Source organism: Orcinus orca, chromosome 8 (assembly GCF_937001465.1).
Source record: "Orcinus orca chromosome 8, mOrcOrc1.1, whole genome shotgun sequence".
Lineage (NCBI taxonomy): Eukaryota > Metazoa > Chordata > Mammalia > Artiodactyla > Delphinidae > Orcinus > Orcinus orca.
Window position 1 is genome coordinate 29534217 of NC_064566.1, and position 534915 is coordinate 30069131.

Consider the following 534915-nt stretch of genomic DNA (forward strand, 5'->3'; position numbering starts at 1 on the left):
TCTATCATTTTTATCAATAAATGGATTTTTCCAAAGATGTTACAAAAGGTTTGGTCTCCTGTGGTCACTCATTTCAATCTAATTCTAATATGTTTTCCTGAGTAATGGAAGCTGTAAAGACCATACTACATTTGCAGCTAAGTTTCCACACCGATTTAGGTTCCACTAAGCAGATATGCCTGCACAAAACTTGAAATGCAGAAATCAGCAATGTGAGATAGAAGCCTTATATGAAGAGACTGGACCTTCGGGCAAACACTACAGCAGAAGTGTTTGGTTTTCCTGAGGCAGCAGTGAGGAAGGTTTTACAGGTCAGGACCTGGCATCAAAGGCACAGAACAGCAGGTGTCTACGGCAGACAGGTTTCTCTTAACAAGTCCCTGGTGTGGTTGGGCAATTCATCAGGCCATTGTTCCTGAACGAGCAGGACCTACGCTTGGTTCCACCCTTAGTTCCAGGCAAGATGGGCTCCTGTTCTGGGACCAATACTTTAGAGGCTCTTTCTCTGGCTCTCCTCTGGCTACCTCCCCTCCCCCACAAAAAACAAAACAAACAAATAAAAATCGCTGAGAAGTATGTGGGGTCAACAGGACATACTTAACTGGATTTCTAGCCCCAGATTGTGCCCTGGGAACATGGACCCAGATTCCTTACTCAAATAGCCCTGAGCTTTCTGCCAGAGCCTTTGTGGGCCTCTACCCTGGGGCCGTTCTCCTAGGAGTGAACCATACTGCCAGTGTGGACACCTTTAGGTCTGAGGGCAGCTTGTTGCCAGGAGTATACATAGAGCTTGGACATGTGTGCTGTAGCATCGACAGATAATGCCGATGAGGATCCCCTGCAGCTTAGAATGGAGCCAGAAATGGGAAGAGAAAGATTGGGAACCTGGATTGGGGGCTGGGGTCATGCTTTTCCCATGCCACTATGCTTTGTTGAGCAACCCAAAGGAGTCTGAGAATTCTAGTCAATCTTGACCTTCCAATGTCATTTTGAAGGTAAATTTCTCAAGGTGGGAACATAGCACCTATTTCATTTAACAGTTTGAAGCTTATGTTTAAGTGTTAATATTTAGAGATGTTATGTGAGTATCTACTTGTACTCTTGCCCCAGATCCCACAAATTCTAAGGACTACTTAGTTCTCTAGCCTCTGATGCATTCTGTAAGCTACTTCATGCTCTGTAATAAACCCCTTTCTGCCTAAACTCTTCAGAGTTTATTTTGTTCTCTAAAACCAAGAACCCTGGTTGTTACACTTCTCTAGATGTTTAGAAAGGGCCTGTATTTTCCTATTCTTGTAGATAAGTCTACATGAAGTCCAAGAATATGTTTTTTTTCAGTATCAACCATAGATTCTATTCGTTGTGACTCTTCCTGATCTCAAGGCTCTGTTACTATAGTAGAGAAGAGTATTCAAGGTTGAATGAGAGCCTGGGTTGGAGACAGCTCTAACACTTACCAAGTGTGCACTTTGAACAAGCCATTTTTAACCTCTCTGAACCCTAACTTCTCATCTGAGAATTGAATAGGATAGTGTGTGTACATATACTTCATTGAATAGCCCTCTGCTGATGGAACATTGCCATTACTGGAACTAAAGAAAAGAGTTAATAATAGCTGACTCCAGGGATATATTCCCTATGGTGTATTCTCAGATGTCCTTTCTTTTGTTTACTTCAAAAACCTCTGCTCCAATCACTTCCCTCTGGGAAACCAATTTCACTGTCCTAACTTATGACTCCATTAGGAAATGTTTCTAGAAAGTCATTCAAATGTTTCCATCTGCCAATCCCATTTTGGTACTTCAAGTTCTGACTCCTTATGCTTCAAGAAACCATTTTCTTCCTTGCTTGCTAGTTAAACTCTTCAACACTTGTCAAGCATTATTATATCATACTCACCCTACTCTGGGATTTAATCACACACTCCATCCACTTCAAGACATATTCATTTTCTGGAGTATCCAATGACATGATCCACAATATCAGAGATAAGGATTCAAGCATATAAGTTCTGCTTGGGTTTTCTTGCTTTTCTGAATCTTAAAGAATCTTTAGAGTTAGTCCTAGAGCAATGCAAGTTTAAAAGCTTTCACAACATGATGTATTCCCTTCTCATTACATTTTTTCAGATTAAGAAACTACTACAGCTGTAGCCTATGCTAGAGGAAGATAAGATTTTTGTGGCTCATAAACTTGGAAAATGGAACATATCAAAAGTCATTTTGTTGGCATATTTCAATTAAATACCTAAAAATCCATGATGATATAAGTAAGAACTGCATGAGGTCATTTCTATTTTTAAAGAATTTTCTAGTTTCTAATGGTCAGTCCTGTAAAGATTCCCCCACCAAAAAGTAACTGATTGGAATTGTGGAACCGTTGAGACATGGCATCGAATAGTTGAAGCTACATACAACCTTTGAGAAAGTGCTTTCCATTTTGGAAACAATCGCTATACCTATAGGTTCTGTGGCTGGGCACTTACGCATGTTGGCTCCATTCCTTGTCCTTCTTCAGCTCAGCTCTCTACTAGAGGGGGAGCATGAGCAATGCAGTCTGTTTCCCAGGATCCTATGTGAGCTGTCTTCTGGCTGAGTTTTGACAAAGGAAGACAGTGGAAGGAGATTGAATGGGGTGGAAGAGAAAAGCCAGGACATTTCTCCTCCCGTGTCTCTGCTGGAGGCAGCTTCTCAGAAGTTACTTCTCCTCTGCGGCTCCAACTCCTCAGTTACATTGCTTGATAGGTTCATTTAGATCCACCTTCCATCTGATGACCCTCTAGGCAATAATACTGCTAAATGTTTCATCTTTCTATACTACAGATGGTAGTGTTTTTCTGTTGTTTAACTTTTGGTTTACCTTATCACTCCCTCTATGGTTCTTAGAAATTCCATCACCTGTGTAATAATTTCCCTAAATTAACTTCACTCTGTGGAAAAATCTTAAAGTGATTTCTGCTTTCCTGGTTAGACTCTGATTGATAATATAATGCACTTAATTTTGAAACAATGCACATAACTATTAGCGCACCAATAGGAATGTTAAGGAACTTGGATACAATAAGTCACCTTATAGACTTCTCAGGACTACGGGAAGTAAAATATAAATTGTGGAAAAAACTGCCCCAGAAGGAAGAGACCAACGGAATTAGAGGTATCAATGGGATCTAGAGACTTGATGGTCATTTTATTTCCCTCCAGGTGAAATAATATCTAGGTGAGTAGTGAATATAATAACAGTTACTGACCTATTTAAAATTCTGACCTTGGGCCAGTGCGTTTATTATCTAGTATGGACTGCTTTAAGATGTTTAAAAAAAAGATGATCATTACAACAGTTCAGGGTAACACTTGAAAATATTATGTCTGGTTTGTTAACAAAACAAATGCCAAATATGATATAAACCAACATCATGGAAATATTTGCTTTCATTTTTATCTCATTCTTTCATTTATTCATTGATTACCTACCATATGTCAGTCACTCCTCTAGGCCCTATAAATATATCCCTGAGTAAGGAAGAAAAAATATCCCCTACTTGTGTGGAGCTTATGGCCTGGAGGGCGTGAAGGCAGTGTTTGGACCAGTATCAACCAAGAGTTGAAAAACTCCATAGAAAAAACAGCCAATCCACACTTAGATTCTTTTTCTAAGTAATTTGTCATCTTAAATTCTAAAAAGGAAAAGAAAATGGTCTTTTTACTTTCTAAAATATAGTAGACATAAGGGTACTGGATTTGAAGTTTGTCAAGTTTTGATTTGAGTTCAGGCTTTTTACTTTCCTGATTGGTTAAATTATCATGTTTATCAAGGATCCCTCATATAGGATCCTCAAAATAATTTTAAAAATAGGGAATTGTGTTGAGAATAGAGATATTTAAGTTTGGAGAACTGAATTAAGTGAATAGTTCTGCCTCATTTTCATTTTATTTTTGATGTTCAGCAGTTGACCATGATGTGCTTGTAGATTCATTGTTTTTGTTGTTGTTGTTTTTGTTTACCAAATTTGGGAAACTTTAGGTCATTAATTTTTTAGATATATTTTACTGCCTTGTTCAATCCCTCCACTTCTGTGACTCCAATTACACTTTCATTAGACCAGTTTATATGGTCCCATGAGTCACTAAGAAAATACCATTAAAAAAAATTTTTTTTGTCTCTGTTCTTCAGATTGGATAATTTCTACTTTTTCATCTTCAAGTTCACTGACTTTTTTTTTTCATTATCCAATCTGCTGTTAATACAATACAATCATTTTTTAAATTTTATAAGTATACTTGTTAGTTCTAGAATTCCACTTGGTTTTCATAGTTTCCATTTTTCTGATGAGATTTATCACTGTACATTGCCTATATACATTCTTTCTTTTAGATTCTTAAGTATATTTATAATAGATAATTTAAAATCAGCATCTGCTAATTCCAACATCTGAGTCATCTGGGATCTGTTTCTTGTGGTTGCTTTATTTTCATGATGACTAGTCACATTTTTCTATTTCTTCATATATCTAATATTTTTTATTTTAGGCAAAACATTTAAGATAATACATTATAGTGAGTTTGATTATATCATCTACCTAAATAAGCTATTAAGTTTTGTTCTGGCAGGCAGTAAGACTTCTCCTTTATTTATAAAAAAGAATCTGCTTTTATGATCTCACAAACTTCCTCTTATTCCTTTAAATACATCTGATCAACTTTTTCTACCATAAAAACTATCATGACTATAGTTAAGGGAAAAAAGGCTGTACAAATGCTCAGCAACTTAGAAGTCATGGGTATTAGAGTTTGAAATCCATTTCATCCTTTTATTTCAAGGGTGCTTCTATGTGGAGAACCCACTGTACAAAATTGCATATATATTATTTTGTATTACCTATAAAGATCATATTCTGTAAGAAAGTAATATAAATCTTTTTTAAAGTATAAATAGTCTTCCAAAATCAATTTGTAAATACATCTTAGTTTTCAAAGCTTAGTGTGTAAAAAAATGATCTTAAGCAATTCCAGGGAAGGAGTCTTATCAGCCTCATGGAAGGCTGAATTAGAGGAAATAAGGACAGTAATTTGGAGGTAAAGGAAACAAAACTACTTGTTAATCTCTGTTTGGATGAAATATGTATGAGGACTGAGCCCATATTTGAACACATGTCCTTTTCCTATTTGAGCCAAAGACGGAAAACCAATTATTTAATAGTATTTTTGTTATCGTTTTAAAAAGAACGTATTTGTTGTACATTTTTTTAAATACTTAAAAGTATTAAAAAAATGTGTTTAGTCTTCTCAGAGATAAATACCTGAACATATTAAGGTATTTCCTTCAAATTTTGATATGTAGGTATACATGTATATGTGTATGGGTGGGTGAGTATGTGTCTGGGTATATGTTGGGTAAAAAACCACATATATAAAACAAAATTGGATTGATGCTCCCAATATAATGTTTTATCTTATATGTGTTACTAAAAACATTAAATGGGCTTTTCCATAGCATTAAGTGGTCTTTGAAAAATGTGATCTTTAGATGGCCAACAGGCACATTGAAAAAATGCTCAACATCGTCAATTATTAGAGGAATGCAAATCAAAATGACAATGAGATATCACCTCACACTGGTCAGAATGACCATCAACAAAAAGTCTGCAAATAGTAAATGCTGGAGAGGGTGTGGAGAAAAGGAAACCCTCATACACTGTTTGTGGGAATGTAAATTGGTGTAGCCACTATGGAAAACAATGTGGAAGTTCCTTAAAAAACTAAAAATAGAACTACCATATGATCCATCAATCCCACTCCTGGGTATATATCCAGAGAAAGCAAAAACTCTAATTCAAAAAGATACATGCACCCCAATGTTCAGAGCAGCACTAATTACAATAGCCAACCCATGTAAACAACCCAAGTTCCCATCAACAGATGATTGGCCTAAGAAGATGTGGTATATATATATATATATATATATATATACACACACAATGGAATATTAGCCATAAAAAGAATGAAATATTGCCATTTGCAGCAACATGGATGGACCTAGAGATTATTATACTTAGTGAAATCAGACAGAGAAAGACACATATAATATGATATCACTTATATGTGGAATCTAAAAAATAATACAAGTAAATCTATATGTAAAACAGAAGCACAGTCACAGACATAGAAAAAGTTACCAAAGGGGAAATGGGGTGGGGGAGGGACAAATTAGGAGTATAGGATTAACAGATACAAACTCCTGTACATAAAATAGATAAGCAAAAATGATTTACTGTATAGCACAGGGAATTATATTGTGTATCTTGTAATAACCTATAATGGAACATTATCAGAAAAAATAACTGAGTTGCTATTCCATACACCTGAAACTAACACAATACTGTTAATCAACTATACTTCAATTAAAAAAAGAAAACTGTGGGGACTTCCCTGGCGGCACAGTGGTTAGAAATCCTCCTGCCAATGCAGGGGACATGGGTTCAAGCCCTGGTCTGGGAAGATCCCACATGCTGTGAAGCAACTAAGCCCATGCACCACAACTACTGACCCTGCGCTCTAGAAGCCGTGAGCCACAACTACTGAGCTCACACGCCACAACTACTGAAGCCCGCGCACCCTGGAGCCCATGCTCTGCAACAAGAGAAGCTACCGCAATGAGAAGGCTGTGCACTGCAACGAAAAGTAGCCCCCGCTCACCACAACTAGAGAAAGCCCACACGCAGCAATGAAGACCCAATGCAGCTGCACACACACAAAAATTTTTTTGTTAATTTTTTTAAAATTTTTAAAAATTAAATTTTAAATATTAAATTTTTAAAAAAATTAAAGAAAAATAAAACTATGATCTTTGATAGCTGTCCAACATGTTATTACAAGGATAATTTACTTATCCATCCCCCTCTTATAAGAGATTGTTGTTTCCAATTTTTCATTATCAAATAAATTAAATAATCTTTCACATATATGATTATTTCCATACAATATATTTCTGACATGGAAATGGTGGGGTGATGGATGAGTTAAGATAGCAGGACATCAAGCCAGGGTAATGGAGAGAGTAAAGCTTGAAACAGAAATAGCGGTGGTTTTAGTTAGCATTGTTTATATAACTGAATTGGAGAGGAGAGTATGCCAAGGCAGCAGGCTTTCATAAAATAGTTGCTCTGCATTTCCAACAATCATTGGAAAATGGGAGCTTAGACTGAAGATTTGTAAAGGAATTCTTCATAGCATGTGCTGCAGAGCATCCACTGTGAGGGATTTTAACAGGCGTTGCATTAAAGAAGTGTTCTGATGTGTAATGACTTTGGGAAATACAGACTTAAAGCCAAACAAGATTTTCGCTCTTATGTTTTACTGCAGGACTTCCTAAAACATTTAATGTTCTTATATGCTTTTTTAAAAACATCTTTATTGGAGTATAATTGCTTTACAATGCTGTGTTAGTTTCTGCTTTATAACAACGTGAATCAAGTATACATATACATACACATATATCCCCATATCCCCTCCCTCTTGAGTCTCCCTCCCACCCCTCTAGGTGGACACAAAGCACCGAGCTGATCTCCCTGTGCTATGCGGCTGCTTCCCACTTTTTAACACACACCAAACACAGTCTACAACATGGGACATTTCCCAAACTTATTTGACCACAAAATCTTTTGTTCACTAAGTATATTGAGAGAAAAGTGTTCTGTGGAACACCAGACTGAGCAAAAGTACTCTAACATAATTGAGGAAAAGTACATTACAGTCAAGGCCAGTGGAAAAGAACATACCAGATTAAGTTTGGTTAGGTTAAACGGTTTTACGGCAAGCAATGCACATCTTGAAATCTTGCTTTCAATTTAAATTCCTTATTTATCTCTTTTAAAATGCCAAATGACCTATACTCTTCTTTTGTCAGTGCATAACTCTACACAGAAGTAATATTTGGTGGGCTGTGAACTTTATCTCACTATGACATGTTTTTGCAGAGGTCATATAATATAGTGACAAAATTCCAGCCTAGGATTTGGGACAGAGTGTTTGGCTCGGCCACTAACTAGCTTTGTGATCTTACAAAATTAACTTTTTTTTGGCACAGGTATAAAATGAATTGTCTGTTCTATGAATGATTTGAACTAGATGGTCAGAAACTTTCAATTGTTCTCACCTGTTGTCATTCACCGGCTTCAGGATGATCTAACCAGCCTCTCTCTCTGTGATTGGTCTCACAAATTCTAGGTTGTGATGGTAATCTTATTCTCCATTTAAGATCCACAGCATTTTTAATAACGATGCTATATTCTAAAGATATAAACCTAGAGAAAATCAGATAGTTATTCAACTTCCTATCAATAATTTAAAAATAAAAGCATTTCTGTTCCACCTTTTGCTTTCACAGACATTTGTGCCCCAGAGATCAGGGAACTTGTTCACTTACACTTTCTGCATTTTCCTTGTAGTCCCAGGTTGGCCAATAGCTTATTTGTCCTTACAATAGAGATGTTTAATCTGGGGTTTGTAGACTTCAAGGGGTCCACGAACCCCATGAAACTGTGCATAACATTTTCTCTTTAAATGTGGGAACATTTATCTTTCTGGGGATATACTTTACAGCTTTCAATAGATTTTCAAATGGCATTTTCAATCCCTCAAAAAAGTTAAAAATTATTGCTTATAGATTTAAGTTTTTTGAAGAGGTATATGAAGGAAAAAACAAGGCACAGATTAATGCTCAAGTTCAAAACACTGATCTAAGTTATTGCTAATTTACCCATCATCAGAATGTGTGGGAGTAGAAACTTCAGGGTATAGAAATCAGCATGATTGCAAAAAGGAAAAACAAAAAGTCTATTTAGAGGCATTTTCTCCTTTTTTCTTTGCCTCCTCAGGCCCTAACCGCTGCATGGGGAAAAAGTAAAAAAAAAAACTGCAGGAAAAATGTCTTAATGCTATGTTATAAAAACAATGATTAACCAGGTAGAAGTGACATCATTGGCAAAAACGGAGATAACAATATTTACCCATTTATTAACCATGTTCTTAGAAGCCTTTAAAAGAAACAGTGCTATAGGATTGTCCAGTGTCAGTGGAGTGACTATGACATAGTCCACTGTGATTGGTCCTTTATGGAAAGGATTCTTAGGAAAGCCTGCCTGTAGGATAATTTGGCAATTTTTAACCTAATCCTGATTAATTCAGTCATACACTGTCTTCTGCATGCTCTCAGACTCCAGGCCTCAATTTATTAATGCCTATTCTAGATTAAAATCACACATACATCTCCATTCACCTCTGAATGTCATCATTCTGTGACAGTGATGATGATAAAAATGTGGACAATGAAAAAAAAAGTGGATAATGATGAATATAGCTAATATTAATCTAGTATTGATATTTAGTATGTGCCTCAAAGAAAGCCTTTAAAGTAGTGACTATTATTAACACATTTACAGACAAAGAAACTAAACTATAGAAGGTTAAGTAATTTATCCTAGATCATAGAGCTAGAAGATGCCTAAAGCAGGATTCAAGGCCAAATAGTCCTATTCCAGAGCTTATTATGCTGTTTGGCTTCTAAGATGTAATTCAGGAATTTGGTCATATACTCCTCATTTTTCATCACCCCAATTTTTTCCATGTTTGCTCTCCCTCAGTTCTCCTACCCAGAATGACCCCAAATTACTTCTAGATTCAACTACCACACACTGCAAGCATTTTCCCCTGGCCCAAAATATGTGTCATCTCAGTTCATGACATAGGATGACTTTGACAGACCTTGACGGTCATACCCCTTGCTGGCCAACTGTGGCTGAATCCAGTCTTTTGTGGTCAGAAATGGAAGCATTTATGTTGCAATGGCCCTATCGAAGTTAGAGTTAAACTCTGAACAGTCACGTTTTACAGATTATACGTAGAGGTTTTACAGATCATATGTAGATTATTTCCTAAACTTTGGCCATTCACATAATACCTTCATGATTTCTTTCAGTCCTGTGCTATCTCTACCAGTATTTACGTAATATTTTGACTTAAGTATACTTATTGTTTTTTAGTTAAATAAATGAAAGTTTATTTCATCACAAAAATTGAAAACTAGTATCACCTAACCTAAATAGAGGGCAATTCGATATGGGGAGGGGGAAGGGTAAGCTGGGACAAAGTGAGAGAGTGGCATGGACATATATACACTAGTGGGAAATAGATAGCTAGTAGGAAGCAGCTGCATATCACAGGGAGATCAGCTCGGTGCTTTGTGACCACCTAGAGGGGTGTGATAGGGAGTGTGGGAGGGAGACGCAAGAGGGAGGAGATATGGGGATATATGTATATGTATAGCTGATTCACTTGGTTATAAAGCAGAAACTAACACACCACTGTAAAGCAATTATACTCCAATAAAGATGTTAAAAAAAAATTTAGTGGTTACCCTTGAGTTCACAATGTACATCTTTAATCAGAGCCTACCTTCAAATAGTATTATATTACTTCATATATAGTACAAAACCTTACAATTCTTAATTCCCCCTACCATTCTTTGTGCTCTTGTTTTGTGCATTTTATTTTTCATGTGCTGTAAAAATGCATTTCTATATTTGCTTTAGACAGTTATTTTTTTTAGAGCAATTAAAGATTTCTCAGTTAAAAATTTAAAAAAAAAAAGCAAATATGTTGCCATGTTGTTAAATTCTACCTGGATTTCACTGCTTTCTTAGGCTCTAATTATTGGGGTGTTAAAAAGGGAAATTATGTAGTATTAGAGAAAATCTAGTACTAAACTAGGATTTATCTTTGATCTAATCAGAAGTGTTAAAGGGGAATGAACAAGAATAATTTTTTATACTATATGATTTACTCTTATTTAATGCCCTGTTTGCATATTACCTAAAATTCATCTTGAGCAAAACTATCCAGCAGAAATAATGCATATCATATATAATTTAAAATTTTCTACTAACTATATTAAAAAAATAAAAATAAAGAGGAGAAATTAATTTTAATATTTTATTTAAACTCATATCTGAAATATTTCAACACTTATAGTCAATATAAAACTATTATTATTTATGAGACATTATTATTATTTATGAGACATTTTACACTGTCTTTTATATCTGGTATGTATTTTACACTTATAGCACATCTCAATTTATACGTATCAAGTACTCAACAGGTACATGAGGCTAGTGACTACAGTAGTACACAACACAGAAGCCTTACACTGCACACTTCAGGAAATACAGGCTAGAATCAGGATGCCTAAGGTCCAAGATCCTTTGTGGTTGACATGGTTATGACCCCGACAGCCAGTTAACCTTTCCAGACCTCAGTTTCCGTGCCTTAAAAATAAGAGGATTTCACTGGCTGTCCCTGTGGTTTCAAGCTGTCCTGCTCTACTGTGATTGCCATTTGTTTCTTCCCTGTTGAAGCTGTCTTTAAAGCCTTATTCCCACTATCTCGGAAACCTTCAAACAGCAAGATGCGCCATTGGCCTCCAACATTTTTGGTGAAAGTTGCTACAAGAGAGCAGATACAGAGATGGTTTATATCTGAAGGTCACGTGCCTGAAAGCAGCCTCCAAAGGAGAAGCAAAGCACATCAAGAGTCAGTGTTCATCTGTTCATTAATTAATTAATTAATTAATCAATCCATTCAACAGACATTCATCGAGGCTGCTCTGTATCAGGCCCTGTGCCAGGTGTTGGACACAGAAAGCTGAATAAGATATGATCTATCAGTGGGAGAATGTGTTGGAAGGAGTTTGGTGAGACAGGGTGATGAGTACTGTTAACTGAAGCCCAGAGCTTCAGGAGCACAGAAGCAGAACTCCTAACCCAATCTAGGTCTTCCTAGAGAAGGTAACATTTAAATGGCCTCTTGACATTTAAATGGCCTCTTGAAGAATGAATAGAAGGTAGCCAGGCAATGAGCAAGAGAAATGTTTTAGGCAGAGGAAGCAGCAGGTGCAAAGGCAAGAGGCATATTTGCGGAACTCGAAGCAATTGTCACCAGATTTCAAGGTGAGAAATGACAGTGGAGAGATAGTAATTAGGGTGTAGATCTGGAAAGGTCTTGGGTGATATTTAAGGATTTAGACTTTATCCTGAGATCAGAGGAGCACTGGAGATTATAAATAGGGGGCAGGTAGAAGTGCATAATAATATTTATATTAGATTCATATCTCTCTGGCTGCAGATCAGAGAAGGAAGGAGAGAGCCAAGGCTGAATGATAGCAAGGGGATCAGTTAGGAGGCTGCTTCAGCAGTCAAGGCTGAAAGAAGGAAATGTATTGGAGAGAAACTTAGGATGCAGAATCCATAAATTGAATGGACTCACTGCTGCTGGTGAGGGACAGAGAAGTGGTAGAATGAATGATATTCCAGGCTCTGGCTTAGATAATGGTGACATTTCCTAAAATGGGAACCAAAGGAGGGGGAATAAGTCTGTTCACTACTTTCTTAACCTGGAATCTGACATCATTTGTAGAACTTATGGAAACTACCAAAGCAGTCTTGGGTAGGCTTTGGAAGGCTTCACATAAATAACTGGATACTTTCCTTAGATGAGAGTTATACATGTTTAATTCATGTTCATTGATGAGGAAACAAATGGATCATAGTACAATAATATGAAGCTTTATAGTTTAAAGTTATAATTTTTTTTCAGAGAGATTTTGAAGCATATTGAAAACAAGATAAAGTTGTTATAGCAGTAACTTCTCTGAGCTATCCTTGAAGCATCCTCCTCTACCGTAATTTGGCCTCTAGAGTTTATGGAATATAAGGGAGCGGGTTTTTTTTTTTTTTTTAGTCTCTCTTAGCCAGCCAAGATGAGGATTGAGATCTTCATCAAAGCCAGAAGAACGTCAGGAAGGGCCAAGTTCCGGTCTGCAGAGCACTATGAAAGCATTCAGCTATTTGTCCCCAAAGTGTGGCACTGGCTGCTTTGTATGGGTTTCAACAGGTGTTGCTGTTTACAATCCTCCTTGCAAAGACAAATTAGAAAAAGATGTTAAATAAATGACACAGCAATCATAAATGATTACACAATAAAAGAGCAGAGATAAAAAAACAGTATGGTCAAAAAAAAAAGGAAAAAAATGTATAAATCAGACAAAACATGAGAGAGGATCAGGAATTTCTCTAAATTTGAAAAAAATGAAAATGATTTAAAAAAATCCTGAGTGATAATTAACTAAAAATGTAGGTTAAGGTATTACTTCTTAAGGGAAATCTACAAGTAAAGGTCTCCAAAAGGATCATCCCAGGCAGATATTCTTAGAGTCCTAGTCAGCTGATTCTTCTTTCAGGCAAGTAATAATAATACCTGTGAAAATAACTGATTCCCTAACTTGGGCGTTTCATTAGATCAAAACCACAAATATGGCAGTCTCACATCCACTTGAAATCAGTAGATTTTTATCAAAATTAAAATGACAAGACATATCACTGAGCATGTCATTAATTGGGGGGCAATTTTGCCAAATAAAAATCTATTGTTTGCTGTAATGAAAAGTTGTTGGGTATTTTTAAAACAGAGATTGGAAATGACTTCCTCTTGACAGTTGTTCACACACCCTAATTTTTGGTCATCCTGATCCAATGGAAATCTTGCAGTTAAAAAGACTTCACGTAATTCACTGCTCTCAAGTGTTTTCAATTCTGTTCAATTCAATGGTGAGTGAAGCTGTTTAGGGCGGAAATTCTTGTCTTTCCAAATTTAGTGTTCTGAAAACACATTGTTGTGTGTAGTGAGCATTATATGAGCCATCTAAATTTAGCAAACATTTTCATTCCCTTGCCCAAGCCCACCCACAGCAGTGGATGAAACGTTGATTTCCTCCACACTCATCTGGGTAATGTAAACCCCTCAGGTTCTACAAAGCTTGCTGAGCAAGAAAGCTGAATGCAGAAATGTCAGGAAAATATGTAACCTCTGGACCTAAAGAGGGGTGGGGCTGGGAGCAACTCAGACTCCATTGACAAATTCAGGTTGGTTTTTAAACTATTTCTCACCTTATCCACATCAGGTCTCATTTATTTGCCCTGAGAGCACCTGGAGAGATGCTTAATTAGGGGAAGCCAGCTCACTGTTTATCTGAGGAGCTGGACCTCAGCACTCGCTGTGGCTCACCTCTGAGCTGAAGGCCAGTCCAGGATGTCACAGCGTCCCTCCATTTTGATTACTTTGAGTGCAGTCATGCTTTCTTAAAGGTTTAAAAATGTGTAGGCTTAAAGCAGAGGTTGGATTACTGAGGTTGAATGGAAGCTGCCTTATATGGCATAGGACTGAAGCAGAGAAAAGAGGAGACAGCTTTCTTTACACAATGCCACACACAGTAGGTTAGCAATAAATGATGCTTGCATAAATAAATTGTGGCCGTCTCTAAGCAAAAAGCCAAATTTATGATCCACCATCAAATCTACATAGCAATTTTTTATCAAACTTTACTGCTTAAGTGCAGCAAACAATGTGAGAGGCAGAGAGAAAAGAATGATATGATTAGGTAAAACCAGCTCATTGTAGAAAATTCTTTGAAGTCTTATGTCCTCTCTTAAAAGTTCATGCAAATTTCAAAGTCTATACTGTTCTATATAAATATTTAGCTTATGGCTTCAGGTACCACCTTGACAAATAGTTTGAGAAACACAGGAATCTGTCATTCTCTCTATCATGTTAACCAAAGAAAGGTTTAGAAAAAGACTTCTGGGAATTTATATACCCCAATGTTTGTAAAAATTATATGTAAAATTTATTTTATTTTATTTTTGGAATTTTATTATCAATCAGCGATGCATTTTGACATTTTCAAAGATTAGGAAGATTTTATACATTAATATATCGAGTTCTGTATTACGGGAGAAACTATGTAACAAATAAAGTAAGTAACTTTGTATTAACCACTTGGTGTACATATGTCACTACTACAGTATTGAATTAGATATCATAAAAAATAGCTAACTAATATTCCACTATATGTACTATGAAGACAAATGATTTTTAAAAACCTTGAACTTTGCATACATTGCTTTATAATAACACCTTCTGCAAATACAATATGACTGTATTATCTAGAAATTTTCTTCAGAGGGATGAAAATAGAGTTTCATTTTCCCTTTCTTAAAGCAGCTGCTATAGGTAAAAGAGAATAAAGTTCTTTTAGTCTTAATGCATTGAAACTAATCCACACTTACACTATAAGTACTGAGTTCTAATACTGATTACACCTTCAATTCTGAGTCCTAGTTCTGAGTTTTAGGCAAGTGTGATAAACACTAAAACAAGTAAATTAAATTTCTATTGTTCAGTTAGGTTATGTTTTATTAGTGTTACCTAGAATTCTTGGCTGAAGCTAGTTTCCTCCTGTGAAAGGTTTATAGATGTATAAACCTAGAAGTGAAGCATAATATTGATACAGACTTTCATAGGGTTATCCCATAACAATGCCCTAAGTATCGTGACTTTCATAGGGCACATTCACCAGGAAGCAGACGAGATTTATTGGGCTGTACTCTCAATGTCAACACACATGAGGGAGTAAAGGAAGCAGAATGAGGTAGGGGAGAAGTCAAACTGCAAAGCAGTCACAATGAAGGCCCAATTGATCCTACTGGGAGCTTTGCAGCAAGTATGATCCTGCAGAGTTGTCCCAAATCAGGGCCAGGGGCAGACTTTTATATCTCCATACTGACCTTGGGACAGAACCTTGGGTGTGGCAGCTCCCTTCAAGATGAGGCCATTCTCCCAGGAGGACTCAACCATAACCTATCGGTCACCAACACAGAGCAGATGAGTTAGTGCTTCAGTCCTGAAATAGGTGGGATGGGGAATCAGGCCAAAGCACTACAATGACCACTACAGTAACCTCTGTTCAGTCTCTAGGGGTTATAGAGGAAGTCAGCTACTTTCTCCTAGAAGGCAGACACAGTACTCATTACAGTAAGTCCCCTGCATAAGAGCCTTCTAGTTACAAACTTTCAAACGTGCCAACGTGCGTTCGCATGTCCAATCACATAACTTAGTTCACGCATCTGGCATACATCGTCACATGCGTGCACTCTCTACAAGTGGTTGTGCTTTTGTGTACTTTATTGTACAGTACTGTATAGCATACAGTAGTACAGTATCTGTATTTCAAGCCCAGGATGTCCGGAAACAAGCATAAAAGCAGCGGTGATGTAGCTGGTACTGCTAAGAAGCACCAGCTGTTGTACTGTACTACTGTACTTTTCAAGGTACTGTACTGTAAGATTAAAAATGCCTTCCTTATTTTTTATGTTTGTTATGTATTATTTGTGTGAAAAGTATTATAAACCTATTACAGTACAGTACTTATATAGCCGATTGTGTTAGTTGGGTACAAAGGCTAACTTTGTTGGACTTACAAACAAATTGGACCTATGAATGCACTCTTGGAACAGAACTCGTTCCTATGTAGGGGACTTACTGTATCTTGCTGTCCTGGTGCCTTAACACAGTGTTTGACACCTAGAAAATGCTCAGTGAAATTTTGATTACTGGCATTCCCCTGAAGACCAGAGTCAGGCTTGTGTTTCACCTGACACTAAACTCCAAAGACAAGAAATCATGGGTCCCCAAATTCTGAAGGCAGAATCAGGTCTCTTCCGAAGCAGACAGGAATTGTGGGCAAATGACACAAAGCACCAAGCTGATCTCCCTGTGCTATGCAGCTGCTTCCCACTAGCTATCTGTTTTACATTTGGTAGTTTATATAGGTCAATGCCATTCGCTCACTTAGTCCCAGTTTACCCTTCCCGCTCCCTGTGTCCTCAAGCCCATTCTCAACATTGGTGTCTTTATTCCTGTCTTGCCCCTAGGTCCTTCAGAACCATTTTTTTTTCTTTTAGATTCCATATATATGTGTTAGCATTGGGTATTTGTTTTTCTCTTCCTGACTTACTTCACTCTGTATGACAGACTCTAGGTCCATCCACCTCACTACAAATAACTCAATTTGTTTTTTTTATGGCTGAGTAATATTCCATTGTATATATGTGCCACATCTTCTTTATCCATTCGTCTGTTGATAGACACTTAGGTTGCTTCCATGTCCTGGCTATTGTAAATAGTGCTGCAACGAATATTGTGGTACATGACTCTTTTTGAATTATGGATTTCTCAGGATATATGCGCAGTAGTGGGACTGCTGGGTCATATGGTAGTTCTATTTTTAGTTTTTTAAGGAACCTCCATACTGTTCTCCATAGTGGCTGTATCAATTTACATTCCCACCAACAGGGCAAGAGGGTTCCCTTTTCTCCACACCCTCTCCAGCATTTATTGGTTGTAGACTTTTTGATGATGGCCATTCTGACTTGTGTGAGGTGATACCTCATTGTAGTTTTGATTTGCATTTATCTAACGATTAGTGATGTTGAGAATCCTTTCATGTGTTTGTTGGCAACCTGTATATCTTCTTTGGAGAAATGTTGATTTAGGTCTTCTGCCCATTCATGGATTGGGTTTTTGTTTTTTGGTTATTGAGCTGCATGAGCTGCTTGTAAATTTTGGAGATTAATCCTTTGTCAGTTGTTTCATTTGGAAATATTTTCTCCCATTCTGAGGGTTGTCTTTTCGTCTTGTTTATGGTTTCCTTTGCTGGGCAAAAGCTTTTAAGTTTCAATAGGTCCCATTTGTTTATTTTTGTTTTTATTTCCATTTCTCTAAGAGGTGGGTCAAAAAGGATCTTGCTGTGATTTATGTCACAGAGTGTTCTGCCTGTTTTCCTCTAAGAGTTTTATAGTGTCTGGCCTTATATCTGGGTCTTTAATCCATTTTGAGATTATTTTTGTGTATGGTGTTAGGGAGTGTTCTAATTTCATTCTTTTACATGTAGCTGTCCAGTTTTCCCAGCACCACTTATTGAAGAGCTGTCTTTTCTCCATTGTATATTTCTACCTCCTTTTTCAAAGATAAGGTGACCATATGTGCATGGGTTTACCTCTGGGCTTTCTATCGTGTTCCACTGATCTATATTTCTGTTTTTGTGCCAGTACCATACTGTCTTAATTACTGTAGCTTTGCAGTATAGTCTGAAGTCAGGGAGCCTGATTCCTCCAGCTCCGTTTTTCTTTCTCAAGATTGCTTTGGCTATTCAGTGTCTTTTGTGTTTCGATACAAATTGTAAAATTATTTGTTCTAGTTCTGTGAAAAATGCCATTGGTAGTTTGATAGGGATTGCATTGAACCTGTAGATTGTTTTGTGTAGTATAGTCATTTTCACAGTGTTGATTCTTCCAATCCAAGAACATGGTATATCTCTCCATCTGTTTGCATCATCTTTAATTTTTTTCATCAGTGTCATAGTTTTCTGTATACAGGTCTTTTGTCTCCTTAGGTGGGTTTATTCCTCGGTATTTTATTCTTTTTTTTTTGCAATGGTAAATGGGAGTGTTCTCTTAATTTCTCTTTCAGATTTTTCATCATTAGTGTATAGGAATGCAAGAGATTCCTGTGCATTAATTTTGTATCCTGCTACTTTACCAAATTCATTGACTAGCTCTAGTAGTTTTCTGGTAGCTTCTTTAGGATTCTCTATGTATAGTATCATGTCATCTGCAAACAGTGACAGTTTTACTTCTTTTCTGATTTGGATTCCTTTTAATTCTTCTTCTTCTCTGATTTCCATGGCTAAAACTTCCAAAACTATGTTGAATACAGTGGCAAGAGTGGGCAACCTTGTCTTGTTCCTGATCTTAGAGGAAATGGTTTCAGTTTTTCACCATTGAGAATGATGTTGGCTGTGGGTTTGTCATATATGGCCTTTATTATGTTGAGGTAAGTTCCCTCTATGCCTATTTTCTGGAGAGTGTTTATCATAAATGGGTGTTGAAGTTTGTTGAAATCTTTTTCTGCTTCTACTGAGATTATCATATGGTTTTTATCCTTCAGTTTGTTAAAATGGTGTATCACATTGATTGATTTTTGTACATTGAAGAATCCTTGCATTCTTGGGCTAAATCCCACTTGATCATGGTGTATGATCCTTCTAATGTGCTGTTGGGTTCTGTTTGCTAGTATTCTGTTGAGGATTTTTGCATCTGTGTTCATCAGTGATATTGGCCTGTAGTTTTATTTTTTTGTAACACCTTTGTCTGGTGTTGGTAACAAGGAGGTAGTGGCCTCATAGATTGAGTTTGGGAGTGTTCCTCCCTCTGCTGTATTTTGGAAGAGTTTGATAAGGATAGGTGTTAGCTCTTCCTAAATGTTTGATAGAATTCACCTGTGAATCCATCTGGTCCTGAGCTTTTGTTTGTTGGAAGATGTCTAATCACAGTTTCAATATCAGTGCTTGTGATTGGTCTGTTCATATTTTCTATTTCTTCCTTGTTCTGTCTCAGAAGGTTGTGCTTTTCTAAGAATTCGTCCGTTTCTTCCAGGTTGTCCATTTTATTGGAATAGAGTTGCTTGTAGTAATCTCTCATGATCCTTTGTATTTCTGCAGTGTCACTTGTTACTTCTCCTTTTTCATTTCTAATTCTATTGATTTGAGTCTTTTCCCTTCTTTTCTTGATGAGTCTGGCTAATGGTTTATCAATTTTGTTTATCTTCTCAAGGAACCAGCTTTTAGTTTTATTGATCTTTGCTATCATTTCCTTCATTTCTTTTTCATTTATTTCTGATCTGATCTTTATGATTTCTTTCCTCCTGCTAACTTTGGGGTTTTTATTTTTGTTCTTCTTTTTCTAATTGCTTTAGGTGTAAGGTTAGGTTGTTTATTTGAGATTTTTCTTGTTTCTTGAGGTAGAATTGTATTGGTAAAAAATTCTCTCTTAGAATTGCTTTTGCTGCATCCCATAGGTTTTGGGCCATTGTGTTTTCATTGTCATTTTTTTCTAGGTATTTTTGATTTCCTCTTTGATTTCTTCAATGATCTCTTGGTTATTTAGTAGTGTATTGCTTAGCATCCATGTGTTTGTATTTTTTAGATTTTTTTGTTTTTCCTGTAATTCATATCTAGCCTCATAGCATTGTGGTTTGAAAAAGGTACTTGATACGATTTCAATTTTCTTAAATTTACCAAGGATTGATTTGTGACCTGAGATATGATGTATCCTGCAGTATGTGCCATGAGCACATGAGAAGAAAGTGTATTCAGTTGTTTTTGGATGGAATGTCCTATAAATATGAATTAAGACCATCTTGTTTAATGTGTCATTTAAAGCTTGTGTTTCCTTATTTATTTTCATTTTGGATGATCTGTCTATTGGTAAAAATGGGGTGTTAAAGTCCCCTACTATGATTGTGTTACTGTCGATTTCCCCTTTTATGGCTGTTAGCATTTTCATTATATTGAGGTGCTCCTATGTTGGGTGCATAAATATTTACAATTGTTATATATTCTTGGATTGACCCCTTGATCATTATGTAGTGTCCTTCTTTGTCTCTTATAATAGCCTTTATTTTGAAGTCTATTTTATGTGATATGAGTATTGCTACTCCAGCTTTCTTTTGATTTCCATTTGCATGGAATATCTTTTTCCATACCCTCACTTTCAGTCTGTATGTGTCCCTAGGTCTGATGTGGGTGTTTTGTAGACAGCATATATACAGGTCTTGTTTTTGTTTCCATTCAGCCAGTCTATGTCTATCGGTTGGAGCATTTAATCCATTTACATTTAAGGTAGTTATGCATATGTATGTTCCTATTCCCGTTTTCTTAATTGTTTTCTGTTTGTTATTGTAGGTCTTTTCCTTCTCTTGTGTTTCTTTCCTTGAGAAGTTCCTTTAGCATTTGTTGTAAAGCTCGTTTGGTGGTGTTGAATTCTCTTAGCTTTTGCTTGTCTGTAAAGGTTTTAATTTCTCTGTCGAATCTGAATTAGCTCCTTGCTGGGTAGAGGAATATTGGTTGTAAGTTTTTCCCTTTCGTCACTTTAAATGTGTCCTGCCACTCCCTTCTGGCATTCAGTGTTTCTGCTGAAAGATCAGATATTAACCTTATGGAGATTCCCTTGTATGTTATTTATTGATTTTTCTTTGCTGCTTTTAATATTTTTTCTTTGAATTTAACATTTGTTAGTTTGATTAATATGTGTCTCGGCATGTTTCTCCTTAGATTTATCCTCTTTGGGATTCTCTGTGCTTCCTAGACTTTAATTTTATTTCCCATATTATGGAAGTTTTCAACTATAATCTCTTCAAATATTTTCTCAGTCCCTTTTTCTTTCTCTTCTTCTTCTGGTACCCCTATAATTCAAATGTTGGTGCATTTAATGTTGTCCCAGTGGTCTCTGAAACTGTCCTCCATTCTTTTCATTCTTTTTTGTTTACTCTGCTCTGTGGTAGTTATTTTCTGTGGTAGTTATTTTGTTCTTCTGCCTCAGTTATTCTGCTATTGATTCCTTAAAGAGAATTTTAAATTTCATTTATTGTGTTGTTCATTGTTGTTTATTTGCTCTTTAGTTCTTCTAGGTCCTTGTTAAACATTTCTTGTAATTTCTCCATTCTATTTCCAAGATTTTGGATCATCTTGACTATCATTACTCTGAATTCTTTTTCAGGTAGACTGCCTATTTCCTCTTGATTTGTTTGGTCTGGTGAATTTTTACCTTGCTCCTTCATCTGCTGCATATTTCTCTGTCTTCTCATTTTGCTTAACTTGCTGTTTTTGGTGTCTCCTTTTCTCAGGCTGCAGGTTCATAGTTCCCGTTGTTTTTGGTGTCTGCCCCCAGTGTGGAAGATTGGTTCTGTGGGTTGTGTAGGCTTCCTGGTCGAGGGGACTAGTGTCCGTGTTCTGGTGGTTGAGACTGGATTTTGTCCTCCTGGTCGGCCGGACAGAGCCTGGTGGTGTGTTTGGGGTGTTTGTGAACTTATGATTTTAGGCAGCCTCTCTGCTAATGGGTGGGGTTGTGTTCCTGTCTTGCTAGTTGTTTGGCCTGGTGTGTCCAGCACTGTAGCTTGCTGCTCGTTGAGTGGAGCTGCGTCTTAGTGTTGAGATGGAGATCTCTGGCAGAGACTTTGCCATTTGATATTACATAGGGCTGGGTGGTCTCTCAGGGAGCAATGTTCAGAACTAGGCCCTCCCACCTCAGAGGCTCAGGCTTGAAATCTGGCCAGAGCACCAAGACCCTGTCAGGCACACGGCTCAGAAGAAAAGGGAGAATGAAAAAGAAAGAAAGAAAGAAAAAATAAATAAATAAAGTTATTTTTAAAAAATAAAAATTATTAAAAAATTAAAAAGTAATAAAAAACAGAAAGAAAGAAGAGAGCAACCAAACCAAAACCCAAATCCCCCAGTGATAACAAGTGCTAAAAACTGTACTAAAAAAACTAAACCAAAAAGAAATGGACAGAGAGAACCCTAGGACAAATTGTAAAAGCAAATGTATACAGACAAAATCACAAAAAGAAACATACACATTCACCAAAAGAGAAAGAGGAAAAAAATATATATATATTTTTTTTAAAAATGGACGAGAACAACCAAATCAATAAACAAATCTACCAATGAAAATAAGCTCTAAATACTAAACTAAGATAAACATAAAACCAGAAACAAATTTGACGCAGAAAGCAAACCTCAAGTCTACGGTTGCTCCCAGAGTCCACCACCTCAATATTGGGATGATTTGTTGTCTTTCAGGTGGTCCACTGATGCAGGTACATCAAGTTGATTGTGGAGATTTAATCTGCTCCTCCTGAGGCTGCTGGGAGAGATTTCCCTTTCTCTTCTTTGTTCGCACAGCTCCTGGGGTTCAGCTTTTGATTTGGTCACCTGAGGGCATCTCTTCCCCACCCAGACAGAATGGGGATAAATTAGCAGCTGATTAGGGGGGTCTGGCTCACTCAGGCTGGGAGGAGGGAGTGGTACAGAATGTGGGGTGAGCTTGCTGCAGCAGAGGCCAGCATGACGTTGCAACAGCCTGAGGCACGCCGTGTGTTCTCCCAGGGAAGTTGTCCCTGGATCACAGGATCCTGGCAGTGGCGGGCTGCACAGACTCCCAGGAGGGGAGGTGTGGATAGTGACCTGTGCTCGCACACAGGCTTCTTGTTGGCTGCAGTAGCAGCCTTAGTGTTTCATGTCCATCTCTGGTGTCCGCACTGATAGCCATGACTCGCACCCATCTCTGGATCTGGCTTAGGCAGTGCTTTGAATCCCCTCTCCTCACGCACCCTGAAACAATTGTCTCTTGCTTCTTAGGCAGCTCCAGACGTTTTCCCGGACTCCCTCCCGGCTAGCTGTGGCGCACTAGCCTCCTTCAGAATGTGTTCACACAGCCAACCCGTCCTCTCCCTGGGTTCTGACCTCTGAAGCCCGAGTCCTAGCTTCCAGTCCTCACCCGTCCTGGAGGGTGAACAGAAAAGCTTCTCAGGCTGGTGAGTGCTGGTCGGCACTGATTCTCTGTGCGGGAATCTCTCTGCTTTGCCCTCCGCACCCCTGTTGCTGTGCTCTTCTCTGTGGCTCCAAAGCTTCCCCCACTTCCACCTCCCATCTCTGCCAATGAAGGGGCTTCCTAGTGTGTGGAAACCTTTCCTCCTTCATGTCTCCCTCCCACTGGTGCAGGTCCCGTCCCTATTCTTTTGTCTCTGTTTTTTCTTTTTTCTTTTGCCCTACCCAGGTACGTGGGGAGTTTCTTGCCTTTTGGGAAGTCTGAGGTCTTCTGCCCGTGTTCAGTATGTGTTCTATAGGAGTTGTTCCACTTGTAGAGTTATGTTTAATGTATTTGTGGGGAGGAAGGTGATATCCACATCTTACTCCTCCACCATCTTGAAGCTCCCCTCCTGATTAATTTTTATTGTTATCATGCTTTGGAGAAAGTTCCAAGCCTGGTGTATTTTTTAAAAACTGATTCTGTAAGAAATTACCACAAATATAATGGCCTAAAACAACACTTTTTATTATCTCACAGTTTTGGTAGGTCAGAAGTACAGCATGATATGACTGTATTTTGTGTTTAGGGTTTCACAAGGGTAAAATCAAGGTGTCAGCCAGGGTTGTAGTTCTCTGCCTGTTGAGGCCCAAGATCCTCTTCCATGCTCAATGGTTATTGGCAGAATCCAGTTCCATGTGGCTGTAGGACTGAGATTCCCATTTCCTTGACATATGATACCGTGTCTTCAACCCAACAATAGCACAGAATCATTCTCATGTTTTGCATATCTCAGATTTCCCTCCTGCTTTAAAGAGATAATGTAATCTCCCTATCTTAAGGTCCACTGATTAGTAACCTTCATTACATCTGTGAAGTCCCTTCTGCCATGTAACATATACATGGGTGTAACACCAGAGAGAGAAAAAGTCATGGGGTCAAAATTCTGTCTACTACACCTGACATATGTATACTATTCCTCTCTCTTTGCTGGTTGATTTCTTTGGAAACAGTACAAGAAGATGTACTAAACTCTAAGGCAATGCCTAATGAAATAAAGATTTCGGACTTCCCTGGTGGCACAGTGGTTAAGAATCTGCCTGCCAATGCAGGGGACACAGGTTTGATCCCTGGTCTGGTAAGATCCCATGTGCCATGGAGCAATTAAGCCCGTGTCCCACAACTACTGAGCCTGTGCTCTACAGCCCGTGAGCCACAGCTACTGAGTCCACGCGCCACAACTACTGAAGCCCGTGTGCCTAGAGCCTGTGCTCTGCAACAAGAGAAGCCATCACAGTGAGAAGCCTGCATACCACGACGAAGAGTAGCCCCCACTTGCCACAACTAGAGAAGGCCCGCATGCAGCAACAAAGCCCTAATGCAGCCCAAAATAAATAAATTAAACTAAATAAATTTAAAAGAAAGAAATAAAGATTTCTCTGCACTAGGTAAGATGATCAAAGTCACTTAGTCCTAATTTGTGGCTTACTTTCATTTGAACCTCCCACTATATCTTAGTGTAGTCAGTTAACGTAGAGGTGGACAGGGAATCCTGGGATGTAAAATCAAGACTACATGGCTTGAGAACCAGTTTCTGACCATTAGTGCTGGTTCTGCCAGTATCCAGAGACATTATACATCAACTACATGGGAAAGAAAAAAGAGAGGGAGAAGAAAAGGAAATATTTATGTGTCAAACACATTCATACATACTATTTTATGGAATCCTCAGAAATACTCTATTTAGTGATATCTTCTGCATTTATAGAGGAGAAAATCTCAGTCAGGTTAAGTGATTTTGCAAAGATCGTAGAATTTGCAAGTGGTAAAGCCAGAGAACCACGTGTAAATCCAAAGTCTACTGTCCTTCAGTCTATTCTACCTGCCTATAAGTGATATACTCCTTCCAAAGTTGTAAGCAAAAGTTCTGCCTACCAGAAGCAGGAAATGAAAAAGAGAAAAAATGTTCTGTGTGGAGTGAGCCAGGATGGTATTAGCAACTGTGAGGTTCTGGACATGTCCATGGAACCAGGCCCAAGTGTGGAGCTGAATGTGCCCAGTCTCCTCAAGAAATGAGTCCTGAGGCCAGCATACCAGGGCCTGTGTCAGCCACAACCATGCCAGGTAATGCCTCTTCTTCCCAGGAGCACATCCTGGTTCAGCCAGGATGCCATCTGGGTCTCCGATTAATTTGAAGATGACAAATTATGGCTTAAAGGTAGTTAGCTCTAAATACCAAGAGATGCTAGTATTAACCTGTGAAATCATTCGAGATAGCTCTACAAAATGACATCATGAAAATGATGCTTTTGCTCCCAGCCCTTTGGTTTGGCATGGTTCATCTGGTCTGAAATGCTCCGCCAAGTGAAAATTCATGCCACTGCTTTGAAGGAGCCACCTTTGGGGTCAGAGAATGCCAGGCCATTGTCCACCTCAGTCAGAGCTTCTGGCTTGGCTTTCTAAACAAACCCTGGCCTTTAGAACCTTTCCTATAGGGAGACCTTTCTCCTATCTCCTTTTTATGCCTTCATATAAATATGCCTGTGCAATTTCTCAGAAAGAGCATAAACTACTTTTCTTTACATTTTTATTATTTCAAAATGTTCAATCTAACATTTGTCATTCATTCCACAAACATGTAGTGAGTGTCTAATGTGTGCCAGGCACTGTATTAGCTATCTTGGGCACTGCAGTAAACAAGACAGATAAGGTTTTTTATCTCAAAGATCTTGAAATCCAAATCATCAGGGAAATACAAATCAAAACCACAATGAGATGTCATCTCACACCTGTAAGAGTGGCTGTTATCAAAAGATAAGAAATAACAAACGTTGGTTAGGATGTAGGGAAAAGGGAACCCTTGTGCACTGTTGGTGGGAATGTAAACTGCTGCAGCCACTATGGAAAACAACATGGAAGTTCCTCAAAAGTTAAAAATTGAACTACTGTATGATCCAGCAATTTCACTTCTGAGTGTTTATCTAAAAAAAACAGAAAAAACTAACTTGAAAAGATATATACACCTCCATGTTCACTGCAGCACTGCAGCATTATTTACCATAGTCAAGATATAGAAACAAGCTAAGTGTCTATCAATGGATAAATAGATAAAATGTGATATACACACATACATGTATATACATACATACACAGTGGAATATTATTCAGCCATAAAAAGGATGAAATCTCCCCATTTGCTACAATAGGGATGAGACTTGAGGGCATTATGCTAAGTGGAATAAGTGAGAGAAAGACAAATACGGTATGATCTCATTTACATGTGGAATCTAAAAAGAAAAACAAAATGAGCTCATAGATACAGAGAACAGATCAGTGGTTGCCAGAGGGAGGGGCTGGGGGGAATCAGAGAAACGGGTGAAGGGGGTCAAAAGATACAAACTTCCAGTTATTAAATAAATAAGTCATGGAGATGTAATGTACAGCATGATGACTATAGTTAATAATACTGTGTTGTATATTTGAAATTTGTTAAGACACTAGATCTTAAAAGTTCTCATCATGAGAAAAAATAATTTTGAACAATGTATGGTGACAGATGTTAACTAGATTTATTATGATCATTTTGCAATATATACAAATATCAGATTATTATGTTGTACACCTGAAACTAATATAATGTTACATGTCCATTATGCTTCAATGAAAAATATCATGAAATTCAGCGGGAGAAGACAGGTAAAAACAAAGTAAATACATAAATGGGCAACATAATTACAGAGTGTAAAAAATGATATGAGAGATACAAGCAAGCTTATGAGATACTAAATATCCAGCAGAGGCAACTTAGATAGAAGGCAAGAAAAGACCTCACTGAGAAGATCATATTGAGAGGAGGCCTGAAAGATATGGAGCAAAGAGCTAGAGGGATAAAAAATTACATGTAGAGAGAAGAACACTTGCAAAGGCCCTGGGGTGGGAAATAGCCTCATGTGTTTGAGGAAGAGAAAGGCAGCTAGTGTGCCAGAAAGGTAGTGAGTGAAGGAAAAAGATGGTGTGAGATAAAGTTGGACAGGTAGGGAGAATCCAAAACATGGGGGGCCCTGTATCCCATGGTATATATTCTTTTGTCTTGATCTTCCCACAAACCTGTTAAGTATTAGTGGGTTTTCTAGCAATGAAGAAACCAATGCTCAGGAATTTTAACCAACTGAATGATGGATTTCCTCCAAAGACCAAGAAGGCCTGGTCTTGCAGAACTAACTTTAACCTACAAAATAGTTCCAAATTGTCACATAAATGAAATTCTTCAAATGGAATTCTTCAGTGAAATTTCCAGGCCCTTAGACTGACACGGCCCAGAAAAATTCCAGAATCTATTGACAAGTATGAATTTTTGCAAAATGTTTCAAGAGAGCCACCTTTAAAACAGTGAGCTAGGCATGAAATTATACGACTATATCTATCTAAAGCCGAAACTGAAAACAGGTCCAGGGATAGGCAAACAAGGTCATCTCAACCACCTCTGTGCTGATGATTTTTTAAATCTGTGCTCAGTCTCAATATTCCACTGAATTCCATGTCTCCTATTCCCTTCCACTGTGGTTCTCAGCACCTTTTTCTTGGCAGCATAATTTGGCAAACTCAAAACATACATGAAGGGATTAAAAGTTCAAAACTGATTTTAAAATAAGTTTTGTAAAATTGAAAAGAAATGTACCCAGTTATAGCACCACTCACTGTTTTCCCTTAAGTTCTATGTCACTGAATGGGTAGCAATGTTTACTGCTCTGACCCTTCTTGCTTCTGTTTGTTGAATGAGCTGTAGTAAGAAGGAAACCATAAAGGCAGTTTTATTTTTTATTTCTACTGCTGTCCTCAAACCATTCTACTAGGTCCTTCTTCTCTGTCCTCTCAAGCCAATTCTATAGATTTTCTGGCCATTTCTGGATAATAATAAAACAGCATCATTTTCAAATATTAAAAATCAATCTAAAACAACATCCAACCTCTCATCCAATTTTAGGCTCCTCTCTTCTCTTGTATGGAATGACCCAAGAAGTCTATAACTTAGCAGTGGGAAAAGGGACATGGCCAACTTCTTTACTACTCCAATATCCCATTCTCCCTCTGTTCTCTCCTCCCGCCTTGTGTTCCTGTAGGAGCACCAAAGTAAGAGAGCCATGTGGACTGATTCATGAGTTAACCATTTTGCCTAAACAGTCCCTCCTCCCAAAAGAAAGATCAGGCAGCATTTTCTCACCTGTGCTGTGAAGAGGTGGAGGTTAGGTCCTGGGGCATCGCTAAAAGAATTCAGATTCCCAAGCTCAACTTGCAAAGAAATGAAGTTCACTTAATGTAAATTGAATAATAAATTACTTCACAAAGAACTACACTATCTATACCTTACCCTCTGTCTCATAACGTTCATCTACAGAGCCAGTTTCACCTTTGTAACCATGACATCCATGTGAGGGAAATCAAGGCAAAGAGAACAAGTAACTTGCTTCGTGGCTCCAGGCCAAGTGAGCCTTCCAACAGAGCTTATAACACTTAGTCTCTCTCAAGCTTTGGCTTTAGAGCCTTCCTAACCATGAGTTGTCTATATTTAAGACCTCTCAAGGCTATCTATGATAATTTTGCTGTTATAAATTTCCTGTCATGCCTCATTCACCATTATACATGAGTGTTGAATACTGTTCTGTCACATTAAACTGCCTTAAGTTTACACTTAAACGATACTCAAATGCAAGGACACGTGTTATACTATGTTTTTGTATAGCAAAGTGTACAGACTTATGAAGATTTTACACTTGGATAGTTGTGCCATGCTTTACAAACCACATACACTCTCTCTCTATCGTTCTCTCTCTCTCACACACACCCACATACACACACTATCTCATTGATCCCAGTGAGGCAGATACTGAGATACTGTTATAGAGAAGTAGGGCAAAGAGCTAGAAAAAAGATTCCAGATGTTCACGTTGCTTATTTATTTGCATTGATAAATGATTGTTTCTGAATTTATAGCTTTAAGTAGTCTGTCTCAAATTTCATTAGGTTTTACAAGTAAAGTCGATCCTTCTGACATTTCCCTATTCTCTGTAAAAAGAATTTAGTAGAATTTATTCCACTTTCCAGAACGGCTAAGCTTCTCAAATTCATGTAGGATATGGGAATTTAGTGATATTTGTTAATAAAAGTTGCTTGGTAACCAATGACCTACTGTGAATATATTTTAATAGTTAATGTAGGAAATGTTTATGTGGGAGTTTATAATCCCTATCTCTCAAAAGTATTGTAAAATTAAAAATTGTAAGCATAATTGATTCCCCTAAGGAGAGCATTTTCTCTGTGGGAACATGGCCCAGACAGTCAGGGAATACCTGTTGATTGGTTGACAGCATCACTTTGTGTTCATCTTTGTGCCTTTCACAATGTGCTAACTGCAGTACAAAACTGAGTCAGTTGCTGGACAATAAACGTATACGAAGGCAAAAACAAGTAGAGTAAAAGAAGGAATGTATCGCCATTTAGCTCTTATCCAAACAATTTCAATCCAAATTAATTTTCTTTCTAGCTGGATTTTACCATGGGAGGAATAACTGTGTCAGCACATTTGTATTGATATGGTGTTTAATATGCTTAAGTTGTAGAGTATGGTTGTCCCTTTTATTTTAATGCCAGATGTAATTTTATAATAAAACAATTTGTATTTATTAAAAACCATATGCAAATTACAAAATAGGAATTCTACCCTCTTTGCTTTTCCTTTTTTTCTCATTTCTTTCAACTGCCTCCAAAATTGTCCTCCTGCATATCCGTGGATTTGTGAATTTTGACCATCATCCATAAGGTGGCCACAAGAATTTGTGGCCATATTTGTAAACAATTCCATGGATCAGGTTATGCTGATCATCTCTATTTTGGGTACAGGCATTGTTTCTTATTTATCTACAGCCCCTGGATCACACAGCACATAGTAGGTATATAATAGATGTTTAAAGGATGAGTACATATAGAAAGAGTGGAGTGGGAAGGCCATAGCTTGAATACCATTGGTGGCCATCTCCGTAACAGCAACAGCAACATTTCTAAGGCTAAGATGTCCATGAAACAAACCATTGTGGCCAAACTCCCATCATTTATGCAATGTCTTCTGTGCTATTCTATACTCCTCACATCATCTTTACCGTTTATAATCTTATTTAATTTATTATCACTTTTATTTTTCCTTAAAAATATTTACAAAGGAAGCAAAACCAATTCTGATATATATCAGAAGAGTGGATGCCTATAGAGGGTGGAGATTGACTGACAACTTCTAGGGAGATGAAAATGTTCTACATCTCAATCTGGTATATATACAGAACTACTGATTAAAATATGTAACTTTTGGGCTTCCCTGGTGGCACAGTGGTTAAGAATCTGCCTGCCAATGCAAGAGACACGGATTCGAGCCCTGGCCTGGGAAGATTCCACATGCCACGGAGCAACTAAGCCTGTGTGCCACAACTACTGAGCCTGAGCTCTAGAGCCTGCAAGCCACAACTACTGAGCTCACCTGCCACAACTACTGAAGCCTGCATTCCTAGAGCCCATGCTCCACAAGAGAAGCCATGACAATGAGAAGCCCATGCACCGCAACAAAGAGTAGCCCCTGCTCACTGCAACTAAAGAAAACCCGCGCACAGCAATGAAGACCCAACACAGCCATAAATAAATAAATAAATAAATAATTTATTAATAAAATAAAATATGTAACTTTTTCCTCATTTAAAAATATATTTAAAGGAAAGAAATAGATCAGGTAACTTTAAACACATTCACAATTAAACAGTGTTAACAGTGTTATTAGATTCTAAAGAGAGATGATTCCTTACAGAAGACTCTAAGCCTGAAGACTGCTCTCTCCTTTTTAAAACAGATATTATTCAAAAAATAGTTATTACAGATAGATACAGAAATAAATATAAATGTATGTGTAGTTCCTAGCCATCTGCTAATTGGGCTTGGAAACAGTGGCATCCCAGTAGTAATGAGCACCTAGTGATCATATCTTAGTTTCAAATAGTAAAATGAACAGGACTCCTTGAAGAAATGACTGAATCCAGGGCTGGAACTGGGAAAGATGATTAGCGTGGAACATCTTTGGTAACAGAAATTAAGGAAATGCTCAAAGCAGGATGAGGGCGTATCAAAAGAACACAGAAGTAAAATTGAAGGGACTCTAACTGGCCAAATAAAAAATAAAAATATAACTGTTAATAAATTAAATAAGATATTCTAAAAAACAACTGGCTCATCTTTAAAAATGCCAAGATGATGAAAGCTAAAGTAAGTAAAATATGGGTGCAAGAGGAGGACACTCTAAATTCTGCTCTGAGATGTCAGGGAAGGTTTACCAAAGGAGATGATATGCATGTAGTCTGGTAAAATGAAGTTGTTATATAACTACAGAGGAAGTAATTTTAGGCATAGGAGACATTTTCAAATGTGTAGAGTGTTGAGCACTGTAGTGAGTTGGGTGTACCTAGAACACACAGAGATGGTAAAGGCAGATGGGGAGATGATGTGGGACCAAATTATGATGGGCCACTTCCTCTTCTTTTGTACAGTGTTATGAGCACATGCAGTTTGAGAAATTGAAAGAGCCATTTGAGCTGATGTATTCGTCCAGGCCCTCTGAGAAGTAGACTCCAAGCCAGAATTAAATGTGCACAGAGTTTATTAAGAGAACTACCTGCATGAAAGGAAATAAGGAGGAAGCTGAAGAAGTCTGGGAGAGCCATCAGACTGTGATGCAAGTCTGACCCTGTGTAAGGAGAGGTAAGGAAGTTTGGATGGAAGTTTCAGCAGAGCCATTTGTGAGTCCTTCAGTCAAAGCTGACTGTCAAGTACTCCCCATCTCTCAGAAATGGGTCTGTATTTGCATTCCTACCTCACTCAATTATTGGTGGGAAGCAGCCCACAGTAGGCACAGCCTCAGTGCAAATGCAGGGATGAACTTCAGAGAGCAGCAGCTTGGACCCTTAGTCAATTTTGCTCCCTGTAGTAGGAGGCAGCCTTCTCATGGCCAGAACATTTGAGTTTTGGATGATGAAAAGGATTTAACTGTTAGAAGAGGTGAAGGTTATTACAAGGAGAGGTGTGAAGGAGCTTAAATTCAAGCATTTAGTACTTCACCTCGTTCTTTTTGAAGTATCAATATTCTTTTAGTTACTAAGGAATCTGGCATTTTTGAGCTGAGCTGTGAGCACACTTATCAGTCTGCAGTAAATAAACATGGACAACTAATCCTGGAGAATGCACCAACTTGCTTTGGCTTCTTAATGTAGTTAAGTCTTCTGTGTTTTGTCTGGTCCATCTGTGGAGGCTAACTTAAATATCACATAACTGTGTTCATTTTCTCTGGAATTATTTTGATCCATCATTGTAACACACATTGTTTTACACTCAGCAGAAGCTGCTTTGTAATTGTATATGCTTTACACTAATAGGGAAATAAACTTTATTTATATTTGGTAGAAAAACACATTTTTTTCCTTAAACATTAGGTTCATGTTGTGGGAAAAGCTGGTAATGAGGAATAGCAAAAGGGTCTGATTTTTTTTTTTTTAATAAATTTTTGGCTGTGTTGGGTCTTCGTTGCTGTGCACAGGCTTTCTCTAGTTGCAGCGAGAGGGGACTACTCTTTGTTGTGGTGCGTGGGCTTCTCATTGCAGTGGCTTCTCCTGCTGTGGAGCACAGGCTCTAGGAGCGTGGGCTTCAGTTGTTGTGCCTCGCGGGCCCTAGAGCGCAGGCTCAGTAGTTGTGGCACACGGGCTTAGTCGCTCTGTGGCATGTGGGATCTTCCCTGACCAGGGCTCGAACCCGTGTCCCACGCATTGGCAGGTGGATTCTTTACCACTGCACCACCAGGGAAGTCCCAAGTGTCTTTGATTTTGAAAAGGTTGGGAACAATTGAAATCAACTGATCCTGCTGAGGTCCTGTTGAGTTTGAAAAGACTATGAATCCATGCTGCATTTTCAGGTTGCTTTAGCCTTCTTAATTGCAAATTTCCTAAACCTTATTAAAGAAAGGAAATTATTTTTCTAGACTCATTTTACCCGGTTTGGAGTCCTCTCATTCTTTATCAAGTGCCTAAAAAGTTCTCCAAATTGCATAAGTAACAACTATAAAATATGACTCATTGCATTTCTTTCAGTGAGTAATGCAATTAACACTACAATATTGTAGCCATTATTTTAAAAAATTCTTATTAATGATTATTAACTGCTAGCATGAGGGTTTTTTTTACCTCTGAGAAAAAGATTCAAGATGCCCATTATAGCTTTTAACAAACTTAACAGTGTGTCCTTTCCTCAAAGGATGATGTGTCTGTTCCAAACGATGCCATTTAAAAACACAACAGAGCACTTCACTGGATTAAAAAAAAAATGGTGCCTGGAAAAATTGGGGGGAAGTTTTTCCATTTGATGGCAAGAAAATTATTATTCTAAAAATGAAATGCATATAAGAAGTAGTTTAACTGAGGAATCATGCTAAAGATGTCTCTGTAAAATAGCTGCTGCATATGAACTGCAGTTTTGGCATTTAGTCTTCAAAACTATTCAGGTAAATGCTCTATAATACCTGAATAAGATAGCAATATTTTTTTGTGTGGTGAAGGGGATGGGGAGAGAATACCCATCCCCCTTTAAAAGAATAATCATTAACTTTAAATATCTTTCATTATAAGCACCATTCCTGGTTTCATATATGCTGTGGTTACTTGCTCCTCATCAGGAATGCACCGATTTACCCAGAATTCACACTCAACTTTTAATGCTGATTTGAACGGCAACCCTGGTATAGTCAGGCTGAAACAATTTTTAGAGAGGATGTTAGAATGAATTTGCTTGATTTTGGATGTGGGTACAAAGATCTGTTTGGGTTATTTTATTTTTAAGGCTGTTTTGTAGCTGCACCAAATCCACTGGCCCATTACAGAAGAGGAATGAAAAGATGTAGCTTCTTCATTATCAGGATCACTGCACTGCATGACTTCAGGGGGTATGGCTTATATCCTCCTCCATGTGTGATACAGTACAATAGAAGAAACTGTTCATTCATTTATTACCAGATAGTTATTATGGGGGAGAGGGTTTCTTGAAAGGTGAAAAGCTGATCACTGATATAACAAAGCCAGATATACAGAAAAATTGACATTTATTCCAGATTTAAAACTGTGCTGTCCAATATGGTAGCTACTAGACACCTATAGCTTTCAAGAACCTATAATTCTTGAAATGTAGCAAGTCCAAATTGAGATGTGCTGTAAGTGTAAAACACATACCGGATTTTAAGGACTTAGTATAAAAAAAAGGAATGTAAACTATCTTATTTTTATGTTGATTATATGTTAAAATATATTGGATATATTAATTTAACTAGATTATACTATTAAAATTAATTTCAATTATTCTCTTTTACTTTTCTCAATGTGGCTTCTCAAAATTTAAAATTACAATGTGGCTCAAATTGGTGGCTTGCATTATATTTCTAACAGACAGCACTAGTCTGGAGTATTTGATCTACTCAGACCCTCAGAAATCATTTCATCCCTTCTATTCTTTGTGTCTAGCACAAAACTCCTACAGGAGCCCAGATTAGCCTTACTGGGACACTGCCCAGGTTGGTTGATGCCAAGATTGGAATCCTCTAAAACAAAGTAGGAAACTTGAAGCATCAGGAATGAATGAGCCAAATGAGTTTAATAGGTAGAAATTGTCAACATTTATCCTTTGACTGTCACAGGGTCAGATTTGGGAAATATGGCTTGAATCGAGATGTTTCTCTAGTGCAAAAGTCATTGAACTGGAGCCCATCATAGACATGAGGGTGTTTTATAAACCCCTTGATATTATACAAAATTAATGTGTATGTGCTTTTTCATATAGAGAGACTCTAATTTTAATTAGATTCTCAAAAAAGACAATGGCTTCAAAAATATTAAGAATTCTAATTCTAGGATGAAATGGCTCATTCAGATAGGTTATACCACAATTACTGTTAGGTGGCCATCCATGTCTAAGAATATTAGTCTTCTCAATAATGTGCATTCACGGGTCATGGAAATCAAAGTTCATAAAGTTCAAAGAACAAGTATAACTAACAATAAGTGTAAGGCAGGAAGACTATTAATGACATTACAAGGAAAGGCCACCTGATATTACGTCCCAGGAAACAAAGCTACTGATGATTCAGCACACAATTCCTATTGCTCTCACACTAAAAGGACCAGTTATACATCCCTTGGTATCCATGGGCGATTGGTTCCAGGACCCCCACGGATACCAAAATCTATGGATGCTCAAATTCCTTATACAAAATGGCATAGTATTTGTACATCCTCTTGTATACTTTAAATAATCTCTAGATTACTTATAATACCTAATACAGTGTGAATACTATGTAGTTTCCTGAATGAGGCAAATACAAATTTTGCGTTTTACAACTTTCTGGTTATTTTTTTACCAAATATTTTCGACCCAAGGTTGGTTGGATACAGATACAGAACCCACAGATATGAAGGGCTGACCATAAATCCAGTTCTGCCTGGAAGAAGAAAACTTCATTCATTTATTCATTCCTTTGTGTTCTTATAGAATTTTAACCTCTATTATAGTATTTAGCCTGTTATATTCTAACTTTTCAGAACTTACATAACTGTCTCAGTTTATACTATAATGTGGTTCTTCAAGAACAAGGGGCACACCATTTCTTTTCACTTTTACCCCCAGCACCTAGCAAACAGACACTCAATAGATGTTGCTGAGTCAAATAATAAATTAATGGTTGTCTGATTTCTACATATCTCAGAATAAAAGATAGTAAGTGAAACAAATACAGCTTTAAAGATTAAAATTTAATGGAGAGCTAAATAAAAGGCCAGAGCCATGTAGTTTTAGTCAAATGACCAGATTTTACATTTGACCCTGTTCAATGTTCACAAATTGAACTAACCTGCAGAACGATTGCACACAGATTGCAGCTGTGATACACTTCTCCCAGGTCTAAACAGCGCTGATTCATTCACCACAGTTCGTTTGCAAGTGAAGGAAACAAACTTTTAAGTTAGAGAAATATAAGCAGTCTTAGATCTGGGAGTCATCAGGAAATGTTTGGTGCTTTAAAGAACTGACTGAAAGTTAAACAGGTTAACGTGACATTTCAAAGGGATTTTGAAATTCAATAGCTTTCTCTAGCAGCTGATGTTTATTCTCTGGTTGTAAGGCAAATGTTGAATTTCTTCAAAGGAACAATGATAGATTCTAGAATAACTAGACAGGTTCAACATTCATGATAGTTGTTTTTTTCCCCTTCTCCCTAACCCCTCCCTACCCCATGAAAATCATATATGTATGTACAAAACAGAAAATGCGTAAGTCATCTGGCTGGCTCTTAAACATGGTTTTCATCACCATCAGAGAGATTTCTGTGTGAAAACTATAATTTATAGATTCAGAAGAAGTAGGTATGGTGCCATTAAAAAGAGAAAAGCAAAATCATAAACAATATATGTAAATCCAAGAAGAGGACATATTCTTTTTTTCTTACCATATCAGCACTGTGCAGAAATGTAAGATGTTTACTATCATTTGAGTGAAAGTTCCATGAGTTGAATTGTCCCCTCCAGTAGTACATTTTCTTTCATTTTTAATATTTACTTATTTGAAGTATAGTTGATTTACAATATTATATTAGTTTCAGGTGTACAACATAGTGATTCAATATTTTTATAGATACTTCATTTAAAGTTATTAAAAATAGTGGCTATATTTCCCTGTGCCGTACAATATACCCTTGTTGCTCATCTATTTTATACATAGTAGTTTGTATCTCTTAATCCCATACCCCTATCCTGCTCCTCCCTCATTTCCTCTCCCTACTGATAATCACTAGTGTGTTCTCCATATTTGTGCATCTGTTTTTATATATACATATTTATTTTTAAGATTCCACATATAAGTGATAACATATAGTATTTGTCTTTATCTGATATTTCACTAAGCATAGTACTCTCTAGGTCCAACCACACTTTCGCAAATGACACAATTTAATTCTTTTTCATGGTTGAGTAATATTCCATGTGTGATATATAGATATATATAGTAATATTCCATGTTATATATATATATATATATATATATATATACACACACACACACACACATATCTATATATCTACCTCACATCTTCTTTATCCATTCTTCTGTTGGTGGACACTTAGGTTGTGTCCATATCTTGGCTATTGTAAATAATGCTGCCATGAACATTGGGGTGCATATATTTTTTCGAATTATTGTTTTCATTTTCTTCAGATATATACCAGCAGTGACATTGTTGGATCATATGGCAGCTTTACTTTTAGTTTTTTGAGAAAACTCCATACTGTTTTTCACAGTGGCTGCACTAATTTACATTTCCACTAACAGTGTATAAACCTTCCCTTTTTTTCACATCCTTGCCAACATTTGTTATTTGTGGTCTTTTTTATGATAGCCACTCTGACAGGTGTGAGGTGATATCTCATTCTGGTTTTGATATGCATTTTTCTGATGATTAGTGATGTTGAGATAAAGCAATTTGAAAGCAATAGAAAGAAATGGATTGGAAGAATTAATATTGTTAAAGTGTCCAGAGTGCCCAAAGCAATCTACAGATTTAATGCAATCTCTATCAAAATACCCATGATATTTTTCATAGAACTAGAACAAATAATCATAACATTTATATGGAATCACAAAAGACCCTGAATGACCAAGGCAATCTTGAGAAAAAAGAACAAAGCTGGAGGTATCACACTTCCTAACTTCAGACTATACTACAAAGCTACAGTAATAAAAACAGCATGGTACTGGCACAAAAACTGAAACACACATCAATGTAACAGACCTCTTAAACTCATACCTTTGGTGAGTTCTGTTAATTTTACATTCTCAAGACTTATGTTTGCATTCTGATCCGTAGCAATAATTCCCACGGTTGTTTACTCTTAGTTCTGTATTTACATGCATTCAAAGCTTATCCTAGTACATTTTATCAAACTTCTCCCTTAACTGATATTTTGTTTTGTATTTTGGTTTGCTGGATTCCATCAGTACCCCCTCCCCTCAAAAGATTATGTGAGCCATATTCCCTGAGAATGTGCATTGCCTATGATTTTGGCTTCCAGTGGGTTTTAAGATGCTGTTCCTAGGAAGTTTTGGGGGTCCTTGAAACTGTAACTTGATGTCTTTCATCAGTTTGGGGACATTCTCAGCCATTCTCTATCCAAATGTGGCTTCTGTTCTATTTTATTTCTCCTTTTGGGATTCTAATTACACATGAATTAGACTTCTCATTGTAACTCCAATGCCTCTTGTACTCTTTTTTTTTTCTTTTTGTCTCCATGCTTTATTCTGGATATTTCCTTCTGAAATAACTTCTAGTTCACTATTTATCTTTAGCTGTGTATAATCTGCTCATAAACCAGTCCACTGAGTTCATAAGCTTGGGTACTATATTTTTCAGTTCTATAATTTTTGTTTTATTCTTTATACTTTCCAGTTTATTTTCCTTGAACATATTTACAGCATTTGTCTGAATACTCCCCTGCCCTAGTGCGTTTTATTACCTGGATTTTTCTCTCTTTTAAAAATCATGCTTTGTCTCTTCATGACTGACTAATTTCTGATTTAGTGATGGACACTAAATATGAAATATTACTGAAATGATTTGTGTGTAAGAATTTGTTTTTCCCAAAAGAGTATCTAAAATTGCTTTTATGAGGCATTTAGGGACTCTAGCATCCAGGATCAATTTAATCCAATTCAAGGACTAAGATAATTTGAAACTGAGCTTCAGTTCCTTCAAGGTCCAGTTGGCTTTGAGTTCACCTGTACTCCCTAAAGACTGTCATCAGAAGTTCTGTTTAGTTTCTCAGCTGCCACTTCTGGAATTGGCAACTGGCAGCTACAAATGCTGGGCTAACCTCTTTGGGTTTCCTTCTTCTCCTGGATATTTTTCACTGCCTTATTAACCCTCTGGTGCTTTCAAAGTGAATTCTTATTAAAAAAATCTTTTCTAGGTTTTCTAGTTGTTCTGAGTGGGATGGTTGGTCCAAATTATTGTTTGCCATTACCAAAGCTGAAGTCCTGGTTATTGGTACACACATTACTTTAAAAAAAAATTATTTTATTTATTTATTTTTGGCTGTGTGGGGTCTTCGTTGCTGCACACAGACCTTCTCTAGTTGCGGCGAGCAGGGGTTACTTTTCATTGTGGTGCATGGGCTTCTCATTGCGGTGGCTTCTCTTGCTGCGGAGCACGGGCTCTAGGTGCATGGGCTTCAGTAGTTGTGGCACATGCAGGCTCGGTAGTTGTGGCTCACAGGCTCTAGGGCGCAGGCTCAGTAGTTGTGGTGCATGGGCTTAGTTGCTCAGCGGTATGTGGGACCTTCCCAGGTCAGGGCTTGAACCCATGTCCCCTGCATTGCCAGGCAGATTCTTAACCACTGCATCACCAGGGAAGTCCAGGACACACCTTACTTAATTTGATGTCAATTTTAACTTCCAGGAAGACTCCAATCTCTGTTATTTCCACTGTCTGTTATCTTGGCAGGATACTCATCTCTCATCTACTCCATGGATGATCATGGAGTAATTTTCACAGTACTGCCTTCACTAAATGCACATCCCTAGAACTACCTATACCTTGTGAACAACTCACAGGAAACATGGTCTGGCTTTATGGGACATAGAAAGAGGATTTAGTCAAGGAATCAGAGTTAGAGAGAAAAAGCTACAGGAGTGATTTTGGAGAATACAATGGAGAACAGATTTTTATGGAAGGATAGATGAACATTATCAAATGCTGAAGAGATCAGGAAAGTGAAGAGGGAGATTAGGATACAGGGCCTAGTAATTAAGAAGTCACCATTAATACTTAAGAGAATAGTTTCTATAGAGAGTATACTGGAATTGGATAAGTGAAATATAGATGAAGAGTTGGAGACTTTCTTTAGGAGGTCAAGATATGAAAGAAAACAGAATGATGGGGGTTATTTTGGTAAGGAAAACAGAGTCAAGGAGAGATTTTAGTTACTATGATTTGCTTTTAGCATGGTTCACTTTTGAATATGTTTGTAGACTGAAGGAAAGATACCAGTGGATAATGGATTCAAGACTGAAGAGGGCAAGAAAATTGACTGAACTAAGTCCTAGAGAAGACAGAAAGAAAAGGAGTCAGGATAAGCTATCTGATGAGAAACAGGAGTACAAAATGGAGATAAAGTAAGAGATTTATAAATTCTGAGACAAAGGTAAGTGGGTGGGAATTACATAGATCCAGTTCTAATAATATATGTTTCAGTGGTGCTGCAAGAGAAGATCATCAGCTCATTCTAAGTGTGAACTGTCTATTTACGTTTCATGTTATTTTCTCCTGAACACCTGCAACATACACACTTTATTGGTCCTTTAGTATCTCTGCATTGACTTTAGAGTGCAGAAATAGGAAACTTCTTAAATACTCCTTTAGAAATCTTCCATCTCATATATCATAAAATACTCATTTTCCCTCCTCAAAATGTATTTTGGAGAATCTTACTAAAAGGACCACTTAGGTTGGACACTTACTGATATGGAATTGTAGGACAAATAACATTCTCTGACCTAAATGAATGTCAAATACCTTGAGCAACTGGTTCGTTTCTTCCCAGTTTGTTTTCTTATAAATGGAAACTCCACAAGGGCAATGACTGTGTGTTTTATAGGCCTTGTCAAGGTATAGCAAACACTGCGGGTGTTAAATAAATATCAAATAGGAATAAAATTCCCAAATAGTAAACCGACCATAAACCCAATCAACTACTGCTAGTGATGCAGAGGCTGCACTTAAAACTACCAGGATAAAAGTACATACCTCCTTAACCATGGTGTCCAGAAATGTGAGTTACATTGTGGTAATTATGACTTAAAGTTAACTCATAAATATTTACTGAGTATTTCCTATTTGATTCATAGTAACCTGATGAGAAAGTACCAATACTGTACTCATTTTGAAGTGAAATAAATGAGGATTCAGGATACTACAGAGCTATTCAGCTAATATATTCAAACCTGGAATTCAAGCTCGTTTTTCTGACTCCAAAGCCAATGGTTTTATTTACAACCTTGCCCTCAATTTAGCACTTATAAGAGTTGGATGATAATGCTTTTCCACGTGAAAGAATGAGGAATCATACCATTTGATTGTTTAACAATACAGATCCTCACCTTCTGCACGGCAGACAAGTATTACTGGCCAAACATAAAGATAGAGTTTAATGAACAGAAGCTATTACTCAAGAATCAGAAATGGAGCATGTCCTCTTGTTTGATTTCAGCTTTGTATTCTAACATCTGGGCAGTGATATATTTAATAGGGCATATGCTAATGGCAGAAAATCTGTCCTTAAATATCCTGTATTTAAGGTAAAGAATTGCCTAAGGAAATGTTACATTACCAAAAAGGCAAACTTCTACTTTGCATAACAGAGCATTACATTTTATTTCTTTACTTTGATGTCTAACAATCTTGGTAAATTATGTGAGAAGAGAGTAAGGTGGCCAAAACCTCTGTGAAGAATTATAAGGTCCACCTAAATGATAAGTATTATGAAATATCATCACTGTTCTTGCATTAATTAATTCTATTGAAGTTTTAATGCTTTTGAAAATTTAGGTTGTAACAAGACAAAAAAGAATTTACATTTAAACTATCTCTTAGTATTCCTGCAGATCACGCTGTGTGTTACCAAATATTAGTTGGGAATAGTAGCTACAAACAGATGAAATTTGAGAAAATAATATAAAAATAGTTATGCTTGTTATACAATATAGCTTATTTAGAATATCATGCTGAGTTTTACAAACCATACTTCATTCAACATTGAACATAGGGCATTGTGGTTCTGAGAAAAATTTATCTGTAATCAGGATTTCTGTCATTAAATTTATATTTGTCAAGAACCTCACAAAGTTCCCTTTACATTTTAATACTTATCTCTTTCTATTATGGAATGTTGTTCAGACACAAAAAATCTATCAGAATACTGCAGCACTCAAAAAAGAAATGAAAAAAGAATGAAAAGAACTGAGGACAGTCTCAGAGACTTCTGGGACAATATTAAACGCACCAACATTCGAATTACAGGGGTCCCAGAAGAAGAAGAGAAAAGGAAAGGGACTGAGAAAATATTTGAAGAGATTATAGTTGAAAACTTCACTAATATGGGAAAGGAAATAGTTAATCAAGTCCAGGAAGCACAGAGAGTCCCATACAGGATAAATCCAAGGAGAAACACACCAAGAAACATATTAATCAAACTATCAAAAATTAAATACAAAGAAAACATATTAAAAGCAGCAAGGGAAAAACAACAAATAACACAAATGGGAATCCCCATAAGGTTAACAGCTGATCTTTCAGCAGAAACACTGCAAGCCAGAAAGGAGTGCCAGGAAATGTTTAAAGTGATGAAGGAGAAAAACCTACAACCAAGATTACTCCACCCAGCAAGGATCTCATTCAGATTTGATGGAGAAATTAAAACCTTACCAGACAAGCAAAAGCTGAGAGAGTTCAGCACCACCAAACCAGCTTTACAACAAATGCTAAAGGAACTTCTCTAGCCAAGAAACACAAGAGAAGGAAAAGACCTACAATAACAAACCCAAAACAATTAAGAAAATGGTAATAGGAACACACATATTGATAATTACCTTAAATTTAAATGGATTAAATGCTCCCACCAAAAGACACAGACTGGCTGAACGGATACAAAAAACAAGACCTGTAGATATGCTGTCTACAAGAGACCCACTTCAGACCTAGGGACACATACAGACTGAGTGTGAGGGGATGGAAAAAGATATTCCCTGCAAATGGAAATCAAAAGAAAGCTGGAGTAGCAATTCTCATATCAGACAAAACAGACTTTAACATAAACGCTATTACAAGACACAAAGAGGACATTACATAATGATCAAGGGATCGATCCAAGAAGAAGATATAACAATTGTAAATATTTATGCACCCAACATAGGAGCACCTCAATATATAAGGCAAATACTAACAGCCATAAAAGGGGAAATTGTCAGTAACACAATCATAGTAGGGGACTTTAACACCCCACTTTCACCAATGGACAGATCATCCAAAATGAAAATAAATAAGGAAACATAAGCTTTAAATGATACATTAAACAAGATATTAATAGATATTTATAGGACATTCTATCCAAAAACAACAGAATACACATTTTTCTCAACTGCTCATGGAACATTCTCCAGGATAGATCATATCTTGGGTAACAAATCAAGCCTTGGTAAATTTAAGAAAACTGAAATGTCATCAAGTATTTTTTCCGACCATTACACTATGAGACTAGATATCAATTACAGGAAAAGATCTGTAAAAAATACAAACACATGGAGGCTAAACAATACACTACTCATTAACCAAGTGATCACTGAAGAAATCAAAGTGGAAATCAAAAAATACCTAGAAACAAATGACAATGGAGACACGACGACACAAAGCCTATGGGATGCAGCAAAAGCAGTTCTAAGAGGGAAGTTTATAGCAATACAATCCTACCTTAAGAAACAGGGAACATCTCGAATAAACAACCTAACCTTGCACCTAAAGCAATTAGAGAAATAATAAAAAACCCCAAAGTTAGCAGAAGGAAAGATATCATAAAAATCAGATCAGAAATAAATGAAAAAGAAATGAAGGAAATAATAGATCAATAAAACTAAAAGATGGTTCTTTGAGAAGATAAACAAAATTGATAAACCATTAGCCAGACTCATCAAGAAAACAAGGGAGAAGATTCAAATCAACAGAACCAGAAGTGAAAAAGGAGAAATAACAACTGACACTGCATAAATACAAAGGATCATGAGAGATTACCACAATCAACTATATGCCAAAAAAATGCACAACCTGGAAGAAATGGACAAATTCTTAGAAATGCACAACCTGCCAAGACTGAACCAGGAAGAAAAAGAAAATATGAACAGACCAATCACAAGCACTGAAATTGAAAGTGTGATTAAAAATCTTCCAACAAACAAAAGTCCAGGACCAGATGGCTTCACAGGCGAATTCTATCAAACATTTAGAGAAGAGCTAACACCTATCCTTCTCAAAATCTTCCAAAATATAGCAGACGGAGGAACACTCCAAAACTCATTCTACAAGGCCACCATCACCCTGATACCAAAACCAGACAAAGCTGTCACAAATAAGGAAAACTACAGGCCAATATCACTGATGAACATAGATGCAAAAATCCTCAACAAAATACTAGTAAACAGAATCCAACAGCACATTAAAAGGATCATACACCATGATCAAGTGGGGTTTATTCCAGGAATGCAAGGACTCTTCAATATATGAAAATCAACCAACGTGATACACCATATTAACAAATTGAAGAAGAAAAAAATATGATCATCTCAACAGATGCAGAGAAAGCTTTCGACAAAATTCAACATGCATTTCTGAAAAAAAACCTGCAGAAAGTAGGCATAGAGGGAACTTTCCTCAACATAATAAAGGCCATATATGACAAACCCACAGCCAACACCATCCTCAATGGTGAAAAACTGAAACCATTTCCACTGAGATCAGGAAGAACACAAGGTTGCCCACTCTCACCACTATTTTTTTTAATTTTTATTTTTTAATTTTAATTTTTTTTTTTTTGCGGTACGCGGGCCTCTCACTGCTGTGGCCTCTCCCATTGTGGAGCACAGGCGCTGGACGCACAGGCTCAGCGGCCATGGCTCACGGGCCCAGCTGATCCGCGGCATGTGGGATCCTCCCAGACCGCAGCACGAATACGTGTCCCCTGCATCAGCAGGCGGACTCCCAACCACTGCACCACCTGGGAAGCCCTCTCACCACTATTACTCAACATAGTTTTGGAAGTTTTAGCCACAGCAATTAGAAAAGAAATAAAAGGAATCCAAATTGCAAAAGAATAAGTAAAGCTGTCACTGTTCGCAGATGACATGATACTCTACATAGAGAATGCTAAAGATGCTACCAGAAAACTACGAACTAATCAATGAATTTAGTAAAGTAGCAAGATACAAAATTAATGCACAGAATTTTCTGGCATTTCTATACACTAATGATGAATAATCTGAAAGCGAAATTAAGAAAACACTCCCATTTACCATTGCAACAAAAAAGAATAAAATATCTAGGGATGAACCTACCTAAGGAGACAAAAGACCTGCATGCAGAAAATTATAAGACACTGCTGAAAGAAATTAAAGATGATACAAATAGATGGAGAGATATACCATGTTCTTGGATTCAAAGAATCAACATTGTGAAAATGACTCTACTACCAAAGCAATCTACAGATTCAATGCAATCCCTATCAAACTACCACTGGCATTTTTCACAGAGCTAGAACAAAAAATTTCACAAAGACCCCGAATAGCCAAAGCAATCCTGAGAACAAAAAATGGAGCTGGAGGAATCAGGCTCCCTGACTTCAGACTATACTACAAAGCTACAATAATCAAGACAGTACTGGCACAAAAACAGAAAGATAGATCAATGGACCAGGATAGAAAGCCCAGAGATAAACCCACACACATATGATCACTTTATCTTTAATAAAGGATGCAAGAATATACAGTGGAGAAAAGACAGCCTCTTAAATAACTGGTGCTGGGAAAATTGGACAAGTACATATAAAAGTATGAAATTAGAACACTCCCTAACACCATACACAAAAATAAACTCAAAATAGATTAAAGGCCTAAATGTAAGGCCAGACACTATCAAACTCTTAGATCTTAGAGGAAAACATAGGCAGAACACTCTATGATATACATCAAAGCAAGATCCTTTTCGACCCATCTCCTAGAGAAATGGAAATAAAAACAAAAATAAACAAATGGGACCTAATGAAACTTAAAAGCTTTTGCACAGCAAAGGAAACAAGACCAAAAGACAACCCTCAGAGTGGGGGAAAATATTTGCAAATGAAGCAACTGATAAAGGATTAATCTCCAAGATTTACAAGCAGCTCATGCAGCTCAATATCAAAAAAAAAAAAAAAAAAAAAAACCCAATCCAAAAATGGGCAGAAGACCTAAATAGACATTTCTGCAAAGAAGATATACAGATTGCCAACAAACACATGAAAGAATGCTCAACATCATTAATCATTAGAGAAATGCTAATAAAAACTACAATGAGATATCATCTCTCACCGGTCAGAATGGCCATCATCAAAAAATCTAGAAACAATAAATGCTGGAGAGGTTGCGGAGAAAAGGGAACACTCTTTCACTGTTGGTGGGAATGTAAATTGATACCGCCACTATGGAGAACAGTATGGAGGTTCCTTAAAATACTAAAAATAGAACTACCATACAACCCAGCAATCCCAGTACTGTACGTATACCCTGAGAAAACCATAATTTAAAAAGAGTCATGTACCAAAATGTTCATTGCAGCTCTATTTACAATAGCCAGGACATGGAAGCAACCTAAGTGTCTATCATCGGATGAATGGATAAAGAAGATGTGGCACATATATACGATGGAATATTACTCAGCCATAAAAAGAAACGAAATTGAGCTATTTGTAATGAGGTGGATGGACCTAGAGTCTGTCATACAGAGTGAAGTAAGTCAGAAAGAGAAAAACAAATACTGTATGCTGACACATGGAATCTAAGAAAAAGAAAAAAAAGGTCTTGAAGAACCTACGGGTAAGATAGGAGTAAAGACACAGACCTACTAGAGAATGGACCTGAGGATATGGGGAAGGGGAAGGGTAAGCTGTGACAAAGTGAAAGAGTGGACATATATACACTACCAAACATAAAATAGATAGCTAGTGGGAAGCAGCCGTATAGTACAGGGAGATCAGCTCGGTGGTTTGTGACCACCTAGAGGGGTGGGATAGGGAGGGTGGGAGGGAGGGAGACACAAGAGGGAAGAGATATGGGAAGTGTGTATGTGTATAGCTGATTCACTTTGTTACAGAGCACAAACTAACACACCATTGTAAAGCAATTATACTCCAATAAAGATGTTAAAAAAATAAATTAAAAAAATTAGATTTAAACTATCTCTTAGTATTCCTGCATATGACACTGTGTGTTACCAAATATTACTTGTGAATTGTAGCTATAAACAGATGAAATTTGAGAAAATAATATAAAAATAGTTATGCTTGTTATATAATCTAGCTTCTTTAGAATATCACGCTGAGTTTTACAAACCATACTTCATTCAACATTGAATATATGGCATTGTGTTTCTGAGAAAAATTTATCTCCAATCAGGATTTCTGTTATTAAATTTATATTTGTCAAGAACCTCACAAAATTCTCTTCACATTTTAATACTTATCTCTATTATGGAATGTTGTTTAGACGCAAAAAAACTATCAGAATACTGCAGCACTCAAGAAAACGCAATAGAAAAATACATTAAAATAAAAATTACAGATTTTAACCAGAAGCAATTTTTAGTTAATCCTTACCCATTACTAAGAATCTAACATGTAGTTCTTAGTTTGTGAGAGTACATGCTAATATTGCATAATATTTCTTTTTCTAGAGTAAATGTGAAATATAAATGAATGTCATCTCCAATGGCATAAGAAATTCACATGTAAAAAGAGAGAGGGAAAGGGAAGGAGTATAAAAAGAAGAAAAGAATTGAGAGAGGTGTTTTTGATTTCTTCCTAAATGGTCAGGCTTTAATCCATACTTATTGAATGAACATATCCAAGTATTTATCTTCTTTAACCAAATGAAAGTGCTGCTATAAATTCTGTATCTGTTGTACATTTTGAATTTTCCATTAAGAACTGTCTCACACTTTTTGAATAAGATTTCAAATGAAATTAAAAAAAATTCTACAGTATAAATACATTACTATCTCTGCTTCTCATTTAAAAACAGAAATTAGAATAAGGAATTTTATAGACCTCTGAAGATATGTAATACTCTGCAAACATTAAAGAAAATACGATTTTCAACAATTTGCAAGAGAATTTTAAGAGATTTTAGTTAATCTCAAAAACCTAGTTACAGAGATTGGTTCAAGATGGCGGAGTAGAAGGACGTGCTCTCACTCCCTCTTGCAGGAGCTCCGGAATCACAACTAACTGCTGAACAATCATCGACAAGAAGACACTAGAACTTACCAAAAAAGATACCCCACATCCAAAGACAAAGGACAAGCCACAATGAGATGGTAGGAGGGGTGCAATCACAATAAAATCAAATCCCATAACTGCTGGGTTGGTAACTCACAAACTGAAGAACACTTATACCACAGAAGTCCACCCACTGGATTTAAGGATCTGAGCCCCACGTCAGATTTCCTAACCTGGGGGTCTGGCAACGGGAGGAGGAATTCCTAGAGAATCAGACTTTGAAGGCTAGTGGGATTTGATTGCAGGACTTCGACAGGACCGGGGGACACAGACTCAACTTTGGAGAGCACACACAGTAGTGTGCTCATCAGGACCCAGGAGAAGGAGCAGTGACCCCATAGGAGACTGAACCAAACCTATCAGCTAGTGTTGGAGGGTCTCCTGCAGAGGCTGGGGGTGGCTGTGTCTCACCGTGAGAACAAGGACACTGGCAGCAGAAGTTCGGGGAAGTACTCCTTGGTGTGAGCCCTCCCAGAGTCTGTCAATAGCCCCACCAAAGAGCCCGGGTAGGCTCCAGTGTTGGATCGCCTCAGGCCAAACAACCAACAGGGAGGGAACACAGCCCCATCCATTAGCAGACAAGTGGATTAAAGTTTTACTGAGTTCTGCCCACAAGAGCAACAGTCAGCTCTACCCACCACCAGTCCCTCCCACCAGGAAACTTGCACAAGCCTCTTAGATAGCCTCATCCACCAGAGGGCAGACAGCAGAAGCAAGAAGAACTATAATCCTGCAGCCTGTGAAACAAAAACCACATTCACAGAAAGACAGACAAGATGAAAAGGCAGAGGGATATGTACCAGATGAAGGAAAGAGATAAAACCCTAGAAAAACAATTAAGTGAAGTGGAGATAGGCAACCTTCCAGAAAAGGAATTCAGAATAATGATAGTGAAGATGATCCAGGACCTCGGAAAAAAGAATGGAAGCAAAGATTGAGAAGATGCAAGAAATGTTTAACAAAGACCTAGAAGAACTAAAGAACAAACAAACAGAGATGAACACTACAATAACTGAAATGAAAAATACACTAGAAGGAATCAATAGCAGACTAACTGAGGCAGAAGAATGGATAAGTGACCTGGAAGACAGAATGGTGGAATTCATTGCTGCAGAACAGAATAAAGAAAAAAGAATGAAAAGAAAGGAAGACAGCCAAAGAGACCTCTGGGACAACATTAAACATAACAACATTCACATTATAGCGGTCCCAGAAGGAGAAGAGAGAGGGAAATGACCAGAGAAAATATTTGAAGAGGTTATAGTCGAAAACTTCCCTAAAATGGGAAAGGAAATAGCCACCCAAGTCCAGGAAGCACAGTGAGTCCCATACAGGATAAACCCAAGGAGAAACACACCAAGACACATAGTAATCAAACTGGCAAAAATTAAAGAAATAGAAAAATTACTGAAAGCAGCAACGGAAAAACGACAAATAACATACAAGGGAACTCCCATAAGGTTAACAGCTGATTTCGCAGCAGAAACTCTACAAGCCAGAAGGGAGTGGCATGACATAATTAAAGTGATGAAAGGGAAGAACCTGCAACCAAGATTACTCAACCCAGCAAGGATCTCAATCAGATTGGATGGAGAAATCAAAAGCTTTACAGACAAGCAAAAGCTAAGAGAATTCAGCACCACCAAACCAGCTCTACAAAAAATGCTAAAGGAACTTCTCTAAGTGGGAAACACAAGAGGAGAAAAGGACCTACAAAACAAACCCAAAACTTTTAAGAAATGGTAAGAGGAACATACATGTCGATAATTACCTTAAACATGAATGGATTAAATGCTCCAACCAAAAGACACAGGCTTGCTGAATGGATACAAAAACAAGACCCATTCATATGCTGTCTACAAGAGACCAACTTCAGACCTAGGGACACATAGAGACTGAAAGTGAGGGGATGGAAAAAGATATTCCATGCAAATGGAAATCAAAAGAAAGCTGGAGTAGCAATATTCATATCACATAAAATATACTTTAAAATAAAGAATATTACAAGAGACAAGGAGGGACACTACATAATGATCAAGGGATCAATTGCAAAAGAAGATGTAACAATTATAAATACATCTGAACCCAACATAGGAGCACCTCAATATATAAGGCAAATGCTAACAACCATAAAAGGGGAAATCAACAGTAGCACAGTCATAGTAGGGGACTTTAACACCCAACTTTCACCAATGGACAGATCATGCAAAATGAAAATAAATAAGGAAACACAAGATTTAAATGACACAATAGACCAAAGAGACTTAACTAATGTAGTACATTCCATCCAAAAACAGCTGATTACACTTTCTTCTCAAGTGCGCACAGAAAATTCTCCAGGATAGATCACATCTTGGGTCACAAATCAAGCCGCAGTAAATTTAAGAAAACTGAAATCATATTAAGCATCTTTTCTGACCACAACACTATGAGATTATCAATTATAGGGAAAAAATGTAACAAACACAAACACATGGAGGCTAAACAATACATTACTAAATAACCAAGAGATCACTGAAGAAATCAAAATGGAAATCAAAAAAATATCTAGAGACAAATGACAATGAAAACACGATGATCCAAAACCTATGGGACACAGAAAAAGCAGTTCTAAGACAGAATTTTACAGCAATACAAGCCTACCTCAAGAAACAAGAAAAATCTCAAATAAACAATCTAACCTTATACCTAAAGGAAGTAGAGAAAGAAGAACAAAGAAAACCCAAAGTTAGCGCAAGGAAAGAAATCATAAAGATCAGAGCAGAAATAAATGAAATAGAAACAAAGAAAACAAATAGCAAAGATCAATAAAGCTAAAAGTTGGTTCTTTGAGAAGATAAACAAATTGATAAACCATTAGCCAGACTCATCAAGAAAAAGAGGGAGAGGACTCAAATCAATACAATAGAAATGAAGTAGGAGAAGTTACAACAGACACTGCAGAAACACAAAGCATCCTAAGAGACTACTACAAGCAGGTCTATGCCAATAAAATGGACAACCTGGAAGAAATGGACAAATTCTTAAAAGGTATAACCTTCCAAGACTGAACCAGGAAGAAATAGAAAATATGACCAGACCAATCACAAGTAATGAAATTGAAACTGTGATTAAAAATCTTCCAACAAACAAAAATACAGGACCAGATGGATTCACAGGTGAATTCTATCAAACATTTAGAGAACAGCTAACATCCATTCTTCTCAAACTCTTCCAAAAAATTGCAGAGGAAGGAACACTCCCAAACTTATTCTATGAGGCCACCAACACCCTCATACCAAAACCAGACAAAGATACTACAAAAAAAGAAAATTACATAGCAATATCACTGATGAATATAGATGCAAAAATCCTCAACAAAATACTAGCAAACAGAATCCAACAACACATTAAAAGGATCATACACCATGATCAAGTGGGATTTATCCCAGGGATGCAAAGATTCTTCAATATAAGCAAATCAATCAATGTGATACACCATAGTAACAAACTGAAGAATAAAAACCGTATGATCTTCTCAATAGATGCAGAAAAGGCTTTTGACAAAATTCAACACGAATTTATGATAAAAACTCTCCAGAAAGTGGGCATAGAGGGAACCTACCTCAATATAATAAAGGCCATATATGACAAGCCCACAGCAAATGTCACTCTGAATGGTGAAAAACTGAAAGCATTTCGTCTAAGATCAGGAGCAAGACAAGGATGTCCACTCTCACCACTATTATTCTACATAGTTTTGGAAGCCCTAGCCACAGCAATCAGAGAAGAAAAAGAAATAAAAGGAATATAATTTGGAAAAGAAGAAGTAAAACTGTTACTGTTTGCAGATGACATGATACTATACATAGGGACTCCTAAAGATGCCACCAGAAAAGTATTAGAGATAATCAATGAATTTGATAAAGTTGCAGGATACAAAATTAATGCACAGAAATCTCTTGCCTTCCTATACATTAATGATGAAAAATCTGAAACAGAAATTCAGGGAACACTCCCATTTACCACTGCAACAAAAAGAATAAAATACCGAGGAATAAACCCACCTACGGAGACAAAAGACCTGCATGCAGAAAACTATAATACATTGATGAAAGAAATTAAAGATGATATAAACAGATGGAGAGATGTACCATGTTCTCGGATTGGAAGAATCAATACTGTGAAAATGACTATACTACCCAGAGCAATCTACAGACTCAATGCAACCCCTATCAAATTACCAATGGCAGTTTTTACAGAACTAGAACAAAAAAATCTTAAAATTTGTATGGAGACACAAAGACCCCGTATAGCCAAAGCAGTCTTGCGAGAAAAAAATGGAGCTGGAGAAATCAGACTCCCTGACTTCAGATGATACGAGAAAGCTATAGCAATCAAGACAATACGGTACTGGCACAAAAAAAGAAACATAGATCAATGGAACAGGATAGAAAGCCCAGAGATAAACCCACGCACCCATGGCCAACTAATCTGTGACAAAGGAGGCAAGGATATACAATGGAGAAAAGACAGTCTCTTCAATAAGTGGTGCTGGGAAAACTGGACAGCTACATGTAAAAGAATGAAATTAGAACATTCCCTAACACCATACACAAAAATAAACTCAAAATGGATTAAAGACCTAGATGTAAGGCCAGAACCTATCAAACTCTTAGAGGAAAACAGGCAGAACGCTCTGTGACATAAATCACAGCAAGATCCTTTTTGACCCACCTCCTAGAGAAATGGAAATAAAACCAAAAGTAAACAAATGAGACCTAATGAAACTTAATAGATTTTGCAAAGCAAAGGAAAATACAAACAATACGAAAAGAGAACCCTCAGAATGGGAGAAAATATTGCAAATGAATCAATGGACAAAGGATTAATCTCCATAGTATATAAACAGCTCATGCAGCTCAATATTAAAAAAACAAACAAACCAATACAAAAATGGGCAGAACACCTAAATAGACATTTCTCCAAAGAAGACATACAGATGGCCAAGAAGCACATGAAAAGCTGCTCAACATCACTAATTATCAGAGAAATACAAATCAAAACTACAATGAGGTATCACCTCACAGCAGTTAGAATGTACATCATCAGAAAATCTACAAACAATAAATGCTGGAGAGGGTGTGGAGAAAAGGGACCCCCCTTGGACTGTTGGTGGGAATGTAAATTGATACAGTCACTATGGAGAACAGTATGGACGTTCCTTAAAAAAGTAAAAATAGAATTACCATATGACCCAGCAATCCCACTATTGGGCTTATACCCAGAGGAAACCGTAATTCAAAAAGACACATGCACCTCAATGTTCATTGCAGCACTATTTACAGTAGCCAGGGCATGGAAGCAACCTAAATGCCCATCGACAGACAAATGGATAAAGAAGATGTGGTAAATATATACAATGGAATATTACTCAGCCATAAAAAGGAACAAAATTGGGTCATTTGTAGAGATGTGAATGGACCTACAGACTGTCATATAGAGTAAGTCAGAAAGAGAAAAATAAATATCGTATGTTAACACATATATGTGGAACCTAGAAAAACGGTACAGATGAACTGGTTTGCAGGGCAGAAATTGAGACACAGATGTAGAGAACAAACGTATGGACACCAAGCGGGGAAATCGGCAGGGGTGGTGGTGGTGGTGATGGTGGTGTGATGAACTGAGAGATTGGGATTGACATATGTACACTAATATGTATACAATGGATAACTAATAAGACCCTGCTGTATAAAAAAATAACATTCAATAATTCAAAAAAAAGCCTTAGACATACTGTATTCTTTTTTTTTTTTTTTAGCGGTACGCGGGCCTCTCACTGTTGTGGCCTCTCCCGTTGTGGAGCACAGGCTCCGGACGTGCAGGCTCAGTGGCCATGGCTCACGGGCCAAGCCGCTCTGCGGCATGTGGGATCTTCCCGGCCCGGGGCACGAACCCGTGTCCCCTGCATCGGCAGGCGGACTCTCAACCACTGTGCCACCAGGGAAGCCCTGTATTCTCTTATAAACTATTGGTTGTAACATAATAAATAGTTCAATATAAATGAAGTTAAGCACAAACCATATATGACATATTACATGAAATAGAAAAAAAAATAGATATCACATATTACATGAAATAGAAAAAAATATATAGATACGATATAGCCCAAAAATTACCCCCAAAAAGTTACCCTAGAAATTTCAAAAAGATTACATAACTAACATATAATTGTTAAAATGAAATGAATATACAAAATAGGGATATCAATTAAAAATTGTGTGCAGTTATTAAATTTCATTTCTTAATAAGCAATGAACTAAAACCTGTTAACTGATGTCCTACACAATGGGATGGATGTTATATTAAAATGATTGGTAGAGAGCAGTCGATACAAAGATTCTGAAATGTAAAACAACTGTTTTATATAGCTTATATTTTATTGGAAAAGTAATGTACTTTTCCAATAAAATGTACTAAAATGTATTCATTTCAATAATCTGTTTTCTATATGTATTATATGAATTTCCCTAAACCATTCTCCAGAGTTAACAATTTGAAACTCATTCATGTATTTTATTATGCATCCTACAACTAAAACTAAGAGTCAGGTAAGAATGATTGTGGCAAATAGCCTAATTACAGAAAAAAAGCTAATATATTTTTGCACTACAACATTTTGAAACCAATTTTGTGTTTATTGAAGCACGATTTTTTCTTTATGAATATTTTTCAAGATTTTTGTTTTTTGGGTCAGAGTATTAGTTCCTTAGGGCTGCCGTAATAAATTACCACAGATTGGCTGGCATAAAATAGCAGAAATTTATTCTGTCACTGTTCTGGAGCTTGGAAGTCTGAAACCAAGGTGTCAGCAGAGTTATTAGTTCCTACTAAAGTCTATGAGGGAGAATCTATTCCATGCTTCTCTCCTAGCTTCTTATGGTTGCCAGCAATTCTTGGTGTCCCTTGGCTTGTAGATGTATCACTTCAATTTCTGCCTCTACCTTCGTGTGGCATTCTTCCCTGTGTCTCTCTCTTCTCCTCTTCTTATAATGACACAGACATATTGGATTAAGGGCCTTCCCTGCTCCAGTATGACCTCCTCTTAACTACTTACATCTGCAATAGCCATATTTCCACATAAGGTCACATTATGAGGTTTTGCAAAGGACATGAAGTTTGTAAGGATGCCATCCAACCCAGGGCAGTCAATTTCCATTTAACATTAATGAAAAGATTCCTGTATTATATAGCATCCAAAAATGATTGATGAAATAGGTGAATCATTGTTGAATATTAGATGCGATCTTTTATATTCTGATCAGATACTCAGATGGGCACTTACCTTTGGGAATCATTCTCATTCACAAATATGACGTACATACAAAGAGGAACTTAAATTCTTCAGGAAGGACTGAGGAGATTAAGCTAGGCACTTTCATTTGTTTCTAATTTGAGCATACTGTTCCCTAGAATATTTTCTAATTCTGATTTCACTGCAGAATTGTTCAGATCTGAATAAAGTCTGTAAATTACAAGTGGTAAACAAACTTGGGAACTAAAGCTAAATATTACAGAGGTAGATAAAGTAAGTCTGAGGTAAATTCAAGTATTTAATTCTTATCTTTTGCCCATATAGTTATGTTGATATTTTATTCATTGGATTCACCAACTTAGAGTTTGTAATCATAATTGAGAAGATGAATTTTTCCTGTATTTGAATAAATAGTTTACTGAGCAAATTAATAGTATAAATATGACTTCAAGGGAAACTACTTAAGAAAACAATCATTTACATGCACCTTTAATGAACATGCCCATGTATCCTTTTACTAATTATCACTTATTCATCATTCACAAATCAAGCACCATGTTGTCAGACCTGGTTTCCTTCAGTAGATGAAATCCCTACTAGATGTACTTATGGTACCTTGTACTACTTCTTTATAGCCCTTACCACTTTGTCAATTTTATACTAATATTTATGATTATTTAACTACCATTGCTCTTCTTGGCTAGACTATAAACTCCACAGGACTAATACTATGGGCTATGTGTATTTTACTCGCCTTTGTTTCTTTGTCTAGTTCAGTACTTGCTGCATAACTGAATAAATTAGAAGTGCATATTAATGTATAAAAAGTTATGGGAATACTGAATCAATTTCATTAATTTGTTAAAGAATCCTCTGCCACGTGAACTTCACCTGAATAAATATTTTACAATTACAATTACTATTTGTAAATAAAATCATTGATTTTAGTATCTGGAAGAGATAACATACTTTTCCATTTCAAATAGACTTTGAATATTTTGAATAGCCCAATTTAAAATTGCAGGATTCAAATGATGACAGATTTTTATTTATCAAAAGCATTCTGGGCTATTATTAAAATAAACACAATTGACTTTAAATATAAGTTTTGTGAAACACTCTCTGTGAGAGCTATTAGAGCAATTCTACATTTTTAGTTTCTAATATATGAAAACATGGCACATATCATACTGGAAAATCCCTTTAAAACAATGAACACTGTAATTTCAGTAATGAAATTTATCAGTATAATGCATTTTTAAAATAATACTTGAATATTTTAAATTTTCATAGTACCTATATTTGAGAAAGCTATAGTACTAATTAATTATTCCCAAGTAGGAAAATTAAAATTCATTTTATGATCATTATTAATTATTTGAGTTATAGACAGTCTGTTGCAAATCTGAATATCTAAATTCAGAATTTGGGCATGCAGATATAATTATAATCTCTCTTTTGACAGCTTGAATTTACATAGTTAAGTAAATACACATATTCTCCTCTTCTTCTTCTTCTCCTTCTTTTTAAAAAAAACTCCCAGTTAGAGAAAGGACTGCATTTCAAAAGTCAAATATAATGCTAAGATAAACAATTTTTCCAGTTTTGAGACACTGCTGTATCTTGAATTGAGCTATCTGTGTCATGCTAATATTTCCTACATTTTCTTTTTGAGAAAAAAAATGCTAAATACCCCCTATTTCCACACATATATAGTACATATCTCTATATATCCCACACTTTCTTATATTAGGCTGTTCAGGAATATTACATGAGAAACTGTGAGGAAGAACTTGAAGAATCAGATGATGATAACTTTCTCATAATTTGATAGCTGCTCTAAGCTTGGCTGAGCGTCCTCTGGGGTTATTTTGTACATCTTGATCTTCCGGAGTAAGTACCTTCTTATGCATCATTTTCCACATTAAAGGGGCCCTTCCTATAGAGACTCCTTCCGTGTTTTCATGATCTGAACCCAACTGTGATTTTTGTATCACCTTCTGTCTAGCACTTAGGTTAAACCTTTGTGTCATGCTTATCCCAAGCAGGAATCGTTTGATGATGCGATCCTCCAGTGAATGGAAGGAGAGGGCAACCAGGCGACCACCAGGTCTCAGAAACTTCTGAGCTGTCTTCAGTCCTGTGTAAAGTTCATTGAGTTCATTGTTCACAAATATGCGAAAAGCTTGGAAAGTCTTGGTAGCAATATGGGTAGATCGTTGTAGCAAGTCTTTTCGTGCATAAGTAGCAGATGGAGGAAATGCACCTACAAACAGATTTTGTAAAAACAGGAAAAGAGGACAAATAGGTAACATTAATATTTTCCACTGTAAATTTACTGGGTTGTGTTGTGTGTATATTTAAGGAACTAAGTTTCCTTAGAAAACTGTGTCATTTCATCCATACTTCTCCATTTTATTTCCGAGCCTTCCATCAAAGTTTAAAACTATTCTGTCAGAAACATATTTCAGAACTCTTAAGGGTAAATGGAGTCAAACAAGAGCAGAGAAAGAGAAAAGGGTGAACAAATATTTGAAGAAATAATAATGAAAACCTTCCTAACTTTGATGAAAAATATTAACTCTCAGCTACAAAAAATTCAATGGACCTCAAATAGAATAAACAAAGAAAACTGCACCTAGATGCATCATGATCAAACTACTACAAGCTGAAGATAATAAGAAAAATCTTGAATATAACACAGAAAAACAATATATTACATAGGAGAACAAAAATATGATTAACAGCTAATCTCTCATTAGGATAATGGAGTCTATAAGATACTGGAATAACATTCAAATTGTTGAGGAAAAAAACCCTGTCTTCCAAGAAAGCTATTTTTAAAACCATTTTTCAGAATTAAAGGTTCAAAGACATTTTCAAATAAATTTAAAAATGAGAAAATTCATTGCTAACAGCTCTAAATTTAAGAAATGCAAAAGGAAATACTTCAGGCTGAAATAAAATAACATCAGGTGATAACTTGGATAGAGAGAGGGTAATGAAAATATGAGTGATATGATATGAAGATAAGAAATAATTCTCTTAATTTCTTAAAAGACAGGACTGTCTTTCTGTCATTCTTAATTTCTTTAAAAGGCAAGACTCTAAAATTATAATATAACATTCTTGGTTTTATAATATAGATATAGATATGTATTGTATATGACAGCAACAGCACAAAGGATGAGAGTGTGTAAATGAAACTACACTAGTACAAGGTTCCTATATTTTACTGGAAGTTAAAGTTGCATATTGTGGTCCCTAGAGCAATAACAAAAAATAATGCAAAGAAATAAAGCTAATAAGTGAATAAAATAATAATAAAATTAATCCACAAAATATTGTTTAACACAAAAGAAGGCAGAAGAACAGGAAAATAAAAATGAGACAAAGAGAAGACAAATAGCAAAATGGCAGACAATAAATCCAAATATAAAAATAATCATATTAAATGTAAGGGTACTAAACACTCCAATAAAAACATAGAGACTGACTGAAAACTAGCAAGACCTAATTATACGTTGTCTACAGAAATGCACATTAAATATAAAAACACAAATAAAAGTAAGCAAGAGGCTGTGAAAAAGTATACCATGTAGAGATTAAGCAAAAAAAAACCCAGAGAGACTATACTACCATTAGACAAAATAAACTTTTAAAAAGAAGAATTGCTAGACCCCAAAATAAACATTTACTATTGAGAAAAATGATCAAGACAGCAGTAAGATACAATTACAAATGCATATGCACCAAATAACATAGTTCCAAAAATTTACATGCTTCAGAAAAATGACCCACATTTATACAGGCAATTATGTTTTGATCAAAATGTCAAGTTAATTCAATGGAGAAAGAACAGATTTTCAATGAAAGTGATTATTTGTACAAAATAAAATGAACTTCAACCCTTACTCCACACCATACACAAAAATTAATTCAAAATGGATCATGGACCTAAGAGTAAACACTAAAACCATAAAATATATATCTCACAAACCTCTCTTATTCAGCACATATAAGGGAATCTCACAATTTAATAACAGTTCACATTTAGTAATCTGTAGCTCTGGTAGTAAAGTACATTAAGACACATCTGATTAATCTTCTTAGGAAACTGGATCAGAGGAGGGGAGAAATAATATTTTACCTGTACCACAGAGCTGAGAACTCGGCAGCCTGACGTTAACCAAATCAGTGTTATGGTTCACTCTTCCTCTACAAAATCTACTTTGCTGAAAGGCTAGAAAACGTTAGACATTAGGGAATTTATCTTCCAACAACCAGGTCTCTCAGAAACAAAATGCCAAAGTCAAAGCTGAGGAGGGAGGTCAACTTCTTTCCCTTTGTTATTCAATTTCTCCATTTTCCGGGAAAGAGTTTTGGTCACTGGGCAATGTATTTCAAAACATTCTAAGGATCTGAACAAACATGCAACTATTCACAATTTAGAGCTTGGATTTAGAGAACGCTTCAAGAAGGTTGCATTCCTGAAGTCCTTATGTGATTCAAACCTTGCCTAATTCAATGCTAATTTTTTCAAAGGAGAAATGTAATATAAAATACATTTTAATGTATATGGATTTTAATGTAAAATAGGGGGTAAACATTCATGGAGCATATGGATCAACAAATACTGTAGGATATTTTTGCTTCAAGGCTTAAAAAATTGTTTTTCTTTTCATCTCTAATATTTTGTAGAAATTAAAACCATGGCTCAACATGGTAACTGCTTAGTTTTCTTTGCATTTTATCACATTTCAAAGATATATATTTGAGGATGTGGTTTTTAACATAGCACCCTGAATTAGCCATGCCTGGATATGTGATAACTAAATTGATGAAATGATAGAAAAGCAGAGAGCTTAATTAACACTTCCTTGATATTATCTTTAAATGTTTTTTAAAGCTAATACAAATAGGAAATGTTAAAATAACAAAGTAATGTCTGAAATCCCCATAGAAATTCTAATATAAACAAGAGCATTGGTTCATTTGACATGACAAAGTATGGTAGGCATTTCTGTTTACCAGCTAAAATGGCACCTTCCTCTGCTATAATTATAGTTTATAATTCATTCAGCCAGCTAGTTATGAAACTATGAGATTCCTGACTGATTTTTTTAATTGAGGAAATCTGTTTTTATTTCAAAGTATTCACATAAAGTGAGACTTTATTAACGTTTTATATTATGCAATGTCAAGTTTATATAAATCATGTTCACATTAAGTACATCCACACTATGAATCTGGAGCTCACAAATTAACACCACTGTGACCAGATAAGCTTGTCTTTATAAGGTCTAATTAGGCCTTGTCAATATCATATCATGGAGAAAGAAAATAAGAGCTTTTGTTTATATTTAGGAATGGATGATCCTGAAGATAATAGGATAACTACATTCCATGAAGCTTTCCTTCTGGGGCTTTCTTACTTTTGTTTAGGGAATTCTAATATGGACTATGTCCACTGGATTTCTTGGGAAGGATTTCTAGGTGTGGTTCTGTCAGCCTCCTCAAGTTCCATTTTTAGAGAGATGACAAGGGACTGCAATGGGCAACGTGCTTCGTGCAGCTTTTTGGTGCTGCTCTGGGGATGAAAGGCACATATCCTCCCTTCCTTTTTACTGGCACTTTTGCGTCTGTAATTTATGGGAAGAGAGGTTGACAATGCAGATTGTGTAAAATGAAATAAAGAAACAAAAGTATATAAAATAGCATATGGCAATGAAAATTAAAGTAGTAAAAACAAAACATCAACTGGCATTGTTACAAACAGACAAGAATATAAGAAAAGACAATACTGCTATCAAGAATTAAGCAAGATTCTTTGTCTGAATTGGAAACTTTAAAGACAATCAGTAAATGTCCTGTGCCTCTGAGGTAGCAAAAAAGGGTTTCCTTGTGAAAGTCACTGGTCAGAGAGCAACTCTGCCACAGAGTTCTTAGGTATGCATAGACTAGGTAGGAACATTTGCCTACAGGTCATCTGGAAAAAAGATTCAAAAACTATACCAGAACCAATGCCTACCTATGAGCTGGAATCTGATTTAGGCCATAGGAAGAAAAATATTAGTGATACATGCTCCCTGACTCTGAGTAGCTGGCTGTTTTGCAATCCTTCACTGCTTTCTCATCTCCCACATCCTGTTATCAGAAATAGAAACTGGTCTCTCTGTTTTTCCATTTCCTGAGCTTAATCACAAAGTCTTGTATGGCTAATTCATTTGATTAAGGCAGAGAGCAGGTAAGACAAAATATGGACTCAATCACAGTTTGGGTCATTTGGTTTGGTACTGAGAGAAAAATCTCCTTTTTCTGGTTTATAGTCCATCAACAGATTTACTTCACACCAGGCCAATGTATATTAGTTCTAAGTGGGAAGAGGTGTGCTTAACTCTTCACATAGCACTTATCACACTACTGTGATTACTAGTTTGGTTTCCTGTCTCACCCTACTCCAAGCCATCATCATCTTTTCCACACAGTCATCAGACAGATCTTTTGTGTACAAAAATTGGATGTCATTCCACGGTTCAAAACCTCTAGTATCTTCCTATCACATGAAATAGGAACTGAAGTTCTTCTTACCTTGGCCAAATGTCCCTATGTTATATACAATTTCTGCTTCTCACCACCCCCATTTCTCTGAACTCATCTCCTGATCTTGAGCTCTGTAATCTTAACTAATTCATGGCGTGTTCATCCTGGGTCCTTTGACCTGTACCAAGAATATCTATCTGCCTATATATACCTGGATGGGTTACTCCTTACCTCACTCAGGTCTCTTCTCAAACACTGTAGAATTAGAAAAGAAAGATAGCACCCTGTCACTGGAGTCCCCTTACATGGTTTTATTATTTTTTTTCATAATACCTTATCAGGGATAATATTTATTTGTTTACCATCTGTCTTCCTCCACTAGAATATACACTCAGTGAAAACAGAGACTTTGTTAACTGCTATAAATCTTTTACAGCAAGAAGAGTTAGTAGATTGAAAGTGATTGTATTTGTACTTTAAAGTTATAAACATAGTCATTGCTAAAACAACAAAAACAAAAGCAAAAAGATATATTATCTGTAGTATATGCAGTAAAATGTTAATGTCACTTCTCCTTAAATTCCACCCTAAGAGGCAATCAAGAGGTATACTTTCTAACTTTTTTCTTAATAGATATATGACACTTGTATATAAATGTATGGACATGCATACATATATATATTTGTAAAAAGGGAATGATCTGTACAATATCTGCAACTTGTTTAATTGCCTTACTTTTAAAAATAATTTCAGTTGTATAGACACATTATAGTCCATTTTGTTTGTTCATTTAACAAATGTTTATACTGTCAAGAACAGTACCAGCTAACTGGGAATGGTAATTAAGGTAGAGGCAGTCTCTACTTTGGTGGAGCTCATATTGCCACCACAGCAGGAATATTTGGGATGTTTTCTATTTTTACTATCACAAAAAAATGCTGCAGTAAACATGTGAACTGCATATTTTTAAAAATTCAACATGGCAGAAAACCTCTACAAAGTAAAAAGTCACAATCTGGGAAAAATACTTTAACTGTATGTGAACTTGTGATACTATGCCTGTAGAATTAGTGTTAGGTCAAAGGCTGTTTATGCCCATTTAAATTTGAATCAATGCTTCTAAATTTACTGTCTAAATAGATTGTACCAGTTTACTTCCACCAATAGTATTTGAGAGAGTCCACCTCCCCACGTACTCAACTAGTACTGGAAACTATTACTTTTTGTAACTTTGACTAGTCTAATAGTAGGCAAATGTTAGCTTATAGTTGTTTTAATTTGCATTTCTTTGGCAATTAGTAGAAGTGGGCATCCTCTCAAATCTAATGACCATTTGATTTTAGCTATGAATTGCTTGAACAAACCCTTAATGTGATGTTGCTTTTTTCTTTATTGATTTGGCAGAACTATTTATAAAATAGATATAAAGCATTTTCCTCTCATGTATAGTTACAAATATTTTTCCTGGATTGTGACTGTCTTTCTACTTTGTAGATTTTTTTCTGCTATATAAAAATTTAGAATTTTCTGCTATAAAGAAATTTTCATGTCTTTTAGATTTTGTCAAGTTTAGGAAGGCTTTCCTCACCCCAAGATTTTAGATATAACCAAGTCTATGTTTTTCTGGTATATTTCTGGTTTTATTTCTTACATTTAAATATTTGATCCACGAGAAGTTTAATTTTTAGTATAGTATGAAGTAGGGATCTAACTTTAGTTTTTAAAAACCACATAGCTAATTGCCCTATTTATGAAATAGCATGTTATTTCCCTACTCATTTGAAGTACTGCTTTGATCATATGCTACATTTTTAGATACAAATCTGGTTCTGGATTCTCAATTGTGTTGCACTGATGTATTTCTCTATTTTTCTGCTAATACCAGATGATTACTGCTTTTAAAAATTTTCCAGTACATTTTGCTATCAGGTGGAGTAAGTCCCCCTTTCCCATGCCATTACCTTTCTTTTCAAAATTTTTTTGTGTATTTTCATTCATTTATGATTCCGAATTAAATTTAGAAATAATAAAGTATATAATGATAAACATTTTGATTGGAATTACAGTAAATTTCTAAACTGATCTGGAAAAATTTACCTTATCATATCAAACAATCCATCCAAGAAACAGTATTTCCATTAATATTTTACATGTCCTTCATTAAAGTTGAGTAGTTGTCTTCACTTAAGTCTTGGTCAGGCTATTTGTAAGTACTGTGTTTATACATACACATTTTAACCATCCCTATGGAAAAGCATAAGAAATGGTAATATTATATTAAGATGACATGATGTAACAGAAATAGGGCTAAACTTTAGAAAGGAGAGACTAGGCTCAGTATAAGATCTTTTACATTTTTATAGCTGTTTGATGTGGGGCAATAGCACAACTTCTGAGTTTGTTTCCCCACTAGAAGATGAGGTGATAACACTTCTCACAGGATTATTCTGAAAATCAAATAAAGAAAATATTCAGGAGCACCTAGTGCACACTTGGCATAAAGTAGTCACTTTATGAATGTCATTCACACATTTATTTATTATTCTCAGTTGTAAAATGGAATAAGTGATGAGGGGATTTGATAGGTTAATTTGAGGTTCTGCCAAACTAATTTTATTTTCATCCTAAACTAATAGCACAGTAGGTAGGATAGAGGGCTGCTGAAAACCCCTGAAGCATCTGAGTAATGCTTATTGGATTTAGACATCAGACTAAAACAACTCAGCATCCAGAATGAAGTTAAAATTTTCCTTATGTACAAATTAACGGCATACTTCTAAGTTTACTAAGCAGTATTTAGGCCTTAAAAGTATGAAGACTTAGCATGGCATAGGAATGAGAAATCATTAAAAATTTTTTTTCCAGTTTGACCTTGACTTATAATAACTGATGCTAAGAATTAAAACCCTAATTTCATTAACCTAACCTTCCAGATTGCACTCACCTGTCCAGGAGATTATTTTCCTTAATTACACTCCTAGATTCCTCTTCCCACCTAACTATACAACTTGTATTATGGCATTCTAAGCACATAATATTCTTTCTCTGTTCTTTTTTTATTTCTTTGCTTTAGTTCTCATGGAACATTTTTCTGTACAGGTTTATCTGCTTTCTTAGGCACAGTTCCACAAGGATAAAATATATTTGGAGTCATTTTAAACCAGGCCCATTGTTTTCACAGCTCCAAAAAAACCCAGTAATTACATCCTGAATGATGTATATCAGTAATTACAGCATCATTCACTTAGCCAATATTTATTATGTACAATGTGGTAAACACTGGGGATTAAAATGTTTATGAAGACATAGTCCTTGTCCTCAAGAAATTCAAACCCAAAGAAGAGAATGATAAATAAATAAATATTGGGAAGAGGGTTATAAAGAAGGATTGTACATACTATTAAGGGAAGGAGGAGGGGGAGGGGGAGGGGGAGTGGAGAGGGAGGGGGAAGGGATCTTTGGCCCTCATATAGACAGCATTTTCCAAACTACTGTTCTGCACAACAGTGATCTTGTAAACTATAGCACTTGCACCCCCAACCAAACACCAACGTGTCTGTTATAAGTCTGAGAAACGCAGCATGCTATACTCCTCTTTTGGAGACTCACAATACCCATTAGCATGGTAAAGCTCTGAAGGCAACCATTTAACTTTGTTTACCTAGCATGTCCAAACTGTTTGAAACAGAACTTTTAATTTTTAATAACAACTATTTATTCCATAGAACTCATTTGCTGGGTAACACACTTTGGAAAATATTGAAAACAGGTTTTGTGTTAATAACTTTCCAAATATCTTAATTACATTGTTAAATCCCTATAATAACCCTGAGAGGTAAGAAGTAAATATCCTTATTTCCATTTAAAGGTCAAAAACTAAGGTGTAAAATGTATCTTCTCAAGTTCACAGGAGTCAAATGGGAACTCAGATCCTTTTAACGTGAAGTGTACCCTAACATCCCCTTTTTTGAAATACTGAATGAGCCTAACTTTCCCAGAAGAAAGGCATAACATTTCTGGTGAGTTCATCTGAGAAACACATTCAGGGAAGCCCAGATCAGCATTAGTTCATCTAAACAGAAAAAAACAAAAACCCCAATATTATTATATAGGTTTGTAATTTTTAAAATTTCCTTAGGATGTTCTTGAGTTTTTAAGTGTGCCCAAAACAAGGTAACAATTTTAAGATTGTATGTTCACTAAACTATCTCACCTCCTTTTTCCTGATTAGAATTTAAGGAAGTTAAGATGAAATCACATGGTTTAGATCGATTTCCAGAAGCTCTGATTCCATGTCTGGTGTTTATATAACAATCTCATTTTCTGGGAGAAAATGAGTGTGGAATCTTTACTCTAAGCCTGAATAGCCTTTTACTGAGAGATGTTGTAATGGAACTCAAATCACTTTGCATCAAGTTGCAAGAGTTTGGCTTTCTTTCCACATTTCCCTTGGGGAGATGTGCATTGTCAAGCCTAAAGACTGCACATGTGGTGAAGGCAGAAACTGCCCTGATCTCTTACCCTGGGAACAGTAATGAATACCTTTGGCTTTTGTCCTTTTCGTTCCATTGAAAATAATATATTGTTAGCTCAGGTTATTAGACTGTGCATTTGTCTCTTTTTCATCAGCTTTCTTGATAGTGGGTTTAAAAAAGAAACAGTTGCTACTGCTGCCATTATAAAAAGACTTTTGGGCAGGTACTGATTACATGTTTTTGATTAGGAATCTAGACTCATCCAATGCAGTACATACTGGGCTTTTCCTGACTCCCTAGGAAGGGAGCCCTTTACAGTTTTTTTTATGTTCTAAAAATGAATACTTAATATTCTCCAGCTAAGCAAAATGAGGGGACAAGCTTGTGTACAATTAGGAATAAAGGGCTCAGACGGCTAAAATCTTGGGAAATTAAACCCGGATCCTTTTATTTTTTTTCTTTAAAGCTTCTTGAAAAATGTTGAAAGAAGACTGATTTTTCCATACATTTGTTATTATGCATTTCTTGTAAATACACAATTTTACCAATGACAGGGCAGTGCTCCTTGCTCTCATTCTCAGTCTAGAATGTCCTTTTCCCTCTTCTTACAGTTTATGTCTACTCATCCTTAATACTCACTAAGGTGCAATTTTCTCCAGGAAGCTTTTGCAATGACCTTTTAATAGATATTTTAATCAAACTATTTACTACTCTATACTATTTATCTACTAGCCCCTACTAGGCTGTAAGTAGTCCAGAAACCTTTTCTTATTTTCCTTATATCCCCAGTCCCAGGTCTAGGGCCTGGTGCACAGTAGGTGGCAAAGGGGAAAATCCACTAAATAAGAGATATTCTTCCAGTCCCAGATAAAGATCAAGATGTACCATAAATGGTATTCTGAATGTGGAAATTCATAAAATCCCTGAAATCTCTGTAAGGTTTTGTATATACATGCAGATTTATGTGGAGACACTGCAGGGTTTCTATCAAAGGCTCAAATATACCAGGGACTCCAAAGTAGGTAAATTCCTGGTGAAAACATATTGAGTTTACTGAGTTTTCGGCTTACAACTTACCATCTTTAATAATACCACCAAACAAGGCTCTGCATTTATCTAGTTTTGGTTTGTTATATTTTTCTTTATCTCCAGGAATATCACCACTTAGCACCATCAGAAACGTTGGTTAAAAACCCCCTTTACGCATGACAGCAGAAGTTGGAAACTATAGCAGTGAATATTCAGTCTTCCTCTGACTCACAAGGAATTTCATATTAAAAAAAAAAAAAAGAGAAAAGCTTGCTTAGTAACAGGCTGCACTATATATAATAATAGAACACAATTTGTATGTGGAAGCGGTAAGATAGATTTCATTCATAAAAAACACCATGCTTCTGGCTAGATAAATGACTTGAGGTCCCAGAGAGAAATTATCATTTTTAGTTCTGGGATACCCTTATGCTACTTACACTTTTTAAAATTTAATACATTCACATGTTCAAATATATTGAGATTTTTAAGCTTGTGAATGAAATTAGCAATGTGCTGTGGCTGTCAACGCGATGCACTGCAATTCCTCCTCAGTGGTAGGGCTTAAAAATTAATTCAGCTCTTGCACCTGTTTGTCAGCATTCGTCTGTCGAATTTCCATCACATTTAATAAGTCTCTGTGACGTAACTCGTGTCCTTTTGCCTGGGCTCCTTTAATGTAGGGTTAAATTCTCACCCATCTGAAATTTGAGTAATAATACAAATTTCAAATTGTTAATTAAAATCTGTGAACTTCAGTGGTTCTGGATAAAACTGGCTTTACTCAGTGAGGTTCTTTTGAAACTTCTTCAGAGACTCATCTAATCCCCAACTCCTACCAGGTTAAGTCTGATGACAACATGATCTCACTCTGGGTGGTTGAGATTTACAAATCCTCCTGCAATAGGGAAAACATCGAGTTGTAGGCTTGAACAAAAAAGGTAACAAGGAACATTACCTACTGAGATGAAATTAAAAAGATGGCTCAGAATTAAATTAAAAGAATATCAAATTAAAGGATTGATATTTTTCTCACATTATTTTTCAATAAAGCTAATTCTACACTACCTGTGTCTTAAAATGCTTAGCATAGATGGGGTAGCTCAAAATGAATCATGATTCCTATTACCTATTTAGGTAGTCAACATTAAATTTACTTATTGCATCTTCAAACCAGGATTGAGGACTATTTGCCAGATACTGTGAACACAAAGCAGTCTAAGCAGGAGGTTCCAGCATATTAAAGACCCATAATAAGATACTTCATTTGAACCTTTAGGAATAGTCTATAGGGCATACAGTACTACTCTCAGTTGGGCCAGTCACACTTTCCAGAGCTGGGAGATGGTAACAGGAAAAGATATTTAACAATGCCCTCTTTTTCTTGTGAGAAAAAGCACATACACATAATTAATCCTCATGCTCCAAGGTAAAGTTGTTTGCCCTCCTGTAGCATACTTAACCTGCAATGGAACACTTCTCAACTGTATTGAAATTATTTAAAAAAATTTAAACTTAAATATTTCTCCCACTGAAATATAAGCTTCCAGAAGTCAGGATCGTGTGTTACTCCCAAAAGGCAGGGATTATGTGTTTTCTCATTTGTCTCGTAACAGGCTTGATGAAAGACTAATAGACTGTCTTACTGAATTAAAGAATAGATGATCAATTTATCCAAAGGCCTATAGCACATGGATTTTAATTAAATCATAGATTATAAGTATCTCCTTTTTCTCCCTACCATGTCCCAATCTAATAGTGAACCCCTCCCCCCACTCATCTTTTATTTTTCTGCCTGCTCTATCCTACTAAATTGTTCTAGGAGCAGTGCTTTGGATAATGTCCAGTGAAGACTATTGGTTTCTAGAAGAATGTATGTTCATTCTGAAAAAAAATGTTTCAAGGACTAAAGGCATATATATATGCCATTAATCTCACCTAGGGGATTTAGCCTATAAAGGAAATACCCCTATCAGCTCCAAAATCCCTTAAATATGCATAAAAGCATTTATTAATTATATAGCTTTCAATAATAGCCTCCACTAGGAGGTAAGCCAAATATCTAATAATGATGATATGATTAAATAAATTATGGTATTTCTTACTGATACTTAGTATACTGACATAAAAAATGAGTAACATGATAAAACACTAAGTGAATGAACTCCAAAATTATATCCTTTCAACCATTTCAACTCAAAAACTGCAATAATAAATAAAAATAAAGAGATAAAGAGAATATGCAAAATTATATGTGTGCTATGGTGGTAGAGTGGTATTACAGGTTTTTAAAGTTTTCACTTGAATTTCTTAATGTTGTATGACATAAATGGGAATGCTTTTATTTATTTTGTTTTTTATTTTTATTTTTTTTGCAGTACGCGGTCCCCTCACTGTTGTGGCCCCTCCCGCTGCAGAGCACAGGCTCTGGACTGGCAGGCCCAGCGGCCACGGCTCACGGGCCCAGCCGCTCCGCAGCACGTGGGATCCTCCCGGACCGGGGCATGAACCTGTGCCTCCTGCAGCGGCAGGCGGACCCCCAACCACTGCGCCACCAGGGAAGCCCCGGGAATGCTTTTATAACAAAGAAAAATTTACATTTTTTCTATGATCATGAATTTTAATTATTTTTACATGTATTTGTGAAGAAGATTCTATCAATAACTAGATAAGGTAAATTCTTCATATTGATTAGCTTTTGTCAAATTCTATCATATGCCTAGCACAAGGGTAGGTAGTTTTAAAATGTAATTTCTAATCATCACAGCAATCTTATAAGTTAGGAAGCATTATCCTTATCTTAAAGAGGATTGGAATGATTATGTAACTTGTCCAATTTCACACATCTAGTAAACAGCAGGGCTAAAATTTGAATCCAAGTTTTTGTATAATTCCAAAATGAATTTCTTTTTCCATTACTCAGTGACACAATAGAATGAAGAGACATGAACCCTGACTAATAAAGCAAACAGGTAAGCAATATAGCAATGCAGCCTACTGGCTTGTTAATTTAAGTCTGTCATCAAAGTCCATTTTCCATCTAAAGAGTGCAGAGATGAAGTCAACAACTTATAAATCCTACCTGCTAGATTATCATTCTCAGCTTCAAATTTTGAGACAGGTCTGAAGCACATAGGACTCTAGATCTTAATCTAGAGATGAGATTTCCAGTGGACTTTACATAAATGTTCACATTCTTTTTTTTTTTTAAATAAGAAATTGTAGTACCTTCAACATCATTGCCATGATTCTGTCTCTAAAACATTTCACTGAATAATAATTAGGCAACAGAAATCTTCATTCAACAATAATAATTTATATTATTTTAAACAATAACCCACATTCTCTTTTCAAAATCCAAGCCTATAGCTTATTGTGTGAGGGCTAACTTGTCACCTGGTTAATGAGATTTGATTCACCTTGAATGAGTTGGTAGCCAGCCCATCTTTAGAGTTCTTTAACTGATGAAAAAAAGGGGGGAGAAGGGTAAAGTAACAGCAGGAAATAATGTTTTCAATAAAAAAGGGATGCCTTCCCCAGTCTTGGCCTTTCCTCACACTGCTTCTCAAGCTTCAGGTTCCTAGTTCATTGACTGCTACATCTCTGCCTGCTGACATCTTAACCACCCCTTCAAAAAGCAAGACAACTGCTGTTTGTATAGGAAATATCTCCTGGTGAATCCATTATAAAATTTTTTACAGCATTTGTTCTATTCACTCAAATGCATTTACTCACTCAGTAACCTGCTCACTCACTTATTTTTATGTGTTCATTCAACAAAACTTAAAAAAAAAAAAAGTCTACTAGAGATGAGCCTCTATTGGGCATTTAAAATACATTGTCTGATTTAGTTATCCAAGAATCCTGTGAGGTAGCTGTTATCATTCATATTTTTCAGATTAAGAAACAGAGATTTAGAGAAGGTAAGTAAATGCCCAAATTTACAAGGCTAGTAAATGACAGAGCCACTTCAAATCTCCCTGATTGAATAGTTCTTGCTTCCTCTAACCTAGTCTTTTGTTCTTTAACTCATTCCCTAGGAAATGGGTGCTGAGGCTACTCTAGTAAAGTTAGATATGGTTACTCTACACTTGAAGAGCTCACACAGTCTATGAGGGAGACAGAGTGTAATGAAGTAAATGTTCCTTAGATAAATGAACAACATGTGGGAAAAGTGAGCAACTTCAGGAAGATGGCAAAAAGGAAAGTTCAGGAAACCTCCAAAGTAATGTCTAGTCTTGAAAGAAGTAGACAAATTTTTTTTTCTTTTTTTGAGGGGAGGGAGGAGAAGTGAGGAATGACATATCTTGCAGAGAGAGATCACATACAAAAGGATGGAAGTAAGAAAGCAGAAAGTGAGTTCTGGGACCATGAATGGTAAGCAGTTTGGTGTAGACATGGAGTGTGGTGTGGGGGAAAGGTGGTGAAGAAATTAGGTTAAAAAGATAGGCAAAAACCAGATCATGAAGCGACTTGGTTTTCATCTTAAGGAGTTTAGGCTTTGTCTTACAGATAATAGGGAACCTACTAAGGATTTTTAGGAGAGGTGTGATAGTAGGAGAGTTGTATTTTATAAATATAACTCTGGTAGAGCTTGAGATGGCGGGGTTGAGAGAGACAAAAGGTATAGAGTCCAGTTAGAAGACTAAGGTAAATATTCTGGCAAAGATAATAAAGGCTTATAATAAAGCAATGATGGTGGAAATCGGGGTGGGGGGGACACAAAGATTTAGGGAGGCAGAATTTAAATGTCTTAGTGATGCATGTTTTCACTTCATATTAAGGTTGATTTGAGGGTTTTGATTTGGGCTTTTGGGTAAATGTGGTTAGGTGCATTAGAAACAGAAAAAGAGGCAGGGTCAGTGGCACTAAGCAAGGTGAGATTTGGAACACTGAGCTTTATATGCTTGTGGGATAAATAGTTGATATGTTCAGAAAGTAGTGGCAAATATTGGTCTAGAATTCAGAAGAAAGATTTGAGTTGCACATGGGCATACAGATGATATCAGATCTGTAGAAATGGATGTAGATGCCCAGCATCATATATACAGTGAACCAAGAACCAGGGATTGAACTCCCAGCAAACAATAACATTTAAGGCAAAAGCAAAGGAAGAAAAATTAGTACTGAAAAAGTACAAGCAGAGAGGCAGGAGGGAGAATATGTCATCATAGGAGTCAAGGGGGGAGCGGGGAATGGTAAAATATGAGATAAAGGAAATGGAAAAATATTCTGCCTCATTTTAGAATTATTTGCTTAGATGTCAATATCCCACTACAATTTAGACTTCTTATGAACATATAATAAGGATATATATAATATATGGCATATATAAATTCTTTAAAGATATATATTATATATACAGATATAGATATGTATCTTTTAAAAAAATTACTCAAAGAAAAAGAAAGTAGAAAAAGGGAAGTCATCAAAAGGAAAGAATAAAAAATATTAGAATTAAAAGAGCAGTGTTTATCCTCACCTATTCATATTTCAATGTTTTAGCAGCAAAGGTTAGTCAACCACTAGAGCAGTATAGCTAACAGATACACTAAATTGATGCTTGCAATTATCAAGATTATGCTATAAAATGTCACAAAAATAGGGCAATAAGAATTAAACTTGCTAACAGAACACAAATCGTGACATGAAACATGAAATGTAAAAACAATGGGACTGAATGAAGCAATAGCTAAGAGGGGAGAAGAGAAAATACTAGTGATAAAGTAAGACGCAGGAGGGCCTCAGTGCCTTTGTTTATGCTTAGTTTCTTTGTCTTGAGAACTCTTCTCCTAGACTTGTCACTTGGCTACTTATTCTTCCAGACTTTGCTTAAAGGCTACTTCTTCAGGGAAGCCTTCCTGAAACTCCTAAACCAGGCTAGGTCCCCATACTGTACTCTGTAAACCTTGTAAATTTATACTAAACCCTGTATGTTAATACTAAACCCTATATGTTTTCTTCATAACACTTATACAATTTATAATTATCTATTTATTTGAATGATTATTTGCTTATTAACTGTTTCTCCCTCTGAGGCCTGGAAAGATTAAATAACTTGGCAAAGTTACACAACCACTAAGCAGCAAAACGAGGACTTGAATGCAGCTCAGCCTGACTCTAAAGCCTATATACTCTTGTCATGCCACATTGCCATAATGAAGATGAAAGATGAACAAACTGCTATAGTAGTTTAAATCAAAGGCCATACCCAACTTGGGAGATCAAGGATGGAATAATTAAAAATATAAAGTGTCATTTAAGTTGGGCTTTAATGGTGGAGAGGTTTTCAACCAGTGGCGATGGAAGGAGAGTTTCTTTTTTCCAGGTAGAAGATATAGCACAATAAAAAACATAAGAAAAACATATAAGGCATGCTTGGAGGGAAAAGAATAGAACAGTAAGGCAAGAATACAGATGATGATGAGAGAAGTGTGAAAAGAATGTCTTGGACCAGAGAATGGACCCACATATATTATATCAAGCTTAGGAGTATGGGATTAAATGTATCAGCAAAGGACAGCCATTGAAAGTTTTTGAACAAGTAAATGACATGATTAGTAAAGCCATGATGTCCTAGGAGGTTGACTGGAGGTTAAAGAATGGAACAAAGTCTACTCAAATAACTTAAGGTAAAAAACAATCATTAAAAGGAAATGTATGAATCACAGGAAGTCAATTACAGGAAATAGCACTAGGCCTTAAAGGAACTAGAGAGCTATCAGACAAGCACTCCTTCCACAGATGTGTTTGTGCATGCATTTGTGTCTGTGTGTGTATCTGAACACCTCCATTTTCTAGATGTCTGTTCTTTCTGCAACTAATCTCCTTCACTCTATTCTTGGTTCCCAGTTCTCCTAACTATGGCTTTCAACTTGCTCTTCATTGAAAGAGAGGCAAATCTGGTCCTAATTCTACATCCGATACCATATAATTATAGATTCTGGTTTTCTTGGCTCAAAACTTTTTAAAAACATCTTTATTGGAGTGTAATTGCTTTAAAATGCTGTGTTAATTTCTGCTGTATAACAAAGTGAATCATCTATATGTATACATATATCCCCATATCCCCTCCCTCTTGCATCTCTCTCCCACACTCCCTATCTCACCGCTCTAGGTGGTCACAAAGCACCGAGCTGATCTCCCTGTGCTATGCAGCTGCTTCCTACTAGCTACCTATTTTACATTTGGTAGTATATATATGTCAATGCTACTCTCTCACTTTGTCCCAGCTTACCCTTCCCACTCCCCGTGTCCTCAAGTCCATTCAGTATGCCTGCGTCTTTATTCCTGTCTTGCCTCTAGGTTCTTCAGAACGAATTTTTCTTTTAGATTCCATATATATGTATTAGCATACAGTACTTGTTTTTCTCTTTCTGACTTATTTCACTCCGTATGACAGACTCTAGGTCCATCCACCTCACTACAAATAACTCAGTTTTGCTTCTTTCTATGGCTGAGTAATATTCCATTGTATATATGTGCCACATCTTCTTTATCCATTCACATATCATGGACACTTAGGTTGCTTCCATGTCCTGGCTATTGTAAATAGAGCTGCAATGAATATTGTAGTACATGACTCTTTCTAAATTATGGTTTTCTCAAGGTATATGCCAAGTAGTGGGATTGCTGGGTCATATGGTAGTTCTATTTGTAGTTTTTTAGGGAACCTCCATGCTGTTCTCCATAGTGGCTGTATCAGTTTACATTCCCACCAACTGTGCAAGAGGGTTCCCGTTTCTCCACACCTTCTCCAGCATTTATTGTTTGTAGATATTTGATGATGGCTATTCTGACCAGTGTGAGGTGATACCTCACTGTGGTTTTGATTTGCATTTCTCTAATGATTAGTGATGTTGAGCATCCTTTCATGTGTTTGTTGGCAATCTGTATATCTTCTTTGGAGAAATGTCTGTTTAGGTTTTCCGCCCATTTTGGGTTGGGTTGTTTGTTTCTTTGATATTGAGCTGCCTGACCTGCCTGTATATTTTGGAGATTAATCCTTTGTCAGTTGCTTCATTTGCAAATATTTCCTCCCATTCTGAGGGTTCTCTTTTCGTCTTGTTTATGGTTTCCTTTGCTGTGCAAAAGCTTTTAAGTTTCATTAGGTGCCATTTGTTTATTTTTGTTTTTATTTCCATTTCTCTAAGAGGTGGGTCAAAAAGGATCTTGCTGTGATTTATGTCACAGAGTGTTCTGCCTGCTTTCCTCTAAGAGTTTGATAGTTTCTGGCCTTACATCTAGGCCTTTAATCCATTTTGAGTTTATTTCTGTGTATGGTGTTAGGGAGGGTTCTAATTTCATTCTTTTACATGTAGCTGTCCAGTTTTCCCAGCATCACATACTGAAGAAGCTGTCTTGTCTCCATTTTATATTCTTGCCTCCTTTATCAAAGATAAGGTGACCATATGTGCATGGGTTTATCTCTGGGCTTTCTATCGTGTTCCACTGATCTATCTTTTTGTTTTTGTGCCCGTACCATACTGTCTTGATTACTGTAGCTTTGTATTATAGTCTGAAGTCAGGGAGCCTGATTCCTCCAGATACATTTTCCTTTCTCAAGATTGCTTTGGCTATACGGCATCTTTTGTGTTTCCATACAGATTGTGAAATTTTTTGTTCTATTTCTGTGAAAAATGCCATTGGTAGTTTGAAAGGGGTTGCATTGAATCTGCAGATTGCTTTGGGTAGTATAGTCATTTTCACAATGCTGATTCTTCCAATCCAAGAACATGGTATGTCTCTCCATCTGTTTGTATCATCTATAATTTCTTTCATCATTGTCTTACAGTTCTTTGCATACAGGTATTTTGTCTCCTTAGGTAGCTTTATTCCTAGGTATTTTATTCTTTTTGTTGCAATGGTAAATGGGAGTGTTTCCTTAATTTCACCTTCAGATTTTCATCATTAGTGTATAGTAATGCAAGAGATTTCTGTGCATTAATTTTGTATCCTGCTGCTTTACCAAACTAATTGATTGGCTCTAGTAGTGTTCTGGTAGCATCTTCAGGATTCTCTATGTATAGTATCATGTCATCTGCAAACAGTGACTGTTTTACTTGTTTACAATTTGGATTCCTTTAATTTCTTTTTTTTCTCTGACTGCCGTGGTTAAAACTTCCAAAACTATGTTGAATAATAGTGGTGAGAGTGGGCAACCTTATCTTGTCCTGATCTTAGAGGAAATGGTTTCAGTTTTTCACCACTGAGAACGATGTTGGCTGTGGGTTTGTTATATATAGCTTTTATTATGTTGAGGTAGGTTCCCCCTATGCCTATTCTGAACAGTGTTTATCAGAAATGGATATTGAATATTGTCGAAAGGTTTTTCTGCATCTATTGAAAAGATCATATGGTTTTTATCCTCCAGTTTGTTCATATGGTGTACCACATTGATTGATTTGCATATCTTGAAGAATCCTTGAATTCCTGGGATGAACCCCATTTGATCTTGGTGTATGATCCTTTTACTGTGCTGTTGGATTCTGTTCGCTAATATATTGTTGAGGATATTCGCGTCTATGTTCATCAGTGATAATGGCCTGTTGTGGTTTTTTTTTTGACATTTTTGTCTGGTTTTAGTATCAGGGTGATGGTGGCCTCGTAGAATGAGTTTGGGAGTGTTCCTCCCTCAGCTACATTTTGGAAAAGTTTGAGAAGGAAAGGTGTTAGCTCTTCTCTGTTTGATAGAATTCACCTGTGAAGCCATCTGGTCCTGGGCTTTTGTTTGTTGGAAGATTTTTAATCACAGTTTCAATTTCAGTGCTTGTGATTGGTCTATTCGTATTTTCTATTTCTTCCTGATTCAGTCTTGGAAGTTTGACCTTTTCTAAGAATTTGTCCATTTCTTCCAGGTTGTCCATTTTATTGGCATACAGTTGCTTGTAGTAATCTCTCATGATCCTTTGTATTTCTGTAGTGTCAGTTGTTACTTCTTTTTCATTCTTAATTCTCTTGATTTGAGTCTTCCCCTTTTTTTCTTGATGAGTCTGGCTAATGGTTTGTTACTTTTATTTATCTTCTCAAAGAATGAGCTTTTAGTATTATGGACCTTTGCTATTGTTTTCTTTGTTTCTATTTCATTTGTTTCTTATTTGATCTTTATGATTTCGTTCCTTCTGCTAACTTTGGGTTTTTTTTAATTCTTCTTCCTCTAATTGTGTTAGGTGTAAGTTTAGGTTGTTTATTTGAGATTTTTCTTGTTTCTTGAGGTAGGATTGTATTGCTATAAACTTCCCTCTTAGGACTGGTTTTGCTGCATCCCACAGGTTTTGGGTTGTAGTGTTTTCATTGTCATTTGTTTCTAGGTAGTTTTTGATTTCCTCTTAGATTTCTTCAGTTATCTCTTGGTTATTTAGTAGCATATTGTTTAGCATCCACGTGTTTGTATTTTTTACAGTTTTTCCCTGTAATTGGTATCTAGTCTCAAAGCACTGTGGTCAGAAAAGATACTTGATATGAATTCAATTTTCTTAAATTTACCAAGGCTTGATTTGTGACCCAAGATATGATCTGTCCTGGAGAATATTCCATAAGCACTTGAGAGAAATGTGTATTCTGTTGTTTTTGGATGGAATGTCCTGTAAATATCAATTAAGGCCATCTTGTCTAATGTGTCATTTAAAGCTTATGTTTTCTTATTTGTTTTCATTTTGGATGATCTGTCCATTGGTGAAAGTGGGGTGTTAAAGTCCCCTACTATTATTGTGTTACTGTTGATTTCCCCTTTTATGGCTGTTAGCATTTGCCTTATGTATTGAGGTGTTCCTATGTTGGGTGAATAAATATTTATAATAGTTATATCTTTTTCTTGGATTGAGCCCTTGATCATTATGCAGTGCCCTTCTTTGTCTCTTGTAATAGTCTTTATTTTAAAGTCTATTTTGTCTGATATGAGAATTGCTACTCCAGCTTTCTTTTGATTTCCATTTGCATGGAATATCTTTTTCCATACCCTCACTTTCAGTCTGTATGTGTCCCTAGGTCTGAAGTGGGTCTCTTGTAGACTGCATATATACGGGTCTTTTTGTATCCATTCAGCCAGTCTATGACTTTTGGTTGCAACATTTAATCCATTTACATTTAATGTACTTATCGATACGTATGTTCCTGTTCCCATTTTCTTAATTGATTTGGGTTTGTATTTCTTTTCCTTCTCTTGTGTTTCCTGACTAGAGAAGTTCCTATAGCATTTGTTGTAAAGCTGGCTTGGTGGTGTCTGAATTCTCTTAACTATTGCTTGTTTGTAAAGGTTTTAATTTCTCTGTCGAATCTGAGTGAGATCCTTGCTGGGTAGAGTAATCTTGGTTGTAGGTTTTTTCTTTTCATCACTTTAAATATGTCCTGCCGGTCCCTTCTGGCTTGCAGAGTTTCTGCTGAAAGGTCAGCGGTTAACCTTATGGGGATTCCCTTGTATGTTATTTGTTGTTTTTCCCTTGTTGCTTTTAATATTTTTTCTTTGAATTTAATTTTTGATAGTTTGGTTAATAAATGTCTTCACATGTTTCTCCTTAGATGTATCCTGTATGGGATCCTCTGTGCTCCTGGACTTGAATGACTATTTCCTTTCTCATATTAAGAAAGTTTTCAAATATAATCTCTTCTAATATTTTCTCAAACCGTTTTCTTTTCTCTTTTTCTTTTGGGACCCCTCTAATGGGAATGTTGGTGCATTCAATGTTGTCCCAGAGGTCTCTGAGACTGTCCCCAATTCTCTTCATTCTTTTTCTTTATTCTGCTCTGTGGTAGTTATTTCTACTATTTTATTGTCCAGGTACTTATCCGTTCTTCTGCCTCAGTTATTCTGCTATTGATTCCTTCTAGAGAATTTTTAATTTCATTTATTGTGTTGTTCATCGTTTATTTGCTCTTTAGTTCTTCTAGGTCCTTGTTAAACGTTTCTTGTATTTTCTCCATTCTATTTCCAAGATTTTGGATCATCTTGACTATCATTACTCTGAATTCTGTTTCAGGTAGACTGCCTATTTCCTCTTCATTTGATTGGTCTGGTGGGTTTTTACCTCTTTCCTTCATCTGCTGCATATTTCTCTGTCATCTCATTTTGCTCAGCTTACTGTGTTTGGGGGTCCCCTTTTCACAGGCTGCATGTTAGTAGTTCTCATTGTTTTTGGTGTCTGTCCCAAGGGGCTGAAGTTGGTTCAGTTGGTTGTGTTGGCTTCCTTGTGGAGGGGACTGGTGTCTGTGTTCTTGTGGGTGGGACTGAATCTTGTCTTTCTTGTGGGCAGGGCCACATCCGGTGGTGTGTTTTGGGGTGTCTGTGAACTTTGTATGATTTTAGGCAGGCTCTCTGCTAATGGGTCAGGTTGTGTTCCTGTCTTGTTAGTTATTTGGCATGGGGTGTCCAGCACTGGAGCTTGCTGGCCATTTGGTGGAGCTGGGTCATAGTGCTGAGACAGAGATCTCTGGGAGAGCTCTCGCCAATTGATATTATGTGGGGCTGGGAGGTCTCTGGTGGTCCACTACCCTGGACTCAGCTCTCCTATCTTGGAGGCTCAGGCCTGACACCTGGCCGGAGAACCAAGACCCTGTCAGTCACACAGCTCAGAAGAAAAGGAAGAAAAAAAAGGAAGAAAAAGAATAAATTAAAAGAATAATAATAAAATTTAAAAAAATAATAATTGAAAAAAGAGAGGAACCAAACCAATAAACAAATCTCTACCAATGATAACAAGCACTAAAAACTAAACTAAACTAAACTAAGATAAACATGATAATCAGAAACAAACAGACAGCCAAGCCCAAGTCTACAGTTGCTCCCAAAGTCCACCGCTTCACTTTTGGGAACATTCGTTGTCTATTCAGGTATTCCATGGATGCAGGGTATATCAAGTTGATTGTGGGGATTTAATCTGCTGCTCCTGAGGCTGCATGGAGAAATTTCCCATTCTCTTCTTTGTCTGCAGAGCTCCTGGGGTTTAGTTTTGGTTCTGGCCCTGCCTCAGCATGTAGGCTGCCCTCAGGTGTCTGCACCCACCCAGACAGGAGGGGGTCAAAGCAGCGGATGATTAGGGCTTCCTTGCTCTCTCAGGCTGGGGAGAGGGATGGGTACGGTAGTAATAACTGGAATGCAGGGCAAGTCTGTGGCAACAGAGGCCAGCGTGAGATTGCAACAGCCTGAGGTGTGTCGCATGTTCTCCTGGGGAAGTTGTCCCTGGATCTTGGGACCCTGGCAGTGGCATTCTGCATAGGCTCCTGGGGGGGGGGAGAATGTGGGTAGTGACCTGTGCTTGCACATGGGATTCTTGGTGGCTGCAGCAGCTGTGTTAGCCTTTCATGCCCATCTCTGGGGTATGAGCTGATAGCTGCAGCTCACGCCCGTCCCTGGAGCTCACTCACGTGGTGCTCTGCCTTCTGTGGGCACAAGGGGAAGGAATCCCTTCTCCTCATGCACCCCGAAACAATGGTCTCTTTCCTCTTTGGCAGGTCCAGAGTTCTTCCCAGACTCCCTTCTGGCTAGCTGTGGCACACTAGCCCCCTTCAGGCTGTCTTCATGCAGTCAACCCCAGTCCTCTCCCTGGGATCTGACCTCCAAAGCCCGAGTCTCAGCTCCCAGTCCCCACCCACCCTGGTGGGTTAGCAGACAAGCATCTCAGGCTGGTGAGTGCCTGTTGGCACTGATCCTCTGTGCGGGAGTCTCTCCGCTTTGCCCTCTGCACCCCTCTTGCTGTGCTCTCCTCTGTGGCTTCAGTTTCCCCCCTGCTCATCCTCTGTCTCCGCCAGTGAAGCAGCTTCTTAGTGTGTGGAAACTTTTCCTCTTTCACAGGTCCCTCCCAGAGGTGCAGGTTCCATCCCTATTCTTTTGTTTCTGTTTTTTTTCTTTTGCCTACCCAGGTATGTGGGTATTTTCTTGCCTTTTGGGAAGTCTGAGGTCTTTAGCCAGAATTCAGTAGGTGCTCTTTAGGAGTTGTTCCACATGTAGATATATTTTTGATGTATTTGTGGGGAGGAAGGTGATCTCCACGTCTTACTCCTCTGCCATCTTGAAGGTTCCCCCGGCTCAAATTTTTGAGAGAAGTATCTAATTTCCATGACTTTAATCAGCTGCTTCTGGGGTAACCTGGTATAGTAAATATGGTTATGTAGGTCTTACCCTTTCTTTATCAGGTATTGGGAGTTGGTAGGGATCTATGCAGTTGCAAGGAAAGAGGGTGTAGGCTGGGCAGACACTCCAAAATATGTGTAACCGATGGATTTGAGTGAGGAGAGTGAAAGCAGGTAGATCTTTAAGGAGGCTATTGTAATAGTCTAAACAAGGGATAAACAGTGGTAGTGATAGGGGTGGAAAAGAAAGGAGTGAATCAAGAGCCAGGATCAGGACAGAATTTAAAAACTGATCACATGGAAAATTGTGGGTGGGGGGCTTAGAAAGAAATGATTCAAAGATATCTCTGAAGTTTCCATGCTGTAGGCTAGGAAAATGCCTTTTATAGTTTCATAAAACATTAGAGATCGGGAAGTCTAATTCACTCTCCCTTTACAACTGAGACCAGAGTGAAAAATGACTTGTCTTGAATAACAGTCAATTAGTGGCAGAGTAGGGAATTAAGAGTCAGGGAATTTAGACTTGGACAGGGGGTGGTGATAAAAATCTGGACCTTGGTGGGGTGGAGTGGTACTCCAAGATTCCCAAGGAAATGGACAAGAACAATATAGCATGAGAAGAGTTAAAGACGCAAATGAATGATACCTGTGTTAGTAAAGGAAAGATGAAAGAGTAAGTAAATTGGGCCCTGAATAGTAAAAGATGAAGCAGAATCTGGTCAGGACTAGGGCTAGCGGTAGTTAGGTAGGTATAGAACGTGAAAGAAATCTAGTTAGTTGGGAACCAAGAACAGTCTAAATAGGAGGCTCATTAGTCATCAGTGGTAGTATGAGTCAAAAGCCAGATTTGCATGGTCAGCCAGCTGGTTGGCAGCAAATGAATGGAAGTCAGGTACTACCATTAGCACAACAAACACAGGGAGGAAAAAAGGTTTTGTTGGAGAAAATAATTAATTTGCCCTATTATCCATTTTGACATTGGGGTACTAACAAGAAATTCAGGTAGAAATGTCCTGCAGGCCACTGGAAATGTGGGAGTAGAGCTTAGAAATGTGATCTGAGCCAGAGTCATGTCTGTCTATGTATCTATCTATGTGTCTATCTATCTATGTATCTATCTATGTATCTATCTATCTATCTGTCTATCTATCTTTCTATCTGATGAACCTGCTAAGGCTGACACTATAGAGAGAAGGAAAGAATTTTCAATAGAAGTAGCCTTATATTTGGTGGGAGGTGGGAGGATCTCAAAACAAGGCCATTTGTCTTGGACAGAGAAGCAATTTCACTGCCACTGGAAATTCTGGGAAACTGTAAATTTTATCATGCTTTGGTGACATACTAAAACTGTTATACAACAGTTATACAATGAATCTCTCAATACTTGTTTACAATAGGTAGGCACAAATCGATCTTTTTTTTTCCTTTGGCTGCGCAGAGTGGCATGCGGAATCTTAGTTCCCTGACCAGGAATCGAACCCGTACCCCCTGCAGTGGAAGTGCAGAGCCCTAACCACTGGACATCCAGGGAATTCCCAAATAGACCTTTTTTTTTTAAAGACAAGTAGACACAAATAAACCTTTCTTTTAAAGGCAACCCCCCCACAAAAAAAACCCAAAAAACTTACCAATAATTATGGACTTTTTCAGGAACTACTTTTTCTTTGAAGCATTATTTCAATAATTATGACTCTGAGGGGGCATCTATTACATGAATGTATGTTTACTAAAACATACAGTAAAAGCATTTATACATAGAAGACATGAGGCAGTAAAATTAGGTTAAAAGGTCTGAGTAAGCAGAAACTAGTAACCCTAAAAAAAAGTTAATCATAGAAGTTGGAGATAGAGTAGCCAAACCAAAATAATGACAATTTACGAGAGCACAGAGCCAAAGATGTTTCCTGTTGAGACTACAATGTGATAGTCTAGTAGTGAAGTTGTGTAGTATCCTGAACAGCTCCTGAGTCATCTTCTAGTCTCTCAGAGACCAGGCTATGTAGCTTAGATAACTTTCTTATTAACATGAATAGTCTTATAACAATTCCTTTTAATTATCAGGCAAAGCTTAGAATAACAACCCTTTATTACTTAAGTTTGCTTAAATGTGTCTTTGACTTCAGCAACCTAAAAGAACTTACTAACATGACACTTTTTGTTTGTCTGGTAGGTGATTGGGTAGGAAAGAGGAAGGGAAGAAATGAAGAAGGAGGCATTAAACCACATGCAGGGTTCCCAAAGGGGATATGTGTGTGTGTGTGTGTGTGTGTGTGTGTGTGTGTGTGTGTGTGTGTGTGTGTTTAAAATCAGCAGATGAAACAAAATAGGAAGAACTGGAGAAAACAGAAAAAATGAGCATGAATATGATATAACTATATATATTTATATATTTAAAATAAAGTAAGATTTTAAATAATCAATAAAGGCTATAATGAAAGAATAAGAACAAGAGTACTTAGAAAAAAATTAGAACTTTAAGAAGCAACTACTGAATTCAACAAATGGGTTAAACAGCAGCTTAGATATATCTTAAGAGAGACTTAGTGAACCAGAAAAGAATCTTACATAGATCGTAACATAGAGAGACAAAGGCATGGGAAATGTGAGTGACATGGTGAATAACTGTTGCATAGGAGCTGGGAGAATAAGAGAAAGTAATATGGGAAGAAATAATGTCTGATATTTCCAGGATTGAAGAAATATTAAAGAAGTTCATTTTGTTTCATTAATGACCAATAAAAATTGAGTCACAACCAAACACATCACAATTAAACATCAATGAGAGGACAATCTGAAAGGTAACAAGAAAAAGAAAAGGACCAACTATAAAATAATGACAATTAGACTTTTCCTCAACCATAATAGATGTCAAGAGACAATGGAATAATATCTTCAAAGTATTAAGTGAAAATAACTATAAACCTGTTGATTCTATACACAACTAAATTATCATTTAAAAGTTAGGGCAAAATAAAGACAGATTTAAACAAAGTATGAGAATGTATCTCTCATAGATCTTCACTGAAATATCTCAAAATATGTACTTGGGTAAGAAGGAAACTGCTCAGAAAGGAGTGGGAATTGTAACTAAGGGAAAAAGAAGTAAACATGTTGATATATCCAAATAAGCACTAACTGTGAAGACTACTAACTAGGAAAGATCATTTTTTTTTGTTAATTCTTAGAAGATGAAAGCTTTGTCTTAATCATTCATGTGGCTTCATTAGTGCCTAGCACAAAGTGGACTCACAACAAACACTGATGATTAAATTAATATATAATGTATATATGAAACAGATGTCTCATCTCAATGTTAGTTCAAATTCTCTGCTTTGCTAATGAAGAAATTGAAAATATAGAAGACTGACCCAGTATTGTATGGCATATTGAACCCAATTCACCCTTTAGAGAACAGGAAAGATATTACAAGTGACAAAAAAATTATTGTAGTTTCTCTTTTCATGGTAGGTCTGAGTCTACCTAACAATAGAAAGTGCCTATATACTGAAGAAATTAGTTGGTTATAAGACTACTATTAGTTGTCTCTAATCTCACCTATTTTCTAAACATCATAAAAACTATAAAGAAATGGACATTAATTTATTCATTCAAGAAATATTAAGTGAACATGTAGTATAAGCCAAATACTATATTAGGTCTTGAGGACCAGGCAATAAAGAAGATATATCTAATCTTAGCTCTTATAGAGTTAATAGTCCAGGTGATAAGAAAGTTATTAAATGGATAATTTTACATTAGAATAATGTAGGAAGTCAGTAAATATTTCCTATTGCTTACTGAGTGCTATATGCAGATGGGTACTACATACAAATGTAAAGGGAAATTATCTGTTCTCCAGTTTATAATATGGTAGCAGTGATTCCAAGTAATAAAAAATATGTGAAGCATCATATAGCCACACAAACATTAAAGCGATAAAATAAATTAAAATGTTTGAAAAATGGCAAAACTGTTTATATTCATAACAAAAATAAAGGGATGAGGGAAAGATAAGAACATATGAAAAGTTAGTATAGATTTCTAGTATTTTCAATTCAAGGAATACCTTTTCCAAATATTCTATAATATCTCAATGTTGGCACAAAGCAAAAGATATCACAGAAAATACTTTTGAAGTATTATTCTTAATTTTTAATTATGATTAAAGTTTGGACATCAAAACTATTATTTCATTCACTATTTCTCTTCCCAGCCCTAGAAATATAACCGTTGATCTCTGTCAACCTATTAACATTTCAGGTTCTCTTTCTTTGACATTCTTTTGAGATGATATGAACATTTTAAACTCTGAAAATGAAAACAGATGCTTGTCTTCAAAGAATATTCCCAACATATAATCACTGACATCTGAAACTACTACTTTTAGGAATGGTGCTACACACTGTTGATCCTCTTAGTACTTTGGGGGTGAAGTAAAGACTTGTTATTATACTTACGAGATATCTAGACAACATCTGAATCATGTCAATCTCAGAAACAAAATGGTAATACAATTAATATATAAGACTGCTTGATCTTGATTCTCAAATAGAGAGCTCTCATATTTACCACCAAATTCTTAAAACTGCTCAATAACTAGTTACAGGAACAAATAACATTTCTTCTTCTTCTTCTTCCTCTTCTTTTTTCTTTTTCTTTTTTTAAATTAATAGAGAGAAGGACAAAATGGCCAGGCTATTCATATGCATCCTTACAAAATTAATACCAATGGGAAAACTGCTATAATGCCAGCATATCACTTTGATTTTCACTTGCAGAAGCATACAAAGTATAAAATATGGAGTAATGAGGTAAAAGAATGCATTTCTCTTCTCTTGTCTCATAGAAGCAGTTTGAAATTCAGCTATAATCAGGAAAACCTAGAGGGCCTGGTTATTCTAAAATAAGAATCTGACCCAATTCAAGGTCACATTTAGGATAGAAGATCCCAAGATAATGGAGAATCCCAGGGATTTGAAGTGTGTTGGGTCCTGGGATAGGACCCTCAATTGCCTGTCTTCTATTCCTCACAGCCCTCTGAAATCCTACCTGCTTCTTCATTTATTTGTTCATTGATTTTTTTCATTTCTGTAATTAATAAGTTTCTACTGGGGGCCAGGGTCTTTTCTATAAACAGCCATCACTCTCCCCCTAAAAGGCCCAACTCAAAATGTCTCTTTGTCTATAACTTCTACCTAAATCCTCCCCTCAATAACTCAAACCTTCTCAGCACATCAAAATCAGTTGCTCCCTTCTCTGGATTTCCATACATTTTTGTTCTTGACTCTGTTATACATAGCATTTATTACAGGGTGACAGAGTGAGTTGCTCATATGACTGTTTCCTATATGAGTGTGTGAGATCCTGGAAGACTGAGCTATCAGCATTCTCCAGCAGCAATTCATGCTGTACCTTAATCATAAGAAAGATATTTAGAGTAGTGTCATAAATAAGAGCACATGGTCTAGAGTGAGATTACTAGCTTTCAATTCCAGCTCCACTTGACAACAGACAAGTTACCTAGCCTCTTTGTGCTTCAGTTCCTCATCTGTAAAATGGGGATAAAAACAGTACTTGCCTTATGGGTAGTTGTGAGGAATAAGTTAACACCGGAAAATAATTTAGGATAGTACTAGTATTTGTTCAAAAAGTGTGAGCTGGCATTATTACTATTAAATTATGGTTGGGCCACAGTCACTTGGGATTGGCATTTCCTGCTCCCTACTTGGTACTTCAAACTGAGGATAGCTAGATTTTTTAGGAGAAAGATTTTAAGGTTTTATTCTTTTTTATTTTTTTCACATTTCATTTCATTCTCTTTTGAGTTGGACTTCTTGTACAGAATGTCTCTTGGAAAGATTACTTATTAAAATAAGAAATAAGTTTACTGGGCAGAATAGAAAGACATGCACTCACTCCCTCTTGTGAGAGCACTGGAATCACAACAAGCTGCTGAACAACTATCGACAGGAAGACACTGGAACTCACCAAAAAAGACACCCCACATCCAAAGACAAAGGAGAAGCCGCAATGAGACTGTAGGAGAGGTGCAATCACAGTGAAATCAAATCCCATAACAGCTGGGTGGGTGACTCACAAACTGGAGAACAAGTATACCACAGAAGTCTAACCAATGGAGTGAAGGTTCTGAGCCCCATGTCAGGCTTCCCAACCTGGGGTTCCAGCAACAGGAGGAGGAATTCCCAGAGAATCAGATGTTGAAGGCTAGCTGGATTTGACTGCAGGACTTTGACAGGTCTGGGGGAAACAGAGACTCCACTCTCGGAGGGCACACACAAAGTAGTGTGTGCATCAGGACCCAGGGGAAGGAGCAGTGACCCCATAGGAGACTGAACCAGACCTCCCGCTAGTGTTGGAGGGTCTCCTGCAGAGGCAGGGGGCGTCTGTGGTTCACCCTGGGGACAAGGACACTGGCAGCAAAAGTTCTGGGAAATACTACTTGGTGTGAGCCCTCCTGGAGTCTGCTATTAGCCCCACCAAAGGGCCTGCAGCTACAATGCTGGGTTGCCTCAGGCCAAACAACCAACAGGGAGGGAACTCAGCTCCACCCATCAGCAGACAAATGGATTAAAGTTTCACTGAGCTCTGTCCACCAGAGCCACACCCAGCTCTACCCACCAGCAGTCCCTCACAACAGGAAGCTTGCACAAGCCTCTTAAATAGCCTCATCCACCAGAGGGCAGACAGCAGAAGCAAGAAGAACTATAAACCTGCAGCCTGTGGAATGAAAACCACATTCACAGAAAGACAGACAAAATGAAAAGGCAGAGGACTGTGTACCAGATGAAGGAACAAGATAAAATCCCAGAAAAACAACTAAATGAAGTGGAGATAGGCAACCTTCCAGAAAAAGAATTCAGAATAATGACAGTGAAGATGATCCAGGACCTCAGAAAAAGAATGGTGGCAAAGATTGAGAAGATGCAAGAAATGTTTAATAAAGAACTAGAAGAATTAAAGAACAAACACCTAGAAAAAATTAAAGAACAAACAAACAGATGAACAATACAATAACTGAAATGAAAAATACACTAGAAGGAATCAATAACAGAATAACTGAGGAAGAAGAACAGTAAGTGACCTGCAAGACAGAATGGTAGAATTTACTGCCATGCAACAGAATAAAGAAAAAAGAATGAAAAGGAATGAAGACAGCCTAAGAGACCTCTGGGACAATGTTAAACGCATCAACATTCGTATTATAGGGGTCCCAGAAGGAGAAGAGAGAGAGAAAGGACCCAAGAAAATATTTGAAGAGATTACAGTCAAAAACTTCCCTAACTGAAATGCAAGAAATGTTTAATAAACATTAAACAGTCACTTGGGATTGGCATTTCCAATGCCAATGGAAATGGCATTTCCATTTCCAATTGGGAAAGGAAATAGCGACCCAAGTCCAGGAAGTGCAGAGAGTTCCAGGCAGAATAAACCCAAGGAGAAATATGCTGAGACACATACTAATCAAATTGACAAAAATTAAAGACAAAGAAAAATTGTTAAAAGCAACAAGGGAAAAACAAAAAACAACATACAAGGGAACTCGCATAAAGTTGATAGCTGATTTCTCAGCAGAAACTCTACAAGCCAGAAGGAAGTGGCATGACATATTTAAAGTGATGAAGAGGAAGTCCTACAACCAAGAATACTCGACCCAGCAAGAATGTCACTCAGATTCGACAGAGAAATCAAAGCTTTACAGACAAACAAAAGATAAGAGAAGTTAGTACCACCAAACCAGCTCTACAACAAATGCTAAAGGAACTTTTCTAAGTGGGAAACACAAGAGAAGAAAAGGACCTACAAAAACAAACCCAACACAATTAAGAAAATCGTAATAGGAACATATATATTGATAATTACCTTGAATGTGAATGAATTAATGCTCCAACCAAAACACACAGGCTCATTGAATGGATACAAAAAAAAAGACCCATACATATGCTGTCTGCAAGAGAACCACTTCAGACCTAGGGACACATACAGACTGAAAGTGAGGGGATGGAAAAAGATATTCCATGCAAATGGAAATCAAAAGAAAGCTGGAGTAGCAATACTAATATCAGAAAAAAGAGACTTTAAAATAAAGAATGTTATAAGAGACAAGGAAGGACACTACGTAATGATCAAGGGATCAATCCAAGAAGAAGATATAACAATTATAAATATATACGCACCCAACATAGGAGCACCTCAATATATAGGGCAACGGCTAACAGCTATAAAAAATTGACAGTAACACAATAATAGTGGGGGACTTTAACACCTCACTTACACCAATGGACAGATGATACAGACAGAAAATTAATAAGGAAACATAAACTTAAATGACAATAGACCAGACAGATTTAACAGACATTTATAGGGCATTCCATCTGAAAATAGCACAACATACTTTCTTCTCAAGTGCACATGGAACATTCTCCAGGATAGGTCACATCTTGGGTCACAAATCAAACCTTGGTAAGTTTAAGAAAATTGAAATCATATCAAGCATCCTTTGCGACTACAACACTATGAGATTAGAAATAAATTACAAGGAAAAAAATGCAAAAAACACAAACACATAGAGGCTAGACAATAATTAAATAAGAAAGAGATCATTGAAGAAATCAAAGAGGAAATCGAAAAATACCTAGAGACAAATTAAAATGAAAATACAATAATCCAAAACCTATGGGAGGCAGCAAAAGCAGTTCTAAGAGGGATGTTTATAGCAATTCAAGCTCACCTCAAGAAACAAGAAAAATCTGAAATAAACAATCTAACCTTACACCTAAAGGAACTAGAGAAAGAAGAACAAAAAAACCCAGTTAGTAGAAGGAAAGAAATCATAAAGATCACAGCAGAAATAAATGAAATAGAAACAAAGAAAACAATAGAAAAGATCAATAAAACTAAAAGCTGGTTCTTTGAGAAGATAAACAAAATTGACAAACCGTTAGCCACAATCATCAAGAAAAAGAGAAAGAAGACTCAAATCAAAAGAATTAGAAATGAAAAATAGAAGTTACAATGGACACCGCAGAAATACAAAGCATCATAACAGACTACTACAAGCAACTCTATGCCAATAAAATGGACAACCTGGAAGAAATGGACAAATTCTTAGAAAGGTATAGCCTTCCAAGACTGAAGAAACAGAAAATATGAACAGACCTATCACAAGTAATGAAACTGAAACTATGATTAAAAATCTTCCAGCAAACAGAAGTACAGGACCAGATGGGCTTCACAGGTGAATTCTATCAACCATTTAGAGAAGAGCTAACAACCATCCTTCTCAAACTCTTCCAAAAAATTGCAAAGGAAGTAACACTCCCAAACTCATTCTACGAAGCCACAATCACCCTGATACCAAAACCAGATAAAGATACTACAAAAAAAGAAAATGACAGACCAATATCATTGATGAATATAGATGCAAAATTCCTCAACAAAATAGTAGCAAACAGAATCCAACGAAACATTAAAAGGATCATACAACATGATCAGGTGGGATTTATCCCAGGAATGCAAGGATTCTTCAATACATGCAAATCAATCAATGTGATACACCATAGTAACAAACTGAAGAATAAAAACTATATGATCATCTCAATAGATGCAGAAAAAGCTTTTGACAAAATTCAACACGCATTTATGATAAAAACTCTCCAGAAAGAGGGCACAGAGGGAACCTACCTCAACATAATAAAGGCCATATATGACAGACCCACAGCAAACATCATTCTGAATGGTGAAAAACTGAAAGCATTTCCTCTAAGATCAGGAGCAAGACAAGGATGTCCACTCTCACCACTATTATTCAACATAGTTTTGGAAGTCCTAGCCATGGCAACCAGAGAAGAAAAAGAAATTAAAGGAATACAATTGGAAAAGAAGACGTAAAACTGTCACTGTTTGCAGATGACATGATAATATACACAGAGAATCCTAAAGATGCCATGAGAAAACTACTAGAGCTAATCAATGAATTTGGTAAAATAGCAGGATGCAAAATTAATGCACAGAAATCTCTTGTATTCCTATATACTAATGATAAAAAATTTGTAAGAGAAATTAAGGAAACAATCCCATTCACCTCTGTAACAAAAAGAATAAAATAACTAGGAATAAACCTACCTAAGGAGGTAAAAGATCTGTACTCAGAAAACTATAATACACTGATGAAAGAAATCAAAGATGACAGAAAGCGATGGAGAGATACCATGTTCTTGGTTTGCAAGAATCAATACTGTGAAAATGACTCTACTACCCAAAGCAATCCACAGACTCAATGCAATCCGTATCAAATTACCAATGGCATTTTTTACAGAACTAGAACAAAAAATCTTAAAATTTGTATGGAGACACAAAAGACCCCGAATAGCAAAAGCATTCTCGAGGGAAAAAAAAGGAGTTGGAGAAATCAAACTCCCTGACTTCAGACTATACTACAAAGCTACAGTAATCAAGACAATATGGTACTGGCACAAAAAGAGAAACATAGATCAAAGGAACAAGATAGAAAGCCCAGAGGTAAACCCACACACCTATGGTCAACTGATCTATGACAAAGGAGGCAAGGATATACAATGGAGAAAAGACAGTCTCTTCAGTAAGTGGTGCTGGGAAAACTGGATAGCTACATGTAAAAGAATGAAATTAGAACACTCCCTAACACCATACACAAAAATAAACTCAAAATGGATTAGAGACCTAAATGTAAGACCGGACACTATAAAACTCTTAGAGGAAAACATAGGAAGAACACTCTTTGACATAAATCAGAGCAAGATCTTTTTTGATCCACCTCCAAGAGTAATGGAAATAAAAACAAAAATAAACAAATGGGACCTAATGAAACTTCAAAGCTTTTGGACAGCAAAGGAAACTATAAACAATATGAAAAGACAACCCTAAGAATGGGAGAAAATATTTGCTAATGAATCAATGGACAAAGGATTAATCTCCAAAATATATAAACAGCTCATGCAGCTCAATATTAAAAAAACAAACAACCCAATCCAAAAATGGGGAGACCTAAATAGACATTTCTCCAAAGAAGACATACAGATGGCCAAGAGTCACATGAAAATCTACTCAACATCACTAATTATTAGAGAAATGCAAATCCAAACTACAATGAGGTATGACCTCACACCAGTTAGAATGGGCATCATCAGAAAATCTACAAACAACAAATGCTGGAGAGGGTGTGGAGAAAAGGGAACCCTCTTTGCACTGTTGGTGGGAATGTAACTTGATATGGCCACGATGGAGAACAGTATGGAGGTTCCTTAAAAAACTAAAAATAGAATTACCATATGACCCATAAATCCCACTACTGGGCATATACCCAGAGAAAACCGTAATTCAAAAAGACACATGCACCCCAATGTTCACTGCAGCACTATTTACAATAGTGCCAGCTCATGGAAGCAATCTAAATGCCCACTGACAGTCGAATGGATAAAGAAGATGTGGTACATATATACAATGGAATATTACTCAGCCATACAAAGGAACGAAATTGGGTCATTTGTAGAGACATGGATGGACCTAGAGACTGTCATTCAGAGTGAAATAAATCAGAAAGAGAAAAACAAATATCGTATATTAACACATATATGTGGAATCTAGAAAAGTGGTACAGGTGAACTGGTTTGCAAGGCAGAAATAGAGACATACATGTAGAGAACAAATGTATGGACACCAAGGGGGGAAAGCAGGGGGTGGGGTGGTGTTGGGATGAATTGGGAGATTGGATTGACATATATACACTAATATGTATAAAATAGATAAATAATAAGGACCTGTTGTATAAAAAATAAATAAATTAAGTTAAAAAAGAAAGAAATAAGTTTACTTATGAAATGTCATTGCTAAGTTAGTTGGCATGAAGTTAACATACCAATACACACACTATATAACAGATTGAATTGAAGAAATTTAAAATGACAGAAGAATAAGTGTACTATCATAGGCAGTAGCAATGACAACTATGACTCACTGGCAAGCCATCCAAATTCAGCTGCAGGCTTGACCATACTGTTCTCCACTAGAGTGATAATTGAACTCTGACATATTCATTTATTCCTTAATTATGGCAACGTTAATACAAAGAATGCTCTTTGGGGAAGATGGAGGAAGCAACATGTAGGTTATTAAAACAGAAAAGGGATGGCAAACTAGTCTGATTAGCTTCATTAGGAAAAAGTTTATGTTCCACTAAAATTTGATAGCAATGCCCATTTCTTAATGAATGTTTTATTTTTTTATTTCAAAGGTTTCTCTCTGAATTCATAAAATTTTGCTGGGAAAAGATAGTGATTTCAAACACAAGTTGAGGCATGAGCCATCAATGCTACTGTGAAAAGATACACCTTATATTCACCAATGCAGAAAAAGATGATTATTCTTTCTAAAACTCACATAACCTCTAAGGGAAGAACAGCTTGGAATGAAGCAACCAGCCTATCACAGACCACACTACTTGGCTGTGAACAGGAATTCCAGGGTAGAAGACCACACTCAGGGTTCTAACTAGTGCACTTAATTGATCTCTGGATCACCCTAGTTCTGGATAGAGAAGAGAATAAAATACTTACCAGTGTATTTACACTTTAAAATTCAGAGAACTTTCCAAATATCATCTCATTTATTCGTCATAGCAGTTACTAGTTATCCCTCTTTTCCAGATGAAAAAATAAGGATCAGAGAAGGTAAGTGACTTATTTAAGTTCACAAAGCAAATAAATCGCAGAACCAGAAATAGAACTTCAGGATTTTTGATTCCATGTCTTGGGGAGTCTCACCTATTCCTCACGCTGCTTTAACTGATACTGAGGACTTTGATGCTTAGGTCTCCCACTCTTAACACCTAACAACTTACAATTTGTTTTCCTGAATTTTTATTTTACTCTGGCTGAGAACATATACATCTTTTTATTGATTTATTTGTTCAACAGGCATTCATTAAGCTCTGGCCATGTACCCAGTACATGAGTCAGAATAAAGGTTACATAAAAGTTTTAGTCAGGGAATAATGTCTATACATTTAATCAACAAGAATCAGATATATCTAAGAAGCTTCCTCCTGTTGCCTTTTTCCCATTGAAAAATTGATAGTATATGCCTTCTGTCACTGATAATCAATGGATTAATTATCTATTTTGTGAATTTGAATCTAAATCCCAATGACCTGAAAAGTGATCAGTATACTTCTTTGATTTTTGCATAAGCTTGGAAACTGCAAGTGAATTTCAATATTCATTTAAGTAAAATATAATTAGTAGGGTTATGTTTGCTAAATAACAATGATCATCATCATAAGTATTATTCACTTCCATTTCAAGATGAGAAAGATAAGGTCTAGAACTGTTCAAGTTTACACAGAAAGCAAGCTGTAGAACCAGGACTTGAACTAAGATCTTCACATTAAACTAGATTTAATTTAATAATTAAGATTATTATTTTTTCAAGTTTATCACATACATTTATTTTGATCTAGGATGAATTCTAAATCATTTTGAAAATCATAAACAATTAAATGAAGTCTTTCATTTCACCTACTGAATTTAATATTAAATGACTTTTTTCCTTGATGCATCCAGAGAATTGAAAGAGAAATGGAATACAGAATAGCTCTAATGAAATATAAACAGCTTATTAAGGAAAATAATCAGACTTTGTTATTCAAAGGGATATCCAGAACCAATACCATTTTTAAGCCTCCACAAATCGGATATATATTAATTCTGCAAAATCTAAAACCACGCCATTTTTTCAAAATTAAGTGCATAAATTTCTTTCCTGAGGAGCTTGAGTATTTTTATATGTACCATTTCCCATCTTTAAAGATTCTTATTCGTAAAAATATTTTATCAGAGTATTAGTTTTCTTCAGAGTATCCCAAAATTATAAGGGAGGGCAATGTGTGTTTTCTAATTTACCTGAGTACTTTAGTGTTAATGTTGTTAGACCATTTTGGTATGGGAGATTCACTGTTTCCATTTCAACATATAATGCACATAAAAATTTTTGAGACATATTAAATTCTTTATTCAAACTAAGCTTCAAAATCTGGTGTGTATTTTGCATATATGGCACCTCTCAATTTAGAGCAACCACATTTCAAGAGCTCCACAGACACATGTGCCTAGTGGCAATTGTACTGGACAGTATAGGTATAGAGGAAAAGATAAATAGTAAACAAGCAACAAGAACAGCATAAATGCTGTGGCAGGCTAATACAGTGCTATGGGAGCAAAAAGAAGAGAATCTCAACTAATTTGTGTAGGACTGGAAAAAACTTCTAAAGGAAGTGACATTTCAACTAATCTCAAAAGGAAGAGCTGACATTAGCCACAGGAAAGGGTAGGTGTAGGGAACTTTAGTGAAGGGAACACTATATACAACACTGTATATGTGTTGTTTATATGAAAATTCCTGGCTAGGAGTTCTGAATAGTGCATATAATCAGTAAAGTCCTTCAGGTTGTTTTTGGAATTACCTTACAAATTGCTGGTAATTTACAAAGAAAATCATGGTAGTTGTAGTTGTAAGTGTTCTATTCCATCCTAGAGCCCCAAACCTATCTTCTGGAGCTCCCATGATCTGGAAGAATACTAGAACTGTAGTTATTTGTGCTAGCAAAAGGCACTAGGCTTTAGATTTTATAAATACAGCTTAATCACTTTAATTATTATATAATTCCACTAAGTATATTGTGATTACAAGTGTGGTGGTCTTTCTTGTTCTGATAGATGATTAGCTTTTTGAAAGCAAAGGAAGTGATTTATATTTTTGTCCATATGTGGCTTTTACTATGTGTCAGGAACAGTGGCATATTTCCCAAAGTGCTTGATAATATTGAACATGTTTAGTATGAATTTATTAAGAACCAGAAAAGACATTCAAATATAATCACTGCATATTATAGCCTGCTAAAATACATGTTTGTTAAATAAAGATATTGCTTAGGAACTGTATGGGGTTGAACAGTGTCTCCCATAGTTCATGTCCACCGGAAACCAGTGAGTGCGACTTTATTTAGAAATAGGAAGTTTGCAGATATAATCAAATTAAGATGAGTATATACTGGATTAGGGTGGGCCCTATATCAAACATGACTGGTGTCCTTATAATAAGGGAAATGTGGACACAAAGACAGATGAACAGGGAGAACACCATGTGACAATGGAGGCACAGACTTAGTGATGTATCTACAAGCCAAGGATACCAAGGACTGCTGGCAAACACCAGAAACTAGGAATAGTCAAGGAAGCTCTTCCCCCAGAGCCCTGCTGATACCTTGGTTTGGGACTTCTAGCCTCTAGAACTGTGGAAGAAGAACTTTCTGTTGTTTTAAGCCACCTAGTATGTGGTACTTTGTTACAGCAGTACTATGGAACTAATATAGAAACCTTCTTGGGCCCTCCATTGCTTCCCATATTTCCTTATGAAGCAGCTCTCTTAAGAGACTTCTATTTAATGTACTTGACAGATTAATCCCTTTCTCTACTAAACAAATTGTATTCTACTATCTAAAATTCCATATAGTCGTGCTCCCACCAAAAGAACTGTATGCTTACAGCCCAGAGCACTTATATTGTCAATACATAGTTTAATGAAATATCACATGAACTGGTGAAATATGAATGCAAAAGGAAAGACAGCTGCTGTTTCCATGAATACTAAGTTGGAGACTTTGGAAACTCTTTCCTTATAAAGGTGAGTCACATAAATATGCAATCAAATTAGATGTGGGTGAGGTAATTATTAAGACAAAAATAATGAAAATCTAGAAAATATGCTCATTCAGATTACTTTGTAAGTATCTTTAAATTCTTACTTCATTTTAATAAAAATAAAATTAGAGTTTATAGAATATATGCCATGGCATCATCAAAAAATCTACAAACAATAAATGCTGGAGAGAGTGTGGAGAAAAGGGAACACTCTTGCACTGTCGGTGGAAATGTAAATTGATACAGCCACTATGGAGAACAGTATGGAGGTTCCTTAAAAAACTAAATATAGAACTACCATACGACCCAGCAATCCCACTACTGGGCATACACCCTGCTAAAACCATAATTCAAAAAGAGTCATGTATCACAATGGTCATTGCAGCTCTATTTACAATAGCCAGGACATGTAAGCAACCTAAGTGTCCATCAACAGATAAATGGATAAAGAAAATGTGACACATATATACAATGGAATATTACTCAGCCATAAAAAGGAACGAAATTGAGTTATTTGTAGTGAGGTGGATGGACCTAGAGTCTGTCATACAGAGTGAAGTAAGTCAGAAAGAGAAAGACAAATACCGTATGCTAACACATATATATGGAATCTAAAAAAAAAAAAATGTCATGAAGAACCTAGGGGTAAGACAGGAATAAAGACACAGACCTACTAGAGAATGGACTTGAGGATATGGGGAGGGGGAAGGGTAAGCTGTGACAAAGTGAGAGAGTGGCATGGACATATGTAAAATAGATAGCTAGGGGGAAGCAGCTGCATAGCACAGGGAGATCAGCTCGGTGACCACCTAGAGGGGTGGGATAGGGAGGGTGGGAGGGAGGGAGACGCAAGAGGGAACAGATATGGGATCATATGTATATGTATAACTGATTCACTTTGTTATAAAGCAGAAGCTAACACATCACTGTAAAGAAATTATACTCCAATACAGATGTTAAAAAAAAAAAGAGTGTTTCTACTATAAGTACAAGTTTATTACCCCATGTTTTTATTCCATCACTTATTAGCCTGTAAGTTTCATGAACACAAAGGCTCTATCTGATTTGCTCCCCATTCTACCTTCAGTACTTAGTAAAATGCCTGGTATATAGCAGCCTCTTCCAAGATATTTTTTGAATAAATAAGCACAAAATGGAAAACCATTCTTTTCTGTTTTTCCCTTCTCCAAAGAATTACATTATCATCAATAAAGTTGTATTAAAATGGGCTGCTTTGAGCCTTAAAAATGGATTCATTATAGAGAACTCAATTTTTAATGGCATTTACAAAAATTGGGTTTTATCTACACGTACATGAAAATTCTCATTTTTAGTATATCATTTTTCATAGCCCTAATATGCATTTCACATCATAATCCTTCTGAAAATACTTATGTACCTATTCTACATCTTCAAATAATTTCTATCTAATACCACAGTGTTATTTCCCCAAGTTTATAGATTAGGGTTCTGAGACAGAAAAGTTAGCTTAATTTCTTAAAGGCAGATTCCTAATGATGCCTCAAATTCATGAACTTCCAAATTCTAGATTAGCATTGAAATTGCCACTGTACTCTTGAGGAAATTGCACAGCCTTCCTGAGCCTTAGTTTCTTCAGTTATCAGATGAGGTTTTTGACTTCATGATCTCTAGGATGCCCTCTACCCCAAGTCCTCATTTTCAGCACAGAAAATTCTGGATTTTCTTATCAATTAAAAAAAAAAAAAGTGACTTCTCACTGCTCTTCCTTCCAAAATGGGAGACAGAGAACACAGCTAGTTAAAGAATGACAGAAAGGATAAGGTGGAGACGTGTTAGTGAGTATGGAGTAGGAAGAAAGCAAGGGACAGAAGACAGGGTGAATGTGATGTCAGCCTGCTAGGATAAACGTTTTGGGGAAGAAAATCATGGAATATTTTATGCTCACATAACCTGCAAGATTTTACTCGTACTTTCCTACAGGAATATCAGTGGTAAGTTGGAAGGGCTTTGAGGCCTTGAGGTATGCAGCTTAAAAAATTAAAGACTTGGTCAACTCTTAATAACTAAATAGAATATAGTTTTATTAAATTGTTATAAAATAGTTGCTACATGACCTCTAAATCTCAATCTGAGTGAATTTATAATTAAGTTTTATTCCTTAAACTATGTATGATAATAAGATAGAGGCAACTAATATTATGTTCGTTTTACAAGCTATACAAATATTCCTTTTTTCTACATCTTTAGCTACTTAAAGAACTTAATAGGAACTATTAAAAAAATTCTTATTACATTTGGTAAATAAAAATGATGTAGAGTTTCAGATGGTCCAACAAGATGAAGAATTTACCACTGGAATTCTGTTAAATAACTTCAGGAGTTATATTTTTGCCTTGAAAACTTTCATCATGGAACACAGCTGTGAAACAACTTTGGCTTCAGACAGAAAGGCTATAATAAAGCACCTCCTAGCTATACTTAGGTTCAAGAGGTTTATGGTGGTGAACAGCAGAAAAGATGAAATGTTTCAATAAGCCCCTCAGGCTGATTTAGTTAGCATTCACAAAGTGGAATAACCTATACATCACATACCCTTTGTTAGCTGGTTGTTTAGAATAGATGTATGAGTCACTGGATTTTATTTTAGCAGTTGGGCAATGCAATTCTCCTTTTGCCCAAAATATTAAAATGCAGAAATGTGAAACTAAGAGAGGTAATGTCATATCTTATACAGGATGCTTATCAACCACTGTAATGGATAGAGAAATTCTTCTGCTCTTGTCATTCCATGTTTCACCTTGGTAGGCACAAATGATAAATCACCTCATGCACAAAAATTTTCTATTATTAAACTAATCAGCAAACTACAGTATATTTTTAAAAATTGTGTGGGGGAGAGGTGTTGGAGGGGGGAAGCTTGCAAATCCAAAGAAAGGTGGCATAAGAGAAGGATAGGCAAGATTCTATCCTGCATGCTTTCAAGTACAAATGAATCCCTCTGGGAGTTTGGGGGAATTCATATCTATATATATATATATACACATAGATGTGTGTGTGTGTTTATGTATGTATATATATATATATATATATATTTTTTTTTTTTTCTTCTCTCAGACACTGTTCAGAATTAATGAGGGTACCTGCAACGATGCTGGCAAGCTGCTGGGTTCTGGTGATGGGGTAGATGCTGCGTGCCTGAACGATTGCTGAAGCGATTTTCTTGGCGTGCTTCTCCTCCCCGTATGTTCTCAGGATGGATGCAAGTGCCTGTTGATCTAAAGCGTTCACAACATCAGCTGCGGTGGGCATGTCAGGGTACCTACGAAGAAGAAGAGCCAATTACTTCACTGACGTCAGTTTTCATTGACAAGAGGTGAAACTTCAGAGTACTGAGACATAAAGTCAGGCATACACACATAGTCTAAGAGGTCTTATGAGGTTTTTAAAGTCACAGACTGAAATCTTACACAAATGAAATAGATTTTCCATTTCAAATACCCATGATTATGGCAAGTGGAACTGTGTGTGACATTCATTAAGGTCAAGGGCAGCAGAAAGTTAAAATGCTTTACTAGCCTTTAACTCAAAAAGAAGTAATTATGGCTTATGAAGATTTCTCCTTAGAGGTCAGGAAGATGGCAGAAGAGTAACACACGGAGATCACCTTCCTCCCCACAGATACACCAGAAATACATCTACACGTGGAACAACTCCTACAGAACACCTACTGAACGCTGGCAGAAGACCTCAGACCTGCCAAAAGGCAAGAAATTCCCCACGTACCTGGATAGGGCAAAAGAAAAGAGAATAAACAGAGACAAAAGAATAGGGACGGGACCTACACCAGTGGGAGGGAGCTGTGAAGGAGGAAAGGTTTCCACACACTAGGAAGCCCCTTCGCGGGCGGAGACTGCGGGTGGCGGAGGGGGGAAGCTTCGGAGCCACAGAGGGGAGCACAGAATCAGGGGTGCGGAAGGCAAGTGGAGAGATTCCCGCACAGAGGATCGATGCCGACCAGCACTCACCAGCCTGAGAGGCTTGTCTGCTGACCTGCCAGGGCGGGAGGGGCTGGGAGCTGAGGCTCGGGCTTCGGTTGGAGCGCAGGGAGAGGACTCGGGTTGGCGGCGTGAACACAGCCTGCAGTGGGTTAGTGCACCACAGCTAGCCGGGAGGGAATCCGGGGAAAAATCTGGATCTGCCAAAGAGGCAAGAGACTTTTTCTTCCCTCTTGGTTTCCTGGTGCGCGAGGAGAGGAGATTAAGAGCGCTGCTTAAAGGACCTCCAGAGACGGGCGCGAGCTGCAGCTAACAGTGCGGACCCCAGAGACGGGCATGAGACGCTAAGACCGCTGCTGCAGCCACCAAGAAGACTGTGTGCGAGCACAGGTCACTATCCACACCCCCCCTTCCGGGGAGCCTGTGCAGCCCGCCACTGCCAGGGTCCCGGGATCCTGGGACAACTTCCACGGAAGAACGCACGGCGCGCCTCAGGCTGGTGCAACGTCACGCCGGCCTCTGCCGCCGCAGGCTCGCACCGCACTCCGTGCCCCTCCTTCCCCCCAGCCTGAGTGAGCCAGAGTGCCCGAAGAAGCTGCTCCTTTAACCCCGTCCTGTCTGAGCGAAGAACAGATGCACTCCAGCGACCTACATGCAGAGGCGGGGCCAAATCCGAAGCTGAGCCCCAGGAGCTGTGAGAACAAAGAAGAGAAAGGGAAATCTCTCCCAGCAGCCTCAGAAGCAGCGGATTAAAGCTCCACAATCAACTTGATGTACCCTGCATCTGTGGAATACATGAATAGACAACAAATCATCCCAAATTGAGGAGGTGGACTTTGAGAGCAAGATTTATTATTTTTTCCCCTTTTCCTCTTCTGGTGAGTGTGTATGTGTAAGCTTCTGTGTGAGATTTTGTCTGTATAGCTCTGCTTCCACCATTTGTCCTAGGGTTCTATCCATCCGTTTTTTTTTAAATATCTTTTCTTAATGATTATTTTTTATTTTAATAACTTTATTTTATCTTCTTTCTTTCTTTCCTTCCTTCCCTCCTTCCTCCCTCCCTCCTTTCTTTCTTCCTTTCTTCCTTCCTTCCTTTCTTTCTACTTTTTCTCCCTTTTATTCGGAGCCGTGTGGATGAAACGCTCTTAGTGCTGCAGCCAGGAGTCAGTGCTGTGCCTCTGAGGTGGGAGAGCCAACTTCAGGACACTGGTCCACAAGAGACCTCCCAGCTCCACATAATATCAAACGGCCAAAATCTCCCAGAGATCTCCATCTTAACACCAGCACCCAGCTTCACTCAACAAGCAGCAAGCTACAGTGCTGGACACCCTGTGCCAACAACTAGCAAGAAAGGAACACAACCCCACCCATTAGCAGAGATGCTGCCTAAAATCATAATAAGTCCACAGACACCCCAAAACACACCACAAGACGTGGACCTGCCCACCAGAAAGACAAGATCCAGCCTCATCCACCAGAACACAGGCACTAGTCCCCTCCACCAGGAAGCCTACACAACCCACTGAACCAACTTTAGCCACGGGGGACAGACACCAAAAACAACGTGAACTACGAACCTGCAGCCTGCAAAACGGAGACCCCAAACACAGTAAGATAAGCAAATTGAGAAGACAGAAAAACACACAGCAGATGAAGGAGCAAGATAAAAACCCACCAGACCTAACAAATGAAGGGGAAATAGGGAGTCTACCTGAAAAAGAATTCAGAATAATGATAGTAAAGATGATCCAAAATCTTGGGAATAGAATAGACAAAATGTAAGAAACATTTAACAAGGACCTAGAAGAACTAAAGATGAAACAAGCAACGATGAACAACACAATAAATGAAATTAAAAATACTCCAGATGGGATCAATAGCAGAATAACTGAGGCAGAAGAATGTATAAGTGACCTGGAAGATAAAATAGTGGAAATAACTACTGCAGAGCAGAATAAAGAAAAAAGAATGAAAAGAACTGAGGACAGTCTCAGAGACATCGGGAACAACATTAAATGCACCAACATTCGAATTATAGGGGTTCCAGAAGAAGAAGAGAAAAAAAAAGGGAATGAGAAAATATTTGAAGAGATTATAGTTGAAAACTTCCCTAATATGGGAAAGGAAATAGTTAATCAAGTCCAGGAAGCACAGAGAGTCCCATACAGGATAAATCCAAGGAGAAATACGCCAAGACACATATTAATCAAACTGTCAAAAATTAAAAGAAAACATATTAAAAGCAGCAAGGGAAAAACAACAAATAACACACAAGGGAATCCCCATAAGGTTAACACTGATCTTTCAGCAGAAACTCTGCAAGCCAGAAGGGACTGGCAGGACATATTTAAAGTGATGAAGGAGAAAAACCTGCAACCAAGATTACTCTACCCAGCAAGGATCTCATATAGATTCGATGGAAAAATTAAAATCTTTACAGACAAGCAAAAGCTGAGAGAGTTCAGCACCACCAAACCAGCTTTACAACAAATGCTAAAGGAACTTCTCTAGGCAAGAAACACAAGAGAAGGAAAAGACGTACAATAACGAACAGAAAACAATTAAGAAAACGGGAATAGGAACATACATATCGATAATTACCTTAAATGTAAATGGACTAAATGCTCCCACCAAAAGACACAAATTGGCTGAATGGATACAAAAACAAGACCCATATATATGCTGTCTACAGGAGACCCACTTCAGACCTACAGACACATACAGACTGAAAGTAAGGGGATAGAAAAAGATATTCCATGAAAATGGAAACCAAAAGAAAGCTGGAGTAGCAATTCTCATATCAGACAAAATAGACTTTAAAATAAAGACTACTGGAAGAGACAAAGAAGGACACTGCATAATGATCAAGGGATCAATCCAGGAAGAAGATATAACAATTGTAAATATTTATGCACCCAACATAGGAGCACCTCAATACATAAGGCAGATGCTAATAGCCATAAAAGGGGAAATTGACAGTAACACATTCACAGTAGGGGACTTTAACACCCCACTTTCACCAATGGACAGATCATCCAAAATGAAAATAAATAAGGAAACACAAGCTTTAAATGATACATTAAACAAGATGAACTTAATTGATATTTATAGGACATTCCATCCAAAAACAACAGAATACACATTTTTCTCAAGTGCTCATGGAACATTCTCCAGGATAGATCATATCCTGGGTCACATATCAAGCCTTGGTAAATGTAAGAAAATTGAAATTTTGTCAAGTATCTTTTTCAACCACAACGTTATGAGACTAGATATCAATTACAGGAAAAGATCTGTAAAAAATACAAACACATGGAGGCTAAACAATACACTACTTAATAATGAAGTGATCACTGAAGAAATCAAACAGGAAATAAAAAAATACCTAGAAACAAATGAAAGTGGAGACACGACGACCCAAAACCTATGGGATGCAGCAAAAGCAGTTCTAAGAGGGAAGTTTATAGCAATACAATCCTACCTTAAGAAACAGGAAACATCTCGAATAAACAACCCAACCTTGCACCTAAAGCAATTAGAGAAAGAAGAACAAAAAACCCCCAAAGTTAGCAGAAGGAAAGAAATCATAAAAATCAGATCAGAAATAAATGAAAAAGAAATGAAGGAAATGATAGCAAAGATCAATAAAACTAAAAGCTGGTTCTTTAAGAAGATAAACAAAATTGATAAACCATTAGCCAGACTCATCAAGAAAAAAAGGGAGAAGACTCAAATCAATAGAATTAGAAATGAAAAAGGAGAAGTAACAACTGACACTGCAGAAATACAAAAGATCATGAGAGATTACTACAAGCAACTCTATGCCAATAAAATGGAAAACCGGGAAGAAATGGACAAATTCTTAGAAATGCACAACCTGCCAAGACTGAATCAGGAAGAAATAGAAAATATGAACAGACCAATCACAAGCACTGAAATTGAAACTGTGATTAAAAATCTTCCAACAAACAAAGGCCCAGGACCAGATGGCTTCACAGGCGAATTCTATCAAACATTTAGAGAAGAGCTAACACCTATCCTTCTCAAACTCTTCCAAAATATAGCACAGGGAGGAACACTACTAAACTCATTCTACAAGGCCACCATCACCCTGATATCAAAACCAGACAAGGATGTCACAAAGAAAGAAAACTACAGGCCAATATCACTGATGAACATAGATGCAAAAATCCTCAACAAAATACAAGCAAACAGAATCCAACAGCACATTAAAAGGATCATACACCATGATCAACTGGGGTTTATTCCAGGAATGCAAGGATTCTTCAATATATGCAAATCAATTAACATGATACACCATATTAACAAATTGAAGGAGAAAAACCATATGATTATCTCAATAGATGCAGAGAAAGCTTTCGACAAAATTCAACACCCATTTATGATAAAAACCCTGCAGAAACTAGGCATAGAGGGAACTTTCCTCAACATAATAAAGGCCATATATGACAAACCCACAGCCAACATCATCCTCAATGGTGAAAAACTGAAAGCATTTCCACTAAGATCAGGAACAAGACAAGGTTGCCCACTCTCACCACTATTATTCAACATAGTTTTGGAAGTTTTAGCCACAGCAATCAGAGAAGAAAAGGAAATAAAAGGTATCCAAACCAGAAAAGAAGAAGTAAAGCTGTCACTGTTTGCAGATGACATGATACTATAAATAGAGAATCCTAAAGATGCTACCAGAAAACTACTAGAGCTAATCAATGAATTTGGTAAAGTAGCAGGATACAAAATTAATGCACAGAAATGTCTTGCATTCCTATACACTAATGATGAAAAATCTGAAAGTGAAATCAAGAAAACACTCCCATTTACCACTGCAACAAAAGGAATAAAATATCTAGGAATAAACCTACCTAAGGAGACAAAAGACCTGTATGCAGAAAATTATAACACACTGATGAAAAAAATTAAAGATGATACAAATAGATGGAGAGATATACCATGTTCTTGGATTGGAAGAATCAACATTGTGAAAATGAATCTATTATCCAAAGCAATCTACAGATTCAGTGCAATCCCTATCAAACTACCACTGGCATTTTTCACAGAACTAGAACAAAAAATTTCACAATTTTGGGCTTCCCTGGTGGCGCAGTGGTTGAGAGTCTCCCTGCCCCTGCAGGGGATGCGGGTTCGTGCCCCGGACCGGGAAGATCCCACATGCCGCGAAACAGCTGGGCCCGTGAGCCATGGCCGCTGAGCCTGCGCATCCGGAGCCTGTGCTCCGCAACGGGAGAGGCCGCAGCGGTGAGAGGCCCGCGTATCGCAAAAAAAAAAAAAAAAAAAAAAAAAAAAAAAAAATTTCACAATTTGTATGGAAACACAAAAGATGCCGTATAGCCAAAGCAATCTTGAGAAAGAAAAACGGAGCTGGAGGAATCAGGCTCCCTGACTTAAGACTATACTACAAAGCTACAGTAATCAAGACAGTATGGTACTGGCACAAAAACAGAAAAATAGATCAATGGAACAGGATAGAAAGCCCAGAGATAAACCCATGCACATATGGTCACCTTACCTTTGATAAAGGAGGCAGGAATGTACAGTGGAGAAAGGACAGCCTCTTCAATAAGTGATGCTGGGAAAACTAGATAGCTACATGTAGAAGTATGAGATTAGATCGCTCCCTAACACCATACACAAAAATAAGCTCAAAATGGATTAAAGACCTAAATGTAAGGCCAGAAACTTTCAAACTCTTAGAGGAAAACATAGGCAGAACACTCTATGACATAAATCACAGCAAGATCGTTTTTGACCCACCTCCTAGAGAAATGGAAATAAAAACAAAAATAAACAAATGGGACCTAATAAAACTTAAAAGCTTTTGCACAGCAAAGGAAAACATAAAAGAGACCAAAAGACTACCCTTAGAATGGGAGAAAATATTTGCAAATGAAGCAACTGACAAAGGATTAATCTCCAAAATTTGTAAGCAGCTCATGCAGCTCAATAACAAAAAAACAAACAACCCAATCCAAAAATGGGCAGAAGACCTAAATAGACATTTCTCCAAAGTAGATATACAGACTGCCAACAAACACATGAAAGAATGCTCAACATCATTAATCATTAGAGAAATCAAAACTACAATGAGATATCATCTCACACCAGTCAGAATTGCCATCATCAAAAAATCTTGAAACAATAAATGCTGGAGAGGGTGTGGAGAAAAGGGAACACTCTTGCACTGCTGATGGGAATGTCAATTGGTACAGCCACTATGGAGAACAGTATGGAGGTTCCTTTAAAAACTACAAGTAGAACTACCATATGACCCAGCAATCCCACTACTGGGTATATACCCTGAGAAAACCATAATTCAAAAAGAGTCATATACCAAAATGTTCATTGCAGCTCTATTTACAATAGCCTAGAGATGGAAACAACTTAAGTGTCCATCATCAGATGAATAAATAAAGAAGATGTGGCACATATATACAATGGAATATTACTCAGCCATAAAAAGAAACAAAATTGAGCTATTTGTAATGAGGTGGATGGACCTAGAGTCTGTCATACAGAGTGAAGTAAGTCAGAAAGAGAAAGACAAATACTGTATGCTAACACATATATATGGAATTTAAGAAAAAAAATGTCATGAAGAACCTAGGGGTAGGACAGGAATAAAGACACAGACCTACTACAGAATGGACTTGAGGATATGGGGAGGGGGAACGGTAAGCTGTGACAAAGCAAGAAAGTTGCATAGACATATATACACTACCAAACGTAAAACAGGTAGTGGGAAGCAGCCGCATAGCACAGGGATATCAGCTGGGTGCTTTGTGACCACCTAGAGTGGAGGGATAGGGAAGGTGGGAGGGAGGGAGAGGCAAGAGGAAAGAGATATGGGAACATATGTATATGTATAACTGATTCACTTTGTTATAAAGCAGAAACTAACACACCATTGCAAAGCAATTATACTCCAATAAAGATGTAAAAGAAAAAAAAAAAAGATTTGTCCTAAACTAAAATAATGGAAAATGTTTTGGATTTAGTTTGTTCAAATTTAAATTACTGCTTGATTTGTTTTTTTTTTCAGTATAGAAGATACAAGGCTTACTGACTGATATTTAAATGAGCCTAGATCTCAGGAACTTAACTAAATCTAATACTGTAAAGTAAGCAACTATTTATATGAGGGTACAAATTGAATTTAGAAAGTCTAAAAAGGAAGATACTGCTGGTCAGTTTCCCTCACAAAAACTGAACAACCTTAATAGTAATAACATATATTATTTCAAGTTGTTAACAATATGGGCTTATACACCCATGACAAAAGTCACCATGGGGTAAAATCTGGTAATTAACAAACAATATTAAACAGGCCTAGATGGTAATTTCAGGTGGAGGAGAAAAAGCAATACCAACCTCTGGTTAAATAGAATAAATTATAGTAACAGGAAATAGCATTCACTTTGTCAGTCCATTCCAATTTACCTTAATTTAGGGAAATGCGTCAAGGAATTTTAAGTGATGAGCTAACTGAGATCTTAATTATTAGAAAGATAGCCTTGCTAATAGTACAGTTCTCTCTCCTGTAGTTAATATATTGGATTGATTGTTGGTACCATACTGTAAGGACTTTAAGTAACAAGGATATGGTAGCTTTAAGACCTGACCATCAATCAGAGTGGTGTCGCCAAGGAATACCTGAATCCATCCTTAAAAATACTACATTGCACCTTGTTAACATGTCTAGTACCACCAGGAAAATAATTTTGTTGTTGTCCTTGGCTTGTCCCCTATTTCGCCATGACCTCCATCTCTCTCTCTCTCTCTCTCTCTCTCTCCTTGTGTGTGTGTGCGTGTGTGTGTGTGCGTGTGTGTGTGTGTAACCTTGTTTTCTAGATCCTGTGATTCTTTTTTTTTTCTTTTTGGCTGCCATGGTACTCCCAGATCAATGAACTTCCTATAAGGTAGCCTATTTCCATCTCAACAGGCTTTGCTCCTTCAAAAACAGCTTTAAGGATGAAGATTTGGTCTATAGAGTCAGATCAACCTCGATCAGAATCATAGCCTTGCTACTCATATTGTGTAAGCTTTTGAACCTATTGGAGCCTCAATTTCTAACCTGTAAGTAACAATGCTTACCTCACAGAATTGTTGAGCGAATTAAGGGTCCACACAATTATAAACTAGATAGTATAATGCCTGGAACAGAGAAACTCAATGAATGTCACTGTCCTTTAGATCTCGTCCATTCCTAGATTTGCCAAACATCATTCTTGGTCTAACTGAAAAATCCCTGTTAGATCTTACCTAGCTGTTAATTCAACTGCCCAAACCACAAAGCATCAGAATGAAACTTGTTAGTGATGGTAAGTTCAGACTCATAGAATATATGTACAGTTCTACCAGGACAATTCTAAGATTAGTATGGATGTACTCAGCAGTTTTTTTTTTAATACCTTTCTACTTTTAAGTAAAATTAAAAGAGCATTTTGCTCAAATACAGTTCAGTGGATAATAGGCATAATTTTATTTTACTCATGTTCACATAGAACAGTAGTGTACTGGGTTAGCCAAAAAGTTCCTTCGGTTTTTAAATAAAAATAAAAGACATTTTTCATTTTCACCAAGAATGTTATTGAAGAACGTATTCACCGTTTTGTTCCACTACCTTCTGCCATTTTTCTTCATAACTCCATCTTCCCAAAACTTTTTAAATGAGTTTATTTATTTATTTAAATATTTGCGGTACGCAGGCCTCTCACTGTTGTGGCCTCTCCCGTTGCGGAGCACAGGCTCTGGACGCGCAGGCTCAGCAGCCATGGCTCACGGGCCCAGCCGCTCCGCGGCATGTGGGATCTTCCCGGACCAGGGCACGAACCCGTGTCCCCTGAATCGGCAGGCGGACTCTCAACCACTGCGCCACCAGGGAAGTCCTCTCAAAACTTTATCTTTTTGAGCAAAGAACTGTTCCGGGTGCCTTTTACAGTCTTCCAGGGAGTTGAATTTTTTTGCCTTAATAGAATTTTGTAAAGACAAATAAATGGAAATCTGAAGGATCAATGTCTGGTGAATACGGCAGATGAATCAGAACTTCCCAGCCAAGCTGTAACAGTTTTTGCCTGGTCATCAAAGAAACATGCGTTCTTGTGTTATACTGCTGGAAGATTATGCATTTTCTGTTGACTAATTCCGGACACTTTTTGTCAAGTGCTGCTTTCAGTTGGTCTAATTGGGAGCAGTACTTGTTGGAATTAATCGTTTGGTTTTCTGGAAAGAGCTCATAATAAGGGCTCCCTTCAAATCCCACCATATATCACCTTCTTTGGATGAAAACCAGCGTTTGGCGTGGTTGGTAGTGGTTCATTTCACTTGCCCCATAATCTCTTCCATTCCACATTATTGTACAGTATCCACTTTTCATCATCTGTCACAATTTGTTTTAAGAACGGAAGTTTTCGTTAGTTTCAGTAGAGAATCGCATGCAGAAATACTGTCAAGAAGGTTTTTTTCCGCTAACTTATGTGGAACACAAACATCAAAGCGATTAACATAACCAAGCTGGTGCAAATGATTTTCAACGCTTGATTTGGATATTTTGAGTATGTCGGCTATCTCCTGCGTGGTATAACATTGACTGTTCACAACTAATGTCTCAATTTGATTGCTATCATCTTCAACTGGTCTACCTGACCATGGAGCATTGTCCAGAGAGCAATCTCCAGCACATAACTTCACAAACCACTTTCGACACGTTTGATCAGTCACAGCGCCATACACTGCACTAATCTTTTTTTTGCATTTCAGTTGTGCTTTTACCTTTCTTGAAATAATAAAGCATAATATGCTGAAAATGTTGTTTTTTTCCTTCCATCTTCAATATTAAATGGCTACACAAAAATTCACCAATTTTGATAAGTTTTTTTTTAATGCATGGTAATTTGACAGCTGTCACAATACAATCTAACAAAATTGTTTCGAATGAAGTGAAAGACAACTAAGGGCTACTAGAGCCATCTTACAGAAGAAAATGAACAAACTTTTTTGGCCAACCCAAGTTTCCATAGGGCTACAAGGCAAAAGGGGCAATACTCTGGAAAACTGATAGGCTGTTAGGAGGCTTCAGAATATGCATTCAAATAGTGAAGAAGCCAACATACAAAATCTGCCCCTCCAAATTAAAAGTTAAGAGATCTTGTCAGTCCTCCAGAGATCACCAACTTACAAATGACTAAACTCAGGAGAGAAAGAAAATATTAACATAATTTATTGCATAAATATTACCATAATTTATGACAATTCATTATTATCTTCTAGTGAAGAATACAATTGACAAAAGAGCTAGACCTGCAAGTCCTTGAAGCTGGGAACTTCTTTCTGCTATATGAAAACTTATTATGATCTGAAAGCTATTGTTGAACTTGGGGTAGTACAGAATTAACTATTCTGTAAGATTCCAGTGTTAAATGGCAACAGGTTAAGAAAGCCTCTTGCATCCATCTTCATCACAGGGAAATATCAGCTTCCAGGATCTGACTGGCCAAATTTATTGGCTTGGACTCCCTCTTCCCATAATACCACTTAGATTAGCATTAAACATATTTGCATCTCCAACTTTCCCTTGTCTATGAATTCATGTGAACCAACTCCTCCTTTCTGAATGCCATGAACTTTCTTCAGATATGTTAACATCTCTGATTAGTTTACAGCCTATGCTATCTACCTGGAAGCCATCCAGCTTTTCAAGATACATTTGCTCAATACTATTATTATCCATTACATATTGACTTAGAGTTTAATTCTCAAGGGCTTATTTTCATGTTCTTAGGGGAGAACCTCAGGAACCCTCATTTATAGACTACAGTTTGATGATGTCTCTACATTAACAATATGGGGATTTATTACTATTAACTAGAAGCTTTGTTCACTGTATTTCAGAAGGCATCCTTAGTAAGACATAGGAACAGCAGAAATTTGCTTTACATTTTATTACCTCTGCACAACAACCTCAATCTCCAAACATGAGAAGATATTTGACCTCTACTATTAGTCATTGGTCTTTAAAAGATTTTTGTTTTCTTTTATGACATTCTTCACTCCATGAATGCCAATTTGTGCAAATGAAGGTATAAGACTTAGAACAAAAAGGTTCCAACAAGATGAGTCACACTCTAAGTTAACAGGTCATATCAAAACATGGGGAAAGGCTATATGTGAATAATTACCATGAGACAAAGAAGTTTGTGGGAAAAAAAGTCAAAGTCAACTCAACATTAAATTGTTGACTTAAATTGGACATTAAATTTCTCATATAAAGATCCTTCTGACAAATTGGAAGAAATGTTGGAAAATACATTTGTTTCAGTAGAAATGTTTGTGCAGGTCTATAATTGCAGATTAGTTTAGATAGAAGAAAGACTAATGTTCTTTTAGAAAGTAAGCTTCCCAAATGTAGGGACCATGATAAATAATGTGGTGGAGGGGGTGCATAAAATGAGAAAAACATGCTTAAGCTTTGTTTTGTAGGTACAGGCTATTCAGTTCCTGGGCCAGTGTTGTGCATAGAGACAAGTGCTAATCTAAGCTTTTAAAATTAATTTAGATTCAAAAGAAATTATCCTATACTTTCCTAGAATGTGACCCTCTTTGTGTTATTTAATATATGTTACCTATTTAAATGATGGAGAATGTATTTCCAAGGTGGTGAGGAATGAAGAGGAGGTGTAAAGCTGTCTTACACATAGTACTGTGTCTGATTTAGTACCATAAATTTTAGTTTCTCTGGAGAAGGTTGAATCCAAGTGACTGTACAAGAAACAGGACACAACACACAATTGCTGACCTCTAGGATCTTGCCTTTTATGCAGTATTCAAAAGAATATGCATTAAATATAGTTCCTTTTACTTTTCACAAAAGGCATAGTTGGGCCTGCACCAAAATGAAACCATTGCTTCAGTATCATATTAATATTGTTAGTAGTCTAAAAGATCACACTGTATCTGTAAAAAAGAAAAGCAGTATTAAAGTTATCCTCTTCACTACTCTGTGTAAAGACTGCAATGATTTTTCTTTTAGAATCCCAAATCTAGAGAAAGACTAAAGTCTATAATGAGTAGCAAACAAAACTGATTTATTATGTATGGATAGTGTTAGGTGTGGGCGTGTGATGGGAATTCTACAGTCTTAAAAAGAAATTAAATTCAGAGTATTTTTGAGAAATTGATTTCTTGTTATGAGGAGAAATGCTTTATCAATACTCACCTGCCACCATCCATTCTCATGTCCAAGGGGCCATCCTTCCGAAGGGAAAAACCTCTTTCAGGGGCATCAAGTTGCATGGAGGAACACCCAAGATCCAAAAGAACTCCATCTAAAGTCCCTGGTTGCACTCCAGCTTTCATTAGTAAGGCTTCTGCCTGGCTGAACTGGCCCAGGATGGCTCGGATCTGTTTACTGGGGATAAACCCAGGAGATGGAAAAAACACTTGTCATATTAAAGTCTTTCTTAAGGTCTAGGATCAATGAAAGGGAGCACATTCTATTATTAGCTTATTTAACCAATATATGTTTACTAAGTGCCAACCACATGCTTTGTACTATATAAGGACATACAGCTATGGAAACTCTATATCTTTGGTTTCAACACCAGAGGTGGTTTGACATAATTTTCTTTTTTTTTTTTTTGCGGTACGCGGGCCTCTCACTGTTGTGGCCTCTCCCGTTGCGGAGCACAGGCTCCGGACACGCAGGCTCAGCGGCCATGGCTCACGGGCCCAGCCGCTCTGTGGCATGTGGGATCTTCCCGGACCGGGGCACGAACCCACGTGCCCTGCATCGGCAGGTGGACTCTCAACCACTGCACCACCAGGGAAGCCCGGTTTGACATAATTTTATTCTTGCTAATAAACACAATTTATTTTATACTTTGTGAAGGTATATAAGTTTATGAATTAGAAAAATTTCCTGGTCAGACCCGTCCTTTTATTTATTTTTTTCTGAAAAAAAAATTCATATATCTCTGGGCTGGGAAAAGAAACATATGCCATTCTATCAAAAGAATAAACACCTGTGCACTGTTGATGGGAGTGTAAACTGGTATAGCCACTATGGAAAACAGTATAGCGGTTCTTCAAAAAATTAAAAATAGAACTACCATATCATCTAGCAATTCCACTTCTGGGAATATATCCAAAAGAAATAAAAACACTATGTTGAAGCAATATCAGCACACTCATGTTCATAACAGCATTATTTACAACAGTCAAGACATGAAAACAACCTAAGTGTCTGTCAATGGATGAATGGATAAAGAACTTAAGATGTGTATATATATATTATTCAGCCATAAAAAAGAAGAAAATCTTGCCATTTGTGACAACATGGATGGACCCTGAGAGCATTATGCTAAGTCAGACAGAGAAAGACAAATACTGTATGATCTCATTTATATGTGAAATCTTGAAATTGAAAGAGAGAGAGAGAGAGAGGGGGAGGGAGAGAGAGAGAGAGCAAGAGAGAGAGCAAGAGAGAGAGAGAGAGAGAGAAAACCATGCTTGTAAAAAAAGAGATGAGATTTGTGGTTACCAGAGGTGGGGGATGAGGTAAGGGGAATTGAATGAAGGTGGTCAAAAGGTACAAACTTCCAGACAAATAAGACAAATAAGTACTAGGGGTGTAATGTACAACACGATGACTATAGTTAACACTACTGTGTGGTATTTATGAAAGTTGTTAAGAGAATAAATCCTAAGAGCTCTCATCACAAGGAAAATAATCCCTTTCTCTTTTGTGTTTATATGAGATGATGGCTGTTAACTAAACATTGTTGTAATCATTTCATAATATATGTAAGTCAAATCATTATGCTGGACACAAACTTGTACAGTGTTATATGTCAATTATTATCTCAATAAAACTGGAAAAAAATTTAACTTTTAACTAGTAAACCAATTTAAATATCTTTTTTCTTTCTGTTTTATTACTTATTATATGTCAAAACATCTTCAAGCCAACCATTTTAGCTTTCTCCATATTCTTCACATAATTCAGGATAGGGGTGCTCTGCAGCTGCACACTTGAAGAATGAAACTATGCCTAAAATAAATGCCTTCTTACAGAAGCAATGTTTTAGCTCTCAGCAGGGATTCCGAAGTGAATGGAGCATTCAGAATTAACACAGGCAAGGAGTTGGGATCACCTTACAGCTATATTAATTCTCCTTCCTACACAAAGTGAGATGCTGCCTTCAGGGTTCTTCAGAAGCCCTAGGGCAACTGGCATGCATTTTGGAAGGGGAATGAGAAGAGAAAAATTGGGCAACACTCTAAGACCTCATTCCCTCCATCTACAGGTGTATGGAGTGAGGGTGGATTTCAACAGTGTTGGGGAATTCATATCTATGATATTTACTTATGTGTTATGTTGTTTAAGGAGAATTTCACAGCTCATTGGTAATTTTTTCTCAAATTCCAGTGGTGAAAGTGATTTTCAGATTCACTCACCAAATATTCACTAAATATCTGCTATGTGTCAGGCATTATGCTATTCTAAGGTATAAACAGATTAATAAATCATGGCTTTCTGAGCTTTGAGCTGAGAGAAAGGTATATAAATAAACTGCTTGCAAAACAATCTCATGAGTGCTAATAGTAGAGAGACAGACAAATTGCTATGTCTGTATTTGGAAAATATAAAATGAATATTAATACTAGCATTGAAAACAGAAATAGTAGAATCTTGGGATTGGAAGGCAACTCACAAATCATTTGTTTCAATTATTTAATTGATGTTTGAATCTTTTCCCTTTCCACCATCACTGCTGGGGGGCAGGGTGGGGAGGAGACTCATTGTTTTAATCATATCTCATTCACCCCATTGGTGAGGAAGGGATTCCCATTCTAAAATTATGGAAATGGTCAAGTGAACACACAGCACACGACACTGGTCAGATGAGATTGACAGGAGTTTATTAATCACATCCACTCACAGCCCAGGGGAGGAGGACACCAAATGCCATGCATGGCTACATGGGTGCTGCACTCAGGAACAGAGTGGACCGACAGGCTGTGAGAAGCAGATTTTATGGTATCAGTAGGGTAGGGTGCTGCATGCCCAAGAAAGGATGTGTTGGCTTGTTTGAATAATTCCACGGGCTGGCAGGGAACTGAAACCTGCTACTCAGGGATAAGCAGGTATTATGCCTGATCCTTTTGATAAGGAGTGTTGTTTGGCTAGGAATCTTCTCTGTGGAAGCACAGTGGGGAAGAAAAGTTGTGGTTAGGCCATTTAAGATTCTTCCAGCTTTCCCTAAATGTCAAGAACACATAATACTGGGCTTAAATTTTAGGCCTTACCTCACAGTCATTTAGCCCGTGTTTGAACATTCCCAGTAAATAAAAACTCACTATTGGTTTTTGGTTTTTAAAATTTTTTTTTTAGTCAGTTGTTTTTTAGTGAAGTTGCTGGCTGTTTCCTCACTATTTCTATAACTTTTGTTCCAGGTATCAGTCCATGGAAAACAATTAAAAACCCATGGCAGGGGCTTCCCTGGTGGCGCAGTGGTTGAGAGTCCGCCTGCCGATGCAGGGGACACGGGTTCGTGCCCCGGTCCGGGAAGATCCCACGTGCCATGGAGTGGCTGGGCCCGTGAGCCATGGCCGCTGGGCCCGCGCGTCCGGAGCCTGTGCTCCGCAACGGGAGAGACCGCAGCGGCGAGAGGCCCGCGTACCGCAAAAAAAAAAAAAAAAAAAAAAACCATGGCAGCCTGTTACATATCTATTGTTAGTTATTGTAAGCAATACTTGTTGGCTACCTCTTAGTTGCCAGTCTCTTTTTTCCAACAGGACATCAAAATTTCAGCCTTGTATCTTGGGAGAGAATGATCATATCCATGATTGTTTATGTCAACTTGGCTTGGCAAAAGTACCCAGTTATTTAATCAAACAATGATCTAGGTATTGCTGTGAAGGTTTTTTTAGATGTGGTTACCATTACAGTCAGTTCCCTGTAAGTAAAGGATATTACCTTCCATAATGTGGGTGTGTGTCATCTGATCAGATGAAAGGCCTTAAGAGCAAAAAATGAGGTTCCCCAGAGGAAAAGGAAATTCAATCTCAAGACTATAGTATCATCTCCTATCATAGTTTCCAGTCTGCTGGCCTGCCCTACCATTTCAGACTTGCCAGTCCCCACAATGTGAGCCAATTCCTTGAGATAAATCTCTCTCTCTCTCTCTCTCTCTCTCTCTCTATATATATATATATATATATATATATATATCTCTATATGATGCGTATGTGTGTATATGTATGTATATCTCCTACTGGTTCTGTTTCTCCTGAGAATTCTATCCTAATGGATATAATATCTCTGCTCAAGAGGTAGATTTCTGATTAGCTAAGCTAACTTGCACACATGACCACCACGGCCCCTATAATTTGTTCTAAGATTGGCATGTGTCACACCTCTGGCCAATAAGATACAAGAGGTATTTCCTAGGGACTTGGGGAAAGAAAATTCTTTTCTTCCATTGAGCCATGGGAAGAAAAATGTTTTTCAGACTCTCACTTGATATGAAAAAGCACATAGCTCTGATCATTGCCAGCAGATATCTTGGCCCAAAGAAGGGAGAGGGTAGCAGCCAATTTGGCCAAAACTCTACAAAGCATAGAGAAAGATTAACCATGCCATTAGATTGAACCTCACCTAAAATCCAACTTGTCTCTAAACTTTGGAGTTATATGAGCTCATAAATTACCTTTGTTATTTAAAACCAGTTTGAGTTGTTTTTTTTTTACTTGCAATGGAAAACATAACTATTATAGGTATCATGCTTCTCAGGTGTTCATTTCTCTAAATCATACAACTCTTGTTTCTTCTGCTATTCTCTATGCAAAAAGTCTTTCACCATGCAAGATGCTCTTTTCTGAATGTGTCCCAGTTTGCCTATGTCCCTAGATCTGAACTCCATAATGATCAGCACAGAATAAAGTAAATTCTTTCCTCTTTTGTTCTAGTTATTATATTAATACAGCTCAAGATCAAAAGTTTTAGAATTTGTTTCACACTGTTGACTTATACTATCTAATACCATTGTACACCACTGCTAAAGCCTGTTTCCTCCACACTGTACTTGTGCAGTTTTGTTTTGTTAATTATTGTAGATCTAGTACAATCTCTAACCTACATATTTTCTACAACCCTTTAGGATCCAGGTATTATCTTGAACCATAGAAATCTTCTTTACACTGCAGCAAAAGCCTCAAACAAATCACTATTGCCCAGTCTTAATTCTTTAGCATTAGAGCTATATCCTGCTTAAAGCTAATAATATAATTGTAAAATAAAAATAATATCTTATAGGAGATGTTTGTGTTCTTGGACACCCTCAAACATAACTGTTTAACACTAATATTCAGATAGTTTTAGGCATGACAAAGAGTAAGTAACAAAAATATAATCCTCACCATAATCATTTACAAGTATGAGAATATCATATGGGGAGAAAAAAGTAACCATGAGACAATACCACAAAGTAAATCATGTGTTTAAGGCAGAGTCTTCTGATGCTATATCAGTTATAGAATTAGATTATTATATCAGTTTCTAGAATTAGAATATTCTCATAGTAAAAAAAAAAAACATCTACAAGTACACCAACAAACTGTTGAAAACTTAGCCTTAACTTCAGACCCTGGGGCATTATTTCACATATGCAATTATACTGAGGCTAATTTTCCTGTGTAGGAAGATTCCACGCCCACTTTTTTCTTCTTCTTTTTTTTCTTTCTTCTTCTCTTTTTTCTTTCCTTCCTCTCTCCCTTCCTCAGGTCCTCTCTTCCTTCCCTCCCTCCCTACTTCCTTCCTTTCTTCCTCTTTTATTCAAATTTTAAGTTCTTAGTATTTTCGCATATGTATTTTACAAGTGTTATAAAGCAAGTAACAGAAAAGTGTGAAATCGCCAGAGAGGATCATGATGGTCACAAAAACAGAGCCAAACCAGGACATTTAGCCATAACTAAGAATACAGAATTTATCATTGTCATCATCATTTGTCGTTACCCTAGGATCCCCAGGATGTAAGTAAAATGTTGCTTGTGACTCAAAGCACATGTTACATGAGAAGATTCTACAACCCAACGCCAAGAAAAATAAGGCACTTAGCAATAGAGTGCCAGTAATACCCTAGTTCCTGGAAGCCATTTTTTGAGGCTTTGACCATGATAAGTATTGTTAATCTTTACTCTGGCAAGTCATCTGCACTTGGAGTACAAGTTTTGGGTTTGTTTTATTATAAAGGATCCTAGTACATACTGAGGCTAGTGATGTAAGAGTAGCCACTACGTGATTTAGGATTAAACATGGAACTTCATCATTCCTCTAACTGCATACAGTCTAATGATAGCAGTTAAGGATAGATTACTCAACAAATTATAAAAGTAGATCTAGATTCTTTCTAAAAAGAATAAATCATTTAGCTGTGAAGGAATTGAGGTCTTAGACAGGGAGATGGAAGCAGATTCAGGCATGAAAGAATAAGTTAGAGATATAATTTATTAGAACTGGCTCAGTCACTAAAACTGAGGCATCAAGTCAGTATCAGCCGCAAAGGCAACCTCATGTAAAGTCACCTAAGCTACAGACTAGGCCATCTTCCGTCCATTATCAGGAACCCTGTGGCGAAATCTGAGGGTACACTGAGCTAGCAGATGGATATGCAGAGAACTCTGATCATATGGACCAGAGTGACAAGCAGAACAATGTAAAGGAGAGAAGAAAACTAACATTTCTTAAGAAGATGCCAGGAATGTATTCAGATACTTAAAGTTCGTTTCAGGGTTCACTTTGTCATTTACTTTAATCATTCATTTTGTGTGTGCATTTGAGGGCATACCTAGGTGATAACATTCCCTAAGAAGATATGAAGAGCAAAATCCAAATTGTTTTTGCGGGGGTGAAGGTCTGATTACAGTGGATCCAAGCCTTTCTCACGTTAGTATCAGCATTAATCCATGAAATCCCAGCGTGCTACCTGTTTTCTAGTCATTAAATTTTATTGGTCTGTAGGCACAGAGCAGGGGCCTTGGCTGTTTTTATCACTTCATTAGGCACTCCCCAAGCAAGGAATTCAGAGGGAGCCAAAGCAGTGGATGAAAGCATAGCTCATATTTGAGCAATGGTAACAGCAAACATTTATAGAATGCTTCCTATGTACTAGACCCTGTGCTAAGTGCTTTATACTTATTAAATCATTTCATCCTTATGATAACCCTATGAGCTAGGTGACATTATAACCCACATTTTGCAGATGAAGAAACAAGTACAAAGAATGAAGTCACTTACTCAAGCCATATAGCTAGTAAGTGCTGGAATTAGAATGCAAACTCAGTCCTTTCTGGCTCCAGAGTCATGTTCTTAACCACTACGCTGTAATACCTAGGTTTCTAATTATTTAGTGCCATTTCAGACCTCTAACTCTTCATCATTAAAACCTTGTCATGATCCATAAATCTGCCTAGTTTTTCTGATATTTTTATTAAAATGCTTTAATTGTTTTCAATGTTTGCCATCTCTTCATAGCTATAGGTCTGCAGATTCGGCACTCAACAAATATTTGCTGAATAAGGATTATCTACCAGGTACTGGAATACAGGAATATAAAAATGAACAACAGCACACAATATAGAAAGGTATATACACAACATATATAAATCACTGAGGAGATGGTTTATTTCTTCTTTAAACAGCAGTGGTAGAGCAGAAAGGGGAAACTGCATCATAAGGCTTATGTTTAAAAATTTGTTCTGATACTTATTAACCCTATGGTATTGGACAAGTTATTTAATATCCCTCAGTTTCAGTTCCCTGTGTCTCATGGTATTTAAGTTTTTCCCCTTTGAGGCAGCCTGGTATGGTAGAAGTATCTCAGTAAGTTCTGGAATCAGAGTGAATCAGATTATTAACTTTTTAATTATTTATCCCTTTACAACTCAGATTCTTTATTTGTACCATGTAGGCAACAGAGCAATTCCAAACTCACAAAGCTTTGGTGAAGAGTATGTTAATCAATGTACATGAGGACAGCTACTAAGATGCCTAGGCAAAGGAAGGCCCTCAATAAATGTTACCTCTCCCTCTGTTCCAACCTGCTTTTCTTCCCTTACGAGATTCTTCTTATGATTTGGTCACTGTGCTGCCAACTGAAAGTTGGGAGCAGTAGCAAGGATTTGCTCCAGGCACTCCAAATGCAGGGCCATACTGACTATAAAGAATTCTTCTCCAATCTCTTTTATGTGCTGCTACTGGGCTGTATTTCTCCTTCCATTTCACCATCCTCTTGTTATAGTTTGAGAACTGTTCACTTTTTGATATGTTAATGTTTACCATACTACATGAAGGTCCAAGATGCTGATTTTCATATTAATTGTGATCACTTTTTAAACACTACTAAAACATACACTTGCTCAAAGAATATTTTCATACACTGTAGAGATGGAACAAAAAGACGTTTTTGTTCTGCATAATCTGCTCAAAATCTTTGATAGCATTATCTTTACTGACCATTGTCTTTCCCTTCAGGAAATACTTTCTAAAAATTGATTTAGTCATTTATTCACAACTCATATATTGACTTGAATAAAGCACATTTTAGAAATGATGAAATGTAATTATATTTCTATCTTTCAGTTACCCTTTCAAAATGTATTCAATGGCGTAATATTCCTCTCTTCTGGAATAACAGTTTCGGAGGCTATGTTATAAAGTCTTTGAAATTCCATTGTCCAGTAAGAGGTTAAAGTACTAATTTATATTAGACTTTCATAAGACAATTACGCATGTTGTGTTCTCCAGGGTAATCTTAAAAAGTATAGTAAAATAAAGTATAACATATGAGCAAACAGAGAGAGAAGATAGAATGATAATAACAAAAAAGGTGGCAATAAAGAAGAAAAAAAGGAACAAAGAACAGGTTGATACATAAAAAACTAACAGGAAGATAGTAGATAGATCCAAACCCAAATACACCAGTAATTATATATTTTTTTATTTTTACTTTTTTTGTTTTTGTTTTTTGCGGTACCCAGGCCTCTCACTGTTGTGGCCTCTCCCGTTGCGGAGCACAGGTTCCGGACGCGCAGGCTCAGCGACCATGGCTCACGGGCCCAGCCGCTCCGTGGCATGTGGGATCTTCCCGGACCGGGGCACGAACCCGTGTCCCCTGCATCGGCAGGCGGACTCTCAACAACTGCACCACCAGGGAAGCCCCACCAGTAATTATATTAAATATTCTGACTGAATACTCTAATTTTAAAAAGATTTTCAAAATCCAATGATATGTTGCTTATAAAAGACAAATTAACTATTAGGACACAGAGAACTCAAAAATAAGAAGATGGAAAAAATGTTAATGCAAACACTACACAAAAGAAAGGTGGTGTCAGATACAGCAGATTGAAACAGTACTAGAAATAAAAAGAGGTATTTTTATCATGAAAAATGGGCCAAATCTACCAAATGGCATGCAAATTACAAATTTTTATATCCCTAATAATAAAGCTTCAAAATATGAAGCAAAAATTGACAGAACTAAAAGCAGATGGATAAATATATAACCATAATGGTAGATTTTAAAATATCACTCTTAGTAAATATTGACTAAGCAGAATAACATATAGGAAATTTGAAACACACAATTATCAAGTTTGATTTAACTGACCCAAAAAACTCCATACTCCAAAACTACATGAATGTATATATTTTTAAAGACACACTGAATTTGTAAAACATATACTATCTGCTGGGGTTATCAGACTAGTTTCATCAAATTTCAAAGGGCTGATATCATACAGAGTATATTTTCTAAGCACAGTGGAATTTAAGTAGAAGTCAATAATAGGAAAAGTCCTATTAGAAAGTCCACAAATGTTTGGAAATTAAGTAATAGGCTTCTAAATAATCCAGAAAATAAAGAAAATTAATAAATATTTTAAACTAAACAATACTTAAAGAGTACAACATAACTTACCACCTAATAGAAATGCAACACATCAAAACTTGTGGAATACTTCTAAAATCATTATTGAGAAAAATGTACATAAAAGTATGCTGAAAATCAATGATCTATGCATTCTTGTTTCATAAATTAAACGATAACAGCAACAATCTATGGAATAGGATAAAAAATGATTTGCAAATGATGTGACCAACAAGAGGTTAATACCCAAAATATACAAATAGCTTATAAAACTCAATATCACACAAAGAATCCAATCAAAAAATGGGCAGGAGATCTAAACAGACATATTTCCAAAGAAGACATACAGATGGTTAACAGGCACATGAAATTCAACATGTTCAACATCACTAATTAAGAGAATTGCAAATCAAAACTACAATGAGGTATACCTCACACTGGTCAGAATGGCCATCATCAAAAAATCTACAAAGAATAAATGCTGGAGAAAAGGAAACCCATGTACACTGTTGGTGGGAATGTAAATTGGTGCAGCCTATATATATATATATATATATATATATACACACACACACACACACACACACACACACACACATACAATAGAATGTTAGCCATAAAATAATGGAATATTGCCATTTGCAGCAACATGGATGGACCTAGAGGGTATTATGCTTAGTGAAATAAGTCGGACAGAGAAAGACAAATACTATATAACATCAGTTATATGTGGAATCTAAAAAAATAATAAAATGAATCTATATACAAAACAGAAACAGACTTACAGACATGGAAAACAAACCTATGGTTACTAAAGAGGAGAGGGAGGAGGGGAGGGAGAAATTAGGAGTATGAGATTAACAGATACAAAGTAATAAACATAAACAATAAGGATTTACTCTATAGTACAGCAAAATTATACACAATATCTTGTAATAACCTACAATGGACTATAATCTGCGAAAAACAAAAGCAAAAACAAAAACCCAAATCACTCTACTGTACACCTGAAACTAACAAAATATTGTAAATCAACTCTACTTCAATAATAATAATAATGAAAAAGACGATACCAAATTAAAATCCTAAAAAGAGGCAGAAAATTATAAATACAAGAGCAAAAAAAAAAAAAAAAAAGAAATAGAACAATAGAAATAATTAAAGATAAAAAAAAATTTGTTCTTTGAAAATACTGAGAAAATTGATTAATCCCTTATAAGGGTAATCAAGAATAGAGAATGAACAAATTATTAACATAAGGGGTAAAAAAAGAACATGTCACTACAAATCTTACAGGCATTAAAAACACAATAGGACATTATCAAGAACTTTACGATAATAAATTTGAAATTTAGATCAAATGAAAAAATTCCCAGAAAAATCATAACTTACTAAAACTGTCCTATGAAGAAATGTAAAATATAAAGTCTTAAAAGCATTAAGAAACTAAATCTGCAATTATAAAGCGTTCCACAGAGAAGACAACAAGCCTAAACAGCTTCACCATGAATTCTTCCAAACAGTTAAAAGAGCATCAATTTGATATAAACCCCTCCAGAGAATAGAAAAAGAGCCATTCACAAAGCCAGCGTAACCCTGCTATGAAATTAAACAAGTACATTATAAAAAAGCAAAACTAAAGGCCAATCTTTCTCATGGGCAAAATAACAAAAGTTAACAGAATATGAGCATATCAAATCCAGCCACATATATAAGGGATGATATCACTAGGTTGATATCCACTTGGCAAGGTCTGTGAAGCAGTTGAACATGCAATAATACTGAAGCTAAGGAGAGAGGTCAGGGCTGGAGAGACAACTTTTGTAATTGTCTTAAAAGAGTAGGGATTTAGAAAATGTTTATTAAATGAATATACAACAGGATTTTAAAACGGAAAAATTCTTCTGGTTTCAGTTTCAGGCCAATATCATAGGGAAATAGATAACCACTGCTAAAAGAAATACCAAATAAAAATGCAATTTTCCCAAATACATGGCCTAGAGAAGGTTTCATTACACTTGGGCCCCTCATAGAGATGTTTATTTAATTTTATATTATAAAAGACATTAGAAAATGAACAAGAATTCTAATAAGAAAATTTTCTTGGCAGGAACTGCTTCCTTGCTTAATTTTCTTGGCATCTCACTTTACTCATTTTAATGATATTCAAACACTTAATCCTTGATTCCATGTAATTCTCACATAAAAATATCTATATCCTCTGTGCTTAAATCACCCAGCCCACTCCCATACCCCACTCTCTCTCATTAAAGACTACACTGTTCCAATGATTGGTGATAATTTCTTCTTCTAGACTGCAGTAGAGCTTACTTATGATTCATTTGGCACTCAGTACATGCTACTTTGTAATGTTGTTTATCTTTTTATCACACTGCCTCTGCAACAAGAACTTAAACCTATTACGGGTCATATAGACCATGTTATACAGCTTTTGGTATGTGCAGTACCTAAAAGATTCTAAGTGTTCAATGAAAGTTTTTTTGATGATGAAAGTGGTGATGATTTTAAAGGCATTAACATTTTTTAAAGGCATCAAAGATGAGAACTCAGTAATAAAAAGCTCAATGTTTTTTCCATCATACTTTGCTAAGAAATACATGTAAGATACACAGTAAACTGATACAGCCTTGGAGGGACAAACAGTTATGCAGTGTGTAGCCTGTAAATTTAAGTCAATACACTCATTAGAAGGGCTTAAGTTTCAGGCATTTATTTTTCACATTTGTAAGAGTCATGAGGTGTTTTATGGAACCACCTTATAACCATAGTCAATCAACCTAAAGTAGTGTATTTTAAGTTTTTGTTCATGATATTTTGCCACCTACATTATCACGGAAGAAGTTTGTTCATGGTATCTTGCGACCTGCATTATCATGGAAGAACTTAAATATACTCAAAGGAAAAATGCTGGCATGTTCTATTAACAAAGGAAATAAAATTCACAATTCATACATACTAACCAAAGCCAGGGAATTCAGTTAAGGTTAAATTTAACTCATTCAATAAGGAAGGAAACTTTGAAGTGCTTTAATTTGAAGGGTGGTATTACAATACTATTTAAATAAAATTCCTTTTTGGAGGATCCTTTTTTTCCCTACTGGAGCACTTTAAAAAGTCCCAGAAAAAATGCATTTTATTTCATATGTACAGAGATTTTACATATCTACAGAGATATGTAAGAGTGTTGGTTTTCTCTGCATAATAATTATCAGATAGTATTTGAGAAATGATGTTTAAACGGCTCCTTCTATGATTTCTAATATTTCTGACTCCTTATGCTAGATAACCCCACTCCCTTCATATTATCCTCTTATCCAATTTTCTATAAAGCTTTGTGTGATAATTGGAATAAAAAGTGTCCATCTTTTGGGGGCATCATTTTCCAAAACTTACATGTTCTTACGTAGTTCTGATGAATTCAGCCTCTAAAAAATCACCATGCATATACACTGCCAAAATATCCCATTGATTCTATCAGTTATTCAGGAAGATCTCTCATGACTTAAACATTAATAGTTTCGAATGCCTGGCATTGATGACGCCGGGTGCTTGGATGACTGCCTGAACTCAGGTCTGAAGGGACCAGACGATTTAATCTAATGGTCTCTAATTAAGGGTGAATATCATGATCATCTGGAGAATGCTTACAAATTATGGATGTTTTATTACCATCCTAAAAAATCAACATCAAGACAAACATGCTATATTTGGGGGATTTTTCTGAAGGGTTCTTATTCTCATAGCTCTCTTTAAGGAGCAATGGTTAGATACGGCCAAAAAGAAAATAGGTTTAGGAATGTCTATCAAGACCAAGAGGAATGGCAAATTCTTGAGGCTGATGATAGCTTTTATACACTAAGTACGCACAACAACCATAAAGCAAAAGAGTAAGAAAAATTAAATGCTTACTGTTATGGTAAAGGATAACAATTGCTACATAAGGCAAGGGATGGCAGCTGCTAGGAACACTGAGGCTTGGGAATATTAGTTGTGTGTCGCCCCCTTCCAAAGAGAAGAGAGAAATTCTACTTACTGGTGATGAGCAATGAGGTCACTGACACAAGGATGTCCTGTGAGGGCACTAAGCTGTCCTTATGCATCAGCAGGTCCTAACTCTAGTGTGTAAGTCTGAAATTACCAGTTCCTACCCTAGTATCTTTTGATGGGTGGACTTAAAATGGCACTGTAAATTTAAATTCAGTTTAAATAAAGAAATAAAAGTCACTAAATACAACCAAGTATTTTAAAATGAAGGAAAAATCCATAATAGAAGTCAGTAGTGATTTTCAAATGAAGAGAGCAGTGATTAGCTAAAAATTCAGTCTGATGTTTGAATTTTTAAATTAATGCACATTTTAATCTACTCTATGATATATCTATATTCACTTTAATATAAAATAATGTTTAATTATAAAACAATGTTTAATTTAACAAGTCAAATTGTTGCTCTAGGAAGACATACCATGTTTTTCCTGTAATCTTGAATACTCACTGACAACACTTCTGACAACATATTAAAATGATGCATATTAAAACGAAGCATCCAGAGAAGGAAAAGACAGCCTGCAAACCTTTGTCCTATTGGTGGTTCTCATTAGTTTCAAAACTCAGTGTGGTTATTACATAATATAACAAGATTATGGCAAATAGCTAATGGTTTTTAGTTTAAGGAAAAGAAAATATGGCCTTTCTGACCTCTTGAAAAAAATCATTAAAACTAAAAATTGATCGTGAGATTTTAGTGAATTTTCATTGCTTTTTTAAGTTCAGAGGGAGTAAGAAAAATGCATTCCCTCTGTAAATGCAAATTAATTAGCTGAATATGTGTCAGGAGCAAATTTTTTAGCCATACTATTTTCCAATGACCTCTCTCTGAAAAGGTTTTTCTGTACTTTTCAGTTGCTTAGTTTTATTTCTGTGACTACTGTATATCATTTCTCGTTTTAAAAGAATATTCAAGTGTACATTAGCAGGAGATAATTTCCCAAACAAAGCATGAATTTAGTTTATGTACGTCTTGAGTGGCATTATTTTGCAAAAGGGTGACTGCGTGATTAGGTTCAAACCTAGAATTGATGATTTGTATATGACATATAAGTTAAATTATTCTAAAATCTGGAGGCTGTGGCTCTAGATGCATAAAAATAATAACAGTTGTTGGCCACAATAGATTTAATCAATTTTATAATTTCCCTTAATTCAAACATAACATTACATTGCAGAAAGTAGAGCCTGCTGATAACACTGCAAACATAAAAATTACTTTAAGACCACACTACTTTTTATTTTAGGAAATTCCATAGGGATGTTCGACATAATTCTGAGTATATGTGGAATCCAGTTAGAAAATCAAATCAAAAGAATAAATCATTTATATATTAAGTTTAAATTTTGAAATGTTAATATTCTTTATACACAGATAAGATGCTTTTGAGATTTTTAAGGAAATCAGTCTGCCACAGACACTTTCTGAATAATTCTATGTGTCAAATACTACATTAGATACTAAGGTCCCTATTGTAAGAGTTCATAACAGTGCACAACTTTATGATTCACAGAATATTTTAACTTAATCACATTTTGACCTTCATCACAATTCTATAAATTATATAATGTAAACACTTTTCTCCTTACTTTATGATTAAAACTTCAGATTAGAGAATATTTTTCTTACACATCTTTCTATAAAATAATCTAGCACAGTAATAGGGAACAGAATGGGTACTTGATAAATATTTGATAACCAGTGAATTGCTCAAGGTCACACAGCTAGTAGTGGTAAAGGTAAGTACTAAACTTAGGTCAGTTAGTTCCAAGACCAAGATGTCAAAGTATTACTATAGATAGCTTTGAGAGGTTAATTCAGGGCATCTGTTTGCACATCTCTCTGATGAAACTGATTCAACACCTTCTTAATATAGTAATTCTAGAGCTATGTATACATTTTTTTTGAAAAGGTGGAATGGCATGCCAGGAGAAAAAGTCTATTCATTGCTCTACTTTTAGCATCCACTCTTGAGGGGGAGGAGGCAGTAAAGAAATGGAATTATAGAGATCTAGCATCTATGTCACCCATGTGGATGGCTAGACCACTGGCAAGTATTACCAGACTGAAATTATCTGCCTGATGAAAAACTTATGTGCACTTGAGAATAGGAACTATCCAAATATCAATCTTGAATCAGAATTAACCAGGTTAGCTTCATACCAACACAACAAGGTTTCCTGGAACAACTACATATCTCAACTTTAAAAACTGCAAAAATAAAATCTGAAATAACACATTTTTGCAGTAAGTACTAAAATGAATTCATTCAGATTTTGGGGTCAATAACTTAGGTTATTTCATTTGTGTTTAAATTAGTTTTACAATAAATATTTATTGAAAGGCATTTTCAGGACTGCTGGGTTAGATGATAAAATGTCCAGAAATGCTGTGTGTCTTTGGGTAAATCATTTCTATATCTGGGCCTGCTTAATCATTATAAAATGCCAGATCTGGACTTAAAATACCTCTCAAATACCAGGAAGCCCATAGTCAGTAATTTTTTTATAACAATAGCTAACATTATTGAACCCTTACTATGTGTCAGGCACTGTTCTGAGCATTCTCTTTGTATAAAGCGTATAATCTTCAAACATACCTGAGGTAGGTAGTATTATATTCCCCCACTGTATAGATAAGGAAACTGAGGCAGCAGAGTTAAGAAACATCTTGAAGGGTTACATAGCAATTAAGCAGCAGAGCTGGAATTCTAACCTAGGCAGTCTAGTTCTAAAGCCTGTACTATTAAGCACCATGCTGTACTGCCTCTGAGACAACAAGAGTTACTAAGTCCAATAGCACAAATGATAGTTACCATTTATTGTTATTATTATGTGCCAGACATTGAGTTAAGGGCTTTATGTTTATTATTTCATTTAATCCTTAGAAAAACAATAATCTTTGAGGTAGTCATTATTATACCTATTATACAGGTCAGGAAACTAACTCAGAATTTTGAAATAATCTGCTCACTGTCAGAGGTAGTGACAGGCTGAAATTCTAATCCCGTTTGCTCTGTTTCCAGTGCTTCTACTTTTAACCACTGGGCTATTATGATGCTTTGTAACAAATATACTACTTTTGGGGTTGGAACTCATCCTATACATTTTGCATCTCAAAAGAGTCTTGGTGGGTTTCAGGAGAAAAAGATGTAGTTGGAAAAAATTATAACATGCTGAAAGGGTTACCAGTATGGAGCTCTCCTACTAAATTTATATATAAGCATTTGAATTTTCCCAGGAAAAACAATCAATATGCGATTAACAGACACACACTAATATACATAAAACAGATAGGCAACAAGGACTTACTGTATAGCAAAGGGAACTGTATTCAATATCTTGTAATAATCTATAATGGAAAATAATCTCAAATATATATATATATATATAACTGAATCACTTTGCTATATACCTGAAACTAACATAATATTGTAAATCAACTACACTTCAATTTTAAAATGTGAGAATTAATAAGTAAATACCACATTAAAAATAACAGTACTAATGATTGTTGAATCTGAGTTCTGACACTAAAGTTTGAGAGAATAACTTTCTTTCCTCAGATTAAATGCAGGCATCTCCTTAACTGACACAACTGAGTTATTCCATACACACAATTCTGGCAATGTTTCATACAGGGTTTTAAGAGCAGCTAGGTCACTAAGTAAAAAACTGAAATCTTTTTCCTCTTCTTAATTCCAAATGGTGGTCCCTTCAGATCCAATTTGAAATGCACTGGCAGAGCTCAGCATGTAAGCTGGCACTTGGCTGGCTCAGAAGTCAAGGGACTTTAACTCCATGCATGGATGCACAGAGTATTTTAGTACCTTTGGGAAAAAAGCAGTAAAGCTAAGCAGGAGGAAAACCTGTCTGTAACTGATTATATTACATTTGTACAAAATGGTATCACTCCCATCACTTCTAAAGATTCTACTGTTGAAAGTAAACAAGTGCTAAGGTATCCTCTTGAAATAGAGCAACAGCAATTATGCCAACAAACATGGTAGAACTATGCAGTATCCATATCCATTGTAATAAACAACAAAAATAATATGCAACTAATCCCCTTCCATAAAATAGTAATCAGTCATTAAATTAAGAAAAATAAAACAATAATGCTTGGCTTTTAAAAAGAAACTTTTAAAAGGCTCAATATATATAATGTTAGTATATATATACACATATATAAACATATTTAAATATATATTATATATCTTAATACAAAGCATATGCATATTATATATACACACATGCATATATATTTATGTATTATATGTAATTTTTTAGTTCTAAGAGGGAAAGAAATCTAATTGGTCAAAATCAGTCATAAAATTTTAACCATGTTTCTGCAAAAAACAGCAGTGCCAAAGGGTAATGCATTGCTAATGGTTTCCAGTAGAATAAATAGCAACTCTGACGTCAAAACTTTGTTACACTCCAATAACTGGCTCACTTGGGGTTTCAGGTACAGCAAGTTACATGTCAGTTTTAAATAAAGTTATAAAAATAGAATGCCTGGTGAGCCATATTGTGTCTATGCAACCTGATATGTTATGATTTATATCCAATAAAACGTTAACAAAGGTGATAGATTATACCAAAATAGTATCTGGTGGTTTAGGATGCCCTGCTCCTTAAATTTCAGGTAAAAAAAATGCTATATTTTACTTTGTCTTTTCCTAAAGTGGTATATAACTGAGTTACCCACTGTTAGCACATGTCAAATCAGAAATATTTACATGGCAAAGTGATTCATGAACTGGTAAATCTCCCTTGATAAGATATAATAATAATATTCTAACCAGAGACATGGAGCAATAAGGAACAGTAAGTCTACAGAATGCAAAAAAAAGAAGGGTTATTATGTTAGTCATATAGGAATATCAGTCATTTTTCAGAAAAGATATTGCTCAAATATAGGAATTTACAATCAAAATGGAGCAATTGTACCACCTTACCTTAGAACTAGAATTGAAACTATAAGTTGAAAACCCCAAAAGATGTGTTCCAATTATATATTATATTTAATAATGAAAAGATGCCAATTAACACAGTTTCATTTTAAAATGGGTGCAAATGAGATCTTATAAGGCTTGAAGAATCCATCAAACAGAATATACAATCAGAATGATAATGGTTTTCTATAACAGTGTCTTGCTATGGATGGCATAGAGAATATATTTGTGTAGAAAAGGGGAATACAATTCCTATTTCAGCAACAGTATTTACAGAAATATTATCAAAACCAAGCAATATATATTCAAATTACTGATGAAGACAGCAATTTATGTGCAAGAAAATATTTACATTCTAGTATTACTCAATTATTATTTCTATATTAAGATAGAAAATATTTTATTCTTATATATAGACATTTATATGTGTTTTAACCATGCAATAACACATAAATCCATCCATACATATGTATTTCTTCTATTCCCTTCTTTTCACTTACTTTGTATAAGAGAGGCAAAGAGATGGAGATTTAGGCAGACAAATCCAAGTCTCTAGAACACTGCCCCCCACATGCAATGTTCCAAGCACTGCTATAGGCTACTGAAAATCATCAGCAAACAAAACAAAGAGTTCTGCGTCATGGAGTTGATATTCTAGTAGGGGTGGGGATTAATAATAAACTTTTTAAATAAGTAAATTATATAGTTTAATAGGTGATAAGTGACAACAAGAAATACAAAATAAAGTGGAGAAGAGTAAGATCAGAAGTGCTAGGGTTTTGATTTTAATAAAGTGGTCAGGTAGGTCCTGAGAAGGTGATGTTTGAGCAAAGACTTGAAGGAGGGAAAAGGAGAGGGGAGAACTTTCCAGGCAGAGGAAATAGCTAGTACAACAGTCTTAATTCAGAGGCACGCCTGATAATTTTGAGAAACAGCAAGGAAGCCCGAGTGACCACTGCAAAGTGATAAAGGGACAGAGAAGTAATGAGGAGGCTGAACATTATAGAGCTTTGTAAGCTACTGTAAGTTCTTCATTTTCTATAAAATAGTTACCACTGCAGAGTTTTGAGCAAAGGAATGGCATAACCTGGCTTAAGTTTTACAAGGATCATTAATGGCTGCTGTGTTGAGAATACACTGAGGAGACAAGAAGGTTGGGTAAGAGGTTACTGAGTGATCCAATTAGGACTGAGGTGGTAGCAGTGGAGGTGGTGCCATCTAAACATTCATAATGCATTTTGAAGTTAGAGGCGACAGGATCCAATGGACTGATATAGGGAGAGAAAGAAAGAGATAAATCAAGGATGACAACAAGGATTTTGGCCAAACCAATAAGAAGGTTGAAGAAGGCTATAAGTAAAGCAAGTTTTAGGTAAATGTCAGTTGTTCAACTTCAGTCACATTAAATTTGAGATCTCTTTACATATAAATGGAGATGTCAAAAATATATTTAGATATACAAGTCTTGAGTTCAAGAGAGAAGATCAGTATGAAGATAGTATATGAAGCCATTAAACTCGATGGATTTACCAAGAGTGGGAATCTACACAGAGAAGAGAAGAAAAACAAGGAATTCTAACATTAATACTGAGGAAGGAATACTGATGAAATTATAACTGACATGATATATATATTAATTGCAATAACAATATTCATTAAGATGCTCATCAGATACTGTATTTGGGCCTTTGTGCGTGTGTTTCTAGACTCCAGATAAAAGATAATAAAGAGAAGGCATACAGGATTGACACTTTCATTTACTCAGCAAGTCTTTCATGCTTTTCACAGTTATTTATGTCTAGCCTTTCTACGATGGTGCCAGTGAGCTTCTACCTTAGCAGGCAGGGTACGGACTTCATCATCACAGTCCATAGGCTATTAATTTTGTTGGACAACTCATACCTTGTAAATTTAGGGAATTCAAAGGGAAGGAACAGGGAAAGTAAGAAGGGAATATGGATCATACCTGCCTATGATTCATTAAATAGGGCTTGATCTAAATTTACATTTATAGACCATAAAACACCTATTTTGCTTTGTCTCTGTTTTTTATAGCATCAGCCAACTTTGGTAATTTGTATTTACTCCCATCACACAACAGAATTAATTTCACACAAGTCTCTGATTGGCTTATTCCATATTTTGCAATTGCCTTGATCACCATCAATAACAGAGGCTTGTACTTTAAGTGACCAATATTATAGCTATTATTATACTAGTGAAATAGGGTGAAAGAAACACATTTTTTTCTTCCAGTTTTGTTGAGATATAATTGACATACAGGACCGTATGAGTTTAAGGTGTACAGCACAACGATTTAACTTATGTACATCATGGAAAGATGACCACAATAAGTTTAGGGAATATCCATTATCTCAAATAGATACAAAATTAAAGAAATAGAGAAATTTTTTTTCCTTGTGATGAGAACTCTTAGGATTTAGTCGCTTAACAACTTTTACATATAACATACAGCATGTTAATTATGTTAATCATGTTGTACATTACATGCCTAGCACATATTTGTCTTATAACTGGAAGTTTGTACCTTTTGACTACCTTCGTCCAATTCTCCATCCCCCCACCCCCTGCCTCTGGTAAGCACAAATCGGATCTCTTTTTCTATGAGTTTGTTAGTTTACTTGTTTTTGAAGTATAACTGACTTACAACACTATGTTAGTTCTTGGGGCACGATATAGTGATTCCATGTTTCTTTACATTTCAAAATGTTCACCACATTAAGTCTAGTTACTGTCTGTCATCATAACAAGATGTTACATAATTACTAACTATATTCCCCACACTGTACATTTTATACCTGTGACTCATTTATTTTTTAACTGGAAGTTTGTATCTCTTAATCTCCCTCACCTATTTCTCCCAATCCCACATCCACCTCATCCCCCTCCCTTCTGGCAACCACTTGTTTGTTCTCTGTATCTATGACTTTGCTTCTGTTTTGTTGTGTTTGCTCATTTGTTTTGTTTTTTAGATTCTATATATAAGTGAAATCATACAGCATTTGTCTTTCTCTGTCTGACTTATTTCACTTAGCATAATTCCCTTCTAGGTTCATCCATGTTGCCACAAAGGCAAGATCTCATTCCTTTTTATCGCTGAGCAATATTCCATTGTCCATCTGTTGATGGACACTTAGGTTGTTTCCATATCTTGGCTACTGTAAATAACGCTTCAAAAAAACATAGGGGTGCATATAACTTTTCAAATTAGTGTTTTAATTTTCTTCAGATAAATACCCAGAAGTGAAACTGCTGGATCCTATGGTAGTTCTATTATTAATTTTTTCAAGAACCTTCATACTGTTTCCCATAGTGGCTGCACCAATTTACAGTCCCACCAACAGTGCAGGAGGGTTCTCTTTTCTCCTCATCCTTGCCAACACTTGTTACTTGCTGTCTTTTGGATAACAGCCATTCTGACAAGTGTGAGGTGATATCTTATTGTGGTTTTGATTTGCATGTTCCTGATGATTAGTGATGTTAAGCATCTTTTCATGTGTCTGTTGGCCATGTGTATGTCTTCTTTGGAAAAATGTCTGTTCAGGTTCTCTGCCCACTTTTTAATTGGCTTGTTCATTTTTTTGATGTTGAGTTGTATGAGTTCTTTGTATATTTTGTATATTAACTGCTTATTGGATATAGCCTTTGCAAATATCTTCTCCCATTCAATATGTGGCCTTTTCATTTTGTTGAAAGTTTTCTTTGCTATGCAAAACCTTTTTAGTTTGATGTAGTTCCAGTTGTTTATTTTTCCTTTTGTTACCCTTGCCTGAGGAGACATATGCAAAAAAATACTGCTGAGATCAATGTCAAAAAGTGTGCAGCCTGTTTTTCTCTTGAAGTTTGATGGTTTCAGGTCTAACATTTATGTCTTTAATCCATTTTGAATTTATTTTTGTGCATGGTGTGAGAAAGCAGTCCAGTTTAATTATTTTACATGTAGTTGTCCAGTTTTCCCAACACCACTTATTGAAGAGGCTGACTTTTTCCCATTGTATATTCTTGCCTTCTTTGTCATAGTTTAATTGACCATTAGTGTGTGGATTCATGTCTGGGCTCTCTACTCTGTCCCATTGATCTATGTGTCTGTTTTTGTGCCAGTACCATACTGTTTCGATTATTATAGCTTTGTAGGATAGCTTGAAATCAAGGTGAATGATACCTCCAGCTTTGTTTTTTCTCAAGATTATTTTGGTTATTTGGGGTCTTTTGTGTTTCCACACAAATTTAAAATTCTTTGTTCCAGTTTGGTATTTTGATAGGGATTTCTTTGAATCTGTAGACTGCCTTGCTCAGTATCGACATTTTAACAATATTAATTCTTTTAATCCATGAGCATGGTGTATCTTTCCATTTGTTTGGGTTCTCTTCAATTTCTTCCATCAGTGTCTTATAGTTTTCTGAGTACAACTATTTTACGTCCTTAGTTAGATTTATTCCTAGGTTTCTTTTTCATTTTGATGTGATTGTAAATGAGACTGCCTCCCTAATTTCTCTTTCTTACAGTTCATTGTCAGTGTATAGAAATGTGACAGATTTCTGTATATTAATTTTGTATTCTGCAACTTTATCAAATTCATTGATGCATTCTAACAGTTTTTTGGTGGCATCTTTAGAATTTTCTGTATGTAGTCATTTGCAAACAGCAATAGTTTTATTTCTTCCTTTCAATTTGGATTCCTTTTATTTCTTTTTCTTGTCTGATTGCTGTGGCTGGAACTTCCAGTACTATGTTGAATAAAAGTGATGAGAGTGAACATTCTTGTCTTGCTCCTGATCGCAGAGAAACAATTTCATATTTTTAAAAGTTTCCAAAAAAATAATAAAATAAAAAAATAAAAATAAAAGAGTTTCCTTCTTACAATGTTAAACACAAGATTTGAATGAGGGTTACAATGGTAAGGGTCAACCAGTTATGAAACTTAGGCAAAGTTATACAAATTTTCTAGCCCTAACTTTAAGGTTCTATGTGGTTAAATGTAGCTGAGAATTCAAGCATACAAACCTGTTTGCCATGTGTGTAGCACTGTCCTGAGCCCTAGGGAAGATGCACACAAGGCATATTACATGACTCTTGCCCTCAAATCACTTAACATCTTCCTGGGACAATAATATGTTCTGTTCACATTAAAAGACAATATATTAAAACAAACTACCCAATCCAAAAATGGGTGGAAGACCTAAATAGACATTTCTCCAAAGAAGATATACAGAGTGCCAACAAACACATGAAAGAATGCTCAACATCACTAATCATGAGAGAAATGCAAATCAAAACTACAATGAGATATCATCTCACACCAGTCAGAATGGCCATCATCAAAAAATCTACAAACAATAAATGCTGGAGAGGGTGTGGAGAAAAGGGAACACTCTTGCACTGCTGGTGGGAATGTGAATTGGTACAGCCACTACAGAGAACAGTATGGAGGTTCCTTAAAAAAGTACAAATAGAACTACCATATGACCCAGCAATCCCACTACTGGGCATATACCCTGAGAAAACCATAATTCAAAAAGAGTCATGTACCAAAATGTTCATTGCAGCTCTATTTACAATAGCCCAGAGATGGAAACAACCTAAGTGTCCATCATCGGATGAATGGATAAAGAAGATGTGGCACATATATACAATGGAATATTACTCAGCCATAAAAAGAGACGAAATTGAGCTATTTGTAATGAGGTGGATGGACCTAGAGTCTGTCATACAGAGTGAAGTAAGTCAGAAAGAGAGAGACAAATACCGTATGCTAACACATATATATGGAATTTAAAAAAAAAAAAATGTCATGAAAAACCTAGGGGTGAAACAGGAATAAAGACACAGACTTACTAGAGAATGGACTTGAGGCTATGGGGAGGGGGAAGGGTAAACTGTGACAAAGCGATAAAGAGGCATGGACATATATACACTACCAAACGTAGGGCAGTTAGCTAGTGGGAAGCAGCCGCATAGCACAGGGAGATCAGCTCGGTGCTTTGTGACCGCCTGGAGGGGTGGGATAGGGAGGGTGGGAGGGAGGGAGATGCAAGCGGGAAGAGATATGGGAATATATGTGTATATATAACTGATTCATTTTGTTGTGAAGCTGAAACTAACATACCATTGTAAAGCAATTATACTCCAATAAAGATGTTAAAAAAAAAAGACAATATATTATAGAATATAACCATACATTTATGTGTAAAGAAGATAGGAAGCATAAAGGAAAAAGAAAGTCAAAAATGAGGCCAATCCATCATCAAAAAATCTAGAAACAATAAATGCTGGAGAGGGTGTGGAGAAAAGGGAACACTCTTGCACTGCTGGTGGGAATGTGAATTGGTTCAGCCACTATGGAGAACAGTATGGAGGTTCCTTAAAAAACTACAAATAGAACTACCATATGACCCAGCAATCCCACTACTGGGCATATACCCTGAGAAAACCAAAATTCAAAAAGAGTCATGTACCAAAATGTTCATTGCAGCTCTATTTACAATAGCCCGGAGATGGAAACAACCTAAGTGCCCGTCATCGGATGAATGGATAAAGAAGATGTGGCACATATATACAATGGAATATTACTCAGCCATAAAAAGAAACGAAATTGAGCTATTTGTAATGAGGTGGATAGACCTAGAGTCTGTCATACAGAGTGAAGTAAGTCAGAAAGAAAAAGACAAATACCGTATGCTAACACATATATATGGAATTTAAGAAAAAAATGTCATGAAGAACCTAGGGGTAAAGCAGGAATAAAGACGCAGACCTCTTAGAGAACGGACTTGAGGTTATGGGGAGGGGGAAGGGTGAGCTGTGACAGGGCGAGAGAGAGTCATGGGCATATACACACTAACAAACGCAGTAAGGTAGATAGCTAGTGGGAAGCAGCCGCATGGCACAGGGCTATTGGCTCGGTGCTTTGTGACAGCCTGGAGGGGTGGGATGGGGAGGGTGGGAGGGAGGGAGACGTAACAGGGAAGACATATGGGAACATATGTTTATGTATGACTGATTCACTTTGTTATAAAGCAGAAACTAACACACCATTGTAAAGCAATTATACCCCAATAAAGATGTTAAAAAAAAAAAAAAAAATGAGGCCAATCAACTAACACACATATATATAAAGAGCAGGTTTTTTTTAAAATTATTGTTTTTATAAACTTTAATAGAGTTCTTTTAAAATTAAGCCTTTGAATGATTGATCAATTTAAGAAAAGTCCATGAAACAAAATGGATGTCTACTGAGTTCCATAAACTGGGCAAGATACTATGGATTGAAAGATAAAAAGACATGGATGGTCCTTTCTAATGGGAAGAAATACAATTATAATAACAAGTGATTAATTATATGTTTCAAAATTCAGAGACAAATTCTTGTCCTACCATCTATAAAAATAAATCAAAACATATATTCAGGTGTCAATAAAACTGGAGTTTAACAATATATGTACATTGAACTGTTTTTCTCCAAGCTCTAGTTTTAGTAATTTATCCAGTTCTTTCCTTGACTATAAAACTAACTGTATTTCAAGTTTAATTAGGTCCCATTTGTTTATTTTTGTTTTTATTTCCATAACTCTAGGACATGGATCCAAAAAGGTATTGCTGTGATTTATGTCAAAAAGTGTTCTGCCTATGTTTTCCTCTAGGAGTTTTATAGAATCTGGTTTTACATTTAGGTCTTTAATCCATTTTGAGTTTATTTTTGTGTATGGTGTTAGGGAGTGTTCTAATTTCATTCTTTTACATGTAGCTGTCCAGTTATCCCAACACCACTCATTGAAGAGACTTGTCTTTTCTCCTTTGTATATTCTTGCCTGCTTTGTCCTAGATTAGGTGACCATAGGTGCGTGGATTTATCTCTGGACTTTCTATCCTGTTCCAGTGATCTATATTTCTATTTTTGTGCCAGTACCATACTGTTTTGATTACTGTTGCTTTGTAGTATAGTCTGACATCAGGGAGCCTGATTTCTGTTTTTCTTTCTCAAGATTGCTTCGGCTATTTGGGGTCTTTTGTGTTTCCATACAACTTGCGAAATTTTTTGTTCTAGTTCTGTGAAAAATGCCATTGGTAGTTTGATAGGAATTGCATTGAATCTGTAGATTGCTTTGGGTAGTAGAGTCATTTTCACAATGTTGATTCTTCCAATCCAAGAACATGGTATATCTCTCCATCTGTTTGTATCATCTTTAATTTCTTCCATCAGCATCTTACAGTTTTCTGCATACAGGTCTTTTGTGTTTCTATACAAATTTAAAAAATTTCTGTTCTAGTTCTGTGTAAACTGTCATTGGCAATTTGATAGGGATTTCATTGAATCTGTAGACTGCCTTGGGTAATATTTTGCACATCAAAGGAAACCATAAACAAAACAAAAAGCCTACAGAATGGGAGAAAATATTTGCAAATGATGCTTCTGACAAGGGATTAATCTCCAAAATATACAAACAGCTCATACAGTTCAATACCAAAAACAAAACAAAACAAAACAAAACCCAATCACAAAGTGGGCAGAAGATCTAAATAGACATTTCTCCAAAGAAGACATACAGATGGCCAAAAGACATATGAAAAGATGCTCAACATCACTAATTATTAGAGAAATGCAAATAAAAACTAAAATGAGGTATCACCTCACACTGGTCAGAATGGCCATCATCAAAAAGTCTACAAATAATAAATGCTGGAGACGGTGTGGAGAAAAAGGAACCTTCCTATGCTGTTGGTGGGAATGTCAACTGGTACACTGTTGGTGGGAATGTAAACTGGTACAGTTGCTATGGAGAACAGTATGGAGGTTCCCTAAAAAACTAAAAACAGAGCTACCATATGATCCTGCAGTCCCATTCCTGGGCATGTATCTGGAGAAAACCATAATCCAAAAAGATACATACACCCCATTGCTCATTGCAGGATTATTTACAATAGTCAAGACATGGAAGCAACTTAAATGTCCATCAGCAGATGAATGAATAAAGGAGATGTGGTATATATATATATATATATATATATATACACACACACACACACACACACACACATATATAGAGACACACACACAATGGAATATTATTCAGCCATAAAAGAATGAAATAATGCCATTTGCAGCAATATGGATGGACCTAGAGATTATCATTCTAAGTGAAGTAAGTCAGAGAAAGACAAATATCATATGATATTGCTTATATGCAAAATCTAAAAGCAAATGATACAAATCAACTTATATACTCTACTTCACTTTGTTGTACAGTAGAAACTAACACAACATTGTAAAACAACTATACCCCAATAAAAAAAAATACAAAAAAAGAAAACAGCATTGTAAATCAGCTGTACTCCACTATAAAAATAAAGATAAATTACAAAAAACAAAACAAAGCAAAACAAACAAACAAACAAAAACAGAAGTAGACCCACAGACATAGAAAACAAACTTATGGTTACTAAGGGGGAAAGGAGGGGGATAATTAGGAGCTTAGCATTGGCATATACATACTACTATATATAGAATAGATAGCCAATGGGGGCCTGCTGTATAGCACAGAGAAATGTACTCAATATTTTGTAGTAACCTATAAAGGAAAAGAATCTGAAAAAGAACAGATATATATGTATAACTGAATCACTTTGCTGTACACCTGAAACTAACAAAACACTGGAAATCAACTATGCTTCAATAAAAAGAAAAATTAATTGCATTGCATTTCATCCATTTTATCTATAAGGCCAAGAGATAAAAGGCATGACAATAAAATATGAACTAGAGGGTCTCATTTTAGATTATAACACCTAACTTGGCAGAAGTGGATATAGCCAATAATAAGTTTTACTGTATATAAAATGAATAAACTACATCTCTTTATATCTTGCTAATAAGAGGCTTATTTCCAGAGGATGGGAAGACTATGACACTGTATTCTATTGATGTCTGTGTGTGCAGGGGTGGGGCGGGTGGGTGGTCAGAGCACATACTATGTTCAGTTCAGAGTACCACATTTCAAAAGATATACAGACCAAGAGATCCATGAGGAAAAGCATTTGGAGGTCAGGTCTTAAGAGATTAAAAATGGGAGGAAGTAGAAATAATAACTGCTTCCTTCATAAAGATTGAGGCACTCGAAACATTAAAAATATCTAAATCTCAAGATTCATAAGAATAAACCTTGTGGATGCAGATTTGAAGTTTCATGTATGCAAAACTAGGAAGACTAATATTTTGATGACTCTCTGCCTTTCTTCTCTATGACCTGGAAGAAGCCAGAATAGCAAGAAAAGGGTCCTGAATATGAAGGAAACTGCAGTGCTTAATCTGGATGAGAAAGCGTGGGCCGCTATATAGATGTGGACTGGTATATTGTTATGGCTCAGCAAAGATAACATCTGATAACCCAATATTTGCCTAATAAAAGGTTATTTACCCCAAATAATATGCCAAGTAGGATCCAGAAACTTTAATTGCCAATTTTTAAATTTCTAATCTCTATTACATTTTATTCTGGGAAATGTCATTTCCTTTGTTAACTCAATCACAATATTTTTTCACCCTAGCAGAATTAATTATACCATATTTCACTATCTCAGGTGAAGTGAATATGTATATGTTTGCATATATATACATGTACGTATGTACATATATATAGTTATAATCACTGCATAGTCAGTTGTTTACATGTCGATCATCCCTTGATAGATTGTGAGCTATTCAAATAGGAAGTTTTATACCTACTAGCTCATTCCTATAATATGATGGGCAGTCAAGACATTTATTACATAAATGTATGAATCTGCTGGTTTAGTGATTTTCGCTAAATCCGTGTGCCTCTGCTAAGTGGTCTTCTAACAGATAGGCAGTACAGAATAGTAGTTAAGAGTAAAAACTTTAGATCCAGACTACCTTGGTTTAGATTCTGGCTCTGCCACTGACTAGCTCTCTGGGACTTTGGCAAGTTACTTAACTAAGTGTCTTAGTTTATTTATCTATAAAAGCACAGAAAGTAATAGTAACCTATGTGATAAGTTTGTTATGAAGATTAAATAATACCTGTAAAGTGTTAAGAACATCAACTAACACACAATATAGTCAGTAAGTAGCAAGGAGAAATAAAGTATACTCTTGCCCATTAATGTAGGGGATGGCTACCTGAATGACTAACAAGCAATCTGTGATGGTCTTTAGGAAGGGCCATATTGATACATGTTCCTAATGCATGTGCAGGCACACACACAAACACACAGATATACAATGTAGCTACCTCTATACTTATCTATATTTATATATTTATGTATATATTGTATATATATATAATATTACATACCTCTCTCTCTATCCCCTCACTCATTCACCCACCCATCCATTCGTCCATCTATCCTACTAAGGCCATATTCTCTGCGGTGGAAAATGGCAGAAAAGGAGAGTATCAAATTTCAAAACGATCTAGTAAGAGATAACTTGTTCCTGATTATTTACAAATGTAACAAGTCTTGAAAGTTCAATGGAAAGCTATGAAAGATTTATAATTTTGGGATTTTAGTTTGTGGGTCTGGTATTTAATTTCTGAAAACTCATTTGTTACTATTGTTACTATTCCCAAAGAGAAGTACTACATTCACTGGGGGTTCTAGAAAGTAATGGATAAAATGATAGTGATAGTGTCTAGGCTTTTAGTCAAGGACACAATTCTTGAAACCCAGTAACTAGAACATTTCTGGTGAAAAATGGCAGGATTATTAAATTGGTCTACTGGCCCAGGTTATGAATAAATAGATCTAATTATGGTAGTCAAACATTTTTTACTCCTACCTCTAGAAGACCTACAAGAAATATTAAAATTTTTAGGCAATGCACTCTCTTAAAAATGGAGTTGTTATCTTAGTTAGGAGTGGTAATACGAAATATTTATCCCTTAAATGATTAGGTAAAGATGGGCAGCTCTCATGAAAAAAAATAGCTACATTCTTCAAAGAAGTACTATTTTAAGTATTTTAGATAACTATGACATACAAAATAGGGAGCTCTGATATAATTTTGTTTTGGTTTGGCTGGTGTTCTATTTTCTTTGAGCCAAAGAAAATATAGGTCTAGGACAGTTGGGATTTACTGTATCCTAATTTTCCTGCAAGGAAATAAAAATATCAAAGGTTCAAGGAATCCTCAGATGTCTGTAGGGAGTTTGGGGGTGCTCTTTTGTGTCTTTAGTCTTCTCTAGGAATCAATCAGTTAACAAAAACTTGTTGATCACCTACCATGTCCCAAGGCAACAAAGAAGAAGTAAATAAGGACAACAGGTCCTTAAGGAGTTACGGTAAGGGAGAAAAAGATACAAGCCTTTACATACATAAATAAAAAGGATAATTTCAGGTACTGGTAAGTGTTATAAAGAACATAAAAAAGGGGAAATGGAGAACAGTGATGGTGGAGATGAGGAAAGGGGCTACCTCATCTTTAGATGAAGGAAAAGTCTTCATTAAAGGCTGAAATGTTTAGCTTGACTGATGAGAAAGAGGCGGCCACACAATAGGGAAGAATGTTCTAAGCAAAGGTATAGCAGGAGCTAAGTACCTGTTATGGAAATGAAATTGAGTATGTCTTCAGTGCAGAAAAGACAGTATGACTGGAACATTGTGAACAAGGAAAAGCTTAGAGAAAGGTGAAGTTGCATAGATAGGCAAGGCCCACTTAAGGCAGACAGAAAAGTTAGAAGCCTTCTGTAGCAAGCCAGGCTAGAGGTGATGTAGTTATACTAAACTTACAGCATTTGGGATGGTGAGAAGTGGCAGACTTAGGACTATATTTTGGAGTAGTCAAGAGGTATTAGTGAGGGAGAGGAATCACAGATGACTTCTTGGCTTTTTGGCCCAAGCAACTGGGTGCCATTTACTGAGACAAGAAATAAAAGATGATTTTGGTGGGGAGGAAATCTTATTTAGGGTTTGGCCATGTTAAGTGGCAATTTCAAGCAGCTAATTGGACTAAACCTGAGTTGAGTTTAGGGGAAAGGTAGGGCTGAAGATATAAATTATAGGGCCTCAGTGAAGAGATGGCCTTAGAAACCATGGGACCAAACCCTGAAAGAATGTAGATAGAAAGGAAGGCCAAAGAAAAAGGCTAGAGGCACTCCAAAATTAGAAATCTGTTAGAGGAGAAGGAGCCCAGGAAGTGGAGTTGGTGAGGAAAACCAGTGACTCTGAGGTCAAGAAGCCTAGAAACAACATATCAAGAAAGGAGAAATGGTTATTTCAGTAAAGTGAGGACAAAGGCTCAATTGCAATGGTTTAAGGAGCAAATGGGAAGCAGCAAACTGGAGGAAGGGAAGAATATGGAGAACATTTTCAAGGAGTTTTGCTGTAAAGGGAAGAGAAAAATGAAGCAAAGCCATAAAGGAATTTAGAATCAAGGTTGTTTTTTTTTTAAATTGTGATATTAAAAATGTTTGTTTACTGAGGAGGATGCTTCCATGGAGAGGGAGAGACTGATAATGCAGGAAAGGGAAAATTTCAGGAGCAAAGTCCTTAAGAAAGAAGAAGACACTGGGATTCAGTGCTTAAGTGTAGAGGCTTACTTAAAAGAGGTATTTCTCCATTATAACCAAAGGGAAGGCACAGCGGGTGGGTACAGATACAGGTAAGATGGTGAAACTGATGGTAGAAATATGATACAGTTCATATGTTATTTCATCTCTTTATCTGTAGGTGGCAAGGTCATTGGCTGAAAGAGAGAAAAGGAGCTAGAGATTTAAGAAGAACAGAGTATGAAAGAGTTGTCTAGAGAATGGGAATTTACTGGCAGTAACAAATGTCCATTTGAAATTAGTGATGCCTTCTTTGTTAGCTAAAACAGCAATCCTTCCCCTTCATCAACACTTCCTATTCTTTTTCCCTACTGTATATTCTCCTTAGCGCTTGCTGACAAGATATATTTTACTTCCCACTAGACTGTATGCCCTAAAAAGGAAAGGATTTTTGTATTTTTTCTTCACTAGTACACCCTCAGCACGCCTCACACACAGTTGGTGCCCAATAATATCAACTGATTGAATGAATTTGTGGTAATAAATTTGAAATTAGTCCAGTCACTACAATTATATTCTTTTCTCGAATAATGTTCAGATGCAGGTGTGGAGTAAGCTGGGTTTAAAGAAATTTGGGGGTTATATGAGGAAATATGACAGAGGAAGAAAGGGGAAAGATGAGTAATGACATAAAGGGGGTGATGGATAGTAAAAAAAGAATTATAGTCATTGTACATTGACTAGAGGCTGGAGTTCACCAAGGAGGTAAAAAACAGTGGGAGTATTTGAGTAGGGGATCTAGAAAGACATGAAGTCATGGTTAGAGAGTGTGATATTTGAAATGGAAATTTTAGAGATCTAGGGTACTACCATGTGTGTAAATGGCTGAGGTGGGATAAAAAAATCATTAGAGTTAAGGAAACTATGGAACTGAGAGACAAGGATGTTGAATACAATTCAGACTGGTCAGTGACATATTTCTAATGTTGATTCCTACAGCACTCGGTACCTAGTATCTATGAAGCATCTAGGGCTTTGTGAGTTGTTACAAGGAAAGTCTATTATAGCATTACATTATTTCTGAATGACATGGGGAATCTCAGAGCCCTGGAGTAATGACTCATTTATACAAGAAAACTGATGACCTAGCAAGAATAAAATTGACCTTCAATATTTTCTTGAGGGAGAATGTTATGAGTTTCGAGTTAGTTGAGGGGTTTGGTCTCCTCAAAGCTAGAAGCTTTATTAATTATAAAATATACTGCTGAGAGGGTTATGTGTGAGGAATGAAGCAAAATTCTGGCCAAAACATTAAGTTTGTAATTTAGCAACAGAGAGCTTGGCCAAAAAATGATCATTCTCTTTCACTCTTTGGCTTGAGAAAAGTAGATACGGTGGGGTGAGAGCATGGTATGAAAAGTGATGGTAGTAATTTGGCCATCTTTGAATCTACTTCAAATACTCCTCTAGTTAGTAAAAATACGAGAGATCTGCACTACTGAGAAGCAAATGGGGGGCTAGAAAGTCAGAGAACCTTAAAAAAAAGATATATTTAAGATGTGACTGAGGGAAGGCTTTGTTTAAAAGGATAAAAGAAAAATCCAGATCTGATAGTGATTTTGATTCAAGAATCACCCTTTTCTCAAAATATCTCCAGAAATTCCTAAAACTCCTCTCTCACACTCCAACCACAAATAATGCAAATGGGATAGGAAAGTGAAGAGCCAAAACTGACAAGGTGGTTGACCTGATACATTTTATTAGTGATGCAGAAATAACAATGTTTTGAATGCTACTGACAAGTCAAAGGTCACTGATAACAAGACAGAAGATGCTTTTTCTGGCAGGTGAAAAACAGAATTGAAGGTGAATTTCTAGACAAGAAAACCAACTAAGAGAAGGATACTTTGGCCTTTGAATCAATAACTTATTTTGCTGAATCAGCCATGCATACTGGCCAGAAAGTTACATACTTAGGCTCCTCTGCCCCTCTTTTATGAGCAAGAAGCAAATGAAGCAAATGATGTGGGAGAAACATCATTTTTTTAATGGAAAATAAGTTCCAAAATATCTCTTTAGTGTTGTACCAAATTAGTGCAACATCACATAATAAAATCATTTGTTTAATAGGACAAGGAAGCTAAATTATACAACACAATAGTGTGCATAATGATGAACATTACCTGTTTAATGATGTAAAGAAAGGACTTATCAATGAATGAACATTTACTGAACCTCTTACAAAATGCAAAGCAACAGGGAAATACCAAGATTTAAGCATAAACTCATCCCTTATAGAAAATAAAACCTAATTTAAGAAATGATATATTTACATGTTATAGTATTAGGTGGAGTACCAGAGGGGTATTTTAATTTTTAGCTTAGTACCTAATCGTACTCTAATTTTCATTCACCTAGTAACAGAGCTTCAAAATACATGAAGCAAAAACTAATAGAACACCAAGAAAAAAAAAAAAGAGATAAATCCACAATTATGGTCAGAGATTCCAACATCCAACAAACAAACAAAAAACAAACACACACCAACTGGCAGGAAAGAGTATCACAAAGCTTATTAGGATGACTGAGTGAAATTTTTGTACTTCTTTGATTTCAAAATGTCTTCCATTGGTGTGTATTATGTTTACAATAAAAAATAAACTAAAATTAGAAAAGTTATATAATATCAGTTAGCTTCTCTGGGTAAAAGGTACCCTGCTTTGAATTTAAAACTATGTGCAGTTGATCCATTCCCAAGTGGAATGCCTTATTCTCTAATTTATTCCTTGTCACACATCTATTAGATCCTTTTTACACCACTGTTTTAAACAAAGAGAATTGAAAAAAAATCCTTATGTCCAGATATTCAAATGTAGTAGATGAGACAAATAGGTGAAAGTTCTATAATTATGAGAGAGATAAAAAGTAGATGCTAAGGGAACACAAAAAAGACACCTTATTTGGACTTGGGAAGCCAAGGAAGGCTTGCTACAGTGTAGGAGTTTCTTAGGTGAAGGAGCAGGAAAGGTGTTATAGATATAATAAACAGAAGAACTGCAGGCTAGAATAAAAGAATAGGCTACAAGAATGGAGTGGTAGACAGGGACCATCTCATAAATGGCTTTCAATCTCTGACAAAAAGACTTTGAATTTCATCCTTAAAAGATGAGAAACCACTTAAGAAGGTTTTTAAACTTATGAAATTTGTAGAATAAACCAATGGTGCTCCCTCTCAAATACTCTCATGCTGTCTTCAACTTAATATAAAATACCGAGAATTTGATAGAAGCTCTTGTCAAATTCAAAAATATTATTCTGAACAAGTTAAAAATTTTAAAAATTAATATTATAGTTACCCTATTTTAATTTATTTTAACCAGCTATTGTTGGTTAAAATAAGCTACTTAGCAGTTTTCCTTTCATTATTTTTCTGGTTGATTTCAACCACTTGGGTAACTTGTTAGAAAATGATTTGAAAATAAGAAATGATGTAACAAGCCTTGTAAACGCTTATTAATTGTTAACGCGCTTTACCTTTAAGCCATCTGCTGTACCTCTAAAAGTTGATTATGGGACGAAGACGTCAGCAACTGACTAATGAGAGAATGAGTTTTTAGTTCCAGATTTCCAGCACAGTATTTTCTCTCCCCCTTAGGAAATTCTGTTTGAATTACCAATCAATCTGAAAATGTTCTCAGGTTCTGGCCTTATGTAAGGCTTGATTAGTGGGTCAAATTACAAAAGATGCTAAACTGATATTTATGGAATCAAGGTATGAATCAACTCACTTCATAAACCAATTAAAAGGTGTACTTAGGTAAAAACACTTTTTGGGAAAAGTTTCTTTTCTTAAACAAATTTAATGTCTTAAGAAATTAACAAAACCAGTCACAAAATAAAATTAAAACTCTATTATAAATTGTAACAATTGCGGCAGTATTTACCATAATTCAAAATATGCATACTTTTAAATTCACATATGCCATTTTCAATAATTTTTCCTCTTGAGAAATTATAGGCATGTACAGAGTTATATGAAAGAATATGTCCATCATGGATAACTTAATCAATATAAAAATTATTTATGAATCTTTTACATCCTATTTCGCTATATCAAGTCTTTGAAATCCAGTGTGTATTTTACATTTCCAGCACATCTCAATTGAAGTGCCAAAATTTCATCAGAAATGCTTTATCTGTATTTAGATTTCATAAAATTTACAGTTGAAAGAGTAAATGCACATGCCTAAGTTACTCTTAAGAGTTTCCCAATAATTAAATCAAGTATCAATTTTTTTGAAATTTAAATTTATTAAAATTAAAAACCCATTTCCTCAGTCACAGGAACTTCATGTCAAGGGCTCAATGCGCTGCCACATGTGGCTAGGGGCTACTATATTAGACAGTGCAGTTCTCAAAGATGGTCATCCTCGCTCATAGACATCACCCATTTGCTTCACTAACGTATCTTAGTAGGAGACATGAGCCTGAAGTCCTGAAAGGTGTCCCATAATGATACTATAAAAGCCCCAGGTCAGTTTTCACTGGTTTTAATGGTAATAGTAGTAACAATGGCTAGAGTTGTAATTCTATTGCTCATGTCTTTTGGCCTATAATATGTGACACACAGTACTTATTACTTGCTAGGCATTTTTTAAATCATTTGATATTTATTAGCTCAGTTAATCGTTTTAACAATGCTATGAGGTAGGTAAGAAGTTACCAAACTTGCTTGGCTCACTGCACCCTTAGTGCCTCAGTAATTTTTTCACAACATCTCCGGAACAAAATAAATATCTAAAAGTTCCATATTAAGTAGTTAGGGCCAAGCAACTTAATAAGTATTTATGTCTTAAAATTTAGAGCCACTTGAAATATGCATTAATTAAAAGAAGAAATACTGGGCTTCCCTGGTGGCGCAGTGGTTGAGAGTCCGCCTGCCGATGCAGGGGACACAGGTTCGTGCCCCGGTCCGGGAGGATCCCACATGCCGCGGAGCGGCTGGGCCCGTGAGCCATGGCCGCTGAGCCTGCGCGTCCGGAGCCTGTGCTCTGCAACGGGAGAGGCCACGACAGTGAGAGGCCCGCATACCACAAAAAAAAAAAAAAAAAAAAAAAAGAAGAAGAAATACTATTTTTATTTTATTCTTAATCACAATTACTTACTAAAGGTATATATATGCCTGTTAGACAATGTATAACTTTTCAAATCTTGGCATCAGGTTGAACACTACCACCCTTATTGTTTCATATTGATTTTCATATCTTACTTGTTTTTTTAATCAAAACAACCACTAAAAATCAAGCTTGGTAAAGATATGACCTTGTTGAAAGAAACAATGTATAATGTAATGTTGAAACTGTGAACTACCTTGAACTAATAGCTTGGCTGTATGTAACAGGTGGTGAGTATCACTGTTTCCCTTGAAAATGTAAAATATACTTTTGTACCCACATGAATTCACTTAGCCTTCTTTGTGTACAGTTTCAGAGGTGGAGATGTAGTTAATTATTCTCATCATTTTACAAATGGGGAAATAGGAATGGAGGTCAAGTAATTTTCCCAAAGAGCCAAAATGAGTAAGAGTGGAGCTGGGTTTTGAGCACAATGACGTTGTGTGAGTCCATCATCCGTAAATTTTAACTATTCTGCATTTCTGATTTCCAGCCCAAAGTATAAGAAGCCAAATCAGTTAAGAAGGCATATCATCCCCCATCTAGCTGGACATCAGTTCAGGTCCTAGACCGGCTTTCCTTCAGATCTATCTCCTGCTCTGCTTTGTATTTCAGGGGGGCTAAACTCTGTAGTCTGCACTCTCCAAGATTCTATTAGGGTCAGGCAATAGAAGATATTGACAATAGATCAGAAGGCAGGAGGAAGAGAGAAGCCAGGATATCTACTTCCTCTCAGACTCTTTTCTACAATTTCAGCTCTGGCTAGGTGACCTGGGTTCTTGAGCTCCAGAACTAGCTCCTCACCTTTGTCCCTTCAGCCCAGGATTAGCAGTGGCTATTGGCCTTGCTAATCCCTAGACAGCCTCCCTGTTTGGCTTCTTAGATGTTCAATTACTGTGTTCAATTCACTGAGAAAGTCTCCTTTTGTCCCCGAGTCCTTCTGACACTTGCTTATAAATACTCTTTCCAGTAAGTATAAGATTTGAATGACAGATAGAGTAGTTCTCAAATCTGGACATACCTCAAAGTAACCTGGAAGAGCTTTTAGAAATGCAGATTCTGGGGCCACAGTGAAAACAAAGAAACAAAAAGAGGAGTTAGAACCTAAGAATTTGTGTGGCAGGGTGTTGTGGGGGAGGAGGGAGAAGCAAACAAACAAATTAAAAATCATCCCCAGGGCTTCCCTGGTGGCGCAGTGGTTGAGAGTCCGCCTGCCGATGCAGGGGACACGGGTTCGTGCCCTGGTACGGGAAGATCCCACATGCTGCGGAGCGGCTGCGCCTGTGAGCCATGGCCGCTGAGCCTGCGCGTCCGGAGCCTGTGCTCTACAACGGGAGAGGCCACAACAGTGAGAGGCCCGTGTACCGCCAAAAACAAACAAACAAACAAAAATCATCCCCAATAATCTTATGTAGCTGAAATTAGAACTATTTAAATACCACAGTATATGCAAAATGACTATTAAATTGAATCTTATGTAAATGATATCATGTTAAAATTCAGACAGAATAAAAAATTTAGGACAAGATAATAACAGTGATCATAAGAAACTCTTCTTTTAAGATTAAAGAACAATAATAAAATGGATAGCCTTACATACACTCATCAGGTAAAGAAATGGAAAATTATCTTAACCGCCTGCAATCTGATATCCTTGCCTAACAAGATATAGCCAAGATCCTGAATTCTGCACTAATTATTCCCTTGCTTTTCTTCATAGTTTTTTTAAAATCTATGAACACATCATCAAATATTATTATTTAGTTGCCTGCTTTTGAACTTCTTAAAAAATTTGTTTTGAACTGGCTATCCTAGCCATTTCCAGCCATTTAAGCAATCAGCTGAGGCCTCAGTCATTACAGAGCAGAGATGAAATATCCCCCATTGTGTCCTGCCCAAATTTCTGATCCATAAAATTATGAATATAATAAAATGATTGTTGCTTTGTTTTGTGATGGTTTGTTATGTACCTATAGATAACTAAAACAAGGTTTTAGTAAAAAGTTATTATTTGTTCTTTGGATATAACATTTTCCTAGGGAATACAGATGAGGAAACAACCTTCTCAGAAATATATGTTCTCAACTAGGTTAGGCTGCACATAGTTAGGATGAGTTTCCAATGGTTAGTAAAATTGATGATTTGCCCCTTACTTTATATATTGTTACCATAACCCACCCGGAGACCCCAGAGTGCTATTCTTAATTTGAATTAAACTTTAATACTAATATATTTGCTTAAGCATCTGAATGCTGTAACATTGGCCAAAGGAAGGAAACTAGAATAAAACAGTTTTCCTCTAAAAAAAGTAACTGAGGGCTTCCCTGGTGGCACAGTGGTTGAGAGTCCGCCTGCCGATGCAGGGCACACGGGTTCGTGCTCCGGTCCGGGAAGATCCCACATGCCGCGGAGCGGCTGGGCCCGTGAGCCATGGCTGCTGAGCCTGCGCGTCCGGAGCCTGTGCTCCGCAACGGGAGAGGCCACCCAGTGAGAGGTCCGCGTACCGCAAAAAAAAAAAAAAAGTAACTGAAATGTCAGCAGTATGATATATATCATTTTATTAAATCAGGTAGGAAGATAAAAGGGCCTTCAACCACAGCAATGCAGGGAGCAAACACATCAGTTTATGTTTCTAGATATTCTTTCCCACTTGAACTATTTTAACTGTACCAAATACCACGTTGCATAAACTTCTATTGCTAAGAGAGAAAAAGTGTGACCAAAAGAAGTCATGAGACTAATTCTAACCACAGCAGTATTTCTATAGCTAACTGAATACTCCACTTGGAGCACACCTGCTGGGAGACTGTTTACTTACACCAATGACATCAAGACTCCTACATTTTAGGAACTCCTCTTTGGCATTTATTTTCAAAATCGTCCAAAAATCCCTCTAGAATGCCAGTTTTAAAATATACTATTTTTACTTTCACACTGGTTTTTTTTCTTTCAATGTGGCACAGAATTATATTTTTTTCTCAGTAAGTTCTCCTTTTAGTAAAGAAATTATAAAAATACATATAATCATTCTCAGCTGTAAAGTTTAACCCCATATTGCTCCTTTCAGAAGAACAAGCACTCAATAACAGACACCTATGTTAACAAAATTATTAAAGCAATATGATGTCTAGAAAACAATGTAAGAAATTTGGTGTCTGCCAGTAACCAACTCTTACAGAAGGTTGGGCTAGATCTGTGAGATTTGGTTCTCTGCCAACTTAGCACATCCCTCCCCTTTACAGCAGTCTCAAAGAAACTCCAGGGTTCACAGAGAACATTTTGAAAATCACTAGTCAGATCAACTCTAGAGGTCCTTTTTTCCTAATTCTTCAAGACAGTTGTTAATATTTATTTTATCATTTGGAAATGAAATAGTTATAGAAAGTTCAAGTAAGGTAAAACTGGAGTTTTATCTACCGAAAAAGTAAAGACACCGATGAAAGTGAAAAGCAGTAATATAATGGACAAACACAGAAAGGAAGCTACCATATTACTTTATAACCTGATGAAATCCTTTTTCTTACATTTGAAGAAATGAGCATTTTTATACTCTAGAATGATGCTTACTAAATTATCATTGACTAAAGATTACTATTTGGAAATGACCTTTAGCTCTTTTCCTCTCTAGTATAATTTTTGTGTATTAACAGTATGTTGGAGCTGTTCTAATTTAATTCAAGAAACAAATTTTGAGCACTGAGAACACAGAGGTGAATAAGACATCATTTCTGTCTTTGAGTTGCTCATACTCCAGAGTAGAGATGGTGCAAAGCATGAGAGGAAATCAATAAATCTAAAAATAGTAACAAGAATTTTAATATGAATATTTAAGAACAATGGACAAGCACGTGCATGCTAATAACATGCAAACATATGTATAGCTCTTCTGTCAAATACCTGGTCCTGATATTCTCACAATTCTAGTGAAGACTGGAATATTAAACAGAGTTTTATTGATATTATTTTAATAGCCCCCCTGTTTTAGCTTCCTTGCTTCTGTCCTTTGCCCCTTGAGAGTACTCTCAACACAGCAGCCAGAGTGATGCTTTTAAAACATGTCAGACAATGTCATTCATTCCTGGGCTCAAAATTCTGCAATGACTTCCCATTCCACTCAGAATAAAAGCCAAAGCTCTTTCAACTACCTACAAAGCTCTCCCTGATCTGTGATCTGAGCACCACCACCCTCCCTCTCACCTATTAGCTTTCTGACATCATCTCTCACTCTTAACTAACTCTTATTTGCTCATTATCTACTTCCCACATGGACTTTCTTGCTTTTCCTTGAACACAGTGGGCATGTGTGGCCTAACCCTCATGCCTTTGCCCTTCCCTGGCTGCTCCTCTGCCTCAGTGCTCATTTTCTCAGATCTATCCTGTGCTAATTTCTCACCTCCTCTGAGTCTTTGCTCAAATGTCCCATTCTTAACAAAACCCTCTTTACCCTACAGAAAATCGCACCTAGCTTTGTCTACGTTCCCCCACATTCTCAATCCCCTTTGTTTTGTTCTGGTAGTTTTCCAGGGCACGTATCACATTTCTCAAATAGACAATTTACTTATTATATTTATTATGTGTTCTGCCCTGCTAGGATTAACTTCCATGGGGGCAGGGCTCTTTGTCTGATTTTTTCACTGATTTAGCCCAAGCACAGAGAAAAGTGCCTGGCACATTGTAGGTATTCAACAAATATATGTTGAACAAATGAACAAATGACCATGTTTCTAGAATGATATTTCAAGAAAATATTTCCAGAGTATTTTACTATTTTGAGAAATCTGATAAGCTCTTTAAAAATACATCTTTCATTTTCTGACAATTATCTTGCTAAATAATTCCACTTGGTTTTTATTATTTTTCAAGTTTGGAACACATCAGCAGATTAATAGGGTTGCCCATCATCTACTTTCTCACTCAGGTATCCTTTCACTCATATCTCTCTAACCATACCAAGAACACTTGGAAAATTGAAAGAATAGGAAGGAGGCTGGGAGGCCAGTCAGGCTAGAATGGAGTAAAATGGAGGTAGGCACAGAGCAGAGTGACATGATCTAATTTGTTTTTAAAAAAGGATAACTTGTCCTGGTGCTGAAACTGACTACAAAAATATTATAATGGCAGAAGCAGGGAGACCGGTTAGAAGGGAAAAATCCAAGAGATGATGGTGGCTTGATCTAGGGTGGTATTGCTAAGGTGGTAAATAGGGGCCAGATTTTGTGTATATTTTGAAGGTACAGCTAACGGGATTTCTAGACAAAATTGTATTGCATATGAAAAAGACAGAATACTCTTTTTTTTAATTAAAAAAGTATTTTATTTTATTTTGCCTGAGCAAATAGAAAAATACAATTGCCCTTAACAGATGGTTGGATTCAGGGAAAAGCAGGTTTTAAGGGGAAGATCAAGAGCTTTGTTTGGATGTGTTAGATTTGAGATTTCTATTAGCCAGCCAAGTGGAAACGTTAACTAACTAACTGGATGAATATGTCTAGAGATAAAAATATGAGAGTCATCAATGAGTAGATAGTTTTTAAAGCTCTGAGACTGAATAAGATTACTGAGGGAGTGAGTATAAATAGAGAAGAGGCCTGTAGAATGATTCCCAGAGAAGCACAAATATAACGGGAAGATGAGAAGGAACTTGTAAAGGAGTTTGATAAGAAGTTAACAGCTCAGGGAGAAGAAAAACTAAAGAATCCAAATAAAATAGTTTGAAGGAGGAGGAAGTGGGCAACTACATCACATAATGCTGACAGTTTAAGTAAGATAAGAAATGAGAATTCACCATGGAATTTGGTAATGTGGATATCATTGGTGTTTGTGACAGGAGGAGTTTTGGTAGAGTTGGAAGGTAGAGCAGGTGAAAGCTTTTCTTGGGTAAATCCAAGAAAGAATGGAAGGAGGAGTTCAAAACAGTGAATCTAGACAGATGATGGAATAACTACAACAGAGAAGTGAACACACCAATCACATATTTGTACTTGAATGTTAGCTGGGTGACTGACTCCAAAATAATAAAAACAGAAGATGCAATTGCTATAGTAACAACAATTAGATTTATTTAAATAATTAAACATTATTTTCTGACTTATGATCATGAAGATGACGTGACTGACACATAAAGTAAATTGCCCAAAGTCAGATAGTTAATGGGAGGAAAAAAACTGAAAGTAGTCTTGTCTTCCAAAGAGACATTTACCTTTAGGTTAAAAAAACAAAATCATCCACAATCTATATGAGTATCTGGATGCCATGGTGGGGGAAAAACTTATGGTTCAGATGGATATAGAAATTTAATATCCAGATGTCATTATTTATATGAGCAAAGTTATTTTAAAAATACCTTTTCTTATTCTCTATAATTATTTTGCTTGCCTTTAAAGAATTCTAGTAATATTAATATTCAAAGTTTTAGTCTGGTTTTAATTATTACTATCTACATTATTTAACCGGTAAGGAAAATACTTTGTCTCCTAATCTAAAATAGTCAGAAGCACAGAATAGAATGGTGGTTGCCAGGTGCTGTGGGGAAAGGGAATTAGGGAGGTATTAGGCAAAGGGTACAAAGTGTCAGTTATACAAGGTAAATAAATCCTAGAGATCTACTGTACAGCATAGATTCTACAGTGAACAATACTGCTTTCTATATTTTAAAGTCTGCTAAGAGGGTAGATCTTATGTTAAGTATTCTTATCACACAAATAATAATAATAAAAAGGATGAGAATAAACTTTTAGAGGTAATGAATATGTTTATGGCATAGATTGTGGTGATGGTTTCATGGATGTATACTTATCTCCAAATTCATCAAGTTGTATACATTAAATATGTACAGCTTTTTAAATGTCATTCATACCTCAATAAAGTGGTTTATAAAAAAATACTTTGTGTCATAAAATCGGGTACAAAGAAGTACTCTTCACTTATAATGTGCTCCATTTTGTATATTTACATTCATTGCATTTGATAACATAAGTATAAATTTTAAGCCACTTTAAAAAAAACTATATTCATGATATCAGATGTGGTTCCTTAAGGTGAGAAATTTAGATTGTTATTAGGGGTATAATAAGAAATAAAGACTAATTTTGTTTTCCACTTGAATTTCTTCCATATTGGTAGATAACTTTGAAATTCCAAGCTTAGACTAGCTCTTATTCTATTTTTCCTCATGATGCGTATACTGCTACTTTAATAAGGGGAGAAAAATGGGTCAAGTCCTGTTAGATATTCAGAGTGTGGGTGGAAATCCTTTGACGAGCTTTCTGGGGATGCCTCTAACATGGGAATTGCTGTTGAGATTCCAGGAGAAAAAGATAAAATTCTGTCAGTAGCGATATCTCTTACAAATAAACCCTTTCACACCCACTAAAAAGAAGGTTAGAAAGGTGCCTGAAACCTAGCAATTAACCAATATCGCTGCAAAGTTTTAGTGCAGAAAATCCTACGCTGAGCCTACACACTGCACACAATATGTTCCTTTTAATATACTTGCTGATATGAAAAATAATTCTCCAAGATATAAAATAAGTAAGGGCGTTAATACAAAAAGCATTTTCTGAATTATTCTATGTATCCTGATATCTTTAATCATTACTTGATAATTTAATGTCATATAATTAGCTTTTGTTTCTTTAAAATATATGATTATTTTTATTTATAGGAGTTTGACATTTTAAATCTGAATTTTTCAGTTTCAGTAAAAGGAAAACAGACTAGCATTAGTAGAGAATGGAATAAAGTTTCTTATAATATATAGTATCTAAAGATCTTTTCATAATGGGAATATGTATATTCCCATATAGGTTCCTTTGGTGTGCAGGACCCTCAAGTAGAAATAGATGATAACTGGTTTTTGTACAGTAAAAGCTGGTAATAAGGGTTCTGAGTTCATTGGAAGGTATACTATATCTAATCAGAGTTGATTTCCTAATATTTCTGTGAGAAGTTCTGTATTTAGTGAAGAGTTGAGTCTGCAGTTAGCCCCTTAATTCTCTCTGGAACCTAAATCTAGACTAACAACATTATTTCAAACAGTGGTTTGGAGATTTAAAAGGGTTCTATTTACATTGTGAAAATGGAAAGCAAGATAAACTCAGCAAATTGCATCAAATTTCTTCTTCTATACATTTGATGCAGAAAATGGAAAATTATCATCCATTCATTTATACATTCATCCATATGACCTTAATCCATATCTACTACAGAATTTTGAAGAAACAAAGTCAGGTAAGACACAGTCATGCTTGAAGGAGCGTACAGTATATGGAAGTAAACCAACAGAATAGTGTGTTAAGAGCTTGGATAAAGATTGCACAGGGTGTGATGGGGGAAGAGAAGAAGGATACTAAATCAAACTGGGAGAGTCACTGATGACTTCCTAAAGAACATGGCACTTAGTGGGGTAAATAATGCTCCAGTTAGATGAACAGCATGTAGACATAGAGAGTGGTAGGACAAAACATGATGAGTTTATTATGTAAAAGTAGTTTAATACTTCATGGAGGGTATGAGGAGACTGGGGTGGAGTCATAGGTAATAAATCTAGAGAAAGGACAGAGGCCAAATCCTTAATGGCCTCCTGTGGTAAGCCAAAAAGTTTAACTTTATCTGGAAAGCTATGTTTCATCATTGAAAAACTATAAGAATTTTACCATGGAATAAAGCCTGCGGTATAGAAGTATTGCTTGAACAGCTCACTTAACTTGATCAGTGATATCTTATTATTACAAACATTTTACTTGTCCTATGAAATGTCCATAATATGTCCTATATAATGGGTATCCTTCCTTCTCATAAATATTTATAGTAATGGTATTTTATTTAAATAACATAGTTCTTCTATGTTATAGAAGCTTATTTCTACAATATCTAAGAGTCCTGACACTCACTACTCTGTATTGTAAATACCTGTTTAATATCTATAATTTCTGGTAAAGTAGAAAGAGATTATATTGCTCTTTTTACCCAGCTATATCTCAGAATGCAGTTTAATATCTGCCCCAAAATAGTTTCTTGAAATGTACTAAATGAGTAACAAACAATACTTACAGTGAAAATAAAAACAGATATTCTAAAAATAAATTAAATTTGGGTTTAGAATACATTTGATATTCTCCCTTCCAGGAGATTTCTACCTGATCTCTACCTGATTATCTACCTGATTTCTACCTGATTATCTACCTGATCTCGTTAGTGGTTTACCTATCTATTAGATTGAGCTGTCTCTTGTGGTACAGAGGCACAGAGCCCTTATCCTGGGCTTCTGAGCATTCCCCATCCCCAGCCTATTTCCCTATATACAGCAGGCTCTAAAATGAATGTTGAATTGTGCATTAAATTTAGATTGTATTCTCTTAGGAAACAAGAATAAAATACTAAAGTAGATAATCCAATCCAGCAGCTGTTTGTTTCAGTTTTACTTTAAATATCAGGCAAAAGTGGGGGTGTAAAGAACAGGAGGATTATATGTGTAATTATAGCAAGTATTTTGATTTAATTAGTTTAGTATGTTAGAGAAAATACAACTATTGTTTTCATTCTTTTAATAACCCAGAAGCCCAAGCATAAAGGATTTTACTAAAAATTTCTCATATGTAATAAAATATGTCTCTAAATATGTATTGCTTACACAAGATAAAATAAAATGAAGGCTTTCTAGGTATAGTCATTCTTGTGCTGAACAAGCTGCTATTCTTATCCTGGTACCATATGGTTATGTTCAAATGACGTAGGCAATAAAAATGGATTATCTTAAGTTTGTGAAGAGGTAATTCATTTTCTCATAGTTATGATAATATGAAACACCATTTGCATTTCAATATACATGTTGACTTCCATGAATCAGTTTTATAAACTTTAAATTAAATATTCTAACTGAAGAAATAAATCTATAACACTACTTGGGAATGGGTGTAGAGGTGTTAATTATTATACAGGTCTACATAAGTCTATAGTTTGTATAGTCAGAAAGCAAAAACCAAAGAGTTTATCTGAAATAAACATTTGTAGACTCTGTCTACTTACGTCAGTAATAAGCTAAATAATAAATAAGAAGACCTTAAATCTACAGAAAATGAAGACAACTCAAGAATCAGCCTTCCAGAATTTTCAGGTTTCAGAACAAGAAGTGCTAAAAATTAAATATGGAAAAACTTCAACCTTCTTTAATGAGGAAAAAGTAGCTTCCGGGAAGCCAGCAACATATGAATACAGAAGGAGAAAGCCAAAGAATGGGAGACACATAGGCAACATTTTCTGATTGGTTGATGACATTCAAAAAATATTAGTTATTTTGGCCTGAAGCCAAGAGTTGATGGTGAAATCAAAACTTATAAAAAGTAAGTCTGGGTGGGAGGGGGAGGAAGACAATGATACAGTTCATTGGAGTAGTGCTTGGATGTAGTTTTCAGTATTTACACTGACAGAGGTAGTCTTCAGTATTTACACTGACAATGGGAAAGAGAGCCTGTAATAAAAGGCAAATGTCAGAACACTTTGCAATGTGAAGGAAGTTGGATGCAGTGTTCCACACCTTAAATCTTAAACTGACTCTGATATGTGCATGTTAAGGAATCAAGCAGATAAAGACAGGAAATAAAAGCCAATCATCCTGGTATACACCAATGAAACTTCTCAGACACTTAGAGTTATGATGATAATAATTAGCATAATCATATATTATCTTATATAATCATCATTATAACAAAGCAACTATAGCTAGTATTAATTAATTTTATGCTAAACAATTTAATTAAATAATTTAGTCCTCATAACACAGCATGAGATACGTATGAATAGGAACTCATTTTACAGATGAGAATTAAAAACTCTGACAGGTTAAGTCACACATCTAAAATCCTACAGCTAAAAGAGGCAGAATTAAGACTCCAAACCAAGACTGTTTGATTCCAAAATCTAGACTGCTTCTCCAACAGTGTGGATGGATATTTGTCTTAAGTCAGATCTGGATGAGTCCAAAGGGGAAGGATCCAGCTAGAGACAAAGAAGGTTCTTTGTGAGTCTGCAAAGTTTCTGGCAAGAAAAAAAATAGCACATCCAAGTATGGAAAATGAAAAAACTTTAATAAAGAGACTATTTACAAACACATGACTAGGTTAAGGAGAGGCAAAAAGGGATGTGAGAAGTACCCTGAAGCTAAGAGGTGAAGGGGCAAGGGCAAAGAGTGGTAAATGAAAGCCCAAAGAGTCAGAGCTGCATCTAGTAGGAGAGGCCTATGAACAATGAACTTTGAAGAGGAATGTGGCCACTGCTAAAACACATTCTGACCTTATCTTCTCTGTCCTCTGATTTCCTGCCAGTGTCACCCATTTCCTGAACCCAAGAAGAAGCCAGGAGATAAATGTTGTCGATAAATCCATAAAAGTCATCTTCCTGGGATCAGTGTAGACAAGGGCAGAGAGAGGTTCTAAAGACAAATGGAGACTATACAGCACACCTGGTAGGAATTCAGAAGAGTAAGGGTTGACTTAGAAAACTGAGAAAGGCAGTTCATTTGGTAAACCTGGGATAAGATACATTTTTGAGCCTGTTCATCATTCCTTCTCTAAGGTACTATCATAATCCCAAATCAGGAGAAAAGTTAAATAATTTTCATACACTATAAATGTTTTTTTAATGAGTTGATTAAAATGTTTTAATCACTTATCTAATATAAATCTAAATGTAAAAGATCTGAATCTAAAAGAAATCATAATTTTAAAAATCGAGATGCCATTCATTTACCATAATGTTCACCCTTTTAAAGTGTACAATTCAGTGGTGTACACTGTAAATATTTTGAGTACAGACATCTCTTACTCTGAAACTCGATTCCACTCCCCAACCATGTGTCCTTTCTTCGTAGTCAGTATCTATATTTCATATTCTGTTTCATTCATTGCAAGACAGGCAAAGTACAGTTTAAGAGATGCAGTTTTCAGGGGGTTCTAATTCTCTAGGCATATTGGGGTTTCCAGGCAACAGGATCCTAGAAAGTATAACTGTCATTCACACCACTGGTTTCTGTTTTGTTTGAACCATAAATAAACACTTGTTAACTTCCATATATATTCCAAGCAGAGCTAGGTTCTAGGGATATGAACATACATTAGACAAAGTTTCCGCCTTCAATGAACATTTAGTACACAGTGTGAACAAATATGTGGGATATAGCCATATAGGATAGGTAGTTTTCAAAAATTTTTGATCAAGATACATAGTCAGAAATATGGTTTAACTGCAATCCCATATACAAAAATACAATATATATGTGTATATATGTAAACATATATATTATTTCACTGGAAATGATACTTAATTTAACTTCCATTATGTAACATGATATTTCCTATTCTATTCCATTCCATTCCATTCCATAAAATGCTGATCAAGACCCCCAAAAAATGATTTCATGACTCACTAAAAGAATATGCTAGGGCTTCCCTGGTGGCGCAGTGGTTGAGAGTCTGCCTGCCGATGCAGAGGACACGGGTTCGTGCCCCGGTCCGGGAAGATCCCACATGCCGCGGAGCAGCTGGGCCCGTGAGCCATGGCCACCGAGCCTGCGTGTCCGGAGGCTGTGCTCCGCAACGGGAGAGGCCACAACAGTGAGAGGCCCGCGTACCGCAAAACAAACAAACAAAACAAAAAAGAACAAAAAAAACCCCATAATCGACACTGTAGAAAACCAAATCTGTAACACATGGAATAAGTCTGAAGAGATCTCCTATAATACTGAGGCAAAGTAAAAGTAGCAGAAAACACTAAGAAAGGAAATAAAAGACATGTGGGACAGATAACACTCCAACCAACAAATCATAAGTGCTCACAGGTTAAAAAAACCGAAAAAAAAGAGTAGAGGGTAACTAACACAAAAACTCCTTTGTAGAGAAAAGACCTGATGCATAGGCCAAAATTACTCACAGAGTACATGGAAAATTGATAAAAAGAGATTAATTAGTAATATTTCTTAGTGAAATTTATGAATGTCAAAAATATTCAAAGAAATATATCTAGTAAGCATCCAGCCTAATAGTGGGAGGAAGGAGTGAGAAACAGATTACCTAGGAAAGGAAAAAATAAACTGGGTTGACCTCAGACTTCTCCACAATACTACATGTCAGAAAAAAAAGAGTAATAGCTATTCAATTCCCAAACTGCCATCCTAAATCAACTGTTGCCCATGTAAGAAAGCATTAGAAACACAGTGTTGGGTAGACAAAGGCATAGATATTCCCCTTTTGCATATTTATAGAAAAACTAAGATGTAATCAATTGGTAGAGAAATGAGCCTACATAAAGAACTTGAAAGGGGACTTACAGTGTTATAAAAAGGCTATGGGGTACATTGAAATGAATTAAATCAGTTTAAGTATGATTACTTTAGATATTACTGCCAAACAATGCAAATGTTAACTAATAATTATCATAATAGTAGATATTAATGTCTAAAAGCCAAAATCATATTTTAAAAGCCAAGAAGTGGGAAAAGAGAGGGAAATAAAAATTCAGGAAATAAGTTCTCACTTTACATGGGATGGTTAATCAAAACATATTTCTTTCTGCATACTTAACAGTAAAAAATATTTAAGTACTTTTAATCTTAAAAAATATTAACATCAGCCAGTAGTAAATTAAAAAAAAATTTTTAATTTCATCAAAATTGCTAGAGAAAAGGCAAAAACAAATATGTATATGTGGATAATGGACAAAAGAAAATTTAAACGCCAAAGATAATTTCAATAAAACATAAAAATAGAAAATATAAAACAAGATGACATAGAAAGAGTAAGCATATCCTGATTTAATTACCCTTTACAAAAAACAGATTTGTTTACACAAAGGAAATATATCTGGTATTTGTTTATAGGAAGTACATCTAAAATAACACAGCACAGAAAGACTTAAAACAGCAGTAATATGGATAAGGATAAGACTATATTAGAATTAGAATTCTAATAAATTAAGTTATAATTACATAAAGGAAATATTCTGCAACCAATAAAACTATTATTTAAGGTAATTTAATGAAATAAGAATGTGCTGATAATGTATAAATAGAATCAAATTTTGTAAACTATATATGTGTATATGTATGAATGTATATATATATGTGTATATATATATATACACATATATATATAACCAAAAAGATTAGGAAGAAGTTTACCAAACTATTAATTTTGGTGGTGGTGGACTATGAATAATTTAAATTTTCTTCTCAGCACTTTTCTGTACTTTATCATTTTAATTAAGAAAAAATATTAGTCAGAAACATAAATACTGTAATCAATGGAAAAATATATCATCATCAATGAAAAATATATCAAGACATCAATTCTTTCTAAATTAGCTATGTATTTAATACAATTGATCAAAATGGTTTTTAAACTTGGCCAAGATATTCCAACATTTTAGAAGTATAAAAAAGTAAAAATATCCAAAAAGTTCAAACAAGAAATAGTACACAAAATATAATGAAATATTGGCAATTAAAAAGATGGAATGGGGAACCCTCTTGCACCGTTGGTGGGAATGTAAATTGATACAGCCACTATAGAGAACAGATGGCGGTTCCTTAAAAAACTAAGAATACAACTACCATAGGACCCAGCAATCCCACTACTGGGCATATACCCTGAGAAAACCATAATTCAAAGAGTCATGTACCACAATGGTCATTGCAGCGCTATTTACAATAGCCAGGACATGGAAGCAACCTAAGTGTCCATGAACAGATGAATGGATAAAGAAGATGTGGCACATATATACAATGGAATATTACTCAGCCATAAAAAGAAATGAAATTGAGTTATTTGTAGTGAGGTGGATGGACCTAGAGACTGTCATACAGAGTGAAGTAAGTCAGAAAGAGAAAAACAAATACCGTATGCTAACACATATATATGGAATCTAAAAGAAAAAAAAATGGTTCTGAAGAACCTAGGGGCAGGACAGGAATAAACATGCAGATGTAGAGAATGGACTTGAGGACACAGGGAGGAAGAAGGGTAAGTTGGGACAAAGTGAGAGAGTGGCATGGACATATACATGCTACCAAATGTAAAATAGATAGCTAGTGGGAAGCAGCCACATAGCACAGGGAGATCAGCTCAGTGCTCTGTGACCGCCTAGAGGGGTGGGATAGGGAGGGTGGGAGGGAGACGAAAGAGGGAGGAGGTATGGGGATATATGTATATGTAATGGCTGATTCACGTTGTTATAAAGCAGAAACTAACACACCATTGTAGAGCAATTAGACTCCAATAAAGATGTTAAAAAAAAAAAAGATGGAATGAAATACACAAAATCATTACTACTGATTAAGGTGGTGGAATGGTAAGTGAGTTTCATTTTTTTCTATATACTTTTCTGTGTATTATAAGTTTACCCCAATGAGAATATCTACTTTTATAAACTATTGATAGTAACAGCTTATTATATTTTTATAATCTGCTTTACCTACAGTTAAATGATTGAATCAATTATAATTTTCATATTTTCTTTATACATGTCTATATTCTCTAAACTCAGTGTATGGAGCACGTATTATCCCTAAATTCAGAAAACAAAAAATTGTTAAAAAAAATTGTCTTCCAATATCCATCTTCCACTGTGGTAAAAGTCAGCCAACACCCCACTGCTCCAATTTTAATGTGTTTCCTCTTGTACAGTCTTCAGAGGCAATAGGGAAAAGTTTCAGTTTTCAAACAACAGGTGACCTGACATGTCATCTTTTCTGAAAGAGCTAAAATGGGTTAGCCTAAAATTCAGCTTTCCCATGAACTGCTTAGTTTTCTGTGAAAATGTTAGTTTCTATTTTTGACTTAGTTTTGACAGAGTGAAGAACATGGGATTTTTCAGGAGAAGCACAGGCTACTCTTTGACAACAACAAAATAAATAAATAAATGAAAGAAATTACTATATTTTCTCAAAAGATGTAAACGTTGAAATGACAAAATGCTTCCTTTTTGCACACTTTATTGCAAGTTGTAATTACATATGTATTTTTTATTACTGAATCACGTGTTCAACTTTACTGTGCAATGAAAAAGTTTTAAAATAAAAACCAAAGACAAATAATGAACAATGTTATTGATGATCTTCTTAAGAATACATATGTAATCCTAGATATCAGTTACAGGATTACATATGTATTTTTCTTTTTCTTTTTTTTGCAGTACGCGGGCCTCTCACTGTTGTGGCCTCTCCCGTTTTGGAGCACAGGCTCCGGACGCGCAGGCTCAGCGGCCATGGCTCACGGGCCCAGCTGCTCCGCGGCATGTGGGATCTTCCCGGACCGGGGAACGAACCCATGTCCCCTGCATCGGCAGGCGGACTCTCAACCACTGCGCCACCAGGGAAGCCCTACATATGTATTTTTAAGAAGATAATCAATTTATCTAATTTGTCAATCCTTCCAACAAACCATCCATCCATCCATTTATCCATTATCCCCAGAAATAATCCGTAGCCCAAATTTGTGTTTATCTTTGTCATGTATATTTTTATACTATAACTATACATGTAGATATTTATAATAATATATAGCATTACTTGTCTTTTTCTAATTTACATACATATGCAGAGATGCGTCATATAATCTCTAGGTTTGTTTTTTTTTTTTTTTTTTTTTGCAGTACGCGGGCCTCTCACCGCTGCGGCCTTTCCCACTGTGGAGCACAGGCTCCAGACGCGCAGGCCCAGTGGCCATGGCTCACGGGCCCAGCAGCTCCGCGGCACGTGGGATCCCCCCAGACTGAGGCACGAACCCGCGTCCCCCACATCAGCAGGCGGACTCTCAAGCACTGCGCCACCAGGGAAGCCCTATGTTTGTTTCTTTTAACCATTGGTTTCCCTTTCTCCATACTTCCCCCCACCATTAATTCCTTCTTTCTCAAGTTCTCCATGATTGTATATACAAACAATGCATATACAATTTTTTTAACATTAAAAGATATCCATGAAAAATAAGTATCATTTCCCCCATGTGCTCACTTTCAAAACTGTTACGTCTTCCCAGTTTGATAAGTAAAAAGTATTATACCATTATTATTTTAATTTCATTTCCCCCCTCACTGCTACTTATGTGGAGCGTCTTTTCACACATTGATCTTCTATTATTGACCCTTCTATCCTTTACCCACTTTTCAAATTGGAATTTGTTGTCTTATCAAGTTTGAGAGAACTCTTCCTATATGATAAATATTGATGGGGTTCAGGAAAAGCTACCTCAAAATATGGCAACTTGGCATAGTGAATATTTTTAAACTGAAGGAATTTGAGAAATGGCACATGTAGGTCATAAACTCTTCATGTGAGAGATGCCTGCCTAAACCCAAAAAAGCTTCCTTATCTCTGAAAATGAAGGGACGAGAGGAATCTAAATAAATGGGACTTGCTAAATTTTGCCCACATTACTATCATTAGCTCATACCCTTTGTCCTATCATATTTTTCTGTAACTTTCCACTCTTCATCAAATCTATAAAAATGCTCCAGTTTTACTGTTATCTTTGGGTCTTCATTTCCTCATGAAGTCTCATGAGTCATGTAAAACTTAAATAAATTTATATGCTTTTCTCTTATTAATCTGCCTTTTGTTACAGGGATCCCAGTTGAGAACTTAGAAAAAATGTATTTTTCCTCTTCTATAATATCATTCCTTTTCCTATCCTCCATATTACTAATATATCTTCTCTAAGTTAACTGTTTGGAAATTTTACCATACGATTTTTGCCATATATTTTTTAAATTTTTATATAAATAGATATTTCTGTTATATATTTTTATAGATTTATGATTTCAAGTCTCAACTAAGACAGTTTCTTACCTTTAGATTGTATATATAATCTCCTCAATTTTCTAATAGGACTTTTATTTTCAATTTTTTCATACATTTTTACTCTATCTGGAAATTACTTTTGAATCTGATTTAAAATAGGGGTCCATTTTATTTTCTTCAAGTTTGATATGCATTGTACCAACACCATTTATTTAATAATGCACTATTTTCTCAATGAATTAAAACACCTTTATCTTCTATTAAATTCTTTTATGTAGTAGAATCTATATCTAGATTCTCTGCTCCACTAACCTACTTGCCTATTCTTATGCCAGTATAATATTGATTTCACTACAGTGACTTTATAGTGTGATCTGACATCTGGTAAGGCAAGTTTCCTCTCAATTTTTTCTTTTTCCCAAAAGACCTTGTCACTCTTCCCCCCATATCTACTCAACATTATATTACCTAAGTTAAAAAAAACACACATCAGTTAAGGTGAAATCAATTAATATACTTCCTGGAATTACAATAAATACATATATGAATTTGGGGAGAACTGGCCTTCTTTTATAATAGTAATTTGTTTTACCCCCAAACACATATGCTTTCTCTTTTGTTCAGGTCTTTTACGTCCTTCAATAGAATTATATAGGTTTATTTTTATTTGGAAATGTGTCTTTCTTGCTAAATTTATAACTATTTTATAAAGTTTTAGGTGCTTTTAAGAATGGAATACTTTTTTCCCACTTCCCTTTCTAGGTATTTACTACTTGAGTAGATTTTTAAATTTTTATCTAACCATTTTGTATCATCTTATTAATTTTACAAGTCCTTTTGGGTTTTTAAGTATTCAGTCAAATCATTATTAAAAAAAAGACTATTTTAACCTTTCTTTAGTTTTTTAATTACATCTGCCAGACCTTCCAAAAATACTGATTAAAATATATATAGAAGTTAATCCATATTTACAACCTGATTTTTGACTAGATTGTTATAGTATTTCACCTTTTGAGAAAATAACTGCTATTTGTCCTTGGTTAATAGGATATTTTACGTTTAAGTAGTTGACTTATATTTCCATTTAACTTAGAGATTTTAATAAGAACAGCTAGCTGATCATTGTGATGCTTATCAACCTATCATTGATTGACTATCTGATATGGAGCCATCCTTGTATTCTTGAATTAAACCCTATTAGGCCATAGGTATTATTCTTTTATTATCCTTTTAACTAAATGAAGGGTGAATTAGATATGCTAGTATTGCATTTTGAATTCTGCATTTATATACTTCAGTGAGGTTGGACTTTTTCTCTTTTTCCTTTTATACTATCTCTAGCAGAATTAGGTATTAATGCTGGATTCAATATAAAATGAATTTTAAGAGCTTTCTTTATTTACCATGGTCAGGACTAGCATAAAAGGCAACGCTCTTTCCTATTTTCTTTTAATTTATTTATTTATTTTTGGCTGCGTTGGGTCTTCTTTGCTTCTTTGCTTTGTGCGCAGGCTTTCTCTAGTTGCGGCAGGTGGGGGCTACTCTTCATGGCAGTGTGCAGGCTTTTCAGTGTGGTGGCAGAGCACAGGCTCTAGGCACGTGGGCTTCAGTAGTTGTGGCATGCCAACTCAGTAGTTGTGGCTCGCGGGCTCTACAGCACAGGCTCAGTAGTTGTGGCACATGGGTTTAGTTGCTCCGCAGCATGTGGGATCTTCCCAGACCAGGGATCGAACCCACATCCCCTGCATTAGCAGGCAGATTCTTAAGCATTGCACCACCAGGAAAGTCCCTTTCCTATTCTTTATAAAAGCTAGATAACAATTGCAAATCTGATCACTGTACATTCTTCTATGTACTTTAGTTACCTTTCTAATCTCTTTTATGGTAATAACCTATTAAAGTTTTATAATTATTGAGTCAATTTTAATAATTTATATTTTGCTAGGACATCATTCATTTATCTAGGTTTCACATGTTGCCACAGAATTACAGTAGTATCATCTTATAATTTACCTTGTGTCTCTGGTTGGTCTTCTCTCTCAAACTTAAGCATATATTTTTGCTCTCTTTTTCCTTTAACAATCAGTGTGAAAATTTTGCTATTTTCAAAGAATGCAAAGAATGATCTCTTGGGATTTCTTTCCCCTTTTTTTCTTTTTTTTTGTTTTTTTGTTTTTCAGTTTCTTTGATTCCAGCTTTTATCTGTATTAATTACCTCTTCCTCCTTTATTTTATCTTATTGTTCTTTAATTAAGTTATTAGGTTAGGCAAAGGAATTATTTTGTCGATGAACTAAATATATCTCAGTAAGATTTGAGACAAGATAGTATAATTTAATAAAATGAGATTATTGGGTGATGGGTGAAATTCATCCCATCTCTATTAAGACATGTATACCTTTAATATGTGTAGCTAATAGTTTCCACATATGTAAGCTGAAGAGAATACAGAGCCTCAAGATTCCTGTTAGGTAAAAAATTACGCCTGATAAAATTGATAATTTTAAGCTCCATTTAAGAAACTAGGGTGTTTGAAAGAATAAGAGACCTTGGGAATCACTGCCTTTAGAAACAATAATATCTAAGAAAATTCAGGTTGTCTATGATAGTGAAATATAATGGAGACCTATACTCATTCTATAAATGTTCAGGTCATAATCAAGTGAACTCCTAAGAAGTTTCACAAATATGAATGCCCTAGTACAAGACCTTCTTAAAGAAGGTGCATCTAAGTTACGTTGCTTAAAATGACAGAAAGATTAAAAAAAAAGAAAAAACTACTCTGGAACTAAACCACATCTTCATATTTTCTTAGAAATAAAGAACCTGGGGTCAAATGGGTTTCCAGGGACTCCATAAACACTGTGATCTTGCAGACAAAAATCTAGGTATATTTATTTACACTTTTATTGGGATACTTAATCACATTGATGGATTTGCAGAGTCTGGGACCTGAGAGAGGATGAAAAAGACTACTCTAGATTAGTAATCCAACTTTCTACCTTTAGTCTGTGATTAAACTTTTCTATGGTCATACTTTTGCTACTTCACCAAAGAGATCTTTTCTTTGTTGGATAGTCAAGTCAAACTTTACCTCTAAAATTCTCATCTATTTTGTTGATTTCAGTCTCTGGAGCTTCACATAGTAGAACAATTCCCCATTACAGAAAATAGCCCTTTACATATTTGGAGATAGCCATCTTAATTCCAAGATATTTTTCTTTTTCAGGCTGGTGTGTTCTAAACAACATAGCACATGGACATAACTCATTAATTCAAAATTTTTTCTCTAAAGGAAGATGCTTTTACAACTCATGAAGACAATAACTTTATATTTTTTAAAAGTTCTCTAGTAAATGCTCACTAATTCTGATAAATGGATAGAGTGCTCTATATTTACTTATGAATTTCAGAAAGATTTCAAAGAAAGCAATTGCATTATTGTTTCATGAATTCTACAGAATTCTACAGAATTTTTACATATGTATTTACTCTACTAATTTCTGAGAAACTGTAACTCATAAAGTACTTTAAAAATGTTTTTAAAGTATGGGTTATTTGTCAAAATACTATTCATGGATGGATTTCAACACATTTTCAAATTTTAACCAAAAATAAGTTTTTGTATTTATACTTACTTACAAAGGATAAATGCAGTAACATCATTATTTTGAGTGATTCTAAAAATATCATTTACATCAATTCTTTCTGGATAAAAAGGGAGGAAATACTTAGTGGAGTGACGTATAGTATCATACAAGGGAGAACAAATTCCAAGATGGTAAACTAAGCTCCATAAAACATAGCAACAAAATTAAGTAACTATACAAGTGTATTACTTACGGGTACAATTCTGAAAGCTGTTCAGCTATTGCATAAGCTGTTGGGTCTCTGTCTAAGGCATACAGAGTAATATCTGACTCCTTCTGTAGAATGGCTCTTGTGTGTCCTCCTGAACCAAATGTCATATCTAGAAAAAACTAGCCAACACAGAAAAAGAAAATTACCACTTAGCATGAGCAAAGTTTATTCTTGCCAGCTACCTTATTTCTAGACACACATAATGCTTTTCAGAGCTGATACCAAATAGAAAAACAAATTACTTTTTTTTTTTTTTTTTTTGCCTAGAGTTCAATTTGTTGTACATGAGGTCTGGATCAATTATGAGTGATCAGTCCAAAAGAATTTGTCAGAGTAACAGCAAAATGATAATCTTTGTCACAGGCTGGCCAATTCAAGGCAAATTTGCATTTCCCTCCATAAGTTCAAACTAGCCACAGTGTTGTGCTACTAGCTTTTTACTGCTTTCAAGCACCTGACTAAAAATGATATTTCCAACAATTTCTCATCATTTGGAGACAGCTTACAATTGGTGTGGCTCACTTTATCTCAAGTTCTCTAAATGCTTTATATTAAACATAAAAATATTCAAGAATACAGAGAGAGCGAGCGAGCGAGAGAGAGAGAGAGAAAGAGATTATACCTAACAGTAGTCATAGGACAAATATTTAATTAACAAATCAGACCTGAAAAAGCCCAGGGCTTAAGTCAAAACACCTGGGATAAATTATAGCCTTGCCACCAAGTAGCTACATAGCTTTGGAAAAGTCATTTAAAATTCCAGGGTTTTTAGATTTCTCCAGAGTTTAAAAAGAAAAAGAAGGTCTAGAAGAATATATCCCAATACCTGCCTAATTGGTAAGGTGACATATAATTTCTCATCTAAACCAAAACACTTTTGGTAGTAAAAGATTTGCCAGGATAACAGGATACAAGGTATGGGAATACATATGTTTAAATGCTTGGATCATTGAAGATACACAATGAAGTTAATTGGATCTGAATCTATTTCTTAGCTATTTTATTTGGCCACACTTAAGAAAACAATGCTGGCCCACTTAAAAAAAAAAAAAAGCCAGCTGGCCATTGGGCAAGAAACTAGACCTGGACCATAAGAAACGTAAATGTAAACAAGGTAGTTGATTGTAGTTGGTTTGGAAGTCAAGACACTCAGCACATCCTCTCAAAGTTACGCTCTTAGTTTAATGTGCTCTCTGAATACGCCTCACTGGTATGATGAAAATAAAAACAATTATTCCAATAATACTGAATACTGTGACAAATAACATACACAATAAGTCAGACTGTTAAAAATATTTAAACATATAACTTTTTAAAAGTTCATGTGTACATTGCACAAAGGAAATTCCTGTAATGGATTTGAACATTTCCCTGCCCTGAATGTTACAACTTATTTCAGGGAGAGTGGTCAGAAACAAGGCACAATTATGCTTTGATTTTTTTTTTTTTTTTGACTATAAGCTACCATGCTGAGTCCTGTCCTCTGATCATGTACTCAGAAAAGTTAGCCTACTATTCAAAGAATAATATGGAGGAAATCTTCTGATCAAAATTGAGAAGAAGAGGGATGTAAAATATAAGATGTAAATGTGGTTAAAAAAAATGGTACAAGCACTGCTTCTTAACATAAATTTTTTAGTATAACTTAACCTTGCACTTCTATCACTGTCAGCACAAAAGGTATGGCTACATATATTTTTCATCTTTTTAAACAGTAACTTTAAAACAACACTTAAAGTCTTATTATTGGAATGGCTGTTAGGAGTACATATTTAATCTCAAGATTGAATAATTTCCTCTCCCAGTCTGTATACTTACTTTATGCATCTATGAGGGTAAAAATCTTCTACCATAGCTTGCCTCAGTTTTAAAATTGCTAGAGGTTTAGCATGACTTAAACAAAGAACTTTTCCAGGCAAAAGTATATACCACTTTCTTATTATGCCCCAATATCGTCTTATATAGCCCTGGATTTAAACTAAGAATATATCAAATAAAATAATTTGCATATGATTACCTTATCCCAAGCCAGGAAAGTCCCAATCAATATTTAAAAAGAAAAATCCTTATGATTAAAAATATTCTGGAAAATGTGAGATGATTATAATTTACATGATTATTTTTTTAATATATCATGATTATGCCCTTGGAGATGTACTGACAATCAAGGAAGTTTCCACAGGAAAAAAATAATCTATTATTACCAGTCAAGTGTAAAACAAAGCAAAAAGTGGGAGACAAATGGGATTTATGAAACTAGAACTGAACCCCACAATATGTCCTGGGTTAATAGGTGATTGGAGCCATCGACTTCCATTTTTAAAATTCTAATGGGGCTTCCCTGGTGGCGCAGTGGTTGAGAGTCCGCCTGCCGATGCAGGGTACACGGGTTCGTGCCCCAGTCTGGGAAGATCCCACATGCCGCGGAGCGGCTAGGCCCGTAAGCCATGGCCGCTGAGCCTGCGCGTCCGAAGCCTGTGCTCCGCAACGGGAGAGGCCACAACAGTGAGAGGCCCGCGTACCGCAAAACAAAACAAAACAAAACAAAACAAAAAAATTCTAATGTACACTGTCCATCAAATATAGTAAGTGACATCTAGGCCTTATGAGTCACCCAGCACTACAATTGAAAAGGGAGCCAATTAGTTTTTCCACTCTCCTGGATCACTAACTTGACATAAGACCACATTTTTTAATTTGTAAAACTTGATAATAAAATAAGGCGACTGGATGATTTTTTTGCTTAACAAATGCACAAGAACAACATAACTGAATGTTTCAAAATAATCCTTTTATGAATCTCAACTATGTATATATGCAAATGTTTATCTTATGCTCCAAACATATATGGAATTCTTTCTTTGAAATTACCTGATATAATTTATCTAAAAAGCCTAACCCATATGATACCAAGAGTTTTTTCTGGTAATTTCTCTCATCACCTTTATAACCCTGGCCAAATCATTTTAACTCTCTGAGATTCAACTGCTTTATCTAAGAAATGGGGATAAAATGTACCCTTGTTTACCTCAGATATTTATAAAGGTTATCTTATTTCTTCCTTAAAACAATGAAGTAGGTGTTAGTAAATTTTACATACACAGAAACTAAAATTACACTAAGCTAGTAAATGGCAAATGTAAGAATTGAATACAGGTGTACCTGGTTCTAAAACCCGTGTTCTTTCTCCCACTGACTCTGCATTAAGTCAACAGAGTCTATATCTGCACACTGCTTTATGACTTTCCAAGCATTAATGTTTTCCTACTTGGTCTAACAAATACTCTGTAACAGAGTATGGAAAAGTGGCATTATCCCCATTTTTACAAATAAAAAACTCAGGTTCAGAAAGATAATGTGACTTAAGATCATATTAATAGTAAGTGAGGGAAAGAGAATTCTAAACAAGGTCTCACCAACTCTGAATTCTGTGATTTTTCTGAAAAAAAAATAAAGAAGGGAGGGAGGGAGGGAGTGAAACAATAAATAAGAAAAAATAGGGATGGTATAAGAAAGAATCATGGCAGAGATGGCTTTACAAAAATTATACAACAAAAGTTTAGTGTTTCATAGATGACCCATTCCCACTGGAATTAAGGCTCTTGAAAAGCCATCTTTCTGTATCTTTATCTCTCTCTCTTTCTTCCTCTTCCTCTCTCTGTTCCTCTTCTCCTGTTTCAAGAAGATGCCTAGGTATCTAGAGCTATAGAATGTACGTTCTTTGAGGATTTTTGTATTGACGAAAGAAAAAACTTTCTCTTTCCTATCATTTGAAGACAACCACTTTTGCTTGTTTGTTTGTTTTTTGTTTGTTTTTGCGGTACGCGGGCCCCTGACTGTTGTGGCCTCTCCCGTTGCGGAGCACAGGCTCCGGACGCGCAGGCTCAGCGGCCATGGCTCACGGGCCCAGCCGCTCCGCGGCATGTGGGATCTTCCCGGACCGGGGCACGAATCCGTGTCCCCTGCATCGGCAGGCAGACTCTCAACCACTGCGCCACCAGGGAAGCCCAACAACCACTTTTGTATCTTTTAGTTACAAAGAAAAACACAGTTCAGAAAGAGATAATGCTAGTTACCCTGGGTAGGTGGTTTCTTTAAGGAAAAGAGATGAGAGACTTCTTTGAAATTGAGTAGAGGAGAGACGGAGAAGATGAACAAATTCCAGAAAGGCGCAGGACCAATAAAGTGACTGACAGGTGGTAAGATGTCAGAGCAGCTGGCTAGATGATAGACTGAAGGGGAAGGACCCTCAATCACAGGCTTCCCAATGTTACCAGAGATTTCCATGCCTCTCTATGGCACGGAAGCAGCAGAACCTTTGGTCCCAGAGGGTCTACAAAGGTTAAAACAAAAGGCATCTTAGGAGAAATTAAATGTGACATGAGGTGAGTAAGAAGGTGCAGGGTCTCTGCATAGCTCTGGATGGTGTGCGGAGTCTGGGGGATAAGTGAAATTGATGGCTTCTCAGCACAGGGAGACTGGGGATCAAAATCAAAATGAAGGTGATTTAAAGAAAATAAAAACTAGCATTTGAGGCAGAGGATTCATCACGATAATTCTCCAACACTGCCTCCAATTCAATATGGTAGCATCAGTGCACAGTAGTAGGTGTTTAGTGTATATTTAATGATGTGATATGAAAAAAGAGCTCAGTCTCCCAATGTAACTATGATAAAGATTGCAACACTCATTTGTGCATATGAATTCAAGATGTAAGATCATTATGATAGGATCACATAAAATAGTCACAAGATGCCCAACTTCTAAGTCATTTAACGTCAGTGTATTCCTAATATTAGCAGTTGATTCATTAATGAACAGAACTTTTTCCAAACATTAATAATGATCTGTAATTATATAACTCTATAGCACCATGTTTTTATTTGCTGATCAGTCTCCTTTACATTTGAAATAAGAAAATGAACATTTCTTATCTTATGTTAGCTCTTTTAATCAAATACAACTAAATGACATTTTATCCCATGGTCTTCTAAATATCATAGAAAAGATTAGATTTTACTTTTCACCATGATGAGTCACACTTGAATAGTTGAGCTATAGCTGTGGATCTGATATGGACATGGTACAGACACAGAATTTCAGAGCTCAGAGGGACATAACAGACTATTCCACCTCCTCATTTTACTTATGAGGAGACCAAGGCCCAAGAAGGTAGCTGGTAGCTAGTTGAGGGCAAAGCTAGTATTAAAACTCAGATCCTGTGCTCTTTCCACTTCATCTCATAATACTCCCCCACTGAAATTATATAATCACCCTGAAATAAAAACAATCGTTCTTTGGAAAAGCATTTTCTTAATATGAAGATATATACAAGTGGGAATTCTGCACCTTAAGCCTCCAACACAGTTAAAAACAACCACTGTTGTACCATTTTAATTTTAAGACTTTATGATGATAAATCTGTAGAATTAAATTCCAAAGACAATTATGTTTTATATGTGGCCTGAAAAAAGTGTCTGCCCATTATGTGTAATAGCAACTGGTGAAGACCGACTTCTTGACAGGTTACAGTTTTCAAATTGATCTTGAAATTAAAAACAAAAAATTAAAACACCTAAAATCATAGACTCATGGGTGATTAAAGCTAGAAGGCCTATAGAAGTAATCCAAATTTAATTCTGTCATTATATACCACTCTGTCTTTCTAGATTATATCTATATCCCTTTTATACTTCTCAAATGTGATATCCTTTAAGACAGCTAAGGCTGCTCTCTGAAGTGGGGAGACTGACAGAAATCAAGGGATTTGCCCAAGATCACCCTGCATAGACTAGATGTTTAAATGATTTGTTTTTCCCAATACAAGACCTCTAACCATTGAAATTTTCACACTGGAACAACACTGTTAAAATTGGACAGGAAAACATTTTTGGCCATGAACACTATGAGGGCATATCTTCCAATTACATTTTTCTAATGTTGATTAGTCATTTCCAATCTGTGCAAGATTTTTTTTTTTTTTTTTTTTTTTTTTGTGGTACGCGGGCCTCTCACTGTTGTGGCCTCTCCCACTGCGGAGCACAGGCTCCAGACATGCAGGCCCAGTGGCCACGGCTCACAGGCCCAGCCGCTTCACGGCACGTGGGATCCCCCCCGGACCGGGGCGTGAACCCGCGTCCCCCTGCATCAGCAGGCGGACTCTCAACCACTGCGCCACCAGGAAGCCCATGTGCAAAAGTTCTCATCTGAATTTGGAAACAATATGGCCTTATTTCACTTTAAAATTTCTTCCTATGAATATTTTCTTTTCTGGCAATTATTAATTTTGAATTTTTCGAATGAAAGTTCTTTTGAAAGAATTTTAGTTAAACTTCACCTATTTGTAACTAGCTTCATTTTGAAATACTGAAATGTCTTAGGCATATACTTAACTTTCTAGAGTTTTTTCAGGAGGTAATTAAATTAAAATGCATGGCATTAATTAATAACCTGTATATTTACAGAACATCCAATATAGATAAGTCCATAGAAGGTAATACAAAGATAATAAGTTATGAGCCTTCCAGTTTGGTGAGAGAATTTAGACATTCACACAAATAATTATTAGTAAAAAGAAATCAACAATATAAGAAAGGTGTATATAATATTTTACAAGGAGTAAAAAAATATTAATTTTAATCAGTAGTGAGATGAATGAAATTGAAGTAGGTTACAATTCAGCTGGGCCTTGAAGGCTGGGCAGAACTCAGAGCTCACCCTTTCTTCTCACCCTCCATATTTTCTAAATCAAATTCGTTACCAAGTCCAGTTGATTTTACCATACAAATATATCTTAAATCTTTCCACTCACTTTTTCAATTCAGGCCCCCATATTTCTTTGCTTTATTACTGCAGTAGCATCACAACTCATATCCATACCTCTAATCTCACTTCTAATTCTTCTCGCTACACCGTTAACAGGATATCCTTTCTAAAATAAAATTGTAGCATGTGAAATTCCTACTTAAACCGTCTCACAGGCTTTCCAAAACTACATGATAGAGTCCAAACTTCTAGGCAGAATGGACAATCTTCTTCATATTCTGGCCTCCTCATTTCTTTCCAACATGATCTCTCACTACTCGCAGACATGAATTTTACGACATATTCTCTAACTATACAGAAGTATGTGCAATAATCAACCATGCCAAGCTGCCTCATGCCTTCTCTCCCATTTTTCCTTGTTCCATCTCTCTCAAATTTTATTCCCAAACAATTACGAGAATCCTAATATGTCCACAGCTCTATTCCAAGAGTTAGAAATACAATAGCAGGCCGAACTAGACATGGGTCCTGCTCTCATGTAGTTTTCAGCCTGGAAGCCTGAGTATCTCTAACATACTGTCCTTTCTTTTTAGAATAACCTCTGAAAGATGCCCTAAACATTTGTGTCCCTGGTGCCAAACAATTAATAACGCACAGAATATAACCAATAAATATCTGCTGGATAAATAAAAACAAGGAGAATTAGAACTTAAAAAAGGCATAGACATAGGAAAGGATATGTCAGATATAAGGAGAGCAAGTTTGATTGGAATCCAGGATTTATTAAAAGAAGAGGGTGGAAAGGATAAAAAGGGAGAAGAGAGAAACAGAAAAATGAACAACTTTCATGTATGTTCCAGATACTGTTTTAATTTTTGCAGTATGTACCCTCTCTTAATCCTTGTAGTAGCAATGTAAGATAGACAAACTAGGAGCTCATGCAGGAAAGGTAGTGTAAAATCAAACTGCAGCAGTCCTAAAAGGCTAGAGTAAGTAATTTACACCATATTTGTTAGACGCTGGACAGCTCTGAAGACTTCCTTTTTTAACATACAAAAAATAATTTATTCCCATGGATGTGGGGAAGGGGAAGGGTAAGCTGTGACAAAGTGAGAGAGTGGCATGGACATATATACACTACCAAACATAAACTAGATAGCTAGTGGGAAGCAGCCACATAACATAGGGAGATCAGCTTGGTGGTTTGTGACCACCTAGAGGGGTGGGATAGGGAGGGTGGGAGGGAGGGAGACGCAAGAGGGAAGAGATATGGGAACATATGTATATGTATAACTGATTCACTTTGTTATAAAGCAGAAACTAACACACCATTGTAAAGCAATTATACTCCAATAAAGATGTTAAAAAAATAATAATAATAAATAAATAATAATAATAATTTAACTGCCAACAGTACTAGATGGATGGTACAGTGTGAGAATATAGTGGTGACCTGGTGTAGAGCACCCAGGTAAGAGGACATAAAAGCTTGAACTGGCAATAGGAATGGAGAGTGATAACAAATGTATGCACGTTTATTTCATGCTTATTTTATGCAAAACGTGGTGCTAAACATTTTATCTGTATTATTCATTCATTTTATAAAGAGGCATAAATATACACACATACACATTTAGTTAATTGAACGTGATTCTCAAAACCACACTCTGAGCCAAGTTACTATTATTATTATAATACTATTTTACAGAAGAGAAAGGGGAGGTTTAGAGAGGGCTAGGTAAGTTGTCTGAGGCACAGCTAATGAATGATGAAACCTGATTTCAAAAACAATTCTCTCTCCTGAACCTGTACTACTAATTTGCTTTTTTTATAGAGGTAAAATAGTAACTAGATGTGGTGAGTGGAGAAGTAAGAAAAATTGTTTAAATGATCACAAAGCATGCTATCTAGGTAACTAAGAGGATAACAGACACCATTTATTATGCAATTACGTGCCAGTGCTAACTATGCCACACACTTTAAAAACTTGATCTAGTTTAATTCTTACCACGGCCTGTACGTTAGGTAAAACAACTCCACTTTACAACAGATGAGTGTGTTGGAGCCATTTATTTTGGAAAATATGAATGGGTGGTACAATTAGAGATAGAGGCAGAAATAAGCATTTCTTTTCCCTCCCTTCCACACTGCCTCTCCATGCCCTGCCACCTCCCAGTTAGTGTTAGAAAGGCCAAGGAACAACTTCTTACTCCAGAAGAGAGAAAACTAAAAGTATGTGAAGATACAGGCAGCATGATAGAAAGAACAAAGAGGTTTAAGAATTTCATATAGGAATAGAATAACTCTTTGTAGTAATCTTGAAACAGTGAAGTGAGGGACATGGCTGAACAGAGATTTTGAAGAGAATAAAAAAAAAAAAGCATACAAATGTAATAGGCCCAATTATAATAGAAATAATCCATAGAGGGAGCAAGAAGTCTGGTTCCTGAAAATGCTTAAAGAACATTAAGTTTTAATTGTATTTTTAAAAGCTCATCCTAATCAAAAACATTGATACATGGAAAAAAAGAGTAAGATAAATTATTTTCATTATATATCCAAATTATACTATGCAGCCTTTGGAAATTTGTGCCCCAAATACAGTGCTCCTGGCATACATTTACCAAAGGCAACAGAGGGGAGCTCCTTTGATGTAACCAGTGAGACAAATGTTAAGAGAGAGGAGCTAGTTATTTGGATATGATATAATGGATATTCTGACAAAAAATTACTAGAAAGTAGTCTGCTTTATAATGTCACTGAAATGCTCATAATTGCTAAGGCAAACTATTATTCTACCGTTGTGTGCTTAAATCACTCAAGACTATCAGCAACTTCTCTCAGGCTTTACTTATGTTTTCTGTCTAATCTGTGACAGGTAGACATTTGTCACACTGATGCATCTGGAGACCTGAAATAAATTAGAACATATAACTGTGAACATAGAAGGCCACCAACCTCATAGTCAGCTAACATTCTGAACAAACATTTTTCCTACAAAACCCCTTGATTTATTATTGTCTTGTCAAGGTCTGTTGAGTATCCGTCTGCTACACGCTTATTTTGTTTTATTTGTAACTAATACATGAGCTAATGTAAAAGGAAAAAAATCTCAAAAGAACATAAAAGTTATACCAAACAAACCAATCAATGCATTGCAATAAATTTATCTTCTTTCTCATTTTATCAAGAGTATTGGTGTTACTATGATGACTCATTCTGCCTAAATTCTGCAGACATTTCATCTTGTAGCTTAAATTCTATCTTATTCACAAAAGAAATCTTAATTTGTCATAACAAAACTTATTTTTTCTTTTCTTTGTAAAGTACGTCCTTCGATTATATTAAATAATTAGAGTATTCATCCTTCCTGGTGATGAGTAGCTTTTACTCTTACCTGTAACATGGAATAAATTTCAATCGTAAGTCCCAGTGCTGTACAATGGACTGCCATTTGATCTGTTTTCAGATACAATGGTTGAATTAACACAAACAGCTAAAAATAATATGGCTTAGGTGGTCTCAATAAGCTTAATTTCACAAAGGTCTCAGGCCCAGACAATGTCAATCTGTCTGCATCTTTTTGAATAAGAAAAATAGTTTTTAATCAACACCATCAAGAAATTCAGATAACATATTCTGGACAAACTTTTCTAGGAACACCACACAACTACTGAGAATGATAGTTATTTTCTTCTAAGAATTATTAAGTATATAGATTGTTTAAAGTATTTGGAAAAATAATGCGAAAATAATACAATACTGAACTCTTTCATCGATGTGTTCAGCAAATGCTCTTCCCAAAAATTTTTGGTGGGGGCCACAAGTCATTTTACTGATGATGGTTTCAACATGGTTCTAATATTAAATCCTTATCACCATTAAAATAAAACCAATGATGGTAAGATTTACTATTACTTGGCCTCCAAATAACATTAATTTTATGCAAGTCAAAGCACAGCTATATATATAAGTATTGGTGTCCAATCCACTGTGCGTATATGTGTCTATGTGTATGCACGCCTATAAGGGCAGGTGTGTAGGAACTTCCATATTCCTTAACTTGTTTAAACACGTGATTGAAGATTGGACAAGTTTCAGACTCAGACTCAGGGTACACTATACCACCATTAAATCCTTGTGTGGAGTAGATGTTAGAAAGTAAAATTTAAGGAGTGACAAAGAGTTTCACAAGTTAGGAAGAGAAAAAATAATCAAGAAAATATCTTTAAAATAATTCAAAATAATTAGAAGAGGCAAGTTCAATAAAATATCTACATACTTTTAGAACAAACTGCTTTTGTGACTTTCAAGTATTACATGAATTGAAAAACAAGATCTAAATGAAGCAGCAGGGTGTAAAAGAAAGAGAATGGAGGTCAAAATATCTGATTTCTGATCCAGAATCGATTATTTAATCGCCATAAAAGTTGGCAAGTTAACTTCTCTGAACCTCAATTTCCTTATGTGTAAATGGAGATAAATATACAATTTTAGTTCACATCACTTTATTTAGTCCACCACATCCTTATTAGGATATGCAAATAAGACAATATGCATGAAGGAAATTTGAAAATGGTATAGTACTACATAAATAATATTAGTAAAATGTATTTTAATTAAGAAAATAATTATTCACAAAAGGCCTAAATTCTATAATAATTTATACTAAATACAAAAGTAATTTAGCATACAAAAAACATTTCACAGCTTCTTAGTTTGAAGAAACACTAACAGAACCTTCAGTTGGCAGATCATCTTTAAAAGGATCCTCTCGATAATGTTAACACTTCTAGAGGGAGAAGTTTCAAAGAGTTTTAAATGCAATAAAAATCACCTATGATATATCTAAAATAAGACAATTTCATAATTACTCTGACTTTGCTATGTCTTAAAACTAATTTAAAAACTTCAGCCCAAATTGAAAAAAAATACAGCTTACTAGATGATCTTTTAAATACTTACTCTTTAAAAGCAAATGTTTAAAAATGTAAATACTATTATTACTTTTCTTTTTCAGATAGTAATACCTTTAAAGATTTTTATTATTGCCCTTTTAAATTTTATCGCACGGGGACTTCCCCGTGGTGCAGTGGTTAAGACTCCATGCTCCCAATACAGGGGGCCTGGGTTCCATCCCTGGCCAGGGAACTAGGTCCCACATGCATGCCACAACTAAGCATTCACATGCCACAACTAAGGGGCCCGCGAGCCACAAATAAGGAGCCCACATGCCGCAACTAAGGAGATAGTGAGCCACAACTAAGGAGATGGTGAGCTGCAACTAAGGAGCCCACATGCCGCAACTAAGACCCGGTGCAACCAAATCAATCAATCAATCAATAAATATTAAAAAAATTTTTATCACACTACTAATCATATGCGTAAACATGGTGCATAAACAACGCCAGGTAGGGACAATGAACTGGACAGTGGGGCTAATTTAACTACACTGGTATTCTGACATATTACTGGAAACAAAGCAACCAAAATTTCTCTATTTTTAACTGACCAGGAAAACTTTATAGAACTTTCAATGTGGCCAGTTGACTGACAAGAAGTAACAGTCATATTAAAATCAATTATCTAATTACCTTGATAATAAAGTAAAAATTACACACTTATTGTATAAATTCTGTATGGAGAATACAGAATTTTAGAGTATAAGTTTTACATGTAGATACAAAGAATTATAAAATATACTCCTAGTGTCCTAATGGACATTCAGTCTACTTGGAGAGACCAAACATGTATCCCTGAAATGATTAAATAAATTCCAAACATGCCAATTTTTTACTGTGAACTAAAATTGTATATTTATCTCCATTTACACATGAGGAAATTGAGGTTCAGAGAAGTTAAGTCACTTGTCCAACAAAATTCCAGACATGCCAAATGCCAGTGTATAATTACATGTCAATGTTAACAAAGAGGAAACTATGTTTTACAGAAGCAAATAATACTCTATGCAGTCATGGTCTGAAAAGTCTCCTTCATCAAAGAAGATGGCCTCAAGTCAAACCTCAATTATAACTAGCTAAGTATAACAGAGGAAAGAATGTGTCCCAGGAGGCAGGAAAAATCTGAAACAAAGGCAAAGGAACATTATTCTTGAATCATTAACTGATTTCATTGTATAGCATACAGGATTTGTAAAACGAAATAGACCAGGTTGAATATAATATTGTTTAACCTTTCTGAGTCAGTTCTCTTAGTTATAAAATGAAGTCAGAAACACTGATCTTATAGGATTACAATGAGAATGAAATAAATTTGTGTATATAAATTGCTTAGAATACTTTCTGGCACATAGTGAGTGATTAAAAATAATAATAATGATGATGATGATGATGATGATAATAATAACACCTACTACTTCCACTGACAAGAAGCACAAGAACAGATGAGAGCCCATGAAGTATAGGACTTGCACTAGGATAATGACAGGTAGAAAAGGAAGGGTTCATATGAGGAGAAATGACAGAAGGAATGCTACCATGAAGAAGTACTCATAAGAACCAAAGCTTAGTTTAGATACAAATGATAAAGTCGGAAAAAATGTCAAACTTGTCACAGAAGTTTCAAATCTATTTGCGTTAAAGAATGATGACAGCACTGACCAAAAAAAAAAAAAAAAAAAAAAACCCTGGTATCATCAGAGGAGATAATCTGTTTTTCTGGGAATCAACATGATCCTCTCAAAATCTGACCCTCTCAAAATCTAAAGCACCAAATTATAAGCGGCGGCATATTTCCTTCATACTCGCGACCCCTTCTAATTTATCAATATAGTTTTACATTTAAATCAATGACAATAACAGGTTAAGAATCAATTCAAGATCACTAGCAGGGAATGGGTCATATTACAGATGGACCCTCTTATTATTATTAAAACTAATAGCAAAGACTGATTAGATTCTTTCTACATGTGCCAAGCTACTTTACATACCAACTCTGTGAGGTAGATGCTACTATTATTTCCATTTCATGTGAAGAAGCACTCGCCTAAGGTTGCATGGTTAATAAATTACAGAGTTATTTGAACTCATGCAGTCCGTCCTTTGAGTCTATGCTCTTAAAAAAACTCCTCCTATAGTTTCCTATAATTTATTTTTGAGTAGCACAAATATCAGATCATGTCACTCCTCCTCTGCTCAAAACTTTCTAATGGTCTTCTATTTCACAAAGCCCTTCAAAATTTGCCCAGCAAACCTCACCTAACTTAACTGACTCCATCTTCTACTCCTCTCCTTCTGGATCATCTATTCCCATCAGCAGAGCCTTGTTACTGTTCCTCAAACAATGCCTGTCATAAAGCATTTGTACTTAACGTCCCACCTGCCTTCCCCATCACAGCACAGATATTCAAGGATGGAGCATTTGTTCTGTCTTCTCTTTCACGTCTTTGCTTACATATAATCTTCTTAGTAAGGCTAAAAACTAAAATTTTTCTCACCATCAACACTCATTTCTCCCTATACCCCTTCCTTGCTTTACTTTTTCTCCATAGAACTTATCTAATATAACATAATCAACCTCATATCCTTCTTTTTTATTGTGTTTATTGTCTGTGTCCCATCACTAGAAGGTAAGTTCTAAGAGAACAGATACACTTTTGTATCTCTCATACCTGGAACAGTACCTGTCACATAGAGCTGAATAAATATTTATTGAATGTATACATGAATAAATGAATACAAATATATTGGTAACTAAACAAATTTTGTTTTCAAAAAAGGGATAAAGGAGAAAAGGGAATAGGAATTAATATTTATTGAGCATCTAACGTGCGCCAGAAAGTCTACCAGGTGCTTAGCACCCATTAACTCACTAAACACTTATCTAATTCTCCTGTGAGACAGATGTTTTTTGCCATTTGCCCAGGAAACAGACTGAGTTTAAGTGGCTTTTCCCAAAACAAACTGCAGTAAGTAATGAAGCCAAGGTGAGACAGTGGCCTTTTTGATTCTGAGGGTCCATGAGCTTCTTGCTTTATCACCCTGCCTCCTGTGAAGTATTTTAGGTAGTAGCTAGGATTTACATATCTAATCTAGCAGGAATCTTTAAAAACATTTCCATGAGTAAGCCTCATCATATTCAGATGGATGGATGCAATTCCAGTAACTTTTCAGATAAACAATATTGTGATGATTAGTTTATGTGTCAACTTGTCTAGGCTACAGTACCAAGTTATTTAATCAAACACTAATCTAGATGTTGCTGTGAAGATATTTTGTAGATGTAGTTAACATCCAAAATCAGTTGACCTTAAGTAAGTGAAATTACTCTCCATAATGTGGATGGGATCTCATCCAATCTGTTGAAAAGCCTTTAGAGCAAAAACTAAGGTTTCTTGGAAGGAGAAATACTTAAGACTACAGCAGTGCAGATGAACCGGTCTGCAAGGCAGAAATAGAGACACAGATGTAGAGAACAAACGTATGGACACCAAGGGGGGAAAGCAGCTGGGGGTGGGGGGTGGTGGTGTGATGAATTGGGTGATTGGGATTGACATGTATACACTGATGTGTATAAAATGGATGACTAGTAAGAACCTGCTGTCTAAAAAAGTAAAAATAAAATTCAAAAAAAAAGAAGAAAAAAGAAAGAAAGATTTAAGTCAGAAGTCTTCATGTTTGCATTCTGCTGACAAACTATTGACATTCAGTGAGAAATTTCAATGCAAAAAAAGAAATGGTAACTCTTCCTCTAAAATTCATCTGCTTTTGAAATTGTCAGCAAATAATAAAAGTGGACATTTTGCTAATGGTGGCATGGGGTAAAGACCCTCTTCCATATGAAGTAAATTGTAATTGTACTATTAAAAAAAAAAGACTACAGCAGTGGCAATCATTTTGTGACATATAAAAATATCAAATCATTATGTTATATATCAGAAATGAATATCGTAAGTCAATGGTTAAAAAAGAAAACCCGCACAGCTTTAACCCCTATATGAGACTCCAGCCAGCTTACCTGCCTGACAGACTTCAGACTTGCTAGCCTCCACAAATGTGTGTGCCAACTCTTGAAAATAAATCTCTTAATATATAGGTATATATCTTATTGATTCCATTTTTTTCTGGAGAACCCTGACTATTACAAATACTGTCTTCACGTCTGAAACAATAAATAAGACAAAACAGAAAATCCAGATGTAGACTTCCAGCAATGCTGAGTATAACAGGCAATAAACATTTGTTAAGTTTAGATAAACAAATAGATGGCTTACTTAAAGGAAAAGAGAGAAAGCCTAGAAAATTCTTAAAGAAAATACTGTCTGTCTGTCAAGAAAAACTGTGATTTTTGTTTATGCTTAATAAAAATTTTATTTCCATTTTTTCTTTGTTCAAAGGTATCCAAACACTGGCAAACTTCTTAAATTGAAAGAAGAGTCGTCTAATTTATTCAGCTCATTCAACCATCAATATTGAATACTTGTATTTTTTCTTACACGTATTTCTTGTATTCCAATCGTGACATTCTAGAGCACAGTAAGCACATTTATAACTTCTTACTGCATTACTACCTTGGCTATTCCTTAACCAAAATTTACTTCACACAACTGACAGCCTAACTAACCTACTAAGAAAAACTGTTTTAATAAACTTTGGATAGGTATTAAACAAAGATCTTGTTTAATTTGTATAGGGTTATCAAAATTCACTACAGATAGCTGGAATTAGCATTAATAATTTTATTTGGTTTGAATCTTAGATTTTGACTTCTTTAAGGTGTTCTTTGCTATGGTATTGGCATAAGGTATAATTCTCCACCCAACTATTTCAACAGAGTCCTAATGCAGTGCTAGAAAACCACATGGGTGCCCTTAAGACCACTGAAAATGAAGTTAACAAATGGGGTTCATTTAGAAAAGGGTCTCCACTCTATGACCTTGGAAAAGTCATTTAATAAAGGTAAGTCTTAATACAGTTGTGTGAAATAAAGAGGTAATTTATATGAAAATACTTTGTACACTGTAGATCACTACACAAATATTATTTTTGCTATTAAACATTTGATGGTGACAATAATGGCATGACATCTAATTCTATCTCAAATGTGTTTAGAAATACTGTCTTTCAAAACACCATAGATCCAAAACCAGAAAATTAAGTCAGACAGTCAAAATTATTTATTGCTATGAAAAATAATTAGGGAGCTTGAAAGACTCACTATAACAGATCTACCACCTGTTTAGTTTGACTGCATTGGGAATCTCAAAAGCCTGTATCATGGTCTCTGTTCTTGGACCTGTGTTCATGAAACCTGTGTTGTGTGCCTCCTGTACCTCCCCCAATTATGACCCCCCACACACACTTTCAAAAAGTATGGTTGGAGTACTTGAAGCAATAACCCAGAATAATACAAGTATTTCAGAGTTACAAGGTACTTAAATGCCAAATATGAGCATTACTGCAGAGACCATTTAGGTTTCTAAGCAATAAGTGTAACATGAAAACTACTATAAGGATATTTTTAAGCATCAGGACTATATTATGTTAGAATACAAGGGGAACAACTGCTTCAAACAAAACAAAAAACTATAAATTGCTATAACAAAGGGAAGCTAGTCTTCCCTATATATCTGCTTCCACTTTTCAAGTGCTTCTTCTGAGTTAGTTCTATTTACTAAACAACAACCAAAAAAGTCCAATATTTCCAATCCATTCTAAATTAAAGCATCTTAAATCATGCCTTCTGGATTTGAGGAGGAAACACCATTAAGCTACACGAAAAGTCAATTTTTCCAATTATTCCCACCTAAAATTAAACTTCTACCATCAATTCTCTATCTTCAATTCTAGATTTATGTTGCAATAAACATTACTCCAAAATAAGTTGATAACCACTTAAAGCCTGGAAATCTTTTAGTTATGCCAAGTTGTGTGTTACAGAATGTGTTATCATTTGTTGTGAGACAATATCATTTATGTCTTCATAATGCGAAGTATCAAACCTATTTGACACAATCTTAAGAGAAGATACAAGGTAGAGAAGATACAATCTTTGAATGAATACCGGATCCTAAAAAATATACAAATAAGCAAAGAATGAGGTTTAGTTTCCTATGTTTGAAGTAAAACATAATACCCCAAATAACCTCATTTGAAAAAGGCTTTAAATATATAAACACTGACTATACCAAATGAGATCAGGAACAGGCTAAGGTAAAATAATAAACATTAAAATATTAAACCAGATCAAGAAAATTCTTCTTACTCTCGCTAGAAGGAGAAAATTAGGCAAAAACAACCAGCACTTTCTGTTAATCAGTTAAGATATTTTACTGTCAGAACACAATGCTAAGCTATTTTCTGACTACTAGTTTTCACAACAGGCTTAAAAATAAATCAACTTTGCCTTTCAGGAGTTTTTCTTATTTCAGACATGTAATTGTTGTTACTTCTTAAAATGTTTCTGTGCCAAAAGAACTCTTCTATATCACCACTTGTTTTTTGTACTTGGAGTTCATAATTAAACACTAGAATACTACCCGTGAAATATGAAATATACCACAGATTTATGTCCATGTACTATTTTTATAAAAAATATTTTAAGTTGTAAAAAAAAGTACTATTGACTAACTGTTCTACTGAAAAAAATGTTTTTTACAAAAATGATAGTCCTTGAAAGGTAAATTTCTTTATGGTAATATAAAGTTTAAATAATTTAGATCTTCTTGCCTCTTTAAACTTCTATTCCAGCTTTCTTCTTCCTTCCAATATTAGTTAATTGTTGAATTCTCAAAAATATCCCACAAAGTACTAAAAACTATAACACAAAGGAGAAAGAAAAGCAATGTGAATTACTGTGATATCCAAACCAAAGACATTATAAGAAAAGAAAACAGGCACAAATGTCACCAAATATATAGAGAATAAATATTTGCTTTAAAATTTCAGATGAAATTTAAAATAAAAGCATTGTCGCCAATTTTAAATTCTACAGGCAAGTGTAAAGACATTTGTGCTAGAGTTCAATTCTACAAAACAATTTATAATTTCAGAGGTAACTTTAAAATATAAACCTTAATATGATAATCATATGAAAGAAGCACCACTTGCCTTCTGGTAGATATATAGTAACTCTCTGCTGTCAAGCTAAGTTATTATTAGTAGGCTCAATGTTTTAACTTCATTATACAATATAATGTAAATGCAATCTAGGATAACTCTCATTAGTGCCAGTCTACATCTATTACTTTGGTTGAACAAGTTGTAACTAAAGCAAATGAGCTAAGTATAGCAAATATTGACTTACTCCACCATTAAAATGTTTTTTTAAAAAATCACTTAATTTTGTTAAAATGTTTTAATTTGTACTAATTCACATTATAATTCTACCTAATGTAAACATTAATTCTGCATCTTCTGTCATGATCATTTATCCAGGTTTTGAAACAAATGTAATTCAACAGATAATTATTAAACACTTAATATATAAGCAACACGCTAAGCTCTTTATATAAGAATGTGGCTATATGACTTCAGGCAAGTCACTTTACCTCTCTAGGCCTTAATTTTTTCAATGATAAGTCAAGAAGATTAAAAAAGATGATCTCTTCAAGCTCAAATATTCTGTAATTCTAAAATAAATAGCATCTAAACATATCTGACTATAAATTAAGAGACAATTCCTTTGCATTTTTAACACAGTTAAGTAAACTTGAAATAACTCTATTATAACTTAATATCATGTCACGTGAGCCGGAAATTTAAACCCAAAGAATAAGTATCAAAATATTGATAAATGAAACAATGAATTTTTCTCTATAATTTCTGAAAATATTAGTTGATCTTTATCATCTAAGAAAACATGAATTATCTTTGTTATTGTTAGTCATGGAAAAAAGGTTCATGTGAAGAAGGGATTTTATCTATGTTCTAGGATAAATGAGAAAAGAGGCCATCTATTTTCCTTCTCCAAATAAGTGGTTATAGTCACAGGCAAGAGAACTATTAAGGGAAATTAGAAACAGGAGGTTTCTCTTTATGAGAAGTAATCTTAAAATTATCAGTAATAAACAGTATTAAATCAACTTTTGAATTATTATTGATCATGGAAAAAAATTAAAGCAGTCAATAAAGTATAATCGACACTTAAGAGCAAATCAATTGCATTAACTCAAAATACAGAGCACTACATGAGGCTCTAGCAGGAGCCCTGAAAAGAAAAATTATAAATCAATAGTATTGCAAATATATATAAAATCTGTTCCAAAGAACTTTATAGTAATGGCTTCATAACTAAGTGCTGTTGCAATGAAAACACAGCTGATTGTGATCAATTTGGGAGTCTTTCATTTTACTGAAATTTCCATTACAATGTTATTTGAACAAATCACAAAATACTCTTGTATGGCATCCTAGTGATGTTTTATAAAATGTGAAGTTTACTGTACTGGCTAGCTCATCACCACGGGGAATCATCAAATAGAAATGATTCATTCATATAAGCTGACTCCTATAATCGTTAACCACTTGTGCACTCCAATTGAAGGAGTACTGATAGAGTCAGGAGGTTTTAAAACTGGTCTCTGTTATTTACTACCACTTGCTCCATGGTTAATTGAGACTATAATAAATTGATCCAGACATGTTTACATTTGTCAAAATAAGAACTCAAGGTATAGATGCAAGGAGTTTATAAACAAAACTAAACAATTTTAGAATTGAATTTAGAAGTTGAAGCTTTAGGAAAAAACCTTGGAGTTTATTGATGGTCTCTTTCTGCACAAATAATATTTGATATTGACTTTAGACACAATCCTCTATCTATTATGACATTCTGTAGGCTTTGTTTCTTTCTCTGGGAAATAAAAAATGAAGATACACAGGACTGAATGACATTAAACACACAAAAATCTCATTTGGTAGTTCAAGTTATTAGTGACTTTGCAGCAAGGTTTATATCCCGAAATTTCAAAATAGTATTTTAAAGAAAGGAAACTTGGAATTATGACTCTACACTAAATTATTTAACAATTCTTGTGGGCTTCTGAGGGAAATGAAAATTCAACAATATACTTACTAGCACAGTATTTCAGTTTATAATATCACCCATATGCTATATTTTATTACAAATTCAAATGGATTCTAGGAAATAAAACAACAATAAAATAAGCCATATACCTAAATTACACATTGAGAAGATTATGGTAAATAATATTTCATGAATGTAAACATTAAAAATAAGCTAAGATGAATGGATTACTAAGAAACAAGTTTACGTATTTTTATACTATCATTTATATGAACAACCACAGTTTCCTTTAGGAAATAAACATTATTATTTTACACCAAAAGAAGTTATTGATGACATTTCCCAATACAAAAGAGAAAGTAACAGTAATATATAATTATATCATTTATGTTGACTTTGGGGAAAATATAATAATGCTTCAAATGGCATTCTAAAAGGTATGGCTCAGCCAAGAGTATAAGGGCAGCAGCAAGACTCTGAAACTAAGTAGCTGAATGTAAACTTAGGTGAGTCCTAACATAAGCTTTGCAGTTAATATTATGCGTCACTTTTTAAAAGACATTTCATATTCTTCTGTTTCTTCTGTGCTTCTACTCAACGACTTACTGTAATGAACATGATAAACTAGTAAGTTAACATTTAGGCATGAGTCAATTTTTTAAACATTTGCTTGATATCATTACATCATTAACTTTTAATTCATAGTAAATGAATTCCAGTAAGTGAATAATATCTTAAATGATATTTTCATCTCTAAATAAATCCAAACAAAAGGTCAAAGTTATTTAATCATTTTCATTGTTAAAAATCACAAAGAATTAAATACCATCCATGCCTTGGTTTAAGACTCTGTCAGAATATTAAAATATCTTTCCAATGATATATTTGAATTTATTTTCAAATAACATATGTGATTCATATGTGGTTTGGTGAATCAAACGCCAGAAATAGTCTGAGTCAACTATGATATGTTCCAGAATGTCTGCCCACTTATAAAGTTAGTTTACAACTTTGTTAGTTAGTTACAATTAGTTTACAATTTTGTGATATGGTATTCATTGTATTCTCAAATCCCACGAAAACTAGTATAACAAAAGACAACGAACAGAATATTAACTCAATCTGGCTATGGGCCAAAACTGGGGAAACCTAAGAAGAGAACACGGCTAAAGATGAAAAATATCCAAGACAGCAATGCTTGCATGTCTAAATTATATTATAAATACTCAAAAACTCCCATTTTATAAAATCAAAGGTATATTTTTCTATAAACTTGATCACTTACCTGTGTGGCATAAGTTGAAACCTTGCACTTTCATATACACAAATAATACAGTAAAGCTATTCCCCAAGTATATGTGTGTGTACACACACACACACATATAATATATATATAAATAAAGTATATATGTCCACATGTATGAAGTGATGAAACTATCATCTCTAAAGATCTTTCCATATCAGAAGAGATACTTCTTTCTCTATTATTATTTCTCAAATTAGGAAATACTTGCTATTTGGAACACTTCAAATGATAAATAACAATGAAAAGTAAATTAAATCATAAATTAAATGTATCATAAATAAAAATAAAATTATACTATATATTTAATGCTGCAACTATGAGGTAACCATGTTTTTATTATTTTAATAAGATGGACATCCTTCCATGTTAAAAAGAAAGTTAACATTTATTGTGTGCTTCCTATTTTCCAAGTTCTGTCTGATATGTTCTACCTTTTTAATTCTCATAATGATCCTGAGTTACACTTATTACTATCACCTACCTCCCCTACCAGCCCTACCTCATCCTTTCTAAGAGCTGCATGGTATACCGATGTGCAATCTTACCATCTATTTATGCATTTCCTGAATAGTACATTTTAAAACATTCTAAACATCTCCAGCAACCTAAATGAAAATATATACTCAGAGTTCAGCCAGGATTTATTTAGCTAGTCAAAGAGGACCATGGCCAATATGAAAGTTTACAAACTCACCTACTTTTGTTCAGAACAACCTCTGGGTTTGTGGATAAACCTTAGTTACTTTTATATTTCTTAATTTTTATTTCTAAAGTGCTATCATATCTCACAAACTTCATAAGCTTTATATTATGTACATCTAAGAAGTTTCCAGAAAAAAATTATTCAAGGTTATACTGTTTAAGCTCATCAAGAACAGCACTGTTTTATATTTTTATGAGGTCTCTTTCCAAGTGTATTAACACTATGTTCATTCTATCTGATTACTGGAATGAAAATATGTGATTGGTAAAGTGGTTTATTTCCAAAAATACATACTTAAAGATTAACCGATATGAGTATGTCTTCACAGGTTCCACCATTCTATTCTATCCAAGGAATCTGAATCTCCTTGCTTTTGACAAGTGTACTATATACATGGATTAAACTTACTTAACCACAGTATCGTCTTCCTAAAAAAATTTTTAACTCTATCTTACTGTGGTATTGAGTAAAATCAAGCAGTAAAGGCAATTACTAAAGATAAACAAGTATATTGCATTTCAAAAAAAAATTTACATAGAATTATTACCCAATTAAATATGATCAAGCTTGGAGAATTTAAAAATTTTGTGACACTGTAACCTATGCCATTTTCATCCATAATATAAGTACTATATATTATTGTATAGAATGAAAACCTAGACAATTATGGTTATTTATAATTAAGTCAAATAAATTTTATAAAACAACATGTTTTCTTCAAGGGTGGAACCAGTAAAACAATTTTTATTATAAATATAAAATCCAAACTCGCAAAATTACCCTTCCAAAAAAAAATCCATTAGTAATATAGATTGAAAAGAAAGATTATTAAGATTTTTAGAAAAAGAAATCTTAAGCATATGAACATTAAGAAATCATGTATTTTTTATTGACTGTAAAGTATTTTGTAATTATTGACAGTAATACAGAATTCTGTGAAGTAGGTTTCCTACATTTGCTGTCCCTATAACATTTTCTCTTCAACCCACTCCAGTCAGGTTTTCAATTCCAACCACTTTCCTGAGGCATATCCTTACAAAATCACCAATGACCTCTATCTAGGCAAAACTCAATTCATATTTTACTTGACCACAGCATTTCACATAATGGATGATTCAGTTCTCAAATTATGTCTTCCCTGGCCATGGTATTAAATACCTTCTATGGCCTAACTTTTCAATTGTTCTCTAGACTCAAAAACCCAAATGTCATATTTGTCATTTCTACTTGGATTTCTACTATGCACCTAAAATTTAACATGGGCAAAACAGAATTCTTGATTCTCCTATATTTTAAAAAATATATATGAATACATAAATATTTATGTTAATGTATATATAACATATAAATGTGCATATTTTTATGTATTTATTTGACTGTGTATTAATTATGTCTCCCTCAATAGATCATAAACTGCATGAAAACATGGATGTTTCCTGTTAACTGTTATATCCTCAGGGCTACAAACAGTACCTGAAACATAGCTAGAGCTCTATGAATATTTACTAAGTGAATAAATAACATACAGAATTAGAAAAAATGATTCTTCACTTTGCTTTTACCTTGGGCTTTAAAATACTATGGAAAACAGTTTTAAACCTAAAACCATTAGCAAGTAATAATTAATAGATTATTTTGTTTCTAAATGGTTTCAGAACAGAGTTAAGTTGATCCTGAACTATCAATAATAAAAATACTAATGATGATAGCTACTAATTGTTCAATGGCTATTATGTGCTAGTTCATTTGAAGATGCTTTATATATATTTAATCCTAATAACAATTCTCAAAGATAGGTATTATAATCCTCCCAAATGCAAAGAATAAAGACAGATATAGAAACTAAGGCTCAAGATGAAGCAACCTGCCCAAGCTTTTAACAGATGGGGTTGGGATTTGAGCCCAAATCAGTCTGACTCAAAACTCAATACTTTTACAGGGAATTATATTCAATATTTTGTAATAACCTATAAAGGAAAAAGTCTGAAAAAGAATTTATATATATATATATATATATATATATATATACACACACATTTATATGTATATATATGTGTGTGTATAACTGAATGACTTTGCTGTACACCTGAAACTAACACAACATTGTAAATCAACTATACTTCAATTTTTAAAAAAGGAAAAAAAACCTCAGTCCTTTTAAAAGAAATCTGTATTCTGGCTGCCTTTCTTTTTTAATTCTAGTGTTTACTTATTTTAAATAGAATTCAATTTAATAAAAAAAAACTGTCAGTCAACTGCTACAATGTCTAACACACTGCAGGACAGTAAACAAATATAGAAAAGATATGACCCCTCATCCTATGGACCTTATCATAAATAATTTCAGATGATTATAGATAGATTTCAAATCAGAAAATATTTTAAGACTATATAAAGGGGTTATTTTATGCTTTTTAAAAATGCAATATTCCCTTTTCTTATAATACCTATTCTAAAATTAAAGACATTAAGTAAAATGTGGATTAAGTAGGTCTAATCATTAAAAGCAAACTTCCAATATATCTCCTTTACCCAGGGACTCCCTAACAAAGCAGTCTGTTTTTCTCTGACACATTTGATGGAAGATGGCTTTCACAGGTTACACAAACTTATTGGAGTCTACTCTACAGGGAAGATAAGATAGACTGTGGGTTTGATTCCTAACCAGTACTTATTATTTATCCTGTCTCTCCCCTGTGACAGTGTATATGGGCATATTTGCAAATTATTAAGTCACACATTACAATAACATAAACTTGAATCAGCTATAATTTTTAAAACTTTAAGTAAAATATAGCAAAATTTTGGTAGTAATGATAATAAGAGATAACGCTAGTTGAGAATTATAAGCCAAGCACAGTCTTAAGTACTTAAATGTATTATCTTTAAATATATTATTAGCAACAAATTACTTACAATTGGTTATGACTCACCAGTGTGTCTCTGCACATAAGTTTGAGACCATGTCTTTATATAATAAGTTAGTTATTCATGCCTCTGGGCATGAATATTTTCTTTATTATTTATCTTGCATTTTGGCCATTTTCTAGCACCACAGGGTAAACAGAAAAGAGGGAAAATAAATTTACATCAATCAATGTTATTACCTCCAGTAGCTATTGTCAGAGTTGAGAGGAAGAAAACAAAACCTAGTGAAAATATGAAAGATTTAGTGTGTATGTGTAAATTTCATTTATTCATGCTTTTACTTTCTTTACAAAAATAACTAAGGAAAAACTGGTAACAAATACTCAATAGCAATTTGTCAGAATTCATTTTTCTTACTTAAGTCTTGGAGACCACAAGTGGAAGAAGAAAAGGCCCCAAAATTTAAATAAAGTACAAAGGAACTGGGGAAATTGGTGTTTAAAATATGTTATTCTTTTCATTTGTATCGCTTATAAAAATCATCTTGTTTCTACCTCACTTTTCAACCTCAAACAAGAAAACTTAAGAAACTGAATGCTAATTCTCTAGTAGAGAGGAGACATGCAAAGAGAGGATTGCCATAATTTATATTAATATGTCTCTAATAAACACTAGCATCCTTAAATGGCAGAGGTCCCAGCCCTTCTTAGTCATTAAATAACAATCTTACTGATTGAGCCAAAGTAGCAAAAAAGAAAATAGAAAGCAGAAAACTAATCATAGTTTCAGATTACGTTTTTTTAACAGACTTTATTTTTAGATCAATTTTAGGTTTACAACAAAATTGGCCATATTACTTTTAAGTCAGTTTTGCTGAATCTAGGATCATGGAAAGATCAGGGTAACAGCAGTGATATCAGAGAATAAACAAGGTATTTACAAATGTTTCAGATATACAATTATCAAAACACATCCATTTGAAATGAAAGATGAGAAGAGTCAAGGATTCATTTGTTCATTTATTCACTCAACAATAAAGACTTAATGTGTACTCTTATAGAGCACTATAGTCTACCATAGTACACAGAGAAGACATCACAAGCTCCTCATTTCAATAACCAAGCGGGATTATGCTTCCATTAGCTGAAAAATGTAAGATGTGAGGTAATGGAATAAGGATTTGATTTGGGACTATTTGAGTTTACAAGAGTTTTTAACATCATTATTAATCAAAGAAACACAAATTGAAACCAATGAGATACCACTACACACACACCAAAAAAAGCTAAAATTAAAAACACTCACAATACCAAAAGTATTGAGTTTGTGAAGCAACTGGAACACTCATAAAGAGATTAAACCACTTTGTAATATTGTTTAGCAGTACCTACTAAATGCTAAATATATGCTTATACTACAATCCAGTGATCCTGTTAAATACATACCCCAGAAAAATGAGTGCATATGACTATTCAAAGATATGTACAAGAATGACCACATCAGCTTCATTCATAATAGTCAAAACTGGTAACTACCCAAAAGACCATTAACAGGAGAATGGACAAATAGATTGCTTTATGTTCACGGAACAGAATAGTATACCATAATTTAAAAAAGAATGAACTACTAATCCTATCAAAATGTAGATGACTGTTACTAACATGTTGAATGCAAAAAAACAGCCATAAGTTAGTATATACTTCATGATTTCATTTCAATGAAATTCAAAAACTAGGAAAAGGAGGTAATAAAGTGAGAATAGTGGTGATACTCTGGTGCAGGTATGTTCTATATCTTCACCTAGGTAGTAATTATGAGCATATATTAATTTATAAAAATTCATGGAACTGTACACGTAAAATGTCTGTATTTTCCTGCATGTATGCTACTCTTCACCTAATAAAAAATGTTATTTTTTTTGTTAATCAGAAAATTAACAAATTAACAAAATTAATGTTAATCAGAAAATTAACAAGGGATAAATGTAATAATATATATCTAGGCCATCCAAATAGAAAAAAACGGTAAGATTATAGATTTCAACCCACAATTAACAGTGATTATATTAAATGAAAATGAACTAAATGTTCCAATTAAAATATTTCTAGATTGGTTTTTAAATACACATATACATGTGTGCACATGTGCACACACACAAACTAAATCAGTACAAAAAGGTTTTCTTTTATCATACACTGGGTAAAAATAAATTGCAGATAGTTTAAAAATTAGTATTTGAAAATGAAACATTTAAAGTACAAAAAGAAAATATAAGTGAATATCAATATACTTCTAGAGTGGGGAAGATCTATCCTAGCATGAAAACAATGACCAAAAAACATAGTCAAATGAATGGAAAACAGACTGTGTTTCATAAAAATGAAAATTTCTGAGACACACACACAACAAACCTATAAAGATATTGTAAAATTAAATTTTTAAACCTAGGTGAAATATTTTCAGTGAATATGATTTGAAAGTATTCATGTCAATAATATTCAGTTTTTGTCTGAAACAACAGGATTAACACCTAAATTTTTTTATATGGGCACATTAAAATGAAGACATGCATACAGACTATATTAAAATGTTCAACTTCAGATCTAATAAGGGAATATAAGTTAAAATAGAAATAATGTGCTCTTGATAAAAATGAGTATTAATATTTGCACTGATAATACTGCTGGTAGAATGTCAATTGGTAGATATTTTCTGGAGGTCAATTTGGTAACATGTACTGAACACCATAAAATGTACATAACCTTTGGTCTATGTCAAGTAATTAATACCAATGTAATAATTACATAAAGCAGTTAGTAATTTTCCATGAAACATCGTGAACAATAGCAAAAACTGGAAACAGTGAATTTCTAACAGCAGTGAATTGTTTAAATATGTGTGGTATATTTTTGCAAGAGAATACTGTAAATGCACTGTTTATTCATATTTGTTAACATGAAAAAAATTAATGATACACTGCTACATAAAAAATGTTGTTTTAAGAGCAGTGTATATGTGTCAGAGTTTTCAGAATGCCATAATCCTGAATAAGCAACCACACTGATAGTAAAGATTTCTCTTAGTAGATGTTTGGGCAGGCAACGGAAAATAGAAGCAAATTAGGCAGTCAAGCATCAAATTACTCCTACCTCTAGGGAAAGTGAAAAGCAAGTAACTCAGGTTAAGCATTTCTTGTCTTGAAATCAGAAGCATTGAAGCCTCAAATCTTTCTTTTTATGGCTGAGTAATATTCCATTGCATATATGTGCCACATCTTCTTTATCCATTCATCTGTCAATGGACTAGGCGGCTTCCACGTCTTGGCTATTGTAAATAGAGCTGCAATGAATATTGTGGTACGTCTCTTTTTGAATTACGGTTTTCTCAGGGAATATGCCTAGTAGTGGGTCATACTGTAGTTCTATTTTTAGATTTTTAAGGAACCTCCATACTGTTCTCCATAGTGGCTTTACCAATTTACATTCCCACCAACAGTGCAAGAGGGTTCCCTTTTCTCCACACCTTCTCCAGCATTTACTGTTTGTAGATTTTTTGATGATGGCCATTCTGACTGATGTGAGATGATATCTCATTATAGTTTTGATTTGCATTTCTCTAATGATTAATGATTTGAGCATTCTTTCATGTGTTTGTTGGCAGTCTGTATATCTACTTTGGAGAAATGTCTATTTAGGTCTTCTGCCCATTTTTGGATTGGGTTGTTTGTTTTTTTGATATTGAGCTGCATGAGCTGCTTGTAAATTTTGGAGATTAATCCTTTGTCAGTTGCTTCATTTGCAAATATTTTCTCCCATTCTGAGGGTTGTCTTTTCATCTTGTTTATGGTTTCCTTTGCTGTGCAAAAGCTTTGAAATTTCATTAGGTCCCATTTGTTTATTTTGTGTTTATTTCCATTTCTCTAGGAGGTGGGTCAAAAAGGATCTTGCTGTGATGTATGTCAGAGAGTGCTCTGCCTATGTTTTCCTCTAAGAATTTTATAGTGTCTGGCCTTACATTTAGGTCTTGAATCCATTTTGAGTTTATTTTTGTGTATGGTGTTAGGGAGTGTTCTAATTTCATTCTTTTACATGTAGCTGTCCAGTTTTCCCAGCACCACTTATTGAAGAGGCTGTCTTTTCTCCATTGTATATTCTTGCCTCCTTTATCAAAAATAAGGTGACCGTATGTGCGTGGGTTTATCTCTGGGCTTTCTATCCTGTTCCATTGATCTATATTTGTTTCTGGGCCAGTACCATACTGTCTTGATGACTGTAGCTTTGTATTATAGTCTGAAGTCAGGGAGCCTGATTCCTCCAGCTCCATTTTTCTTTCTCAAGTTTGCTTTGGCTATTCGGGGTCTTTTGTGTTTCCATACAAATTGTAAGATTTTTTTGTTCTAGTTCTGTGAAAAATGCCATTGGTAGTTTGATAGGGATTGTATTGAAGCTGTAGATTGCTTTGGGGAGTACAGTCATTTTAACAATGTTGATTCTTCCAATCCAAGAACATGGTATATCTCTCCATCTATTTGTATCATCTTTAATTTCTTTCATCAGTGTCTTACAGTTTTCTGTATACAGGTCTTTTGTCTCCTTAGGTACGTTTATTCCTAGGTATTTTAGTCTTTTTGTTGCAATGGTAAATGGGAGTGTTTCCTTAATTTCACTTTCAGATTTTTCATCATTAGTGTATGGGGATGGCAGAGATTTCTGTGCATTGATTTTGTATCCTGCTACTTTACCAAATTCATTGATTAGTTCTAGTAGTTTTCTGGTAGCATCTTTAGGATTCTCTATGTATAGTATCATGTCATCTGCAAACAGTGACAGCTTTACTTCTTCTTTTCTGATTTGGATTCCTTTTATTTCTTTTTCGACTGCTGTGGCTATAACTTCCAAAACAATGTTGAATAATAGTGGTGAGAGTGGGCAACCTTGTCTTGTTCCTGATCTTAGTGGAAATGACTTCAGTTTTTCACCACTGAGGACGATGCTGGCTGTTGGTTTGTCATATATGCCCTTTATTATGTTGAGGTAGGTTCCCTCTATGCCCACTTTCTGGAGAGTTTTTATCATAAATGCATGTTGAATTTTGTCAAAAGCTTTTTCTGCATCTATTGAGATGATCATATGGTTTTTATTTTTCAGCTTGTTAACATGGTGTATCACATTGATTGATTTGCATATATTGAAGAATCCTTGCATTCCTGGGATTAACCCCACTTCATCACGGTGTATAATCCTTTTAATGTGCTGTTGGATTCTGTAAAAACTTAGACTTTTGATGCCCTTCATGTAGCTATTTTACTTTGACAAGAGTAACAGGTAAGATTTATTAAGTGTATATTCCATGCCAGGAAGTTTTCTAAGGCGGTATTTTATACGAATGCTTTAGTTTATTTTTTACAAAAACCCTACCCAGTACTATCATAACCCCATTTTACATGTAAGATAACAATCTCACAGAGGTAAGGTCAATGGCTCAAGGTCACATGGTAATAACTAGAAGCACTAGCCAGGTCCACTTGGCTACAAATACCAGACACTATACTACCTCTTAAGATTAGATATCACATGATGTAATACTATACAGTCAAAAACAATACTGTAGAAAATTGTGGATGATAACAGTAATATCAAATACTTATTTAGAACAGGTAGTGTTCTAAATATTTTCCAACATTAATGATTTAAACCCTATTATACTCCTATTATTTTATAGATGAGGAAACTGATGCACAGAGGAGTGGAGTAACTTGCCCAAGGACACAGTAAGTTGTAGGGCCAGGATTCTAATCCAGACACTCTGGCTCCTGAGTCATGCTTTTAATGAAGACACTATAGAAAAAGATATTTAAATTTTTTGCTAAAGCACGAAAAAGTATGAATAGTATGATTCCAATTCTGTAAGAAAAGAGAAATCATATAAACACAGAAAGAGTTTGGAAAGATATATGCCAAGAGGATTAACAGTGGTTATCTCGAATTACAGGGGATAGTTTTGGTCTGCTTTAAACTTCTTTGTATTTTTAGAATTTTCTAAAATTAATATATATTTCTTTTGCAATGTCCAAGTACAACAAACATTTTCAAATCATGATTTCCTTCCACCACTATCACTATTCTGATCTTCATTATCTTCTATCTATTAACTAATCTCCCCATGTCCGGTCTTCTTTCCCACCTGTAAACTCCATACTAGCACTAAATTAACCTTACTATAACAAAATGCTGAACTTCGATTATATTATCATCATCTGAAAAAATATATGCCTACATATATTTGTTTACCCATTTATTTTCTATTTCCTTCACCAATAATGTGTGTTCTTTTCGGGTAAGAAATTTTCTTGTTCATCAAGAACAGATACTGTATGGTGCTACTGCAATGATCTAAGAAAAAGGTAGTGGCGTAGATTAGGGCAAAGCCCAACAGAGCAAGTCAAAACAAATATACTTGAGACATATTCTAGACTTAAATTCAACAGAGCTTAGTGATTATTTATCAGGTGCCGGGAGTAAGAAAGATAGGAATTCAAAGGTGATACCCAGGTTTTTGACTTGGACAATTGGTTGGCCATACCATTCACTGAGACATAAGGAGGTACAGGTTTGAGAAAGTTAATAAAGAGCTGTTTGGAAAAATTTTAATAGGTGCCTGCAAGAAATCTAAAGGAAATCTCCAAAACAGAGACAGATGTATGATTTGAGAGTTAAAAATGGATGCTTTGAAAAGAGAGGTAAGTTAGGAATGGATATCTGAGTGCATATTTCATAATGTATATATTATACTAAATTCTAAATAGTATTGCATATTTCAGTAAATTCCAAATAGATTCAATATTTAAAGGTAAAAACACACCATATTAAATAAAACTTGGTTATAAAAAAATGAAGTGGGAAAGTTCTTGCTTACTATGACTCAAAATCCAGAAACAATAAAACAAAAACAATCCTTTTTAAGCAAAGTCAAATGTCAAATGGGGGTAAATATACTTGCAACTTATATTACTAACAAAGAGCAAATCTTCCTGATATATATGAAAGACAAAGATTTGTAATTGCTTGCATATATATTAAGAGTCTCAAGAGGGTATACAAGATACAAAAATATTAATTATTATCTTTTTATAATTAATGGAGAATTCAAATATTTAAATTTAAAATGGTAAACTTTTAAAAGTATAGTAGCTGGATAGTGAGAAGAGGAAGTATAAAATAGGAAGAGGAAAGGTGCTAGAACCTAGGAAGAAATCCCAAAGGACTTTAATATGTAAGAACAGACAAAAATAAAAAATATAGCAGAGACATCAGTATGAACTCATGTTTAGCTTAATATAGATACACACGGTTACATATAGAAATATTTATAGATATGTGTATATAAACAGGTTAGTATACATACACTTATTTCCCTTCCTTATTCTGTCAGCTGAGTGGGCAAGGACACCCAAGTAGCAATGAATGTACCTAGCACCCAGATATTGGTTTCCAATACCATTCATCAAAAAGAGAATGGATGCTTCTAGTACTCAAGCAGGATATATACAAGATGAACCTGGAGCATTTCTAGTACTAGAAAGTAAGAAATTACTAAATAAAAGGACAAAAATCAAAAACCTTCATTAATGGAGGTATGTCAAAGGGACACAGGAGCCAACTGAAAGAGCTACCAACAGCCAACTAAAACAATTTGAACAAAATAAATACTGGATTATATCCCAAATATAAAATAAATATCCACGAGTCCATATTTATATAAATAAATGTCTGAACAAATAAAAAATAAGGAAAAAGAGAAAAATATTCTATGCAGAATAATTCCAAATAGATTATGCAGACACTCCATTCCCAAGGAAGGGAGCATAACTCCCCCCCTCCCCCCCTCCCCAAGTGTGAGCTGCAATGTAGTGACTTCCTTCTGAAAGGTACAACATGGAGAAAGGAAAAAGAGTAAGTTAATAATGGTGGAATCTAAAAATCCTAACTCAGTCAGGTGAAGTTTAAATCAACAGTGTTAAACCATGTTGATAGTACTTGCTCTTGACATGATGTGATAAAAACACTTTACCTCTGTGGCCTTCCTCCCCAAAACCCATGAGCTCAGTCTAACCATGAGAAAAACACTAGACACATTCCAATAGAGAGGTATTCTACAAAATACCTGATTAGTAGACCTCAAAACTATCTAGATCTTCAAAACCAAGGCAAGTATGAGAAACTGTCACAGTCAAGAGGAACCTAAAGAGACAGAACAACTAAATGTAGTGCGGTATCCTGTATGAGACTCTGGAGCTAGAAAAGGACATTAGGTAAAAGCTAAGAATATCTGAATAAAATATGGACTTCAGCTAATGATACTGTACCAATACTGGCTTATTAATTATAAATAATGTACCATATTAATGTACAATGTTAAATAATATGGGAAACTGGATGCAGGTTACATGGGAACTCCCTGCAGTATCTTCACAAATTTTCTTTAAATTTTCAAATCTCTTTATAAAGCCTAGGTTCAGAAGTCTTCAAGATTCTTCATGTTCAAATCAGCTGTCTCAATCACTCATTAATTTTTTCTACACAGTTTCATAATAAAGATGCAAACTAAAGTAAAATACCAAAGTTTGAAAGGAGGAAAAAAAAAGCAATCAACAAAAGAGATTTTCTTCATAATTTGCTCTTCTTTCCTTGGGCTGAACAATTTTCTCACAGTCCAATACTGCTATTTTCTGTTTATTTCTTTCAGAAGTGCATATAGGTCTGATATTGGAAGACAACCAGACATCAAGAACTGTTCTCAACTCCCTCAGGAGGCTGGTAGTACCTAACACAGTGTCTGAGATCATGGAAAAACCAACTAGACCTCTCTTGGCATCAGTCGCCTCATCTCTAAAACGAGCATTTAATATCTACTGGGCTACTATGAAGATAAAATGTAAAACAGAATGTAAGGCAGTTATCAGAATGCTGAAACATGGTATAATAAATGGAAACTATTAGGAATAATAGGAAAGTAGAAAATAGTGATGGAGTAAATAAAGAAAATTTGTATTCTCTAACACAATAAAAAAGTAAAAAGGTAATAACATATGAGTTTTCATCATCAAATTAGGGACCTGAGATACAGCTGCGATGATGCTTTTGAAAGTATTATATTCAGTAAACTAATCATTCCCAGTATAATACAAGCTACCAGAACAATATGAAAAAAGGAACTGATCTAGTTATGCTCTCTTAAAGTAGATAAGCTCCAGTTCATTTAGATGGGCTTTATGATAAAATTGTGCTGCACACCTTTAATTAAAAGCAGATTACCAAAACCGAATAAAAACATAAACATATTTGGAAATTTAATTGCTTTAATCTATATTTATGATCTGAGGAATTTAGACTTTCTTATGCTACCTAGAATCCCAAATATGCACTAAGGAAGAAAGCAGTTCATTTTATGCTGTAACATGTTGCAAAGGTAACTGTCTTTCCAGATAGTCTGGCAAAAGCGTATATTTCTTAGTAGTAAATACTTCCTCATATGCCTAGAAAATATAATCAAAAAGAAAAGAAAAGGTAAGACAAGGCAGGGCAGGCAGGCAAAACACAGCGCCTTAGAATATTTAAGTTTCTTCATTTCCAAAGCCATATTTGTTTTGTGATGAAAGATAAAATTGCATCTTCCTGAATCAGATATATTAATTTCTATGATTATGGTCAAAGTAAATTTAAAAAGAGCAAAAATTTGAAAGTTTCTTAAAATATGTAAATACTCTGTCATGAAAATACTAAAGAAAGAAACCTTAGAGAGTGAGGTTTTGAGTTAGGAACTCTACTACATCACTATATTTAGCATCACTCCAGTGATGCTAGTCTGCTAATGATAAGAATGCATTAATAAAATATCACATAGTTTAGAATATTATTCATTCTCATTACTAAAAACTGAGATTAAAATAATCTCAGAATTACCTACAGTCAGGATAAAGTTCTTAATCTCGTTTTTCAGCTATGTAAAAAAAAAATCTAAGAACATTTGGCAAAACTTTTCACATATATTTTCTCTTACGAGCCTCACAACAATATAAAGGGGTGGGTAATATTGTCTCTATCATGCAGATGAGGAAACAAAGGCTGAAAGAAGTCAAGACACTTACCTAGTGTCATACTACAAGTCACATAGAGCCAGGACTCAAGTCAGTTGACTTCAAGTTTAGTGTGCTTCGCATACTTCAACTGTCATTCTTTACTTATCTTTCTCTCATTTTAAAATTAATGCACATTCCCCAAACTCGATTTAAGAAGTTTTGTTAATAAATAAAAAAGGTATAAACTCCCCAAAACAAAGATAAGAGATGTCAGTAACGGTTCAAATGACAGTGCAAATAAGTGGAAACTGAATTGTCAGAGCCGAAGAAGCTGAAGTAAATGCCAGCTTCCTTAGAAGGTGGGGAAAGAGACAGGATAGAGAAAGCAGAAGCAGTTGTAATCTGCATAGGGGCAGTCAGAGCCCATCTTTCCTCCCGTTACCCTTTCCAAGAGATAGGAAATTCATTTTCTAGAGAAACAGTCCAAACAGACCTGGGTTCCAGGTCATGAGGCACAGCAGAGGGCAGAGAAATGTGCACACTGAAATCAAGGCAATTGAGCGCAAGTCCTCATCCTGTGCCCAGAGACCCCAGGGGCTCTCCTCTACTCAGCTCTGAGCAGGTGGGAGATGGGAAGATTCTTCTCTAGAAAAACTGACCAGCCCAAGAGAAAAGACTCAGCGCTACTGATACTTGAATTCTCCCAACAAAATAACCAGATCTTAGATTGGTCACGCTCTACAGAAGCCCAGTGAGCCCCATGCCTTACCCTCACAATCAGAGCAGCCCCACTCAACCACCCAAAGACAGCCCAGGGTCACCAGAGTGGGAGAAAATCATTAGTAAACAAACAAGCATGAACTTTGCTCCTGTTCAGATTTTAGGAAATATGCTCAGAAATCACTTTATTTAAAACAATCACTACTCTGCTGCAGCAGTAAGAGAACAAGTAGAATTATTCTCATCTGGTAGGAGTTTGCACTGAATTTTGGAAATCATGCTTTTTCCAAAAAACACTTATATCGACATCAAATAATTAATATTATTAACAGTCATAGATTTATGATTAATGTAATTATCAAAGATTTCACAAACCTAGTTACTAACTTAGACCAAGTTTAATTTTAAAAAACATTATGTTCGCGACTTCCCTGGTGGTGCAGTGGTTAAGAATCCGCCTGCCAATGCAGGGGACACGGGTTTGATCTCTGCTCTGGGAAGATCCCACATGCCGTGGAGTAACTAAGCCTGTGTGCCACGACTACTGAGCCTGCGTTCTAGAGCCCAAGAGCCACAACTACTGAAGCCCGCGCGCTCTAGGGCCCACATGTCACAACTACTGAGACTGCGTGCTGCAACTACTGAAGCCAGAGTGCCTAGAGCCCATGCTCTGCAACAAGAGAAGCCACCACAATGAGAAGGCCGCACACCGCAATGAAGAGTAGCCCCCACTTGCCACAACTAGAGAAAGCCCGTGTGCAGCAACGAAGACCCAACACAGCCAAAAAATAAATTAAATTAAAAAAAAAAAAAAAAGAAATGGATGCTGAGGACAGACCAATCAGCCATACCACAACAGGGAGCTTGTTGGAACTTCCATTTCACAGATAAGGAAACTGAGATTCAAAAAATTTAAGTGACTTGCACAAGACTTCAGTGTTAAATAAATTGAATTACCAGGAATAAAACCTAGGAATTTCTAAAAAAAAAAAAAAACAAAAAAAAACCAAAATAACAAAACAAAAACCCATTACATTCATTATTAAACAAAATGACTAAAAAAAAAAATTTAGTGTAATAGAAATCACCTCCTGTGATTCTACAGCCAGTAATTTTAGTATATCACCTTTCAGATCTACAAATCTACATCAATGTTTTAATGGCTTTATAGTATCCTTCTATATCACATTTGCCTTGAATTTCTAAATTAATTTTTAAATGTACATTATAGAAGAACGTAAGTAGGAAAAACCCTTACATTATAAATATCAGTTTTAAATCTGAAGCTTTCAAAGATGTGAACAGCCAAGAAAAGAAACATCTGGAGAATCTTTCTTCCATGAAGTTTTCAAAACACATAAACTGACAGCCACATCTGACTTTCCTTGAACCCTAATATCCATTTATCCAATCCTTTGAATTCCTCCTCAGAATTCACTTGCCAATCTACTCTCTGCTCTCCATTGTAACAGTAATTGCATTAGTTAAATTCTCAGAATCATTCATCTAGATTACTTCATAATTATTTTCATTAATTCTACCAGTCTCTCCCCATTTTGGTCTAATCTCTGCTTTGCCTTTTGAAATATCTCTTAAGAAAACAAATCTAGGGGCTTCCCTGGTGGCGCAGTGGTTGGGAGTGCGCCTGCCGATGCGAGGGACGCGGGTTCGTGCCCCGGTCCGGGAGGATCCCGCGTGATGCCGAGCGGCTGGGCCCGTGCGCCATGGCCGCTGGGCCTGCGCGTCGGAGCCTGTGCTCCGTGACGGGAGGGGCCCGCGTACCGCCAAAAAAAAAAAAAAAAGAAAACAAATCTAATAAGCATGTTACTCCCTGTTTAAAAAACGCTAGTGATTGCCTTGTTGCCTACAGGTTAAAGTCCAAACTACAGTTGTCCTTGGAAGAAAGGAGTTAAGGATGGAACTGTGAGTGGTTGTTAAAGGGAACTTTTGTTGTATCTATTAATGTTTTATTTCTTTAAAAAATTAACTAAAGAAAATTAAGACAAAATGTTAATTCAGGGAGACAGGAATATAGGTGTTACTTGTACTAATCTTTGTGTTTTCCTATATTTTAGAATTTCTCTTTAAAAGAAGCATTACTTGGATTACTGATTCTAAAAAAAAAAAGAGTGAAAGCAAGAAGATTATGCTTCTGAGTTATCCTACCATATATGACCTACATAACCAAAATTTCTCCTAATTTTTATAGAATTTTTTCATTTCTAACTTGTAACAGTAATCACTTGCATTCAGTTTATATTCACACCCGCGTTTCTCCACTGGTCAGGCTGAGAGTGTCATTGTCTTTTTTTTTTTTTTTTTTTTTTCAAGACATGCATGCCTGAACATAGAAGTGCTCCATAAATATGTGACAAAGAGAAGAAAGGATAGAAACAGGATGAGAGGGGAAAAGGAGGAAAGGAAGGAGAAAGAGTAAAAAAATTGATGTGAGTATAGGAATCTTTCCTCAAATGTAGGCAAAAATTGTATTAAAGGTTTTAGTTTTCATTATGATTGGCACATTACAATCTTCTAGAATATAAAGACTTTTCAGATATAGATGGTAACCAGTTTTTCTCCATGTTTTCAAGACCAAAATGAGGAAATAAAATCATTTAAAAAATTAACGTACATTGGATAAAAGAAAATCTAAGTAGCAGATCACGGTGATAAGATACTGAAATAACATGTAGAGTTTTAACTTGTTGTTACAGTATAAATTTGATTTTTTTTTAATATCCAGCATCAAACAATGTCCTATGGGGGTGAATCTCCCAGTGTGGGCTTTCTTGGAAAGAAGTGTACTCCATCTCCTCATACGTAAGCTGCAGGAACCAGATGATCCCTTCTGCTCTCATTCCCTGGCAGTAAGTGACCTGGATTCAGACAATTACATGTTCCACCTGGGATTTCGAAGGAGTAATGCTAAAATGCAGGGACATTTAAAAAGTTATGCATGTGGGGAATTAGTTATATATACTACTAGACTCAGAAAACACTGAAATGATTATAATCAAGTTTTTCAAAGCAAAAGACAATCATATATGTCTAAATTTGGGGAGACAACTATAAACTATGGCACAATGACTGTGTTACTCTCTTTCAAGCAGAAACATACATATTCTTTCCAGGTAAATACATTCTACAGTACCAATGCTGGAATTAAAATGGTGTTTATAAGGTAATCATAAACTATGGGATTAAAGGCAATGGTGAAGTATTTCTTGTTTTATGATCTCAAGAGAATGATCGCATCATGATAACATCACCCTCTAATGAGTCTTTTGGTTTAAGTAATTGTTTTGTTCATAGATAAGCAGTTTGTAAATGCTTGTCTTGGTTTTAGATCAGTAAAGATACAATAGGGAGACTTTGTGTGTATGTGTGTGTGTGTGTGTGTGTGTGTAATAAATTAAATGTCAAAATAAAGTACCAAGGAAATACAGTGATTTCATTTTGGCAATGATTAATCCCCAAGGGTAATTAATGTTTATGTTTAAAGAGCTATATGTATGATATTTTGATGTATGTGTTTTATTCAGACTTTACAATTACCTCTTCATATTTAATTTTTTAATAAATTTAAGCCCATTAGAAAAAAATTTTTGGCTTTGTTCTTTAAAAAAAAGAGCCTCTCCTAAAGAGAAATAAATTATAATTTGGAAAATTATTAAAATTATAATAAATAATAAATATTCTAATAAAAGATGGGATATATGCTAGTTGTGGCAAGTTTTCAGATTGAGGTCCTTATTTTAATGGACAAGGAAAAGGCATCCAGACGACAAAAAGTAATGAACACTGAAGAATTAACAAAACAGCTCACTCAATTTTAGTTAAAGATAATTAAGTTCCTAGAGAATAAGCCATTTTGGGTCAGGTGATTCTGGGAAAAAATTATATAAACAAAATTATTTTACCTAAGTCACTAAAGGTGAGAAAATGCATTTGATTGTATGTATGCTACATGTATGATGATTGAGTGATATGTATATGCTACATATATACTTTGTATATAGTTTTATACATAGTTACATTAAAAAAGCATCCTATTAAAATTAGATTACCCAGTAACAGCATGTGGAGAGAGTTATGAGAAGAGAAATCTGGAACAGATTTCAAATGACAGCAAAAGCAGTGCTGCCGTGGAAAGAAGTTCTGGCAACAGGTGCGGAAAGATGAGCACATGGGAAGGCAGCCATGAAGCCTGACAGAATTCTGGGAATAAAATAATAATATTTAGAATTTATGCCATACTTTTTTTTCTTCAAGCATTTTACACACATCAACTAATTAATCATCAAAACACCCACATGAATATTTCTTCTTCATTATCACACCCAGGAATGATGTTACTTTTTCTTAACTACATAATACAAATCATACTTAAAGTATTTTTCACTTTTCACACTAAACTTTTCTGCAATATTTGCCTTTACATCTAGAACTAATTTAATCATAGCTTTTGGTATCTTCAACAGATTCTATTGCCCCAAACAAATCCAAAATTAGATTGCTTGTTTCCAATAGATTTCCTTTGAGAGTGACATCAGGATTTATTAAAAGAATGGATACACCATGGTTGCTAAGGTTCACATTGAATCTGATAGAGCATATTAAAGTTCAGAATAAGTACTGGGCAAATAAATGTTTAAAACTTCCAGAAATTCTGGAAAAAAAAAAAACATGCTCAGGTAATTTTCTTGGACTTTATAACATTATCAAATGACTATTTTCCAAGACTTACTAATCACCAAATCCAATAGCCTTTTCTAAAATGCTCTTAAGTCTGTGATATTAACTACCACACTTTTGCCTTGGCCTTCCATGACAATGTACACTCTAATTTACTCTCTTCATTAACTGATATTTCTTTCTTTCAACTGCTGCCTTTTAAATGAATGAGCCCCTCAAGAATCCCCTTTGTTGGAAGTGGGTTCTTGAGCCAGATTGCCTGAGTTTGTATTCAAACTCTTCCATTTACTAGCTATGTGAACTAAGGTAATTTCTCTTGTGTGTTAGTTGTTCCATCTGTAAAAAGATGTTGATAATAATTGTACTATACCTATTTTATAGGGGTTGTGTGAGAAATATGTAAGAAAATATATGTCAAATAGACATACAGTGCATGGCACATAATAAACATGAACAAACGTTAGCAGTAATTATGATGTTAATTTCTATTATTACTATTATCCTCTTTATTTGTAATATCATCTAATCTTATAGCTTCAATTATTCCTACTTTGTAAACGATCTTCAAAAGTAAATCTTGTTGATGTAACCTTTTTCTAGAACTCTAATTCTCATTTTCAACTACCTGCTGAATAGCTCCATTATAGTGCCCTGTCAACAGCGCAAACTCAATAGGCACCAAACTGAACTCATCACCATCCCATCGTTCTGATGCTTTTTATCTAGTTGTAGAAGAATTTCAAAATACAAGTTATATTTCATTACTATGCCACCCTAAGTTACAACCTAGACAATTATTTTAATATTACACTTAAAATAAGGCCCAACTCATTTTCTCCAATTTGGCAGTACATAATTTGTCTTCTCATGTTTTCCTACTTTGACTAAAGTTATTGCCCTTTTACTTAAATCTAAAACTAAGAAATGTGGTCTATTATAACTTATTCTAACACACTTTTTATTCTAGTGTCTTTTTGTACATTAACTCTTTCAACTTACTTTCTTGTATGGAATGATATATAATCTCTGTTATTTCTTAATTCCAAACTTTCACTATATTGTTGTTTTCTAACATTTACATATAATGGTTAATGTTTACTATGATTCATTTCCGTTTTATTTCTTTAAATTATAGTTAGTACATTACATTGATTTTTTTATTATATGTATTTGGTTATATGTTCAGAATAAGAAGGGATGATATAAAACATTCATAATAAAAAGGGGATGTTAGGTCTGATAGAATTGAGAATCAATGTACTAAGTGAAGAGCTACATCAGGGAGTTTTATTGACTTGCTGCGTTTATTAAAGGAAGGAATGGTTTGTTATTGGTTTGTTTATTTTAATATTTTGACCATTTAGTACATTTTATTTACAAGGAGTAGGGCAATGATAATCATTACCATTATCATACTACTTTGCATATGCCTATAGTTTATAATTATTGCAAAATCTCACTCACTATATTAATTTCATATGTACATATTCTATTCCAGAATTAAGTATATCAACTCCAATATTTTTTAAATGCTTTTAGAAAGCAACAAGGGTCACTTTTAAGAAGCCAGGGTCACACTAAGAATAAATTCAGCAGATGGGTATACAACCATTGACTTATTTATAAAAGACATCAAGGAAACCATTCTTAAACAGATTAAATTCTACAAAAATCCTAAGTCTGAAACTTAAGCCAGATCATTAATTGTAGAATCCTACTGTCTTAACACAAGCAATTCTGAAAGTAGTATAGTAACCTGATACTAAGAGAAAGATCATGCCATCATCTCCTCCTTGATTACTTCCCAACAACAGACCTGTAGTTAAGAATCATTACGTCTTTCATGAAATGAGGAAATGGCGGTTTATAATTTCAGGAACAAGGGCTAAATATCATTTTTCTTATATCTATCACCTATTAAACAACCATGTTTTTTCAGAAACGATTTGAAGTGTCTTTTTTTGTAGAATTTTGGTAACAAGGGTATTTTCTATTCTTTTATTTGTGTTTGAAGGCCAGTATCTTCTGGGTGGAGCCAGCAGATTTTCTGGCTAACGCTACCAGAGAATAAAAATAATTGTCTATACTATCATTTGTAAGTTTTCCAGTAGATATACATAATTTTATAATAGAAGAAGGGAAATAAATTTGTCTACAGACAAGTTTGACAACTCATAAAAATTATTTTTTAGAGTTTCTATCATTTAATAAGATGATCTTGTACAAATGTTTTTTGGTTGTTTTATTCCCTCCCCCTTCCCTGGGAATAAAGCACTGATAATTTTTAACATTTCAGAAAGAAATAAGAGTGACTTAACACATCTAGAAAGTGATGACATAAATGTTTATGAGTAAAGATATTTATCTATTTGAAAAGGTCATTTTTAAAGACTTCGAAGATTCTATTGTAACGAATATCCACAGTCACGAAGAATTATGGCACACTGTACTGAAGATACACTTCCTAATACATTGAGATCTGTTAAAAACCATAAACATAAAATACATTTATGACATGAATAAGAGAAGAATGAGTTTCTAACCATTCTAGCTATTCTGAAGATAGAAAATGTTTCCATGTTGTATATGCCTTAATAGAAACCTCAGGTCTTCATCTTTTTTTTTTCTTCTTCAACTAGGTACCGTTCCAAGATCACGCCTCCCATAAAGTACAGGGATGAATGAGATTGTCTATTAGGTCCCTTCCAAATCTAATTTCCTATCCTAGGGTACACTTTAGACCCTAAAGAATAAGAGTAATAACACATTAGACACACATAGGAACATACAAATTTTTCCAAGCAGAATACCATTCCTGAAGAGGACCTGGAGCTTATTTAGTCCCTCATACAAAATAAATGAAATAAACAAAGCCCAAGGATATAAGGTAACCTACCTAAGATGACATAACAAGTTAACAAACAGCAGGGCAGAAACCACAAATTGATAATATTTACTGTGAACTTACCACCCTGTAAGGTAGGTATTATTACAAAGCACATTTTATAAATGAGAAAGGTGAAGCAAAGGGAAGGTAAGTGGCTTGTGTAGATCATAAAGTAACAAGTTAGAGGGGGAACAGAGGTTTGTCCTCAAATAATCTGCTTCCAGAGCCTTGTTCTTAACCACTATGCTGGAATCTTCCTTTTAATTGCAAGTTGGATCTCCTAATTCCCTTTCCAGCTCCCTTTACTGGAGACTTAATAAATAAAAATTCCTGCTTGAAAATAAGATAAACTTTGCTCTTATGAGTTACAAAGAAAAGAATCAATAGCAGAAACATCAGATAAGAATCCTAGTTTGAAACTTCAAATAGCTCCATTATTTCAACTAATATTAGATATTTATATGAAAATGCAAATGACTCAACTTATGGAGATTAACAGAGGATCAAATTTTAAACCAGAACTTTCTCAAGCACTATTAATTTCTGCACCTAGCTCATGCTTCCAGCTCTACCACATGGATGTTTGTTAAACGAGCCTAACGATTAGAGCCTCTGTCCAGAATCATTCTAAATTGGGACCTTAATTGTTTCTGTTTCATAAGTCAGTGGGTGTAATATTTTATCTGTTGGATTTTCTAAATGCCAGTTCCATCATGTTCTGAGCACACTCTTTTGCCCACTCAATAGACTGGGTCATCAAGACAAAACTTTGGGATAACAGGATAATGAAATTTTCTAATTCTTTAATTATTCTCTCTTACAAGCAACCAATAGACTAATATTTTCATGGGCTCATCTACATCCCTCTCTCTCTCTCTCTCTTCTCTCTCTCTCCCAATTTAACCAAGCCCAACTGTATAAATCACACATTAGGATATTTATTTTTAAAAATCATTTTCCAGAATAAAAAAAGTCCCCCAAAGGCTGTAAATTAAAAATAAATAAATAAAGGTTTCATAACATATTTTTTTCCCTTTTGCTCTCTGGGTGAACTGTCAAACTATAAAAAGAATGTGGTATGACCACCATATGGCTAACACCAAAAATATAAACAAAGCTCTTTCATCAAAATTGACTGGAAAGAAACATTTTTTATCCTGAACCCCACTTCCTTCCTGCCATCCATTTGGAAATGAGAAATGAATTCAACAGAGGGGAGGTTACAAGACAATTTTAGAAAGCAGCTTAGGCATAATGCTTGTGAACTGGAAGGGAACCAGCACTGTGGTGCAGCAAAAAGACATGCATAAGCTTTGAGGCCATATAAAACTAATTCTATCACTTCCTTGCTCTGTGAAGTTGGGCAACTCATTTTGCTTCTCTAAACCTAAATTCACTTGTCTAGAAAGTACATAAAGTAGCAAGTGTGGCCAAGGGGACAGAAAGAAACTCTAAATGTCTTGGGAAATAAAAGCAGAAATACAGATACAATAACCAAGGTTATATAACGTGAATAAAGCAGAGACTCATGCCACGGGCTGACCCTATTTCAGAGGCAAATAACTATACTGATAATTGAAATCTGAAGAAAGAGGGTGGGACCAATAATAACAAGGGTAAAAATTAGAAATTAAAGATTCCTTTTCACGGGAGAGTACAGAAAATACAGGTCTTAAAGAACAGCCGTAAACCTACTTGCAATTCTAAACCTTGTTGAGTGGAGACACACAGAAATTTACAAGATGCAAGAGGAGGGGTAGTAATTCAATAAACAGTCATTGAGTGAGGCACTGAGTTAAATGTTGGGAAAATATAGAATAAGCATGACCTCTCCAGTTTAAAGAGGAAACAGGTAAGTTAGCAGACAATTACAAAAGTGTAGTAAATGTCATCCTGGAAGAAAGAACAGTGTAATACATGCCACCATGGAAGAAAGAAGGGACAGAAGCATGTGCAAGGTAACAGAGACCCAAAAGAACCTCATAGGTCTAATGTGGATGGCAAGTAGGGCATGTGGCAGAAGAGGAGGTTGACAATGTAGAATGGGCCAGGTGGTAAACAAACTTGTACATCTGCCAGGAATTTACAGTCCATTAAACTGAAAAGTAATATGATCAGATGTAAAGTTAAATCCATTTAACAGCAAAGTGGAAGATGTACTGAAAGTAAGTGATAAATTAAGAGGTTCTTGCAGTCATCCTGGTAAGAGATAAGAAGGTGGTGAGGTGGTATTTTAAAGTGGGGGACGGGTGAAAAAACTCCAATCAAGCATACCTACTGGGTTTTGATTTCACGTACCAACCAAACAATTATATAGTAGAATATTTAGAGCTATAAGTTTGTTTTTAATTGAGTTCCAAATACTTATTTTGAACATCAGGTCCAAATATTTGTCTTGTGAAAACAAATAATTTCTTCCAATGAAAAACTTTCATCCACAAAAAGCACATCTCAAACAGGGAAATCTTTTCTTATTACCTATTTTTTGATCACTGCTCTTCTGTCTGAACAGATGGGAGATTCTTCCTCTTAATCCAACTGAGGGCAGAAACTTCAAATGGTAAGAACTTTCTGGCATGGTTTTATAAAGAGTGCTTAAATCTATTCCAACAACATAGTGTGGGAGTATTTCAGCACAGGTTGGAACAGTTTCAGGTTCATCATTACCTTCTGAGAATACCTTTGATAAATAAAGCCTTAAAAGAAAGTAAGGCTGAAGTCTCAACTCTCCTGAATAGACAGAATTATTCTCTTCTGCTTTCAACATTCCAACCCTTATGGGTAGAACGCCCAAACTGCTGATATCTAGAAATGATAGCAATGTATGCCCGTCCTTTATAATGAAATTATATAAATATTAGGGAGTTTTTGTTTAGTTTTTTTCTCAGGGGGTGTGTAGGGAGAGAATCTTTCATTTTTTAAAATCATCCCTACTTCAAATTCAGTAGAGGTATTCCTAAAGCACCTTTCCCAACTCAATATCCTCAAGCTTCTCTTTTATTTTTGTCCTGTCTCCAACCTCTCCGTATCCAAAATAATAGATATTGGTTTATTTGTGTGTTTGCTTGTGGAAGAGGTGTTAGCGAGAAGATACTAGTCCAGTTCTTTTGCTCCCATAATATCTCTAACACAAATCCACCTCAGTGCCATGAACCAAACAGAAGTAATAAGAAAGACAAGGGAAAGAGGCAATAACAGGAAAGGGAAGACAAAGAACCAATAATAGTTAAATATGGACCAAGCTGAAGAAAGACCAGTGCTATACTAGTGTAGTATAATTACCAAATTGAAAAATTAAAATTTTTCTAGTCCAAATACTTTGTTGAAATTTTGATGCAAAAGAGCACTGTAGGAGATTGGTGGGTGTGGGAAAAAGAGGGACTGATTAAGCATTTCAAACCTAATCTGGCAAGGAGTTTAGGACTGCCTGCCCCAGAGATGCATCCTAAGCAATAATAGGCCTTTAATCTGTATATTTAAGATTTGAAGAGGCTACATTGCTCCTAGGTGTGTGAAGAGTATGAAAGTATCAGATATTACCCAACTTCTTTTTCTAAATTCCTCAGTTGTCTCAGTGAGTAGTTTCCACTTGTAGGAAAGTGGAAACTACTTTTCTTGCCTCAGAATTTATTCATTGACTCTCAATATGAGAAATGCAAATGTACTTTAAATGTGCTTTAAGCTCTGTTTTGCTATCGTGCTTTTTTGTATAGGTCCTTTCTCTAGTTAAAATAATTTTTCTGTTGGAAACAGATGAATCCTGGACAGTCATTTACTAGTTTGGTTTGGGTAACCCATCAGAAATACTCCAATGAAATAAGAGATGGTCCTACTCTCATATTATCTTTAAGCTATCCTTATCCACTACTTGCCTAACCCCCCAAAATTATATATTTTAAATCTAGAATCACACCTTTTAATAATTACCTAATTCAAAACAATTATTTAATCTATAATAGACACAGCAGCCTGGAAGGGAAGGTGATCTGCAAAGTCACATAGAGTTGGGACCAGAACCCAGGTCTCCTGATTTCCAGTCTAAAACATGAAAGCTACAAGAATGGCCCTGGCTAAGCTTCCTAGATGAGAAAAGATTGTGTGGTTTCACCAACCCACCTCCCCACCCCCTAACACACACACCTTGGCTACATCCATATTCCAGTACATTTTGTCATCATATTATTGTCATCTCCACATGTACCAAGCACTGTTTATGAAATGCTTTACGAACAATGTCTAATCATCAGAAAATCCTGACATAGGTTCATCAGAGTAGAAAAGGCTAAAACAATCAGAAGGCTGAGACTGAAGCCAAGAAGATGTGCCGGTAACAAAGCATCAAGTTACCTGAAATAAATTCAAGTGTTTAGGCTAAATAAACAGCAGGATAGGAAAAGTGAAGCATATTACTCCCTTGCCCAAAAGCTATCTTACCGAGCAGCGTCTTAGCCTGGCGGTAAAATTGCTAAACAACCTGGCACCAGTCCACATTTCTAATCTCATCTTCCATATCCTTTAATGCAGTATTATACTGCTTTGGGTCCCCTTTATATGTTATAAATTCAGTTAAGTTATGAATTAATGGCTTTTTCGTCACTGAGATCATAGGGTGCTTGAAAATAGAGTATGTAAACTCCCTAATGGCCACTACAGTTCTGAAAACATAACACAAACTCAAGAATACTTGCTGACAGGAATGATGACAAGTACCATAAGTAAGAAAGGAATAAATTGAAAAAGACTGCAATAAAATCAGTATACTAAATGCCTTGGTGACTGAAGAAACATAGTCATCTATTGGCCAACAGGAAGACTGGTAAGAAGAAGCTAGTTTAGCTTAGGTATAAAAAGCCAAAGACTTAGGCAGTCTCTTTTGTACAGAAGTGCTAGGAATACGACTCCAGAAACAACATTATTAAAATGAAGAACATACAGTAATTGGGAAAAGTGTGACCAAATATTACATGATTAAATAATCCTGACAGAACACGTAATTGCTAAGTAAACTGACTCCAGATTTAGAGAGAGGGCAAAGGGAAATGGGGAGAGAAGAAGAGGGGAGTCAGGAAGTAAAGAGATAAACAAGAAAAATAGCAGGGAATGGAGATTTACTCCTTCTTAGTGAGTCCTTGAGGATGAAAAATGTCATACCTTTGAAGAGATCAGCATAAGATATGGTAATTAGGCTCCCATAATCTCCTGAACTTTAGATGTCATAAAATGCCAGAAAAAGTTTTTCCTTTGTAATTTATACATTACCAAGAATACTCTAGTTGTTCAGAATCTCTAATAAAACTCCAAACACCCAGTTAATAAGATTCAAATATCACAATTTTGCTAGCAAAAGAGGAAAAACTATATACCAAGACATGACTCAAGGAAAAAAAAAAAAAAGGCAAGGAATTGGTAAAGTGGTGTGGCCAAGCCATGAGCGAAAAAATAAAAATAAAATAAGCATGGGTAAGAAGATTGAAAAAAAAAAAAATCCTTTAGGTGGGGTTGCGGAAGAGTGAAATAGGTGAGAGAAACTAAGGTACAAACTTCCAGTTACAGAATAAATGAGTCACAGGGATGAAATGTACAGCATAGAGAATATGGTCAATAATAATATAATATATTTTATGGTGATAGATGGTAACTAGACTTATCAGGGTGATTATTTTGTAATGTATAGAAATATCAAATCACTATATTGTGTAACGGTAACTAACATAGTGTTGTAGGTCAATTATACATCAGAAAGCAAACAAAAAAACTCATGGGAAAAGAGATTAGATTTGCGGTTACCAGGGCTGGGGGAGGGGGCGGGGCTGGGGGAGGGGGCGGTGCTGGTGGGGGCAGGTAACTGGATGAAGGCAGTCAAAAGGTACAAACTTCCAGTTACAAACTGAACAAGTACTAGCGATGTAATATACAACATGATTAATATAATTAACATCACTATATGTTATATATGAAAGTTGAGAAAGTAAATCCTAGGAGTTCTGATCACAAGGAAAAATATTTTTTCTTTTAGTTTGTAACTATATGAGATGATGGATGTACACTAAACTTATTGTGGTAACCATTTCATGATGTATGCAAGCCAAATCATTATGCTGTACATCTTAAACTTATACAGTGCTGTATTTCAATTATAGCTCAATGAAACCGGAAGAAAAAGAGAAAAATCTGTTGACCCTCAGAAAGGTTAAACTCTGGTGATAGTCTTAGGCAAAAGAGTATGTAATCCAGCACTTCTCAACATTACATATGCAGAGATTAAATTCTTCAAGCATATTCACAATGTTCTTTGAAAAACAGACAGGTAAGAAAGAGGTGGGGTGGTGAGAATTCTTTGGTTAAATAAGTTTGTACAGTGGGTACAGAAAGTTAAAAATATTTTGCTTTTTCCCCCCCCAGGATTCTTACATGCTAGTGTATAATAAGAATCTCCAAGAGAAGTACAGATTATGCTATGTTTCTAAAACTTAATTAACTATAGAATTCTTTAAAGCCCATCTCATTAGAAGAGACTTAAGGGAAAATGAATGAAAACCCTAAAGGTCAAAAGGTTGCCTTTGTTCTTAAACGCTTCTAAGGAGTGAAAAGAACAAGGACCATCTACTATATTCCAACAAATCTAAGATCATACTGACTATAAGATGAAGCATTAATACGTACTATGAAAGAAAGATGCTGCCAATTAAATTATGACATGTCATCCATTGTGTCTCAATTTCAAATAGCTTCAAAAGTAATATTTAAGAGTAATGATGCAAAGATGTGTAATCCATTTACTGTCATATAGATTACCTATTGTATATCTAGATCAAATACTTTTCCTAAATTTCCCTTCCAAATCTGGCATGAGACAGCACACTAATGTGCTGCCATAAATTGCCTAACATGTTTATTATACAGATATTGTTGAAGATATTCAATAAGTTACTCATTAGCTGGGCTTCAAGTTCCACATTTGATTATGGGTAAATAATTCCCACCTCCAAGGGGTGCTGGGAGGAATTAAAGAAATAATATATGGAAAGTGTGAGGAAATTAAGTAGGCACTTAATATGTAAGTTATCTTCTCTTTCTCCTTCTTTTATTTCTCCCCCTCAGTAATTAACCCTAGCACTTTATCATCTTGCCAGAACATATTTGATCGCTTCAGCCAAAATACCTTACTGGTCTTGACTTCTTGTTTAACCTTCTGTAAACATGAAGAACACCTAATAAATCCCCCCTTGCAGAATCCTTTATACAAATAAAAGTACTTTCAAACAAATATGAGCACAATGAAGAAACAGAATCTTTCAAAAACATGTCATTTTTAATAAGTTTATTAAGGTCAAATTTATGCAATGTAAAGGAAACTAAGCATGCCATTTAACTTCCGACATGTTTAGTCGGAGAGCAGGCTCTTATTTGACAAATCAATGTACTATTATTATATGAACTAGTTTCTGTGGAGCATAAAAGAGTTCTCTCATGGACTGATAAATTAGCAAGCTAAAAAGAGAAGGAATTGCATTGAATAATTTTTAAGGGAAAAAAAGCATCAAGCAAGGGAGAAATTAAACACAAATGACACAGGGTTCATAAAAGAGCTTTAAAAAAAATCAACATGGTAAAGGTAGGTCTATTCAACAGACCAAAAAAAAAAAAAATCATAAAGCAAAACAAAAACCTAAACACCAAAGAACAATTAAGCAAGTTGCCAAAAAACAAAATACTTTGGTGGGATGTCAATCAGTAACAGTGAGCTGACAACTGTGCCTTAATTAATTTTGAAACTGTTTCCAATTAGTTAGTATAGAACACTAGAGGCTTCATGCTGCCTATGACTCAGTGCACTGACTCATCAACCAAAACTTTTCTTACAGAAGAAATATCCAAGCACCCGCCAGGATGCAAGATCAAAAGGAAAGAAGGTTCACCAACCTTCTTAGTTAAAGGCCTGTGATAAATTTAGATGACCGGAAGGATATGGAACAACTTTCCAGAAAGGTTTAATAGCCAGAAATAACTGAAAAGTTTGATTTGTTAACAAAACAATGAAAATATATTCCTTAAAATTGCTACTGCAACTATCTCTATAAAGAATGCTAGTTGTTTTTTAAACTATACAGAGGATATAAGTAATAAAACCAATATTAAAGTGTTTAATTAAATTCACCTATTCATCATATATAAATATCCCATATTTCCTAACTTCTTAAAATAGCAGTGGAAACAAAATTTAGATATGAATAAAAGCCTAAAATCATCATATACATTTAGCCCATTGAAAGTTTCTTATATTTTTTTCAGATTTAGTTTATCCTTAGTGTGATCCAAGATTACTGACCTTTCTAGAATTAATATAAATGCCTTAAGTGGTTCTTCAAAATAACTACAAAAATAAAAAAGACAAGTAACTACCTTTCCTTGCTTTTATCATAAAATTTATCTCTACCTAACATTTTATCTCTATCTCAAACATTTTATTAAATCACAGTTGCAATATAGGTAGCTATTTGTAAAACAGTTTAGGAATGTTTTGGGGTTGGGAGAGAGAGAAAAGAGGAATGAAAGACTACTCCCTGCAGGGAAAACAAAGAAGACCCTTTATTCAGAAACTGGAATCTAGGAGAGGGGGTGCTCCACAGGACTCAGCCAGTCTCAATATCGCAGAGAGCCTAGGGGATCCAAGGAGAGATGTCAAATTAATACCAAGTCAGTTCCTAAACAAATTGCCAATAAGAGATCCATTACACTGTAGAAGTCTATATGTAATGATTCAAAAAAAATTAATATGACTTACAAAGACAAGTTAGTACAGGAAGTAAAAAAGTAAAGACATGGAGATAGGAAGGGAATAAAGATGGCAATAAAGATAGAAGAAATAAAAAGGTAAAATTAAAATCACTAGTAAGACTGTTACTCAAAACAGAAGACATAAAATGTTTATGTCCTTTGATAAAGGAAGACCACAAAATTTATGAGTTTCCTAGAAGCCACTGCAAAGAGAGAAACATATGCAGTCACATGATTCGTCATATCCAGAAAAACAAACACACACACACACACACACACACACACACAAAACAACCTAGTCATTCAAAATAAGATTTCTTACTACTATTGTACCTTGAAAACAAAAATTTCCTATCAGTCCACATAAAAAAATCACAGAAAACCACCTTCTCCTCCACCCCTATAGTGAATATAACAATGAGTTTTAAAGTTGTGTTGCTTTTAATATCCCTCAATATAAGAGATGGAATAACAGTGAAGCACAATTCAATTAAACTAATTCTAATGTGAAAACCATATGGTACAAGTACACTGCAGTCCTTCATAAATTTTATTTCCCCCAAACTTTTTATAGGTATTAGGTGGCCAAGAGTTCAAAGTCATAATCTAAGACAAGAACCTGGAGTCTAGCTACTTTATGTTGTTTGCTAAAGAGCAAGTCTATATATTTTGACAGTAAGCAGGAAAAGAAATGTGGCTGATAGACACATACGAAGCCTAATGAGTCTAATGAGAACACCTGCCTGAATTAATTAAACAAGTGCTTAATGAGTCCCATTACATAAAAGATAAAATAGTACTTAGTGGGGATGCAATGTTGAACTTGTCTACCACCCTCCCTAGCAGAGGTTAGAGTGCTGGGAACTACATGCAATTAAATAAATAATTACAGCAGTGATAAGGACAATAATAATTGAGTGGCTGCCGGAGAAGAGCCTAACCTGGAAATGAAATGTTTAAAAAGGCCTTCCAAAGAAACCATTATCTAAGCGAAGACCTGAGACCTGAAGCAGCAGTTAGCTCAGAGGTTCCAGACAGAAGTTAACACAGATCCCAATCAGTCCTCCTCTAGGCTCATCTTCCTTACCCCAACCATTAAATGATGGAGCTACTTAAGGATCAGGACACTTTCATTTACTCAAAGACAAGGAAAAATACTCTAAGCCCATGGCTTCAATTTTTACTTAATGCTGAAAACTAGGTGACATGACAAAAATCAGTAATATGTCACTGTTCTCAGAGGTGTTCCGTGACTTTCTTCTCCCTAAGTCATCAAAAGAATACCTGGCTTTGAGCTCCCAGTTTCTTTCCCTACTCTCCACTGCAAGCAAGGCCCTATGTTGTCAAAACAGGAAAACACAGTTACATCAATTTAAATAATGAAGAGCAAAGAAGATGAAGGGTGAATTAGAATAAAAGTTAGCCTGGATGGGAGTAGAAGGGTAGCTTCTTCAGGAGTTTTGAAGAAAGGGGTGGTACAACAGCTGCATTTGATGAAGACAGAAGATGAGAAAAGGAACAAGAACAATATTACAAAGTACTGCTGGGAATTAAGAGTTCCATTCATAGTTTTGACAAATGCATAAAAAACTTGCACTATTTTGAAATAATGTTTGTTTTAATGAACTGTGTTCTTTTGACCACACACTCCTCAAAGACTGCATCACATGAATTATGACTTCATATGAAATAAAACTGACAAGTTTTTGTCTCATGCTCAGACCTTTCCTCTGAGTTCCCAAACAATTTATCCAACTAGCTCTTGAAACTCCATGTTGACTATGTGAAAAGCATCTAAAAACATGTTCTCCACAAAAAAAAAAAAAAATAGAAAATCTTCCTTAAAAAATCTGAGTCTTCATCCATCCAATGACAAGGCTATATACCTACCTTAACAGCTACATTTCTTTTCACCTCTCAGGTCTAACTCCTCATCACCACATGCTGTTTATTTTTAATACAAAACCTCTCAAATCTGCCTACTTCTCTCCATCTAAACTGTCACCACTCTAGTCCAAACTATCAACATCTCTTTAGATAAATTCTATTACTTTCTAACTGGTCTCCTTTCACCCACCCTTACACAACCTATTCCCAGCCTACTACCTCTAATCTATTCTCCACAAGGCTATCCGAAATGTTCTTTACAAAATACATATCTAGTCTAGTTACCCCACATCCCCCTGCTGAAAACTTTTCAATGGATTCCCACTGCTTTTCAAATAAAGACCAAAATCCTTAATATGGTCTTGAGCCTAGCATTTTCTGATGAAGACTTCATCTCTTTCCATCTCTTCTTTGCTGTCTACACTTAGCCACACTGGTGGTCTTCAGGTTTCTCAAAAGTGCCCTGTTTCTCCCACAACAGCATTTCACATACTGTCCCTGCCAGGAATGTTCTTTCCTATTCTTTAGATCTAAGCTCATAAACCTTTCCCAAACACCCATACTAAATCAGAAGTCTGTTTGCCACTCACAGACGTACACACCTTTCTCTAATGGCAATTATCACAGTTGAAACTCTGTTCTTATTTGTGTATATTATTCCTCTGTGCTGTTACGAATTACCCTAAATTTAGGGTTTTAAAACAATAAACATTTATTATCTCACAGTTTCTATGAATCAGGAATATCTGGCTTGAGGTCTCTCACAGGTTGCAATAACAGTGTCAGCCAGGGCTGCATTCATCTGAAGGCTCGTTGAGGCTGGAAGATCTGCTTCCAAGATAGCCTACTCACCTGGTGCTGGTTGTTAGCAGGAGGCCTCAATTCCACTCTATGTAGGCCTCTCCATGGGCTACTTAAGCATTCTAATGACATGTTAACTGGCCTCCCAGAGCAAGCAATCCAAGATACAGCACAATTTCTTTTCTGACCTAGCCTTTGAAGCAACTAGCATCATCATTTCTGCAATATCTTATTGGTTACACTGGTCAACCCAATTCATTATGGAAAAGAACTATGAAAGAACACGAAAATCAGGAAGTGAAGATCAATGGAAGCCATTTTGTAGACACCGGCTATGACAATATGTTAACTTATCTTTTATTCAATCTTCCCTAATGATTAAACTCCAGGACTTAAACTTAAGTGACTATAGTTAGCCTGAAATTACCCTGAAGTCTTGTGCTTAATCTTAGTCACAACTCCCATCCCGAAAGTACCCTATTTCCTGCCATGATCCAAAAACATCCTCTTCCTACCTTTCAACCACTATTTCTAGCCCTACTACCCCAAGAGACATTTTTTCAATTTTTCTAAATATTCCAAGAAAGGAAAACTTACAAAATTTCATATCCTAAGATTTACCTTTTCTCTTTTTCTTAAATCAGATTACTCTTAAGTAACATTCCAGATAGGAATTTGTCATGACATGATATTTTTGAACAATTTTGTAAGATTTAGAAGCTGCATTTAATTTCCTTATGCATCATTATTCCAATATGTCTGTGAACTTCTAAATCTGAGATGAAAATTGAAAATTAAAAAATACACTTTTCCCTTTAATCATATCAAACTTTTGTTGATTTTTGGAATAAGTACTAATTTAATACTTTATTCAAATAAAACATACTAAAATTACAGTATAATGCAGTGAGGAAATAAGAGGTTTTTTTATTTTGTTTTCTCAATTTGATTTTCACAAAACTTTTCAGGAACTTGTCTAAAACAAACAAGCAAAAACACTACATTGTGTGTCAAAGAAAGAAATAATTCTCCTCTAACATGACACACCAAAGTGAATTTACAAAGGACAGACGATTGAACAACTCACTTTAGGGCAAATAAAAACTCAATTATAGTTTATGAAAATCTCATAGGAACCCCCCCCCACAGGATGAACTTAAAAGCAGGTGAAATTAATCTGTTAATTGATTTAATGGATTCATTTTTGAGATTATTAAGGGTCCATGATAAAATAAGAAAAAGAGATCGAGAACAAATTATTTTCTACCAGTTTAAAACATAGACTAAGTAACGTATTAAGGTTAAGGGACAAGAACAAATTGGATTTTATGAAATATCTAACTTTTCTCACATAAAAATGATATATATTTTAATATAAAAGAATGTAACTTAATAAAGAGATGCTACCCATGCATATAATCATGATATAATTACATAGCGCCATTTAAATCAGCTATGTGACCATTACAGGGCTCCATTTCTAGACCTATGTCTTGTTGCTATGACCTTTACAAGGCAAAAAAAAAAAAAAAAAGGTTCAATTTTTACAGCTCTGGCTTCTCTGCAGGGAGACCCAAGAAGCTTAACAATTAATGTTAATCACAATGATTTCCATGGCATGGGCATATACCCCAGGAAATAGACTGAAAGTAGGAAAATATTTCACAAAGCATGTATACTTCGGGAACTACTCATCTTCACTATCAGGTTTTACTTCACAAATGAAGCTAAAAACCTCATCAAACCTCATTTAATTCCCTGGGCAAACATTATTTTTATCATGCTAAATTTTTATTTACAATGAAAAATATTGTTCAGTATTACAAAAATCACCTAATTTAAAATAAGCACAATATCTAAATAGCACAACTTGGCTAGATTTTCAAGATTAATCTTTTAAAAGCAATACTTCTGATTGATTAGGATCACCAGAAGTAAACTACTGCAAATGATTCTTCCAAAAATAACAAACCCATTAACACTGGACAAGGGTGACACTATTAAAAGTTTATCAGTTTGAACAAAAGATGAAACTGCAATAATTCCACTGCATTTTAGTGCACATTTGGATATGTTCATAAGCAAACACAGAAATTCAAAGATTACATTTTTATGCAACATATTTACTGACGGCAAGAAAAAATAGAGAAATAAACATTTTAATGGGAAAGATCAGGTATGTTCACCTGTTTTCATATGGAAAAGGAATGCTTGGAAGTATAGTAGAAAGGGAAGAAAATGCTAAGGTAGTTAAAAGAGAAGTTATGCTGAAATTACTCTTCACCAAATCCAGTCAAGAATTCTTACTGTACTAGGCCACTAAGTGTTAATTAACCTGGCTACCAGATACATCTAAGCTGGGGTGCCTTGGGGGAAGGAGTTAACAAGGACAGAGGCTGACATGGTAAAGAAACTTTACTACCTTGCAACACTGCAACTTTATATCAGGATTCTACTGAAATTTTGTTGCCAGGTAATTCCCTGCTTCACATCTCTATACTAGGTCACTGTGCAAAACAGGACCCTTTTCCTTGGTTCTAATCCACATGCTACTTTGTGCCATCTTTCCCCTAACCCAGTGGTGTTCAATGAGGGCGTTGAAAAAAATGTGTTCAGGCTATTACAAAGAATTGGAGGATGCCACCAGCATTTAATGGGTGAGGTACAAGAATGCTGGATGTCCTGCAATGCACAGCACAGTGCTTCAAAATAACCCAAATTCTATATGACACACAGTTCACAAAGTGGGGGGAGGGGGAAAGGGAGAACAATGATCTAAGCCTGAAACCAAATTCTGTTTTACATCTCATACAGTACTTTTTACAAGGATTGAATATACATTGGATTTTCTAGGAATGGAACTCTTGTGTAAATTGAGAGAAACTTTACCAAGAATAGCTCTCCATTTCAGAAAATCACGTCACGTTCAGCAATGCCACTTGTCATATTTAAGTGGTCAATACAATGCCCCTTTGTTGGTCTGCATGTGCAGATTTGCGTTCAGTCATTCTGTTTATAAGTACAAACCTCTGATGCACTTCAACAAAATGTCCATCTCAAATCCAATGACCTTCACCTCTCACAGTCAGTTGCTAGAACTTTTCATTGGCTTATCATGTTCTAACCGAAATTTTAAATTCAAATACTCTATTCTTTAACCACAACTACTCCAGTTCTCACATGGGCACATCCACTTGTGTTCTTATTCTCTGTCTCTCCCTTCCCCAACCACACTACTTTCAATTACTTTATCCCCCACATTTCAAGTATATAATAACACTTGAAAAATATCAGTAATAATCAGAATTATAATTTATAGAGTATTTACTATGTACCAGATATACTTTACACACATCTATACTTAAACATTTATTAACCCTCACAATATTCTAATGAGGTAGGAACTATAATTATCCCCTTTCTTAGATGAAAACTGAGGCACAGAAAAATAATGTAATTTGCCTGTGGTCACACAACTCATCAGTAGAAGAGTTCCAGGGCCCAGGCTCTTAACCACCACGCCACACTGCCTCATGTCTCGATGACTATTCTAAATTTTCAACAACCTCCTTGAACCCCCACTTCAATAATCTCTTCAAACAGCTTTCTGATTTACAGACAACATTGTCTTTGATCTCATCCTGAAAATAAAGGCACTCAGGCTAGATTCCTCTCAATTTTTCTGGCCCATTACCTACAAATTTATCTTCAATCACACCCATCCTCACTTCAAGTCTTTCCTCTACTCAAAGCCAATCTTGCACCTGTGCTCTTGAACCAAGACTCTCCTTCAGCTTTCATCAGACCTCCCCTCTCCTGTATCTTCAAACTTTCTCTCTGGCCTACTCTATCCTCACAGAAATAAGGAGTATAACTACCTACCTACCTGCCCTCCTACCTACCCACATACATACATACACACACACACACATACATAAAACTCTTTCTTGACATACTACTATCCATATTCTACCCTCCTTTACTCATCCAAATCTTTTCATATCAATTTATACTTGCTCTCTCTTCCTGTCCCTTCCATACAGGAATCTGATTTCCAATGAACCATTACTCCATTGAAACTGCTCTCCCTAAGGTAATCATTTAACTGTCAGCTCTGAAAAATATTTTCTAGCCTCTACCTTTCTGAAATTCGGGTGCATCTGCCATTGTTGATGGCTTGTGTCTTAAAACTCTATTTCCTTAGCTCACATGCAACCAGAGTCTCCTGGTCCTCTGCATACCTCTTTAACCATTCCTTCTCTCTCCTTCCTTAGGTCATCTTCTTCGACCAAATTTGTAATACATTAGCTTCCTCTGCACTTCCATCTGTAAAAAAAAAAAATGAGGGACCTCATTCTCTTTTTGGCTTCAATACTGCCTTGCTGATGACTCCTTAAATTATTTTTTCTAATCTGGTCTTCTCCTTCTTGCTTCAGACTATTCAGTCAATCAACTACCTTCTGGACAGGAAAACCTAGATGTCCTTTAGGCATCTCAAACACACAAGCCCCAAACTTAATTCATTGACTTCCCCCAAACCTAATCCTCCTCCATTATTCTCCATATCATGGAGCAGCATCACTCTCCATTGGGTTAGTCACACAAAGAAGAGAGTGATGATAAGCTTTCTCCCCTTCATCCAATCCACTGCCACAACTGCTGACTTTTCAACTCCTTGCTTCAACACACTGATTATTGCTCCTTTTGTTCAGATACCTATTATCTTTTATCTAATATAAAACATCAGCCTCCTTGCCTACAAATTCTCCCAATATATAGCCGCTAAGTAGCCTACAAAAAATGGAAATTTAACCAGGTCACTCCATATCTTAAAACTCTTCAAAGATTCCCCATTGCCACAAGAAAAAACTCCACACATCTTGATCTGACTAGCCTAATGGTATTTTCTGCCAGGAAAATGACCTAAATAAAACTGTTGAGCTCTCACTTGATTATAAAGTGAAGAAAAGGGGGAACATACACATGCATATATACACACATCTCTAAAACAAGTAGCATACAACCCAATAGTAACCACTGAAAATTAACATATTAGTCAGAGAGCTTATTATGTAGTCCCTCACAGAATATTTTCATTTTACAGAGACTCTTGATGACACTTAATGGTAATAAGTCCTTAAGATACAGAGATTGGTAGCAAGTCATTCCAAGAGAATAGAAAGCATTCGGTCAGTTCTGGCAGGAGAAAAAAGAAAAAGGTGGCACACCCAAACTTGGTAATTTGAGAATGACAGTTTAATTAACGAACTATTTATAAAGATGTAGACAGAGTTTAGGGGCTAGGGAACAGGGAATAGTGCACAGCTCCAGAGGATCTGACAACAGCCAGAGACGTTACCATCCCAAGCCTGAAGGGCAAAAGGAGTAAGTGATTACCATTATCTAGAGAGGGTTAGTTATATAGAGAGGGCCTCCTGACAGGTGCTATGGCTCTGGGGAAAGAAAAGCAACCAATTCAAGGCAACACAAAGGAGTACGATGGCTTCACTTTCCCCTCACCCTCTGATCTCTAGCTGGTATCTCCCATTGGTATAATCCAACCAGAAGCCAAAGGGCAGGGGAGCTAGATGATATAGTTGGTAAAGGTCATCCTCCCAGGACACATACAGGGTGAAAAGGATAGAAAGTGGTTCTGGAAAGGTAAACAGAAGATATCCAGCCCTTTATAAAGTCAACTTTGACAATTACAAATAATGTTATGTTTGTAAGAGACCTTAAAGAGGACATAGTTCCAAAATCTTCACTTTCCATATTAGGAACTGAGGCTTAGATAAGCAAGTGACATTTCCAAGGTCACATCATTACTTAGGAGTAACACATGAACTGGATGCCAGGTCAGGTGATAATCTCCATTTTGGTAACCTCTTGGTCCCCCAACACAGTGCTAAACATATAAAAAAACATTCAGGGACTTCCCTGGTGGTCCAGTGGTTAAGAATCCATCTTGCAATGCAGGGAACACCAGTTTGATCCCTGGTCAGGGAACTAAGATCCCTCGTGCCACGGAGCTACTGAGGCCGTGAGCCACAACAAGAGAGCCCGCGTGCCTCAACTACAGAGTTCATGTGCTCTGGAGCCCACACACCACAACTGGAGAAAAGCCCGTGCACTGCAACGAAGAGCCCACTGCAACAAAAGATCCCGTGTGCGGCAACTAAGACCCAATGCAGCCACTAAATAAATAAATAAATACTAAAAAAACAAAAACAAAAAAACATTCAATACATACTTATTGGATTGAATTTTGTAAAGTTCTTTTAGAGAATACAAAAGAACCAAAAGTAATTTGATATGAAAATTTCCCCCGTAGTCATTATGTTACAAAGAAAAAAATACAAAAACAAATATCAAACTATATGAGTGTGCCTTTCTTCTGCAATCTAGCAAAATCAATATATAAAATGTTACGAAAATTGGGGGAAAATCTAAACAATTTCAAATGTTCAAAATAACCACATGAACCTATTCATAGACATGTTTACCTAAAGTCTACTGACATGCTGTGTAAACAAAAAGCATCTAAAAGATCTCTCATTTCTGAGCCATGAAAATAAATTAGCATAACAAAAAAGAAAACCATCAAAGGCTAATTGATGTAGTATAGACAATTTAATGTTTTTGTATTCTCCTAAAACATCACTAGAACTACTTCAAGTTACAGTCTACAAAATTCTGTTGACGATCAACACATACTGAAATCATCTAAGTTAATTAAATAATAAAGCTTTACCTATAAAATCTTAATAATCAGAAAACTCATTTCAAAGAATTTAGTTTCCCCACTCACACTTTTAGAGGAAATTACATATACCCAAATTTATCAAAGAGAATAACAGTGAATGAATAGTTTCTGCTCACATTTGAACTTTTATGCAAAACATTAGAAAGTAAAACCACAATGAGAGATTCATATAAAATACCCTTACTAAAAAAAAAAACTTATAACTCTATCACTGACATTTTATTTGAGGGAAAACTATGCAAAGTATGTCCAATTTTTAAGAATCTTGAAAATAAATGTTTATAGCAAGAATACACATTTTATGTTAATTTTTAGCAATTGCAATACATTTACAAAAACCGTACTCACCGAATGCCTCTCTTAAACATCATGCAAACTTTACTTTCAATTTTGAACATTATGTAGATTTAAGCTAAACTATTTATTTAAAATATTCTTATAGACTATGAGTGTGGTATATAGTACCTAATTGCAACATCCATTCATCTAGAATTCATCTGGAGATTATACTGTTATTCCTGGTTAATTATTTTTCTACTCAATTTTTTTTTACCCTATCTATTTAATACCATCAATACATAAATATGAAGAAAAGGTTTCTGCCTTGGTTAAAATAGTTGCCATAAGAAAATACCTGCAGAGCATTCAATGGAAATTCACATGGAAGAAGATCCTTCCCTCTTTTCCTTTAGGTATGAACATATATAATTCATCAAGTAGATCAGGAAAGATAAAATTAAGAAATCACATTCACAACTCAAGTGGGTATTCCCTGTCACTTAATTTTTACACCAAACACAGGTCAGTCTCTGAAAGGTAATAAGCCAACTAACAGGTTGAATATTAGCCCAAGACAGTGAAGCTAAAAAATTCAGCAAAATTCAAATAATTGGCCAGAGATAGGTTTTCTCCAAGCTGGCAAACTTTGAACTTTCAGAGCAATTTCTTTAGTATACTTTTTTGTAAACGAATTTGTCAGGATTAGTACTAATAATAGTATTAGTTTGATTAGTTGGATCTATGTTATAATGTTTATTCTACATAAAACAATAGCAATGAAAAGCTTTCAAATAAACTAAAGTCACTTTACAACATTTAGGTTTCTAGATGAAATACAATAATGCATATGTTGTGGACTACCAAAGGGGTGTTTCCGAGTTTGGATGAAATACTGTTAATTATAGCAAGGGAAGAGTTTATTCTAAATACGAGTAAGAAAACAGTCTAGGTATGGAAGGTATAAAAAACCATTTTTAACTTTTATTTGATCTATTCACAAAGCCAGAAAACAAAATTTTCCTTAAACTCCTAGGCCAATGGGGCCAAAGTAATGAAGCAGATTAGACGTGGCAGTCATTCATATTTCAACTTACTTTATGTATTTACCAACTTCTCTTATCCCTTCTTTTTCCATCTCCCAAATTCCTTTACAGTTTTGATATTCAATGTGTTATCCAAGGTTTCCTTCTTTTTTGCCTTGACAATCATATCTATTCTCAAGGGTTTAAATATGACCTGTGTGGTAAATTCAATCTCCTTATCTAATTTCTAACTCTAGTCTCTCATTTCTGTTACTGGACATTCAAGTGAAAGCCCCCCTCTTCAAACACAATCATCCGTCTTTCCATCTCTATTACCAAATAAGCTTCAACTCCAGAAATTCCTTGTCAAACCTCAGGGCGCTGAGAGAAAGTATCAAGGCTCCCCATGTCCAAAAGGTAAAGTCCCATATCATTAGCAAGCCTTACAAATTCCTTTATGTTCTGAACATTTGCTTACCTGAGCAAATGCTGCTTTCTCATGACTTTCTGCATTTGCACAAATAGTTCTCTCTACCTAGAATTCCCTTCCTCTCCACCTAGAATTCCCTTCCTCTCCTTATCCACTTAGAAAACTCCTTGTTATTTCTGACGATGCATATTAGCCTTCATCTCCTTTGTGAAAACCCAGGTAGAATAGTTTCCCTCACTATTATATCAAAGCAACATATATACATACATATATATATATATATATATATATATATATATATATATATATAATGGAATGTTTTATTTCAAAGAATTCTTCTACTGCAGGCTATTTCTTTTTTGTATCCCTTGTATGTAATAAAGTGTCTAACATGAAAATGGTGTTTAATTCATGTCAGCATCATCCTGTACTTTTTAATTCCTAAATATCTCTCTCAAATCTGTGCATTCCTCTCCAAATCTACAATTATCACCACTCATTATCTTTGGTCAAAAGTCTCATTAGTCTAGACCAATCCATTCTCAATAATGTAGAGAGAATAATAAATAAAAGGAAAACTTAATCATCTCTGACCTCCACCTTCCTCTCCAGCCTCATCTTTCAAACCTCCCCTTCAGCTCATTCAGTGGCTTGTTTACAATCCTTCAGTCTTGCCATACTCTTACCCAGCATAAAACCTTTATATATGTTCTCTCTTCTCTCTGAAGTGAATTCAACATCCATTTATGGTAAAAACTCTCAACAAAGTGGATATAGAGGGAACATACCTCAACATAATACAGGCCATATATGACAAGCCTAAAGCGAACATAATACTCAATGATGAAGAGCTGAAAGCATTTCCTCTAATATCAGGAACAAGACAAGGATGCCCACTCTCACCACTTCTATTCAACATAGTATTAGAAGTCTGAGCAACAGCAATCAGACAAGAAAAAGAAATTAAATGAATCCAAATTAAAAAGGAAGAAGTAGAATGGTCACTGTTTGCAAATGACATGATACTATACATAGAAAATCCTAAAGACACCACCAAACATCTATCAGAACTCATCAATGAATTCAGTAAAATTACAGGATACAAAATTAATATACAGAAATCTGTTGTGTTTCTATACACTAACAATGAACTATCAGAAAGAGAAATTAAGAAAACAATCCAATTTACAATCACATCAAAAAGAATAAAATATCTAGGAATAAATCTAACTAAGGAGGTAAAAGAACTGTACTCAGAAAACTCTAAGACACTGAGGAAATAAACTGAAGACAACACAGAGAGATGTAATGATATATTATGTTCATGAACTGGAAGAATTAACGTTGTTAAAATGATATTGACGAAGGCAATCTACATGATTCAGTGCAATCCATATCAAAATACCAATGGCATTTTTTCACAGAACTACTACAAAGAATTCTAAAATTCATACAGAAATATAGAAGACCCCAAATGGCCAAAACAATCTTAAGAAAGAAGAACAAAGCTGGGGGTATCATACTCCCTGATTTTGTAACAGAGCAGGGCCCTATGGGTTTTCCTGGGACAGAGCCCTCCCCACAGGTCCTCTGGTTTAGCTCCTCTCTGAAGTATCTAATGAATGTAAATTGGTGCAGCCACTATGGAAAACAGTATGGAGACTCCTCAAAAAATTAAAAATTGAACTACCACAGGATTCAGCAATTCCACTCCTGGGTATTTATCCAAAGAAAACGAAAACACTAATTGGAAAAGATATATATACCCATATGTTTATTGCAGCATTATTTACAATAGCCAAGTTATGGAAGCAACCTAAGTGCCCATCAATAGATACATGGATAAAGAAGATGTGGTGTATATATACAATGGAATCATACTCAGCCATAAGAGAATGAAATCTTCCCACTTGCTACAACATGAATGGACCTAGAGGTTATTACTCTAAGTGAAATAAGTCAGAGAAAAACAAATACTGTATGATTTCACTTAAATATGGAATCTAAAAAACATAACAAATGAATAAACATAATCAAAACAGACTCATAGATACAGAGAACAAACAGGTGGTTGCCAGAGAGGAAGGGGCTCAAGGGAGGAGAGAAATAGATGAGGGAGATTAAGAGGTACAAACTTCCAGTTGCAAAATAAATGAGTCATGGGGATGAAATGTACAGCATAGGAATATAGTCAATAATAATGTAATATCTTTGTATGGTGAGAGATAGTAACTAGATTTATTGTGGTGATATTTTGAAATGTATAGAAATATTGAATCACTATGTTGTATAACACGAACTAACATAGTGTTGAAGGTCAATTATACTTCAAAAACAAGCAAACAAACAAACTTATAGAAAAAGAGATCAGACTTGTGGTCACCAGAGGTGGGGTAGGGGAGGGGGAACTGGAAGAAGGCAATCAAAAGGTACAAACTTCCAGTTATAAGATAAATAAGTACTAGGGATGTAATGTACAGCATGATAAATATAATTAACACTGCTGAATGTTATACATAAATGCTGTTAAGAGAGTAAATCCTAAGAACTCTCATCTCAAGGAAAAATTTTTTTTTCTATTTCTTCAATTTTGTATCTATATGAGATGATGGATAGTCACTAAACTTACTGTGGTAACCATTTCATGATGTAGATAAATCAAATCATTACAGTACACACCTTAAATTTATAGTGCTGTATGTCAATTATATCTCAATAAAACTTGAAGGGAAAAAAATAGTGTAGTATTTTCATATAACCTAAGCCATGCTCTCATATACTTTAAATCATCCCTTGATTACTTAGAATACCTAATACAATGTACATACTATGTAAATAGGTGTAAACACAATGTAAATGTTTTGTAAATAGTTGCCTGTGAGCTACAAATTCAAGTTTTGATTTTGGAACTTGCTGGAACTTTTTTCCTGAATATTTCCATCTGCAGTTCGTTGAATCTATGGATGTGTAACTGCAGATATGGAGGGCTGACTGTATTCTCCTTCACAGCTGTGGAAATTTCATATTCACCTTGATAATTATTTGATAAATGCCTGCCTCCTCCACTAAATTATAAGCTTAGAGGCTAAGATCATGTCCAGTTTTGCTCCACATTGTATCCCCAACATCAAGAGCACTGCACCTGTTACACAGAAGCTCAATAAATATTTATTGAAAAAATGAGGAAATGGTCTCATTTTCACACAGAAACTTAGACCTAACAGCTCATTGTCTTTTATGTCAATTTCCCAAGGCTTTCTTCACTTCACCCAATCGCTTGCCATATCTACCTTCTTAATGTTTCTCTTACCAGTACCTTTCTTTTCATTCTTGCTTTTGATAATTATTTCAACAAATATTTATAGGGTACTTTCTGGATGCCAGTCACTGTCTTCAGCATTGAGGATACAGTTGTAAAGAAACAGAAAAAAACCCAAGCTTTGTGGAACTTAAATTCCAGGATGCCATGGAGGGAGGGTGTGAGGGAGGGGCAACAATTAAGAAGCAAGATGGGGCTTCCCTGGTGGCGCAGTCGTTGAGAGTCCGCCTGCCGATACAGGGGACACGGGTTCGTGCCCCGGTTCGGGAAGATCCCACATGCCGCGGAGCGGCTGGGACCGTGAGCCACGGCCACTGAGCCTGCGTGTCCGGAGCCTGTGCTCTGCAACGGGAGAGGCCACAACAGTGAGAGGCCCGCGTATGGCAAAAAAAAAAAAGAAGCAAGATGAAAATGAAAAAATATAGCATGTTACTGATAAATATTAGGGATAAAGAAAAAAAGCAAGGAAAGGGGATATCATTGTGGGATGGTAGTTGAAATTTTAAATAGGGTGGCCAGGGATGATATCTCTAAAAAGGTGTCATTTGAATGAAGACCAGAAGTGAGGGAGCCAGTCATGTGGATATCTGAGGGATGACTATTCCAGGTTTTCTGACTTAACAGATGTGCTATCTACTTTCACCTAGAAACTCCAGTTTGCTTAGATTAGCTCTATTGGAAAATTTAGTAGTGATGAACTTGCTCTAAGTGAGCATACTAAGAAATGAGCACCAGCAGAAAAGATTAAAAATGCACCCAGAAATATATAGCCATGTAGGGATTTAGGGAAGGAAGAAATTAAGGCACTTAGAAAATCACTGTTACATAGAACAGAAAAGAACGGATATTCAAAATTACAACCTTAAGTCAATTTTAAAAAGTTTAATTTAGATGTGTAGACTCTAAGGTAAGTAAGGTTATACTTTGGAAAGATTTATAAGACTTTTTACCCAAAAACCAATATAAAACAAAAGTAATGAACAAAAACATTTATAGAACTTAAAGTAGTAACTGGAATATGCAATCATCCTAATTTACAATCAAACATAAGTGTTAAAAATGGTTTTCTCATTTAACTAGTTAATTCTTGGTCTCCCATAATCAGGAAGTAAAAAGTATCAGAGACCTGCAATACTGTGGTTAACATCCTAAACTGACATAATGAGCTAGAGAGTAATGCTGTAATGAATCTTATTTAAAATGCAAATTAATATCTTGCTTTTCATATCATAATGTAAATGAATATCTGCCTTTTTATATCATAAAATTCTCTACTTTGTAGATATAATTATATATTATAAACTTAGAGTTTGCTCTCTCTCAGCAAAATGAGCATCCATAAAATGGATTACCTTTGACCTATCATTTACTATTAGTTCTGTTAACAATATTAATCGTTTAGTTACTTATCCTGCCATTCAGGCTGCCTTTCCCTTACCTCCTTCAGGAAACTCTAAGCTATTTTTGGTGGGTGCCAGATCGTATTCTTTGTTTCTTCAAAAATGAAAGAAAAATTTGTACCCTGTGGTAGACTGAATGTCCGTATCCACCCAAAGTTCATATGCTGAAATCTTAACCCCCAAAGATGATGGTATTAGGAAGGGGGGCCTTTATGAGGTACCTAAATCATGAGGATGGAGTCCTCACGAATGAGATTAGTGCCTTATAAAAGAGGCTCCACCATATGAAGACACAGCAAGAAGACACTTGCTATGAAACAGGAAGAGGGCTTTCACAAGAACATCTGGCACAATGATCCTGGACTTACAACTATAGACTGTGAAAAATAAATTTCTGTTGTTTATAAACTACCACCTACTTGGTGGTATTTCCTTATAGCAGCCCAAATGGACTAAGACATACCCAGTGGATGGTCAGTAAATACTTATTAAGTTAGCCATGAACAAAGAATATTTTGATTTATATGGTTACATCTTCAGAATGATAAAACTCATTCATTAATCATTTATAAAAAAACAATTACTTTTTGAATTTTTTTCCATGTGTAATTATAAAACCAAATCTGTCAAGTCAGTTACCTTGAATGTAATAAAAAAATTCAGACCAGAACAAACTGAAAACAAAAAAATTACAAAAAATGTCAGTTGTAGTTGGATACTTGTTTACCTTTATCCTCTATCCTTCAGCATAATCGAATCAGAATTATGTCAATCCATAAATAGATTTGACAGGAAATGGAGAATTTGACACAAACACCACTTCTCACCCTGGGCTTTCAGAAGGTATAGTCACATTAAGAAGAACTGACTCAATATCCCTAATATAAGTTTCTCAAAGAATTTCTAACACTTACTTTCAATAAATTCTGAAATAAAATATTTTATTTTGTATGTTATTAACCATGCATTTAAGCTAATGGCTCTTCAGGGGAAAACAATAACTTTAGAAAAATCTCAGCAGTTTCTATAATGAACAAGATGTCACAAAAATATTAAACCAAGAAAACAGTATAAAACATTTCTCTCTCATAGTTGTCTATGTCTCGCTTAGAAATATGTGAAATATCTCACTTTGTATTTAAGCTCTAAAGTAGTCCTTTGCAAGAAAAGTTGGCTTCATGTTCATTCATTAAGGTAGTTTGCTGCTTTGATCATTTTAAATTAGAGCAAAATCAAGCCTTTCTATTCAAAAATGTTGGTTTCACATGTATTACTCAAAGAAGAAATCATCTTGGTGACAATATTCCGTACTAGTGGAAAAGTTAGTCTTCATAAGACCATTTTGAAGATCATTTCTAAAGTGGGAGGAAGGATGAATGACTGAATTTGCTTTAATTATTTCATGATTTCTGCTATAAAGGAAGGTAAAATCAAAACCACAGAGAAGAGACATAAGGTAGCGTGGAGGCTGGAAAAAGAAGGGAAAACATATAGAGAAGATAGAAATTCATGAAGTTTGTCTCCCTTTTTAGTACTAACACTGTTTCCTGAAAACATCCTCTTACAGTTTCCTTCCCTTGACAGCACCCTTTCCCTCTATCTCCATCTCTAAGCCTCAGTCACTTGATGGCTCTAGTCAATTTATGCTATACCTTTCTTTGAGTTAATTTCTTTTGCATTTCGAAAAGAAAAAAATATACAACAAAAGAAAGAATTGGCTTTTTTCTGGAAATGTAATTATAAATACAGAAAAATACTGTATAGCACACAGAGCAAATGAATATGACAAGGATAAAATATATCCTTAAAATTATTACACAATGCAATATAACATCTCATACATTAAAGACTCAAGCAAACCGGGCTTCCCGGGTGGCGCAGTGGTTGAGAGTCCGCCTGCCGATGCAGGGGACACGGGTTCGTGCCCCGGTCCGGGAGAATCCCACATGCCGCAGAGAGGCTGGGTCCGTGAGCCATGGCCGCTGAGCCTGCGCGTCCGGAGCCTGTGCTCCGCAACGGGAAAAGCCACAGCAGTGAGAGGCCCGTGTACCGCAAAAAAAAAAAAAAAAAAAAAAAAAAAAAAAGACTCAAGCAAACCAAGTGAGAAGTTTATAGGGAACAAGAAAAATTAAGTAGCCATAAAAATGCATATAAATACGTTCTGAAACAACATTCATCAAAGTAAATAAAATCTTTAAATGCACATTACCTTCTGATAAATAATATTTGTTTCACCCAAAGGAGACAAAAACTAGCACCCACAAAAAAAGAAAGAGCAAGAGAGTTCACAGATTACAACAAGATGAGTCACCATAAAGCTTTGCAACTTCGTTTATTATAAAATAACATTTTAAGTATTCTACTTACAGCTAAGTAGTTTGTTATATGAAGAGAAGGTAGTGGAAGAAGAGTAACATAAAATGTTCTTAGAGCTCACAAGGTCAAGGTACACTTCCTACCACTTTTAACAAAAATAATATGGGACCTAGAAAAAAAACCACTGGACCTAGCCTCTTGCAGTAACTATGATTAAACTATTGATCAGGGACTAGTGCTGACCTAAATAGACAGTAACCAGTACTCAGAATGACTCATGCAAATGTGCTTTGTGAACAGAAAAACCTCACCTGTTTCTCCTTTTTCTTTCTCTGAGCTTCCCTTACAGAATGGACCTTTGTTTTCTTCCTGCTCAAATAAATTTTAAAGTTCAGTACTTATGTCTGACATTTAGAAATGGAAGATCATTTTCGTAACCATGGAACCACATATATTTGGGGATTATCGCTGAACCAAAAACTGTAATTTCTAATTACCTTTTAAGTTAAATTTAAAAGAAAAAAAGAATCTTAAATTCTCATATTTGAATAGCAAACATATAGGAAAGATTCATCTTCTGGGGTACAAAAAAGACCAAATTATAAGAAGATAATTTAAAGACATTGGATAGGCAAAAGAATCAATTAAGTTATTGGTCTTATTTATCCAATGTCCTTTATAATCTGCTTCTAAATTCTCATGAAGATAATTATATACAGGGATAAAAATGCATTAAGCCACTGATAGAAAAGCAAGAATATTCTCATGGATACTAAACTTACTAGAAAGGGTAGATATACATTCAAGAAGTACACTGCAATTATTAAAGATTTCAATATGAAAACTAATGTAATTATACATATTTATTTAAATAAATTGTGCATAAAAATAAATAAATGTAAAATAACTATTTTAAATAGTACCACATCTTTAAGGGAAAATAAGCATGAACAAGTTATTCTCCTTTTAGTTATAAACAATGTATATACTTCTAAAACTCTAAAGAACTGTTAAAGAAACTAACATTTTGGGCATGATTGAGTAGCTCATTTACCTAAAGACCTTATTTCTTTATATATGCCAAATAAAATTTGAAAAACTAACCCAAAAACTCATTTTTGCATCAATTTTTCACATTTCTTATAACATGAACGAACATTTTATAAATAGCATTAAATATATACATTCCCATTAGAGAAAATATGCTAAATTTATCATTGGGATCCATACTCCCATATGCCCCACCCTAAAACTCTAAGAGGAATTCTTTTCTTTTTTTTTTTTAAGAGGAATTTCTATATTTGATACTTTGAGTAAGATGGGTTTAACTAATACACATTAGAGCTGATAAACTGTAGTTTTTACAACAAAAAATGAGTGATAAAAAATTATAATTAAATGATCAGATATAAGAATTCAATATTTAATTGTCTAATTGTTTTGTGTTTATTACTGTTGACTCCCTGAAAGATTTTAAATACCTTAACAACAGTATGTAAAATGTTCATCACATCACCAGGTAGTGCAGGCTACATATAAATGCTACTAATAGCTGAAATATCAGATAACATATTAAATAAATATGGTACTAATAAAATATTGCATATAATAAACACAAAGCTAATCATGAGATCCAATACTAATGGGATTTTAAAATATATATTAAAGACATATTTTAGAAGTATACATAGAAGAAATCTGCAAGAAATACAGAATCTGCAACAGTAAAATAAAAAAGCAACAATATTTATTTTACTTTAATGTTGACATATAATTATAAAACAATCATCTATTTCTATAAGCCATAATTTAATATAAAAAGAAGTGTTTTCTCAAAACAGTAACTTGCTCTTTTTTAAAACAAATTTTTATTATGCTAAAATACACATAACTTAAACCCACCATCTTAAGCATTTTTAAGTGTATTTTTCAGTGGTAGGTATTAAATACATTCATAATGTTGTGCAACCATGCCTACCATCCATTTACATAACTCATTTTATCTTTTCTATTAAACAGTAACACCCCATTCCCCTCCCTCACAGCCCTTGGCAGCCACCATTCTACTTTCTGCCTATGAGTCTGACTACACTAAATGCCTCATGTAAGTGGAATCATATAGTATGCGTCTTTTTATGACTGGCTTATTCACTTAGCAAAATGTCTTCATAGTTCATCCATGCTGTAGCATACTGCAGGATTCCCTTCCTTTTTAAGGCTGAATAATACCCTATTTTATGTATAGGCCACATTTTTCTTCTTTCTTCACCCATCAATGAACATTTAGGTTAATTCCATGCTCGAGGTATTGTGAATAATGCTGCTATGAACATGGGTGTGCAAATACTGCTTCAAGACCTGTCTTTCAATTCTTTTGAGTATATACCCCGAAGTGGAATTGCTGGATCATATGGTAATATTCTATTTTAAATTTTTTGAGGAACTGCCATACTGCTTTTCACAGCATCTGTATCATTCTGCATTCCCACCAGCAGTGCACAAGAGTTCCAATTTCTCCACATCCTCACCAACACTTGTTTTCTGATTTTTTTGACAGTAGGCATTCTAATGGGTGTGGGGTGGTATCCCATTATAGTTTTGATTTGTATTTCCCTAATGATTAGTGATCTTGAGCATCAATTTCATGTGCTTATTGGCCATTTGTATATCTTCTTTGGAGAAATGTCTGTTCAAGTTCTTTGCCCATTTTTGAATCAGATTGTTTGTTTTGTGTTGTTGAGTTTTAAAAGTTCTATATTCTGGATATTGAATCCTTATCAGATATATGATTTGCAAATATTTTCTCCCATTCTGTGAGTCACCTTTTTAACTCTGTGAATAGTGTCTTTTCATGCACAAATTTTTAAAATTTTCATGAAGTACAATTTATCTATTTTTGTCTTTTGCTATCTGTCCTTTGGTGTTATATGCAAGAAATCACTGCTAAATCCAATGTTGTAAAGTTTTTGTTCTATGTCTTCTTCTAAGTGTGTTACAGTTTTAGGTGTTGTATTTAGGTCTTTGATCCATTTAGAGTAAATTTTTTATGTAGTATTAGATAAGAGCCCAACTTCATTGTTCTCTCTGTAGATATCCAGTTTTCCCAGCACCATTTGTTAAAAGGACTGTCCTTTCCCCGTTGAATGATCTTGTCACCCTTGTCAAAAATCATTTGACCATATATGTGAGGGTTTATTTCTGGGTTTTCTTTTCTATTCCATTGGTTTGTATGTCTGATTTTACGCCAGTACCACACTCTTGATTACTGTACTTCTGTAGTAAGTTTTGAAATTAGGAAGCATGATTCCACCAGGTTTGTTCTTTTTCAAGATTGTTTTGACTATTCAGGGTCCCTTTAGATTCCAAATGAATTTTAGGATGGATTTTGCTATTTCTACAAAAAACATCGTTGGGATTTTGGAACAAATTTCATTGAATCTGTAGACTGCTTTGGGTAATATTGACCTTTTAACAATATTAAGTACTCAAATCCATGAACACAGGATGCGTTGCGTTTATCTTTTTTATGTCTTCTTTAATTTCTTTTAGAAATGTCTTGTGGATTTCATTGTACAAGTCTTTCAACTCCTTGCTTAAGTTTATTCCTAAGCATTTTATTCTTTTCAATGCTATTGTAAATGGAACTATATCATAATTTTCTTTTCAGATTGTTGATTGTTCATGTATAGTGATTTTTGTGTGCTGCCTTTGTATCCTGCTACTTTACTGAATTTATTTATAAGTTCTTCAGGTTTTGTTTTGGTTTGGGTTTGTGTATGGGATCTATAGGGTTTTCTACATATAAGATCATATCATCTGCACAGATAATATTACTTCTTCCTTTCCAATATGGATGCCTTTTTCTTCTTTTTCTTGACTAACTGCTCCAGTTAGAACTTCTAGTAGTATGTTGAACAGAATTGGTGAAAGTGGGCATCACTGCCTTGTTCCTGATCTTAGGGAAAACACTTTCAGTCTTTCACAGAGTATGATATTTACTGTGGGTTTTTCCATGTAAGGCTTTTATTAGGTTGAGGTAGTTTCCTTCTATTCTAGTTTGTTGAGTGTTTTTATCATGAAAAGGTGTTAAATTTTGTAAAACGTTTTTTCTGCACTGATTAAGATGATTACATTTTTTTCCCCTTCATTTTGTTGATGTGGCATATTACACCGATCGATTTTTGTATGTTGAACCATCCTTGCATTCCAGGAATAAATCTTACTTGGTCATGCTGTATAATTCTATCAGTGTGATGCTGAATTCTGTTTGCTAGTATTTATTGAGGATTTTTGTGTCAGTGTTTATAAGGGATATTGGTCTGTAGTTTTCTTTTCTTGTAGTGTCTTTGTCTGGCTTTGGTATCAAGAAAATGCTGGCCGCATAGGATGAGTTAGAAAGTATCTCCTCCTCTTCAGTTTTTTAGAAAAGTCTGAGAAGGGTTAATATTAATTCTTCTTTGAATGTTTAGTAGAATTCACCAGTGAAGCCATCAGGTCTGGGGCTTTCCTTTGTCAAGAGATTTTTTGATTACTGATTCAATCCCCTTACTAGTTATAGGTCTATTCAGATTTTCTATTTCTTCATGATTTAGTCTTGGTAGCTTCTGTGGTTTCTAGGAATTTATCCAATTAATCTAGGTTATTCAATTTGTTGGCATACAACTGTTCATAGTATCTTACATAATCCTTTCTATTTTTGTAGAACTGGTGGTTATGTCCCCATTTTCAGTTTAGTAATTTGAGTCTTCTCTCTTTTTCTCTTAGACCTTCCAGCTAAGATTGTCAACTTTGTTGGTCCCTTCAATTTGGTTCCACTGATTTTCTTCATTGTTTTTCTTTGGGTTTCATTATTCTTCTTTTCCTAGTTGCTTAAGTTGTAAAGCTAGGTTGCTGATTTGAGAACTTTCTTGTTTTTTTTAATCTAAGCATTTATAGTTATAAATTTCTCCCTTAGCACTTCTTTTACTGTGTGCCTTCAGTTCTGGTATATTGTGTTTTTGTTTTCATTCATCTCTAAGTATTTTCTAATTTCCCTTGTGATTTCTTTGATCCATTGGTTGTTTAAGAGTGGGTTGTTTAATTTCCACAAATTCATGAATTTTCCAGATTTTGTTCTGTTATTGATTTCTAACTTCATCCCATTGCTACTGGAGAAGATACTTTAAATGATATCTGTCTTTTAAAATCTATGAGACTGAATTTATAGCTTAACATATGGTTTATCCTGGAAAATATCCCATGTGCACTTGAGACGTGTATGCTGTTGATGTTGGGTAGAGTGTTCTGTAAATGTTAGATCTAGTTGGTTTATTGTGTTAAGTCCTCTATTTCCTTATTTATATTCTGTCTGCTTGTTCTATAGACTATTGTGAGTGGGGCATTGAAGTCTCTAACCATTATTGTAGCACTGTCTCTTTCTCCCTTCAATTCTGTCAGTTTTTGCTTCATTTATTTTGATGGTCTGACATTAGGTGCATAAATATTTATAATTGCTTTATCTTATTGCTGTACTGAACCTTTAATTAATATTTTTTTACTAAAATGGCCTTTTTGATTTAAAATTCTCTTAGAATTTTAATTAATCTCAGTTTTCCTGAGATTCCAGGAAAACTGTTTACAAAACAGTTACATTTTTATTATTTATTTACCTGTGTGAATCCAAATTGTGCAAAAAAAAAAAGACACTGATGTTGATTTCAAAGTTTTTGCACCCAACAAAATGTCTCACTGTTACATAATGCATAATGGACTTGATAACAAGTAAATTACATAAACAAATTCATACTATACAATACCATTTTTAACCTGTTTTATATTTGGGATGGATTGTTTATTAGAGAGAGAAAAAAAGAATACCACTGTTAAAAAGTAGATGAGAACAGTATTCTATGGCTACACCATGGTACCTTCCAGGAGAAACATAAAATATAAGTCTTAACGAGGGAATGTCAAACTAAGGGGAAAATTTACAGACTGTACTAATTTTCAGAATTGTCAGGCAAAAATTTTTGCCATTATATAATCTACAGATATCTAATGGCAACAACCATGAGGGTCCTATCCAGTGTTATTCACACTAGCTAGAGGGAGCCAACTGTACATATTTCTTCCTAATGCTACATTCAGTGACACCAGATTAGTAGCTTGAAATGTGCATGGTAGGAATTTGTATTTAATGGGAATCTGCAAACAAAATAAATCAAGGTTTTTGGTTTTTTTTAAATCCGTACCCCACCCTGATCCACACACCAGGTGTTACATATTTACCAGTACAACACTGGAAATATCACATTCCTGAAGGTATTTTGATACATAGGTCACTTAACTAGCTACACAATGCTTTAAAACAGAAACATTTTTCAAATAAACAATGGTAGAAAGAAGTGTAAAATAAAAATTTGCTTCCAAGAAAGCTATATGTTAAAAAATAAAGGAGAGGACACTGCATCTTGACACAGTCCATTCTATCTGAAATTTAATAGTTCTTTCTTTAGGAAAATAATGCATCTCCCTACATGTACTATAGTACAGGTCCTGTCTCATATAAAAGTTCCTAACTTTTTCAATAATTTGAGGTTAAACAAAATAAACTCCTCCTTTCTGTTATCGATCAGCCTTTAATATTTAAAGACAGTAAACCTATAGTCCCAGGATTTTCTCTTTGATGTTCACTCTCTGTTTAAAGATTATAAAGGATTTAAAGTAAAACAAGTGAAATCCTGCAATTGATGTTAAGAAAAATCCATTATATAGAGCATAGGGCGTTTTTTAGAAAGAAAATTATCATATCTTGTACCACGACAGCTTTGGTAAATCAAGTAATGATGAAATTAATGTTAAATGTTAGACTATCAAAATAGATTAAATACTTATTTTGAATATTTAGAAACCCAACCGTATAACCTTAGCCTGACATTTATCATAATCTATTTTGCATCAGTTAGGTACCAACTCATTTTCTCAGTCCTCATATCTGTTCCTTCCCCAGATTTCTCCAGTTACTTCATCAGACTGGGCCTGCCACACTGAGGCTGGAATCATATAAGTCTTGAGCCTGAGAAGCTACCATAGTACCCGAGGGACATTCCTTTTATCTGTGCCTCACATCTGTCCTCCAGTTTACTCTTTTATTCATTCCCTTAAAAATCATTACAAAGCCACCATGTTACAGTCCTTATGCTAGGCCCTGAAGATATAATGATACAATGGTAGACAAGATAAAGATGTCCATGACTTTCATGGAGGGCAGTCTGCTAGGAGAGATGTCCACTGAATAAATAATCTCATTAAAAAATTATAATTATAAATTATTATAAGTGCTATGAAAGAAAAGTATATAACTCCATGAATGTATTAATCAGGAGACCGCCCTCCTCTGTAGGCTCCAGAAAAGCTTCCCTGAGAAAGTGAAATTTAACTCAAGACGTGAAGAATGGTTCAGGCAAAAGAAACAGTACTTTTTCAGTTCCAAACATGTTGGTTCCACCTTTGCTGGAACTTTTATTTCCACCTTTGCTGCCTCCTGGCATTTTTCTCCTGAATTTTATTGTATCTAGCTACCAATGCTGACTTTCCTAACCCCCATAATAGTATCAGATAATGTTTATTGAGCTCATACTACTCAGAATATATCATTCTAAGCGATTTACATAAATGAACTCATTTAACCCTTACAATGACCATATGAGATAGGTTGTATTTCTTCATTTTACAGATGAGAAATCTGAGGCAGAGGCATGATAAGTTACTTATATGAAATTACACATCTACTGGTACTAGTCCTTGCATGACCATCACGTCCCTCATAACTTATCACTCCTATAGAAACTCTAAGGCACCAAGCTACATTAGCAATACTACTGGGCAAAGAATACCAAGACTCCTATATCCTTCAAACTGCTATCATTTTCAACTAGACAGGATCATGCATATTTTCTCCAGCTTTCAGAAATAAGGAATAAAAAATTGACCAAGGCAGCCTACACTAAAACATCCTCAGGAGCAAGAAAAATGTCTTTAGAACAAGTAATACTTTCTTACAAAAATTATTCACCGAGACTATGAAATAATGAAAATGGGGCAAGGAGAAGAATTATAATTTATTTAATTCCTTCTGTACCTCCCAAGGAAGAGGAAGAGGAATTTTATTCTTTTAATTCAAACTCATAAATATTTTGCATGTATTTGCAAAACTAAGTTAATGTGTAGTGAATTGGCTATGATGCAGAAGAAATTACCACAATCAATTATTTTCTTTAAGTAAGCATCTTTTAAATATTAAAGAAAAGGAAATAATTATCAAATGACCGAGGCCTCACTCAAAACTATATTTAAAGTTCCTGTTATGATCAAAGTTTCATTTGTAAATTTATCATTGAAGGTGATGTGAAAAACAGTAATTAAGTAGGTGATTGATACAGGTGAATGTATGACTCATAGTTTGCAAAGGAAAATGATTTTGGAGAAAAGGCTCAGGAAGAAAAGCAGCAAATAATGGGTTCTGGAAGAAATGAAGACCTTTCCTGTCCAAGGACTGTCAGTAGTTCTTTATTACTTGAAGATTAAGGGAATAGTGAATAAAGCTGTCTGCCAGACAGCATAAATGGTAAGAAATAACATTGTCTCTATAAGTGTACCTCACATTAAATTTCTTATAAATAACATTCATAAAATTAAACTTTCTATAAAAAGTCACTAGAAAACCCAACTCAAATCAGAACAATGGAAATGTCAAAATAAACCAACATTACAATTGTCACGAACTTGAACAGAATGAAACAGCAGGGTAGGTCAAGGTGTAGAATCGGCTAATTTTATCCCACTTGGTTTTTAAAAAAAAAGGCAGATCCAGTACTGAATTAGGAGGAGACTTAGCCAGGTTTGTTTTTGTTTGGTTGTTTTTCTACTTCATGGGTTATTGCAAAATAAACATTTGGTTTTTGCTACTAGGGTTCAGCAAATTTATACAATGAATTTGGTTTCTGGTTCCAGAGATCAAATTCAAGCCATCAAATCCAGTTTCACATTTTTACTAACTGCCCCTCCCCTCTCATATATATCTCAAATATATATATTTATACATACATTTTAAAACTCACATTTTGGTATGAGTTTTAATTACTATCCTTGCCTTATGAATCTTTAAAGGAAATGAAGAGAATTTCATTTTGATGAAGTCATACTTAACAGGAAGTTTTATCCAATTTAATTTTTTAACTTACATTTTCATGTATATTTTGGAGTCTCTACTATGTGACAGCATTTAGCCAGATACTTTAAACACATAATCTCATTTAAGAATACTGGGTTTGGGGCTTCCCTGGTGGCGCAGTGGTTGAGAGTCCGCCTGCCGATGCAGGGGACACGGGTTCGTGCCCCGGTCCAGGAAGATCCCACATGCAGCGGAGTGGCTAGGCCCGTGAGCCATGGCCGCTGAGTCTGTGCGTCCGGAGCCTGTGCTCCGCAACGGGAGAGGCCACAACAGTGAGAGGCCCGCGTACCACAAAAAAAAAAAAAAAAAAGAATACTGGGTTTATTTCATTATATATATACTGCCTGAGGACAAGGTAAACAGAATATTTTTTATGATAAAGCAACCTAAGTCCTATCACTGATGGCTTTTTAAGAGCTGTGTGTATGTGTTCACACACACATGCGTACTAGACAATGGGTTCAAACCTACACAGTCTTGTTATAGAATCTTTGCTCTTAACTACTAAGCCACTATATGTTGGGAAAAGAAACAAAGAATGGCTTTTAAAATGAATATAACTGATTTAGGTAATAATAGTAGCTTCTAGAATAAGAGATCATAGTTTGGCAGTCAGTATGCTAATTACTATCAGCATAAAGTTATAAACAGACATTTAATGAAAATTTACAATGATAAAGATTTCTTTTCCTTTGGTAAATGTGATTAATTTTCAGAAAGACTAGTTTTTTCTTTTTGGATATTGTATCACCTAATATTTTTGTGAACTTTTTATAGATTTTAAAGATTTTCATACCTAAGACCTTATACAATCCTGTTAGCAACACTATAAATAAGGCAAGTATGATGGATAATTTTATATGTCAACTTGGCTGAGCCATAGTGCCCAGATATTTGGTCATACATTACTCTGGATGTTTCTGTGAAGGTATTTTTAGATAAGAATTAACATTTAAATTGCTGGACTGACTAAAGCAGATTACCCTCCATATAATGGGTGGGTCTCATCTAATCACTAGAAAGCCTTAATAGAACAAACACTGACCTCCCTGGCACAAGGAGGAATTCTGCCAGCCAACTGCCTTTGAACTCAACCTGGAAATCTTACCTGGGTCTCCGGCCTACCAGCCTACTGTGCAGATTCTGAATTTACCAACCCTCTATAATCATGTGAGTTAAGTCCTTAAAATCAATCAGACAATCTCTCTTTCTCTCTCTCTTTATACACACATACACCATACACCCCACCACCACACACACACACGCAGACACACACACATATTCTGTTGGTCCTATATCTCTGGAGAGCTCTCAGTAAGACAGAAAGGTAGCTGAACACTAAGCCTTAGAAAACAGGGGACAGGAATTCAGATTTTTATCTTTGTCTCCAGTCATTCCTAAAAAGATACGAAAATTCTCAAGAAGCTATACTAGAATTCAGTTTTCATACCCTAACCACATAGCTGGAATAATGTTCTTTTCCTTTTAAAACTGTTATTTGACAAAACTAATCAACTCTGGAAAACAGCTTAGCAGATTCTCAAAAAGTTAGGCAAAAAGTTACCATATGACCCAGTAATTCCACTCCTAGATACATGCCCAAGAGAACTGAATACATGTCCACACAAAAACTTGTACATGATGTTCATAGCAGCATTACTCAGAGTAGTCCAAATGTGGAAACATAAATCTCATCAATTGATGAATGGATAAAAAAAATAAAAGTCGTATCCATACAACGGAATGATTCAGGAATAAAAAGAAATGAAGTACCGACAAACGCTAAAATGTGGATAAATACTGAAAACATGCTAAGTAAAAGAAGGCAGGTGGAAAAGACCACATATTGTATGAATTCATTGATATGAAATGTCCAGATTAGACAAATCCATATAGACAAAAAATAGATTAGTGGTTGTCAGGGGCAAGAAGGGGGTCAATGGGGAGTGAATGCTAATGGGTATGGGGTTTCCTACTGAGATGATAAAAATGTTCTTGCATTAGACAGTGGTGATAATTGCATAAGCTCGTGAATATACTAAAAAACACTGAATTGTACACCTTAAAATTGTGAATATTAAGTGAATCATATCTCAGTTAAAAAGTGTTAGAAAATATAAAACTAACCAACTTACCTGCCTTTTTTGTGGTGCCAAACAACGAACAACTTCATCCACCATCACTGGAATATGTAATTTAGTCATCACTTCAGAATCTCTGCCTTGTAACTCCTGAGCTCCAGTTTGATCTGTTTGCTCCTGGGCTTCATATTCATTATATCTTTCTGCTGTAGCATGTATTTTTTTTGGCCAGACACCCAAATTAAATATGCGAGATTCCAACCAGCACGAAAGAAATTTTTTATAGATTCTACAAAAATATGGGTATTGAAGCATTCTGTAGATCAACAAATCTAGAAAAAAAATTTAAATATCATGATTGTTGGCTTTTTTCAAAAGAATGTTATAATACTTGGGGGAAAGCAAATTAGTATGAAATATTTAACACAGGAAAAATATGTAAAACTCATCATCTCAGACAAGTGAAGGTAACTACCCTCCTTATACAAAGCGAGGAACCCAAGAGAACCCCAGAAACTATCTGAAAATACAATTTTTAATGTGGGCCTGATAAGCTCTGAGACCATTAATGTTTTAACCATCAGAGATGTGAATATTGATTAATCAGTCATCGTTTTTCTGAAAGGGATTAAAAACATTATTTTATTTTAGGTTCACATGGTCTTTTATTTCAAGGTCTTCTAATTGTTTTTCTCATAATGCTAAATCTTCATTTTCAATTTAACTTTGTTTGAAAAATTGTCCCTGAAAAAAGACTATGCATGTACAACCAAAAAGAAAAGGTTATCAGTCTATGAAAATCTTACAGATTTGTCATGGATATGCTCTGACGAAATCATCTCACCATGGCTTATATCAGTGAAATACATATCATTTTAAACTATAACTTTATAAACACTCCACTGAACACACTTTGGCACTTCATATCATTTTAATTATCTGCTCCCTGCCCCATGCCCCCCAAAAAGCAAGTAAATAACTGATACATTCCTTCGCTTTCTCTTACTTGCTCCATTTTATTCTGTAATCTGTAATTCTTTAAAATGGAGAGGAAAAAAGTAATTTATGAAATGTATTAACAGAATACCTTTTGAAAACATTACGTTCTTTACCCATTTGGATGCAAGCAACATTTTTGATATTATTAAAGTAAATAACAATTTAACACTACTCTTTTCCTTCCTCATGGATTATGAGTTATTTAAAAGTAAGAACCACACCTTTATATCCACGAAATCAGATGCACACTAGGCACTTAATACGTGTTTTCTGGAAAAAATAAAAATATAAAAGAATGGATGGATAAATTCCAGATTCTATAGAATTAACCTTGCTTTAGAAAATTTTACTTGTCTCACTGACCCTACCAAAAACCACATTCTCAAAATATTTAAGAAACATAAATCTTGATTAAATATGCCTTCCCTTCCTTTTGCATTAGAAAATGAAGAATAATGTTGAAAAGTCAATCACATGTAATGACTGGAAAATAAATAAAAATACATATTTGATATTATATCAATATAATATCAGTAAGATGTAACCTTGAGGATACCAAAGACGTAATTCACAGAATTATGTTGTAAATCTGACACAGAAAAAATATGGCAAAAAAAAATTTTTAATGAGTGTTTTAAGTAAGATTTTGGATGCTCAGCAATAACAAACTAGCCAAATTATGAATTATGCCTTATGTTTTCCAGAAAGTTTACAAAAGTAAGCCAAACTATGCTCTAATAACTTAGCATTTCTAACATATTTCAAAATAAAAGCTATGCTCTAACTTAGCATTTCTAACATATTTCAAAATAAAAGCTAACATTTATTGAGCACTTACTAAGTACCACTTACTATTCTAAGCACACTACATGTACAAACTCATTCAATCCTTACCCCAACTCTTAAAGGTAGGTACTATTATTATTTCCATGTTGCAGATGAGGAAAACAGAAAAGTAATTTGCTGAAAAGTCACAAAGCTGGAGAGCCATAAAGCTAGAACTGTAACATCAGCATTCTATCCCCAGAACTTTTTCTCTTAACCTATATGCTATAAACACAGCCCACTGGCTCTATTTGATACACTCATGTAATTGAATGGTACACTTTGATTACACTATGGCTAGGTATTTGTAGTATTCCATGAATTAGATTCATTTTTTCTAAGGAGCCAATATGTTATTGCTTGGTCCTACTCCACTTGGAAATACAGTACACTGTGGGGCACCCAACAGAGGACACAAGAACGACGTACAGCCCTAAATAGTGGAATATGGAGTATTTAAACAATACAACCAATAACTTATTCGATTCTTTTGCCTATCCAATATATGTAAACAATCTATACTGTATGTTCAGATTTTGATTTTTTTAAAAAAGCAAGCAAACAAACAAAAAGCCCATCAACTCCAATATCAGAATCAAAACCACACAGGAAAAAGCAAATAGGGTAGAAAAAAATGCTTCTTTCAACAGCGCTTAATTTTCTTCTGCATTCAATTTTTTTGTATTTACTCAAATATATTCAAGGTACAAAGCCTCTAGATTTTAGTATACACTAATTGGCTACTAATGTGGGTAAACATGGAGAAAAGGACTCAATAATTAATCTTCCTTTTTGGTTGTGTCTTTGAATACCTCCCTAAAAATGGAAGGGGGCAAATTCTAAAGGGAGGTCCTTCCCTCTCTTCTGCAGCCCCGTATCCCACCAGATAACCCAGAGCACTTCCACAGTCCACTAAGAACTAGCCCCCCTAGATGATTTAAGATAGTTTAACTTCTCTCTGTTCACAGAAAAGAAGCAGGATATCAGGAAACCTAAACTCTACAGCCAACTCTGTGGTTTCCTAGGCAAGCCATTTAACTTTTCTCTGCCAGCAAAATTCAATTTAAACTGAGACCACGGAATTAGCCAGGTTACTCTTTTAAATGTGGGAACACAAAGGTGAGCGATACCTTTGAAAACTACTTGCTCAACGGAGCTACCAATTACCGTCATTGCAGTCAGCTCCCCCTGCAGAGAAAACCCATCGGAAATTTAATTCCCAAGGCCAAAAATTCGACCTGTAGGCTGGCACCCGAACACAGAGAAAGTGAAAGAGGTCCTAAAGAAAAAGTTAGAATCCATTCTTCTGCGTAAGGATCACACTCTGACAAGGGAAACTGTTTAGAAACTTCTGAACTCAGGACGAATGAGTGTTGAGAGGAAGCGGGAGAGCAGAGGCGCGAGTTTCCTCTGTGCTGGGTGAATCCGGCAACCCCTAGAAGTTCCCCCAAAGGTGGGGGGGGGGCTCCAAAAGAGCTCCCGGGACTCGGCCACCTTCTCCTCACCTGAGGCACGAAGATTTCTCAGTTGGCCTCTAATTCGGGCCTGCGACGACCACTACGGTGACAGAGAACCTGAATTTGCCTCCCGCACAAGTCCCAGCCCTGGGGGAAACTTGCGAGAACGGACAGATTGGGCCCACGTCCGCCCCAGCAACAGAGGACCGTCTGCCTTTGGTTCCGCTGCTTCCAGGCCCCAGCTGCCAAAGGGCCCCAGGAGCTCGGGGTTCCAAATGGTGCTCCTGGGGGAGGTGCGGGATTTAAGTCCCTAGCATTACCAGGTTGAAATTCACTTTTACTTTTTTTTTTAATGTCTAATAAACTTCAAATCTCACTTTCCATTTTATCCTTCTCTCCACTCTTTTCAGTTTACTCTGAATCTATGTTAAATTTCTATGTTTTAAATAACATGGCAGTTAGTATACTCTAATTTCTAACAAAAGGTGGGAATTTCTGTCTCCTTAGCACTACGTGTTTGGAAAGTTTTGGTTCTTTTCCCTTCGTTTCGTTACAAAATACGCCAATTTCTTGTCCTTTCTGTTGTACGCCTTAATGTCTTGCCAAACTAAAGAGAAGCCAGCTGGCATAGTAAATCTACAATTCCTTAAAAATATGGACTTCAAAATCTGAACACTGTTAAATGGCAAGTGTAAGGCAGAATTTAAAGTTAAATGTAAAATAAGCATTTAGATTAGGTGTGGAAACACCTGTGAGACTAGTCCACCTTATACAATGTGGGTACCAAAAACGACGAAATTTAAACACTTCTACTTATTCACCAATGATCAGTGCACCTTTACAAGAAATTGGCAATATATGCCTATTTTCAGACTACATTAAGATAGCATCTTAATATCACTTAATCTAGAAAGTACTTCAGAAATGACTCCATTCCGAGTTCGCTGGGTTGTACCCTTCAACAGAAATATTTTCCTTTAGAGATTTTCTGAAAACTTCAGTTTTCTCTTCAGTAAAATGAATAGTATCTACATCTCATGGACTGTTTCGAAAATTAAGTGACCAGATAACATATATAAAATTAATAAATGTCCAGGACATCAAAGGTAAAGTACTATAGAGTGAGTGCATATTGAAATAAAATTAAAAGGCTTCTCAATTTTATTACCAAACCCAGCACCATACAAATCACTGTCTCATTAGCTAAGATATATGTAATACAGCCAGCAATTAGTAGCTTTATTGATGCTCTATCCAGTGTTCAGAAAGAATCTTATAATATGTATCATATACAACACATAGTGTTTCTGATTTTCAATAGGAAATAAATGTCTATAATATGAGCGTTTCCCCTACATTGTTTCACTTATAATACTCTGCATTTGGTGTTGTGCCATCCTGTATATATGGTGATGCTGAATCACTAGAGCATAAGCTCTGAGAGCGCAGGGATTTTGACTCAATTGTGTGCTATTATGTCCTTAAAATCTACAATCAATAACTGCTGAATGAATGGATACAACAACAGTAACATAAAGAACAATAAAATTCAGATCATACTATTAAAAATATCCTGATAAATAAAAGATGAATTCTCTTAGCGAACACATTTCCCATTTATTTCCAGGTATTTTTTTCTTTTTAAAGTGTACATTCTAAAATACTACCTACAACCCAGGCTTAAAAGCCCATTGCATCCAATAATGAACTAAGCCAATAAATTTAAATGAATTTATTTTATAATGCCATCATTAGAAAGAAATGTAAAAAACAGCCATACAACAAATAGTTTCAGAGTCAGCACTAAGGGAGTAGGTCTGGGGTTCCTGAGAAATGAAGCCTGAGGCCTCAAACCAAAGTCCTGAACTTTCAATTAACTGAGGCGAATTGACCCCAGTTCGGTCCAACTGAAAGTGGTTGGAGCGAACAGGTCCCTATACCTTCCAGATTATGGGACCTGTGTCTTGGAGGCCTCACTACTCAATAGAGAAAAGGAGAAAACAAATACCCAGAACCCATTAATCCACACCCAACAGGCTCCGCCTCTCCCCCTAGCAGAGAGCACCGCCAACCCCTGCCCGCACCCGTCTCACTCACACCCAGAACCCTGGGACCGGAGCCCGCGCCCACGGTCTGAAGGCTGCCTGAAAATCCCAGGTGGCAGCTCCGGCCTAGCCCCGCCCACCTCGGCCAACGCCTCCGGAAACTGCCGTGCGAGTTGCCACGGTGACACGGAGCAAGGTAGCTTCCACTGCAAGGGGCCGCTGAGACGCCGGGCGCCAAACTGCAGCGCGCCACGGCCACGTCCGGCGTGATGACGTCACGAAGACGGCAGCCAATGAAACGAGGCGCTGAGAAAGCAGGCTTGGGTTTGAATCTCGTGGCTGAATTTGAATCGCCGAGAGGCGGACAATGAAGTGAAGCGTCTCCGTAACCTCTCCTGGGCCTGAGGTGAGTTAAAGGCAAGAGAAGAAAACTCTCGTCTCGGGGACGTTTTTTCGGATGAGCCGTCTAGCAGGAAGCGGAGGGGTCCCGCCGCCTCAGGGATAGAGGACCAAGTGGGCTTGTTGACAAATACGGAAGCGTTAGGTGGGGCGGTGGGGGTGAGGACAGGGGTGGGCCTGGTTAGGGTCCCAGTGGAGAAAGTGAAAGGAAGAAGGAACTCGAGAACCCACTAGAATATGGCTCTGCCTGATCGGGAGACCTCGACTGCTCAGCAGGAAGGTCAGGGATCTCCTGCCTGAAATGCTCAGGAAGTCGGAAGTTTTAAAGGGCATCTTGGCCCCTTTCCCAGACTTTGGCAGAACACTTTTAACTGTCTGGCACCTTACAGTGTAAAGTTCCTTCCGGACTTCAAATTCAGAGTGTTTTGTTTCAGACACAGATGTAAATGTAACTCTGGGTTTAACTATCAAGAGGAGCCTTGTTTCACCAGCTTGTAACCTTTTTGTCCAGCGAGGTTCTGCGTTAACCTGGCAAAGGTCACTTGGGAAGCTTCCCAGACCCCAAATGTAGCATCAGAATAAGACCTGCCAGCACTGACTAACGGGATTGCTGGGGATCAGATGAGCTATGGAAGAGCTCTGCAAATGAAAGGGACTTAAAGCACTGAGAATCAGTTCTACCGTCTGTTCGTAGTTTCTGCGAGATTCGTTCGCCTTGAGGAGTGCTCATTAGGCACTCAGTTTCAGAGAAGTCAAGGCTGACTGCTGTTTACTCTGTGAGATTATTTCACCAGAATTGAATAATTGTGCTGTATAACGTATAGTTTAGGTTACTAACTATTATCGGGTAGAATGTGTTAGGCATTCTACAGGTTTTAGTTGATAGTGTTATTCTACCACAGTCAGCGCCCCCACCCCCCGCCTTGGATTTTGGGAGGTATTTATGAACTTTGTTGTGGGAGAATGTAAGATCCAAAGGCTAGATACTGCTTGTTATTAAGTTTCTACTATTTTGTAAGAATTGTGTATTTCGGTACACAAAGGTTATCTGCCTTTAACGGTAGTAATTGTCTCCTCTTCTGTTACTAAGTAAGTATTTACAAATACACAAAATTTTCATTTCAAAAATGTATCTTGTCCCACTATAAATATACCTTGAATCAATTAAGTACACAATAAAATGACTTTTATGCTATGAACTCTGAAAACTAGGAGGAAAAAATAGCCCAGATGTCAGTGCTGCCCTTCCCCCCACTTGAAATTTTCGTTCTTCCTTGAGGCTTACAGGTGAATAGAAGCAGTGGCTCTAACACTCAAGTTATTTCCAATAAGAGGTTTAAGTTGCATAGAGACTATACATGATAGAGTGGAGGATAGTTCCTGGTCCTAACAAATGTTTATTGAATCTGAATCTAATTCAGATTTGAATTTGTATTTAAGAAATCATTTATAACTGTGTTACTCCACACATTCAAGAAAATTTTTATGACCTTTCTGTTCCATTGTTTGAAAGCCTTCTGTTTTGATTCCAATAGACCAGAGTTGTTAAGAACATGGACTTTGGATTTGGACCTGGATTGGCATTCTGGCTTCTCACTTACTCTCTCTTGTCATCTTGGAAAGATTCCTTAGCCTAAAGCTAAGTCTCTGTTTTTGTAAAATGGAGACAATAATAGAGTCTACTTTATCTTTTTAAGGATTGAATGAGATGTTGAATGTCAAATGTTTACCATAATGCCTGGCATATAGAGTGTGCCCAAATGATCATCGTTGTTCATTATTACTAGTTATCACCATATCTACCTAATCTAAGAGTTCTCAATTAATAGCATATTTTCTGAGAATAGGTAACTGTGTGTGTTATCCAGCAAGCACAGAGAAATCATGAATTTTCAGTTTTATTTCAACATTCATTCAGGAGCCCCAATACTAGGCCCTGAGATTTTCTATCAAAGGTAGGCAAATAGTTTAACTTCTATCAGAAAATTTCTGGGGGTTATATATTTACATCATGGAGAGTGATGATTAAATACTTGAGCTTTAGATTCAGTCAGTCTGAGTTCAAATTCTATGTTTTGTGCTTCCAATAGTGTGACTTAGCCAGTTAACTTAATCTGTCTATACTACAGTTTCTCTCTATATAAAATAGGTATGATAATAATACCTATGTCATAGGATTGTTACAGGGATTAAATGAGAAGTATGTAAATTGCTTAGCACATTTGTATTTGTAGAATAAGAGCTCAGGAGAAAGTATTCCATAATTGTTACTAAATGAAAGTTTGTGTTTAAGGTAAATTTTAATCTTGTTTTGTTTTGCTTTGTTTTTGAAATAAAAATACCTAGACTTGTTTAAAATCCAAATAATACAAAAGGATATAAAGTAGAAAGTAAGCCTGCCTGTCACCCAGACCCTCATATTTTTCCATCATCAAGCAACTGGTATTATCAATTTCCTCTGTTCTCTTCCTGAGAGAGCCCATGCATGTACAAATATGTATATATCTTTTGAAAATACAAATGTTTGAATGCCAGGTCCACTATTCTGCACTTGTTTTTTGTACACATATCTTAAAACTTTGCATTATTTCATTCAGTTATTCAACAAGTATGTAATAAATCCTAAATATTTGACAAACCCTCTTCTAGGTTCTGGAGTGCAGATGAAGTCCACACTCTCATAGTGCTTACACTTTAGAAGGTAAATAAGCAATAACTATGTAACCAAATAATATATATTTTCCAAGTAGTCTAGATGCTAGGAAGAAAAATACAGCAGGCAAGGGCACGGTGATACAGTTTTGAATGGAATCTATAGGGAAAGCCTCTGTGAAGTGACATATGAACAGAGACCTGAATGATGAGCTGAGATATTAAGATTTGCAAATATCTGAAGGCAGAGCTTTCCAGGCAAAGAGAAGAGAAGGTGCAGAGGCCATGAGGCCAGAACAAGACTGAGGTGTTGAAGGAACACTAAGGACAGTGTAACTGAAACAATAATTGAGAGGTGGGATAACATTTGGAGACAGGGATGGAGAGGTAGAACCCACAGAACCCACAGATGTAGAACCCACAGAACATGGTAAGGAATTTCCATTTTATTCTTATGCTGGGAAATCATTGGAGCAGGAGAACAAGATGAGGTCCATAACATGATCTGATTGCTTTTGAAGGAGGTATCAGTACATACAATCAATGAATTAAGTAAAATTTATTATACTTTCATATAATCTTTGACTTAATTGGCTTAAACTTTATCTAGGGAGAACAGTACCTAGATATAAGATAAGGGCCTGCCTGTTCCACTTGGTTCATATTCACTTGCAACTATTGAAGAGAATTAGTTTTAACACCTCTTCATTAAACATAACAGAAGAATGAGCTTTTCTATGTGAGTCAATCTCCCAGAAAATTGAATGTTACCCTTGTTAAGTGATAGTGTTTTAACCATCTTCAATGATTAACATAAAACATGATCTCGCTTTCCTAATTTTGTAAAGAAATTGGGCACATTATTTAACTATTTTTGATGCCTCGGGGTCCTCACTGGAATTTCTTGTTATTGCCAACCATTGTACTCTACTGTGATAATGTTGGTTCTCTTAGAGAAGTATACATGTTTACCTCTACTCTAAATGGATATATTGCTTTCTTGAATTCCATGTCTACTTTTTATAACTTATTAATTAATTTATTCATTAATCAAATGTTTGAGAACTTACTATATACCAGGTACGCTACAAGAGATAAGGAGGGATATAAAGGTAGAAGCATACAGTCCTATTAGTTGTTATGTTTTGTCACTTTCTAGTACACTTTTCTAATCATATGCAATAATCATGAACTTTAGAGCTAGAAAAGGACTTTAGATATCATATAGTCTAACCCTGTCATTTTATAGATTACCACTAAAGCCCTTCATTACTCTCTTTCATACTGTACTCTCTCTAGACTAGACAAATACCTTTCTGTTATAATGAAAATGGCATTAGAAGTGTTTATCCTTAATGTTTTAGTCCCACCAATGAAATCCTACCAGCTTGCTTTTTTGATTCTATCAACAAATATCACTTAAGAGTAGATATGACAAAATTGATCATAGTCTGTGATACTGTCTTCTGAATGGTCATCTGAAAAGAATTTTTGAATCAACACAGTATTGCACAGGTAACAATATTTAGGCTTTTCTTTTGCCACTTCTTAGTAAAAATGGTTAAGGATATCCTTTCTGTGTGCCTTATTCAGAATCAACTGGATGTCCATCTCTTACCTGGCCATGTTAGAAAAGAAAGCAGTCATCATGTTTTAATGTAGGAACAACCTTGTTAATCCCTGAAGACATCAGTATATTTGAACATAATTGAGCAAATTTTTACATTCAGTAATTCCCACTTAACTTAAAATCAAATCTGAGCTCTATAATCTGACATTCAAATCTTCTAGATCAGGCCCCACCTTTATCCAGTTTAATCTTTTTAATATAGCCCTCTCCTTTCCCTTTTCTCTCCAGCTGCAGTCAGGACTGAACAAAGCTAAACTGAGCATCTCTTTAGATGCTCTAGATAGAATTACAATCATCTAAAACTAAACTGTTAAACAAAATGAGATTTAAGCAAATTCACCATGCAGCCAGTTTTGTCCTCTGCACAAGCTGTTTCCTACCACAGGCTTTTGGACTTGCTGCCTGCAATACTCTTACCCCAGAGAGCCTCTTACTTGCTCAGTCCCTCACTTCAGTCTCTGTAAAAAGTTACCCCACTAGGCAAGCTTTTCACAACTACCCCATCTAAAATACAAGCCCACACATACACTTCTGACCCTATCTATCCCAAGACCCAGAAAAATGCCTAGCACATAGAAGGCACTCAATAATATTTATTGAATGCATAACTAGTTTTCTTTCCTGAAATTTTTTTTAACCTGGTTAATAACTATCCATCCTTCAGCTCTCAGTTCCAGTCATTCCTCTAGGAAGCTTTCTAAGAATATCAATCTCCTATTATAGTCTTAGGTAGCAAAGTTAACCTTTACCTGATAGCACTTGTCACAGTTACACTTCGCATATTTGTGTCATTTTATCAATGTTTCCTCACTAAGCTGTATGTAATAATAACAATAATAGCAGTAATAGCAAACACTTGTAATGCATACTCTGTGCCAGGCATTGTTCTAAGTGCTAATCCTCTCAAGAACTCCATGAGGTAGGGATTATTACTAATCCCACTTTACAGATGAGGAAACTAAACCACAAGGGGGTTAAGTAACTTACCCACTGTCACTGTTCTACAGTAGTAGAACTGGGATTTTAACAGTTAACTTTATTAATTAATGATTAATTAATTAACGAGATACCTTCCAAGCTCTGTTTTGTTTTTTGTTTTTTATTTATTTATTTATTTGGCTGAGTCGGGTGTTAGTTGTGGCACGAGGGACCTTCATTGTGGTGCACAGGCTCTTTGTTGCAGCACGTGGACTTCTCTCTAGTTGTGGCACACGGGCTCCAGAGTGAGTCGCCTCTGTAGTTGTGGCACACAGGCCCTCCAGTTGTGGTGCACGGGCTCAGTAGTTGTGGCGCACAGGCTTAGTTGCCCCATGACATGTGGGATCTTAGTTCCCCAGCCAGGGATCAAACCTTCATCCCCTGCATTGGGAGGCAGATTCTACCACTGGATCACCAGGGAGGTCCCCTAAGATCTGTTTTGAAATAATCACCTGATGTTTTATATATGTTTTTTTAACCATTTCATTTGTGTGTATTTTATCTATCATTGAAAAAAAAGTGTATCCATTAAAATCAAGGCATTTGTTGAACATTTCTAAAAGCTTTTAGAAAAGTGTATAGAGGTTAGTTTTTGGTTATACAAAGAATGTGACACTCTACTAGCCTTTAATAGACAGGGATCAGAAATGCTAAACATCCTCTAATACCTGGGACAGTTCCGAATAAGGACGAATTGTCCTACCCAAAGTGCCAGTGATAAGCTCATTGGGAAACACTAAAAAGATGGACCAGTATCTTTGGGAAGAAGGGGCAGGAAGGGGGCAGATAAGGAAGAGAATGAGCATTTATTGAATGCCTTCATACACTTAATAATTGTTATCTCCTTCAGCCTTCATAACAGCTATTAGGTATTATTCCTTTTATACAAATGAGAAACCTGAGACTCAGTGAGGCTGAGTAACTTGTCCAAGGTCACAGAAGTGGGGTATAGGTACTCTGTGGGGGTTGGCTAGACAGAAACTCAAGGGTGAAGAAAGAGCTGAGTAGCAATTCACGTGGGACCTCACTGTTAGAATCCAAATGACCATCCTTTCCTCTTCAGTGTTCCAATTCTGGGGAAGAACAGAGTCCTGAAAAGGGGGTGCTGTGTCCAGTGTCTTTTGCTTTTAGATTGCTTTGGCCTTATTCGAATTCTTTCCAAAAGTATATGATTTTACGACATATTTTAGCTTTATCATTGTTGTTATTTCTTCCACTTTAGGAAACAAACAAAATGTCTTCTTTTAACCCTTTCCCCCTCCACCCACACCATTTCTTTGCTTACTTTTGCAGTAGTACTTCCTGTATTTGCTATCTGAGTCTTCTTCTATTCAGGCCTTTGTCCTACCATTCCATTCCCCCCAAATTGCTCTTGTTTGTCTCCATGTTGCCAAATCCCCTGATTACTTCTTAGTAAGTACTTAACCTATTAGCAGTATTTAGCACAATTGATTTAAAAGTTCCCCCTAAATCTTAATACAACGTTAAGCTTTAAAAACTTTGAAAAGCTTCAAATGGCATTAAGACTCTGAGGACAGCGTTTACTTTCATAAGTTAGCTTTCAGCTGCCTTGACATCTCCACCCGATGTTGATTAAAATTCTCAAATTCGGGCTTCCCTGGTGGTGTAGTGGTTGAGAGTCCGCCTGCCGATGCAGGGGACGTGGGTTCGTGCCCGCGGTCCGGGAGGATCCCACATGCCGCGGAGCGACTAGGCCCGTGAGCCATGGCCGCTGAGCTTGCACGTCCGGAGCCTGTGCTCCTCAACGGGAGAGGCCACGACAGTGAGAGGCCCGTGTACCGCAAAAAAAAAAAAAAATCTCAAATTCAAGATATCCAGAATGAACTCCTGATCTTCCCCCCAAGACCTGCTCTACCCTCAGATATTTCTATCTCAGTTGATGGCTACTCTATTCTTCCAACACTCAGGCCAAGAACTTTGGAGTTATTCTTGAATCATTTCCCTCATTCCCCACATCTATCTATCAGGAAATTCTTTTGTCTTTACCTTTAGCATACATCCAAAATCTGACCACCACCCTGTTCTGAGTTGACAGCATCATCTCTTGTCTACATTACTTCAATGGCCCCACTAGTTTCTATTTCCTAAAGTATGTCAGCAGTGAAAGTAATCAGATTATGTCACAATACAAAATATTAAATGACACTCACATACAAAAACTTGATAAATCTCTGAAATATTAGTCAGTCCCTGGGCTTCCACTTCAACTCAAACTTTGTAGCTAAACCATATAAAATCACAGGTATGGGCTCCCCAAAAAGCTAGGTTTGATTTTTCACAAGGGCTCTGATACTATTTTAGTTTGGATCACAGGAATGGACAAGAAAGGATCTCTCAGAATCATATTAAGGTAATGAAGGGAGAGCTTTGGCTTATGAGCTATTTTTAATAAAAGTGATCTTGGCGGCAAATCTCTTGGCAGTGGAAATTGACACAACCAGGCTTATCTCTGCCTGTATCTCAGAGACCCATAGGGTTAAAAGTAGTTCCAGGGATGTGTCAGTTAGCTAGCCCAGGTATGAAGGTGACAGAGATAGTATATTCCCCCAACTGTGTATTCAGAGATCCTAATCTCTGAATATAGATCCTAGTCTCTGCTCTATAATGATGTAAGTTTAAGGTACATCAGTGACAGCAGGTTCAAAAAGTATGATCTGACTATATGACTACCTCACATAAAAACAAGAAAAGTAAGGATAAACTAATAAAGATCCAACAATTTAGGAATCTCAACTATCCAGAAAATAATCTAAGATCAAAAAGTTAAGACCAAGAAAAAAAAAGAAAGCCTTTTAGTATTCACTAATTTATTTAGTCATCAAGTATTTATAGTATCTACCATGTGCCAGGCACTGTTTTAGGCTTGGAAAGCATTGATAAGCAAAACAGATTTAAAAAAAATGCCCTTAAAGGGCTTATAGTTTAACTAGAAGAGAGAAAGTAGACAACAAACATGCTAAATAAGTAAAAATTACCTATTTTGTTAGGAGGTGGTAAGTGCTTTGGGAAAAATAGAACAGTATAAGGGCGATTAGGAATTGGGTTGGCAATATTAATAAGGGTGGGCAGAAGGGGCAACATTTAAGCCAGGACTTGAAAGAAGTGAAGGAGTTAGTCATGTAGTTATTGAGGAAAGCACTTTATGATAGAGAGAATGGCTAGCAGAAAGATCAGGATTGGGGTGCTTGGTGTGTTAGCTGGAATAGAGTGAGCGAAGAAGAAAGCAATAGGACATGAGGTGAAAAATGTAGGCCATTAACAGAACTTCAACTCTGAATAAGATAACCACTGGAGGGTTTTGAACCAAGGATTTCCAGTAACATTTACCAGATGAGTGGAACAAAATTAACACCTTTCTTTATTTAATAAGTACTATATGCTAGTTATTTTGCATACAAGTAGAATTAATATTAATACTTTTTAATTTCAGAGAAATATTCAGTCATTCACATAAACAAAGGAATCAAGATAATCAACAATGTCTGTCACTGAGGAAGACCTGTGTCATCACATGAAAGTAGTTGTTCGTGTGCGTCCTGAGAACACAAAAGAAAAGACATCTGGATTCCATAAAGTGGTCCATGTTGTAGATAAGCATATTCTAGTTTTTGATCCCAAGCAAGAAGAAATCAGTTTTTTCCATGGAAAGAAAACTATAAATCGAGATATTACAAAGAGACAAAATAAGGACCTTAAATTTGTATTCGATGCTGTTTTTGACGAAACTTCAACTCAATTGGAAGTTTTTGAACACACTACTAAGCCAATTCTTCGTAGTTTTTTGAATGGATATAATTGCACAGGTAATTGTTTCAGTTGGGATTTGATGTTTCCATCTGATTTCAGTTTTATATTAAGACATCTACTTGACCCTTTCTTCTAAATATAATCAATTTTTAGGTGCTTGTTTGCTAAAAATTCTTTAGTAGTTCACTGTAAATGTAGATTTTCTTTGAAATTTAGTCATCATATATAACATATATCATTTGCGAAACTTTTCCCGGGTCTTGCTTTGGTTCCTATAGATGGTCATCCTTTCAATTTCTTATGTTTTAAAACCATGTGCTTCTGGTAATTGATGCCAGATTTCTCACAATTTGTATTCATAAATATTCCCAATGTTCACCTATACAACTGCCTATCCCTGGGGAATAGTGGGACATTTCTGAACATTTGGCAGTTTCTTCATAGCACCATTTTTTCTTTGTAGTACCTTGAAGTAAAAATTTTTAAAGCCCATGTTGAGTATCATGAGTATCATGCTGTTTTAGCATATCTTCAGCCCAAAAAAGCATCTTTGGTGCTCTCGATAGACCTATAATAATTTGCCTTTCAAAATGGCTATGTTGATTTCCTAGAAAGAGAGATCTCCAAAATGCCAGTTAATTGAATGATTACCAGGCAGTGCACACCATTATTACTACCTTATTTTTGCAGTTACCATAATTTATGGCATTTTCTTTAAGACACCCCAAAACTGTTACATGTTTACTTTCACTGACTCATTCACTTTTATTACAGAAGACTTACCCTCTAGGTCAGGCAAGAATGGAATGTGGTTTATTGATTAGACCTGCTTTGATTCTCATTTTTAAGCAGATATTCTTTTCCTCATTCATGAAACTTCATATTGTCTCTAGAGATTTAAAAAATTTCTCTTGACTCCAAATGTAATTACCAAAGTAATACTGAATCTTTGGTTTCTTCTTGGTTTTACTTTATATTATCCAGCTATCTTAAGACTTCTTGATGTACTACTAGCTTATATAAAATAGAACAAAATGAAACATGCATCAGTTTAATCCATTCTACTGAAAAGTTTTTTTTTTACATCTTTATTGGAGTATAATTGCTCCACAATGGTGTGTTAGTTTCTGCTTTATAACAAAGTGAATCAGTTATACATATACATATGTTCCCATATCTCTTCCCTCTTGCATCTCCCTCCCTCCCACCCTCCCTATCCCACCCTTCTAGGTGGTCACAAACCACCTAGCTGATCTCCCTGTGCTATGCGGCTGCTTCCCACTAGCTATCTGTTTTACGTTTGGTAGTGTATATATGTCCATGCCACTCTCTCACTTTGTCACAGCTTACCCTTCCCTCTCCCCATATCCTCAAGTACATGCTCTAGTAGGTCTGTGTGTTTATTCCTGTCTTACCCCTAGATTCTTCATGACCTTTTTTTTTTTTCTTAGATTCCACATATACATGTTAGCATATGGTATTTGTCTTTCTCTTTCTGACTTACTTCACTCTGTATGACAGACTCTAGGTCTATCCACCTCATTACAAATAGCTCAATATCATTTCTTTTTATGGCTGAGTAATATTCCATTGTATATAAAAATTTATAAGCAGCTCATGCAGCTCAATAACAAGAAAACAAACAACCCAATCCAAAAATGGGCAGAAGACCTAAATAGACATTCCTCCGAAGAAGATATACAGACTGCCAACAAACAAATGAAAGAATGCTCAACATCATTAATCATTAGAGAAATGAAAAGTATTTTTGTAGTTTGTTAATGAACTTAGCAGAGAGATTTAACCTATAAAAATAATTCTCAAAGACTTATTGCGTTAACTGAATATTATGTTTGGTATTTGCAATATGTAATTCAGAGTAGTTTTTTCCTTTGTTTTTTGCATTTGAAGAAATGCATCACTGTTCTGTTGTACTGGATAGAGTCTTGAAAACAAAGTAATTTGTCTAAAACAAAAATTTTTAAAGCAATTTTATAAATGGCTTTTATCTGGAATTCAGCAAACTTGTATTGAGTACCTGCTTTGTGCCAAGTCACTTGCTAGGTGGGAAGGATACATAGCCTCCACTTTGGTGGAGCTCACAGTTAGAAATACAGTATGATACATGCTAGAAGTAAAAGGATGTAAGCATACACTGAGGGCTCAAATGAGAGAGTAGCCACTTCGGCCTAAGACAGTTAGGTAAGGCACAGGAAAGTGACTTTTGTGCTGAATATTTAGTGCAGGTAGAAGTTTTCCAGCTGGATTAAGTAGAGGCACTCTCCAGGACAAAGGCAGTGGACTCAAAAAGGAGCAGCACATGCGGAGAACTTCAGATAATCTAGTATGCCAAAGCACAGCAAGGAAGAAATAGTCTGGAGAGATATGCAGGGATCTTCCCTTAGAGTCACTAGTAATATTTCTAGGTGAAGAATTTGAACTTTCTCATATGGGACTGTGGAACAATTCAGGAGGTTTAACATATTCATATTTCGTTTTCTTAAAAACAACTGTACAAATTCTAAGGGATTTGTTAAAGAAGATTGAGACTAATAGGTAGGGAGACTGATAATCGATTAAAATTTGTGATTGTTGTCGAAGAAAGGGAGCTTGTGGGGGGCAGTTAGGTGGGGGAAGTTACCATTCATCAATAGAGAATATAGGAGTAAGAGCAGACTTGTGATGAAATTGCCAGGATTTAAAAATAAGACTATAAATTAATTTGGATCTGTTGGATTTAAAGTTACTGTTCAGGATATCCAGATGGAAGTATTCACTAGACAGTAGATACAGTAATGTTATATGTCATAACAAAGAGCTTTGATCCCTTTTCATAAAAACTCAGTACTTGCATATGGTGCCACTGGAGCTGGGAAGACCCACACAATGCTAGGATCAGCTGCTGAACCTGGAGTGATGTATCAAACAATGTTAGACCTTTACAAATCCATGGATGAGATTAAAGAAGAGAAAGTATGTAGTACCGCAGTGTCTTATCTGGAGGTAAGTTGACAATATCATTCTTCAGATTAATCAGTAGTATTGAGAAATCTTTTTTTAAGAAGTTCCATGGTCCATTCAAATTATTCTATCATGCAGAAATTTTCTTATGAATATATAAAATCTTACAATTCCTAGTCTTAGGTATTTGTTATGGATCTTACTCTTTTTCTGTTAAGCGTTTTATTTTGCCATAACTTCTGACTTATACAGAAGTAGCAAGATTAGTACAAAGAGCTTCCAGATACCCTTCATCCAGATTCCCAATATGTTAACATTTTACTACCTTTGCTTTCTCTGTGTGTGTGTGTGTATGCATTTTTTTTAACTGTTTAAGTTACAGACTTGTAAAAACAGGAAATTTCTTAAATAACCACTGAATAGTAATCAATATCAGGAAATTAACAATGATACACCTTTATCTAATCTATAGACCTTAATGAGATTTTGCTAATTGTTCTAATAATGCCCTTTATTGAAAAGAAAATCTAAGATGGCAGATTGCATTCATTTGCAATTCATCTGTTTAGTCCCCTTAATCTGGATTTTTTTTTTTCCTTTGTATTTTATGTTGCTGTTGTAAAACTTTTAGTTTGGATTTGTCATGATTACATTCAGGTTATGCCCTGGCAGGAACACCACAGAAGTGATGATGAGTTCTTATATAACATATCAAGAGGCTTATGTAATTAGTTAGTCCCATTACTGGCTATGTTAACTGATCAGTTTCATTATGCTGGTGTCTGCAAAGTTTTTCCACCGTAAAGGTACTACTTTACACTTTATAATTAATAAGTAGCTTGTAGGGAAACAATGTAAATATCCTCTGACCCCTCAAATTTTAATTTGTTCGTTTTAGCATCCACTGATGATTCATGCCTGAATCAATTACTATCATGATGACAGATGATACTGATTTTTAAATTCCATCATTTCTTCTACATTTATTCATTGGCTTTCTACTATAAGGAAGAGCTTTCCCTTTCCTCTACTGTATCAATGTAGACTTGTGGATTCTTAGCATTATTCAGTAGATTATAATCCCTTTCTCTAAGCATTTTTTGTATGTTCAAATTGTGCCAGATTTGGCTAGGTGAGGCTCCTTCATGCTGTCTGTTGTGTTTTTTTGACATACCCCATCATTCTTTGAGACCTCCTAACCTCTTAATAGCTGACATTCAACAGATCATAACTAAGTGACTGGCACTCTAACTTTGTGTTCAGGTAGTGTTTTAGAAACCAATACAGAAACAAATCTCTGATTTTACTGCCTATTTATTTGTGATGTCAGAGAGTGAATTTCTAGTTTCTACTGCTCTTGTTGACATGTTATTGTTTGGTTTCTACTGAGAGAGTTTCTTCTTCACATTTCAAAAATTGATCAAGATTATGTTGCTAAAAATTTTCTTGTCAGTCTATAGAACTTGGTGATAAAAGAGAAGTAAAACTCATTTTCTGTAGTTACGTATTGAAAAGAATTGTTCTGAACTTAATCAGGAAGAGAGCATGGCAGGATTCATTACTTCTTCCTTAGATCCTTTTATAACTGGGAGAATTTTGAAGTTTGATTATTTTTATAATGTTTTTAATTGTTTTTCCTTTTTTTTAATCTGCTTTCATTTTATTAATGGTAAGGCAATATCTAATCTAACGGTTTTCCACTCAGGCTGTACACCAAAATTGGCTATAGGGCTTTTTAAAAATAGACATGCTTAAAAAAAAAAAAACTAATAGACATGCTTAGGCCTCACCCCCTGGACATTTTAATTTAATAAGTCTGGATTGTGGCTGAGGCATGTATGGTTTTTTTTGTTTGTTTGTTTTTTTGCGGTACGCGGGCCTCTCACTGTTGTGGCCTCTCCCGTTGAGGAGCACAGGCTCCGGACGCACAGGCTCAGCGGCCATGGCTCACGGGCCCAGCCGCTCCGCAGCATGTGGGATCTTCCCGGACCTGGGCACGAACCCGTGTCCCCTGCATCGGCAGGCGGACTCTCAACCACTGTGCCACCAGGGAACCCCCCGGCATCTATGTATTTTAAAAGCTCCTGAGTGATTTTGATGCAAAGACCAGCTTGAGAGTAGTTGTCTAATTATATATTTTGTATGATTGAAGTGGATAAGGGGAATCATTTAAAAAGTGACTGTTGCTTATCAGAAGAATAAGAACCAAAAAATTATCTCTTCATATTATCATTTTACTACTTCTAAGAATTTATTACATTTAAAAATGGTTATCATTCATTGTAGAAAATTATACCAGCAGTGAATTATCACTGTGAGCTATTTATTAGAACAGGATATAACTTACACAAAATAATTCTTAAAGACAATTTTATATGTGTTTTTTAATCTTATCATATATGTGTAATTGTCATTTTGTTGGCACGTAGAAAACTTAGTATCTTTAGTAAATTCATAAAATCAAGTCAACTGTATTATTACTGTACGTTATTTACAGAAATTACTAAAAAAAAAATTGCCAGAGATTTAAAACACAGATGTGTATTCAGTGCCATGCAGTAGAGTAAGGATATCAGGCTCTGATCCCTGCTCTGATATGAATGCTACATCTTCTTGTTCTCATGCTATCCTATTACCTTTGTGACTGTGAACTTGGACAAATCTCTTAAACTCTTAGGGCCTCAGTTTCCTCATCATTCAAATTGGGGGCGTCGGGGTCCCATTATGGAATTATCATTATGCATTAAACTTAATGTAATTGAAGGATAAATGAAATAAATATCATTTATCTTTGAGTATGGGTTTTCTTTAACTTTTAAACTCTAAAAAGTTTGGATTACTTGGACATCATGAAACAATAAATATCTTCTCCAGTAAGAACCATGGTACTTCCATATAACTTACATTTCAGATTCACTAGAGTTTCCTAAGACCGTGTGTCCGTATATTTCCAGGAAACAGGAAAAGACAATTACAGCTATCCTATTTCTTTCTCACTGTAGTCATCAAATTGGGAATTATGGAAGGAGGGTATAATGACTCCACCTTTAAATTTTAAGTTCAAGTGCTGGTAATCAAACTCTTCCATTTTCTCAGATGTTAGGAAAGTAATACCAATGTGTGATAGAAGGGGTGAGATGAATGGAAGTGAGCTGCTGCTTCTCTAATATAACCTTAAATCAGCAATGTGTGCATATTTGTGTGATGCTGTCGCTATTGTTTCATCATCAATGCTAAAGGAGTTCTTTTTTATTTTAAGGTATATAATGAACAGATTCGTGACCTCTTAGTAAATTCAGGTCCACTTGCTGTCCGGGAAGATGCCCAAAAAGGGGTGGTTGTTCAGGGATTAACTTTACATCAGGTATGTTTATAAACTTCTTTTTGGCTTGTTCAAATAGCAAGTATGGTTATTTAGCCATTTACTTATTTTAAAATAATCAGGGTATATCTGTAGTCTTGTTTTGTTTCCCTTTGAAATAATCAAATGGGTTTTCCTTTTAAAAATCTACTTGAACATTTAATATAGTGTATTATTCTGCTTAATATATTTATATTTTATCTCCTCAGATAGATTAGATTTTATCTTTTGTTTTTCATATGTCACCAAAGTACTAAGCAAATGATACACAGTCAATATTTAATGGGATTTAATTTATGGAAAATATTTTCTTACTTATTGTACCTTTAAAAGCCTTCTTGCTTGTTGATGGTTTATTAAAAATTTTAAAGATCAATGGTTAATTTGTGTATTTTTCTTCTATTTCAACTCCTTTAGCCCAAATCCTCAGAGGAAATTTTACAATTATTGGATAATGGAAACAAAAACAGGACACAGCATCCCACTGATATGAATGCTACATCTTCTCGTTCTCATGCTGTTTTCCAGGTAACAGGTCACTAGACTACAGCTCTTAAAATTGAATTTAAAATAAATGAAGCCAAATTTATGAATGGTAATTTTCACACATACGAAAATATCTCTTCATCTGTGGACTTCTCTACTTCTCAGCACTTCCTTTACTTTGAAGCTTTGAGAAGATTCTATCAAGAATATTTAGAATTGAGATGATGTAAGTTAGATGTAAATTTTTACCTGTGTGAAAATATGATAGTAAAGTGGTAGTATTAGAGGTTTTCTTTCCTTTAATTGGCGAAAATATTTAATCTTTACAAAAGATAGTCTTATATTCAGAGCAGACTTTCTCTTTATAGATCTAGATTTACAGAACCAATAAATTGGGGAGATACTGATTCACTTGTTAGAAGATTTCACCATAGTGACCATGTAAGTAGTTGCATTCCTTAAGGAAGTGTGTGATTCAGTTGATGCAGTGCTTTTTAGGAATACCATTCTCGAAAAACCTAAAGCATAGGTTAGTAGTTATTATTTGTAGTTTCTAGTTCTGTTAAAAATCAAATGATTATACGTCTTTATTCTGGATTATGCTTTGTGGAACTCATCTAATAAAAAGAAATTGTTATAGTTGAAAGAATTCAAATCAGGGGAAACCAAGTCATTCGGAAAGTCTCTAGTCCACAAAATTTTATTAATCTTTTCTCTTCTTACCACTGACTTCATTTATCAGTAATCTTGAGAGATATCTTTATCGGGGACACTGAGATTTCCCCAAAATGTCTTAGACCCTGCTTTTCAGGGTTACCAGAATACAAGTGGCAGTTGTTTTGACCTTCTATTAAGCCAGGAGTTATTTGCCCTCTAGTGCACATATAGGAAGTCTTTTCGTTTTCAAATTTTCTCAACTTTGGTAATTACTTCTGGTACTCTTGGATATCAGCCAGTCAAGTTATACCTTGTTCATTATGTCTTTAAAATAAAAATAATTGATTTCATGCTCTTTTAAAAATCAAGTGTATTTCTCTTTTAATTTTTTTAAATCTAATCCTCATTTTCCCTATTCTCCTGTGATTTCAAAAAGATTTATTTGAGACAACAAGATAAAACAGCAAGTATCAATCAAAATGTCCGAATTGCCAAGATGTCACTCATTGACCTGGCAGGGTCTGAAAGAGCCAGTTCTACCAGTGCTAAAGGGACCCGGTTTATAGAAGGCACAAATATTAATCGGTCACTTTTAGCTCTTGGGAATGTTATCAATGCCTTAGCAGATACAAAGGTAGGTACTATATGTTTATTTAAGTATTTTGAAATACTGAAATACGTATATTTCCCAGAAAGATATTATTTAATATAATTGTCTTAAAGATCTATTATAAATCAAATTTCAAGAATGTAACAATAAGGTTTACATAAAGAGCAAAGACCTCAGAGAACCTAGTATATCAAATAAAGCTATGGAGTTTTTTTGTTTGTTTGTTTTTTATAAATTTATTTTTTATTTATTTATTTTTGGCTGTGTTGGGTCTTTGCTGTGCACGGGCTTTCTCTAGTTGCGGCGAGCGGGGGCTACTCTTCGTTGTGGTGCGCAGGCTTCTCACTGCAGTGGCTTCTCTTGTTGCGGAGCACGTGCTCTAGGCGTGTGGGCTTCAGTAGTTGTGGCACACAGGCTCAGTAGTTGTGGCTTGCGGGCTCAGTAGTTGTGGCACACGGGCTTAGTTCCTCTGCGGCATGTGGGATCTTCCCAGACCAGGGATAGAACCCGTGTCCCCTGCGTTGGCAGGCAGATTCTTAACCACTGAGCCACTAGGGAAGTCCCTGTTTGTTTCGTTTTTTAACTTCTAGCTTTATAATCAGAATTTGTTGAATGTAAAGTATTGAATATCAGATTGATAGTTAATATTTTATTATACCTTCTCATCATTTATTTTGAATTTGATTTTTTTTAAATGACCATTTAATGATCACTGCACAATAAGCATGATAATTGAATTGGCATGAAAACAAAAAACACATTTTAGAAAAAGTAAACTCTGGTCTGGTTAGTGTTTTATATATATACTATAAAATTGGTTTAAATATTAAAGAGAGTTGATTTTTCTTAAAGAGGAAAAGGAGTTAAAATGTAATTAAATTACCTAATAGGATAATGTTTGCTAGATGCTTCTGGGGCATTAAAAAATAGTTTACATCTACTATGTGCCAGAAGTGCTTACAGGAACACAGCATATTTGATAGCTTCCGTATTTGTAAAAATGACTTCCTTTTTTCAAAGTTAAAATATAATAATTTAAGTTCAAACCAGGCTCAGAAGCTTTAGGAAAATTACTGGTAAACTGTTCAAAATGTTGCAATTTGATAAAGTATAAAGTACATTAAAATGATTTGGGAAGTCTTTTTTAAAAGGGCAAGTTTCTGAAATCACATGAATATTACAGAAGCAAAATATATGTTGTATTCTAAGTTAAAATCTCAAAACATGTAAGCAGATAGCATGGTATAGAGACTAATTTCCTAAACTTCAGCCATTCATAGTATTTTTTCCATATACTGACTAAATTTTTAGTAATTGACTCCTGTTGAGTCATTTATTAGTCAGTGTTTAATGCATGTCTTGTACATGCAAAATCAATTCAAGTAGCACCAGCTGTGCACATTCCACACTGTTTGGGAAAGACTGCTATGGTGGAAAGCATAGTACTACTGGGAGTTGGGGGACTAGGGTCTGTTTCTAACTCTGGATTACCAGCCATGTGACCTGAGGCAAGTCATGTCACTTTTTGCTTAGCTTCATTTTTGTCTTCTGTAATATGAAAGATTTACATTGGATAGCATAAGGTTGTTTTTAGCTTAACATTATACTGCTCTGTTTCTATATGGAAGTGGTAGTGTTGGAAAATTTTTTACTTTAAAATCAGAACTGTATCTTTTAAGTAAAAGAAAACCTAGAAAAATTAAGTTCTCTTTGAATGTGGTTGTGCTTTCAGATAAATATCTGTAAGATTATAATTATAATTTATTTTGTATTCATGTTAGATGGTAATTTAAAGAGAGAAGTAGCTCTATGCTATACAGAATTCTTAATATGCCTCTAGTATATTTCTCTAGGGCATATATTACTTTTGTATTTTAACTTCTTTTTAAAAAATGGAGATTTTTTTTTTAATAACCATTTTGTTTTTTAATAGTTTTAGATACAGGAAAGTTGGTAAGATAATACAGGAAGATTGTATTAAATATACTCCACACTCAGTTTCCTCTGTTGTTAACATCTCACATTAATACGGTACACTTATCACAACTTAATGCAACAATACTGACATTTTATGATTAAAGTTCGTACTTAATCAGATAGAGATATAATCTTTTAATGGGAAATTTGTTTTATATATTCACTGAATAGTTCCATAAGATTCATCATCATTTTGGTCACCAATTATATCATAAGTCTGGGCAAAGTTGAGCAGTTCTTAAATTCTTATAGTGAAATGGTAGCGGGTTTACATTTGAATGTGGAAAATGACATAAGAATTCTTTTTTTTGTTCTTTCAGAGAAAGAATCAGCATATTCCTTACAGAAATAGTAAGCTCACTCGCTTGTTAAAGGATTCTCTTGGAGGAAACTGTCAAACTATAATGATAGCTGCTGTTAGTCCTTCCTCTGTGTTCTACGATGACACCTATAACACTCTTAAGTATGCTAACCGTGCAAAGGACATTAAATCTTCTGTAAGTGTGTTTACTCTGCCTTTGTTGTAAGAGTACTGGGTGCATTTTTTTCTTTTTTATACTTACAGCAAAAGATGAATTAGAGATGTACTTCTACTAATGAATTAGGAATCAGGGCTAGAAATGTCTTTACTAATCTGATTAATTGAGCATTCACTGGGACAATTAAACCATTAAGCATCTTGATTACATATATAATAAATACTATTATTTAGTCTTTTGGGGAGCTAGGATGTTTTAGTGACTTTCTTTCTAACCTTTTTCACATCATGGTACGTGATATTTTGACAGCACCCTGGTGTGATTTGTCAAGGCTTTAACACATTTGTTACAGCCAAGGCTGATGCTCTTCTGTAACCCAGCACCAACACTTTCTACCTGAAAACCTTGGACATGTTTGCTAATCTCTCCAAGCCTTAGTTACTTCATCTGTAAAGTAGATATAATATCTGCCTCAGTTTATAAAGTAAATAGCTCTTTTAAAACAATTTATTGTCACATTCATGATATTGATGTAACCAATCTGTGTAGCTAGAGCAATATAATAATGATTGGTATGGTTGGTATTTTTGCCAATAATTTGGGGTAATGTTTTAAAACATAAGTCAAACATGATGTATGTGTAAAATCACAGGATCTCAGGGTTGGAATAGACATAGAGTTCAGCTGGTATGATGGCTTTTTTAGGGGGCTTACCCCTCTGCTATTCCCATTGAATGAAGATAAGCGGGTTATTATCTTCCTTAGAGAAATATTTATATATTGTTTATATAATAAATTGGGAAAGGTTGTACTGTATTGGGTATACAAACATCTTTCACACAAGTTTTTCATGCAGTGCTTACACCAACTCATTGAGGAAGACATTTTTAGTTCTACTTTACAGTTGAGGAATCACATGGTCAGAGTTTTAAGTAAAAAGTGGGCAGGGCCTCAAAATCAAGTATTTGGATTACATGTTTAATGTTCTTTCCACTATTCCATAGCTGCCAGGGGGCTCATACTTTTATAAAAAGGATAAAATATATTAAGAACTCATTAAAAACTACTTGAACTTACAAATGGGTGGAAATTTAAATTATCTCTTTATATCTTAAAAGTCAAAGGACCAGGAAAAGAAAGTGGGTAATTTTTATGTGAATGACTATTTTGCAAGTTCTTTAAAGTACCTTTTCTCAGATAGTAAGGGAGTTTCTTTTATAAATTCAGTATTAATGTGCTTAACATATCCTCTTGTCATAGATTTTTAAACATGAACATAATTGATTATGATTGTCAAATAATCGTAATTGTCACAAATTCTGGATTCATGGAACTGAATTAATGAGGCTATAATGCTATTTTGTTCATGTATATGACTGATTTTTATCTCTATATATACGCAATCATAATTTCTATTTTTTAACAGTTGAAGAGCAATGTTCTTAACCTCGACAATCACATAACTCAGTATGTAAAGATCTGTAATGAACAGAAGGAAGAGGTATGTCTCCTCTTTACATTGTTGCTAATCTCCCTCAATTCCTCATTTATGGGATTCTGCAATCTTTATTGTCTAAAACTTTGATTTGCTTTTCTTTTATAATTGAAATCTTGCTTGTTCAGTTATTTTTCACAGTTGAAATTTTTCTGTGGCCATGTATAATGGAGACAAATAATTTGTTTTGTATTTTAACTACTGTTTCTCTCTATTAGATTTTAATGTTAAAAGAAAAACTAAAGGCCTATGAAGAACAGAAAGCCTTTACTGATGAAAATAACAAAGTAATGATTTCAAACCCTCAGGAAAAAGAAATTGAAAGGTAAAATTGACATTAAGATCTCAGTTTGAGGATTTTGTGAAATTTAGTCAGCTATTTAAAGTTTAAAATTTAGTCAGATATTTTGTTATCATCATCATTTGTTGTATGTCTTTATATATTCTCAACTGAATTCAGGAAGTCACTGAATTGGTCTTATATTGCACACGTTGGAGTTCAGGTAATTTTAAGTGTGATTATACAGATAATGAGAACCAGGTCTTAGGTATAAGATGGAGAAAGTAAAGCCAATTATGCCACTTATGAAATTGGTTTTTAGTAGTTTCCATATTTTTCTTCTGTGGTGTCTTACTCCCTTCTGGCTTCTATAACGAAGTACCACAGACTGGGTATTGTATAAACAAACAAACAAAAAATTATTTCTTATAGTTCTGGAAGCTGGAAGTCCTAGATCAGGGTGCCAGCATGGTTGTTTGAGGACCTTCTTCCACATTGTAGACTTCTCCTTGAATCCTCACATTGCCAAAAGAGAGGGAGATCTCTCTGGAGGCTCTTTTATAAGGGCACTAATCCCATCCATAGGGTCTCTGCCCTCATGACCTGATCACCTCCCAAAGGCTCCGCTTCCCAATACCATCAGCTTGGGTGTTAGGTTTCAACATTTAAATTTGGGGGGACACAAACATTCAAGCATCTGGCATTATCATTATTTACATGGTTCATGTAAATCGTACCTACCCTTTCCTGACTTTATATAACTCTAATAATCCACTTAATTGAGTTTAAGCAGTTAATTATTTGAAGGGACATCTCTCAGTGATATAAATTGACACAGAAATATGATCTGTACCCTCTAAGCTCTTAGCAGGTAAATTTTAAAAAAAGAAAGCTGTAATACAGTACTTGCAAGTACTTTTTTCCTAAGCAATTAAGACAATTTCCAAGTTGTCCTGATGGGACAATAGTTCAAAAGCTGTAAATCTTGAGTAGTTTTAAGCAGACAGTAAGGAATTCTTGGATCAAACAAGTTTGAAAATTATTCCTTACTTAAGGAATCTAAGAGGTTTCCAAAGTACATCAACATATTAAAAGTTCTAAGAGGCCCTGTAGGAAAGGAATCTGTTCACCTTTGATTAAAATTGAGTAATTATTCTCCAAAGCTAATTTTCTATTATCATTAGTATGAAAACTAACTACATCTTAAGCCATTGATTATTCATACTGTTTTGGGACTCTTGAGTTTGTAGAAGATGTTTTAGGGTACATAAGGAAGACTAGTTGGCAGTGGCTTTATAGATTTTGATGATTTTTAGGCCCACATTACTTTCATCTGATCACTACAACAACTCTGAAATTTGAAGTGGGGTATTGTTTTCTAACTTACAGATAAGGGCAAGAAATACATATCATCTCTTTCAAGTATTAATCCTTTGCTCCCATGCTATGCTATTTTACAAATACCATAAGAAGTAATTAAACAGTTATTTCTCTCTATCAGTGATAATGAGTCCATTTTTCATATAGCATAAAGTTGACCTATGTATTGTTATAGTACAATAGCTCTGTTTATACCAGAGATTTCCTAAAGTGTTTAAATTATTTTCTATTAATCCCCCTAACAACCCATTGACAAAATAAAGTTATATTTAATAGTCTTACAATGCTTTTTGTTATATTCTACCAATTTTACAGTGTCTTTTAAAAAATAACTTAAGCAAAATGATTCCTCATATTCCTTTAATCTTAACAATGAAAGCTTTTAACTCTGCTATGTTATTAGTTGTGTTATTATATTTTGTTAGTCAAATGTGGGATTGGTCCTCATGCAACCAGATATCTTGTCGGTGATGCATGTTTCTTGAAAATTAAAGCAGTGACCAACTGCTCAAATTTGGAGTCGTTGCTTGCATAAAATTGCTCAGCAGTGCTTAACCAGATCTAGTTACCAATTAAAACCTTACAAATTGGTAGACTTTTCTGGAGTTGATGTGGCTTTAAGTCATTGACTCTTTCTTTCTGGTAAAATGATTCAAGAAGGAGATGGCCTGAGCTATGAAATAAACACTTATTTGGATATTTTTTGCATTTCAACCTGACTTAACCAACAATAAAAACTTTGAGTTTTAATTCACTCAACAGGTTAAATAATTTACTTGTATTTATAAAGCAGGTAATAATAAAATTATATACCCCATAGCCTTTGTCATTTTCTCACAAAAGTATCTGTCTCCTTAAATAAATATATGGAATACCTTTGATCATACTTCACATAGAATTTTTTTAATGGCATGAATTTTCATTTTCTTTAAAAAATAACATTTTTATGAAGTTTAAACAGATAAAGGGAAGAATATACAGTATTTGCTCTCTATTAAAGCTATTTGGAAAGATAATATTCAAAAAATCATAAAAAGAAAGTACAGTTGTTCTTTATACAGAGTAATTATAAAACTTCACTTGTGACTATACCAAGAAAATTGTCTAGAGTTTATCATATGTCACCTAAAGTTATTAGCAAAGATTTTTCTTTTCTAGCTATTTGAATGTTTTAAATGACTAGAAAATAGTTATTATTAGTCAATCCCTTAGGGTTCTCTGTTTTTAAAATGACAGTTTTTTTTTAAAAAAGAGCTCTCTAGAAACCTTTGATACTAATTCCCTTCCTTCCATCCTAAACTATACACCACCAACTAAAATAAATCTGGACCATAAAATTTTGAAATTGACAAATATTTAACTATGTCCTTGGGTGAAGTGTTCCAGGAAAACTAAGAAATTTACTTATCAAATCATTTACTGGCCTTAGCCTTGTTGTAATATAATACAGTGAAACTGCAATGTCCATACATACTTCCTATGAAATATTTATCAGTTTGACAAAACTGCAGTAAAGTCGATGTATTGTGGTTTATATTCATTCTCAATAGTTTCATTAAGAACTACTGACGTAAATTGTCAGTGTTTTTACCACAGATCCTTACAAATATATCTAAAATTCTGGCCAAAGAAACTTTATTTTTAAATGCATATACTTTGTTACCATTTTATTTTAAAAGCTTCAAGTTAATTTTTCTTTGAGAGAAAAATTGTTTGCCTATGTGCGATTGTTTATACTGTTACTGTAGCTCAGACCTGATCTGTGACCAATATTCTGCTGACCCTGGAGAATGCAGGATTGCAGGCTCCTTTTAGGGCTTTCATAGAAGTGATTCAGCTTGAGGTCTTTATGCATTTGTAGGAGATGTGAGTCACACTCCCCAACTTTGATTCCCTATATCTATATTGCCCTTTGGAGGAAGCACAGTGGAGGGGCTTTTCCTAGATTTACCACATTGTAAACTTGGATGTTTTCGGTCCTGGCATTGTCAGCTGACTCTTAGCCAAGCTGTAGGGGGTACCTAACCATATGGTGTGTTTTCACTGTAACAAGTTCTAAAGCTAAAAACTGGCTATCTCACTTTCCCTAGGGCACCATAGAGGCACCATATGATTATGCCACCCACTGCTTATTTCTTCACAGCGAGCCAACACCAGAAGAACACATAATACTGTGTTGCTTCTGAGGTCTTATGAATTGGGAGAGTACAGGTCCACCTTATCATCCTTTTCTTACATACAAAATATTTTATTTTTGGTAAGCTACTGGATTATGCAGGCCAAATACAGTATATGACTAATACCATAGACCTTAAAATACCTATATCTTTTAATAACATGATCTTTGGAGGAGAGAGAGAGAAACCCAGTGCTGTAAAAATAAAGTTCAGAACCCATTCCAAACATTTTTGTTGTTTAATGGGAAAAAAGTCACTCAAACCTATTTACTGTTTATCATTGAATCTAATTCTATGAATGGTGTATATTCTCTTGTTCATGCATTTCATTTTTTTTAACATCTTTATTGGAGTATAATTGCTTTACAATGTGGTGTTAGTTTCTGCTGTATAACAAAGTGAATATATGTATGCATATATCCCCATATCCCCTCCCTCTTGTGCCTCCCTCCCACCCTCCCTATCCCACTCCTCTAGGTCGTCACAAAGCATCGAGCTGATCTCCCTGTACTATGCGGCTGCTTCCCACTAGCTATCTATTTTACGTTTGGTAGTGTATATATGTCCATGCCACTGTCTCACTTTGTCCCAGCTTACCCTTCCCCCCTCCCCGTATCCTCAAGTCCATTCTCTAGTAGGTCTGTGTCTTTATTCCCATCTTGCCCCTAAGTTCTTCATGACCGTTTTTTGTGTGTTTTTTTTTTTTAGATTCCATATATATGTGTTAGCATACGGTATTTGTTTTTCTCTTTCTGACTTACTGCACTCTGTATGACAGACTCTAGGTCCATCCACCTCACTACAAATAACTCAGTTTCGTTTCTTTTTATGGCTGAATAATATTCCATTGTATATATGTGCCACATCTTCTTTATCCATTCATCTGTCGATGGACACTTAGGTTGCTTCCATGTCCTGGCTGTTGTAAATAGTGCTGCAGTGAACACTGTGGTACATAACTCTTTTTGAATTATGGTTTTCTCAGGGTTTATGCCCAGTAGTGGGATTGCTGGGTCCTATGGTAGTTCTATTTTTAGTTTTTTTAGGAACCTCTATACTGTTCTCCATAGTGGCTGTATCAATTTACATTCCCACCAACAGTGCAAGAGGGTTCCCTTTTCTCCACACCCTCTCCAGCATTTATTGTTTGCAGACTTTTTGATGATGGCCATTCTGACCGGTGCGAGGTGATACCTCATTGTAGTTTTGATTTGCATTTCTCTAATGATTCGTGCTGCTGAGCATCCTTTCATGGGTTTGTTGGCAGTCTGTATATCTTCTTTGGAGAAATGTCTATTTAGGGTCTTGTGCCCATTTTTGGATTGGGTTGTTTCTTTTTTTGATACTGAGCTGCATGAACTGCTTGTATAGTTTGGAGACTAATCCTTTGTCAGTTGCTTCATTTGCAAATATTTTCTCCCATTCTGAGGATTGTCTTTTCGTCTTGTTTATGGTTTCCCATGCATTTCTTTAAGTAAACTTTGCATTATCTGTCACAAAATACTGAGATTCTATGTGGTTTATTTTTGGTAGATTTCAAGAAATTCTGAACTGCTTGTTCCAGAATCGAGATGAAATCAGGCAAGAATATCTGAAGTTAGAAATGTTACTTAAAGAAAATGAACTTAAATCATTCTATCAACAACAGTGCCATAAGCAAATAGAAATGATGTGTTCTGAAGACAAAGTAGAAAAGGTATTTAACAACTTTATCCTTAAATTGTAGAGAATGTAAAAACATGGGACTTATAATTCTAGAAATTTGATAGGCGATGTTGCTTAATCATCCATTCTTTACAAATCCCTAGAAATGCTAGAGGAAATGTAGAAGACATTGTTTTAAATGTATAGTTAAGTCTACAAGAAAAAAATTTCTAGATGTGAGAAACAAAAAGGAAACAAAACCCCTAAAATCTCAGTTATGACTGTTGCTTCTGTGAGGATGATGGAATGCTTAACAGGTAGGTAACACACTCAGGGAGAGTTGGGTACCAACATGGGGCAGTGAGAACAGTCCACCCCAGATGCAGGCAGTAGTTTACAACTTAGACCAATGGGAGGTTTTTTTCCTCCCCAGGGAAGAATATTTTGTCACTGACATTGTTACAGTTTCCACTGCATCAGTGCTAAAAAAAAAAACCAGATCAACTTTTAATCAGTTTTATTATCTAATGTAGTAGTGCACTGCCCTTCCCCTTCACACACACAGACCACTTTCACAACCCTGCTTTGATGTACACCACTACTTAGGTAAGGGGCCCGAGGGAGACAGGGAGTTAGAAATGACAGTCCCCACATAAAGCCAGGAATCTCAGAGACCTTCACTCTTCATATTGGAAATACAGCAGGAGAAAACATTTTACCAACTAGCACAGGAAAACAAGGAACCAAGCCTAGGGTAAGAAAAAAAAGTCTCATTTGAAGACTGTCATTATAGATATACTTTTCACTACAGATTTTCATTATAGATTATACTTTTATAATCCATGTGTTTTATTTAGCAAATCCCTAAAGTGAGACATTAGCACAGAAAATGGTATCAGAGCAGTGATAATCTATAGGAAACTGAGCAGAGGCAATGCAGAATCAGCCTAGTGAAACAGATCCTCAATTCAAACCACTAATGAGAGCTCACTGTCCAAACTTACAAAACCCATGAAATAATCCTCCACAAGCAAGTCAGCAGAGTTAGCAAATATGACAGAATCCCCCAAACGTCAGATACTATAGCAATCTGATAAAACCTATAAAAATGAATAAAGTCATCAAAGAAGGACTTAACAATAAAGGAATCAAAGAAAAAAAGAACATACATATATGAGAAGAAAACAAATGACACTTCCAGAAAGTAAAGATTTATTTACTGAAACTTAAAATTTCAGTTTATAGGTACAATACTAGACAATGTTTTAAATACTTCACGTACATTAACTCATTTAATTCTCAGAAAATCCTGTGGACTATGTGATATTATTGTCCTTGTAATTAAGATGAGGAAACCAAGGCACAGAGAGGTCATTCTGCCAAAGGTTACCCAGCTCATAGAGTAAGAGCTATGATTTGAACTCAAGCCAGCTGATTCCAGATCCTGAGCTCTTATCCCTTTCCTTTTATGCATGTTAGATATAGCTAAAGAGAGAATTAAAGAACTGGGAGATCTGAGGAAATCACACCACATACAGGATAAAAAGATAGCAGATGTGAACAAGATGTTGCTATTTGAAAGATAGACTAGAAAGTCATGCATTCATCTAATAGATATTCTGAAGGAGATACATTAGTGCAAAAGAACAAAGGATAATGTGCAAAGTCTAAGGCTCAGAATTTTCTAGGACTATTAAGATGTGAATAAGATGTAAATTCAAGAAACATGAGTTCTAAGCAGGATAAAAGAATGTATACTTGGAGGTGTGCAACTCCAGAGCACCAAAGATCAGAAAAATAAACATTTTGAAAATACTGTATTTCCCCCAGTTTGGTGTTCACTGATGATAAGGTTAATTGCATTTTTAAGTACTATTTTATACTTAGTAGTATAGTGCTTTAAGAAACTAACATTTTAGGTTTTTGTCAGCCTATGAAATGGGAAAGATGTGATATGCTAAGAAATTAATCATAAAGTATTAATAAATATATCATGACTATGAATTTATAAGTAGCTATTAAGCTATATTATCAAAATTAGTAATTTATTTACTGAATATGCATTTATTATGCCTTATTGAAGCTATCTTTGTTTTAAACCACTTTATTGATATATATGATTGATGTATGAAGAAACCCATAAATATTTAATATAGACAACTTGACGGGTTTGGTGATAAATATATACTAGTGAAACTATCACCATAATCTATGCTATAAGCCTGTACCTTACCTCCTAAAGTTTCCTCCCACCCTCTTTATTAGTAGTAGTATTATATTAATAACAACACTTAACATGAGACCTACCCTCTTAGCCATTTTTAAGTATACAACAATAGACTATCATTCAGCTTTTAAAAAAGAAGAAAATTCTACCAATTGCAACAACATAGATGAACCTGGAGGACATGCTAAGTGAAATAAGCCAGACACAGAGGGACAAATTTTACATGATACCATTTATATGAAAAATCTAAAATCGTCAAACTCAGAAGTAGAATCAGATGGTGGTTGCCAGAGGCTGTGGGGAAGGCGAAACCAGGAAGTATTAGTCAAAGAGTACAAAGTTTTAGTTATACAAGACAAATAAACCCTAGAGATCTACTTCTGTACAGCATAGGGCCTATAGTTTATAATGTATTGAATACTGAAAATTTCTTTTTGATTTTGTTTATCAAATGCATTTAAAATATTCCTCACATCCTTTTAAGGCAGAAGAAAAATAGAATTTATATCTTTATTTGAAATTTGTTTCTGTAGTTGTACTTTAACTTTCTTGAACTGCAAAATTGTTGCCAGTATTTTTGATGACCTTCATGACTTCCAAATAACAGAATATCTCATAGAATTAATATATCAGTTTGTTGTTGTGAAATCCTTTCATATGTTTGTTAAATGGAATTCTGAAATACTGCTATATTTACCTATTCTAAAAGTTGTATGTATTATCTCAATTAATTGCATTTATTATAGAGTTATTTTCAGTGGGGATAATAATTCTCAATTTTGTGTAGGTATCCATTAAATAAATATCAATTATCTGAAAGTGCAATTACCTGATTTATCTCTTGAAAAAAGGCAAGAAATTCAGTCATGGAAAACTGCTAGTGACTTAATGTCTCAACTTTTAACAACAGCTTGTTTTGAACACTTTTGTTTATATGCAGAGCATTGTGCTAGACACAATAGAGGTTAAAAAAAAGTATAAGACAATATATGTACTTCAGTAACTTATAAGCTAGTTGGAGCAATAAACTGATATAAAAATGACACAGCACTATATGATTGTGATGTAAGGAGTAGAGCAATAATAAAAACAGCTAATATTATTGAGCATTAACTGCGTGCCAGACACTTTTCAAAGTCCTTTGCATGGGTTAATTCATTTAGTATTTATAACAAGCCTATGAGGTAGATCCTGTATTATCACCATTTGTGAGCAACAGAGATACTGAGAATTAAAGTAAGCTGTCTAGAGTTATACACCTAATTAATGTGGTTGAACCAATATTAAACTCTGGATGTCTGGCCTCAGTCTGCACTTTTAATCATTCTGCTATACTATAAGTACTTTAAGTGCTATAGCCATTCAAAGGAGAAAACAGTGGCTTCCAGTTGTGGTGGTGGAGAAAGGCTTCCTAGTGGAGAGATGAGATTTATACTGGGCGTTGCATGAGAATATTAGTGGGGAAAGAATAAAAGGAATAGTGTATTCAAATGAGGACACCAGTTTGACCAGAGCACAGCATATTTGTAGGTCAGTGTATGTGGAAGTACATAACTATACTCTCAACACTTCCTGCCAATTCCCACTGCTTTACCCATAGCAGATATCATTGATTGATTACAGCACTCTTTCTCTCTGAATCTGAAGTTGCCAGAGTTAACCACTATAAATAGATTGGAAATGGCACATGATATAAGACATATTTTGCCATATTGGGAATTAGTCAATTCCGGATAGAATAAAAGGCCAAATTGTGGAAGCTTTGGTTGCCAAGAATTATATGGTCTATTTGTGTAGTCAAAAGGCAGTCTTTGAAGCAAATGAGTAGTGTATTATCAGAGCTTAGAATCAGATTGCCATTTTTTGAACATTAGAATATTAGTACAATTAGTAAGTTTGGTCTATTTAATCCCAAGCTAATTTAAATCATGGTTATTTTAGCCTGTTTTACTTACCCCATTGAATTGTGAATGTGCATGCTTGGAAACATTAAGACATAGAGTAAGGAAATGGCTTTGGCTGGTTTCTGTAATTTTTTTCTGTTTTCATCTTTATTCTGCTTTTTTCAACCCACTTGTCTTTTCTGATATCTCACTTTTGGTCATTTCAATCCATGTTCCAATTCTTATAGCTATTCTTATGAGACTAAGAATAGCTAAGTCTAATAGCTAATGAGACCTAAGCAATGAGAATAAAACCTCTTAAGTTTATTGGTTGTACACTATTGAAAAACATAGAAAGACATCTAGAGGCTGAGTTTGTTCTCACAGAAGTGTCAAACTATAGTTTTACTAAACTGCTTGCTAGGTCAAGGAATTTTATATTTGTCTTGGACCCTCTCTGAAGAGGTTTACTCTCATAATTGCTGAAAGAATCTCACTGATTAAGCTATAAATGGTTCTTGAGTATGGACTCTGAGAGTAGTATTAAAGTGAAGTTCCGGGGTAATTTTATAGTCATATAAAGATAATACACAAATTATTTTCAGTGAAATAATCAGTTTACCGTGTTAGCAGTCAGTTCTTTTGCACAAAGCAATAATAATACCTAAATTTTAGAATTTCATGCTTATTCTCACTCGAGACCTTTTGTGTTATTCTGGAGATTTTGTTAATAAAATATGTAAAGCTTTTTTGAAACTTTAATGGGAAACAATTAACTTTAATGTCAGGGTTTAACATACATATTTTAGAATTTATTTCCAAACACTTACTTGGTATTTATTTCAGAACAGTAATTCAATAAGAATTACCCTGATGGAAAATGTCCCCATGGAGAACCATCATAGAGTCTACATTTGATGAACATTAGAAGTACAAACTCAAAAAACATACCCTCTGGGATTTTTAGTCAGGATCTTTTGGTATTAAATATTGACTGCCATCAGACCCGCAGATCATGTCCTGCCCTGGTTTCTAAGAGTACCTACAACATTTTTAAACATTAAAGGAAAATAAAGGTAGTTTGATATAATGCCTTCCTTCAGGCAGGTACAATACTTTTATGTTCATTTTTCAAATAAGGTGACTGAAGAGCCACTGAGATTGACTTGCCTAAGTTTTCACACCTGCTGAATAGCAGAAGAAAGTCAAGAAGCCACATATCCTACCTTCTGTTGGATACCAGTGGCTCTAAACTTTTCAGGTTTCAGGACCCCTTTCTGCTTTAAAGTAAAATATTTAGGACCCCAAAGAGCTTTTGTTTATGTGGATTTCATCTACCAATATTCTATTAGAAATTTAAACTGAAATTTACAAAAATACATTATGTATTAGCTAACTTAAGAACAATCAATTACCCATTGCATGACAATGTAACACTTTAATGAAAAATAACTAATTATTTTCTAAAACAAAAAGAGGTAGTGAGAAGAGTGACATTATTACCTATTTTTGCAAATTTCTTTAATGGCTGGCTTTTCCTCAAAATGTCAACTTACCTTTTATAAAAGATAATAAGGAAGTAGAACTTAATCTCCTAAAGAGAGTAGGTTTTTAATCAAGTTCAAATGTAGTTCCTGCTCCTTTCTTCATTTTTTTTTTTCCATTTTTCTTTTTTTTTCATAGGATGTGTTCATCCCTACTTCCAAAAGCAGCTACAAGTGCTTGTTCTAATCTTTGGGGATCTGTTGTCTCAGGTCCAGCTATCACATCTGATGATTATTGAGTTTAGTGTCTTTTGGAAAATAGTCCAAAGAAGTCAAGCTGTTCTGGCCCACAGTGCCCATGATAGTGTGCAAGACCCTTGGGGTAAAAAACCAGAAGGCCAGTTTTGATCTCAATTCATGTGTAGGTAAAACACCGAAAATATTTGGACTATCCAGTATGTGTCCTGAACCAACCATCAGGCGAGATCAGATGTTTATGACACCTGGATATAAGCTGTCTTTTCTTTCATTGGCAACAGCCAATCTAAAGGCCTTGTAGACAAAACCACAACAATAGAATACTTTACTTCTTCACATCTTTCAAACTGAAGGAAAGACAAGAGCAGGACATGTATCTTTTGTTTTCAGTAAGGAAATCATGAGATTTATCAGGCCTCACATGAACTTTTCAAATACAACATTTAAAGGAATGTATTTTGGCAAAAAAAAAAAAAAGTGATAGTCTTCAATTTGGCCATTGTATTTCTTAAAGTCATAAACTCTCAACATGTAATTTTATAAAAATGACTCACAACTCAATTTCCTGTTTTCCTGCAAGCAGTAGTATTGTGAGATTTCAAAGGGGAAATAGCTTTAAGTACAAAAGTATAGCCTAATTTAATAGACAACAATAGCACACTTAAAAGGAAATATACTACTGTACTAGTATCACATACATCACGTATCATAAAAGGTTGACTATTAAATGCATTATTTTTCAGGCCACTTGCAAAAGAGATCATAGACTCGCAATGTTGAAAACTCGCCGCTGCTACCTGGAGAAGAAAAAGGAAGAGGAACTGAAGCAATTTGATGAGAATACTAATTGGCTCCATCGTGTGGAAACTGAAATGGGACTCTTAGGTCAAAATGGTCATATTCCAAAGGTACATATGTGTTTGTATATTCAGATTTATTTTCTAAGAACTGAGTTCCTTAAACCCATTGTCTTTGTTATTGAGTAAATACCTTTCATAAGACAACTTTTGGTCCATCTCCCGGAGATTTGACTCATTTTACTGTTTTTAACTGAATATACCTTCTGCCTCCCTGATTACCTATTAGATTTGCCTTTCTTGTACTTTCAGAAGAGTAAAGTTACTTTTAAATGTTATTCTTAAGTGATTGCATCCTTTTATGAGGAACTCTTAAGTTAGAATGAAGTAATTCTATTTCAGACTGTACTTGAGGTTTCATCATGTAGGTAATTTAAGTTTGTTTTAATACTTGATATTTTGTGCAAAAATAGTTTTAAATGTGGTCAGCATTATTTGTATTATAGCTAAAGAAAGCCAGTTTGAAAGCTGTATACATTTATTTTTATGTACTAAACTGAAGATATTCCACCTAGAATGGCAAAAGTTTATATTTATAAAGAGTAGCGATGGGTAATGATGGTTAATGGCTGAATCAGATCATAATTGTGTTCAGCTACAATGTTACAGATAGTTTTCTCCCTTAACAATAGTAAGCTACAGAAGTATGCAGTTCATTCCTAATAAAGTACCTCCCAAATGTCTTCAGTGTCATCATTATACTTTTCTTTTCATAGTTGTGATAACACTATTCCATCTTTAGTCTTGAGTTCACACTTAGGCCAGAAGAGGAATGAAAGAAAGGGGAGAGAGATATCTGTATTGGGAAAGCAAAAACTTTTCCAGAAATCCCTAACAGACATATCTGAATTGACTAGAATTGTCACGTGGCTATCCCTAGATACAGGGGAATCTGGAAGGGTGAGTGTTTTGCTGGACATATTATCATCCTGAATAAAATTAGAGTTCTCTTAATAAGAAAGAAGGAGAAAATTAATATGGAATAAGCAACTAGCAAACAAACTGCTACAAAGTAACTAATTTTGATCTCTAAATACCTAATACTTTAAAAGAACAACTTTTTTTACTCTTTTTTTTTAAAGGAAGAGTATCTAAAGTCTTTAATTTGATGATGCTCTTCTGAAAGTCTATATTATATATCAGCTCTGAAATCTTAAAAGTTCTAGAAAAGCATTAAACTGAAAATAAATACAGATGAAATGGAGTATAAAATATTCAGTACAAATGAATGCAGCTAGTGACTGTTAATATTCAAAGATATCAATTTTTTGTTATAATTTAAAGATATTAACCAATGCATCATAACTAGGAAAGTCGATATAAATGTCCATCCTTTTAACACTGAAGCTCAGACTGAAGGGAGAGGAGACTAGCAGGAGTAGTGAATGATGACAGTACAAGGTAGTAAAATTGGAGCAGTGAGCAACAGATACCTTGTTTCCTAAGAAGAGGGCCAAGGATAAACAGAGACTGAATAGTTCTTTAGTGTGGAAATTCATTGAGGGCCAACCAACAGTTTAATCGACACTCAGCAGTCCTAGAAGTCTTCACAATATCTTGATGAAAGTATGCCAGCCAGTTAGTTCAGTAGATTGGGAATTAAATGTAGTACAAAGCATACTTTAATGAGATTTTATAACTTAACTTAATTGACAAAGCACTTTAGAATATTAATATTCCCTATAGCAAGAATGTAAATATTGGATAGAGGATAGACACTGGAGTTGAAGTGGTTGGTAATTCCATTATTTGATAGTTGTGTTGAATACTAACACTAATAGTTGTGTTGAATACTAACTCTAACACTAACCATATAACTTGGGGCAAGTTGTTTAACTTCACTGTCTTAACTTCTCATCTTTAAAATATATTTAAGGCATTATGAACTTAAATAAAATGCTGTATGCAAAGGCCTAGCACCACTTAATACATAACGAGTGGTTGATAAATAATAGTTCAATATTCTAAGCCACAACATCATAGACATCAATAACCAAAGAAAGGTGTGCACAAAAGGAACACAGCAGCATTAGCTGTATTATAAAATACATTTGCTATTTTTCCTCCAGAACAGTGTTTCTGACCTTTTTGGGTCGTAGATGCCTTTGAGAATCTGATTAAAGAGCTATATATAGATCTTCTCCTAGATGGACGATTGGGGGGGGGTCACATTCATACAATTTTACTTTTTTTATTTTTTTGGTCATTTTTTCCATTAATACAACATTAAGAATATCTGCTCTAGAAGAAAACTAAAGTGCACTTATTTTAAAATGCCATATTCCTCTTAAGATTACGTAATGGACATATTTACATGACTTAAAAGGAATAAGCAAAAAAAACAATGATTAATCAGTAATCTATAATAGGGATTAACTAGGCTTTCAAACGGTAACGTCTGAAATTCCATGCTTGATCTGAGAATCTAAAGCTGTAGAGGCCCATCATAGAATGCAACAGCCTCCATCAAAGTACCTGTCAGGGTCCCCAAGCCATAGTCTGGATATGTTTTCAGAGAAAACAGCTGATATCCTGGCCAAACGAGTGTTTCTCACTCAGTGCGCAAGAGCTGTTTCTCTTGAAAAGGTAGCAGATATTGAATGTTTATAGTAGTTTTTGGTTTGTTTCACTTATATTTGTCATGTTTCACTTATTTGTTAGAGACTATGTATATCTAAAGAAGTCTTATTCTCAAGGTGATCATTGTCAAAATGACATAAAATAACAAGTATTTTGGTTAGTTTTGTTTACTATTACTTACGGCCATGATGTTCTAATAGAATATTTAGCCATTCTAGTGAGCAAAAACTTTCTCATGAAGGGTCTAAAAAATGTTTTTGGCATATGGTAAAATATAACATAAATTTTACCAGTGTACAGTTCAAGTGGCATTATATTCATAAAAAGAATTAATAGATATACATTTTAAAATGTTATTTTCATCTCTCAATAGCCTTGCTTAATTTACATTATACTTATAATCTAGTACATTTGTGTAATCAACAATCTAAAATATAGCCCAACTCCAACTAGAGGAGTACTTAAGAACTTTTTAATATTAAAAGAAGCAAAAACCTCAATTGTAGCTATTTACTAGTTTGCCTTTGTTTTCCCATATTTTTAAATTAAATTTAAATTTTAAATTAAAAAATTAAATTCCCAATTTTTAAAATGGTTCAGTATTCTTTTTAGTAATATTATTATTGCTTTTTTTTTTTTTTTTTTTGCGGTACGCGGGCCTCTCACCGCTGTGGCCTCTCCCATTGCGGAGAACAGGCTCCGAACGCGCAGGCCCAGCGGCCATGGCCCACGGGCCAAGCCGCTCCGCCGCATGCGGGATCCTCCCGGACCGGGGCACGAACCCGCGTCCCCTGCATCGGCAGGCGGACTCTCAACCACTGCGCCACCAGAGAAGCCCATTATTGCTATTTTTTTTGGCTACTTAGTAGCATTTATAAAGTTAATATTGTTCAGGTTATTTTCAATAAATTTAAATTTTTTCACCATGGTCAAATCTAATTTTTCTAATAATCTGTCTTCTGTTACTCTTTTAAGCAGGACTTTTCACACCTGAATATGAATCTGGAATTGATTTTTAAATTCTTGTTTTTTAATGCATTTTATTATGAATACTTTGAAAAAATTACAATTAAAGCTGTTTCCATTCCCATCACCCTAATCCCACTCTCAGTTTTTTTTTCCTGTGGATATTTTCACAGCTGAAACAGTTATCTATGTATAAGCCATTATTTCTTACATAAACAAACTGAGACATAACTTTGTGAAAAGATTTATCCACAGTTGTACAACTCTGGACAGAGATCCAGTACTGCGACTTTCAAATTGCTGCCCTTTTTTCTGTACCCTCCTGCATTATCTACCTCTTAACCTCACGAATTTATCCACTTCTCTGTATCTCCCCTGCCACTACCCTAATTCAGACTCCCAGCCCCCATTATTGGACTGGTACATTTGACCTTTATGCTTCCATTCGTATTCTACTGCAATTCATTCTCTCTACTGCAAGCAAAATGAGCTTTCTAAAAGGTAACTCCAATCATATCACTCTTCAGTACTTTCTCCCTAATGTAAACTCTGTTATGATTTCCCAGGTCTGGCATGGCACCTGAAGACCTTTCACATTTTATATATTACCTCTCACTATATTCTTACTTCAGCTATTACTAACCTCCCCGTAGCTCTCATAATAGGCTATGCACTTCCAATCAGATTCAGTCATTAGTGTATCAAAACAAGAAAAAGATTCAAATTGTAACTTTGTTTTTCAAAGACAACAAACTAGCCAAGAACAATTATTGAGTAAAATAATTATACAGTCAAGGCTTGTCTCTTTAAGAGTGGTGCAAGAAGATAAAACAATAAGATTAACAGAGGGAGTAAATAAAGAAGGGTTGTTTTTTTTTTTAAGAGAAAAGGTGGAATATTTGACAAACATGGTCATACTTTTAGGGTCGTTGAATTTTTTGACTGGAAAAGACTAAAGAGATCATCTAGGCAAGCTCTTAAATTTTAGTCAAGTAAACTGATATCCATAAAGACCATATTTTGGGTTCCAGGTAGCATGTGTGTCATAGTTGAGCCATCTCTAAAATCACCTGATTCATAGGCCAGTGCTCTAACCGTATCATCCTGACTCCCTAAAGAGAGTTTGCTCTAAAATACTTGCTGTATTTCTTGAAATATAATTATGAATCATGTGAATAAACAACCCCCAACTTTACTATATCTCAGACACATAGAATTACATTGTTTCCCTGTCATAGTGCCCACCACTAGCTTAGGAAGTATTACAAAAAAGAAAAAGAAAAAAATAACTTTAAGCTTACAGAGAATCAGTGGCCAACTGCAGGTTGGGAAGGAGTATTGAAAACCTAAAATGGATTATGGGAATTATCTGTAGGAAGTTTCTAGGCACAGCTCCCCTGCTTATAGGATTTTTGTCTCAGCCCCTTACAATGTCCAAAATATTTCACTCCGTTTTATTAACTAAAATTTTTCCAATTTAAGATTCTGAGAATGCTACTGGATTATTACCATTCATACTTTAGTGTATCCACTTAGCTGATGTTTTCCATACTTAAGGTTTAGTAGATTTGAGAAAAGATAAGTAATTTTAGGTGGTAGATTAGAGAACATTTGGGCATATGCACATAAGGGAGCCTACGAAAACTTTTTTACACTTTTGGCGTAGAATGAAGCTTATACCAAGACTGGGTGAAGGTAAGAATTTTTATTTTTTTTTTTGGCCACACCTCGCGGCATGTGGGATCTTAACTCCCCAACCAGGGATCAAACCTATGCCCCCTGCTGTGGAAGCATGGAGCCCCAACCACTGGACTGCCAGGGAATTCCCCAAGAGATTTTTTTTTTGGTACACGGGCCTCTCACTGTTGTGGCCTCTCCTGTTGCGGAGCACAGGCTCTGGACGCGCAGGCTCAGCGGCTATGGCTCACGGGCCCAGCCGCTCCACGGCATGCGGGATCTTCCCGGACCGGGGCACGAACCCATGCCCCCTGCAACGGCAGGCGGACTCTCAACCACTGCACCACCAGGGAAGCCTCCCAAGAGATTTTTATTGTATGAAACTTTTATTGTATTGACATAGCCCCTGTCCTGGTGGTATATCTTACATTCTAATATGGAGAATCTACGAACAAATAAATAAATGGGATTGTTACTAATCAATGCTATGGCAGAAACTATCAGGGGTGGAGAATGTCCATCTTTAAATGTGAAGCTTAGGAAAAGCCTCCCTGAAGAAATGACATTTAAGCAAAAATGGGCCATATTCATGTACTTTCAAAGTATTATGAACAAGTTGGATAGACCAAGAAACTGTCACTATAGTAAAATTTGTTCTGAGTTCCTGATGTTCAGTTTCTGAGGAAATTTGAAACTTGTAAGTCATAGACCACCTGTACCAGAACACTTGTTTTTCAAATTGTTCCTAAACATACCACTTCATATTTTTAAGAATTAAAACTATTGACACCAATATAAAATAAGTTTTATTAAAATTGATTTAATTTTAACATTTTTAAATGAATCTGAGGTATAGTGTGTCTTGTTTTCCCCAGGAACTCAATAAAGAACTTCATTGCCACCATTTGCACCTCCAGAACAAAGATTTGAAAGCACAAATTAAACATATGATGGATCTAGCTTGTCTTCAAGAACAGCAACACAGGCAGACGGAGGCGTAAGTACATGGATTTACCTGTTCTAAAAATTTTAATACTATAGACCTAAGGAACCTGAAGCATAGAAGTTTAGTTTTCCATTGCCAGAAAATTTAATTTTATCCAGTACAAGGTACATATTTTTTTTTAAGTGTCTGCCAGCATCAGAAATCATGCAGAGTTAGAAAACACCGAGAAAGTATAAAGGATGTTGTTCTTCTCCTCTAACTAAGTTTTTATAGTGCTTTATAGTTTTGAAAACATTTTTTAATTTATTATTTTTATGTAATATATGTCATGTAATACAAAATTTCAAAGATGCCTCAACAGTGAAAGAGTCTGTCTTCTACCTGTCCTCTAGCCATCCTTGTCCCCTCCTAGAAACTACTACTATTAATACCAACTGAATTTTTAAGTAGACAGTTTTTAAGCATTCGTAATTCCAGAATGATTTTTTGCTATCATTAAAATGAAGTTATTAAAAGTGTATATTTTTTAACATCATGTCCCAAGTTTTACGTGATGCTATAGTAGCTCTTTCATGCTCTCTCTACTAACTCAGTTAAAATCAAAAACCTTTTAATTTTTGAAACGTAATAGTAAAAAAGTATAACTTGATCTTTTATTTTTATTACCTTGGATATGTCAGTCAACTCCTTAGGTGTCACTTTCATGCTCTGTAAAAATGAGAAATTTATTTCTCTAAGGGCTTTCTGCAAATCTAAAATTCTACTGGAGTTCTTCTAGTGTTCTCAAATAACTGGTAATTAATTTTCCATACTTTTGATTTAAAGGAAATTATATTAGCATAGTTATTTTTTAAAAGAATAAGAAAAAGGGAAGGAAAAACTTTAGGGAAATATTATCCTGTGGATAGAAGCTCACCCCATACTTTCTATATTTATACCTAGAGCATACATTGAACATTCATTTACTTGTACTCACACCACCTGCAAGAGTTAAAGTTATCAAAGAAACATTAATTTATTTTGACCATACTGTATTTGATATACCATACAAATAGATTAATATATTTAAGATACATTTTTGCCTCAAAATGGGCAAAAAGATTTCTAACTTTGAAAATTGGTGAACCAGAGCATTACAGAGGCAATACAATATAGTAGAAAGAGTATGAGTTTTAGAGTTGGTCTTGAATTCTAGTTTATATGAGCACTATAACCTTGCATAAATTATTTTACCTCACTAACCCTTAGTTTTCTTATATGTTAAATTATACTTTCCTTATAACAATTTTCAAAGGATTAAATAACAAAAAATAATGGGTGTGATGAACTGTCTTAGCCTGAGCTTATAGAGTGGAAACAAACAAACAAAAAAGATTTAGTATATATTCAGAGTGCTGAAAGAAAAAAATTTTCAACCAATAAGACTACCTCGCAAAGTTATCATTCAGAATTGAAGAAGAAATAAAAGAGTTTTCCATACAAGCAAGAGCTAAAGGAGTTCATCAATCACTTATAAAGCTAGTATGAAGGTTAAAAGAAGAAAGTAGTAAAAATAACTAACTACAATAATTCCTTAAGGAATACACAAGATAAAAAGATATAAAATATAATGTCAAAAACATAAGATGTGGTGGGGGATGAAAACGTAGACCTTCAGAATGCATTCGAATTTAAGTGGCTACCAGCTTTAAATAGACTGTTATAAATTTGTTGTTATATGTAAGCCTCATGGAAACTTCCAAGCAAAAACCTATAGTAGAGGGCTTCCCTGGTGGCACAGTGGTTGAGAGTCCACCTGCCGATGCAGGGGACACGGGTTCGTACCCCAGTCTGGGAAGATCCCACATGCCACGGAGCGGCTGGGCCCGTGAGCCATGGCCGCTGAGCCTGCGCGTCCGGAGCCTGTGCTCCGCAACAGGAGAGGCCACAACAGTGAGAGGCCCTCGTACCACAAAAAACCTAGAGTAGGTGCACAAAAAATAATAAGAAAGGAATTAAGCATGCCACTAAAGACAGTCATCAAACCACAAAGGAAGAGAACAAGAGAAGAAAGGAACGGAGGAACTACCAAACAGCCAAAAAAGAATTAATAAAATGGCATTAAGTACATACCTGTTAATAATTACTTTACATGTAAATGTACTAAATGCTCCAGTCGAAAGACAGAGTGGCTAAATGGATATAAAAACAAGCCCCATCTATATGCTGCCTACAAGAGACTCATTTCAGACATAAAGACAATTCACGGACTGAAAGTTAAGGGATGGAAAAAGGTATCCCATGCAAATGGAAACCAAAAGAAAGCTGGGGTAGCTATACTTATATCAGACAAAATAGGTTTTAAAACAAAGACTGTAATAAGAGACAAAGATCAGCATTACATAATGATAAAGGAGGTCAATCCAACAAGAGGATATAACATTTGTAAATATTTATGCACCTGACATAGGAGAACCTAAATATATAAAGCAAATATTAATAGACATAATGAGAAATAAACAGCAATACAGTAAGAATAAGGGACTTTAATACCCCACTCACATCAATGGATGGGTCATCCAGACAGAAAATCAATAAGGAAACATCTTCCTTAAACAACATGTTACAGTAGACAAACTTTACAGATATATAAAGAACATTCCATACAAAAGCCACTGAATAACATTCTTCTAAACTGCACATGTGACATTCTCCAGGATAGATCATATCTTAGGCCACAAAATAAGTCTTAACAGATCTAAGAAGACTGAAATCATATTAAGCATATTTTCTGACCACAGTGGTATAAAACTAGAAATGATTCCAAAAAGAAAACTGGAAATTTTACAAACAAGTGATTAAACAACATGCTACTGAACAACCAGTTCATCAAAGAAGAAATCAAAAGCAAAATCAAAAAATAGACAAACAGAAAAACAAGAATAAAGCCCAAAGTTAGTAGTAGGAAGGAAATAGCACAGCTTGGAGCAGAAATAAGTGAAATAGAGACTAAAATACAACAAAAAAGATCAATGAAACCAAGAGCTGCTTCTTTGAAAAGATAAAATTGACAAACCTTTATCTAGACTCATGGAGAAAAACAGAGAGAAGGCTCAGATAAATAAAATCAGAAGTAAAAGTGGAGATGTTACAACTGATACTACACAAATACAAAGGATCCTTAGAGACTACTACAATTATATAGCAACAAATTGGACAACCTAGAAATGGATAAATTGCTAGAAATATACAACCTACCAAGACTGAATCATGAAGAAATAAGAAATCTGAACAGACCAATTACTAGTAAGGAGATTGAATTAGTACTTAAAAACCTTCCTACAAGCAAAAGTTCAGGACCAGATGGCTTTACTGGTTAATTCTATCAAACATTCAAAGAAAAGTTAATACCATTCTTCTCAAACTCTTTCAATTAAAAAATAGAAGAGGAGGGAACACTTCCAAACTCATTTATAGGCTAGTATTACCCTGACACCAAAGCCAGACAAGGATAGAACAAGAGAAGAAAATTTCAGGCCAATATCCCTGATGAACATAGATGCAAAAATCCTCAACAAAATATTAGCAAACCAAATTGACCAATACAATACTTTAAAAGGATCATACACTACAATCAAGTGGGGTTTATTCCAGAGATGCAAGGATAGTTCAGCATCTGCAAATCAATCAGTGTGATAACAAAATGAAGGATAAGGCATCATGTGATCATCTCAATAGATGCAGGAAAAGCATGTGACAAAATTTAATATCCATTTATGATTAAACTTGCAACAAAGTGATTATAGAGGGAACATACTTCAACATAATAAAGACCATATATGACATGCCAACAGCTAACATCATACTCAGTGGTGAAAAGCTGAAAAGCTTTTCCTCTAAGATCAGGAAGAAGACAAAGATGCCCACTCTTGCCACTTTTATTCAACATGTACACACTACTGTATATAAAATAGATAACTAATAAGAACCTACTGTATATCACAGGGAACTCTATTCAATATTCTGTAATGACCTACATGGGAAAAGAATCTAAAAAATAGTGGATATATGTATATGTATAACTCATTCACTTTGCTGAACAGCAGAAACTAACACAACATTTTAAATCAACTATACCCCAATAAAAATTAACTTTAAAAAAAAAATAGTATTAGAAGTCCCAGCCACAGCAGTCAGACAAGAAAAAGAAATAAAAGGCATCTAAATTCAAAAGGAAGGAGTAAAACTGTCACTTTTGCCAATGACATGATATTATAAACAGAAAACTCTGAGGACACAACCAAAAAACTATTAGAATAAACAAATTCAGTAAAGTTGCAGGATACAAAAGTCAATATACAGAAATCTATTGTGTTTCTATACACTAATAGCAAACTATCAAAAAGGAAATTGAGAAAACAATTCCATTACAATTGCACCAAAAAGAGTAAAATACCTAGGAATAAATTTAACCAAGGAGGGGAAAGACCTGTACACTGAAAACTATAAGACATTCATGAAAGAAATTGAAGAAGACACAAATAAATGGAAATATATTCCATGCTTATGGATTGGAAGAATTAGTGTTGTTACAATGTCCATACTACCCAAAGCAATCTACAGACTTAGAACAATCCCTATCAATACTCAATGGCATTTTTCACAGAACTAGAACAAACAATTCTAAAATTTGTGTGGAACCACAAAAGACTCCAAATAACCAAAGCATTCTTGAGAAAGACAAAGTGTGAGGGACCACACTCCCAATTTAAAACTATACTACAAAACAATAGTAATCAAAACAGTATAGTACTGGCACAAAAGCAGACACATAGATCAATGGAACAGAATAGAGAGCCCAGAAATAATCCCATGCATATATGATCAATTAATTTACAACAAAGGTGCCAAGAATATACAATAGGGAATGGATAGTCTCTTCAATAAATGGTGCTGGGAAAAGTGCACAGCAACAAGCCAAAGGATATCTTACACCATACACAAAATTGTATCAACTCAAAATAGATTAAAAACTTGTACATAAGATCTGAAACCATAAAACCCTGAGTAGAAAACATAGGCAGGTAAAAATAACTGTCATATAATACAGCAGTTCCACTTCTGGGTATTTATTCAAAGAAAATGAAAACACTAACACAAAATATAAAGCACACCTGTGTTCATTGCTACAAAAACAAAACCCAAGTTTATAGATACAGAGAACAGATTATACAGGTTGGTGGTGGGGTGTTGGGGGCAGGGATGGGGAATTGGTCAAGGGAGTCACAAAGTACAAAGTTCCAGTTATTAAGTAAATCATGGAGATGTAATGTACAGCATGGCAACTATGGTTAATAATACTGTACTGCATATTTGAAAGTTGCCAAGAAAGTAGATCTTAAAAGTTCTCATCAGAAGAAAAAGAATTCTGTGACAGATGTTAACTAGACTTATTGTGATGATCATTTTGCAATATATATCAATATCGAGTCCAAAAACTTAAAAATAAATTTATGAATGCATAAATACATACAAACATACATACATGCACACATATATACATAAATAACATATGTCCTGGGTCCCTGAGACCACCTCCATGTTTGATAATTTACTAGGATGACTCACAGAACCCATCGTATAGTTGACTCCACAGTTATGATTTATTAGAGTAAAAGCATACAAAACAAAATCAGCAAAAGGCAAAGGTGAATGGGGCAAAGAACAAAGGAAACCAGTTAGTTGTAAGCTTTCAAGTGTCCTCATCCAGTGGGCCCACACAGTTGTGCTTAAGGTCTCCAGAAAAAAGTTGTAATGACCCATGTGAAATGATGTCTACTTTGGAATCTCGTTAGGCTGACACTTAGTGTCCTGGATTTTTATTGGGAGCTGGTTGAATAGGCGCCCTGTGCCTAGCAGGGTGAATCAAAATTCTAGACTTTCCAAAAGGAAAGCAGTTGTAAATAACTGTTTTTATTGACTTTCTGATTAATGACTTTTCCCTACAATTGTTACCTACTTGGCTTCAATGGCATACTCCCCACTATCACCAAAAAGAAAAATGTCACAGACTATTTGTACTGCTATCTAAATATTTAAGATTCTTAGATAATAAAGCAGTTATTTCCTTAAGTGTTAAAATTAGTGCCTATTCTTTTCCCACTGCCCTATTCCTACTTCAGATGGTTCTATTCTTCTGGATGTTATGAGTCAGCTGGAACACCAGGACTAAGTCATTTCAAGATTATTCATGTTGTTTGATGTCTTCATTGATATAAAAGTTAGGAACCACTTATAACTTTTAGTTCTGGCATTTCTTCAGTGAACACTCTTCATGGAGGTCTAATACATAAAAAGATGCATTTAGTACTGCTCTGATTAACAGCAATAGGCGAGATTTTGAATCAGAGCCAAGAATCCAATGCCCCATCATTTTCCTATACCCACCATACTTTTCCACAATTCTTCCTTCGAATGGCTTTGAAAGCTATTGCTTTAGCTCATGAAGAGCTAACTTCAAGGAAAGTTGACTTTTGTTCATTTTTTATTTTTTAAATCTTATATACCTAAATTGACCTTCATCGTTTGACAGTGTATTAGTATTTCATTTCAATCTCATAGTATTTAATAACAATAACAACACTATTTTTGATTTGTAAACCACATTATGCTTTGCATAGTTCTGAAAACAATCTCCTATTGAAAGTAGTGGCTGTCCAGTTGTACCCCACATTATAGAGGAGAAACCTCAGGTAGTGCCTTATCCAAGGTCATATAGAAGCAAGTGAAGACTTGCTGAGACTACAGCCTGGTGCTTGTAATTCCCATCCAACATTCTTTCCAATCTATACTTAATGTATTAAGAATATTTGAGGTATTTGATTGAAATATTCTAAAGGAAAATATGTACAGGGAACCATTTTAATCATCTGCTATTACTTTGGATGTTGCATAGACCATAATAATGTATTTAAAATTTAGTATTTATCTTTCTTTTCTTGTCACCTTCTGTATGCAGAGTATTGAATGCTTTACTTCCAGCCCTAAGAAAACAGTATTGTGCATTAAAAGAATCTGGCCTGTTAAATGCTACTTTTGAGTCTGACTTCAAAGAAATTGAACATTTGGTAGAGAGGAAGAAAGTGGTGGTTTGGGCTGACCAAACTACTGAACATGCAAAGCAAAATGATCTACCAGGGGTTTCTATTCTTATGAACTTTCCACAACTTGGACCAGTTCAGTCTTCTTGTTGTAAGTACAGATTTTATTTCATTAAGTAAATAAACATTATTTCTAAGAAGTAGCCTCTGTTATAATATCAATCAACAGAACAGTCAGTTTTTTAGTAGGTTTGCTATTTTGTGAAGATGGGAGAATTAACTTCAGAATCATTTCAATTAACCAGTATCTTTCAAAAGTATAAGAGTAAGTATGCTTGATGTTCTAAATAATTCTAGCAGTAAAGTTATTTTATTTTACCTTTTTTTGATAAGATAATTTTACTTCCACCCTTCTTTAAAATTTAACCTCTGTTAAAGACTGAAGATTATAATTAAGAATATTATATTCTGTAATACATAACAATCTTCTATGTTCTTAAGATCAGCTAACAGTGTAGAATTTACTGTTTTTCTGTTGGCAGATCACTTGATGTCTCTGCTCTCATAAAAGTGTGCATGGGACATTTTAATTGAAAAACTAACATATAATCTTGGTTTTAAAATATTCAGATTCTATAGCAGTAGAGTGCCCTCTTCAACTTTTCCCAGAACCTCAATCTTCTGTGCTATCTTAGAGATGAATGCCTATTAACAGTTTGGTTATCATTACAGTGTGTGTATAATATTTGTATTAGATAATTAACTCATTAGCTTTTTGTTACATTTCCCATGAATGCTAACATATTGTATATATATTAAACTACAACTGTTTTTATTTGTTTAGTTTATTTGAACAGTTTTAGGGTGCATACATAAAGAATCTAGCATGTTTTTTAATAGTTGTGAGAATTGATGTACCATCATTTACTTAACCATTGTTCTATTGGTGAACATGTCAGAGAGCATGCCCATATACAGTAGTTATATGCAGTTTCACTTTCCACCATTTCAGTTACTTGCAGTAAGCTGAGGTCCAAAAATGTTAAATGGAAAATTTCAGAAATAAAAACTTTATAAATTTTAAATTGCACACTGTTCTGAGTATCATGATAAAATCTCATGCTGCCCTACTCTGTCCTTCCCAGGATGTGAATCATCTCTTTGTCCATCATATTCTTCCCATTTGTCATTTAGTAGCCATCTTGGCTATCAGATCGACTGTCACAGTGTTGCAGTGCTTGTATTTAAGTAACCATTGTTTTACTTAATAATGGCCCCAAAGTGCAAGAGTAGTGATGCTAGCAATTTGGGTTTGCCATAGAGAAGCCATAAAGAGCTTCCTTTTAAGTGAAAAGGTGAAAATTCTAGACCTAATAAGGAAAGAAAAATAAATCACGTGCTGTGGTTGCTAAAATTTATGAGAAGAGCGAATACTCTATCCATGAAGTCATGAAGAAGGAGGAAGAAATCATGTTAGTTTTGCTCTTGAACCTCAAATTGCAAAAGTTATGGCCACAATGCATGGTAAGTGCTTAGTTCAGATGGAAAAGGCATTAAATTTGTACAATAAGATATTTTGAGAGAGTGAGCCCACAGTTACAAACTTTTATTACAGTATATTGTTAGAATTGTTCTATTTTATTATTAATTGTTGTTGTTAATCTCTTACTGTGCCTAATTTATAAATTGCACTTTACCTTAGGTAGATATGTATAGGAAAAAAAAAAAACAGTAAATATATGGTTCAGTGCTATCTGCAGTTTCAGGTATCCACTGGTAGTCTTGGTATGTTTTCCCCCTTGGATAAGGGGAGACTACTGTATTCCCATGTCTGCATGTGTACTAGTTGCCTAGGAACTAATTTGCTGGGTCAGAGAACAAATAATTTTTTTTTTAATTAAAATGATCTGTCAAACTCTCCAAAAGTTTTCTTATACAAATGTTTATGAGATTTTACATTTGTTTATGTCTCATCTTTACCTTAACCCAAAGTAATAACAGCAACACTAAATTAATGTATATTCTTTTTAAATTTGCAACTCTTATTTTTAGTGATGTTAATTCTTTGAAGTTTGTGGAGACTTCTTTAAAGCCCAGCATAGAGTTGGTGTAAATGTTTCAATTATGCTTTTAAAGAATATATTAAGTCAGGTCAAATTGGTTGTGTTCTTCAAATCTTGTTCTTACTGACTTATTTTTTAATTCATGTTCTATCAAATACTGAGGTGAACTATTAAAAACTTCATCTTTTACTGTGGATTTTTCCATTTATATCAGGCTTCTATTGCAACGCTAAAAAATTAATACAAACATATCAACTTAAAATAACACTGATTTATTATCTCAGAGTTCTGTAGATTGGAAGTCCAGCAGGCTCAGTTGGTTACTCTGCCTCGAGTATCACAGGCTGTAATCAAGGTGTCAGCTAGTTGGGTCTCCTATCTGGAGTTTCTGGGGGAGAATGTGCTTCGAAGCTCATGCCGGTTGTTTGCAGAATTCAATTCTGTGTGGCTGTAAGGCTGATGTCCCTGTTTTCTTGTTGGCTATTGGTCAGGCAGCTCGAATTCAGAGCAAGTCCAAACTTGCTAAAGTACCTGGCATTGTGCAGGCACTCAGTTTTTAGAGGTCACCCCTATTCCCTAGCATGTGGTCCTCTTCATCACTTCATCTCCTAGCCAACAAAGGCAGGTCAAGTCATTCTCATGCTTCAGATCTCTCTTACCTTCCCTTCTGCCTCATCTCTTCTGCCTACAGTTAGAGAAAGTTTTTGCTTTTAAGCACTCATATGATTAGATTGAGCCCATCAGGTAATCTAAAATAATCTCCCTATCTTAAATTTCATAACCTCAATTACTTCTGAAGATGTATGTATCTTACTTATTTTCTTGAAGACTGTTTAGCTGGGTACAGAATTCCAGTTTGGTGTTCTATTTTAGCACTTTAAAGATATCATTTCATTATCTCCTGGTTTTTGTTGTTGCTTTTGTAGCCAGCTTTCATTCTAAGTGTTGCTCCTTTGAATATAATCTGACTTCTGGCTTCCTAAAATGTTTTCTCTTTGTCTTTGGAGTCTTAGTAGTTTTGCTATATTGTGCCTAAATGTAATTTTATTTCTACCTCTCTTACTTGGGTTCACAGGACTCTCTGAATTTGTGTCTGCATTATTTTTCAGCAGTTTCGTAAAGTTCTTAACCATTATATCTTCAAATATTGCTTCTGCCACTTTTATTCTCTTCTCTACTTCTGAGACTCCAATTATATTACATGGTACCTTCTTATTGTCTTAGCTATGACTTTTACTCTCTTCTGCTTTTCATTGTTTTTTCTCTTCCTGGAAATTTCTTTTCACATATTCTGTAGTTTCTCTTTTCAGCTGTGTCAAATGGTTCTTAAATCCATCAAGTTCCCTATCTCAGTTATATTTCAATTCCAGAATTTCCATTTGATTCTTTTTTTATAGTTTCCATTTCTTTGCAGAAATTCTCACTGAATACGGTGGGTGAAGTCTGTGCCTGAGAATTCCCAAGCCTAGAACCCACGGCGTCTGTTTCTGTTCTCTTTCTGCTGGATTTCTTTCATGTGCATTTCCTTGAATGCATGCTAATTTTTGTGCATCCCACATGTATTTGCAGAATCGTTTGTAGAAATCCTTTGAGGCTTCTGATAACAATGTCTTCCTCAGAGAGGATTAATATTTGCTTATTCCAGGCTCCTTTTGGCATTAGCAGTCTAAAATCATTTCAGTCCAGTTTTAGAGACTGAGATAATTTGAAACTGAACTTCAGCTTCTGCGAGGGGCTGCCTACTCCTAGTTTACCCTGTGGAGTTTAACTGTGCCCCAACTCAAATTGGGGAGGGTTTAGGAAGAACTCCCTTTAGTAGGCACTAAATTCCGGTTCCTGCATCCCAGTCCTACAAAGCTCTCAACAATGTTACTAAGCTGTTCTGCCACCTCCAGCATCAGCAAATAACCTTGAGGGGAAAATAGCTGTAAATGCAGAGATTACTTTCCTGAGCCTTCAACTTCTTCCTGATACCTGCCTATAATTCTTCACAATCTTGTTAGCTCTCCTGTGCCTTCAAGCCTGTGTTTTTTATATTTTGTCCAGATTTTTTACTTGCCTTCAGTAGAGAGGTTGCTCTGAATTACCTAGGTCTCTTATTATTAGGTTTCCTATACTATATCTTTACATTAAGATGACAGGCAAGTTGGGGTTATATGTATATTCTTTTTCTCTTAATAAAGCATTATCTTCATCAGAAGTGACCTCGTTGAGATCATTAGAAGGAAAACTTAAGATTTTTTTCAGATTCTCTCATACCTTTGGGGCCTTGATTCTTTATTTATAGTGCATTCAAGATGTTGGAGAGGAAATAGAGTTTTAACACCAAGATTAAGAAATACTGACCACCTGCTATGTGATGATCATTATCCCTTATTTAAAAATCTGTATTTCACTTACAGTGTAATTGCGTAGACTATACTTGTCAACAGTAAAACAAAACATTTATTTGGTTCTGAATTCTTTTTCGCAACATATTCAAAAGGAAAGACTATTGAGGTTATGTTACCTTTTATAATCATGAACTTTCTTCTGAAAATGTATCAGAAGGCGGGTTTTGTTTTTATTATGTTTTGTTCTTTATTATTTTAATATTCAAGTGATTTTATAGATTAACTATTTGCTTAGTATGTCTTGTTCATTCCATGAATTATGTATGTTATATTCATTATGAAGAGAGAGTCAAAGATGAATAACAGGGAAGGGGTATAAAGTGAGTACATTTATAAATGTTTATTTTTCTTAGTCTTAGAATATTGAAGTAGTTCATTTTAAAAAGTAAATAGTGAAATTTACTCTTGAATTTCTAAAGACATGAAGCAATAGCCAAATAGCATATATTGCTAAAATTTATCAATAAATAGTCTTAACAAATTTTAGAAGTAAAATTCAACTAAAGCAAAACATGAGTCAAATGTGTCTCATTCATCTTAAGCTTATACATGTGCGACTGACTTTTTTCCTATACTCCTGTAATGTCAAGTGGTTTTGTTGTTAAATTTCAAAATTACTAAATGCTGTGGGGTTTGAATATTTTATTTCTGGTGCTTTAAAAAGTATTTACTAGATCAGCTACATTCCTTGTATTTAAAACACACACACTGTGTTTTTAAAAATCTGATGAGATTAACTATAATTGATATAATCTGTACTCTGTTGTAAGGAATTTAGATTAATAAATTTTCATTATTGTAAATAATATTGTAGTGAGCAAATATATACATTTATCCTGGTGCTCATGCCTGATTACCCCTATGATAAACTCCTAGAAGTGGAATTTCTGGCTCAAGAAATCTACACTTCTTTAAAAGTTTCTAATATATATTGCTAAGTAACTTCTCCCTCTCCTATATGGTTGTACCAATTTTAACTCCCATGAACAGTGTAAGAAAATGAGCTCCTTGATTCTCCAAGTGGGGAGGTTGTTAGTAAAGGGGCTGGAATGGTGAACCCGAGCACCAGGAGATGAATACATGAGGTGCGTTTTAGAAACCTTTCCCGATCACACGGTGTACCATCCTCTGGGTTTCCCATGCATGTTTTAGCTGTAGGAAGATTCCCCTGAACCTGGAGATTGGGAATCCATGGAATGGGTACCATGCAGTATTACTTTAAAGGGTCTGCATTTGCTCACCCAACCTCACCAATCCTCTCAGCCCCAAGAGTGTCCAGACTTATGTCACATCCAGGTGTGGGTCTAGATGTGGTCAATCCAGGTTGCATCACAGCCCCTGAACGAATTTTGTAAGAATTTCTCTCTCTTTCACTGTCTTTGTTTTTCGGGGTTTTTTTGTTTGTTTGTTTGTTTTTTGTAATTTATTTTTATTATGGGGTTTAGCTGATTTTCAATGCTGTGTTTATGCCACTTTACACCCAGTTGATTCACTTACAGAGAGATATCAATAAATACTTTTTAAGATTAAAAAAGAAAGAAAAGAAAATGAGCTCCTTTTAGCTTCACCAGCTGTTGCTGTTAAAATATTTTTAATTTTTAGAAAATCATTTTCAAACACACATAGAAATACAAAGAAAACTATAATGAGCCTCATGTTCTGTACCTATCACCTAACTTTAAGAATTATCTCATGGCTAGTCTTGAGAACCCCATCTGCTTTCCTCCACCCCATCTATATCTACACTGGATTATTTTGAAGGAAAACTCAGGCAACATATCATTTCTTCCATTTATCTTAGTGTCTCTAAAAGAAAACACAGTGCTCTTTTCATAACTAATGCCATCAGTGTTCAAATTTCCTCCATTGTCCCATAAATGATTTCTTTTTATAGCTTTTTTATATCAGTATCCAGACAAGGCCCATACTTTGTCATTGGTTGGGATGTATCTATTAAATCCTTTTAAATCTGGGGTTCTCTCTCCCTCTTTTGTCTTTGCTAATTACTTATTGATTCTTTGCCACTTTAATAGTCATAAATATTATCTTCTTTCCATTTTTTCTTTGTTTACTAGTATACTTGAGTGTATTTTTTTCCATCTATTTAAGGATATATGTTCTGTGAATGACCTAGCCAATCATTTGAACATTTTTTTTTCACATAGTCATGTATAGCAAAAATTGTTACTTATTTACAGGAGCTTAAGATATGGATGTTTATTCATTCATTCAGTAATATTTATTGAACTTTTACTGTGTGCCAGGCACTTATCTGATGGTAAGGATACATCAAAGTACAAAGGCAGATCATGTAGAACCTTGTAGGTCATTATAAGGATATAGGCTTTTACTCTGAACTAAACGGAACTATGGCATGATCTAAGCAGAGAAGTAACATATCTTAGTCATGTTTTTATAAGATCCCTCTGGTTTCTGTGTTGAGAATAGATTGTCATATGGCAAGGGCTGAAACTTAAGACACCACTGCAATAACCCAAGTAAAAGATGGTGGTAGCTCGACCAGGTTGGTAGCAGTGGAGTTGGTGAGAAGTGGTCAGATTCTAATATATTTTGAAGGTAGAGCCAGCAGGATTTCCTGACAAATTGGATTTGGGGTGTGAGAGAAAGAAAGGGCAAAATTGACTAAGATTTCTGAACTCCGCAACTGAAAGAATCCAGTCACCTTAAAAGAGATGGTGGAGCAGGTTTATAGGGTAGAGGTGACAGAAGATTAGGAGTTCAGTTTGGAGCATTTTAAATTTGTCTAAGATACATCCAAGTGGAGATATCATGTAAGCAGTTGGATATAAGAATCTGGAGTTTAGAAGTCTGAACTGAAAGATAAATTTGAGAATTGTTAACATTTAGATGATATTTAAAGCCATAGGACTAGATGAGATCATCAAAGGATATTAACTCTTTCCTGTAAGATACATGTTGCAAGTATATTCTTCAAGTTTATCATTTACTGTTAACTTTGTTTGAGATGTCCTTTTTAATACTGAAATTTTAAACTTTTATCTAATAAAATAGCTTCATTTGTTTTTTTCTTCCCCCCTGCCTTTGGAATTATTCCTCAAAAGGCCTTTTCACCTATAAGTTTTTTTAATTTTTGCTTCCATTTACTCCAGGTTTATTTTGACGTACGTTAACAGGCAAGACTCTAACTTAATTTTTTTCCAAAGAGCTAGTCATTCTTGTATAATATATTGACAGTCTGTCCTTATGGCACCATTAGTTTACATACAGTAGTCATAGGTAATTCTGTTTATTGGATTTTTATCTTATTATTTTGCCTATTTGTCTATCCTAGAGCTAGTAACTATTATTTTAAAAACTAATAGTTTATAGTATTTTTTGACATATAGCAGTGCTGGTCCCCCTTTTTTATTCTTTGTTTTTAAAGTGTCCCTGACTAAGAAATGTCTGTCAGAATCATTTTTTTCTGATTCCAAGGAAGTAAAATCTTTTAAAAATTTTGTAAATTAATTTTGTCTTCACATTTTCCTACTGTCAAATCTTCTCACTCTAGAATAGTTTGCCTCTCCATATGCATACCCTCTTGTATGTTCCTCAGCAAAATTTTAGAATTTTCTTCATATATGTCTTATACATGTGTTAATTAAAGATATCCTTAGTTTTTATATTTTTGTTATATAGACTAATTTTATTTTTCTTATATTAATAAACCTATATTACTTCTTATTCAAGAAGAAATTAACTTTTTTAATTTTGTTAATTTTAATACTTTACCAATGTCAGTACTTAATTTTGGGATAGATATTTATTTGACTTAAAATCTTTGCTTCCAAACTACATGTCTGTTGACTTGGAGTAAAACATGCACCTATTTTGGGTCTGGAAAACAGAGAAAGCACTCACTGAGTGCCCTGCAGGGTGGGGATGCCGGCAGCAGGGTTTAATTATGGAACTGATAAAATTTCTGACATTAAATGAAAAGTCAAGATTTCCTCATTACCCATCTGGAAACTCACATTTAGTAATATTTCTGTCTCTAACCTTTCCTTTTCTTAAATTTTGCACCCCATGTCAGTGATTTTATCTTAGAGTACAATAAAAGATACTAGTAGAACCAGTTTCTTATAGTACAGATATTCTGATTGAATACAGGGTTCTTATGGAAGTTTGTTTCCCCTGTAATTACTTGAATACAAAGATGTTTCATTTTATAAAAAAGATCTCTATACTAATTCCTCGTATAATAAATATGAAGCAGCAAAATGCTTATAAACTGAATCTTTCATATATCTTCCCATTTGGCAACAAAATTTAATCAGTGCCAATAGACAATGAAAGTCTTTTTTGAAGCCCTAAATACATTTCGTTTGGCCCTTAGTCTCCTTGTACACAAGGCATTGTTCAGTTATTCACCTGTAACTGCAAATATTACTGTAAATTAAAAGGTTCTTTGCATTGTCGTTTTCTTTTTTCCCATCTTACATAAGCATGAATACTAGGAAAATGAGACTGAGAGGAAAACATGGTATCTGCTATTTCCCATGGAGACAGGTTTCAAAAGGTTATGGTTGATTTATTACTCAGAATGCTGGATTAATTTAAGGGACTGTAACAGTTCTTAAAATGTATTCTCTCTTTGTGATATTCGTAAATAGCTGATATTATCTCTGTAGGCATTAATTACTACAATAACCACAATAGTGTCTTATGAATACATTATAAAATGTTTATTATTTTGGTTAATTCACTAGTACCTTAAGGTTATTTATCTTTTAAATAGTTAAAATTCATTCACCTGTACATTTGCATCTGCAAATTCCGTGAGTCACAAGGCTGTTAAAAAGAATCCAGATTTATGATTAGTACAGTAATTGTGTCAATCACTTGTAGCCTAGAAGTGTTTATTGAAATGCATATATTAATATTTGATTTCACTTTAGAACTTTGCCAACTAATTTTAACTTAGCATAGTTTCCCAAAATACTTGCTCACATACTTATTAACATGAGTGCTAGCAAAAGAAAAATCCTTGCCATCATTTTGTACCAAACCTCAATTAGATCTAATCCCATTCATCAGTGTCTCCCTGTCATGAACCCTACTTTGCAGCCTGTGACTCATGTTTGCTAAATACTGCATTCTGCTTTTTACACTAACGTACAGCTCTGTAAATCTTTTAACATTTGCAGTCTTAAGCTTTTGATAAATTAGTTCCCCTGGGTAAAATCATTCAGGACACATGATATGGCACATCAAAAATGACCCCAGAAGGCCTGCCCATTGTTTAAGAGGGGGATTTTTAACTCATTAGTGATAAATTATCTAGTCTCTCTATTTAGAGGAACCATCTGTGGAATATTTCAAAAAGCTGAAAAATAAATATAGACCCCTCCTACCTAAGAAACCACATGAAATTGCCAGTTAGTACTTGTGTTTTAGAGATTTATTTAAACAGAGAATAGAGTGATGATTCTTAATTCAGTTTATTTTAAAACATTTTGAGAAGATTTGATGTAAGAAATGAATAATTATAGTGATATCTAGAACAGTTTCCATTTCTCACCTCTCCCCCTCTACAATCTACTCTTCACCCTAAAATGATCTTCCTAGCAAAGTTCAGACCCCTTACTTAGAAGAACCTTTAAAGGCTTTCCCAGCTCCATGCAGACTCACTTCCCTATGGCACTCAGTGTCCCAACCTCCTCTTAAACATGCTTTCATTTTCTTGCCTCTACAGTTTCCAGGCTTCTCCCTCGATCTTGAGTGCTGCTTTCTCTCCATCCCACATCCTAGCACATTAAGATCCTTATCCTCATTGACAGTCCAATTTAGATACTGCCTTCTTTGTGAAACCTTCCCATTAATGAGTCCTCCCCACTTTGCCTGCACATACTCTTTTACATTTCCATTATATTTTTTATTCCATTGTTATAACAATTATCATATCTTACCTTCCCTCTCCCCAACAAACTATAACTTCATTGACAGTCAAAAACAGTTTTTTCATCATTTTTAGGTTTATTGCCCCTTTCACTAATGTTTTAACCTCATTTTGCTTTTTTTCACAGAACCCCTTGTTATACACACATTTTCCTATCAAATATGAATTTAAGTAATTTTTGTTACCTGCATATTATATTTACCTAATCCCCTATTAATGAACGTTCAGTTGTTTTCCCTTTCTTGCTGTTGTAAGCAACACTCCACTGGACATCTGTGTGTGTGTGTGCATATTTTGCGACTTGTTTAATTATTTCCTTAGGCTAAGACCCCCAAAAGTAGAATAGTTAGGTCAAGGGGTCTATACATTTTTAAAGCATTTGATATGCATTGTCAGGTTATTCTCCAGAACTATTATAAGTGTACAGTCCACCCCGATAAAGGGGGGTAGAAGGTGAATATTTTTTTAATGTGCTTTTGTCCATTTGTATTTCATTCTGAGTTACCTGTTTATCTCCTTTGTCTTATTTTTCTATTATCTTTCATTTTCCTTATTTACTTTGTTTGATGACCACATCAAATAGATAGATGACCACATATGTATATATATAGATATACATATATATACAGACAAGAGCTTTAAACACTTTGCCATATATGATACATATTTTTCTTTTATTTATGGTGGTTGTTAATTTCTACGTAACCCAACTTTAAATTATAAAGGTATTTATCTATTTAATTCACATTTATGTTTTCTTTCTTCTAGTAGTAGTAGGTAGATGACATCTCAGTTTTGAGGGGTTGAAATGATATAGTGCCTTCTATTCATATTTTTGGGTCTGTGAAGAAAATTTTGTATTTTTAAGTCTTCATTATAATCATATTTATATATGTTATTACTTTGTATTGCTTGGTTTCTTTACCTGACTTGCCCCTGGTAAATCAATAAGAGACTTTAGTTATGCCAACAACAAATATGATTGATATATGAGCATATCACTTTTCTTGCTGTGAGCAACAAATTAGAAGTAGGAAAGTTTAAGTGAACATTAAGATCATATAGTGCTAAATTCTGGTTCTGTGTTTGAGATGAACCCCACTGTGATTTTCCTGGTGGCCTATAATTAATCAAGAATTAGTACGACCATTTTAAAGTGGAAATTCAGTAAAAACTGTATACATTGCTAAACTATATGATTTTTATGATGTAAGAATATTATAAAGTAAGGGTTTCTATTACTTGGGCCTTTCTTTTTTTGCTACTATGAAACATGTGTAAGTTTTAACTTCCTTTTCCTCTGTAATGGGCATTGATTTAAAATTATTTATATGTGATTTGTTAATAATGCATTGATTTAAGGGCATTTCTAATAATAATTAAAAGAATTCATTTAAAAGTAAAAATATACTGACATTTCCTAAAACTGCTTTTAGGAAAACAGACAAAACAAGTCTGTTTTTTCTGTTTTCTATTAAAATGCATGTTGGATGATGTGTAACAAATTCTAAACAGTATGCTTACTGCTGTTTATTGATTCATCTATGTTTAGGTATTATCAGCTCATTCTAAGAGATGAAGATTTAGCTCGTTTACACCACCACTTTCTTTCTTTTTCCTACTAATGTACTAGCATATTATATAATATATAATTATCTTAAATTATATAATATCCTTGTGTATTAGTAGGATCATATAAGAAGTGGCCTATATTAATATATGTAACATTTAATCCTATGGCCTCGTTAAGGAAATTGTTTAAAATAAGCAAAAAAATAAATATTGTAAAAAAATCTTTTAAAAGTAAAAATATACTGACATTTCTTAAAACTACTTTTAGAAAGACAGACATGAAACAACTCTTTCCTGCTTTCTACTGGAAATATTTTAGAGTCCTAAATCAAATCTGTGGGATAAGCTTCTTGGAGAAATGAAATATTTGAAAGATTGAAATATTGAAGCAAACTAGATTATGCTCACAAGTGGACTTAAATAACTTAAAGAACAATGCAGCCAGTAAATACATTTTTACATGTTTCTCTTGAGGTGTAGGCAATTTCTCAAATGTCTTTTTCATATATTTCTTTATGAGACTCTCCTGTATTTCACTAACAAAGTCAAAATATCTAATTTATTGCTTTTATTGAACTGCCATTAGTTGATCATATTCCTTAAAATTTCAGAAGTTTGGGGGAATGATGGCAAATGGCAGATTAATATCTAAACTGTGTTTACTTCTTCATTAACCACTTAACCAGTCATCAAATATTTGTTCATAATTTCTTTTAACCACTTAGCAAATATAATTTAGTGATCAGACAAATTAATTCTAATTTTATTACTATTTTTACTGTTTTGGTTTTGATATTAAGCTGTGGCTTATATTAATAGCATATTTTATTCTATAAAATGCTACACAGACTACACAAATGTTAACGTTCTTATGTTGTAATCTAGGTAACATTGTGTTAGAATTTGGAATACTACTGATGAAAATTGTATTTTTTCACTATCCACAATTTTAGCACTTGCATTTAGAGTTAATTTTGAAAGTGGTTTTAATACTTAAAAGACTTTGAAAGGCTTGTAAACCTTGGCAGTCTCAACAAATGTTTTTTTCTGACTTCCTTTTTAAGTCTCTTTATGGACTTACAGTAAACAAACTTTTTGAAGTGGGAATCTCTAGCCATAATGTAGGAACAAATAGAACACTAAACCACTTTATCCTGAAATGCACATTTTCAGCTGTATATATGATGCCTTAAAGCACCATATAAATATTTTAAGATATTTCCTAAACTATTAATGGTTAAGTATTACAAAGACTAGGATTGGATTCATTAAGCAAAATTTACCCTAGGGTTTAGAAGAGAGACTTTTCTATATCTCTCATTAGCTCTGATCTGTCTCTGATCACTTTTCAAATCATGGTCTAAATTGTAGGACATAGTCATTTTGAAAAGTTATATTATTTAATCATATAACTTTCATTGCCTACCCTCTTCCCTAAACCTCTTCCCTAAAGGAGTTGATGAATAAATCTCTAGCATTGTTTATGCATTTTTTGCTAAAAAGACTTCATAACTATAAAAACAACAATAGGGTGCATTATATTGTTATTTTATTAATATGTGCCTTCAACTATTTGAGGTGTTAAAAAGCCCTAAGAGATCATCTTGAATTTCAAGATAACTATGTTAGACCTTTATAAGTAAAGCAATACCAAAGTTATTTTTCAATGAACATTTTCTCTTCAGGAAGTTCCCAAACTGTTCTTTAGAATTATATGTATTCTAGTTAATTTGAAAACAGTAATAGAAAATGTCTTGATCCTTAAAGCGGTATCCTCTCTGTTTAATCATCTGAATATCTCAACAGACCTGTGAAGAAATTAAAGTATATCTTACCTTCGTATGGAATCTAAATGTAAAGATAAAGATAGGTATAAGAAATATCATTAAAGCTAGAGGTCTTTAGGACACTTAAAATATCTGAAAGCAAACTGATTAAATCCATGTCCTCATACAAAATATATCTTTCATTTCTTAGAATTTTTGCTATCTAAGCTTTATTTTTATTTCTACTATTTATTATGTGCTATAAACTTTAAAGCATAACAGAATTACACATGCTAACGTTCAGATTTCACAAGTGGTTTACCTCTTCCCTGAAGAAGAGGAATTTTCCTTCATTCCTGGGACTCATGACTTTAAATCCATTCTGCTCATTCTCACCATATTGAATGATTTATTTTTGCTGATTGATTCACATTTTTATTGGCCCTCTTTAAATTACTAGGTAGATAACTGTTCTGCCTTTCTTTTTGTTGCATGCTAGGGAAAACATAAGTAGGAGAGTGAGATGATAAGCCAGTGGAGAATGGGGCTAAATAAAAGATCTTTCCCACCTTCCCTAGGCCTAGAATGTTCATTTTGCCCTTCTATTAGATTGCCAATTCCATTTCATGTTATCTGCTTGCATGTTTCAGTTTAGACTCATAGCTTTGGCTAGTTTGACCCCACTCAGAGTCCACAGATTTGGGGTAAAGCTATCCCAGGACAAGCAAGAGATGTGATTTTTGGACTGCTCTTTCCTTTTATAGCCCCAAAGTTTAACCATTTTTCTTTTCATTAAAAGCTTCTGCATGTGTGTGCGCGTGTGTGTGTGTGTCTGTCTCTCCCCTCTCCCCCTGCCCCCTCCTTTTTTCCCCCTCTTCACCTCCACCTCCTTTTAAAATTCAGTTTATATTTTTATAAAAGTAATACCTGCACATAATTTAGAAAGCTAGCAAGTACTATAATATTTGTGTAGGTATTCCTTGCCCTATTGCTGCCCACTTCCAATTCTTATTCACCTTTTAGCTATTTCTTTTGATTTTTCCTCCTAATTTCTAAATTTAAAATTTATACTGCTAATTCTTATTTGTTTATATTTTTCCAATTTTAGATGTTATCTACTTACTTTTATTTCATTTTATTTTAAAGGATTTAACTCCTTTACAATGTGTATACATTTCCTCCTGTCCCCCTTTATGCCAAAAGAGTTTTTCACCTTTTTAAAAATAAATCTCTAGAGTGTTATCAAGTAAATATCGTTCTCTGTTGAGCTACGAAGTGTATAAATTCTCTTTCTTGTACAGCTTTATGGTTTCTGTATGTAGTATTTGTTTTTTTTCCCATCCTCTTTCTTGTTTTCTTCTACGGAAGTTCATCCTCCAATAAATTCTGGAGAATGGGTGCATAGGAAGTAAAATTTTTTTAGACCTTGGATGTACAGCAATATTTTTATTTTCTGATTGACTAGGTATGGAATTCTAGGTTGGAAATAATTTTTCTAAGAACTGTGAAGACATTGCTCCATTGATTTCTAGATTCCAGTGTTGCCATTAACTGTCATGCCATTTTTATTCTTCATACTTTGTGTGGGACTTTTTCTCCCAGGAAGATTTTGGGATCCTTGGTATTCTGAAATGTCACAATGCTATACCTTGGTGTTAGTCTTTTTTAAGTTCATTATGCTAAACAGTTTGTGGGCCTTTTGCACTGGAAACCTTTATCCTTTCACTCTGAGAAATTTTCACATATGTATTCAAGCACTTCCACGTGCTTACATACATAAACCTCCATAATATGTTTCTGCCCTTCTTTCTGTTCTGTCTTTGGAACACTTATCATTCTGATGTTGGATCTTCTGGATTGATCCTCTAATTCTATTATCTGTTTTCTAGTATTTACCTCTTTTGGTTTGTTTGTTCTTCTTTCTAGGAGATGTCTTCCACTTTATCTTAGAACCTTTACTTTTATTTTGTTTTCCTCTCATTTTAAATTTCTAAGAACTCTTTCTTAAAATTCAGTGTTTCTTCTTATAGCACTTTGGTTTTGCTTCATGAATGTAATAATGTCTCATTTCTCAGAAGATATTAATTATGGTTATCCTAATATACTCATTTATTTCCTCTCACTTTTTTTTCCTGTGTGTAGTCATATGTTTTGATTATCATGTTGAAAGACATACTCTCAAATATCTGGTGACCCTGGTTGTGTTCTATGTACATAGTTCGGTCTTTCAGCTAATGAGCCATATTTCCTTCTGCTCTGTTTTCTGTGACTTTTTCACCCCCTTTTCGCTCATGGGGTCTGTATGTACATGCTTTGATTTGGTTTTGATGGGGTTTTTGTTTGTTTTTTTTCAAAATTGGGATCATGCTGCATTTAAATTTCTTTACTGCTTCATTTCATGGGATATTTTCCCAAATCATCAGATAATCTGTAAAATATGTCTTTAAATAACAGTGTAATTATGTATATCCCATGTTTTATTTAGCTATTATCCTAATTGATTAAATTCTCCCTGTGGTAGGAGCTTGGTGTAGGTAAAACGTGGCTTCTGGATTATCAGAAGGCCTGAGTTTGTGTGCCAGTTCTGCCTCTCCCTTATACTGTATTATCCTTTTACTGGTCCAGTGAGTTTCCTCTGTGCTTATTAGTAGTATGGTTTTGCCCTTAACTTCCTGATAATCAAGTAGATAGTAAGGTCCAGAGATATGGGGGAAGTGCATTCCTTTTCATGGATCTCACAGCCCAGGGAGTGTAGAAAAGAAACCAGAGCCTCAGGTAGCCTCAGGTAGAAACCTTGCCTCTTTGCCACCAGTGCTGGGAGCAAGGCCCACAGGGTTGGGCACTTTCTGTTCAGTGTTCCTTTCTACGGTGAGACAGCTAGACCAGGACTGAATCTTAGGGCCTCTTAGTGCTGCTGCTAGCGTTCACATATTGTCATTTCACTGTATCTCATAGTGTTGTCTCACCCTTTCTCCTCCTACCCTATCTACTCCCTCATCCCTGTTCCTCATTTAAGGAACTTCAGTGACATTCTTCCAGTGCCTTTTACTTCACTCCCAAGGATAGCATTGAAGGATGAAGTGGGGAAATTATAAGTTATTCTCTCTATGCCTTCCTTTTTTCCAGTTCTAGCTACACAATATTTCTCATAAGGTCCTCTACTGTCCTGGTGTGCAGATAATACTCTTCTCTTATTACTAACATTAGAGCAAGTTTTCTCCTATTTCTATTATATGGTCATTTTAAAGGGAATCTGGAAGGGGAGCTACATACCTCTATTCAGATTACCACCTTGGTTAAAACTGGTTTTCTTTTACAAAGTTAACCTTCATATCTCTTCTTGTACTAAGGGTGTTTCTAAGGCGAGACATTTAAGGCGGAGCCAACCAAGGACTGGATCTTCTAGTGAGCAATTTAAGTATTCAGTGCCTTTCTATCTTGTGCCCCTACCAAAAAGAAAAGGTTCTAATATCATGTATATCATATATTACTTGATTAATGCATTCACTACAAGACCACATTTTGCATTTTCAAGGCTTCGCTAAACATGGATTTAAAATGCATTGGCTCCTTTTAAAGTAATTGAATGTTCAAGATAATTAACAAGATATTGGGAGTGAAGCAGTCAGCGCTTGTGTCTGAAATCGCAGTATGTCTATGTCTGGAAGTGAAGATAAATGTTTCAGTTGTTTGAGGGTGTTTAGAGATGAGAAAGTAGAGTGCCTGACCTAAAAGTAGATGCCCTTTCCCATCACTCTATTAACTTACATCTTCCCCTCACATTGCTTTTCGTACAACTTCCTAGGAGCCAAAATCCATTTTCAATAAATTTTCTTCTTTCTGCCACCCTTGTTCTAGAACCATTTCCTACTTAGCCTCACTCTCCTTCCTTCCTTTTCCCTACCCCAACATGATAATAACACCCATCATCTCTAACTAAGAAATCATATCCTCAAACCCCAAAGAGACCAGAGAGGGAAGGAGGCAGGTTCTAAGACACCTGAATTCACTTGGATCAGAGCTCCTCAAGGGGACAGGACTTCAAGCCTGATGAGTGGGGGCTGGGAGCAGGTAATGTCAGTAAGAAGAGAATGCCAAATTTGAGGGATGATATTTAGGACCTTTTGAACTTCTCTGTAATTGTGCATGTCAAATGGTTCATGGTTTTATGGAATGTTGTCAATTTCTGTAAAATGGTATAAAATTAATATATACTACTCCTTTGTGTGAACTCCTTATCTTTGTTCCTGATTGTCAGATACCTCATCACACCTATGTATGTTATTACATACATTCTGGATTTACTTTATATAATTTTTATCTGATTATTTGATTACCACACCCTTCCCACATCTATCACTACTACTACCACTCGAGTCCAAGCTCTTGTTATTTCTTGCCTGAGCTATAGCAATAGTCTTGTTACTGTTCTTGTTCCTTGTTTCCTCTCTTACCCATTCATATTTTCTCCACGCAGTAAGCAAAGCAATCTTTTTTTAAAATGTAAGTCAGATCACATCATAACCATGCTTAGAATCCTCCACAGATATCCCTTTGCACTTGGAATAAATCCAAGCCCTTATCCATATATCCTAACACAGGCTGGCCTCTTTCAATATCTCTAGCTTCTCATTTCTTCTCTACCTCTAACTCACTACACTTCAGTCACACTAGCCTTCTCTCGTTTCCTTGAGCTCAACAAATTTATTGTTGCCGCTGGGTCTTGCGCTTCCTGTTTCCTCTGCCTCTTTCCCCAGATCTTTGTAGGCCTGCCTCCTTCATAGCCATTCAAGTCTCAGATCACATATCCCATTCTTAGAATCACCTTCCCTGGCCATCATAAACCACACCCCTCCTATCTCCCATCACCCTCTACTCCACTTTTCTGTCTTACTGTCTTTACAACTCATATATCATTATTAACGTATTAAGATAATTTATTTTTCTGCCTTCTCCCCTCAGAAATGTAAATTCTTAACTGTTCTGTTTTCTGCTATAGTCTCAATACCTAGAAAAGGTCTGGAACATGGCAGTGCTTAATACTAGATGAATGAACAAACAGTGAATCTTTTTATGCACATGCAGTCCTCTTAGGTTGTTTTTCTTGTTCCATAGCTGACTACAGCCTTTTTTTTCATTAATCAAATAAACGTTGATACTGTATTGAAAATAATAGTAGTAACTTCTTTTAAAGGTCTCGACGTTATGGTTATTGTTATTATTTGGACATGAATTTCAACAAGTCATATTCACGTAACCATGGATCATAACCATTTCAGAGCAATAGAAATGCAGTACACCTACACTGTGCTGGAGAATTAAAGTTCCAAGACATGGTCTAGAAATAACAAAATTTTTCGGAACATAGGATACCTGCTACCTTGTATCCTTAGTATGTGATGTAGTAGGCTGGTTCTTTAGATGGAGAGACCCTGGAGAGAAGACTTGCTTTCCTCCCAAGCAGCTGCCAATCTTTTCCATCCCACTTTATAAGAGCCTACCTTATAATGATGCATTTTTAATGTCCTGTCACCTCCTGTGTGGCACCTCTATTGCTGAGGTATTTCATTGACTACCATTACCTATTAGAGTCCCTTGTTCTGAAAGTCCTTAACTACATGATTCCTTTTCTCGTTTTATGGGCCCTTTTTAAAGGAATTATAATCTTCCTCCAGGTTCCTTCTTTGTCATTTCCACTCTGTAGGCCAAAGAATTACAGAATCTTGTTAGATAGTATTTTCCCAGACTGAATCAAGGGAAACTACAGACTCCCCAAGCCTGCTTTTCTGGAAAGTTACTGCACATCCTCTAATGGAAAAGTACAGCAGATCTCTTTTATAGACATAGACCTAGCATATCCAGTGGTTGTTGTAGCCTCTAATCCAGCACCCTCCAGTTTGCCATACCCACTTAAAGTATTCTTGCCTAACTAAAGGGGAATGACTATTTATTATATAGTTGTATTTATATATTCTGGATATCGTATTCAAAATGAAATCTCATGTTGTTTATCGTGCTCTTTTAGTCTTCAGGAATAAATGGAGTCATTATTCCCTTACAGTTACAGTGAATTCACTGTCTAATTTTTATTTAAGCCTTTAAATCTTATTTTGCTCTGATTATCTTCTGAACCTTTCTTAGCAACTAGTCAGCCTAAGTAGTCCTGAATTGACCATCTATTTTCTGCTCTCTTTTTATTTTATCTGTACTTAATAACTGAGAGGATAGAAAGAAAAGAACCCCCTGGATTTGTGTTTTGTACATGCTGTGTGTCTGTAGCATCTCTCCTTTCAGGTCCAGTAAAACAGTGGTATGTGAGTCCATTATCGGCCGCATCTTCATGTTTCTCCTTCAAGTTATCATATCCTATCAGGAGAGAAGAATTATAGCTAAAGATAATGTCATTGTAAGATTACTATTGCTTTCACTGCAAACTGTTACTTAGTCTGATCATACCAAAATTTGATATTGGATGTATGTTTAGATTATCCCAAAGAACTGGTAGATTTTTTTTTTTTTGGTGTGTTATGGAAGACACCCCCCCGCTTTTCATGCTGTTTATAAGCAATGGAGAAAACATGGTCCACCATCATGGGAATTTGCCCACTGCCACTCCAGAGATTATCCCTCCGTAGATATGCACAAGAAAAATAGTTACTCTGGATAATCCTTATCCCTTGAGGTTTCATGGTCCATTGTGTTCTAAATTTTAGAATGTTGCTACGACGCCTGCATGTTCAAATAACACTTAGATGTGCCTGCTTTCACAATACCTTGGGTTTATATTACAGTTTATCATCAGCCTTGATAAACTGGATATCTGATAAACTGAAAGTGAAATATATTCAAACAATATATTGTTTGAAATATATTCTTTTGGTGATAATGGTGTGCTGGGTATTGATGGAATACTGGAAAGTAAATTACAGCTTACCCTGTGAACGTCACAATGCTAACAGTTTAAGCCTATATTTCTAGAGCCTTTCCTTGAGCTCTAAGTATTTTATAGATATTATCTAATCCTAGAAAATCCCTGTACATAGAAAGATAGTATCCCCTTTTTTCTAGGGGGTATTAATGCCCACACTGCTTAAGTGAGTTGCCCAAGGTCACTCAGTGAGTTGTTGGTGAAGCCAGAAATAGAATCCAAGTCTCCTGACTCCCGATTCAGTTTTCTATCCTCGATATAGTTTTCTATCCTCTACATACCCCTGCTCCCTCTCCTGGGAAAAGAAGTTAATCTTCCAGCTATTAATAGCCACCAAATTGGTGGTAGCAGCACAGTGGAGAAAAGTTACTGTCTTTACACTGCAGCATTAGTATAAAAATATCTGGTAATGGAAAATTTGACAAATGTCATGTTAAAGGGAGTGGAAAATTATTTTAAGATCTGGATCTCATTTATCTAGTTCTCAGAAAAGTAAAATTCCTTAGTAGAACAGGGATCATATTTTTCTTCCTGTTTTTAAATCGTATTTCCTAGAGGGTAATTGTCAACCTAGCCACAGCAGAGTCTACTGTCAACTAATGTAATAAGAATAATGCATGTACTGTTGCTGATTGTTATAAGTGTATTTTCTAACTTGGTTGAAAGTTTGAATTGCTTTATTGAAATACACAGCACTTATTTTATTCAGCTTTCAGTGTTACTTAAGTTATTATTATATTGTAAAGCAAATATAACATCAATTGGGAATTTTACTGCCTGATTTGAAAACATGGTGAGAAATACACATTATAGTTTCTTCCCTGGACAGCACACTCTAAGCAGAGTTACTTTGTGTCAGGCACCATGAAGTTTACCAGAATGAAATAGGCAAAGCAGAAAAAATATATATTAATTAAAAAATGCAACATAAGTACACTGGAGCTGATCAAGATTATTGTTATATATGTAATCAAGTCATTATTTTGTACACTAAAAGAAAGTGAGAAGTCTTTGTGTACTTAAATATTTAAGCATGTCTAGTATTGGGGGAGTTCACACTTAAGTTCAAACAAAACAATTTGTCTCTTAATGTTGGAGCAAGGAACAAGAATTCCCCTACTAAAAATCTCTGGGCATTATGTTTCTGTTTAAAGATTACTAAACATCTTTAATCAGGGGAATGACATGATCAGAATTATGTTTTAACTGTAAGTGTAAAAGAGGCAGGACTGGTGAACATTGGGAAATGCAAGGAAAAAGTAAAAATCTAGTTATATGGGACTCACGTGACTGAGAAGGTAGTGGCAAGAGGATAATTAGAAATAGAGTGTATAGCCATAAAAAAAGAATGAGATAATGCCATTTGCAGCAACATGGATGGACTTAGAGATTATCATACTAAGTGAAGTAAGTCAGAGAAAGACAAATATCATATGATACCACTTAAATGTGGAATATAAGAAAAAAGATACAAATAAACTTATTTACAAAACAGAAAGACTCCCAGACATAAGAAACACATTTATGGTTACCAAAGGGGAAAGGAGGGGTAGGGATAAATTAAGAGTCTGAGATTAGCAGATTAAAAACTACTGTATGTAAAATAGGTGAACAACAAGGTCCTACTGTATAGCACAGGTAACTATATTCAATGTCTTATAATAAACTATAATGGAAAAGAATCCAAAAAAGAATATATATATAAAACTGAATCAATTTGCTGTACACCAGAAACTAACAATGTTGTAAACCAACTATACTTCAATTAAACAAAGAAAAAGAAAAGAAATAAGAGTATAGAATAAGAGGGTCAGGTACAGATCCTTAGAGAAATGTATACATTTACTGGATGCAGTTTATTTTCATAATTGCCCAATATCTCAAGATAGCTGTATCTATAATATTGATATTAGCTACTTAGTATCTATTTTCTGTTGTAGAATTTCTTTATAATGAGTTTATTAACTTTAACGTTATTAGCAATAACGTTTTTCTTTCCAACTTATTTATTTTAAATTTTTATCAATTTGGCAGAAAATATACTTATTACTGGGGGTCTTTTTTTTCCTTCTCTTAACTGGTAAGGTTATTGGAAAACTATTTAGGCAACATTATTGAACTTCTTTTTAATTTTGTTGAACAGGCACATCTCCGAGTGAATCTAATCTGCTTAAAATTCCTCCACAAAAAAGAACCCGAAGAAAATTAATGCCTTCTCCCTTGAAAGCAAAACATCCCCAAAAATCTACACTGTCTGAAAATATGCAGCTCAATGATTCCCTCAGCAAAGAACTTCAACCCATTGTGTATACTCCAGAAGACTGTAGAAAAACTTCTCAATATCCATCTGCAGTGACCTTATTAAAATCATCATCACATACTACCAGTTTTCAGGCCATCAACTCAAATACAAACAGTGATAATTCTCTGAAAATGTTGTGTGAAGTAGATATCCCTCTCAGCAAGAGAAAAGAATATGGCCAGGAGGATTTGGAGTCTACATTTGTTATATGTGAAGACACCAAGAGCTTGAAAAGTAATTTACCTGAACAAGAATCACTACCAAACAATAACATTTTACAAAGGTACACAGGACTATTTGCCAATTCTTCTTTTGTTTTATTTACATAGCCTTTAAACTATTAGCTTTCTTTTTCCTCTGTAGGTATATTTAAGATCTGTTTCACAGATGAAGTATGCTATCTTGATTACAAAAAGTCAGTGTTTTTACCTTCATTAAATCTTAATTGTCTTTCTCTCTAAATTTTAATCCACTAACACAATATTGTGAAGTCTTTAATTTTAAAACTTAAGTTGATTCACCCTTGTTAGGCTAGAGGAGACCTTAAGATATATTTAGTTTGTTCTTCATACTCCAAAGTTAAGATGTTACAAGCCATCAGTGGATGATTACCAATTGTTTATTATTATTCATTAATATCTTCACTAAAGGAAATACTACAGTTTCTATTGATGTTTAGCAAACCTCAGCTCACTCTGAAATAGTCGTAAGTCTAAGGTATGGTTGACTGTATGTCTTCCAAGCAAAAACATATCCTTCTCACTTAATATGTATGTTCACAATTAATCTAAATATGGGAAAAATGATACCTTCACCTTTCTATGCTGTGGGAATGCAGAAATCTATCTATGGTTTAAAAAAGAGAAAAGAAAACCCCAGGCAATCAAGGGAAGTTTATAGTATTGAATAATGTTTTCCTTTATGTATTAAGACAAAATGATGTTCTAATTATGGAAGTGTATGCCCCCTTTTTTCTCCATAGTACAAATCAAAATTACTTTTTATTTTTCATTATTTAATATACAGGCTTGCCCCTTCTTCATTCTCAACTAAACATTCTCTGCCTATACCAAGCATAGTACCATCCTACATGGCAATGACTGCTGCTGCCAAAAGGAAACGGAAACTAACAAGGTACATTTAAACATAAACTGGTTCAGGCTTTATACACATGTAAGATCATCTTTATACTTTGTTTCCTACAGCTCTTTTTATTTCCTGTAATTAGACTGTCAATTCACATTTAAGCATACATATAGTAAACTGCTCTGAATGCAGCACTAGTTTTATTTATTTATTTATTTTTGGCTGCACTGGGTCTTTGTTACTGTGCGCGGGCTTATGCTGCTCTTCTTTGTGGTGCACGGGCTTCTCATTGCAGTGGCTTCTCTTGCTGCGGAGCATGGGGTCTAGGCGCACGGGCTCAGCAGTTGTGGCGCACGGGCTCAGTAGTCGTGGCACACGGGCTCTAGAGCGCAGGCTCAGTAGTTGTAGTGCATGGGCTTAGTTGCTCCGTGGCATGTGGGATCTTCCCGGACCAGGGCTCAAACCTGTGTCCCCTGCGTTGGCAGGTGGATTCTTAACCACTGTGTCACCAGGGAAGTCCCAGCACTAGTTGTATATTATCAAAGGGAGATCTTGATAAAGCCCAAATATTTCACTTGATATTTGTATAAAGTATTCCATATTTCAGATTATTAAAAATAAATTTAAAAGTCTTCTGGCCTTCAGAAAGGTCATTTAAGTTTTCTTCTGTTGACAATTTTTACTCATTTGGTATTTCTCCCTCCAGACATTACTGAATTTCTTCAGTCCTAAAGTCATATTATTTTAATGGATTTTGATGTATGACTAAAATGTGATGAGTGAATAGACTTCTGTTTCTGGCTATGACATTGTAGCTTGTATCAGACCAAGTTTTCCATCAGGAACAATTATAAAAGCTGATAAAATTCAACTAACAGCTGCTTGAAGGCACTCGGGAACAACCAACACAGCCAGGACTTGAGGGTCTAAGATCCCAGAGGAAAGGAAAACAAGTTGTGGAGAACGAGACCTTCTCTGCCTCTTTTTTTCCATTTAGCATTTGCCAGTTCATGGCATCAAATATAGAGGTCAAGCCAAAAATGGAAGCCTATAGCTATCAACATCTCACTGAGCTAGGGAAAAAAAAATCTGTGTAGCTTTTGCCCTCAAGGTCTTGGCCAATTTCTAAACTCTGTGTAATAAGAGGCCACAAAACCAACTAAAAGTGGCTGCCAAGAGGCTAAAGTAATAAGCAGAGTTTTGACCTTCTCATGGGACCAGGACACAAAAATTGTTGTTTAGGGATCATCATGGAGAAAAGGCCCTGTTAAACGCCCAGGGTTTTATTTGAAATCTTTAAGGCCTATGCTTTAGGTAGGAGTGGGGCAAACTGGAAATAGACTGGTTCTTAAAAGCCTGAAACAGACCTTTGACCAGTTCAATCCCATTTTGGATCAAGGTGATCTATCTCTATTTTGCCTACTTGCCAGAAGAAAATTAAATCATCTCTGAAGAATATACCACCTCCAGCCTCTACAGTTTTTCATATGCAGTGTTTAGCACTTAAGCAAAAGTTACTAAGAATGCCGGGAGACAGGATGAAATGACTGAAAATCAAGAGAAAAAAACAAACTAGAGAAGCAGTGATACAGATATTGAGATTATCAGATAGGGACTTTAAAAATTTAATTGTGATTAAGTTCAATAAAATAGATGATAATTTCCCAGAGAACTGGATTCTATTAAAATGAATCAAATGGATATTCTAGAACTGAAAAATAGAATATACTGAAATTGCAAACTCAAATCAATTTAACAGATTAGGCATGGCAGAAGAAAGTTTAGTGAACTGTAAGATAGGTTAATAGAAAAATATTCAAACCAATTGCAAAAGTATAAAAAGATAAAAATATAGAGAAGAGCAAAAAGAGACATATGGGACACAATTAAAAAGGTCTAGCATATGTGTATTTTGAGTCCCAGAAAGAAGTGAGAAAAAGAATGGGAAAAAACAGTATTTGAGAAGATGCTGGCTAATAATTTTCCAAAACTGACCAAAGTTGGCAAATCACAGGTTTGAGAAGCAATGCAAACTGCAAGCAGCATTAATACAAAGAGAAACATACCTAGGTACATAGCAGTAAAACAGCTAAAAATTAAAGACAAGGAAAAAAGTCTTAAATATATTGAGTTATATGACATGAAGCCCATTATATAGTCTTTATATCCTGTAGCATAGAATGCAATGACAAGATACAGTGAATGGTTAAATTGTAAAATGGATCTGACTTGCTTTACCTCTTTTTCTTTAACATGTGATTATGGAGAGAAGAGCATACGATCTTAAGATAACTCTTTTTTAAGTTTCCTATATTCCACCATGGACGTGTTATCATCCGGGCTAGTGCTAACAAATTTACAAACAGCCTATTTATTTGTGCCACATAGAGTATCATCTCATAGTTGCGTTTAGCATCTGTCCAAAGTACCAGTGGAGTCTTGAAATGTTTATGTTTAAAATTCATGGATTGATTTTTCCTGAATGTCTCTGACTATCCATGACATTTACAATTTTGTATTTTGCTGTGTCACAAATTTGAATTGTGCGATTAGTCATATATGGGAATCAGTCACTTAGCCTAGCTAACCACCATCGTCTGTTTTACCCATCTTGTCACTAATTTTCATTGTGTGAGTCATGTTATTCTTTTCTTTAATTAATGCTGGGAACTTTCCTTGTTCTTCACTGGTAGCATGCTCTGCTGTTGTAACTAAGATGTAGCAAAAGTTTATAGCTAAGAATAACTTTTAAATGTAAACAGAGTCATTATCAAAACCAAACGATTTTTCAAGAAATGTCCTGGTATGTAAATTATGTATTTGGAGTGGGTTTAGATGAGTTAAAGGGCTTCCGAAATAAAATTAAAGGACAACTAAAGAAAGTAAGATTTCTCATAGCCTATTAATTGCTCTGTTACATTCCCTCTGGTACCAATAATTAGATCCTGCCATTAACTAAGGTTAAAAGAGATTAATGCTAGAAATGTACATAATTACTTTTTAAAAGAATCTTCCTTTCCCCCAATTAAATCTACATGAGCTTGAGAGTAATGGACTCTGGTATTTTCCACTTAACAGCTTTATGTACATATTTAGGTGTGTGTATATTTTGTTATGGTTTTTAAAAATGAGGAACAGCTCCATGTATATAATTACTTTTTTATTTTTTATCAGTTTTACTCTCAAAAGAAAAAAAAAATAGCATCTAGAAGCACTGGATATTCCAGAAAACTACCAGACTGAATTTTTTAGTAACTACTGAAATTGAGAATATCAGATGTGTAATCATTTCAATTTATATAATCACTGTAACAGACTATTTTAACTAAATGTATCAATTTACCAAATACACAAATATATATGTAAATTTTTTCTTATAAATTATATTTATTAATTTGGGGTTTTGTTTGCTTTGTGTCTGGTTGGTTGGTTGGTTTTTTGTTTGTTCCACAGTCTTTCTTGGCACTCAAAAGTGGTCTCACACCTACATACATTTTTGGTTTATTTTGAAAAATGTCTATGATTCCAACTAGAAATTATCTCCACTGAAAGAATATGAGATGCATTATGTTTATCAAGCAAAAATATTATACCTATGTAAGGGAACAAAAGACTAATCTTAACTTTTATTAATAGTTATGGAAATACATTTGGCATACAACTAGAAGATTCTGTAGGTTTCTTCTCAAAACAGTCTTTAAAATAATTTGAATTGGTACCCATACCAATTTTAGGTCTTTTTATTTTGTGATCTAATATAAATCTAACGAATTTATAACAAATGTTAAATATTTTATTAGTTGACTATGTTACCTAAATCCTAAAAATGTTTGAGTGTGTTTTACTTATATATAAATACATAACTTATTTGATTAGGCTTTGATTTCATTCCTAGAAATGTGAGTTTTATTCAAATAGATTTATTCAAAACCCTGATTTTCAAATAAAAACAATCTATGAGTGAAAACGAGGTCTTAGAACTAACCAAAGTGAAGAATCATACCATAAAATAATAAAGAAAACCTTAAGATATATTGCAGGGAAAACAACCCTCATCGAAAGTAACCAGTGACATTGATCTTTACACTTGAAGACATAAAATCACCAAATGACCCAAAAAGAATTTTTGCCTTAGACAGCTGATATATATATATATATATAATCAAAACTGTATGTTTTAGTATCCAAAATAGATTTATAGTAACTTAGTTTATTTGGCACCATTTGTGAATAGAAAATTTCTACAACTGAATTTATTTACTTTCATAACACAAGTACTTCTCTGTAACCATTTTGGGAAGATATTTGCATTCTTGAACAGAGCTGGCAAAATCATCATTATGAACACCATAATCATTTCTCTTACAGGCTCTAGAAAATTTAGATACATAGGTTGACTTATTTTTCCCAGCATTCACTGTGCTTATACCCATTTTTCTTTGCTAACATATTAAATTGCCATTTCTGACTAGTTTCATTGAGCATATAACCCATATTCTCCTGTTCCACAAACATAAACCCACATCACTTTACCACAGGTTTAGGATTACCAGAACAAGTTGTTGCCATAAAGGGAAGCCTCCAATTGTTAATCCAACTGACAAGCAAATTAATATCAACTTGTAAAGTGGTATATAATATCTTGACTAGCCAGAAATTTCCTAAAATTAGCTTATTTGAATCAGTGTGGAAAGGGATGTTCATCTCCCACTTTGACCTCCAACCCTGCCTGCTAAAACTTGATCCTCTGTAGGACTGGGAAGGGTTGGATTGCTATTTTTCAGGACCCAGATCAATCTCATCTCATCCACAAAATCTTCCATTTTTCATTCTTCTTCTGAACTCAGGAACCTGCGGCTTCTTGTAGTTTGAAAACCTGTGGTGCTGTTTTTTGTTCTGCCTTGTATTATTTTGTGTATTTGTTCTATTTTCCCCCCATCCCACCATATATCTATTATGTAAGTTTTCAGGACATGGGTTGTTTGTGCCTTACTCATTTGTATATCCTGTGACATGAGGCCACAATAGGTGTTTTGTAATATGTCAACTCAAATTGAGTTAGAAATTTGACCCATTAATAACATGAGAGTGATATAAATTTTTGAAGACAAAACAAATGAAAATAGGTCATTCTTTTCATTTCACTTTCTATAATTGCAATAATCAGAGAGAGATTCTCATTCTATTACCATGCCTTGATTTAAAAACAAGGTTTGCAAACAATCTCACCTGTTCATATTCCCCAGATTAGGGGTTTGGTAATCTGAGATTAGTTTTTCACCTCTTGCAATGTGCTCCTTATCTCTACACTTTGAATAACAGTGCTTGCATGCAGTCCAGCACAGCACCCTGAAATGTTCTGTTAAAGAATTGTGACATACACCTCTACTCATAATCTCCAATTTGAATAAACATCATTAAAATCACACACTGCTAAACTTCCCTATGGGCCAAAAATTTATTTAGTATCTCCAATTACTTCTATGGGATTTTACAACTTAATATTTTAGTATTTCACGTTTTCTTTAATCATTATTGAATGTAGAATGTGTATTTGAATTTAGAGATATAAAAAAAGACTTTACTAAAATAAAAATTTTCCCTTGAAGCTCTACATCAAATACCTCACTAAGTGCTGAGGTAAATTCTGGATCTGCCAAGCGTGTTCACCAAGATAATTCAAGTGATAAGCACTTCCAAGAAAACAGACCAACAATGGGTATGTTTCAGCTCTTATTTTGATATTTAATAACATGATTAACTAACATATGTATAGTACTTTACATATTTTTACAGTGTTTTCATGAGAGTCTCCTTTTATGTACTCATCACCTTTATTATTGTACATGGTGAGTGTGGTTATCCCTGTTACAGATAAGAAAACTTAAGACACAAAATAGAAAACATGCTCACCCAAGATCACAGAGATATTTCATGATGGAGCCAGAACCCAGAACTGGATCTCCTAACTCTATATTCTGTACCCTTTTTGTTATCCATACTGCCTCGTATTGCAGAAGAGTGTGTAAATAATTTAACTAATAATTGAAATAATTAACTATGTTATTTAATAGGTTAGTGATTAAGTATATTTTACAGATAAACTATATCCACTTGAAATTTTTCTCTTAACCTCTTATTTTTAATAATTTGGCCTCTGATTCATTTGTGCAATTATTGTGAGGTTCCAGTCTATACCTAGTTACAATCATATTTTAACTCCAATTAGCAAGTTGAAAAAAAATGCTGATGGTGGTGATTACATCCTCTCAATTGCATATGGAGGTGACATGAGTCCATGGTAAGGAAACATCTTCAGTGAAACTAGAGGTACATAGCACCCACCAATTTCTAGGCCTTTGTGTCCAGACCTATGTTTCTCTGACACTGTAGTTCCTAAGACTTCAATCAGGAAGTATTTATTTACTATGCAGTCACTATGTGCTAGGTTCTGTGATGAATATAAAGATCATTAAGACCCAGTTTGGTTCTTCTCTAAAGGAACTTATAATTATAGCTTGGAATTTAAAGGGGTTTCATGAGATAACGAGTATGTCTAAGAATAACATGAAAACTATTATTTTTTTTCTGTCAATGCTTTTTCATTAGAGTAATATAAAATTTCTCAATAGCTTTGCCAAGCTGCATTGATAAATCCTTACTTCTTGTGGTGCCCAGTGGCAGTTGTTTACCTTAAGCTCAGTGGAAATGTCTTTCATGCAGATTTAAAAATCAAACAATGAAGTCCTGAAAAGAAGAATTTACTATGATTATTTGGTTCAACATGCCATATTTAATAATGTTTAACATTGTGTATATGCAGTTGTTGTAGATATGTACTGTCCCACTGGTCTTCTGAAAAAGTTCTCCAGGAACTCATAATCCTGCAACCAAATAATAAATTTATGATAATTCTCAAATAATAGAGACTTAGGTTTCCTAATATGCTTATTTTCTAAGAATAGTATAAAATGAATCAAATATCTTATATGTAAAGAGAGATGAATAATCTATAGAGAAAACAGTGGGAGAGAATACTAAACTACAGTACTTGCCAAAGAGGAAAGCTTTTGTCTTGTTAAGGATAATGGAGCACTTAGAAAAAGGTATTCGTTTAAGGGAAGATAATGGTTTATGTACATTAGGATATCCAAGTGAAAATGGCCAAATACACATCAGGAATTACTAGAAAAGTAAAAGAGAACTGGGGCTGCCTTCCTTAGAATGTATTCAGCTGACTCCAACTAACAGTGTACAAATTAAAAAGAAAAAAAAAAAGGAACATCAGTGGGAAAGAAGGAAACTCTGTTTACTGAGCATTTAGAGAAATAAGAAATAGTGTCAAGAGAATATGTGCCCCTAAAACTAAAACCTAATGTGATCAAGAAAATGGATGAGAGATTAGACAGACCCATAAAGAAGTCAGTGGCCTCCTTTTGTAACAACACTTCGTTGAGTAGAGAATCATTGTGAACACTGAAGAAGAACCAGAAGAGTGGACATAGATAGATGGAACATATTTTAGAGGTAGCCGTGAAAGGAAAAAAGAGCTATGGGATCAGGATCAGCACATTAAGAAGTACTGGACTCAAGGGCTTCCCTGGTGGCTCAGTGGTTGAGAGTCCGCCTGCCGATGCAGGGGACACGGGTTCGTGCCCTGGTCCGGGAGGATCCCGCATGCCGCGGAGCGGCAGGGCCCGTGAGCCATGGCCGCTGAGCCTGCGCGTCCAGAGCCTGTGCTCCGCAACGGGAGAGGCCACAACAGTGAGAGGCCCGGGTGCCGCAAAAAAAAAAAAAAAAAAAAAAAAGAAGTACTGGACTCAAATGATACTTCTAAATTGGAAAAATATGGAAGTTTGAAAGTCCTTGGGAAATAATCCAAAGAATGAAAAACAAAAGTTGATGATGCACAAAAGAAAGGGAACAATGTTCACAGAAGTAGTCTTTCCTTAGTTCAAGAACAGAAGTAAATGTGGTAGTTTATTCACTGACTTCACTTGATAGCTTTGGGGCAGGGGGAAGGGGTGTACGTACATGCGCACTAAAACTTCAGTTTACAATGCAGAGAAATGAATTTCTACTTTCAAACCAAGGGTATTAATGTTTCTTTGTTGGTGTTCTGTTTTAAATCAGGTTAATTAACAGCTGTGAAGTTTAACGAATGGTGAAAATTCTTTTTGAATGATACTTTTACCATATTTATGTATCTTTTTATTTCTTCTCTAGAATATAAAAGAAACATCCATAAAGTAAAGCCAAGCATGGTTAGAAAATTTGGAAGAAATATTTCAAAAGGAAATCTAAGATAAGTCTCTTCAAAATCAAGGGAAATGAAATTGACAAGTCAGCTTTTAAAAGGGTTTGTTGCCAGTACCCTTTCAGAAACTTCTTAAAAATCTTTGAAAGAAGACCATCTTAAAAGCTAGGTTTACCCAAATACCTTCAGCAAGCAGAAAACGAAATTCCTTCTGTTTTGTGCTTTTGTATTCTAAGCAAATGTAAAATTTCAACAGAAAACGTGTGTTTTAAGTTTCTAAAATATTTGCTGCCCTTTAAAATACCTAAGTCAGTATGGTAGCAACTCAGTTTTACTATGCTACAACAAGTTGATTAGGACATTTTAGAAAATAGTAGACTTAAATTATCTTTACTGTTTTTTAAAAATAAGGAAAATTTAGGAGTGATAAAATTATGACCCAGGATTTATTTGGTCTTTCCTTTCCAAAAATACTTTGATGTACAAATGTACATATATGTGCCCATAAAGTTGTTGTAAATATTATTTAAGTAGTCTTCATGAATAAAATACTAATATTGTTTCTCACTACTAGATACATTAAAGATGTAGATTTTATAGTGCTTGCTTTTCTGTCTCGTGACTACCCCTTACACACCTTAAACTATTATTTTTTATAAAATGTTACTTTTGTATATTTGTATTTCAGATTAGCTCAAGATATGTGGCACTAGAACCAAACCTGAAAATAACCCATAGGTTCCTTAATGATAATGAGAAGATGTTTTAATCATTTTCTCTGCTATAGGAAGTACATGAAGCTGCAGCTTAATCTTATGTCCTTGTTCACCTGCTTTGTTTGCCTTGTTTATCTTCTGAAAAAAACAAGTATTTGGTTAAATGAACTTCTAATTTCATATGGCCTAGGACCTGTCCCATCAAAGCAAACAACCATTTAACAACCAGCTGCAAATTTTAGACCTTTCTGTTATTAGTCATGTTTTTCAAATCAAAATCTAGTTGAGAAAGTATGAGATGGAATAATGATCTTTGAAGTTCCTTCCAACTGTGACACTCGTAATTCCGTATTCATGAAAGTATACCTAGGATCTGATGTAGGGAGAACAACCATAGACAATTTTTGTTTTCCCTTTGTCATTAGGCCTTTGGTTGTATCACCTATTTATCAGCTACATTAGCATCTCTATTATTCCTTTCCATCTATTTTAGGTAATTATATGTTTCAAAAGAAATCTTTTTACCACATACTGATGAATGGCTAGCTAGCAGGATTGTGACCCTACCTCGTGGTCCACCTCACACCATAAGACGTGAGTGATTTTCTTATATGCCATTTTTATCAGCTAGGGATTTCACCTTCTGTAAAAGTTACTAACAAAGCCTTTGCAATGCAGCCACATTAAGGGGAAATTAGAGAGAATAAATAGTAATGAATGTGGGAAAGGAAAACTGTGGAATATATGAATAAGGAAAAAATTCATGCATTTAAACTAAAACAAGGTGCTATTTAATAAGTCACTAGAAAGCAATTTTTAAATGAACTTATGTAGAAAATAGACCAATCATAAATATATGGATAAATGAATTTTCACAAAGTGAACAAACCCACTAACCAGCCCTCAGATCAAGGAATAGAGAATTATCAGAATTCTAGAAGCCTCTCTTGTATCCTACCTCCCTCTAAGGGTGACCACTATCCCAGCACCATAGATTGATTTTTAACTAAAATAATTTATCTTTATTTTTGTTAAAAAACAATATGTTATTCCAAAAAGAACTGTAAACAATAAAAATGTGCTTCCTCCTCCCCCACTCCACCCCCACTACCAATATCATCCCCAGTTGTAACCACTGCTAATAGTTTAGGTACCCTGCCCAGTCATTTATTTTATTCATATACAAACGTATATACTTGTTTTTTTATAAAAAAATGTATCATACTATTTGGTTTGCAATTTGTTTTTTTATTCTCATTTGAAAGCAGCGTGGGCATCTTTGTAAAATTTTTAAGTGTGAACTTTATAAATACTGCTACCACAGATTGATTGCTCTTAGTGACAGTGACAACAAATAATTTTTGTGAGGCAAATCAAAGATCAGAGAGAAAACCTAGATGACGCTGTCTCTTCTGACTAACACTGTACGCCATTTCTGAGAACATTTTGGAGTATCCACTAGAACTTGTACATCATGATGTCCAAAGTGTAGTCCACAGAACATGGCTCACCTGGATACTGTCTGCCAAGGAAAGGGTTCCATGTCAAAGAAGAGTGGGAATGGCAGCCCGCCAGGACGCAGACCGTGCACGCTGACAGTATAAGCCCCTGAAGTCTTGCAGTCAGAATCTTACTTGGTTTAACCCAGTAACTCCCAAATTCCTTTGAAACATCGAGCTCTTTAAAAAAATGTTTAATGGAGGATAGTACAATGAACCCTCATATAATCATAATACTGAGTCCAATTACCAAATTTTTCCACATTTGTCTGGAATATCCCTTTTTTCCCTTGTTTTTCTTCCTTTGCTGGAGTGTTTTAAAGCACCCCAGATATCGCTTCATTTCATCACTGTACACTTGTTTATGAATCTGAAAATATGGCCATATTCTTATTTAATACAAAAAAGGATGCATCCTTTTATTAAAGCACTCCTGGCGATATCCCTAGGAACATCCTTTGAACAATGTTCTGGATTAATAATGGCTATATATACAATGGAATATTACTCAGCCATAGAAAGAAATGAAATTGAGTTATTTGTAGTGAGGTGGATGGACCTAGAGTCTGTCATACAGAGTGAAGTAAGTCAAAAAGAGAAAAACAAATACCGTATGCTAACACATATATATGAAATCTAAGAAAAAAAAAGGTCATGAAGAGCCTGGGGGCAAGAGGGGAATGAAGACACAGACCTACTAGAGAATGGACTTGAGGATATGGGGAGGGGGAAGGGTAAGCTGTGACGGAGTGAGAGAGTGGCGTGGACATATATACACTACCAAACGTAAAATAGATAGCTAGTGGGAAGCAGCCGCATAGCACAGGGAGATCAGCTCGGTGCTTTGTGACCACCTAGAGGGGTGGGATAGGAAGGGTGGGAGGGAGACGCAAGAGGGAAGAGATATGGGAACATATGTATGTGTATAGCTGATTCACTTCGTTATAAAGCAGAAACTGACACACCATTGTAAAGTAATTATACTCCAATAAAGATGTAAAAAAAAAAAAAAATCAACAGAGGATTAGAGAATAGAATAGAGTTATGGTGGTAGGGGTTTAACTCAAGAGAGTTATGTGCCAGTTTGGAGCAACCACTTTCCACACACTAATGCTAACTCCACCAGTCTTTCTCTTTCACTTTTACTAAATTTGACTTACTTAAAGTTTGGTTTTTGTAGAATAACATATTAAAAAGTAAGTTTATATTATGCTTTCCTACTTTTGTAAATTAGTTGGAGTACTTGTTCTTATGTGCCTGGATATTGTATTAACTTTGTTTACATGCCAAAAGGTAGGTACAGTACACACCAGGTATGATGAATGACAGTTAGCTCTGCTATAACAGGGCATATGTGTTCCTAAAAATCACTGAGTTATGCCTAATTGTGCAATGAAACCACAGGGCTTATGGGGCAAATGGGGTCATTGGCACAGTAAAAGAAAGACCGAAACCTAATGTAAACAGCCCCGTTTTACATGTGAAGCATTAATAAATGCATAAATACTACTATAATTGTGGCACTTTGCCTTGAAAAAGAAGTGAAGTTTGCTCATGGGAGCGGGTGTAGGAGAGTTGCAGCATGTGGGTTAAAATGAAATGATGACAGGCCAGCCGGTGATCTGAATCAGGTAGAAATTTGTAACACCAGATGTGGATGGCTGTGGCGCATTTTTCCTGAGAGGGGTGTGTGTTTTGTGCACGCCTCCATGGCTTGGTTCACCTGTGTGCAGTTTTCTATGTTCACCTAATGTTTCATTTGGATGAAATCTCTCATAAACAAATGCAAAATGCACATTATGCTCAAATTGTTCCCTGATATAATAAATGGTGTTGGAGCAAAATCATGTTTTCAAAATAGTTATAGCAGAACTAACTATAAATTTTGAATTTTTGCTTAATAATCTAAAAATGGATTAGTATTCATAAAAAATGTATTTTATTTTAAATTATCCTTTGGTTCTTTCACATTTGAATAACTTGGATATCTAAGATAACTGCTCAATTAGAGCTTTGGTATTAGTGGTGATGCAAGTTCTAGAATCAGATCAGACATTTTAACCTTGCCTTGAGAGAGACTTCCAGTCACAGGCCTTATATAGTGTCCCATCATTTGTGAAGGAGCCATCAGTCAATAGCTCTTAATAATAGTCTTACTTTTTTGGGCTCTTATCATGTGATAATCACTTTAAATGCATTTTTCATTTATTCCTCACCACAAGCCTTTAAAGTAGATGTTACAGACTCACAGTCCCTCATTTACAATTCGAAAAATTCACAAATTTTGAAAATCAGGAGTTTTTTGTTTTCGTAATTTTGGCCCATAAAATCTTACATCCACTAATGTGAGACTATTGATGGTCTTTATTTATCCCACCTAGTATGAACATTTAAAGTTCATACTAAGGAAGTTCATACTGCAAAAATATTAATGTCTGATTATGAGGTGTTGCCTCAGACCCCATAGGTGTTGTTATATAAGTACACCATGTATATTATATTGCTTTTCTTAAACAAAAAATTTTGAATTTCCAATCTCCTAGCCACAGTTATTTCACATGATGGTTTATAGACAAAATGTATTTATTCTTCTACTTAGAAAAGAAGATGATGACACTTAGAAAAGTTAATTTGCCAAAGATCACAGTAGCAGAGTTGGGACTTGGAACTCAGCTTGGTACAAAAGAGTTGCTGTTACCCCTAGTTGATACACTGCCTCCATCTACAGTGGGGCTAGTACTCTGCATAGATAGATAGATAGATAGATAGATAACTATACAAAAAGCATCTGCCACAGAAAACAAATTCCCCTCCCATGATCATCTGTGATTTGGTAGAAAGATTTATTCAATGCATTTTATAGTTATAATTAAATTATGTTTAGCTTGTATTGTTTATATCAAAAACAAAAACGATTTAAAGTATTATTAGTAAAATATTAGTAGCAGTCTTTAATATCACTGAAGGCATTCACAAATCCTATGGATTGATTTTTCAAGGACAATTTTATGTGTGTCTTTTGCAATCAAAATATCACATAGTATTACTTGTTGCATATTCACAACTTGCTCATAAGTTGTTGGCAACTACTCAAGATATATTATAAAATCACTGGTTTATATTCTGAATGTTTTTGCATTAAAACTCTATAATCAGAGTCTGAAAACGCAACTTGGACACTAAGACAAAATACAACCTTGTGTTTCAGGAATCAGCACAGGACAATTGTTTGTGAAATGTATATGTAGAGTACTAAGTTCTTCCTCTCCTGTAACTTCCCCCAAAAGGCAGTAGTTGACAGATAGTCCATACTTATCAGAGTGAACATCATTTAAGAAACCACTCAAACTTTGCAAATGGCAGATACTGCATAAAGCCACTGTAGGGATTAGTCTATCAAAGAGTTGTCAGGAAGGGTTAGTTCTGAGATATTTCTGTCATGTGTGTGTATCTAAAGCAGACGTAAGACAAAATAAGCCAGGAGCCATAATAAAAAAAAAATTAAGAATGAAAAAGTAGTTTATTCTCATACTTTCAAACAGATGGAAGGTAAAAGATGTATGTTTGGTATAATTAAGAAGATTAGTGACATGAGAGGAAAACAGTTCTATGATCAAGACTTTGGACAAAAATACTGTTCTCAGCCTCATTTCCCATCACTGCAGAATATTCTTATTCTCTACAAGCCACCTCTCAAATATAAAATGTTGGGAATCCTTTTTCATACCACCACCCTCTGCACACATTCCTTTCCCATTCTCCCTTCATGTGGCTGTTTCAGAATCACGTGGTTTTTTTAAAATTATTATTCCCTCCTGTTCTTCCTAATAACAATTATTAATATCGGTTAACTCCCACCCCAAATCTCAGTTCAAAATGCTACCTGAAAAAGTTCCAAGTGCATTGCTCCCCTGAATTCTTCATATCAGATAAAAAATATTAATCTATTTGAACTAAGCCTGAAAGATCATCACCTGACTGCTCTTACTATATGTTCTCCTCTCTGCCTGCTTCCTTTGCTTTCTCCAAATATATCTACCTTCATTCCACCTCCCCATTCAATTTCAAGTCAGCTGAACCATTGTCTCCCCAGTTAGCTCTGCCCCTACAGTTTGAAGAGAATCTACTCACTCAAAATACATCCCCAGCAGCCAACAACCTTTTTACTGTCCCGTGCTACAGAGCACCACCTAAAATGCCCCCAACTGAGAAAAAAGTCCCCAGCTACCACTGAGCTTAATAGATAACTACAAGTGGGGTTTTTGCCTGTAAAAAAGATATTTTCCAAGTTTGAGTGTGTGTTTTTAAATATTGGCGTCAACGTTAGAGGGCCTCTATTTCTTTTTCCAAAACTTCAACTTAAGCTATTTCAACTATCATTTTACCTACAAAATTTGGTTCTCTGTATGATTTAAAGACCAAAGTGAATTTCTAACTTTTTGTTATCAACTTCACTTGCATTGCAGTGTTGTTGAGATTCATTTTGCCACACATCTTGGAACCATATTTCTTGTAGGTTTTTATAATTACCAAATTTTGTTCATTCTTACTAGCCTTTACTTTACTTTCCCAAAACACATATAATTTAAACCTTTAACCTCTCTTCATTATACTATATAATTATTCAAATGTTTTGCAAGTTAGATTATCAGTATTTATACATGTCCACAGAGTCGTCATTCTGACATTTTGGTAATATAGCAGACATTTGTTTTGCCTGGTCCACCTAATCTGAGTTTGATGAGACGATCTCACTTTTTCTTTGGGAAACCACTCTTCCTCAGTGAGTTCCTAATGTAACTATCTCTGCACACACACACACATTCCCCCAGCCCACCATGACCACTCAGTGTAGTCCATCTTCCTGATAACAATAATTGGTTCCAAGAGGACATCTGATCCAAAATTCAGAGTTTTCCCAGTCTTCTTTGATAAGTGGTGCTGGGGGAACTGGACAGCTATATATAAAATAATGAGATTAGAACATTCTCTAACACCATATACAAAAATAAACTCAAAATGGATTAAAGACCTAAATGTAAGACCAGATACTGTAAAACTCCTAGAGGAAAACATAGAATAATACTCTTTGACATAAATCGTAGCAGTATTTTTTGGACCCATCTCCTAAAGCAAAGGAAATAAAAGCAAAAATAAACAAATGGGACCTAATTAAACTTGAAAGATTTTGTACTGCAAAGGAAAACCATTGATGAAAGGAAAATACAACCCACTGAATGGGAGAAAATATTTGCAAATGACATGACCAACAAGGGATTAATATCCAACATATATAAACAGCTCATACAACTCAACATCAAAAAAAAAAACAACCTAATTAAAAAATGGGCAGAAGAATTGAACAGACATTTTTCTAAAGAGGAAATGGAGAAGGCCAAAAGGCACATGAGAAGATGCTCAACATCACTAATCATCAGAGAAATGCAAATCAAACCACAATGAGGTATCACCTCACACTTGTCAGAATGGCTGTCATCAAAAAAGAACACAACAAATGTTGGCGAGGATGTGGAGAAAAGGGAACCCTCATATACTTTTGGTGGGAATGTAAATTGGTGCAGCCACTGTGGAAAACAGTATCGAGGTTTCTCAAAAAACTAAAAATAGAACTACCATATGACCCAGCAATTCCACCTCTGGGTATATATCTGAAAAAAAGAAAAAAACAATATTACTTTGAAAAGATACATGCACTCCAATGTTCACAGCAGCATTATTTACAATTGCCACGGTAAGGAGGCAACCTAAGTATCCATCAACAGATGAATGGATAAAGATGATGTGGTATACATATACAATAGAATACTACTCAGCCATAGAAAAGAATGAAATTTTTGCCGTTTCCAGCAACATGGATGGTCTTGGAGGGTATTATGCTAAGTAAAGTAAGTCAGACAGAGAAAGACAAATAGTGTAGAATTGGTATTTGTATGTGGAATCTAAAAAATACAAAAAAACCAGTGAATATAACAAAAAAGAAGCAGACTCACAAACAGAACAAACTAGTGGTTACCAGTGGGGATGAGGAAGGGGTGGGAGAGTAGGAGGTACAAACTATTGGGTGTTAAGATAGGCTACAAGGATGTTTTGTACAACACGGGGAATACAGCCAGTATTTTGTAAGAACTCTAAATAGAGTGTAACCTTTAAAAACTGTATAAAAATTTAAAAAAGAAATTGAGTCTTCCCTATGAATGGAAGAGAATTTGTTTACTTCCTGGGTTACAAGAAATTAGGATCAGGTAAGCTTAGATCTCTGACATCTTCCCCAGCTTCATGGAGAAAGCTGTCTGCAGAATGAAGTCAACACAGAAAAGTGAGCAGAGCTGAGAAAAGGAGAAAGAGAGAAAGCTCCTAATGACATCTCTTGAGCTCCTTAATCCAGGTTTGCCTAAAACTAGGTAGATTCAACCCCTGTACTACCCAATTCCATAAACCAGTGTATTCTCTTTTTCACTTAAACCACTTTTTTTTACTCTTTATTTTGAGATATAGATTCACACGAAGTTGCAAAAATAGAACAGAAAGGTTCTGTGTACTTTTCACCCAGTGTTTCCCCAATTGTTCTTACATCACTATAGCACAATATCAAGCCAAGAAATGGGCATTGATACAATATGTGTGCACAGTTCTCTGCCATTTCATCATGTGTGCTTTTTAATCTAACCACCGCTGCGACTGAGATACAGGACTATTCTATCACCACAAAGACCTCCCTGGTGCTACCTCTTTCTAGTCAAACCCACCCATCCACCTGCCATCCCTCACCCTTGGCAATCACTAATCTGTTCTCCATCTCTATTATTTTGAGAATGTTATATAAATGGAATAATACAGTATATGACCATTTGAGATTCGCTTTTCTCACTCAGCTTAATGTCCTTGAATTCATCCAAGTTGATACATGTATCAATAATTCATTCCTTTTTATTCCTTTTTTATTTGGTATCCCATGATGTGGATATACCATAATTTGTTTAACTGTTCACTTCTTGAAGAACATTTTGGTTGTTTCCATTTAGGGGCTGTTACAAATAAAACCTCTATAAACATTCACATACAGGTTTTTTTCTTTTTTTTTTTTTCCCCACATACAGGTTTTTTATGTGTTGAGCCACTTTTAATTGATTTTCTGTCATTTGCAACTGAAAGCGTTTTGAATAATACAACCAGAAAAAATGACAGAAGAGAGTAGGAAGAAAATTTTTCTCCGTCTTTACATATTCCTTCATTTGCCCGTAAAATAGAAACTTCATCCAACATTTACTCTCTCTGAGAGGAAATAGAGAAACTCTTTCTCCACGTTCTTATTTTTTCTCCCCTAAGAGAAGTGACCTATCTAATCTGGGATAGTAAAATCCCAACATCCATTGTTCCACATTGTTCTACTGGGCCGGATTAAAGTGTAGAATGGTACTACTCTACCTCATATAGAGCCTGGCCTCTTGCTACATTCTCTTGCCTTCTCGTGGCCTGTGTTTTTCTCATATTTTAGTTCCACGCAGTAAACAGCCGGGGTCAGGACACAAGCCAAGAGCCTCACTGTCCTCTCAGCATTTTCTTTCTTCCTCATTTGCATTCAAAGAGCATTGCGTAAGCCATGTTCCTTCATGGGGTTGACTGAATAAGAATTCCAAGATCTGAACTTGGAGAGAAGTAGTGAAAAGCTCTATCTATACTCTTAGTACTCCCATCCGGATCTCATGTCTACTTCTCAGTTGGTTTTGAACCCAGAGGAGAAGAGATGTGAGGGATTAGTTTTTCCCAAACTCCCAACGTAAAATGCTTATTTGTACTATACGACTTCTCAAAGATATGTCCACATTTAAGTTCTTTCCATTATTAACCTGAAATTTCTTTTTTATTATATCAGAGTGATCACTTAAACTAATCTGTTCATGTTCGCTCTATCCCTTCTTTCCTCCTTTCATATACATATAAATAAACACCAAAACTTCACACATGGTCCTCTGAGTTTCTGAATTAAATCACTCCCCATGCACAGGTGACCCATAACTACATTGTTCAATTCCATCTATCCTCAAGTTTCCATCCCCATTTCAAACACACTTACCTTTATTAGAATGATCAGGGCTGCCACATCTTTTACATTGTTATCATTACTGAAATGTACAATTTTTACATTACTGTTCTTTACCTGTTTATCTCATAGAATTCCACTACCTTTCCCTCATAAACATCCTTCCATCTTTTCCAAAAGAAAAAAAGCCAAGTATTAGCATCAACAGAGCTTGCAGTTCTCTGCCTGGCCATCACTGGCACAAGAGCAGCAAAGCCAGAGCGGGATATAAGATGTCAAAAAGAGATATGCATGCTGGGCAAAGGTAGAACATCCATCAGTAATTCTAGTAACATAGGCCTGTATATTTTGGGCATCTTTCATGTGGATTTTTCCAAAATCAGTGTTTAACTCCAAGCTAATGCATCTGCCAAACTCATTTCTTTTGCTGTTAATTGGGTAAAGCCACCCTGAGACTTTCCCACTAGAGTATAAATCATTCAAGCAGTTGGGTGCTTACACTACTGAAGGCCCAAAGTCCATGATTCTAGCCCTTGCTTTCAGAGTCTATAATGAGAGAGGCCTCCCTCTTGCTTACCTTTTCTGTTTTGAAGCAGTGACCAAGCTTATTAGCTCTTTGTGGTACCCAGCCAGCCAAAGGTATTCTCTTAAATAATAATACTTTAAATACTTGGATGATCTTGACTCTTGAAGAAATGTACTGTTGCTATTCTCCATTTCATGGAAAGTTTAAAGACAAGCCTTAAGAATTAATTGAACTAGACAAACTATGCAGGTGAATTTTAGTGCTTCTTTTTGACCAACACAATACTTTTTGATTCCTGTAACAATGATTTTCCCTGGGAGACTGCTTCCTTATGACTGACTGTAAGTTTAATTTTGTAGGAGATATAGTGTAATGAACTTTTGGTTTTATTTAGTAGTCATCGTAACTCCCTAGATCGACTCATTCTCCCTCCCAAAAAAAGAAATGATGGATAACAATTCGTGATATTAAGCATCTTTTGTAGGTATTGGGTAAGTTTCATCATCTTTCTTTCCCACTATTGAAAGTTAATTTTTAACTAAGGGTGGTGGGAAGTGATGGCTGTCAGAATTAGTTGGAACTCATTTCAAAATTCTCCATCTGTCAGTAGTTCAGCATCATTGCTCATAGTCCCAAGATGATACAGTTGATTGCAGAGAAATGGCATCTCCAGGTGAAATCCATTCACAAAAGTAAACTAATTTCCAGCAATGACCTTAATGACCATGAGAGAGAGTTTCTCATCAACCAAAAGCAAGCTGCAAAGGGAAGATGAATGGAATCATTCACTTGGCATGCACCAGACATGAAAATTTTCTAGTTTTTTCCCCAATTCATTTAATGCTCATTTAGAAATATGCACCCAAAAGGACTTGATATTTCATTCTTGTATAAACTGTAAACACATCACAGTGGTATTTGGATATCTTACAGACCTTGTCTGTAAACAGAAGTTGCTTCAAGGCATATTCCAGATACTTACTGGTACAAAATTTTAGATGCTTAACAAGTTCTTCAAATGAATGGCAATAATTTTTAACATTTGGATAAGAAAAGCACATTTGGTACAATGAAAAATGTTATAGTTGTTCACTTTTTAGTGACCATCACAAAAGCTATGTATAGAACACATTTGCAAGATAAGTCCTGAATTGTAGGTAGTTTCATGATACCTTGAAACATATCTATATCTGAAACATATTTAAATAAAAATTCAAGATTCTAGATCCTATCATATTATCTAATGCCAGATGGAATTGAACATAATATTGCACAACTTAGGATGACTCAGCAATGCAAGTGGCTTAGATTTAGAATATTTTTCAATTAGAAGTGTCATTAGAAAGAAGAATGCTAGGGTTGGGGGAAGGAAGAAAACCTATTCCTGAATAACCAATTCTTCAGACTACTATATTGATGAGGTCAGTTGTAGCATTAGCAGACATATAGCAAAAAAGGACCTTTTGTATTCAAACATGTCTATTTGTGAAAGGGCCAATCAGCATGTCCACAGGTGTATAGTAAGAAGCATTCATAACTGGTTGAAAAGTTAAAGTAAATGAAAAGAAATCACTAATGCAAACATGAAACTATATACACTTTAGATGAAAACAAAAAGCTGAGTAGAAAAATACCCACTGTAAATATTCATGCGGCAATTAGACTTTGAAACCTTAGATTTGGTATTATAAGATTAACCTGTACACGTAAGGTTCAGAAATGTCATTTATGTTTATTTTACTTAACTAAAATCAGAGCCAATAGTCTAATAGGTTTGTATAGCGATAAATGTTGGGCAGAACCCATTGGCTTATTTGTAAATAAGCTTGCCTTTCTTGGGAGTGAGCTGTTTCTATTTAGAGTGTGAAAAACAAGAAAGAAGTTATTTCACTTAAAAAGAATAAATTAGCGTTTAATATTCCATCACATGTTAGTCATGCGATGTTCACAGCAACAAGACGATAAGCCCTGTGAAATCGTGTCGCTTTTGTTCCCCCTTGCACCTCAACACCTAACACAGTACCTGATCCTATGTTTTCCTGTGTTCAAGAAATCCAATGGGAGGCCCTACTATGGTTCGTGTTTGGCATTTCCCAGGGGAAAGCAAGCTGCTTAATTTAGGGGAACACAAGTCCAATGCTGTACAAATGGCACAGTGATTTTTTTTTCACCAGCAATAAAAATAAAGTGATTTATTTCTTACAACTAAATTTTAAAATATGTTCTGACTTCTCCAGAGTGGCCTGGGTCATATGTTCTGTATCTCTCAGGTGGTGAGTGAGTCATACAACTTGAGAGGTGTATGCCATTTCTCCCCTCTGGGCAGTGGGACATGTGGCCATGCCATTCTTGGCAAGGCTCTCATTTTAGCCCTAAACATTGAATTGTTTAATAATAACTTTGGTTGAAATTTTTAAAAATCACATCTTAACATGTTGGACTTTCCTGTAATGTCAAGATTATTAAATAATCACCTAGAGTTATAACTGTAATTGCTTACAGGGTATTTTTAGCCAAAAGTAAAGCATTCTTTTCTTTTGCTGAATTGAAATGCATACTACACATCTATTAGACAGGTTTGATTAATCCTGTGTAAGTTTACCCTTTCAATATGCTTAAAAGTCTAGGTTCTGTACTATAGTTTCATTTTCCTATGTCTATTAACTCATAGAAGAAAAAAAAAATCACATTTTTATATGTAAATAAAATGTTTCATTTTTATGAATAGGAATCAGATGAAATTACAATTATCTCTAACTGTCCAGTGTAATTTCAATCAGAATTGAGGAAATGGGGTGCTCTGGTTATTTGAATTTGAAATTTAACCATTTTTTTAAAGTTTATGATTTAAAGCCTTTTTGATTTTGACACTCATTGTTGAAAATTGATATTAGAACCTTGGAGTAAGAGGGAATATTGGTAGTTTCTCATCTGTCCTTCCATGCAGTTCTGGAATCCATTCTATGGTGTTTCTGCCTCCTCCTGAAATTTTTAATGGATAGGAGATTAATCTCTGCAAGATAGCACACTCCATTAATGGAATGCGGTATTAGAAAGTTCTAATTTATGTTGAATCCAAATCTGACCCACTGAAACTTTGGACCATTGGTTCTAGTTCTGTTCTTGCAAGCAATGAAGCTGTATCTTTTGCTCCCATTTTACCACTTATACTTAATCTAAAATCTTGTGCAGTATCATTAACCATTATTACAAGTGCTTGACAACATCACTGGGAAACATTCAGTTCCTGAGTGATTGCATCTGTTGTGTGAGTCAGAAATGCCTTCAACTGCGAGGAAAAGAATGACCAACTACAGTAGCTTATGAAGTGACGACTGACTTTTCGCATACTACAGATCTGGAGGTAACTGCTGATGTTTGTTCATCAGCCTGACAATGCTCAGGAATGTTTTCCCTGATGTCCTCTAGGTCTTTCTTGTCACTATCTGTATTCAAGGCAGGAAGAAAAGGAAGGTACAGGGTTTTCCCCAGATGTATCTCTCTTTTTCTCAAGAAGACAAAAATTTCCTAGAAATACTCCAACCAGACTGTATGGCTTATTTACAGTTTTGTTTGCAGCCCTTAATAGAATGGGGCGCCCAGCAAGTGATCACGAAATGTGAAATTAATACATGAGTAAATGTCTTAACATCAACATCCCCATGTGAATAAAACTCTGACTTTAGAAGAATTCAGACCAGACAGGGGATAAATATAAAATCAAAATACAAAGAAGTCAAAAAGCTCTCACTCCTCTTTGAAAGAGAAAAGAAAGCCACCATAAAGAAGGGTACTATGGTGAGACTTGTTTAAATGTTATTGCTTGCTTGCTTTCTAGTTATTTAAAACTGGCAAAGGGGGCTGTAATGGTACGCATTTGGTAACAGTTGTTTTCAAATAAAATAATAATAGTAAACGTAAAATAAATGATCAGTAAGTTATTGTTGTGGAGGTTTTTCTGGGGAAATCTCAAAACACAAAGAATAGAAAGAAAATATTAATGTTTCCAGGGAGAAAGAAACCTGGGAGCTTGTTTGAAATGCAAAAATCTCAGACCTCACCCCAGACCTCCTGTATCAAAATCTGTATTTTAACAAGATCCCCAGGTGATTTGTAATGTGTACATCCTTACATCTTTTCTTCCTCCACCATCAGTTTTTCTTAATTATATTATTATAGAATAAATGTTCTGTTCTTTTACATAATCCTCCTAAGGAGTCTCAATATTATTAGTATAATTATGTAGATGGCATCCATACAGAGCTAAATATGACTTGATCCAAGTTGAAGGAAATGTAATACTCGACCTCAGAGTTTACACTATTAACATTTGGGGCACTATTGGCATTTGGAGCCAGATTATTTTCTGTTACAGAGGGCTGTCCTGTAGGAGGTAGGATGTTGAGCAGCATTCCTGGCCTCTACACATTTGATGCCAGTAGCCATCCCTATCCAGTTGTGAAAACCAAAAATGTTCCCAGACATTGCCACATTTTCCCAGGGAACAACATAGTCCCTTGTTGAGAAACTATAGTCTATATGAATACTGCCCTTTGGCAAAGAATCTTCCAAGCAGCTTCTCTTAATTTCTTTCTAGCTCTTTCTTTACTTCTCTGTTTATATACTGTAAATAGACTATATATTATATACTCTATTTACAGTGTTTAATGTTGGTCCATTTACTTGGATGTGTTTTTTATTTTGCAACTGTATCCTCTTGAGTAAATTTTTAAATAAAAGGTGTATGGACAGTAAACTTTCTGAGTTCTTACTTATCTAAAAATATCTCACCTTGGCTCTTAGTACTGATTACTAGTTTGGCTGAATATAGAATTCTATATTCAGTATCCTTTACACCCAGAACTTTGAAGACATTGCTTTACTGGTTCATGCAGTGTTAACAATGTGAAGTCTGATAGCAATGTTATCATTATTTCCTATACATTTGGGTGTAAATATGTTATCTCACGTAGGTTGAGTTATATGAAATCACCAATATTTGACCATTTTTTCCTACAAACCAACAATTTTATCTGGATCAATCTAATATTTGCCATCTGCTCTGATCTTTATGATTTCTTTTCTTCTACTGACTTTGGGTTTTCTTTGTTCTTCTTTCTCTACTGTTTTATGTGTAGGGTTAGATTGTTTATTTGAGATTTTTCTTGTTTCTTGAGGTGAGATTGAATTGCTGTAAACTTCCATCTTAGAACTGCTTTTGCTACGTCCCATAGGTTTTGGGTCATCATGTTTTCATTGTCATTTGTTTCTATGTATTTTTTTATTTCTTCTTTGATTTTTTCCATGATCTCTTGGTTATTTAGTAGTGCACTGTTTAGCCTCCATGTATTTGTGTTTTTTACAGTTTTTTTCCTGTAATTGATTTCCAATCTCATAGCGTTATGGTCAGAAAAGATGCCTGATACAATTTCAATTTTCTTAAATTTTCCGAGGCTTGATCTGTGACCCAAGATATGATCTATCCTAGAGAATGTTCCATGTGCACTTGAGAAGAAAGTATATTCTGCCACTTTTGGGTGGAATGTTCTATAAATATCAGTTAGATCTATCTAATCTATTGTGTCATTTAAAGCTTGTGTTTCTCTATTTTCTGTTTGGATGATCCATCCATTGTTGAAAGTGTGGTGTTAAAGTCCCCTACTATTATTGTGTTACTGTTGATTTCTCCTTTCATGGTTGTTAGCATTTGCCTTTTGTATTGAGGCGCTACTATGTTGGGTGCATAAACATTTATAATTGTTATATCTTCTTCTTGGATTGATCCTCTGATCATTATGTAGTGTCCCTCATTTTCTCTTGTAACAGTCTTTATTTTAAAGTCTATTTTATCTACTCCAGCTTTTTTTTTTTTTCCATTTGCATGGAATATCTTTTTCCATCCCTTCACTTTCAATCTGTATGTGTCCCTAGGTCTGAAGTGGTTCTCTTGTTGACAGCAGATATACAGGTCTTGTTTTTGTATCCATTCTGTGTCTTTTGGTTGGGGCATTTAATCTATTTACATTCAAGGTTATTATCGATATGTATGTTCCTATTACCATTTTCTTCATTGTTTTGTTTTTGTGGGTCTTTTTCTTCTCTTGTGTTTCACACCTAGAGAAGTTTCTTTAGCATTTGTTGTAAAGCTGCTTTGGTGGTGCTGAATTCTCTTAGCTTTCGTTTGTCTGAAAAGCTTTTGACTTCTGCATTGAATCTGAATGAGATCCTTGCTGGGTAGAGTAATCTTGGTTGTAGCTTTTTCTCTTTCATCACTTTAAGTATATCCTGCCACTCCCTTCTGACCTGCAGAGTTTCCACTGAAAAATCAGCTGGTAACCTTATGGGAATTCCTTTATGTTATTTTTTGTTTTTCCCTTGCTGCTTTTAATATTTTTTCTTTGAATTTAATTTTTGTTAGTTTGATTAATACGTGTCTTGGCGTGTTTCTCCTTGGATGTATTCTGTATGGGATTCTCTCTGCTTCCTGGACTTGATTGACTACTTCCTTTCCCATGTTAGGGAAGTTCTCCACTATAATCTCTTCAAATATTTTCTCAGACCCTTTCTTTTTCTCTTCTTCTTCTGGGACCCCTATAATTTGAATGTTGGTATGTTTAGTGTTGTCCCAGCAGTCTCTGAGATTGTCTTAAATTCTTTTCATTCTTTTTTCTTTATTCTGCTCCTCGGCAGTTATTTCCACCGTTTGTCTTCCAGCTCACTTATTCGTTCTTCTGACTCTATTATTCTCTTATTGATTCCTTCTAGTGTATTTTTCATTTCAGTTATTGTGTTGTTCATCTCTGTTTGTTTGTTCTTTAGTTCTTCTAGATCTTTGTTAAACATTTCTTGTATTTTCTCAATCCGTGCTTCCATTCTATTTCCAAGATTCTGGATCATCTTTACTATCATTACTCTGAATTATTTTTCAGGTAGGTTGCCTATTTCCTCTTCATTTATTTGCTCTTGTAGGTTTTTACCTTGCTCCTTCATCTGTGACATTTTTTTTTGCTGTCTAATTTTTTTTTTTTAATGAGTAGAATTGTGTTCCTGTTTTACTGGTTGTTTGGCCTGAGGCTTCCAACACTGGAGTTTGTAGGCTATTGGGTAGAGCCAGGTCTTGATGTTGAGATGAAGAACTCTGTGAGACCTCACTCCAATGAACATTCTCTGGCCTCTGAGCTTCTCTATTAGTCCAGTGGTTCAGACTCGGAGCTCCCACCACAGGAGCTTCTGCCTGACCCTGGGCTTGTGAATCAAGATCCCGCAAGCCTTGTGGGGTGGTGGTTCACTCTGGGGTTCCTCCCATCTCCTTGAGGGTCAGAGTCCCCCCCCAGTGGCCAGCAGGTGCCCTAGTTGTGGGGAGACAGTAACTCCATGTCTTCCCACACCACCATCTTGACTCCTCCCAATGGACTTTTATTTTGGCCTGAAAACCCCCCTTTAGTCCAGTTCCTTTTGTGAATTCTGTGAGTTTTTATTTACCTGGGACTGTCTTATTTCACTTTTATTCTTTTGTTTTTTAATTGAGATATAATTAACATATAACATTGTAGTATTTTAGGTGTACAACATAATGATTTTATTTATATATATAGTGGAATATATATATATACATTTAGGTAACATCCATCACCACCCATAGTTACATTTTTTTTTTCTTGTGATGAGAACTTTTAAGATCTACTCTCTTAGCAACTTTCAAATATACAACACAGTATTGTTAACTATAGTCACCATGCTGTACATTACATCTTTCCAGAACTTATTTATCTTATAACTGGAAGTTTTTTTTGGGTTTTTTTTGCGGTACGCGGGCCTCTCACAGTTGTGGCCTCTCCCGTTGCGGAGCACAGGCTCCAGACATGCAGGCTCAGTGGCCATGGCTCAAGGGCCCAGCCACTCCGCAGCATGTGGGATCTTCCCGGACTGGGGCACGAACCCGTGTCCCCTGCATCAGCAGGCGGACTCTCAACCACTGTGCCACCAGGGAAGCCCTAACTGGAAGTTTTTACCTTTTGATCAACTTCACCCATTTCACTTTTTTCTTGATGAATATTATCTAGTTATAGAATCCTGGGTTGCCAAGTCTTTAAGTACATTAATGACTTCATTCCATTGGTTTCAATTTTAGCTCAGAATTCAATGTCAATCCTACTGCTCTTTTAAAAATAATCTTTTTTTCTTCTCTGGATGCTGTTAAGATTTTCTCTTTATCTTTGGCTTTCTACAATTTTGCTATATGTGAGTGTAGTTTTTTCATTTCTTTTTTTATTTTTCAATTCTGTATAGAAGTCACTGAACATCTTGAATCTGTGCATTTTATCGGTTAGGGAAATTTTCAAGGAGAATTTTTAATTGTTCTCTTTAACTAGTATATTTCATCATGTTCATGACACCATTAGTTATAACTTATACCATTAATTTATGTAACCAAGAATAGGAAAAATAAATGCATGCCCAATTAAATAAACGCAAAATAAATTACCTACACAGATATTCCTAAAACTTCTTCCCATGAAGAATCCACATTTTCTGAATCACTTTTTGGTAGCTGTCTATGTATAGCGTTTCCTCAAAGATTCCATAAAGGAACTAAAAGCCATCAGATCAGTGATGGGCTCTTAATCTGGCTTTGAAATTATGTCGAACTAACCTACTACTGATTTGTACTTGGAAAATGTTGTTAAACATGTCTGATCAATCTTTACCCCTCCTCCATAACTATTTTGTTTCATAGTAGGTGAAAAGAGTGCTCCACTATTGTCTCCGGGATTTTCCTCCAAGCCACTGACCCCTGTTCTGAAAGTTTTGATGTTTTCACTTTTGATATTCACATGCACGAGCAATGATAATTGATAGCTGTTGTCCAGCTTCAGTGAAAGTAAAACACATCCTGATTTCAGAAAAGATAAAATGTGAAAAAAATATGCATCTCAGTATCAATGAAATAATTGATAACCTCTGCCTTTTCTTTCTCTCCTTTCTTTCTAGGACTCCAATTAAATGCATATTAAACCTATATATTCAAGCATCTTTCTCCCATATCTTCCGTCCTTTCATTGATGCTAAATCATACCTTTGGGGTCCTTAATTTTCATTTTTGCATTTCTCAGTTCTAGCATTTCTAGCTGATACTCTTGGAAATAAGCAATGTCCTGATTTTTATGGTTTCCAGTTACTGGATGAAACTTTTGTTTGTCTTTTATCTCTAGGAGTATTGCAGGTATTGTTTTGCAGTTATAGTTTATGAAAGGACAAAGGGCTTTTTTGTTAGTAGGTGAATGTACTGTGTGGAATAAAAACCATATTGCATGACTTGCAGCTACATACAGTGTACTATAAATACGTACAACAATAGATCATAAAGGATTGGTGATGGATTCTGCTATCAGCTTCTTGTTCCTCCCTGCTAAGGAAGTAGTGGAGCTTAGTGGTCACGAGCAAAGTGAGTTACACAGACATGCATTTGAGTTCTGGCAGTTACTTTATTTCTCTGAGTCTCACTATCTTTATCAATACAATTAAGATAATAACAGTAGTGATCTTAAAGGGCTGTCTTGGATCAGGTTAGAGTAAGTAAGTATGGATCGAGTATGTAGAGCACTAGCATAGCACCTGGCATATAGTCAATATTAGATAAATGCCCTCTTTAATTAGGATATTGGTGGTAACCAACCCCTTATCTGGGACAGTCTTTGTTTTCCTTCCAGAATCCTGCACTCCAGTTGCATGTGCTGCGATGTCTCCTGTTTCTTCCAGGATCTTTCCACTGAGTCTTGAGCTTTGCTGATGCATTTGGCCAAAAGTTTGTGCTTAAGGTACATCTTTGGTTTCTAGGTCTTTATTCACTAGTGTACAGCCTCCTAAGTCTTTCTTCCTTCCATCCTGCTCTGCAAAATGCTGGCCATGCATCACGCTGCAGCTTTCTGTCTCTCTAATGGGAATTGAGGAGGTAGAGAGGAAGAAGAGAGCAGTTATGGAAGAAATTGGAAAAGAACATATAAATTCCCTCTGACAATACAAGTCACTTCCTGTGCAGGGTCCTAACCAGAAACAGATCCTCCAGTGCACAGAAACAAGGGTGCTGAGATAACTCCTGGGCCATTCCACACACCTGACCCCTAGAGGAGATCCACAGGTGTTTCCGTTGTGCTTTTTATTTATACACACATTTCAAATCTCCAAAGGGAGGGGTTCTGTGCCCACCAGTGCAGCCTGAGAGGATTATATGGGAACCCTGGGCCATCACAGGAATGGAAAATATCAGTTGCTGTGTGGAAGACCGGGTTCAATGTGCGCTAGCCCCAGCAGATGCCCCGATGCTGTAAAAATGCAGAATCCTCAAGATGACATCTTATTTGCATTCTTTCCCCTTAAAGTTGACTACAAACAAGTTCCGATTAGTTGGCTTTGGGGTAATAGAAAATGTAATTTCAATGAGGATGGAAGTCATGCCTCATTTATTTCTGTGTCCCCAAGGCAACCACTGAGCAACATTGTTATTGCTTCTTTTTTTTTTTTTTTTTCGGTACGCGGGCCTCTCACTGTTGTGGCCTCTCCCGCCGCGGAGCACAGGCTCTAGACGCGCAGGCCCAGCGGCCATGGCTCACGGGCCCAGCCACTCCACGGCATGTGGAATCTTCGCGGACCGGGGCACGAACCCGTGTTCCCTGCATCAGCAGGCGGACTCTCAACCACCGCGCCACCAGGGAAGCCCTCGCGTCTTCATGCATAAACAATGATATTGTTAAATTTGGTCTACTCCAAATGATTTAATCCATGACTAATCCATGTTTAAAGGGAAGTAACAACACATGCTATGTTACCCCCAACATAACTTTTGATCAAGAAAAAATAAAATACTTAAAAAACTACTACTAGATAGTGTAAAGATGTCTACTACAATTATCATTTATATAACTTGAGAATTTTAGCAACTCATTTCTCTCCTCTGTTGGAGCTGTTGCATTCTCACAACATTATGTAGTGAAGATTAATATGGTGTGAAAAACATATACTTCTTTCTTTAAAAATCCATATTCATTTTAATCTATAACATAAACACAGATACTGGTGCCAGCCCTCTTGGAGGAAAGTTCACTGTGTTATTTCTTTTTGTTACAAATGTTTTTCCAGGCCTTGCCTTGGTAATAATCACTGGGAAATATTTAGTGCCTGGCTGTGTGCATAGCCCTAAAAGAAATGTGATGATGGTCATTTGGGAGCAGAAATCAGATCCCACTCATTATTAACCTTCCCCCTGTCCAAGGCTAATCCCTGCACCTGTGCTCTGGCCCTGACCTCTCCCACCCGCTCCTGAAACCTATTCCATCATGTATACCTTTTATAACACTTGGCTCTCTATCTCCCTCCTTCTTTAGGCTCCTTTCTCATAACTTTGTTCTTTAGTTCAATATGCTTCAATGAAACACCTGCCATATGCCTAGCACAAAGCTGGGCACTGGGACAGGTGCAAAGAATAATAAGCCATTATCTTGCCTTCTAGATTCTAGAAGCTCACAGTATAGTTTGAGAGATTGACATGTAAATAAAATATTAAAGTACATATGTGTGGTAACAAAGGCATCTAGAAGTTGCCATGGGAGCAAATATGGTCAGGTACCTCACATCTGACCTAAAGCAACTACAGTCCTCTATTCTTCCTTTTATTGTAAGCTTCTTGAGGTAATATTAACATACATATATCTTGCTAAGTGTCAGACAGTGTGCTCAGTGCTTTTATCTACATTGTCTCTCTATTTCCACAACAAATCCAGAGCGAAGTTCTAGTATTATTCTCACTCTATAGATGAGGGAACAGAAGCAAAGAGATGTTCCACAGCTTGCTTTAAGATCATACAGCTACTAGGTAATATCTACTTGGATTAAGTTAAGATGCTTTCAGTTGCAAGGAACAACAACAAAACCCTTAAGCTGGATTAAATAATCAAGGGAATATGTTGGTTTATATAACTGAAAGAAGTAGGATGAGCTTCAGGTAAGGTTTGGTCCAGCAGCTCAGTGATGTCACCATGGGCCCAAGTTCTTTCTTTCTCCTTTGCCTTCCATCCTATTCGATTTATCCTTAAGCTGACTCTGCTTGTAGTAGTAGAATGACTGCTGCAGTATCTTGCACTGCATGTCTCCTGCTTTTATCCAGAAGAGAGAAGTCTGTCTTCCAGCATCAAACAATGATTCTGGGTTTCCCTTTGGTGCTGTCACTTCTATCCTTGAATCAAACACTGCCTCAAGGAGAATGGGATGCTGAGAGATTACACATTTTGCCTCCTGTACCACAGAGTTATTGGGAGGACTTGATGGGATGTCAATACTTAGCATAGTGTTGGCATATAGAACTGCTCATCGAGGTTAGTTGTTATTAACTACTCTGTTACACATTTCCATGAATGAACTATTAATGGTGATTCTTATGAGGGCTCAGAAGAGAATGCTATGATCTGAATGTTTGTGTCCCCCATATGTTGAAATCCTAATGCCCTATGCGGTGAGGTTGGTAGGTTGGACCTTTGGGAGGTGCTTAAGCCATGAGAGTAGAACCCTCATGAATGGGATTATTGCCTTATAAAAGAGGCTCTCATGAGATCCCTAGACCATTCCACCATCTGAGGACACAGAGAGAAAGCACCAACTGTGAACCAGGAAGAGGGCCCTCACCAGAAGGCAAGCATGCTGGCACCTTGATCTTGGCCTTTCCAGCCTCCAGAACTGTGAGCAATAAATTTCTGTTTTTATAAGCTACCCAGTTTTATAAGATACCTGTGGTATTTTGTTATAGATGCCCAAACAAACTAAGACAGCTATCATTGTTATTGTGACTATTATTATTAACTACTTTGTTATATATTCATGTATTCAACATTTACCCATTCATTCAACTAATATTTATTGAGTGTCTTTAATGTACCAGGCACTATTCTAGGTGCTGAGGTTATAGCAGTAAAACAAACCAGGTCCCTGCTCTCCTGGGGCTGACTTTCTGATAGAATATCAATGGATAAATAAACACATAGTAAAACAAATAGAAATTGAATATGTACTGTGAAGAATAAAGAGGGGTGTGGGGATACAGAGCAACATGAAGGGTACACTTTTACAGAGAATGGTCAGAGAAGACCTCGCTGATGAGTGACATTTGAGCCTAAAGAAGAGAACCTGTGAACTATGTGGGCATCTGAGAAAAGAGCATTCCTAGAAGAAGGCACAACAAATGCTTTAATTCCTGTATTTGCTTCTAGCTTTCAGGGATCCAGAAAGATGCAGGAATCATAGGAAATTTCTGGCAGTATCTCCAGTACCAAGGTGGACAGTTTACAGCAAAATGACTGGAAGCCACTATAATGTTTCATGTGTCTTAAAGCCCACGGATCTCTACCACTGCCTGAGAAGCAGCAACATAGGTTTGGCTTTTCTTCCTCCTTCCAACTTTGCATACTAGTGCTCTGGTGGAATCTGTGCTAGTCAGCTGCTAGCAAAGATTTCTGAGAAATGTAGTCTGCAATCTTGCAACCCCTTCACTACAGGGGAGAGCTTAGAAGGGGAAAATGGAGCTGAATTGTCAAAGACGTTTATAGGCACACTTATGAATGCTATTTTTGACATCTTCTATGTGGATCCTAGAGGGTTAGATGTAGGCTATGCCTCTTATACTTCTTTCATGAATACCATTTTTCTCAGCTAAGATTTTTTAAAATTTTTATTGGAGTATAGTTGTTTTACAGTGTTGTGTTAGTTTCTGCTGTACAGCCAAATGAATCAGGTATACGTATACTCTTTTTAGTTTTCCTTCCCATTTAGGTCACCACAGAGCACTGAGTAGAGTTCCCTGTGCTAAACCTTTTATAGCAACTATAGGTTCTCAGTAGTTATCTATTTCATACCTAGTAGTGTATATATGTCAATCCCAATCTCCCACTACATCCCACCTCCCCTTCCCACCTTGTAAGTTTGTTCTCTACATCTTTGTCTCTATTGCTTTGCAGATAAGATCATCTGTATCATTTTTCTAGATTCCACATATGAGTGATATTATACTATATTTGTTTTTCTCTTTCTGACTTACTTCAGTCTTTATGACAGTCTCTAGGTCTATCCACATCTCTGCAAATGGCACTATTTCGTTCCTTTTTATGGCTGAGTAATATTCCATTGTATGTATGTACCACATCTTCTTTATCCATTCCTCTGTTGATGGACATTTAGGTTGCTTCCGTGTCCTGGTGATTGTACATAGTGCTGCAATGAACATTGGGGGTGCATATATCTTTTTAAATTATGGTTTTCTCCGGGTATATGTCCAGGAGTGGGATTGCTGGGTCATACGGTAGTTCTATTTTTAGTTTTTTGAGAAACCTCCATACTGTTCTGCATAGTGGCTGTACCAATTTACATTCCCACCAACAGTGTAGGAGGGTTCCCTTTTCTCCACATCCTCTCCAGCATTTATTGTTTATAGATTTTTTGATGATGGCCATTCTGACCAGTTTGATTTGCATTTCTCTAATAATTCGTGATGTTGAGCATCTTTTCATGTGTTTGTTGGCCATCTTCTTTGGAGTCTCAGCTAAGATTTTGATGGAAATGAGGTTGCAGACAATTTAAACTCTGATACATGCCCTGGACCTGGAATTTGGGATGACTGAAGGCTCATCTATTTATAGTCCTATCCATGAGAATGATAAGGCCAAGTGTCTATTATAAAAATTTAAAAAGCATGGCCTGGTCTCAGTTGTCAGGCCACTCCACTGCTATACACTAGGTGTGCCATAGAGTTGGAGTAACATTGATTCTGTGTAAACACGGGCTAAATGTCAGGCGTTAGTCTTGGTCAATTATGAGTGACTGTGAACAGGTAATACCATTGCTCTTCACGTGTGTGAAAGTGGCAAGGCCTCAGGGATAAGCCTGTAGGTGATGATGACAGACAGACCAGGGTCTATGTATGCCCTTGACTCATGGTAAGCATTCAGAAGATGGTACCCTCTGACATAATAATGATGAGGGTGATGTCCACAAATGTTCACTCTACTTATTTTACCTGATTACAGCTTATTGTTGTTCCCTGACCTGAAAAATATAATCCACCATTTAATACCAACCAGATAGAATTGATTATTCTTAAGGAGAAGACTGCACAGGAGTTTTGAGAAGCTTTGCCCAGTCAGTCTATGTCCCTGATATTAAGGGTCCCGAGGTTAAAAAATGTTTGATATTTAGCATTTCACTGTATAAATGTTTCAGCAATCAGTGGAAATTCCACTGCAGGTGTCTCGATCATTGCTTCTGTATTCCACATCCATTGCTTCCAAAAGCAGGAGGCCAGGTCTTAACTAACCACATAAACAAAGACTGAAGAAAGCAGCACTGGGTCACCATTTAACGTTTGCCACCAAGAAAGGCAAGTCAAGCAATATACTTTCTCCTGCCTGAAAAACTCAAGGCCTGGTTCAAATGTACCTTCTTGCTGAAGACCCTTCCATCTGTTCAGGTCAATACTAGCTCTCTGCTCATGCAACTGAAGATGCTCATGACCACAAAAATGTTGGAAATAGTCGACATAGATTCAAACGCAGACCCATGGTACAGATGGTCAACTTCCATTATCACACCTGTAATGCAATTATCTTTTGATTTTTTTTTTTTGCCACTAAATATAAATTCTGTAAAGACAGGGTTAATGCCCTATCCATCTTTAAATGCCCTACATCTAAACAGTGCCGAGCAAAAATAAGTGTTCAATAAATGAATTTTACATTATACGTGAATGAATAAATGAATGAATGAAATGTCATCTGAGTCTCAGTGATAAACATGAGGTTTTTCCGCTTGGACTGGGAACATGAATGAGTTTAAAATTCCTGTCTAGAAAAAATGATATCTCCTGATCTCTGCTCATTGACCCAGAAGTGGCCTTTCGTCTTCTCATCAATCCTTTTATTACCTGATACCCCTTAGTAAATGGGCTCTTGAGAAGGAGAAATGGGCAAAGTGTCAGAAGTAAATGAGTAAAAAGTGAAGGGGGAATAATATTATGGAACTAAATCTTAAAGAATTGTTAGGTATAAGTTGTTTGAGAGGAGAAAAAATTCTTCCAATTTGGGGAGTATCAGTGCAAAAAAGATGATGTTTGGGATTCTTTTCACTGGTCTCAAGGTCCTTTCCTATCTATTGTCTTATTTTTACTAAAACAGAAATAATCTGCCCTATGAAACAGAGAAAAGGCTATTTCACATACACACACACACACACACACACACAAAAGCTAGAGTAAAGAACACAACTCAGCCCAAGGAAAGAAAAATTAAAAAGAAAAGAAGGAAGCACTGGAGTTGGAAGATTGGGATTCGATTCCTGGCTCTGCCCATTTGTAGTTGGTGATTCCAGGGAATTTACATTGCTTCATAAGCCTCAGTTTTCCCATCTGTAATATGAGACTAGATTTCTATCTAACAAAGTTGTCATGAAAACTAAATGAGATCTTCAACATGAAAAATACCTTTTAACTGATAAAGTTCTATATAAGTGTGAGGTAAATTTTTTTCAAAAAACAGATCACAATGAAGGCAGGAAACATTTTTACAATGAGCATATATCATTTTAAAAACAGAAAAAAAATAAGGTTATACCTATCTATATGTATGTACCTAGTATAAATTTCAGTGCACAAGCTCAGGGGCACAGAAATGCAATGTTCCTATAATCGAACTTATTCTACATGTAGCATTCTTCATTTCAACTTTGTGGCAGAAAACTTAGTTTTCATCAGTTCAGGGTAAATCAGCCAGTTCAGTGGTTGCATCTATGAGGGAGCTTATGGGGAGTCACAGTATCAGAAGTGGCGCCTGGTCCATGCCCAGTCATCAGCTGTCCCTGCTGGCATCCACTCATAAGACATGTGTCACCCATCATCATGCTTCCACCTGGCTTCACTGGGAAGATTGCCTTCTGGAAGCTCTACTGGAAAGCGCCATTGACAAAAACGCATCCTCATTGCCCTGGGTGGTAGAGACTGCCCAGGGATATATCCTGGTCAAACTGAGGCTGCTCCTGAAATTTCTGTTATCTAGAAGAAAACGGGACAACATTTAAAACAAGCCACCACAAAAATCTCTGCCCCTCCAAGAACCTTAGAGATTTGGTGGACACATACCCTCATTGTACCAAAGGAAACCCAGAGAGCTTTGACGTTCTCATGGTTGACCTGAGTCCACTGATTGCAGGCCATGATTTCCTCTTTTAAACTACTGTGCAGTGTGTGTGCTGCCATCTGAGAGAAGACAAATAAATACACCAGTCCTCAGAATTCAAGGAGGCAGTTATCCAATAAATGCAGGGCAGTTTTTTCTGGTCTTCTATTTAAGCAACAACTACAACTGAGTTCCTTTTTGTAATAATATTTATATTATTGGCTTGAATAGTCTTCAGTCCTTTTTAGCATATGGTAGACATAAACATGCAAGAGCAAATGTGTAAAAGAATGTGTGCTCTGAGCACAATCTAAAGTCTTACAACTGAGTGCAGCACAATGTCAGTTAAATTCAACATTTTACTGAGTATGTTCATGGTGAGAAGTCCTATACTAGTTTCCAGTTCTTTACAAAGTAAAACACACTGATGTGGCCCCAAAATGCTTATAGTACAGTGTAGAAGCTTTGAGTCCATGTGTCTTTTCTGGCCAGGATTGGGGCATAGGGTATAGTATGTGGGAATGAAAAGGAGCAGGAGACTCAAAGCTGCCATTTACTATGGTACAAATGAACCGGTCTGCAGGGCAGAAATAGAGACCCAGATGTAGAGAACACACGTATGGACACCAAGGGAGGAAAGCGGGTGAGGGGATGGTAGGATGAACTGGGAGATTGGGATTGACATGTACACACTGATATGTATAAAAGGGATAACTAATAAGAACCTGCTCTATAAAAAATTAAATTAAATTAAATTTTTTTAAAAAGCTACCATTTACTGAGCACTGGTGAGACACCAAGCACTGTCATTTCATCCTCACATCTCTGTATGGAAAGTACCAGCACATGCTCCCCAGGCTCCCCTCCAAAGACATCAATGCAAACCCTATACTTCAAAACATTAAATACAGCTTTTGTTGCCTCTCAGTGCAAGATGTTTCTGATACAATCTATTCCCTTCAAAGATGTGGTGGGGAATGGTGGGGGGTGATTTGAGCAATGTATTTTTATTTTTACATTTTAGTTCAGACTGGAAAATTGGTATTTCATTGCCAAATCAATCAAGAACACATTTATTACTTAACATTGTTTGAAATAATATCTACAATGTTCAAAGTTTCAATTAAAAGCATAAAATTTTTTCAAGCTCACAGTCAAAACAATAACACAAATATAAACTGCATTTCATGCTCTGTTAATATTTCACTATGTGACTATAGATGAATATTTCTCTCTCCCTCTCTCACTCCCACTCTCTCTGCCTTTGTCACCTGACAAATGAGGAAATTGAAGTAGTGTCTTAAATCATCTCTAAGTTCCTTTCATGTGATTAGATATAATTATTTACATTATGCTTCTAAATAGCAGGTGATGATGAAGGGTTTCGATCCCCGCCATTGTATGCTGTAATGATTATGGGTAGAGTTATTAGGCATTGTTTCTCAAAGGGGTAATTTGATTGTAACAGGAATAAAGATACAACACTTCCTTGTGAAGAGGGTACCAGCATGCACTCACTTTCAAGCCAAGTCTTGAAACTAATAGCTGCTGCCACATGCTGAGTGACATTCATGTGCCACGGACGTCACAAACTTTATCTCATTTAATCGTTGTAAGAACCTCTGAGAGAGCTGTCTCATATGCTGAAACAAATGTCTAGAAAAATCAAATGACTTCCCACGGTAACATAGCTAGTAATTCACAGCCATTTACACCAATAATTCACACTCATTCAAAAGGGGTTGCCTTGATGGTAGGGATAGCCCAGGGATAGCCCAGAACCTCTCCACTGAGATATTGGGCTAATGTGACTAGTCCTGAAACTGTCTAGGAGGCAGGGGTTATACATACCCTCACCTGTGACCCCCTAACTGCAAGCTTGTACCTTGGTGCTGTGCCACCTCCCCTATTTCTGTCACACGAGACTCACACATTGTGGGTACAGAACCTGCTGACATGGATTCACTAGCCTATGTAGGGTTTTTCAACATTGGAATCACCATTTAAAAATTAAGAGGTTGTGCATAAAAATGCAGATTTCCAGCTTCTCTTCAAAAATCCAAGGACTTGGAAACACTGAGCCTACATCCTAGCCTGGCAACAACAAGTTGGAGCCAGGGCTGCTCCCTGTCTATACTGAACCTTTGCACAAACTAGAAAACGTGTCCCACTGGGCTGATGGAGGCTGCTGGGCTCACAGCTTGGTGAGGAGAGAACAGGCTGGATTTCACTCACTTACCATCGTAGCCTGCACCCTCGTGCACAGTTGTACGTGGCAGTCCTGGCCGAGCAGTTCTTCCTCCAGATGCAGAACATCCTCTCTGGTTGATACAATCCTTAACATCCCCTTAATCCTCCCTAGCTCTGAGGCCCAGTGCCAATTAAACAACTGAAAATCTATGGACTTTCAGAATTCTGTACCCAGCCCACTTCACTCATTTCTCTTATCTCCTGGCCCCTATAGTTTTCTTCATTTGCAACCCTCACTCTAATGATTTATGGGAAAGAGTAGCATGATGGCTTTCAAAGTATCTACAAGATACTCAAAAGACGTAGAATGGCAAACATGCAGGGATAAGCTAGAGTTACCAGCCATGGGTGCGGTTGATCTCAACCATTTCAGGATTTCCACTGGTGAGCTTAAGTTCTTCCATTCCACGGCGCACTTGGACTTCCAACACCTCTTGAAGTGCCTCTGAGCCAGTGGCGGCTCCCCTGCTCACTCCATTGGCTTTGCCCCAAGCTTGCAGCTCAGACACTATTGATTTACTCTTACTTTCTCATAAGTGCCCCCTAGTGTTCCCTTTACTGCCCTCTCCTCATTCCTCAGGTAGCACTGGTTCATACATCAATGCCATCACTGCCACATTTGATCATTCCAACTGGACGCTGCCCTTTTCTCCATTAAGGTAGCAAGCCTTTTGCTCCATTAAGCCTATTACCCCCTATCACGGGTTGAATTGTGTACTCCAAGAAGATACTTGGAAGTCCTAAGCCCCAGTACTTCCGAATGTGACCTGATTTGGCAATAGAATCATTGCAAATGTAATTATTAATATGAGGTCATAATGGAGTAGGATGGGCCCTTAATCCAATATGACTGCTATCCTTATAAGAAGAGGAGAAGAGACACAGAGACACCTAGAGAGAACTCCATGAGACTACAGGGGCAGAGATTGGAGTGATATATCTAGAAGCCAAGGATTGCTGACAATAGCCAGAAGCTAGGAGAGAGGCAAGGGACAGTCTCTCCCTCAGTGCCACCAGAAGGAACTAACGCTGCCAACACCTTGATTTCGAACTTGTAGCCTCCAAAACGATGAGAGAATACATTTCTGTTATTGTAAGCTACCGAGCTTGTGGTAATTTGTTAAGGCAGCCATAGGAAAGGAGGATACTCAGCTTCATCAAAATCAGCTCACGTCTGGCACCTCTGGCCTGGACTGGTCAAGCGTGCGGTTGGGATTTGTTTTAAAAGGACAAGGCGGGTCTTCCGGGAAGATGGCGGAAGAGTAAGACGCGGAGATCACCTTCCTCCTCACAGATACACCAGAAATACATCTACACGTGGAACAACCCCTACAGAATACCTACTGAACGCTGGCAGAAGACCTCAGACCTCCCAAAAGGTAAGAAACTCCCCACGTACCTGGGTAGGGCAAAAGAAAAGAGAATAAACAGAGACAAAAGAATAGGGACGGGACCTGCACCAGTGGGAGGGAGCTGTGAAGGAGGAAAGGATTCCACACACTAGGAAGCCCCTTCGCGGGCAGAGACTGCGGGTGGCGGAGGGGGGGAGCTTCGGGGCCACGGAGGAGAGCACAGCAACAGGGGTGCGGGGGGCAAAGCGGAGAGATTCCCGCACAGAGGATCGGTGCCGACCGGCACTCACCAGCCCGAGAGGCTTGTCTGCTCACTCGCCGTGGCGGGTGGGGCTGGGAGCTGAGGCTCGGGCTTCGGTCGGAGCGCAGGGAGAGGACTGGGGTTGGCGGTGTGAACACAGCCTGCAGGGGATTAGTGCGCCACGGCTAGTCGGGAGGGAGTCCGGGGAAAAGTCTGCACCTGCCACAGAGGCAAGAGACTTTTTCTTCCCTTTTTGTTTCCTGGTACGCGAGGAGAGGAGATTAAGAGCGCTGCTTAAAGGAGCTCCAGAGACGGGCGCGAGCCGCCGCTAAAAGCACGGACCCCAGAGACGGGCATGAGACGCTAAGGCTGCTGCTGCTGCTGCCACCAAGAAGCCTGTGTGCGAGCACAGGTCACTATCAACACCCCCCTTCTGGGGAGCCTGTGCAGCCCGCCACTGCCAGGGTCCCGGGATCCAGGGACAACTCCCCCGGGAGAACGCACGGCGCGGCTCAGGCTGCTGCAACGTCACGCAGGCCTCTGCCGCCGCAGGCTTGCCTCGCACTCTGTGCCCCTCCCTCCCCCTGGTCTGAGAGAGCCAGAGCCCCCGAATCAGCGGCTCCTTTAACCCCGTCCTGTCTGAGAGAAGAACAGAGGCCCTCAGGCGACCTACAAGCAGAGGTGGGGCCAAATCCAAAGCTGAGCCCCCGGGGGCTGTGAGAACAAAGAAGAGAAAGGGAAATCTCTCCCAACAGCCTCAGAAGCAGCGGATTAAAGCTCCACAATCAACTTGATGTACCCTGCATCTGTGGAATACATGAATAGACAACGAATCATCCCAAATTAAGGAGCCGTGTGGATGAAAGGCTCTTGGTGCTGCAGCCAGGAGTCAGTGCTGTGCCTCTGAGGTGGGAGAGCCAACTTCAGGACACTGGTCCACAAGAGACCTCCCAGCTCCACATAATATCAAACGGCGAAAATCTCCCAGAGACCTCCATCTTAACACCAGCACCCAGCTTCACTCAACGACCAGCAAGCTACAGTGCTGGACAACCTATGCCAAACAACTAGCAAGACAGGAACACAACCCCACCCATTAGCAGAGAGGCTGCCTAAAATCATAATAAATCCACAGACACCCCAAAACACACCACCAGAGGTGGACCTGCCCACCAGAAAGACAAGATCCAGCCTCATCCATCAGAACACAGGCACTAGTCCCCTCCACCAGGAAGCCTACACAACCCACTGAACTAACTTTAGCCACTGGGGACAGACACCAAACACAACGGGAACTACGAACCTGCAGCCTGCAAAAAGGAGACCCCAAACACAGTAAGATAAGCAAAATGAGAAGACAGAAAAAGACACAGCAGATGAAGGAGCAAGATAAAAACCCACCAGACCTAACAAATGAAGAGGAAATAGGCAGTCTACCTGCAAAAGAATTCAGAATAATGATAGTAAAGATGATCCAAAATCTTGGAAATAGAATAGACAAAATGCAAGAAACATTTAACAAGGACCTAGAAGAACTGAAGATGAAACAAACAACGATGAACAACACAATACATGAAATGAAAAATACTATAGATGGGATCAATAGCAGAATAACTGAGGCAGAAGAACGGAGAAGTGACCTGGAAGATAAAATAGTGGAAATAACTACTGCAGAGCAGAATAAAGAAAAAAGAATGAAAAGAACTGAGGACAGTCTCAGAGACCTCTGGGACAACATTAAACGCACCAACATTCGAATTATAGGGGTTCCAGAAGAAGAAGAGAAAAAGAAAGGGACTGATAAAATATTTGAAGAGATTATAGTTGAAAACTTCTCTAATATGGGAAAGGAAATAGTTAATCAAGTCCAGGAAGCACAGAGAGTCCCATACAGGATAAATCCAAGGAGAAATATGCCAAGACACATATTAATCAAACTGTCAAAAATTAAATACAAAGAAAACATATTAAAAGCAGCAAGGGAAAAACAACAAATAACACACAAGGGAATCCCCATAAGGTTAACAGCTGATCTTTCAGCAGAAACTCTACAAGCCAGAAGGGACTGGCAGGACATATTTAAAGTGATGAAGGAGAAAAACCTGCAACCAAGATTACTCTACCCAGCAAGGATCTCATTCAGATTTGATGGAGAAATTAAAACCTTTCCAGACAAGCAAAAGCTGAGAGAGTTCAGCACCACCAAACCAGCTCTACAACAACTGCTAAAGGAACTTCTCTAAGCAAGAAACACAAGAGAAGGAAAAGACCTACAATAACAAGCCCAAACAATTAAGAAAATGGGAATAGGAACATACATATTGATAATTACCTTAAATGTAAATGGACTAAATGCTCCCACCAAAAGTCACAGATTGGCTGAATGGATACAAAAACAGGACCCATATATATGCTGTCTACAGGAGACCCACTTCAGACCTAGAGACACATACAGACTGAAAGTAAGGGGATGGAAAAAGATATTTCATGCAAATGGAAACCAAAAGAAAGCTGGAGTAGTATTTCTCATATCAGACAAAATAGACTTAAAAATAAAGACTATTAGAGGAGACAAAGAAGGTCACTACATAATGATCAACGGATCGATCCAAGAAGAATATATAACAATTGTAAATATTTATGCACCCAACATAGGAGCACCTCAATACATAAGGCAGATGCTAACAGCCATAAAAGGGGAAATTGACAGTAACACATTCATAGTAGGGGACTTTAACACCCCACTTTCTCCAATGGACAGATCATCCAAAATGAAAATAAATAAGGAAACACGAGCTTTAAATGATACATTAAACAAGATGGACTTAATTGATATTTATAGGACATTCCATCCAAAAACAACAGAATACACATTTTTCTCTAGTGCTCATGGAACATTCTCCAGGATAGACCATATCTTGGGTCACAAATCAAGCCTTGGTAAATTTAAGAAAACTGAAATTGTATCAAGTACCTTTTCCAACCACAACGCTATGAGACTAGATATCAATTACAGGAAAAGATCTGTAAAAAATACAAACACATGGAGGCTAAACAATACACTACTTAATAATGAAGTGATCACTGAAGAAATCAAAGAGGAAATCAAAAAATACCTAGAAACAAATGACAATGGAGACATGATGACCTAAAACCTATGGGGTGCAGCAAAAGCAGTTCTAAGAGAGAAGTTTATAGCAATACAATCCTACCTTAAGAAACAAGAAACATCTCGAATAAACAACCTAACCTTGCACCTACAGCAATTAGAGAAAGAAGAACAAAAAAACCCCAAAGTTAGCAGAAGGAAAGAAATCATAAAAATCAGATCAGAAATAAATGAAAAAGAAATGAAGGAAACGATAGCAAAGACCAATAAAACTAAAAGCTGGTTCTTTGAGAAGATAAACAAAATTTATAAACCATTAGCCAGACTCATCAAGGAAAAAAGGGAGAAGACTCAAATCAATAGAATTAGAAATGAAAAAGGAGAAGTAACAACTGACACTGCAGAAATACAAAAGATCATGAGAGATTACTACAAGCAACTCCATGCCAATAAAATGGACAACCTGGAAGAAATGGACAAATTCTTAGAAATGCACAACCTGCCAAGACTGAATCAGGAAGAAATAGAAAATATGAACAGACCAATCACAAGCACTGAAATTGAAACTGTGATTAAAAATCTTCCAACAAACAAAAGCCCAGGACCAGATGGCTTCACAGGCGAATTCTATCAAACATTTAGAGAAGAGCTAACACCTATCCTTCTCAAACTCTTCCAAAATATAGCAGAAGGAGGAAACTCCCAAACTCATTCTACGAAGCTACCATCACCCTGATACCAATACCAGACAAGGATGTCACAAAGAAAGGAAACTACAGGCCAACATCACTGATGAACATAGATGCAAAAATCCTCAACAAAATACTAGCAAACAGAATCCAACAGCACATTAAATGGATCATACACCATGATCAAGTGGGGTTTATTCCAGGAATGCAAGGATTCTTCAATATACGCAAATCAATCAACGTGATACACCATATTAACAAATTGAAGGAGAAAAACCATATGATCATCTCAATAGATGCAGAGAAAGCTTTTGACAAAATTCAACACCCATTTATTATAAAAACCCTGCAGAAAGTAGGCATAGAGGGAACTTTCCTCAACATAATAAAGGCCATATATGACAAACCCACAGCCAATATCGTCCTCAATGGTGAAAAACTGAAAGCATTTCCACTAAGATCAGGAACAAGACAGGGCTGCCCACTCTCACCACTCTTATTCAACATAGTTTTGGAAGTTTTAGCCACAACAATCAGAGAAGAACAGGAAATAAAAGGAATCCAAATCGGAAAAGAAGAAGTAAAGCTGTCACTGTTTGCAGATGACATGATACTATACATAGAGAATCCTGAAGATGCTACCAGAAAACTACTAGAGCTAATCAATGAATTTGGTAAAATAGCAGGATACAAAATTAATGCACAGAAATCTCTGCCATTCCTATACACTAATGATGAAAAATCTGAAAGTGAAATCAAGAAAACACTCCCATGTACCAATGCAACAAAAAGAATAAAATATCTAGGAATAAACCTGCCTAAGGGACAAAATACCTGTATGCAGAAAATTATAAGACACTGATGAAAGAAATTAAAGATGATACAAATAGATGGAGAGATATACCATGTTCTTGGATTGGAAGAATCAACACTGTGAAAATGACTCTACTACCCAAAGCAATCTACAGATTCAATGCAATCCCTATCAAACTACTACTGGCATTTTTCACAGAACTAGAACAAAAAATTTCACAATTTGTATGGAAACACAAAAGACCCCGAATAGCTAAAGCAATCTTGAGAAAGAAAAATGGAGCTGGAGGAATCTGGCTCCATGACTTCAGACTATACTACAAAGCTACAGTAATCAAGACAGTATGGTACTGGCACAAAAACAGAAAGATAGATCTATGGAACAGGATAGAAAGCCCAGAGATAAACCCATGCACATATGGTCACCTTATCTTTGATAAAGGAGGCAGGAATGTACAGTGGAGAAAGGACAGCCTCTTCAATAAGTGGTGCTGGGAAAACTGGACAGGTACATGTAAAAGAATGAAATTAGAACACTCCCTAACACCATACACAAAAATAAGCTCAAAATGGATTAAAGACCTAAATGTAAGGCCAGAAACTATCAAACTCTTAGAGGAAAATATAGGCAGGACACTCTGACATAAATCACAGCAAGATCCTTTTTGACCCACCTCCTAGAGAAATGGAAATGAAAACAAAAATAAACAAATGGGACCTAATGAAACTTCAAAGCTTTTGCAAAGCAAAGGAAACCATAAACAACACCAAGAGACAACCCTCAGAATGGGAGAAAATATTTGCAAATGAAGCAACTGACAAAGGATTAATCTCCAAAATTTATAAGCAGCTCATGCAGCTTAATAACCAAAAAACAACCCAATCCAAAAATGGGCAGAAGACCTAAATAGACATTTCTCCAAAGAAGATACATCCACTGCCAACAAACACATGAAAGAATGCCCAGCATCACTAATCATTAGAGAAATGCAAATCAAAACTACAATGAGATATCATCTCACACCAGTCAGAATGGCCATCATCAAAAAATCTAGAAACAATAAATGGGAATGTAAATTGATACAGCCACTGTGGAGAACAGTATGGAGCTTCCTTAAAAAACTACAAATAGAACTACCATATGACCCAGCAATCCCACTACTGGGCATATACCCTGAGAAAACCAAAATTCAAAAAGAGTCATGTACCAAAATGTTCATTGCAGCTCTATTTACAATAGCCCGGAGATGGAAACAACCTAAGTGCCCGTCATCGGATGAATGGATAAAGAAGATGTGGCACATATATACAATGGAATATTACTCAGCCATAAAAAGAAACGAAATTGAGCTATTTGTGATGAGGTGGATAGACCTAGAGTCTGTCATACAGAGTGAAGTAAGTCAGAAAGAAAAAGACAAATACCGTATGCTAACACATATATATGGAATTTAAGAAAAAAATGTCATGAAGAACCTAGGGGTAAAGCAGGAATAAAGACGCAGACCTCTTAGAGAACGGACTTGAGGTTATGGGGAGGGGGAAGGGTGAGCTGTGACAGGGCGAGAGAGAGTCATGGGCATATACACACTAACAAACGCAGTAAGGTAGATAGCTAGTGGGAAGCAGCCGCATGGCACAGGGATATTGGCTCGGTGCTTTGTGACAGCCTGGAGGGGTGGGATAGGGAGGGTGGGAGGGAGGGAGACGCAACAGGGAAGACATATGGGAACATATGTTTATGTATGACTGATTCACTTTGTTATAAAGCAGAAACTAACACACCATTGTAAAGCAATTATACCCCAATAAAGATGTTAAAAAAAAAAAAAAAGAAGATGTGGCACATATACACAATGGAATATTACTCAGCCATAAAAAGAAACGAAATTGAGCTATTTGTAATGAGGTGGATAGACCTAGAGTCTGTCATATAGAGTTAAGTAAGTCAGAAAGTGAGAGACAAATACCGTATGCTAACACATATATATGGAATTTAAGAAAAAAAAATGTCATGAAGAACCTAGGGGTAAGACAGGAATAAAGACACAGACCTACCAGAGAATGGACTTGAGGATATGGGGAGGGGGAAAGGTAAGCTGTGACAAAGCGAGAGAGAGGCATGGACGTATATACACTACCAAACGTAAAATACATAGCTAGTGGGAAGCAGCCGCATAGCAGAGGGAGATCAGCTCGGTGCTTTGTGACTGCCTGGAGGGGCGGGATAGGGAGGGTGGGAGACGCAAGAGGGAAGAGATATGAGAACATATGTATATATATAACTGATTCATTTTGTTGTAAAGCAGAAACTAACACACCATTGTAAAGCAATTATACTCCAATAAAGATGTTAAAAAAAAAAAGGACAAGGCCCAGTGGGGACCCCTTAGCTTTGGCCTTCTTTCAAGTCTGCATTTAGTGAGCAGATTGGAGACTGTAATTTTCCCTTTTTGTATCTTAAATATAAAAAAAACTCTTGGGCTTCCCTGGTGGTGCAGTGGTTGAGAGTCCACCTGCCGATGCAGGGGATACGGGTTCGTGCCCCGGTCCCGGAGGATCCCACATGCCGCGGAGCGGCTGTGCCCGTGAGCCATGGCCGCTGGGCCTGCGCGTCCGGAGCCTAAAAAAGTCTTTGTTTTTCCCTAACTCGCAGTTTGCCACTCCACCCTTCCCACCCCGCAATATCTCGCTGGTAGTGTGTTGAGAGCAACATCTCCCTGCGTGGATGTTCTGACTCACTCCTTTTCAATAACACCATCTTCCTTGATAAATCAATATCCTGACCAAAGGGATGGTGCATTTAGGTCATTAAGCAAAGTAGCCAGAAGAAATGAGATGCAGCTTCGTTTCCAAAGTATTTTTTCTTTTGCTCTTATTTACCTGGAAAATGTAGTTAAAGTACAACTTCTAAAAACTGACTAATGAGAAAACTGATTAGACAAAGCTGTGATGGTTAAGCAAGGAAGCCAGGAAAATATGGAGAAGGAGCTCTCACGGGAAGGCGGGGATTGTCTTGGGCAAATCACATCCCCTCTCTGAGCTTCAGTTGTCTCAGGGTGAGGGATAGAACAGATATTATCTTTTCTGAATCTCTGCTCTTGAGTTCTATGGCTCCCCTGTCTTAAAAAAACAAACAACAACAAAAAGCTATACTCCAATAAAAACTTAAAAGATTTTTAAAAAAGAAAGAAAGAAAGGCAACATCCAAATGATATGCAAAATCCTCAGTCTCGGGTTTGCTTCTTTTCAGGCGTTGTTCATTAAAGACATGACTATCTTTGGATGATGGCTTTTGTCATTCTTAAGGTATGCTGTGGACATTGACCTACCATGCCTGCTCACCAGAGGTACAGAGAAGCTGCAAATGGCATTGTCACCAGTAAACCGAGGCACATTTTCAGGTAATGACATTTCAAGAAGGACTGTAGCCAAAATCTATTAGATAAAGAAATTTGAATATAGATTTCCATGTTCAGTTCTTTTAATTCTCTCTCTGTGTTCCTGTCTCTCTCCTCTTTCTCATACACTTTCTCAGTAAAATGTATTTTATTAAATTTTTATGGAAAATTATCAAATGAAGATAAGCATAAAGAAGAAAATAAGAAACACACATAATCTCACCACTGAAAAAGAAATACTATTAGCAGTTTTGTATTTGCTTTTGGATATATCTTGGTGCACGTACATGAGTGCATGTGTGTCTGTGTGTGTGAGAGAGAGAAATACAACTTCCAAATCAACTTTGCAAAGAATTGTAAGAATTTTTATGAACTTTTATAAACCCTCAGTTTCAGGAGCACAACTTCTTTCCAGTTAGAATATACTTGGGAAGTCAATAATATATTTTAATGAATGCCAACAGCCCCATATTTATGGGGTCTCTGAGAAAAGCCATTTATAATGTTGATCTTTTATAAGGAGACCAGGTGGTGATCTGTGGGCAGGTCATGTGTAGTTTGGGATAACCAAAATCAGTGGTCAAATGCCCCAGGCTCTGCTACACAACAAAGAGCTCCAGGAGCTGTTAGTTCCATCATTGATTGGACGTTTATTGAACATCAGCTGTATGTACAACCTCATGGTCTACATTAAGGAATGACACACACACACACACACACACACACATATATATATATATATATATATATTTCCTCTCCCCTGAAGAAACTTATAGTGCAAGTTTAAGAGAAATAAGTTATAGAACTCACTTTTTTTAAACTAAAATCTTTTACTAAAATTAATATATAAAATAGATCAAAGCAGATTGTTCTGGAGGACACAGAGGTAAAGGCCTGGAGATCCATCTGTAAGTTTTTCCCAGGTGGATCCAAAGGATTCCATACACTACAGTGTGAAAACCAAGAGGTCCAGAGGATGCATGAAGGCATAGATGGGTTTGTGATTATGAGTGTGGTCGGTCGTGTTGAGGAAAGCACAGTTAACAGGCCCCCTCTGTGTGCTCGGCACTCTTACTGTGGTTTTGCCTCTATCAATTAATCTAGTCCTCACAACAAGCTTGCTATGTAGTTACAAGCATTCCTATTTGATGGCTAGAAAGATAAAGTGACCTACCCAATATCTCATAGCTATATTTGGCAGGCCTGAGATTCATTTGCAAGTCTAATGGACTCCACCATCCATGACAACTCTTATACCCAAATAGAATGCAAGAGTTAAAAGTACTACACAGGGGAAGCAGTAGAGTTATAGCTAGAAGTCTGGGCAAAATTCTGAGTATAGCCATTGGAATATGACATAAAAGAGAATGCATCTTCCAGGTAGAGCATAGTGAACAGAGATTGATATGTGCTGATGTACACTGTGTGTGAGGAACCCTGAGTACGAAAACACTTATTATTTAGAAAATCTGTCTGGAGCGGGAAAGAACTTGGTTTAGAGTTAAAATAATGCTTGGTAACCTCAGAGGAACTCCCTCCCAAACACTTAGTAATTACTGTATTGTTTTAACACATGTCCACAGATTTTTTGATACTCCTCCTTCCAGCCAGTAGAGCTTAATTCCTCACTCCCCCAAAGTTACAAGATATGGGTAGTTAAGTTGAATATCATAATAGGGCACTGAATTAAGCTTTTCTGACAATTAAAGCAAGAAGAGAAATATATTAGATTTCATTGTTGCCATTCCCTGACAAAAGAAAACCAAATCATTCATTTGCAGAAGCAAAAACAGTTATTTTTTCTGTTACTACCTTTAAGGTAGTAACAATCATGTAAGCCTTTTATTATCCCACTGGTGACCAAACAAGAAACTTTCTAAAGGGCACAGAGAGACTGTCCAGATAGATGATCCTTGCACAGCTCTTTATAAAAGGTCTTCATGTTTACAATCAAATTGTAACTCAATGAAGGCATTCCTGCAGGAGATAATGTGAACCAACTGGCTTGTTTTATGACTCTCTGAATTGATTCTGAGAAAATTGCCGTGAAGAATCGAAAAGAATGAATAGTTCAGCACCACTTTTACCACACCTCTCTCTTACTAAAAAGGTTTCAATGATTCTCTATTACCTACAGGTTTTTAAAATTAAATATTCTATAGTAAAACAGCTGTACATCAGAGACTTGTTAGAGAATCCCATCATAAACTCTTCGTACTCCAGCATTTGCCAAAGGTTTGTATATTACTGACTTTGCCTGTTGACAAGTATCTAATGGATTTGTTAAGGAAGGAGTAGAAAGAGGCTCAGCTGGACTGGACCATGGCAGAGTAATGAGCTGGTTCGCTACTGGGGTCTTCTCAGCGCCAGGTGATATGAGATTATCCTGGAAAGGTAATGAATAAACGTATGGTTACTGGAGTTTAAGGGGGGAAGGGATAAATTGGAAGATTGGGATTGACACATAAACACTATATAAAATAGATAACTAATAAGGAACACAAGGAACTCTACTCAATACTCTGTAATGGCCTATATGGGAAAAGAATCTAAAAAAGAGTGGATATATGTATATATGTAACTGATTCACTTTGCTGTACACCTGAAATTAACACAACATTGTAAATCAACTATACCCCAATAAAATTGTTTTTTAAAAAATAAAGGAGTAAAAAGGATGGTGGACATTATATAACTTCCTTTATTTATTAAAAAAATACTTAATGAGTATCTATCTACCAATGTTCTAGTTTCTTGCATCAGTAAACAAAATAAGTGTATGCACGCAAGGACTCTACTTTATGATATTTATATTCCAATAGAGAGAGACAGACAGTAAACAATTAGATGAATAAGTAAGTTTTATAGTGTATTAGAAGACAATAAGTGTTATGAAAAAAGAAAAAAAATAGAGGAACATAAGGAAGATTGGGAATGCAGGAGGGCAGGTTGTAATTTGAAATGAGTGGTCAGGGAGGCCTTGCTACAGAAGTGAAATCAGAGCAAAGCTTAACGGAGGCGAGGCAGTCAGCCATGGAGATATATGAGAGAAAGCTCTCTTCAGTCAATCAGAGGGAAAGGCCGGAGCCACAGCACCACCAGGAGTTGAGTGAGTTGGGGCAAAGGAGGAGGAGATGAGGTCAGGGGAGGTGTTGGAGGTCTCACAGGTTACTGTTGGATTTTTGGAAGCCACAGGAAAGTTCTGAGTAGAGGAATGACTTGCCCTGACTTAGGTTTCAAAAGGGATTCTCTGGCTGGGGCAAGGATAGAAGTAGGACGCCCAGTTTCCCATGGAGTCATGGAATCAAACAAGGTCAAGTGCCAAGGACTGCTTTGTGAATGACCTTATCTGAGCTGGCCAAAGAAGCTGTCACAGCCTGAAGGTGATGAAAGGAAGTCTCTTTCTTAGTTTTCCTGGTTGCACGCTTCTTAGATGGCTAAATTAGACTAGAGAGCAATTCCTGGCTGTTCTGATGACTGTGGTGCTGGCCGCCTTCCCTGCCCACTGGGCCTCAGTCCTGTGGTCATATATGGCTGCTGTATTTTCACTTTGTTTCAAGACATGGTAGTTTTTAAAATCTCTTCTGTGGCCTCCTTCATTTGGCCCTGGGGTTTGGGAAAGGGAGAAGTAAGGCAGTTCTCTGGACAAATCCAGTCTGTTTCCTGGATTCTTTTAAAGTGATTCCCAACACGGTCATACTGGGGAGAGGCCTGCTCTCTTAACAAAGAGGGGTTAAGGAGGTTCAAACTAGCTCATCCCCAGACAGGCCTTTAGAGCAACACTGTCTGGTAGAAATATAATGTGAGCCACATGTATAACTTGAAATAGGCTAGTAGCTGCATTTTAAAGTGTAAGGAGAAACAGGTGAAATTCATTTCAAGAATATATTTTCTTCCACTCAATATATCTAAAATATTATTTCAATATTCAATCAATATGGAGATTGCAAAGAGATACTTTAAATGCTTTTTTTCTACTAAGTCTTCAAAATCTGCTGTGTGTATTTTACACCTCCAGCAAATCTCAGTTCAGACGAGCCCATTTCAAGTTCTTCGTGTGGCTAGTGGCTACTGTGCACAGCTCTAGAACTACAGACAGAGCCCAAGATGCCTGTATTTCTCTAGGTCAGCTAGCTTCGTACACAACTGTTTGGTGCACCTAATGATCCACAAAACTTGGACTATGAAACTGGAATTTGGTCATAAATGATACGAGGGAGGTAGAAGAACCTTGATTATATCCCATCCTCAACTGCAATCTATCTCCTACTCTCCTACGTAAATAAGAAAGAGCTTTGTGCACCAAAAAGTGTTTTGCCCAAGCTTATTACTCTTATTACAACTGCTGGCTCTGTCTTTGGAGTGTACACATCGTTCCCGCCAGGACGTACTTGAGGAGTGAAACGGTACTCAATAAGCAAAAGTTCTTCTTTGACGAGGGTGATGGGCTCGCTCAAGGGGTTTACCCCCAGGAAGAGGTGAAACTGCAACACAGAGCAAACAGATCCTTATTTGAACCACGTTTTCTCCAGTTACTACTGTCAGGGTAATTTATGGCTAAGTTTGGTGTGTTTTTCACCAAGGCAATTTATTTCCAGGCCCCCTCAAGGGTCTCCACAGTGCCTGTCAGTGATGACTGGTCCTGGCTGGGGGATGTCACTTCAGTGAACATAGACAACAGAGCGAGAACTCAGGCTCCAGCAGACTGCACTGGGCGAGTTGCAGTCTGAAGTGGATGAAAGATACCTAAGAGGGGTCTCTGTATGTCTTATAGAGTACAGTTTACTTCCTTCTAAAGTCAAATTCAGGCTGTTGAATAAACCCAGGAACATAGTGCTAAAATGGCCAAACAGGTCAAATCAATAAGAAGGATGGGGAGGGCTGTAGAAGAAAGAATTAAGGAGACACACAGGTATTTTACTGGGCTGTGTGCATCTTGAGGACTGGGTCTATTTTGTCCCCTTCTCCCCACCTTTGTTGAGTGAATGAATGATGTAACTAATACATTTTATTATTCTGTGACCCAAGACAACAATTGGTTCAAATTCCTGTGCTTTACACGAAGCCATGTAGAATTCTAAAAATTGTATAATTGGACCAGTTGAACTTAGTCTTTATGAGACTCTATGACTCTGTAAATTGACTGACAATGTGTTAATGAGCATTAAATACCATTAGGCCTGAAAAATACAAGCTTTAATTGAGTTTTATGGTAGATACTAGAAACAATACTTGTCACGTTTTTCTTGGCCCATGCTAACCCAAGACCTGAACCCAAACTAGTATAAATATGAGGCTCTACTGCGTGAGGAGGAGGTTTTTTTGTAGTTATTGTTGGTAGATAAAGCACTAGATGAGGAAGCCCATGATGTTAGGCACTAGCCCTGAATCCTTGTGTCCTAGGCCATCACTAGGACCTCTGTGGGCCTGGTGTTCATAACTGGAATAGATGATCTGCCAAATTCTATGGGCTCTGGCTTTTTTTTTTTTTTTAATATAAACTTCAGTGAAGATGCCCAGAATATGAGATTTGTACAAAGACCTGCCAGAGAGGAGGGAGCAAGCTGAGTATTCTTGTCAAATTACATTGTTTTGTTTTGTTTTTTTACCAATCACGATACGCTAAGCAATGCTGTGGCAGCAAACATCTCAGTGCCTCTAGACATCAAAGGTTTATTTCTTTCTTATACTAAATGCCCATTCTACTTCATCAGGGAGCTGTTTAATGTTTTCCTCACTCAGGGTCAAAGGCTCTACCGCTTGAAATGTCATGAGTTACAGAGGTAGGGAATGAAGAGGGCTGGAGAGTCACATACTGGCAACTAATTGCTCCAGCCCCAAAGTGACACACATCAATCCTGCCTACATCTATTGACCACTCATATGGCATTGTCCAAATGCAAGGGGGCAGGGAAGTATAATCCTCCCACGTACTTGAAAGAGGAAGAAAACTGGATGCAGATGAATAATGGAAATTTCTATTACATTTAATAATCTGCTTTTTCCACATAAAAAGATTATCACAAAAGTATTTCTACGATGGTCAATACATGTATATCAGTATTTTTTAAATCTTTTATTATGGGAAATTTCAAACACACACACAAAGATAGTCTAATGAACTCCCAGATAGCCATCACCGATCAACACACCACCATTTCTAATCAATGAAAAGGTTTTTATTGCCCAAAGGAGCTTCATTTATTTATCCAGTCTCCTGTGTTGGACATTTGGGCATTGCCAAATTTTGCCACTATAAATAATACTGCAATGAACATCTTTACCCATAAGTTGTCACTTACTTAATTATTTCTGTATGATAAAATCCTTTGGCCCTATTAATGACACCCTCCAGACCCATCTTCCTCCCCAAGTGCTGACTTCCTGGGTCACTGCTCATTCCCAAGGCAGTAAAGAGTCCCAGGATAAAGGAAAGGACAGCATAGCAGGTCATGTCCAAGCAAAATGTTTTTCTATTCTCAACAATACTCTAGACTTATATATACTTCACAAAAAATATGATTAATACGTAATTATCAGACTGTGATTTAAGAGTTTAGCATCTCTTAAAAGATTATTTAATTAGAAATTGGTTTTTAAAGTTGCATTTCTTCCCAAAGCTAACATAAATCCGCTCATTGGAGAGAGTCCTTTGAATGAGTGTAGCCTTGCAGTTTCATGGAAGGACATGACTCCTGGTTTCAGTCACACACTGTCTATAAACTGTGTGACCTCAGTCACATTATTTAGTCTCTCCAAGCCTCTATTATTTTCCTTTTGTAAATTGGCGATTCTGACTCGCAGGCTTGTTGTGACACGTAGATAACATGGTGCTTGTGAAAACATCTATTACTGGGCCTGGCATATGGTGGGTGCACAATAAAAATTTCCCTTCCTTTTTAATTCTCTCTCTTTTATTCTCAGGATCTACTCAAGGCACGGTCATTGCAATGGTTTTGAATGACACTGTTCATGTTATAGTTCTTAGCAAGCATGTGTCTTCTTGAGGACACATTCAGCAGTCAATAACATTGGTTGGAAATGAGTGTTTTTCCATGACACCAAAACCAAATTTTGGAAAATTCTTCCAGGTAAGCCTTCTCTTTGGAAAATTCCAACTTATTCCCTTATTTGCAGCGGCCAAGTGCTATTTACCCCAGGACCCAACACCTTTCAATTTGTTATTTGCAATGTTAATAAATGATTTAGTTAATTTCCTGTTTTCCTCTGCTCACCAACCTGCCAGCAGCAGTCACGCACCGGCCTTAAAATAACTGTACTGATGAACAACAGATTCAAATTATTTGTAGGAGGTCTGTAGCTGTGTTACACGGTCAACCCAGCTGGAAACGGGCAGGCATGACTTCTAGCATCCAGCTGTGTGATTTGGTGAATGCAAGTGAAGACTAGGTTTAGGAAGGCTTGGAAAGAAGGGTGTCATAAAACTTGAAAAGATATGTTCAGGATTGGTGAGAGCAGAAAGCTCTGTCTCGCTCTGGTCGTGTTCTCTGGAGTACCTGATAAACACCAAGCACACAGTAGGAATTAAGAAGTGCACCTGGGTTGAGTGGAGGCCAGTAAGGGAGTGAGTGTTCCCCTTCTCCAAATTCAATCTTGCTCCAATTTTTTTTTTCAAGTCTCTTCCTATGACTTTAGTAATTTTCATGATTTGGCTTTTCTTTGCTCTCATTGCCAAACTTTTCTTTGTACTTCTCACCATATCTAGTGGAAAGGCTGGCACTCCTAGAGAATTTAGTAAATGTTTGTGGAATGAACAAAAGACACAGAAGATCTCCTGCAAAAGATACAAGAAACTAAACTTCGAATGTTTGTAAGAGAGACTGAGAGAGAGAAAGATGGATTGCGTGCCTTTGTGTGTGGATATTTTTATGTCAGATTTGAAAGTTCTCCCCACAAGGTGGACACCAGATCACACTGTGGTGCACTAAGATGTATACTCGTTATTCATGGCTTTCTGACGTTGAAATTTAATGAAGAAACCTCTAAGTAGCATTCAAATCTGGTTTCTCAACAGTGATTTTGATGACTTGAGCTGTGTTTTTTTCATCCCTCTTGCTTTCAGATATACATAAATCTTTTTTCCCTCTCCACTTTTTTCCATGTGTGTGAAATGTGATACTTTTCAGTATTCTTGGGTTCTTTTGGAATCCAGACTTTTCACTTCCTCCACATCTGCTATGAAACCAAATATTGATTAATGTGACCTATAAACCTAATCAGTTAAAGGGGGCCAATGACCAGTTCCTATTCTTGGATTTTTAAAAGAGTATCTATCATTTTTCCCAATCTCTCTCTTAATTATGTGAGTCTTTTGGTTTGCTTTTTTTTTTTTTTTTTTGGTTTATGAAAATATTAAATGAAGATAATACCAGGAGTAAAGTTCTCAACCACATCTGAGGCTTAAATTCTGAGCCTTGAGGCTTCCCTGGTGGCGCAGTGGTTGAGACTCCGCCTGCCGATGCAGGGGACACGGGTTCGTGCCTGGTCCGGGAAGATCCCACATGCCGCAGAGCAGCTGGGCCAGTGAGCTATGGCCGCTGAGCCTGCGTGTCTGGAGCCTGTGCTCCGCAACGGGAGAGGCCACAACAGTGAGAGGCCCGCGTACCACAAAGAAAAAAAAAATCTGAGCCTTTTGACTAACCCTGAACAGCTCATTAACTTCAAGATAGAAATGTTTCTAACTTTGCCACTTTTGTCCTTACAGTGTGATGTGTAAATATACACAGTGTGTATATTTACAGTGTGATGTGAAAATATACAAACCTAAACATCTCCAGAAGGTAGTTCCTATTGCTTTGAAAGGCTCATAAGTATGACAAAGAATTTAGCAATAAAATAGGGCCATCACCCAGTGATTTCTCAGGATAAAAATATACTTTAAAAAAATTGTCTGAAATTTGGACTTAGACTGGTGAAAAGGATGCTTGCTATGAAGACTAGGAGAGTGACTCTTGAGTTATAGTATTACATTTTCCCAAACAGAGTAGGATATACGTAGAGTCCTCCTGTTTCCAAATCCCAAGAAGTTCTATTTACATAGAATACAATGAGACTGGGACCCTCTGTAGTTTGTGCAAAAAGGAGACCTGAATGTATGTATGCAAAAGGCAGAGTATTCCTCAAAGTAGCCACCTCCTTAGAAAGGCTCAATCCAAAATAATTGTTTAAAACTTTAAAATTACCTTAAAGGTCTGTGTTGCATTCTTTGGAATGCCCTTAATAGCTGCAAATAATCCTTTGATGGGGGATTTGACATTTGGAAATACTAAAAATCTTTAGGTACTGAATTGCATAAAAAGAGTAGAACATCGTAGGGAATGTCAATTTTCTTTGGTTAAAAAAAGAAATAATTCTGAGGTATTTGGATTAAATTTTCCATGTGCCTGAAGTGACTCAGAGCTTCTCCCAAGGAGGTAAGAGAAGGTTAGGTGCAAAAGAAGCCTTGATAGAATAGACATGTGGCCTCCTAATGACATAATTTTGAGGGAAGCAATGTTAATTTGGTTATTTTTGTATTTTTCCCAAGTCTTGTTTTGTTTTATCACATCCAACATCTAGTTGAATGCTTATATTGGTGCCTCGGTCTCCTCATGGAAAACACGGGAGGAATATACTTTAAGGAGGCTGTTTCTAAGAATGTGTACATTAAAAGACAGAGGTTGCTCAGAGATTTCAAATAACAATATAGATGGAGAATTCTCTTGGAAAAACCTCTGTCTTGAGGCAAAAGACTTGATCCCCTACCCCAACCCCACTGTGAATTCATCAGCCCTAAGTGGTCTACATTCAGTATCACCATTTTGCAGAAAGGATAGTGAGTGGGAGAAATGTATAAGTTAACATGATTCCTAAGCAAGTTGCATTCCACACTTCACCTATTGACTATAGGTCAGCCATTCTGTACAAGATTTCCAGTTGTGGACAAAGTAACCAATCCACCAACATCTTCTTCTTGTTCCTTTTGGTTTGGTAAGGAATCCAAGGGCTAGTAAGGCTGAACCTGTTGTACTTCCCTGAAAACCAGAAAACCACCCCTGCCTTTAGAAGGGAAAACCACAAACTCAGCAGATAAAATCAGTCTTTGCACACAGCGTGATTACTTCTACCAGCTGAGAAGCCTCCCTATTTCCTTCTATTGAGAGTCTAATCTATTAAGATTAGTCAGAGCCCGGGTGGGTGGGGTGTCTGTCTTGTGTTGGTCTGCTCTTGTTGTGGTGCTCCCAGAATCATGGCAGGAAGTGTTGAGTGATCCCTTTTATGTCTAGACAGATATTCATAATGAAATAGATGTCTGGCTCTCGAAGCTAACTTCTTAGTCTGGAAGTATTTCAGTTTACAAAGGCCCCAATAAGAATGGATGACATTGTCTTGGGTGAAGCCACAGAGGCTCAGAGGAAAAATGAGCAGGGATGGGGAGAGGGGCCATTCACCTAAGGCAGAATACTGACTATAATAAGAATCCTGTGTGTTAAATCATATGGACCTGGAAAGTAGTCATCAAGTCCGACTTTCCCAGACATCCAGATAACCTGCCTTGATCTTCTTAATGCCCCCAAATGATTGCAAGTGTTCTTAATGGCTTCTTTTCCTTTGGCATTCTTAGGACCCTCGCTTTTAGCAGAAGCCCGAGCAAGCCTCTGGGGGTTCACATTACACAGTGTCCATAACCATTTTATGAATTTCATCATAAACAAAGCCAGCTGAACAAAGAATGGGCTCTTGCTTTTTGCCCTCCATTTTTCCCCCTTCCCAATTTTCCATCCTGTGGAATGACATTGGAAAGGATTTTCTCATGACCAATCCTCTTCTATCTATCTGTTAATGAAAGAAAGTGCATCATCCATTGCTTGGTCAAATTTAAGGTCTCTGCATTACCTAGAAATAAGGGTGTGATAGACAAGAACAAGTTAAAATAGAGTGGGATGAGATGGGATTACTTTCTAAAAACTCCATTCTTTTTTTTCCTTCTTAAACTTTACCATCATCTGCCTGCTAGGTGGAACTTATTTGGATAATATAGCCAAGATGTACCTTGTTGTACCCAACAGATGAATTCCTGGAAAGCTGCATTTGATACAATTTTTATAAATTGAATCACATTTTCCTGTACACTCGCATTATAGTAACAGACGCCATTATCCACATTCGACTGGTCTTCAGTAGGCAGAGGCCTCTCACCCTTGAGCTTCAAGTTTCTCAGCCAAATCTCTATGTCAAACAGTAATGATCCAGAAATAATGAGCACTTACATGAGCTAGGGGAGCACTCTACTTAAAGGAAATTTGACTGTATTCCTCTGAAAGTAAAGAATCTTTATTGCATAATGTGACTTTTCACTCATGGAATCTTAGACTACCAGGAACATTACAGAAAATGCAATCCAAACCTCTCTTTCTTCCAGATGAGGAAACTGAGGTCCTGAGCGTTCATTCATCTGTAACAGCATGCAACAATCATATAATATGAAGGAGAGAACATTGAGAGAACATTGAGGTTGGCAACCTTGAATTCAAATATTCTCTTCCAAGTGTACTAGCTGTTTGGTTTTGGTCAAGCTATCAGAACTTTCTCAGTCCAGTTTCCTTGTCTTTAAGACAGGGATAGTATCACCCACCTTGCAGGATTGTTGTAAAAATTAAGTAAGATAATGTATAAGAAGTCGTAACACAGTGCCTAGAACACAATGAGTTTGATAAGTGTCTGTCATCTCTCTCAATTTCCCTTTTTTGGATTTTTCAAATGACATGTTGTTTTTTTAAAATGTACTTATTTTAAAAATTGCAAAGGTAATAATGCTTGTTACTGAAATTTTTTTAAGTCAAACAATATAGAATGAAGAACAAATGGTCCCTTTTCATCCTCTACCCTGACTCCCTTTCTCCAAACTTCTTTCTAAAGGTTTGCTTTGTATCCTTCCAGAATTTTTTCTTCACCATATTTTTTAGGTGAAACACATCCTGTACTAAACACATCCTATACCAACATCCTATGAGGACCTTCAAAAAGTCTTTGTATCAGTCTGTTATTGCCATAAAAATGCTGTGTAACAGAATGGGCACCAAGTCTCAATGGCAAACAACCATTAGTATTTATTTCTCACTCATACATCAGAGGGTCAGCTGGGTGGCTTTGCTGATGTTAGGTGGGTTGCTGGGCTTGGCTCCAGGCAGAAAGCATGGTTCAGGTCTGCTCCCCCTGTAAGATTTGGCTCCAAGTTCAGTTCAGTTCTCCTGCATGTGTTCCTGTTTCTTCTGGGACCATCAGAGCACATGGAGCATTTTCTTTTTATGGTAGAGATTGCAGGTTCCCTGAGAGAGGAGTGGAAACGTGATGTCTCTTGAGGACAAAGCTTGCAGTGGACTCACTGTCACTCTGAGCCAGATTCCATTGGTCAAAGCGAGTCACATGGCCAAGCCCACCAAAAGTGGGGTACGGAAATAACTCCATCTTCTAGGGGGAGGAACTGCCAAGTCCCATGGCAAACAGCATGGCTAGAGGGAAGAGTGAACAACTGGGAACAATAAAGCAATCCCCCATAGTCATGAAAGGGCAAACCCACTTGAAAGAAGAATGCATCCCCTCGGCCAGCCTATAAAACTCCTGGTGGGCAGAACCCTGATTGTTTTGTTCCTTGCTCTGCTTCCAACATCAAATTTGGAGATTGGAAAAGAAAAAAAAAAATAGTATTCAGTAACTCTTTGTTGAATGAATATTGAGAATCCTGGTCCAGGAGAGTCCAGGAAAGAGACCAGGAATAGTAACCCCAAATATTACTTGTGTGTATTTGTGAAGCTGCCTCTTTTCCTCCAGAGATCAACATGGATTTATCAAAATGTGAAGTTGGCAGCCAGTATTCAGAGCAGACCAGAGGTTCTGGAGTTGGCCCTCCATCAGAGAGTGGTAATTTTTATGCCAGTGTAAACCTTTGCTTAATAGCTCTGGCCTGGCCATCTGAGAATTATAAGCCCATAAGTGACATGTGGAAATATAGAATGCACCCACAGCTTGCCTTTAAATGTCAGCAGCGTGGCTGAGGTGTTGGCTTGAAATTTAGATATGGTTTCCAACCCAATTGTCCTTGATAATTTGTTGTTTTAACAGACAGAGGTGGTAAAGGGAATATTTTGGGGTCACCTGAAAGGCAACCAGCCCACTGAGGCTGTGGAAGGGACTTGTTCCAGAGCAGAGAGGAGGGGAGGCTGGGCGGGAGGCTGGAAGCTGGTGCCTGGCCTCTAGCGCAAGCGCTGGGATCCCAGGGAACCGCCTTTGATTGCCCTTCGATTCCCCTCCCCCACCCCCCTCAGGTTTACCTCAGGGCTATCCATCCTCTTTGTGAACACTTAACGTAATCTTTCAGATAATCATAGTGTAATTATATAATTAGCCTAATTGTGGGTAATTGTCAGCACTGTGTAATTTTGAAACCTAGCCTCTAACACTGTGGCACAATCTGTAGGCAAGAGACACCCATACATGCAAAGCAGCCACTTGATCCTTCTTCCCATTCAGGGATTTTTTCCTTTCAAGGTGCCAGAAAGGAAGAACAGGCCTCTTTGTAAATCCATTATCTGTAAAACAAGGACCCTGACAAACACATTTGCAGAAAAACAAGGGCTTTGTAAAAAGCCTTGTGTTTTGGCACTGGAAGTCAAAACCGCGTGCCAGGGGAATGCTGTGTTGTCTCTGGAACTGGCAAAGATTTTCCTTCCTATACTGAGCAGCAAGAGGGTCGAATTGCAATCTTGTGGCTGATTCCCTCCCTGGGGTATCTCTCTGAGGGTGATTCTGAACGGAGGTGTTGTATCTGCCATCCTTCAGATAGGCTAATTAGCATGACTGAGGATGGTGGGAAGGTCTCTCCTCTCTCAGAACATCTCTGAGATCAGCCTACCCACAAATGCCCTGTCTGGGCCTCATACTGGTCATAATAGCGATCATGTGTTCAGCATTTAAAATCTGCCAAGCCAGGAACTGTGCTGAATGTTGACATACATTATCGTACTGAACCTTAAAACTCCCCCGAAGGGTAGGTACTATTGTTATCCCCATTTTACAGATGAGAAAGCTGAGGCTCCGAAGAGTTGAGCAAGTTGACCCAAGTCCCACAGCCAGTAAGTAGCTTCACAGCCATTTAAATCCACATTCTCTTGAGCCCAGAACCCTGTGCACACCACTCCCTTGGGGTGAAGGGTTATCCATTAGTGTGCATTTACTTTTAATATTTACTCACACTCTTGCTTTCACTGGCTGCTTGCAGGGTTGGTGGGGATTAATAAGAACAGGGGTGAGTGGGGGCAAGGCACACACCACTGAAAGGACCTGAGGATGCTAGTGAGGAAAGGATGAGGATAAAATGTTCACGTTTTAGTGAAGTTTATGGCTCTATCTGTTGCTCTATGTACCAGATAGAGCCATAAACTTCACTAAAAAGTCAGCTTCACTGGGGCAGCATGCTTCTTACTATATCACCAACTCTCAGAAAAGTCCTGGCACTCCAAGAGATGCTCAGTAGATACTAGCAGAATGAATGAAACTTCTGGGGAAAGGGTGAGAAATAAACTCAGATGCCTACAGGGTCCAAGTGATTATGAAGATGAATGATGCTGGCCAGATTTAAAACAAACACACAAACACACATAGCACAAAAGTGGCAAATGCTAATGGGGATGAAGGCCCTGAGAATCCATGTGTGACTTCCCAAAGTCACAAGCCTAGTGAGTAGCAGAACTATTAATAGCACCCAGGTTTCCCAACTTTCTGTCCAGTGTTTTTTCCATGACCACTGCTACTCAAGATCACGGATGTGTATTTCTTGCATCCACAATCACAGATTTTTTTTAACATCTTTGTTGGAGTATAATTGCTTTACAATGGTGTGTTTGTTTCTGCTGTATAACAAAGTGAATCAGCCATACATAAACATATATCCCCATATTTCCTCCCTCTTGTGTCTCCCTCCCACCCTCCCTATCCACCCCTCTAGGTGGACACAAAGCACTGAGCTGATCTCCCTGTGCTATGAAGCTGCTTCCCACTAGCTAGCTATTTTACATTTGGTAGTGTATATATGTCCATGCCACTCTCACTTTATCACAGCTTACCCTTCCTCCTCCCCATATCCTCAAGTCCATTCTCTAGTAGGTCTGTGTCTTTACTCCCATCTTGCCCCTAGGTTCTTCATGACCTTTTTTTTTTTTTTTAGATTCCATATATATGTGTTGGCATACGGTATTTGTTTTTCTCTTTCTGGCTTACTTCACTCTGTATGACAGTCTCTAGGTCCATCCACCTCACTACAAATAACTCAATTTCGTTTCTTTTTATGGCTGAGTAATATTCCATTGTATATATGTGCCACATCTTCTTTATCCATTCGTCTGTTGATAGACACTTAGGTTGCTTCCATGTCCTGGCTATTGTAAATAGAGCTGCAATGAACATTTTGGTACATGACTATTTTTGATATGGTTTTCTCAGGGTATATGCCCAGTGGTGGGATTGCTGGTTGCATGGTAGTTCTATTTTTAGTTTTTTAAGGAACCTCCATACTGTTCTCCGTAGTGGCTGTATCAGTTTACATTCCCACCTACAGTGCAAGAGGGTGCCCTTTTCTCCACACCCTCTCCAGCATTTATTGTCTGTAGATTTTCTGATGATGGCCATTCTGACTGATGTGACATGATACCTCATTGTAGTTTTGATTTGCATTTCTCTAATGATTAGTGATGTTGGGCATCCTTTCATGTGTTTGTTGGCAATCTGTATATCTTCTTTGGAGAAATGTCTATTTAGGTCTTCCACCCATTTTTGGATTGGGTAGTTTGTTTTTATGATATTGAGCTGCATGAGCTGCTTATAAATTTTGGAGATTAATCCTTTGTCAGTTGCTTCATTTGCAGATATTTTCCCCCATTCTGAGGTTGTCTTTTCATCTTGTTTATGGTTTCCTTTGCTGTGCAAAAGCTTTTAGGTTTCATTAAGTCCCATTTGTTTATTTTTGTTTTTATTTCCATTTCTCTAGGAGGTGGGTCAAAAAGGATCTTGCTGTGATGTATGTCATAGAGTGTTTTGCCTATGTTTTCCTCTAAGAATTTTATAGTGTCTGGCCTTACATTTAGGTCTTTAATCCATTTTGAGTTTATTTTTGTGTATGGTGTTAGGGAGTGTTCTAATTTCATTCTTTTTTTACGTAGCTGTCCAGTTTTCCCAGCACCACTTATTGAAGAGGCTGTCTTTTCCCCATTGTATATTCTTGCCTGCTTTATCAAAGATAAGGTGACCATATGTGTGTGGATTTATCTCTGGGCTTTCTCTCGTGTTCCACTGATCTATATTTCTGTTTTTGTGCCAGTACCATACTGTCTTGATTACTGTAGCTTTGTAGTATAGTCTGAAGGCAGGGAGCCTGCTTCCTCAAGCTCCGTTTTTCTTTCTTAAGATTGCTTTGGCTATTCATGGTCTTTTGTGCTGCCATACACATTGTGAAATTTTTTGTTCTAGTTCAGTGAAAAATGCCATTGGTAGTTTGATAGGGATTGCATTGAATCTGTAGATTGCTTTGGGTAGTAGAGTCATTTTCACAGTGTTGATTCTTCCAATCCAAGAACATGGTATGTCTCTCCATCTGTTTGTATCATCTTTAATTTCTTTCATCAGTGTCTTATAGTTTTCTGCATACAGGTCTTTTGTCTCCTTAGGTAGGTTTATTCCTAGGTATTTTATTCTTTTTGTTGCAATGGTAAATGGGAGTGTTTCCTTAATTTCTCTTTCATATTTTTCACAGATTGTTTGAATTTAATCCATTGCTCACATTTTATGATGGGGAAACCAAGGCCCAGAAAAGGAAAGTGATTTGCCCAGACCATATAGTGGGTAAGTGGCACAGCCAGGTTCTGTGGTTATTAGCCTAAGGCTCTTTCAACAATTCCATAGGGCCTCATATATACCCAGGAAGTATCCTGGCTTTGTGGGAAACTAAAACACTGTTCTCCTACCTGAAAATCAGGACACATTTTGAATTTCAGTTGAGGAAGTTAAACCCTGTTAAGACAAGAATTGGATTTATATTAAAGATGGTGCCTCATAGCATCAGGGAATGTTAGATCTGGAATGGCCTTTAGAGAGCAAAGGATTCACCACCCTCATTTACAGATGAGGAAACTGAGGCCCAGAGTGATTAATGAGGAATATTTTTGTCATTTACATTATGGTAATGTCTCTGCAGTGTTATTCAGAAACCAGGAAAGGTTAGACAGAGAACAAAAGCCTAATAGACAGAAGTAAGTTCTCATCCCCTGCAATGAGCAATTCTTTCCCACTCACCAGTGCCCTTTTCCTTTGGAGCATTTAGGGAAGAGTAATCACCAGCACAGATGGAATGAGCCTTCATAAAGGGATACTAGCAGGAGCAGGTGATGCTTGATATCTTTATCCCTGCATGAAGGGGTTGAGGATGCTCTTCAGTGCTTAAGAGATAGGAATCATTCCAGGAAGGCAGAGCCTTGAGCTAAACTTTGAGAAGAAAATTAGAGAAGAAAGCAAATTTGTGGCAAGTGCTCCTGCAAGCCCTTTTGCATTGTGTCATGGTCAACAGGGAGTGTTCATGGTGGGACCTGGGCTGGAAACTCAGGAGCCTACAGAGCCAGCAAGTCCATAAAAGAAGGAAATGGAGAGTGCTTGTCTCATCTCATCATCACATCCTGTGATTTTAGCAGTATTGGCTTTCTTTTTTCCAAGAGAAGCTAGACACCAGATTTTTTTAAAATTAGGAACTAATTACATTTTTAGAAAAAATACAGCATAGGACAAAAAGCAAAAATTCAATCTTATATCTGAGGTCAAAGTTGGCTGCTGGCTTGCCACGCTGGAACCCCCATTTAAGAGCTTAGCTGATCTGACCAATCAGGGCAGAGGTTTAAGTCCTCTGTCGCTAAGACAGGACAAAAGAGCAAGATGTGTGGGAGGTTCATTTGGAGCTTCTGCAGACAGTTAAATTGTCTAGAAGATCCAAGCCTTCTTTCCTTCCAGGAGGAAATGTAATATTTTTGCTGGAGACATTATTGTCGTATAGAAAGAGCACTGGCTTAGGAGACAGGAGTTCTAGTCTTGATGCCTCCAGCTTTTGGTTTAATGACCTTGGGCAAATCGTTCTCCTTTCTGACTCTCCGATCTGTAAAGTGAGGTCCCTCACCCTGCCTTAACAGGTTTACTGGTGATCAAATCGGATAATGCTCTGAAAGTACTTTGAAATCTGTAACAGGCTATGTAAACAAGATGGTGTCTTAAAAGTCTGTGAATCAACTTTTATAAGAGAAAATGGTGATATAATGGACAAATCATAGATTTTGAGTCAGAAAGAGCGTGAGCTCAAATTCTGGATTCCCCACCAGCAGCTGTACTGCCTTGAGCAATGTTTCTCTGTTTTGAGACTCAGTTTCCTCATCAACAAAATGGGATAATAGTGTTTATATAATGGTGTTGTGAGGAGTAAATAAAACTATGTGTGTAAAAAATGCATGTAGTACATCAGTGGGTGCTTGATAAACATTTCCTTTCCAAATATTTCATTAAGATTCATTGACTCAGAGGGGCACGGCATTATGAAAGAGAATTAGTATTTAGTAATTTTCCCTATTCTGAAAGGATATGATTTTGAACAAAGAGAGAAAAAGAGATTTAGTAGATTAAAACAAAACAAAGTAAAACAAAACTCTGAGAAGGAAACGAAAGGTGGCAGAAGGCTATTGTGGGGAGGCAGTTAGGGAAAGCTTTAGCCGAGAGGTGACATTTAACTTGGTCTCTTGACCATGAGGGGACACCCAGGAGGCTTACGGTGGGTGATGGCAATGAATCTTCTAAGCAGAGGGACAGCACGGGCAAGACCCTGAAAGAGAGCCAGAGCAGGCTACATCCAGGAAATAAAATGGTGGGGTACCACAGCTATCTAAAGCATAGATCCTGGGGTCATGGAAGGCAGTAGGGACAACCAGAAAGATACCCATGGCTGGTTTGCATTTCTCAGGAGTTCGCTTTATTCTGTAAACCATGGGATGCCATCCAAAGGTTTGACACAGGGAAGAAACATGATCAGACTCACTTTGTAGGAAGAACTTTCTGGTTGGAGCATGGAGGGTTGGAGGAGCATGGAGGGTTGGAGCATGGAGGGTTGAATGGAAGAGGAATATACCAGAGGCAGAGAGACCCATTAAGAAGCTCTTGAACTAGGGCAGTGGCAGTGGGGAGGGGTGGAGTCAGGGAAGACCAGATAAACATCTCAAAGACTAATGCTGGATTTGAATTGTGCCTCTGTAATACAGAGAAATTCTGGTATATTATTTCTGTGGGAAACATTTCCTTTTCCCAACTGGACCACTTTTAAAACCATTATCATTCTGGTCAATGAAGGAGAATATAGGAGGATTTAATTGGCTCCCTGAATAGACCAATTTTTATTATTAAGATAGTTGACTGGGCTTCCCTGGTGGTGCAGTGGTTAAGAGTGGTTAAGTGGTTAAGAGTCCGCCTGCCGATGCCCCAGTCCGGGAAGATCCCACATGCCGCGGAGTGGCTGGGCCCGTGAGCCATGGCCACTGAGCCTGTGCATCCGGAGCCTGTGCTCCGCAACGGGAGAGGCCACAGCAGTGAGAGGCCCGCGTACCGCACAAAAAAAAAAAAAAAGACAGTTGACTAGGGAGACCAGTGGTAATAGATCCCATCTTACTAACTTCTGTGTCTCTCCTTCTGGTAGCCTCTTTTGAAGTAATAGTATGTGACTTCAATATGTTTCATCATTCTAAAATAAAGTCAAACTGATTTTATTTTACTATGAAACTTAAAGCAATCAAGCATCATTAGTAATACAAAAAGGGGTTATATTAAAGTGTTAACATCTGTTATGGTCTCAGGCTTTATTGAACTTTCCAAACTTTCAGATGAAGAAATAGCAAACTTCAAGTGGAAGTACCCTGAATGAATAAAATAACCTTGTCTCCTTGGCAATTCAGGAAGAGAATGGGACATAAACTCTATCTTCAGGGAGAGATAAAAAGAGAAAAATTAAAGAGAATTTTCTGCACTGAGTATATGAAAGCCTCTTTTTAGGGTTGGTCTGTGCCACGTACATTAATTTTGTTTTAGGGGAATTAACTTTGCCTACCTAGTTCTTAGGTTCTATTTCCCAGGCTGTAGCAATCAGAGTCCAATACAAAACAGATGGCCCCTGGAATGAGGCAATTCAGGAGGATTTAATGAGGGGATTATTACAAAGGTTTAGACAGGGTTAATGAAAGCCAACAAGAGATGGTGAAGCACTTTGCTTCTAGTAACAGCCTGGGGTCAGGAGTCATTACCACCCCTAGGTCCAAAGGGACAGGAAATGGGGTGGTTACTGGAACCTGGAGAAAGATATAACTCCATGAGAGGGTCAAAGGGTAAAAGTCATGGTTTTGGTAGAGAACCATGGCCACTGCCAACCAGTGATCTGATGGAATGGGACTGGGAGAATGAACATCCCAACCTCACTCTTCTCTCTCCTATCCTACCTCTAATAGTCTCCTGTGGGCATCTCCCATTGGCCACACCCAAATGGAAACTAGGGCGTGGGGGACCCTGTTGACACAGTTCATGAAAGCCAGCCTCCCTGAGCATAGAGCTGAGGGATGGAGGCTAGAGAGTGGTTCTGGAGGGGCAAAGGTACAATCCTTGGTGCGTGGGATATGTGAGCGGGTGGTACCGAGCATGTTGAGGTAAAGAGCTTGGGCCTGGAGTTAGCCTGTATTTTTCAGTTTTGCCATGTATTACTTTATTAGCCATGGGAAGTTTTCTCATCTGTGCAATTTTTAAAACAAACCTATCTCCTTGTGTTACTTAGAGGATGAAATGAGATGCTGAGTGTAGCTGGTCTGGCACAGTAACTGGCCGGTGTACTGATTCGAAAGCCTTTGTCCCCTTCGTACATTTGAGACCCTTCATGCTCTTAGACTGGAGGGGCAGGGGTGTCAAGACATTGCTAAGGGATATTATTTTAGATAAACGGAGAAGTGTTATCACTTGAGATCCAGATCACAATCCGATTTAAAAAAAAAAGAAGCATCAAATAAACAGAAAACCTCAGAAGGTTAACTTCATGTTAATGGGATAAGCTATTGGTTATCAGGAAATGCTGTTGTGGGCCCCACCAAAAAAAACTTTAATTTTTGGCTTTTTATTTGGACCTAATCTGTTGATACCTGAAAAAGACAGATTTACAAAGGAGAATTAGGAGGATATTTGCTAAATAAATTAATTATTTGAGAACTTATTATATGGCAAGGACTCCAATAGTTGCTTTACAAACATTCCTTCACTTAATCCTCACAAAAACCCTGTGGGGTTAAGTATGATCATCACCACTGGATAAAGGGAAATGGACACTGTCATACGGTAACTTCTCTGTGGCCTCAGGTGATACTAAGAACTTGAAGAGCTAGGATTCTGATACGGATCAGCCTGACTTCAAAGCCTCACTCTTCCATGTATCACGCCACACAGTCAGAAAATGCCCGGCCGGCCCAACCACATAAATACAAGTGTGCCTATAAGGTATGAAGGTTTTCATAATCACCTCCTATCGGCTGTTTCATTCAAGCCATAAGTTCCCTCACTTCTTTTGACCATGAAGTCTATGAGCATCAAGCTGTGGGAAGAGCACAGCCTTTGGCAGGAAATAGAATCTGAATTTTTAAATTTACCAATTTTGATCTTCCCTCCTTGGAGAAGTCATCTGCACTCCTGTTTTTCTTCTGTACAATGGGATAAAAATAGCTACCTACCTGAGGGGATGGTTGTAAGGACTGAACCAAACAGTGCATGGAGAGGAATTTATCACAGGCACCTGGCACAAATGTTAGGAAGAGGAAATATTAGATCCAAAATTTCCTGTAGTCCAAACAAAATCAGTTTTTCAGAAAAATCCTAAGATTTTGGTATTTGAATTAGTATTTAGCGCTTGATTTAGTATTTAGTATTTTGTCTCTCCCATAGACAAAGTGTGTTGGTATAATTAACCTATACTCAGGGTGTTTGAGACTAAGCAATAAATGTCTTTCTGGCTGTTAGAGTCAGGAAGTTCATTTGGGTTAGCTAATATAGAGTTTAGCTAATATATAGTTTAATTATCATTCTTTAGAGCCAATATGAATCTTTACTTTGGATGTTCACCTCTTAATATTTTGCTAGCCAAGAATTGAAGGAAGAACAAAGCTAATCTATAATTTCCCTGGTAGAATGTAAGTTTCACAAGGGCAAGGACCTTTGTCTTTCTTATTTCCTATCCTATCTCCTGCTTCCAGCTCGAAATAGACACTCAATGTGGATTTCTTTATGATGAATGAAAATTTTATTTTGAAAAAAGTATACTGAGAAATCAAGATTTCTCTTGGAACTATAACAGTTGAGAATTTACCTATTTACAGTTCCCAAAAATGTATGTTGAATTTTTTACTGTTTTGGGAGTTTAAGAGCTATGTCCAGATAACATCCAGAGGTCCTGAGTCTTTCTGAAATTGTCTCCAAAACTTTGACCCTGACCCGTATCAGAAATGTGTTTGTTGATGTGACATCTGGGAGGCAGAGACTTAGGCCTTGCTCTGGGGCCGTGGCTCCCCAGGGGAGGAGAGCTGAGCATTGTTCAGTGTGTAAGAATGCCGCTGTGCTTGTTGGCTGCGTCCCAAGGGAAGTGTCCTATCTCAACAGTTGGGCCACCCCTCTTTCCGGGCCCTCAAACTATCTCCCTTTTGTGCAGATAACGTTTTAAGGTTTACTAAAGATCAAATTCTGTGTTTCGCCTGAATTGATAGCTTAAAGCCTTGCTATTTGTTTTTAGTCTTGTCTATGATGAGAAAAAAAAAGATTGGATTCAGGTGGATGGATCTGGTTACCAGTTCATCAAATTACAGGTATTGATTGCAAGTTACTACACCTTAGCATCTGATACCCTTAAGATGTTTAAATAGGCCGTATCTCATTTCTCCAGGGGGCTAGCATTCCATAGCAAATGTAGTTTCTAAGTTGTTGCTTCCCAGATAAGCAGCATCAGAAGGATATTTAATGAATCATTTTATTTTTATTTTGACAACAACATAAAAGTGTGGTTAAAGGGTCTTTAAAGAAAAAATATCCCACTGATAATCTCCACTCTACAGTTTTTAGTAGGTTATATTTTCTTCTAAAATTTGTTCATTTACATGAGTATTTTACATAACTAAAAATCATACTGTTAGAAATTTTATTTCTCTTTTTTCCATAATATTATGCTGTAAATACCTTTTATGATCTTATGTTTACCTTAATTTACTTACCCATTCCCCCTGTGTTGGACAGTTAGGTTGTTTCTAATTCTTCTGCTACTACAGGTAAAAGTAGAAAGAGCATGTTAATTCAAAGTTTAAAAAAAAATTATTCTGTTAAATTAGTTACAAAAGCTAAACATACAGAAGAGAAATAGCTATGTCAAATGAGATTGATTTGAAACTTCATAGCCGTCTGATTACTGGCAATGTTCTGCTCATCTGGCTGTCTAGGTAGCTGTTTCATTCCTCTCTCACTGCTCCATTTGTGCGCTATGGGTAGACATTACTCAGGTTCAAAACATCTACCACTGAATACACATTGTTAATGTTTTCCTATATTTGGTTTGCATGAGTGAGAAATACATTGTTGTTGAGTTAAGCCTCACATGTTATATCAGAATAACCTAGCCCATGCTGACTGATACATGTGTGAATTCACCTGAATAAGCTCTCAAAGTGTATTTGGAGGATTGAAGAATATTAACATTGTTAATGATGCTTGATATGTGTATTGGTCGGTTAGTACTTCAAACATACTGTGTAAAAACACTCCAAAACCCAGTAATTTAATATTCAGTCTCATGGATCTGCTGATCAGCACATCTAAGGTGGGCCCAGCTGGGCTGACTCTGTGTATCTCTCATCCTCCTCCCAACAGCAGCAGGTTAGCCTAGGCATGTTCTTCTGTAGATGATAAAAGCATTAGAGGGCACACCCAACCACACAAGCACATTTCTAACCTCTATTTGTATCATGCTTACTAACACCCTATTAGTCAAAACAATTCGCATGGCTGAGCCTAAAAGTCAAGGTCAGGAAAATGCACTCTACCTCTAGAGAGAGGAGCAAAGTGGAGACATAAAGAATTGGGAACAGTCATTCACTCTACCAAAATATGTACTGTCACAGTGCTTACCAAAGATTCTACCAAACTGCTTTTCTACTATATCCTATAAGCGTTGCATATTCCCACAATCTCAATAGCCCTAGATGTTATCACCGATGTTTTCTTCTTGCTAATTTAATGGAGGTAAAATAGTATCTCGGTGTTACTTTATCTTTTACTTTAAATAGCATAAAGAGAGACATATCCCCCATGCATTGGAATACTTCATTTTTACTTCAGAGGAGACAATTCTGGAATGAAAGATGCCATTTTCTTTTTTAAAACTTTGTCCTTTTAGCTGGATATTTTGAATATTACAGTTAGACAATGAGAGAATTGCAGCTTTTCTTATTTCTGGACCCATCTGTGGCCACAAATTGAATGGCTGCTTCTTTCATATGGGAAATGTCTATGGGATGTGGTGACCAAGGTTTCTTTTTTTCTTCCCCACACTTCATTCTCCAAGCTCATGTCTTCCAAAATAATATTCTCTCCTTTGTCCCGAAGCTTTTATTCCTGCTCTTTACTGTGCCCAGATACTCATGCTTCACTTTCCACTTCCCTGCTTCTCACCGTTAAACAACCTGTCCTATGCAATTGGAGGACTGAATGTCCTGCATCCCTTCTGTTTGTGAGGAGCTGTGTTTGGATTTGGCTAATGAGTTGTGACCAGAAATAACATGTGTCACTGCCAGGCTATAGCATTTCGTAGGTAGCTGAAGACCTCCTGAACCAGAATCCCTCTGTCACTGCTGGTTGCTCCATTAGCTTGGATCCCCTGCCAATCTGCAGTGAACCCTAGCATGAGTGAGAAACAAACACTTGTCTTAAGCCGTTGGAATTTGCAGCCCTGATTCACAGGGTTACGTGCTCATTCTATATCCCTCCATAGTATTGTGGAGTTTTCCCATTCTTTGTAGTTACTACCTTTTTACTAACTGGGGTATGGGTTAGGTTTATCATGTTAACATATCCTCAGTACAGAGACAAAATGTGCTCAATAAGTGTTTGTTGAGTTGACTTTTATGCTTCACGTAAACATCTCTGAGGGTTTGCGTTTATGAAGAAACAGCAATGATGTGAAATTCTTAGCTAATACAAAGCCTCACTTTGATCATTTATTTGAACTAGATCTTCACCCATCCAGTAAACCAAAACCAAATTGACCAGAATCAGATTCTCCTTCTGTCTTCTCCATGAAACTTCTGCCTTTGCCAAGAGTTAGGAAGTCCCAATACAGACAGAAAGACGCAGAAGGGAAGATTAAAATCTACTACTTTTCAGCAAGTGGGGAACTACCACAGACTGGTTCCAGGATTGATGGGCAGAGCGTGGACTTTACATGAAAGTCCTCTTCATTCGGGAGGTCAGGAAGAATAAATGGTGACTCTCAGGCTGTATCGCCTGGCAAAATCTCAGCGCCTTCCCAAGAAGTAGAAAGAGCCAAAAACAAAGTAGAGAAACTAGTTGCCAGCTCGTCTGAGAGACAGCTTTGCTACAAACCTTGAGGACACACACGAACGAGATGGTTCATTTCATGAAAACTGATTGATAAATCCAGAGATGACAAATGGCAGGACTGGGACAGGTTAGTTACCCAACATGCGTCCTTCCCTCTCCCCTTCCTTCCTTCCTTCCTTCCTTCCTCCCTCCCTTCCTACCATCTACAAATATTTACTGAACAGACATAATGGTGACACTTTGTACGAAGAGAGGAAATAAGTCACAATTTAATAAGGAAGGCAGACAAATAGGAAACAGGTAAATAATTTTATAAAAGCAATTAAGTGGGAATCACAGAAAATGAGATCGTGTAGGAAGGGTCCCCAAGTCGCCTAGAAGGTCTCACCTTTCCCTGAGTGCTCTCTGCTGTGAACTACTTGAATCCCAATGAAATTCAGGATGAAGCGTCAGCATGTTGGAACCAGCAAAATGTGATCGTTCTCCCCCCGTCCACCCACAACTCCTCTACAGACCCACTGACGTGGCTCCTGACATGTAAAGCTCTTTTCCTTTACACTTGTTCCCTCTACCTAAAATGACCACTTTTCCTTCTTACCCAGGCCTGTGCTCCAGTGTCCTCTCCTCAGAGAATGCCCTCCTGACAGTCCTGTCTGGAGCAGCCTTTCTACGCACACGAAGTTTTCTTCTTGCACTTCTTCTTCCTGTTTATTTCCTTATCACAAGCAATCGTAACTTTGGTGACTTGCTTATTTATTAATTGTCCTCCAGTTGAAAGTCCATGAGGGCAGGAAACATGTCAATTTCAGACCCTGTCCCATTCCAGGTGCCTGCAACAGGGCCTCAGGCGTGAAATGCCCTCAATAAACAGCTACTGATTGACCTACTGAATGAATGAACGAATGAACAAAAGAACAGATCAAAATAGACCAGCAACAGGGGACTGTCTGGTTAGATGGGCAAGTATCAAGTTCATCAAGGTCAGGTAAAGCAGGGAAGGGTAGTGTCAGCAGGTAGGTCGGGCCTGGGCAGGAGAGTCCCAGACTCCTGGAGGGCCAGTAGCAGGGATCCAGGCAAAAGGATCAAAGACTGAGGCAAAAGGCTGGACAATTAGTGGTAAGGATCTAGCCAGGGAGCTGAGTTCCTAGGTCCAGGTCCTCAGCAATGAGAATGAGCTGAGTAGAACCAAAGACTTCCTGACCAGGGCCTGAGCTTACCTAAAGCATACAGCGAAGACTGGCAGGGACCCAGGGTGGGATGCCCGACTATGCTGGAGCAAAGAGCTTCTGAGTTTATAGCCACATTGATTCTCAGCATCCTTGGGCTCTCAGGCAAAATACCGACAGCCTCAGCTTGGCCAACTGTGGCTAGCTTCTCATGTACCAGAATGACAAGAAGTGATGATGCTGTGACTTTTGTCTGCATATCTATAAAAAGGAACAGATTTTTGCAGGCACACAGGTATTAGATTTAATCCTAGCTCCATCCCCCACTAGCTGGATGATTTAAGCAAGTTTACTCAGCCTCTCTGAACTTTAGTTTGTTCATTTGGTGGTACCAATACCTAGCTCTCTCAGTTTTTGTAGGCCTAAAAAAGGCAATAACATAACCCGTTTACCATAGTGCCTCACCTAAGGGAAGCACAAAACAAGTGATACTTCTGTAAGACAAAAGTATGCTTACATAAGAGAACGTGATTCATGCTTGTGCAGAGCAGTGAATGCATAACTGAGTGTAATAGCTGCTCTCCAAAGCTGGCTTCCACTGAGCAGTATTCACACTCTCGCGAAGTCCCTCCCTGAATATGGGTTAGCCCTGTGACTTTAACCAGTGAATGCAGAAGTGACACAGTGCCAGTTCTGAGCCTAAGCTTTAAACCCTGACAGCTTCTACTTTGAGGAGCTCTGGGCCACCACATAAGAAGTCCAGCTTCCCAGTTGAAGAGCTCATATGGAGGGTCCGTGTAGAAAGGAAGAGGCCCTGAGACTGCCTTATGGTCCCAGTGGAGCTCAGTCTTCCAGCTGCCCCAGCCAAGGTGACAGACATGGGAATGAGTTATCTCAGATATTCCAGATGACTTCAGCCCCAGCCCGCAGCTGCAGTAGAGACTCCAAGCAAGACAGCAGATGAACTACAGTGCTGACCCCAGTGGATCCATAGAAATGAAAAAGGTAACGAAATAGCTGTTGTTTTAAGCCACACAGTTTGGGGGGGGACTGTTTTGTTCCCCTGCAATTGACAACCAAAACACTGAGGTACCTAAGACTTAGTTATCAGGAGCTGGGTTTTTCTCTTCCATGCCTGACCAAGGGTGAAGACAAGTGCTACAGGCAGGCATGTTCCAATGTTGCATCCACACTTGCCAGCTGCAATAGCAGGTGTGACTAATTTGCCAAGGCTCTGTCTGGCTTCCAAACTCGAACCCAGAACAATTTGAAGCAGTTGTCTCTTCAAGGTCAGTAGGTAGCGGCTCAACAAAATGGGTTTCAGCTGGAGTTTGCCGCTCCTATTCTTCGCCTGAAAAGTAATCCTGTGATCCTATCCTGAGTTTAGCAGCCCTGGGACGTGAGAAGCAGGGGAGAGGTTAGGGGGATGTCACAGATTGCTCCTGTCTAGCAACTGGACAGTAAACCTGAGACTGAGGGAGCTTGTTGAGATGAAAACCAAGTAGTAAACTAGGACAGCCCGGCTGATATTGGATTTCAGCCCTCAGACAGGAGGGTGAGTGGTATTGGTATTCAGCCCTTTCTGAATGACTTCAGAGACCTGTGTTGTTGAAAATACAGTCGGGGAGCTATTGTATTCATTGGGCAGCAATTAGACTAAAAGTGCCAGGGAACCAGGCACCCATAGCTTGCTCCTGTTGAGGCAGGTTTAATTTCATCAGGCGTCACAGGGTCATTCAGAGAAAGGGTGGAGGGAGGGTGATGCCTGTAGCAGGGGCTGAGAGAAAAGTTGAAAGGCTCCCCGGGCAGCCCCCTTTCTATTCTTCTCTGTCTTGGCCTCTGAAAGCTCCCCCTTTCAGTAGGTGGCCCCTCCAGCCCCGGCACAGTGGCTGGCAGCCGATGTGACAGGCTGGGCCAGGAGAGACAGACTGATGGGCAAGCTCTACAAATGGATGGTTCTAAAGGGTCAAACGCTGAAGTGAGGAAAGTGGCTTTCAATGATTGTGGGTGGGACAGAGAACCACTAAAATGTAGCTTGATGGTTTAAAAAGTTTATTCCAACATCAAATATCATTAGCTCAAGCCTTACTTCTGTCATGTACTCTCTGTGTGGCCTTGGGTGAGTTACTGAACCTCTCCAGGTCTCTATTTTCTCATCTGTCCAATGATAGTAATATGGTGCCAATTTCATGGAATCACTATTGGGAGGATTAAGTGAGATAGCTCATATCAAGCACACTAGCACAGGGCCTGCAAACAGCAAGCACTCAATAGATGGTAGTTGTTTTCTTAGTAGCAGTAATAGTACCACCTACCCTCCCTCTGCCATCTCTTAGGGAAAATCCTAGGATGCCATCCCTGACCCCCTCTGCTCTGGAAAGAAATCACCATTCCCTCCTCCATGCCTTGGATTTATCTCTGTTACTGTACTTCTCACCCTGTCTTCTAATGGTTTCATGGTAATACTTACCTCATGCTAGGGATTCTCCTAAGCACTTCACATGTATTAAGTCAGTTGATCCTTGCAACAATAATACATAAGGTAGGACTAATATCATATCTCTCCCTTTACCGGTGAAACAACTAAGGCACAGAGAGGTTCAGAAGTTTGCCCCAGGTCACACAGTAAAGGCTGGATCAGGGATTCCACCCAGGCTGTCTGACTCCAGAACCCACAGGTTATGTGGCCTCCATCTCTTCCCATACATCTCCCCTTTCAGACTGAGCGCAGGACGGTCTTCCTCATTTTTGGGTTGTCAGTGCTTAATGCACACCTGCCGTGGGAATGGCACTGTGTGGAGACTTGTTGAGTTGAATGGCATTCAGTCTGAACTGAGGCCCATCTCCAGCCAGTCTCAAGACATTTTTCCATCCAGCCTGGATCTTGGAATTCAGATGAGATGTTAATGCTGCTTTTTCCCAATAGTTATCCTTGATATGCTGTCCTAACCACAGATCTTGACAAGAGGAGAGTATGAGTCCTCTCAATGCATAAATTAAAATATAAAAACTGGATGAATCCATTATTTCAGGAGCTCCGGGGGATGGATTCTGATGGAGTGTATGCAGTAATGGAAGTAAAGCCCCTGCATAGAGGAGGTGATCAGTGAATCCAGGTCTTTGTCTGCTTCTCGCTCTGCAGCCCCTCCCCTTCCCAGAGCTCACTGCACAGGTAGCTGTTGGCTTTGCACCACAGGTAGAGCCTTCCTGTAAGTCTGTGCTGAACAAAGAAATGATCTGCCTGTGGTCCCGACCCTGCCACGTTCAGTCTAGGTAACTTTGGGTGAATTCACTGACACGTGTGATGTAAACCCTGCCCTGGGGAAATTTTAAGTCTAGTAGGGCTCTGGGTTTGTTTGTAAAATAGGTGATAATACAGGTTTCCCTGCTATCCGAAAGTAACGCTTTCCTATGAAATCTTTCATAAGTAGAAATGGAGTAAAGCGAAGAAGCAATTACCTTAGTACATATCTTGCTAACGGATGCACAAAATAAATAAGCACAGGTGCTCACAGACGTGGTTCAAAGGGATGTCGGCTTGATGCTGAGTGTGGTTCCTGGGGAAGGTGCTAGGCAGTGTCACTCCCCCTGCTCGGGGCGCGTGATGCCTCTAAAACAGCTCGCTGCAGAACAAATGCTGACCACAATTTTCGCTTTTCTCCTTTTACCCTAAAAGCAAAAAATCCTCTACAGATGTCTTTCAGTTAGCGAAAACAGACACTAATATAAGTCTTTGGTAAAAGTGAAGTGGCGTAAAGTGAACTTACAAAAAGTGGGGCGCGGGAATACCTGTACCTTTTGCTTAAGGCCATTGTGAAGACTGAGTGGTATAATACATCTGAAATATATTTGAATGTGGTGCACCCTATGTGCTTGTTAGCACTGGTGCAAAGAGCATCAGACCAGGGCTCAGCAGACCTGGATCCCAACAGCTCCTGACTTAGGGATCATGTGCCCGCCACATAACCTTCCTGTGCCTCAGTTTTCTCATCTGCAAAATTGGGATGTGCTCTCCACCATGTGCTTTCCTAGAGCCGGCATATTTTAAATAATGAAAGACTGGAGCCAAGGGCAGGGATGAGAAAGACAGAAGCAAGCCCATTTAGATCTCAAACAGCATTTATATTTGAAATTTGCATATTCAGATTTATGTCACTCTAGCCAATTAATTGGTGTTTCTTAAGTTTGAATGTCAGAATGGAAGGACTATACTGCCAAGATACAAAGAGGAAGACTAAACTTTTTTTTGCAAAGTATGTTCTCAAAATCACTTGCATCTATAGATCCCTGGAGGAAGAAGTTGTGTTCATTAAAAAAATCTAAATTCTGGGCTTCCCTGGTGGCACAGTGGTTGAGAGTCCGCCTGCCGATGCAGGGGACACGGGTTCGTGCCCCGGTCCGGGAGGATCCCACATGCCGCGGAGCGGCTGAGCCCGTGAGCCATGGCCGCTGAGCCTGCGCGTCCGGAGCCTGTGCTCCGCAACAGGAGAGGCCACAACAGTGAGAGGCCCGCGTACCGCAAAAAAAAAAAAAAAAAAAAAAAAAAAATCTAAATTCCCAAGTTCTACTCTGGATCTTTTGAAAACGAATCTCTAGCCTTTGTGTCTATGAATATGCATTTTCATAAGCTCCCCAAGTGATGCTCATGCCTGCTGAAGTTTTAGACCCACCATGTTAATGGAAAGAGCACCAGCAATAACTTGAGAAAACTGATGTTCATTGCAAGGAAACAATTAATTGTGTAAAAATTTGATTTCAAACTAAAAATGTATATAGTTCATGAAATAGTGTGATATATTAAGAAAAAAGTTGCAGGACAATATGTATAAGATGCTTTCATTTTTAAAAACAGACTTGATTTATTAAAGCAGTTTTAGGTTCACAGCAAAATTGAGGGAAAGGTGCTTCTGTTTTCAAAAAAATTATGTTGGCATAACATATGTCATAAATGGAAAGAATTGAAGGCCCCTCTATTCAACAGTAGCAATTATTTCAGAGGGCTTGCTTACAAGGTACCCTCATTTCCTATATCTATAGTGCTTGAATATGTATAGTGAAACTGTGTTACTTATGTCATCAGAAAGCACTTATAAAGATTCTGTCTATCTATCTATCGATCTATCATCTGTCAACTTACCTACCTCCCTATCACTTCATTCATCCATCCACCATCCATCCATCCATCCATCCATCCATCCATCCATCTCTATGAATAAAACATTAGTTTGGGCTGCAGATTTAAGTCCCAGTTGGGCTTCCAACTCATTGAGTTACAGAGAAACAGCATGATATTAAGAACTTAATTTCTGGGTTCAGGAAGACCTGGTTCCAAACCTGACTCCGTCACTTCTTGGTGACATGATTTAGGGTAATTTTTCTTATTCCACTGAGTTTTTGTTTTCTCCTTTGCAAACGGATAAAAATAGAAACCCTATAAGGTAGGTTTTCTTTTCTTTTTCTTTTAATTTTTCAGAACAAAATTTTTCAACTTGTAGAACTACAGACAGTTCTACCAATGCAGAGTGTTATGTGGAGAGAGCCTGGCGTGAAGATGGGCTATTTTTGTCTGACCAGTACCCTTCCCCTTTCTTCTAGTCACCATGTCCGGCCCCTAGCTCCTTGCTTTGGAGATCTGCATCTCCTTCTCTTCTACCTGTGATTCTGATGGAAAGAGCACCAAGATAATGGGGTTTCTGTGGGATGTAATTGGTACAAATGTTGCAGATTAGTCCCTTAGTCACAGTGGGGGCCCAAACAAATAGCATTAGTTACTATTATAATGTCCTGTCCAATTCTTTGGACTCAGGGCTTTGTAAAACCCTTCCAGCGCATAGATTCTGGGCCTCTCTCCTTCCCTCTCCCTTTGCCTTTCTGCCTTAAATTCCTCAGTCATGATTCCCTGAGTGTGAGTCATGCTCACCATCCCTTCGGCCTCCATGGATTTGTCTCAGTGATGCGGTACCTTGCTATTTACCTTTTTTCATTATCCAGCTGTACACTGGTCTTGTGATCATTCAGCAGTTTCTTCTATCAAAAGATTGAGAATTAGAATGACTAACCACACACATCCCCCCAAAGGCCGCAAAGTGTTTCCAACCAGGTCCAGATTATGATGTCAAACAGAGGAGGCTTCAATTGTCCTGATCACTTTATTAGCTTCCGTGCATCATCTGTGCCTGTGATTTAAAAAAAAAAAGGCCAGAGAGAGAGAAGACAGGGACCAAAAAGCATTCCAGGAGAGAAAGAATTCCCCCTTCTCCTCTATATAAACCCAGGATCGTCAGGCCAGCTTCCCATCTGTGTTTTAGGGCTGCTTCACATTCCATTGGCTCTCTTGGAACCTAATTGTTTTGTAGGGTCCTATCAGCTCTACCCCAAGCAGAGAATTAAGTGGAAGCTGAAGGGTGTATGCTTTTCTGTGGAGCCCCAGAATGACTTGAGTCTCCTGAATGGAATTTCAGACATGTGTTGGGTGAGGTGATTTATTATGGGAGGTAATGGAAATTAATTTCACTTTGAACCCTGGGGCACCAGAAAATGCCTAAGTGCTGAGCCATTTTCTGTAAATAGGCTATAAAGCTGCTACTAGCTTCTGACTGGGCGAGAGGTGGCCATGACCACTTGTAAAACAATGAGCTGGAAAAGGAGGTTAATGGGCCCTGGCCGTCAGGCAGCCTCCAGAGCACGCCCTACCAGCCCTTGCTGTCACGGGGACTCTTAGTCTTCGTGGCGCCACAGATAACAGGGATGCTGGAACAGTCCCTGTATGCAGAAGGAGAGCCAAAGGAGAAGCGAAGGGAACATTCTCCAGGAGCCAATGACTGTGTGTGACCGGGGGCATTTGGCTGAGTGGGGTGACCCCATCCTGGGCGTTCCCTTAGTAGGAAGCAGAATGGCTCAGAGCTATAACTGGGCCCTGAGGAAATTCTGTTTCTAAAGATGACCTCAGTTCAGGCTCCCACTGCTTAATTTGAGAAGGACGGGGTTTCCCAAGACAGCTTCTGGGCTCCAAGGTCTCCCACCCCACAGTCGTCTGATTCAGGATTTTCAAAAGACATCCCAGCCACTATCAGAAGGCACAAGATCCAGGGACCATTCTAAGGCCTCCAGTGAAGCCATTCCCCAGATCCTGCTGTCATATCACAATTGTGAGGACTTGGTTAGAAGACCCTCCAGGGTTTTCTGGGGGAGGGGCTCCTCTTGGAGTTCATACGGAATTCAAATATGTACTCACTATATTAAAGGCTCACTCACTATCTGACATACGATATAAATATAAATATGTACCTCTATATACAAATTATCTCATGTATTGTTTGTTTCTTCATTAGAATGTTTTGTTCACTGTCGCATTCCTAGAGCCTAGAACAATGCCTGGTGCATAGTAAGCCCTCAATAACTGCTTGCTGAATGAAAGAATGAACCATAGTAAGCATTTTGGGGAATATAAAGATGAATGAGGCACAGGACAGGCCTTTAAATAATTTTCAACTTATTAGAGAAAGCAAACACTGATTTCATGCACCCATTTATTCATTTTCCCAACAAATATTTACTGAGTGTTTACTAAGTACCAGGCACCGCTCTGGAATTTAAACAGTGAATGAAATATATCCTGAACCCTAGCTCAGAACCAGGAAAAGCTGGGCCTCTGAAAAATAGTGAGGGTTTGATCTGCTCATTTGTGTGTATCTTATAACTAATCAGATTTCCCTTTTTATATTTTTCACAAAGAAGTTCGGAGTTCACTAACCCAGATGTGGTCATCATGTCTGCATTTCTGCTTTTCTGTGTACAAACTTTGCCCTCTGACCATTCTACACCATTTCCTTTTCCTCCAAATTTTATTTTTCGCTTCCGGTTCTAGTTTTTTTCTATTTGTAAGAGAACAGCATTAAAAAAATTATAATCATGTAATGCCTCAAATCCTTTAAGGAATGATGTAGAGCATGAAACCATACAAATAAAAGTATTTTGGGTTTATTCGTAAATATATCACATGGGGAATTCCCTGGTGGTCCAGTGGTTAGGACTCAGCGCTTTCACTGCCATGGCCCGAGTTCAATCCCTGGTTGGGGAAACCACAGGGTGAGGCAATAAATAAATAAATAAAAATCACATGGCAACAGCTGTCCAGATTTTCACCAAATTTGGAGATTCTGTTTGGGATCACTAAACCCATATAGGCAATGTGTTGTACATGCAATTCACTTTGGGGAGTCATGAGGGACACTGCAAAGAGATGGACCGTCACCCTCTTGAGTAGCTGAACATGAGGTACCTGAGGTCTAAATTACTGACCAACCAGAAAAGATGTACCATAAATATTAAGACGCCATGGTCAGAGATAACAAACTTTAGTTTTAGATTGAAGTTCCAAATTGAAAGTCACAAGCGCAAGGCCCTTCAAATGGCTGTTTCTCCCATGGCAACTCTCTGTAATATGCATTCAGGTAAAGCACAGCAGGGAGATTCATTATTTAAATAACAATTAAATGACTAAAGATCTATCTCAGCAATCTAGGAAGTCCATCTCATAAAGAAAGTAAAATCAAGAAATATATGAGCACCTTTAAAGACACTATGAACACTAAAGAAAAATGGACCGTGAAGAAAAAGAAATTCACACACCCCAAATGCAAGGCAGAGAGGTTAGGAAGCTAATGAAGTTTAAGTTTTATGGCTTATTTGCACCAGTGACTTCCAGGACTGTGGGGAGAACTCTAGTAATGTGTTCACGCGGTCATTTGTCTTGTGAGATTTGCAGTACGTTACCCTCAACTGCACTTAGTTTAAATGGCCCCTTCCCCCTCACCCTCCTCTCTTTCACACTCTCCTGCATGTCGAGTAGTATTGGAATGACCATAGGCATTTTGGAGATCCGTGGCCTTCTGTGCTGACTTACCTGGCGTCGTGACCTGACGGTTCGAGGCCAGAGGTCGTATTGTGATATGAATGTTTCCTGTGGCACCAGAAGTTTGTGGAGAGTGGAGAATATGTGGAAACAAGGTTTGGAATTTATGGAGCCAGAAGCTGGTCTGTGAAGATTCTTTCCAAACCTTACAGCTTGATAAAGTTTTTGCTAAATTTGACAGTTATAAGAATTTACAGGACATTACCTAAAATTAGCTGTAAAGCTGAAACTTTTTAAAGCTATCAGTAATTTTAAAATATTTATGTTAACTGTACTCCACAAAAACCACATCTGACCTTAACAATATGGTGAACCCCCTGGAAGAAATATTAAGTGGCCCTTACCCTACATTGTAGCCGAAGCTGGAAGAGCCTAGTCGTGACGGAACTAGGCTCTCAGTCTCTAGGAGTCCCTAGGGAACGCTGCGAAGGAGGAGGGAATGGGCATTTTCACAAAAGTGGTCTCTGTATTTGGGGACTGGGCTTTCTGAAAACTGAGCAGCTAGGAGTGTTTTGTTGTTGTTGTTGATTTAAAGATTTTTTTGATGTGGACCATTTTTAAAGTCTTTATGGAATTTGTTACAATATTGCTTCTGTTTTATGTTTTGGTTTTTTTGGCTGCGAGGCGTGTGGGATCTTAGCTCCCCGATCAGGGATCGAACCTGCACCCCCTGCATTGGAAGGCAAAATCTTAACCATTGGACCACCAGGGAAGTCTCCCCTAGGGGTGTTTTAACTCTAACTTGTCATGTGAATGTTTGAGGATGATAGGTTTAGCGTATAGCTTTCTAGTGGAGAAGAACCAGTAAAATGCAAAAACTTGGGTGGAGGGAGAGGGAGGCATTGGTCCTTATGCTTTCTTCCATCACCCACTCTATTTTGGGAGAAAAGGATTCTCCCAGCAGTAAGACATGGACACCTCCACTTCCTTAGCAGAAAATGACATGTAAACTGAGGAAGAAAAAGCCTATTTTTCCCAGGCATATTTGGACCTACAGCTATTTGAGGTCATGAACCCACTTATGAAAATAAGTGGCAGTAGTTCTTCCTTAACATAGTTGGGTTAAGGAAAGAAAGAAGCTCCTGGTAGAGATGCTCCTCCAGCTTGAGCTGCAGCTAGAACTGTCAGAATGCTGAGAGCCAGCCCTCTGGCTGACCCTGAGAGTGTTAACTGTATTAATCAGGGCTGTCTAGAGAAACAGAACCCAAAAGACATATATACATATATATATGTGTATATATATATGTGTATATATATATATATATATATATATATATATATATAGTACTGGTAAGAGATTTATTATAATGAGGTATTATAAGCAGCTAGGGTAGGGGGTCCCTGGAGAAAGAGAACCAAGCATGGCTTTCTTGACATAAGAGAAGCCATTTTGGGCCTAAGCCATTTAGTGAGCTAAGCCTGGCCACAATGCTTGCCCTCGAACAGGTCTCAGTAATTAATGATCTTAAGCGGGGGCGGGGGGGAGGGGGAATAATGCAGAAACAAACAACTGTTATCAGGCAAGAGAAGTAACAATAGCAAAGATAATCAGTTGTAAAGACTCCCAGTTCTGTTTCAACAGTGAAGATTAGCCTGAACCACCAGATCAACAGGAACCTAAGGGATGAGGATGTTCACCTTTTCTGACCCACCTGACTTGAATCAACTAAAGCTTGGACTCTGTCAATCGCCCAAACCCTTTCATGGATATGCTTAAAACGTCCCCCATTTTGCTGTTAGAGGAGACACTGCTTTGGGAAGGATCCCCGGTGTTCTCCTTACTTGCTGCAAGTAATAATAAATCCCTGCTTCTCCCGATCTTTGGTTTGGTGATGTCTTTTGGCTCAACACCCACTAAGAGGCAAACCCAGTTTTTGAGTGACAGTATTAGCTCTCACAGTTGTGGAGGCTAAGTCCCATGATCTGTCCTCTGTGAGCTGGAGCCCCAGGAAAACCAGTAGTGTAGTTAGAAGGCCCGGGAGCCAGTCTGGGTCTGAGAGCCCAAGAACCAGGAACACTGAAGGCAGAAGATGGCTGTCTCAGCTCAAGTGGTGAGAGAAAATTTACCCTTCCTCTGCCTTTCTGTTCTATTCAGGCTCTCAGTGGGTTAGATGATACACATGCACACTGGGGAGGGCCATCTGCTTTACTCAAAGCCCACCGATTCAAATGCTAATCTCTTCTGGAAACACCCAGGAATCGGGTGTAACTAGCTATCTGGGCATCCCATAACACAGTCTAGTTGACACATAAAATTAACCATCAAAGTACCCAATCCTACAGGCCTCGTCCCTCTGTGGATCAGAAGCCAAGAAGTACTCAGAGAGGCCCTTCTGGTCTTGCCATTCCAATAAGGCTTGTGTTCTGGAATTTCTGGGCAGGGGCTCCAGTCACAGGTCTTCATCTCAGAGTTTGCCTGTGGCTTTCAGGGACAAAGCAATAGTGCAAGATGATCAGCTTGGAGCCAGGCAGCCTGGGCGCGAGCCCCGGCTCTGCTACTTTCTAGCTCTGTGACTGTAGGCAAGTTATTATCTTCCCTGAACCTCATTCTCCTCATCTGAAAAGTGGAGAATAAGGCCCTCAACTGACAGACTTGTTATGAAGGCCGTGTCTGGCACTTAAAGGAACTCAAACGCTTGTTGGTTCTGCATCATCCAGCCCACCTCTGGCTCTTCATTTTGCTTCCATCATAGGTACTTAATCTCTTCTAGGTGTTCCTTTTCCCAATTTCCTACCTGGATCCTAAATCTGGTGCCTGAGCCTCCCTGATGTAGGAGCTTCAGAGTGGCCACCACTGGTTCCCTCATGGCTGGCCTTGGACAGAAATGACCTGTCTCATGTCTTTTCCACTTACAGCTACCACCAGGGATAGTGCTTCATTAGGACTGGCCTTGCTATGTCAGTAGTTCTCAAATTTGAGTAATGCATGGACCTACTTTAAAGGGAAAAATTGTCTCATGGACTTTCACTGTTGACAAATTATCTTCAGTAGCATGTTATTTAAATATATACAATATAAAACTAAACATCAACTCCACTTGTTTCTAGTCTTTATGACATATAAATAGAAAACCAATTGAAAATTAAATATAAGCAAACTATAAAAGCAGTAACACTTAAATGAACATTAATATGACAAACATTAATGTGATATTATTTTAGTGAGACTAAATTGCTACTCTCTGTGTTGTGGGGTATGTTTACAGTACCTTGTACTATATAATTACTTGATTCTCTTGCTACTTTATATACTGCAAGTACTATGAATCCTTTGTTCAATGTGCTTTGATGTTTAGTGTTCACTTAAACATAATGATTAAGGTATATATGAATTCTGTCTTCTGTTAATAGCTGGCAATAATTAAGCTAATACTGTCTAGTGATACCACCAAACATTTATATAGCACTTACCATTGTTCTAATATATTAAATCATTTAATCTTCACAACAATCCTATCAATGAGATAGTTTATCTCCATTTTACACACGAGGAAACTGAGACACAGATAGGCAACATAATTTGCCCAAAGTCACACATATAGTGAGTTGCCGATCTTGAATTCCAACCAGGCCCCCTGATCCAGTGTCTTTGTTCTTAACCAATAATAGTCTCTCAAGTAGATTGTACATACAAACACAAAGTGAACACGGGCATTGAAAATGTGTGGCTACTCTGTTAAAGCTCTTTATGGTCATGGAAATCATCCTACCTATATTATTTTTTAAGACTTCTATAGAAATACATTTTTAAAAAGTTTTTCCATGAATAACTCATGGAATCCAGAGAGTAGGTCCATAGAGTTTGCAGAACCCAGCAAACAAAAACAAAAACACTGAAACAGGTTAAACGGTGGGTAATAGCCTTTTAGCACTGCTCAGGAACGCTAAAGCACCAACTATAACAGCATCTCTTCTTAACCTTGATTTCCTTAACTTCTTTGTATTTGCAGGACGTACTGGGTTCATTGTCTCAGGTGATTTCAAGCCTAGCATGGATGACCATTTAACAGAACTATTGTAGCAATGATTCATGCATTGGCTGGAAGGTTATACTAAATGATCTCTAAGGTGTTTTCATCTCTGAGGAACCGTGATTTTATGAAAGCACCATGAGCCCTAGGACTGGGAGGAGAAAAGGAGGAGGTGGGATTACCAGAAATTAGCTACCCAGAGAATTGACCCTGAGTACTTGGCCCCCAGACCTCTGAGAAGGGCCTGCATACTTTGGGGTCTCAGAGAAAAAGTCCCTGCAGAGCTGGTGCTCAGAATTCTGAGGAAGATGCTCCACTCAAATGTTGCTGGTTCCTTTGATGAGGCAGCACAAAGCTGGTCGGGACTTCCAATAGGAGCTGACTTTATCTAAGAAATTCAAGTTTGGTTTAACATTTGAAAATCAAATTTATTTGTCACATTAGCAAACTAAAGGGGAAAAATCATTGGATAATCTCAATAGACTTTTTTTTTAAAAAAAAGCACTTGACAAAATTTAACAATTATTCATGGTAAAAGCCATGAACAAACTAGGAGTAGATGGGGAAATTCCTCAACCTGGCAAAGGACATCTGTGGAAAAACTTAGGCTAACATCAAAGTTAATGTCAAAATGGTGAATGCTTTTACACGCAGAACAGAAAAATATAAGAATGTCTCTTCTCATCATTTCTATTCAACATTGTACTGGAAACCTAACATGTGCAATAGGCAATAAAAAGAAATAAAGATCACATAGATTGGAAAGAAAGTAGTAAAACCATTTTTATTCACAGACACATAATTGTGTGCACAAAAAATTCTAAGAATCTACAGTGGAACTATTGGAACTAGTAGGGGTTTTAACAAGGCCTCAGAAAACAATGTCAATATATAAAACAATTGTAATTCTATATACTAGGAACAAACAATTAGGAAATCACATTTTAAAAATATCATTTACCAACATCAAAAAATATTGAATACTTAGGGATAAATTTAACAAAATGTATACAACACCTGTACAGTGAAAACCAAAATACATTGCTGAGACATTGAAGACCTAAAAAATTGGAAAGAAAACATATGTTCATGCATAAGAAGATTCATTATTAAAATGCCCATTCTTCTGAAATTGACCCATAGATTTAACACAAGCCCAATTAAAATCCTGGCAGATTCTGGAGAAATTGATAAGCTGATACTAAAATTTATACAGAAATGTAAAAGACCTAGAATAACCAAAACAATTTTGAAATAGAGGAACAAAGTTGGACCTGAAATCTTACTATAAAGCTACAGTAATTAAGAGGATGTGGTATTGACGTAAGAACAGACATACAGAGCAATTGGACAATAGCGAGTCCAGAAATAGACTCACAGAAATATGGTCAATAAATTGTTGACAAAGATGCCAAGGTAATTCAATGGGAAAAGAAGAGTCTTTACAACTAACAGTGCTAGGACAATTGAACAGCCACCATGAGTACATAAAAACAACACTGACCCTTACCTTATACCATATACATACAAAAGGAAATCTTAAATTAATCATATACTTAAAAGTAAAAACTAGACTACAAAGCTTTTAGAAGAAAACATAGGAGAAATTTTTTTGTAACTTTTGGATATCTTTGAACACAAAAATCAACAATTATTAAAAGGAAAAATGGATAAATATGGACATCATTAAAGTTAAAATCTTCTGCTTGTCAAAAGACACCATCAAGAAAATGAAAAGGTAATCCATAGAGTGATAAAAAATCTCAATACATATATCAGGCAAGAGATTGTTTCCAGTATGTTTCATAGTATGTTCCTTCTGTGTGTATCTGTGTCCTAATCTATTCTCCTCTTCAGGAAACTAAATCATATTGGATTAGAACCCACCTTAATGATCTCATTTAATTTAGTCACCTCTTCAAAGGCCCTATTTCCAAATGTAGTCACATTCTGAGATACTGGAGGTTAGGACTTAGACATGAATTTTGAGGGGACACAATTCAGCCTATCACATTTATTCGGCCAAACATATATTTTTATGTAATAAATTTATGGTGACTATAATATTGGTGAGGCTGAATTGGGATGCTACAGGACTCTCAAAAAATGATTGATCAAAAAACTTTGTGTCCACTTTGTGGATCCTAGCCCAATTAAAAAAAAGAAAAAAAAATAAAGTAAGGAAGACTGGTATAGAGGGAGAGAAGAGTGGGAAGATAGTTGCTTGAATGGTAACTTTCAAACAAAATTATTAAGTGATAAAAAAATTTTGAAAGCTTAAGATTAGGCTTCCCACTATTGTCCTATTGTAAGGGAAGATTTGGAGGACACCCTTGCTGAGCCATAAATTTTCCAAGTGCTTAGGGCTGACGCTACTGAAGTTATACCCCCTTGAAGTTGTTTTTGTTCAGAAGGAACCAAAAAGGTTATACTTGTGTTTCCTGGCATAAATAGAACTCTTCAAAAAGGTGGTTCTTGTTCAAGAAAAATAATACGAAGATAAAAATCATTTCAGATGTCAAATGGGAAACCCAGTGAGTTGATTTTCTGTGACCACATTCCCATGGAGGGAAGAGGGATAGCATCTGAGGGGAAAAAAAAAGGTGTGTGTGGGGGTAGCTCATAGCAGGATAAAGGAAATCTCTCTTTTATTGATAGTCTCTTCAAAAAATGTAAGAATGATTTCACCCTCTTAGAAGAATAGTTTGGGCTGAGCAATTACCTTTATAGCAAAGGTTAAACAATAGTGAACTCTACCTTTAGAATGAAATCATTAATAAAATCCCTTCTGAACTCTGAAATACGTTATTTAAGGCCAATTAAGATTTCTCAGCTAGTGACACCAATCCTCTGGCACCTTTGAAAGAGCATGAGCACACATGGATGTGCGGGGGTGGGTGTTCAGTTCTTCCCAACAGCTGTTGGAAAGTAAAGAAAAATCAATCCACTTACAGACAAAGCAAGGATACCAGAGACACCTTCATCGCTGTTCTCATTCCCACTCCAAACCTTGGAGTCCCAAGACAGCTCACTAAAAATCAAATTTGAATAAGGCTTCATAGCAGAGAAAGAGTATGAGGAACTTCACAACTGTTATTTGGGTTCACAGGCGCTGAGATTAGGAATATTATTTGGGAAACAGAGCTAGAACAGGGAAGGGCTGACCTTTCTCTTGGAAGTGCTGGGAAGCTACCGTAAGGAGGGAGAGAATGGAGATGCATGGGATTCATATTAAGGAACTGGTTTGAGGTGGCAGTATTAGAAGTTTTAAGTGTGTGACACTGCATAAGACCAACCAAATGTCTTATTCAGTTCCAAGTGGGATGACCTCGGGTCCTGGTTTGCCTGAGACTGTTCCATTTACTCCAGTTGTCCTAGTGTAATTATTAATTTAACCCCCTTTCATGTTCAGTGCAGATGATAAGGTAATTATATAGTCACAGTAGTGCTAACAGACTTTCCCCAAATTCTACGATTCAGGGTATAGGAGAAATGCAAAGGCCACACCTTCTAGAACATAATCACCTGTAGGAAGAGAGCCCTTCTTACCTGTCTGGGTCAGGGAGACAGCAACAGTAGTTGCAGCAGCACTAGAGGCTGCAGAATGGAGTACAGCACCAGGGGCCACAGAGGAAATGCTCCTGACTTGCAGGGAGATCACGGAAGCCATCTGGACATTGGCCGTAGGAAGTTAGAAGGCTTGGGGGTGGGGGAGGGGGGTGGATGGGGACCTTAGCATTCCTCAGATTACTGGGTGGTAATCTGTTTAAAGCCATTGCTACCGGGATTTGCATATTCTCAGGGCTGGTTTCAAGAGCGTGCAACCAGGACCCTGCCCTTAAAAGAACCCTGCTTTGGGGGTTTAATGTTCTGTGGTCACCACCTTGAAATTCTTTTTCTTTTCTTTTTTTTTTTTTTTAAAGGGCTTCAAATGCTTGGCTTTTTATTTATTTATTTATGTATTTATTTGTTTTCGGCTGTGTTGGGTCTTCATTTCTGTGCGAGGGCTTTCTCTAGTTGTGGCAAGCAGGGGGCGCTCTTCATCGCGGTGCGCGGGCCTCTCACTATCGCGGCCTCTCTTGTTGCGGAGCACAGGCTCCAGACGCGCAGGCTCAGTAGTTGTGGCTCACGGGCCTAGTTGCTCCGCGGCATGTGGGATTTTCCCAGACCAGGGCTCGAACCCGTGTCCCCTGCATTAGCAGGCAGATTCTGAACCACTGTGCCACCAGGGAAGCCCCACCTTGAAATTCTTAATAATGTTATCTTTGATACTGTATTTCATAAGTTTCGTTTTTTGTTTTTTTTGCGGTACGCGGGCCTCTCACTGTTGTGGCCTCTCCCGTTGCGGAGCACAGGCTCCGGACGCGCAGGCCCAGCGGCCATGGCTCACGGGCCTAGCTGCTCGGCGGCATGTGGGATCTTCCCGGACCCGTGCACGAACCCGTGTCCCCTGCATCGGCAGGCGGACTCTCAACCCCTGCGCCACCAGGGAAGCCCTGTAAGTCATATTTTGACTTACGAAAATAGAGTATGTTTCAGGGACTTGGAGGCTCAGCTCACATTCGTTCTTCCTCCTGCTGCCTTCCTGCCTCTCCAGGGTGGGTTCTCAGTAGCCCACTCCCCTGCCCCCAAGTACCAGCCTGCTTGACCTCCCCACCCCTGCCCTCTGCCTCTGGCGGGGACCCGGGTGCAAGCACAGCGGGATCGAAGCTGAGGTGAGCATGGCAGCATGGTGGCAACCATTCCTGATGGGGCTGGCATTACCTTGACTGCCCCTAACCCAGTACCGCGCGCGTCCTGGGACAGAGGTTGCCATCCCTTGGACATCAGCTGTGCACTGTGAGTGAGTTGGGACCGTGGGCCTGTGGGAAGGGGAGGATGACTTCCTCGCCCCCCAGCCTGGGCACTGTGCTTGGTGGCAGGAGGGGGCGCCCTGCAGCTGGCGGGCTGCTTGCACACCTGACAACTTGCAGAGCCAGAGTGGAACCTCAGATGTCTGTGAGGGCTGCACTCACCTGGTGAGAATTCCCATGCCTGAGGGAGTGCATCATTAAATAGCAAATAAAAATACAAGGACAGATTGAGAAAGAGAACCAAAGGCGGGGAAAAGTGTTATATTCTAATACCTTTAACACCTTTTTTCTGCTTTTTGGACAAGTGGCCCACATTTTCCTTTTGCCCTGGGACCCTCTAATTATGTAGTCATCCCTGTGTGTTCCGCTTAAGAAGCTGAGGTAGTAAATGTCTTTCAGAGAACAACCTGTATCCCTCGGCTGACAGACAAGTGTGTGTCTGTCTTGATAGTCCTGTGACATCTCTCTGCAGAGGACCCCACCTCTGAATCCAGTCCCCAACGTCATCTGCATGCCTTGGAGATGCCTGCCTTTCTGTACTCCTGCTCTGCATCCTCGGTACCTCCCCGGCTCATTTCCAGTTACTGGCACCCACTATCAGTCTTATTTGTTCAGTTGATTCACAGCTGTCTTGTAATTTGGGAACCCAGAATTCTCGCCCCTCTTCAGACATTTGTAAAACATTTTGTATAATGCAAAGGATATGATATTTAGTCACATGGCCTGGATTTAATCCTGGCTCTGTCATTCACTAGATGTATAAACTTGGGTGATTTGTTTCACCTCCCTCAGCCTCAGTTTCCTTATCTGTAAAATGGGGAGCTAAATCCTGCTCTCCAGTTCCTTGATTCCCCAGGTGGGTGGGGCATCCAGAATCAGATCCTGGTATCTTGGCGAGTCAGGTCAGTACTTCTATAGCTGCTTTACTGGACGTACTGAAAGCCTTCATCCCCTTGTTCTTTATTTAGGTCAGAAAGCTTATCCAGGCTTCCTATCCTCTCTGTCAATTTTTTTTAAAACTCCTAACCAGTTTCTTAGTCTCCATCCCAGGGCTTACCATATAGAGTCTCCCTCTTTCTCTACTCTTTTCCAAAAGACCTTGGAAAGTCAGTCTGGCATTGTATGGATTTTGGTTTGACCCCAAGATGTCTCTCCTTAGGTAGCCACTCTGTTCCACGAACTGGAAGGAGGCAATAGGCAAATGAAGTCCCCCACCGGCCCCTGAAACACCCCTCTCACTCCAACCCCCTTGCCTCAGATTCCCAGACCCTGCCAGGAGCCAAGACCCTGAGTCTCCCCTTTTCACCAAGGGAGATTCAGCATCTTTGCTGTGTTTTGCCTTTTGCATTCTTTGTCCAACATCCTTTGGCCTGTGTGCAGGTTTAATTACATGGTCAGCTAATCACTGTAAAAATAAAGTGTGAAAAGAAACATTGTTTTTGCACGAGAAGACATCACATTTCCAAGAAGCACCCTCTACTAACAAGCTCAGAGCTAGAGACCGTGGAAGCATTCACACAGGCATCTATCTCCCTCCTCCCCTGGGAAGAAGACAGCAACAGCCAGCAGGCTGTCCCCATCGCTTTATAGGTGGGAAACCACAGGCATTCGGATGCTGAGTGACGCTCCTGGCAATCAGAGGGATTTTGTGAACGAGGCGCTCAAACATGGGCTGGCCTACTTCCCGCATGGTTTTACAAGGGACAGGATTTATGTCTTGGCTTTTCCTGTCAGAAGCCTCCCAGTCACCATATGATGATGAGCCTAATCCCCAGGGATTTAGGTGTGAAAACAGAATGGTTTTGGCTGCCCTCTTCTCCCCTCACGTCTCTACTTTACAGCAAAGGTAGTGTTCTTGAGTCAGGCAGGAGTCTGAAATGAGGTCTGCACCTGGTTTTAAAACCAACCTGGAGGAAATCTGCCTGATTATGGGTTTTAAGAAATGACCTTCCTGTGGTTCTGGCTCTCAGCTGAAAAAAACCCACGTTACTGGGTCAAGATTATTTGTGGTCTTTTGACTATATACAATGAGATAATCCCAGGAGAGAACAGTTGCAATCTTCACTTTTATTGCCTAGCACAGGGCCTGCCACAGTGGAGGAACTCACAAATTTGAGTTCAAAGGATGAATCTGTTCAGTCTTATCTGAGAGACAAGACAGGGAGATGCTTACAATGAGGGCCGAGGACCCTGTCATGGGCAGAGGAATCCAAGAGCACTCAGCTATCTGGGGGGTTTTATGACATCCCTCATCCATCTATTCCACCATAAAGGCTGTGCCCCCTCCTCTCCATCTCCATGACCACTCCCTTCATTAAAGCCCTAATAATCGCTAGCCTGGACCATTGCAAAATTCTTCTATTCGTCTGCTTCCAGCACTCACCAGCTGCTTCTACCATCCAGTGCATCCTTCAGACTGACACCAAAGTCCTCTTTCCAAAATGCAAGGCTCATCATGACTCTCGCCTGATTGCAACCCTTCAGTGCCTCCCTATTTCCCACTCCAGTGTTCTCAGCCCCTCACATCCCCAGAGTTTAAAACCGTCTCATTCTTGCCGAGCTTTGGATCTGCCCCATTGCCTCGCCTTTCTCTGAAGTGGCAGATCCCACACACTCTGAAGACAGAGTGCCTTGTGTGTCAAGAAGAGTTTGCCTGTCCTTGAGTTTGCTAGTGTGCATTATCAAAACAGTGGGGATGTATAATGTTGAATACGCTTTGAACAAAATATACTGCCTACCCAGTGATTCTGATATTTCCTTCCAGAGACACATCATGGTGAAGAATAACTACACTAGGAGAGAAAATCCATGCATTGCATACAAGCTTTTTCACGATCAGGTTCCTGCTGTCATCTGTGGCTTCATCTCCCACTGCTTGCCAGCTCACTGCATCCCTTGCGTCCCCATCAACTCCCTGTGCTAGTCGTTGTGAACTGCCAGCAGCTCACCCACTCTACCGAGCTGTTTCTTGCCTTTATACCTTTGCAGGGGCAATTTTCTCTGTCGGAGCCAACATTTACTGCATGCTTGCAATATACTAGACACTATTTTAAGAGATTTACGTGTTTTAACTCTTTTAGCCATCAGAACAATCCTATAAAGTACCACAATTGTTGCTCCTATTATAGAAAATGAAACTGAGGATCAGAGAGGTTAGGTAACTTATCCTAGTCTACAAAGCTTATGGTGATAGAACTAGGAACGGACTACAGGCACTTTGCTTCCAGACTGCATGTATGTAACACCTGAGCTACAGCTGCCTCTCCCATGGCTTCCTGGTGAACCCCTACTCATTCTTCAATACTCCACTGATATACCACCTCCTCCCTGAGGTCTCTTGCGACCTCTTCGGGAAAAGTTGAGCATACCCTCTCGTGCCCCACTGAACCCTACACATAACCTCTGCGATAGCTCTCAACATAATGGGAGACAATGATTGGTCCCACTCCCCACCCATGCACCCATGGGGATTTTTTTTTTAAATATCTTTATTGGAGTATAATTGCTTTACAATATTGTGTTAGTTTCTGCTGTATAACAAAGTGAATCAGCTATATGTATACATATATCCCCATATCCCCTTCCTCTTGCATCTCCCTGCCACCCTCCCTATCCCACCCTCCCTATCCCACCCCTTTAGGTGGTCACAAAGCACTGAGCTGATCTCCCTCTGCTATGCGGCTGCTTCCCACTAGCTAACTATTTTACATTTGGTAGTGTATATATGTCAATGCCACTCTCTCACTACATCCCAGCTTACCCTTCCCCCTCCCCATGTCCTCAAGACCATTCTCTGCCTCTGCGGCTTTATTCCTGTCCTGCCGCTAGGTTCATCAGAATCTTTTTTTTCTTTTTAGATTCCATATATATGTTAGCATACGTTATTTGTTTTTCTCTTTCTGACTTACTTTACTCTGTATGACAGACTCTTAGGTCCATCCACCTCACTAAAATAGTTCAATTTTGTTTCTTTTTATGGCTAAGTAATATTCCATTGTATATATGTGAGTGATATTCCATTGTATATATGTGCCACATCTTCTTTATCCTTTCATCTGTCAGTGGACACTTAGGTTGCTTTCATGTCCTGGCTGTTGTAAATAGTGCTGCAGTGAACATTGTGGTACATGTCTCTTCTTGAATTATGGTTTTCTCAGGGAATATGCCCAGTAGTGGGGTTGCTGGGTCATATGGTAATTCTATTTTTAGTTTTTTAAGGAACATCCATACTGTGCTCCATAGTGGCTGTATCAATTCACATTCCCACCAACAGTGCAAGAGGTTCCCTTTTCTCCACACCCTGTCCAGCATTTATTGTTTGTAGATTTTTTTTAACATCTTTATTGGAGTATAACTGCTTTACAATGGTGTGTTAGTTTCTGCTTTATAACAAAGTGAATCAATTATACATATACATATGTTCCCATATCTCTTCCCTCTTGCGTCTCCCTCCCTCCCACCCTCCCTATCCCACCCCTCTAGGTGGTCACAAAGCACCGAGCTGATCTCCCTGTGCTATGCGGCTGCTTCCCACTAGCTATCTATTTTATGTTTGGTAGTGTATATATGTCCATGCCTCTCACTCGCTTTGTTCCAGCTTACCCTTCCCCCTCCCCATATCCTCAAGTCCATTCTCTAGTAGGTCTATATCTTTATTCCCATCTTACCCCTAGGTTCTTCATGACATTTTTATTTCTTAGATTCCATGTATATGTGTTAGCATACAGTATTTGTCTTTCTCTTTCTGACTTACTTCACACTGTATGACAGACTTTAAGTCCATCCACCTCACTACAAATAACTCAGTTTCGTTTCTTTTTATTGCTGAGTAATATTCCATTGTAGATATGTGCCACATCTTCTTTATCCATTCATCCAATGATGGACACTTAGGTTGCTTCCATCTCCTGGCCATTGTAAATAGAGCTGCAATGAACATTTTGGTACATGACTCTTTTTGAATTATGGTTTTCTCAGGGTATATGCCCAGTGATGGGATTGCTGGGTCATGTGGTAGTTCAATTTGTAGTTTTTTAAGGAACCTCCATACTGTTCTCCACAGTGGCTGTATCAATTTACATTCCCACCTACAGTGCAAGAGGGTGCCCTTTTCTCCACACCCTCTCCAGCATTTATTGTCTGTAGATTTTTTGATGATGGCCATTCTGACTGGTGTGAGGTGATACCTCATTGTAGTTTTGATTTGCATTTCTCTAATGATTAGTGACCTTGAGCATCCTTTCATGTGTTTGTTGGCAGTCTGTATATCTTCTCTGGAGAAATGTCTATTTAGGTCTTCTACCCATTTTTGGATTAGGTTGTTTCTTTTTTTGATATTGAGCTGCATGAGCTGCTTGTATATTTTGGAGATTAATCTTTTGTCAGTTGCTTTGTTTGCAAATATTTTCTCCCATTCTGAGGGTTATCTTTTCATCTTGTTTATGGATTCTTTGCTGTGCAAAGCTTTTAAGTATCATTAGGTCCCATTTGTTTATTTTTGTTCTTATTTCCATTTCTCTAGGAGGTGGGTCAAAAAGGATCTTGCTGTGATTTATGTCATAGAGTGTTCTGCCTGTGTTTTCCTCTAAGAGTTTTATAGTGTCTGGCCTTACATTTAGGTCTTTAATCCATTTTGAGTTTATTTTTGTGTATGATGTTAGGAAGTTGTTGTAATTTCATTCTTTTACATGTAGCTGTCCAGTTTTCCCAACACCATTTATTGAAGATGCTGTCTTATCTCCATTGTATATTCTTGCCTCCTTTATCAAAGATAAGGTGACCATATGTGCATGGGTTTATCTCTGGGTTTTCTATCTTGTTCCATTGATCTATATTTCTGTTTTTGTACTAGTATCATGCTGTCTTGATTACTGTAGCTTTGTAGTATAGACAGGGAGCCTGATTCCTCCAGCTCCGCTTTTCTTTCTCAAGATTGCTTTGGCTATTTGGGATCTTTTGTGATTCCATACACATTGTGAAATTTTTTGTTCTAGTTCTGTGAAAAATGCCATTGGTAATTTGATAGGGATTGCATTGAATCTGTAGATTGCTTTCAGTACTATAGTTATTTTCAGTGTTGATTCTTCCAATCCAAGAACATGGTATATCTCTCCATCTGTTTGTATCATCTTTAATTTCTTTCATCAGTGTCTTATAGTTTTCTGCATACAGGTCTTTTGTCTCCTTAGGTAGGTTTATTCATAGGTATTTTATTCTTTTTGTCGCAGTGGTAAATGGGAGTGTTTCCTTAATTTCTCTTTCAGATTTTTCATCATTAGTGTATAGGAATGCAAGAGATTTCTGTGCATTAATTTTGTATCCTGCTACTTTACCAGATTCATTGATTAGCTCTAGTAGTTTTCTAGTAACATCTTTAGGATTTTCTTGTATAGTATCATGTCATCTGCAAGCAGTGACAGTTTTACTTCTTTTCCAATTTGGATTCTTTTTATTTCTTCTTCTTCTCTGATTGCCATGGCTGAAACTTCCAAAATTATGTTATTCAACGTAGTGTGAGAGTGGTGACAGTGGGCAACCTTGTCTTGTTCCTGATGTTAGAGGAAATGCTTTCAGTTTTTCACCATTGAGAACAATGTTGGCTGTGGGTTTGTCATATATGGCCTTTATTATGTTGAGGTAGGTTCCCTCTATGCCTACTTTGGGGGAGTTTTTATCATAAGTCAGTGTTAAATTTTGTCAAAAGATTTTTCTGCCTCTATTGAGATTATCGTATGATTTTTATCCTTCAGTTTATTAATATGGTGTATCACATTGATTTGTGTATGTTGAAGAATCCTTACTTTCCTGGGATAAACCCCACTTGATCATGGTGTATGATCCTTTTAATGTACTGTTGGTCTGTTTACTAGTATTTTGTTGAGGAGTTTTGCATCTGTGCTCATCAGTGATACTGGCCTATCGTTTTCTTTGTTTGTGACATCTTTGTCTGGTTTGGTATCAGGGTGATGAGGCTTCGTTGAATGAGTTTGGGAGTGTTCCTCCCTCTGCTATATTTTGGAAGAGTTTGAGAAGGATAGGTGTTAGCTCTTCTCTAAATGTTTGATAGAATTCACCTGTGAAGCCATCTGGTCCTGGGCTTCTGTTTGTTGGGAGATTTTTAATCACAGTTTGAATTTCAGTGCTTGGGATTGGTCTGTTTATATTTGCTATTTCTTCCTGGTTCAGTCTCGGAAGGTTTTGCTTTTCTAAGAATTTGTCCATTTCTTCCAGGTTGTCCATTTTACTGGCATGTAGTTGCTTGTAGTAATGTCTCATGATCCTTTTTATTTCTACAGTGTCAGTTGTTACTTCTCCTTTTTCATGTCTAATTGTGTTGTTTTGAGTCTTTTCCCTTTTTTTCTTGATGAGTCTGGCTAATGGTTTATCAAATTTGTTTATCTTCCCAAAGAACCAGCTTTTAGTTTTATTGATCTTTGCTATTGTTTCCTTCATTTCTTTTTCATTTATTTCTGATCTGATCTTTATGATTTCTTTCCTTTGGCTAAGTTTGGGTTCTTTTTTTTTTCTTCTTTCTCTAATTTCTTTTGGTGTAAGTTTAGGTTGTTTATTTGAGAGTTTTCTTGTTTCTTGAGGTTGGATTTTATCACTATAAACTTACCTCTTAGAAGCGCTTTTGCTGCATCCCATAGGTTTTGGGTCGTCGTGTTTTCATTGTCATTTGTTTTTAGGTATTTTTTTATTTCCTCTTTGATTTCTTCAGTGATCTCTTGGTTATTTAGTAGCATATTGTTTAGCCTCCATGTGTTTGTATTTTTTACAGTTTAGTCTCATAGTGTTGTGGTCAGAAAAGATACTTGATATGATTTCAATTCTCTTAAATTTACCAAAGCTTGATTTGTGACCCAAGATATGATCTATCCTGGAGAATGTTCCATGAGCACTTGAGAAGAAAGTGTATTCTGTTGTTTTTGGATGGGGTGTCCTACAAATATCAATTAAGTCCATCTTGTTTAATGTGTCATTTAAAGCTTCTGTTTCCTTATTTATTTTCATTTTGGTTGATCTGTCCATTGGTGAAAGTGAGGTGTTAATGTCTCCTACGATTATGGTGTTACTGTCGATTTCCCCTTTTATGGCTGTTAGCATTTGCCTTATGCATTGAGGTGCTCCTATGTTGGGTGCATAAATATTTACAATTGTTACATCTTCTTCTTGGATTGATCCCTTGATCATTATGTAGTGTCCTTCTTTGTCTCTTCTAATAGTCTTTATTTTAAAGTCTATTTTATCTGATATGAGAATTGCTCCTCCAGCTTTCTTTTGACTTCCATTTGCATGGAATATCTTTTTCCATCCCCTTACTTTCAGTCTGTATGTGTCCCTAGGTCTGAAGTGGGTCTCTTGTAGACAGCATATATATGGGTCTTGTTTTCATATCCAGTCAGCCAGTCTATGTCTTTTGGTTGGAGCATTTAATCCATTTACATTTAAGGTAGTTATGCATATGTATGTTCCTATTACCATTTTCTTAATTGTTTTGGGTTTGTTATTGTAGGTCTTTTCCTTCTCTTGTGTTTCCTGCCTAGAGAAGTTCCTTTAGCATTTGTTGTAAAGCTGGTTTGGTGATGCTGAATTCTCTTAGCTTTTGCTTGTCTGTCAAGGTTTTAATTTCTCCGTCAAATCTGAACGCGATCCTTGCTGGGTAGAGTAATCTTGGTTGTAGGTTTTTACCTTTCATCACTTTACATATATCTTGCCACTCCCTTCTGGCTTGCAGAGTTTCTGCTGAAAGATCCGCTGTTAACCTTATGGGGATTCCCTTGTATATTATTTGTTGCTTTTCCATTGCTGCTTTTAATATTTTTTCTTTGTATTTAATTTTTGATAGTTTGATTAATATGTGTCTTGGTGTGTTTCTCCTTGGATTTATCCTCTGTGGGACTCTCTGCACTTCTTGGACTTGATTGACTATTTTCTTTCCCATGTTAGGGAAGTTTTCAACTATAATCTCTTCAAATATTTTCTCAATCCTTTTCTTTTTCGCTTCTTCTTCTGGGACCCCTATAATTCGAATGTTGGTGCATTTAATATTGTCCCAGAGGTCTCTGAGACTGTCCTCAATTCTTTTCATCCTTTTTCCTTTATTCTGCTCTGCAGTTGTTATTGCAACTATTTTATCTTCCAGGTCATTTATCTGTTCTTCTGCCTCAGTTATTCTGCTATTGATTCCTTCTAGAGAACTTTTAATTTCATTTATTGTGTTGTTCATCATTGTTTGTTTGCTCTTTAATTCTTCTAGGTCCTTGTTAAAGGTTTCTTGTATTTTCTCCATTCTGTTTCTAAGATTTTGGATCATCTTTACTATCATTATCTGAATTCTTTCTCAGGTAGACTGCCTATATCCTCTTCATTTGTTTGGTCTGGTAGGTCTTTACCTTGCTCCTTCATCTGCTGCATATTTCTCTGTCTTCTCATTTTGTTTAACTTACTGTGTTTGGGGTCTCCTTTTCACAGGCTGCAGGTTTGTATTTCCCATTGTTTTTGGTGTCTGCCCCCAGTGGGTGAGGTTGGTTCAGTGGCTTTTGTAGGCTTCCTGGTGGAGGGAACTGGTGCCTGTGTTCTGGTGGGTGGGGCTGGATCTTGTCTTTCTGGTCAGCAGGGCTGCATCAGGCACTGTGTTTTGGGGTGTCTGTGATCTTAGTATGATTTTAGGCAGCCTCTCTGCTAATGGATAGGGTTGTGTTCCTGTCTTGCTAGTTGTTTGGCATGGGCCATCCAGCACTGGAGCCTGCTGGCCATTAGGTGGAGCTGGTTGAGACAGAGATCTCTGTCTCTTAGTGTTGAGGCAGAGATCTCTGGAAGATCTCTTGCTGATTGAATTGTGGGTCTGGGAGGTCTCTGGTGGTCCAATGTCCTGAACTCAGCTCTCCCACCTCGGAGGCTCAGGCCCGACACCAGACTGGAGTACCAAGACCCTGTCAGCCACATGGCCAGGTACGTGGGGATTTTCTTATCTTTCTGAAGTCTTCTGCCAGCATTCAGTAGGTGTTTCTGTAGGAGTTGTTCCACATGTAGATGTATTTTTGATGTATTTGTGGGGAGGAAGGTGATCTCCACGTCTTACTCCTCCTCCATCTTGAAGGTCCCCCTGCAATAGGAGACTCCACTGAACATCTCAACCTCCGCAAGAGCTAGAGGTGCAGAAGCACTTTTTTCAGAGGGTTTGCAGCTTGCTTTTTTTTTTTTTCCTTTTCCTTTGTGCTTCATGCTTATTCACAGGGTGCTCATGCCGAGACCTTACACCCAGCACTCCAGATTAGAGTGGCTAGTGAGAAATGGCTGTGCCGACACCTCAGCTCAGTGGGCCAGGCACCCATGGGGATTTTATCTGTATGTCTCTAGTACCTAGGCTGGCACATCCTAGATGTACAATAAAGTTTTGTTGAATGGAATTTCACACTCTTAACATATGAATCATTTCCTTTTTTAGCCTCAGCTTTGTGAATCAGCTCTGCCTCTCAGTTATCCTCAGCACCCTTCTTCTGGAATATGTTTTTAACTGTAGAGAACATAAGAGCAAACTTTCCAGCAATGGGAGGACTCTTCACATTCAACTCTAGTTAAATCAGCAACATGTAAGTGGACCTCGGAATTACTGAGGCCAGTGTCACCTAGCTTCACAAAATGTGCTTTATTTCTTCAATCAGGACATCCATGACATGTTATAGGCATAGCTCCAGTCTCCCAGAGAAGGAGCTGCTGCCCTGAGTTTATAAATTTCTGTTCCCCTTATCTATCACTACAAATCAAACCACCCTAAACCTTACTAATCTCTCGTGCTCATGAATCTACAACTGAGGCCAGGCTCAGCAGGGACAACTCATCTTACTCCATGTGAATCCTGGGGCATCTGGTGAGACTGGCTGCGGGGACATCTCCCTCCTCCTGCATCTCATGGCCACTCTGTGTGGCCTCTGCCTGTGCTCTTTCTAGCCGGGTAGGCTCACAGTTTTTAGACATCTTCCATGGCAATTGGTTTCGCAGGGTGAGTGCTCCAAGGCTCCCAGCTGAAGCTCCATGTCTTCTTATCACTTGGTCTCAGAATTGCAGAACATCATTACCACTGCATTCTATTGATCAAGTAAAACACTAAGCTCAGCCCAGGGGAATAGAAATTAGACCCTCTGTCTCAATAAGATGAGTACCAAAGAGTTTGAAGCCATTTTTTTTGAAGCTATCTTTAATTTACCACAATACCCAAAGCCAAAGAACAAGTAAAGCATCAATTAAAACGGACATTGGGGTACAGAATGTGATAGTTTAGAAACTCAGGACAATACAAGACCCATATGATGTGAGAAGACGTGAACACAGAAGAAGGGACACAGCAAGAGTCCAAGGAAAGAGCTTAAGGGCTACTCCTCTGAGCTTCACATTTGTCTGTGAGATTTTCTCATAATGAGAAAAACAATGAGAGCCAACATTTACTAAGTATTTGCTATACATTTTCTCTTTTAAGAGGTTTACAACAACTAACTCATTTAATCCTCTTAATTGAAAACTGGAGCCCTATGAGGTCAAATAACATGCCACATAGCTAGAAAGCTGTGGAGCTAGAATTCCAGCTTTGACAGTCTGTCTCCAGAGCTGATGTGTTTAAGGCCATTCCATATACCTTTCTATCAATATTTCTAAGATTGAGGGCATTGTCTCCACACGTGGGCAGATGTGTGGAGAGAGCATCTTCTCAAGCTTTGGGTCAGGTCTTAGTCTTTAACGTAAACAGAGATTTTTATCACATTTATCTGGGATAAGGCCTGAGCATATATACTTCCCAGATAATTCTAAAGGGTGGCCAAGGTGAAAGATAACTGGGCTAAGCCACACTCTCTGAGACCCCACATTCCAAAAGTTATCCCTGGTTTTGATTTGATTTGATCATGACACCGAGGACCCTAACTTAAGTTAGGCTTACCAAGTGAGTGAAGCTAGCGCTGTACTCGCATGTGAATGGGTGAATCTCTCCCCCCACCTCTCCTCCTCTGCCTTGCAGCAGTTCATTTCTTGCTCAGCACCTTCTCCAGAGCCTGGAAGCCCCATGAGAACAGGGACTGTGTCTGACTTGTTCTGCACTCCACCCCCAAGCATCTGACACACTTGCCGGCATGTCGCAGACACAGTAAAGAGGTGTTGAATTAACAAGCAGATGACTCACTAGCACTTGTCTACAAGGGTCTATGTGATGGAAAAAGCAAGGACTTTGGAGTCAGGAAGACCCAGGTCATAATCTCAGTTTTAAATTTCAAGAGAGTTTCAGGGATGCTCTAAAGTGTGTTAGACAAAAATAACACATCATCAGGATTACCTTGCAAACTCGTTATAATGGTGCCTCGAGTAAGGCTAATACAGCCAGTATTTCTTCCAGAAACAGACCTCTGTTTCTCCAGTTGAGCAATAGACCAACATGGCTTGCATTTCAGAGACAAGTCATAAGAAAATAGCTACCTTTAAATCCTGGAATCATCCTCAGCTTGGCACGTTACTTCATCTCTGAGCAGCACACAGGGATGGAGACCCCCTGGGCCAATAGCAATCACAGCTCCCTGAGGGTGGAATGAGAAGATAAATGGCCTGCACCACTTAAATTGTGTATGAATGTCATTTTTATTACATATTTTATATTAATATACAATTTTAATATGTTATTTTAAATTTTGTTTTATTTCATTTTATTTGCATTCATGTACATCGAATGCTCAGATAAATTCCCAGTTTGTTCTTTGTCAAACAATATGGCAGATCTGGTCTGAAAACAAAACAAGAAAGGGAACCATGGGAACTGTAAGAAAGAGCAAAGGAACCAGCACGGGACAAGAGAGCAGAGACGTGCTTTGGGCAGCGCACTCTGTCTTTTCTGATTTGCTCCGACAAAACTCCTTTGAGAATTCTATCCTGTTTTCTCCATTTAATTAACAAAATGCTCTTGCAGTGTTAATATATGCCAGGCACTATTCTAAGTGCTTTGTAAATATTATTGCATTCAATCCTCATAATGCCCCCATGACCATATTATTACTGTCATTTTACAGAGGAGGAGACTGAGGCATAGAGAGGCAAAATCATTGGTCCAAGGTCACTAGCTACTAAGAGCCAAAGCTGGGACTCCATGCTCTTTACTGCAACTCTAAGCTGGCCCCCATTTTCCACACTGGCATTGCCCTGGACCCTCACCATCTGTCACACGCTCCATTCACTGCCTCCGTACTGATCTCCTGTCTTCAGTCTCCTCACCCTCAATCCATCCTATAAACTTCCATTCTTCCCATGGTCTAATAAACCTGCTTAAATGCCAATCTGAAGATGCAGCCTCTACTGTCATACCTAGAGCAGGATTTGCCTAACTGAATTTCTCAGAACTAACATTACAGGGTATGGGACAAGCGTTTTTGGGAAATGCTGTATGCACGTCTTCTTCTTGGGGAGGGAGGCCTCGTATAGGGGTGGGGGTGTGGGAGGTACACACTACTGGGTGTAAGACAGACTCAGGGACGTATTGTACAACACAGGGAATATAGCCAATAATTTTTAATAACTGTAAATGGAGTGTAACCTTAAAATGTGTATAAAAATAAAAATGTATTTTAAAAAAGGTGCTGCGGAGCCTCAGAGCAAAGAGCTCACCTTAGTTTCACCCAGCATTTCCCAAATTCACTGGAGTGCAGACCGTGTCGATGCAATGACTGCTCACATCTCCCAATGTGAGTGTTTTACAGAACAGACCTTGGGAAATGTTGGCCTACAGGATAAAGTTTAAACTCCATATTTTGTCAAGAAAGGTCTCCTTTAAGACCTGGCCTACATTTTCACCTCATCTCTGACCTCTCTCTCCCTTCCCTGATCACTGAATTTCCCTTCTTTGAAATGCCATCCCCTTTCTTTTATGTATATATGTGTGTATATATATATATATATATATATATATATATATATATAATTGAAGTATAGTTGATTTACAATATTGTGTTAGTTTCAGGTGTACAGCATAGTGATTCAAGATTTTTTTGCAGATTATATTCCATTATAGGTTATTATAAGATATTGGGTATAATTCCCTGTGTTATACAGTAAATCCTTGTTGCTTATCTATTTTATATATAGAAGCTTGTATCTGTTAAATCCCCTACTCCCTGTCTCCCTTTCCCCTTTGGTAACCAAAAGTTTGTTTTCTATGCCTGTGAGTCTGTTTCTGTTTTGTATGTATTATTTTTTAGATCCCATATATAAATGATATCATATAGTATTTGTCTTTCTCTGTCTGACTTATTTCACTATGCATAATATTCTTTAGGTTCAACCATGTTTCTGCAAATAGCATTATTTCATTCTTTTTTATGGCTGAGTAACATTCCATTATATATATATATATACACACACACCACATCTTCTTAAGCCATTCATCTATTGATGGGTACTTGGGTTGCTTCCATGTCTTGGCTATTATAAATAGTGCTGCTATAAACACTGGGGTGCCTGTATCTTTTTGAATTAGAGTTTTTGTTTTTTCCAGATATATACCCAAGAGTGGAATTGCTGGATTATATGGTAGCTCTATTTTTAGTTTTTTCAGGAACCGTCATACTGTTTTCTGTGCCATCTCCTTTCTTTCCTCTGTGCTTTGCTTCTGTCATTTCCTCTGCCAGGAATGCCCCCTCCTTTCTCCCTGGTAAACTCCTAATCATTTAAAAAAACCAGTTCCAATATTCCCCCCTCTCCACAGCCTTTCCCACTTGGCCCACTTTCCCTCACTGCACAACATGTTTAATACCAATCTCCTCCGGCTCCTCAGAGATCTTTATCATATCACTGTTTCTTTTAAAGCTATCATGTTTCTATTCCTCTTCCTTTATCTATTATATCACTTTTTTTAAAAGCCATAATTACTGAGTATGCAGTATATGCTAAGCTCTGTGTTAAACATCTTATGTGAATTTTTTCATTTATGCTTCATAAAACCTTTGAATTAGATATTATAATTGTTGTTGTTATTGTTTCTATTATTTGCATTTTAGTGAAAAGGAATCTGAGGTTCAGAGAAGACATAAACCTAAGGTCACTTAGATCATCCATCATTGGATTTGAACCCAGGTCTTCTTGGGAACCCATTGGATTCATGTTAATTCCACCTGTCTGTCTTCTTCCCTGTAATGTGATGTTTAAGAGCACAGGCCCTTCTTACTCATTTCTCTACCCTTAACTTCTAGCACAGGACCGAAGAAGAATGTAATAACTACTTGTTTCATAAATGAACAACTGTGGGTGGGAAGTGATCCAAGTGAGACTCTCCAGCCTTAACAATTCTTTCCCCCTGACCTCCACCCCATCAATGAGACCCTTCTCTCTGGCCTTTACCCTCTGACCACAGAGAGAAGTAACCTGCAGAATCTTGGCTCCACAGCCCTCATCAGAGAAGGGATGAGCTTTGGGTCTCAGATATTTTGCTAAGACTGTTAAAGTTAATATTTATCAAGTATCAGTACTTCCAGTGTGCCAGGTACTGTTCTAAGTGTTTTACATGCACATTCATTGTTCCCATCCTAATGTAGGTACTGTTATGACTCCCATCTTATAGATGAGGAAACTGAAGCACAAAGAGATAAAGAGAGCTGCCCCAGCTCCCACAGCTAGTGAGTGGTACAGCCAGCATTCCAAGGCAGACAATCTGGCCCCAGAACCCACCCTCTCACTCACTACTCTATACAGCCTCCCAACAGCCCATGCAAAGAGAAAATAAGAACACCCAGATAAAAAAATGAAGTTTCTGTTCTGTTTTGGAATTTGGGTGGTCAGTTGACTGATTTCCTCAACAGATCTATTACTGGCTTGACCACATTTCCAAGGAACCCCACTGAGGTGGGTCCCCTGATCAGTGTGAGATTATATTAAACAACAGGGTGATGTCTCTCCGTGTCTCTGTCTCTTTCTGTCTCTGATTCTTTCTGTCGCTCTCTTTCTGCTGACCCCCTCAAGCCTTTCTGTTCTTTCTTCCTCTTTTTATCTCTTTTTCTCTCTCTGACTCCTTTCCCAGTCCCATAGCTCAACACACACCCTTAATAACTTGGGAGATTCACTCCTTAAAAAAAAAAATAGAATTTAGGCTTTACAAGCAAATTTATTTTGGTAGAGGTGGGTGGGAGGAAATCTGCCTGTGTTTGTAGAGGGATTATATTGGAGGGGCAGAAACAAGGAGCCATATCAGGGGAAATGCAGGCTCCAGAGCTGGAATGAGCCTGTAGCCAATTGGATAATAACTGTGTCATTTATTACCTTATTGTCTCAATTGTGTCTTTTGAATTTCCTGACTCTTAATTCCAAGAAATCTCTTCTCAATGCTCAGTTAGTAAATTATTTATCTGCCTTTCTTCCTCTTTCAGTAACCTCGTCTCCCTGTGGAAATGCAGCAGTTACTAGCAACTTGCCCCAGACAGAGCACTGTAGAGCAGAGCTGGGGAGCTTAACCCTGAGCCTTCCCAGGGAGGTCAAGTCATCATGATCAGTTCCAGGAAGGCCGTGCTGAGTGGTAAGTAAGAGCCCACACTTTAGAACCAGACTGTAGATCCAGACTCCAGCTCTGCCCCTTACAGACCGTGGGTTCTGGGGTGAGTAACTCGATTTTCTCATCTCTAAAATGGGGATGATAATAATCTCCAACTTGTAAGGCTGTGAGGATTGTATGTATTGCATACGGCACTTAGAAGAGTTCTTGGCACATCGTAAATGCTTTATAGTGTTGGCTTTTGCTGTTATTGTGATTCTTATTGGTAGAAGGAGTAATTGTTGGTGAGAAGGGCTGGTTAAAAGGGAAATAATTTTCTAAAAACTTTCCATTTATTTTTACTGACCCTCCTTGGTTTTACCTCATCAAACATTTCTTGATCAGGGTCTGACTTAATGCTGAGGATTCAAAAAGAAATAAGACCCCAAATTAAATAAATAAGTAAATAAATAAAAGATAGATAGATACATAGATAGAGGCTGTCCCATCACCCAGGGGGTTAATCCTCCTTGAGAAGTTGGGCATATTAACAGCCAACTCCAATAAAGTGTGTTACCTGCTTAGATAGATGAATGCAGAGCATTCAGGGACACCTCACTGAGAGGAGAATGTCCAGTCTCAAAGAACACCAAAGATGAGTAAGATGGGCGTAGGTGAATTGAGGTAGGAATGGAATTCCAGGGTGAGACCATGACATGAGCACAGCATGGTACAGGAAAATAGCCCACTGTCAGTGAGGCACTAAAACCATGAGATATTGTCAGATCACAGCAGAGAGTTTAGATGAGGTGGGTACGTGGAGGGCCAAATCATGGATGGAGTGACAAATATTCTTGGAATTTAAGTTGGTTTGTTCCAGGAAAAATCCCAAAGAAACTCACAGTTCTTAGCTCAGGTAATAAAACCTCAGATAAATGGTTTCCCCATTCATGTCCTGAAAAGAGCTCTCTCTCTCTCTCTTTTTTTTTTAATAGCTTTATTGGAGTATAATTGCTTTAAAATGTTGTGTTAGTTTCTCTTGTACAGCAAAGTGAATCAGCTATAAGTATACATGTATCCCCATATCCCCTCCCTCTTGAGCCTCCCTCCCACCCTCCCTATCCCACCCCTCTACGTCGTCACAAAGCATCAAGCTGATCTCCCTGTGCTATGCAGCAGCTTCCCACTAGCCATCCATTTTACATTTGGTAGTGTATATATGTCAATGCTACTCTCACTTCGCCCCAGCTTCCCCTACCCCTTCTGTGTCCTCAAGTCCATTCTATACATCTGTATCTTTATTCCTGCCCTGCCCCTAGGTTCATCAGTACCATTTTTTTAGATTCCTATATGTGCGTTATCATATGTTATTTGTTTTTCTCTTTCTGACTTACTTCACTCCGTATGACAGACTCTAGGTCCATCCACCTCATTACAAATAACTCAATTTCGTTCCTTTTTATGGCTGGGTAATATTCCATTGTATATATGTGCCACATCTTCTTTATCCATTCATCTGTCAATGGACATTTCGGTTGCTTCCATGTCCTGGCTATTGTAAATAGTGCTGCGATGAACATTGTGGTACATGTCTCTTTTTGAATTATGGTTTTCTCAGGGTATATGCCCAGTAGTGGGATGCTGGGTCCTATGGTAGTTCTATTTTTAGTTTTTTAAGGAACATCCATCCTGTTCTCCATAGTGGCTGTGGAGAATTTACATTAAATTACATCAATTTACATTCCCACAAACAGTGCAAGAGAGTTCCCTTTTCTCCACACCCTCTCCAGCATTTATTGTTTGTAGATTTTTTGATGATGGCCATTCTGACTGGTGTGAGGTGATAGTTTTGATTTGCATCTCTCTAATGATTAGTGATGTTGAGCATCTTTTCATGTGTTTGTTGGCAATGTGTATGTCTTCTTTGGAGAAATATCTATTTAGGTCTTCTGCCCATTTTTGGATTGGGTTGTTTATTTTTTTGATATTGAGCTGCATGAACTGCTTGTATATTTTGGAGATTAATCCTTTGTCAGTTGCTTCATTTACAAATATTTTCTCCCATTCTGAGGGTTGTCTTCCGAAAAGAACTCTCTTGACAGACAATAGATCATTCTCAGTGGCTATAATTAGAAGGTGATTACTTTACCCCAATAGGGAAGTCCATCCCCAGCTTGGGCCTGGCTTGGACTTGGAGAGAGGATTCTGGGTGTTCTAGTTATCTATTGCCACCTAAGAAAAACACTCCAAAACTTAGTGGTTTAAAGCAAAAATTTATTATCATGTTTCGTGATTCCATGGGTTGACTTAGCTCATCTAAGTGATTCTCACTTAGCGTTGCTTGTGAGATTGCACTTGAACGTTGGCTGGGCTACAGTCATCTGAAGGCTCCACAGAGTTGAATGTCTAAGATGGCTCATTCACATGACTGGGAGTTGATGCTGGCTGTTGGCAAGAAGTTCAGTTGGCCTGTTGACCACAGCCTTTCCAGATGGCTGTGACTTCTCACAGCATGGTGGTGAGTTCCAAAAGGGAACCAAGTTTTTTCTTGGGCTGTAAGCATTCTAAACAGCCCAAGCAAAAACTGCAAAGAAGTCACACTACATCAGCATTAATGCTACCGTATCCTCTTGGTCAAAGCAGTCATAGGGCTCACCCAGATTCAAAGTGGTGGAGAAATAGACTCTACCTTTTGATAGAGGAGTGGCAAGAATCCATTGTAGAAGAGCATATAGGATGAGAGATATCACTGTGACCATCTTTGGAAAATACAATTTGTCACAGTGGCACAAGGAAGACACTTCTCAAGAATGTGTTAAGAATATACTCTCATTAAGAATATGTGCTTGGAGTGACCATGGTGTTCCAGGCAGGGAGAGGAGCCGGAAGTCACCGTGAAAGCAAGTCAACCCTTCTGAGGGCTCTTGCATGGAGGAAAGAGCACTGGGCTAGGGGACCAGAAACATGGGTTCGAGTCTAGCTGTTCTACTTATTAGCTGAGTGGACTAGAGCTAATTACTTCCTTCAGAACCTCAATTTTCCTTGTCTGAAAAAGGGGAACATGGAAAAAGTAATCTCAAAAAATCCTGTTTTAGAGACACCTGGGATTGCAACTATACTATAAGGGGTTTGTTTCCCCACAACTGTGTCCAACCTCATTAATTCTTTTATCAACTGTCTCTCTTTATGGAGGTAGCGTGACCATAATAGCCCCAGTTTGTCCAGGACAGTCATGGATTAAGCCTGTTGTTTCAGTGCAATTATGAATAGCACCCCCTTTCACTCTGTAAATTGTCACAGTTTGGATGATAAATTATATGGTCACCCTCGCAATAGGGCACAGGTTAATGGCTGTTACCCTCTGTCATTACATGCTAACAATGGCCTATTTCAATACTGGAACTTCATTAGGGATGAGTACTAAATCTCAGTCTAGATTCTTCTGATTGTAAGCAACAGAATTCAATTTAAACTAACTTAAGCCAAGAATGGAATTTGTTGGATAGATACTAAAGTATCTTGCAGAAGTTAAGGACAATGAAGCCTCTGGGGGTCTGAAACAAGGGAGAGAAATGTTTTCAGGTGCCCAGGCAATACTATCTTTAAGTCTCTGAGTTTGTGTTTTCTTTCTTTTCTGACTGGCTTTCTCTGCTTCTTCAAGTTTATCATGATCAGAAGATGGCTATCTGTGGTTACCATTTGTTACCCTCACTTACAGCCATACACAGAGACTAACTTATTACCAATTCCAAATTCCTTGAAAAGAAAATGTAATTAGTCTACCCCTCATCCATTTTGCTAGGAGTGGGTGAAGGACAAAGAAGACACTTGGGGCCCACCCAATGGTATAGCAGAAACTCAGAGAAAATGGTTGTTAGTCCAGGTCCTGCAAAAAGTAGATGCCAAGACTAGATTAAATAAGATAAATTGGGAAATAAATTGGGAAATGTTTGTGAGACAGAATGGTAAGGGAGCCAGGAGAGAGCCATCAAATGTAAATATGATCACAAGTGAAGGGGAGAGGGAAGGAAGGAAGGGAGGGAGGGAGGAAGGGAGGGATAGAGGAAGGGAGGGGAGGGAAAGTGTCTTAGATTGGTTCTAAGTCCAAGTTTGAAGTTCCAAGGAGATTTCAGCAAGGCTACTGAGGAGTCCTCATGCCAAAGTTGCTCATCAGGGGAGACCCGTGTCTACCAGGAAGAGGTCTACCTTAGTATCTCTGCTGGACTCAGTCATTGGCTAGAATTAGCCTTTGGGAGGAGAGGTCTTAGAAAACACGGCAATGCATTTCAGAGCTCAGAGCTCAGCAGCTTAGGTCTTTGGTTGACCGTACTATCATAGGTGAACATCTGAGAGGCGCATTCCCATAGTCACAACAATGGTCATGATGAACAGAGTGAATGCCCAATAGATGTCTAGTGGAGCTAATTACCCAAAGTGACTCAGAGGTCACCCAAAGCTTGAGTCAAAGTTTCTATTCTAGACCCAATGAGAAGGCAAGGGAAGTAATAGAAAGCAGAAGAATGAGACTGGAAGCTGGAACTGGGAAGCTCTAAGATCAGTCATACTTTCATTCAACAAATATCTATTGACTATGTGCTACATATAGACAGTGTTCCAAGTTCTTGGAAAACAGTGAATGAGGCAGGGATTCTGTCTACAGCCTAATGAGGACTTAATGGACCAGAGAGGCAATGACAATATTCTATGAAAAGTGTTATTACTGGAATTAAACACAAGATGCTGACTTCACAGGAGTTGGACACTTAACCTTGATGAATATTGGGCTATCAAGGAAGGTTGATGGGAACCTAACCACTGTGTAGTCTAACTCTACCCTCATGTTACATCTGAGGTTGGTAAAACGCCTTGTTCACAGTCAGGTCATCTTGTTGGTTATTGAGGGAGTTTTAGAACTCAGGACTCTTGAATTCTACCTTATTTCTATACTCTGCATCTGATGGCAATTAATTATTGCCAGCCCTAGGAAGGCATCCATTCCTCCCAGGAGAGCCAGGGGTTGTTATTATTTGCTTTCAACCTATCAACAACACCACCAAAAATATAGATGATTAAAAACCAGGCTGATGATGCTGCCTTTTAGAACTCTTTGAGGGTTTCTGAACAATCAGGAAACTTTAGCCTGTATTTTCAGAATATGCTGTCAGGGAAGGTCATCTGAATCATATCCATCAAATGTTGGAGATGACTAACTGTCAAACAAATATCACTTTAAAAAACTGGTCTTTATAAATACACAAGAAGAAATCACTTCTGTTGCTTTTGAAAGTGTTCTTCATTTCCTCTACTTCCCCTTCTGGCCCTCGCTCTGAGCCCCTCCCCACAAACAAAAGGCCCGCAGGAGAGGTACATACACACCTCCTAGCTGCCCACAACTTGACTGGCTTCAGGTACCCAGGATCCCCCAGAGCAGCTGCCCTCCCCCCATTTTGTTCTTCTCTGGCCAGATCAGGGCTGACTCACTAAAGCCTGAAGGTTTTGCCTCCTCAGGGTTATGGCCAGTGGGGAAGGGAAATAGCTGCACTCTGGGACCAGCGGGTAATTAAAGATATGCATGTAGCCCAACGAGTGGCTTCTGCACAGAAAAGGTCTTCAGTCAATTTAGGCCAAAGAGTGAAAGTTCGCAAAGACAAGCCTGGAGGCCGCCTTTCCCTTTACTGGATCATCAGCAGACAGAGGGTCTTCCAGGCCCTTGCATTGGGTACACGTTCTTCCAGACTCTTCTTCTGAGTGGTTCCTTTACCTGAAATTCTCCTTGATAGAAGGAGGGGGTTGCAGAAACAGCCCAGCTTACTCATCCTCCAGCCTTCAGGTAAGCTTTGTTCAATTTTACCAGAAAAATATATGTGCTAAAGGAGTAGCACCAAAGGTCAAATTATGGCATCTCTTTGGAATATAACTTCAGGAACAAAAACCAACCAAATGAACATAAACAAGCAAATCCCCCCTCTTTTGGCCTAAAATAGCACACCCCTCTCCTCCCATATCCACCTTTAAAAAAAATTGTATATTCTTGTGTAAAAATTCAGAAACAAAGGAAGAAAAGCCTGTAATTCTTCCCTCCCTTAGATTTTTCACTGCTAATATTTTGGTGTATGTCTTCTCATACTTTTTTGCCTAGGCCAAATATGTACAAACATATACACGTACATACTTCTAGAAAAATTAATCTGGAGGACAATTCCATGTTAATATATTTTTATACTATTATTCTTGAGGGAAATGTAATATTTCTTTATATAGATATACCATGAATAATTTGACCAATCCTCTATTGGATATAAGTAGGTTGTTTCCTATTTTCAGGAAAGCCCGCTTGAACTTCACCCCAAATCCCTCCTAGTATGGCGGAAGTTTAGTTTAGCAAAATGGAAAAAGGTTGGCTACTTTCCTCTAAATTGATAGTTCTCAACTAGGGGTGATTTTGTCCTCCAGGGGACATTTAGCAATGTCTGGATAGATTTTTGCTTGTTGAAACTAGAGGACTATGGCTGGCATCTGGTGATAGAGACCAGAGATGATGCTAACCGTTCTACAATGTATAGGACAGCTCCCTACAACTGAGAATTATCCAGTCTAAAACGTCATTTGTACTGAGGTTGAGAGACTGATTTGGTCTAGCTGTAGTTATAAACTCCAGAGAGCTGTCCATTAGATCTCCATGCTAGTCCCTTTCTTAATGTTTCTTATCGCCACCTTTTCACCTCAATTCATCAAATACAAATAGAGCATTGCGCTGGACACAGAAGTAGCAAAGAGGCAGCTCCTTCTGTGCACTGAATCACACCTTGCCTTGCAAAAGCTCTTTTTCCAGATCAGTGGAAACTGCTTTTCCTTATCCATGTTGCTCTTAGCAACCAAACTCTCAGTCGTTATTCAGTGACTCAGTCTGCAGTCATGTGCTTTTGAGCTACATGGTCCACCTGAGAGCCACGCCATTCTCTATCCTGGCCTCCAGAAAAATTCCAAGACCTTGGCTTTCCTTACTAGTCACTCTATTCCCCATGTTGGCTTAATTTACCCTGTTCCCCTCTGTAATGGGGACTCTAATTTCTACCCTCCCTTCTTCCTCTTAAGGTGTCAATGCCCACGTGCATCCTTGCCCCCTCCCCTTCTGAGAATTCAGAGTCCATTCTCCTGTCATTGGCTAATCCTTCCACATGTGTCTTGGACTGCACCCTTTCATGCCTCTTTACAGCCATTGCCTCAATGCTACAACTTTGCCCACTGCAGCATTCTCAGGGGTCCTCCACTAAAGCAAAACTACCTCCTTTTATATTCCCTCCCCTTCCATGCTAGACCGGGTTTTGTCAACTTGGCTGAGGCTGGAAGCCATGTTTCCCAGGATTCTCTTCCTCATATGGCTCTGGTCATTGTTTGCCAGTCCAGGAACTGACATAAAATTTGGAAGGCAGAGGTGAACCAGAAGGTTGCTGCAGTTGGGCATGGTGACAAAGGAATAGATGCAGAAGTGCTCAGTGGACGCCAGCTTGTTCTAGCTCACCTTATTGGCTACTAACCCTGCTGACCAACAATTTCCCAGGCCCCCCAGCAGACCACAGAGCCAACAACTACCCCAGAGACAGCAGTTTCCACAGAACTCTCCATGAGCTCCCCTTTGTGGCCCCACTCAGAAGCAACCAGACCCGCTTCCAGGATTGCCCTGCCAGTTCCAACTTGTCCACCTGCACTGGTTCTTTAGGCGGTTTGTTTAGTGACTGCTTCTCTGAGCCTCCAACTCCCTCCTTCCCCAGCTCCTCCCACATTTATATAGGGACGGACTTCTGTCATAATTTCCACAGTACTCATAGTGGCTCTGCTTTCCTGAGTGGATCCTGTCTGATAAACTTGCACCGACCATCTTCTTCAAAGAGTGGTCTGCGCTCACTGCACTCACTGCTTCTCAGACCTCACTCCATAATCACTCTAAGCTCCTGGTTCTGGTCTTCTCCTCCAACTGCTGTTACCAAAGTCACCATCAGGACTAAGTCTTGACAGGGAAAGGCCCCTTCAGAGTAATGTTCAATGGAATTTGTCTCAGTACCACACAAGACCAGGAAGATCTCATCCTGTTTCCTACCTGCATTAGCCAGCTTTAGCATTTCCCAGTTGTCAGTATTTGTCTCACTAATGTTTATGGGAAATTCTCTGGAAATGCCCCCAGTAGCCACAAAGACAATTCACCTTCCACAACCAAACCCACATGGCTATGTAGTTTTTGCTTATTTATTTTCTGCTGGTAATAGGATTGACAGCTGAGGTTAGGGCACTTCCAAAAATTAAAAACCAGTTATGGGTTGAGGTTTGCAGAGATCAGTTCAAAAATTTCTTCTTTTTTCCTACCTCTCCCCTATTGGCTATAATGGCCAAGCACTTGCCCAATTCAGATTTGACCCGGTTATGGTTGCTTGCCATCTCTCAGCCCCATGAAGACCACAACCAGGCAAAGTAAGCAAGGACCAGCCTTCTTCCTAGTCATCACAGGGGTGAGAGTGAAGGGTCTTGCAGTATGAGTGGAAGGGTCTACAAGCATAATTTGCAAACCTCATAGTGCCTCTCAATTGAGATATTCTGCCACTAGAAGGTCTTTGCTGATAATGCAAACGTGTTCCTTGGAGATAGTGCAGAAGAAGGGTGAAATGGTACCTTTTCCAAAAGGAATGAAGCTTGAGGACACTTTTAAAGAATAAAGTGCAGAGAAAGATCCTGACAAGGAGAAGTTTGGAGAGTGGAGGGTGGACAGAAAATGGGAATAAGATCAGAAGTGGTTGGAATAGGACAGAAAATGGGAATAAGATCAGAAGTGGTTGGAATAGGACAGAAAATGGGAATAAGATCAGAAGTGGTTGGAATAGGAACCAGAAATTAGAAGACCATTTCAACATAGAATGACTTTTGTGCCCAGATGGTTAAAAAAAAGAAAGCAAATGTCCATCAACTCCACTGGGACTACTGTTGTTTCCAGGTCATGGTGGTTGTATTAGCAACAGTTAGCATTCTGGGAGAATGATATGTGTCAGGCACTATACTTACAAGTATCATGTCTTTGGATGCTCATTGCAACTTTATAAGGTAGGATTATGATTATTTCTGCTTTAAAGATGTAAAAACTGAAGCAAAGAGTGGTTAGGGAACTAGCCCCAGGTCACACAGCAAGGCAGCAATAGAGCCAAGTTGTAAACCCAGGGTGTCAAATGCCCAACTCAGCAGCTCTCAAGTGCTAAGCTCTACTGTAAATTGAGACTGGAACCTAGTGGTGAAATAAAAGATCTCCAAGAAAACTGAGTCAAATCCCTCCCCTGGCCCAACTATAGTTAGAACCTAGCTATAGCCCTGCCATGACGTTCTCTCCCTCTAGCAACCAGCACACAACAGCAAACCCTTGCCTCTTCAAATAAAAGAAGTTAAAAGAGGGGTACAAGTGTTGTCCAGCTTTTTGCCCTGCTCACTCTGGTTTTTCTGGCTTTCCGAAATTTTGAGCTCCGCCTCAACCCATCCCCACTTCTCCTCAATGCTGGAGAGGCCAACTTGTCCCATTTTGCCCAAGACTTTCCCTGTTTTAGCACTAAAAAATCCTTGGTTCCAGGAAACCCCTCTGTCCAGGGCAAGCAAGAAAAGCTGGTCACTCTACCGCCACCGTCCACTCCAATCGCTTGCCCTTCCTCTGCTTAATATGATCTGACTTCTTGTGGCCTGGTTTGCCCATTTATTGGCAGACTTTGGTTCTACTTTCACCACCCAGAATGCACCTTCAAAATTTTATACAGAAAAATTCCAGTCTCTTAATATCTCTATAAATATATTCCCAGGATGATAGGTATGTGAGTGTGTGTGTCCATACTGCTTTTTGCGTAGCTACAATTCCTATGCATGCACCTATGCATGCACTGTGGTATTCCTCTGCTCTTGGTTACATTTTGTCCACAGACCCACATGAAGTTAATGTGTCACACTACATCTTATTGACATTTCCAACTGGCTTATCCTTTTGTTGAGAACTTTAGCACTTCCACTGTACCATTCTCTCATGGTGCAAGGGAAAGAGTACTGGCCTTAGATGAAGAAGTCCCAAGAATTGATACCAGTTATGCCCCTTACTAGCTCTGTTTTCTCGTGGGTAAAAGTGGATGATGAAACTATTTTCCTCGCTCAACTCCCTGAGCTGTTACGTGGCTCCAATGGAATCATAAGTTTGAAAGCTCCAGGCAAACTCTAAGTCACATTGAAAAGGATATTATTATATCATAAAAATATCACTGTAGAAGACAGGCAAAAAGAAGAAAATGAACAATCAAGTTTATTTCTTAAAGAAAAACTCATCAGTTTATACCATGGTATGAGTTCTTCTCAGTGTTTTTCTATGCATATAGAGATACATATTAATTTTATAAAAGCTCAATCCATATTGCTTTGTATCTTGGTATTTCTTATTTAACAAACTATTGTGAATGTCTTTCCATTTCATATTAATAAATACTAACCTACATTATAATTGATAATGGCTGCATAGTGTTTTGAAGCATGGAAGTAGTGTGATTTATTATAACAATACCATAATTTTGAGCATTTAGGTTATTTTAACATTTTCACTACTATAAACCATGTTAGAATGATACTAACATTCATAATTAAGAATGAATACATTCTTAATTATTTCCTTAGGATACATACCTAGAAGTAGAATTTCTGAGTCAAAAATCACAGCTTTGGCATATGTTGCCAACTTTCCTTCTAGAAAGATTGTAGCAATATATATTTACACCAGAAGTTCATGTGGAGTTTATTTCTCCACACGCTTGCCAATACTAGATATTATATTTTTTGTTTGTTTTGTTTGTCAGTTTGGTAGGACAAAAGTGGCTTCTTGTTACTGATTTAATATCATAGATCTTTTCATTGAGGGATACTTCCTGGTTTTGATTTTGTTCTTCTAATGGGGAGATCTATAATATTAAAAGGTCTAAAGTTTCCTCTGCCTATTTTGTGTTACTCCAGTTACTTTAAGGAAATACATATTTACATTCAACTTTTCAGTGGTTACTCTCAAAATTTTAATATGCATATTCAAATATATTTTTCTAATGTGTAGAATTAGTAAGATTTATCTCCTCTGATAAGCTAAGAACTTTAGCTTACTTTTACATTCCTCTGACTTTCCCACTTCCAACCCCCAATTCAGTAGGTTGTTTTCTAGCTATAGCTATTCAGTCTATAATCTATCAACCCACAGTGAAGTTCTTATGGTCCATGATGGAACAGGATTAGCTGAGCGGTGAACAGGAGAGAGCAGATTACTATGCCAGTCATCTCAAAAGAGGCTATTAAAGCAAGATAAAGGAGACTTTATTATTTCATCATCTCATCTACCCAAAGTGTGTCAGTCAGAGTGATTCTCTGGAGAAACAAAACCAATAGAATATATATACACATATATATACATATATATGTGTGTGTATATATATATATATATGTTTATTACAGGAATTGGCTCATGTGGTTATGGAAGCCAAGAAGTCCCACAGTCTGCTGTTTGCAAGCTGGAACACCAGGAAAGTCAGTGTTATAATTCAGTCCAAACCCAAAGGCCTGAGAATCTGGGGACTGATGGTGTAAGTCCCAGTTTGAGTCTGAAAGTCAAGTGCCCAAACTCCAGTGTCCAAGAGCAGGAGAAAATAGATGTCTCAGCTGAAGAAAAGAGGGTGAATTTGTCCTTCCTCCACCTTTTTGTTCTATTCAGACCCTCAGTGGACTGGATGATGGCCACCCACATTCGGGAGGGTGATCTTCTTTACTCAATATACTGATTCAGTTGATGCCAGAGATATCCTCACAGACACACCCAGAAATAATGACTTACCAGCTATCTGAGCATCCTTTAGCCCAGTCAAGTTGACACATAAACTTACCCATCACATAAGGGCATGAAGGAAACCAGGCATCCTGAGGGACTAGAACCAAGAAGTCAAGAACAATTGAGAACTCATTGTGCGCTCTCTCCTCTTTTCAGTGCAACAGCTTCATTCTAAAATTTTTCTGTTTCCCAAACTTACCATACAGAAATCTCCATTGTGACTCAAGAGAATGCCCAAGACTGAGACTGGAATCTCTTTGGAATCTCCAATTCCAAATTCCCAGGAAAGAGACTATAATTGACCTGTTTTGAGTCAGGTGACAACCCCTAGATAAATTAGCTACAGCTAAGGGTGGGAGTCACAGGGCAAGCATTTGCTACCAACCTCTGTAGAGTGTGATCACTTTCCAGAAGAAAACTCACCTCAGTGGACATCCATCACAGAGCATAACCCCCAGGAAAGCAAAAGACCATTGAAGTGCGAATGAGATGTAGAGATCAACAAGTACATTGATTCTTATCTGAGTAGCTTTTTCAAAATACACCTACCTGGGCTCTACCCACACGTACTAAATCAGAATCTCTGGAGTAAAAAACAAAGAGTAGATAATTCCAGCTAGATAAATCGAGGCCTATGGAAGAGAAATAATTTGCCTTGGGTCACTTAGTGATCAAAGATGCAACTGGGATTAGAACCCAGGACTCTTTCCAGTAAAAGCCCATCTGTATCAACTGTGCCAAAGCCATACATGCATGAGCCAGGGCCTGGATGAGGTAGAGCACTGGGAAGTCCACATGCGTTCTTGCAAAAGGGAAATGAAGCTGGAAAAATGCAAACGTCCTGGGGATGCAAAATTGCTCCAGGAAGAAGAATTTTCCTAGATTTTATTATCAAAATGCTCTAAGCTTTTGTGGCTTTCCTAGGTCTGTACAGTCTGTTCTCTGGGCTCCAACCCATCAGCTATGGCTAAGGGAATAGAAGGATGTGTAGTGTTTGGCTTCCTTCATATAAGCACAATCCCTGTTGCTAGGGCTGAAGGCCATGGGTTTCGGCGTGAAAGTAGAAGTTCCTCTCTTCCACTCTCCAATATCTCTCTACTTCCTACCTATCAAATAATCTTTAACTTTTAACATAGTAATTATACTATGGGACCTTAAGTGCACAGAATTGGATTATTCATAATCAGTGGTTCTTGACTCACTCTCACCAGTGGTACAAGCATAGCCTTCTTTTACTTTTTACTGTGTTTGTTTTTAACAATAAAATAAGCCTCTCTGAGCCCACCACCCAATACAAACACCAGGAACTTGGCAATAATTTATATAAACCTGTGCATTCCTTCCCCTCTCATCTCCCCACCTCCCCACCTCCTTCTACCAAATATAGTTGCCAAGCTGAATTTTGTGTTCATCATTCCTTTGCTTTCTTTTTATGTGGTTTTATCTCATCTATATATATTCCTAATAAGCATTTTTTAAAATTTAGTTATTTTTAACTTTATAAAATGGCATTATAACATTTAAAATTTCTGGACTTACTATTTTTACCTAAAATTATATTGCTGAAGGGAAAAAGGGCAACTTCATAGCAGAGAAGCCTGGCAGGCACTGTCTTAATCAAGGGATCAAAGTGAACTTAATCAGCAATGGAACAAATCAAAATCATGTGCTTGATAGGATGCAGTGAAAAGAGTACAGCATTGCTTCTGGGATATTCTTGCCAAAGATACATAACCTGAATCTAATCATGAGAAAACATCAGACAAACTCACACTGAGGGACATTCTATGAAATAACTCTGCTGTAATCTTCAAAAGTATGAAGGTCATGAAAGTCAAAGAAAAATTGAAGAACTGTTCCATATGAAGGAGACTAAAAGGACATGACGACTAAATGTAACATGTGATTCTGAACTAGACTCTTTTGCTCTAAAAGGCATTTTGGAACAATTGATAAAACTTAAATGAAGTTTGAGGATTACATGGTGGTCAAATATTAATGCAATTTCTTGATTTTTGATGGTTGTACTGTGGTTATGTAAGAGAATGCCCTTCTATGTAGAAAATATACCCTAAGGTATTTAAAGGTGATGGAGTATCAGATTGGCAACTTATTTTCAAATGAGTCAGAAAAAAAAGAAAAGCATTTGGACTGTACTTGCAAATTTTCTGTAAGCTTAAGTTGGCTTCAAAACAAAGTAAAAATAAACACAAAATGTATATTACTAAGATCCACCCAGATTTTTGCATATCACTGTAATTCTTATAATTTGACTACTGAGTAATACTTCACCACAGTTCATTTATTGTCTCCCATTGATGGGAGGAGGAAATAAACCTGAGAGTTTAGGTGACCATCGTCAAGTGATGCCAAGAGTAGCCATCAGAGCAAATCATCAGTCCAAGGCTTTTGCTTCCCCAAGTCAGTGCTCCTCCCACCAGGTTGTATGGAAAAAGCTTAATGCTGTGATTATCATCAATTAAAAACCTTGATGGTAAACTGCACTCAACTCCTGATTGACCAAGAAAGGGAGAGAGAAGGAGATCCTCATGAAAGTCAAAGAAAGATTGAAGAATCATCAATAACCTAAATCAGGCTTAAACAATTCCACAGTTAAACTCCTATTACCTGAAATGGGAAGGGCTGGGGAATCAAGGAGGAAGCAGAGTATGTGGGGTTCTAGACCCTGTTGCTATTCAATGAGAGAAGGAACTCTTCATTTTCTGAACCCCTTTGGATAGGAGAGCTCATTTCAGGTCCCTATTGCACCATAACCATGTTTCACACACACCAGACAACCAAGCTTTGACTGCATGTGCAATGACAAATTGACCCAATCATTTGTTTAGGTCTAGAAAAGAGATAAAGCTTCTACTGGAATAGGAAGGCAGGTCATTCAAGATTGCCCAGGGCCAGAAGATGGGAATGTGTACTGTCAAAAAGACCAGTGTAGATGCAGTAGATGATACAGTGTCTGGTACAGAATTAGGACAAAATAAATGTTGGGTACACTCCCTGAAACCCTCAGGAAATCATGAAGAAGTTCAGGACAGCATAAGAGGGTGTTGTCTATTACTGGTGGCAAAGAAGCTAAGCTACAGGAAGCCCCAGACATTCACAGATGTGGACTAGAACCTAGGCTCTGCGCAACATCAGTAGGTCATTTTTTAATTTCTGATCATTTTTTTCTCATCTCCATATGAGAGAATTTAATTACTTGATTTTTTTTTTTTTTTTTTTTTTTTTTTTTGCGGTACACAGGCTTCTCACTGTTGTGGCCTCTCCCGTTGTGGAGCACAGGCTCCGGACGCACAGGCTCAGCGGCCATGGCTCACGGGCCCAGCCGCTCCGCGGCATGTGGGATCTTCCTGGACCGGAGCACGAACCCGTGTCCCCTGCATCGGCAGGCGGACTCTCAACCACTGCGCCACCAGGGAGGCCCCTAATCACTTGATCTTTTAACAATCTTCCAGTTCAGATATTCTATGAGTACTTCTATACAACACAGAATGGGACCAAAACTATCCAACTCTTCCAAAGGCTAAAGAACGGTCTTCCTCCTCCCCTTCCTCACATAGTCTCTGGATGCTTTGTGGAACTGTAATTTCCTCATCCAGGACACACACTATTTAGAGCACAGAGGATGCACAAAATCGAGTAGAATTTCCCAAGGTGGTCCTACAGACCACTAGTCTCTTCAAAAAAAAAAAAAGTCTCATATTAATAGCAGAAAAGACCATTTACAATAGCAACAAAATATGAACTATCTAGAAATAAATTTAACAAGAAATATGTGAGATCTAGGTAATAAAAAAATTTAAACTCTTTTGAGGGATCCAAAAAGGCTTAAACAAATGGGAAAATAAAGCATTCTATTTTGTTGGACAGGAAGCTGCAAACTCAGAAGATGTCAATTCATGGTAGGTGATCTACACGATTAAAATAATCCCAGAAATATACCAATTGGAAATTTTTTAAACAATCAGGCAAGCTAGTTCTAAAGTTCATTGTAAAAATAAACAAAAATTTATAGTCAGGAAAATTCTGAAAAACAGAGTGACAAGGGAACAAGCCCACCAGACATTAAAACATACTATAAAGCCTTAATAATTAAAACAGTATGCTATTGATGCATGAATGGAAAGTGATCCATGTAACAATTAAAAGTTTGGAAATAGACCTCAGTACTCACAGGAACTTAATAAAGAGTGGTATTTCAAATCATTGGAGGCAAGATGGGTTATCCAATAATTGTTGTTGGCACAAATGGTTGACCATATGGGAAAAAAATGGATGTATAAACCATACTTTATCCCAGTGTAAATTTCAAAAGAATCAACTGTTTAAATGTAAGAATGAAAACATAAAAGTACTGGGACTTCCCTGGTGGTCCAGTGGTTAAGAGTTCGCCTTCCAATGCAGGGGGTGAAGGTTCGATCCCTGGTTGGGGAGCTAAGATCTCACATGCCTCATGGCCAAAAAACACAAAACATAAAACATATGCAATATTGTAACAAATTCAATAAAGACTTTAAAAATGGTCCGCATCAAAAAAAAAAAAAAAATCTTAAAAAAAAAAGTACTAGGCCTTCCCTGGTGGCGCAGTGGTTGAGAGTCTGCCTGCCAATGCAGGGGACACGGGTTCGTGCCCCGGTCTGGAAAGATCCCACATGCCGCGGAGCGGGTAGGCCCAAAAGTACTAAAAGAAACTGTGGAAGAATTCTTGTACAGTTTCAGAGCAGAAAAAGCTTTTAAACTATGATTTTTTTAAAATCTAGATGTCTTTAAAAAGAAATTAATAATTTTGTTAACATTTAAAAAGTCTTGGATGGCAAAAATACACCAGAATCAAAGATAAAAGGCAAAGAAAAAAATAGGAAAAATATTTTCAACTCATCTAAAAAAGGGCTAATTTCTGTAATACATTAAGAGCTCTTACAGATCAATAAAAACAGACCAACAGGGCTACCCTGGTGGCGCGGTGGTTGAAAGTCCGCCTGCCGATGCAGGGGACACAGGTTCGTGCCCCGGTCCGGGAAGATCCCACATGGCCCGAGAGCCATGGCCACTGAGCCTGCGCGTCCGGAGCCTGTGCTCTGCAACAGGAGAGGCCACAACAGTGAGAGGCCTGCATACCGCAAAAAAACAAACAAACAAACAAAAAAAACAGACCAACAATCCAACAGGAGAAGAGCAAACTTCATAAAGAATTCACAGAAAAGTAAATATAAACACCTCTTAAATATATGAAAGAATGTTCAACATTGTTCTTAATAAGAAAAAAGCAAGTTATTGCTACACCAAAAAAATCATTCTTCACCTATCATTTTGGCAAATCTCCAAAAGTTTGATATGTATATAATACTCTGTATTATATACACATTGATGTGAGGATTTCACTTCTTGGAATTTGTCTCACATATGTAAAAATACCTCTATATGAGATTATGTATTGCAGCAATGTTTCTAATAACTTAAAATTAGAAAAAAAAATGCATATTCACAAAAGATAGAAGTGGCACAGCCATGAAATGGTGTCATTAAAATAGAAGGATGCTTTTTAATGTACTGACATGGAAAAAATATTTGGTAAGAGAAAAATTAGGGATATACTGACTGGTGTTTATAATATGATACCATTTGTTTAGAAGTAGATAGAAAAATATATATATCTGCTATATACAAATAAAGTATTTCTAGAAGGATATACAAGAAAATAGTGTTGCTTGTAGTGAGATGAACTGGATGAAGAAAATAAGATTCTTGAAGTGTATACCCTTTTATACATTCTGAATTTTGAATCATATGACTGTATTTCCTCCTCAAAAATTAAGTTTATGAGACTTCTACAGAATTATCCTTTCTCTAAGAGATCCATAATGAACACTACCAAGATAAAGGCTCTGAGAAGTCCTATCTATAATAAATAAACTCTTTAACTGCTTATTCTGGCATTTCCCAAATGTATTTGATTCTGAAGCTCATGCTACTTAATGTGCACATCCTGTGGTGCCAGCTATAGTGGGAAACACGGTCTCAGAGCCTTGAACTGCTCAGGGTTGCCCCAAGCCCTATGTCCTGAATGGAGAGCCCTGCTCAAAGTATCCTACTCAGGAGAACTAACGCTTAAGGGAAATCCTATGCAGAGGGAACCAATTATATAGTTTCATCTTAGCCTCTGAGTAAAATGGGAGAAAATCTCTTTCCCCTATCTACCCTCTCTTTTCTGAACCAAGGCAGAATTTTCAGCTGTTTTTTTTTAAAAAATCAAATGTACCAGATTATTTGATAAGGAGAATGCACATATAGCCTTTGGCTATGTGAGTTTATGTGTGCATAAATAAGGCATCAGGGGAGAGGGTTGTTAAACAAACATAAAGTGGCCAAGTAAGTGAACGTCCTCTTTTTCACGTTATAACCCAAAGGAAAAAGAAACATGACACTTCTAATAGTATTTCCATATTGACTTTCCCTGCTGTGCAAGATTTCCATATAATTTTCACACTTGACATTCCCCTTGGAATTGGGCTTAAATGAGCTTTTCAGGTTGAGAAGTCAGCTTATTTTGGAGCGTGCCTAAATAGAGTCATTCTTTGGTGCCATTTGTGTTGACTCTCAAAGGGAGATTGTTTTCACCATTTGGAAAAGTCAATGTCAGGAAAAGCCAACTAGAGACCATTCCTGGACCTAATTAAGAGCAGAAGGTCAGCAGAAGGGAGAGTGGAGAGCTTCCCAGAATCCTAATATAGCAGCTAAACTTCAGCAATGCAGAAGTAAAGAGGTCTTCTAATAAAGTGATTCTCAAAGTGGTCCCCAGACCAGCAGCATCAACATCACCAGGGAACATGGTAGACATTGTAGAAACTGAGTAATTCTAATGCAAGCTAGACTCTGAGAACCGTTGCTCTAGCAGAAGAGCCCCCAGTCATCATCCCCGTGTAAGAGTGTTCAAGGTCCAAGAAATGCTTCCTGGGAATTTAGTTCTAAGTTTATTTTAAGTCCTGGTTTAGGGATTTAGTGTTTAGCCCCATGTTAGCCATTATAATTTTGGAGGAAATGGCAGGGATTTCTTTCCAGAAGACCCAGAGATACAATTACTTCTATTTTAAAAGAGGAAGAAGGATGAGGCGGAGGGTACAGATGAAGAGGAGAAGAGGAAGAAGAAAAAGAAGAATCTGGGCTTCCTGGCTAAGAAAATTGGCTTGTAGAGCTGGTACCTAAAAGAGTAACAACAGTAATAATATTGCAACAGGGGAAACAGCTACCCTGGAACTGATATTCAGGGGTGACTAGAAAGTGGACGTATGTAACTACCTCATCACAGTAGCTGTACCATGAGAAGTTACTTGGAAGTTGAAGAGCCTCCTAGAGAGAAATTGACTCTCAGTTCCTAGGGTCAAACACCAGTGTACACAAGTTTCATGTGGAAGTGTGGATGGGTGGGACTTATTTGGAGCAAAATTGCAAATGGTCATAAGTAGACACCAGAAAGATAATTCATCACAATAGCAGGAGTCTAGCCTAAGGAACTGGACGTTGTCACTGGGCTCCAGGATCAAAGGAGAGCTGTTGGTCCCCAACCCTCTCAGAAACTGGTTCTTAACTCTATTCTCCCCGCTTCTTTGTTGGTGTGGGATCCCCTTGTGGAGAAAAAGGGCTAAGTGTGACATTACAGAGCTGTGTGTCTTTAGTCTCTGAGGTCTGGAAAATTCTACTGGGGGATCTGCTCAGTTTATTAAGAAGGGAAAAAATTCTCCAATGTATTGCCAAGCTGCTCTGGATCCTCAGGCATAATGATGACAGGGAGAAACAGAAGCCAGTGGAAGCAAGGCCAGAGGAAGTGACGGGAAGAGGTATAGGAGGAGTGGGCAGAGGTGGGCAGGGAGTTCAAAGCAATTGAAGCCAATGGTGAGTTTCATCCTGGACTAACTTTTTAGCATGCGCAAACACACCTCTTTCTATGAACTTTCACTTCTACACAAAATTTTGTACCCATTTTCCCTTAAATACACTGTGTTGCCCCATTCTCTTTAAGATGTACTGGGAAAGGTATGTACTTTGGAGTCAAACAGATATGAGTTTAAATTTTGACTCTGCCATTTACCAGTTTGTAATCTTGGATAAATCACATCTTTTCCCTCATTTTCATCTGTGGAATGGATAAGCCAGCTTTGTGGGTCTGTTTTGAACTGCAGTAATAATAACATGAATTATCACTTTTTGAGAACCAGCCAGGTGTTCCACGTACGTGATTATCTCATTCTATCTTCATAACCACACATTGAGATAAATATCTTATTCCCTCTTCACAGATTAGGAAACAGCCCCACATGGGTTAAGAAATTAGCCCAAGGTAAGTGGCAGAAACCAGGATTTTCAAAGTCAGGTTGAATCTGGCCCCAGTATGCATGGTGTTTCCACTACGTAACACTGTCTTTCAACAACATCAAGTACAATGTCTGAGAGGAGGCGTCTACAAAGCTTAAGCTTTCTTTTTCCCCTTCTTTCCTGCAGTGCTCTTCCTTTTATTCTCCAGATCTGGCTGGCTTTCCACCTCCTTCCAGATCATCTTTGTCAAAAGTGATGTTCTTCCGCCTTCCAGTAATGATGATCCACAGCATTCATGAGCTGTCTTTTGTTTGTTTGTTTGTTTGTTTGTTTGAGGTACGCGGGCCTCTCACCGCTACGGCCTCTCCCGCTGCGGAGCATAGGCTCCGGACGCGCAGGCTCAGCGGCCATGGCTCACGGGCCCAGCCGCTCCGCGGCATGTGGGATCTTCCCGGACCGGGGCACAAACCCGTGTCCCCTGCATCGGCAGGCGGACTCTCAACCACTGCGCCACCAGGGAAGTCCCATGAGCTGTCTTTTTTTTTTTTTTTTTTTTTTTTTTCATGAGCTGTCTTTTGATTTCTCACCTACAACCCATCTACTGAGGCCAGGGAAAGCTCCTTAAAGCGTTCATTGTCATCTCTTCTTTCTCCAGTGCATGCCTCTTCCTCAGCCAGCAGCTCGTAGACTTCTCATGCATGGATCTTCTTATTTTCTGTGCTCTCCACCCTGGAGCCTTGCTGCTGTCTGGCACACCCTGGTCGAACTCAATTTGTTTAGCTCCTCCTCATCTTGTGTATTGAGAGCTGTGGGTGGGAGGACCTGGAACCTCTCCAGCTGCCTGACTTGGAGAGAATGGCCCCTGCTCAGGGGTCCCTGGTCCCCCCACCATGTGCTCTGTTTTTTCTGCCTGGAGGCCCACGGTGACAGATCCCCTCATTTGTTTTCTGCCTCACAGGATTCACTGCTCAGACATACCCAGTAATAAATAACAACCTAGATGATTGTGTCTGGTAGCTAATTGACTGTGTAACATAGGCTACCAGCCTCTGGGGCAGCACAGCGGGCCGCTTGTAATTAATCATCCTCATCCCAGCCTGACTACCTAGCTATGCCGAATCACAGAACAATTAGGCATTTTCGAGTGTGTTTCCCTGCCTGGGTTGGGGAGGTAGAAAACATTTTATTAATGTAGCTTATTGTAGGTTCTCAGAACCATATTTATTCTATGGGAAATCAGCACTGTGCTGGCACTGTGGTAAATGCTGTAGGAATTGGCAAGATCTGGAAGAAATAATCTGTGCCATCCAGGAACACATAACTAACTTAGAGAATAAGACAAAACTAGCAACTAAGCCTGCGAGCCACAACTACTGAACCAGCACTCTAGAGCCCGTGAGCCACAGCTACTGAGCCCCTGTGCTGCAACTACTGAAGCCCACGTGCCTAGAGCCTGTGCTCCACAACAAGAGAAGCCACCACAGTGAGAAGCCCGTGCACTGCAACAGAGAGTAGCCCCTCTTCACTGCAACTAGAGAAAGCCTGCACGCAGCAACAAAGACCCAACACAGCCAAAAATTAATTAATTAATTAATTTTTTTAAAAAAGGCAAAACTAGAGTAAGGATAATATGATAGACGTTTTATGAGAGGTACAGATACATTCCTATGACATAAGGGCGTGTATGGTTTTCTTAAATTCAATTATAGTTGATTGCTGATTTACAGTGTTTCAGGTGTACAGTGAAGTGATTCAGTTATGTATATACTCTTTTTCAGATTCTTTTCCATTATAAGTTATCATAAGATATTGAATATAGTTCCCTGTGCTGTACAGTAGGTCCTTGTTGTTTATCTATTTTATACATAGAAGTGTGTATCTGTTAATCCCAAATTTCTAATTTATCCCTTCTCTGCTTTTCCTCTTTGGTAACCATAAGTTGGTTTTCTGTGTCTGTGAGCCTGTTTCTGTTTTGTAAATAAGTTCATTTGTATCACTTTTTTAGATTCCACATATAAGTGATATCACTCATCACTTTTTGTCTTTCTCTGTCTGATTTACTTCACTTAGTATGATAATCTCTAGGTCCACACATGTTGCTGCAAATGGCATTATTTCATTCTTTTTGTGGCAGAGTAATATTCTACTGTGTATATATAACCACATCTTCTTTATTCATTCACCTGTTGATGGACATTTAGCTTGCTTCCATGTTTTGGCTATTGTAAATAGTGCTGCTATGAACATTTGGGTGCATGTATCTTTTCTAATTAGAGTTTTCATCTTTTCCAGATATGTGCCCAGGAATGAGATTGCTGAATCATATGGTAACTCTATTTTTGGTTTTTTAAGGATCCTCCATACTGTTCTCAATGGTGGCTACACTAATGTACATTCCTACCAACAGTGTAGGAGGGCTCCCTTTTCCCCACAGGTAAGGGTGTGTTTTGATTGGGAAATGGGGAAGTTTGCACCATGAAGGACGGAATCACAGTGTAGTATGGTGGTTCGCGTTAGAATCACCCAGGAGAGTAATTCAGAAATATAAATTTCCAAGTCCTACCCAATACCTATGGAATCAGAATCTCTGAGGGAAAAGCAAGTCCAAAGTCTCTATCCAGGTGTTTGAGAAATCCTCATGTAAACATGATTTAGGGCAGCCACCCAGCCCTGTGTTCAGAAAGCTTTGACCCACCCTTATAAGGATGGGTCATGACAGCTTCCTGAAACATGGAATCCCTCCATCCAAGCCTGCCCTTACCAGCTCAGTGAACCAAGGATGAGCATTCTACTCAAGCTTAGTTCCTTGGGATTTGAAAGTCAGAAGTTCTAGCTGAGTAGCTGAGTGTGCTGGGCCTGAAATGTGACCTGGAATCTAGGGCATTGGAGAGTCAGGCACAATAAGGAAGAGAGAGAAATTGCTTCTATCCCTGAACACATTTTAGTTTCCAGTCCCAGTTCCTTATGAGAAATTTATACCGTTTTCAGTAAGTTTCATGAGCATCTGTTTCCTTCTAGGAGAACTCCATTAACTAAAATTTGCTTACATAAGTTTTCCTTCCTCATAGGCAATATAGTTTACGGGAGACAGAACCTCAAAATTAGAGAGACTTCAGAGGCTAGCTATTCCAACCTCCCACCCAGTGCAGGATTGATTCTCTCTACTCCACTCTGTGAAATTGATTAACATCATATATGACAGAGCAGATGCTCAGAAAAGCACCTGGGTCTTACACATTCTGAGAAAGAAAACTCAGTACCTCAACTTTGGATGCTCTGACTATTAGAAACTCCTCTCGTTGTTGGGCCCAGATCTCGTCTTCCTCCCTATACATTTTTATCATTGGATCTCCTCTCTGAAACCAAACAGACTAATTCCATCCCCTTTTCACCATAATAGTGTACAGTATTTTAAGATGGCTCTCTGCATCCTCCCTCTCCATCTCGTCTTTTTTGAGTTAAATGTCTAGGTTTACTCAACGGTTCCTTCCATGTCCTCTATTCCAGATCCTTCATGATTCTGGTCCCTCTCAAACTGGCTACTCCAATTTCCCAATGTTCCTGTTAAAGTACAATGTCCAAAATCAGACAAGGATTCTGCACATATTACCATTATCTCTGTTTGTTACAGTCTTGGGAGGCAAAATAAATTTTCAGGTCCAAATGTTGGCACAGTTACCTTACACAACAATCCTCCAGTGAGGTGGGTCTTTTTCTTGTTCCATCTTACAGACAGAAGAAAATTAAAGACTGGAGCAGTTATATGCCTTACCCAAAGACATACAGCTAAAAAGTGCTGGAGCTTGGTTGTTATGAGCTAAATTGTGTCTCTCCAAAGTCCAAATGTTGAAGTCCTAATACTCAGTACCTTGGAATGTGACTGTATCCCAAGATAGGGCCTCTTTAAAGAGGTACTTAAGGTAAAATGAGGTCATATGGATACGCCCTAATGCAATATGACTAGTGTCCTCATAAGAAGAGAAGATTAGGACACAGACACACAAAGAGAAAACCATGTGAAGACACAGGGAGAAGACGGTCATCTGCAAGCAGAGAAGCCTCAGAAGAGACCAACCCTGTCAACACCTTGACCTTGGATTTCTAGCCTCCAGAACTTAGAGGAATAGTTTTCTAAGTCACCCAGTCTGTGGTACGTAGTTAAGGCAGCCCGAGCAAACTAATACGCAGGGCTTGAGCTTCGCGCTTATATTCCAACTGCCATGGCTTCTCTACTTTACTATACAGTCTCTTGCCCAGATTTCCTTCCTAGACAATCTTCTTTGTAGAGCATACTGAAGGCATTAAAAGGGCCCAGCTGGAAACTATCCTGAGCAAAGTGTCTCTCCGCTAATACAAAAATAACACACAGCCTCTGAGGCTTGATAAAGAGAGAGCCCTTGGATTCGGGTCCAGACGCAGGGCAAACCCAGACAGGAGATAGTAGGTGACCTAGCAGGTGAGCCAGAGTCTGAGGCCTGGGGCCATTTGGGTCTCCCATGACGGAACACATGCTCAAACAGAGCTGCAGCACCAAGGAGGATGCCAAGTCATAAAACATCTAGATCACGAGCACGGGAAACAGAGAGACCTCTACTGCTCACCAGGTAAAGGCAGCAGAGTGACATGGTTAAAAGTGTCAGCTCTGGATTAGGCTGTTTGCATTTGCCCCTTGGCTTTACCATTTGAGAAAATTGCTTATTTGTTTGGGGCTTTAAATTTTTCCCTTATAAAATGGGGGAGTACCTATCTTATAGGGTTGTTGTTAGGATTACATGAATAATGTATAAGGAGTACTTAGGATACTGCCTAGTACATAGTTTTAATTTAAACACTTATGTGCCAGAAAGTCTTCTAAGCACTGTACAAATTAACTTATTTACTTCTTATGTCCACTCAAGGTGAGTGCAAATATTAGCCCTACTTTACAGGTGAAGAAAATGAACCCTAGAGAAGTTAAGTGGTTTAGTCAAGGTAAGAGGCAGAGTTGAGATACAAACCCCAGAGCTCTTGGCTCTGGAGTCCGTCCTCTAAACTACTATACCAAGTAACCTTAAGTGAGTCTTTCTTATTGTTATTATTAGGTGTGTAATCTTAAGCAAGTTCTTTGGTCTTTCTGAGCCTCAGTTTCCTCATCTGTAAGTTGGGTATAGCACCAATAGATGTCATAAGATAAGGCATGAGGACAGTCTAACACAGTATGTAAAACATACAGAAGTATGCAAAAGATGTTTTTCTTCTCACTTCTTTAGATCTCCTTAAACTTCTTTCTGTGTTTACAAGAACAGCCTCAGCCTAAGGAGGCAGAGACTGATCTAGCATAAATCCTGACTGGCTCCAGTTTTTCAGGTGCTTGTAATTTCGCTTCACTGTCCTGAGGTTGTCTTGCCTATTCTTTAGCCCCTGAACACTTTGTTTCAATTTCAGGGGGTGCTAAGTATGACTCCACTCCTCTCCCAAGCAGGAATGCCCCCGAGGCCCACTGGCAGAAGGACTCTTCTAGTTCTAAAAGGTGAGTCTTTCTAGTTATTGAGTTTCTGTTTAGATGGGAAGCTTCTGAAATGACTGAAGTGTTCTTTAAAGCTTTCAGTTCTCACTTGTCTGCTCAAATTTTTTATCTTGTGGACACACCCATGTCTTTCAAAGTGGTTTTAATGTTGGCAATTTACAAAAGACGCCAGAGTCACTCATTGCCCCTTTTATGCTTGTCCAGGCTTTCATGGAATGGTTTAGAGAAGAAAACAATGTGCTAGTCATACCATGTGTTCTAGATTTTGCTAGTCTGAGCTAGTCTGAAAAGAGAGAGGGCCAGCTGCAGATTTGAGGCATGACTGTATCACGCCTGCAAATGTACTTAGAGGCCCTGCTTCCTCCTTTCCCTTCCTACCTACTGCCTTCAAGAAATTGACGGTTGGAAGACTGGCATTCTAGTTCCCTTGTTACCCTTACAAGCTCACTGAGGATTAAAATCAAGGGTCAGGGCTTCCCTGGTGGCGCAGTGGTTGAGCGTCCGCCTGCCGATGCAGGGGACACGGGTTCGTGCCGCGGTCCGCGAAGATCCCACAGGCCGCGGAGCGGCTAGGCCCGTGAGCCATGGCCGCTGAGCCTGCGCGTCCGGAGCCTGTGCTCCGCACCGGGAGAGGCCACAACAGTGAGAGGCCCGCATACCACAAAAAAAATAATAATAAATAAAAAAAATAAATAAAATCAAGGGTCAGCAAACTTTTTCTATAAAGGGTCAGATAGTGAACTTTTTAGGGTTTGTGGGCCATATGGTCTGTCTCTCAGTTTCTCAACTCTGCTGTTGTAGCATAATCAGCCATAGATAATATGTAAATGAATTTTATATTTACATGTAAATTCCAATAAAACTCTACTTACAAGAAAAGGCAGCAGGATGAACATTTAATTGAAATCGCAATAAAAACATCTTCATTGCAGAAAGTTTAGGGAAAGATAGAAATGAATACCAAGAAGAAGCAGGTAGTTTATTGTAGTTATCAAATGCAAGGACCCTGGAGTCAGCCTGCCTGCATCAGGGTTGTGGGACCTTAAGCAAAGAACTTAATTTCTTCAGACACCAGCTTCTTTATCTGTAAAAGTAGGAATAATTGTAGTATATTCCTCATAGTGCTAATGGGAGAATGAAATGAGATGATCTAGGTAAGAACTGGAAACCTAGTAAGCACTCTGTGGTTCTCAGCTGTCAGAGAGAGGCCAGCAGAGCAGTGTGCGTGAGTGCGGGCTCGGAAACCAGAATGTCTGGGTTTGCAGCCCAGCCCTGCCACTTACGAACTGAGACCGAGGGAGGTTACTATGCCTCAGCTTCAGCTGTAATAATAGGTCTGTCTTATAGAAATATTGTCCTAGTCAGTTCAAGCTACTGTAACAACTATACCATCGACTAGGTGGTTTATAAACCACAGAAATCTATTTCTCATGGTTCTAGAGGCTGGAAGTCCAAGATCAGGGTACCAGCATGGTCAGGTTCTTTCAGGTTGCAGACTGCTGACTTCCCATTGTGTCCTAACGTGGCAGAAAGAGGTCTGAAGAGTTCTCTGGGATCTCTTTTATAAGGGCACTAATCTCATTCATGGGGGCTCCACTCTCATGATCTGATTTCCTCCTGAAGGCTTTGACATGTTGGTGGTTTCCAGTTACTATCATGTTGCAGGAAGGGGGAGCCCCTTCCAGGGCCTGAGAGCAGGCTCTTGTCTAACACTCGGAAATGAACTGTCTGAGGAGACACACGTGCTGACAAAGCAAGAGACTTTATTGGGAAGGGAGGCCTGGGCGGAGAGCAGCAGGGTAAGGGAACCCAGGAGAACTGCTCTGCCACGTGACTCACAGCCTCAGGTTTTATGGTCATGGGGTTAGTTTCCAGGTTGTCTCTGGCCAGTTATCTTGCTTGGCCCATATTTGGTCTGATTCAGGGTCCTTCCTGGTGGTGTATGCATCTCTCAACCAAGATGAATTCCAGCAAGAAGGATTCTGGGAGGCTGGTCGTCTCCTCCTGCTTTTGGCCCCTCCCAAATTCTTCTGGTTAGTTTTCTGCAGCACCAGGCAAGTGGGCCTTGCCCAGGCTGTGGTTTGGTCAACAGTTCCCTAACAGTTATTTCAAATAATATTGTTATAATTGTCTTTGGGCACACAGCTTTTTGTTTATTTTTGTGTTCTCTCTCTAGGACAGTTTCTCCAAAGTGGAATTTCTAGGGTGAAAGAATAGGCATAGTTTTAAGTTGCTGTATATGTGTGCTCAAATTACTTTCCAAAATGAATGCATCAATTTACAGCACTGCCATAGCATTTGCATTTACCAGACATCAATTTCCTCATCTGTCAAGCAAGGGTACTGAAGCTTGCTTGGTCTTACCTTACACAATTATTGTCAGAATCCAAATATATGTAGACATGCTTTGGAAACCACCACGAGATATATCACTGTAGTCATTTCTCTTTGGTGACAGTGTCTGATTAGGCCAAGTGGCATCAGGAGGGAGGGATGGGGTTTTAAACATGACCTTCCTCTGGGCGGCTGAGACTACTTGTGGTGCAAACTGCTGACACATCTAATTCAATTAAGGGTACGGTACGTTGCGGCCCTGACCAGCCTTTTGGACTAACCACAGTAAGCAACCGTTGCCATGATTTCATGACTGGAAACTGCTGTCCTAATAACTACTTAATAACTACATTTCATAACTACTGTCTTAATTTGGGCTTTCCAAAGAGGAGCACTGCTCACTTAATAAGCATGGTGTGGAGCCTTTTTCCAAATGGGAAAAAAACTAACACAATGGCCTAGGAACAAGGCCACCCTCTCCACTGCCAGGTGTATCTGATGCTTATCAGTTTTGCATACTTCATTGTGTGCCAATATAGAAATCCCCATCAGGTCAGCCAAGACACTGGAACAAGCACAGGCTTTGAATAAGGAGACCTAGGCTTCAATCCCATGACTATGGCTTATTTGTTTGACCTTGGGCAAGTTGTTTCTTTTCTCTGAGCTTCATTTTCCTGACATTTAAAATAATGATTCTTATACTAACCTTTCAGAATTCTTGGGAGACTTAAATAAGATTAGATATGTCAAAGCAGAAATGGAAAATCTAGCAAAATGCCACATAGTAGGTATTCAATAAAGAATAGTAAATACAAGTATGTTAAAACACCTACATATTGCAGATCCCTGGGCAGTTGCTCAAGATTATTTATTAATGCTGTTTCTGGAGTAATTATTTGTTTATTGACCCAAAATTTTGCTTACTTGTCAACTCTTCCAGGAAGCATTTCTAGAATCCACCTCCAATCCCTACCTCAGGTAGAACTGACCTAATTGAGTAGATGCAGCATTATTTTTTAAACAACTTAAGGTTTTTTTAAAAACAAATTTGAATTACTTATTTATTTATTAAATTTTATTTATTTATTTTTTTACACGGGCCTCTCACTGTCGTGGCCTCTCCCGTTGCGGAGCACAGGCTCCGGACGCTCAGGCTCAGCAGCCATGGCCCACGGGCCCAGCCGCTGTGCGGCATGTGGGATCTTCCCGGGCCAGGGCACGAACCCACGTCCCCCACATCAGCAGGCGGACTCTCAACCACTGCGCCACCAGGGAAGCCCTGAATTACTTTTGTTTACTTTTTGTAATAAATAATGTTATAATAAACATCTTTTGAATGTTAAATATCTTATGGAAACAGCTTTTTCCATATTCAGGGATTTATTTTTTCCTCCATCATTTAGGATAGATTTCCCAAAGTAGAATTATTGGGTCAATGTGTATGTCCACTTTTTTTTTTTTTTTTGCGGTACACGGGCCTCTCACTGTTGTGTCCTCTCCCGTTGCGGAGCACAGGCTCTGGACGCGCAGGCTCAGTGGCCATGGCTCACGGGCCCAGCCGCTCCGTGGCATGTGGGATCTTCCGGGACCGGGGCACAAACCCGAGTCCCCTGCATTGGCAGGCGGACTCTCAACCACTGCGCCACCAGGGAAGCCCTGTATGTCCACTTTTAAGGCTTTGGCTATATAGTTTCAAATTGCTTTCTAAAATGTTTATATTAATTTTCACTTATATATCACTCATGTGCCTAGAATTTTACCTAACCCTAATATATGTACCTCCTACGTACATCATTTATAATACTAATAATACTGTAGCATAGTTTTCCTATATATTTTCCCCCATGCAGTTGGGATCTCTTGGGGTTGAAGTTCATTGAGATGTGAATGAATGAGTGAGAAGGAACAAATGAAAGAAAGAAGAAGAAAGAAAGAAGGAGGGAAGGGAGGGAGGGAAAGGTGGAGGAAGGAAGGAGAAAGAAAGGAGAGAAGGAAACAGATAAAAGAGAGAAAGAGGAAGGAAAGAAAAGAGATAACTGAAAAAAGAGAGATAGAAACATAAAGAGAGAGAGGAGATAAAAAAAAGAAAAGAAAAGATAGATGAAAAGAAAGAAAGATAGACCTAGGACACTATGCAGAACAAGAGAAATCAAACATGGAAAGGATAGAGTTTCTGGCCTTAGCTGCCAGCACTAACTAAGCCTCCTATAGAACACTTTTCCTCGAAGAGAGGAAGGGCAACATGTCACATACCATAAGGTACATATACAGGAGTAAATAAATTGTCAACCAATACATTTTTAAAGGGAACGCCTTATGCTTATTTATTGAAGCTTTCAGGTGTTATGTTGGATCCTGCAATGAAGTAATTATTAAGCATCTCTGTATCTACTCTGAAAAATATCATGGCTCCTTCTTTTGAGCTTTCTTTCTATTTATTTCTTTCTATTTCTCCTCTAAGTCCTTCTTTTGGGGGTACTTGGAGCAATTCTTTCTATTTATCATTTGAGCTCCTCTTAAGAAAATGCCAGAGACCCCCCCCACTCCCAGTTTTTGCAGGAACTCTAATACCGGAATTCTCTGTGTCTGGTTGATGTGAATGTTGAAAATCAAAGTAATATTTATCCTATGATTTTCCTGGGGCCCCTTTCTCCCAGTTCCCCCATTTTCCTGCCACAGTTTCTTAATCTCTCCTCAAAGAAGATTGTTTTCTTTCAGAAGTCAGACATTGGAAATAGCTGACCTGGACTTTGAATGCAACGGGAGTTGTCAGTCATATGATTGCTTCCCCAACCTGCAGAGATTTCACTTTCAAAGTGAAGGCAAAAATAACTACACGACTCAGTCAAATGAAAGCAAATGAAAGGGCTAGGAAATTAGAAAAGGTCTCCAATTCTACTTTTATAAATGCTCTAGCTTATTGATTTCAGTGAATTCAAGTTTACTTTCCAATTCTATCAAACCCAGCCCCCCGGCATAGAACTCTGCAGGGCAGGAGAGTGGGTTTCAAAGTTCCACAACCAGGTTCTTGGCCTGGCTTGACCACTTTGGTTCAGGATGTCATGTAGGCAGGGAACTCAACCCCACTGAACTCAGTTTCCTCAAATGCAAAGGCGGATATTAGCAGGACTTACCTGATTAGACTCTTGGGAGGATGAACTAAGATAAGGTACACATGTCAAATCATAGTGTAGTTCCTCACTTTTCCCCATAGAAAATTCTATACATCCTTCAAGGCACAGTTCAAATACCACCTCTCAAGTGAATTGTTCCCTGACCCACCTCTGACATCTCATCAGTTACCTACACATCTCATGTGGCTTGTCACCTATTCTGCCCTGGGGTGATTTGTGACAGCCCTAGGCCCTCAATACTTTTTATTTTTAACCCAGAGTGATGGAAACTTAGGTCCATTCTAATAAATCAATGTTCCTAGCCTAACCAACTCATTTAGCAGGGCAATGGTACTAAAGAACTGGAATGGTGAATCTGGCAAAAGCTTGGTGCGGGGGGAGAGAATAGGCTGGTTACTATTTATCAACAATGAGACCTAGCATCTCATTTTCTCTGCTTGGGTGCTGCTACCGTGATCTTTTTGGTGGATCGAGGCTTCATCCCTTCAACTAGAGGATGAGCCTTTGAGAGCAGAGGTCAAATCATATGCCTCTGTCCTTCTCTTGTTAGTATCTGTCATAGTGTTTGCAGATATTTATTAAGAGCACTCCAACCCAATTTTTAGAGATACCTAGAATGTCAGAGGAAAAAGTACTTGTTAAGCAAGGAGGAAAACTTGTAGGCAATGCCTAGGATTTATTCCGGGAGACAGTCCCAGCACTTGTCACAATATGAAAACAATCTCAGGCAAATGCTTACACTGAAGGAAAGTTACATTGCGTTTTCATTCAGGCCTTCATCCAGTGATAGCCTTCTACTATACAGGTCTCTGATCTCAAAAAGTTCACACTCAAGTTGAGGAGATAAAGTCTCTAGATCCACAAAAATGATCCTGGTAGCAGCTCTAGATTAATGAAAATGAAATGCCAGCTCCTGTGCTTGATAAATGGTGTGACTCATCTCAGATTAGGTAGTGTTCTCATTAACTGCTCACAAATCCGTGTCCCTCATTCATCTAGAAGCTATTCAAGGGCAAGAGTCATGCATTAATCATCTTTCTATTCTAGTGTGTAGAACAGTCCTTGACATTCATTCATTCATGTATTCATTTCACTCAACACATTCTTAATGAGCAGCTACTATAGGCCAGGCTTAGTAGGTGTCCATCTTAGCTTAACTTTTCCAAAGCCTCTCTCCTCTTAAAGTACATCAGGGTCTACATCAAAGGAATGTCATTTTAATTTAATTCAACTAAACAACACATTTTTAAAGCCCCTACTGTCTGCCAGGCACTGGGGATACAGCCATGTTTCTTGTCCTTAAAAGGCATTCAGTCTAGCAAGACAGATGCTGAATGAACAACAGGTATCCTAGGGAACCTCTGTATTTACAGACTAAATCCCACTGTCCATTACCTGGTCCATTCTTGCGACTTGCTCTGCTGTGCGATTCATCTCAGTTCCTGCCCTCCTTATTCCTTCCAGTCTGACCTACCTTCTGGCCATGGCCCAGCTCCATGTGCAGGCAACTGGCCCTGGCTCCCTCTTGGTTTGGCAAATTATGAGCAGCCTTTTGGGTAATGCAAGTCAGTTCAGCTTGGCTCTGAAGGCCTCCCCCTCCCATTTACCTCCAGGGTGTGGGCCCCAAGGCTGCCTATGAAACAATGTGTAATAAAAGACATTCACTTTGTAGTTGCTAAATGAAGGCGTGAATGAAGAGGCAGCATACCTTTTCTTTCAGGGTAAAGGTTTGCCAGGGGTCAGCCTTCAAGTTATAATAAGTATAAGTGCTGCAATTGTCTTCTGGGCAATAGAACCCTTCTAGCACTCATGGCGAGGGGGGAGGAGTGCTTAAAAAAACATTTTAATTAGGCAGTTATGACAACTAAATATTTGAGACTCAGGGTTCCTAATCCTTGTTTGATTTCCACTTTAATTACCTAATAATGTATGTCTCTGTTCTCATTGTAATCTTTGCCTTTGAATTTGTGTGGAATTCATTTGCTCAGGATAATTGCTTCTCAATAAGACTCTCTCTTGTCACATTCACAATGATCTAACAGTAAGGGGGTGGGGGGACATTTACTCTCATGAGGGAAATTTTTTAAAGACTGGTGAATGCCAGCTTTCTCATTATGTCCCATTAGAGACGACGAAATAGGTGACAAGAGGAAAGTCTAGCTCTGACAGTTTTGATCAGAAATTACATCAGTGTGCTGCCTCTTTGTCAGGGTCCCTGAATTCAAGATAGAACTAGAAGAGGCCAAGAAGAGGAGAGATGGGAACAAACCCTGATCGAGCAAGTACCTACAACGCGTCAAACTCTGAACTAGATGCTTTGCAGACACAGCTCATTGGATTGTCATAATAACCCACGGAGGTAGCTCTCGTGTTCCTTATTCTTCAGGTAAGGCTCCAAGAGTGTGTTGTCCTGGGTGAATCAGCAGATTAGTGACCAAGCGCATAACCTATGTCCCCTCAACCGCATTGTGCCACTTCCCTTGGTCTTGACTCAGAGGCTGTGTCATCTCAAGCAAGTCACTTAAGCCCTCAGAGCTTCAGATTCTTCACCTGTAAAGTGGAGGATGAAAGAACCTTCTCGGTGAGAATTAAAGTACATAAAACACGTGGTACTAGATTCCCAACAGCTTCATCATTCAAACGATAATCATCGTTATGATGATCCTTTATCAGGACAGGACCTTGCCACTCCATAGGCTCCTGAAGCACTAGGAAGTAGCAATCTGACACTGAGACATCGTGCCGGCATCTCAAGAGTGGTGGCCTCAGCCAGGCCGCAGTCTGAGTGCCCTAGGCCCCTTGCATCTGCAAAGCCTCCTTGGCACTCAATTTAAGTTATCCGTGTTTGCCATCCAGCATAAGCTGGGAGGCCGGGGCAGTGGTTCAGCTTCTGCAAGAACTGGTGGAAGTCATGGAGGACACTGCCTGGTGCCCGGAAGGAAAACCTGGGGTCGCAGACAAGTCACTCCAGCAAGGGTCTAGAGTGAGGCCATAAGACGGGAATCTTGGTATTAAGGCTCTAGGGTTCAAGGAAAGGATTGGTTACAGCATCAAGGCCCTAACTCAGAATCTGGCCGTCACCTGGGTTCCAGGTACTGGGCTAAGGCCTGAGGATACAGCAGTAGACAAGCTAGAGTTCCTGACCCTAAAGAGCTCCAGGACTAGGAGGCAGGAGAGTCAGGCACATTAACAAATTTCTGTAATGCAACATGATGAATAACTCTCATCGAAGCATAGACATCAAAAGCCTCAGGAAGAACGAGAGAGGAGCAGTTGCTGGAATCACCAGCAATTAGTTGTTAGAACTAGGAGGACACTAAAGCCTGAGACTGAGGAGTAGCTAAGTTGCCAAACACTGCATCGAGCTCCTTAAAATCGCCCCTCCCTGCTTCAGCTGGAAATCGGCCCACAGGGAGAGGAGCCGAAGCCCTAAACTGCGGGGTGAGAGTGATGCGGGGGAAGCTGGGGTGGGGGGGTAGTCTTGGTAGGTGATCCTCTGGCCACCACGCCCTTCTCAAATAATGTTTCTACAAACACCCTCACACCTACTTGGCTGCATCCCTTCCTCTTACAAATACCACGGCAGAGGGGATGCCTTTGATCTTCACAGAGCTCTCAGTGCCCATTGTGACTGGAGCCCTGAAAATATTTACAAAGCCAAAGGGTTGATGGCTCCGCGGCAGTTCTCACTCGGATCAAATATGGGATGTTGGCTTTGTAAATCACCATGCGTAGCGCCAAGAATGGACAAGAATCATGCATTACATCAAAGACATTTCCTGCGTCTGCAAATCATGCGTGTTCGCTGGAGTACAGGATGTGATGGTAGCACAGAACACACAAACAGATGTGTGTGTTCATGTATTTTACGTGCACACACGATGTATCGGGGCCCACACGTAGACCTTTGCACTCACGTGCCCATTATTTCCGACGCACACAATCGCATGCGCACACGTACGCAGCGATCCCGATTGTTCCTGCGGCGTTTGGCTGGGGCTGGCAGCTGGAAGTCCATCCTAAACCCAGCGGCCATGTTCACTCAAATGCAGGGTTCAGTGCAACTTTAAAAGCACAGCGGACTCGTTACGGTGCTATTCCCTGGCGTTTGTGCAGAGATGGGTGTGATTAGCCAAGCCACAGAGGCGGTAGAGCCTGTCCAACTGCCTGCCCTGACTCACCCAACACTTCCTTGGAGGAAACTGGTAGCGCTGTGTCTCCACACCTGAGGTGAATTCTCCCTAGCTGCCTTCCTGTTTTGACATCTGAACTCCACTGATAAATCTGTGGATTTGGGGCAAGAGCCTCAAGCCTCAATTCTAGGACCTTGAGCTCTATTCTTTCCTCTGTCCCTGCCTGGCTTTGTGGCTTTGATGGGCCATTTCCCATCTCAGCTCTGCCTAGTCTCTAAAATGAGGACATCGGTCTAGATCTAAAATGTCTGTTTATCAAAAACTACTGGGGAACATATAGAATTAAGTAAAATATAGATCTGTGGACACCAGACCTCATGAATCCAAATTTCCTAGGTAGGACACAAGAATTTGTATTTTCACAAGTCTCCAGAGAGATTGTGATACAGATCTGTGAGCCAGGGGTTTGGCAAAACAGGATTAAATGTTTGTAACACCTCTTTTCAGCTGCCTGTCTGATTCTAAATGCAGCCCCCTCAATGTCGAGTGCTTTCCACTAGCATGGGAGCATAGGTATGGAGTTTTCTAGAGATGCTCTATATTAGTTTTTTATTGCTGTATAAAGATTATCCCTAAACTTAGTGGTTTAAAACTACAATAACTATTTATTAAGGTTATAGTCTCACAGTTTCTGTGGGTTAGGGATTCAGGAGTGGCTTGGGTGGGCAGGCAGTGCTGGTTCAAGGGCTGTTATGAAGTTGCAGCCAGTATGTGGGCTACAGTCATCTGGAGGCTTGACTAGGGCTAGAGGATTCACTTCCAAGATGGCTCACTCACAGAGCTGGCATCTTAGTGCTGACTGTTGAGAGAAAACCTTAGTTCCTCTCTGTATAGGCCTCTCCAGGGCTGCTTGAGTGTTCTTACAATATGGTAACTGACTTCCTCGAGAGCAAGTGATCCAAGAGACCAAGGGGGAAGCCATGATGCTTTTTATGACCTAGATTTGGAAGTCACACCTGATACCTCTGCAGCAATTCATTAGCCACACAGATCATCTCTGGTTCAGTGTAGGAGGAGACTACACAAGAGTGTGAATACCCTGAGGATCACTGGTGGCTGTCAGTGGGGACTTCATGGCGAAGAAGTTTTGTGAAAACAAGGCCTTAGGTAGGAGACATGTGAACATCAATGCATTAGTGGCATTACAAAGGTGATACTGGGGCAACTTACCCATGCTGCTCCCTAAGCTCTGAACATCCCCACATCTGTCACAGGGCTGCTTCAGGGATAGCACACAAGTTCCTAACCTGTGTTTATCAGCCTTTGACTCTCCATACACATCCAAGAGGGCAGGGCCTCCTGTCTGCAAACACAGCCCTTGTTAAAAGGTCATTCTGAGAAGTTCATTCTACAGACTCCTTAAAAGCTGTAGGCATCAACAATGAACCTGAGATACCGACCCAGCTATCTTTACAGAGAAGGAAACCAAACACTGCCTCTGTTGCCCCTGCTATCCTGAGAGTCTTTTGCTCTCCCCTGGTCTTATCTAGAGGTTTTGCCCTGGGGCCCTTACGCACAATATTTGATTTGTCATGTAGCATGATTTGTCATATTAACTTGACAGCTTGATATCTTTATCCTCATTTACAGACAAGGAAATTGAGGCTCAGAGAGACTAAGTAACCTTACAAAGTCACACAGCCTTTTGGAGGCAGAACTATAGGCAGCTTGACTGCAAGCCCCAGGAAGAGAAGAGGAGGTCCAGACAAGGCTTTCAGCTGCCTCACCATCGACAGACCACCCACCCAGCATCTGACAGGAGCTCTGATGTCTCCCCAGCAGGGAGGTCCACCGGAAGTCTCTCCAGGGCCACGGGTCATTAGGTAAGCGGGGGGTTTAGACTTCCTCCAGGGCAGTGGGGCCTCCCCACATAGGTGAGCCCCTAGACCTGGTGGCTGGAGGGTCCTCTCGGTTGCCCGGCTTTGAGGGGCCAGGGCGGAGGTCATGCCCTCTTGTAATCAGAGAGCCCTGCTCTGCCGGGGCCACGTGTGTCAACATGCTAATGTTTCACGATTGCAACTCAGCCTCTCACTTCGACACAACCTTCCAGAGCAATCGTCGCAAAGCGATACCTGCCGGCTGCCCTGCGATTAGTTTATAGCCCTCCCTCCCTGGGTGCAGCTGCACCAGCCTCTCCTCTCTGGTTTCTTTTCCCTCCCTGTTCCTGGAAGGTGAGGGGGTTTAGGATGCAGCGGTAGGAAAAGAGGAAGGAATCTCGCAGCAGCACCAGCAGGGAGAGTCAGTTCGCACTCCCCCTGCACCTGCCCTGTGCCAGGCCTCGTGCAGAGTGCTGGGCATGTGTGATACACCAAATTCCCAAGCAGCCCTGGAAAATGAGGGCATTTTCCAGCCACCTGGTTGTCACTGCGTGCTCTGGAGCCAGGCTCAAGGTGGCAGAGTTGAAAGAGACCCTAGAGATCACTTTGGTCCAGTGACCTCATCTTACAGTGGTGGCTGGGAGTCTCCTCGCCCAAAGTCAGACAGCTTTGTGGCTGCACAGTCAGGTTCAGGGTCTTTCCAACACCCCAGGCTGCTTGCCATCATCCCTGTCATTAGAATCACATCTGTGGAGAACAGTGAAGAAAGTTAAGGGCAGCAGGGGCACGCAGATAAATGTATGAAACATTTATTTGAACATATACTAGAAAAAGTAACGAGTACATCAAACCTATGATAATTTTAGATTTTTGGTTTAGGATGGGGCAAGATGTATTAAAGTGGAAAAGAAAAGGGGTTATTTGAAAAAAAAATTAAATCATAAATTCAATGTATGAGGATATGGCAAAAACAAAATCATGAAAATAGAAAAAAAAAATGAAGTTAGGAAAATGCTGCTGCAGGGCATGGAATTTGGACCACATGAGTTGCGTTCAAATTCCAACTGTTTACCAGATGCCTGATATCGGGAAAGTCTAACCTCTATTTCTGCTTCTGTAAAATGAGAACAATAGCAGGATTATTGTGAGACCCAGATTGCATAAGGCACGTCAAGCCGGCAGTAGATTCGCTGTCTCTTCAGGGGTGTGCGAAGAGTGAGGCCAGGCCGAGGTGGGTACTCAGGGTCCAGGGTGCGGTGGATCTGGAATATCAGGTTTGCACTTGGTGTAACCTGAGCTATGGGAGCCGCAGAGGTGGTGGTAGGGCTGCTCCCGAGCTGATCTAGTTGCCATGGAGCTGGTGGAGGATGAATCTGGTAGAGCACACTGGACGGAGCAGGGTGGGTGCCAGAAAGCTGGTGAGCGTGCTGTGACCCTCATCTAGAGGGAAGAGGTGAGGCTCTGGACTATGGTCTACAGGCCTGGGAGAGGATTCAGCTAGGAGGTAGCGTGGAGATGGAAGCAAGTGGGCAGCAATCGGATGTAGATGTCTATATGGGAAAGAGGCAGGAGTACCAGGTGCCCAGCCAGAGACCTTGGAAAAGACATCCCTCCTGGTAGCTGATGCCTTGGACCAGAGCGAACTATGTAGTGTGATGCCAAAGAGCAGGAGTTCTGAGGTCAGACTGCCTGGATTCAAACCCTAGGCCGCCTTCTCTGAGTGTTAACTTCTTTACCTGTAATATGGGATAATAATCTTACCTACTTGTAGGATTGTTGTAAAGATTAAATGAAGCAATGCATGGGAAACGCTCAGTGGTAGGCATACATAAATACTCCACAAGTGTCATCTCTGCTTTATCATAAGTATCTAGTACCATAGCTGGCAAATAGGAGGCACTTAGTAAACTTTGTTTCATGAATGTCTAAGTTAATTCTTCACCGTTGACCGCATCCAGCTTCAGCCCTGCTTAAGCAGAAGTGCTAATCATGCTGCAGTTTGATGTCAGAGAAGAGAATGAAACTGGCCAGGATAACAGAATGTGTCCCAGTGTCCCAATCACAGCTTCTCTGAGATGCCTCCCAGATGGCCTGAGATCCTGCTTTTCTAGAAGCACAGGTACTTGGAAGGGAGCAGTATCCTTGGAGCTGTTGTTTAACCACTTATCATACAGATGGAGCTCAGAGAGGCCAGTGACTTGTGGGAAATCAATGACAAGAGCAAGGACTAGAACCAGGATTGCTCACTCCCATCCAAGCCCTTCTAGAAAGCCCAGCAGCCTTCCTTCCAGGCCATTTGTCATCTGCTCCAGAGAGCTGGATTGGGGCCTGGATTCCTCCATTCAGTAGCCCCAGAGAGCCGAAGTCCCTCCCTCCCTGGATCTTTCCAACGGGGAGCCTTGTTTGTTTTCTGATTTTGAGTAGACTGGACACCCTACTCACAGACCTCAGGGAGGTTAGGGAGGAGAGAGAATGTTTTGCAAATGGAAAATACCCATCCAGGCCCAGCAGGAAGCAAGTGCATGCTGTTAGTCCTTGTTCTGTGGGGAAAGGGCAGGAGAGTAAAAGGCCTGGGCTGCACCTGCAAGAAAGAGCTACTTAGATGCCTGGCAGGTGCTGGATCTGACAGAGAGCTGACTGGGGAGGGGAGATGTGGAGGAGGGGAAGCTGCAGTCAATAAGGCAAGAAAGTATATAATAGGTTCCTACATTTCAATATTCATTAAGATTCCTCAGGACCACTCCCCGTAATAACTTGATCTAGGATGGGACAAAGAATCTGCATTTGTATCCAGCACCCTAGTTAATTCTGATCACCGTGTTCTGCAGAACACGCTTTAAGAAACACAAGGTCTGACTCTGCTACTTATTAGCTGTATGACCTTAGGCATGGTTATTCAATCTCTGTGAGCCTAAAATTTCTCATCTGTGAAACTGAGATAGCAGTAGTACATTTCTAGAAGGATAGTTGTGAAGATAAAATGCAATAACAAACTAGAAGGACCTAGCACAGGGCTGGCATGTTGGAGGCCCTCAAAAATGGTATTTATTAATGTAACAAGTAGGAATTTTGTTTTCCAGACATTCTCCAAGAGAGTGCCTCATTAAGAAATAGTCAAAACAAGAAAAATAAACTTCCTGGATGAGTATGTGTCTTCCTTGGGGCGTCAGCAAAGCACTGAGGACCCAGAGCCGCCAAGTCCCTCAAGGGTCATGGAAAGGGATCTCCAAATGCCACTTCTGGGAGGAGAGTTTTGCAGGAGAGAATGAAAAGTGTAAACTGGGAAAGAGAGAGGAAGCAGCACACTTTTGAGGCATAAATAAATTAGGGAAGAGAGACAAGAGAATTTGTTAAAGTCTGTGTGAGTTAAGAAATGGATCCCGTTTAATTTTTTTGGAGAGGAACAACTAAAAATTCAAAATGCATTTATAATTATTTTTGGCTTTGGACTGTACTTTGTATATGACTGGACCACATGGGCCTTCAGCTATATTAAGGCTATATTATGCTTCCTGGGAGCATCTGCCACATATTCCTCATTTGGCTGCGGATCTACTAGAGATCTCTGCTTTGAGCTTCTTGGATAAAGTACGTCCTAAAGCGATCCATGAGCTCCACAGGGGCCCTGGCAGAGAAGGCCTCAGCTTAGCTCAAATACTTCCTCCCAACATACGAAGGATTTTCATTAAGCATCTACTGCATTTTTGCCAATCCCCCAGGCCAATCCAGAGGAAAATAACATGAATTTAGCTATAACAGTACAAGAATGAGCTCAAGTTGCAACTCAGTGTAGAGGCTAAAAACACAGTTCTGGAGATAGATTGTTGGGGTTTCTGTCCATTCTCTGCTGCTCACTAAACATGACCTCGGGAAAGTTCCTTAATCTCTCTGTACCTCAGTTTCCTCCTCTGTAAAATGGGAATAATATTAGTACCTACCTCATACTGTTGCTGTGTTGGTTAAACGAGTAAGTATTTCTGCGGTACTCAGAACATTGCCTGGAACACAGTAAGCACTGTATTAGTGTTGGTTGTTAATTTAATTGTCAAGGATAGGAAACCATGAGATAAGCTCTTACTGGAGGTCACAGTTAATGAATATCCTGCTGACCTCTAAGAAGTAAAGGGAGTGGTTTAGACCAGGGTTTGGCAAACCATTGTCCATATACCCAAGGATGCAATTAAAATATTATGGTACCTATTGACCAGAGCTGTGAAGAGGGACCTGCATAACCACAACTTTATGTGCACAGCATAGCTATGCTAATGGCGGAGGGAGGGAGCCTTCTACATTTTGTGCCCAAGACCATGTTAACCCCTACTTCCTTTCCTTAAGTCAAGTAGTACACCCATACCCTAGTGAGCTGGTAGCCAAGAAAAAGCAGTTAGGAGGCCCCACGGTCTGTTGTCTCACTCCACCTTCTGTTCATATTCTACCCAACTTTTGACTGCTTGTCTTTCCAGTCTGTTTCCAGCCCTGCTTTTCCCTCTTAGAATTCAGCCTCCACCATTCAGACCTGCTCAAAACAATCAACTTTGCTCACTTGACGTTTCCTCCTACTCCCGGCTGCCTTATTAACATGCCCTCTTAACCCCTGAGCATCGAAATTTGCTTAGGTCTACACAGTCCCCCTAAGTAGAGTTCAAGGGTCCACTGCCACCTTCCTCACCCTCATTCCAGGCAGAGGAGGAAAATGAGAACCACTCTGGGAAGTTGTCCTCTCCCTGACTGAGATGCCCTCATGCCTTGTGATCTTAGGCAGGGCCAGCGGTACCCTAGTGGCTCCAGGGTTGGGTGCAACCCACTCCCAGACATCATCACCATTGCCTCACATTCAACCGTCCTACATGCCTCCCACTCCAAAGAACCCCCAGCTACTGCATTCAGTTCATTAACTGTGGTGCCTGCCTTCTAGGAGCTCAGGCTCAGGGAAGTTGTGATCCTAGGGGTCTCCACACCCAGTGGCCTTGGGCAAGTCACAGGGGCTCTTGGCATGTAACATTCCTCCAGGTGGTCAGCTCCCATGCCTCTGTTGCTGTTGCCAGTGGGAATTGCCAAAACCGGTGGCTCCCATAAATGCCTCTTTGAGGCAAACACCTGGCATCACAGGATTGTGAAGGGCATCTCAGTTCATTCCAGGATTGGGTGGAATCCAAGACCTCATTAACTCTTTTCTAGTGGGTTTCAAGATGCTGAAACATGCTCTGATTTGACTGGGGCTGCCATCTAGCCACAGCTGCCCCAGAAGAGCAGCTCTTTGCACAATAGCTCCCCTCCTCCCCCAGCTCTGGGTTTGCACCAGCCAGAAGGGGCCTCGGGAGTTTGTCCCTTTAGCAGCAGTAGGAGTAGAAAGAGCCGGTGGGAGTAGAGAAGGGGGTAACCGGTAGCCCACTGGCCCCTCCAGAACCCCGGAATGCCAAAGGTAAGACCGAAATAGGCGAGGTGTTTTCTCATTCTTCCAGAAAGCAAATCCTGTAACTAGGGCCTGCTCTCCATGGCAGTTACAACTTGTTTGACATTTGAGTTAGTGGTGCTGAAAAGAGGAAAATCCACCCCGGAGGAAGGAATGCTGTTTCCGTGACTAATTGACTGGCTGACACCTCCTTCCCTGGGTCCCTCCCTCCCGGGTCCTCCGGGCAGCCAAGATGGGTTATTTGCCACGGATGATGGCCTCAGCAATTTATTGCAGCAGCCCAGAGGGACTGCCAGGCTGCCAATTCTGCAGTGTGCTCGCTGTGGTTTACGGGAGCCATGCTCCAGCTCTCCGTGGGCACATTCGTTCCCTAGCAAAAGATGGTCTGGTGGCAGAACTAGCATCATCTGAAGCAGGCTTTTCAGTAACTGGTACCGAAGTGGGCACTGAGCATTTGCAGGGAAAAAGCATGGAAAGGCAGCTCTTGAGGTTGTTCCTTTCTCTTCTTCTTGGGGGACATGTTGTCAGAGGACTTGTTGGCCCAAGTGACAGGCCACCACGGGGGCCTACCTCCTGCCCCTGGAGGCATCAGCCCATCCTTCTCTGCTCTGGCTGGGTCTGTTCACTGTCACTCTCTGCTGATGCTGATACTACAGGACTTTGGACCACTCTCTGAGTAGCAAGGATCTAGAGCAGTTTCCCAAATCTATCCTATCACTGGCTCCAAGATTCTGATTTAATTAGTCTGGGATTGAGCCGAGGAGAGTTTTGGTTTGTTTTAAATCTCCCCGGTATATCCTAGGGAGACACACCCATGCTATAGGTTTGAATATACATCAATTATTTCTGTAAAGATACAGAAGAAAAAGTAGCAGTAGTTGCTTCTGGGAAGGGAAACTGGGGGACTGAGGTGATTATTCACTATACACCATTCTGAATTGCTTGCATTTTTTGAACAAGTACATACGTTACATTTCCAAAAGCATTAAAACAATTTTTTAAAAAAAGAAGAACTCTTAGAGCCATTCTTATAATCACCTAGTGTTATGGGCTGAATTATTTGCCCTCCAGATTGTTGAAGTTCCAACCCCCAGTACCTCAGCATGAGACTGTATTTGGAGATAGAGTCTTTCAAGAGGTAATTAAGGTTAAATGAGGTCATATGGGTGGGCGCTAATCCAATATGATCAGTGTCCTTATTAGAAGAGATTAGGACACAGACATGCACAGAGGGAAGATCATGTGAAGACACAGGGCAAAGGAGCCTCAGAATGAAATCAGCCCTGCTGGCATCTTGAACTTGAACTTCTAGCTTCCAGAGCTGTGAGGAAATAAATTTCTATTGTTAAGCGACCAGTTTGTGACATCTGTTATCGCAGCCCTAGCGCACTAGTACATAGAGTTTCACCATCACTGATCTAGTGGAGGAAGGAATAGACCTGGGATAGTGGAAAGACTAAATCTGCTGAGTCACCAACTTGCCATGCGGTCTTGGGCAGATCACTTCTGCTCTGGTTCACAGTTTCCTCACATGTCAAAGGAAGGAATTCACCTACATGGTCCCTGCCATTCCTTCATGCTCAGAAATGGAGGTTCTATATGTATGTAAAAGGAACAGAAAAGGGCAACATTGTTGAGTGATCAGCTATTATAGCCCAATGAGTTTTTTTAATTTTTTTAAGCATGAATCCATTTTTAAACATAAACTGTTATGCAAAAGTCCAGTATACAAGTAAGTTGATTGAAATGGACCTACTCTGGTTGAAGAAGCTCACATTGTTCCAATCCCTTTGCCTTTATGGTGAACCCTGCATCAACTCTCTATGAACCATTAGGGATCCCTGGGCGACAGTCTGAGAACCACTTAGTGGTCTAATCCTCTCATATTTCATGCATGGAAGCTATAGCCCATACTCTTGAGTAACTCACCTCAGAGTCACCCAGTGACTCAGTATGAAAGCTGTGCTCTACTCCTGACTGTCTGGCTCAGTCTTTTCTCTGCATTTGGTGAGGCATTAAGAATAATTTGGTGTTACTGATGTTATACAAACTATAACTTCTCTTTTTCTCCTATAAAACATGCTCAGTATAAATTTGCACGAGAGGCAACATTTTTACCAGGGGATCTGACTATATTCACCCCAGGTGTAGACATAAGTGAGGTTGTATACACCAAGAATAGCACAACTTACTCACATTAAAACTCCCCGTTCTCTTCTGAAACTCAGCAGGCTACCCTAGCTTCTAGGACTAACCTTTTTCAGCCTCCTGTGATTACAAAAGTAGGGAGATACACAGGCTCAAATAGATTTGAAAGAAGAGAAGATAACCAAAATATATCATAAGAAAGAAAGAGACCTTAAGGAAAAAAAATATCACATAATATGGATTCTGTGTTTCTTGGCTCCAGCTTCCATTTTCATACCTTGTTTCCTTTCAGAAAACCTAATTTTCCCCCAAGCTGTCTCCTGATTGACTTTCACTTGATATGGTCACTCGATAGCACCGATCAGTTAATCCTTCCATATGGTTAAAATTAAACTACCAATCCATGCTCATTTTCCCCCTTATGCTTGCTAATTTCTTGTGAAGATTATCCTTCCAGCTAAATTACCCTCACTCCTTTATTATCACATCCATATTTCCCCAGGAGACTGTAAGGGTTCTGGGGATTGGGAGACTTGTTGGAGCACTTCCTCTGTCTTGACGTCTTGCACACTTTTGTGTCTTTCCCAAATTAGGAAAGAGCGTGGCTGGGGGTAGGGGCTCTGCATTCAGTGACCTCTGAAATTTCCTGTAGCCTAGGGACTGGTTATGTGAGACCTTTGCTAGGACAGGGGGGTCTTGTTCTCAGAATTCTCCACTTCTCCCCTCAACTCTGAGGTTTAAAGCAAGACAAAAAGTCTTCTGTGTCCTCCTGGCCCTGAAGGCCAACGCGGTGAAGTTATTTCCTTTCCATGGTCATGGATTTCCATTCTCAACACCTCACTGCAGTTGCCCCAGAAGAATCTGATCTGGCCCCACTGTCCCAGCCTTCATGTTTAGCATAAGAGCTTTTCATAAATTAAAGGTACCAAGCAAGATTTGAATATAGGTGTTGGAGTAAGTTATCCAGATCCTTTTGACATCTAACCCAACATCTTACCTAATTACTGAGTTTCACCAACAGACTCCATTGGCTTTCTGATGGAAAACCCACAGTTTATAAGATTTTCAGGGTTAGCTTGAGTCCCGTAAGGCTGGTAGGCCCTTGACCCAGAACAGTCATGGCAGACAAAACTGCTCCTGCGTCCCCCGTGGGATAAGTTTGGGGTCCTAATAATTTAAAATTTTGTGAACTAGTTTCAATTTTCTGCTCCCAGGGTTGTTTCTCATTCGGGCAAAATGCCCGTTGGTGTCAACAGGGGCAAGCCCATTATTTTTGCTTCTTTTATGACTCTTGTTATTTCTTTCTGCCCAAGTTGGCTGCACACAAGTCCAGTCCCACACAGTGCAAAAAAAGATAGGATTCCTGCCCCAAGGGTTTAGCAACCTCATATTTTCCTCTCTGCTGCCTCTATTTTTGTTCCAGTGTACCATGAGTTCTGAAGCCTTGTCAGCCCTGAAACACTTTACTGTGTTTTGTTTTGTAGGAAACACTTGGGTTTTATGGCTGTGGGTTATAAAAGGTTTCCTCCCCTCCCCCCACTGCTTCTCCCAGGAAATTTGATGGGTGTGACCATTACTGATGAGCCTTGCTGGGAAAGCCCAGGCCAAGCTCAGCTTTCAGCCTGAGCCATGACTCTTCTATGCCCTGGTCCTAATTTTGTCCCCCTCTGGCTGGCTTTGTTTATTGGCATTAATATTTCATATTAAAATTTAATATTTAACTTTTGCTTTCAATATTTAATGTTCTGCATCTTACATTTGGATGTCTCCCTTCTGGGAGCGGTCAGCTGCACTGCGTGATGCAAGAACTAATCCCTTTGACTTCCAGTAAAATGAGCCCCCCCCCCCCCCGCTTCCTTTCTTTCATTGTTCACCATCCCTCTGCATTCAAATCCATCATGGTAGCTACGTGGAGAACATTTCTGTCTTCTGCTCACGCATTCATTCAACATATATTTATTGAATGCCAACTCTGTCAGATATTATAAAAGGTGCTGCTAGGGACCCACAAACACAAAAACAAGACCCAAGTCTTATCTTGAGAAAGTCAGAGAGAAAGCATCATACAAGTAAGGTGACAAGTATTAAACAGTTTTGTGGGAAAATATAGAAGAGAGAATGACTAGCTCTGCCTCGGGAACTATGGAAGGTTATTCTGGAAGAGAAGTCATCAAAATGGGTCTTAGAAGGAACAGAAGGTCTTATGAGATTGGGTGGAGGGAGAGCATTCTGTACACACTGGGCAAAGGCGTCAAAATGTAAGAGCATTGATGATAATTAATAATGATGGTAATGATGTATTGTGGGATGGTGAGGAAATTGTTCCTGGAAATGGGGCTGCCTGTGTGGAAGAGGGAGGCAGCACAAGCCTATGACAGAGTTTGGTACCCAATTGTGAAGGACTTTGTAAACGATAAGAGATAGTTTGAGCTTAATCGTTTATCAAATAAACCTGAAGAGAGATTCTCAGCAAGTGAGCACCCTAGGAAATCTCTTTTGCAGAATACTGTAGAAAAACACCCATCGCTGGGGAAAGAATCTGGATTCAGAGCTCCTTCTAGGTGGGGTAAAGAGAACTATATTTAAGATACCTGCCTTTGAGTCATTTAAAAGATAGTTGGAAAAACAAGGCAAATATCGGGAACCAATGAGAAAACCATTGGATATGTAACATAGTGCCTGATGGTTTGGAGTCAGAGAAGGAAGCTTTATACTCCAACCATCTTTCCTTTGGTACCTTCTCCATTTGATGAAGTTCTCCTTCACAGACCATTGGCTCATCCACCAGAAACGGAGTTGTAGGGTCTCAGGGAGGTATGAGCAAAAAGAGAACTAAAATAAATAAGCTGAGGGAACAGAACTAGAGCTTGAATTCTGGCTTGAAGGGACCACTGAGTGAGCAAAGCGAGTAATGGACAGAATGGACCAAGGTACAAGTGAACGAGATGGGACAATTCAGGACTAAGATTGTGTATCTTAGATGTCTGCTGGAGCATTTCCAGGGTGTCTCACTAAGCTGATGCTAAAAATCTTTTATAAAATATTTTATTGAGGGCTTCCCTGGTGGCGCAGTGGTTGAGAGTCCGCCTGCCGATGCAGGGGACACGGGTTCGTGCCCCGGTCCGGGAAGATCCCACATGCCACGGAGCGGCTGGGCCCGTGAGCCATGGCCGCTGAGCCTGCGCGTCCGGAGCCTGTGCTCCGCAACGGGAAAGGCCACAACAGTGAGAGGCCCGCGTACCGCAAAAAAAAAAAAAAAATTATTGAAACTATCTTTGTTTATGCTAATTACAGAGGCAATATTCTTTGTAAAAAGGTTGCTTTTTCTTTCAATTCACAACTACATGAAGTAGAAAGTAAAATTCTCTCCTACCCCAGCTTTGGACAATGATCGTCAAAGCACACACACTTACAATATATACAAATAAGTGTTTTCAAGTGGGCCGAACGTCAAAAGCTTTATGAAGAAATAACACTGACCAGAGGGTTGGGAATTGTAGCACAGCCAGGCATTAGTAAGAGAATGTGCTGGAACTGGAAGGTAGGAGCAGAACTCCACGTGTTTCAATATTGGCAAACTAAAGGCCAAGTAGGTATCTGAAGCCAAGGTAGGCCTGGAGCCTGAAAATAAGCAAAACCTACAAAGCAAGTCAGGAAGCCACCATGAAGAATATCACAGTGAGAACTCCACTTGGAGGAACTGTCTCCACGAGGGGCTGCTCGTCCCGGGCTTCAGAGGAACTCCAAACATAGTTGGGGAGACAACCATGGAGTGAAAGATGGCTTACTGGAAAGAGGATGGCTCAGAGGCTAAGATCCAGGTCTGTGTCTCAGCTCTGCAGTCCGTCAGCCCCCTGCCTCGGGGTGTTTATGCCTCAGAGACTCCCTTTCCGTTGTCCTGGATGTGAAGGATCAGAGTAACACCTGCACTACAAAACAGAGTCGCAGTGAGAATCACGTGACACACTCCTTCACTCAGCAAGCGTGTGCTGAGTGCCTACCACCTGCCTGGCCCCCTACTTGGAGCCAGAGTTAGAGAATAAACAAAGTAAGCAAAACTCCCTTCCCTCAGGCAGCCTGCATTCTAGGAAGTTCAGTGCATGTGAAAGGGCAGATCATTGATTTAACATGAGCGGCTCTACTCCTGTGTTCTATTAATTAACCTGCTGCATCTGCCTGTGAGGAAAGCGGTGAACACAGTCTCACTGACATGGCCGGATAGGATCTAATTAGGCCGAAAGGAGGGAAACGGATTTCCAGTACTTTGGCTGAATGGATGTAATGGAGGGAATCCGTGGGTTGTCTGGGATAAAATTCTGGCTTCGAATGGGATGGGCCATCTTTTCATGGACTCACTTCGGCAGCTCACTCAGGGGTCTGCTACTCATCTTCTTAGAAGAGGCCAAGGTCACCACAGATGGGGTGGGGTTTCCCACGATCACTGCTACAGCAAGACGTCCAGGTGCTCTGAGCAGCATGGTGTCGCAGAGGAAAAGCCTGCAGATTCTGGAAAGAATCCACTACTACCCAGGGCTCTGTGCCAGCCTCAGTGCCCTTTTTCTCAGATCTACTGGACAGATTGATTTTACCTTAACTTACAAATCCTTGACTAGCTCGGAGCTGTAGAGATGTCTGGATGGAGGTCAAGGCTAGGTGAGAGAGAGTTTTGAAGAGTCATTCATGGAGCTGGAAAAGGAAAGAAGGCGAGAGACTAACCCTGAGTAAGCAACAACCACGGGACTGTTCATACACATGCTACTCCGTTTACTCACTCCTGTTAACTGATGAACACCAATATTTTTTGAATGATTATGTGCCAAGCATTAGGCTTAACGTTTTATACACATATCCATATGGAACCCTGTCAACCACACTCATTCATTCAACAGATATTTATTGGGCATTTTCTGTGGAAGTCAGGGACTGCTACCATCTCCATCGAACAGATGAGAAAACTAGAACTTGGAGAAGTTAATTTTCCAGGTTTACTTAATTAGTTACAGAGGTAGGACTCAAACCCACATAGTTTGAATCTATGCTTGTAATTTCTACACATTATACTGTAGAATATATTATAATTCTGGCATAGCTTAGTGCCCCAAACATGAGCTGTTGTATTTTATTAGAATCATGGTTCTCCTTACTTCACAGACAATGCAACTGAGGCCCAGATCAGTGACAAAACTTGTGCAAAGTCCCCCAACCAGAAACTGGCTGAGATGGGATTTGAACCCAAGTGTCTTGGACCCTACAGTCTGCAATTTTTGCAGCACAGTGTTGCCTCCTTCAGGCTCATCCCCTGCTGATTCAGGAATCTTTCCCTTTTTCCATTTATTCACGGTGCACATCTCCAAATGCAGTCATAGCCTCTTGGATACAGCTGTAAATACAGCAGCTAATAATGGGCAAGGGGTCCTGAGTCTTTCCCAACATTGTCACAAGACAGCTGCACCCTTGTCTCTTGCAGCCCCTGTCTTTCTTCACGCCCTACCTTCCAGACTGGCATCTGGCTCCCAGTGGAAGTGCTGGGTGTGCATGGAGGCCACACAGTTTTTACTGCCCCCAGTGAGACAGGTTGAGATGACTGGTCCCTCAGACCAGGCAGGACCTCGTGTCCAGCATGTACCTACTTAGCTCTTCCTCTCTCCTCAAACTCCCCCCACCCCATGTCTTTCCCAACGAGGTTGCTGTGGTGGAGCTGCGCTGCAAAGGAGGGGTAGAAACACGGTCACAGCTGCCAGCCTGACTCCACGGTCAGCCCAGCCAAGCAGGGCAGTGGACACTCCGGGGTTCTGCATTCCCCCTGGATTATTCATGAATGCACACCATCCCCTCTGACAGTCGCAGGTAAATCCCAGATCGAATTTTCCTCTTCCCCTGAAAAGGACCCTATCAATATCCCTGGGGTCAGGAAGATTCACCATCTAGCCTTCCTTACCTGGGCTGAGGGTACTTGGAAGCCACTTGGAATTTGCTAGGCTGGATTAGGTTCCCCCCCCCCTCCCATCTTATTGCTATACAACCCTCCCTGCACCCAGCCCTTGGCCCTCCAATCTTTTGTGCACACTTATGCTACACTCATCTTCCTTAAATACCTTTGCATACATCACTCCACATCTAATGCCTTGTGGCTCTGCCTTGCCTACAGGTTCACCTCAGTACACTGGCCTATCCCAGTTAGTATCAGGTATGCCTCTAGTAACTTATGCCTTAAAATAATGAGTAGTCATATTGGAAAATAATCAGATTATTAAAGCTAGTTAGAACAGATTTAGGTTCATCCTCTCTCATGCTCTTGTAATTGCATTTTGATATGTTCCCTATCACATGTTTTTTAAAATTTATTTTATTGAAATGTAGTTGATTTACAATGTTGTGTTAGTTTCTGGTGTACAGCAAAGTGATTCAGTTATACATACATATATTCTTTTTCATATTCCTTTCCATTATGGTTCATTACAGGCTATTGAATATACTTCCCTGTGCTATACAGTAGGACCTTTTTGTTTGTCCATTCTATATATAATAATTTGCAACTGCTAATCCCAAACTCCTAATCCATTCCTCCCCCATTTTCCCTTCCTCCTTGGCGACCACAAGTCTTGTTCTCTATGTCTGCCTATCACACATTTTAATATGTCATCATATCATAAAGCTGCCATGTGATCCTTTAAAAAAGAACTAAGGCTCAGTTTCTTCAACTGCAAAATGAAGGTAAAAAGGGCACACAACTCATGGATTTATTCATTGAAAAAATATTGATTGAGTTTCTACTATGTTCCAGGCACTTCTGCTTACATCCTCATGCATGATTTTGTCAGAACAGAACAAACGTCTCTGGGCTGACAGTGAGGATGAAGTGAAGTCATGAGAGCTAACACTCATTGAGGGTCCAGAACAGAGCCTGGCAAGTGGTGAAACTCAGTGGCTGTTCTACAGGCTTAATCCTTAAAATAATCTTGTGAAGTAGGTGCTATAGTAGCCCTACTTTGTGGATACACCTAAATGATGAATAACGGTTTAAACAACTTGCCCAAGTTCAACACTTAGCAAATGGCAGAGCCAGGATTTGAATCCAGGCAACCACTGTTCTTTGTTACATCTGGGTTTGGACTTAAAACACTTAGCACAACACCTGGCACATAATAAGCATTTAGTCAAAGCTATTATTCTCAGTCTCATCTTCATTATTATATTTCAAACTCTGGAAAGTGCTTATAACTCATTTAATCTGTTGCTTATATTCTTTTGCATAATTGCACCCATTATAAATTATGGTAAGGCATGCGAGTGCCCTGTGGTACTATTTGCTTACTTTCATGCAGTATACTGTTTGATTTCCATCAAACTCTGAATACACCATGGAAACGTATTGCATTCATGAGTGTCTTCTGTCACATTTGTTGTGTTAAGGGAGGAAAAAAAAAAACTTCTGCTCCAAACAAAATCTCAGAAAGGAACCTGCCTTTCAGGGTCACAATAAGGAAGCAGGATTAAGTGGAAAAGGCATGGGCTTTGGCACTGGGTAAATTATTGTCCAAATTTCCAATTCTGCCACTTGTTAGCTGTGTGTGTTTGGGTAAGTGGCTTATCTTCTCTGAGCCTTCCTTCCCCTGTTCTGCAGAATGAGAGGGTTGCCTCAGGTTATCACTCTGGTCCTTTTCAGCCTTCAAGTGTGTGATTCGAGGTGTAAATACAGAATGTCATAAAGCTTTTCCTTAATCCAATTTTCTTAGGACAAGTCGCTAAAGAACGACTATTAGGCTAGAGGCAAAGATGTTCAGTGACAACAGCCCTAAATTCCATTACTAATAGAAACCCAGTAATGAACATTGAACTGTCTTCAGGTGCCCTAAAAATAATTTGTCATGGATTTTCTTTCAAAATGCAAGGGTTTTGAACTTCACACTTTGGATATTCATGTTGGAAGTTATTTGCAGGTGGAAGGAGTATACCATGGTGATCATTCCTTTCCATGGACCTTACCCAAGATCCAGCAAACTGGGGTGAGTATTTTAGAATAAAAAGAAGCAAAAGATGGTTTATCTGAAAGTTGTGTTGAGGTTCAAATTTATGACGGAGCTTTGAGACTTTACTTTCTTCCTCTGAGTCATGGATAAATAAATGCATCTTTTCAAATAGAAAGACATAGATAAATTTTCAAATAAAAAGACATACTTTTGAGGGGAAAAGAGACCTTAGGGATTATCTGGCCACAATCTTTTCATTTTAAAGATGAGGAAATTCAGCTTCAGTAAACCTCATCCATAAAAGAATGCTAATAATAGCACTTGCTGTGAGGATTAAATAAGGTAATGTTTATAAACCACTCAGCACAGTACATGATATGAAATTAGTGCCCAGTGATAGCACCTACTTATTATAATTTTTGCTTAGTATTATATACTTGCCTAAAGCCACACTGGTAGTCTAGGCATAGTTAATTGAGAACTAGGGCTCCTCAAATCCAGATCAGTGCTCTTTGTAAAACATCATTCATTCAACGCATATTTATTGAGTATCTGCTAAGTTCCATGCACTTTTATAAATACTGGACATGCAGCTGTGAGAAAGACAGACCAAAAAAAAAAAAAAACTAACGGCTTCATGGAGCTTAAATTTTAATGGGGAAGACGTAATACACAACATAAATAAGTAAATATATCTAGTATGTAAGAAGGGAAGATATAAAGCAGAGACAAGGTAAGCATTTGGGGGAAGGAGGTGAGAGCGCAGTTTTAAATAGGATGGTCAAGATGGGCAGGAGATGAAAGAGGAAGCCATGTGGATCCCTGGGGGGAAGCATTGCAGGCAAGAGGACAGGAGCCCACATGTCCTGAGACAGGAGCCGGGTGCTCATATGAGGACCATTAAGGGGGCCAGTGTGGCTGGAACAGGGTGGTAGGGAGATGAGCACAATACATGTGCAGTACTCTGCAGGGCATCATCAGGACTTTGGCTTTTATTCCTAGAGATCTGGGAAGCCATGGAAAGGTTTGAGCAGAAAAGTTACTGGAGGAGACAGACTGGAAGAAACTACTCCTGACCCAGAACACACGGGTTCCTGGGGTTAACAAACCATATATAGAAAAAAAAATACAAGATAGATACTATATGTGTCCTGCACTGCCTGAAATATTTATTATCTGGCCTTCCTCAGGATAAGTTATCTTAGGGAACTAGATCAGGCCAGACAAGAGTGTGTGTGTGAGAGAGAGAGAGAGAGAGGAAAGGAAGGAAGGAAAGAAGGAAGAAAGGGAAGGAGGCAAGGAGGGAGTGATCCATATTGGCTATCTATTGCTGTGTAACAAATTACCCCAAAACCTAAGGAATGAAAAAACACACATTTATTATCTCACCATTCCTGTGGGTCAGGAACCCAGGCATAGCTTAGCTGAGTGTCTGTTATGGACTGAATGTTTTATTACATTCAGTATATTATGGTCTGAATGTTCCCCAAATTCGTATGTTGAAACCCTACCCCACAATATGGTGGTATTAGGAAGTGGGGCCCTTAAGAGGTAATTCAGAACAGATGAAATTAGAATTAGAGGAATGGAATAAAGTGCCCTTGTGAGAGTCACAGGAGAGCTTTCCACAGTCTGCTGTTCACCGTGAAAGGATACAACGAGAAGATAGAGGTCTGGAACCTCGAAGAGGGCTCTCACAAGACCCCGACCATGCTGGCACCCTGACCTCAGACTTCTAGTCTCCAGAACGGTGAGAATTAAATGTCTGTTGTTTATAAATCACTCAGTACTCTGTTATAGCAGCCTGAGCGGACTAAGACAGCATCCCTGGCTCCAGGTCTCACAAGGCTACCATCGGTGTGTCAGCCAGGGCTACGGCCGTCTCCAGGCTGCACGGGGAGAGGACCACTTCCAAGCGTATGCATGCCCCTGTTGACAGGCCTTGGGTCCTCTCCAGCTGTGAGTCACAGACACCAGTTCCTTGCCACAGGGGCCTCTTCACAGGGCAGCTCACAACTTAGCAGCCGGCTTGTATTTCCTTGGAGCCAGAGAAAGAATGGGAGAGGGCACTCAAGACAGAAGCCGCAGTCTTTTGGAACCAAATCCTGGGAGTAACATCCATTGCTTCTGCCATATACTATTCATCAGAAGCAAGTCAGTAAGTCCAGGCCACAGTCAAGGGAGAGCGTTATCCTGGGCATGCATACCAAGGGGTGGCAATTGTCGGGCCATCTCAGAGGCTGGCCACACAAGTTCAGGAAATAGAACCAGCTTTCACCAAAAGGGGAAATGACAGCTAAACATAGTAGGAACTTCAAGATCAGCCTCTTCTGATTTCTCAAAATATCATTTTGGAGAGACAGTCCGGGACCAACATCCAGCAGTAGCAGCCAGGCTTCATTTCAGTGACCACAGAGCCCACTGATGAGGGAATTCCTGAGCACACAGCCAGTTCCATGTCCCAGGCAGGCAGGCAGCTGAGTCTGACGAGGTAACTGTAGTAGGCAGAGTAATGGCTCCCAAAGATGTCTGCATCCTCATCTCCGGAACCTGAGAACATGTTACCTGACATGGCAAAAGAGACTTTGTACGTGAGATTAAACTCAGGGTCTTGGTAAGGGGCAATTATCTTGAATTACCCAGGTGAGCCCAAGGTAACCACAGGGGTCCTTTTGAGTGAAAGAGGAAGGCCAGAGAGACAGAAGAGGAGACATGATGACAGAAGCAGAGGTTGGAGTGATGTGACTGCTGGCTTTGAAGATGAAAAGCAGCCACGAGCCAAGGAATGTGGGCAAATCTCTGGAAGCTGGAAAAGGCAAGGAAATGGATTTTCACCTAAAGCCTCCAGAAGGACCATAGCCCTGTTGCTACCTTGATTTTAGCCCAGCGAGATCCACTTTGGACTTCTGATCTTGAGAAAATAAAGGTTCTTGCCTTAAGCCACTAAGTTTGTGGTAAGTTGTTACAGCAGCCGTAGGAAGCTGACATCATAACTTAGTCCTTTTCTTTGTTAATTCTTCTTGATTTTTATCTTCAGTTTCTCTGATTATAAAGAGCCACTATCTTCTTTCATATCTTTAAAATTATTTTTATTTATTTTTTATTACACAAGTAATACCCCAATACACATAAAAATAAAAACATATATACAAAATGAAAACAACACATACAGATGAAGTTCCTCATGATCACTGTCTCCAACCTGCCCTTTCCCGAAGTAACCATTGTTGACAAGTTGGTATATCTCCTTCCAGACCATTTTCTATGCCCTTTCAATCATAGATAAAATACATGGCCATTCAATAATTAGCTCTTTCAGCAAGTATTTATTGTGTCATTACTACATGCTAAGCACTATTCTAGGTACTAGAGACATAGCCCAAATCCCTGCCTTCCTAGAACTTACATACATAAAATATAGCCACTAGACAGGGCAGACCCAGCAGTGGGAATCAAGGTGACATGATTTGCCAGGTCTACACTGTTCATTACAATAACCACTAGATGCGCGTAGCTATTGAGCACTTGCCATGTGGCCAGTCCTAACTGAAGTGTGCTGTAAGTGTAAATATTGGATTTTGGAGACTTAGTACAAAGTACAGGATGTGAAATATATCATTAATAATTTTTTTACATTGATTCCATGTTGCAATGGTAATATTTTTGGCTAGCTAAGTAATAAACTTTACATATATCATTAAAATTAATCTCACATATTTCTTTTTACTTTTTCCAGTGTGACTGCTAGAGCATTTAAACTTACATATATGACTCATATCATGTTTCTATTGGACAGCGTGTGATGTGTGTCTGGAAAAGATTGCACGGGCTGCTGGCGAATGGATTGTGGTAAGCAAGAGTAAATGGGTGGGAAGACCAGCTGGAAGGGTCCTGCAGCAGCCCATCCAGTGCTTGGTGAAGGAAAAGGTTGGAGGGAGCCTAAGAGAAGTCTATTCAATAGCCCCTTGCCCTCCAATCTTTCTTGAATGAATTGGAGACAGAAAAGAAACATACATGAAACATTGCAAAACAGTACTAAACTGCATAGGATTTTGTTCTGTTTTGAATGTCGGAGCTTTATGAAAGAGAATAGACTCAAAGTTTCTTCTCTCTCCCAATCCTATCAGAATTTCAGCGGAATAAGGGGAGGAAAGGGTTTAGTCAGCTTACCTAGAACTTAATACATTCCAGGGATCGTTAGTTAGTTCCCAGAAATTAGAGGCCTTAGTCCCATTCTTCACCTTGATTGGGCCCATCCAAAGTAAATTCCTTAACAGGACTAGTTGCTCCATCAAATTTAGTCTCCCCTGCTCTTCCAACAGTGCCCCCTCTAAGTGTCCCAGTGTTCATACCCTGATCCACAAGTGTTCAGGGCTTCTCACTATGGCAGAATCTCAGCTACCTTCTACCCCCAAACCCAGGCAATCTCCAGGTTTTCAGGGGACATATGCAACACCTCCATTCACAAATCTTCACCACTCACTTGGACAATTCCATAAAGTAGGGCCTATGGACTGGTATCTCTGTGCCTCTTAAAAACAATATAAATTTATCATTCTTTGAAATTCACAGAGAACATGTGCCAAGATTTTTTTTTTTTGCAACAACTCCATGAAACAGGCAGAGAAAGAAAAAAAGAAAGAAAGAAGGCACTTAAGAAATGACTTTCTTAAATGACATTTCTTAAAAGAAATGACTTTCTAAACCACAACCTTCCAGTGTAGAGACTATACGTACAGTTAAGAAAGGGCATCATTTAAGAAAGGATGAGGGATGTGAAACTGCTATTTCCTTCATATTCTCAGTTCCTCTGGCCTTTCATGATGTGAGCATCTTACCTTGCTGAGTATTATTCTAACCAAGATCTATATTTTGCATACATTGTTGTCTTCTTTATCAAGAACTACTACAGATAAACAAATACATTATACATTTATACAGACATATACATACGTATATATGCAGGGTTGTTTACATATGTAGACACACAGACATATATACGCAGGGTTGTATACAGCAAACAATGTGCCCTATTCTACATCAATTATTTAAGGACTCTTTCAAGACCACTTTGACCACATGCAATTTTGCCTTAGGTGTTAACTTTAGAACCTAGCTTGACATAAAATGTAATGCTGCTAAACTTCTGTCCAATATTCCTCAGGCCTAGATACAGAGGAGGACACTGCAGGAGAGATGCCTGTTTTACAACAAAATCTTCAAGCCCCCTCTGATGCCAGTGCCCTCTGGCCTCATGGGTTGATCAGACCTTAACTTGGTGCCTTTCAGTTGGGCCTGGGAAGCCTCCTTGCATTTTAGTATCTTCTAAGACCTCTGAAGTCTGGGGTAAGTAATAAAAATCATCCAGAACAGGGCCAAAAAGAGCCAAAACAATGAATGTTCTTTTGATACACTTGGAAAATGAATTGATCCCCTATCTCTAGAGGAACAACACATGATGTTTTCCATCTGGCAAGGCTATGGAAGAATAATGTTGTAGAAACAAGAGTCTATTCACTGGAGCCATTGTGGCGCAGTCCTGGAGCTGGGAGTGGCAAGTTTGCATCACTCCACCCACTTACAAACACTCAAATGTGAAGTTCTGTTTACTGGCAAAAGTATTTTCAAACTCTCTCCTCCTCACCCCCTCACCCCCGAGTCATTTTTGTCTAATAAATGACTAAATGTCATTATGTTATCTAAAAGTTGGAGAGGGGGTCAGAGGTCCATGGCCTTCAGCTATACAGCCTCTGATGAAGAGCTAGCTGCTTGGTCCTTGTTGAGATGCTTTGGGCTCCATGTAACATTATACCCTGACTCAGACCTAAATGCTTGGGAAAATTGTCTCCTATGGCCAGACACTCAAAGGAGAAAGAGGGTGGGCCTCAGGCATGGTATCGCAGCAATTCAATGATGTCATCGTAGACCCATCTTCCATTTTTCTGCTCTGCAGCAGCTTCTTTCTAAGACCAATTCCCTTAATAGTCACAAAATGGCTGCAGCACTTACAGATGCCACAACCAAGGTCCAGAGGCAGCAAAGGGACCATTTCTTCTTGCTCACCTTCTTCTTCTTTTTTTTTTTTTTTTTTTGTGATACGCGGGCCTCTCACTGTTGTGGCCTCTCCCGTTGTGGAGCACAGGCTCCAGACGCGCAGGCTCAGCGGCCATGGCTCACGGGCCCAACCGCTCCGCGGCATGTGGGATCTTCCCGGACCAGGGCACGAACCTGCATCCCCTGCATCGGCAGGCGGAGTCTCAACCACTGCGCCACCAGGGAAGCTCCTTGCTCAACTTCTTAAAGGGGGAAGTTTTCCCAGGCCCCTCTCAACCCCAAGCAGAGCTCCCTCCTCATCTCATTGACAAGAACTAAGTACATGCCCACTCCAAAATCACTCACTGCCAAGGGGAGTGGGACACCCATGATTGGCTTGATTGAGGCATATTGTTGTCTGGAGAGGATGACTCTCTGGAGGGAACAGAAAGAATGTTCTATTAGTAAGAAAGAAGAGAAGAAATTAATTTGTTTAGACAACAACAGTGTCTTTTATATTCATCCAGTTGTAGAACACAGATAGTGGGAGAGCCGAGTACATAATATTGGATTGGCCAAAAAGTTCTTTCGAGTTTTTCCATGAGATGTAACAGAAAAACCTGAACGAACTTTTTGGCCAACCCAATGCTTCATTATATACAGTAGATATAAATAGTTTATGTAGCTTTACATGGTGTTATGAACTGAATGTTTGTGTACAGCCCACCAAATCCATATGTTGAAACCCTAACCCCCAGTGTGTTGCTATTAGGAGGTGGGGCCTTTGAGAGGTGATGTCATGAGGGTGGAATCTTCATGAATGGGATTAATACCCTCATGAAAAAGACCCCAGAGAACTCTGTCACCCCTTCCACCACATAAGAACACAGTTAGAAGACAGCCATGTGTGAACCAGAAAGCCAGAGCCTTGGTATTGGACTTCCCAGATTTCAGAACTGTGAGAGATAAATGTTTATTGTTTAAGTCACCCAGTCTATGGTATTTTTGTTATAGCAGCACAAATGGACTAAAACATGTAGAACAATCAAAACCTTTTATCTGACTTTTCATTCTATTTCTCTCACTCTTGGATCTGAAATTATAGCCTCTCATCATCATTATTATTTTCATTTAAAAGTACTGAGCACTTAGTATGTGCCAGGAACTGTGCAAACCATTTCCCGTGAATTCTGTCCTTTAATTTTTCACAACAGCCTTGTGAAGTAGGTACTGTTTATCTTCATTTTACAGTAAACTAAGGCCAGGAAAGTTTAAGTAACTTGCCCATTTTGCACAATTAGTGGAGGGGCCAGGACTTGAGTCAGATTACTAAAATTCCAGATGAATAATCATTCATGTAACAGATGAGTCTCCATGCTAGGTGCTGGGAATAGTAAAAGCAAACATAGTTCTTGCCTTTCTGGAATCTGCCATCTAATGAAAAAGAAAAACAGAAACAAATAGATTATACAAATTCTACAAAATTTTAGTGGGTATTATAAAGGAAGAGGAATGAAAGAGGGCCCTTATTTATAGTGTGATGATAAACAGCCTTCTGGAAGGTGGACTTTATGCTGAATATGAGCTATGAGTAGGAGCCATGTGAAGGGAGGAAGGACAAATTCTAGGAAAAAGCCCTGAGGTGGAAAAAGTTTGACACTTTCAACACATGAACAAAATCGGTGTGACTGGAGCAAAACAAGAAAGGAGACAATTGCATAGGTTCTAGAGAGGTAGGCAGGGGTCAGGTCATTTGGGCCTCATAGGTCCCTTAAGAATATTGAATTTTGCTCTAGGTGCGTTCTGAAACTATCGAGGAGTTCTAAGCAGAAAACGAATGGGATTAGATTTGACCTTAAAACTTGATCACTGAAACTACTGTTTGGAGAATGGCTGAGTTGGAGAAAGAACAAACATAAAGAGATCATTTGGGAGGCCATTGCAGCCACCAGGAAAGCAGTGATGGTAGGTGGCCACAGAGCTGGAGATAAGAGGATGGAAATTCAAGAGATATTCTATAGGTGGAAGTGACCGAAGTTGGACAGGATTGAATACAATGATTAGGGGGAGGGAGAAACTGAAGATGATTCCCAGTTTCTGGTTCTCACAACTGGTGCTAAAGAGTGAAGCCACTGAGGGAGGCAGCTGCATCGCACAGGGAGATCAGCTTGGTGCTCTGTGACCACCTAGAGGGGTGGGCTAGGGAGGGTGGGAGGGAGACGCAAGAGGGAAAGGATATGGGGATATATGTATATATATAGCTGATTCATTTTGTTATACAGCAGAAACTAACACAACACTGTAAAGCAATTATACTCCAATAAAGATGTAAAAAAAAAAGAAAAAGAGGGAAGCCACTGACCAGGGTCAAATGTAAGAATATAAAGGTTCGGCTTGAAACATATTAAATTTGAGATGTAAGATGTCAAGTAGGCTATTTCACATATGATCCAGAGCTGAGAAGTTTCCTGGAGATGTATATTTGGATATAGTTGGCATATTGATGACATATTGATGGTATTTAAAACCATGAGAAGGAAAATATTGAATATATGGGAAAACAGAGAACCCAGAATACAAAATACAGAGGAGATTAAAATGAAGCCATTGGGAAGGTAGGAAGAAAGCTGGAAGAGGGAGACATTAGCCAAGTCAAATACAGGAGAGCTTCAGTAACAAGAGAGTAGCCAGTTATGCTGCTTGCTGCTGAGGACCAAGTATGATGGAGCCTGAATTTATGTATTGAAAGAACCCATCCATTGGCCATTACTTTGAATTTAAATGACCCACACCAAGGCACATCAGTATGAAGTTCCATTATATCCCAGACCAAAAAGAAGATTCTAAAATCTTCAGAAGTGGTAAGAGAGGGACAATAAGAACAAGCTACATACAAAGAGTTGGATTCAGAATAGCATGAAACCGCTCTAGAGTAGCACTAAAAGCTAAAATACAAATGGATAATGCGTTCAAAATTCCAAGGGAAAATGATTTCCAACACAGAATTATATTCATAGTCAAGAAAAAGAAAAATCTGTGTAAACATGAAAGATTTTTAAAAGTTTCTCTCTCATACATCTTTTTCCAGGAAACTACTAAAGGATGCTGTCCCACAAAATGAGAGCATAATCAAAGAAAGAAATCCCAAGAAACGGGATAAGAAGAGAGAGGTGAGGGAGATTCACAGAGTGGTGATAAAGGGAAGTTCCAAGATGACCACTCTGCAGCAGGCTTAGAGGGTAACCAACCCCAACCAGTGTGAGCGCCACGACTAAGAGCTCCAGAAGAGATGTTGGCAGCTGGGGGCAGAATGCAACTGATAAACTATGTGGTGTGACTTACCATGTTGAATGAAGTTGTAGAGAGAAAAAAAAATTAGACTTGAATGAGTAATAGGTATGCAGAAAATAACAAATGAAAAAACAAAATTGAAAACAAAACAATTGTTCATCCCAGTGTTAAAGTGTAATTTTCAAATAAAAAAGATAAAATCATGACTATAATATAAAAATAAAATGAGCATGTGTCAAAGATTTTTATTTAACTCATCACTTTAGGAGGGAACCAGTAAAACAGTACAGCTAGTACAAAGGGTGAATTCAAAGATCAGAATCATATATAAGAAACAAGTAATTCTGAAATGAATTTACAAAGAGAAGCAAAAATGATCTATAATCACTTTTATAATAAATGATTATAAAATAGGGCAAGATTGATAGGGCAATAATCAATTTCATTCATAATAGTTTTCTATTGCTATGTAACAAATCATCACAAATTTCACAGGTTAAAAAAACACAGGACTTCCGGGAAGATGGCGGAAGAGTAAGACGCGGAGATCACCTTCCTCCCCACAGATACACTAGAAATACATCCACACTTGGAGCAACTCCTACAGAACACCTACTGAACGCTGGCAGAAGACCTCAGACCTCCCAAAAGGCAAGAAACCCCCCCACGTACCTGGGTAGGGAAAAAGAATAAACAGAGACAAACGGATAGGGACGGGACCTGAACCAGTGGGAGGGAGCGGTGAAGGAGGGAAGGGTTCCACACACTAGGAAGCGCCTTCACGGACAGAGACTGTGGGTGGCGGAGGGGGAAAGCTTCGGAGCCACGGAGGAGAGCACAGCAACAGGGGTGCGGGGGGCAAAGCGGAGAGATTCCTGCACAGAGGATCGGTGCCGACCGGCACTCACCAGCCGAGAGGCTTGTCTGCTCGCCCGCCGGGGCGGGCGGGGCTGCAAGCTGAGGCTCGGGCTTCGGTCGGAGTGGAGGGAGAGGACTGGGGTTGGTGGCGTGAACACAGCCTGCAGGGGGTTAGTGCGCCACGGCTGGCCGGGAGGGAGTCCGGGGAAAAGTCTGGACCTGCCAAAGAGGCAAGAGACTTTTTCTTCCCTCTTTGTTTCCTGGTGCGCGAGGAGAGGGGATTAAGAGCGCTGCTTAAAGGAGCTCCAGAGACGGGCGCGAGCCGCCGCTAAAAGCGCGGACCCCAGAGACGGGCATGAGACACTAAGGCTGCTGGTGCCGCCACCAGGAAGCCTGTGTGCGAGCACAGGTCACTATCCACACCACCCTTCTGGGGAGCCTGTGCAGCCCGCCACTGCCAGGGTCCCGGGATCCAGGGACAACTCCCCGGGGAGAACGTACGGCGCGCCTCAGGCTGGTGCAATGTCACGCAGGCCTCTGCCGCCGCAGGCTCGCCCCGCACTCCCTGCCCCGCCCCCCGCCCCGCGCCCCCGGCCTGAGTGAGCAGAGCTCCCGCATCAGCGGCTCCTTTAACCCCGTCCTGTCTGAGCGAAGAACAGACGCCCTCCGGGGACCTACAAGCAGAGGCGGGGCCAAATCCAAAGCTGAGCCCCTGGGGGCTGTGCAAACAAAGAAGAGAAAGGGAAGTCTCTCCCAGCAGCCTCAGAAGCAGCGGATTAAAGCTCCACAATCAACTTGATGTACTCTGCATCTGTGGAATACATGAATAGACAACGAATCATCCCAAATTAAGGAGCCGTGTGGATGAAAGGCTCTTGGTGCTGCAGCCAGGAGTCAGTGCTGTGCCTCTGAAGTGGGAGAGCCAACTTCAGGACACTGGTCCACAAGAGACCTCCCAGCTCCACATAATATCAAACGGCGAAAATCTCCCAGAGATCTCCATCTCAACACCAGCACCCAGCTTCACTTAACGACCAGCAAGATACAGTGCTGGACATCCTATGCCAAACAACTAGCAAGACAGGAGCACAACCCCACCCATTAGCAGAGAAGTTGCCCAAAATCATAATAAATCCAAGACATCCCAAAACACACCACCAGACGTGGACCTGCCCACCAGAAAGACAAGATGCAGCCTCATCCACCAGAACACAGGCACTAGTACCCTCCACCAGGAAGCCTACACAAGCCACTGAACCAACCTTAGCCACTGGGGACAGACACCAAACACAACGGGAACTACGAACCTGCAGCCTGCACAAAGGAGACCCCAAACACAGTAAGATAAGCAAAATGAGAAGACAGAAAAAGACACAGCAGATGAAGGAGCAAGATAAAAACCCACCAGACCTAACAAATGAAGAGGAAATAGGCAGTCTACCTGCAAAAGAATTCAGAATAATGATAGTAAAGATGATCCAAAATCTTGGAAATAGAATAGACAAAATGCAAGAAACATTTAACAAGGACCTAGAAGAACTAAAGATGAAACGAACAATGATGAACAACACAATAAATGAAATGAAAAGGACTCTAGATGGGATCAATAGCAGAATAACTGAGACAGAAGAACGGAGAAGTGACCTGGAAGATAAAATAGTGGAAATAACTACTGCAGAGCAAAATAAATAAAGAATGAAAAGAACTGAGGACAGTCTCAGAAACCTCTGGGACAACATTAAACACACCAACATTTGAATTATAGGGGTTCCAGAAAAAGAAGAGAAAAAGAAAGGGAATGAGAAAATATTTAAAGAGATTATAGATGAAAACTTCCCTAATATGGGAAAGGAAATAGTTAATCAAGTCCAGGAAGCACAGAGAGTCCCATACAGGATAAATCCAAGGAGAAATACGCCAAGACACATATTAATCAAACTGTCAAAAATTAAATACAAAGAAAACATATTAAAAGCAGCAAGGGAAAAACAACAAATAACACACAAGGGAATCCCCATAAGGTTAACAGCTGATCTTTCAGCAGAAACCCTGCAAGCCAGAAGGGACCGGCAGGACATATTTAAAGTGATGAAGGAGAAAAACCTGCAACCAAGATTACTCTACCCAGCAAGGATCTCATTCAGATTTGATGGAGAAATTAAAACCTTTCCAGACAAGCAAAAGCTGAGAGAGTTCAGCACCACCAAACCAGCTCTACAACAACTGCTAAAGGAACTTCTCTAAGCAAGAAACACAAGAGAAGGAAAAGACCTACACTAACAAGCCCAAAACAATTAAGAAAATGGGAATAGGAACATACATATCGATAATTACCTTAAATGTAAATGGACTAAATGCTCCCACCAAAAGACACAGATTGGCTGAATGGATACAAAAACAAGACCCATATATTTGCTGTCTACAAGAGGCCCACTTCAGACCTAGAGACACATACAGACTGCAAGTAAGGGGATGGAAAAAGATATTTCATGCAAATGGAAACCAAAAGAAAGCTGGAGTAGCAATTCTCATATCAGACAAAATAGACTTTAAAATAAAGACTATTAGAAGAGAAAAAGAAGGACACTACATAATGATCAAGGGATCGATCCAAGAAGAAGATATAACAATTGTAAATATTTATACACCCAACATAGGAGCACCTCAATACATAAGGCAGATACTAACAGCCATAAAAGGGGAAATCGACAGTAACACATTCATAGTAGGGGACTTTAACACCCCACATTCACCAATGGACAGATCATCCAAAATGAAAATAAATAAGGAAACACAAGCTTTAAATGATACATTAAACAGATGGACTTAATTGATATTTAGAGGACATTCCATCCAAAAAGAACAGAATACACATTTTTCTCTAGTGCTCATGGAACATTCTCCAGGATAGACCATATCTTGGGTCACAAATCAAGCCTTGGTAAATTTAAGAAAACTGAAATTGTATCAAGTATTTTTTCCAACCACAATGCTATGAGACTAGATGTTAATTACAGGAAAAGATCTGTAAAAACTACAAACACATGGAGGCTAATATCGAGGTGACCACTGAAGAAATCAAAGAGGAAATTTAAAAATACCCAGAAACAAATGACAATGGAGACACGACAACCCAAAATCTATGGGATGCAGCAAGAGCAGCAAGAGCAGTTCTAAGAGGGAAGTTTATAGCAATACAGTCCTACCTTAAGAAACAGGAAACATCTCGAATAAACAACTTAACCTTACACCTAAAGCAATTAGAGAAAGAAGAACAAAAAAACCCCAAAGTTAGCAGAAGGAAAGAAATCATAAAAATCAGATCAGAAATAAATGAAAAAGAAATGAAGGAAACAATAGCAAAGATCAATAAAACTAAAAGCTGGTTCTTTGAGAAGATAAACAAAATTGATAAACCATTAGCCAGACTCATCAAGAAAAAAAGGGAGAAGACTCGGAGACGCAAGAGGGAAGAGATATGGGAACATATGTATATGTATAACTGATTCACTTTGTTATAAAGCAGAAACTAACACACCATTGTAAAACAATTATACCCCAATAAAGATGTTAAAAAAAAAAGGGAGAAGACTCAAATCAATAGAATTAGAAAAGAAAAAGAAGTAACAACTGACGCTGCAGAAATACAAAAGATCATGAGAGATTACTACAAGCAACTCTATGCCAATAAAACGGACAACCTGGAAGAAATGGACAAATTCTTAGAAATGCACAACGTGCCAAGATTGAATCAGGAAGAAATAGAAAATATGAACAGACCAATCACAAGCACTGAAATTGAAACTGTGATTAAAAATCTTCCAACAAACAAAAGCCCAGGACCAGATGGCTTCACAGGCGAATTCTTTCAAACATTTAGAGAAGAGCTAATACCTATCCTTCTCAAACTCTTCCAAAATATAGCAAAGGGAGGAACACTCCCAAAGTCATTCTACGAGGCCACCATCGCCCTGATACCAAAATCAGATAAGGATGTCACAAAGAAAGAAAACTACAGGCCAATATCACTGATGAACATAGATGCAAAAATCCTCAACAAAATACTAGCAAACAGAATCCAAGAGCACATTAAACGGAACATACACCATGATCAAGTGGGGTTTATTCCAGGAATGCAAGGATTCTTCAATATATGCAAATCAATCAACGTGATACACCATATAAACAAATTGAAGGAGAAAAAACCATATGATCATCTCAATAGATACAGAGAATGCTTTCAACAAAATTCAACACCCATTTATGTTAAAAACCCTGCAGAAAGTAGGCATAGAGGGAACTTTCCTCAACATAATAAAGGCCATATATGACAAACCCACAGCCAACATCGTCCTCAATGGTGAAAAACTGAAAGCATTTCCACTAAGATCAGGAACAAGACAAGGTTGCCCACTCTCACCACTGTTATTCAACATAGTTTTGGAAGTTTTAGCCACAGCAATCAGAGAAGAAAAGGAAATAAAAGGAATCCAAATCGGAAAAGAAGAAGTAAAGCTGTCACTGTTTGCAGATGACATGATACTATACATAGAGAATCCTAAAGATGCTACCAGAAAACTACTAGAACTAATTAATGAATTTGGTAAAGTAGCAGGATACAAAATTAATGCACAGAAATGTCTGGCATTCCTGTACACTTACGATGAAAAATCTGAAAGTGAAATCAAGAAAACACTCTCATTTACCATTGCAACAAAAAGAATGAAATATCTAGGAATAAACCTACCTAAGGAGACAAAAGACCTGTATGCAGAAAATTATAAGACACTGACGAAAGAAATTAAAGATGATACAAATAGATGGAGAGATATACCATGTTCCTGGATTGGAAGAATCAACATTGTGAAAATGACTCTACTACCCAAAGCAATCTACAGATTCAATGCAATCCCTATCAAACTACTACTGGCATTTTTCACAGAACTAGAACAAAAAATTTCACAATTTGTATGGAAACACAAAAGACCCTGAATAGCCAAAGCAATCTTGAGAACGAAAAACGGAGCTGGAGGAATCAGGCTCCCTGACTTCAGACTATACTACAAAGCTACAGTAATCAAGACAGTATGGTACTGGCACAAACACAGAAAGATAGATCAATGGAACAGGATAGAAAGCCCAGAGATAAACCCATGCACATATGGTCACCTTATCTTTGATAAAGGAGGCAGGAATGTACAGTGGAGAAAGGACAGCCTCTTCAATAAGTGGTGCTGGGAAAACTGGACAGGTACATGTAAAAGTATGAGATTAGATCACTCCCTAACACCATACACAAAAATAAGCTCAAAATGGATTAAAGACCTAAATGTAAGGCCAGAAACTATCAAACTCTTAGAGGAAAACATAGAACACTCTATGACATAAATCACAGCAAGATTCTTTTTGACCCACCTCCTAGAGAAATGGAAACAAAAATAAACAAATGGGACCTAATGAAACTTCAAAGCTTTTGCACAGCAAAGGGAACCATAAACAAGACCAAAAGACAACCCTCAGAATGGGAGAAAATATTTGCAAATGAAGCAACTGACAAAGGATTAATCTCCAAAATTTATAGGCAGCTCATGCAGCTTAATAACCAAAAAACAAACAACCCAATCCAAAAATGGGCAGAAGACCTAAATAGACATTTCTCCAAAGAAGATATACAGACTGCCAACAAACACATGAAAGAATGCTCAACATCACTAATCATTAGAGAAATGCAAATCAAAACTACAATGAGGTATCATCTCACACCAGTCACAATGGCCATCATCAAAAAATCTAGAAACAATAAATGCTGGAGAGGGTGTGGAGAAAAGGGAACCCTCTTGCACTGTTGGTGGGAATGTAAATTGATACAGCCACTGTGGAGAACAGTATGGAGGTTCCTTAAAAAACTACAAATAGAACTACCATATGACCCAGCAATCCCACTACTGGGCATATACCCTGAGAAAACCATAATTCAAAAAGAGTCATGTACCAAAATGTTCATTGCAGCTCTATTTACAATAGCCCAGAGATGGAAACAACCTAGGTGTCCATCATTGGATGAGTGCATAAAGAAGATGTGGCACATATATACAATGGAATATTACTCAGCCATAAAAAGAAACGAAATTGAGCTATTTGTAATGAGGTGGATAGACCTAGAGTCTGTCATACAGAGTGAAGTAAGTCAGAAAGAGAGAGACAAATACCATATGCTAACACATATCTATGGAATTTAAGGAAAAAAATGTCATGAAGAACCTAGGGGTAAAACAGGAATAAAGACACAGACCTACTAGGGAATGGACTTGAGGATATGGGGAGGGGGAAGGGTAAGCTTTGACAAAGCGAGAGAGGGGCATGGACATATATACACTACCAAACGTAAGGTAGATCGCTAGTGGGAAGCAGCCGCATAGCACAGGGAGATCAGCTCGGTGCTTTGTGACTGCCTGGAGGGGTGGGATAGGGAGGGTGGGAGGGAGGGAGATGCAAGAGGGAAGAGATATGGGAACATATGTATATATATATAACTTATTCATTTTGTTGTAAAGCAGAAACACCATTGTAAAGCAATTATACTCCAATAAAGGTGTTAAAAAAAGAAGAAGAAAAAACCACACATTTACCATCTCACGCAGCTCTGTAGGTGAGAAGTCTGGTGGGCTCAGCTGAGTTCTCTGTTTAGAGTCTTAAAAAGCCAAGATCAAGTTGTCCGCTGGGTTGGGCTCTTATCTGGAGGCTCTAAGGAAGAATCTGCTTCCAGGCTCATTTAGATTACTGGCTGGATTCAGTTCCATGTGGCTACAGAACTGAAGATGCCATTTCCTTGCTGGCTGTCAACTGGGATTGCTGTCGACAACTAGAAACCCTTCTCTGGTTCTTGCAGTTGGCCCCCTTCCTCTTCAAAGCCAGCAACTGCACATCAAATCCTTCTGGTGCTTTGAATCTCTCTGACTTCCCATTCTGCCACCAGCTGGAGAAAACCCTCTACTTTAAAGAGCCAGTGAAATTAGGACTCATGTGATTATTTTAGTTCCACTCGAATAATCTCCCCTTTGCCATATAACATAACATAATCACAGGAATGATATCTCATTCACATGTTCTGCCCACACTCGAGGGGAGGAGATTATCCTAGGACCTGGGTCACTGGAAGGTTATCTTAGAATCTGCCAGCCACAGCACCCCACCATACACAATTATTTGCATTTCTATGGATAACAATGACATGGGGGCAAAATCTACAAACAGTGAATGCTGGAGAGGATGTGGAGAAAAGGGAACCCTCTTGAAAGAATGCTCAGCATCACTAATCATTAGAGAAATGCAAATCAAAACTACAATGAGATATCATCTCACACCAGTCAGAATGGCCATCATCAAAAAATCTAGAAACAATAAATGCTGGAGAGGGTGTGGAGAAAAGGGAACCCTCTTGCACTGTTGGTAGGAATGTAAATTGATACTGTCACTATGGAGAACAGTATGGGGGTTCCTTAAAAAACTAAAACTAGAACTACCATATGACCCAGCAATCCCACCACTGGGCATATACCCTGAGAAAACCATAATTCAAAAAGACTCATGTACCACAATGTTCACTGCAGCACTATTTACAATAGCCAGGACATGGAAGCAACCTAAGTGTCCATCGACAGATGAATGGATAAAGATGTGGCACATATATACAATGGAATATTACTCAGCCACAAAAAGAAATGAAATTGAGTTATTTTGTAGTGAGGTGGATGGACTTAGAGTCTGTCATACAGAGTGAAGTAAATCAGAAAGAGAAAAACAAATACTGTATGCTAACACATATATATGGAATTTTAAAAAAAGTGGTTCTGAAGAACCTAGGGGCTGGACAGGAATAAAGATGCAGACGTAGAGAATTGACTTGAGGTCACTGGGAGGGGGAAAGGTAAGCTGAGACGAAGTGAGAGAGTGGCATGCACATATATACACTACCAAACGTAAAATAGATAGCTAGTGGGAAGCAGCCTCATAGCACAGGGAGATCAGCTTGGTGCTTTGTGTCCACCTAGAGGGGTGGGATAGGGAAGTTGGGAGGGAGACGCAAGAGGGAGGGGATACGGGTATATATGTATACGTATAGCTGATTCACTAGGTTATACAGCAGCAACTAACAAAACATTGTTAAGCAATTATACTCCAATAAAGATATTTTTTAAAAGTAACATGCATCATTATTAGTTTTCTGCAGTGTATAGAATTATAAAATAGGTCAAAGACCAGGAAAGGCAAAGACAACCTGGATGAATGAACTAGATCCACTAATCTTGTTCGGCCAATTCTAAAGTCGTTCATAATTTTTCTGACACCTGTTTTACAAGAAAAGAAATAAAACATACCACATGGGTCACTTTTGAGCAATATATAGGTAACAATTGGATAGTCACGTAGCAAAAACTTGTGATGTGACTGTATGTCTACTTATAGCTACGTGTATTGGGCTCCACGACTGTTAGTTTAATTTGGTTTTGCAGAATAAGCAAGGACTTGCAAAGACTGAGTATAATACCTATTATAGACATTCGTTGTTTTTCCCTACCTGAAATCTCTTCCCTTTCTTCTAGGAATAATACCCTGATTTTCAGTTGGAGAGCCACTCCTCTTCCATTAAGGTGGGTGATACATGACCAAGGCTAATGTGTAAATGCTAAGGACAAAATATAGTCATAGCACAGAAAAAGGACTAACCAACCCAGGTTAGTGGAGGCAGAAAGTCCTTGACTCAGTGTGACAAGTGAGTCTGATTTTTTTTTTTACAATATCAGAAACTTGTTTAATGTTTTAATAATAGCATTTCTTTGTGTGTGTGTGTGAGTTTGATTTTGAAGGACCATAAAAATGCTAACACCTAACACATTGTATGGTTGTCACACATCAGGCACTGTTTTTCACGCTTTTCATGCACTGCCTCATTTAATGCTTGCAATCCAAGAAAAGTAAAACTGGTATTACCTGTACTTTACAGATGTGGAAATTGAGGCACAGATAAATTAAGTAATTTGCTCAAAGTTACACAGCTAAAAAGTGGTAGAGTCAGAGACCATTCTCTTATGCTACACCATACTGATTTTCAGAAGTAAAATCAGTTTGTGGAAAAATAACTCCACTCCCCAAACAAAAGAAATCCCTTTCTTATACTGAGAATGACCAGAGAGGTTCCAAGGTCTGCCTTCCTTGTCCCCATGCTTGGTACTCAGGGGTGCACTTCATAGTCCCCAGGAGAAGACCCTAAGTCTTGAATACAGAGAGCCTCTGCTCTGTTGAAGATTTAAACTTGCGTGTGAATCAGAAGCACCTGGAGGGCTTCTGGTGATTGTGTTCCACCTTTGGAGTTTCTGGTTCAGTAGGTCTAAAGAGGGGGTCCAAGACTTTGTATTTCAACCAGCTTCTCAAGTGATGCTGCTTCTGGAGATCAGGGGACCACATTTTGAAAACCACTAGCCTAAGGTATAAGTAATAGCAGCACCGGGCAATCTGAGATGGGTCTCTACTCACCCGGTTCTTTGCTTCCAAACCTAAAGTACAACCATAGTGACAAACTGGTGTGGTTATTGGCAGATCACCCAGGGATAGAACCACCAAGTGGAGAAGCTGGCTTAGAGAGGATTGCATCATAGCTGATGGAGGGAAATTCAATATCCGTTTGAAGTGAAATTAGGTTGGTTCTTGCCTCTCTGTGTATCAGGAGGGAGGAAAAAAGCTAACTCAAAAAAATATGGAAAAAATATGTATTTTTTTGGAATGGTGAGTTGATTCCTTGGTTTCACCAGGAAGTCATCCTTAATTCTTTGTATTTCTATGGCAGTCTCTCCTGAAAAATTTCAAAGTTACTGGCAGGACCCCAAACGTTAAACTTCCAAAACCTCTAAGAGGCTTCTGGGTGTTGCTTGATTGGTCTTTCAAAAAACAAAGCATTTTGGAGCTTGGTTGTTCTCCTAGGTTCTTCAAGAAAGAAAACTTTTCATCATGTTTCATATGTTTTGTGTTTCCTGTTGCTTTCATATGGTCCTGCTTGAAAGCCTATAAATCCTATCTTGCAGATCTTAATTTGAAATATTTATGTCAGGTATTTTTCCTCTCCATGGCTTGAAATTTTATTCCTTCACATTTCTGGTTCTTATTTCTACATAACTCTGCCTACTGAATGCATACGGAAAATGCATATGTGTTTTCTTTTTTAAAGCTATTTTTAGGGGTTAAAAAAGAACCCACCTCTATCAGACTATTCACTGTAGACTAAGAAAAGAGTGACTGACTGTTCATGAGAAGCTGCCAACTTCATCCTCTTTGGAAAAGTTTGAACTACAATATTTCAAAATTCATGGGTGGTGAGTGTGGACAGACATTAAAAAGATGCAAGACCAGAGTTGGCTAGAGACTAAAATCCATGCAATACAGAGCAATTCCTTATGAAGAGTCATAAAAATAACACAATGGATCAAACACTTTGTACCACAGGTTTTTTTCACACCCTCCAGGGAAATTGCCCAAATGATTTAAAAATGTGGTAAATCCAAGTTGGTTATCCATCACCTTCTCAAACATTTCTTTCACCGCTTCTAATCTCATACAGATGTGGCATGACTGTCGAAGGTTGGTTTCAACACACTTGGACCTTACTTTCAAAGAAAGCAGAATTATAAAATTTTTTTGAATTTCTGCCACCTACTGGCAACTCAAAGTGCTAGAACTGAATGCAGGGTAACAACACTTCCTGTTGGAGGCCGGTTATGGTCTTCATCTGGAACATATTTAATGAGCACATACTTTAACTGATCTCCAGTACATGTCGCTGAGTTAGTGAGAAAACAGGGTGGATTGAGTTATTTGGGAGCTCGCTTCCAGGTCCCAGAGCACCCCGTAACCATCCCTGCCTGGTAGGCCTGATCACAAAGTAAACTTGGCATTTTTGGATTCCCTTCCCTTTGTGGCTTGAATCGCGTGGCTTCAGGATTGGTGAGTTGGTGCTCAGATGGTGCTGTTGTTTGCCCCTGTTGCCTAACCTTTAGTGGCAAGGCTGGTACGTTTCTAAGTGTAATTCTAGAAGGCAGATAGTCTGTGTTTGTGGACTGTGCGAAATGAATCTGAATATTGACTTGTATGGCATCTGGAATACATTCTGGAAAGTTCTTAGGGGCAGAATGTGTAATGGTGTGGGATTGCCACCCTGATGTATAGAGCCAGGAGAGTGGGGGAAGATCTTTCAGCTTGAATTATCATCTAGTTTCTGATGCTAATTTTGACAGCCTAAACCTAAGTTAAGTTTTTGAAAAATCTCCTGAAATCCATCCTCTAACAAAATAACCTACATGCGGCACCATCTTGTCCTTAACCTTATAACTCTTCTCGTCCTTAACCTTGTAGCTCTTCTCATCCTGTCTTCTCATTTCTAGGTGTGCCAAGTTTCAAAGAGTTCATTTCATTCCAAGGGGCGACCCAAGAGGGATCAAAGACTTTACTTCATTTTGCCAAGCTGGAGTGTTTATTATGCTGGGTCTGTCTCCCTTTGAGGATTGCTGTCTGTGGGTGTGAAATCTGAGTCCCAAGAAAGGCAGATGAGAAAAGCTTGGGGGGGCAGCCATCAGACAGGAAGGTGTCATTTATGCCAAGAGAGGAAAGCAGAGTCAGGGATGCTGGAGAAAATAAAAAAGGTGAAAGTACATTGGACATATGGCAAAGGGTGGTGACCATCTGGAAAAGTGGATATTGTAATGGGGCAGGGAACCATCAAAAAAGGGAACTGAAATTTTAAAAGAAATTAAAGGCCAAGAAATAGATTGAGTGATATTCCAGTGAACATGTTTGAAAAATAAGGGCTGTGACAGTGAAGGTCCTAGCTCTATGGTCTAGCCATATTAAATTTCTTTCAGTTCTGCGAGCATGGTGTGCTCTCTCTAGCCGCTATGCCTTCATGAACGTCCTTCTCTCTGCTGGAATATTGTTCTGTACCTGACCTCCGGCATTCTCTTTTTACTAAACCAAGTCTTCCTACTTACTCTTCAGATCTCAGCTTCAGTCTCTCTTCCTCTGAAGGTCCGGGGAAATCTCTTCTCCACCTAAGTGAGTGACTCCAGATGTCATGGGGGAGTACTTCCTTGACCATAGGATCCACACTTCGTCTTACTGTTGGAGTTTCTTCTTTACTGAGAGCTCTATGCTCAATCCTGGCAGGATCTTGTTGCTTTCATCACCTCTACAACCTCAGCACCTGGCACGATACCCTAGACATGGTATGTTATTAATTCTCATTTCTGAGATAAATGTATAAATTAAAACAACTTGAGGGGACCGGTATTTTGAAAGAACATCCTATCAATTTGCCATTTCTGGTACAACTCCCTTTCTACTGTGTGAGTAGAGAGAAAGACGGACACCAGATTGGTGCCTCACCGTTCATAGCCGCAGTGGGAGCTGAGGCCAAAGACACTGGTGATTTTAACAAATCTCAGCGTTCTCTCTTCCTTCACGCTGGAACAAGGCCATCCCTTCAAATAAGGCAAACTTGACTGTCTTCTTTGCCTATGTTTGGACACAGATGAAATCAAATCCTATCATTGTATGAAACAGAGTTAGGCAAGAGTGGTCACCAGTATCAGCCCCAGAATATGTACCCTGTGTTCAAGTGGAATCTTTCCTCAGAATCCCAACAGAGTGGACAGATATTATTTTGCTAGTATATCTTTATATTAAAAATTTAGATCATTTTACTGATTTTTTAAAGTCAATGAGAGAAAGGCAAGTGGAATATTGGTGTTTTGCTGTGTGTTGATGTTGATACAGGATACTTTTGAAAGTACATCCTTTGAAATTTGCAGTTTTTTAAATAGGTTAGAATGTACTTTGAAATTAAATATATATCCAACTTTGTGGAAACCTCTGAGTGTGGATTTGAAAAACATGTCCGCACCCAGCACAGTTCTAAATGTTTTGCCCGTATCAACCCTTCCGCTCTCCAGAACAACCTCAGGAGGCAGATACTAGCATCATGATTTTATAGATAAGGACACTGAGGCACAGAGAGGTTAAACAATTTACTCACTTACAGCTAGTAAGTTGTAGAACCATGACTAGAACGCCACATCTGGCTCCATTCATTCATTCTTTTAACAAATATTTATTGAGTGTCTACTGGGTGCCAGGCACTGTTTTCGGCACTAGGATACTGCAGTGAACAAAAGAGACAAAAATCCCTGCCCTCCCTGCCCCCTGGAGCTCGGTTCTAGCATCCTCGCTGTTACCCACGGCGCTCTACTGTAACCGCTCTCCTCTCCAACTGGCTGCCCTGGGCTCTGTGGGAAAAGGTCAGTGAGAAGAGAGCCAGAGTCAGAACAGACACATGGCTGAGACCAGAAAGGGGAGTAGGAGTTGGCAAAAAGTGCACTGCAAGCACCGGAAACAGACAGAAACCATGAGCCCATCAACATCTCAGCACCCTTACCACTCTCTTCATCATTGTCCTAGCCCAGCAAAGGGGCCAAAGGCACCCCTAAAATGGGCTGTTGGTGAACTTTCTGTTTTAAGAGGTTAATCCTAAACTGGCCTTGACTTTCCTTCTCAGTATTTCACTGTTGCTCCCCACTGTCCCAAGCCTCACCCCTTACCTCCTGTCTGGTCTACTTGGTGTCCAACTGAATCAATTTCTCCAACTTTTGGTCTTCCTGCTTCCTTCCCCAGCTTGTGATCCTTTCCTAGATTCTTATCTCATGTACTCTCTGCACAAGAGTATACCATTCTCTACATACTCATGCTCATGCAACTTCACTCATATAGAGTGTCTGTAATGTTCCAGGTGCAGTACAAATGCTGGGTACCTGTGGGAGGCTGAAAAATGCTCCCTGCCCCCGCAGAGATATCCCCATCTTAACTCCCAGAATTTATGACGGTTACTTTATATAACAAAAAGAAGACTACACATGTGATTAAATTAAGAATTTTGAGACGCAATCACATGTATCCTTGTAAGAGGGAGACAGTGGAAGATGGGAAAATAGAGCAGAGAGAGAGAGAGTTGAAGATCATGGCCTTGAAGACTGGAGTGATACAGCCACACGCCAAGGAAGGCTGGCAGCCCCCGGAAGCTGGAAGAGGCGAGGAACGGACCCTCCCCTAGAGACTCTGGAGGGCGTATGGCCCTCATTTTGGACTTTTGGGCACCAGAACTATGAAAGAATAGATTTCTGTTGTTTTAAGCCAACAATTAGTGGTAATTTGTTACAGTAGCGTCAAGAAACTAATACAGTACACTTTCTCTGGTTCCATGTTAGACTTCCCAAGGCCATTCCTGTGGGTTCCCATAGCACCCGACATTTTCTATACCAAACCAGCTTACCACATTGTATATTAAATGCAATGTTTCCATGTCCTCCATTGGACTACAAACTCCTTGAAAGCAGGAGCTCACACCTTATTCATCCTCGTATATCTCCAGTATTTCATATGGTACCTGGCATATATATATAACAGGTGCTCCATACATTTTTGTTAAATGATGAATAAATTATCATAGAACATTATAGTGTTATTTACTCTTTTTATATGTGAATGCATTTTCTTTCCAATCAGACTGTGAGAAACCACACCTTTGTAGCATCTGTGGTGCAAAGCACAATATGGTGCACTGTTCCTAGCCGAGGGATGGCTTAGGGGTCTCACCTCTCATAATTAGGAAAGCCTGCCTGGTTATTCAGTGAAATAGGACACCTTGAACAATTAATGGTGTCTGTCATAGATGTGACAGTTAAAAGAGGTGATATATAGACAGATACTTTGCCATCCCTGACCCAGATTTTGTCCCATAGATAAGATCTCTTTCATCTAAACATGAAACAAACGATGCTCCTGCCCTCCAAAATCCTAGAACTGAAATTTGGCATCTATAACTCATCCATGGTACTACTGGCTTCTCATATTCTCAGTTCCTGCTGTGAAAATTGACCAGTGTGTGTGACATTCTTTTTTTTTTAATTTTATTTTTGTCATTGAAGTATAGCTGATTTACAGTGTTGTGCTGATTTCTGCTCTACAGCAATGTGACTCAATTATACACATATATACATTCTTTTTTTATATTCTTTTCCATTATGGTTTATCCCAGGAGATTGGATAGAGTTCCCTGTGCTATACAGTAAGGGCTTGTTGTTTATCCATTCTAAATGTAATGATTTGCATCTGCTAACCCCAAACCCCCAGTCTTTCCCTCTCTCTCCCCCCGCCTTCATTCAACATTTCCCCCAGCTGACTCTGTTCTAAGTGTTTTGGCCAGCCGGCTGTACAGTCCCTGCCCTCAAAGAGCAGTCTAGTTCAGCAGAGTGAAAGGGGCTAGAGTGCAGGGGTATGAAGGTGTAGTGGGACCATGGTGGAGTAAACGTCTGTGGAGAAAGGGAAGACTGAAACCTGCAAGCAAAGACCTTGGATGAACCCTGGAAAGTGGCTGTTGGGGCACTGACTGAAGGGAGGGGACGTTTTGGCCACTGTGGCTCAAGAGGAAGTTTGTGTGACTCAGTGGTTATCCCTCCACCTTCAGCCCCAGGTCCCAAAGGAGGCCTGGGCTGTCTGGCTGACTTTGCAGTGAGCTTGGTAAAAATTTAGCATTTCGGTCACTCCCTGTCCCCTGAGCAGAGCTCCGGAAGCAGGATCGATAGGGAAAGATCGTCAGCAGCTAGAGGATGCTATAAATCTTTTCAACCCTGAACAGAACCATTTGGGAGCAGACTGCCTGAGACTCCTGGGAGGAGCTAAGGCAAAGCTTTGGGGTTCCATTCTAATGAGCACTTCTGCTGCTTAAAACTGTGCCATTGGAGGGTGAGGGCGGGGAGCTGCTGTTGGTGATTATTCAGACCGTGAGGTGAAAACCAATGCCTTAACAGACAGTTATAAAAATGCCCTTTTTGTTCAGCAGGTATCTGCCTGAACATAACGTGCATATGTTAAGGCACTAGGTAAGACGGTAAAGGTAAATGCTCCGTGCTACCGTCTGAATAGTTGTGTCCCCCCAAATTCCTAGGTTGAAGTCCTAATGCCCAATGGAATAGTATTAGGAGGTGGGATTTGGGGAGGTGATAGGCTGATTTGGGGGAGGTTATTAGGTTAATGCCCTTATAAAAGAAACCTGGGAGAGCTCCCTTGCCCCTCCCCCCAGGTGAGGACACATGTGAGAAACCTGTGGTCCCCAGAGGGCCCTCACCTGACCATGCTGGAACTCTGATCTTGGACTTCCAGGCTCTAGATTGGTGAGAAATAGACTTCTGTTGTTTATAAGCTGTGTAGTCTGTGGTGTTTTGTTATAGCAGCCCAAACTAACCGTATACCCTACCCAACTGACGTCATAGAGAGGACTCAGACCATGGAGCAAAAGATCTGGGGTGGAGCTCAGCCTGCCTCTCAGCAGCTGTGTGATCTCAGACAAGTTCCATCACTGCTCTGAGCTTCAGTTTCCTCATCTGTAAAATGAGGATAGTAATAGTACTTACATCACTGAATGCATATTAGGCAGTAAAGGGACTTAGCCAAGTGCTTGGAAGATAATTAATGTTAGTTACAAAGAACTTTGAGGGGGGGGATGGGCAAGGGGTAGGAGAGGGGAGTTTAAGGCTTGTCCTGGAGGCCAAGGATAGGTTGCAGAACAAAAAGTACCATCCTTGCCTGGGGGACAGTGTTAGAGGCTGAGAGTTGGTCAACTTATGGTAAGATTAGAAAGCGGTGGTGGGGTTAATATCTGCTTCTCCTTGTTCATTTCTTCAGCAGACATTTACTGAGCTAGAGTTAGCCAGGCACCCTGCTAGGTCCTGGTGGTACAGAGATGACCAAACATTTCCAGGTGTATCTTAAGTTCCATGAGGGCAAGGACCACATCTGAGCTCTAGCACCCGATAGAGCTAGGTAGAGCTAAGATAGTAGGTATTGAATAATTATTTTTTAATGAGAAAAGTAGGTGTTTAATAATGATTTTTAATGCAATAATAAAAACAATACCTATCAGAAAACTATGCATGTCTGAATTTAGCTAAATACTGCCAGATGGTTCTCCAGAACCACTGTGCCAGGTATCACTCCGCATCCCTCCCCACCAGCCGTGGACGAGGGCCTGTATCCCTCATCTCCACCCATACTTGGCACTATCCAGCTTTCTAATCACTGTGAGTCTAAAATATGTAAAGTGATAGCTCATTGGTTTTGATTCCCATTTTTCTGATTACTAATACATTTGAACAAAACTTCAAATGCTTGCTAGTCCTTTGGGTTTTTTCTTCTGGAAATTGCCTGTTCTTGTCTTTTGCCTGGTTCTGCTCCTGAATATCTATTCCAAATAGATTCTCAAACATGACCATAGACAGCAATGCACAAGAGTAGTCATTGCTGTTCTTTGCAGTGGCCACAAGTCAGAGGCAGTGTGAAGGCCTTCACTGGGAGACTTCATAGTTGAAGGTGGGATAAGCTTATCCTGATATACTAGGTGGCAATTCTAAGGGAATAACTAGATGTATAGGTAGCAGCACAGACGATTCTTAAAAACACAGAGATGGGTGATAAAAGAAACAAAATGAGATCTACCAAACAATGCCATTTTTACATAAATTACAAGTCCATGCACAGAAATCATCCGTATGTGTATGAATGAGTGGTGTGTATTTTCTAAAGAACGTATCAAACACATAAGAGCGGTTTTGGGAGGTGCGGGGTGGCAGGGAATAAGGGTGAAGAACCAGGATCAAAGAGCATAAAGAAAATGGTGATGATAATATGTCAAGAATTGAGGAGTAACAGTAACTCAATCCTGTGCAACTGAGATCTGATGATAATAAAAATAGTAATTCAAAAAAAATAGTAATTCATAACCATAAATATAATGCTTTGTATTTCTGTGACTCTTTGAATCTTTCAAACTGTTTCACAGTTCTTTTATTTGATACTGATAACAAGCAGCTCCTTGGGGAGACATTCCTCTCCCCAATGTAAAGAGAAGGAAATCCAGACCTGGAGAGATTAACTGTGCCTGAGAAGACACCAGGGCCTAGAACCTCCCACACTGAACTTGCCTTCTTTCCACTACAATGGATTGGTCAGTCGCTGTCACTGGGCTCCTTGAAGGCTGGGGAAATTTGAATCAAGCCCTTCATTTCTCTTTCTTCACATCCCTTCCTGCCGGGTATAAACCCAGGTGCCTTAGCGAGCTTCCCACTTCCCTACTACATCTCGGCTATTAAGGCCGTTTCACACATAGGGCTCCCATTGACCCTGGCTCTCTCCCTAATTGAACCCGAAGACTAAAACATCCTTTACAATAAGCACTTCTTTGTAATAGACAGATTTCCTGGACCCATAAAACAGCTTTTAGAAAGGGCGAGCTGTATTTAAGGAAGACATTAATATAGTGCCACAGAATGAGGTTTGCTGACATATGACTCTCTGAATTATTTACTTTAAATAAATTAACACTGGAATTTACATTTACCTTTGAAAGTCCAATTTACTGGAGACACTGCGGATGTACTCCCTGGAGAATGGGAATAATGAAAACCATCAGCCTTTGTTTGACTGCCTTGCTAAGACTCATACTAGTGAAATGGCTACTTTTTTCAGAGGAATCTCCCTCCATCAACACTCTCTCAAACCATCCATTGGAGGGGCTCCCTATTTTCCCAGGAGTCTTTCTGTTTGCCAAAAAGGTGAGTTTAGCACTCAGATGGGGACAAGGGACAGGAGATATCATGGAGGAAAGAAACCCCAGTAAAATTTAAAAGTTAATATTTATAATAATAATATAGCTAGAAATTATTACTAAATTAATTGCATATATTATCTCATTTAATCCTTGTAAAAACTCCGTGATAGGATCTCATATTAACCTCTTTTCACAGATAGGAAAACTTTGACTTCACTAGTTAACTTGCTCACAATTCCACAGCTAGTAAGTAGTGGACCTAGTATTCAAATGTAAGGAACCTTAAATCAGAGTCCACACTTAGATTTTTCTTTTAAATAATTATCAAAGTATCAATCATTTAAATATTCAAATTTGCATGATCATTATAAAAAATGGGAAAAAAAGAAAAATATATAAAGAAACAGAAAACAAAAATCACAATCATCTTCTCTTAGTACTCGGGGTTAATTTATTACCCAAGACACTCAAGACTGATTATTTGAGCACATTCTCTTCCTCTGACAAGTTTTCATATCTGTTTTTCAGGGACTAGGAATATTTCCCCATGATTTAGGGGCAGGGGTAGGAAGTGCAGGCCTTTGAATGAGTAGAAAGGGAAGGCAGGGACCTTTTGGCCCATTAAAACGAGTGCATGATTTATCCATCCTTTCCAACTGGCGGCTGACCAAGGAGGCTGATGGGCATAGCAGGATTCTTGGGCACATGTGCTTCCAGCATATGGAACTGCAGTGCTGCCCCAGCCTGTGATGACATCTCCCCCTCATCGCTCAGGGCATGGAACAGTCCTGGCTGGCGGGAGACCCAGGGGCAAGGAAGCCACCTGAATCTCTGGCCTGGAGATGGTCCCCATAGTCACAGATATAGCCTTAGTGGCCTCTTGCCACCAGCAGCCCCCAGCCAGCCCTTTGCAGGCTGTGCCAGGGAGCTCCATCTCTAATGCCATCCACACTCAGACGTACAGGATCCAACAGCAGAGCCTGAGGCTTGCGCTTTGAAATCAGAGCTGGGGTCGAATTCTGGCTTTGCCACATTCAAACTGCATGAATTCTGGCAGATTATGCCACCTGCTAAATTTCCGTTTCCTCGATTATAAAATGAGGCAGTGGAGTGCTGTGACAGTGCGGTATGTGGCCACCAGAATGAGGCTCAATGCGGGAGAAGCCTAACTCCATTACTAACCAGCTGGGTGACTGTGGGAAAGCTACGTAGCCTCCTGGGTCTCCATTTGCTCCTATATTAAATAGGAATAATGACACAAGTGAGGATGAGACGAGATATGACATACGAAGTGCCAGTGTATATATAATACTTGGAAAATATTAGTCGTTTTGTTACTGTTAAAATGGGATGACTAACACAACATAGGAAAGCAGTTATACTCCAATAAAGGTATTTTTTAAAATGGGACGATTAGAATATTTAATTCATATTTTTGAGGATTAATTGAAATAATATACATAAAACACTTTAAAAACATGTATGCTGTTGGAAGTTCATTTGCTTGGATCAAACACCTTAAAGTCATCCTGAATTCCTTTTTTCTCCTGCTAAAATCATTCTACCAGCAAATATTGTCAGCTCTACTGTCAAAAGTTTCCAGACTGCAAATACTCACCACCTTGCCAGCTCCCTCCGAGTCCAAACTACTGTTATTCTCACCAGGATTATTTCCATTGCAGCCCTCCAGCTAGTCTTTTGACTTGTGTCCTTGCCCCCATACAGTATATTCTCAATCCAGCAACATCTAGTCTAAGGTTTTTCATGGTCTTTTATCTAGTTTTTTTAAATTGAGATAAAACTGATATATAACATATGTTAGTTTTAGACATACGACATAATGATTCTATATGTGTACATATTCAGCACAATGTCTGGTTAACTTCTATAGTTTTTTAAAAAATTTTTATTTTGAAATACTGACTTTCAGAAGAATTCCAAAACTAGTCCAGAGAGTTCACGTATATCCTTTACCCAACATCCCCTAATGTTGACGACTAACATACAATGACAAAACCAGGACATTAACACTATTAACTACGGTTTGTATTCAAATTTCACCATTCCCCCCCCCCCGCCCCCGTTTTAAAAAAATTTTCCCCTTTCCAGGTGTAGTCCAGGATCTACATTGCTTAAAGTTGTTATTTCTTAGTCTCCTCCCATCTGTGACAATTTCTGTTTTTCCTTGTCCTTAACGATCTTTGGATGAGTACCGGTCAGTCGTTTTGTAGAATGCCTATCAGCTTTGGTTTGTCTGGTGTGTTCTCATGACAAGGTTGAGATTATGCATTTGCAGCAAGCACACCCCAGAAGTGATGGTATGTTCTTCTCCATGCCTCATCCTCAGGCTCCATAATGTCAGCACCTTGTTAGTGATGTTAGCCTTAACTACCTGATTTCAAAGTGCCCCGTACTGGGTTTCTCCACCACAAAGTTACTGTGGTTTCCTTTGTAACTGGTCGATATTTTGGAGGAGATACTTTACAACTGTGCTAATATTCTATTCTGTTCAAATTTTCACCCTCCAATTTTAGCATTTGTTGGTGGAACTTGCCTGCAAAAAGTATTACTGTGGAATTCTAATGGTGATTTTGTGTTTCCTTCGTTCCTTCTACACTTATTAATTTGACTACTTCTATCCCTTCTCCCCCACTTACAAATTTATTCGAGTATGTGTTTATATTATTTTTATTTTATCCTATGGATTTAATCTAACTCTACTAGTATTTGTTCTGCTGTTCAAATTGCCCTAGATTTGACCTTCAAGTTGAGTCCTGTCCTCTTTCAACATGCCCCCAGTCTTTCTTCAGGTACTCCCTTTATTTCTCACCAGAAGACATCCCATCTTGCATTTTTCCTGCCCTAATCGTGAAAATAACAACTTCTCTAAGGAGCCCTGGTTTCTTCCGTTGGGAAAAAGGCATTTAGAAGCCAACATCTGGGTGCTAGATGTACCTGTCGGTATGGGGGTATCTTTTTCTCCTGGGCCCCATCCACAGACAGAACTAATCATATGTATGGACACTAACCCACACACAGCAGGCTTTAGAACATGTCAGCTCGAGTCATTCCTCTGCTCAAAACCTTCCTTTGACTTCTCATTTCACTCACCCCACACAACGGCTTACAAGACCCTACTTGATTTCCACTTCCTCTCTGACCTGATTTCCTTCTATTTTATCTCACTCTATCTACACCGGTTTCTTTGCTGTTCCTCCAGTGCAAAGCATATTCTCACTGCAGGGCCTTTGCACAGACTCCCCTGACTGGAGCTCTCCTCATGTAAGTGGCTCCCTCCCTTCAATTAGATCTTTGTTAAGGTGTCTCCTTATGTGACTGATACTCCCTACCACCCAATATAAAATAATAAATTCTCCTCTCTCCACTCCAATATTCCCTATACTCCTTACCTTGCTTAAATTTTCTTCCCGAACTTAACATCTAACATCTGCATCGTTTCTTCCTACACATCAACATCTAACATAGTGTAATTTCACTAATTTACTGGGTTTTGTCTGTCTCTCTATTAAAATGAAAGCTGTATCTGTTTTGTTCACTCCTACATCCCTAGTACATCCCTAGAAGAATGCCTAGCCCATAGCGGGCACTCAATAAATATTTGTTTAATAAATGAATGAATGGATGAATGAATGAATAGTTAAGAATATGAGCTTTGGAATCAGAAAAAAAATCTGTACATCAAGTCTCACCTCCACTATCAAAACCAGCTGAGGAAAACTAGACACATTTCATAAGTGCTCTACTTGAGTTCTATCATCTGGAGAAAATAATACTTAGCTCATAAAGGGTTATTGTGAGAATTAAATAAGATAATGAGAAGCCATCTTTATTGAATGAATGAATGAATGTGTTAAGTGCCTGGCAAGCTATACTCAATAAATGGTAGCTATTAACATCATCATCATTAGCATCTAATAAAAGAATCTGTTTTGATCGCAGGACTAAGTTCACCATAGATTCCCTCCCCATCCCTTTTGGCAAGTTTTCTCTAACTGAGGGGCTTCAAAGGCAAGTTCTTGGTCCTGCAGCTGTCCAAATGAGTGTTTTTCCAGAGGGTCTGGGACCCCTGGGACATTCTCCAGAACTCGAAGGCATGTTTTGATGTGCTGGCCTGTGTGAGAAAACCCAAAAGGTGTAACTAATTTATTCAACAGAAATATAAAACAGGCCCCTTCTTCTTACATCTGGAAGGAAGCAGCAGGGGAAACAAAGAGAGGCCCAAGCTTTGCCAGGATGATGCCCAGGTCCCTCAAGGGAACCACTTCTCCATGTGACCCTCCGGCAGAAGGAATAGGCTGAGTCGAGGAATACTAACAACAGCCCGCCCCAAAGCTGCCCTATCCCCAGCGTGAATTTCCTACACTGATCCCCAGCCAGTCCTTCGGGCTCTCTGAGGGCAGCTGAGAACCGGAGGGGTTTGGAGTTTTCAGCTGTTACCTGGGTTGGCGTTCTCCAGGGCACCTGCCAGACAGGTATCCAACCAGCCTCCCCTGTAGGCCTTGGTTTGCTTCCTTCTTTCTTGACATTGACACAAGGAGAGTGTTTCCATCCTCCACGTGGTCCCTCAAGCGGTTTTCCAGTCTAACGCTGAAACATTTATACAGGCTCGGCCACGGCAGCTGTGTGCCGGGAAATGGGCCCAGACACCCGGAGGCCTCCCAGCCATCCAACCTCAGGAAATAAGAATGCTGGCTCCTTGCCACACTGTGTTGGTCAGTCTCGTTGGGGCCTTAGAAACGTAGAGTGAAGCCCGGGTGGCGTCTGGACTCAAAATTTGAAGGAGGGGCTGTGGTAGACACTAGGGGCATGGACACAAAGTCGTCATCATAAAATGTGCCTAGAAGATTTAAGGCAAGGAGAGGAGGCTGGAGGGAACTTGTGGCTAATTCCCTCAAGCAGTGGTAGAAAAGGGTGTGAACTGACTGCCCTCAGATGCCCAGAGCTCCCCTCCCACTCGGCCACTTTGTTAGCAGCACTAGGATCTAACTCAAATCAATTACTATGAGGATCAAATGAGATCATGTATATAAAAGCTCTGAATAAAGTACTATGTGACTGCAAGGATCCGTCACAACTTCTCTCCCAGTCTCTAATATTTCTAATTTGCCTGCTTTTGTTGTGTCTCTTTCTTTCTCTGTTTCTCTGCACATATGCACACATGCTTAACTATCCCATTTGCCCAATTGGGTTCTAAAACGGGTTGTTCTGGAGGATTCATCGATGCAGGATTAAATGGTGATGGTTAAACATATAGCAAGGTGCCAGACTCCCTGAAAGCACAGTTCTGCTGCTTTCTAGCTGAGTGACCTCTGGCGTGTTGCTTAACCTCTCTGTGTCTTGGTTTCCTCAGTTTAAAATGGCGACGACGATGATGATAATAGCTCCTACTTCCACTGAGTTGTTGTGATGTCTTCAGACCATGTGTAGTACACCTAAGTACCAATTTTCCTATTCACAAATTAGTGATTTTCCAAAAATATGGAAATGGAGTCACTTTTACTTTATGCTAAAACTGTACTGTATGAGTCTGAGTCTTTCTGTTTTGGTTCTGAAGTTGTTCTAAGGTCTTAAAGGGACCCAATGAACATGATGAGCATAAATCATCACTGTGTGAGGTGGGGAAGGAGTTGGTTGTTTGAGCTCTTGTATTATGTGGATTCTGGCTGCCTAAGATGTTCCTTGTGGGTCACACTCCGTGATTTTAATCTGAGGTCGAAGGGGCTAAACAGGAACACTATTATTGCTAAACTGAAGTCACCAGATGGTGCCTCCTTTGTCATACCTGAGGCTGACATTCAAAAACCCTGTCATTACTTGTGAGGTGACCTCTTACTTGGCTGGGAGTCTTATTTCAATAAGCAGAATTCCACTGGCACAGTGCATTTTCCAAAGCACGTTATGTGAAACACTGGTTCCTTAGAATGTTAGTAGATGTTGCATGAAAAAAAGCAGTTCCATGTTCCATATTTGGGAACTTTTTTGTTAAACAAAGGTAAGCAGTTTCCTTTAATCAGAGGACTTCACAGAGCCTCTCACATGCTAATTTATGCTGTCAATACCCAAGAACTCTCCTCAAACATCTTTGACCCCAAACCTGTCTTGTGGAGCTTAGAGCACCTCGGGAAATGCTAGCTTGGTAGGATTCAGAATCAAACAGACATAGAAGAGTCAAGTTCCAGCTCTATGACTTGCTACCTGTCATGGTAATTTGTAAGGCAAATTACTACATTTCTCTGAGCTTCTGTTCTCTCATCTATAAAATGGGGATAAAATATATACCTCCTGATTTGTTACATGGATAAACTATGTTTTGGAAGGAAAAGTGATGTGTATATGTAGTATACGTATAGGATGAAGGTAAAAATTAATGTAGGTACTTCTTGCCAGTGGGCTTTGGTGGTCACAGGAGTCTCCCAGCTGTCCAAATTTGTACTGTACTGTACTAGCCATGTGTGGCTTTTAAGCATATAAAATGTGTCTAAGCTGTAAAGGAAAACTCTGTGCCAAATTGTGAAGACCCAGCACACAAGAAAAGAGAAACTATTTCCATTTTTCCATTAATTACATGTTGAAGGGATATTTATATTTAATGAATTAAATGAAATATATTTTTAAATTGAATTTTACCTGTTTCCTTTTACTTTTTAAAATCCTTTTATTTTTTTTTTTATTTTATTTTTTTTTGTGGTATGTGGGCCTCACACTGTTGTGGCCTCTCCCGTTGCGGAGCGCAGGCTCCGGACACGCAGGCTCTGCGGCCATGGCTCAGCGGCCATGGCTCACGAGCCCAGCCGCTCCGCGGCATGTGGGATCCTCCCAGACCGGGGCACGAACCCGTGTCCCCTGCATCGGCAGGCGAACTCTCAACCACTGCGCCACCAGGGAAGCCCCAAATCCTTTTATTTTTGAAAATAAGTCCACTACTGTGCAATTTTAAATCATATAGTGGCTCATGCTTGTGGTTCATATTATGTTTTTTATGGTCCAAGTGGTTGAAGGAGTCTCAGAGCCCTTCCGCCCCCTAACCTTGTTCATACCACTGGCCTCATTGTCTGACACCACGCAGAACCACTGACCACTTCCCGGGCTGCCTGAGCAGTCCTCTGAGGGCCTGGCAATCAGGCTGAATTTCCAGGATGTGGGCTTGGAAAGAGTTAATGAATTAGCTTAAGAAGATGAATAAGTTATGCCTAATAGAGAGAGATTTCAAAGTTGAGTTGGGAGAAAGCATTATTCGGTCTGGAGTCCATTATTATGGTCTGGACTTTGATTTCATAACAACCCCATACTCTGTCAGCCTCTCACAGACAGACCCACGCTGCCAGCTTAATCACCAATTAAGGGTGTCTGCATCAACTGGGCGCTTTCTCAGGCCTGCTCCAGAGGTGAGTTAAACAGATCTTTGGCCTCAAGAGCTTCAAATATGTATTTGCCTTGAGACAAAGAGTCTTGAGATCCACGACTGTCAACCTATCCAAGAGGGGCAGGCTTAAAGGTGTAATGAATACCTGAATATCATCCCTGGGCAGTAAACATGGTGGGTGATATGGGAATAGTCCCTAGTGCTTTGACTGTGTCTGTTTAGAGACACACCTCACTGTCTACCCTATATGATGGTTCTATGTAAAGATACCTGATTTTCCTTATTAGAACATAGCTCCAAGTTTCTGATGAGGAGTCACATCTGATTTATCTTTATGTTATCATCTGATACAGAACCTTGAACTCGAATGCTCAATAGGCAAAAAGAAAGAAAGGAAGGAAGGAAGGGAGGGAGGGAGGGAGGGAGGGAAGGAAGGAAAGGAGGATCAAGAAGCACAGCAAGGGCTTCCCTGGTGGCGCAGTGGTTGAGAGTTCGCCTGCCGATGCAGGGGACACGGGTTCGTGCCCCGGTCCGGGAAGATCCCACATGCCACGGAGCGGCTAGGCCCGTGAGCCATGGCCGCTGAGCCTGCACGTCCGGAGCCTGTGCTCCGCAACAGGAGAGGCCACAGCGGTGACAGGCCCGCGTACCACAAAAAAAAAAAAAAAAAGAAGTACAGCAAGTTAAAAAGTCTTAATCTGAGAGCTCTGAAGAGTCTCCCAGGCTCCCCCAGGCTCCCTGAGCTCCTCAACAGGAATTAACCATCTAACTTCAGGAGTTGCTCCTCAGAGGGCATCATCTAAGTTGGGTTTGATAGCATCAACAATCCCTCTTTTAAAGCTGCCCTACACACTCCCACCAGTCCCTCACCATCACATTACCCACTTGTTTTTACTGTCACACAAATAACGGCAATTTCGTTTTTTATATTTATACCTCAGGTCATTCCACAAAGATCTGAGAAGGTTTACCACAGACAATGACACCTATAATGAAATAACATACCTATAAAATGAGAATCAAGTTTAGAGAAACTAGCAATAGAAAAGCAAGGCCAGGTAGAGATAAATCCAAATGCTGGACCGAGTGTCACCCTGGGTGCTGGAGAGTGGCCTCACATTTGGATCTGAGCCCTGTCGGGTGGGTTCCAGCTACAGAACTATTTCTGCGAGGCTTTTGCCTACCAGCTCAGGCCACTTTCCTTCTCTTCTCAGGCCAGCCCCAGAGGACAGGCTGGTGTCCCGTACTTCACTTCAGCGGCTCAGGAGAGGAAGGGGGTGGGCGGGAGATGATGCAGGAGCAGCAATTAGGAAGTGCCGCTTACTGCCTTAATTGAGCTGAGGGGAAGCGGGGGACAGCCGGCAGTGCGGTTGGTGCCAACATCCTTCCAATAAGCGGTGTCTGCGTGGGGAGGAAGTCTGGGCCTTCCTCTCATCCATTCTCAGCACTCCCGTCAGAAGTCCCGGAAGAGCAAGCCCAGAGCTGCTGGCAGGGCCAGGCTTTTGTGGGTGAGCTGGCCTTCTCTGTGCCGCTCACCCCGGGCCAGGCCAGCCTCGCCTTTCCCTACCAAGGCCCAGGCCCGAGCACATCTGCGTTTTCCTGTAAGGCTGCGGGGACTGGCTGGCAGTGCTTCCCAAGGACCCAGTTGCACTGTAGAGGGGCCTAATTAAGACCTTCAAGCACAGTGCCCTCGGAGGTGGGCGAGGGTGACCAGAAGGGTCACTCTGGGCAGCTGACTGCAGCTGCCCCTCCGCACCCTATCATGTCTGCCCCAGCCCTGCCCTCCCAGCCCACATCCTGTTAAGAAGGATCTGACCCCTAGCCCACTGCCTGATTAGAGATGATGATGCTATTTTTTAAAACCATTTCTCCCTAATGAGCTTCCACATCCCTGTTTCCAGTCCACGCGATGTTGGAGCTGGGCAGGGCCTGTGTCCTTAGCAGCTGGCTTAGCCCAAAGGCCCTCTGCAGCCTCATTATCACAATTCCCAGAACCAAGGCAGGCCTTTGTCTAGGAGCTTGTAACTTGTTAGTGGCTTGAGGCTAATTCATTTCTCCTTTGCCTGTAGGGGAATTGCACTGGCCCCCAAACAAGTGTTTCTCTAGCTCCATCTATGTCAACTACTAGGCACCGGAGAAGCCACGAAGGACTTGTTTTCCAGGATCTCATGCTTGGGGTAGGCGGCTGGGAGGAAAAGATGTATGTATACCTCCAGTTATGATATAATTCATGCTCTAATGGAAGTGTAATGTTTAGTATGTTCAGTCTAGAATAAGGTGAGTATACCCCAGAGCTCATCATGGTGAGTCCTCCTTGTTCCTTGAGATCCAGGGAAGATTGGTCCCAAACTCCCCATTCTGTTCCCCCTTAGAATTCCAAGACCTGCCCTGGATTTCCGCAGATACCTGCAGGCTTATATAACACTGTCACCTCTGGGCTTCTGTGTCCATTCACGTGTCTCTGTTTGCATCACACAGACCTAGCAACAAATCCGGTTCTCTTCCTGGATGTTCACACAGATATAAACACGCTCACAACCTCCCTGGAGATATTCCTGAGGGTGGTAAACTAAACTGAACAGTCAGGAATCTGAGGGAGATGGAGAAACAGTGCAAGACTCTTCAAATGTAACATTGGGCATCTTCTAGTCTTAAAATGCCAATGACCAGAGACATTCCCATGACCCACTTTTCCATCTCCTCTCTTCTATCTGCAGCTCTGATCTCCCTGCCCTCTCTCAACCTTTGAGAAAACAGAATCCAAACCAAACGCACATTTTTCTCATTGTCCCCTGCAGAAAAGCTTAAACATCTCATTCTATTGTGAAGCCTCCTGTTGCCCTTTATGTTCCCAGCACTTTATAGCTCCCCCCAACCCCCCACCTTGAAGCTTTTCAAGATATTTTCCCAGAGACAGGTCTCTCCCTAAAATGAATTCTATGCTAACGCTTCAAGTAGTAATACTTTTTTCTTTATTCTATTTGTTAAGGTACCATCGTACAATGCAGGTTGCTTGCCTAACTCTCCTAACAAGCACTAAAATCCATTCATTTGACGTAATCCTGGGAACGGAGTCTCCCATCCACGATGGGAGCTTGCTCTTGGATCCCAACCTCAGGTTTCACAAGAACTTTTACCTGATGTTTGGAATCATACTTTTATAGGATTGGAGCCTATCTTAGAAGTCATTCTCAGTTGTGTTAGCTGTCCTCGTATGTGGTCACAAAGCGCTTTTTGCTGCCACCTGCTCTGCCACTTACCATCCTGTCATGTAATTGGCAAGTGAGCTTTTAGTTTCCCCCACTAGACTGTTAGTTTTTTGAGTCAGTTCTAAGAGTGCATATTATTTACTGTTATGCACAGGTATGATACCTAGCACATTGCAGGAGCTCAAAAAGTATTTCCTGAATGAGGAAATAAAGGAATAAATGCTTACCAGTCACCCCTCATTTAGTAACTGAAATTTCCCTGTAAAACACCCTTGATAGGTGACCATGCCCTCTTCTGGGATCCTCCAGTGACAGGAAAATTATGGTTTTCTTACTGCTAGAAAGTTTTTCTTTTTGTTTAATCTATAGCCAACCTAATGCAACTTCTAGCCATTGGCACCTACATCAAATGTAGCCAAACAAAATGCATGCCATTCTTCTTAACAGCTCTTCAAATACTGGCAACAGCTCTTTTCCTCCTCTGGACTTCCCCACATGTTCTTTCTACCAAGATGGTTTTGTCTCCACTTTTGACTTCACTAAAGCTTATTCTTCTTTCATGTTGTAACTTTCAAGTCACTTTCCCAACAACCTCACATGATCCATGTCCCCACGGTTAGGCTCTTTCAGGATGTCATCTTTGTTTCCTTCCTAGAACTTGTCACAATTCATGATTATGTAATTCTTTATGTACCAATTGGGACAGAAATCCAGTACTAACTTAACCCGTGAAAGGGGATCTATTGCCCTACCTAACCCAGAAGACATCTCTAGATCCAGGAGTTCACATAAAACTTTTAGGGCTCTTTCTCTCTTCTCCTAACTTCTTCCTTATTCTGTGTTACTTTCATTTCTTTTCAAGCAGATTTTTTCCCCCATGGGATGGCAAAAGCAGTCACTGTCTCTTCTGGTATTATACCTCTTTACAGACCAAGATCCCTGAGAAAAGAACACAAGTATCCTCCCCAGGTGCCTCCACAAAGCTGGGCACGATCACAGCCAGGCACAAACCAATCACAGAAGCCAGGAGTCACGGATCAGCCAGTGCTAGGCGGGGTGCCCTCTCTGGGTTCAATGGACATACGGGGAAATTAACAAGGCCAATACTTCAGGAAATGTTATGCTCCATTATGAAGAGGGTAATGGACCGTTTCTCAAAAGAAGAGACCCTCGGCAAGCATGAAATATGAAGTTTTTGGTTAATACCCAACTTCTCCCTTAACTGTACGTGCTATATTAGCAAGAGCCATCTCTGTTTTCTTCATCACTAGCCAGAGAACGTAGCACATAGTAGACATTCAAATAATTTATCGAATGAATGAAGGATTGTTTCAAATGTGTTTTCTCTTCTTCAGGCTAAAGACCACCCCTGCCCTGTTCTTGAAACTTTTCTTTGTATCACCTGGTTTTCAGCATTGTCAGAAATTACTAGCAAACTCTGGATTAGGACACATGGCTTCCAACCCAGCCCCTACCATGAATGAGCTCTGTGACTTTGGGCAAACCACACTGAGCCAGTCTCCTCATGTGTCAAATGGAAAAATAGTCCTGACATCAGTTTTGGAGAAGATTAAATGAGATAATAAAAGTGCTTTGTGAATTACTGCATATGAGATTTAAGGTAAAAATAGTGCTAACTGCCAATAGAGCTTCCCCTACAAGTGCTTTCAGTTGATTCTCAAATGAACGCATTAAAATAGGTAGTTAAAGATCCTTTACCTTGAGCTCAAATTCAGTATCTCTTGGAAGCTCCCAGCTCCTTTCCTGGTTGTCATCATTGCATTTTTCAAGATCCCAGTGCCTCTGGGGATTCTCAACATTGACATGAACATCAGAAAGGAAGGACTTTGCTCACTTCTGGAAGGCACAGCACTATGGAGGAAAGGGGAAGCCCACAGAAAAGATTGACAGGAACACCATTACATATTTACTGTTTCATAGTCTAGTCTATTACTTTAA

The 534915-nt window shown here is 37.5% G+C and overlaps 2 protein-coding genes and 1 long non-coding RNA gene across 7 annotated transcripts; 1 reads left to right on the forward strand and 2 right to left on the reverse strand.

The window, feature by feature from the left end:
• Positions 1–18358: 18358 nt before the first annotated feature.
• On the reverse strand, positions 18359–51254 carry LOC125965283 (uncharacterized). Its single transcript, XR_007478997.1, has 2 exons — positions 50428–51254; positions 18359–43171 (listed from the first exon to the last, which is right to left on the reverse strand). It is a non-coding gene; the product is annotated as an uncharacterized LOC125965283 (long non-coding RNA).
• Positions 51255–55329: 4075 nt separating this feature from the next.
• On the reverse strand, positions 55330–258782 carry METTL15 (methyltransferase like 15). Of its 5 annotated transcripts, XM_049714235.1 has the most exons (8): positions 258642–258782; positions 256533–256581; positions 255367–255644; positions 244332–244385; positions 173000–173136; positions 113940–114131; positions 100832–101010; positions 55330–58112 (listed from the first exon to the last, which is right to left on the reverse strand). In XM_049714235.1, exons 3-8 carry the CDS (start codon positions 255625–255627, stop codon positions 57667–57669), a joined length of 1269 nt encoding a protein of 422 aa, XP_049570192.1. In that variant the 5' UTR covers positions 255628–255644; positions 256533–256581; positions 258642–258782; the 3' UTR covers positions 55330–57666. The 5 variants fall into 5 exon arrangements, with proteins under 5 accessions (XP_049570192.1, XP_049570191.1, XP_004263996.1 ...); XM_049714234.1 differs by lacking the exon at positions 256533–256581 and having other exon boundaries at positions 258642–258776; XM_004263948.4 differs by lacking the exons at positions 244332–244385; positions 256533–256581 and having other exon boundaries at positions 258642–258776.
• A 2080-nt stretch (positions 258783–260862) lies between these two features.
• KIF18A (kinesin family member 18A) lies at positions 260863–340418 on the forward strand. The gene is made up of 17 exons (XM_004263947.4): positions 260863–261044; positions 269749–270121; positions 272911–273068; positions 276286–276390; positions 276805–276915; positions 277967–278164; positions 280438–280614; positions 282023–282097; positions 282310–282416; positions 287462–287624; positions 294168–294332; positions 300380–300501; positions 307448–307680; positions 330315–330756; positions 331500–331607; positions 337169–337278; positions 339786–340418. Exons 2-17 carry the CDS (start codon positions 269797–269799, stop codon positions 339866–339868), a joined length of 2682 nt encoding a protein of 893 aa, XP_004263995.1. The 5' UTR covers positions 260863–261044; positions 269749–269796; the 3' UTR covers positions 339869–340418.
• The last annotated feature ends 194497 nt before the right edge of the window (positions 340419–534915 follow it).

Bases quoted from the DNA above. Each gene is read 5' to 3' on its own strand.
- METTL15 (XM_049714235.1), bottom strand. From the start codon at position 255,627: ATGCTTCAATACCCATATTTTTGTAGAATCTATAAAAAATTTCTTTCG. The intron at 244,386-255,366 runs GTAAGTTGGTTA...TTGAGCAGGAAG, and splicing joins TGGCACCACAAAAAAGGCAG to AAAACAAAGGTCCATTCTGT. The intron at 101,011-113,939 runs GTGAGTATTGAT...TCTTCTTCGTAG, and splicing joins ATGAGAATGGATGGTGGCAG to GTACCCTGACATGCCCACCG.
- KIF18A (XM_004263947.4), top strand. From the start codon at position 269,797: ATGTCTGTCACTGAGGAAGACCTGTGTCATCACATGAAAGTAGTTGTT. The intron at 276,391-276,804 runs GTATGTTTATAA...CAACTCCTTTAG, and splicing joins AGGGATTAACTTTACATCAG to CCCAAATCCTCAGAGGAAAT. The intron at 330,757-331,499 runs GTACACAGGACT...TTTAATATACAG, and splicing joins AACAATAACATTTTACAAAG to GCTTGCCCCTTCTTCATTCT.